The following is a 541,078-nucleotide window of genomic DNA, read 5'->3' on the forward strand; positions in this document are numbered from 1 at the left end:
TATAGGATGTCTTCATCTTGCTTTTATTGGCCACATTGAATCTTTCACATTGTAAGGAAGATGCCATTTTCATTTTCCACTTTAAAATTATAGTCAATCAATAATCAATTATATCTTGTAAATAAGAAGTCTTAGCAGAATAAGCAACACAATATATTCTCACAGTGAGTGAACAGAAATATCTTATACGCTTATAGCCAGTAGTTAGAGCTCAACTCTGAACAATAAACATCTCAGTGTTTTGTGTAACAGTCAGTCAATGTAGCTACTGTATGCAGAATAACCAGAACCAAAATAACTCAAATGGTGAAATTGAGAACAATAACAATCTTCTTTTTCACATTTTTTTATTTACTAGACAAAACACTGGGATATTTGCGGTGCAGAGTTGATCAAGAGCCTTAGTCAGAAGTGAGTGCTTGTAGAGCTTTACACAGTGATTGATATTAGTCAATGACCGTTGGGGGGGGGGCACATAGGGTGGCCAATCAGATTGCAGGGGAGGTGGGTCCAGTGGCATCAGGAGAAGCAGTCTCATCAGGAGGAGCAGTCTCATGAGACGGAGGCACCTGGTCGGGGTCACCTGTTGGAGCCGATTGTGTTGGAGATGAACACAGATCCGATACCTCCAGATTCAGTACAGGTGTACCTTTGTGCATTGGTGGAGAATCACACACCTGTCGACAGACAACAACCGGTCAAAAGGGGGAAGTCACGGCAAAAGGGGGAATTTTGGTTGATTTTCGATAACAACCAGGGGTTGACCTCACAGAATTTCAGAGCTCCTTTTTTTGCTTGAATTTGAACTGTTTGGCCCATTTCCCACTGGCCAGAAAACCTGTTTAAACCTGCTAACGATCGGCCTCTGACCGCAGAGGGAATGTGTCACCGATCTGCATCATCCCGCGTGAAACGACTCTGCAATTGACGAGGGTTTTAATCGATACGCCTCTTTATTTGTGTGGCAAGGTGAAGAAGGCCCGGGCGGGGATTGAACCCACGCCTCCCGGGTAAGAGTCACGCTTGCCAGTCACCCAAAGGGACATCCCCTTGGCCAAGTAGCCAGGGCACATGATCAATTGGAGGCATAGTGACAGGTGACTGGCAAGCGTGCGTGACTCTTACCCGGGAGGTGTGGGTTCAATCCCTGCCTGGGCCCTCTTCACCTTGACACACTTGCACTATATCAACATGGAAGTGAAGCCACAACTATTGTGTCCACCGCACTTTATTTTTAATGTAAGTTGTTAAAGACACAACAACTGGCCCACCATCTTCCATGCTGCTTTCTGTTGTTTACTTTGTTGTTTTCTGTCACGCTGACGTTGCGATAAACATAATGACATCTGTAGACACACAGGGTTTTGGCCATTGGGAAAAGAAGTCAATTGTAACTGGGTCGACCTGCGTTGACCCACAACGTTAGTGGGAAAGCGGCATGAGTCTCCTATTGGCTGGTGAAGCTCCCTGAAGGTTCAGGTGCAGCCTGAGACGAGACGACTCGTCTACTCACCACACTCTCTCCATCGGAAATGACGACAGGGCCTTCCCGGGTGTAGACGTTCAGTTCGTAATCGTCAAGGTATCTACGGAAGTAACCAAGGGAACAGGAGCAGGCCCAGGGATTGGCTGAGAGAAAGAGATAGGGCACCTCCTCTTTGGGGCTAAACCAATCATCTGGCATCACTTTGATCTGAAACAAAAAAAAAACATCATTGGTCAAACTCCGCCCCTACAGGCAAAGACGTGAACAGCAGCTGTGGGTTTTGTGCTCTCCTTTTACTTGGTGTGTGTTCTCCCACCTTGTTGATCTCCAAGTACAGGGTTTCTAGGACTGGAAGGGGGCGGAGCATAAGCCCAGGGAGCACCTTGATCTGATTGGATGACAGGTCCAGGACCTGGAAGGTGACATGAGAAAACATTTACCAGCTTTGTTTGGACTCATTCAAGAGTTTAAGAAGAACTATGTTCTGCTGTTTTGCTAACCCTCCTCCTGGCCATGTGCATTTGTTTTCAACAAAGCTGGTGAGAAATCAATCCATGTAGCGGTGGATAACGTTATTTATCATCTACCATGTTACCATGTGTATAATTGTGGAGAGTTATCTGTCATAAACAATACCCAGCCATCACCGCGTCTCAAGACATCTTAAGATGTGTCTTAAGACACATCTTAAGATGTCTTGAGACGTCTTGGTAAGTCAAGATGTGTCTATAAGACGCGTCTATAGACATGTGTCTTAAGATGTCTTGAGATGTCTTGAGATGTCTTAAGACACTCAATGTCTTCAAGACACAAAATTCTGTCTGAGAGCATCTCATGTGCTGCCCTTGCATGTCTTAAGACATGGGTGCATGTCTTCAAATTTTTGTCTTAACATGTCTTAAGACGTCTTGATGTGCAGAAATGTCTTGAGACATCTTGATTCCGCTTATTGAGACATCTTAAGATGTCTTGAGACGCGGTGATGGCTGGGTATACATAACTATGTGTGCTAACAGTCTGACCTCCAAGCTGCTGAGTCCGGAGAAGGTGTTGTCGCTCAGGGAGCCGATGTTGTTGCTCTCCAGGTAGAGTTCAGTCAGACCGGGGCAGGCAGAGAAGGAGTGGTCGGCGAGGGACGTCAGCAGGTTCGAGCCCAGACGGAGGACGCGCAGGGTGGGCAGGACGGGGCCGGAGGTCGGGGTCACCTCCGGGACCTGGAGACCAGAGAACCGATTAGCTTCTGTAGTGTATTTTCTACCTCCTAATATGTTAAGTAATTTACCCTGAGAGTTATTGATGTGTTTAGTATATGATCCACTTTAAATTATTTTCGTTTTACCTTTTGAACTATTTCACAACCCTCTCCAGGTGTGTTCTTTGCTTTCCTGAAGGTAAATGACCATTATAATATAAACCATGACTTTGTTCGGACTGAAGGCTATACTTAGGTAATTTTGTAGTGTCAAAAAGCTTAACGGTCAATTTCATAGTAATGTCATGTTTTCCATAAAGGCAAAAGATTACACATGCTTTTCATGCTTTGAATTATGACAATTATGACACAATTAATTGTTATTTCTAGACTAATTCTAGACATTATCACGTATATGATCCACTTTAAATTCTTTTCGTTTTACCTTTTGAACTATCTCACGACCCTCTCCAGGTGTGTTCTTTCTTTGCTTTCTTGAAGGTAAATGACCATTATAATATAAAACAAGACTTTGTTCGGACTGAAGGTTATACTGTACTATATAGGTTAGGTCACTTTTTCTGGACACCTGTAAGTGGTTTACCATACCTATGATTATGTCAGCCTGAAGGTCAAGATGTCAAATAACAGAGGGTAACTTGGACATGTTAGGTATTGTCTTAGCTTATGTCCATCTTGGTCAGTTACATTCTTTTGTTTAGAGGTGGAGTTTTAAGAAACATATACTGTATAAGCTCTGGACTTTTGGCCAAGAGAGAGAGAGGTCTCATATTGGCTCCAGAGGCTTCTCGAAGATTCAGCTTTTTGACACTGTATCTTTTTTTGGAATAAACCATTTTTTACCGTCTACAAAGAAGACGTGTCAGAGTGGTCATCATTTCATCAGCATCGACATCAAAATATACCACACTTTGATGTTGAAAGATGCCGGCCGAGTTGAAGCAGGTTTTTTTTTTTTTTGACACACCTTGTTGGCCGTGAGGTCGATCTCATAGATCTCTGTGAAGCGCTGGTAGGAGGACCAGGACAGGCTGGAGAACAGGTTCCTGGGAAACAAGAGCACCTTCAAGAGAAGAAGGAGATTTACAGGCTGTTAACTACGTGATAATGTCAACAAATAGCCTAGAAATAACAATTAATTGTGTAGTAATGTCAAGAAGCTTAACGGTCAATTTCATTAATGTCATGCTTTCCATAAAGGCCAAAGATTACACATGCTTTTCATGCTTTGAATTTTTCTCCACCAAGTCCTTGAAATTGACCGTTATTTCTGGGCTATTTCTACTCAATCAATCGTTATTTCTTGGCGATATTTGTCGGCATTAAAATATGAAATTGACCGTTATTTCTGGGCTATTTCAAGACATTATGACACAATTAATTGTTATTTCTAGGCTATTTCTAGACATTATCATGTAATGAACGGCCTGTGAATTAAAGGGTTACGGAAAACATTTATGGCTCTTGTCTTATCAGGCTTCAACAGGCCGCCTGTGGTTTCCAAATGTCAGTCAAACGCCTCGTCCAATCAACGCTTGGAAAAAGGTTGCTGTATTCCCGACAGGAAGTGGCCTGTTTTCACAGATAAATTTCCCCTTGTCATCGATAGTTTATTGAGTTTCATCAAATGTTTCAGTTTTATTGTTTATTTTCTTTCTTTCTTTTATTGTAATTCAATTTCATATTGTCATTCACTGTTTTACATCATGATGTCACGTTTACTTTAATGCAGCTGTAATGATAAAAAGCTGTTGGTTGTTTTAATTATTCAGTTGTTTTGTGTTTCAATTTCAATTTATTAGTTTTTTTGATTATTTTTTGTTAGTTGTTCATATATTACTAATTGATTAATATTCAGTGTCATAGTTCCATTATATAGTAATTTAACTAGCCTAACTATGATATTTATTTAGTTAACTAATATTTTGTTTATTTTGGTTAACACTATGTTGCACATGACCGATGTAGATGATATAGACAGAACAGTGTGCATGTTTGTCTTTTTGATCACTCTATTGGACAAAAAAAGAATAACAACAAACAAACAATGTTCATTTTTTTTAAACATGTTTGTATATCTGGTTACTTAGGTAACAAAGTCATGTGAATGACTCATTTCACAGACTTTAAAGTTAAGGATTTAAGGATTTAAACTATGGAAACCTGATGTGGTCAGACTCACAAATACACATGGGTCAATGACGTGATGCAAATGCATTAGAATTTAAATACAAAAGCAAAAACATATTTCAATTTATTCTTTTCAGAAGAAAGTATATTTTCATAAATCCTGTGTATAGGTGGATCAAATATTTAATATTTTATAATATTCTTTTTTGGTCAGCCATTTGACATCTTGAGGGACATTCAGTCTGACATTTGTTTAAATTAAAAATATATATAAAAAAAAGGTTCAAATGACATTATACAAAATGTACATTTAAACTCTGGTGCTTTTAAAACTATTTATTTAAATAATATTTATTTGTCACTGACCCAGAGCTTCTGTGAAAGTTATCCATATTGATCACTGTTTGAACGCTCAGTCTTGGTGTTGTCTATGACCCGACTTCTCTTGGTTACCTTGGTCGTCGTGGGTTCGAGTCCCGCTGGGATGTCGTTGAACCCGGCTGCCGTGCAGTTCTCTCTGGGCCGGTGGTCCTTGTCTCTGTCGCTGATGCAGCCGGTCACCGTCGCTGTAACCGTGGCAACGTGAGACAAGAGGAGGAGAAGGAGGAAGAGCTGCATCGTTAGAAGACCCTCAGCTGCTGGAAGTTTGTGTGTGTGTGTGTGTGTATGTGTGTGTGCGGAGAAACAAGACAGTGAAGAGGAATGTGTGTGTGTGTGTGTGAAGCAGGAAGTGTGATAAGACTGAGCTCAGTTCAGCTGAGTGTGTTGATACGAGACTCGTTTGTGTCACTACTACATTTTCACGTTTCCTGTTCATCATATTTGCAGCTGAGCCCGAAGCCACAAAGCATCATGGGAACTAAATCTGTGACAACTGTACACGTGTCTCATCTACATTCTGCCTGGATCTAAGGCAATGCTTTGTCAAGACTGTTACTGCCTCATGTACATGTTGCATGTTTTCAATGCTATTCAATTTCAAATTCAAATTCAAATTGTATTTATTTATATGGCACCTTTCATGCTTAAAGGGACAACAAGGAGTTTCTCCATCGGCAGAACCAAAAATTCTGCGACAATAAAAAGTCTCATATTAATGTGGATGAATCTACATTACCCACATTTGTTAATATGTCAATTTTTGATAAATATATTGTTTTGTCTCTATCGTTATTGTCACTTTAAAGCAACACAAAGTGTAACTAAAAACAACAACGAAAAGAAAGAGAACCCAGGCAGAAGTGTGGCAGGCCCCCAGGAGACTATTAAAGTCAGTAAAAACTAAAGACTAAAACAGTAAGATAAGATAGAAAGTCTAAGATAAGATAAAAGGTATAAAAATCATAGAAAATAAAATAGATGAAATAAAATAAATATATAAAATCAGCTGAAATCATAGAAAATAAAGAGTAAATATGGTAAGAAGCCTGATTAAAAGGAATAAAGAAATAAAATGAATCATAAAAAAAATTTTTGTGCTGATGTCATAGCTCTGGGGGCGGGTCCAGAGTATTTTCTGGTGGGGGGCACAGGGGGGTAAAAATAAAGGCTGCCACTGATCGCTGTCTTGAATATTTATATTGTACAGTTAGACACTGTTTATAGGATGTCTTCATCTTGCTTTTATTGGCCACATTGAATCTTTCACATTGTAAGGAAGATGCCATTTTCATTTTCCACTTTAAAATTATAGTCAATCAATAATCAATTATATCTTGTAAATAAGAAGTCTTAGCAGAATAAGCAACACAATATATTCTCACAGTGAGTGAACAGAAATATCTTATACGCTTATAGCCAGTAGTTAGAGCTCAACTCTGAACAATAAACATCTCAGTGTTTTGTGTAACAGTCAGTCAATGTAGCTACTGTATGCAGAATAACCAGAACCAAAATAACTCAAATGGTGAAATTGAGAACAATAACAATCTTCTTTTTCACATTTTTTTATTTACTAGACAAAACACTGGGATATTTGCTGTGCAGAGTTGATCAAGAGCCTTAGTCAGAAGTGAGTGCTTGTAGAGCTTTACACAGTGATTGATATTAGTCAATGACCGTTGGGGGGGGGGGGGCACATAGGGTGGCCAATCAGATTGCAGGGGAGGTGGGTCCAGTGGCATCAGGAGAAGCAGTCTCATCAGGAGGAGCAGTCTCATGAGACGGAGGCACCTGGTCGGGGTCACCTGTTGGAGCCGATTGTGTTGGAGACGAACACAGATCCGATACCTCCAGATTCAGTACAGGTGTACCTTTGTGCATTGGTGGAGAATCACACACCTGTCGACAGACAACAACCGGTCAAAAAGGGGAAGTCACGGCAAAAGGGGGAATTTTGGTTGATTTTCGATAACAACCAGGGGTTGACCTCACAGAATTTCAGAGCTCCTTTTTTTGCTTGAATTTGAACTGTTTGGCCCATTTCCCACTGGCCAGAAAACCTGTTTAAACCTGCTAACGATCGGCCTCTGACCGCAGAGGGAATGTGTCACCGATCTGCATCATCCCGCGTGAAACGACTCTGCAATTGACGAGGGTTTTAATCGATACGCCTCTTTACTTGTGTGGCAAGGTGAAGAAGGCCCGGGCGGGGATTGAACCCACACCTCCCGGGTAAGAGTCACGCTTGCCAGTCACCCAAAGGGACATCCCCTTGGCCAAGTAGCCAGGGCACATGATCAATTGGAGGCATAGTGACAGGTGACTGGCAAGCGTGCGTGACTCTTACCCGGGAGGTGTGGGTTCAATCCCTGCCTGGGCCCTCTTCACCTTGACACACTTGCACTATATCAACATGGAAGTGAAGCCACAACTATTGTGTCCACCGCACTTTCTTTTTAATGTAAGTTGTTAAAGACACAACAACTGGCCCACCATCTTCCATGCTGCTTTCTGTTGTTTACTTTGTTGTTTTCTGTCACGCTGACGTTGCGATAAACATAATGACATCTGTAGACACACAGGGTTTTGGCCAGTGGGAAAAGAAGTCAATTGTAACTGGGTCGACCTGCGTTGACCCACAACGTTAGTGGGAAAGCGGCATGAGTCTCCTATTGGCTGGTGAAGCTCCCTGAAGGTTCAGGTGCAGCCTGAGACGAGACGACTCGTCTACTCACCACACCCTCTCCATCGGAAATGACGACAGGGCCTTCCCGGGTGTAGACGTTCAGTTCGTAATCGTCAAGGTATCTATGGAAGTAACCAAGGGAACAGGAGCAGGCCCAGGGATTGGCTGAGAGAAAGAGATAGGGCACCTCCTCTTTGGGGCTAAACCAATCATCTGGCATCACTTTGATCTGAAACAAAAAAAAAACATCATTGGTCAAACTCCGCCCCCTACAGGCAAAGACGTGAACAGCAGCTGTGGGTTTTGTGCTCTCCTTTTACTTGGTGTGTGTTCTCCCACCTTGTTGATCTCCAAGTACAGGGTTTCTAGGACTGGAAGGGGGCGGAGCATAAGCCCAGGGAGCACCTTGATCTGATTGGATGACAGGTCCAGGACCTGGAAGGTGACATGAGAAAACATTTACCAGCTTTGTTTGGACTCATTCAAGAGTTTAAGAAGAACTATGTTCTGCTGTTTTGCTAACCCTCCTCCTGGCCATGTGCATTTGTTTTCAACAAAGCTGGTGAGAAATCAATCCATGTAGCGGTGGATAACGTTATTTATCATCTACCATGTTACCATGTGTATAATTGTGGAGAGTTATCTGTCATAAACAATACCCAGCCATCACCGCGTCTCAAGACATCTTAAGATGTGTCTTAAGACACATCTTAAGATGTCTTGAGACGTCTTGGTAAGTCAAGATGTGTCTATAAGACGCGTCTATAGACATGTGTCTTAAGATGTCTTGAGATGTCTTGAGATGTCTTAAGACACTCAATGTCTTCAAGACACAAAATTCTGTCTGAGAGCATCTCATGTGCTGCCCTTGCATGTCTTAAGACATGGGTGCATGTCTTCAAATTTTTGTCTTAACATGTCTTAAGACGTCTTGATGTGCAGAAATGTCTTGAGACGTCTTGATTCCGCTTATTGAGACATCTTAAGATGTCTTGAGACGCGGTGATGGCTGGGTATACATAACTATGTGTGCTAACAGTCTGACCTCCAAGCTGCTGAGTCCGGAGAAGGTGTTGTCGCTCAGGGAGCCGATGTTGTTGCTCTCCAGGTAGAGTTCAGTCAGACCGGGGCAGGCGGAGAAGGAGTGGTCGGCGAGGGACGTCAGCAGGTTCGAGCCCAGGCGGAGGACGCGCAGGGTGGGCAGGACGGGGCCGGAGGTCGGGGTCACCTCCGGAACCTGGAGACCAGAGAACGAGAGAACCGATTAGCTTTGATGTTGAAAGACGAGTTGAAGCAGGTTTTTTTTTTTGACACACCTTGTTGGCCGTGAGGTCGATTTCATAGATCTCTGTGAAGCGCTGGTAGGAGGACCAGGACAGGCTGGAGAACAGGTTCCTGGGAAACAAGAGCACCTTCAAGAGAAGAAGGAGAAGATTTACAGGCTGTTAATTACGTGATAATGTCAACAAATAGCCTCGAAATAACAATTAATTTCGTAGTAATGTCAAGAAGCTTAACGGTCAATTTCATAGTAATGTCATGTTTTTCATAAAGGCAAAAGATTACACATGCTTTGGATTTTTTGGGAATGTCCTTGCAATTGAACGTTATTTCTAGACATTATGACACAATTAATTGTTATTTCTTCTCTATTTTGTTCTCGACCTGGGTTACAGAAAATATTTACGGCTGGTTTCCTGTCAAACTATCTTATCCCTGTTATCAGGCTTCAACAGGCCGCCTGTGGTTTCCAGCTGTCAGTCAAACACCTCGTCCAATCAACACTCAGAATTCTGCTGTATTCCCGACAGGAAGTGGCCCGTACAGATCAATTTCCCCTTGTCATCCACGTTCGAACTTTGAGTTTCATCAAATGTCTCATTGTTTTATTGTTTATTTCCTTAGATTTTATTGTAATTCATCATCACTGTTTTACATCATAATGCCACTTTTACTTTAATGATTAAAGTTGTTGGTTGTTTTAAAGCAACATTGCAGAGTTTATCGGCCTTGAAATAATGTTTCCAAACTCATTGCAATGGTGGAAACTGCTGTAACTTCCCTATGCGGGTTGAATCATCCCCCCCCCCCCCCCCTTTTCTTCAATGCAACTCTATGTTTCTTGACTAATTTCACACAATTTGTAACTGATATTTAGAAGAAAAACTTTTTGTTGTTCAGGATATGCCCTGCTCAGCCCTGGTGTTTTCTATGACCTGACTTCTTTTGGTTACCTTGATCGTACATGCAGGTTCGATTCCCGCCGGGATGCTGCTGAAACCTGCGGCTGTGCAGTTCTTTCTGTGCCGGTCGTCCCTGTCTCTGTCACTGATGCAGCCGGTCACTGCTGTAACCATGGCAACATGAGACATGACGACGAGAAGGAGGACGAGCTGCATTGTTGAAGGACCCTCAGCTGCTGGAAGAGTGTGTGTGTGTGTGAGGAGGAACAAGGCAGTGAAGAGGAGAGTGTGTGTAAAGGAGGAAGTGTGAGTGTGTTGTGTCACTTCTTTTCACGCTTCCTGTTCGACACATTTGCAGCTGAGCTGGAGCCAAAAAGCTGAAACAACAGTACACACGTGTCTGAAAACACAATGTTTGTGTGGTCAGATGTGAGTGAGTTAAAGTCCATGAAACCAGTCCTTACTTTATCTTATCCCTCAATAAAGGTGGAAACAGAAGAGTTCCACAGTGACCATGGAAACAGTAGAGTTCTACAGTAGAGTTCTAGTGACCATGGAAACAGTAGAGTTCTACAGTGACCATGGAAACAGTAGAGTTCCACAACGACCATGGAAACAGTAGAGTTCCACGGTGGAGTTCTACAGCGACCATGGAAACAGTGGAGTTCTACAGTAGAGTTCCACAATGACCATGGAAACAGTAGAGTTCTACAGTAGAGTTCCACAATGACCATGGAAACAGTAGAGTTCTACAGTAGAGTTCCACAATGACCATGGAAACAGTAGAGTTCTAGAGTAGAGTTCCACAACGACCATGGAAACAGTAGAGTTCCACAATGACCATGGAAACAGTAGAGTTCTACAGTAGAGTTCCACAGTGACCATGGAAACAGTAGAGTTCTAGAGTAGAGTTCCACAACGACCATGGAAACAGTAGAGTTCTACAGTAGAGTTCCACAACGACCATTGAAACAGTAGAGTTCTACAGTAGAGTTCTAGTGACCATGGAAACAGTAGAGTTCTACAGTGACCATGGAAACAGTAGAGTTCTAGTGACCATGGAAACAGTAGAGTTCTGCAGTAGAGTTCTAGTGACCATGGAAACAGTAGAGTTCTACAGTGACCATGGAAACAGTAAAGTTGTACAGTAGAGTTCCACAGCGACCATGGCAACAGTAGAGTTCTACAGTGACCATGGAAACAGTAGAGAGTTCCACAGTAGAGTTCTACCATGGAAACAGTACAGTTCTACAGCGACCATGGAAACAGTGGAGTTCTACAGCTACCATGGAAACAGTAGAGTCCTACAGTAGAGTGTGTGAGGTGAGGCGTTCAGGGAGACTCAGAGAAGTCAGGTTTGGTTTTTCTTTGTCGCTGACAGTTTATTGCCATCGTGTTGTCTGCAGGTTCGGCCTGAGATTGGTTCCTGATACAACGAAAACAACAACAACAACAACGACTCAACACAGACACAGAACAACCCGACGGGCTCTCAGCCAATAGGAAAGAAGAGGGGGAGGAGGAGGAGGGCTGGGCTGTGATGTCATCACAGTCCAGCCCTCCTCCTCCCCTCCTCTTCCTCCTCCGCCTCTAACATCCAAAACAACAAACGTAAACAGACAATTAGAAGAAAAATAATAAAATCAGCTTTATGAAGTAAAACAAACTTTAGATTATGATTCTAAATTAACCAGGAAACACACACACACACACACACACACACACATCCAACACACACACTCCCACACACAGACACACACACACACACTCACACAGGCGGTTGCAAGAGGGTGAAGAAGCTCCCTTTAGCAGCATCCACAAGAACCCAATATTAATGACACGTATATCTTTTATCATAATTAATATTAATAATAGTGATGATGTCGTGATGACGTCATACAGCAAAGAAGAAGGTCGAACATGTAGCAGGTTAAAATACTCTGGACAGGAAGCAGATGAATACACAACAAGGAAAAAGAAAACAGCCAATCAGAAGCTGGAGATTGAAAAAAACAAAAAAACAAACAAAAAACAACAAAAAAAAACATCAAAAGAAAGAAAAAGGAAACATCATTTCCCATCAGGCCCGGCAGTGGCAGCAGGTTATCAAAGATTGTCCCGTGATTGGTCGATACCAGAGACACCATTATTCTGCTGATGTCACACTTCTCAGGGGCCAATCACAATCAGTCCTTGTAGTAGGTGTGTTTTTTTTTTTTTTTTATTTGTCGTCGTCGTCGTCCTCACCATGGCGACTCCTCTCCTGACCGGCTGAGTGTCGGAGGGAGCGCTCCCATTGGTTGGTTGGTTGGTTGGTTGGTTGGTTCTGACCTTAAAAATAAAAAAGGTCTCAATGTCACAGAGCACTTTAAACGCTCCACTCGTCAATTGTCATCTCCCACAATGCCTTGCTCTGTGTGTGTGTGCGGGGGTGGGGCTGCTGCGTTCACGTCGACTTGGGAAAGCTGGAAATTACAACTTCCTGTTTTTCAGAGGTGCAGTGAACACAACAGCAAAAAAAAAAAAACAATAAAAATGAGACTTGAACTGATAATCAACTGGGCTAATTGATTGATGGACAATGAAAAGAAAAAAAAATCAATATGTACAGCATTTAAAGAAAACATCTGTTAAAGCTCAGGTGAACACAGCTCTTTAAACTGACATTGAACGCATCACCATACGACTCCAAAAGCCTCGGTTTCCATCTTTCCGAGGTCCCGTGAAAGCAGCAGCCGATCCCCTCGTCCCTTCATGTTGTGGAGTTGGACTTGAACGCCACACAGAACAGGTCTTTTAGTGTCTCATACTCTTTTATCGTCTCTTTTTCTTTTTCTTCGTCTACTTCTCTTCTCGGCCATCTGTCTCTCAACTACATTTCCCAGAGTTCCTTGCTTTACACACTCCTCCTCCCTCCCCTACGTAAACTACATCCATCACCGTCTCAATGATTCGCTGACTCCTCCCACACTTGTGCGTCGCACGTCAGGATTCACTTACTCTACGTTTTCCCCACGATTGCCAGAGACAGTGAACATTTCATTATGTCGCAGCCTCGTTTTTTTCTTTTAAAAATAGATTCATCTTCATTAAAAACAAGTAAAGTCAGGAGGATACACTTCAAATATACACACACAACGCTTTAAAAAGATTTAAACGTGCGAGTCGCTCACATCATCATGTACAACAACAACAACAGCTCCTCCTCCTCCTCCTCTTCGCTTCCGTCTCTCTGTACAGCAGTGTTGTCTGTCAGCTCTCTGCTCTCCAGCAGGAGGCGCCACAGAGCAGCTTTCTTTGGTTTCGTAGCACTCGGCTGACCTGGCGTGGTGTTCGGGGTCACACGGGAGAGGCAGTAAATACGAGCTTCGATTGTGTATTAAAAAAAAAAAGTAGTGTTCAAAGTGTCGGTGTCGAATCGGGGTGCAATGGATCAGAAACCTCACGGATCGGACGAATTTGTTGCAGCTTCAAAGATACGAGCAAAGTTTTTTTTTTAATTTGCCCGTTTATTTGGCTACGTGTTCCCACACTACATGCCACGCACAACTTTTTTTTTTCATCCCGGTCCGTGGACATCCAATCCAAATGGATCCGTTGCACCACTAGTGTCAAAGTCGTACTGACTAGAAACTCCCATATAACTTGAGCGCTGCCTCGGCAAGGCTAGGCTAGGCTATGCTATGCTAGGCTAAGCTATGCTAAACTAAACTCGGGGTTTCATAGGACTTTCCCATATAAACCTATTAGCCTGAAAACGCTAACAGCCGCCCCAATTTGCTCCACACTCACTGGCTAACTGACTAGCCACGGCTAACACCTGTAGGTAGCCTAGATCTCAGGCTGTAGCATGCTAGTTAGCCTCCTGGGCTAACAGCGGCTAACACAGAGCGGCTAAACCTCAAAGTCCACGTAAAAACAAACCCAGAAAAATCAAAACCAACGCACTCCGTCTTTAAAAAAACTCAACTAAACAAAAACAAAAAAAAACAAAACAGCGGGAGACTTCTGCAAACAGGAGCTAGCACGTCGGCTTTAAGGCACCTCATCATCGTGAACGACTTCTCAATCGGGATCGCAACATCAATCAATCAATCAATCAATCAATCAATCAATATCACCAATCGATTAAAATAAACAACACTTAAAATCGATCATTGTGTAGTAAAAGTTCATCCATCGTTCATCTTGTCTGACAGCAAAAGACAAAAATAATCCACTTTACTTTCCCCCTCCCTCTTTTAAAAAAAAAAACGGCGTTGCTACGGCAACAGCTAACCCGTGCTATAAGGAGAGAAAAAAAAAAAAGAAGGAAGCTAAACACACACACACACACACACACACAGCAGGATTCAAGGTACAGGACACACACACACACACAGCCGACAACTCCACTCCCTCCCTCCCTACAGCTTCAGCCAATCAGATCGGATCTCCGTCAGAGGTCAGAGATCAAGAGGTCAGAGGTCGGTCGGCATCTCCTTGTTGTGTTTGAGGTCCGGTGCGCTGAACTGCCGTCTCATCCTGGGCGGCGTGGTGAAGCCCCACCCCCCCGCTAGGTTAGGGTTAGGCGGCGGCAGCGGCATCGGCATCGGCGGCGGTACGACCCCGGAGCGCGGCAAACTGTGGTAGTTGTTGGGGGGGTGATGAGGTCCACCAGGCTGGAATGGTGCATTGTGGGGGTTGTAGTAGGGGTGGTGGTGGTACTGATGGTGCTGCCGTTGATTAAAGTGGAAACCGCCGCCAACGCCGCCGCCACTGCTGCCATCTCTGTCCCTCCCTCCTCCTCCTCCTCCTCCTCCTCCTCCTCTTCCTCCTCGCTCCCCCCCAGGCCCGGGTGACACCCCCCTCCTCTGTCTCGGTCGCCCCTGGTGACCGCCGCCACCCACACCGCCACCGTGTTGCTGGTTGTCGTAGTTACCGCCACCGTTACCGCCACCGTTGCCGCCGCCGTGGTGTGTGGAGCTGTCCAGAGAGTTGCGGCGGTAGCGACGCTGCTGCTGCTGCTGCTGGTTTTGTTGGTTGCTGTTGTTGTTGCCCTGGTGATGGTGATGGTAGTGGAAGCCGCCGCCGCCAAACTGGTTGCCCTGGTTGCCCGGGTTACGTTGTTGCTGCCAGGCGCGGTGGGGGCTCGGCGTGCGCATGCGAGCCGGTGGCGGCGGCAACGGCGGCGGCGGCATCTGGAAGGGGAGCGGCAGCAGAGCGGGACCAAGAGGAGGAGGAGGAGTAGAGAGAGGAGGGGGGGAGGGGGAACATTTACCCTCCACGCTGCCGCCACCTCCTCCCCCCTCAAAACTCTGCTCCCACACCTCCCCCCCGCCCCCCTCCCCCCCCAGGCCTAGCGCCTGCAGGGCGGCGGTGGCCGGTCCCCACGACAACCGGTGGGCGGGGTTGCTCTTGAAGGGGAACTTGAGCTTGCACTCCTGCGGCGGGATGAAGCGTCCGGTTCCCGGGAGGTGGACGGGGACGACGGGGACGGGCTGACCTGCAAGGGGGGGAGGGGGAGAGGGGTTTAAAATGAGCACCCGCCGCCACTCGCCAAATGCGAGTAAAAATGTCATATATGTATAATAAGCTGGAATAAACCAACTTCACTGTTGTCATTCCATCACCTAATTGATACGCCAATATTTTTTTTTAAAAGAACAATTCCGGGCGAATTCAACTCGGGGGTGTATGTTCCTAACATTTTAGGTCTAAAAGAAGGAATCTGAAGATTTTCAGTTTAATTGCTCCTGTTTTGCCGTAGTTTTGTCTGTCCCCGCATCGCCACGGCAGATGTGAATGGGAGCAGATGCAAGTTCCGCTGTTTACGTCCCTCAAAGCCGCAATTTTCTTCCACAGACAGCGTCAGATGGAGACTCAAACATGCACCAAGAAGTTTATTTACTTAAAGCAAGCCGACATGTTTGTAAAACTAGATCTAATTCATAGTCTCCCGGAGTCTCGCGCAAGACCCAAGTTGACGCTCGGTGTGTTCAGGTGCAGTGGGAAGCTCCCGTTTGTGCCATAAACACAGGAATATCAACTCTTGACTTGCTTCAAGTAAATAAACGTGCATGTTTGAGTCGCCATCTGACGCTGTCTGTGTCTTTGAGGGATGTAAACAGCCTAAGCAGCAGAACTTCAATCTGCTCCCATTCATTGCTGCCGTGGCGATGCGGGGACAGACACAACTACCGCAAAACAGGAGCGATTAAACTGAAAATCTTCAGATTCCTTCTTTTAGACCTAAAATGTTAGGAACATACACCCCCGAGTTGAATTCGCCTGGAATTGTCCTTTAAGTGTCTTGCCTCACTCCCGAGTCCATGACCAGCAGATAGACACCATCCTTTCGACTGTGCGTGCAGTAACAAGGGAGATAGAGCCGTATCGCCCGTAATTAGCTTAGCTCAAACTCCACCTAAAGTCATCAGAGAAACTCTTCAGCAACTCTAAACGGAAACCGGCGGGCCGATCTTCGTCTCAGAGCTGACAAAACTCTCCGGTAAGGCATCTTGAGCGGTCAAATGCCGGTAACGGGACGAGATCGGTCAAAACGGAGGGTTCAAGCAAAGACGCTTTATTTTGGTTCAAGCTAGCTACGTCGAGGGTAGGTTAGCTTCCTATTTCAAAGTAAAAGCACAAATTCTATCGTCATGGTTTTCTGTATGTAAAGGGCAACGGGTGTTTTATTTTGTAAAAGTAACCGGAAGTGCGTTGGTCACAACGGTTAGCTTGAGTAGCGCCAAATTCGTCCGAACAAATGAACGACACACTGCTGATCTATATATTAATGGCTACTTTCTCGCCTAAAAATGTTTGAAATATTGATAAAGTGATATATTTACACAGCTTAGAGCTAAAATGAAATCAGCTTCTGACTGCTGGTTTCGGCTCGGGTAGGAGGCAGGCTAACACTACCCATACACTTTCAGTGTTTGAGATAAGCTAATTAGCGACTTTAGGTGGAGGCAGGCTAACACTACCTATACACTTCCAGCGTTTGAGCTAAGCTAATTACGGGCGATACGGCTCTATCTCCCTTGTTACTGCACGCACAGTCGAAAGGATGGTGTCTATCTGCTGGTCATGGACTCGGGAGTGAGGCAAGACACGAAAAAAAAATGTTGGTGTATCCCTTTAAGACTAAACCTATCTCTTATATTTTCTACTGACTATAATGCACTGGGGGAAACACTGCTGATTTAAATGACCTTGTGTTGTGAGCAGTTCTGTGGCCGGTGAAAACATTTTGGCCAGTATAATTCGCAGGTAGGTCAAAAAGTTAATTTTATACTTTGCTGTCAAGTGTGTGTGTGTGTGTGTGTGTGTGTGTGTGTGTGTGTGTGTGTGTGTGTGTGTGTGTGTTACCTGAGCTCTGGCTCTGCCCTCGTAGTTTCTTGGTGATGTTCTGCTGCTGCAGGTTCAGGATCCTCTGCTGTTCCTGCTTCAGCCAGCGGAGGCGTCCTCTCCTGAACGCCGGGTCCTCGTCCATCAGCCGCTTAACTCTGATCTCTGGTTGGTCGCCGCCAACGCCTCCTCCGCCTCCTCCGCCGCCACCGTCAACGCCACCGCCAAAGCAGTAATTTCCGTCATCGCTCCCTTCTCTCTGAGGAGACTCGCTTCCTTCTCCGTTGACGTCGTCGTCCTGAAAACAGAGGGAAAGCAGAGGTTGAGGATTAACTGACTGAGCCGTTCCATCGGCGGCGGCGGTGGCGAGCAGCGGGTAAAACAGGAAGTGAAGGAGCTGAGGAAACGCACCTGGACAGGTATGATGCTCTCCATCTTGATCATCCGGTCCCTCAGAGCTTTGATCTCCTCGTCCTTCATGTTGTTCTGCAGCTTCACTTCCTGGAAGAGGACGAGGAGGAGACGCCGATCAATCAAAACATCCGACAGATACACTGCAAAAACTCAAAACTTTTCCAAGAATATTTGTCTTATTTCTTGTCAAAATGTCTCATTTCTAATCAAAACTAATCTCTTTCCACTTAAATTAAGACTCATCACCTAAAAATGTACTTGTTTTTAGATCATTTTCATTTGTTTCAAACTAATTTTCACTTGAAATCAGTAGAAAAATCTCCCAGTGAAAGCAGGTTTTTTGTGCTTGTAATAAGAAAGAAAAACTTGATCCACTGTCAGATTTTTCTACCTATTTCAAGTGAAAATCTGCTTGAAAGAAGTAAAAAGTGTCTAAAAACAAGCTACTTTTAATGTGATGAGTCTTATTTTAAGTAGAATTAGATTTGTTTTGACTAGAAATGACATTTTGACTAGAAATAAGACAAATATTATTGGTAAGATTTTAGTTTTTGCAGTGTAACGACTTTATTGATCGATCAGGAGCTATTGATTATCTGAACAGCTATTTTTCTCTTGGCAGGTTAACAAAGTGGACACACTGACTGATGTAAAGCCTCTTCTGTGTTTTATTTTGAAAGGGCTGGTCCATAAGAAGAGATAACGAGCATCTCAGGTGTCAGCCAATCAGAAGAGAGCAGGGCTGGATATCGCTGCTGATTTACTGAATCAATTCAATTCAATTCGATTTTCAATTTTGATCTGATTCGATTCAATATTGATTCATTTAGAGATATTTCAGTTTTAGTACCAATTTTGCTCGGTTATTAACGAGATTTTCACAGAACTAATGCTGCAGATTGTACAACGATGAAACTCTCTTACCTGGTGCATCATTAAAAATATTAAAATATTACATTAAAAGTTGACCCAACAGCAGTTACATTTATGTAACCTGGCCCACCCCAGAAGTAGACAGTGCAACTTTTAAGTACAGTTTCATATTTCATATTCGTATTAAATATATAAAAGGATGAAAATCACAGGACATACAAGTTCTGATGATACAAGTCCTGAAATGTGTGTTTCTCTTCTATAACACACATGATTCTACAGCTCGGAGGCGACGTCTTTCCACAAACGGGCTTCCTTCACTGTGCACCACGGACATGCACGGAAAAACAAGCACATCACACCAAATGCACGGAGTCGCCTTGGCTTGTGAGAGCACATGACACACATCTACGTGGAAAGTAATGGGTTTAACCAAGAGTTTTCTGTAGATTTTTTGAAGAGTTTAGAAGAATATATACATTAATACACACATACTTATATATGTTTCTGTTTATTTTGTTTCTCTATTTTACTTTATTTATTATGAGTGTTTTCCTTTTTCTGTTGTATTTCACTATAAAATACACTAACTTTATGGGATTGCTCTAATTTCTGAATAGAAATATTGTATGAGTAACTTTTCTGGGCAAATTGAATTGTAGGCAACTGGATTTGTATTTGTCTGGGAAGATGTTTCGCCTCTGGGCTTCATCAGTTCGTACGCAACAAGTCTCACTAGTGCGCACTAGTTGGACAAAGACAGTGGAGTAAGGAGTTAGTGAGACTTGTTGCGTACGAACTGATGAAGATCCCTTGGATAAGAGGCCAAACGTCTTCCCAGACAAATACAAGTCCAGTTGCCTACGATTCAATTTGCCCAGAAAAGAACGATGACCTGGATGAATGAGAATATCCATAGACGGGTTCCTACAGCTTAAGCCAAGTGAAATTTAAGACTTTTTAAGACGTTTTTAATGCCACTTGAAATGAAATTTAAGACAGACTTCACATTAACCACAAATGCAAAAAAAACAAAAACAAAAAACGTCACCACATACATAGGGTTAGGGACAATTTTACCCACTTTCCTATGTGGTCCAAGGTTAAGCGACTGCTACATGAATAATTGGGGGGGGGGGGGGGGGGGGGGGGGGGGCTATGAGTGAGTGAGTGACATCATTTAACAGCTGTAAAGTTGTGGAGGGGAGATGATAAACTAAAAAGGACACGTTTGCTCGTTCGTATGTTTCCATCCAAAGTGATTCAAATAACTGGGAAATGATGCGCATTAAAAGAAATTTGAGTTCTGTGTGTTTCCATTAAAAGTACGGACTTTGGTGAAAACTACAAACTCGCACAAGTTTTCCGCAGCTGTCCTTTCAAAATAAATGCATAAAAAGTCTGAAAAAAAAAAAAAAACTGACTTGGGAGCTGGTGGCGGCGGTGAGAGATTTAGCGGCCACTAACTTCTCTATGTCGGAATGTTACCAATTATTTTGAGATTTGAGACTAATTACAATCATAAAATCCCACTTACCAAGTGTTAACATTTTTAAGACGTTTGAAAAATTGATTTAAGACATTTTAATGCCAATTAAGGCCTTGTTTTTAGATTAATGAATTCAATGCCTTTTAAGACTTTTTAAGGATCCGCAAGAACCCTGATAGACATATATGAGTAATGTAATGTGAATCAATAAGCATTACAAAAAAAAAGACTAACAAACAGGAAATGGCATCTATAAAAACACAGATCTAAGGACTTTATGAATCGATAAAGAGAGGAGGCTCTGAGCCAATCAGAAGAGAGGAGGCTCTGAGCCTTGGACTCACCTCCAGGATGTCGGTCAGTTTGTCGATGTGAGCCTTCAGGTCGTACGCTTTCCCTTTCTCTCTTCCCACTCCTGTCCCTCCTTCTCCTCCTCCTCCTCCTCCTCCTTCTCCTCCACCACCTCCTCCTCCCCCCTCCTCAGTGGGGGGGCTCCTCTCCTCGCCGATGCCCACGGTGTCGCAGACGTCTTGAGCCACGGCCCTCCAGCTGTCCTTCTCGCCGGCGTCCTTCTTGGCATACATGCGGCACAGCTCCTTCATCTTGACGATGGACAGAGCTTCGATCTCCTGACGGGAGTGACGGAAATCTCCCAGAGCAACCTGGAGGAGAGGGGAGGGGGGAGGGTTCAGTGTTACGATTATCACGTTTATTCTACATTAATTAATTTCACAACATAGACTTATTTAATTTTTTTCAGGACAATTTCGCATTTCGGGGCTTTAATACAAGACGGACATTACATACGAGCAGCATGGAGGTATTTGGTTGTTTTTTGGTGTGTCTTTTTGTTACAAAGACAGTTGGTATCCATTTGCAACCGTCATATGGACATGGACTGCTACGCCGAGACCCCCTGTAACTCAGAGAAGCCACGGAGGACTCTGAAACTTCTCCCAGCCCTTAGTCCACATGAGGGGGAGGAGATAATGAGTGAAATTTCAATTTTGGGTGAACTATCCCTTTAAGTTAATTTTTTTTTTTTTTTTTTTAATTACAAATGACACTCTAGCATTTAAATTCCCACCAATTCAATACTACGTTAGTTAAATGGACCAGTATCTGAGCATTCACCTTTACTTTGGCGCACATCTGCAGATATGGTTCCGACATAATCTTTTTTGAGGAAGTGACGGTATTTAGGAATCTTTACGATTAATTAATTCATTTCATTTCATTTCATAACCTTTATTTAAACTCGGAGATATATTGAGGAGTAACCTCATTTACAATACAGCCAAGATGAAACACAGAACATATAAGGACAGAAGACAAGACATTTGAAACATACAAAAACATAACAGAATACCGGAATTTAAAGGCCCCATGGCATGAAAAATGTGATTTTGGTTATTTTTTCGTGCTTGGGGAGGTCTCTGGGCCACGTATATACTGCCCCATGCATCAAATTGGTCATAAACGGAGAAACACACACCGCCCATTTGTAGGAACATTCTATTTAAGACGAGCAGATATCACTTCCTCCTTTCTGTGATGTCACACACAAGGTAACTCCGCCCACCGTGACCAGTTGTTTTTTTTCAATTTTTATGAATGCAGCTTAGGTTGCAGTTACTTGCCTGTGATTGGCCCGACCACATGCAACTCAAAAACAGTGAGCCAATCAGAGGAGAGGTTCTCATTCTCTCTTCTGATTGGCCAAATGACCTGTGCCTGCTAGAACTCCAGAAAGAGGCAACAGAAAGGGGCAATATAAGTGATATTAAGCAGATCACAGGTACTCAAAACCAATGATACATCTTGTTAGGGAGATCAGCAGGTAAATAAACCCAGACAAAAGTGCACAGCATGGGGCCTTTAAAGGAGATAGGGTAAATTGAAACATAGTAGTAGTGGTTATGGTTTTAAATTGTCCTATTGATAAATTATTGATTATTATTATTATTGAAATTAATTAAAAACAAGTAATGGTGAGGTCCCTACCTCGTAGCAGATCTCTTTGACGGCCTGCATGCGGAGGTCGTCCATGGTGACGCGTTTGGGGTCTTTGCTGATTCTCCTCCTCTGAGGGATCTGATAAACTCTGAGCGGCTCCCTCCTCTTCCCGCTGCTGGGGAGGCCGCAGCGCTTCACGATGGACTGGACCTGGGAGGAGACGGGTGAGACAGACGGGGGAGACAGACAGGTGAGACAGAGACAGGATAGAAACTTTTCCTTCATCACTTCCTTCAGTCACTCGTCAGCCTCTCTCACCTTGTTGGCAGGAAGCTTCTCTCTGAGGGAGGAGATCAGACGCCAACTCTCCTCACAGGAGCGTTTGTCTGAGTCGTCGCCGCTGTCGCTGTCGGCGTACTGCACACACACACAGACACACACACACACACACACAGAGTTACAGAAACACACACCAACATCAACACCTGTGGCCTCGCTATAAGAAGCTCAATGAATCCTTCATTGAGTCACAGTCATGTAGTTTACTATCTAAAACGAAGAAAAAAGAAAAGAAGAAAAAGAAGAGCAAAAAAAGAAGAGAAGAAGAAAAAGAAGAAAAAAGAACAAAAATAAGAAGAAAAGAAGAAAAGGTGAGGAAAAAGAAAAGAAGAGAAAAAGGTAGAAAAAAGAAGAAAAGTAGAGAGAAGAAGAAAAATACAAGTAGAAGAAGAGGAAAAGAAGAAAAGTAGTAGTAGAAGAGGAGGAAGAAGAAAAGTAGTAGTAGGGAGGGAGAAGAAAAGTAAGAAAAAAGGACAAAATTAAGAAAAAGAAGAAGAAAGGGAAGAAAAAAAAATAAAGAGAAGAAGAACAAAAACAAAAGAAGAGAAGAACAAAAAAGAGAAAAGAGAAAAAGAAAAAGAAGAAAAAAAGAAAAGAAGAAAAAAAGGACAAGAAGAGAAAAAAGTAGAAAAAAAGAAGAAAAGTAGAGAGAAGAAGAAAAAGACAAGTAGGAGAAGAGGAAAAAAAGAAGAAAAAGAAAAGAAGAGAAAAAAAGAAGAAGAACAAAAAGGACAAGAAGAATAAAAGAAGAGAAAAGGGTAGAAAAAAGAAAAGTAGAGAGAAGAAGAAAAAGACAAGTAGAACAAGAGGAAAAGAAGAAAAGTAGTAGTAGAAGAGGAAGAAAAGAACAAAAATGGACAAAATGAAGAAAATAAGAAAAAGAAAGGGAAGAAAAAGAAGAAAAAAGGAAAGAAGAGAAAAAGAAGAAAAAGAACAAAAGGACAAGAAGAAGAAAAGAAGAGAAGTAGAGAGAATAAAAAGACAAGTAGAACAAGAGGAAAAGAAGAATAGTAGTAGAAGAGGAAGAAGAAGAAAAGAAGAAAAAGGACAAAATGAAGAAAAGAAGAAAAAGAAGAGGAAGAAAGAAAAGGAAGAAAAAAGAAGAAATAGAAGAGATACTGTCACCCACCTATAATTAATCTAATCTAGTCTACTGTAGTCTAGTCTACACACCGAGTCGGCAACCAAGGAAACGTCACTTTTTCAATTTATTTGCGGTGCAAAATGGTACACAACAACAACTCTTAGGCATCGTCTCCGAGTGTCTAGAGCCGGCGGCGGCGGCGACCAAGGGAACGCCACCTAAACGTCAGAGCCGTGGGGGAAGACAAACACTTCCTCCATAGACAGACGGATGTGACTTGACTGTGAAAGTCCCAATATTCTAAAATGTACGGACAAATTGGGGGCTCGTCCGGGACAACAATCGACCCGGATCGTGATGAGTTTTTTAATACATAGCTCTTTGTCAGCAGATACAAGTGATTCAAACTAAGACATGACAGCGGACAAGCGTTAGACAAAGGTTTAAAATGCCGCGTTTTCACACGTATGTCTGTGGGGGAATCGGTTTGTTTTCCCCCACGGCTCTGACCGGAAGTGACGTTTCCTTGGTTGCCGACTCGGTGTAGTCTAATCTAATCTATTCTAGCATGAACGCACCAGTCTGTGTTGCTCCAGCAGCAGATCGGCCTCCTCCTTCTCTTTGCGGTACTGAGTCTCCATGTCCTGCAGCCTGAGACACAGACAGAGAGGAGAGGGGACAGTCGGTCAGCAGGCGTGTCTCTGATTTACAGACTTTCACCTCGGCCCGTGAACCCGTCGTCACCTCTTCTCCATCTCCAGCTTGATGTCGATGCCTTGTTTCTCCAGCAGCTCCTTCTGCGCGTAGTTCCAGTCCTCCGGCTCGCTCTGCTGCTCCGCCGTCACGCTGCGCTCCCGCTCCAGCCGCGCCTGCTCCGGGTGGTTGAACCGGAACACGTGGTTCTTCCCCATCACGATGCGGTTACCTGGGCGACGGGAGGCGACGGCGAGAAGAAAAACGTGAGACATGTAATGTGCAGTTAAAGGGATAGTTCAACATTTTGGCAAATTGGCCCATTGCCATAATCCCTATAGTCATAGCAGTAGGTTCATTACCTTTAATTGTAGGTGTAAGCTATTTTCAGTACGGCGGAGCGCAGCAGCAGGCTGCTCAGAGCTACACTATGGAGGCTAATGGAATTTCTTGCTTTCCCTCATTAAACTCATCAAATTCAACATCCCAAAACTCCACAGCGCTTTTGTAGACAAGTTGTGAGCTGCACAACCACCACACTATGAGATAATGACGGAACGATACGAAACGGAGCCGTTTTCGAGGTAAATTCATACAAAACCGCTGATGCGCGTTGCGTTCAGGGACAGTTTTTCAGCAAGCAGTCTCCGTATTTACCCTGTATTTACCTCGAAAACGGCTCCGTTTCGTATCGTTCCGTCATTATCTCATAGCGTGGTGATTGTGCAGGTCACAACTTGTCTGCAAAAGCGCTATGGAGTTTTGGGATGTTGAATTTGATGAGTTTAATGAGGGAAACCAAGAAATTCCATTAGCCTCCATAGTGTAGCTCTGAGCAGCCTGCTGCTGCGCTCCGCCGTACTGAAAATAGTTTACACCTACAATTAAAGGTAATGAACCTACTGCTATGACTATAGCGATTATGGCAATGGGCCAATTTGCCAAAATGTTGAACTATCCCTTTAAGGGGAGACACTACAGGTGAATAGGGTAAAAGTTTTATCTAACAGATATCATCATGAAACTTCCCAGGTTTATCACTTACATTAAGACAAATATTTTTTGTATTACAAGTTTTGTCAAATGTTATGTTTAAATATGTAAATTAGGCAATATCTAATTAAATATGCCCTAATTTGCATATTTCCAGAACCGAAATCTGAACAATGGATAAAGCCACTTTCAAAATTCTTGTTTTATTTTGTTGACATATTAGAGTCAGAAGTTTTTACAGAGGGGATTTTAGATATGTCTTTTTGTCACTCTGTAAATGAGAAAATACTGTCACCAGCCCTGTTTTTAGTAATAAAATGTTATGTACCCATGTATAAATCAGGCTGTGAATGATATATCAACAAACCCCTCTGTAAAAACCTTCAGAATATAGAAAGGCATCAAAGTGGAAGGTTTGGTGTCTGTAAGTGCTGCTGAAGTGGAGATTTCAGATTTAGAGGGAAATTCATGCAAAACCGCTGATGCACGTTGCCTTCAGGGACAGTTTTTCATCAAGCAGTCTCTGTATTTCCCTCTAAAACAACTCTGTCTGGTAACGTTGTGTTATTATCTCATAGCGTGGTGAATGTGCAGCTCACAACTTGTCCACCAGAGCGTTGTGGAGTTGTTGGATTGTGTATTTGATGAGTTTGATGAGGGAAACCAAAGAAATCCCATGAGCCTCCGTAGCGTAGCTCTGAGCAGCTCACGGCTCTGCTCCGCTGTTCTAAAAATAGCTTGCACCGACAATTAAAGGTAACGAACCTACTGCTATAAAACTATAGGGATTATTATGGCAATGGGCCAATTTGCCAAAATGTTGAACTATCCCTTTTAAAACTAGACCCAACAAACACAAACACTGTGTCGCAGCAGGTTCGAATCCCTGGTTGTCGGTATACCTTGTTTGAGGACGACGGCCTCGGAGATCTCTTTCCCGTTGACGTACGTCTCGGCGCCGACCAACGGCTCCAGAGTGACGATCACTGCAGCGACAAAGAAGGGTCAAAGGTCAGAGAAATAAAAACATAAAATAAACTGTTTTTTTTGTTTTTTTTTCAACGTCCTGACGTCACAGAGAGTCGACGGATGTACACACACACACACACACACACACACACACATAGTGGAGGGAGTGGGGGAGGAGGAGGGGGGGGCACAGGAAACATGGGTGTGGATATGAAGGTGAGGTCACCATGGCAACGAGTGACACGACAGCGACTGTTTGAAAACGATACCTGACAGATTTCCTGGCAGCTTTTTTTTTTATAGAGAGAGAGAGAGAGAGAGAAAGAGAGAGAGTCACTCACTAAACACACACACGCCAACACACACACACACACACACACACACACACACACACACACACACATCTGCACACTAACACACACACACACCTGCGTTAAAGTAAAATGGAAACATCTGTGAGTGTGTGTCTTCAGATTCAGATTTCTGAGGCGCAGTGACTCACTTTCACCACCAGAGGGCGACCAACACACACACACACACACACACACACACACACACACACACACACACACACACACACACACACACACACACAGGTGGCGTCTCACCTTCTCCCTGATCATTGATCTCACTGACAAACACACAGTGAATTTCTTTTATAAAGTGTCCAGACAGTTTGATGTCCACGTCCTGCTGCCCCACCCTGAAACATGAGCACATATACGATCAATATATAATCAATATAGTATGATACAACATAACATGACATGAGATAATATCATATAATATGATATAATAAAATGTAGTATAATATAATACAATATGATATAACATAATATGATAATGTATAATACAATATAACACAAGATAATACAATATAGTAGCCTATAACATGATGTAATATAGTGTAATACAATATAATTTAACATAATATAATAAAATATAGTATAACATGATATAATATAGTGTAATACAATATAATTTAACATAATATAATAAAATATAGTATAACATGATATAATATAGTGTAATACAATATAATTTAACATAATATAATAAAATATAGTATAACATAATATAACATGATATAATATTAATTATAACATAGTATAGTATAATGTAATATAATTAACGTAAAGTAATAAAATATAGTATAACATAATATAACATGATGTAATATAGTATAATACAATATAACATGCCGTAGTATAACATAATGTAATATAGTATAATACAATATAATTTAAGATAATATAATAAATAGTAAAACATAATATAATATGATATAATAAAATATAATATAGTATAATTTAACGTAATATAATAATGATATAATGTAATAAATTATAATATAATATAGTAAAGCAACAATTATAATGTAGTTTTAATAGAAGAAATCTCTTTCTGAGAAGTATCTAAAGAACATTTTCCAATCAATAAGTTGCCAATAATTAGCATACAGATCAATGTGTGTGAAGTGTGATTAATCAGACCTGGTGAATCCCTCCTTGATGTAGTAGAGGAGACACTCTGACATCAGAGGGTCTTCATTCAGGTTGACCAGGTGAGGCGTCTGCAGCGCACACACACACACACACACACACACACGGGAACATCAGTCGGTGTATCTAATGGCGCATTTCCACTAGCACGGCTCGGCTCGGTACGGCTCGGCACGGCACGGCTCGGCTCGGTTTGGTTGTGTTTCCATTACAACTGAGTATCACTAGTACCGCCGTGACGTCATTTACACGTCGCCGAGCAACGCTCTAAACTCAGTAAATATATAACTTTAGCAACATTTGAAACATTTTCAGGCGAGAAAGTAGTCGTTTAGATCCCCAACGTGTTGAAAATCTGACAAAATACCAGCTGTTTACAATTTTGTTTCAACGAAGTCGGCGTTACTAAAGCTAGCCGTAGTGAGCAACGCACTTCCGGTTATTTTCACAAAATAAAATACCCGTTGCCTTTTATCATAAGGAAAGCCATTACGATAGAATTGGTGCTTTTACTTTGAAAACAGGAAGTGAACCTACCCTCGCTGTAGCTAGCTTTAAACCGCCGTTTTGACTCCTATGCTCTCGTCCCGTTAACGGCATTTAACCGTTCAATATGCCTTACCGGAGAGTCTTGCCAGCTCTGAGATCGGCCTGGTTCATTGTAAAACATTTATTTATTGATGTAAATGTGGTGTTTTCTGTGCGTTCAGACCCCAAGGCAGTGCTGCTCTTCTGTCTAACCACAAACAAACTTCTGCTACAGCCACAATTGTTAGATTTCATCAATGAGACCAACATTTAAGAGTTTAACCAGCCGGTGGTAAACCTCTAAAAGCCATCGGGGAAGTTAATTAGCGGTCTGTTCTCCTCGGGGTGACGGTGGTAGGCTGGCCGGCGGAGCACGTCAGGAGCCGGGCTGCTGCCTCTGTGATGTCGCGGTCGCTGCTCGGACCTGGAGCTTCACACTCGAAAAACATCGGGGCAAACTTCTAAACAGCCATCGTTTGGATAAACTAACCGCACATGGGGATCTAAACAGTTACTTTCTCGCATGAAAAAATATTAAAACTTAATAAAGTCACGTAATAACAGAGCCAGTCTCAATATTAGAAATTCTCTGGTAATAACAGGCTTCAGCCAATACATCCATGGCTTCAGCAGGAACATTTCTGTTGTCGGTCGTCGCTTCCAGTGACGACACTCTTCGGCCAATCAGTGGAAGGCAGTCGGCTGACGTCACGTTTTAGTAACGCTTCGGCTCGCTTGGAACCAGGGCTGAGGTGATACCAAAAATGTACCCGGTTGCAGGTACTGCGTGCTAGTGGAAACACGCAATAGCGCGCCGAGCCGTGCCGTACCGAGCCGAACCGTGCTAGTGGAAATGCGCCATAAGACATCACTGTGACATCACTGTGACATCACTGCGTGGACACTCACCCCTTTAGGAGAGAAGACGCCCAGTGTCCCTCCGTCTTCTTTGATGGACACGCCCATTTCTGCCAGCAGGGACTCTCTGAGGGCGACACACACACACACACACACACACACACACACACACACAGATTATAAATACTGAGCTCTGATTGGTCGGTTGTGTTACTGTATTGTTCTCCTGCAGATGCGAGCGTCACCTCTCCAGACGAATAGATTCAGTTTTTCTCAGTTTCTCTTCCCACGTTTCGTTGAGTTCGGCGATGATCTTCTCCGTCTCCTGCAACACACACACACACACACAGTCGGGAGGTTAGTATCTGTCTACCTGTCCGAGGCCTTCAGGTGTCCAGGGAGTAAAATTAACTTTTTAACTCATCAGCCAGTGGCTAGTGAGCTCCAAAAATTAGCCGCCAAACATATTTTTCACCAGCTATGGTGGTTATTTGCTGCCATAAATCACGTTTCACGTTCAGATTTTGTGATATTGAGCCAAACGAGCCATAAGAACTTTTTGAGTCTCGAACACCGTTTGTGTTCACCAATCACAGCGCTCTATCTGTTTAGAGAGTCGTTGGGCGGGCTGAATGCGATGGCGACATACTTGCCACGGTGAAAAACATGACAAGAAGATGGCTTTGGCAAAGGAATCGTTTGAATCAGCGCCGCATTGGCATCAACTTTGAAAGAATTAAACTTGTCATTTTCTTTAAAAGTTGCGCAAGAAACTGCACTGAAGTCATTTATTTCGAAGAAAGATATTTGGTGTTTTGCCGACGGGATATGGGAAAAGTTTAATCTACCAGCTTGCTCCGTCATCCTGCTCTTTGCTCGGATTGGTCGTAGCGCTACCCTATTGGTGCAGAGGCAGTTTGAAAGACAGCCTTCATCCCGGCCCCTGGATTGAGCCGAGGTCTACCGGTCGTTGACACACTAGATATGTTAATGATATAGGCTAACAAAATTCTGCTCTCGCATTCAAATTTGCCCTGCTCGTGCTCAAACTGTGTGCTCGCACTTCGTTATAGCTGCTTGCGCAGATTTCCTGCTATCGGATTTCTGCTCTGCTCGTGGATTTTCTGTCAACTGTCAACCAATAGAAGGCCAGCTACTGTTGACCAATCAGATGATCCCTGCTTCTTTGTGGGTGCGTTCGCTGTACTTCAAGGAGCATCGCATACATCTACTTCTGCCCTCCAGGCTGTTAAATATGGTGGTTCCCTTTATGTTTTCACAACTTTTGGAATAAAATATCAGTTAATCAATACACGAGCGCCCGTGCTTTTCTTTACAATAGCTACATAAACATAAAGTAGTAGTAGTAGTAGTAGCGGATGCGGCCATGGGTGCCTTAGTTTTCTTTTTGAGCGCTCCGTAGGGGCGGGTAGCCGATATGGTCTGGTTATGGCGGGCAAAAACTGAGTTTGGCGTGTTAATTTTACACACTCATGATGATGATGATGATGATGAAGATCCTACCAATAGCATCTCAGCCGCCTCCTCTTTACTGATGGGCTCCGTGCCATCTGACTCCTCCCCTTCACCCTCCCCCTCCCCCTCCCCCTCCTCTCCGTCCTCGATCAGGTGGTCGGGGTGGACGGGGCCGTCGCCCTCGGACGCCGGCTGACCCGCAGCTGTGGAGGAGAGAGATCAGAAAGGTCAGGAGGAGAGAGGAAGAGGAGGAGAGAGGAAGAGGAGGAAGAGGAAGGAGGAAGTCAGTGTATCCACCTTTTTCCGAACGTCGAAAAACGTAAGCCAGTTTTGCCGGTTATGCTCTTCCGGTGGAATTTTATGTTTACGTTTCCATGGTTTCGGTAGTCGCGGTAAATGCGTGGATTTTTTTTTTTTTTTTTTCAATGAAAATCTGTAAAACGCATGGATCATCACACTAGAAGCTTTTAACAGCAGATATCACACAAATTGACATCCGTGTTAAAAGCCAGCGTTAAAGGGACAACGAGGAGTTTCTATTTGGTTATAAAAAAGTCTCACGTTAAAGGTGTACAGAAAAGAAAATTGAATTTGAGCCCACTTTGGGTGATAAAATTAATGTGATAACTCATCTTTCAGACGTTGTAGGCCAAACTTTGTGCAAAATTCTATTTTTGAGTAAATCCGGGATGAAAGTGTGTATTTTTTTTTCGCATTGGATAATGCAGGCGCACGGATTATACGTCAGCCTGTACACGATTCACCAGCCACTGATATTGGATCCGTCATCCGTCATTCAAACGTCTGAGACACGCACACACACACACACACACACACACACGGAGCTCGGGCTTGCCCCAAGCTTTGAATATCCCGCCCGCTCGATAACGACCAATCAAATTCGTTTTCCTCACTCGGGTAAACTCGTGTTGCAGCTCGTGACAACTCGGCGCGACAAACAGGACAAACAGCCATTTCTGTACACCTTTAATGTGGATGAATCTACGTTATCACTTGTTAATGGGCCCATTTTCTATAAATCTATGGTTTTGTCTCTATCATTATTTTGTTATTATTAGTGGTGGTGGAAATGCTGGGCGAGCCGACCAGCGTTTCTTTACTTTCGGTTTCGTGGCGAGTCATGAGAATAACGCCGCCGAATCGCCATTTATGGTGGGAACTACGACGGTATGTGATCGTCTTCCAACCTCTGACTTTAATTCTTGATGAATGAAAACATGAGTCTGTCTTGCACCGGTCAAAGAATTTCACGGTGCGGAGGCTCATAAATGTAGTGTGAAACACTTCACTTTTCCAAAACTCCTCATTGTCCCTTTAACCCTCTAGGCGCCCGAGTTTATTTAGGAAAATATTAAGTTTGGATTTCAGGATTTCACAAGGCTGTAGCTTTTAAGTGGTGAGAGATAAATCTATGGTGTAAATGAGAAAAATATTCACAATGACCTAAAGTTTGTGATGGGAGTAAATGTACTCATCTAATTTGCATATTGTGACGTCACCGGGTGGCAGCCCGGTGGATTACGTGACTTCCAGTAATACTGGAGTGTGATTGGAGTACATTATTATTACATAATGCGACTTTGGCGCCTAGAGGGTTAATAGATCCATGCGTTTACCGCAACTATGACAACGACTGAAAACCATGGAAACGTAAACGTACAATTCCACCAAACCGGTCAAAACCGGCTTCCGGGTTTTGACCATAGATGACGTGCGGAAACTTGTGGATAAGTGTCATCATCATCATCATCATCATCACCTGGGGGGGCGGAGCCATTCTGAGGCGCGATGCCATTGGCTGCGTTGAGCGCCAGCTGCAGCGGGGACGGGGCCACACTTGGAACGCCGCCGGGGCCGTTGTTGTTGTTGTTGACTGAGAGAGAGAGAGAGAGAGAGAGAGAGAGGGAGAGAGAGAGAGAGAGAGAGAGAGAGAGAGAGAGAGAGGTGTGGAGACAGAGTCGTGTTTCATTTTTTAAGAAGCAGGAATCTCTGTCATCCTGGTTATGTAAAGAACAGCTTGTAAATATCTGCCAACCCCACCCCTCACACACACACACACACACACACACACACACACACACACACACACACACACACACACACACACAGTTGCTGTTGTCTGTAAATACCCGTCTCTAGGCGTATAGCACACACACACACACACACACACACACACACACACACACACATGCTACACATACCAAGTTTAAATAAACACACACAGTTCAATATAGACAATATGGTGTATACCACTGAAATGTGTTTCTTATTACATGTATATAACAATGAGACACAATCTACTGTGTGTACACCAGTGTAATGTACCTGAATAGTGTGCCCTTGATATAATGTGAATGTACCACTATAAGGTATATCACATGTCAGTATAGTGTGTGTGTGTGTGTGTGTGTGTGTGTGTGTGTGTGTGTGTGTGTGTGTGTGTAGGTGTGTGTGTGTGTGTGTGTGTGTGTGTGTGTGTGTGTGTGTGTGTGTGTGTGTGTGTGTGTGTGTGTGTGTGTGTGTGTGTATACCAGAAGAGTGAGTACTACGTAATGTACCAGCATAGTATGTATATAGCATATTTGTTGTGTGTGTATTTTTATAGTGTGTATACACCGGTATAGTGTAAATTATATAATACAGTAAACTGTGTATATACCTTTTTAGTGATGGTTGGTTTAATTGCATTACATCTGTAATACATACATATAGTATATCTATTTTATACATTGTGTATACACCAATATATGGTGTAGTCTATCTAATGTGTATATACCAGAAGAGTATATTATACATTGTAAATGCTATAACCCACCGTATAGTGTGTGTATATACCACTACAATGTAAATGCTATGACCCACAGTAAATGCTATAACCCACAGTAGAGTGTGTGTATACCACTACAGTGTAAATGCTATAACCCACAGTATAGTGTGTGTATACCACTACAGTGTAAATGCTATAACCCACAGTATAGTGTGTGTATACCACTACAGTGTAAATGCTATAACCCACAGTATAGTGTGTGTATACCACTACAATGTAAATGCTATAACCCACAGTATAGTGTGTGTATACCACTACAATGTAAATGCTATAACCCACAGTATAGTGTGTGTATACCACTACAGTGTAAATGCTATAACCCACAGTATAGAGTGTGTATACCACTACAGTGTAAATGCTATAACCCAGAGTATAGTGTGTGTATACCAGCGTTATCCAGCAGCTCCTGCAGGCCCTGAGAGAACAGCAGGTTCCTCAGTCTCTCCACTTCAGCCTTCAGCTCTCTGATCAGTTTGGCGTTTGGATCTTCATTGATCACAGCGTTACAGCGAATCTGTTTGGCCCGGTCAGCATACCTGGAGGCACATGACACCGGATCAGATACGGGGGATAAGATCTCAGCCCTGCCATTGATCTGATTGATCAGTCAGCTTCTTTTTTTGCAGGAGAGAAGATAAAGAGTAAAGAGCTGGTATCTGACCTTAGAGTGCTCAGTGTTTCTTCATAGTTGATGTCAGCAGGACTTAGAGCAGCTATCATGGCCGTCCGGGAGTTTCCTCCTGAAACACACAATGCAGTCCAACTTTACTGTTACTGTTTGACTGGCAGCTCTGGGACTGTAGATATGTCTGGTGTGAGTTAAACGTACCCAGGTTTTCCTTCAGTAGCCAGGTGAGAACAGAGTCTCTGTAGGGAATAAAGTCACTTTTCCTCTTCTTACTGCTCTGCTGCAGAGGACAGAAGACACACGTTGGTTTTTCATCTTTAATGTGAACTCAGTCTTGATAGAAACACAAACTGTGCGTTGACTAACCATTTCAGCCAAAGCTGATATCACTTTTCCCAATGTGGTCAGAGATTTGTTGATGTTTGCTCCTTCCTGTGCAAAAAAAAACAAAGTAAACTTTTACTTAGACATCACAGTAGATCAGTAGATTTTTAGTTATTCCCACATCAACGTGACTCTGTGACCTCTGACCTTGAGCCTGGTGCCCTTCGCGCCCGACGAGTCAGCTCGCTCGCTTCCAGCCAGGTCCACCAGACTGATCTTACTGACCTGAGGAGGAAGTCAAGAGTTCAGTCCAGTCAGCACAGTAGAGACACAGTAGAGATATTGAAGAGGAGGTAAATTAGAGATACGGTAGAGGAGATACAGTAGAGGACCACAGACCTTCTCCGTGTCCAGACTGGTCATCTGGTCTCGTCGTTTCTGGGTGAAGACGATGGTGAAGACAGCGTGTGACCTGGACGACGTCTCGTTCATGTTCGTGGCCGCGACCGTCCTGTGATCAATAATCAATCAGGTGTTAACAATCAATAAACTGATCACTGACTGGCTGCAGCTTCATCTCAGGAGACGTAACAACCGCTCACACCTGAAGCTACGTGAGTTTACACACAGACACTGTTTATACCAACAGCCTGGAGCGCTAAGCAACTCCAGACTAATCACTGGCTTCGTTAACGAGCCCAGACAGGTTAGACACCTGAAGAGGCCTCCCAGGTCAGAGGTCACAGGTCCTGACAGTTTACACAACCAAGGTCACCTGCAGTTTAAAAACACCTTGGGAATTAGCTGCTGTCGAGGAACCAAGAGCTAATTCTTGTATTTATGGGTTTTCCTACATTTCCCACAATGCCTTTCAGCTTCTACGCCAAAACCTGTAGCCTCATAAACCAGCCTCTCGCGGAAATGCAATTAATTTCATTCTGAGGGAGAGTCTGGCCTCATCCCCGTTGTAAGCGCTTGGCCTGAAACCCTCAGAAGGCCGAGCCAATCAGCGTCGCCGCTGTGACTGACACAGCACGTTGGCCAATCAGGGACTGACTGGTGCAAAGCCCCGTCACTACACCAACTTGCTGATTGGCTGAATGGGGTTGTCTGTCAACGCTACTACTCCCGCCCAGCTCCCACCCACCCCAAACGCTTACAGGGGGAATGAGGCCAGACTCTCCGTCGAAATGAAATGAAATGCATTTCCGCGAGAGGCTGGTTTATGAGGCTACAAAACCTGTTCATGATGTTTGAATGTTGGGAACCAAAACACACTAATTTACATATATGATCAAAACGATTCTGGTTCTGGTTCTGGTTCTGGAGTCTCAGACCCATGGTGCTTTCTGTTGAACCAGCAGCGTGCAGACTAGTTAGAGACTAGAAGGGAAGAGCCAACTATTTATTGGTTCCCTTGAGAACCGGCTTTTCAGGTTCAGGACCTGGTGTTTTCTTTGTCTGAACGCACCGAGCGGTTCAAACTTGGGTTTGGGAACAAGAGCCAGAGTGGGCACGGGGCCCTGCAGGTGTAGGATGTACAGGGAGGACGCTAAAACAGGGTACAGAACACATAAGGAAAACCTCCGACAGTGTATTTTCCCAATACAGAAACCACTACCAGTGATCTTGGGGTTTTAGACTTGACTGACCAATCAACTGTCAATTATCAGAGAAGATAACTGTCAGATTGATTGATAGTAACAGCAGTAACTGATGATGTGGTTTCCTTCAGTTTGGTGGATTTCTGTTCTGATCAAGGGGGCAGTTGTCGGTCTGAGAAGTGAAGCTCACTTCCGCGTTCAAAAAACTGCAATCCCCTCGGCTTCCTCTGGGGGCTGGTGTCAGAAGGGAGCAACTCCAATTGAGCCCCATGTTAAAATAGCCGACTTTACAGCTTAAAAAAACCTATTTACAGCCTGGTACATTTTATTTTTTTGGTCTCAATCGATAGTTTCTACCCCCGCACACACTCTGAGGGGGGTGAATTTTTAAAAAACTCTATCGTTTTACTATTATTAGGTTTAAAATTCAGGCCAATTAGGGCGCGGAAACGTTGAGTGACAGGTCCGGAGACCGCTGCTTCGAGGCCAGTGGGCGGGTTCTCGGCCGGCTAACGGCCGCACCGCTCCAAATATGGCAAGCAGAATCCAACATGGCGCAGTTCAAACCCCCGTAGTAGCGGCACAAAACAGACTCCCCCAAACCAATGGGTGACGTCACGGGTGCTACGTCCATTCTTTTTACAGTCTATGGTTCTGACTGATGGAGTTACTGACCGAGCCTTGTTGCCGGCGTCCATCAGGTCCCGGATGTCGGTGAATCCGGTCACAGCCAGTTTGGACAGGTCCTCCACGTACGGCCCCAGGATGGGATGCTCTCGAACCCGCAGAGTCCCCTGGGACTTTGGGTTCAGCAGATCCCGGACCCGCTCGCAGTAGATCTCCATGTAGGACACCTGGGGGTCAGAGGTCAGAGGTCAGAGGTCAGAGGACGTTGTGGTGAGGGACAGTTTGACTGAAGGACACGGCGGACTGAAGGGACGGGTCAGACAGAGTTTACCTCCACAGAGTAGGTCAGGTCTGGATCCGAGTTGTCCCCGGTCCTCTGAAACAAGTCCTCACACAGCTGGACACACAGAGACACAGAGGGGTCAGTCCAAAACAACAACATTATTCCAAAAGATGCGAAGAAAACATATGGTGAGGCCTCATTTTATCACTACGGCCCACGTTGCCTATAGAACCGACTGCCTAGAGACTTGAGGAGAGCAGAGAATCTGGACATTTTTAAAAGCAAACTGAAGATCTACCTTTTTAGCCTTGCTTTTAACTGATTTTTATTATTTTTATTGTTATAAAACATTCATTTAATTTATTATTATCTTTTTTATTCTATTTTAATTCATCAATTTTTATTCTATTTTATCCTACTACACCTGGCTATTTTTACTTCATTTTATCCAGTGTCTTTCCCGTCTTCTCATTTTATCTATTTTACTTCATTTTATCTAGTGTCTTTCTCGTCTTCTCATTTAATTTATTTTACTTCATTTTATCTAGTATCTCTCTCATCTTCTCATTCTATCTATTTTAATTCATTTTATCTAGTGTCTTTCTCGTCTTCTCATTTAATTTATTTTACTTCATTTTATCTGGTTTTTTCCGCACTGCAAATGATTGAGTGTAAGATAGCGTTTCCTCGATGTCTCTAAAATCCTGTTCTAAAATTATTGTGTGAATGTGTATGTGTATGTGAACGTGTATGTGTATGCAAAAGTATGTGTGTCTCTCAATATGTGTTCCCTATGTTGCTTGTTTTTATCATGTGAAGCACTTTGAGCTGCCGTGGGCATGAAAAGTGCTTTATAAATAAAGCCTGATTGATTGATTGGTTGATTTATAGCGTCTCAAGTATCTGAGACTATTTCTGTCAGATTTTCAAAATAAAACAACAAAAGGCAGAGTTTTAACACTCAGAGGTTTCCCTCCTGTGCACGACTGCAGCTCAGAGTGAGAGAGTGAAGCCGAAGCTTCTGGTTTCAGACACGGATGGTGAATCCATCAGGACCATTAACTGATCATTCATTGGGAAAAAATGGAAGTTAAAAAAAAAAACCCACAGTGGAAACAAAACTTGGCTTTTATTGTGTTTCCATCCTCGACAGACAGATGACCTGGATGTGACGGATGACTGATGATTGACCTTCACTGTTTCCCTGATGAATCTGTGTCTTTTATCAGTGTGTATGATGAAACCTGAGTGTTGTGTTTACTTGTGGTATGATCCCCTCCTGTCCAGGCTCCTGTTTGCCCATCATGGTGTAGCTCTTTCCTCCACCAGTCTGGCCGTACGCAAAAATACACACATTGTATCCTGGGGAGAGAAAAAAAAGATATAGATATAGTATAGATACAGTATATTTAGGTTTAAAAGAGCAAACATCTAAAAAAAAAACAAAAAAAGGAAGTATAGACATAGTAAAATATCTCCAGAAAGTCAAACATCAAACAGCTCCTGTTGAACTCAGCCGGTTTTAACTAGTGTTAACAGAGTGTATCATTAGCATCGTTATCATCTACCCTACTTTCCGGACTATAGAGCGCACCTATAAGCCGCACAATCTAAATTTAAGCTGCAGGTTTCCATGTTGTAAGATATTTACACAGAAAGACAGTAGGGAACTGTGTAAGTCTGTTTTGGTTACGCTCCTCTCCTCCATGTGCATTTGTTTACAATGTAGCCGGCGAAAAATTAATTAATAAACGGTGCGGTGGATAACGTTACATAACATATACGATGTGTGTGTTTGTGTAGTCTTAACCATCATAAACAAAAGATTACGGGTTACGGAGCGCGTTTGTGTCGCTGTGCTGCAGAGACGAGAGCTGGGACATCGGGGCGGGGGAAAAGTAGCGGCTTATAGTCTGAAAAGTACGGAATACTTGTTACCTTGTGAACATCACAAACAATATCCTCTGTAGAACCGTTAGCGTGGTCATTAAAACCAGAAAATACAAATTTTTTTGTGGTCTCGGTCTTGTCTCGGTCTCGGGTCTCTCGGTCTCGCAATGTCTCGGACTGGCAGAACGGTCTCGAAGGGATTTTTAGCCTACAATATCCAGGCAGGTGTAATTGTAATTTTAACTTCTTTGTATTTTACCTCCCACCTTCTCACCAAAATACCAGACTTTTAAATGTAATTGTAAATTCAACTCTTTTGTATTTCAAGTACCTGAGACACTCAACCTCTCACTTTCTCATCAATACTCAAACCCTTTTGTATTTTAAATTGTGTTGATTAGAGCCCTTAATCACACTCTAGGATGTCGGTGCCGATACCTGTGAAAGGTGAAAAGACATCCTGAGTAGGGGGCTGACCCCACAGAAAACAAAAGATGTAAACACACCCAAGGGGTGGGCTTTTCCTCTACTATAAATGTTCAGATTTCCTGATGATCAGGGTCTTTTGTCATTTTGAACTGCTCGCATGTTGATTGACCTTTTCTTTGCAAAGAAAATAAAACTCTGTCGGCCTCTGTCTGGTCTTAGTCTTGACTTGGTCTTGGTCTTGGTCTTGGTCTTGGTCTTGGTCTTGGTCTTGGTTTTGTCTTGGTCTTGATACTCTCTGGTCTTGGTAGTGTCTTGGTCTCGGTTCAGGCGGTCTTGACTACAGGTCTAGGTATAAGGTCGTAATCTGAGCTGTTCTACATCAGTTTTTTCAGAGACTCAGACAATATCAAACCTGTTTGATATTATATATGAATAATAATTTTCAGGCATGTTGAGAACTCGTGGAATCGTGGGCGTTGAGAGGTTTTGTTTATTCACAAGAACTTATAGAAAATTTAAAAAAAGACCCGGATTCTAATTGAGACTCGGCTTTTATTTGCTCAAACCTGTAGACCGGAGTCTGTTTGAGACTTTGAAGCTTTTTATTTGAGAATTTAGAATTACAGCATATACTATAATATAATATAATATATAATTTACAGTATAAAAATTTATAAAAGCAGATAAACGAGACGTAGGTGAAGTGTTTTTACCTTCGAAGGCGTGAAGCAGCATCTCCTCTCCAATGTCCTTATACACCTGTCTCTGGGACGCAAAGCTGGGGTCCTCAGTCTAAACACAAACACACACACACACACACACACACATACACACATCTGGTTACGACTCATCCTGGTTTATCTGATGGACATTAGCGTGTGTGTGTGTGTGTGTGAAAGTGTGTGATCACCGTTGTGTGTGACCAGTAGGAATAGTCGAAGGTGAAGTTCTTGGCTCCATCTTTGGGCTGTTTGGGGTTGGAGATACCTGGAGGGAGAGAGGAAGTTGCGTCAAACACACACGTATAGAAACTGATTGGACGTTCACACACACACACACACACACACAACTCGCTCGTCATTAACAAGTCCGGTGTAAAAATATCTGAGTGTGTTCAGACGTTCGCTGCTTCGCTCCTCCTGCTGCTGCAGCGTCTATTAATAAACCGGAGTGTGTGTGAGTTTAAATAGCAGCAGGTTCAGAGGTCACGTGACCGAGCCCAGGGGCATTCTGGGAAGGCCGGCGGCTGCTCTCATACATGCAAAACCTCAGACTCAATGAGCCGTAGGAGAAGAAAAAAACACAATGAGACGACTAAAGACCAAACAACAAAAAAACAAAAAATATTTTTGGAAGGAAAATTTTATGGGAATTAAAAATGAACCAAACTTTGTCTTGAAGAAGGTTTTTTTTGTTTTTCTGTGGAAAATCCTGTTATTAATTAATCTATAAACAATGAGAGGCGGATTTTCCTACAGGCTGAGCTGAAATAAGCTTTTTTATTTGGCAAAAACACAGTTTTTTTCTTGCACTGTTCATTTTTGAGATTTTGGGCTATTTTTCTTCCTGAACATGTATTCTTTCAGAAAAGTCAAAAGAAATGGTAGAAAATCCGCATTAAGGTGGTTATTTTACTTTATTTTGTCTCTTTCATCAGTAGATTTCTCCTAAATCTACGAAAAGTTAGCAGCTTTACATTAACAATCTATGTAATTTTACAGTGCAAGTCTTTAAAGGCCGTTTTCTCAGAAAGAGTTTTTCAGACTCAGACTCTGAGCTAGAAATCTCCACTTCAGCAGCATTTACAGACACCAAACCTTCCACTTTGATCCCTTTCTATATTCTGAAGGTTTTTACAGAGGGGATTGTTGATATATCATTCACAGCCTCATTTATACAACATTTTATTCCTAAAAACATGGAGAAATTTGATTTTTTTGTTAGGGCTGGTGACAGTATTTTCTCATTTACAGAGTGATAAAAAGAGATATACACAATCCTCCTCTGTAAAAACTTCTGACTCTAATATGTCAACAAAATCAAACAAGAATTTTGAAAATAGCTTTATCCATTGTTCAGATTTCTGTTCTGGAAATGTACAAATTTTAGCGCATATTTCATTAGATATTGCCACATTTACATATTTAAACATAAAATTTGACAAAACTTGTAATACAAAAAATATTTGTCTTAATGTGAGTGATAAACTTGGGAAGTTTCATGGTGATATCTGTTAGTTAAAATGTTTACCCTATTCACCTGTAGTGTCTCCCCTTAACTGCACATTACATCTGTGCAACAGTTTCTTTTCTGCTTTACAACTATCGACACTGTTTCTATAATGTTTTATTCTATTCATGTAAATAACTGCACATAACTGTACAGAATGTCTCTCTTTTTTATACATTTGTATATATTTGGTTCATATCCTTTTATATTCCATGTATTTTTACCTTGCATGCTACAATGCTGCTGTAGATAAACAGTTTTATGTCTTATACACGACTGTGGAGCTGCTTTAGTCGTGTTTTAATCTCAACCCTTCACACAGCCGTGACTAATTATACATTGTTAGAAAGCTCAGAGTTTCCTCATGTATAATCTCCACACACACACACACACACACACACACACACAGGAGGAAGCTCAGACTTCAGACTTTACCACAGGGTTCGTATTGTTCTACAGGAGTGAAAAAAGATTAAAAAAGGGCAAAGCTAAAGCGGAAAACTTTCACTTTAATCACTTCCACCATGTTTTTCCTTCTGTAACTTCAGTTCTGAGTCTCTTTCACTCAGTCTGAGATTTCTGGGATGTAAAGTTCAGAGTGTGACCTTTCAAACGAGGCCGAGGTCACGACCGTGGTCCACACGGCTGAGGAACAGCGGGGCTTTTATTTTGGCGAGGCTCGGCAAAAAATGTGATTGAATTTGGGGGTTTGTGTGGGAATGTTTGTGTGTGTGTGTGTGTGTGTGTGTGTGTGTGTGTGTGTGTGTGTGTGTGTGTGTGTGTGTGTGTGTGTGTGTGTGTGTGTGTGTGTGTGTGTGCGTGTGTGTTGTCTTACAGGTTGTGTTTCCCTGCATCTGGATCACACACTTGGCGTTGCGTCCCGTCTCCCGGGAGTTGAACGGGCGGACTCGAACCGCCACCTTCACCGAGGCACCGGCCATCGCTTAGGCTCCGCCCCTCTCCACCTAGAGGACGGCCAATCAGAGAGCAGCGTGGTCAGACACACAAATACACAAACACACATATACAAATATATACAAATATATACAAATACACACACAGAGGCAGGGAAAACACACACATTAAGACGTTAAAACACTTTAAAGTTCAGCATCGTTGAACCAGGAAGAGAAGAGGAGAATCTACTCAGGTGCATTATGGGTAATGTAGGATTCAGGGGAAACAGAATAATCCACTTCCTCCATCTTTTCCTCTCTCATCTCTCTCTCTCTGTTTCCCTCTCTCATCTCTCACTAACTTTCTCTCTTTTCCTCTCCCTCCTTTCACTCTCTGCCTCTCTTTTCCTCCCTCTTCTCTCCCCATCTCTCTCTTTTCCTCTCCCTCCTTTCTCTCTCTTTTTCCTCTTTCGTCTCTCTCTAACTTTCTCTCTTTTCCTCTCTCCATCTCCTCTTCTCTTTTCCTCTTTCATCTCTCTCTTTTCCTCTCCCTCCTTTCTCTCTCTCTCTTTTTTCCTCTTTCGTCTCTCTCCATCTCCTCTTCTCTTTTCCTCTCTTCTCTCTCCATCTCTCTTTTCCTCTCCCTCCTTTCTATCTCTCCCTCTCTTTTCCTTTCTCATCTCGTCTTCTCTTTTCCTCTCCCTCCTTTCTATCTCTCCCTCTCTTTTCCTCTTTCATCTCTCTCCATCTTTCTCTATTTTCATCTTTCTCCATCCCCTCTTCTCTTTTCCTCTCCCTTCTTTCTCTCTCCATGTCCTCTTCTCTTTTCCTCTCCCTCCTTTTTACAGTATATCTCCCTCTCTTTTCCTCTCTCAACCCTCCCCCCTCTCTCCTCTCTCTCTTCCTGTCTCCATCTCTCTCTCTTTTCCTCTCTCTCTCTCTTCCTCCCCCCCCCCTCCCTCTTTCCCTCTCTATGTTTATGGTTGAACCACTCTTCCTCTTTTCCACGTCTCCTCCCTTCATTTCACCACAGTTTCCCGCTCTTTTTTTGTCGGTAAAGGAAAGAAGTGAAAAAGGAAAAACCTCCTTCTCCTCCTTCTTCTCCTCCTCCTCTTCCCATATTTCTGCTGTCTTTCTCTTTCTCTCCTCTTCTACCTTCTCTCTCCATCCTTTTTCATTCTTTTCTCATTTCCCCCTTCCTGCTCTTCATCTCTTCTCATTCCTGTTTTCTTTCCTTCTTTTTTTCATTTTTAATCTTAATTTTTTTTAACTTCTCCTCCTGTCGTTACTTTTTCCACCTTCTCTTTCATTTTTTTCTCTCTCTCTCTCTCTCCTCTAATTCATCCCGGGCGTTCGTCCTCCTCCTTCCTTCATTCTTTCCTCTCTCTCCCTTTTCCTCTTTCTTTCATGTTTCCACTTATTCCCCCCGTCTCTCCCTCTCTCTCTCTCTCTCTTTACATTCCTGTCCTCTGTTATGTGTTTCCTCGTCACCATGGAAACACACAGCTGCCTCCTCCTCTTCTTCCTCACCTCTGGTTCTTTCTCTCGTCCTTTTGTCTCTCTGTCCTTCTTTCCCTTTCCGTCTCTTTTGTTTCTCTCTTTCTCACCCTCTTTTCTTTCATGCTTCACCTCCCTCCCCCCTCCTTCTCTCCCTCCCTCTTTCTCTCTCTCCCTCTGTTTGACTTTGTCAGTCTATGTCGAACGCCCCTGCCTCGGGCCTTTAGACACACACAGGTCTGTTCCTCTGGGAAAACACCTCGTCAGATACTGTTACTGTGTGTGTGTGTGTGTGTGTGTGTGTGTGTGTGTGTGTGTGTGTGTGTGTGTGTGTGTGTGTGTGTGTGTGTGTGTGTGTGTGTGTGTGTGTGTGTTATTGATCAAGGCTGTCAATCATCTACCAGCTGCTCTCTGTCCAATCAGAGACACAGAGGATGCTGTGACCGCGTTATTGATGATCAGCAGCAGCTTAGTGATGATTGGTTATCAGCTGATGGGACACACACACACACACACACACACACAGACACACACACACACACAGCTCTGTAATCACAGTCTCAATATTGCTCTTTAATAAACATGGCTGACATTCCAACACACACACACACAATAATTAGCGGCAGCTGACGAGTCTCTGATCTGACTTCATACAACGTCTGAACCACAACGTTTTATTTCTACAGTCATTTATCTTAACACACGTTTAAGCTCCACGCAGCTGCTGGACGCATTTTATTCTGAAAAACCTCTGGGGTTGTGTTTTATTCTGAAAACTCTGGAGTTATGTTTTATTGATCTGAAAGATTCAGCGTGGTGTTTTATTCTGAAACTTTAGGGTTGCATTTTATTCCGAAAACTCTGGGCTGGTGTTTTATTCTGAAACTCTAGGGCTGCATTTTATTCTGAAAACTGTAGGGCTGGTGTTTTATTCTGAAAACTCTGGGGCTGCATTTTATTCTGGTAACTCTTTATGTTTTATTCTGAAAGATTCAGGGTTGTGTTTCATTCTGAAAACTGTAGGGCTGCATTTTATTCTGAAAACGCTGGGCTGGTGTTTTATTCTGAAACTCTAGGGCTGCATTTTATTCTGAAAACTCTGGAGCTGCATTTTATTCTGAAAACTGAGCTTGAGTTTTATTTTGAAAACCCTTCCTCTCTGTCTGGAAGCTAGTACACCTGTCTTTGTGGCTTACTTCCTGTTTGGCCACGTCGGCCCAGGTTAAAGTTTCAGATCCATTAAAACGTGCACCATCTCCGCCAATAAGAACAATAATAATCTGTTCGACGTCTCCATGGTAACCAAGTTCCTCCTCAATATCCTGATCCGGACGCAAGTTAAACACACCGACTAATGAACCACACTGACAGGTTCTCTCAATATCATGAACACACACACTGCCACAAACACTCACTAAAGCAACAAGTGTAGATTCATCTGCCGGTGAAAATAGTCCCCAATAAAAAACCTTTTCCCTCCTGTTTATGTAATAAAACAGTATTACTGAGAGTTTTAATCATGAAACTACGTATTAATGACGTGTTTTTAAAGGTTTTTTGTGATTATTTACACAATTAAAGAGGAAATAGACATTTAATCGTCTTGTTCTTTAAACACAAAGGTCACAGTGTCAGTTTCAATGAGTCTAACCACAACAATAACAACAACAACAATGGACACACCCATCACGCTCATGCAAAAAGAAATAAACAAATGAAGCTGGAGACGCCGTTGTCACGGTCACGCCTGTGAAATCATCACAAAGGTCACAGCTGCTGCTTTCCTATCACGTAGCGTAACTAACGCCCCGTCGCTACGGCTACGGCGCCGGAAACGCTCCTGAGTCAGGACTTCCTGCGTCCAAGGCTTCGGCTCCCAGTTACTGAGAGTGTTTGTGTGTGTGTGTGTGTGTGTGTGTAGACAGACTGCTGGTTCCTTTATCTCACACATCCACATTCCTGCTGTGGGTTTTATCTCCAAATCAAAAGCTGAATCATCTCAAAGCGATGTGCCGTCTTTTTTAAAGGTAGATGTTTGTGTTAAAGCTCCTTCAGAATAAAGGTAGATGTTTCTATTAAGGCCCCTTCAGAATAAAGGTAGATGTTTGTATTAACGCTCCTTCAGAATAAAAGTAACTTTATTGTTTTGGAAACATCAACGCCTGGCGCCTGCAATAATAATACATTTTACTACAGTCTCAAAACAATACAAAGGTGAATCTGTTTTGGGAAATGAAAAATGAATTCCATTGTATTCCATTGAGTGTTCAGTTCTTCCCCTACTGTACATGTCAACTGTCATGTTGTTCCTCTTTCACAAATATGGTAATGATAGTCAAAAATACCATTAAAATGCATAATTGTATATATATAGCATCAAAAAATTTGCCGCTGTGTTGGGGGCCCTGTAAAGATTCTTTTCATGGGGCCCAAAATCCCTAGCGGCGCCCCTGATGACGAGGGCGGGGGCTGCTAACTCCGTCGGCTGACAAGAAGTTGTGGTGCGTTCAAGGTAACCCGTAATTCGTTTTTTTCCGACCTGTGAACTCGTACCAGTTCAATCTGGTACGAGTTCACGGGTCAGAATTTACGAGTGGCCGTTATAGTGACTTTCACAGGTAAAACAGGTCGGAAAAACAGGAGTGGGTTGCCTGGAACGCTACAAAGTCGTAAGTCGTGACTTGAAGCTGTAATTTACGGTTTCAAAAGCCTGCCTGGAACGCAGCATTAGCCAAAACGACCGGATCGCTTACTTCTGCTTTAAGGCCCCTTCAGAATAAAAGTAGATGTTTCTACTATTAAGGTCCCTTCAGAATAAAAGTAGATGTTTGAATTTAAGTTCTTTCAGAATAAAGGTAGATGTTTGTATTAAAGCTCCACTCCTTCCTGTTACTTTGTGATGTCACAACTAAGCCCCGCCCCCTCACCACCTGGACAACACCATCCAACAACTTTACAGGATTTAGTTTCTCTGAGTGTTTTTTTCTGAAATCTATTCTAATATCCAAATCGAATCTAATATTTTTATTGAATCAGTCAAGAAAACAGTGAGCCAATCAGACGAGAGGCCCAGAGCCTCCTCCTCTCTTCTGATTGGCTCAGAGCCTCCTCGTCTCTCCTGTCAGAGGTCAGATGATGTTTGTGTGATAATATGTGTTGATGGACGAATCAATTGAAAACAATGTGTTCGCTAACGAGACGTGACGCCGTGTCACAGCTCATTTCAGCCTCTTGTTGCTGTTTAACTCACAGACTGGAACTAAAGATGTTAAAGTTCAACCTGGAAACAGCCCATTACACACACACACACACACACACACACACACACACACGCACACACACACACACACACAACATCTCCTCCTCCACTCCTGTTACAGAGCGTTTTTTTTTTTTTTTGGTTTTTTTGTTCGGAATAATCGTAAAAAAAGGAAAATGTATCATAAAAACCAGAGATATTCAGTAAAAAGTTTGTATTTCAGAAAAGTATTCGATATTTTAGCTGAAAATAAAGTGAAATCAAATTTTAGTCGTATATCCTTGTCTTTATCAGATCAATATCGATCATAACCAACCAATAATCGATATTATAATATAGATAATAATTAATTAATGTGAGCTGTGCTGTAGATTAAGGGTTATTTGGATGTTTTTTTATGTTTTATCAATGTTCAGTATTTTATATTAAAGATGTTTATAATAAATACATGAATGATCAATAATCACTAATCAATAAATGTCTGTTCTTGTTTTTAATTTTTAATTTTATTGTGCTTTAAATTCCACATGAACCGAGTCTTTGATTGTTATAACTGCAGTCACTTGACAAACATGATGAATTTAATTTATGTTGATTGAATAAAACTTTATCAAACACAAACTCATGACATAACTCCAGGAAACACACACACACACACACACACACACACACACACACACACACACACACACACACACACACACACACACACACAGTGAGAACAGTGTGTGTTTGCTCTGTCAACACAGCTTCAGGTCGCACAACCACAACAGGAACACAGCAAACAGAGACACACACGCACACAGACACACAAACACACACACACACACAAGATGGTGGACAAAGACACTGGATTGTGCTCTAATCTTATTGTGTGTGTGTGCATGTGTGTGTGTCTAGGTGAGCGAGTAGCCTGCATACCACAGACCACGGGCAGAAAACGCTGACATCACATCACAGGCATGCAAGCTCGCACACACACACACACACACAACACATACACACAACACACACAAAACATGCACACACACACACACACACACACACACACACACACACACACACACACACACACACACACACACACACACACACACACACAAAACATACACACACACACACACACACACACACACACACACACACACACACACACACACACAAAACACACAGAGTTATTCAATGTGTCTGGTTGAACTGGCCCAGCTAGTTGAAGAGCTGCTTTAGCTGCTGCAAACTGACCAGCTGTTTAAACACTGTTAGCACACACACACACACACACACACACAGAGATAGACAGACAGACACACACACGCACACACACACACACACACACACACAGACACACACACATATGGTGGAGCAGCTTCAGAGGAAAGATTCCTGCCGTGGCTGCAGCTCTGCAGCTCCAGCTTTTATCTGACAGCTGAGAGCAGCCTGGTCGTCTGTTACACAACAACATCATCACAGGAAAGAATGTGGAAACATGGAGGAGGAGGAGGAGGAGGGAGGAGACAAGGGAGGAGGAGACGAGGGGGGAGGAAGAGGAGGAGAGGGAGGAGGAGGAAGAGGAGGAGAAGTTTAGGTATCAGTGCTCACTGGAGTCTGAAGAGTCAGAATAAAAAACAATGAGTCAAAGAGTGAAAGAGTTGAAGAGTTGAAGATTCAAAGAGTCAAGGAGAAAGAATCAGAGTCTGAGTCAAAGAGTCTGAATATGCAGAGACAGAGTGTAAAGAGACAGAGTCAAAGAGTCAAACAGAAAGAGTCAGAGTCAAAGAGACAGAGTCAAAAAGTCTGAATATGTAGAGACAGAGTTAGAGTCAAAGAGTCCGAATCAAAGTCAAAGAGTGAAAGAGTCAGAGTCAAAGAGTCAGAATATGCATAGACAAGAGTGTAAAGAGACAGAGTAAAAGAGTCAGAGTCAAAGAATCAGATTCAAAGGGGTGAAGTCAAAGAGTCTGAATATGCAGAGATGGAGTTGGAGTGAAAGAGTCCGAGTCAGAGTCAAAAAGACAGTGTTGTAACAGAGACAGAGTCAAAGAGACAGAGTCAAAGAGTCGTAGTGTATAGAGTCAGAGTCAAGGAGTCGTAGTGTAAAGAGTCAGAGTCAAAGAGACGTAGTGTAAAGAGTCAGAGTCAAAGAGACGTAGTGTAAAGAGTCAGAGTCAAAGAGACAGAGTCAAAGAGTTGTAGTGTAAAGAGTCAGAGTCAAAGAGACGTAGTGTAAAGAGTCAGAGTCAAAGAGACGTAGTGTAAAGAGTCAGAGTCAAGGAGTCGTAGTGTAAAGAGTCAGAGTCAAAGAGACGTAGTGTAAAGAGTCAGAGTCAAGGAGTCGTAGTGTAAAGAGTCAGAGTCAAGGAGTCGTAGTGTAAAGAGTCAGAGTCAAAGAGACGTAGTGTAAAGAGTCCGAGTCAAAGAGACGTAGTGTAAAGAGTCAGAGTCAAAGAGACAGAGTCAAAGAGTTGTAGTGTAAAGAGTCAGAGTCAAAGAGACGTAGTGTAAAGAGACAGAGTCAAAGAGACGTAGTGTAAAGAGTAAGAGTCAAAGAGTTGTAGTGTAAAGAGACAGAGTCAAAGAGACGTAGTGTAAAGAGTCAGAGTCAAAGAGACGTAGTGTAAAGAGTCAGAGTCAAAGAGACAGAGTCAAAGAGTTGTAGTGTAAAGAGTCAGAGTCAAAGAGACGTAGTGTAAAGAGTCAGAGTCAAAGAGACAGAGTCAAAGAGACGTAGTGTAAAGAGACAGAGTCAAAGAGACGTAGTGTAAAGAGTAAGAATCAAAGAGTCGTAGTGTAAAGAGTCAGAGTCAAAGAGTCGTAGTGTAAAGAGACAGAGTCAAAGAGACAGAGTCAAAGAGTTGTAGTGTAAAGAGTCAGAGTCAAAGAGACGTAGTGTAAAGAGTCAGAGTCAAAGAGACGTAGTGTAAAGAGTCAGAGTCAAAGAGACAGAGTCAAAGAGTTGTAGTGTAAAGAGTCAGAGTCAAAGAGACGTAGTGTAAAGAGTCAGAGTCAAAGAGACGTAGTGTAAAGAGTCAGAGTCAAGGAGTCGTAGTGTAAAGAGTCAGAGTCAAAGAGACGTAGTGTAAAGAGTCAGAGTCAAGGAGTCGTAGTGTAAAGAGTCAGAGTCAAGGAGTCGTAGTGTAAAGAGTCAGAGTCAAAGAGACGTAGTGTAAAGAGTCAGAGTCAAAGAGACGTAGTGTAAAGAGTCAGAGTCAAAGAGACAGAGTCAAAGAGTTGTAGTGTAAAGAGTCAGAGTCAAAGAGACGTAGTGTAAAGAGACAGAGTCAAAGAGACGTAGTGTAAAGAGTAAGAGTCAAAGAGTTGTAGTGTAAAGAGACAGAGTCAAAGAGACGTAGTGTAAAGAGTCAGAGTCAAAGAGACGTAGTGTAAAGAGTCAGAGTCAAAGAGACAGAGTCAAAGAGTTGTAGTGTAAAGAGTCAGAGTCAAAGAGACGTAGTGTAAAGAGTCAGAGTCAAAGAGACAGAGTCAAAGAGACGTAGTGTAAAGAGACAGAGTCAAAGAGACGTAGTGTAAAGAGTAAGAATCAAAGAGTCGTAGTGTAAAGAGTCAGAGTCAAAGAGTCGTAGTGTAAAGAGACAGAGTCAAAGAGACAGAGTCAAAGAGTTGTAGTGTAAAGAGTCAGAGTCAAAGAGACGTAGTGTAAAGAGTCAGAGTCAAAGAGACGTAGTGTAAAGAGTCAGAGTCAAAGAGACGTAGTGTAAAGAGTCAGAGTCAAAGAGACGTAGTGTAAAGAGACAGAGTCAAAGAGACAGAGTCAAAGAGTTGTAGTGTAAAGAGTCAGAGTCAAAGAGACGTAGTGTAAAGAGTCAGAGTCAAAGAGACGTAGTGTATAGAGTCAGAGTCAAAGAGACGTAGTGTAAAGAGTCAGAGTCAAAGAGACGTAGTGTAAAGAGTCAGAGTCAAAGAGACGTAGTGTAAAGAGTCAGAGTCAAAGAGACGTAGTGTAAAGAGTCAGAGTCAAAGAGACGTAGTGTAAAGAGTCAGAGTCAAAGAGTCAGAGTGTAAAGAGAAAAAGTCTGTTAGTGCTGTTACAGAGACAAAGTCAAAGTCAAAAAGTCAGAGTGTAGAGAGACTAGGGCTGGGCGATATGGCCTAAAATCAATATCACGATATATTGAGCAGTTCGCCTCGATAACGATAAATGGACGATAACTACTCAAACCCCCACCCCCCGGAAAAAATAGCATGACTCCCCTGGACCTATTTATTGCTTCTTTTTCTTTTCTTTTTTTTTTTTTGCTATAACTGCTATATTTACAGAGGTGCCACTTTAAAACTATACACTGTCTGGAGATATGTTAAGAAAATACAAATAAAGTACTTTTAGTTGTTAAGAGTTATTGAACAACTGATAAGCACACATTATTACAGCACACATTAGGCTACAGCATTTCTTTATGGAACAAGCTGCTCTTCCTCCTCAACCAGATGACTAGGCTACCTCAGCAGCCGCAGCCGCTTCAACTTTTGAACGTTTTCGCTACATTTAGTTGTGGTTGCCGCTTCTTCTTAATTATCGCCGCCAATATTTCATAATGGGGTCGGAGCAGACGCTGCAAGTTTTTAATCATTTCAGCGGGGTGTTTTCTCATTGCTCTGGTGTGTGTGTGTGTGTCATTAACTCAGGTGAAAAAATAACAACAGTCTCAGTACAGATGAGCGCGCTCGCCGTGCTCCTGTGGCCGGTGTGTCACCGGCTCTGTCCCCTCCTGTTACAGACTGGATGGGGTGGAGTCACGTGACTACACACGCTGAACACGTAGTACGGCTCTTAAAGGGACATGAACATAGCCTACCAACACACACAGCCAAAAAGGACAAAAAAGACTTTTATTTTGTTACTTTTTTTTTTCTTTTTTTAAAACCGAATATACCGACATGCGCAAAATGACGTTGGTTATCGTCGTAAATTTCGGTATCGGTAAATTTTTGGTTTATCGCCCAGCCCTAAGAGAGACAGAGTCAAAAGTCAAATAGAAAGAATCGTGGTCAAAGAGTCAGAGTGTAAAGAGACAGAGTCAAAGAATCAGAGTCAAAGAGTCGGAGCGTTGTAACACAGTGACAAAGTCAAACGTTGAGTCGTAGAAAACAAAACGCGTTCCTGTGGCGTTTCCTCCTCGTGCTCTCGTCTGCTGATGCTGTGGCTCATCTGTTCTGACTGATTGATTATTGATTATTACTGATCAGCAGTGAACAACAACACATCTGATCACAGCCGTCTGATGGGGTTTCACTCACATGTGGACACACACACACACACACACACACACACACACACACACACACACACACACACAGAGTCAGTTCCCATGTGTAGGCCTCTCTGGAGGAATGTGATAATGAATGGTCTTCATACCACACAAAACACACACACACACACACACTCTTCCTATGGTAATGTACACACACACACACTGGGCTAAAGATAGTCATCAGCTCGACTCGACGCCCACTTTGTAAAGAACACTTTACACCGACTCTCTCACACACACACACACACCGTCTGAGCCGAGAACACACGAACATCCTGTTCACATGACAATGACCGCATGCTGCCTTCACATGCGGTGGGAAATGTTGGCATCCCGACCTCAGCCTGCACACAATACCCCTCGGGCAGACAACACAACACAGCACAACAACAAACACAGTCTGAGGAGGACAAATGAACTCTTCACTCCACTTTCACGGCCAAATCTCTGTTTCCAGATGTTCACACACAATTCATCCAATAATAGTTTGGTTTATAAAATGTTGCAAATATGTACAGAAACTACAAACTGGCCTAGCGACATCACAATGTGCCGTCTTTATTAAAGGTAGATGTTTGTGTTAAAGCTCCTTCAGAATAAGAGTAGATGTTTGTATTAAAGCTCCTTCAGAATAAAAGTAGATGTTTGTGTTAAAGCTCCTTCAGAATAAAGGTAGATGTTTATAGGACGAATCTCCTTGTTGTTTACAACTACTTCCTGGTAGAAAACCAGCATTCGAACAATAGTGACGGACGAGAGTTTCGCTATATATATATAATTTTTCATGTCACTATATCGCCGTTTAGACTAATCTGATGTTTGTAAAGTCTATAAAACCAATGATTGGACAAACATTACTATTTATGTGTGCACATTTTTGTAATTAGTCATGGTTATCATATATTAGCCGGGCTAACGGTTAGCTACCTGTTTAACTTTAATAACTGACTCAATAAACGGTCCATGAAAAAATATTTTTTCCAGCGGATATCTGAGTTACAACATGACTGAGCTAACTGGAGTAGTTTCATGTTGTGTCCCACAACGGGAGGGTTTTAACAGCTGACGTCCTGGTGTTAGCTTAGCTACCGCCGTTAGCTTAGCTACCGTTAGCTGTCCCTGCAGCTGAGCCACTGATGCTTTCTAGACACTGTGATTCCCCCCAAAACTGAATAAATACAACACATAGCAACACAAAACACACACACAGAAATAGTAATGTTTCTTCAATCATTTCAGATTTGTCTAAACAGTGATAGGGCGTGAAAAATATGATATATAGCTAAACTCTCGTTCGTTACTACTGTTCTCATTCAAATTACGTGCTGGTTTTCAACCCGGACGTAGATAAACAAGGCAATTCGGTCTATGAAATGTTACAAATACATACAGAAACTACAAACTAGCATAGCAACATCACGCCATCTAAAAAAAAACAACCCATATTGCAACACCTGACACTGGCAACTCACTACAGTGAATGAGTGTCCTTGAATGCAGTATTTATCTATATAAATGTTTGAAATATTCAGGTCATAAATTGTCTCTAACCCTCCTCTCCTCCATGTGCATTTGTTTACAAATGCTCTACAAGGTTAAAGAGGAGTTCCTCTTTAAAGGGATAGTTCAACATTTATTCAGCTCCTCCTCTCACCATAACCCCTATAGTCACAGCTGTAGGTTCATCACCTTTAATTATCGGTGCATGTTGTTTTGAGATCAGCGGGGCAGAGTCGTGAGCTGCTCAGTGAACGGTACAGGTCCCCTGTCCCTCATCAAACTCATCAAATACACAATCCAACAACTCCACAACGCTCTGGTGGACAAGTGCACATTCACCACGCTATGAGATAATCATGTATCATTATGTAACATTACGACACATGAAGCAAATACTCTGAACTACGGTAACTCTTTAATTCACTGGCTGTTAATTACGTGATAATGTCAAGAAATAGCCAAGAAATAACAATTAATTGCGTCATAATGTCTAGAAATGTCCTAGAAATAACAATTTCATAGTAATGTCGAGAAATATAGCCAAGAAATAATGATTGATTGCAACAACTTGTTGGAGAAAAATTCTGGCCTTTCCGAAAAAATTTAAAGCATGAAAAGCATGTGTAAACTTCTACCTTTATGAAAAACATGCCTAGTTCCAGCTGCATCTTCCCTCTAAAACAACTCTGTCTGGTAACGTTGTGTTATTATCTCATAGCGTGGTGAATGTGCAGCTCACAACTTGTCCACCAGAGCGTTGTGAAGTTGTTGGATTGTGTATTTGATGAGTTTGATGAGTTGAAACCAAGAAATCCCATAATGAGCCTCCGTAGCGTAGCCCTGAGCAGCTCGCGGCTCTGCTCCACTGTTCTCAAAACAACATGCACCGATAATTAAAGGTGATAAACCTACTGCTATGACTATAGGGATTATGGTGAGAGTAGGATTTGCTAAAAAAAAAAAAGTTGAACTATCCCTTTAAAGAGCTGCATATTTCCGAGACAACAGAAACAGAGAAACAGCTGGATGCTAAAGCCGACGCCAAAAAGTTTCCATTGAGTCGCACTAGCGCCGGCGCTAACAGGTGGAGACGCTTTTATTTTGTTTAACGCGCGTCACCTGGAGGAGGGTCTATGGAAAAAAGACACACACACACACACACACACACACACACAGACACACACTAACACACACAGACACACACTCTGACCATAATGAAGTACATGTTTCAGTCTCGTGTTATCAGTTTTGTGGTGTTGCCTAATAACATTAGGGCAGAATCCAAACAACATGCAGCTAAAAATACACAACACACACACACACACACACACACACAGAGACACACACACGCACACACACACAGAGACACACACACACACACAGAGATAGCTGAGATGCCTCGCTGTGAGCTGCTTTAGCCACTCAGGCTAACTTTAACTTTAACTTCAGCTTCAACTCTCTCTGTTGACGCCGTTAAAAGACTCTGTTGTTCAGAGTCGACGTGGAAACTTTGTTGTTGTTGTGTGTTGTTTGTTGTTACTGTTGTGTGTTGTGTTGATAATCTCGTCTGTAACAGTGGAGTTGTGTGAGGAAGTGAAGTCCACACTGAGGCGGCAGATAGAGCTACAGATATGGGGCCATGCTGCTGCTGCTGCTGCTGATCGATCGATCAATCATTGACCAGGAGTTTCTGTTTCGTTTCAACCTTTGTGTCCTTAGACGTTAAAGGAGTCGTCAAGGTGATAAGAATAATAATAATCATCATCATCATCATCATCATCTGGAGCTTCTGCTTCTTCTTTGATCTCATCTTCAATTATCAATCCATCAGAAAACCAATAATCTGCAGCTGTTTTAATGATCAATTCATTAGTTTGACTCTTTTATAGGAAGAAAATAAACATGTGTTTCAGTTCCTCTACACTCTCACTGCTGTTGTCTGGTTTTAAATGAGACATTTTGTGTCTGGGGGCTGAATGAAATAAAAAATGTCACTGTTTTCTGATCAATAAAGAAAATATTACTACTAATCTGCTAATTAATCATTATAAATCGATCATTTAACACTTGTTTATGGCGGTTTAGTTGATGTAAGCACAGTTGTTTTTATTATCCAGGCTGAAGTTGTTCATACTATTTTGAATATTTCACGTTCTAATTTTCAATAAAACGACGTATTGATTAGGCCTACTAATAAATAAACAGTTTTTTAAATTTCAATCTAATCTAATAGTGATTGTCACTATTGATCAATGTGAAGACAGTTTAGATAGATAGATAGATAGATAGATAGATAGATAGATAGATAGATAGATAGATAGATAGATAGATAGATAGATAGATAGATAGATAGAGAATACTTTATTCATCCCTAGCAGGGAAATTCAAGTTAGTCCAGTAGCTCACACAAGTGATAAAACGATTGCAGCAGGAACAAATGATCTCTTAAATCTTTCAGTTCTGCAGGTCAGAGAGATGATCCTTTTCAATATTGATCAATGGATCAGTCTGAAGGTAAATCTGACCTCAAATATTGAAATATTTACAAAAGATCTTGATTGATTAGCTGATCGTAGTGTGTGGAATGACGTCACATATATTTAAATCAAGTGTTTAATAATTCATAACAGAACCACCTGTCAGGTTTTATTCTGGCTGGATATAATAATGTTGATGACAGTTTAGTCTGTGGAGTCTGGAGCAGCTGTGTGATATGATATGATTATGATATGATACCGGACACACACACACACAAATTGCATTTGCACACGCACAATTTGCATACTATTTAATTACTTATTATTTATTATTATAATTGTCCATTTGTATCTAGTTTTTTCCTTATAAGTGCTGGCTGCTATGTGAGGACAGCAAAGCAAAGTAGGAATTTCATTGTCAGGGAAATTCACCTTTCCACTGTGCAAATGACAATAAACACTTTGAATTTGACAAACAAAGACACACACATAGAGAGACACACACACACACACACACACAACTACTCACCTCTACCGGACCGGAGGAAACCGTGAGTCTCGTGGAGGCCACGCACGCGCTGATCCGTTCACTCCGTCCCCATGTCTCCGGTCGGTCGGTCCGAAAACTACCGGAAACTACCGACAAACTCCGACAGCAGCAGCGGCGACGCGACAACACGGCGGCGGCGGCGGAGGGTTCAGCAGCCGCCGTGGTCCCGGTCCCGGTTCTAATCCTGATCCTGATCCCGGTCCTGGTCCTGGTCCGGGCCTGTCGGTACCGGGACAAGGACAGTCAGTCAGACAGCTGGGTGGGGGCGCTGCTCTCACACACACACTCTCTCTCTCGCTCTCCCAACACACACACACACACACACACTTTGGAGAAAAGTTTTTTAACACTCACTTCTTATGACGTCTCTTCTCCCGAGTAACGGCGACTGACTCCGCTCGCGGCTGACGTCACCGTCCGGTAAATGACGTCCGGTTGTAATAATAAGATAATAATAATAATAGCCCAATAGTAATAATGTAGTGGAGTGTGTCCGGATGCAGGAGGCCGCGGGCGGTGAATCACGGCCGGACTCGGACTCGATCCTGAACCCGCACTCGGTGATCCGGTCGGTTAGTCCTTAGTCCGCCCCGAGGGGGAAGTTTACCGGCGTGAACGGAAAGTTTCACCGGGAAAAAATGGAGGAAAAGAGGGGAAAAAAGAAGAGAGAGAGAGAGAAAGAAAAAAAGAGAGAGAGGGGGGAGAGTGAGTGAGTGAGTGTGAGAGTAGAGAGAGAGGCTGGCCGGTGGCCTGGCCGCGCGGCGCCGGGGTGTGTGTGTGTGTGCGTGTGTGTGTGTGGCGTGGTGGAGCGTGCGGGCGCGTTCCCGACTGTGACGGAGCAGGATGCGCGCACACACAGAGAGAGAGAGAAGCAGATAAAATTAGAGAATTACATTTAAAAATACTTCATAACATACATAACATTTGTTTTTCTTTCCAAAATGCTATATGAACAACCATAAAACAAATGAGTTACATTTTAAAGTTCAATTTTACAAAAAGCTACATTTGTCATCGTTGTCAAAGAATCTTGAATATACATACAGTAGATGTAGCTATATTACATCTAGAGAGAGAGAGAGAGATTTCCTATAAAAGAACCAAACTAATGAATTGATCATTAAAACCGCTGCAGATTATTTGTTTTCTGATGGATTGATAATTGAAGATGAGATCATGTTTTTGTTGTTGTATTTGTATTGTATTGCTGCTTTCCCCATTACATTGCTTTGGCAATATTGTATATCACAGTCATGACAATGAAGCTTATTGAAATTGAAATTGAGAGATAGAAGCAGATCAGTTTAGGGAATTACATTTAAAAAAAAATACTACATAACATACACCCATCTAAGTATATTCAAGATTCTTTGACATCGATAACAAATGTAGCTTTTGTAAAATTGAACTTTGAAATGTAAGTCATTTGTTTTATGGTTGTTCATATAGCAGTAGGCAACATTTTGGAAATAACTTGACATATTATGTAAAACAAAACATAAAATCAACATTATTACTTATTTTGAATTCAAAGAAAAGAAACTGTACTATAGTAAACCTTTAGCTATATTTTATTAGGGAAATTTCATATCCACAAATGTAAATTTCAGAATTCTTCACCATCATTTGAATAGTTTTTGATTGAAGTTGATTATTATTTTAAGTCTCTTAATTTAATTACAAATAAGAAATGTATGAACATACATTCCAATAATCTGTCACAACAATTATAATTATAATTTTCATGGGAGGTCTGTCACCAAAGTTTATTTTCTTTGTTGTTAATTTGATTGTTTTCTCTTTTGCTTGGCCTTTGTCATACTGCCATACATTTGTAACTTTATTGTATTGTTACTATTTTGTTGTTGCTACAACTTTCAATAAAGTTGGGGGGAAAAAAAGACAGAGAGAGCGAAGCAGCCAGTCAGCGGCAGCCCCCAAGGCTCTGCCCCGCCCTGCCCCGCCTGAGGGAGGGGGGTGGGGTGGGGGGGTCAGCGGCGCTCAGAGCTGCAACACGGACACAGTCAGAGAGGTCTCACTCCGAGGGATATTACTGCGACCTGCCAGGAACTGACTTTCTGTCTGCGACTTTACACTGTTGTTGTACGTTTCACTGCATTAGAAGTGACAGAGACGATTGTATTTTAGTTTAAAAACAAATGCAGGACAAACAAAACAAAAGCCAGGTTACAGGATCAATATTTGTATCAATATTTTCCATGCTTCTGGAAAAACTGGAATAATTGCCTGTATGTGTTTTAACCTCTTCATGCAGAGGCCATTTTTGGCAGTTTCCGCCTGTTTTTGTATCACTGCAATTAAAGCTTTATAACTACAGAAGTACTAATCCCATAACTATGGTTTATGGCTTAATTGTCCCTTTACATCTATATCTATAAAATATTGAATTGAGTCATTCCATAAAAAATTGAGCTTCTGAAAATACAATTATTTGGGGGGGGGGGGGGGGGGGGGTTGAAATTTTTGGTGAAAAGGTGATATTTCAAAATCAAAAATTGAATTTTACATATACAGTATATTTCACACACTCCCTGTCCAGATATGTACCAAATTTCAGGTTGATATGTAAAACTACTGAGGCACTATAAAGTTTTTCCAAACAGTGACAAATACATTTTATTACAGTCATGGTTGATTGAGTTTGGCAAATTTCAGAATTTTATCTCAAAAACAGAATTTTTGAAAACATTTTAAATTCTGCTCTCATGGAACTTATTGAGCAAAACACTTATTAAAAACGAATCACATTTCCATGCTATCAAGATGCAATATGTATTGTCAGATTTTTAGCCCACAATTCTGTCACTTTCCAGTTCCAATTATGTTTTTTTAAAGTATGTTTTTAGGCTTATGCTTTTATTGGATAGTATAGTTGAGAGAGACAGGAGATGACTGTTGTCACTGCAACATGTTTGATTTGTGGCAAAAAAAACACCAATCCCACAATTCAGAGGCCGAAGCAGCATGAAGACCAGGCTGTGTGGTCCGACAGCTCCCCCTGCTGGTCAAAACATGCAGCATCTGCATCAATCTACATGCTGTTGAGCCTGACCCACTGATGGAGGAGGCCAAACACACTTATTATGGTTCTGGGTTCATTCTTGTGGAGTTGTAGTAAAAAGCAACTGGACTTCTTTTCTTGCTTGAAGACGGTTCACTCCTCATTCAAGAGGCTTCTTCAGTTCTGAGACTAATGACAGAAACCCAGGTAATTTTTTCTCTAAGTGGACATAGATGGTTTCCTTCACTTCTCTCTCAAACCATCTGTCCTCCCTGTCCAAAACAAGGACATTGAAGTCCTCAAAAGAGTGACCTTTCTCCTTCAGATGCAGATGTACAGCTGAGTCCTGTCCCGATGAGGTGGCTCTTCTGTGTTGTGCCATGCGTCGGTGGAGGGGCTGTTTGGTTTCCCCTGTGTAAAGGTCTGAGCACTCCTCGCTGCATTGGAATGCCTACACAACATTACTGAGTTTGTGCCTGGGTGTTTTGTCCTTGGGGTGGACCGGTCTCTGTCTTATAGGGTCTGGCCCAGTTTGAAATTGACCCGGATATTGAGCTTGTGGAAGATCCTCCTGAATTTCTCAGATAGACCTGCCACGTATGGAATGACAATGTTCTTCCTATTTTCCCTTTTCGCCTCAGGTGTTTATTTGTGGCGTCTTTTTGATGATTTGATAAAGGTCCACTTCGAGTAACCACAGGTTTGGAGTGCTGTCTTGACGTGTGTTAGTTCCTTCTGTTTGCCATCTGCACTCGAGGGAACCTCCTGGGCCCGGTGTTGTAGGGTTTGAATAACCCCCAGTTTGTGCTCCAGCGGGTGGTGGGACTCAAACAAAAGGTACTGGGTTCATCAGACCACAGACCACAGAAGATCCTGCCAAACATGTAGATTCTGTATCTGTGAAAACTGTTGCAAATCATTGATCCTGTCATAAACAGCTCAATTAGATCCATTATTTTTAAATGTTTTGAATAGACAAGGAAATGTTTTTTTTTTACCATTGAGTGTGTGTGTGAGTGTCAAATACAGGTTGTGCTGAGTTAGTGACATTTCCTCTGTTCAAAGTCAGGATGTGGTGAGACAAGTCTGAAAGTAACTTACAGGAACACAGTCGAAGCAGGATGGACGCTTCATCGTTCTGCCTATTTATGAGTAAGAAATATTGCTATTTTTCTAATGTTTTAGTTTCACCTCTCTGCTTTAGGGTCGCTAACAAAACATTATTGACTATAATTGACCATAAGTGTTGAAGTTAAAGACGTTGGTACCTAAATGACCTGTTGTTTGGATGTTACCTGGACATGGGGTTTAGTTTCATTTGTTCAGGTTATAGTACAACACTTATATTTATATATACTTGACATAGCAGTAAGTCATCCATATAGGCTATGTTTTGTTTTTTTGGGTGCACCATGACTTTACCTTAACAGCAACATTTGTTCATCTGTTGATGACACAACAGCTTTCAAACCCTCTTTTAATTTCCTAAAAATAATATAGTTATGACCCTTAATTAAGAGAAGTCTTGGGTTCTGAAGAGATTAAACACCAGACATTTGTACGTTTGTGTTTATTAAACTTTACGAGAGGAGGTGACGATCTCTCTTCCTGTGTGAACCCACAGCGGCCACGTTGAGTGTCCAACCTGACAGGTTTCAGTTCTTCCGCTATGACACCTTCACTCTGAGCTGCTCAGTGCCGGGGGGCTTCAGCGGCTGGACCCTGAAGAGAAACACCTCCTCCGGGTCCTTTCAACAATGCCAGAAGGGCTGGGGTCGCCAGAGCGGCTCTTCCTGCTCCCTTTACGGCGTCTACCTGTCGGACACCGGAGTGTACTGGTGTGAATCTGAGCAGGAGAGAATCTGCAGCAACGTCCTCAACATCACAGTGAACCGTAAGCTTGCAAATGTCCTTAGAGCTTGGTAAGGCAAGGCAAGGCAATTTTATTTGTATAGCCCGTTTTTTACAAACAGTTTGTCTCAAAGGGCTTTACATGGCATCACAACAACATCCTCTGTCCTTAGACCCTCACATCCACTGAGGAAAAACTCCATGGAAAACCCTTTTAACAGGGAAAAATCTGAGAAACCTCAGGGTGAGAGACAGAGGAGGGATCCCTCACCCAGGACGGGCAGACGTGTAATACGACAAGCTCTTATGTGCTTCCAACTGATTAATCAGGGGTTGGGCTGTATTGGCACCACGGTAGTCCAGCCCTCTTTGGAGGTCTGTACGTCTTCCTAGATAGGCCAGATAGGATATCTACTGTAATGCCGATATCTCCTACCAGTAGCATGAACCTAGAGGAGCTCCACCTCATTACGGTCTACTCTCTAAGGCTGAGCCACTGTCCAAACGTTACCCAACCTTGTGACTGTACAGGACAGTATCAGAACGTTTCTTGAGGACAAGACGTCCAAATACTCAAACTCCTCCAGTGAGGGAGCACTGTAACTTAATTTTATGTTTGCGTATTCTTACTGCTTTTTTTTTTCAAAGTACCATCTTGTTGCTGCTTCGACAGGCTCTTGTTGATCACGGTTTGTCGTTTGTCTTGTATCTCAGCGGGTACTGTGATCCTGGAGAGTCCGACAGTTCCTGTGGAGGACGGGGACGATGTGACGCTTCGCTGTTCCCACAAGGGAAGGTATGACGTGAAGTCTACGTCAGATTTCTACACTGCTTTCCACAGAAACGGCTCTTTCATCGGTAAGAGCCCTCACGGGAAGATGATCCTTCAATCAGTGTCCAAGCAAGACGAAGGCTTCTACACGTGTCAGCACCCGACGGCAGGAACGTCACCACAGAGTCTGCTGGTTGTAAAAGGTGATGATTTTACAAAGCTGGTCTAAGTACAATTAGACAACTCTTTGGGCACAAACTTCTTGAACCACTTCTTTAAACCGGCGTCCATGTTCTTTTAACACAAAAGTGAAAGTCAGTAGTACTTTCAGGGGATGCTGTGGTTTACTGAAGGGAAGTGGATCGCAGATCAGTGGTTGGATGCATGACTTGGTTTAGTGGAGTGAGGTTTATACCTACCAAAACAACCTAACAACATGTTATATTTAGATAGATATGATCATCACTAAATTGCTGTTGTTTCCTCCTCAGAGCACCCTCAGCCTACAGTCGTCCCCACCACTGTCCCTCCGATCATGTCGTGGCCCAGGCTGCTGTGCACCGTCCTGCTGTTTGTCCTCTATGCCATCATCACCGTCCTGTGTATACACCTGTATCGAAAGACGGCTCAAGGTAAGAACCCAACAACAACAACAGAACATATCAAACCCCAGTGTTTAACGACTTCTCTAAACCCAACAAACATTTACATAGACGTCATCTGAATTATCGGAAAAATTAAGTTCCAACGAAACAAGTGGACTCCTTTTCAGTTCCTCAAGACGTTTTTGTAACGACCTTTAACACAAGGACAACTAAATGCACAACTCAGAGGTGGGGTGAAACAAAAGGAAAAACAAAAAACGCTCACATACAGGATCAACTCTATACTCAAAAGCCTTAATTGTCGGTGCAAGCTATTTTTGGAACAGCGGAGCAGAGCCGTGAGCTGCTCAGAGCTACGCTACGGAGGCTCATGGGATTTCTTGGTTTCCCTCATCAAACTCATCAAATACACAATCCAACAACTCCACAACGCTCTGGTGGACAAGTTGTGAGCTGCACATTCACCACGCTATGAGATAATAACACAACGTTACCAGACAGAGTTGTTTTAGAGGGAAATTCATGCAAAAACCGCTGATGCGTGTTGCCTTCAGGGACAGTTTTTCATCAACAGTCTCTGTATTTCCCTCTGAAACAACTCTGTCTGGTAACGTTGTGTTATTATCTCATAGCGTGGTGAATGTGCAGGTCACAGCTTTTCACAACTTATCCCATTAACTGAAACTTGAAGACTTGATTCAATGACGACAGGACTGTCTGTGACACACAAAAGACAGACAAAACGAACTGGCGACAAGACAAAGGGAGACAAAGACATTCATACATGAGGTGGAGGAACACAGGTGAAACCAGTCAGGGGCGGGGTTGACGATCACACAAAGGGAGGAAGTCAGGATCTGAAACAAGAGGGAAAAGTTGAGTACAATATAAAACAGGAAGTGCATGACAAGACTGGACATGAGTGACAATGGATCGAACATGAAACTAATCAAGACATGACAAAAGGTGATACACTAAACATAAACATGATTAAAAATATACATATTTGACGACAAGACGTAACAGTTTTGCCGTTTGGATGTGAGGCAAAACGTCTTCAGGAACTGAAAAGGAGTTTCAGTTGTGTTCGGCTTTAGCGCTCAACTAAACGTTAAAGTTGAAGTGTGACTTGCTGAGTGGATTGAAGGTGATAAACTTTAGATTAATGGTGCAATTTCACATTGTTCACATTGTTGTGTTTAGGGGGTTTCAACATTTCAACATGTTGTTTCTGCGTTTTGACTGAGAGCAGGTGAAACACGCGTGGGTGCTGTTCTTTCACATACAGTACATGTTTCTCTGTACTGAACCCACTTCCTGTCCTACTCATTTTCACACCACACACATACACATACACACACACACACACACACACACACACACACACACACACACACACACAGCTGTCTGAGCTGAACTCCTCTCTCCACAGAGTTTATCTAGTTTTTTCAACTTTAGTTTGGCAAAAATCAAGTTAGATGAAATATTCTCCCCAGCTGACGATGTTACTCTTATTGATCCTCCTGACCAGTGAACTCTATAGGTTTGTTAATAATCCAGTTGATTGTTGATTACAGAAACATCATCAATGCATCAGTTCCAGTGACAGGAAGTGGTGTTCACTGATTGATGATCAAATATGATTGATTGATGATTGAATATGATAATTACTCTGCTCCAGCTCAATAACGAAAGACTAGACCTGTATTATAGTATAGTAGGTATTATAGTACAGTAATTATCTCAGTTTCTTAACAACACTGCAAAGACACAGCACTGGAAACAATGGATCCAGATGTTTTCAATGTTTGTTGTTGACACTGGTTAAAATCTGCACGAGTCTGAGTTACCATGGTGATTTAAACCTTAAAGTAAGGTAAAATAGTGCAGCAGTTCCAGAGAACAAAACAGAACATGATGTCATATCAGTGCAGCACAGAGCGAAGCGTCTTGAACTCCAACACCGTTTATTGTTGTGGTTAATGCGGTGACGCCATCATCAACATCTGCAGCAGTATAGCTGGTTGTCATAGCAACATCAGTATCAATGAGGAAGTGACAGAACAGGAAAAGGTGAAAGTTTGCATGAAGCCACCTGAGCCTCGGGGCAGGTGAAGGTCATGAACGAGGGTTAAATGTAACAGACTGTGTGAGTCCTTGGAGAGAGTCAGTCAGTCAGACAGGAAGTTGAAAAGTTTGATGAGGAAACGTCGACCTCTCAGATCTCAGATCTTCTCCTCTGCTCTTCCTGCAGCTCGAGCTCTTGCTAGAAGACGAAGCGTCGTTCGTCTGGTGGCGGTACGATGAGTCTTACTTCCTGTTTCCTGTTCACAACAACAACAACAACAACAACAACAACAACAACAACAACAACAACAACAACAGCAACAACTCACATTCAACAGCCACAAATATGCTGATTAATAGTCATCAGAATAAAGTAACATGTTTATTTGAATGTTTCTAACTACATGTATATATTTACTTCTTTTTTTAAATATTTTTTTTACTGTGTTGCAATATGAAGCATAAATAAAGGTGTCAATAATGCTGCTGTTTTTCCTGTGCACTGATACGTATCTGCTCCTGTTGCTAACTTACCATCTAATGAATAAATACAAGTAAAATAAATAAAAAAAGAATTGGATCAATGAAGGTTTTCATTGAAATGTGTAATAAATGTGTTATTTTAGCCGTTAGCAGCGTGAACCAAAGTCATCTGAGCAAAACTTCAGAGATGTGAGTCATGAGGTCAGAACTACTCATGAAATTGAATACAATACCAAGCTTTGGCCACTAGATGTCACCGTTACTATAGAGAAAATACAATTAGGCCTAGTTGTGTCTGCCATTACTTTGTCCAGTATAAAAACAACCAAAAAAGCAGCAAGAGGATACGTGTTTCAGCTGTTGAAAAATAAATCTTGAAAAAACATTTAATTAATTACAAAACCAAAACAGAAAAAAAAAACATTTTGATCATCACTTTATTAGAAACAAAAACACAAATTAATATTGTTTTATTTCATTTTTCCACTTCAGCATCTCTTCAGATGTACACATGAGATGGATAAGATCTAACTAATATGATTAGTGTAATTTAAAGCATTATTTTTTAAAGCCCCTGTACAGACTTTTCATTCAGTGTTGATTTTGGCGGCCCCTGTGGACAAAAGCGGTGGTGTTTTGCCGGAATGAAGAACTGCATTTCCCACTGTCATGAAGACGTTTGTCTGGCCGGCGCGTGTAGATTTATTTTGGAAACATCGGAAAAAAGACCGGACTTAGCGGCGTAATGTATCTATTGGTATGGTTTGGTCAGTGGTCCGACCCGACCATGCCTTCCAGAGGTCTAGAATTAGACTACTTAGAAATAGCGTATCTTCACACTGATGGGCTCATTTGCTGTTGTAGGTAACAGAGACACATCAGCAGAAACCAGAGACTTTTGCGTATCCAGTTAAAAGCTCCGTACAGGGGCTTTAAGCAATAAAGCATTATTTCTTGTTTAAACATTAAAGTGTACCGCCTGAACCTGTACCTGGCAGTCGTCTACATGTACCAGTCTCACAGTAACATATATCAACATATTCAGTCTTTTTAACATTGATTGGAGAAAGCAAAGCAGCAGCAGCGGCAGCAGAAGCTCTGTGTCTCTGCCAGGATCATCCAGGATCGGTGTCGTCCGGGACGTCGACAGTAACGTCTCTCCTGGTTGAGGACTTGGTGTCGGAGCTTTCATCTTCGTCTGGATCTGTGTGATCGATGAAACGAAGGTGAGTCCACACAGACACATTCAAATTCAGTGGACTCAAACACAGAGAGCTGAAATACCTTTCTGCTTCATCGTCATAGAGTATTTTCACCAGAGCTGCTACGACTGTTACAGTTAAAGCTCCTATGAACAGACCCAGGAAGATGTAGTCCTTGTACTGACTTCTGTGTGGGGGGTTTGAACCTGCATGGAGACAGCAAGACAGTTTTCTTTTTTATTTATACCACAGTAATGGTCCTCAACATCCACTGAGGATGTCACAGCTTATCCTGACGTGCCGCGACCGAGGTCACGCCGTCCAGCGATGTCTCTCAACCCTGAAATTATCGCTCGCATTGTCTTTATCTGGACGACATTTGGCGGCGGTGTCCCGCCCCTAAACACTTCTTATTGGTTGATAAGTACAAACTGCTTTCTGTTGACAAGCAAGTTATCAGCGAGACGAGAATATGAGAGGAAAAAACACTCAGAGATGTGAGAAACGGCAACCAGGAAATGCCAGGAATCTCAAAATAGCGGCGCAAGTTTGTTCACGTCCCTCGATAATTTGATTGGTTTGGATTCTGAACAAATAGAATATACTCGCGACAAAATCGTCACGCTGCATATCAGGACACCCTCGCGCGAGTTTTCGTTGCCATTTCGCTTGCTCGCTGTATGTCAGGACGAGGTGTCAGTCTGACTCACCTCCAGCTGCTGGTCCAGGATCTGGTTTGGTGACAGAAACTTCGTCAGCCGTCTGTTTCACGTTCAGGACAAACGTTTCTGAGGGTGGAAATATCTCCCATCGCTTCATGTCTCCATCATAATCAGCAGCCAGGTCGCACCTGTAGAGTCCAGAGTCTCTGGTCGTGACTCTGGAGACCTGGACTCTGACTCGTCCTCCTCTGAGAGCGTCTCGGTCGAACCGGACTCGTCCTGCAAACTGCTGATCCTGAGACTCTGGATCCTCAGCGCCTTGTATCACGTGATACAACATCTTAGGAGGTTCTGAGTCCAGAAAGCAGACCATGTTGATGTGAGACACGTCTGTTGTAGTGGAGACGTCCCAACTGATGGTGATGTTTGCATTCTCCTCGGCCTCATAGACGGTTGGAGGCAACATCCCTGCAGGAGGAAACAGAGACATCAGGTCACAGTTAGCCAGGTTTAAAGGGACAACAAGGAGTTTTGGAAAGCAAAGTGTTTTCACACTACATTTCCCATGAGCCTCTGCGCGCACAGTGAAATTCTTGGACCGGCGCAAGACGGAGGAAGGGGTAAACATTGGCCAACAATGTTTTCATTGATCAAGAATGAAAGTTGGAGGTTGGAAGACGATCAGATACCGTCGTAGTTCCGACCATAAACGGCAATCCGGTGGCGTTATTCCCATGACCCGCCGGGCAGCGTCCGCAAAACCGAAAGTGGGAAATACTGGGCGAGTCCACCACTAAATAATAATAACAAATAACTGTTAAGACAAAATGATATACAGTATTTATTGAAAATGGACCCATTAACAAGTGGTAACGTAGATCCATCCACATTAATATGAGACTTTTTTATAACCAAATACAAACTCCTTGTTGTCCCTTTAAAACTCTGAACTTTCTTTTTTGGGTTAAAATAAAAGGTTAAAATTTTACAAGAAAACAAACAAACAAACTTACTCCCCCGACACTATAAATGTCAAAAATGTCAAATTTGGATTGGAAGTTAGTGAAGAGTCTTCATGATGTCAGACATCCAGGCTTCTTTCCATTAAATGTTTCAGCTCTTTTTTCAATGTTGTACAATTATGATGAGATTGTTTGATAATGGGAGTATAACGGTTGTTGTGTTATTGTGTTGTTGTGTCAGTTGTGCTCACCACCGACAGTGTAGGTCCAGAGGACGAGCACAAAGATCCACATCATCTTCTTCTTCCTGTGAACTAAACCTCGGTCAAGCCTGAAAAACCAGAGAAGAAGAAGAAGAAGAATAAGAAGTTGTTTGTTTTTTCTGCGCACAATAAAACAGTGTTGAATCTGTTTTAAGTTCTAATACAAACAGCCTCCTACCTGTTCAGGTGTGTGTTGTCTGTCAGCTGGTCTGGACAAACCAGCGAAGAATTAAAAGTCCCTCTGGGTTCATGACAGTTATACACAACTGGAAATAAAACATGGCGTAAACTTATTGTGTATATAGACCAACAGTTTGTCTTTGAAATCGCCATGAAGTACAAATGCTGTTGTTTAACAATCAGATAAAGTGACTGATTGTTGGAACAGCCCAAACCTCTTCATAAAACAATAATTACTGTATAGATATATTGTAGGGTATTGTATGAAGTTTATTTTTATTTTTTTAGAGTAGTACTTTAGGCTACAGATCACAAATCATAAAAACTGTGATTTCATAACAACATCATTATTTGAAGCTTTGATGAATAAACAAAGTAGAAAGTCGAGCTGAGGAAATGTTCAGATTAACATTAAAGTAAATGAACAGCTCGTTGTTTAAGTGTGTCGTCAAAGCTCGGTTAATGTCTCAGTTACTCACGCGCTTGTCGACAGCTGCTCCACTCCAAGTCAAGAAGGACTAACGAAGAGATGACCCAACTCACGAGTGTCTGACGACAGTAAACCAAAGCGAAAGTTTACCTTTGTTTAGCCCCACCCGCACGATCCTGATAAGATGTACCGGTAGGGCAGGGTGGCTGTAAAATCAGTGTACAATCTGTGTTTGGGTTTAAATGTCTCTGTGTAGAAAATGTGATCATTAAAATTTTCCTTTTCCTGTTAGATTTGAGTTTCTGTGACTTTCTCAGAGTGAAATTCACTGTTGGGAACACTATATAGCTCACATGCAGCTCATCACACCATGAGATGATAAATATTTACTTGAGTAAGTCGAAACTTACTGCTTCTGTACAATCTCTTTTTCAGCTCGTCCATCTTCGTTTAATACAAACGTTAGTTCTCTGTCTGCTTTATGACATTAAACACAATAAACCATGTGATTCATTTCAGGGGGCGGCTCACTGAGTCCAACTGTCCTGATTCTTCTTCTGTCTGATTCTGTTTTTGACACTAATCCATCATAATCATCATCATCATCATCATCATCATCATCATCATCATCATCATCATCGTCATCATCATCATCATGCATCATCATCTTGTGCAACACATAGGGGAGACCAGGGATGGTTGTAACAGTTTTTGTCTAGGCTCCTAAAACTTGCAGTGTTCATGGTAGAGCTCTCACATTTTGACACAGAGTTCCCTCATTTGTCCACTACAAATAGTAATGCCTTCTCAAAGTATATCACAGAATTCACTATTTGATGTCAAATGCAAGGAGTGCCACTGTAAAAACCTGCCCCACTATCGGGTAGGTTGTAACACAACCTGGGATAAATTGTAACAGTGAGATTAAAAACTAAAAACTGAGACCAAACCAAAACATGCATCTATGTAAGTTTATTGTGCATGTTCCAACACCAAAGCATCTTCCTATGGTTCAGTATGAACAAAAAGAACTCATCACTGATGGTTAAATGAAGAACGGTGTCAGTGGTGTGGATCCTAACATTCGAAAGCTGTCTAATAGAACATATTCTGATAATACCAGTGAATGGTGAATATGTATTATTGGAAACCTTCAGCAGGAGGTCAGAAGCAGCTCATGGTCCGTGTATAATTCCAGGAAAGATGGTGACATATAATGACACTCAATAAAACAACAAAGGTAAAACGTGTTATACAACCATCCCCACCCTTATCAGTCACTGTTTGACCAGCTGTGGTTTGAAATAAACATTGATGAAATTACTCATATTTTCACTTTCATCTTACACGAGTTACATAATTCAAACGTCAACGATGTCGATACTAGTCAAAATTTAGACTTGGTCCAAATGATTAGTTTCTGACCTAAAAAAAATGTTTTTGGGATGTAAAACCAACACGCTTATTGACACAGCAATGCAAATTCACATTCACAGTCAGGAAGTGAGTGGGTACACATGATATTGATCACATAACTCTAATGTTATTGTCATTATTGGTGAAAGTGATGCTATTACAACCATCCCCGGTCTCCCATAATAAAACAGATCCTCTTTAAAAAAAAAAAAAAGATAAAACACAACAACATGAAAACACCACACACTTTAATTCAGATTTAACATGTGCATTTGAACACAGGGGTAAAAAAAAACAAACTTTCAAATGACAGGGTGTATTATGACGTCGAGCCAGGAGAGGGCGCTGTGGAGTTTATCGATCAGTTTGACCTGTTGACCCATCAGTAAACAGAGAAGCTGATAATGTGTTGGAGAACAAGAGGAAAGTACATCCCATCTGTTTGTTCAGTCACTGTATTTATTTTACCTGGGTTTCACTCACAGTGAGTAAACCAGATGTGTTACAGATGTGGACCAAGCAAATGACAAAGAGTCAAGTCAAACATTCTGGTCATTTTGTACCTTCATGTCAGGAAAGGTCATTAGATACAGATGAAGCTGTCCTTCTGTGGGGTGGGTTTAAAGTGAAATGCATTGTGGGATCATGTGAACACTGGTGGAGAAGAGGTGGGTCAACATCTGTCCTCACCCTTAATGTGTCCACATCTGGGCCTTTTATCTCTGTTTTCCATTTCAATCAGACTTTTGCGTTGTGTTTTTTTTTCTTTGTTTGATATTCAGTTGTCGGCCTCTTTGTGAGCATGTTGTTTTTTGTTCACGCTTCTGAGAAATAGCCCTCGAAACCTGGTTTCAGTGCCTTTGTTCTCACCACAGTCGACCCACACAGACAGACGCTCAAGGAAATTCAGTGCATAACGGTGAAAAAAGCTTTTCCTGTTTGTTAAATCAAGTGAAGTTTATAAAACCAAAGAATAAGAGCGTGATGGAGTGATTAAAGAATAAAAAATTATAATAATTAATATAATTATAATTATAATTTAGAAGTTGTTGGTTTTACAGAGCTGATATTGTCCAGTGAACATCGTGTGTGGTGGATGTTGAGTAAATCGAGGACAGAGTCAAATGTCAAATGGAAAAAAAACTAAGGTTTACACCTCACGATTGCAGAACCACAGTGGGGTGTAAAGACACAGTCACTTCACTTCCTCTGCAAACTCAGCAGCATATCGATGCATCAACAGCCTGGTTACATCTGCTTATAAACACACAACAAATGCTTAATTGTCTGAGTTTACTAGCTGATTGTTGACAGTGGACATGATGAAGGTAGACAATCATTGACAATGTAAACTCGGTACAATTCGGCAACTGAAAAACATGAAAAAACAGTTTAATCAAATCTTTTTTTTTTTTTTTAAATGGATGTGTTTTTTAATGTAAAAAAGCCTGAACCTGATGACATCACGTATATTAGATCACAAGGCCTCGTAAAACAAACTATGACAACCTCGATGTGTTGATCCAGTGGATCGTCAGGTTTCCGTCAGGCTACACAACTATTTCCATGACGACGTCGTTGCTGCCTCTTCTCTTTGCGACCGCCTGAGCTGCTGCTGCAAAGAAACAAACAAACAAACAAACAAACAACATCAGCATCACAACATGATGGCAAGAACCAAGAAGTGAGTATTAAGGTGGAGGATTCACTAGCCTACCATTTGTCAGATTGATAACTGACAAAAAAAAACCTGCCCGTCATGTTGCAATGACGGAGTTCACCTAAAACCTCAGACTGAACCACAGATTTGTCACTGTGCTACATCTGCATTTGTGTTTGAAGTTACTGAACACACACGGATCACACACAGATCACTGTGTCCAGGAAAATGTCTTCATATCATGATTATGAACGTATTCGGCCATATGCAGACGATATTTTAGTGTTTTCCACCAATTTTCTTTCCAAATGCATCAGTTTTGATCTTGTGCACTAACGGTTAAACAGGATGACCTCACAGGTGTGGACCCACCTCTCCTCCTGTCTCTGTATATGAGACCCAGTACAATGGTGGAGAGCAGGTAAGGAATTCCCACCAGGACGTGAAGCACGATTCTCAGGACAGAGACCGAACATGAAGCTGCAGATGGGGACGATGCTGAGGAAGATGAAACGTGAACGTTCGTTGGTGCATTGTTTGCTCTCTAGAGGAAAATGTGATGTGATGTATGAACGACATCGTCTCATCTCACCTTCGACAGCCAACCAGCTGGCTCTGGATTCTTCCCCTCCGGAGATGCTGCACTTGTAGAAGCCTTCATCCGACTTGGAAACGCTGTGCAAGGTCATCTGATCTGTGGTGGAGCCGTTGCTGATGAGACGGCCATCTTTGTAGAAATCAAACCTGTGGTCCGAGGACTTTGTCTGAGCTTTGCAGTGCAGAGTCACGGCGGCTCCCTCCAACACAGGCAGGGCGGGACTCTCCAGGATCACGGCCCGATCTTTTACAAACAAAGGAGACTCAATCAAGCGAACATGCAGCTTTCAGTTTACCACCCTACACCGCCAGTTGTCAGTCAGTACGTTTACATGCTCAGCTAAATCGAGCCCTGCTCTCAGCTTGATTTGAGAGTCACGTCGGACTTCTGTCATTGTCCAAGTTTAAAATTGAATAACTGACGGTGCTCCCTCCCTCCCTCCCTCCCTCCCTTCTTTCTTCCTCCCTTTTTTCTTCCTCCCTTTTTGACCCAATCTGAGTTGAGTTGAGTTGAGTTGAGATTACTTTATTTATCCCATAGGGCAATTCTGTTTCTACAGCTGACCACTGTTCCCTCCTGATTAAGGTGTATACATGCAGAAGAAAATCGATTTCCAATCGCATAATCTGGGTGTCTTAGTTAGATAAGGAGAACTCCGATACTAGTCGGACTAACGCGTTTACATGCACTTCAGTTGTCCGGTTATAGTCGGATTGAGGCGATAATTCGTTTTTTTCAAGTGTCATGTAAACGTACTGAGTATGTGTCGTACCTGTGATGGTGATGTTGACGGTGTTGCTCAGCTGCCTGTCCACAGACTCGCACCAGTACACCCCGCTGTCTGTAGGGTAGGTGCTCCCAATGATGCAGGTCCAGGCCGAGGACGTGGAGCCCCAGCCGGAGGAGCAGGTCCTGGTCGCTCCGTCCAGGGATCTCATCTTCACCTTCCACCCGGTGGAGTTCAGAGGATCCACACAGCTCATGGAGATGGTGTCGTACACGGAGAACTGAGACCTGTCAGGGCTGACGTGAAGACAGGCCGCTGGGAGGAAGTGAAGAGAGGCAGGAGGACGAGGAAGGACAGAGCGCAAGGAGGAATCACGGGTCAATGACGAAAAGGAGAAATAAACAACAACAAATGTAAAGTAGCAGAGAAAGAAGAGGGGGGAGTAGGAAGGAAGCACGAGAGCAGCAAAACGACAACAGTGAAAGTGTGAAAACCAACAAGAGACACAGAAAACAGTGACGCAACAATAAAAAACAAGTGAAACGTTAATGTGCGATGTTTGAGTTGATCTGTCGACAGCAAGTTAAAGACAGTGAGAAATTTGATGACAGTGAAAAATGTCAGAGTTTGTACTCACACAGCATCAAGCAGAACGGTGTCACCTGCATCCTGTCCCAACCACGACTGATGGACAGACACACAGACACTCTGCACTTCCTCTCTGACAAGCCCTGCCCCCCCGACACACACACTCAATACTTACATCATGGCCCAGATAGGTGTCATGGCAGCTGCAGATTTCTCTCTGAGGTTAAAGCTGCACAAAAGAAAATCTTGCCTGGTGCAAAGAGAAACAGATGGTTCGACCTACACGTCCAGCTGGACAGCAGCAACACAAATGTTCCTGTGTGGTGATTTCTCTGAGTCCAGTGCTCCCGCTCTTTTGGCTCTTTTGGTTTTGGTGTCCACCAGATCCAGATGGAAACATCTGGCTGTGAAGCTGCTAAAGGCTCCAGATGTTCACCAGCTGCTCTCTGAACCAAAACATTGAGCTAAAAGATGCTAAAGATCTGAGATGAGCCAAAGTCTTTGTGGGACAAATTCAACTTTTCATTGATCCATGGTCGTTATTGCCATTAAAACATCAATTATTGACGCTTTAAACTTTGGTGTGATTCTCTACACCCAAGACAATCCACTCTCTTCCATAAAAACATTAAATATATGATTGAATAAACTTTATCTGACGTCTCTTTACATCCTCAGCAGCAGATATGGCAGGAAGGAGAGAGGAGGCTCCGAGTCCACCTCAAAATCAAAGGTGCAGTTTAATAATTCATCCACCAGGGGGTGCTTTTGACCTGTTTCCATGTTTACACTGAAGAAGGAAGCACTGAAATCACACAAAGAGAGTCATTAGACTGAGTAGCTTTGAAAACATTTAATAAAATGTAAAATTCATACAAACATCCAATCCAATAAGTAAAAAGCAGTTTTGATATCAAGTCACATAGTAAAACCGTAGGAATACATTAAAACATAAATACATACAGTAGAAAGCACACAGGATATATACAATATTAATATATACAAGATAAGCAATAGTGCGAGAAATGTCTGTGAAAAGAAAAAATTCCCCTCGTCTAGAAAGAAAGTGACTGTAGTGTTACGTTAAAGGTTTCAGATCATTTGTCATGAAAGACCAAAAAGGTGAAAGTGCGAAATGACAGAGACAGTTTACAACTTCCTGTACACACCCCTGGACTCCGAACAGGTACGAACCATAGACAAAAGATGAGACTGATAGAAAAGAAGCATTTGTTGATCTTGTTTGTTCTTTGGGAAAAAAAGTCCAGAAGTAATGTTTTTGTTTTTTGGTCACGGCTCTGACTCTTCACTCAGAGGGCTGTAGGACGACATTGATGAATTTCTCCGTAGAGTCCGGGGGTGGTTGGGATCAGACATGCTCAGAGATCGACTGATCAGAGCTGGATGTTTCTTTGGGGCGGCAGCAACAGGGGGGACAGAGGCTGTGATGCTGTTCTGCCTCTGGAGAGGAGGTCTTACATGGTCACTCTGGGCTGATGGAGCAGGAGTAGGAGGAGCAGGAAGAAGAGGAGGAGGGTGGATGCTGGAGAGCGCTGCTGCTGGACCATCCTGTGACCTGGTGCTGGTCCGGTTCCTCAGGAGGAGCCGATGTTCAGACGCATCACTGGTAGCACTTTCAGCCGATCCTTCCCTGAGCATTGGTTTTTGATTGTCTGTTGTAACAAGGTGAAAAACAAAGAAGCTGTTAGTTAAACTGACATTAATCTGGCCTGACGGTAGTGCGTTGCTGCGATTAGCCTCTGATTAGTCGGAACGAGCCACCCGGCGGAAGTCCCGCCTCCATGCTGCAGCTTTCACAGTCCGCCCGGTAACGGGAAACATCAACAAACAACAACAGGAACCGAACCATGGATCTATTATACATCTGTGTCATGAACCGAACAGAAGAAGACATATCCGTCAGCTGTTGTCAACCGACGTTAAACCGAACAAAAGAATAAATATCCGTCAGCGGTTGTCAACCGTCATTACACCGGCGCACCCAAATCCAGTTTCCAACCGGCAATAATTTGCAAGCGCATCATTGCTACGGCGCCGACCACAACGATTGTGACTGGTTGAAAGAATTCCAAACGGCCAGAGTGTTTTTTTCTCTGATCGCAGAATCATAGGCGGACCAGCCAGACCCTTCTTCTCTGGAGGAGGGTCTGGCGAGCGAGACTAAACTGACATTAACTGGAGGATGACTGAATGTTATTATAATGTTGATCTTGTCTTGTTCTTTGAAATCTGCAAACATCTCAAAGAAGTCGGACAGGACAAGAAGTGTGAGCAGCCCTGTAGTTGAACCAGTTTCAAAGGAGCTATGTGTAGGTTTAGCACTTTCTACATAGTTAACAATAGCTTTAGCATCTGTTTTATAACAATAAAACCAATATGACAACCACCTCCACAGGTAGAAAGAACCCCTTTTACTTCTTTAACTGAAGTTAGCATGCTAATAACTAACTTTAATTTTACATCACAGAGTAGTCCTACATCAGTGAACATCCTGGTTCTTTTAGCTTTTAGCAGATTGCCAACAAACGTCTAAATGAGATCATGGAGATTTTCTGCAACGTGTACCAGTAACATCTTCACATCAGAGGAAAAAACCTGATCTCAGTTATCAAACCAGTTTTCATGTGACCTTTATGTAGTGGTTTCACTCCTCCCATTTAAAAGCTGGCCTGCTCTCCCTGCCTTTCCTCCAAGAAGCTGCCTCCATCAGCTCTTGTTAACATTTCCATGTTTCCCACATTCCGTGTTATAAACTGTTTTCTTGTCTGTATACAACATCTATTGCTTGTCTGCTGGTTGAGGGATCCCTCCTCTGTTGCTCACCCTGAGGTTTCTCAGATTTCTCCCTGTTAAAAGGGTTTTCTATGGAGTTTTCCCTCAGTGGATGTGAGGGTCTAAGGGCAGAGGATGTTGTTGTGGTGCCATGTAAAGCCCTTTGAGACAAACTGTTTGTAAAAATGGGCTATACTAATAAAATTGCCTTGCCTAAAACACACCATCAACACACCTTTTGATAATGAAGCCTATACATCTGGTGTAAGTTCATTATGTTTACAAACCCAGTGGCACTGATCTGGGGCCTGTGGTTTGTTCACTTTCTATAATGACTCCCAGTTCTTGGCACTGAGCCACTTCATCCTGCCCCTCCGGGCAGAGAGAAGCCTCCATCAGTGACTCACCAGTTCTGCCACATTTCTTCCACAACAGGAGAACTGCTCCACAGGTCAGTGCAGTGACTGCAAAGACAACAGCCCCAACGACAGTCCCAGTGACGACCATGGCCATGGCACAGGAGCAGGAAGTCCTCAGGCAGTCCACTGAAATCACAGTAAACACTGTGTTACAGACAAGTACAATCTGATAACTAAACACACCCCAAGGAAAATATGACTTAAAGCTCAGTACAGTATAAAGGCAGATGTTTGTGTTAAAGCTCCATACAGTATAAAGGTAGATGTTTGTGTTAAAGCTCCATACAGTATAAAGGTAGATGTTTGTGTTAAAGCTCCATACAGTATAAAGGTAGATGTTTGTATTAAAGCTCCATACAGTATAAAGGTAGATGTTTGTGTTAAAGCTCCATACAGTATAAAGGTAGATGTTTGTATTAAAGCTCCATACAGTATAAAGGTAGATGTTTGTGTTAAAGCTCCATACAGTATAAAGGTAGATGTTTGTGTTAAAGCTCCATACAGTATAAAGGTAGATGCTTTCCTTCCTGTCACTTTGTGATGTCACAACAAAGCCCCGTCCCCTCACCACCACCTGGACCCGCCACCATCCAACAACTTGCAGGATTTGGTTTCTCTGAGTGTTTTATTCTGAAATCTGCTCTATTTTTATGGGATCGTTCATAAAACAGTCAACCAATCAGAAGAGAGCTTCAAAGCCTCTTCCTCTCTTCTGATTGGCTGACACTGACCTGTTGTTACTAGAGCTCCAGAGAGAAGCTAAGAGAGGAGATGGAAAACTACACTGAGGAGTTTTTTTTTAGATCTTCTCATTGATCAACCCTTCAAAATAAAAGACGGCAGAAGAAAAAACATGGAGCTGTGAAGTGAAGCTCTGGTTTACCTGGGATGAGGATCTTCGTGTCCCTGGACATGTTCGACTCCAACTGCTCAGCCCTGCAGGTCACACTGTGATGTAAAGAGACATCAGATAAAGCTTTAGTTCGGTTAGTTCGTAAATCATGTATTCATTGATAATGATAGTAATAAACTATTTCTGAACCTCGTTGTGTTGGTTGTCAGGGTGACATTGCGTATCACAGTAAAACATCCATGGGCATCTTGTGTTATCTGGCCCTTGGAGGGAATGTTGTTCCCCATATCATCCAAAAACCTGATCACAGATGTTGGCCGCCAGCAACGAGCCACACACTGCAGGCTCACGCCTCCAGACTCAGGTGAAACCACGGAGAGTTCAGGATCAGAGAGTGAAACTGTGTAAACAACAATGAGCAGGGAGTGACTTCTGAGTGGGTGGAAATTATGAATGAATTCAGGAAACGCAGGTAAACGACCGGTTATTTAGTGTGTTGTTGCAATACTGTCCTAGACTGCTACAAACCTGCAGCTGTGTGGTCCTGTTTCAGGTGGAAGAGCAAATTAAAGACAGAATCTCACTGAGAGTTTGATCAGGTCAGAAAAACCATTTGAGAAACTGAAACCAAAGAGTTCAGTCTTGTTCTGTGGTGAATGATTAAAATAAGGCCTTCTCCACACAGAAAGGATCTTTGTCTTGTTCATTTTGAAAAAGTTTCACCAAAAACACAGCATTGTTTCAAGAAATATCCAAATTCACACAAATCCGCAGAAAACGACTCTAAACGTTGTAGTACATCGAGAACTCGCGCCTGGTGTGAACGCACTGCAACGCTGCTAAACACCAGAAACAGAGAAGGAGACAGAAAGCTTATTAAACATTATAAGTGGATTAAATGTTGACTGGGAGTCGTGTCAGAGCAAATATGACGATAATGATGATTTAAGACAGTAGTCGATTTATTTTTTGTTGTTGTTACGTTATATCGATAGATTTTATACATCTAACGGTGTGGCTAAGGTCACAGGTTAGAGCAGTGGTGGGTATGACATCATCGTTTCACAAGAGATCCGTTTTGGGTGTCTACATTAAAACCCTTGGGTGGCATTTTGAGATTTTCGTTTCTAAAAAAAACTGTTTTCACCTCCCTAAGACGCTGTTTCTGTCTGGATGAAATGCCAAAACAATAAACCTATGGATATTCCCATTCATCCAGGTCATCGTTATCTCTGGGCAACACCATTGAATCGAAGGCAACTGGACTTGTATTTATCTAGGAAGATGTTTCGCCTCTTATCCAAGGGGCTCCATCAGTTCGCTATACATCGGTCTGACTAGTCCTCACTAGTCTGACAACCAGTGGAGCAAAACCCAGGGATTTAACCTCTGTGGGAGTGTTCCTGAAAGTACTTGTGGGTGTGTTCACAAACGTACTTGGTTAGGTAGAGTTTCACTTGACCATTGTTCAAATCTCTTGTGCATAACAGTCGTTGAGAGTGATGCGAGGTGGAGTCGTTCACTGTCTTGGGTATAGATGAAAGAGCAGCAGGTGAAACGTCTCCTTAGACCAATACAAGTCCAGTTGACTTCGATTCAATTTGTTGTCCAGACAAAACAATTAAAAACTTCTGCTGATTTAAGGCTCTAATTTGAAGTTGGTCAAGCTTTTTGACAGCAACAAAAAGGTGTTTTGGCTTAAAGCAGAGGTAAGCGGACTGTTTGTTTTAATATAAGTCTTAAAGCAGAAGTAAGCGATCAGGTGGTTTTGTCTAACTTCCTGTCAGCAGATGGAGTTAGCAGTCCCCGCCCTCGTCTCTATGTCACCACATTCACGCGCATCCCTTGGCTGCACACACAGAGAGGACTGCCCCTTTATGCCGTTCTCTCTCCTCATTGGATAAAGGTTGTAGGATACAAGGAAGTATACAAGAAGTTTTCTCCTCGGCTTACAGCAGAGCAGAGGGACTGACAGACCCGTGTTTCGGACCAAACACTCTATAGAAGTGATTGCTGTCGGAAGATATAACTATTTAAGACTTAGATTAACACAAACATTCACCTTACTTCTGCTTTAAATAGAACTATCTTCCGACAGCAATCACTTCTATAGAGTGTTTGGTCTGAAACACGGGTCTGTCAGTCACTCTGCTCTGCTGTAAGCCGAGGAGAAAACTTTCCTTGTATCCTACAACCTTTATCCAATGAGGAGAGAGAACGGCATAAAGGGGCAGTCCTCTCTGTGTGTGCAGCCAAGGGATGCGCCTGAATGTGGTGACGTAGGGACGAGGGCGGGGACTGCTAACTCCATCGGCTGACAGGAAGTTAGACAAAACCACCGGATCGCTGACTTCTGCTTTAACAGATCGGGCATGGTCAGGTGAGATCAGACTCAGGACTGAATGGATCCACCTGGAACCAGGACCAAACTTTCAGGCCTGTGCAGAACTCATATGGACTCTTGTATAGGCGACTGTTGTGGACCAGACGTACCCACAACAAGCTCCACGAGGGTGATGTGTGGACGGGACTTCGGCCAGATCTTCATGCACTTGTATATCCCGGCATCGGTCAGCTGCACGTCAGAAATCCTCAACGAGACGTTTCCATCTTTGAGGTTCTTCATGACGAAGCTGGTCCGGTGCTCGAAGGCCAGGTTCTTCATCTCATGGGTTTCGCAGCCATCCCGGAACAGGAAGACGATGTTTGGCTTCAGGCCTTCCTTGGACCACTCTACGGTTGGGAAATCTCCCCCGTCAGGGTTCTTGACTGAACATGGGAGGAGGGTGTTTCCACCAGCAAAGGCCACGACCCGCTTTATATCGTGAACTCTCTCCGGTGGATCAAGCGCTGGAGATTCACCTGCAAGAAGAAGATTAATTCGATTCATTCCCACATTGTTTCATCATTTCACATTATCACAGTGACTACGTTCACATGGACAGTAGCAATCTGACCATTGACCTTATTCAGAGTAAGACAATATTCTGATTGAGGTGTTTACATGTTCCCATTTTAAATGTTACAGAGCATAGATGGATTAATGGCACGTCTGCAGGCCTACGTCACACCATCCTCATTTCATTTCATCTTCATTTTCTACTTAAAATCACATCAAATATTGCACAGAAATGAGCTCTTTTCTTTTCTTTGAAGCCATGTGACGAAACCTTCTCTGATCATGCAAGACCTCTTAGTTTGTCATAAAACGGTTGACCCGTTGCTGTGTATGAAAATGCAGCGAAACTCCCACAAAACATTGATATTGCAATGAAGGTGTGTGCATGTGTTTGATAACGCGATTAAAACAGGAATATCCCACCTGTTGTAGAAGTTTACTTCGACTATGACCTTAACTGGATTAAAGTAATCAGATATCACAGTTTAAATGGTAGTTTCTTAATCAAAGTATTGTCTTAATCAGATATATCAGAGTTTTGTTGACCATGTAAACGCACTCAATGTGAACTTTGCTACTTATGACCATAGAAGCTTCATGGCCTCTGTTGCTCAGTCTTCCCTTTAATCCAATGCCATTCAGTCCAAACACTTCACTTGCATGTCTTTATCTTTACCTGAAGTGACTCAACCAATCATTAGCAGGAGAGGCAGCATCAGATAACAACACTGCCGCATTGCAGCTGTTAACCGCCAGTACATTTCCATTAAAAAAAACACACAGTACATTTCCATTAAAAAAAAAAACCCAGGAACCTCATCCGACTAGAACCACATTACTAAAGCTCACGCAACATTTGGCTCAGAGTCAAACTGTTACTGCAGGTCGCACAATCGCACAAAGTATTTTCTGTCTCAGGAACCTGTTTTTTTTTTTTTTTCCACTTTAGAATAATAATTTCACAACCAACAGAACAGAGACGTTTCCCTGTGGAGAAAAAACTCAAACTTTTCTAACTGGAAACAACTTCTTGCCCAACACAGAAACACACTGTGGGCGGCAGGGCAAACATCCCATGATGCAACTCTGTCCTCTCTCCTTATCTGTGCTCATTCATACCCAGTTAAAGAATGATAATGACTTGGTTTATTGGTGCAGAGTCTGGATCTGTGACCACAAACCTCCTACTGACACATTTCTGTTTTGTCTCGACCTGCTCTCCAAGAATAATAATAGTAAGAAAAGTGCCAACTTGTGTTATACCTTTTATTTTTATTTTATTTTATTTTTTTCACACATTTAAACTAGCTATTTACTTATTCAGTACTAAGCCTTGTAGATTTAATTTTCTATTTTTATTGTAAGAAAAGTTATGTCTTCGAAAAAAAGAGGAAGAATGCAACAGTTTCCTGTTTGAGAATGTATGTACATTTTGAACACAATAAAGTTTTTTAAAAAAATGAAAAAAAGTAAGAAAAGTGCCCTGATTTTATTTCCCATAATAAAACTGATCTGACTCCTCTTGTTCTGGTGCCAAATACAGCCAGGGTGGGACCAGCAGAGCAGCATTCCTGCAATGATTTTTATGGAGTGGGGATAAGTCACCACTTTATACACACGAAATACAGAGAGTGGACTGAAGAGGACTATCGGGCTCAAACCCAGAGTCCAGAAGGGCCAGAGGAACAACAGTTCTTGTTGGACCATCAGTCAACGGCATACAGCAGTCTACTGACTGAAAACTGGAATCAAAGTCTGAGGTCTGACTTACACTGCAAAAACTCAAACTCTTACCAAGAACATTTGTCTTATTTCTAGTCGAAACAATCTCATTATACTTAAAATAAGACTCATCACATTAAAAGTATCTTATTTTTAGACACTTTTTACTTCTTTCAAGCATATTTTCACTTGAAATAAGTGAAGAAAAAATTATCTGATAGATCAAGTTTTTCTTTCTTATTACAAGCACAAAAAAACTTGATTTCACTGGCAGATTTTTCTACTTATTTCAGGTGAAAATTTGTTTGAAAGAAGTGAAAATCATCTAAAAACAAGATCATTTTTAGGTGATGAGTCTTATTTTAAACCAACACTAAGGAACTTTTCAACCTTCATATAATATTTTCATAACTTTTGTGATAGTACATCGACTTACAACAGGTTGAATGACACCTCTGTCATGGCCTGAGGGGGTCTGTATCATTATGGTCTGTATCGCCTTCACTGGCACTAAGCAGCTTTGAGGAGCATGGTAGGAAACCGGCTCTCACTTAAGTTTCACTTTCACTTTTGCGAGTCACGACAAGGAGGGAGCAGCAATGCGGCACCTTTCTGTCGGATTGTGTATGTGTGTTTACTGAGAAATGATCTGCTGGAAACAGAAACTTAGTTTGGACGTCTTTTGTTAATTTCCATGCACCGGGAGATCAGGATGTTTACGGCGCTACGCGCTGGTGCTCATGGGAAATGGAGTCTTCCTTCAGGCAAAACACTACCGCTTTGGGCCACTGGCGCCGCCAAACTCAACCAAAACTGAAAGTTCTTTAGTGCTGCTTTAAGTGGAAAGAGGTTAGTATTGAGTAGAAATTAGACACTTTGACAAGAAATAAGACAAATATTCTTGGAAAGATTTGGGGTTTTTGCAGTGTAGACCAAAGAAGAAGAAGTGAATGAATGTTCATATCCAGTGATTTACACAATCAGTTGGTTGTCAATAAACAAACAACAAACCAAACATTACTGACATAAACCTGAAACTTAGATAAGATAGTTAGATAGTATCTGACAAATCACAACCAACACACACTAGGCTACAGTGTGCAGTGAACTGTAAACAAACACACAAATAAGCACGTGAAGTTACAGTTCCTCCCTTCCCTCTTAACAATCTAATAAGACGTCAAAGTGTGACGCAAATTCACTTCAGTAAATGTTTGTCCCCTTCGAAAAAAACACACACACTCACTTTCATACAGACAAATAGGCTACTACCACAGCTCTAAAGATACTAAACATACATCCATACGAAATAATAAAGAAACTCAGTACAGTGAGGCTCACACCTGTCTGAGCAGGTAAAGGTGTAAAGGTGTGTTTTTACCTGTACAACACGACAGCAGAGCGGAAACCAGCAGGACACGAGGACTCATACCCACAAAACACTCAGGTCAGACTCCCGTGGCGGCGAAAAACAAAGGAAAGAGAGCGACTGCACACAGGTCCAGGTCCGAGATAACAACACTGCCGCATTGCAGCTGTTAACTGCCAGTACATTTCCATTAAAAAAAAAAAAAACAGTACATTTCCATTAAAAAAAAACCCAGGAACCTCATCCGACTAGAACCACATTACTAAAGCTCACGCAACATTTGGCTCAGAGTCAAACTGTTACTGCAGGTCGCACAATCGCACAAAGTATTTTCTGTTTGTGACAACAGGAACCTGTTGTTTTTTTTCTTTTCCACTTTAGAATAATAATTTCACAACCAACAGAACAGAGACGTTTCCCTGTGGAGAAAAAACTCAAACTTTTCTAACTGGAGACAACTTCTTGCCCAACACAGAAACACACTGTGGGCGGCAGGGCAAACATCCCATGATGCAACTCTGTCCTCTCTCCTTATCTGTGCTCATTCATACCCAGTTAAAGCATGATAATGACTCGGTTTATTGGTCCAGAGTCTGGATCTGTGACCACAAACCTCCTACTGACACGTTTGTGTTTTGTCTCGACCTGCTCTCCAAGAATAATAATAGTAAGAAGAACAGTGCCCTGATTTTATTTCCCATAATAAAACTGATCTGACTCCTCTTGTTCTGGTGCCAAGCACAGCCAGGGTGGGACCAGCAGAGCAGCATTCCTGCAATGGTTTTTATGGAGTGGGGATAAGTCACCACTTTATACACACGAAATACAGAGAGTGGACTGAAGAGGACTATCGGGCTCAAACCCAGAGTCCAGAAGGGCCAGAGGAACAACAGTTCTTGTTGGACCATCAGTCAACGGCATACAGCAGTCTACTGACTGAAAACTGGAATCAAAGTCTGAGGTCTGACTTACACTGCAAAAACTCAAACTCTTACCAAGAACATTTGTCTTATTTCTAGTCGAAACAATCTCATTATACTTAAAATAAGACTCATCACATTAAAAGTATCTTATTTTTAGACACTTTTTACTTCTTTCAAGCATATTTTCACTTGAAATAAGTGAAGAAAAAATTATCTGATAGATCAAGTTTTTCTTTCTTATTACAAGCACAAAAAAACTTGATTTCACTGGCAGATTTTTCTACTTATTTCAAGTGAAAATTTGTTTGAAACAAGTAAAAATCATCTAAAAACAAGATCATTTTTAGGTGATGAGTCTTATTTTAAGTGGAAAGAGGTTAATGTTGAGTAGAAATTAGACACTTTGACAAGAAATAAGATAAATATTCTTGGAAAGATTTTGGGTTTTTGCAATGTAGACCAAAGAAGAAGGAGAAGGAGTGAATGAATGTTCATATCTAGTGATTTACACAATCAGTTGGTTGTCAATAAACAAACAACAAACCAAACATTAGGCCTACTGACATGTTTTGTTTTAGCTACACCTCATTTAACCTGAAACTTAGATAAGATAGTTAGATAGTATCTGACAAATCACAACCAACACACACTAGGCTACAGTGTGCAGTGAACTGTAAACAAACACACAAATAAGCATGTGAAGTTTCAGTTCCTCCCTTCCTCTTAACAATCTAATAAGACGTCAAAGTGTGACGCAAATTCACTTCAGTAAATGTTTGTACCCTTCAAAATAAAAGAGGTTTGACGTCACGTGCAAACAACAACACTTTGATAACGCTGATCGTGTTTTCAAACACACACACACTCACTTTCATACGGACAAATAGGCTACTGTCTACCACAGCTCTAAAGATACTAAACATACCTCCATGCGAAATAATAAAGAAACTGAGAGCAGGTAAAGGTGTAAAGGTGTGTTTTTACCTGTACAACACGACAGCAGAGCGGAAACCAGCAGGACACAAGGACTCATACCCACAAAACACTCAGGTCAGACTCCCGTGGCGGCGAAAAACAAAGGAAAGAGAGCGACTGCACACAGGTCCAGGTCCGAGCGCCCCGCTGCCTCCACTGAGCCGCTGCTGCTCATTCACAAGCGCTCCTACGTATGACGCGTTCAATGTCGTTGGGTAAAAAAAAAAAAAAAAAAAGACTTTCCACGTCTCCTCCCTTCTCGGTGCAAAGAGTGAATGACGCAACCTGAATAGACAGTCGGGCTTTCAAGAGTTCAACACATTGTAAACACGCTGCTGTTGTTACTTTCTGTTGTTGTTCCACCAATGTCTGAAGTTTTCTATTCCCACACGTTTGTGATTTTGTAATTTCTGAGCAAACATTGAACGTAACACGTGTGTTTTTTTTTTTGTTTTTTTTTGACAACTGTAACCGGAAATGAAAAAAGGAAATCACATTAGAGTCGATAAGAGAAACATGACAGGAAGTTTGTGGCCACAAAACACCTCATCTCATCATCACCCTGCATGCTAATTATTCTCAATGACAAAATGTGACACCCCTGCTCAGCTTTAGGCTATGTAAGTGGCTCAGTTCAAACTGTATTAAATAAATAAAGTCTGTGTCTATAACATAGTAATTGTAGCCTGATCATCTCAGACTTGTGATTTGTGGTTAATTCAGTGATGTACGAGCACCCCTGGTCCAAATGTCTGTTAAAGCAGAAGTAAGTGATATATTTGTGTTAATATAAGTCTTAAATAGTTATATCTTCCGACAGCAATCACTTACATAGAGTGTTTGGACTGAAACGGGGGTCTGTCAGTCACTCTGCTCTGCTCTGAGCCGAAGAGAAAACATTTATCGTATCCTACAGTTTTTATCCAATGAGGAGAGAGAACGGCATGCAGGGCTGTGTGTGCAGCCAAGGAACGCTGTGAATGTGGCGACGTAGCGACGAGGACTGTTATGGTGCGTTCAAGGAAACTCGTATTTTTCCGACCGTGAAGTCGTACCAGTTCGATCTGGTACGAGTTCACCGGTCAGAAGTTACGAGTGGCCGTTATAGTGACTTTCACCGGTAAAACAGGTCGGAAAAACATGAGTGGGTTGCCTGGAACGCTACAAAGTCGTAAGTTGTGACTTGAAGCTGTAATTTACGATTTCAAAAGCCTACCTGGAACGCAGCATTAGCGAAAACAACCGGACCACTTACTTCTGCTTTAATGTGAACAATGGAATATGAAATTATCTCCAAAAGACATAAAGTTATAGATGACATATTTACTTATATATTATATGTAATATTTATTTTCCTTTTTCAAACTGACAGAAAAGGAAAAGGGGCCCTCAGCAAAGGTTTGGCCCCCCTGCAAAGTTAGTAGCTAGTAGTAAATATCTTGTCTGATACCTTGGTCAAAGTTATCTGAGAGCTCAAGTCTCCCCTTTTCATTCTGAAACTGTAGAAAACTAAAAATAATAAGTACTGGTATTGATTAAAATAGGAGTGTTTCATGTTTTGGAGATCATTTCATCTTCACCTTGATGAACTGTTCACATTAACAGACATTTAAACCAGGGGTGCACAAACATTTGCATGATGCCACTGTGATGTCACACTGTGCTGAACGGCCTGTTGTTGTTGTTGTTGTTGTTGTATTTACTTTGGCTTTAAGAAAAATACATTTTACAATATACATACTTGAAAAAAACAGATTCAATAGTTCTGGGTTATTTCAGTCTATAAATCCGGTCCACATGGTTGTGTTTTCTCTGGCCCGGGTCCGGCCCATAAACAGCCAGAGTCAATCCAGATGTAGAAGTATCTGGGCTGGACTCATGAACGTACCATGCCCCCTCGCAGTAAAAAACCCCCCCAAAAAACAATAATCAATATCTATGATAAGCAGCTGCCAGGAAGGGCCGAGCTCTGGTCTTCATGTTTTTGTTTTACAGTGTAACCTAATCAAGTTCGCTCAGTCGTTGGTTGTGTACACTGACACTGTGACTGTTTCTGGCTCTTCTTTTGTACCAACACTGAAATGATGAGGTGCATTTGGAAAAACAAAAATAAAGGCAAGGCAAGGCAATTTTATTTGTATAGCCCGTTTTTACAAACAGTTTGTCTCAATGGCATCATAACAACATCCTTTCGCCTTAGACCCTCACATTGACTGAGGAAAAACTCCATGGAAAACCCTTTTAACAGGGAAAAATCTGAGAAACCTCAGGGTGAGCAACAGAGGAGGGATCCCTCACCCAAACGGACAGACGGGACAGAGATGTTGTTACAGACAAGAAAACAATTTATAACAGAGAATGTGAGAAACATGGAAATGTTAATAACAGCTGAAGGAGGAAGCTTCTGGTAGGCAAGGGAGGCAGGGAGAGCAGGCCAGCTTAATGGGAGGACTGGATGGCAGAGAAAAAGAAGAAAAGAAGATGGGGAGAAACCACCATCAGTCTAATGCCACCTGGTGTTCACAGAGCGGTACTGCAGGTCCTTCTCAGGAACTGATCCGTCTGTCGGCTCAGTCTCAGATTCATCATCCTGACATTTCTACAGCTGAACAGCACAAAACTCTGTTTTTCTTTTTCTAATTTTCTAACTGACCAAAGATCAGTTAGAAAAATGTGTATTATCTTTGTTGAAAAAATAAAATGGTAGCACTTTACAATAACGGTCCCTAAATTAACGTTAGTTAGTACATTGTTAAGCATTAATATATAAACTAATGTGTTAATTAATGCTGAGTAATAAATACATAATGATAACTAATTACATTATTCAACTTTTAATTTATTAACTAACTTTAAGTAGTAAACGTTAATTAACTGCTGTGTTTCCTAACCCTAAGTAATACATAATAATGATTGTTAATATATTTGTAAACAGTTAATTAATGCTTAATAATGTACTAACTAACGTTAATTAAGGGACCCTTATTGTAAAGTGTTACCAATAGAATACTCTAAGTGATGTTCAGAGCTTGAAAACCCACAGTTTTGTAGCTTCTATCATTGTCTGTCGAGGAACATCAGACCCACAAAAACATTGTTTCAATGCTTCATGTTTTTAATATTGCACCAGAGAACAAAGAAGAGTTCACTTTGCAGAATCAAAGTTGCGTTTTTCCGTAATATACACAGTCTGCTCTTAACAACGGTCCGTACAGCTCAGGTTTACCTCACATGTTAGTATTAGGGTTAGCGTTACAGCGATAGAGGAAATAAAGATGTCAGATTCTGCTAATGAGACCGATGCCTTCACATGATCACTATGCTGCAGATAGATGGGAGCCGAGCCTCGCAGTCCTTGTCGGCCAAACATCCTGAAGAGTTTCCTGAAAGTATCAAAGACCGCAGTCAGAGGAAGTCACCACTCACAGTCACAGGCAGAAAACTGTGAGTCGCTTTCAGCGTACCTATGTTCCCCGGGTCCTATGTTCCCCGAGTTCTATGTTCCCCCATAGGGGAATATAGGACCCTCTTTTTGAAAAAGGGTCCTATGTTCCCCGGGTTCCCTAAAAAGGGTCCTATGTTCCCCGGTCGCAATACATACTGGGGAACATATAGGACCCTTTTTCTGAAAAAGGGTCCTATGTTCCTTACTGTTACCGGGGAATATAGGACTTTTTCCAAAAAAAAGGGTCCTATGTTCCCCGCTGTTGCTGGTCATTGACTCGCTCTACTTATCTGGACTCTCTCTATTTATCTGGCCTGTCTAACCTCTACCTGGTCTTTTTACTAAACTTAACCAACTACTTTCTTCATTGCCTAAACCCAACCAATGGGAAAATTCCACTTCTCAGTCAAAGTCACAACTCAACTTCTCACTCAGAAATAGGCAAAAATCTGAAAAGTCACAACTCCACTTATGAAGGTATGGGTACAAAAATTGCATGTTCCCCAGGTCCTTTTGGGGAAAAGTGGGGAACATAGGACCCTTTTTTAGAAAAAAAGTTCCCCTGTCCCCTGTCCCATACAAAGTGGGGAACATAGGACCCGGGGAACACTGCTTTGATCACTGTCAAGCTGCACGCTCTCAGCTTTGGTTGATTTACCTTCATAGTTTGCCATCAGGCAGTGGTGCTCATGCTTCCCCTCACTGCACCACTGGTGTAATTGGCTGGGATGACCAATATCAGTCCAGGTCCAGGCGGGTTTCTGTGGAGGAAAAACCAGATGCTGGTATTAAAACAGTGTTGTTATTTACAAAACCACCTGACATGGTAGGCTACAATGGTGATTTTACATACTTCTGCTGTGTTGTGACCTCCGACCCAGACTTGTCCGTGCTCATTCCCGGCTTTCTTCATCAACTCGTGGATCTCACCGGCGCGATGACTGTTCATCAGTGATGCAAGAGATTCCCAGGTTCCGCTTGAAAAGGACTTGCAGTGGCTCTACAGTGGAGAAGAACAAAGTTGGGTGAGCAATAAAAATATCCATCCATCCATGCAACATTGATGAGCTGTGTCGACATTGGCATTATGTTTTGTATAGTTGATATTTCATGCTGATGATGATCACCTCGGCCTCATCCCAACCCATCGGTGTAGAGACGTAGAATAGACAGTGAGTGTCGGCAGTTGTCCAACCCTCAGGGCAATGAAAGGAAAGAAAGGGAAGGGGGTGGTCTGGTGATACAGGAGAGAGGGTCACAAGTCTCAAGGGGTGTGCAAGGTGGGGGGGCAACCGCCATTCCGACATCCCACCAGTCAGACATAGGCCTCTAATTGTCTAAATGGCAACACTTAATTTTCTATCAAACGTCCCATCATTCCGGCACTTCTTGCCTCCTTTTATTTTATTTAACCTTTATTTTACCAGGCAGATTGCTTGAGATAAAAAAAGTCTCTTTTACAAGCAAGGCCTGGCCTGGTCAGAATGACGGTATGTAGCGTATTTTTTCCCCAAAAGATTTTGCGCTGGTTGGGCTTAGGCGATGATGAAAGGAGTTGGTTAAATTGAGTAAAAATACCAGGTAGAGGCTAGACAGGACAGATAGATAGAGAGAATCCAGATAAGTAGGAGGGAGTCACCTGTTGAGTAACGCACATTTCCTTATATTGAAAGCCTTGTCAGAATGGTGGGACGTTTGCATGTCGGAATAGCGGTATGTTGGGAAAATCTGCATGCGGTCAAATAACACATGATTATTATCATTAGTTAAAAATCAATAGAGAAAAATGTTCTACTTCTTGTGTTAAAAATGCAAAACTACTTTCACTCTGAATCAATAATAATAACCACTGACCTAACTCGTGACGTCCGTGGGCAAAGTTGAAATAATCTGCATGCAGTCAAATAACACATGAAAATTATCAGTAGTTAAAATCATTAGAGAAAGATGTTCTACTTCTTGTGTTAAAAATGCAAAATTACTTTCACTCTGAATCAATAATAACCACTGACCACTTACCCTTGTCCTGTATGAGGTCATAATCTGCATGCGGTCAAATAACACATGAGTATTAGACAAAAATGTTCTACTTGTTGCGTTAAAATAAAACTACTTTCTCTCTGAATCGATAATAACCACTGACCTGGGTTTCGCATGTCGACTCCATAGTCCATGAGGGGAATGGCTGCATGAAAGTTAACAAGCCAGGTGGTGACATAGAAAAAACATTATCATTACTGAACAGTATTATTAATGAGGAGCTGTACGCCAAACACTCACTTGGTAGTTCCTCTGCTGTGGTAGGAACATTTGGAAGTGGTGGAAGAGCTGGAGATAAACAGGAGGAAAATCATTTCCACACTAATTTCACCCTTATTGATCTGGATCATATCACAGTTTGCCAATAACTTCACACTAAAAACAGTTGGGTTAAAAAATAACCCAATTTTAACCCAACTGCTGGTTCAGATAAGGACGAATCCCTTTTTTGGGGTATTTTAACCCAACAGTTTGGGTTATAATATTCAACTGTTTCACTGAAAAATAACCCAATTACTTGATCAACCCAGGAATTTGGTTAAATTCATAGCCTATAACCCTAAAAATGGGTTACACTCTGGAAAAATAACCCAAAAATTTAACTCAACACCAATAACTCAGAAATTGGGTTACAGAAATAACCCAACATTTTTTAGTGTGTTGCCTCCATGTTTTCTCAGAAATCACTCACCTGCAGCTCGAGTCTGAGCCAGCATGGCAGGTGGTGACATAGAAAAAACATTATTATTACTAAACAGTGTTATTAATGAGGAGCTGTACGCCAAACACTCACTTGGTTCTGGATGTGGTGGAAGAGAGAGAGCTCGAGTCTGAGCCAGCATGGCACAAATCAACAGAGACAACATCAGCATCTTCATGATGGACGGTGCAGATGTGCAAGACGGTGACGAGCTGGAGTCAGGGAGAGGGCTCAGGGTTCACTGGAGGTGATGAAGAGTGTGAGTCTGAAGCAAACCTGCTGCAGAGAGACCTTCAGAGAGAACCTGCTCTTAAATACCTTGAACGACGTCGCAAACAACAAAGACGAAAAGTCAGGCGACATCATTTACATAACTGGATTCAAATTATCGAAAGACAGATCCGGGATCAGATGGGTATGGTTAATTTCACTGGTATTTATCCAGGGCTAACACAGGTGCATCGACGCCCTAATCCAGTTTCACAGTCAAAGTAAACTCTGACCTCCTCTAAAGGAAACACTGGCTCTCTGATGTTACAGTCAATAATTCAGCCATTGTGTGTTGAGCCAACCAGGACTTTGAACAAGTCAACGAGTATCACACAGTTTGATTAAGCTTCGTGCATCAGTTTACTCTGTGAGGTGAATCACTCGGGTGTAGGTTTGGTTTATTTGTCACATGCTCACGTGTCCTGATGGATATTTTATATTATTTCTAAAGATAGTAAGAGCTGGGACAATTCAGCAGCACGCCATCATTGTTAGGGACAATGTCGCTGATGTCCACAGCCACTACACCGAACAAATGTGCTACTTGAGCCGAAGAAGGAATGTTTAAAGTGTTGACAAAGACTCTGAGACCAGCGTGTTTCAATGTTTCATGTTTATTCATCACATTTTGCTAAAAGCCTTCTTTCCTCAACACGTTCAGTTTCCTTCAGCTTCTGTTTACTTGTCGTTTCCTCCCTTTAACAGCGTTACAGCAGAGAATTACACACATGTGATTACACAACACACTGACGACACCTGAGGACAGGTGAGTGTGGGTCACAGCTGATCTGGGGTCAGCTCCTTCATGCACTTCTGGCACAGACTGACGGGTGATGGTGTGAACACGGCTTGTCGTTCCAGCAGTTGAAGACTGTGAACAGAAGGAAAAACAGGAAATCAGGAAAAAAAACAAGGGGATTAAAGGAGTGTGTTTTCCCAGAACAGTTGTTGTTTAAAGCACTCTGTCATCAGTGTGTAAAATATCCAACGGCTAACATGCTAACAGTAAAATATAAATGAAGTGTAATAAACTCCACCACTGTGCTGCAACAGCAGGAAGCATCAACACAGAGTCTTCATCGTCCCTTCAACTGTCACAACTGAAACGTGTTGAGATTTACCTCCATAATTCATCATGAGACAGTGCTGTCGCCAAAGGAAATTGTTTGGTTTTCCTGGACACCATTTGGTATAGCTGAAGTTTTTGCCGTCGCTCCAGAGCCAAACGTCTTCCTAGAGGACGAGAGACGACAGGACAGAGGTTGTTAGTGAGTGGTTCTATCAGAAACATCTTGTGACTGTTTGTGGTGAGTTACCTGTTGAGCGTTGGAGCCTCCAATCCAAGTCAGTGTATCATTCTGAATGTTTGTCCGAGTCAGAGTCTGAATGAATTGATAATCCTCCAAGTCCTGGACCGACGCCAGGTTTGCGTCGTTGGTCTGACAGTTTTTCTACAGAGGAGACGGACAGACAGATGTGATTTTCAGAGATGATACAGAAGAGAAGACGTGACCAGGACTTCACTGGGGTCACCAGCTAAGATGAGCTAAGCTAAGCTAATGCTTTAGCATCCACATCAGATGAAACTTTTGATACGTCCCAGACTTCATGACGAAATAAATGAAAAACTACTGAGATCATCTCTATGTTCTGTTTTGTGCTAACTAGCTACATGCTAACAAGCTACACTAAAGATTAAACCTGCCAAACATTAGTTTAACTGTTAGCATGCTGACAGTAGCTTGTTTGTCCTTTAGTCATTTTGTCAGATACAACACTAACACCTTCATCACCTACAACTGTTTGGAAAAAGTCAAATCACCAGATGTGACAGAACCTGCTCTTGCATGGGCTCTTATTAATATTTCCAGTCTCACCACTGCACTGGGACGTTGGAGGCAAATACAAACCAGAGGTGCAGCAGGATAAACTCAGCAGATGTACAAGAACCCAGAAGTTCCTCTAATTACCTCAGCGTCAGCCCAGGACAACTCCTTGCGGATGAACTTGAAACAGCGACGACTGAATTTACTCCAGCCTTCGGGACAACGGTGGAAGAGACCACGCTGGACATCATCATCTAATGAAAACAAACAGGTTCTTGTGAGTCAGTGTTTCCCAGACAGAGGCGTGCTGCCTGAGTTTATTAAAGGGATAGTTCACCCTAGAATCATATTTCGCTCATTATCTACTCACCCTCATGTTGACTAAGGGCTGGAAGAATTATCAGAGTCCACCGTCCCTTCTCTTAGTTACAGGGGGTCTCGGCGTAGCAGTGCATTTCAATGCAACGGTTGCAAAGGGACACCGGAGCTCTTCGTAAAAAAACACACACAAAAAAACATCCAAATACCTCCATGATGCCCGTATGTAATGTCCGTCTTGTGCTGAAGCCCCAAATTGCGTAATTGTCCCGAAAAATAAATAAATAAGTCTATATTTTAAGCTTGTTTGTAGCGGAAGCTTCTTGTCTTCTTCTTCTTCTCCTCTTCCTGGTCCGTCCAAATATCGCGTGATTCGCAGTAACCGCACTGGCGCCGGCGCAAATCACGCGATATTTGGACGGACCAGGAAGAGGAGAAGAAGAAGAAGACGAGAAGCTTCCGCTACAAACAAGCTTAAAATATAGACTTATTTATTTATTTTTCGGGACAATTACGCAATTTGGGGCTTCAGCACAAGACGGACATTACATACGAGCATCATGGAGGTATTTGGATGTTTTTTTGTGTGTGTTTTTTTACGAAGAGCTCCGGTGTCCCTTTGCAACCGTTGCATTGAAATGCACTGCTACGCCGAGACCCCCTGTAACGAGAAGGGACGGTGGACTCTGATAATTCTTCCAGCCCTTAGTCAACATGAGGGTGAGTAGATAATGAGCGAAATATCATTCTAGGGTGAACTATCCCTTTAACAACAGCTTTCATTCAGTAGAATTTAACATCCTCTTTAATAACAACGAGCTGCTCATGATGTTTGGATGTTATCTTGGGACTGTTTCACTTCATGAAATCCTGTCTCTTCTACAGGAGCCAGTGGAGGTGGTTCATGCTTCTGATGCTTCCTGAGCTTCTACCACAGCAGGTTTTACTGGCAAACACAACTGGTAGGAGACTCTGGAGCCGACCGGACCCAGAATGCACTGGGGAGCTGGACTCTGCTGGACGTCTGGACAGTCAGTAGCTAGTTTGCTGCCACCATGGCCTCATTTAAAGTGAGAGGCTGGATGGATGACTGAGTAATTAAAGGAAGTAAAGGTGCAGCTGTAAAGTCTAAGGGCTGGAGGTCATCACCACGATGCTCTGTCTCCACATTCATCTGTTTACTTTGGTCTGTTCTCATGTTTCATCTTTCAGCTGACGGATGTCAGAACGACTGCCAACAGGTTTCTACAAGGTCTCACTAGTGATACTCACCTGCTCTGGTCAGAACCATCATGGCACAAACAAGCAGAGAGACGATCAGGATCCTCATGGTGAAGATGATGAAGGATGTAGGTGCTGATGATTTAGCTTTGAAAACAAACTAGAAAGACAGAGAAGTGTTATAACCCTGGAGGAAGAGGAAGGCAGCGGAGTATCTGAGAGGAAGGTTGTACCAAACCTGCTGAAGAACGATCTGCTCCTCTTCTTCTTCTCGCCTGTGAAGCTGCTGGACAAGAGGAAGCATCACGTCTTTTATACACCAACTTATCTGGACAGGTGGCATCACGTTGATGTCATCTGTTTGTGCCCACAGGTTAATCAGTTCAGAGGTTGATCAACAAACCAAAGGGCACAACATCCCACACTGTTGTTTTCCCAAAGCTAGACCCTGAAGTGGGAGGCAGATGTGAGTCCAACTGATAAAAAAGATGCATTTTATATGATGCTGTGTTGTCAGTAGCTTTAGAGCGAAATGTCACATTTTAAAGGACAGAAACAGACGTTCAGATTGTCTGTTCTGCTCTAATGTGAACCAAGAGCCTCGTTATAGACTTAACTCCACTTTTCACTGAGCTGCTTCATCTTTAAGGCTTGTGAGTGACGATGCTTTTGTCAGGACAAAAAGACAAAATGCATCATGGGAAAAACATTCTGACTGTTTCAGCTGTGTTTATTTTTTTATTAACCAGCAGAAAGGTTCAGAGAGGTGATGATGCTAAAGGAGAAAAGTGGATGAAAACAACAAAACAAAACGACTGAGAGGATCCAGCTGCTGACTTCAAGGGTTCCAGTGTGCCATTCCGAAGGGCCGCCATTCCGAACGTTTACTTTAATGTTTCGGAATGCCGGCCCTTAATTATTCATGGGAAAGAGGTGCCATTCTGAACCTGAAAAAGTCCGCCATCAGCAGAGACTTTCTTGGCCTCCACCTGATCTTTTCACTAAACTTAACCAACTCCTTTCTACATTGCCTAAACCCAACCAAAGCACAGAGCAAGGACACATTTGATCGTGTCAAGCCGGGCAGGAAATCACACACAGAAACACGAGAGAATCCGGTCAATTTTCAAAATAAAACACATTCGGAATGGCAGACCGTCGGAATGGGGGTCGCCCCCCGACTTCAAGCTGCTAATCAGTTAGCTAGGGCTCAGGGTGAGGCATGTGGGTGAGGAGGATGAGGAGGGAGAGTCGGTATCAGTGCTTAAACCTTTGACTCTGAGTCGTAGATAAATCATGGAGAAGGAGCTTTAACTCCATTTCAGTTGGGTCCAACAAAAACCCAACCTTGGTTTGTCCATTTTGGGCTACCGTAGAAATCTGGTGGTGCAACTTGGTGAGCTCCATGAAGGCCGAGCGTGTAGATACCAAGAGCTCAGTGTGAACTGTAAAACAGTGTGTACAGCAGCATCAGTGTGTTTTCTTGACAGCAACACTAGGAACATTTTCACTTGTTCTTCCTTTTTCTGACATCTTTGTGGAATATCCACCTCCACCCACACAGTCATTCACATACAATCAAATACATTCAGACCGATCACCGTCTCTTTGTTGTTTTCATTTCAATTTTTGTTTGTTTTCATTTCAATCTCACCAAAACCCAAAGATGTTCAGAACAGTTCACACTGAGCTCTTGGTATCTACACGCTCGGCCTTCATGGAGCTCACCAAGTTGCACCACCAGATTTCTACGGTAGCCCAAAATGGACAAACCAAGGTTGGGTTTTTGTTGGACCCAACTGAAATGGAGTTAAAGCTCCTTCTCCATGATTTATCTACGACTCAGAGTCAAAGGTTTAAGCACTGATACCGACTCTCCCTCCTCATCCTCCTCACCCACATGCCTCACCCTGAGCCCTAGCTAACTGATTAGCAGCTTGAAGTCAGCAGCTGGATCCTCTAAGTCGTTTTTGTTGTTGTTTTCATCCAGTTTTCTATTTCATGTCTCTGAACCTTTCTGCTGGTTAAAACAAACACTGCTAAAACAATCCAGTTTTACCCATGATGCATTTTGTCTTTTTGTCCTGACAAAAGCATCGTCACTCACAAGCCTTAAAGATGAAGCAGCTCAGTGAAAAGTGGAGTTAAGTCTATAACGAGGCTCTTGGTTCACATTAGAGCAGAACAGACAAACTGAACGTCTGTTTCTGTCCTTTAAAATGAGACATTTAGCTCTAAAGCTACTGACAACACAGCATTATATAAAATGCATCTTTTTTATCAGTTGGACTCACATCTGCCTCCCACTTCAGGGTCTAGCTTTGGTAAAACAACAGTGTGGGATGTTGTGCCCTTTGGTTTGTTGATCAACCTCTGAACTGATTAACCTGTGGGCACAAACAGATGACATCAACGTGATGCCACCTGTCCAGATAAGTTGGTGTATAAAAGACGTGATGCTTCCTCTTGTCCAGCAGCTTCACAGGCGAGAAGAAGAAGAGGAGCAGATCGTTCTTCAGCAGGTTCGGTACAACCTTCCTCTCAGATACTCCGCTGCCTTCCTCTTCCTCCAGGGTTATAACACTTCTCTGTCTTTCTAGTTTGTTTTCAAAGCTAAATCATCAGCACCTACATCCTTCATCATCTTCACCATGAGGATCCTGATCGTCTCTCTGCTTGTTTGTGCCATGATGGTTCTGACCAGAGCAGGTGAGTATCACTAGTGAGACCTTGTAGAAACCTGTTGGCAGTCGTTAGGTAGAAGGTAGAAACTCAGGAAGCATCAGAAGCATGAACCACCTCCACTGGCTCCTGTAGAAGAGACAGGATTTCATGAAGTGAAACAGTCCCAAGATAACATCCAAACATCATGAGCAGCTCGTTGTTATTAAAGAGCATGTGAAATTCTACTGAATGAAAGCTGTTGTTAATAAACTCAGGCAGCACGCCGCTGTCTGGGAAACACTGACTCACAAGAACCTGTTTGTTTTCATTAGATGATGATGTCCAGCGTGGTCCCTTCCACCCTTGTCCCGAAGGCTGGAGTAAATTCAGAGATCGCTGTTTCGGCTTCTTCCGCAAAGAGTTGTCCTGGGCTGACGCTGAGGTAATTAGAGGAACTTCTGGGTTCTTGTACATCTGCTGAGTTTATCCTGCTGCACCTCTGGTTCGTATTTGCCTCCAACGTCCCAGTGCAGTGGTGAGACTGGAAATTTTAATAAGAGCCCATGCAAGAGCAGGTTCTGTCACATCTGGTGATTTGACTTTTTCCAAACTGTTGTAGGTGATGAAGGTGTTAGTGTTGTATCTGACAAAATGACTAAAGGACAAACAAGCTACTGTCAGCATGCTAACAGTTAAACTAATGTTTGGCAGGTTTAATCTTTAGTGTAGCTTGTTAGCATGTAGCTAGTTAGCACAAAACAGAACATAGAGATGATCTCAGTAGTTTATTTCGTCATGAAGTCTGGGACGTATGAAAAGATTCATCTGATATGGATGCTAAAGCGTTAGCTTAGCTTAGCTCATTTTAGCTGGTGACCACAGTGAAGTCCTGGTCACGTCTTCTCTTCTGTATCAGTATCTCTGAAAATCACATCTGTCTGTCCGTCTCCTCTGTAGAAAAACTGTCTGACCAACGACGCAAACCTGGCGTCGGTCCAGGACTTAGAGGAGTATCAATTCATTCAGAGTGTGATTCGAACAGCTGCTAACGATGATGCCTTCACTTGGATTGGAGGCTCCAACGCTCAACAGGTAACTCACCACAAACAGTTACAAGATGTTGCTGATAGAACCACTCACTAACAACCTCTGTCCTGTCATCTCTCGTCCTCTAGGAAGATGTTTGGCTCTGGAGCGACGGCAAAAACTTCAACTATACCAAATGGTGTCCAGGAAAACCAAACAATTTCCTTTGGCGACAGCACTGTCTCATGATGAATTATGGAGGTAAATCTCAACACGTTTCAGTTGTGACAGTTGAAGGGATGATGAAGACTCTGTGTTGATGCTTCCTGCTGTTGCAGCACAGTGGTGGAGTTTATTACACTTCATTTATATTTTACTGTTAGCATGTTAGCCGTTGGATATTTTACACCCTGATGACAGAGTGCTTTAAACAACAACTGTTCTGGGAAAACACACTCCTTTAATTCTCTTGGTTTTTCCCTGACTTCCTGTTTTTCCTTCTGTTCTCAGTCTTCAACTGCTGGAACGACAAGCCGTGTTCACACCATCACCCGTCAGTCTGTGCCAGAAGTGCGTGAAGGAGCTGACCCCAGATCAGCTGTGACCCACACTCACCTGTTCTCAGGTGTCATCAGTGTGTTGTGTAATCACATGTGTAATTCTCTGCTGTAACGCTGTTAAAGGGAGGAAACGACAAGTAAACAGAATCTGAAGGAAACTGAACGTGTTGAGGAAAGAAGGCTTTTAGCAAAATGTGATGAATAAACATGAAGCATTGAAACACGCTGGTCTCAGAGTCTTTGTCAACACTTTAAACCTTCCTGCTTCGGCTCAAGCAGCAGATTTGTTTTCTGTTCCTCGTCCTCGTCTTCTTTCCCCAGTTTCTTTTCCATCAAGCACAAAACAAACAAAATGAATCTTGTTGAATATGATTTTAATTGATCCTGAACTTCATGCTTTTCGAAAGTTGATTTGCCACAACAAGACCAAAACAACAACCGCCAGTCACTCTCTTTTCTCCTCAACTGACATCTCACCCCAACGGCCCCCCAGATCATTCCACCCTATAACATAATGTAACACAGTTGAAATCACACAACATCAAATAGTCCCTTATAATAAAATAAAATTCATCCTACATTAGTTACTAAGAAATAATAATAAAATATCAGTCAGGACATAATCCTGTACTCCTATCAAAGCTCTGCTTATTGGGTCAATGTTTCGTTCTCGACCTTCATCAAGACCGACATTTTTCATTTGTTGTGTGGCTTTCCTTGTAATTCCTCAGTAAACCAATGCAATTGGTTGATCACCGGTCTTTACAATAACTAGTAACTAGATGTAAAGTGACATCATCACTGGAAAGCAGAGAGAAGAAGTAGATACTCAACAACAGTGTATTCAAGACCACAATAAAAAAAAAAACTTGTCCAGCAACAACAACAACAACAATAATTTTATTTATATAGCACATTTCATGCAACAAGCACAAACTCAATGTGCTTTCACAAAAACAAAACAAAGCACAACATAACTCAAAATACGTATAAAAAACAATAAGAAGAAAATGTTGCAAATTAAAAACAATTTAAAAACTAAAAAACTTGTTAGGATAGAGGGAAATATTGCAATTTTTGAAAAAAATGAAATAAAATAAAATTAAAAACTAAAAGCTTGTGAAAAAAAAAGTTTTTAGTCTGCTTTTAAAAGAAGATACTGTTTTAGCAGACCTGAGTTTGTGAGGTAGGGAATTCCAAAGAGTAGGACCATAATGACTAAAGGCACCATGAGCTGAGTTTGAGTGTATTCTTGGAATAGTGAGTAGACTTTTACTTGATGATCTCAGGGATCTGTCTGGTGTGAATTCAGTGAGAATGTCAGAAATGTAGAGAGGAGCTGCACCGTTCAGAGCTTTAAAAACAATAAGTAGAATTTTAAAATCAATTCTCTGCTTCACTGGTAGCCAGTGGAGAGATGCTAAAATCGGAGTGATGTGTTCACATCTTTTGGTTCTTGTTAAAACTCTGGCTGCAGCATTCTGGATAAGCTGCAGTTCATAAAGTGCTTGTTTTGTTAATCCTGGTAAAAGTGTCTTGCAGTAGTCTAACCTACTTGAAATAAAAGCGTGAACCAACTTTTCAGAATCAGGTAAGGATAAAATGGGTCTAACACTAGATATGTTCCTAGGATGGTAGAAAGCAGTCTTTGAAATGAAAGAGACATGTCAATAAGACATGACAGAGACGTCATGTCCGGTGGCACGTGAGGAGCACTCGTGTGCGGAGAACGCCAATACTCCGAGATATTATGGTTAAATTCCAAGTAAAGTGGTCTGGAAGTTTAAATGACTAGAAGAAAGCGTGGAGAGAAGCAGACGCCAATCTCCGCACCACCTGGCATTGATTTACCTGATTCACCTGTTTCAACTGCGGCACAGGTACCAGTAAAAGAGATGGATAAAAAAGAAATGTCTGAATTAATCCGCTCGATAATACGGGAGGAATTAAAAGCACACATGGATGAACTGCAACCGCAGCTTAATTCCATAAAACTTGATGTGAAGTCATGTGCAGAAAAAGTGACGGGCATGGAGACGGTGTTATCGGGTCAGTCTGACCAAATAAATGAACTGGAGAGAGAATGTGGTGCGCTTTGGAAAATATGTAACGCACTCCAACAGGAAAATCAAGAGCTGAAAGACAAAACTGACAGACTGGAAGGTTACAGTCGAAGATTTAATATAAGGGTCTTTGGACTGGACAGGGGTGTCGAAGGTGATAATGCCACTGAATACATGTCTGCGCTTCTGAGAGACGTTTTCACGGGACAAAGGAATCTTCCTGGTCCTCCTGACGTAGAGATTGCGCATAGAGTCGCCGGCAAAGGCCCTGGTCCAAGACCCATGATCGTGAGATTGCAGCGGTTTATGGTGAAGGAAGCTATCTTGAAAATGGCAAAATCAGAAAAGGTGTTGGAATATAAAAACATGAAGTTGAAGATATTCCCTGATCTGACAACAGAAATGGCAAGGAGGAGAGCACTGTTTAACAACGTCAGAGGAAAGCTGTATCGGGCTGGCATACAAAGTGGTCTAATTCACCCGGCCACTCTCATCCTAACTTTCAATGGAGAGAAAAAGATCTTCCAGAAAGTTACTGAAGCAGAGAAATTCTTCGAGGAAAAGATTAAACCATCGCTGCATACGCAGTAAATGCTGGACTGAAGCTGGAGGAAGCTCATGAAGCAGTGTGTGTTTGAGCAATGGACAGGAACGGGACTCATGATTTGGACTTTGGATTAAGTTTATGGAATGACATTTGAACACGAAGACAATCCTAAAAGGATGCGAGGTCGCTGAGGTGTGGGAGAATGGCGAACAGCGCGAGCACAGACTGTGCGTAATATGGAGACGGGGAGTGGTGAACAGCGCGAGCGCAGCTGGTGCGTAATGTGGAGACTGACTCAACATGATCTACCCTGAAAAGAAAGAGAGACAGTAAACTTGTGCGGTAAGCATGCAGAACACAGACTGAATAATTATTTGTTATATGATGATAAATTGTCTAAACTTGGATGGTTTAAGTTTGGATAAACTATGGGTGATCAATAAAGAAAATATGATTTTGTTTATATCAAGAAATAAATGAGGTTTCCGTTATGATTATTATTATTATATTTACTTCCAAGGAGTGATAAAAGGGTAGAAAATTAAGTTTAAGCTAATGCATTTGCAGTTTATCAGCTCAGTGATATGACTGTATGACTTCAGGAGGATTAAACAGAACTGAGTTTATTCAAGTGTCAACGTAGGAGGTTGGCTGATTCTCACGGATAGACGAGTGGTACAATTTTTATGACAATACAAAGTGTTAATTTATTTGTTTTTTTAATGTTTGTGGGTATTTGTTACAATGTTAAATGTATTTTATGTTGCTCTGAAATTGAATCAACTCGAATAAGACTGATAAGAATGTACACCCTGTTTAATGTCATATAAATTACCAAGGAAAGGCCTAAAAATGGACCATATATATATATGTAGTATTAGGAATAAATTAAATAAAGTGGAGAACATAATCTTGTCAAATAATTTTCATATTTTAGCCGTGTCTGAAACGCATTTAGATTCTACATTTGAGGACACATCACTGATGATAGAGGGGTTTAATATTTATAGGAAAGACAGAAATGCTTATGGAGGTGGGATCTGCATTTATGTGCAGCGCCACCTACCTGTAAGAATAAGACATGATTTAATGCAAACTGACATTGAAGTTCTTTGGTTGCAAGTACACTTAAAGCATCTTAAGCCTATACTTACAAGATGTGGTTACAGACCCCCCAGTGCTAATTGTGAATATTTAGATAAAATGTGTGAAATGCTTGACTCTGCTTGTTGTACAAATCTTGAATTATATTTTATGGCAGATATGAATGTAAACTGGGAGTTGTTGTCCTGTCCAATGAGAAGGAAATTGGTTGATATATGTGCAGCTTCAGGATTGACTCAAGCAATGAATAAACCAACAAGAGTTAGCTTTAATAATGATGGCAGGAGAGTGGCCACTTGTATTGATCATCTCTATTTAAATACACCTGAGATCTGCTCCAAAGCTATATCTATGCCTATAGGATGCAGCGATCACAATCTAATTGCAATAGTTAGGAAAACAAAGGTGCCCAAGGAGGGGTCGAGAATAATTAAGAAGAGGTCGTTTAAAGCATTTGATGAAGAAAAATATGTAAGAGATGTTTCAAATGCTAAGATATCAAATATTCTGTTGCTTGAAGATCCTGAAGCTGCCTTTAAAGTTTTTGATGATACATTAACAGGTGTTATAGATCAACATGCACCTGTGAGAAAAGCCACAGTGAGGACTGTTAAATCACCATGGTTGGACAGAGAAACAAAAGAACATATGATTGAAAGAGATCAGGCAAAACAGATTGCTTTATCATCTGGTATTAAATCAGACTGGCAAATTTATTGTAAATTAAGACATTTTGTTACAAAGTTAAATAGGAGGAGGAAAAAAGAATATTATGATAACATAGTTCAGGAAATTAAGCACGATAGTAAAAGATTATAGAGTACACTAAATGTTTTAGTTAAGGGCCACACCAAGTCTTCACCATCTTACTTAGAAACAGGAGGAGAGTTCTTGACCAAACCCAAGGATATTGCTAATCATTTGAATAATTATTTCATTAATAAAATCGATAAGTTAAAAAGTACTGTACAGCATAATGATACTGACCTCGCAGATAGACTAATTAACCAAATTATGGAAGGTAAAGAATGTATCTTTGATTTCAAGATTGTTACAGTTTTAAAAGTTGAGTTATTATTAATGAATTGTAAGAATAAGTCACCCGGGGTTGATTTTCTTGATGGAAGGTTATTGAAACCTATTGTTGGTATTGTGGCCCCAGTGGTAACACATATAATTAATTTTATGTTTGAATAAAAATATATGGCTACAAGGATGGAAAATTGCAAAAATAATACCAATTCCCAAAAACAAAAAGTTGCAGTTTTCTGAGTCAAATAGTCGACCTATCAGTTTATTGCCAATTTTGAGTAAAATCATGGAAAAAATTGTGTATGAGCAAATTCCGTCATATTTTTCTAATAATTATTTATTTACAGATTTTCAGCATGCTTACAGGGAAAAATATTCTACAACAACAGCTATGACACAAATGTTAGATGACTGGCGTAATGAAATCACGCAAAAGAAAATGATAGGAGCTGTCTTCCTGGATTTTTCGGCAGCGTTTGATATTCTAGATCATGAATTATTATTGGCAAAACTGAAACATTATGGGTTTTCATCATCAGCTTTGTTAATTATTAAAAGTTATTTGAGTGAGAGATGGCAAATGGTTTATTTCAATGGAAGTGAGTCAGATTTAAAACAAGTAAGACATGGAGTACCCCAAGGAAGTTGCCTTGGACCTCTTTTGTACTCAATCTTCACCAATGATTTTCCCTTGGCATTAAAAACAGCTCGCATGACAATGTATGCCGATGATACGACAATTTATTTAGCTGAAAGAACTATTGATGGATTAAATAGAAATTTAAGTGAAGAAATGAAGTTGGTTTCTGAGTGGGTTAACTGTAATGGATTAATTTTGAATGTGTCTAAGACAACTAGTATGATTATTGGATCAAACTATTCACTGCTTTCAAACCCAGAGCTTAATGTGATGATCAATAACAAATTAATTAAACATGTGAAAGAGGTAAAATTATTAGGAATCATCATAGATCGTACATTATCATGGGACATGCATATTAAGAGGATAATAACCAAAATTGGAAACATTCTTTCAATGATTAGGAGATGCTCTAAATATCTAACAACACAAATTACTAAACAAGTCATTCAAGCACTGGTTTTGTCACATATGGATTATTGTACAGTTGTTTGGTCCAATACCTCACTAGCCAACATCAGAAAACTGCAACTTATACAAAATAAAGCAGCACGTGTTGCACTTATGTGTGGAATAAGGTTGAATATTTGTCAAATGCTGCCAGTCTTGGTTGGCTGGATGTTAAGCACAGATTGTCATATTTGTTGATGGTTTTTCTTAAAAATATAATAACAACTAAAATGCCATACATTTTGTATAGAAAATTGTCTTTTAGTTCAAACATACATAATTATTCAACTCGACATGCTGCTGGAGGTTATTTTATCTTACCCAGGGCACTCTCTCAAGGTACAGTGTTATATCGAGCTATGAAGGAGTGGAATGCCCTTCTGAATTATGTTATACAACAAAGAAACATGGTTAGTTTTAAAATGAAACTAAGAGATTATTATTTTGATCGCAATTTTGACCATTAGTAGCTTATTTGTAAATTGGGTCCTGGTATCCTTGTTGTGTAGTGATTCAATGTAGGAGCGGGTAACATATGTTAAAGCAGATATCAGTGGAATGTTTTTGTTAATATAAGTCCTAAATAGTCCTATTTTCCGTCAGCAATCACTTACATGAAGTATTTCAGCCTAAACACGAGTCTCTCCGTCACTCTGCTCTGCTGTAACCCGAGGAGAAAATTTTCCTTGTGGGATACAAGTGTTATCCAATGAGGAGAGAGAACGGCATGAAGGGCTGTGTGTGCAGCCAAGGGATGCGCGTGAATGTGGTGACGTAGCACGAGGACCAATTGATGCCTGACAAGGGCGGGGGCTGCTAACTCATGGTGCGTTCAAAGAAACTCGTACTTTGTGTTTTTCCTTCCTGTGAAGTCATACCAGTTCGATCTGGTACGAGTTCACGGGTCGGAAGTTACGAGTGGCCGTTATAGGGAACTTTCACAGACAACAGGATGGTAAAAACACGAGCTACGGGTTACCTGGAACGCTACCAAGTCGTAGTTGTGACTTGAAGCTGTAACTTACGGTTTCAAAAGCCTGCCTTGAACGCAGCATTAGCCGAAACGGCCGTGAAGCTGATATCTGCTTTAAGTGTTTGTCTTGGATGTTTTGTTTTTGTATTGTATTGTATTGTATTGAGTATGTGTTTTCTGTATGTATTTTCTGTTTTATGTATTAATGTGTTGTGTGTTAATGGTTTGTATTTGTCATTTATTATGATGGAAAGACCCCAGGAAGAATAGCTGCTGCATGGCAAAAGCTAATGGGGATCTAAATAAACTAAACTAAACTTATGAAAGTTGAGATCAGCATCGAGAATCACACCTAAGTTTCTTACGTGCTCACTAGGTTTCACAGTACATGGAGTTAACTCATTGAGTGCCCCGCTCCTTTCCAAAGTTTTAGTCAAGTGCACCGGCAATTTAGACCATTTTTGACGATTTTTGTAGAGCCACAGTGTATTCTATATTATTGCCACCAACACATACTGTAGTGGCTAATGTTGGCTAGCAGGTATTCCTGGCTTACACGTGTCCAAAACACTGTTGTCCTTAAAAATCCACTCGAAGTCCAGGTGATGTTAGAAAAAAGATTTATTCCACAAGTGTCACTCAAGTATCCATAAACTTGGCTTTCTAAACAAAACAGGACGGGTCACGGTAAAAAAACGTGTCTCTCCACTGCTAGCCTGGAGTTCACTACTCAGGTCAATGACCTCACTTCTTGGCGTCCGAGGCTGCTGACTCTTAAAGCTACAGTACATCCAGCATTAAATTTAAAGGAATAGCCCGTTCTAGACGGAAAAGATGAACAAATAGCCATATTCAATTAAACTCTCACATCAATGACTATTAGATCAATATATAAACATCAGATCCAAAGTTACAGTACAAAATATAGGTAAATTACATAAGGAGAAATAAGAAATCAGCAAACCCATTCTTGCCTCATACACGTACTGTGGCTCATTTGAAAGGTGAAACTTTCTGCTTCAAATGGCCACAAACCGTTTGTTTCTACGTGCCTCTGTTCCTGAGAAAAGTCAAGCTAAACATGGCTGGGTTTCACCAAAATCCCTGCTTTTTTTCTAGAAAAGGAGATAGAGCGTCTTTTATGAAAGGTGCTCTGTTTGTGTCTGTCGCTCTTCTCACACTCGCATTTCTGGATCAAAGGGCTCATGTAAGATAAATATATACAACAATTGTTGTTCTATTAAAAAAACCACCATCGGGGGGGGGGGGGGGGCGCCACTAAACAACAATAACACAGATGCACCGTGCCGTGTCACAGCCTCTCGCCGTGGAATGTGATGGTCTCTCGGCCACAGCAGGTCGGGAACACCGGAATGTGATGGTGACAGGTGGTGCCTGTCTGCTTTGACCGAGGGATCATCACATTTTACCGCGGGAGGACCTTGGGGAGGACACAATGTTGCTCCAGATGAAGACCGGCTGCGCTCCATCCGCATGCATAACTCATGGCTTAGGATAGGGCTGAAGTTGGAGAAAGTGACGGCAGTATGACACTGTGGAGCGGCATAGTGGTGAGTTGCACCAGCGCACGAAGCCACAATGTTGTTTCTGATATTGGAAACTTTGAGATTAAAATGAGCAGCAAACTCATTGCATGTTTCTGGGGAGTGAAACTCAGGAGGTATTGGTCTGGGGGGATTGACCGGTTTATCAACTGTACTAAACAGAAACTTGGACTTATTATGATTTTCAGTTATAATCTGAAAAATAGTGCTGTCTGGATCTTCAAATTTCTGTGTTGTATATGCTGAGCAGATCTTTGTAAGTAATATAGTCGTCTCGCAGTTTTGTTTTGCGCCACTTATGTTCAGACTTATGGCAGGCTCTTTTTAGAGCTTTCACACTATCCATATTCCTCCATGATGCAATTAAAATGATATCTAACAAAATTCATTTTGTTTGTATCGTGCTTGATGGAAAATAAACTGGGGAAAGGAGACGAGGACGAGGAACAGAAAACAAATCTGCTGCTTGAGCTGAAGCAGGAAGGTTTAAAGTGTTGACAAAGACTCAGACCAGCGTGTTTCAATGCTTCATGTTTATTCATCACATTTTGCTAAAAGCCTTCTTTCCTCAACATGTTCAGTTTCCTTCAGCTTCTGTTTACTTGTCGTTTCCTCCCTTTAACAGCGTTACAGCAGAGAATTACACATGTGATTACACAACACACTGATGACACCTGAGGACAGGTGAGTGTGGGTCACAGCTGATCTGGGGTCAGCTCCTTCACGCACTTCTGGCACAGACTGACGGGTGATGGTGTGAACACGGCTTGTCGTTCCAGCAGTTGAAGACTGTGAACAGAAGGAAAAACAGGAAGTCAGGAAAAAAAACAAGGGACTTAAAGGAGTGTGTTTTCCCAGAACAGTTGTTGTTTAAAGCACTCTGTCATCAGGATGTAAAATATCCAACGGCAAACGTGTTGAGATTTACCTCCATAATTCATCATGAGACAGTGCTGTCGCCAAAGGAAATTGTTTGGTTTTCCTGGACACCATTTGGTATAGTTGAAGTTTTTGCCGTCGCTCCAGAGCCAAACGTCTTCCTAGAGGACAAGAGACGACAGGACAGAGGTTGTTAGTGAGTGGTTCTATCAGTAACATCTTGTGACTGTTTGTGGTGAGTTACCTGTTGAGCGTTGGAGCCTCCAATCCAAGTCAGTGTATCATTCTGAATTTTTGTCCGAGTCAGAGTCTGAATGAATTGATAATCCTCCAAGTCCTGGACCGACGCCAGGTTTGCGTCGTTGGTCTGACAGTTTTTCTACAGAGGAGACGGACAGACAGATGTGATTTGTAGAGATACTGATACAGAAGAGAAGACGTGACCAGGACTTCACTGTGGTCACCAGCTAAAATGAGCTAAGCTAAGCTAATGCTTTAGCATCCACATCAGATGAAACTTTTGATACGTCCCAGACTTCATGACGAAATAAATGAAAAACTACTCAGATCATCTCTATGTTCTGTTTTGTGCTAACTAGCTGATGTGTGCATGCTACCTGCCAAACATTAGTTTAACTGTTAGCATGCTGACAGTAGCTTGTTTGTCCTTTAGTCATTTTGTCAGATACAACACTAACACCTTCATCACCTACAACAGTTTGGAAAAAGTCAAATCACCAGATGTGACAGAACCTGCTCTTGCATGGGCTCTTATTAATATTTCCAGTCTCACCACTGCACTGGGACGTTGGAGGCAAATACAAACCAGAGGTGCAGCAGGATAAACTCTAGCCTCGTAAACCAGCCTCTCGCGGAAATGCATTTCATTTCATTTCATTTCTCGGGAGAGTCTGGCCTCATCCCCCCTCTAAGCGTTTGGGGTGGACGGGAGCTGGGCGGGAGTAGTAGCAAAGACGGTTTAATATCTTTGGTAGTAGCGTTGACAGACAACCCCATTCAGCCAATCAGCAAGTTGGTGTAGTGACGGGGCTTTGCACCAGTCGGTCCCTGATTGGCCAACGTGCTGTGTCAATCACAGCGGGCGACGCTAATTGGCTCGGCCTTCTGAGGGTTTCAGTCCAAATGCTTAGAATGGGGATGAGGCCAGACTCTCCCTCGGAATGAAATGAAATGCACTTCCGCGAGAGGCTGGTTTACGAGGCTAGATAAACTCAGCAGATGTACAAGAACCCAGAAGTTCCTCTAATTACCTCAGCGTCAGCCCAGGACAACTCCTTGCGGATGAACTTGAAACAGCGATGACTGAATTTACTCCAGCCTTCGGGACAACGGTGGAAGAGACCACGCTGGACATCATCATCTAATGAAAACAAAAAGGTTCTTGTGAGTCAGTGTTTCCCAGACAGAGGCGTGCTGCCTGAGTTTATTAACAACAGCTTTCATTCAGTAGAATTTCACATGCTCTTTAATAACAACGAGCTGCTCATGATGTTTGGATGTTATCTTGGGACTGTTTCACTTCATGAAATCCTGTCTCTTCTACAGGAGCCAGTGGAGGTGGTTCATGCTTCTGATGCTTCCTGAGCTTCTACCACAGCAGGTTTTACTGGCAAACACAACTGGTAGGAGACTCTGGAGCCGACCGGACCCAGAATGCACTGGGGAGCTGGACTCTGCTGGACGTCTGGACAGTCAGTAGCTAGTTTGCTGCCACCATGGCCTCATTTAAAGTGAGAGTCTGGATGGATGACTGAGTAATTAAAGGAAGTAAAGGTGCAGCTGTAAAGTCTAAGGGCTGGAGGTCATCACCACGATGCTCTGTCTCCACATTCATCTGTTTACTTTGGTCTGTTCTCATGTTTCATCTTTCAGCTGACAGATGTCAGAACGACTGCCAACAGGTTTCTACAAGGTCTCACTAGTGATACTCACCTGCTCTGGTCAGAACCATCATGGCACAAACAAGCAGAGAGACGATCAGGATCCTCATGGTGAAGATGATGAAGGATGTAGGTGCTGATGATTTAGCTTTGAAAACAAACTAGAAAGACAGAGAAGTGTTACAACCCTGGAGGAAGAGGAAGGCAGCGGAGTATCTGAGAGGAAGGTTGTACCAAACCTGCTGAAGAACGATCTGCTCCTCTTCTTCTTCTCGCCTGTGAAGCTGCTGGACAAGAGGAAGCATCACGTCTTTTATACACCAACTTATCTGGACAGGTGGCATCACGTTGATGTCATCTGTTTGTGCCCACAGGTTAATCAGTTCAGAGGTTGGTCAACAAACCAAAGGGCACAACATCCCACACTGTTGTTTTACCAAAGCTAGACCCTGAAGTGGGAGGCAGATGTGAGTCCAACTGATAAAAAAGATGCATTTTATATGATGCTGTGTTGTCAGTAGCTTTAGAGCTAAATGTCTCATTTTAAAGGACAGAAACAGACGTTCAGTTTGTCTGTTCTGCTCCAATGTGAACCAAGAGCCTCGTTATAGACTTAACTCCACTTTTCACTGAGCTGCTTCATCTTTAAGGCTTGTGAGTGACGATGCTTTTGTCAGGACAAAAAGACAAAATGCATCATGGGTAAAACTGGATTGTTTTAGCAGTGTTTGTTTTAACCAGCAGAAAGGTTCAGAGACATGAAATAGAAAACTGGATGAAAACAACAAAAAAAAACGACTGAGAGGATCCAGCTGCTGACTTCAAGCTGCTAATCAGTTAGCTAGGGCTCAGGGTGAGGCATGTGGGTGAGGAGGATGAGGAGGGAGAGTCGGTATCAGTGCTTAAACCTTTGACTCTGAGTCGTAGATAAATCATGGAGAAGGAGCTTTAACTCCATTTCAGTTGGGTCCAACAAAAACCCAACCTTGGTTTGTCCATTTTGGGCTACCGTAGAAATCTGGTGGTGCAACTTGGTGAGCTCCATGAAGGCCGAGCGTGTAGATACCAAGAGCTCAGTGTGAACTGTAAAACAGTGTGTACAGCAGCACCAGTGTGTTTTCTTGACAGCAACACTGGGAACATTTTCACTTGTTCTTCCTTTTTCTGTCATCTTTGAGTTTTGGTGAGATTGAAATGAAAACAACAAAGAGACGGTGATCGGTCTGAATGTATTTGATTGTATGTGAATGACTGTGTGGATGGAGGTGGATATATGTTGCCACAGCATATGTTCCACACTGAATCAATGGTCTGTGTCATGTATTTATGTTTTTGGTGTTTTGGGGAATGTGTCATGAGGAATGTGAGAACGATTATCCTGGAAAGGACAAATAAACTAAACTAAACTAAACTAAAAAAAAACCCAGAGAGAACAAACACTATTTGATGAAGATGTTTACAGCTCATTTGAAGCGTGGCCCTGATCACACTGGTTTCTGAACTACGTCATGAGCCCAAAATCCTTGGAAAGTGGTGGGTTAATCTTTAACAATGAGTAAAATCTCCATCTTCTAAGGAACTAGTAACTAAAGCTGTGGTGCAGAGGAGGAGGAAGTTCATGATCTCCCTCTGACACCTTGAGGAGTGGGAGCAGGATCAAGATTCACATGGAAACACTGAAGTACACCACTGCATCAAAATGTCCCTAAGCTGTGTACTTGAGTAAATGTACTTGATTACTTTCCACCACTGTTTTACTCCAGCTGTGGAGGAGGACTGACAGAGGAAGGAGCTGCACAGCTGGGTAAAGTCCAACACCACTGAACTCAGTTCAGGTCCATGAAAAACAAAATGTCCTCATTAAAGCTGCCAGTGTGGGGTGTAACACACACATCACCTCACCTCACCTCACCTCTCAACACCCACACCTGTATCCACCAGCCATGGGGGGAGGAGACGCCCACATACTAGAAAAACATGTCCTAACTGTCCAGTACAACTATTTAGTAAAAGTACTACAACTGTACAGTAACACAGTGCACAGCAGTATTTGCAGATCACAATTCATAACTAATTGAAAAAATGACTAAACACACCAAACACATTGAACATGAAATATGTCACTTTCATTTCTGTTGTTCCTTCAGTGCTTGTCACACTCTGCTAAAAAACAACAACAACAGCACAGACCAGAACCATTACCATGCTGGTCTGTGCTGTGTATGACAACAAGCAGTTCACGATTTACCTCTGAGAGGTACTGGAAAATATGTCCCAACTGTCCAGTACTACAATTGTAAATGACCTTTAATATGAGCATAGTATTTTTATAAATGTGTTTTTATGTTTACTTAGTAACATTCTTTAAAGCCAGGCTTTTATTTTTTATACATTAAGCAGACGGATATTCAGGGCTTTTATTTTGAAAGCGTCTCGCTGAGACCTCGTACACATCCGGTGCTTCGGAGTTTACCGGCAGAAGGAAAAGTATGTCTGCAAGGCTAAAAGAGTGTCTTCAATGCTAAAAGCAAGCAAAGTGTGTCTAACCCACATGAAACGCCCTAGCACCTGGCTAATAAGGGGCACAAGGTTTGTTTTGTTACCATTTCATGCTATATTTATGTCCGGCTCGAGTTTGGTTGCCGTGGATATTTTCATGCATAAAACGTATTGTGGTTAGCGGTAGCTACTATTAGCATCGGCCGTGTCGGTCTGTATTGAAGTGAGATGAAGATAAGCTAACTTGTTGGTTGTTTTATTAATGCAACAGAACGTATTTTGTCTGTTTTATATGAGGTCTGCTAAGGTTAAAAACTGTTTATTGGGTTAGAAACGAACGGTTAAAAATGCTGATTTCATGTTAAATACTGTTTTATATTGCACTCTATGGGAGGTTGTCTTTCAGTTAAAATGTGAATTTTCCCTCATGACTGTAACATCAATCGTAGCAGTTAAAATATATATTTAAATTCATGGAGTAAAACCTGTGAGTCTACAATAAGTTTATTAGATAAAAGGTCAACTTACATGATTGTGATAAAGGCAGTTAAAGGTAATTTCAAGTAAGAGTAAAGGTAACTGTATTTTGTTTTCTTCTTTTCATAGCTCTTACGGTGTGTTTACATTGAATACGGTCCAAGGAATAAAACACTGTGAACCATCAGTTTGAGAGTCCGACCATCATTTAGCCGGGGATGCTACAACAATACTACAGTACAGTAATATCCTCTGACTCCACAGTGACATATTTTCATAGATTGTCAGCAGGGGGCGCTCTCACTCCACTAAACAATCCCCAGTCATTGACAGTGACTCTGTGGAGGAAACAGTTCAACACCGAGCTGCAGATTCAGGAGACAATGTCCTTTCATCTGCTACTCAGTTAGTTATGTGATGAATTATGATCTGCAAATACTGCTGTGCATTGTGTTACTGTACAGTTGTAGTACTTTTACTAAATAGTTCTACTGGACAGTTAGGACATGTTTTTCTAGTATGTGGGCGTCTCCTCCCCCCATGGCTGGTGGATACAGGTGTGGGTGTTGAGAGGTGAGGTGAGGTGATGTGTGTGTTACACCCCACACTGGCAGCTTTAATGAGGACATTTTGTTTTTCATGGACCTGAGCTGAGTTCAGTGGTGTTGGACTTTACCCAGCTGTGCAGCTCCTTCCTCTGTCAGTCCTCCTCCACAGCTGGAGTAAAACAGTGGTGGAAAGTAATCAAGTACATTTACTCAAGACCACAGCTTAGGGACATTTTGATGCAGTGGTGTACTTCAGTGTTTCCATGTGAATCTTGATCCTGCTCCCACTCCTCAAGGTGTCAGAGGGAGATCATGAACTTCCTCCTCCTCTGCACCACAGCTTTAGTTACTAGTTCCTTAGAAGATGGAGCTTTTACTCATTGTTAAAGATGAACCCACCACTTTCCAAGGTTTTTGGGCTCATGACGTAGTTCAGAAACCAGTGTGATCAGGGCTACACTTCAAATGAGCTGTAAACATCTTCATCAAATAGTGTTTGTTCTCTCAGGGTTTTTTCTTTTTTAGTTTAGTTTATTTGTCCTTTCCAGGATAATCGTTCTTACATTCCACATGACACATTCTCCACAACATCAAAAACATAATGACACAGACCATTGATACAGTGTGGAACATATGCTGTGGCAACATATATCCACCTCCACCCACAGTCATCCACATACAATCAAATACATTCAGACCGATCACCGTCTCTTTGTTGTTTTCATTTCAATCTCACCAAAACTAAAAGATGTCAGAAAAAGGAAGAACAAGTGAAAATGTTCCCAGTGTTGCTGTCAAGAAAACACACTGGTGCTGCTGTACACACTGTTTTACAGTTCACACTGAGCTCTTGGTATCTACACGCTCGGCCTTCATGGAGCTCACCAAGTTGCACCACCAGATTTCTACGGTAGCCCAAAATGGACAAACCAACGTTGGGTTTTTGTTGGACCCAACTGAAATGGAGTTAAAGCTCCTTCTCCATGATTTATCTACGACTCAGAGTCAAAGGTTTAAGCACTGATACCGACTCTCCCTCCTCATCCTCCTCACCCACATGCCTCACCCTGAGCCCTAGCTAACTGATTAGCAGCTTGAAGTCAGCAGCTGGATCCTCCAAGTCGTTTTTTTTGTTGTTTTCATCCAGTTTTCTATTTCATGTCTCTGAACCTTTCTGCTGGTTAAAACAAACACTGCTAAAACAATCCAGTTTTACCCATGATGCATTTTGTCTTTTTGTCCTGACAAAAGCATCGTCACTCACAAGCCTTAAAGATGAAGCAGCTCAGTGAAAAGTGGAGTTAAGTCTATAACGAGACTCTTGGTTCACATTAGAGGAGAACAGACAAACTGAACGTCTGTTTCTGTCCTTTAAAATGTGACATTTAGCTCTAAAGCTACTGACAACACAGCATTATATGAAATGCATCTTTTTTATCAGTTGGACTCACATCTGCCTCCCACTTCAGGGTCTAGCTTTGGTAAAACAACAGTGTGGGATGTTGTGCCCTTTGGTTTGTTGATCAACCTCTGAACTGATTAACCTGTGGGCACAAACAGATGACATCAACGTGATGCCACCTGTCCAGATAAGTTGGTGTATAAAAGACGTGATGCTTCCTCTTGTCCAGCAGCTTCACAGGCGAGAAGAAGAAGAGGAGCAGATCGTTCTTCAGCAGGTTTGGTACAACCTTCCTCTCAGATACTCTGCTGCCTTCCTCTTCCTCCAGGGTTATAACACTTCTCTGTCTTTCTAGTTTGTTTTCAAAGCTAAATCATCAGCACCTACATCCTTCATCATCTTCACCATGAGGATCCTGATCGTCTCTCTGCTTGTTTGTGCCATGATGGTTCTGACCAGAGCAGGTGAGTATCACTAGTGAGACCTTGTAGAAACCTGTTGGCAGTCGTTCTGACATCTGTCAGCTGAAAGATGAAACATGAGAACAGACCAAAGTAAACAGATGAATGTGGAGACAGAGCGTCGTGGTGATGACCTCCAGCCCTTAGACTTTACAGCTGCACCTTTACTTCCTTTAATTACTCAGTCATCCATCCAGCCTCTCACTTTAAATGAGGCCATGGTGGCAGCAAACTAGCTACTGACTGTCCAGACGTCCAGCAGAGTCCAGCTCCCCAGTGCATTCTGGGTCCGGTCGGCTCCAGAGTCTCCTACCAGTTGTGTTTGCCAGTAAAACCTGCTGTGGTAGAAGCTCAGGAAGCATCAGAAGCATGAACCACCTCCACTGGCTCCTGTAGAAGAGACAGGATTTCATGAAGTGAAACAGTCCCAAGATAACATCCAGACATCATGAGCAGCTCGTTGTTATTAAAGAGGATGTGAAATTCTACTGAATGAAAGCTGTTGTTAATAAACTCAGGCAGCACGCCTCTGTCTGGGAAACACTGACTCACAAGAACCTGTTTGTTTTCATTAGATGATGTCTCAATCGGTTGTCCTGAAGGCTGGAGTAGCTACAAAGGTCGCTGTTTCGGCTTTTTCCTCAAACACTTGTCCTGGGCTGATGCTGAGGTAATTAGAGGAACTTCTGGGTTCTTGTACATCTGCTGAGTTTATCCTGCTGCACCTCTGGTTTGTATTTGCCTCCATCGTCCCAGTGCAGTGGGGGCGCATGACGTCTGTCCAACTACCCATTTCTCCAACCATACATTTCTTTATTTTTGCGTCCATTAGTCCGACCTCCCACTTCTCCGACTTAAGTAGCCCTCACCCTTAACCTTACCCTAAACCTAACCTTAACACTGTAGAATGGGTAGTTGGAGAAATGAGCCGTCGGACTTTTGGGCAGTTTGACTGATGTATGCTCCCCGTGCAGTGGTGAGACTGGAAATATTAATGAGAGCCCATGCAAGAGCAGCTTCTGTCACATCTGGTGATTTGACTTTTTCCAAACTGTTGTAGGTGATGAAGGTGTTAATGTTGTATCTGACAAAATGACTAAAGGACAAACAAGCTACTGTTAGCATGCTGTTAGCATGCAAACATTAGCTCATTAGCACAAAATAGAACAGAGAGATGATCTCAGTAGTTTTTCATTTATTTTGTCATGAAGTCTCAAAAGTTTCATCTGATGTGGATGCTAAAGCATTAGCTTAGCTTAGCTCATTTCAGCTGGTGACCACAGTGAAGTCCTGGTCACGTCTTCTCTTCTGTATCATCTCTACAAATCACATCTGTCTGTCCGTCTCCTCTGTAGAAAAACTGTCAGACCAACGACGCAAACCTGGCGTCGGTCCTGAGCTTGGATGAATATCAACACATTCAGAGTGTGATTCGATCAAACACTCAAGAGGATACACCTTCTTGGATTGGAGGCTCCAACTGTCAACAGGTAACTCACCACAAAGAGTCACAAGATGTTGCTGATAGAACCACTCACTAACAACCTCTGTCCTGTCGTCTCTCGTCCTCTAGAACGATGTTTGGCTCTGGATCAACGGCAACAAATTCAGCTATGACAACTGGTGTTCAGGAAAACCGAACAGTATGGGGAACTGTCTCATGATGAATTATGGAGGTAAATCTCAACACGTTTCAGTTGTGACAGTTGAAGGGACGATGAAGACTCTGTGTTGATGCTTCCTGCTGTTGCAGCACAGTGGTGGAGTTTATTACACTTCATATTTTACTGTTAGCATGTTAGCCGTTGGATATTTTACACACTGATGACAGAGTGCTTTAAACAACAACTGTTCTGGGAAAACACACTCCTTTAATTCTCTCGGTTTTTTCCTGACTTCCTGTTTTTCTTTCTGCTCACAGGCGACAACTGCTGGAACAACAAGGATTGTTCACACGTTCTCTCGTCAGTCTGTGCCAGAAGTGAGTGAAGGAGCTGACCCCAGATCAGCTGTGACCCACACTCACCTGTCCTCAGGTGTCATCAGTGTGTTGTGTAATCACATGTGTAATTCTCTGCTGTAACGCTGTTAAAGGGAGGAAACGACAAGTAAATAGAAGCTGAAGGAAACTGAACATGCTGAGGAAAGAAGGCTTTTAGCAAAATGTGATGAATAAACATGAAGCATTGAAACACGCTGGTCTCAGAGTCTTTGTCAACACTTTAAACCTTCCTGCTTCGGCTCAAGCTACTAACATAATTTAGCTCTGAGCTAAATCTGGCACACTTACAGGTGCCTGTTCATAACTGTTCATGAATGTGCACTGTCCTCAAACAAATAAACAATAAATGAAATGAAATGAAGCAGCAGATTTGTTTGCTGTTCCTCGTCCTCGTCTCCTTTCCCCTAGTTTCATTTTCTTCAAGCACAAAACAATCAAAATGAATCTTGTTGAATATAATTTTAATTGATCCTGAACTTCATGTTTCTCAGAGTGACACTTGTACCAATAAATAACCAACAGATCTAATTTCAGTACAAATGACTGATGAGTCTCTGTTGATCAGGTGTGTTTGCACCTGACCGGTGTGTAGAAAGCCACAGAGAAAGATGAGGGGGGAGGATCCTTCAGCTTCTCACCTGTAACACAAGAGGACAGAGTTTGTCACCTGAAGTAGGAGGAGCATGTTCACCGTTAACAGGTGCTACTGCAATATTAAACACTTTGAGAATCAAACATGAAACTCAGAAGCTTCTCTTTAATTTGCTGGTCGTTCACACACTTTCAGACCTGAACATAACCTGATTAACAGCAGGATGTGGTGTAAACAGAAACTGACCTACTGTCCTTCAAGTTTAATGACCAACCAGAAGCCTCAGAGAGAATACAAAGAGTTTACAAAGTTTATTGTTATTATAGAGTTGTTTTTTTTGGTGTTTTGGGGAATGTGTCATGTGGAATGTGAGAACGATTATCCTGGAAAGGACAAATAAACTAAACTAAACTAAAAAAAAAAAAACCCTGAGAGAACAAAGACTATTTGATGAAGATGTTTACAGCTCATTTGAAGCGTGGCCCTGATCACACTGGTTTCTGAACTACGTCATGAGCCCAAAATCCTTGGAAAGTGGTGGGTTAATCTTTAACAATGAGTAAAATCTCCATCTTCTAAGGAACTAGTAACTAAAGCTGTGGTGCAGCGGAGGAGGAAGTTCATGATCTCCCTCTGACACCTTGAGGAGTGGGAGCAGGATCAAGATTCACATGGAAACACTGAAGTACACCACTGCATCAAAATGTCCCTAAGCTGTGGTCTTGAGTAAATGTACTTGATTACTTTCCACCACTGTTTTACTCCAGCTGTGGAGGAGGACTGACAGAGGAAGGAGCTGCACAGCTGGGTAAAGTCCAACACCACTGAACTCAGCTCAGGTCCATGAAAAACAAAATGTCCTCATTAAAGCTGCCAGTGTGGGGTGTAACACACACATCACCTCACCTCACCTCTCAACACCCACACCTGTATCCACCAGCCATGGGGGGAGGAGACGCCCACATACTAGAAAAACATGTCCTAACTGTCCAGTAGAACTATTTAGTAAAAGTAGGGGAGAGTGGGGTAATGTGAGACACCCCCTGTATCTAGAAAACGGAACACATTTATGATCATCTGACCATGATGTTTTCAAGCCCCTTCCATTTCCCCATGGCCATGAAGGAGAGGACCTCATGATGCTGTGGAAAGCATGTTTTTTTCACAAATTTATTTTTGCATGTAAAAGTAAAATTTCTTGCTGTCAACTTAATCAACTGTTGTGCCAAAGTAAATTGATTCAGGTAGAAAAACTTATATGATACATGATGATGAACTACCAACACATAAAACCATGTGATGATGCTGGCTGAAAATTAGCCTGAATTTCTAAGAGAGGTCGTTTTTTCTAAAATGGGGGTGTTGGTAGCCTGACGAGCCAGACTATATCACTAAAATGTCTAGTCTGGAAACGACCGGTAGACCTCGGCTCAATCCAGGGGGCGGGATGAAGGCTGTCTTTCAAACTGCCTGTGCACGCAATAGGGTAGCGCTACGACTAATCAGAGCAAAGAGAAGGATGACGTTAGCCTGACAAGCCAATTAAAATGTATGTCGCCATCGTGTTAAGCCCGCCCAACGACTCTCTAAACAGATAGAGCGCTGTGATTGGTGAACACAATCGGTGTTCGAGACTCAAAAAGTTCCTATGGCTCGTTTCTAGACCCACCTACGGAGCAAATATTTTTGTTGCCGCTAGGGTGCGTCTAGATTTCTAGGGTAGGGTGTTGGGGTAAAGTGAGACAAATGCTGCGGGGTAAAGTGAGACCATGGATGTATTATAATAAATCCATGAGTGAGACACTGTGAGCACACCATACACAAAGATTTACACTAGAATTTCGTCCCCCAAGTCAAGCCAGAAATCTCGCGTGATCAAACATGATCTGTAGCCACACTGCTTTGTTATGCTATGTGCTCTCAGTCAGCTAGCTTAATATTGGTTACATTCAATTTTAGTCACATTCCACTTTGCCCCCCCCCCACAAACAAGAGGACTTTTGATCAAAATGGTCACGATTGTCGGGGCCTACAATCTGACCCCCAGACTATCTAACTGGTTCTATCTGGCATTTAAATGTTAATTAAAACATTTTGTGTTGTATTTGATTTTGTTCTTGAGTTACTTTGTGTTCAGAAAAAAAAGTGCTTAATTGACCAATCCCCATGATTCTGCTACTAGTCCGACATTAGTTTTGGGAAGTGTGGTTGTCATGCTAGCTGTCAGGACTCTAGCTGTTACAACATGTGTTGTTATGGTAGTTTCAGAGTGGAAAAAGTAAGTGGATCAGTTTACACCAGTGATTTCTCTGGTCCCGAGGCAGCTGACGGGTACCGGCAGGCCAAGCGGACGGCAGCCCGGGCGGTCACGGAAGCAAAAACTCGGGTCTGGGAAAAGTTCGGGGAGGCCATGGAGGAGGACTACCGGTCGGCCTCGAGGAAATTCTGGCAAACCATCCGACGCCTCAGGAGGGGGAAGCAGTGCTCCGCCAACACTGTTTACAGTGGAGGAGGGGAGCTGTTGACCTCGACTGGGGATATCGTCGGACGGTGGAAGGAATACTTCGAGGATCTCCTCAATCCCACTGACACGCCTTCCGTCGAGGAAGCAGAGGCTGAGGATTCAGAGGTTGATGCATTCATCACCCAAGCTGAAGTCACTGAGGTAGTCCGGAAGCTCCTCAGTGGCAAGGCACCGGGGGTGGATGAGATCCGCCCTGAGTACCTCAAGTCTCTGGATGTTGCGGGGCTGTCGTGGCTGACACGCCTCTGCAGCATCGCGTGGCAGTCGGGGACAGTGCCTCTGGACTGGCAGACCGGGGTGGTGGTCCCTCTCTTCAAAAAGGGGGACCGGAGGGTGTGTCCCAACTACCGGGGGATCACACTCCTCAGCCTCCCGGGGAAAGTCTATTCCAGGGTGCTGGAGAGGAGAATTCGGCCGATAGTCGAACCTCGGATTCAGGAGGAACAATGCGGTTTTCGTCCTGGCCGTGGAACGCTGGACCAGCTCTACACCCTCCGCAGGGTGCTCGAGGGTGCATTGGAGTTTGCCCAACCAGTCCACATGTGTTTTGTGGACTTGGAGAAGGCTTTCGACCGTGTCCCACGTGGCATCCTGTGGGAGGTGCTCCGAGAGTATGGGGTCGGAGGCCCTCTGCTGAGGGCTGTACGGTCCCTGTATGACCGGAGCAGGAGCTTGGTTCGCATTGCCGGCAGTAAGTCAGACCTGTTCCCGGTGCGTGTTGGACTCCGGCAGGGCTGCCCTTTGTCACCGGTTCTGTTCATTATTTATATGGACAGAATTTCTAGGCGCAGCCAAGTGCCGGAGGGGGTACGGTTCGGGAGCCACTTGATTTCATCTCTGCTTTTTGCAGATGATGTGGTCTTGTTGGCTCCCTCGAGCCAGGACCTTCAGCATGCACTGGGGCGGTTTGCAGCCGAGTGTGAAGCAGCTGGGATGAGAATCAGCACCTCTAAGTCCGAGGCCATGGTTCTCGACCGGAAAAAGGTGGTTTGCACCCTCCAGGTCGGGGGAGAGTTCCTGCCTCAGGTGGAGGAGTTTAAGTATCTTGGGGTCCTGTTCACGAGTGAGGGGAGAACGGAGCGCGAGATCGACAGGCGGATCGGTGCGGCGGCCGCAGTAATGCGGTCATTGTATCGGTCCGTCGTGGTGAAGAAGGAGCTGAGCCGAAAGGCAAAGCTCTCGATTTACCGGTCGATCTACGTTCCCACCCTCACCTATGGTCACGAACTCTGGGTCATGACCGAAAGAACGGGATCCCGGATACAAGCGGCCGAAATGAGTTTCCTCCGCAGGGTGGCGGGACGCTCCCTTAGAGATAGGGTGAGGAGCTCTGTCACCCGGGAGGAGCTCGGAGTAGAGCCGCTGCTCCTCCACATCGAGAGGAGCCAGCTGAGGTGGCTCGGGCACCTGTATAGGATGCCCCCTGGACGCCTCCCTCGTGAGGTGTTCCGGGCATGTCCCACCGGGAGGAGGCCCCGTGGAAGACCCAGGACACGCTGGAGTGACTACGTCACTCGGCTGGCCTGGGAACGCCTTGGGGTCCCCCCGGAAGAGCTGGAGGAAGTGTCCGGGGAGAGGGAAGTCTGGGGATCCCTGCTCCGACTGCTGCCCCCGCGACCCGACTCCGGATCAAGCGGATGAAAATGGATGGATGGATGGATGGATGGATTTCTCTGGTTTGTCTCAGTTTACCCCTGAGCTGGGGTAAAGTGAGACACAAGACCACTTTTTTTTAAAACAATCATATTTTCACTGCCCTTCGTCCTGAATACATTCTGATAATTTCCATTGCTAGGAAACATCCTGAATTAATGGGAAATGTGTAAATTTTACTGATAAATCATTTTAGCTCGCTTAGAGGGGAGCAAATGTAAAAAGTGTCTCACTTTACCCCACTCTCCCCTACTACAACTGTACAGTAACACAGTGCACAGCAGTATTTGCAGATCACAATTCATAACTAATTGAAAAAATGACTAAACACACCAAACACGTCGAACATGAAATATGTCACTTTCATTTCTGTTGTTCCTTCAGTGCTTTTCACACTCTGCTAAAAAAAACAACAACAGCACAGACCAGAACCATTACCATGCTGGTCTGTGCTGTGTATGACAACAAGCAGTTCAGAATTTACCTCTGAGAGGTACTGGAAAATATGTCCCAACTGTCCAGTACTACAATACTACAGTACAGTAATATCCTCTGACTCCACAGTGACATATTTTCATAGATTGTCAGCAGGGGGCGCTCTCACTCCACTAAACAATCCCCAGTCATTGACAGTGACTCTGTGGAGGAAACAGTTCAACACCGAGCTGCAGATTCAGGAGACAATGTCCTTTCATCTGCTTCTCAGTTAGTTATGTGATGAATTATGATCTGCAAATACTGCTGTGCACTGTGTTACTGTACAGTTGTAGTACTTTTACTAAATAGTTGTACTGGACAGTTAGGACATGTTTTTCTAGTATGTGGGCGTCTCCTCCCCCCATGGCTGGTGGATACAGGTGTGGGTGTTGAGAGGTGAGGTGAGGTGATGTGTGTGTTACACCCCACACTGGCAGCTTTAATGAGGACATTTTGTTTTTCATGGACCTGAGCTGAGTTCAGTGGTGTTGGACTTTACCCAGCTGTGCAGCTCCTTCCTCTGTCAGTCCTCCTCCACAGCTGGAGTAAAACAGTGGTGGAAAGTAATCAAGTACATTTACTCAAGTACACAGCTTAGGGACATTTTGATGCAGTGGTGTACTTCAGTGTTTCCATGTGAATCTTGATCCTGCTCCCACTCCTCAAGGTGTCAGAGGGAGATCATGAACTTCCTCCTCCTCTGCACCACAGCTTTAGTTACTAGTTCCTTAGAAGATGGAGATTTTACTCATTGTTAAAGATTAACCCACCACTTTCCAAGGTTTTTGGGCTCATGACGTAGTTCAGAAACCAGTGTGATCAGGGCCACGCTTCAAATGAGCTGTAAACATCTTCATCAAATAGTGTTTGTTCTCTCAGGGTTTTTTCTTTTTTAGTTTAGTTTATTTGTCCTTTCCAGGGTAATCGTTCTTACACTCCACATGACACATTCTCCACAACATCAAAAACATAATGACACAGACCATTGATACAGTGTGGAACATATGCTGTGGCAACATATATCCACCTCCACCCACAGTCATCCACATACAATCAAATACATTCAGACCGATCACCGTCTCTTTGTTGTTTTCATTTCAATCTCACCAAAACCCAAAGATGTCAGAAAAAGGAAGAACAAGTGAAAATGTTCCTAGTGTTGCTGTCAAGAAAACACACTGATGCTGCTGTACACACTGTTTTACAGTTCACACTGAGCCCTTGGTATCTACACGCTCGGCCTTCATGGAGCTCACCAAGATGCACCACCAGATTTCTACGGTAGCCCAAAATGGACAAACCAAGGTTGGGTTTTTGTTGGACCCAACTGAAATGGAGTTAAAGCTCCTTCTCCATTATTTATCTACGACTCAGAGTCAAAGGTTTAAGCACTGATACCGACTCTCCCTCCTCATCCTCCTCACCCACATGCCTCACCCTGAGCCCTAGCTAACTGATTAGCAGCTTGAAGTCAGCAGCTGGATCCTCTAAGTCGTTTTTTTTGTTGTTTTCATCCAGTTTTCTATTTCATGTCTCTGAACCTTTCTGCTGGTTAAAACAAACACTGCTAAAACAATCCAGTTTTACCCATGATGCATTTTGTCTTTTTGTCCTGACAAAAGCATCATCACTCACAAGCCTTAAAGATGAAGCAGCTCAGTGAAAAGTGGAGTTAAGTCTATAACGAGGCTCTTGGTTCACATTAGAGCAGAACAGACAAACTGAACGTCTGTTTCTGTCCTTTAAAATGTGACATTTCGCTCTAAAGCTACTGACAACACAGCATCATATAAAATGCATCTTTTTTATCAGTTGGACTCACATCTGCCTCCCACTTCAGGGTCTAGCTTTGGTAAAACAACAGTGTGGGATGTTGTGCCCTTTGGTTTGTTGATCAACCTCTGAACTGATTAACCTGTGGGCACAAACAGATGACATCAACGTGATGCCACCTGTCCAGATAAGTTGGTGTATAAAAGACGTGATGCTTCCTCTTGTCCAGCAGCTTCACAGGCGAGAAGAAGAAGAGGAGCAGATCGTTCTTCAGCAGGTTTGGTACAACCTTCCTCTCAGATACTCTGCTGCCTTCCTCTTCCTCCAGGGTTATAACACTTCTCTGTCTTTCTAGTTTGTTTTCAAAGCTAAATCATCAGCACCTACATCCTTCATCATCTTCACCATGAGGATCCTGATCGTCTCTCTGCTTGTTTGTGCCATGATGGTTCTGACCAGAGCAGGTGAGTATCACTAGTGAGACCTTGTAGAAACCTGTTGGCAGTCGTTCTGACATCCGTCAGCTGAAAGATGAAACATGAGAACAGACCAAAGTAAACAGATGAATGTGGAGACAGAGCATCGTGGTGATGACCTCCAGCCCTTAGACTTTACAGCTGCACCTTTACTTCCTTTAATTACTCAGTCATCCATCCAGCCTCTCACTTTAAATGAGGCCATGGTGGCAGCAAACTAGCTACTGACTGTCCAGACGTCCAGCAGAGTCCAGCTCCCCAGTGCATTCTGTGTCCGGTCGGCTCCAGAGTCTCCTACCAGTTGTGTTTGCCAGTAAAACCTGCTGTGGTAGAAGCTCAGGAAGCATCAGAAGCATGAACCACCTCCACTGGCTCCTGTAGAAGAGACAGGATTTCATGAAGTGAAACAGTCCCAAGATAACATCCAGACATCATGAGCAGCTCGTTGTTATTAAAGAGGATGTGAAATTCTACTGAATGAAAGCTGTTGTTAATAAACTCAGGCAGCACGCCTCTGTCTGGGAAACACTGACTCACAAGAACCTGTTTGTTTTCATTAGATGGCGGTTGTCCTGAAGGCTGGAGTAGCTACAACAGTCGCTGTTTCGGCTTTATCCTCAAACACTTGTCCTGGGCTGATGCTGAGGTAATTAGAGGAACTTCTGGGTTCTTGTACATCTGCTGAGTTTATCCTGCTGCACCTCTGGTTTGTATTTGCCTCCATCGTCCCAGTGCAGTGGGGGCGCATGACGTCTGTCCAACTACCCATTTCTCCAGCCATACATTTCTTTATTTTTGCGTCCATTAGTCCGACCTCCCACTTCTCCGACTTAAGTAGCCCTCACCCTTAACCTTACCCTAAACCTAACCTTAACACTGTAGAATGGGTAGTCGGAGAAATGAGCCGTCGGACTTTTGGGCAGTCGGACTGATGTATGCTCCCCGTGCAGTGGTGAGACTGGAAACATTAATGAGAGCCCATGCAAGAGCAGCTTCTGTCACATCTGGTGATTTGACTTTTTCCAAACTGTTGTAGGTGATGAAGGTGTTAGTGTTGAATCTGACAAAATGACTAAAGGACAAACAAGCTACTGTCAGCATGCTGTTAGCATGCAAACATTAGCTCATTAGCACAAAATAGAACAGAGAGATGATCTCAGTAGTTTTTCATTTATTTTGTCATGAAGTCTCAAAAGTTTCATCTGATGTGGATGCTAAAGCATTAGCTTAGCTTAGCTCATTTTAGCTGGTGACCACAGTTAAGTCCTGGTCACATCTTCTCTTCTGTATCATCTCTACAAATCACATCTGTCTGTCCATCTCCTCTGTAGAAAAACTGTCAGACCAATGACGCAAACCTGGCATCGGTCCTGAGCTTGGATGAGTATCAACACATTCAGAGTGTGATTCGATCAAACACTCAAGAGGATACACCTTCTTGGATTGGAGGCTCCAACTGTCAACAGGTAACTCAACACAAAGAGTCACAAGATGTTGCTGATAGAACCACTCACTAACAACCTCTGTCCTGTCGTCTCTCGTCCTCTAGAACGATGCTTGGCTCTGGATCAACGGCAACAAATTCAGCTATGACAACTGGTGTTCAGGAAAACCAAACAGTATGGGGAACTGTCTCATGATGAATTATGGAGGTAAATCTCAACACGTTTCAGTTGTGACAGTTGAAGGGACGATGAAGACTCTGTGTTGATGCTTCCTGCTGTTGCAGCACAGTGGTGGAGTTTATTACACTTCATTTATATTTTACTGTTAGCATGTTAGCCGTTGGATATTTTACACACTGATGACAGAGTGCTTTATACAACAACTGTTCTGGGAAAACACACTCCTTTAATTCTCTCGTTTTTTTCCTGACTTCCTGTTTTTCCTTCTGCTCACAGGCGACAACTGCTGGAACAACAAGGACTGTTCACACGTTCTCTCGTCAGTCTGTGCCAGAAGTGAGTGAAGGAGCTGACCCCAGATCAGCTGTGACCCACACTCACCTGTCCTCAGGTGTCATCAGTGTGTTGTGTAATCACATGTGTAATTCTCTGCTGTAACGCTGTTAAAGGGAGGAAATGACAAGTAAATAGAAGCTGTAGGAAACTGAACATGTTGAGGAAAGAAGGCTTTTAGCAAAATGTGATGAATAAACATGAAGCATTGAAACACGCTGGTCTCAGAGTCTTTGTCAACACTTTAAACCTTCCTGCTTCGGCTCAAGCTACTAACATAATTTAGCTCTGAGCTAAATCTGGCACACTTACAGGTGCCTGTTCATAACTGTTCATGAATGTGCACTGTCCTCAAACAAATAAACAATAAATGAAATGAAATGAAGCAGCAGATTTGTTTGCTGTTCCTCGTCCTCGTCTCCTTTCCCCTAGTTTCATTTTCTTCAAGCACAAAACAATCAAAATGAATCTTGTTGAATACAATTTTAATTGATCCTGAACTTCATGTTTCTCAGAGTGACACTTGTACCAATAAATAACCAACAGATCTAACTTCAGTACAAATGACTGATGAGTCTCTGTTGATCAGGTGTGTTTGCACCTGACCGGTGTGTAGAAAGCCACAGAGAAAGATGAGGGGGGAGGATCCTTCAGCTTCTCACCTGTAACACAAGAGGACAGAGTTTGTCACCTGAAGTAGGAGGAGCATGTTCACTGTTAACAGGTGCTACTGCAATATTAAACACTTTGAGAATCAAACATGAAACTCAGAAGCTTCTCTTTAGTTTCCTGGTCGTTCACACACTTTCAGACCTGAACATAACCTGATTAACAGCAGGATGTGGTGTAAACAGAAACTGACCTACTTTCCTTCAAGTTTCATGAAAAACCAGAAGCCTCAGGGAGAATACAAAGAGTTTACAAAGTTTATTGTTATTATAGAGTTTTAGTAAAGATGCTGCTACACTCTCTAAACACTTGAACACTTGAATGAATGAAGTAATTGAGCAATGAGCATCGTCAGTTGAGAAACTTAATTTGACGGCTCAGTTGTTTCATAAATAAAAATCCGTCTCCCAGGGCAAATCAGCCTGATGATGAGCATTGTTACACACTGTACCTGCTTCACATCAGCATGTTAGCATGCAGGAATTAGCCATTCAAAAAGGAACCAGTTCCCGTTGTGGACATGAAGTGGTGTTTGGGTTTTACCTCTCAGACTGAACAGACTGACCTCTCTGGTTCTTGCAGAGACAGAGCAGCAGCGCCGACACCGAAACCAGGAAGAAAGCCACGACCGCGGCAGGAAGTAGAACAAGTGTGGTGTGTGGGGGGTGTCGAAACGGCTCAGAAGGCCTCGCTTCACAACAGAAATACCACAGGGTGGCTCAGTGCAACACAACAAGTGTGACTACTGAACTCACAGACATGTTCATCAGTAAAACACACCCAGAACTATAGGGATGTATACCGTGGACCGGTACTTTTTGGTACCGGCTCATAATTGGGTCGGTACCAGAGTACCATTAAGATTCTGGACAAACGGTAGGTCTTATCGGTACTTTTTGAACGTCTCCGTCACGTAATAATGACACGGCCGCGACAGCAGCTTGTCACCCCCCAATTTCCACCGTGCCCGTCAGTGCCACGGAACCGCTACGCGGCGGTCACCGCAGCTGATCCCTGGCGCTCTAATCAGCACTTGGACCAGGTGAGCCGCGGCAAGTCTCTCCACGCCGCAGCGCCGAGTCCAGCCCGGTCCGTTTGCTGTGTCGGGTCGTCAGTGTTTGAAGCGTCGCACTGGAGACCCAGCAAAATTGAACAATAACCTGGTTTGATACGATGTGACTCTCTAGTTGCTACAGAAACACCATTTCCTGAATCTTCACGCCTTGTTCAGTCCAACAAAATGAGACGCTGCATGAACTCTGCTGTATAATGAAACTCTTCGTCTTCTGTTGCAATCTAGCTGGGACATTACTACACCCTTTAGTACCATATGTTCCTGTGTGAATGGGGGGTACTCACCAACAACAGCACAGCATTGTGATCTCCATGCTGACTGACGGACTGACTGATCTACTGCATCGCACCTCCGCCTTCATGTGACAGAGGCCACAGCTTCCTGTTGTTCATAATGAACTCCACATTAAAACAGTTTGCAGTGCTGGTTTGTGCCAGATCTCAACATCAGGTCTCAGGGGTTGGAGTTCATGCCTCAAATCCTCACCTTAAAACCTCACAAGCTAAAAGTGTTGCAACAAATTAATTTGATTAATCAAACCTGAAATTGTTGATATCTGCCACATGGGGGCAGCAGACACTCTCCCCACTCTGACATCAACTTTGAAAGGCTCCACATTTTACTCCTCTGATGTGTTTTATTTAAACAATTGAGCCTCAAGTAGATGTAAACACCATCTCAGTGGAGTTTAACGTCTCCTCTTCCTGTTTGTGAGTTTAACATTAAAAATAACAGTGGATGTATGTCAACAAATCAGCATTTGAGGCGTTGAGATCTGGAAAATGATTGAATGTTGCATTGTTCTGATAATGATTGATGATTAATTAAAAAAAAAAAAAAATCAGTGAAAGTGGAAAATAATTTTAATATAAATTATCTTTATTGCAGTTTCTGATGCAGACATTTCCGTCCAGTATACATTCTTTGAAAAGGTCGCAGCAGGGTTAACGAACAAGAAACTGTTAGATAAAATCAATAATGAAGTTAAATAAACCAAAATATACATATGGTCTTTGGAATATTGGCATATAGGTGTTTACTGAGCTATTGGATGAACAGCATGTTCACACCATTTGTCTTGAAGTTGTTAATCCAGACTCAGCAATCCACAGTGAAAGCTTCTTCCTGTTATAGCTTTAATTATCCCATGACGGCCGATATGTGTCCAGAACTTGACCGAAGTTCACCTGTGTGGCACATGGAATGGATTAGATGTAGAAAGACACATCTGTGAACATTTGCCTCCTGTCTATTGATTCAATTTGCCGCTCATAAAGTGGACACAAGTACTTACCGGCCCCTCAAGTTCACTCACAACCTAACAATCCCTTTATACCAGCTTCACACAAACATATACACAACTCAACACAAAACTCTCCGAGACATTCGCCACTGCAGTCCACACATTTGACTCCACAACCTATGAACAGGGAACACAAAGGAAAAGTTACCAAACATTTTCATGTGTATGAGCCTTTAACTTGAGACTTTCTTTTTACATATATTACTGTATATCTCTTCTGTAAATAATAAAGTTATTATGGGAACTTCCAACAGGTAATTTCTAACTTACTCTCTTCTGTTTTGTTCTCCTCAGACGTCACTGTCCCGACGATGGCAATAACAACAACGATGAAGACGACGATGCCAATGACAACCATAAGGCCGATGTCAAGTCCAATGCCCAGTTGGGAACCTAAAATAATGGAGGAAATATTCAAGTAAAAGTAGGAACTTTTCTACATAAGCACAGTGTGTCAATAATTTCATTAAAAGTAAAGATTCTGCATTTAAAATGTAATTTAATTAACAGCATCAAAAACAGAAGTGTCTTTTTTCCAATAAATACAAAATGAAAAAAAATCAACTTTTGACCAATGACGTGCCAATTTCTAATTTCTAATAAACAAAAACATTTACTCACCAGTATCTGCTAGTGGCTTTGCAGCGTTGTCTCCATCTATTGGTGCTGTCGAACAGTGGAGAGATGTTTTTAAATATCCCAACAATTCTGATCCACACTATTAAAGGAAGAAACATTCCTCTTTTTTTTTTTCCAAATCATTGTCAGAACTTAAGGACATCCATTGGATTTCATTGCTGTTGGCCTGACCATAAGTTTCCTCAGCCGCTGTTTGAATACTGTTATCAGAAAAGTGTTGATTAAAGTCAAATGTGACACAATTGGACAAGATGAACTGACCTGAACTTGATGGTAAAAAGTTCCTTGATTTATACACACTGTTCACACACTGACAACTTGGACTGCATATTCTTACCCGTTGAATATTATGCAATCTGGGTTTCTCTGGAGTGTGGTAACATCCAGGTTCAGTCTGTTAACAGTCAGATTCCTTGTGTTTTTGTCCGATTTCATGTCAGAATTTAGTTACATTTGCGTTTTTATAATTGCTGGGTATGTACTAGTTTTATAGCCTGCTATCCTGTTATAGACGTGTTTTTGTGTCCATTCATTTCCCAGGTCCCAGTTATTAGGCTGTTCCTCCTGATTATGATTCAGTTTATATCAGTTGATCAGTTGTTAACATTTTCAGAAAGCAGATCCTCTGTTCTTACACATGTCAAGATGAAGAGAGTCAAACCATGTCACTGGAACAGTAACAGCTGTCTAAACTCTGAACAATGTCAGTCAGAAGTGTAGAAAAACAAACAAACCTGCTGAGGCCACACCAGTAAGGAGCAATGTGATGAATCCCACCGCCGCCTTCATGACTCTTGGTCTAATCAGTCAGACGATCGACTCAGCTATGCTCTTTCACAATCCAAAACACAGGATAAACTACATGGTGTCAATCTATTGCAACAATAAAAGCCGGTTACCTCTGCTTCCTTTTATAGTTTTTGTGGAAGGAAGTTGATTTCAGAGAAAGGTGTAAAAAAAACCCTCTTCAGATGGAAACACCCTGAAACCTTGTTCTTCACTAGCAGGCTAAATAATGGTAGATAAAGGTTAATTTCTCTCAGCAGGGAAAATAGTTGTTCATAATTTTCCAGTCCAACAAAATGAGACGCTTGTAAACTTAGAATGAAACACTAGTTAAGTTTCCATCAGCTGTTTAGATGTGCATCTAGATGTATTGCATCAGAAAATGATGATGGAAACACCTTAATTTGAATCAAAATCCCCAGATTCGCACAAACTGAAGTCCATAGATGAAAACACACAGGATTCAAATTTGTTTTAATGTGCATTTCCCAGTAATTCGAATCTGGATGGAAACATGGCTACTGTCTCTTCTGTTGAGACCTAGAAAAGTTGTTGCCACAAACCAGCTGTTCAGACACATGTTAGCTACCGGGTGAACAGTAGCACTCAGAAATCAATGAGCAAATCAATGTTGATTCATTAAACCTGCAACAACGGTTTTTCCCCACTAGGTGGCAGCAGAGACAGGATGTGGATGATGGGATTTCTAGAGTGAGATATTTTGAGGAGTCTCACTGAGGATCAAACAGTGGCATATTTCAATATTCATAGATTCAGAACTCATGGATAAGGATGTAGAAGTACAAACAAGTAAAGTTTTCTCCATCTATGGTCTTATTATCTAATATCTGCTCTGATGGCGTCTGATTCAGGTTGGGTTTGACTGATACCTACATGTCCAGCCACACTGTGTCAGTTTGAACAGAAGATGAATAAATGGATACATTTTGTAAATCTGTTACAGTCATTTTATTCATCAATTTATTTCAGACATCACGACCAATGAAGGTCGATGGTCAGGAACGACATATTTCTCTTATTGTCCTTTTATCACAAAGGAGTGAAAAGGTTTTTGCATTCTCAGTCCATCAACATGACAAACTACACATTACACCTTTAGACACTTGAAGCTCTGGCTAAAACCAACAACCAACTATGGTAAATAAAATTCAACATATAAAAAAACATAAAAAAAAGTCTTAGCAGGCTTTGAATATATGTACAACAAGGAAGAGAAGGAACAAGAGGCTTTATACCGTTGGAACAGTTATAGAGGAAGTGCAGAGGAACCAGGAAGGGATTAGACTACTTCATGTTAATGTGTCACAGATTTATATTTAAATCAGTGAAATTCCTGAATTAGTCCACTCATCTACACAACAGCCCCCACGCCTCCTCTCTGTGGTCGATGTGTCCAGAACTAGACTGAAGTCCGCCTGTGGTGATGTAGAAAAGACACAAACATGTGAACATCTGCCTCCTGTCCATGAACTTTAGTCTGACTAATAACGGATGGCTCAATTAAAATAATAAATAATAATGGATAAAATAGGAAAAGACAATCACTTACCTGCCTCTCAGATGGATTCAGTCAGTTCGTCCAAACCTGCCTCAAACAGAGCGGCACCTAATTTAATGCACATCTGTCCGAGACAATCACAGCACATGCCCAGATATTTGTCTCTGTTACCTGCAGAACAAAAGGTCAAGTTAATGTGATTAAAACTCAAAGAGACGACTATGCGACTGCCCAGAAAATGTTATAAATGGAAGATGAGGAACGCCGTGTTTAATTTTTCTTCAGTGAAAAACTTCAAACATTGTGAAACAAGTGGAGAAAAGAAGGTCCTGACTTACTCTGTTCTGTTGTGTTGTCTTCAGAGTTCACCGTTCCTATCAAGGCAACGACAAGGACAACAATGACGACGATGATAATGACGATGCCGACGTCAAGGCCAATGCCAACTTGGGGACCTGAGAGAATAGAGGAAAAATTCAAGTGGTGGTGGGAACGTCTGCTAAAGTAGAGTGTGCCAATAAACGCTAAATAAACTAGAACAGAACTAGAATAAGCGTTTTGAAGCCTGTCATGACTGTTCTGGGTAAAACATATAAGTGGATATGTAAATAACATTCTTATAGACTTTTGAGTTAAACTGTTTAACAAAAACGTTTCAGATACAGTAGGAATGAAATGTACAAAACATGGGGGCATTGAAAGAAAACTAATATCCGTTGTACCAGGAAAAGTCACACTGTGAGTTCACAGCTGTAGAGGTTGAATGTGTGAAAAAGTGAAACTTGGAACAGGCCTCAGGTACAGGACAGTATAGATGTCCTCGCTCACCTGATCTGTTCTATCCAATCATGTGTCTGTAAGGTGATCATCATCACAAATATATGAAGATATTTATGTTACATACCCATAGGTAAGTTGGTGCATATAGTTCTTTATTTTACTATTTATTTTCTGTATGTCCATTGCCCTTCATCTCTGACACATTCGAATCTGACAGATTCTCCATGTGTTTTAGGGACAAACCTAATTTTTCCAATTTCATCCTCCAGTAAAAAACACCTTACAATTTCAGTTTTGTTATTTCAACTAAAAACTTTCAGCAGACACATGGACACAGGTTTACAGCTCCTTCATGTTAGTGCTCAGAGAGGTGATGATTGATCATGTGTCTGTCTGATCAATATGTGACCGATTCAACCTGAGGTTGTGGGTTTCATTCCCATTTTGACCGATAGCACACTTAAAGTTACTTACTGTTGAGATCCGGAGCGTCGTCTCCACCCACTGGTGCTGTCAATCGGTCAAGAGAAGGAAATAGATAAAACAAACAAAGAAAAAGTTGAATTACCACATTCACAAGCAGTTTGGGTGGTTTGATAAACAGAGTGAAAACCTACAGAAACACATGTTGTCACCACTGTAACTGAGACCAGAGCCGTCTCTACTCCGTATCTACTGTGTGTAGTAAAGAAACACACCTGTTGAAGCCAAATGAGTGAAGAGCAAGACAATGAATCCCACTGATGCCTTCATGACGCTTGGTCAAATCAGTCTTGGACAAGAGAGAGAATAAATTAATACAAAAGTATACAGTAACAGCAACTGTGCAAAAAAAAAGAGAAATTGATCCTGAACACTAAGTGATCCAACTTGTCACAGTGATTAAAAAAAAAAATGCTACCTCTGTTTCCTTTTATACTTTGTGTGAAGGGAAGTTGTTTTCAAATTTTCTGAATGGTGGCAGTGAGCCATGGTTTTGCGGACAGAGACACCTTGTTATAGAGGAAATCTCATCTTCTGCAACTCATGCAATGAATAAATAAGGAACTAACTATAATGATAGAGAGGGGTTCCAATACCAATGTAATATCTGCACATAATTCATCACTTCTTTGTCACTGTACAGACTTATGTAGATATACTGTTGATATATTGCTCTGCAGGGCTCCAGACTTTGCCCCTAAAATTTGAAACAGTACAAGTAAATTCTTCATCTACTTGCGCATGTGCAACCAGTAGGCTAAATTTGCTGTTTTATTAAAGCACTGGTGAAAGGTGGAAGGAACGACTCAAAGAATCTGTAATCTGGCCAATGTATGTAAGGATCATGAATGAAAAGGAAATGTGAATATTTGGTTTCTAAGTGCATGCCCCTAAATGTTCTGCTTGCACTCCTAAAATTTTAAGTTAAGGGCCACTGTTAGTTTGTCTGGATTTATTATTTTGTGTTCTTAATTCCTTTGCCAATGGTGTCGGCTATACAATAATGTAAATTTCCCCACAGTGGGATGAATAAAGGAAAATCTAATTTTATTATATCTCATCTTGCCTGATGAATCAGTTAAAATTAAAGTTACGATGAATCTGGTTGATATTAGTTTGTGAACTCCTCTATATCAGCCTGTCAGTGCTCTGTCTTGTTACTTTAACTGTCCACAAAGGGGCGCCACAGCGCTCAGGCCTGGACCTACATGGTGTATCAATGATGAACTGATGGATGGATAAATTATCCTGTATTTATGACATTGCCCCCTGAGGATAAATAAAGTTTTCTCTATCTATCTATCTATCTATCTATCTATCTATCTATCTATCTATCTATCTATCTATCTATCTATCTATCTATCTATCTATCTATCTATCTATCTATCTGATCCCTAACACAAAACAATAATGAGCAGTGCTTTCACATTGGTATTTCAGTTTTGATATTTGGTCCTATTAATGAGACTTAACTGCAAAAACCTGTTGTTTTTTGTCTACATTTGTGCTTCATGAAGCAGCACAAATAACAAACTCCTCTGAGGAACAGACGGAGGAACGAACGTGACACCTGCTCTACATGATGACACCGGGTTATTGTTCATTTTGAACCACTAGATGGAGCCAAACAAACCTCACAACTGTTTGATACCTTACCCCCTCTTCTTGTTTGTATATACTTACTGTTTTAGTGTGTTTATAGTTCATCATCATGACTTCAGGGATGTCAGCAAGTTTTCTGTTTTCTGAAAAAACAACAGGGGAGATGCAGTTTTTAATGTTTCAGGTGCAGAGAGGCTGAAACAAGTGAACCAAACCAAACAAATATATATATACGTGTGTACATGTCCTCTGGCAGTGTGTTTTGGCCATGATACTGTCACTGAAACACAGACACGGGGGAGCCTCAGGCCTTAAAAGGGACTAAAAATAGTTTCAGTGTCAGTTGTGAAATTAAAGAGCAGCCGGTGCTAGATGTCGACACGGGCCTGAGATGAACGCGTCTGTTCAGAGCTGCACGCTACACACTTCCTCCTGCGTACACACGCTTTCACTGCCATGTGGTCAGAGTAAGTGAGGTGATGACGCAAGAAGCGTGAGACAGAAAACCCACAACATCACTGTGTAGTGTGCAGGTCACTCAGGATGCCTTCAGGGTCAGTGTGAATGATTTAAACATGCGTGCATATGTACAATGGTTGTCATTAAATTAAATAATAACACTAACAATCAGCTCCTACCTGCAGAGAAGCTGAAGCTGTCCAGTGCTGATGCCAGTGATGCAGACATTGTTCTCCGTCCATGCAGACACCTGCAGAGCCTGAGTGCGTTCAAATTAGTCACGTACAAATTTGTGGTCGTGGTTTAATTCGACCACTGAAGAGTTTCAGTTTTTCATTTGTCTCTGCAGCGCCTCATCACCTAACGTTGTCCTGTGTCTCACTAAAAAATAACTTAATTCTGTGCTTTGCATTGGTGGCAATGATTTTAAAGAGTTTAAAATTATAATTTACAACAGGGATGCAAACGGGTCAGGACCAAAAAAGAGAGGAAATTTGGGGGGGGCAGGGGGGAGGGGGCGCTCACCATTAACAACATTAACAAATAATTACATTACAATATCACGGAAAAGTCCATTTCCAGTAGTTCAACCCCAACCAAGTATTGAGTGCGTAGATGGACACAGTTTTCAGAAGGCCAACATTTCTATATATATATATATAAAAAAAAAAATCCTTTGCAATATTTCAATTTTGGAGATACTGACTGATATAGACGCTGAGACCCCCCCCCCCCCCCCCCCCCCCCAAAAAAAAAAAAAAAAACTCTTCGGATCTGAAAGATTCACATAAGTCACCTAATTGGCCATGAAAAAAGCGAGTTGCGCTTCTCTGCGCGCTGTTTGCATCCCTGTTACAAGCTTTGAAGTTTGATATAACAAAATAGCACATTTTCATGAAGATAAAAAAAATGATTGAGAGTTAAACTGCGACTTCCTCCACTGCTGACATCAAAACACGTAAGCAGACCGTCTCCTCAGTTCTTCAGTCAGGTGTCAGGGACCTGTAAAACAAAACACACAAAAACTAACAAAACAATCGGAGCTTCACATACTGTAAATACTCAGCTAATCAGGAGCTTCACTAACTATACTAAAGGAATCAAAGATGAATTGAACCTGACTTAAAGGGATATTCCTCTGGTCTAATGCATCACGAGATGGAGTAGAACTATCTTGCTGCGAGGTTGAGTTGAATCAGACCTCATCGAATCGTTGACTATTCAATGTCACCCCTAGTCATTATCATTATATCTTTCTGTCATGCTGAACATTGCCACTCGTCCTTAAATCCTGAGGGGCTGTACGGAATTCACACTTTTTATAATCCAGTTTGCGACATGATTCGGAAATTGGACCAGTGGTATTAACACATGAGAGGCAGAGTTTCTGTACCTTTGTTTCTTATACAGATGTAATCCCAGTAAAAACAGCAACAGAGTGACAGGCAGAATGGCAGCAGCAATCCACCGAACGGCGGTGACAACATGGGGCTGACTGTGAGGGAAGTCAGGGTCTTCAGGAACATCTGGAATAATATCTAGAAGAGAATAAATTTGACACATTTTCATCATCTCATCTTGACACTAGAGGAGAAATAAAAGTGCACATGTAACAGAGAGGAACTCACCTTCACTTTGTTTTAACACTGCCAACCAGATCTCTGGAGATTCTCCAACTCCAGAGATGTTGCACTTATAGAGTCCTTCATTAGACTTAGAAACGTTCTCAATGGTCCCATAACTTCCATAAATTCGAAGTCGTTCATTATCTTTGTAGAAATCAGCGCTCTGTGACTGACTCTGATTTTTCCTGTTTCTGCAGTGTAGAGTTATATTATCTCCCTCCTTCACAGGACGAGGATCAATCTCCAGGATTACATTAGATGCTGAAAATGTGATGGAGAAGTTAATAAAATATCTTTGTGTATTAGAAAACACAAGTCATGTAAGAAATAAGTAATTTCCATTAAATGAATAGCTGGTGTCAACTATATTTAACAAAAATAACACAATATATTGATGTTTGTAATTAACAGTTACAAACATTAATAGGTTAGTAATTAGTAACAATAATTAGCATTTCATTTTGTGCAGCACTTTCAGTGAAAAAGCCCTTACAGGCAGAAAAAGGATATATGTAAAAAATATTAAATTACAAAATTGTCTTTGATTATTTTTATGCTGATTATTTTTGCAGTTTTTGCCACCTGATTTATAAATATTGGATGGATTTCTGGAATGTCAGAAACCTTGGTCTATCTGGCGGTAAATCAAATTGTGACAGATTTGACACATCCTTCATCACAACCCATATCTTACGTAACATCAAAATATACAGTTGTTCACTATAGACCATTTCCAGAGTCAAAGGTTTTGTTTAGCGTGTCTCTTGTTAAAGGGATAGTTCAACATTTTGGCAAATTGGCTCATTGCCATGATCCCTATAGTCATAGCAGTAGGTTCTTTACCTTTAATTGTCGGTGCAAGCTATTTTTAGAACAGCGGAGCAGAGCCGTGATCTGCTCAGAGCTACGCTACGGAGGCTCATGGGATTTCTTGGTTTTCCTTGTGTATTTGATAAGTTTGATGAGGGAAACCAAGAAATCCCATGAGCCTCCGTAGCGTAGCTCTGAGCAGCTCACGGCTCTGCTCCGCTGTTCTAAAAATAGCTCCGACAATTAAAGGTAACGAACCTACTGCTATGACTATAGGGATTATGGCAATGGGCCAATTTGCCTAAATGTTTAACTATCCCTTTAACTTTAACATACCGGTGACGGTGATGTTTACGACACTGCTTCGTTGTCCGGCTTCATTTTCACACCAGTACTGTCCGCTGTATTTTTCAAAGGCAGGATGAATGTTGTAGGACGGTGCTGATGTGTTCCAGTTTGAAGAGATTGTAGGAGCTGTTTTGAGTTTCTTCATCACTCTCCACTCACTGGAACCACGGACATGTTCACAACTTACAGAGAAGTTATCATATTCAATAAACACAGGTTTGTCTGGAACAACACGAGGAAAAGCTGCATCTGAGACAGAAAATAAATTCATTGATTACACTGAGGTCATTCAAATCAGATTTCAGGTGTCATTTTACAACATAAACAATATGTCATCAAAACAAATAAATAATTATGTTATTTCAGCAGTTTGCTAAGTTTAATTTTTAATTCTCCACAGAAATTACACATCAACAGTAATATACTGTAGCTTAAAGAAAGAATTGCTCAACTTACCAAAGTTGTGAATAGAGTCCCTGTGGTCGACCTGTGCATCCACCAGGACCAACATCATCAACATCACTGGAGAGGAAAATGAAATAGAGCTGCACGTCTGACTTATGTCTACTAGTTAAAAATAACAAAAACATGACGTTTGTTGGCCTCAGTACTCACACAGTCTGATGCAGAGAGCTGTCACCCCCATGATGTCTTGCTGCGGACTGAGCATTAGAGGCTGAAGAGCAGCCTGAGATGTAAAATAGGCTCTAACCTCCTCTTCCTGTTTGAATTATTTCTGGTGTTGAAGCAGCTGCGGGTAAGAAGTCGTGACACATGAGGCAGAGTAGAATAGAACAGGTCACCGTCTTCTACTTCACTTCTTTCTTTCTTTATCAGCAAGAGAAGAACAATGCTGTGCTGTGCTGGTAGTGAATAAGAGAAAAAGACTACTTAAATGTGTCTTCTGCATATGTACTGTAGGTACAATGGTTATTGAGGAGTACTCCTGGCCACTAGGGGGTAGCATCTCAGTAGACCTTCTCAGTTAGGAGTCGGCCATATTGTTATGCTCTGTTTCATTTCCTGCTACAGTGGCTTGATATTGTTCTCTTTTCATATTCCTGTAAGCCTTAGTATCATTATTATCAAGCTTCGTTAAGTTACTATTTACCCCTGTTATATTTTTTATGTATTAACAATCTGTTTTGTGTATTGCTGCAGGGCTTCTTCATCTTTGTCATTAAATAGATTTGACATCGAGGAGTGTGTTTCTTGAGTAATTAAAATAAATAATAATAAAAATAGTAATCAGCCCCTACCTGCAGAGACGCTGAAGTTGTCTGGTGCTGCAGACATTGTTCTTTGTCCATGCAGACACCTGCAGAGCCTGAGCGCGTTCAGATGAGTCACGTACAAATATGTGGTCGTGGTTTAATTCGACCACCGAAGAGTTTCAGTTCTTACAGAGGACCTGTTCATTAGTCTCCACGGCGCCTCACTACCTTTTGTCTTTGTTGTGACGCACACAGCACTGCTCTCTGTCCGAGAGAAATTTCTCCTACGGGAGACTAATAAATGATTTTGACTTGACTTTGACTTTGACTTGACCTCACGTTTCCCTGTGTCTCTGTCTCTATCACGAGTCACAGTAAGAGGCTATCAAGTTTGTCTATGCATGAATGCAATTGTCCCTTAATGCTGAAATAATCTAATCTTGCAAATATGAGGGAGCCTCAAAGCCACTCTATCATGAAAAACTATTAAAATAATCATACAAGACTGTTTGGCTGATGCTACACTGGATACTGGAGATGATCTGAGCATATTGGCCTGTAACATGACGACTACACCAGACAGGTGTTACTAGACTCTCCTTTGTACCCAGTTACATCTGGGCCCTAAAAAATGCAGAGGTTGTGATTGTGAATGAATGCTTCAGACAGGCAGCGGCTCCATACTGCAAACCAAACGCTTATTTTAGTGTTGTACGTTCTGCTAATTGCTTATGTTTCTTGTTTCTAGTTACTGACAGCGTGTTCATTGCGTTAAGTCACTATATGGGACACACCACACTTGATCCCCCTGATACAATTCATTACTCATGTCTTATCATGTGCTTATCTAAACCTGTGTTAGTGTTATGTTATCTGCTATAATCCAATTTCTCCTTTAAAAGGGACACTAATGAAGTGAAATGGAGAGGTGATGTGACCAAACAGCAGCCCTCTGGGTTTTTACCACAACTTTAACCAGGTTTAATCAGCCAAATCATGTTATAAGTCACGTTATTTTCTGGAGCTGTAATTTACACACGTTCCCTAAACGCCTCACCTGCAGTTTACCGGTGAGATTCACGGTCGCGCACCGTAATCGTTGATTCAGGGGTTATAATTGACAGTATGGAGGGTTAGCCTACTTGCCATGGTGCAGAGTCCAGAGAAGACAAAGACGGCGGCGGCGGCGGCAACAACCAGTTTCCCGCCGGATGAAACAAAGAAGAAGTTTGACCGCATCGTCAGTGGTTTGTCTGTCTGTCTGTCTGTCGTCCAGTCCGACGGTCGGAGAGTTTCCTCGGAGATCCGTCGCTAGCTAAGTTAGCTCGGCGTGGTGGACTTCTCTAACCAGCACCACCAGGACTTAACAGCAGCAAACCTGCCCTCGGTAAGCAATGTGCGGAAAAGTTGAAAGACGACGGGCTTGATCACGTCCATCGCTCCGAAGAGACTTGAGAGACTTGACTGTTATTATCAGTGTGAGCTCCCTCTGTGAAGTCCTGTGGTGGTGGTTCAGGGTTAAACGTTAAACTCCGCGGTTTTCTGGTAATGCAGACGACTAACAAACATCAAGGTTATGTTAAATTTTCCTCTTTTTTTCTTCTTTTTTTTTTAAAGGGTTGAATGCCACCTCAAGTCGGAGCTCCCACTCGGCGAAAAAACATCTACCTGACCACCACACAACAATTTGCACCCACACAGAGCCACACTATTAAAATGTTAATTAAAATGCACTTAAATGTCAAAATACATTAAAACGTTCGCTTTTAGTTGCTTTTGTGCTATTTGTTACGTTTGTGATGCACTTTGAATGCAAAGTCTGCCATGTTTTTAGTTATTCTTTCTGACGTGGTGCGTCTCTAACGCTTTTAAGTTGTAAATCAGAGTTTTCAACTGTGAGATTCTGAGTTATTTCGAACGCAGCAATCGCGCTTTTTTTTTTAAAGGTTAATTGATGCGTCATTTCTCCAATATGGCCGCCATCTTATAAACGGTAAAAAAAAATAAAGCTACTATACTACTCAAGGTGAATACAAGCTGTGCCAGTGATATGAAATGTTACACTTCCTGTCTCCTAACGGTAAGTTCACATAAAAACCGTCGGGAGTGTACTGGCGGCCGGAAGCATTTCATTTTCAATGGAAGTTGGCATCAACGTGCGTCGGGAGCGTCGGCAGCGGCGAACATTGCAATGCGAGCGTCGAGAGTGTCAAATTAAGGTTGGGAGAAGCTGATGATGGCAGCGACCAGAGCGTCTGCAGACGTCAAAGACGCTTTTGGTGTGAACGTGTGGGTGTTGTGTGTGGAAAAGCTGTCAGCAGAGGTAAGGGAGCTATTTATTTCTTCCGCTAACATTCTTAGTGAGCAATGGTGTCCGTGAATGTTAGTTTATGTTACCTGGGAGATCGGTGACAGATCTCGTGAGAGTGTATTGTTGAGTTCATTTTCTCCTGATTTGTCCGTCTGAAATTTGCCCTTTCTAGTGTCATATTGTTCTGACTATGTGCTGATTTAGACTAGTCCTGTATTTATCTTACATTTAACTCGGTGATTATGAGGCTAAAGAATCGACCGCTCTCCCATCGGCATCAATACCCTCGGGAGCTGTCGTAGCGAAACCCACGTGACACAGATACAGGAAACTGACTCGTCGTGGGGCGCCTTGTTTCTCTGTCTTTGGTTAAATGCCGAAATGCTATGCTATGCTAATTGAATGATATGTTGTAGAAAACAAGTGTTATTATTTTTGTTGAATTTTTTGAATGGACGGCTTATTGAACAGTTAAAGCCCGGTACATTGAAAAAAACAACAACAACATATTGGTGCATTTTGTGGATGATGCTGATAACAATGCAAACTATTCTTGTGATAAAAGGGCTGCCATTTTGAAATTTTGAAATGTTTTGACTTAATCTTTGCCAAACTTTCATGTGAGTTTCACTAAACTTGATGCATATTTGATTGATTGAGATGATTTGTTTTGTTTTAGTTAGATTGGCCAACTAAATATTTTGTTTGCGCTAAAATTGAGCTAATTAGCGTGTTACAATTGGCATAGTTTTGCCACTAGTGGACATTATGTTCAGCAAAACTACAACTTAAGGTAAGTATAGTGGACATTATGTTCAGCAAAACTACAACTTAAGGTGAGTATAGTGGACATTATGTTCAGCAAAACACTTAAGGTAAGTAAGCCAAGACTGCATGTGAGCTAAATACTGTCATGACCCAGTAACAAGTTAGCATTAGTGAGTGAGTGTATGGCTTAGTGGTGTTTTGGTCATATTGATATAACAGTTTACTGGTAGCTGACCACAGTGAGTGTATTTATAAGCAGCAGCGTCAGTGCAAATGGAACAAAGTGGTGTAACGGTATTTCTTCTCAAAAAAACGCTCACTCTAAAAATAGACAAAGGTGTCAGACAAAGACTGATGTGGATGAACTACACAGTCCTTTTAGTAGTATGTTAAATTGCTCCCAAAATTGTTCAACATAATGAGACTTTGACCATTAGCATTTTAGGGCGGATTTTTCTTTTTTAAGTTTCATAGATTGTCATGTGCACAGTAAATTATTGAGCCATAACTAAATAGGCCTACATTTTTATTAAATCTATTTTACATTACATTGGTGGCAGTGGTTTTAGACCACAAGGATCTTAACATGTCTTCTATGAACAAGATCTGGAGTTAATTTCAACAAAATAGCATATTTTCACATGGACAAAAAGAAAAAAAAGATAAAGAGTGAAAATATGACTTCCTCCCTTGCTAATATCATAGCTTCTAATATCATAGGTCTCCTCAGTTCTTCAGTCAGGTGTCGTGACCTGTAAAATAGGACACACAAAAACTAACAACATGATTGGAGCTGGACTGGATGTTCACATAATTACTCTGGAAATCAGAAGTTACAGGAATTTAAGATTATTTGAACCTGATTTAAGACCAGTAGATTAGATCTGCAATGCGAGAAATGGCCTTGCCCTGATTAAATGGTAATAATTTAAATCCCCACATTTGGCTCTCATCGAACTGTTAACCATAGTTAAAATCTAATACCTGGCCTTATATGGTTGGACCTTGGTTCACTTTAATTACACAGTGGACTGTAATGTTATTGAAACTTCAGTCTTACCTGAAAGGTGAGCAGAGAATAGGTCATATTTTCCTGTGACAAAGACGACTTTGTGTCTTCTCTCAACGCTTTCTTCTCTGTTTGGGAAACAAACAAACTTATCATACTACGCCATAAATTACTGATTAGTAGTTTTAGACTAGTTTTAGGAGGTTGTGAGTCATTTTGATTTGCCTTTAATAAAAAAAAAAAATGATGTATATATTTTTTAATTTAATTATTTTATTTTACGTGATGGGAAGTTAAAGGAAAAAGTCAAAGGAAAGAAAAAATAATTCTTAGTCTTTTATCTGAACTGCTTTTATTCAGGTGTTAAGCAATTATTTAGAATGACATTCAAATGCTTTTCTTACCATCAGACCCACATAATTGTGCCTCTGTACTTGTAAAGAAAATTGCATATAGACCATTTTAAAGTGTTGAGTCTGCACAGAAAAACCCAATGAGGGGGTCATAACTGAAATGGTCAAATTATCATTTGCACCTATTAGGACTAGCAGATATTTTGTGATATTTTGTTAATGTAGGTAAAAAAAAATAGTGTAACAATACTACAAGGAAGTAAATATGTGTTGAGTAAAAGCAGCACACTACCTTTGTTCGTCTTTTTGTCTATAACAGCGTAGGTCACATTGTTTACATCTTCACCACCTGACACTGAAACATTAAAACCAGAAAACAGGAAATTCCTGACAAGCTGTAATTTCATTTTAGTATTATTACGGTGTGTATTTACACTTGTCTAACGTATCATATTTTTAAAAACAATGTAAAATCATGTACCTTCTCCCCTCCTTTGTTCTTGGACAGTAGCATATGTTGCATGTTGTGAATTAATGACATCACTCTCTTCTGAGACTGATGAAAAAAAAACTGAACATATGTGACTGTACCAAATTTTATATGAATCCATCCATTAGTCATTAAGATATGTTTATGTCATGCTAAACATTGCCACCCCTCTTTATATGTAATTTTAAACATAAGAGTTTCTGTACCTTTGTGTTTCTTATACAGATGTAATCCCAGTAAAAGCAGCAACAGAGTCGCAGGTAGAATAGCAGCAGCAATCCACAGAATGGTGAGGACATTATGGGGCGGACTGTGAGGGTCTTGGGGAACATCTGGAATAATATCAAGAAGAGAATAAATTTGACACATCTTCATCATCATCTCATCTTGACTCTAGAGGAGAAATCAAAGTGCACATATGTAACGGAGAGAAACTCACCTTCACTTTGTTTTAACACAGCCAACCAGATCTCTGGAGATTCTCCAACTCCAGAGATGCTGCACTTATACAGTCCTTCATCAGACTTAGAAATGTTTTCAATGGTCCCATAACTTCCATACATTCGAAGTCGGTTATTGTCTTTGTAGAAATCAGCGATCTGTGACTTATTTTTCCTGTTTCTGCAGTGCAAAGTCATATTATCTCCCTCCATCACAGGACGAGGATAAATGTCCAGAATTATATTAGATGCTGAAAATGTGATGGAGAAGTTAGTAACATATATTTGTGTATCAGAAAACACAAGTCATGCAAGTTGTAAGTAATTTCTATTAAATGAATGGCTGTGAAGGGGTCACCTGTAGTTAGTAATTACTTTAGCAATAATTAACATTTTTCATTTCATATTGTGCAGCACTTTCAGTGAAAAAGTCATTACAGGGGGAAAAAGGATATTCAATGAGAAAATGGTCTTAGCTTATTTTTATGATGTTTGATATGCAGTTCAAAATTTTCTTTTTACCACCTGATTTATAAATATTTGATGGATTTCTGGTATGTCAGAAACCTTGATCTATCATGCAGTTTAAAACCAAATATAATGCATGTTTCATTTTTTTTTTTTTTTACTTAAAGGGACAACGAGGAGTTTCTATTCGGTTATAAAAAAGTCTCACGTTAATGTGGATGAATCTCCGCTACCCACACTTGTTAATGGGCCCATTTTCGATAAATATATCGTTCTGTCTCTATCGTTATTTTGTTATTATTAGTGGTGGCGGAAATGCTGGGCGAGCCGACCAGCGTTTCCTTCGTGGCGAGTCATGAGAATAACGCAGCCAAATCGCCGTTTATGGTCGGAACTACGACGTTATCTGAACCTCTTTGAACCTCTGACTTTAATTATTGATGAATGAAAACATGAGTCTGTCTTGCGCCGGTCAAAGAATTTTACGGTGCGCGCGGAGGCTCATAAATGTAGTGTGGAAACACTTCGCTTTTCCAAAACTCCTCGTTGTCCCTTTAAATAAGACTTTTAAAAGTGGAGTCAAAAGTTTAGTTCAGTGTGTGTCTCTGTTTAAATAGTTAGGAACTTGTTAACTTATATGGTCAACATACCAGTGACAGTGACATTTACGGCACTGCTTCGTTGTCCAGCTTCATTTTCACACCAGTACTGTCCGCTGTCTTTTTCTAAGGCAGGATGAATGTTGTAGGACGGTGCTGAAGTGTTCCAGTTTGTAGGAGCTGTTTTGAGTTTCTTCATAACTCTCCACTCACTGGAACCACGGACATTTTCACAACTTACAGAGAAGTTATCATATTCAATAAACACAGGTTTGTCTGGAACAACACGAGGAAAAGCTGCATCTGAGACAGAAAATAATTACATTGATTACATTGAGGTCATTCAAATCAGATTTCAGATGTCATTTTACAACATAACATATGAGTAATACCAATATGTCATCAAAACAAATCAATAATTAAGTTATTTCAGCAGTTTTCTTAGTTTAATTTGACACAGAACACAGAAATTACACATCAACAGTAATAGCCTATACTGTAGCTTTAAAGAAAGAATTGGTCAACTTACCAAAGTTGCGAACAATTTCACTGTGGTTGACCTCTGCAGCCACCAGGACCAACATCATCAACATCACTGGAGAGGAAAATGAAAAAGAGCTGCACGTCTGACTCATGTCGGCTAGTTAAAATAACAAAAACATAAAGCTTGTTGGCCTCAGTACTCACACAGTCTGATGTAGAGAGCTGTCACCTCCATGGTGTCTTGCTGCGGACTGAGCATTAGAGGCTGAAGAGCAGCCTGAGACGTAAAATAGGTTGTAACCTCCTCTTCCTGTTTGAATTATTTCTGGTGTTGAAGCTGCTGCGGGTGAGAAGTCGAGACACATGAGGCAAAGTAGAATAGAACAGGTCACCGTATGCTACTTCACTTCTTTCTTTGTTTTCCGCAAGAGAAGAAAACAATGTTGTGGTGTGCTTGTAGTGAGTAAGAGAAAAAGACTGACAAAGACTGTCACTCTGCTTCTGCTCTGCTAGGTCATAACTGTTTAGGCCACTGAGGGAGAGCAGCAGCTGACTGTGATGAGTTGATTTTGACCAAAAACATTTTAATCCCGTGTAGATTTGATGTTTTGTCAAAGATGCCAGTAGAAATACCATGACTAGGTTGTTGTTTTGTACTGAGCTTTCTGTACTGATGGAAATGAACATTAGAAAGCAACCTGTAAAGAGTTGACCATGCAGCAGGTTTCTGAGGGATTACATGTCCCAGCTCTTTGTCTGTATCATCGTCATCTGTAGAGCAGAAAGTAGCCCTACTCTGCCCCCTGGTGTCTGTACACCACGTTGACCTTCAGGCAAATGAAGGATCTGCAATGTGTTAGTAGGTCGATGAGTCCTTTAACAGTCATACTGATTTGAACTTTGGGGATGTTGTGTGTTTTATAAAAATCAGAAAATCTTTTTACATAAGGACAAAACTTGAAAATGAGATGGTTGACAGCTTTGTATTTCACAAAATATTGTGTATTTAGTATTTATCATATATATTTTTTAGTTTTTTTTTATCTGTGCTAAAAGTGAATAAAACACGAACAGAGGGAAACTACTGCACAATGCCATTTGATTTAATTGAAAGCCTTACAGTCAAATATCTAACCTACATTCATGCAAAAGTTCGATTCTTCACTATTCAATCCTAATATTCAGAATTTTTTTTAAATATATGAATGCATGCTTAAACTACTATCACAACTGTATTGTTATGTTATTGGTTTTCTGTAAGAGCCATATGAAGTGTTCTTGAATGTCATGTTGTTTTTGTTTAATAATTTCAGCTTATTTTGTCTCACCCACATCTACTTGAATCATCATGTTTATGCGTAACGTCTTGGTGTTACTTACGGTTATCTTTGCTCTCCTGATATGGACATGTAAGTCTCTACTCTTTGTGGTTATGGTCACAATGGCAATTTTCAGCATCAAGCACCATTACATAGTTGTTGTTCAAAACCTTTTAATCACCTTCAAGATGTATTTTACTTATTCGTTTGTACTCTACAATGTTTTAAGGTAATTTTTTGGTTTTTTTATGCTCAGTTGTTGGCCTAAATGAGAACTCAATTCAGATTCATGACGTCATACAGTCACCAGTGGACATGACAGATGGTAACAAGCCACAGCATGAGAGGGTAATTGATTATTTATTGATTCATCAACTGTTATTTTCCTATTTTTGCTAGTTATGGAAAAAATGATCTCAGGTTCACTTGTTAATACACATATAACCATTTATTACTATACTGTGTTACATAAACCTTTCTTCATCCATTTAATCCTTTCTGTCTCTCTCACTCTTGCTGAAATGTATTTAATATTTTTAGGCTAACATAAGGTTGAACCCAATGGAAGAGCTGTCATTGAAACTGACGATGTCGACTTCCAGTGGATCGCTCTCCTATGACACTGTTTTCTTCCTTATTCTTATACACATGTGTGGAGGTATGTGTAGTGGTTCTATCATTGAAAATGTCTGACTGAAATCCATGCCTGTATCACCCCAGTGTAAAACATACATTTTGTAGAGAAAGTTTACAAATGTCTGACCAAGGTGCATTTACTGCAACAAGCTACATAACTAAAGCATGATCTTAATTTAGGAGGGGTATTTTAAAACTTAATGATACAGATTTTTCTGCTGCTCTGTTTTGATTTCAGCTGATGTGGCTGCTCCCATTTCCACACTGTATCATCACATGTGTTGGGCATGGAGCTTCATTGACCCTGCTCTTAGTGTTATCTGTGTTATTATGGTTGCTCGTACCATATTTCAAGGGAAACGTAAGTCAATACTTAAAACATAAATTGTTACTCATGGGTGGGTGCATTTGACATGATAAAAACTAGTATTCCATCTCTCAGCTAGAAAATACACTGGTGCATTTTGTCATGTTGCAGTTGCTGTTTTCAAATTCTCATTGTTTTTTTCCCCAAGGTGAGAAAGCTGAGCTGGTGAAGAATAACATGCTGAAAGACAAACAGAAAGAAGATGTGGTTACAACACTGATGGAGGTGAAAGCTGAACTGGAGAACCAGAGGAACCAACTAAAAAAACAGTTGAAGGTGGTGGAGGCTGACAAGGAAAAGAACAAACAGGACCTTCAGTCAGTGGAGCAGGAAATAACAGAGAGAGAGAAGAACTTTAACAAACCAGAGGAGTTATTAAGAAAAAAGGAAAATTTGTCACAAACCCAGTGGAAACTTGACCAGACTGAAAAAGGCCCGAGGAGACAGCTACTGAACACTGAGAAACTGATGGAGCCGATTGAGACTCTATTTCAGGGATGCAAACAGCGCGCCGAAAAGCGAAACTTGCTTTTTTCATGACCAATTAGGTGACTTGTGTGAATCGTTCAGATCTGAAGAGTTTTTTTTTTTTCTTTTTTTTTTTGGGGGGGGGGGGGGGGGGGGGGGTCTCAGCGTCTCAGCTGGGGTCAGTAAAATGTTTTTCTAACAGGCTGACAGTGACAATCAGGTGAAACTGAGGCAAACTCATTCATGGTTGTCTCTGATTATACTGATAACAGCCTACCTCCAAAGTAGACGCGCGACATGCACGCTCATTAAAGCGGCGCGTATCCGCGTGCAGTCGGTGCGACGGCGACACCGTTTTTCCCCCGTGCACAGCTCCGCGGACATGAACGGTTCCCTATGTTGCTGTGTCAGGCAGGTGTTTCCCACGGAGCTCTGCCCCGTGTCGTGAAGGAAGCCCCAAGACGTCGTCTCCGTGATGTAGAATGTGTTCAATTCAAAAAGTGAAACTAACACATTATAGGCCTACATGTCCATCACACACTGAATGAAACATCCCATGCCTTTATTTATTCAGTTTATTTTAATAGTAATAATTATGACTAACATTAAGTGAAGACCTAAAAATCAGTAGGCTATCTCCAAAATGGAAATATTGCAAAGGATGTTTTTTTTTTAAAGCATTTTTAATATAGAAATGTTGGCCTTCTGAAAACTATGTCCATCTATATGCACTCAATACTTGGTTGGGGTTGAACTACTGGAAATTGACTTTTCCGTGATATTGTAATGTACTTATTTGTTAATGGTGAGAACCCCCCCCAGGGGAAATTCTTCTCTTTTTTGGTCCTGACCCGTTTGCATCCCTGCTATTTACAAGGAGGAGGAGCAAAGATTGGCTGACGGATATGTGAAAAATTAATTGGAAGAAAAGAGGAACTCCTTTACAAGAAACATAATCCCTATAGTCATAGCAGTAGGTTTGTTACCTTTAATTGTCGGTGCAAGCTACTTTTAGAACGGCGGAGCAGAGCTGTGAGCTGCTTATAGCTACGCTACGGAGGCTAATGGGATTTCTTGGTTTTCCTCATCAAACTCATCAAATAAACAATCCAACAACTCCAAAACCCTCTGGTGGACAAGTTGTGGCCTGCACATTCCCCACGCTATGAGATAATAACAGAATGTTACCAGACAGAGTTGTTTTAGAGGTAAATTTGCCAAACTGACCTATTTGCCAAAATGTTGAACTATCCCTTTAAACATGACTTAAAGGGACAACGAGGAGTTTTGGAAAAGCGAAGCGTTTTCACACTACATTTATGAGCCTCCGCGCGCACCGTACATTTCTTTGACCGGCACAAGACGGACTCATGTTTTCATTCATCAATAATTAAAGTCAAAGGTTCAAAGAGGTTCACATACCACCGTAGTTCCGACCATAAACGGCGATTCTGCGGCGTTATTCTCATAACTCGCCACGAAGGAAACGCTGGTCGGCTCGACCAGCATTTCCGCCACCACTAATAATAACAAAATAACGATAGAGACAGATCGATATATTTATCGAAAATGGGCTCATTAACAAGTATGGGTAGCGGAGATTCATCCACATTAACGTGAGACTTTTTTTTATAACCGAATAGAAACTCCTCGTTGTCCCTTTAAGTCACATTTTATACTGTTTTCAATGAAAATGTTTTTTTTGCAATACTACGTGTTAACCCTGTTGCCTGACAAAGCAGATGTTTATTTCCTGTTGTATGGCGGTGAAACTGGCCTGTGATTAAACAGTACCGAGCCACTGTTCAACTGAATATTATAAAAGTCCAAGATTCTGTAAATGATTTAATGATTTTATCTATCTTGAACTATCACTTCCATGTCGCACAGAGGGAGGATTTGATCAAGGGGGGGGGGGGGGGGGGGGGGGGGGGGGGGTCAAAGTACAAACCATGCAGTTTAGTAAGTGGAGACATCGGTTTACTGCATGTGACAGGTACGTTGCATTTTCAATGAATGTTAATGTTATTTGGTATAACAGTCAGTTTAAATTCTGTTTAATTTATACTTGTGTATTTAAATCTCTATACTTCTCAGGGTGAATTTGTGTGATTCTGACATGCTGATTTGAATTTCAGTATTGTAAATGTCTGCTGAGTTTTCACACTGTATAAAAATATGTAGATTTATAATAAAAGAATGAACTGAACATATTTGACTGTACCAAATGTAATATGAATCCATCCAATAGTCATTAAGCTATGTTTCTGTCATGCAAAACATTGCCAACCATTTTTACATTTAATTTAAAACATGAGAGTTGTTGTACCTTTGTGTTTCTTATACAGATGTAGTAACAAGAGTCACGGCAGCAGCAATCCACAGCATGGTGAGGAGTCGGACATAACGGGGAACATGTCAATTAATATTTAAAAGAGAGTGAATTTGACACATTTTAATAATCTCATCTAGGAGAAATCAATGTGCACCTATGTAACAGAGAGGTAATCACCATCACTTTGTTTTAACACAGCCAGTCAGATCACAGGAGATTCTCCAGCTCCATAGAGGAAACACGTGTAGAGTGGGGTTCATCAGACTTAAAAACGTTATGGACGGTCATCATGATGCTGTTATGTGAAGTCTGGAGTCTACCAACTTTGTAGAAATCAGCGTTGTGTTGTAAATTAAATATAATTCCTTAATCTATCAGAAAATATACAGTAAGTCATCTACTGTATGTTATGCCCTTAGAAAACATGTTTGTCACCTTGTTTCAGCAGTTCAGTGTGATGTTTATTTTGTAACCGAAGCAACCTAGGACCAGTGCATGCTGGGAAACAGAAATTTGAAAAAAATTCCCATTCTGTGATCAGCTACGGTCATGTGTGAGCTCTTTCAGTTGTCAGCTTCTGAGTCAAGAGTTTTTCTCCCTTTTTGCTAAGGCAACATCTGTGAGTATTTCACATCATGTAACATTAAGTTGTCACTTATTTTTGATTCTATAAAAACATTGAGATGGCTAAGACGCTAATTAGCTTTATGCTTGGCCAGGTCATCTTTATGTTTGTTGCTGATGGTTGTTTTTACTAGCTTCTTTATGTTTTATCGTATGAGCTACAGAGCTATGGTAGCTGAGCTGTATTATTTATACTGTGTGCTTGGGTTGATTATTAATATAGACATCCTATTGTACTGTATTACAGTTTCACAAAATTCCCAGTAAACTTCATGGAAGTGAAACAGCTGTGCCTTGGAGTTTCTTGGGAATGTTTAAGCCAAATGGAACATAGCCCATGACAATGTACATTTAATGAATGTCTATGAAGGGACCATTTGTATTAAATAAAAAATAACAAAACATATTGATGCTTGTAATCAGCATGACAAATGTCAACAGGTTAGTAATATAAGTAGCAGTAATTAGCATTTCCCATGACAACGTTTAAGGTTTTTAGTGTGTCTCTATTTAAATAATTAGCAACTTTTTTATGGTGTCAACGTACCAGAGACGGTCATGTTGATGACAATACAAATACCATGACTAGGTTATTGTTTTGTACTGAGCTTTCTGTACTGATGGAATGCACATTAGGAAGCAACCTGTTAAGAGTTGATCATGCAGCAGGTTTCTGAGGGATTATATGTCCCTGCTCTTTGTCTGTATCATCTCCATGTCCAGATGAAAGTAGTCCTACTCTGCCCCCTGGTGTTTGTGCACCATGTTGAAATTCAGGCAAATGTAGGATTTATAATGTGTTTGGGCATGTTGTGTGTTTTCTAAGAGATCAGAAAATCTTTCAGTTTTTTGACAAAAGGATTAAACATGTAAAGGAGGTGGCTGACAGCAATCCCCCCCCCCCCAAAAAAAAATTTTATTTAGTATATTTCTATTTTGCAGCAAACTAATGTAGATCCATCACCATTCACCATTAAAAGCTTGATGTTTTTGACCTTCACCAGCTACAGATCAGTGGACAGAGGTCACAACCCTGTAAGTACAAGGAAACCTCACCATGCAATTCCTTGTAACTCTTTTTTGTTACAAACCTGGGCTAAATGTAAATTAAAGAGAACATAAGGAAGCTACTGTAGGCCTACATGTTATTTAAAGCAGAAGTAAGTGATATATTTGTGTTAATATAAGTCTTAAATAGTTATATCTTCCGACAGCAATCACTTACATAGAGTGTTTGGACTGAAACACGGGTCTCTCAGTCCCTCTGCTCTGCTCTGAGCCGAAGAGAAAACTTTTCTTGTATCCTACAGTTTTTATCCAATGAGGAGAGAGAACGGCATGCAGGGCTGTGTGTGCAGCCAAGGAACGCCGTGAATGTGGTGACATAGCGACGAGGACTGTTATGGTGCGTTCAAGGAAACTCGTATTTTTCCGACCGTGAAGTGGTACCAGTTCGATCTGGTACGAGTTCACCGGTCGGAAGTTAGAGTGGCCGTTATAGTGACTTTCACCGGTAAAACAGGTCGGAAAAACACGAGTGGGTTGCCTGGAACGCTACAAAGTCATAAGTTGTGACTTGAAGCTGTAATTTACGATTTCAAAAGCCTGCCTGGAACGCAGCATTAGCGAAAACGACCGGACCACTTACTTCTGCTTTAATTTAATTAAAAGCCTTGCAGTCAAATATCTAAACTACATTCATGCAAAAGCTGCAATAAAAAGGCGAGAAAAACAACACACACCCTTTTATTATATCTGAGTGACCAAAGTACAGGTTATTATATCTGAACACCGATATTACTGCTAAGACGCTGTGACTTTGTTACAACAACCAGGTATGAGCTTTTATTCACTGTATTTGATCATACAACTGTTTTCTATTTAATAATAATATTCAAAACATGTGTGTGTGATATATATGAATGCATGATTGTTTTTTTTTAACTTAGCAGGAGTGAGTTGTTTGATTTCAGGATGACAAATCAAACATGATTCTTCTATTATCACAACTGTATTACTATGTTAATGCTTTTCTGTGAGAGCTAATATTAAGTGATCTTGAATGCCATGTTTTTGTTTTATAATTTCAGCTTATTTTGTCTCACCCACGTCTACTTGAATCATCATGTGTATGCGTGATGTCTCAAAGGTAGTTACAGTTGTCCTTGCTCTCCTGTCATGGGAATGTAAGACTCTTCTATTTGTGGTTATGGTGACAATGAGAATTTTCAGCATCAAGTGCCATTACATGATTGTTGTTGAAACCTTGTGATCACCTTCCAGATGTATTTTACTTTTTTCTTTTACTTCACACTGTTTTAAGGTAATTTTTTGTTTTTTATGCTCAGTTGTTGGCCAAAATGAGAAATCAGTTCAGATTCATGATGGCATACAGTCACCAGTGGACATGACAGATGGTAACAAGACAGAGCACGAGAGGGTAATTAATTATTTATTGATTGATCAACTGTTATTTTCCACTTTTTGCTAGTGATGGAAAAAGTTCACTTGTTAATGCACATGTAACTATTTATTACTACACTGTGTTATTTAAACCTTCGTCCATCTTTGTCTTTGTCTATTCTCATACAGTCACCGGTGAACATGACAGAGCGTAACAAGTCACAACATGCAAGGGTAATAAATTAATTATTGATTTATTTTATGTTATGGAAAAAAATTTCTCAAGTTCACTTGTTAATACACATACAACCATGTATTACTATACCGTGTTACTTAAACCTTTCTTTATCCATTTAACCCTTTCTCTCTCACTCTTGCTGAAATTATTAATATTTTTAGGCCTACATAAAGTTGAACTCAAAGGAGGAACTGTCATTTAAACTGCTGTCGCCAACCTCCAATGGATCGCTCTCCTATGACACTGTTTTTCTCCTTGTTCTTATACACATGTGTAGAGGTATGTGTAGTGGTTCTATCATTGAAAATGTCTGACTGAAATGCATTGCTTGTAAAACATACATTTTGAAGAGAAAGTTTACAAATGTCTGACCAAGGTGCATTTACTGCAACAAGCTACATAACTAAAGCATAAATCTTAATTTAGGATCATTATTAGGATAATTATTTTAAAACTTAATGATACTGATTTTTCTGCTGCTCTGTTTTGATTTCAGCTGATGTGGCTGCTCTCATTTCCACACTGTATCATCACATGTGTTGGGCATGTTGCTTCATTGACCCTGCTCTTAGTGTTATCGGTGTTATTATGGTTGCTCATACCATATATAAAGGGAAACGTAAGTCAATACTTTTAAAAATAATATAATATAATTACTTACTTGACATGATAAAAACTAGTATTTCATAGAAAAGTTACCTAAGAACTTACCACTGGTGCATTTTGTGATGTTGCAAAAGTTGTTTTCAAATTTTCATTGTTTTTTCCCCAAGGTGAGAAAGCTGAGCTGAAAGACAAACAGAAAGAAGATGTGGTTACAACGCTTATGGAGGTGAAAGCTAAGCTGGAGAACCAGAGGAACCAACTAAAAGAAGAGTTGGAGGAGGTGGAGGCTGACAAGGAAAAGAACAAACAGGACCTTCAGTCAGTGGAGCAGGAAATAACAGAGAGAGAGAAGAACTATGACAAACCAGAGGAGTTATTAAGAAAAAAGGAAAATTTGTTACAAATCCAGTGGAAACTTGACCAGACTAAAAAAGACATCAGGAGACAGCTACTGAACACTGAGGAATTTATGGAGCCGATTGAGACTCTATTTACAAGGAGGAGGAGCAAAGATTTTCAGATGGAGATGTGAAAAATTAATTAGAAGAAAAAGGGAACTTCTTTACAAGAAACATAACCCCTATAGTCATAGCAGTAGGTTCGTTACCTACCTACGCTACGGAGGCTCATGGGATTTCTTGGTTTCCCTCATCAAACTCATCAAATACACAATCCAACAACTCCACAACGCTCTGGTGGACAAGTTGTGAGCTGCACATTCACCACGCTATGAGATAATAACACAACGTTACCACACAGAGTTGTTGTAGAGGGAAATTTGCCAAACTGGCCAATTTGCCAAAATGTTGAACTATCCCTTTAAACATGACTTAAGTCACATTTTATACTGTTTTCAATGAAAATGTTTGTTTGTTTTTTTGCAATACTACATGTTAACCCTGTTGCCTGACAAAGCAGTTGTTGATTTCCTGTTGTATGGCGGTGAAACTGGCCTGTGATTAAACAGCACCGAGCCACTGTTATAATGAATATTATAAAATTCCAAGATTCTGTAAATGATTCAATGATTTTATCTATCTTGAACTATGACTTCCATGTCGCACAGAGGATTTGATCAAAAGGGGAGGGGGGAGGGGTCAAAGTACAAACCATGCAGTACAGTAAGTGGGGACATCGGTTTACTGCATGTGACAGGTACGTTGCATTTTCAATGAATGTTAATGTTATTTGGTATAACAGTCAGTTTAAATTCTGTTTAATTTATACTTGTGTATTTAAATCTCTATACTTCTCACGGTGATTGATGTGATTCTGACATGCTGATTTGATTTCAGTATTGTAAATGTCTGCTGAGTTTTCACACTGTTTAAAAATATGTAGATTTATAATAAAAGAATGAACTGAACATATTTGACTGTACCAAATGTAATATGAATCCATCCAATAGTCATTAAGCTATGTTTCTGTCATGCAAAACATTGCCAACCATTTTTACATTTAATTTAAAACATGAGAGATGTTGTACCTTTGTGTTTCTTATACAGATGTAGTAACAAGAGTCACGGTTAAAGTGGCAGCAGCAATCCATAGCATGGTGAGGACATAACAGGGAACATGTCAAATAATATCTGAAAGAGAGTGAATTTGCCACATTTTAATAATCTCATCTAGGAGAAATCAATGTGCACCTATGTAACAGAGAGGTAATCACCATCACTTTGTTTTAACACAGCCAGTCAGATCACTGGAGATTCTCCAGCTCCATAGAGGAAACACGTGTAGAGTGGGGTTCATCAGACTTGAAAACGTTATGGATGCTCATCATGATGCTGTTATGTGAAGTCTGGAGTCTACCAACTTTGTAGAAATCAGTGTTGTGTTGTAAGTTAAATATAATTCCTTAATCTATCAGAAAATATACAGTAAGTCATCTACTGTATGTCATGCCCTTAGAAAACATGTTTGTCACCTTGTTTCAGCAGTTCGGTGTGATGTTTATTTTTGTAACCGAAGCAACCTAGGACCAGTGCATACAAATACCATGACTAGGTTATTGTTTTGTACTGAGCTTTCTGTACTGATGGAAATGAACATTAGGAAACAACCTGTTAAGAGTTGATCATGCAGCAGGTTTCTGAGGGATAACGTATCCTTGCTTCTTGCCTGTATCATCTCCATCTGTAGAGATGAATGTAGTCTTACACTGCCCCCTGGTGTGCACCACGTTGAAATTCGGGCAAATGGAGGATTTATAATGTGTTTGAACTTTGGGCATGTTGTGTCTTTCAGTTTTTTTACAGAAGGATGAAACGTGTAAAGGAGGTGGCTGACAGCAATTTTGCAATCAAAAAATATTATGTATTTAGTATATTTCTATTTTTCATCATACTAATGTACGTAGATCCGTCACCATTCACCATTAAAAAGCTTGATGTTGTTGACCTTCAACAGCTACAGATCAGAGGACAGAGGTCACAACCAGTACAAGGAAACCTCACCAAACAATTCCTTGTAACCCTTTTTTGTTACAAACCTGGCTAAATGTAAATTAAAAAGAACAGAGGGAAGCTACTGTACAAAGTACTGCACATGTAATTATATTTCATTAAAAGCCTTGCATTCAAATATCTAAACTACATTCATGCAAAAGCTGCAATAAAAAAGCGGGAACACCCCTTTATTACATCTGACCAAAGTGCAGGTTGTTGTATCTGAACACCGATATTGCAGCTAAGACGCAGTGACTTTGTTACAACAACCATACGCTTTTATCCACTGTATGGATCATCCAACCATTTCCTATTTTGTAATAATATTCAGAATATTTGTGTTAGCCTATATATGAATGCATGATTGTTTTTTTAAGTTAGCAGGAGTGAGTGAGCTGTATTTAATGATTTTCTGTAAGAGCTATATGAAATGTTTTTGTTTTTGTTGAATTTTGGGTGAACTATCCCTTTAAGGTTTATTTTTATATTGGTTAATAACCATTTATTAACTGTGTAAACCTTTTTTCATACATTTAACCCTTCTTTTTCTCTCTCTGTCTCTCTCTTGCTGAATTCTCACAAATTCAGTGGAAACTCGACCAAAGAGATAAACACACGAGGAGACAGAGTCTCGATCGGCTCATCGGTTTTTCAGTGTTGGAGGCAGAGATTGTACAAAATATAGTTTCATGCAATCAGACGATACAGTAGCACAACCAGGGATGTGCCTGTAATCCCAGTATCAGCAGTAACATAGTCACGGTTAAAGTGGCAGCAGAAATCCACAACTTGGTGAGGACATAACGGGGAACATCTCAAATAATATCTGGAAGTGAGTAAATTTGACACATTTTCATCATCTCATCTAGGAGAAATCAAAGTGTATACAGAGAGGTAATCGCCTTCACTTTGTTTTAACACAGCCAACCAACCAACCTCTGGAGATTCTCCAGCTCCATAAAGAAAACACTTCTAGTGGGGTTCGTCAGACTGTCAAGTCAATCAACCAACTTTGTAGAAATCAACGTTGTGTTGTAAGTTAAATATAATTTCTTCATCTATCCGAAAATATGTCTTCCATGTTATGCCCTTAGAAAATATGTTTGTCACTTTGTTTCAGCAGATCAGTGTGATGTTTATTTTTGTAACCGAAACAACCTAGGGCCAGTGCAGGCTGGGAAACAGAAATATGGAAAACAAAAATGCCTTGCTGTGATCAGCTACGGTCATGTGTGAGCTCTTTCAGTTGTCAGCTTCTGAGTCAGAGTTTTTCTCCCTTTTTGCTAAGGCAACATTAGTATTTCTTATCATGTAACATTAAGTTGTCACTTATTTTTGATTCTATAAAAACATTGAGATGGCTAAGACGCTAATTAGCTTCATGAGAAATGAAAGTAGTCCTACTCTGCCCCCTGGTGTGCAATAAAAAGGTGGGAAAAACAACACACACCCCTTTATTACATCTGACCAAAGTGCAGGTTATTGTATCAGAACACCGATATTGCAGCTAAGACGCTGTGACTTTGTTACAACAACCAGGTACATGTATGAGCTTTTATTCACTGTATTTGATCATACAACTGTTTTCTATTTAATAATAATATTCAGAAAATGTCTGTGTGTTATATATGAATGCATGATTGTTTTTTAAGTTGGCAGGAGTGAGTTGTTTCGGTTTCAGGATGACAAACATGAGTATTCTATTATCCCAACTGTATTATTATGTTAATGTTTTCTGAGCTATATGAAGTGTTCTTGAATGTTTTTGTTTTATAATTTCAGCTTATTTTGTCTCACCCACGTCTACTTGAAACATCATGTTTAAAAGTGAAGTTACGGCTTCCTTTCGTCTCCTCACATGGAAATGTAAGTGTCTGTTATCGTCACAATGAGAATTTCCAGTATGGAGCACCAGTAGAAGATTGCTATTGAATACTTGATCACATTGATCACCTTCCAGATGTATTTTACTCATTCTTTTTTTACTCTACATTGTTCTAAGGACATGTTTTTTATGCTCAGTTGTTGACCAGAATGAGTGAACCAGTGAACACAACAGATGGTAACAAACCAGAACATTCCATGGTAATCAATTATTTATCGATTTATCATACGTTATTTTTCAGATTTTTTCTAGTTATGGAAAAAATATTCTTAAAGGGATAGTTCACCCAAAATTCAAATTTCATCTCATTATCTACTCCCCCTCATGTCGACTAAGAGCTGTGAGAAGTTTCAGAGTCCTCCGTGGCTTCTCTGAGTTACAGCGGGGCTCCGTGCAGCACTGCATGTCCATATAACGGTTGCGAACGGGGCTCACTTTTCTTCGTCCAAAAAGACACACCAAAAACCTTCCAAATACCTCCATACTGCTCGTCTGTAATGTCCCTCTTGTATTGAAGCCCCGACATGAGAAATTGTTCCAAATTTTTTTTTAAAAGTCTATATTTTAAGCTTGTTTGTAGCGGAAGCTCCCAGTGTCTCAGTTCAATGCTCTGCCAGTCTCGGGTGATTTGCACTGACACTGGCAGAGCAGTGCACTGAGACACTGGGAGCTTCCGCTACAAACAAGCTTAAATTATAGACTTTTTTTTTTTTCAGAACAATTTCTCATGTCGGGGCTTCAATACAAGAGTAGTCTGGCCTGACGGAAGTGCGTTGCTGCGATTAGCCTCTGATTGGCTGGAACGAGCCACCCGGCGGAAGTCCTGCCTCCGTGCTGCAGCTTTCACAGTCCACCCGGTTACGGGAAACATCAACAAACAAGAACAGGAACCGAACCATGGAGCTATTATACATCCGTGTCTTGAACTGAACAGAAGAAGAAATATCCGTCAGCGGTTGCCGACCGTCGTTACACCGCGGATCCAAATCCAGTTTCCAACCGGCAATATTTTGCAAGTGCACCGTTGCTACGGCGCCGACCACAACGATTGTGACTGGTTGAAAAAATTCCAAACGGCCGGAGTGTTTTTTTCTCTGATCGCAGAATCATAGGCGGAGCAGCCAGACTCTCTTTCTTCTCTGGAGGAGGGTCTGGCGAGCGAGACTAATACAAGAGGGACATGAGGGTGAGGAGAAAATGAGTGAAATTTGAATTTTGGGTGAACTATCCCTTTAAGGTCATTTTTATATTGGTTAATAACCATTTATTAACTGTGTAAACCTTTTTTCATACATTTAACCCTTCTTTTTCTCTCTCTTGCTAAATTCTCACAAATTCAGTGGAAACTCGACCAAAGAGGAAAACACATGAGGAGACAGAGTCTCGATCGGCTCATCAGTTTTTCAGTGTTCAGTAGCTATTTGCAAGGAGGCACAGATTGTACAAAATATAGTTTCATGCAATCAGACGATACAGTAGCACAACCAGGGATGTGCCTGTAACCCCAGTATCAGCAGTAACATAGTCACGGTTCAAGTGGCAGCAGAAATCCACAACTTGGTGAGGACATAATGGAGAACATCTCAACTAATATCTGGAAGAGAGTAAATTTGACACATTTTCATCATCTCATCTAGGATAAATCAAAGTGTATACAGAGAGGTAATCGCCTTCACTTTGTTTTAACACAGCCAACCAGATCTCTGGAGATTCTCCAGCTCCATAAAGGAAACACTTCTAGTGGGGTTCATCAGACTGTCAAGTTGATCAACCAACTTTGTAGAAATCAACGTTTTGTTGTAAGTTAAATATAATTTCTTCATTTATCCGAAAATATGTCATCTATGTTATGCCCTGAGAAAATATGTTTGTCACTTTATTTCAGCAGATCAGTGTGATGTTTATTTTTGTAACCAAAACAACCTAGGGCCAGTGCAGGCTGGGAAACAGAAATTTGGAGAAAAAAAATGCCTTGCTGTGATCAGCTACGGTCATGTGTGAGCTCTTTCAGTTGTCAGCTACTCAGAGTTTTTCTCCCTTTTTGCTAAGGCAGCATCTATGACTATTTCTCATCATGTAACATTAAGTTGTCACTTATTTTTGATTCTATAAAAACATTGAGATGGCTAAGACACTAATTAGCTTCATGAGAAATGAAAGTAGTCCTACTCTGCCCCCTGGTGTGCAATAAAAAGGCGGGAAAAACAACACACACCCCTTTATTACATCTGACCAAAGTGCAGGTTATTGTATCAGATATTGCAGCTAAGACGCTGTGACTTTGTTACAACAACCAGGTATAAGCTTTTATTCACTGTATTTGATCATACAACAATTTTCTATTTAATAATAATATTCAGAAAATGTCTGTGTTATATATGAATGCATGATTGTTTTTTAAGTTGGCAGGAGTGAGTTGTTTCGGTTTCAGAATGACAAACATGAGTATCCCAACTGTATTATTATGTTAATGTTTTCTATAAGAGCTATATGAAGTGTTCTTGAATGATTTTGTTTTATAATTTCAGCTTATTTTGTCTCAGCCACGTCTACTTGAATCATCATGTTTATGCGTGATGTCTCAAAGGTAGTTACGGTTGTCCTTGCTCTCCTGTCATGGAAATGTAAGACTCTTCTATTTGTGGTTATGGTGACAATGAGAATTTTCAGCATCAAGTGCCATTACATGATTGTTGTTGAAACCTTGTGATCACCTTTCAGATGTATTTTACTCATTCTTTTTTACTCTACAGTGTTTTAAGGTCATTTTCTTTTTTTATGCTCAGTTTATGACCAGAATGAGAAAACAATTCAGATTGATGACAAGATCCAGTCACCGGTGAACATGACAGATGGTAACAAGCCACAGCACGAGAGGGTAATAAATTATTTATTGATTTATTGTATCTTATTTTACAATTTTTGCTAGTTATGGAAAAAAACAATCTTCAGGTGTTTTTTACACTGGTTAATACATAAATAACCATTTATTAAAGCAGAAGTGAGTGATCCGGTCGTTTTCGCTAATGCTGCGTTCCAGGCAGGCTTTTGAAATCGTAAATTACAGCTTCAAGTCACAACTTACGACTTTGTAGCGTTCCAGGCAACCCACTCGTGTTTCTCCGACCTGTTTTACCGGTGAAAGTCACTATAACGGCCACTCGTAACTTCCGACCGGTGAACTCGTACCAGATCGAACTGGTACCACTTCACGGTCGGAAAAATACGAGTTTCCTTGAACGCACCATAACAGTCCTCGTCGCTACGTCACCACATTCACGGCGTTCCTTGGCTGCACACACAGCCCTGCATGCCGTTCTCTCTCCTCATTGGATAAAAACTGTAGGATACGATAAATGTTTTCTCTTCGGCTCAGAGCAGAGCAGAGGGACTGACAGACCCGTGTTTCAGTCCAAACACTCTATGTAAGTGATTGCTGTCGGAAGATATAACTATTTAAGACTTATATTAACACAAATATATCACTCACTTCTGCTTTAACTGTGTTACCCTTCTAATCCATTTAACCATCTCTCTCACAGGGTGGGGTTGTATCAATGTAGTATTACTAGTAGTGGTGTCATCTACATTTCCATTAAGGTTTCCTTCATGTAAAGAAGGGTGTAATGCCACATGAACATATGTACTGTATGCATCTCATCCTCTGTGACCCTTTTCTTTTTGCAATAGATGCTTTTAAATGTGTGTCTGTCTGAGAGCCTGGAATACTTGTCTGTTCTTCTGAGCTCCCACATGTGCATGGATCGACATGGGTTCTCGAATGTGAGTTCTCAACAGGCCGAACCAGTCAGACCAACCCAATTGTCACCGGTGAACATGACAGATGGTAACAAGCCACAACATGCAAAGGTAATCAATTATTTATTGATTAACTGTCCGTTATTTTACAACTTTTGCTAGTTATGGAAAAAAAATACTTCAGGTGATTTTTACACTGGTTAATACATAAATAACAATTTATTAACTGTGTTACATAAACTACTCTAATCCATTTAACCATATCTCGCTCTCTCTCGCTCTCTCTCTCTCGCTGAAATTGATTTAATATTTTTAGGCCTACATAAAGTTTAATCCAAAGGAGGGACTGTCATTTAAACTGACGCTGTTGACCTCCAGTGGATCGCTCTCCTATGACACTGTTTTCTTCCTTATTCTAATACACATGTGTGGAGGTATGTGTAGTGGTTCTATCATTGAAAATGTCCGACTGAAATCCATGTTTCTATCACTTACATGTAATACATACATTTCTCAGAGAATGTTTACAAATCTCTGACCAGGGTACATTTACTGCAACAAGCTACACAACTAAAGCATAAATCTTAATTTAGGATCATAATTTTAAAACGTAATGATACATCTGTTGCTCTGTTTTGATTTCAGCTGATGTGGCTGCTCCCATTTCCACACTGTATCATCACATGTGTTGGGCATGTTGCTTCATTGACCCTGTTCTTAGTGTTATCGGTGTTATTATGGTTGCTCGTACCATATTTCAAGGGAAACGTAAGTCAATACTTTTAAAAACAATATAATAATTAGTTACTTATGGGTGGGTGCATTTGACATGATAAAAACTAGTATTTCATTTCTCAGTTAGAAAAGTTACTTAAGAACTTACCACTGGTGCATTTTGTCATGTTGCAGTTGCAGTTTTCAAATTTTCATTGTTTTTTCCCCAAGGTGAGAAAACTGAGCTGGTGAAGAATAACGTGCTGAAAGACCAACAGAAAGAAAATGTCGTTACAACACTGATGGAGGTGAAAGCTGAACTGGAGAACCAGAGGAACCGACTAAAAAAACAGTTGAAGGAGGTGGAGGCTGACAAGGAAAAGAACAAACAAGACCTTCAGTCAGTGGAGCAGGAAATTACAGAGAGAGAGAAGAACTATGACAAACCAGAGGAGTTATTAAGAGAAAAGGAAAATTTGTTACGAACCCAGTGGAAACTTGACCAGTATAAAAAAGACACGAGGAGACAGCTACTGAACACTGAGAAACTGATGGAGCCGATCGAGACTCTATTTACAAGGAGGAGGAGCAAAGATTGGCAGATGGAGATGTGAAAAATTAATTAGAAGAAAGAAGGCAATAAAATCACTCCATTTTTACTGATGTTCACTGAAGCTGTACAAAATATAGTTTCATGCCATCAAAGAAAACAGTAGCACAGCCAGGATGTGCCTTATTCATTCCTCAGGCAAATCCCAGGCATTTTACTGATGTAGAATATAAATGTTTTTCAAAAGACAGTAAAAGCAGCTCAGCTGGAGTGACATGAGGAGAAGTAGTACATGTTTTGGCCGTGAAAATATGACGGTATCGATTTGAAATGAAGCTGGATGAGACAGATTTATTATAATTGTTTGTAGTTTAAACCTTTGCTTGGCTAAGTTCATTTTTAAATATACATTTGCCAATAAGATACATATGGGGCATAAATTGTGTTTTTGTCATGTCTTGAACAGGACTTTTGTCGCATTTTATACTTTTTAAAATAAAATTATTTTTTGAAATACTACATCTTAACCTTGTTGCCTTTGTGGTCTGGCCCTCAGTATGTTGACCTGGTTTATTCTACCTGAGCATTTAGACAACACAATTAGCTTGAAGGTTTGAATAGGTGTTTGTTTAGACATTTATATACTGTGCCCTCAACATGTAAATATTTCAAATAATATGGAAGTGTGTTGATAGATTGTGTTTGATTTGGAAATAATGAAGCAGATGCTGTTTCCTGTTGTATGGCGGTGAGACTGGCCTCTGACTAAACAGTCAGTGTTCAACTGAATACAGTAAAAGTAACAAGATTCTGTAAATGATTAAATAATTTTATAACTCTGGACTTTGACCTGGCCCGGCCCAGTGAGATTCAGTCACTGGGATGGCGAGGTTGTAGCAAAAGCTGTAGTATTACTAGTAGTGGTATCATCTAAATTTCCATTAAGGTTTTGTTTCTTTTGTGTGAAGAAGGGTGTGATGCCACATTTGAGTGTCATGCAACATTTAAAAGCAATAGATGTCTTTAAATGTGCTAAAAAGACAAAAAAGCACCCGTATGTTGGGCTGCATCTAGTTTTAATCAATACGGGGATAAACATTGCACACGAGCTCAACCCTAGACCTCTGCAACAGAACTAAATGATCACGAGTGGCTTTTCTAAGGATTAACAGGTAGATCACCGACAACCTTGATGTCACGGTGACTGCATGGCGGCTGCTGGCTGTCCTGATCTACCAGCCATTCTTTGATTCTCCAGATAGCACAGAGGATTGGTTCAAAGGAGGCCGGGGTTATTACATGCACGTAAATGTGAAGAGTGTATACACCTCATTTTATTATCCATTGCGCAGTTCAAAGTACAAGACCATGAAGCTCAGTGAGAGGCGACATCAGCTTTCTGCATGCGACAGGTACGTGGCGTTTCGACTTTTGATTTGTAATGTTTTCAGTGAAGTTTCTAAAGATTTTTACACAGATTTGATGCTAAATGTTTAATCTAGTGTAGAGAATTTTACAATCTCAGTGGATGTTAATGATATTTGGTATAACAGTCTCTGTACATGCTGTTTAATTCATACTTGTGTATTTAAATCTCTTCCTACTCTTCAGGATGATTCACGTGAAGGATGGACCATTTCTGCTCACAGTCTCCAGATTTTCAGTTTTCCTTGCTGTCGTCTTCTTACTCCTGACACACTGCTGTGGAGGTAACGTACAAATACACCAGTGACACTGTGATAAAATGTTTCTGATTGAGTCGTGTGAAATATACCGAGTGGGTAATTCCAGTTCGCCTAACAGAGTAGTGTATTTTAATTATTTTAGAAATTAAAATTTTTGCTGTCTTTGATTGTGTCACTGGTTTGAAGTGGGCGGTGATAAAGTCACATTCTGTTAGCAACCAATCAGGATTCGGCATCTTTTAAATCAGGCTCTTGTGATGGTTGGTTGTTTGCCCGTGTGGTTGCCAACTGTCAGATCTGATTAAACCACACCTACACAGTCATAGTGAAGCAGGTCAGCCATGTTTGTGAGAGTTTTTTCAAACACCTGGTGATGTTTTTCTCAGACTTGGCATTGATGGTGGCATATATATCTTCTTACTTGATTTGATAGCAGACAAGAGAGCTAACAGGACTATCAAGTTATTGTCAGCTTTAACCCTCCACCAAGTTCAAGTGTTTTGACCTTGTCCAGTTTGGTAAATGATTCATGACATCAACTAAATTTGCTATACAAAACAATCTGTTCTATTGCAACTATTTAAGTGGATAGTGGAGTGAAGGCAGCACTTAAACCTTTGTGTATTTACCTGCATTTATATACAGGAAACTTATAGTAAAATTAATCAGTTTTAAGCCCTCACCATTCAGCTGTCTGGTCACCTCATTCATGTTTCATGTACAGATTACAGCATGACTTTCATGTAACATCTTTTTTTTTTTTTTTTGGACTATTACTTCGTACTTACTATTAAAACTTATTTTGTTTTTCAGTTAATTGACCCAGAGACCTTTCGTCCATGATCGTGGCTGCTGTCAATGTTTAATAGTATAGCTGATAACCGGTGATATGAAATGGTGTCACAAAATTGTCAGTTGTTTCAATATTAACAACCCACATAGTATTTTTTTGATTGGCTTAGAGAGCAATTTGAGAAATATTAAAGCAGAAGTAAGTGATATATTTGTGTTAATATAAGTCTTAAATAGTTATATCTTCCGACAGCAATCACTTACATAGAGTGTTTGGACGGAAACATGGGTCTGTCAGTCACTCTGCTCTGCTCTGAGCCGAGGAGAAAACATTTATCGTATCCTACAGTTTTTATCCAATGAGGAGAGAGAACGGCATGCAGGGCTGTGTGTGCAGCCAAGGAACGCCGTGAATGTGGCGACGCAGGGACGAGGGCTGTTATGGTGCGTTCAAGGCAACTCGTAACTCGTGTTTTTCCGACCTGTGAAGTTGTACCAGTTTGATCTGGTGCGAGTTCACGGGTCGGAAGTTACGAGTGGCCTTTATAGTGACTTTCACAGGTAAAACAGGTCAGAGAAACACGAGTGGGTTGCCTGGAACGCTACAAAGTCGTAAGTTGTGACTTGAAGCTGTAATTTACGATTTCAAAAGCCTGCCTGGAACGCAGCATTAGCGAAAACGACCGGATCGCTTACTTCTGCTTTAAATGTAAAACATATTTATACAAATTTAACACCAGGGGTCACTGGTAGACCACTGGTGGCTTCTCTATAGGACAGAACAGAAGCAAGGATCATCATCATCATCATTGTGTATGTGTTAAATATCTCATTTGTTTCTAAAGTCAGAATTTAAAATGAATCCACTTCTTACCAGGTGATGCGCAGACTGATCCACCTCCGCAGGTCGTGGTGATGGCTGGTGATGACGCTGTGTTGCCCTGTCAGCTGAGCCCTCCCATGGATGCTAGTCAAATAACAATGGAGTGGGGGAGACGTAACTTGATCCCTAGATTTGTTTTTGTGTGCCTCGATGGAAAGGAGCTTCTGTCTGAACAAAACACAGCCTACAAGGGAAGAGCATCGCTGGACGTTGACAAAATGATACATGGAGACATTTCACTGAAACTCTCCAAAGTAAAAGTCTCTGATAGTGGAAAATACAGATGTTTTCTTCCAAAACAAAAGAAAAAATACTTTGTAGACCTTGTTGTTGGTAAGTGTTTTGCTCTAGCATCTGGGTTTGGTTTAAGGGCATTTGTTTGTCAGACCTGAATCTAATTATTTTCTGATCTTTAATCTTTCATAAGAATGTAATTTGAAGATTGTATAACATTTTGAATTGTCTCCTCATTGATAGGTGCTGCCTCCTCACCTGTCATCAGTTTAGCAGGGACTGACAAAGACAAAGGAAGAGTGGTGTTACAGTGTGAGTCTAAAGGCTGGTATCCAGAGCCTGAGCTGCTGTGGCTGGACGCTGAGGGAAAGCTGCTCTCTGCTGGACCTACAGAGACAGTCAGAGGTCCTGATGTCCTCTATACTGTCAGCAGCAGAGTGACTGTGGAGAAGAGACACAGCAACAGCTTCACCTGTAGAGTCCAACAGAAGATCATCAATCAGACCACAGTGACTCACATTTATATTCCAGGTAGAAATGGTTCATAATTACAAAATAATCACACTTAAAGGGATAGTTAAACATTTTGAAAAATTGGCCCATTGCCACAATCCCTATAATCATTGGTTTGTTACCTTTGAAAGCTATTTTTAGAACGGCGGAGCAGAGCGGCAAGCTGCTCAGAGCTATGCTACGGAGGCTCATGGGATATCTAAGTTTCCTCATCAAACTCATCAAATACACAATCCAACAACTCCAAAACACTCTGGTGGACAAGTTGTGACCTGCACATTCACCACGCTATGAGATGATAAAGAACGTTAGTAAGAGTAAGAGTTGTTTTAGAGGTAAATACATGCAAAACCGCTGATCCATGTTCCTGTTAGGGGCAGTTTTTCAGAAAGCAGTGTCTGCATTTAACTTGAAAACAACTCCATCTTGTAACGTTCTGTTATTATCTCATAGCGTGGTGAATGTGCAGGTCACAACTTAGGCGCAGCTGCCGTATACATGTGATTGAGTAGTGTGAAATGTACGAAGTGGTAGTGCCCTGCACGGGCCTGAAATCTGGGCCTGAGCCCGGCTCTGGCAGGACAGGTTTTCAGAATTCTCAGGCCCAAACCTGAATCAAGCCCAACTTTTTTTTAAACCTCCCCTCCCATAACAGCCTCTAGGCTATTAATGTTGCAGACATTAAAATAGTTTAATTGCAATTAATTAATTAAATATGGATTTATTGAATTATTGAAGTGACTGAGCGCGATGCAGCTGCAGCAGCGTTGGCTCATCTTCAGTGGTTGTGATGAGTTTAAACTTACTCCAGTACTGAGCCTTTCCCCTGGTGTTGTCCACTGTCAGTTCGCGGTCTCTAATCTCTTTATTTACGTTGTCCATGTTTGTGTCGGGACGCGGTCACGCGGGATATTGGTGTATTGTGATGCGAGTGACAGTGATGCCGTGATGTGAGTGACATGTAGCGCGGAGGGAGGGGGCAGCATGGCTTTCTGCGTTCAAGTGTCGCCATTTAAATTGGTTTAAGTTTAAAACAAAAACACATCTTTCATATTGGCAGGTTTAAAAACAAAAAAGCCCGAGCCCGGCCCGTGTCCGAGGTAATGATGTGGTAATTGGCCCGAGCCTGGCTCTCGGGCTGTCAGGCATTCGGTGCCCTTTGGCTTCGGGCTGCAGTGCAGGGCTCTATCAAGTGGGGAACTGCCAAACAGAGCAGTGTATTTTACTTTTACAAATTTTAATTTTTCTGTCTGTGATTGTGTCACTGGTTCTAGTGGGCGTTGATGATGCCACATTCTGCTAGTAACAATTCAGGATTTAGCATCTTTTAAATCAGGCTCTTGTGACGGTTGGTTGTTTGCTCTTGTGGTTGCCAACTGTCATATCTGATTAAACCACACCCACACAGTCCTAGTGAAGCAGGTCAGCCATGTTTTTGAGAGTTATCTCAAACCTGACTTTGGTGGCATATTTATAAATTCTTACTTGATTTGATAGCTGGCAGAAGAGCTTACAGGACCATCAGATTATTGTCAATTTAAACCCTCAGGCCTAGTCCACATGAACACAGGTATTTTTGAAACCAAACTTTTATGGCCCCCGGTTAAAAAAAATCCTGTCCACACCACTGTTGTGATAAAAAATATCTCCGTCCACATGAAACCGCAAAATCCGCCTCAAACAATGTCATGCTCAGTAAAAACTCTGTCAGCTGGTCACGTCTAGAGCGCTCCACAAGTCTCCATGGATACAATTTACAGTTTACCCTCGCAGTGTGACATCAAACAATGTTGACAAGAAATTGCGGTTTTCCTGTCCACACATGACTGCTGAAACCGGACTTTTCGAAAAAGTTCACCCTGGACTCTGGTTACAAACAACTCCAGTTTCAGGAGCCCACAACTGCGCTTACGTGTGGATGAAAGGCCAAACCGTGCAGAGAAACACACGGTTTCACAAATACCCGCGTTCGTATGGACAGTCACCAAGTTCAAGTTTTTGACCTTGTCCTGTTTGGTCTATTATTCATTACATCCAACAAAATTTGCAGTACAAAACCATCCATTTTGTCACAACTGTTTATGGATGATGGAATGAATGCATTTATATACAGGGACAGAATAGTAAAATTAAGTAAGTAAAGTTTTAAGCGCTCACCACTCGGCTTCGTGTTGTCATTCATGTAACATCAACATTTTCTAAACTACTAGAACACTTATTTTGATTTTCTGTTAATTGACCCAGGCAGAGGCCTTTGGCCCATGACTGTGACTCTTGATACCGTAATAATAGTTAAAGCAGAAAAAAGCGGAATATTTGTTGATATAAGTCTTAAATAGTTATATCTTCTGACGGCAATCACTTATATAGAGTGTTTGGTCTGAAACACGGGTCTGTCAGTCACTCTGCTCTGCTGTAAGCCGAGGAGAAAACGTCTTGTATACTTCCTTGTATCCTACAAGCTTTATCCAATGAGGAGAGTGAAAGGCATGAAGGGCTGTGTGTGCAGCCAAGGGATGCGCGTGAATGTGGTGACGTAGGGACGAAGACCAATAGATCCATGACGAGGGCGGGGGCTGCTAACTAACGAAGTTAGCCAAAACGACCGGGTCGCTTACTTCTGCTTTAATAACTGGTGACATGAAGTGGCACAAAATTTTCAGTTGTTTTAATATTCACAATGCCTATACTATATTTTAGTAGGCTTTAGAGAACAGTTTGAGAAATGTTAAATGTAAAATACATTTGAACAAATTCACTTGAAAACCACCAGGGGTCACTGGTGGACCACTGGTGGCTCCTATATAGGGCACAACAGAGGCCAGGATCATCATCATCATTGTGTATGCATTAAATATTATATCTTGTATTCTAAAGACAGAACTCTAAATGGATCCATTTCTTACCAGGTGATGCGCAGACTGATCCACCTCCGCAGGTCGTGGTGATGGCTGGTGATGACGCTGTGTTGCCCTGTCAGCTGAGCCCTCCCATGGATGCTAGTCAAATAACAATGGAGTGGGGGAGACGTAACTTGATCCCTAGATTTGTTTTTGTGTGCCTCGATGGAAAGGAGCTTCTGTCTGAACAAAACACAGCCTACAAGGGAAGAGCATCGCTGGACGTTGACAAAATGATACATGGAGACATTTCACTGAAACTCTCCAAAGTAAAAGTCTCTGATAGTGGAAAATACAGATGTTTTCTTCCAAAACAAAAGAAAAAATACTTTGTAGACCTTGTTGTTGGTAAGTGTTTTGCTCTAGCATCTGGGTTTGGTTTAAGGGCATTTGTTTGTCAGACCTGAATCTAATTATTTTCTGATCTTTAATCTTTCATAAGAATGTAATTTGAAGATTGTATAACATTTTGAATTGTCTCCTCATTGATAGGTGCTGCCTCCTCACCTGTCATCAGTTTAGCAGGGACTGACAAAGACAAAGGAAGAGTGGTGTTACAGTGTGAGTCTAAAGGCTGGTATCCAGAGCCTGAGCTGCTGTGGCTGGACGCTGAGGGAAAGCTGCTCTCTGCTGGACCTACAGAGACAGTCAGAGGTCCTGATGTCCTCTATACTGTCAGCAGCAGAGTGACTGTGGAGAAGAGACACGGCAACAGCTTCACCTGTAGAGTCCAACAGAAGACCATCAACCAGATCACAGTGACTCACATTTATATTCCAGGTAGAAATGGTTCATAATTACAAAATAATCACACTTAAAGGGATAGTTCAACATTTTGAAAAATTGGCCCATTGCCACAATCCCTATAATCATTGGTTTGTTACCTTTGAAAGCTATTTTTAGAACAGCGGAGCAGAGCCGTGAGCTGCTCAGAGCTACGCTACGGAGGCTCATGGGATATCTAAGTTTCCCTCATCAAACTCATCAAATACACAATTCAACAACTCCACAACGCTCTGGTGGACAAGTTGTGAGCTGCACATTCACCACGCTATGAGATAATAACACAACGTTACCACACAGAGTTGTTTTAGAGGGAAATACATGCAAAACCGCTGATCCATGTTCCTGTTAGGGGCAGTTTTTCAGAAAGCAGTGTCTGCATTTAACTTGAAAACAACTCCATCTTGTAACGTTGTGTTATTATCTCATAGCGCGGTGAATGTGCAGGTCACAACTTGTCCATCAGAGCGTTGTGGAGTTGTTGGATTGTGTATTTGATGAGTTTGATGAGGGAGACCAAGAAAATCCATGAGCCTTCGTAGTGTAGCTCTGAGCAGCTCACGGCTCTGCTCCACCGTTCTAAAAATAGCTTGCACCGACAATTAAAGGTAACAAACCTACTGCTAAGACTACACGTATTCTGGCAATGGCCAATTTGCCAAAATGTTGAACTATCCCTTTAAACTTGAGTCTGGTTTTCCATGGATACAAGTGTTTCATTTCATTTTATTTCAGATGATTTCTTCGTGGTCACATCTAACTGTGCTGCTTCTATTGCATTCAGTGTGGTTTTCTGCTTAATGTTGATCATTGCTTTTGCTTTGTCTGTCTGGAAATGGAGACAAAACAAACCCAGTAAGTAAAGTTACTTAAAGATGCTTTTTTATATCTTTTTTTATGTTTAAGTAAGGTTGTAGTGATAATGCCTGTACAATTTAAAAAAACAAAACAAAGAAATGTCTAGAAATAGTCTTACAGCAGAACCACTACAAAAACATCAAATGTCAACATATTTTACCCTCTTTTTCCAGATCAAGTGGATAAATCTTCAGCTAGTGACAAAACAGAACATCGGGTTTTAATGCAAAGCAAGCATGATGTGTACAAGGAAAAAACACACCTTCATGAAGAGTTAAAAATGAAAGAGGTAGAACAGAGAATTGTGGAGCAGATGAAAAAGATTCTGAAGGAAGTGAATGACATAACGGATAAGGTGAAAGATCAAAGAAAAGAGCACATGGAGAACACAGAGAGTGAGACAGAGAAAACTGAAAGGAATTTGAAATTAGTTGAGGAAGAAGTAGAAAAGACAGGTGACAAAGCAAACGGTTATTTTAAACTGATGGGACTCATGACGCAGAATAACTCGAAGGATGACCTGCTACTGGAACTGAACATCAACACAGAGAGACTGCTGGAGAGAACATGTTCTGCATTTAAACAAATTACAGATAAGGAACACGAAGTAAAGAATCAAATAGAGGTGATTAAAGAACAGCTAAAGGACACAGAGAAACAAATTAATTAACAAGCATTACAAACAAACAATATGTGTTATCACTCCGATCAGATCCATCTTCATAATTTGTAGTGCTCTCTAGTGATTTATAGTAAGCTGGATTTAGGTGTGTACTAATATTTACTCGTTTGATTTTTTTTAACCAATGTAACAGAATCTCTCCTGTTCAATGACTTGTATTTAATTGATCTTTTTACATACTTGAGTTAGAACTGATGATGTTGTTAGAGCTACAATTTAGTTGTTTGTGAACTCACTGTGTTGGATTTATCTAGTGTTTCACGTTTTCATTGCCTCAAGTTAAATGGGACTGATTAATAGATAACATAAGAGGTTCCTGGATAGACTCTATTCTACCAATCAATTATATTTTGAGGTAGACTGTAGTCTTGTCTTGTTACCGGTCCATTTGGTACCGGGCCGCAGAAAGAGATAATAAATTTTTTTTTAAAAATCGTTTGTTTCGTCTATTTCACACTTCCGGTCGTTTTATTTAGGAAATTTTGCCACTTCCGTGTGTGCATCTTCCCAGCGCTGCACAATTGACAGGCAGGTCCACAAACGTAAAGGAGTGAAAAACACACGTCGCCGGGCCGGGAAAAACTCAATAATGAGATGACAGAAGACCCGACGCCTGCCAACAAGAAAAAAGCTGTTCTAAAAGAAAAACCACGAGTCCTTTTTAAATTACGGGTTCATTGCAACAGGTGATTCACATGCTTCAAGCTCCACAGTGTGTAGGCTAATACATGTGCAGGCCTGGTTCTCTGCCGCTTCATCACTTCACAGAAAACTTATCTCCCTGCATTCTGGATTAAAGCAGAATATCCTGAGATCGCCACAAAAGCACTGAAAACCTGCTTACCCGAGATGACAGACAGACCATCACCCCCAGATAACTGACATTATTATTGTGATCCTATATTAGGTGAGTTGTAACAAAGAACGTAAATGTAACAGAAGACTATGTGACTGTCTACAGTCCTGTTTATACAGTACGTGTAATGTAAACAGGAAAATTTACCGCGCCCCGGGGGGGCAACTGTTCTGGGAAAACACACTCCTTTTAATTATCTTTAAACCCCATACACACCTGGAGGCATGTGACCTCTAGTCACATGACCACCCCCCCAATTTCGGGAGTGTGTTGTTTGAAGTTTATAAAAGCAATGTTAACCAGAAGTGCGTTGGTCACAACGGCTAGCTTTAGTAGCGCCGAAGCTGATTTCATTTTAGCTCTAAACTTCGTCCATCTTTGTCTTTGTCCATTCTCATACAGTCACCGGTGAACATGACAGAGTGTAACAAGTCACAACATGCAAGGGTAATAAATTAATTATTGATTTATTGTATGTTATGGAAAAAATGTTCTCAAGTTCACTTGTTAATACACATACAACAATTTATTACTATACTGTGTTACTTAAACCTTTCTTTATCCATTTAACCCTTTCTCTCGCTCACTCTTGCTGAAATTATTAATATTTTTAGGCTAACATAAAGTGGAACCCAAAGGAGGAACTGTCAGTTAAACTGCTGTCGTGGACCTCCAGTGGATCGCTCTCCTATGACATGTATGTGTAGTGGATCTATCATTGAAATATCTGACTGATATCCATGTTTGTATCACTTAAGTGTAAAACATACATTTCTCAGAGAATGTTTACAAATCTCTGACCAAGGTGCATTTACTGCAACAAGCTACAAAACCCTAAAGCATGGATCTTAATTCAAGATCATAATTTTAAAACTTAATGATACATCTGTTGCTCTGTTTTGATTTCAGCTGATGTGGCTGCTCCCATTTCCACTCTGTATCATCATATGTGTTGGGCATGGTGCTTCATTGACCCTGCTCTTAGTGTTATCAGTGTTATTATGGTTGCTCATACCATATTTCAAGGGAAAAGTAAGTCAATACTTTTAAAAATAATATAATATAATTAGTTACTTATGGGTTGGTGCATTTGACATGATGAAAACTAGTATTTCATATAAAAGTTACCTAAGAACTTACCACTGGTGCATTTTGTGATGTTGCAAAAGTTGTTTTTTCCCCAAGGTGAGAAAGCAACGCTTATGGAGGTGAAAGCCGAGCTGGAGAACCAGAGGAAATAACTAAAAGACCAGTTAGAGGTGGTGGAGGCTGACAAGGAAAAGAACAAACAGGACCTTCAGTCAGTGGAGCGGGAAATAACAGAGAGAGAGAAGAAGAACATTTACAGACCAGAGGAGTTATTAAGAGAAAGGAAAGAATTGTTACAAACCCAGTCGAAACTTGACCAGACTGAAAAAGACATAAGGAAACAGCTACAGTACACTGAGGAATTGATGGAGCCGATCGAGACCCTATTTACAGGGAAACACAGATGGAAGGACGAAGATGTGCAAAATTAATTTGAAGAAAAGAGGCAATGAAATCACTTTGTGCTCCTGACATTCACTGAAACTGTATTAAATATATAGTTTCATGTCATCAGACAAAACAGTAGCACAACCAGGATGTGCCTGATTCTCCTGGGGCTAATGTGAAATCTAAATGCATCTGTTATGACATAGTTAAACATTTATTTCAAAATGTTGTTCAAGAGACCACAAAAACAGTTAACCTTTTACACACACTTTTTTATCCACATATTTATTATTGTGATTTAATACACAATGTGTTTTTATGTATTTTACTTCATGTTTGTTGTGTGTTCCCTCTCCATTGTCATGCCTTTTTTCTCTTTGCTGCTGCTTGTGACATTTTAAATTTCCCCTTGGGGATTAATACATTTCTATTTCTATCTATCTATCTAATCTGGATTCACATGACCATGCGAATATGATAGTATATATTTGAAATAAAACTGGATTAGACAGATTTAATATAATTGTTTGTAGTTTAAGCCTTTGCTTGGCAACATTCATCCTTAAATAAGTAAACATTTACTGCCAATAAGGTACATAAGGGGCATTAAGTGCATTTTTGTCATGTCTTAAACAGGACTTTAGGCACAAATACTGTTTTCAATGAAATTGTTTTTTTTTCGTTTGTTTTTTGCAATACTACATGTTAACACTGTTCCCTGCTTTGTGGCCTGGCCCTCAGTATCATGTTTATCTGGTTTCTTCCACCTGAGCAGACAACACAACCAGCTTTAAGGTTTAAAAGGTGTTGTTTTTTTTCTTACTTTTAGACATTTACATTCCATCTCCTTGAAGTGTAAATATTTCAAATAATTTGAAAATGTGTTGATAGGTTGTGTTTGATTTCGAAATAACAGAACAGATGTTGATTTCCTGTTGTATGGCGGTGAAACTGGCCTGTGATTAAACAGTACCGAGCCACTGTTCAACTGAATATCATAAAAGTCCAAGAATCTGTAAATGATTTAATGATTTTATCTATCTTGAACTGTGACTTCCATGTCGCACAGAGGATTTGATCAAAGGAGGAGGGGAGGGGGGGGGGGGGGGGGGGGGCGGCAGGGGGGTCAAAGTACAAGACCATGCAGCTCAGAGGGGAGATCGGCTTGCTGCATGTGACAGGTACGTTGCATTTTTAACATTTGATTTATAATGTTTTCAGTGAAGTTTCCAAAGATTTTTTACACAGATTTGATGCTAAATGTCTAATCCAGTGTAGAACATTTTACAGTCTCTGTATGTAAGTGGCCAAAATTGTTGCTGCAGTTAAATTCAGAACACAGAAGCGCGTTGTTCCCCCTCCCCTATCCCCCAGACTCCAGGTTGCGAGACAGCGATGCGCTAACCTCTGCTCTGCTCACTCACAGTCTCAAAGTCTCAAAGCAGAGTAAAAAGCTAAATATTCATCAACAACCTCATTGTTTTATTGCTCTGCACGTCACTCAGGTGATCTGCAAGTTATTGTTACATTTCACACACACCGACACACTGTAACCCTGCATCTACAGGAGCCTAGTGCGTGTTCTTCACACCGTAGATGAGCCAACATGGGTTAAAAGTGATTTAAAAAGAACAGAGGGTAACTACTGCACAAAGTATTGTACATGTCATTTTATTTAATCAAAAGCCTTGCAGTCAAATATCTAAACTACATTCATGCAAAAACTGCAATAAACAGTTGGGAAAAACAAAACACACATCTTTATTACATCTGACCAAAGTACGGGTTATCTGAACACCAATATTGCAGCTAAGATGCTGTGACTTTGTTACAACAACCAGTATATGCTTTTATCCACTTTATGGATCATGGATGGGTGTCAAGAAAGGCGCCTCTAAATTAAATGTATTATTATTATGATTATTATTATTATTATTATTATTATTATTATTATTATTATTATTATTATTATTATTATTATTATTATTATTATTATTATTATTTTATTATTATCACAGCTGTATTGAATGGTTTTCTTTAAGAGATGGTAACAAGCCACAACATGCAAGGGTAATCACTTATTTATTGATTTATCATCTGTTATTTTTCAGATTCTTTCCAGTTATGGAAAAAATATTCTTAAGGTAATTTACTGTATATATTGGTTAATAACCATTTATTAACTGTGTATACCTTTTTTCATCCATTTAACCCTTCTCTCTCTCTCTCGACCAGACACACAAGGAGACAGAGTCTTGATCGGCCCATCAGTTTTACAAGGAGGCACAGATTGCTTGGCCAGGTCAGTATTATGTTTATTGCTGATGGTTGTTTTTACTAGCCTCTTTATGTTTTATTGTATGAGCTACACAGCTGAGGTAGCTGAGCTGTATTATTTATACTGTGTGCTTGCTTGGGTGGATTATCCTACATCCTATTGTACTGTATTACAGTTTCACAAAATTCCCAGTTAACTCCATGGAAGTGAAATCAGCTGTGCCCTGGAGTTTCTCTGAAGTGTTTAAGCCGAATGACACATAGCCCATGACAATGTACAATGTACATTTAATGAATGTCTATGAAGGGATCATTTGTACAAAAAATAACAAAACATATTGATGCTTGTAATCAGCAATGACAAATGTCAACAGGTTAGTAATACGAGTAGCAGTAATTGTCAATTTTCAAAGTTAAATGTTTCGCGTGTCTTTATTTAAATAATTAGGAACTTGTTAATTTATGGTGTCAACGTACCAGAGACGGTCATATTGATGACAATACAAATACCATAACTAGGTTATTGTTTTGTACTGAGCGGTCTGTACTGATGGAATTGAACATTAGGGATCAACCTGTTAAGAGTTGACCATGCAGCAGGTTTCTGAAGGATTACATGTCCCTGCTCTTTGTCTGTATAATCTCCATCTGTAGAGATGAAGGTAGTCCTACACTGCCCCCTGGTGTTCGTGCACCACGTTGCAATTCGGACAAATGGAGGATTCATAATGTGTTTGACCTTTGGGCATGTTGTGTGTTTCAGAAAGATCAGAAAAGCTTTCAGTTTTTTGACAAAAGGATGAAACATGTAAAGGAGGTGGCAATTTCGCAAAAAAATATTATGTATGTAGTATATTTCTATTTTGAATCACACTAATGTAGATGAATCACCATTCACCATTAAAAGCTTGATGTTGTTGACCTTCAACAGCTACAGATCAGTAGACAAAGGTCACAACCCCGTATGCAATTCCTTGTAACCCTTTTTGTTACAAATCTGGGATAAAAGTGAATTAAAGATAACAGAAGGAAGCTACTGTACAAAGTACTGTACATGTCATTTTATTTCATTAAAAGCTTTGCAGTCAAATATCTAAACTACATTCATGCAAAAGCTGCAATAAAAAGGCGGGAAAAACAACACACACACCCCTTTATTACATCTGACCAAAGTACAGGTTATTATATCTGAACACCGATATTGCAGCTAAGACGCTGTGACTTTGTTACAACAACCAGGTATAAGCTTTTATTCACTGTATTTGATCATCCAACAGTTTTCTATTTAATAATAATATTCAGAGAATGTGTGTGTTATATATGATTGCATGATTGTATTTTTTTAAGTTAGCAGGAGTGAGTTGTTTCACTTTCAGAATGACTTGTCAAACATGAGTCTTGTATTATCGCAACTGTATTATTATGTTGATGGTTTTCTGTAAGAGCTAATATGAAGTGTTCTTGAATGTCATGTTGTTTTTGTTTTATAATTTCAGCTTGTTTTGTCTCACCCACGTCTACTGGAATCATCATGTTTATGCGTGACGTCTTGGCGGTACTTACGGTTTCCTTTAGTCTCCTCACATGGAAATGTAAGTCTCTATTTGTAGTTATGGTCACAAAGATAATTTTCAGCATCAAGTGCCATTACATGATTGTTGTTGAAACCTTGTGATCACCTTCCAGATGTATTTTACCTTTTTTCTTTTACTTCACACTGTTTTAAGGTAATTTTTTGTATTTTATGCTCAGTTGTTGACCAAAATGAGAAATCAGTTCAGATTCATGATGGCATACAGTCACCAGTGGACATGACAGATGGCAACAAGACATTGCACGAGAGGGTAATTAATTATTTATTGATTGATCAACTGTTATTTTCCAATTTTTGCTAGTGATGGAAAAAGTTCACTTGTTAATGCACATGTAACTATTTATTACTACACTGTGTTATTTAAACCTTCGTCCATCTTTGTCTTTGTCTATTCTCATACAGTCACCGGTGAACATGACAGAGCGTAACAAGTCACAACATGCAAGGGTAATATATTAATTGATTTATTTTATGTTATGGAAAAATTTTTCTCAAGTTCACTTGTTAATACACATATTTATTACTATACTGTGTTACTTAAACCTTTCTTTATCCATTTAACCCTTTCTCTCTCTCTCTCTCGCTGAAATTGATTTAATATTTTTAACATAACATTGAACCCAAAGGAGGAACTGTCATTTAAACTGCTGCCGTCGACCTTGAGTGGATCGCTCTCCTATGACACTGTTTTCTTCCTTATTCTAATACACATGTGTGGAGGTATGTGTAGTGGTTCTATCATTAAAAATGTCTGACTGAAATCCATGTTTGTATCACTTAAGTGTAAAACATAAATTTCTCATAGAATATTTACAAATCTCTGACTAAGGTGCATTTACTATAACAAGCTACAAAACCCTAAAGCATGGATTTTAATTCAGGATCATACTTTTAAAACTTAATGATACATATACTGATTTTTCTGTTGCTCTGTTTTGATTTCAGCTGATGTGGCTGCTCCCATTTCCACACTGTATTATCACATGTGTTGGGCATGGTGCTTCATTGACCCTGCTCTTAGTGTTATCGGTGTTATTATGGTTGCTCCTACCATATTTCAAAGGAAACGTAAGTCAATTCTTTTTAAAAAAAAATTGTTGTTACTTATGGGTTGGTGCATTTGACATGATATCTCTCAGTCAGATATGTAACTTAAGAACTTACCACTGGTGCATTTTGTCATGTTGCAGTTGCTGTCTTCCAATTTTTTCGAGCTGAGAAAGCTGAGCTGGTGAAGAATAACGTGCTGAAAGACAAACAGAAAGAAGATGTGGTTACAACACTGATGGAGGTGAAAGCCGAGCTGGAGAACCAGAGGAACCAACTAAAAAAACAGTTGAAGGAGGTGGAGGCTGACAAGGAAAAGAACAAACAGGACCTTCAGTCAGTGGAGCAGGAAATAACAGAGAGAGAGAAGAACTATGACAAACCAGAGGAGTTATTAAGAGAAAAGGAAAATTTGTTACGAACCCAGTGGAAACTTGACCAGCATAAAAAAGACACGAGGAGACAGCTACTGAACACTGAGAAACTGATGGAGCCGATTGAGACTCTATTTACAAGGAGGAGGAGCAAAGATTGGCAGATGGAGATGTGAAAAATTAATTAGAAGAAAGAAGGCAATAAAATCACTCCATTTTTACTGATGTTCACTGAAGCTGTACAAAATATAGTTTCATGCCATCAAAGAAAACAGTAGCACAACCAGGATGTGCCTTATTCATTCCTCAGGAAAATCCCAGGCATTTTACTGATGTAGAATATAAATGTTTTTCAAAAGACAGTAAAAGCAGCTCAGCTGGAGTCACATGGGTAGAAGTAGTACATGTTTTGACCATGAAAATATGACGGTATAGATTTGAAATGAAGCTGGATGAGACAGATTTATTACCTAATTGTTTGTAGCTTAAACCTTTGCTTGGCTAAGTTCATTTTTAAATTTGCCAATAAGATACATATGGGGCATAAAGTGTCTTTTTGTCATGTCTTGAACAGGACTTTTGTCGCATTTTATACTTTTTTAATAAAATTATTTTTTTGAAATAGCCTACTACATCTTAACCTTGTTGCCTTTGTGGTCTGGCCCTCAGTATGTTGACCTGGTTTGTTCTACCTGAGCATTTAGACAACACAATTAGCTTGAAGGTTTGAATAGGTGTTTGTTTAGACATTTATATACTGTGCCCTCAACATGTAAATATTTCAAATAATATGGAAATGTGTTGATAGATTGTGTTTGATTTGGAAATAATGAAGCAGATGCTGTTTCCTGTTGTATGGCGGTGAGACTGGCCTCTGACTAAACAGTCAGTGTTCAACTGAATACAGTAAAAGTAACAAGATTCTGTAAATGATTAGATCATTTTATAACTCTGGAGTTTGACCTGGCCCGGCCCAGTGAGATTCTGTCACGGGGATGGCGAGGTTGTAGCAAAAGCTGTAGTATTACTAGTAGTGGTATCATCTAAATTTCCATTAAGGTTTTGTTTCTTTTGTGTGAAGAAGGGTGTAATGCCACATTTGAGTGTCATGCAACATTTAAAAGCAATAGATGCTTTTAAATGTGCTAAAAAGACTAAAAAGCACCCGTATGTTGGGCTGCATCTAGTTTTAATCAATACGGGGATAAACATTGCACACAAGCTCAACCCTAGACCTCTGCAACAGAACTAAATGATCACGAGTGGCTTTTCTAAGGATTAACAGGTAGATCACCGACAACCTTGATGTCACGGTGACTGCATGGCGGCTGCTGGCTGTCCTGATCTACCAGCCATTCTTTGATTCTCCAGATAGCACAGAGGATTGGTTCAAAGGAGGCCGGCGTTATTACATGCACGTAAATGTGAAGAGTGTATACACCTCATTTTATTATCCATTGCGCAGTTCAAAGTACAAGACCATGAAGCTCAGTGAGAGGCGACATCAGCTTTCTGCATGCGACAGGTACGTGGCGTTTCGACTTTTGATTTGTAATGTTTTCAGTGAAGTAAAGTCTAAAGATTTTTACACAGATTTGATGCTAAATGTTTAATCTAGTGTAGAGAATTTTACAATCTCAGTGGATGTTAATGGTATTTGGTATAACAGTCTCTGTACATGCTGTTTAATTTATACTTGTGTATTTAAATCTCTTCCTATTCTTCAGGATGATTCACGTGAAGGATGGACCGTTTCTGCTCACAGTCTCCAGGTTTTCAGTTTTTCTTGCTGTCGTCTTCTTACTCCTGACACACTGCTGTGGAGGTAACGTACAAATGCACCAGTGACACTGTGATAAAATGTTTCTGATTGAGTCGTGTGAAATATACCGAGTGGGTAATTCCAGTTCGCCTAACAGAGAAGTGTATTTTAATTATTTTAGAAATTAAAATTTTTGCTGTCTTTGATTGTGTCACTGGTTTGAAGTGGGCGGTGATAAAGTTACATTCTGTTAGCAACCAATCAGGATTCGGCATCTTTTAAATCAGGCTCTTGTGATGGTTGGTTGTTTGCCCGTGTGGTTGCCAACTGTCAGATCTGATTAAACCACACCCACACAGTCATAGTGAAGCAGGTCAGCCATGTTTGTGAGAGTTTTTTCAAACACCTGGTGATGTTTTTCTCAAACTTGGCATTGATGGTGGCATATATCTTCTTACTTGATTTGATAGCAGACAAGAGAGCTAACAGGACTATCAAGTTATTGTCAGCTTCAACCCTTAATCACCAAGTTCAAGTTTTTTTACCTTGTCCAGGTTGGTGAATGATTCATGACATCCAACTAAATTTGCAATACAAACCAATCTGTTCTATTGCAACTATTTAAGTGGATGGTGGAGCGAAGGCAGCACTTAAACCTTTGTGTATTTACCCGCATTTATATACAGGAAACTTATAGTAAAATTAATCCGTTTTAAGCCCTCACCATTCAGTTGTCTGGTCACCTCATTCATGTTTCATGTACAGATCACAGCATGACTTTCATGTAACATCTTTTTTTTTTGGACTATTTCTTCGTACTTACTTTTAAAACTTATTTTGTTTTTCAGTTAATTGACCCAGCCATAGACCTTTGGTCCATGATCGTGGCTGCTGTCAATGTTTAATAGTTATAGCTGATAACCAGTGATATGAAATGGTGTCACAAAATTGTCAGTTGTTTCAATATTAACAACCCACATAGTATATTTTTAATTGGCTTAGAGAGCAATTTGAGAAATATTAAGTGTAAAATATACATACAAATTTACCACCAGGGGTCACTGGTAGCTTCTCTATAGGGCACAACAGAAGCAAGGATCATCATCATCATCTTTGTGTATGTGTTAAATATTCAGTCTCATTTTTTTCTAAAGTCAGAATTTAAAATGAATCCACTTCTTACCAGGTGATGCGCAGACTGATCCACCTCCGCTGGTTGTGGTGATGGCTGGTGATGACACCGTGTTGCCCTGTCAGCTGAAGCCTCCCATGGATGCTGGTCCAACTACAATGGAGTGGGGGAGACTTGACTTGAGCCCCAGATTTGTTTTTGTGCGCCTTGCTGGAGAGGAGCAACTGGGTGACCAAAACACAGCCTACAAGGGAAGAGTATCGTTGGACATTGACAAAATGAAGCATGGAGACATTTCACTGAAACTCTCCAAAGTAAAAGTCTCTGATAGTGGAAAATACAGATGTTTCCTTCCAAAAGAGAATACAGAATATTTTGTAGACCTTGTTGTTGGTAAGTGTTTTAATCTAGCATCTAGGTTTGGCTTAATGGCATTTGTTTGTCAGACCTGAATCCAATTATTTTCTGATCTCTTATCTTTTATGAGGATTGTGATTTGAAGATTGTATAACATTTTGAATTGTCTCCTCATGGATAGGTGTTGCCTCCTCACCCATCATCAGTTTAGCAGGGAATGAGAGAGACAAAGGAAGAGTGGTGTTACAGTGTGAGTCTAAAGGCTGGTATCCAGAGCCTGAGCTGCTGTGGCTGGACGCTGAGGGAAAGCTGCTCTCTGCTGGACCTACAGAGACAGTCAGAGGTCCTGATGTCCTCTATACTGTCAGCAGCAGAGTGACTGTGGCGAAGAGACACAGCAACAGCTTCACCTGTAGAGTCCAACAGAAGACCATCAACCAGACCAGAGACACTCACATTCATGTTGCAGGTAGAAATGATCTAAAATTACAAAACGATCAAACTGAGGCTTGAGTCTGGTTTTCTGTGGATATAAGTGTTTCATTTTCTCTTATTTCAGATGATTTCTTCATGGTCACATCTAACTGTGCTGCTTCTATCGCCTTAAGTGTGGTTTTCTGCTTAATGTTGATCATTGCTGTTGCTTTGTCTGTCTGGAAATGGAGACAAAACAAACACAGTAAGTAAATGTATTTAAATATGCTTTTTCAAGCTGTTATAATGATTTTGTTATCAACAGAACTCAGTAGTTGTTATTGTACATTTGCATCTCATTCTGTTTCTGTTCGTGCAAACAACACTACAAAATCAACTTCAATATGTTTTTACTGATTTTTTCCAGATCTAGAGGAGAAACCCGCAGAAGACCAGGCTTTATTGGAAAGCAAGAAAAGAGAAGATCTGTACAAGGAAAAAAACAAACTTGATGAAAAGTTAAAGATGAAAGAGGACGAACAGAGAGATGTGGTGCAGATGAAAAATATTCTGATGGAAGTGAATGAAAAAGTGAATAAGCTGAAAGATCAACTGACAGGGCACATAGAGAAAACAGAGAGTGAGGCAGAGGAAACTGAAAATAAGTTGAAATTAGTAGAAGAAGAAGTAGAAGAGACAGGTGACAAAGTGAAGGGTTATTTTAAACTGAGAGAACTCTTAGAGCAGAATGACCTGGTAGACAGGAAGCAAGAATATCAGGACCTGAACATGAACACAGACAAACTGATGGAGAGAACATGTTATGCAGTTAAACAAATTACAGATAAGGAAGACAAAGTAAAGGATCAAATAGAAGAGATTAAACAGCAGCTACAGGACACAGAGAAACAAATGAATTAACTTTCACATTGTGTGTTTGAACATCACTCAGATCAGATCTAACTAATCATCTGTAGTACTATAGTGATTGATTGTACTGGATTTAGGTGTGTGCTGTATATTTACTCATTTGATTTATTTTTGACCAATGATACAAACTCTCCTAGTTCAATGACTTGTATTTACTTGATCTTTTTACATACTTTAGTTAAAACTGATGATGTTGTTAAAGTTAAAATGTTGTTGTTTGTGAACTCACTCTGTTGGATTTATCTTGTGTTTCACTTTTTTATTCCCCTAAGTTAAATGGGACTGATGATATAATAAAAGGTATCTTTATTTCAGTGTGAGAATCCACTCTCCTCATGTCCTGTGTTATTGACATTTTGAACATATCAGTGTCAGTGGTAGTTTGGTTGTAGGATCTCTGTCCCTGCTGCAGCTACCGTGACACTTAGGCCGAATTCCGATTCCCCCCTTAGCCCTAGCCCTTGGCCCTAACCCTTCGTTTTGCGCGTTCACGTGAAGTGGTAGGGGTGTCCCAATTCTGGTTCAGACGAGGGTTAGGGGGAAGTGGTAGGGCTATCTCGCCCTCGAAACGGAGATTTTTCAGGGGCACACTACGGACCGAGGGCTATGGCAAGTTTCCCAGAATGCATCTTGCGGCAACCGGCAGCTGATTTATTTCGCTGTTATTACGTCATTTTGTTAAGTTTTAATATTTTTTCATGCGAGAAAGTAGCTGTTTAGATCCCCAATGTGCGGTCGGTTTATCCACATGAGGCTGTTTAGACGTTTGCTCCGATGTTTTTCGGAGAAGTGAAGCTCCACGGTGGAGCCTCCACCTGTGGAGCAGATCAGCGGCTCGTCACGGAGACACCACCCCGTCCGGAGAGCTCGTCAGCCGGCCAACCTCCCGACCTCGTCCCGGTAGAAAAGACGACCGCTAATTAACTTACCCGCAGGGTTTTAATGGTTTACCGCCGCGTAGTTACATTCTTTTTAGGAGATAAATGCTCGTCTCATTGATGAAATGTAGCCTAACAATTGTCGCATTCATTTGTTTGAATTAAAAGTGAAGCTTCATGTGTTTTGGACACAGGAGCAGCACTGCCTGGGGGATCTGTAGCCTATACAGAAATCACCACATTTACATCAATAAATAAATGTTTTACAATGAACCGATCAGTCTTCATTAAATTTTATTTTATTTTATTAAGTTAACGTGGTTCTGAATAGAGGATTTGTGGCAAAAGCTCGTCACGTCTGCTTATGTGAAAGCCAGCAGAGACGACTGATGACGTATGTGATTGTTGAAGTGGTGTCCCAATTCGTAGGGGCTGACTTTCAACCCTACTCCTTGTAGCTCCGTTTCAAGGGCGAGGGTAAGGGCTAGGGGTAGGGCTAGGGGTAGGGGTAGGGATGAAAAATAGAATCGGAATTGGGCCTTAGAGGTTCCTGTACAAATTATGTTCTACTTCTATGCTGTTTCTTTTTTTTCTTTCTTTTTTACAGAGTGTGAGGTCCAGGTGTTCTTGACGTTGAGTTTGTGACGGCCCTTGGTGTGCATTCTGCTGGCCTGTATGTGTTTTTCCTTTTCTTCTCTTCTAGCTGGCTGTGGTAATATTACCTCCTTAACGAGGCACCCGGGCCCGGTGTCTCCGTGGCTTTAAAGCCCCACCTTCTCCCTCCGGTTCTCTCTCTCTCTCGCGCTTCCACTCTTTGACCTTATTGTTTCTTTTTTTCCTTTAACGCATATCTCACACACTCGCACCTCATTACATTTCACACCCTGTCATCACTGGCACCCACACTACTGACCTTGCTGAAAACTCACACCCCACTATGTATTCAATGTCTTTATTTTGATTAATCTAAATTGGGCAATAAATTGGTTCTTTTGTTTGGCCCGTACCTGTGTCTCCCTTCCTATGTGCGGCCGTTGAGCCGGGCCGTAACAGAGCTGTTGTTGAGGTTGGACTGACGTGACAACATGATAATGGTCGTCGACCACAGAAACAGTGCTCTGAAGCTTCAGCTGCTCTCTTTCTGTGAACAAACTCTCCAGACGTGGGAAACAGACAAAAGTAGAGAGAATGTGGTGGTTTCACTATTCAAAATAGACAGTGGCAGTGAAACTGAACCAAATCTATCATGTGATAAAACGCACAAGTCCATATTTAATGCTTCACCCAGAACTACTGGCATGTAGTCTTGAACTTGAAACCCAAAACAATAAAGTATAGATAGCACCCTCTGCTGTTCTATCAGTTCACTTTTCTGACAACTGAAGGTTTTATCACTTTTCCTCTGAAGAACTATGGTGGTTGGACATTGAGAGGATGATATCCAGAGATGTGATGTGATGTGGAGATGTGCTGTAATATAAGAAACACCACTGAACAATGATATGGTTTCAGAAACATGTCATCACAATCAGTTTATTCATTATTTGGTTATTTACATCAAATATCATTTGATGATTAAAACTACAGTATTGCTGATATACAACCCAAACTGGTCCTTATACAATGAATTTACAACAATATTAAGACACAATATTATTGTTGGACATTTCCAAAAGATATGAAAAAGGAACTCTTGTAAAATCACTCAGCATATTGAGATAACTAGCGCTTTTTACATTTGTGAAGAAACAGCTTTCATGCTCAATATCAAATGTACAAGTGGCATCAGAGCTTTTAACAAACCATCTTGCTGTTTCAGTCAGTTGTCTCTGCTGTCACTGATCTATGAAATGAAATACAACATATAATATTTTAGAAAAAAGTATTATTCACTGCAGGAGACATTTGTGCAAACCCTCTATTACAGTTTCTTAACTTATTATTTTATACTGCGTGTGTGACGAAGAAACATCATACTCCACAAATCAGGAGTTAAAGTTACTATCGCACTCATTCCTGTGACCTTCGTGTTTTACAAACCTCTCTGTCATAACTTGGTGAAGTCTCTAATAATTTAACATGTTAATGAGTGAATCTATTAATGAATAGAGATGAAAAGAAAACATTAGCCTCAGTCTTACCTATAGTAGATGGAAGAATAGACTTCTCTCTCTTCTGGTGAACTTGCTTTTGTTCCTGTCATTGATTTTTGGAAAGAAAGTCACTTAGCTCAGGAGCCGGTGCATATTCTCATTTGCCCAGGTCATAGTATTTCAAAGGAGGTTAAATCGAAAGCAACTGGACTTAGTTATTTGTCTAGGAAGACGTTTCACCTCTCATCCAAGAGGCTTCATCAGTTCATGTACGCATCTGACCAGGGTCAGATCCTGGTCAGATGCGTACATGAACTGATGAAGCCTCTTGGATGAGAGGTGAAACGTCTTCCTAGACAAATAACTAAGTCCAGTTGCGACCGAGGTGGGAGACTTGAGTCAGAATTAATGCATTTAAGACTAATACTGATGAGACTCAACTTGACTTTGACTTGGTGAACTTTTCATGAAATACGTACATTTTTTTTAATGAATTGCATTGTTTTTTCGAACATTTGATCATTGGGCAGCGCCAGGTCAAAAGATTTGGAGGACGTTTCATTAGTGTGTGTCTTATGTGTCTTTCATCTGTTGTTTCTTCATGACAGATCAGATACAGATGAGAAACACAGGAAAAGGTCGATAGGCATGACAATGTAATGAAGATCCTGGCTGACATGAGTCTCAATCACCATTTGATTCAGTTCTGAAGTTTATAGTTTAGGCAGTCACAATGACCTTTGACCCAATGTTTTGTACAAAACACTTTGTCAGTGTTTTCACAGGATTAACATAACTACAATTTAGTCTAGTGGAAGAAAAATACCTTTCAGTACTGTTGCCACCCTGCTGTGGCATTTTAGAAATCAAACTTTGGAGATCGAACCTACAGATCTTTGTGACCCTATGATTATTTATCTTATGCCACCATGATCTTTTTTGTAGTTGTGTATTAAAAGTGTTGATGGCTCTTCGATGGATGAATTTGGCCCAGACATAAGAGATAACTCTGCTTCCTGTAGTGTTATTTTTGTACCTTTGCGTTTTTCACTGTAAAGTACAACCAGCGCCAGGAGCTGAGCTGCTACTGTAACAGTGATGAGAATCCATGGCAGAGCAGGGGCACTGGAGGAGGGACTGTAGAGAGACTGAGGATCTGAAAAGAGAAGAAGATACACAAGACTGTCATTGGCGTGACACATTGTAACAAAATGTGGTTTCTCTTCCAATTCATTAAAGAGCAAGAGTTTCCATTTCCAAAGCAAAGCAGCTACAAGTTGGTATTAAGTTTTTCAACGCAAACAGCATGTGAGTTCTTACCTCTGACAGCGAGCCAGCTCTTTGGTGACTCTCCAGCTCCAGAGATGCTGCACTTGTACAGTCCCTGGTCAAACATGGACACATTGTGGATGGTCATCTCTCCTTTGTAGCCGGTCTCAACATGGTTACCGTCCTTGTAGAATTCAGCAATGAGGTGCAACGTTTTCTTTGTTTGACAGCGCAGAGTCACATTATCTCCTTCCATCACAGGAGGAGGAATGTCCAGGATCACTTCACCAGCTAAATTCAAGTACAGTGATACATAGGTTTTACATGTAACAGTCGTATGAGCATGCATCAGAGCTGCTGTTTTAGGCTGGGGCTTGTTCCACCATATTGGAACCATGCAAAATATAAATTCATAGCATTACATTACACTACACATTCAAAAAATAAAAACATCTTATCTAAGGAAATATAAGTTTTGACTTTTACAACAATTTTCTTGACCCCTGGACTTCAGCTTGTGCTTGCACATTGGACGATGATTGTTCTTTCAAACATACCAACAACTGTGATGTTTACGGCGTTACTTCTCTCCCCTTTTTCGTCCTCACACCAGTACCTTCCACTGTGTGATGGATCAGCAGTTTCAATGGTGTAGCAGCTTGTTGAGGAGGAGTGATTTGTTGCTCTGCATTTCTTCAACTTCCACCTCACTCTCCAGTCATGCAGCTCATCAAAGTCCTCACAGTTTACAGTGATGGACTCGTTCTGGAAGAACTGAAGTCTGTTGGGATCAACGCCGGGAAAAGCCGGATCTGAACCAGGGACACAAACATCTACATTAAAGTATTTTCAGGTGACAACCTCAATGTCATACATTCAACAAGATGCATACAATGAAGTTGTGTTAAACTATAGTGTAGGGTCATGAAACTGAAACATGAGGTTAAGAAGAGATGGGACTATTTTGAGGTACATTCTCAAGTGAAGCTCTTGTCACGTGCTACCTGACCGTTCAGCACTCTAACCACCACAATGTGGTGAGTCCATGTTGTTAGCTGAAAGGTTCTAATACTTCCTGTTCACTGCTGCAGATCATTGTCTTGAGTTGTCCAGAGGTGGAGCGTGTCACAATCTTGAAATTATTTGATTTTGATTAGGAAATCATTGTACCATACCATGTATGTAAAAATCTGTACAAAAATCTAGGCTTGATATATACTAGCATGTCCAGTAACCAGGAAGTACATTGGTATTAGCCCACTGCAGTAGCACACAGGAAGTAGTAGGCTAAAAGCTGTAGATAGCCACATGGCCTCTATCAGTGTGGTGGTCATGGTGATAAAACGTGAAACAAGAACTTCACAAACAACAGTAACTGCAACTCACCATATTTCTGATATTTACCGTTGGTAACGTCTGCAGCTAAAATGCCATTAATCACTGGAGAGAGAATGATAGAGTTGTTACAGAAATAGCGACTGTGTTCACACATCACACTATTGCTGCTATCAAATTGTTTAGCTGCTTGCTAGCTGAATTGAAAATCTTTGGTTTAGAGGTTTTTTTTTTTGCAAAAAGCTTTCTGAAAGGACAAAGCTGCTACTCACGCAATATGATGCAGAGAGCTGTAACCTCCATGTTGTCTCGCTGCTCTGTGACCATCAGACTGACAGACTTCTTCCTGTTTGGCCTCTTATAGAAACAGCAGCATGTCTGAGTTTAAGTGCTAAAAATATATGACGTAGAGCTGCTGTATAGTTAGGTTGAAGAAATAACCTTTTTGACTCGGTCCGTTCTAAATGCTTGAAAGCAAAGTCAAAGAAGTGACGTTTTTCTGATAAAGGCAATATGATATAAAGGCTATAAGGGCAATATTTAAAACTTGGTGAATTTTACAATGCTAAAAGCTTCCGTTGTTAGAGTTGGCTTAGATCCTTCATTATCCTCTTTATTTTGACAAGTAAAGTCATGATAATACCATACCATCAATTCTGTATCACAATTAAAATAACCTTTGACAGATCCTCACGATTTCACTGAAGTCAAGGGTCAGTTTTTTTGAACTGTGTCTGGTGCACACAAAGTACACAGTTTATATTTACAACAAAGGTTGTAGTGAGGAAAAACATGTTTCATAGAACTCACTAGTGACAGTGAATGAGTCCAACACTGCCCTCTGCTGTCACTTAGCTACCTTAATATAATTTAAGATTGTAGACCAGCATGGGTGTTATGATACACACAAAGAGAGATGCAGCCTGGAGAGTAATTGTGACCATATTTAAATGTGGATAATGAGGATAATGTTGTTCCTGTAGTTGACAGCTGACAAGAAAATCAGATGAAATTTAGCTTACAGCTAAATTTTGCACAATATATGCACAGTATTGTGCCTGTTCAACTAAAAGAAAAAACAGGAAGAAACAAATAAAACAAACAATATTCTATATCAGATGTTAGTCATTAATCCAGACTGCGGCAGTTAAAATAAGGTGCACACACATTCACTGATTACAGTTAGTTTTATTGGAGGACTTTGGTCACGTTGCCGTGCTTCCTCTGAATTTCATTTGTCACCCACACACACACACACACACACACACACACACACACACACACACACACACACACACACACACACACACACACACACACACACACACACACACACACACTCACACACACACACACACACACACACACACACACACACACACACACACACACACACACACACATTACTACTGTATAGTCATACTCACAAAACACAAATGTGAATTAATATGGTAATATTATGAATTCAGTGTCTTTAGTATGTGAAAGTTGAATTAATGTTTAAGTTAGGTTGTTTAGGAGAGCAAAGGTCTCGTCTGAATGAATGAGGAACATATTCAGCAGTGGTTATTACTTCATGAGGTGATTGTTGTTTTGTTTTCAAAAAACCCCAAAACAAACAAAAACACCACAATACATTTACTGAACATTTTTTATTCAAATGATTCATGCTCCTCCTGATAGTTTTACACAAGTTTCATGACATCTCTTCATCCTCATGTTGGAAATTCACTTATCGCTGTTAATCAGACAAAATATGTAGGAGACTATGCATCAAGTATTTGACTCCTGTGGTGCTACATGAGTTAGCCTAGATGATTACAGTGATACTGACCATTAAATGACACCACAAGGTGATGAAAAATTGTGGTCAGTACACACCTTTTATCATTACACGTCACCAGAGCAACATTGGACTTTCACCAGGCTTATCTCGACTCTCTGCTGGAGTTCTACTGCAGGAAACAGGTAGGGTACTTTTAAAATAATATATTTTATCTTCAGATGTATTTTGTATTTGTACTTAACTTTTACACCCAAAGAGTTAATGTTCATATATTTATGTTCCGCATATGTGTCCTCTCTGAAAAAACAGAAGTGGCCACTTAGACGAGTCATTTTCTCTCTCTATCAGCAGATGAACTTTGTTACGCAGCTTGTTGAGAAAAATCAATAGAACTACAAAATTACGGTTTCCTATTTCTGTGTGATTCAGATTCTTAGTTCTTAGTAGTTTAGTTTGTTAGTTTATTAAGGGACAGTGTGCAATGACATTAAACATTTGCAGAAAAAGAAGAGATGGTTGCACCAGATTTAGCTCACAGCTAAGTTCCACCTGCAGTCCCAACATATAACGTACAAAAAAATACACAGAAAACACATATCACAAATAAAAGATTTCAGCTTTTGACTTCGATCGTCTGGACACTCAGTACAAAAAAAATCTTCGTGACTATTAGTCTGAGATATATTTTTGTTCTGAGGAGGACTTATTTTACTGTGTGATTTATATGTTGTGGAGTAACACATTTCTTTGTCTGTTATTTCATTTTTAGATCTTCAGGATGTTCTGGCCTAAGTCTCCACATGTTTTTTTCGGCACTTCAGTTTTCCGTCACTGTGTAGTTCTTCTCCTAACACATGTTTGCACAGGTAATTGACACCCACTGCATACATGCTATCCATTTTCACTGTGTGTCTGTGTTCTCCGTCTTCTGCAGCTTCCTACACTACATATAAATTATAGTTTTCTTTTGTTTCTTTTGTTTTGTTTTAATATCAGTATCTGAGTTTGAATTAACAAATTCCTTGCTCAACATACTGACGTTGACTTGAACATAACTCCCTTGTCTGAATATTATACCAATGTTTTGAAAGAAAGAAATTCAAACATATTCGTTCCAACAAGTAATACAAATTTAGGATCAGTGTTCATCAAGAGACACTCAGGATGACCACAGTGGTAGAAAAATGGAAAATTCACTATAATCTTGTGTGCTAAGACATTTGGTTTTAATCCCAGCTCCATGTAAAAAAGCCACTTTAATCATAGTTGGTGACATGGTGAAACAAAGGTTGTTTGTGGTTGAATCATTTTGCTGAAAAATTGCTCTTCCACTTGTTGAGACATTTTCTTCAAAGTATAGAAGTTTCACAATCTCTCCAAGATGAGAAACATCTTTCATGTTGTGTCTTTGTGGTTCAAACAACATTAGAAGTGTTAACACCCAAGGTTTTGAAGACTTACCACAGTAATTTGAATGAGATACTTTGCTTGATTTACACATGGACGATGCTACACAATTCATTCACTTATTCAAATCTAAATCTCTGTTTTAATGGCTGGATCAAGTTCCATCAGACATGTATCGATATATTATTGCACTCACATTGAGGTTCGACTGCTCATCACCAAACTTAAGTAAAGAGTGTGTTGAATCCTGATGTGTCAGTTTCCAGTTCAACAACCTTTGTGTGTGATCAATATGATTTATTTGTTTCAGGTGAGCTCATAGTGGCAACACTTGGTAATGACGCCATTTTGCCGTGTCACCTGGAACCTCCCATGAATGAGAAGACATTGAAGTGGTTAAGACCTGACCTGGATCCTAATTTTGTCCATGTGTGGCACAATGGGGAGGAACTTGAGGCTAATCACCATCCATCATACAAAGGAAGAACATCACTGTTCACTGACAAACTGAAGAATGGAGACCTTTCACTGAAACTCTCTGCAGTGAAACTATCAGATAGTGGAACATACAAATGCTCCATTCCTGGCAGAAATATGGAATCAACTGTTGAGCTCATTGTTGGTAAGTGTTCATGTCTTAGTTGTGCATAAATGTATTCATTCTTTTTTTTTTTTTACCTTTTTTTCCTAAGTAACCTTACATTAAATTTCAGCTTTGTGTTTAAAGAAAAGAGCACATGATCTGTCAGTCACATTTTCTCACTTATGCAGCCATGTCTCTGGCTTTATTTGTCCGTGTCTTGTAATTTGTGTTTCTGAATGTTGGCTTTACTGGAAAACAATGGATGATTTGAAGAACATAATAAGGAATCCAACAGCAACCTATGGTGTTCAACCAAACACATCCTGTGTTGTGTGTTTTATGAGGATGCCACAGCTTTTGAGTCAAGATTCTCAAACCCAATGAAGAACTATTTTAACAAATGTAGTTCTCTCCATCACTAGGTGCTGCCTCCTCACCCATCATCAGTTTATCAGGGAATGAGAGAGACAAAGGAAGAGTGGCGTTACAGTGTGAGTCTAAAGGCTGGTATCCAGAGCCTGAGCTGCTGTGGCTGGACGCTGAGGGAAAGCTGCTCTCTGCTGGACCTACAGAGACAGCCAGAGGTCCTGATGTCCTCTATACTGTCAGCAGCAGAGTGACTGTGGAGAAGAGACACAGCAACAGCTTCACCTGTAGAGTCCAACAGAAGACCATCAACCAGACCAGAGAGTCACGCATTCATGTTCCAGGTAGAAATTATCTAATGATACAAAATGATCTGAATTTAGCTTCAAACTGTCGTTCTCCCTGAATACAAGTATTTCATCTTCTTTAATTTCAGATGATTTCTTCATGGTCACATCTAACTGTGCTGCTTCTATTGCCTTAAGTGTGGTTTTCTGCTTAATGTTGATCATTGCTGTTGCTTTTTCTGTCTGGAAATGGAGACAAAACAAACTCAGTAAGTAAATGTGTTTAAAGATGATTTGTAAATCTTATTCAAGGTTTTGGTTTTTAAGTTATTATAATGATATTGTGTTATCAGCAGAACTCATTGTACATCTGCATCTCATTCTGTTTGTGCAAACAACACTACAAAATCAATTTCAATATGGTTTACTGTTTTTCCCCCAGATCAAGAGGAGAAATCAACAGAACATCAAGCTTTGTTGGAAAGCAAGAAAAGAGAAGATCTGTACAAGGAAAAAAACAAACTTGATGAAAGGTTAAAGATGAAAGAGGAGGAACAGAGAGATGTGGTGCAGATGAAAAATATTCTGATGGAAGTGAATGAAAAAGTGTATAAGCTGAAAGATCAACTGAAAGAGCACATGAAGAAAACAGAGAGTGAGGCAGAGGAAACAGAGAAGAAGTTGAAATTAGCAGAAGAAGAAGTAGAAGAGACAGGTGACAAAGTGAAGGGTTATTTTAGACTGAGAGAACTCATGGTGCAGAATGACCTGGATGACAGGAAGCAAGACTATCAGGACCTGAACATGGACACAGAGAAACTGATGGAGAGAACAAGTCATGCAGTTAAACACATTACAGATAAGGAAGGAAAAGTAAAGGATCAAATAGAAGAGATTAAACAGCAGCTACAGGACACAGAGAAACAAATGAATTAACCTTCACATTATCTGTTTGAACATCACTCAGATCAGATCTAACTAATCATCTGTAGCACTATAGTGATTGATTGATTGATTGATTGATTGATTGATTGATTGATTGATTGATTGATTGATTGATTGATTGATTGATTGATTGATTGATTGATTGATTGTATACTGGCTTTAGGTGTGTGTATTTACTCTTTGATTTATTTTTAACCAATGGTACAAAATCTCCTCGTTTCAATGACTTGTATTTGATTGATCCTTTAACATACTTCAGTTAGAAATGATGATGTTGTTTACGTGGATTTATCCTGTGTTTCCCCTTTCCCTGATTTCAAGTTAAATGGGACTGATGACTAAATGATATAATAAACATTATCTTCATCAGTGTACAAATCCAGTCTCTTCATGTCCTGTGTTATCAACATTTTGAACATATCAGTGTTAGTAGTAGTTTGGTTGTAGGATCTCGGTCCCTGCTGCAGCTACAGCAACACTAAGAGGTTCCTGTACAGACTCTATCCTACCAATTGGCTGTGAAATTATTTTTTAACCAGACTGAGGTCCAGGTGTCTTTGAGGTTGGACTGTCCCAGATCCTTCCCATTATAATCCACATAGTATCTGAATGAAAGCGGACCTGTTGTTCTACTCTTACAACTGCCAGCTAAACAAAATATTTACACCTATCTTTTACTCTGGTGTCTCCTTGTGGCCAAAGCTAGAAACAACAAGTGAAATCCAGCCCACTTTAAAGTCTTATCCTCATTTTAAATAAAACGTTTACATACATATTCAAAGCACTTTTAAAGAAGACTTGACCCACCTGATCTGTAGATTAATCATGTAGCCCTGTATGTCACTGCTGGCACTCAGTGTGAGCTGTTCTGTCAAACTGTAATAAATCAGGATGAGTGATGGACATAACCCACATACAAATACGTACATGTACACATACAAGACAAACTACTGCTTTGCTTGATTCTTTCAGTCTGATGGTTTCTTTTTTTTCTTTTTTTTTTACTTTAGTTTTTTTTTTTGTATACATTTTTGGGGGGCTTTTTTGCCTTTTTTAATGACAGGATAGTTGAGAGAGGGGTCGTCTGCACTATAGCCTCAACATGGGGTGGGTGCTCTACCAACTGAGCTAAACACCAACCCATTAGTTTAGTTTATTATTACAGGGCAGTGCACAATACTATTAATCAATTGTAGAACAATGAAGAGATGGTTGTACCAGATTTAGCCTCTAGGGCTAATTTCCAGCTATAGTCCCACATAAAACTCACAATACAAATCACACTAAAATACAGATCACAATAAAATACAGGAGGAGCCCAGGACATAGAACGACACATGTGAACACAAGAACAGCACAGAGGCAGCACACACACGGGCCGCACAAGTACACATGGACAACAGGGGAACAACATTGAAAACACAGACATACATCTCCTCATTCAGAGGAACACAAAACACCAAAAGGTGGGTCAGCAGCAGCTCCTGGCATAAATGCGAGACAGGTATGCACACAATCAAAGTTCCAGTTCCCCTGAACAAAGTGCTGGTTCTTCCGCCTGGTGCTCGCAATGTACATGATTAATTAAAGTGCTAGTTTTCTTGAATAAAGTGCTGTTTTTCCCATTTGAAATAAAGTGCAAAATGCTCATAGCAGCAAGGAGAGTAAAATAATAATAGTAATAGAAATGTTAGCAATTATAAAAACGCAAGAAATTCACATTGACTGGACATTATTTTGTCTTTTTTATTGTGTTCTCTACACAGGGTAAAGGCAGAGTGGAAGTTTGTCCAGACTCTACACAGAGAAAGTATTATATATTTTATTAAAAAAAATTTCATGTTACTGATTTTATAATGTGAGACTTAATGTACATATAAACAGCACACACAGTTTAAACAGCAGGTAAACACATTTTATTTTTATAATCATTTAAGCCTAATTATTTTATTTGATATAAATTCTAATTTCAAATGTAATTGAAATCGTCCATAGTTCAATAAACACAAAATGTAGCAAAGCATGTTTAAATCATAACATCATGTAGTGGAATACAAAAAAACAAAACAAGTCCACATTTTATATCATATATAAATATATGACATATTTCACAGATAAAGTAGAAACAAGACTAGACAGTGGAACCGCTCTCCGTAGCCTCATCGTTGTTGGCCTCACTCGTTGAGCCCTGAAAAACATTGTCAATGTCATTGTTGTTCATGTTCTGATCTCAACATTCAACCAATCAGTGGATGTGGTAGAATAAAGTGAAGCTGTGAGACGTTCAAGGACCAACTGAGGACAAACAGATCAGTGTGATGTGGAGAAGAATGAAGAAAATTAACCTGTTTGTTCTTGGTCTCCAGCTCCGTCTTCAGTCTCTGCAGGTCTTTCTGCTGATTTCCCACCTGACCAAAGATAATGTGGGACAGTTTTGATTTAATAATTAAAAAGGCAATATAATGTAACGACAATAATAGAAAATAGAGAAGTGATGAACTACAGATGAAGTAACAGCAGCTTAGAAGATGATAGAGATGCAGTTATTAGTCTGATTGATGAACAGATGAACCTGTTTGTTCTTGGTCTCCAGCTCCGTCTTCTGTCTCTGCAGTTCATCTTCTTGTTTCGTCTCCTCTTTCTGGAGTCCATCTTGTTTCTGTTTCAGCTAGGGGAAAGAGAACAGAGCGATTAACTGATTTTTTTTACATTAATCTCTGGAAAAACTCTGACCTTCTGTTGTTATCAGACATTAGGTTTGTAGTTTAAAGAGGAACTATGCAAGTGTGGTCGCTAACCCTCCTCTCCTTCAAGTGCATTTGTTTTCAACAAAGCCGGTGAGAAATTAATCCATGGATAAAATGTTACCATGTGTATATTTGTGTAGTTGTGCAGCCTGACTTGTCAGTGATGTAAACACATTAACACAGAAACAGAAGGAAACCTGGTTCAACTTCTGACTGGTGTTTATGTTATGCTATGTAAGAAACGTTTGTTAAATGTTTCCTGTTTTTTCATCTGTTGAGAGTGTTGATCAGATTGTGTCTCTCAGGACAATGGACAGATTTCCTTCTTCTCTCTAGAGACTCTTGAGCTTCACAGTTATTTCCTGTCTCAGTGTTGTATGAAGTAGATAAAGAGAGAGAAGAAGAGACAGCTCATTGATTTAGGTAGAAACGTGAACCTCTCTGATCTTCTCCTCCAGCTTCTTCTTCTCTTCCTGGAGCTGCTGCTCCAACTGGGAGGAAGGACAGAGAAGAAGAGAGATGATTGATTTGATTTAGTGAATGAAGACACAACATTTAGGTCTGTGTGGATTCTCATCTCAGTTTAGTTGTTGAACAGATGAACCTGTTTGTTCTTGGTCTCCAGCTCCGTCTTCTGTCTCTGCAGTTCATCTTCTTGTTTCTTCTTCTCTTTCTGGAGCTGCTGGAGTTCATCTTGTTTCTGTTTCAGCTGAGAGGAAAGAGAACAGAGCAGAGATGAGACGGAGAATTTATTCATTGCTTAGTCATGTGATAGAAAATATGAAGCAGCAGCGACAGAAGAAACAAGTTGATGCTTCTTTGCTCTGATGGTTTTGTTTCTTGAACCCAACAACATCTGAGGACCTGAGTTAGGCTTGGTGCCCCCCCAGATCTGTAACACACTGGGGGAAACCCTGATGTCAGAGAGAAAGAGTAGAGGAGACATAGAGTTACTAATGATCAGATGAACCACCTCTTTCTTCATCTTCTCCACTTCTCTCTCAGCTTCCTCCGTCTTCCTGTTGGTCTCAGCTTGGTTTGTCTTCAGCTGGGATTGAACAGAGACATGGACAGAGACTCAGTGTTGGACCAGCTTTGTCTTAAAGACATGAATGTGACACATGACTCAGTGGAGACACTCAGCTGTCTTCTCTTATTTTTACAAACAAGAAAATCACTGATTGAACAGATGAACCTGTTTGATCTTGGTCTCCAGCTGCTCTATGTGACTCTGCAGTCCCTCTATTTCTTTCTCCTTCTCTCCCTTGAACCGCTGGAATTCATCTTTTCTCTGATTCAGCTGAGAGGAAAGAGAGAAGAGCAAAGATGAGCTTGATAATTTATTTATGACTGAGGAGACAGTTAATAATGTTCCGATGAACCACCTCTTTCTTCATGTTCTCCACTTCTCTCTCAGCTTCCTCCTTCTTCCTGTTGGTCTCAGCTTGGTTTGTCTCCAGCTGGGATTGAACAGAGACATGGACAGAGACTCAGTGTTGGACCAGCTTTGTCTTAAAGACATGAATGTGACACATGACTCAGTGGAGACACTCAGCTGTCTTCTCTTATTGTTACAAACATGTGGACTGGAAGAAACTAAGAAAATCACTGATTGAACAGATGAACCTGTTTGTTCTTGGTCTCCAGCTCCGTCTTCTGTCTCTGCTGTTCATCTTCTTGTTTCTTGTTCTTTTCCTGGAGCTGATGGAGTTCATCTTGTTTCTGTTTCAGCAGAGAGGAAAGAGAACAGAATAGAGATGAGCTCGAGAATGTATTTATTACTGAGTCACATGATATAAAACATGAATCAGCAGTGACAGAATGAACAAGTTGTTGCTTCTTTGCCCTGATGGTTTTGTTTCTTGAACCCAACAACGTCTGAGGACATAAGTTAGGCCAACCGTTTTTTATGCTTTTTCTCAAACTCCATTATCAGAAAGACACAGAAGTGAATGGACAAACATCTAGTTTTATAAAATGTTGTAAAGAAAGTCTGGACACATTTCCACCTGGTTGTGTGGAGGATGTGCTATAAGGTGTTTGATTTAGATTGAATCCCTGTTCACGTCACAAGCTGTTAACCCTTCTCTTTTAGTTCCTCCCGTAACGTTATGTTGTTGAACAGATGAACCTCTTTGTTCTTGGTGTCCAGCTCCGTCTTCTGTCTCTGCTGTTCATCTTCTTGTTTCTTCTTCTCTTCCTGGAGCTGATGGAGTTCCTCCTCTACTTTCTTCTTCTCTTCCTGGAGCTGCTGGAGTTCATCTTGTTTCTGTTTCAGCTGAGAGGAACAAGACCAGAGTAAAGATGAGATTGATTAATCATTATTATAATTATTATTGTTGTTGTTGTTGTTGTTGTTGTTATTGAGTCACTTGATAGAAAACATGAAGCAGTGACATAAAGAAGAGAAAAAGAAGTCTGCTTCAGAGAAGTGAACAAAATACATGAGGTGCTGGAGAAAACAGTGTTGTTTAAAATGACACCATGTTGTTCAGCTACATAATCCTTCAAGTTAAAGGTGAAATGATGAACCTGTTTGTTCTCATCCTCCAGCTTCTTTTTCAGCTCCTCCTTCTCCACTTTGAGCTGATCCAGTTCAGTTTGGTTCTCCTTCAGTTTGGTTTCAGCCTCCTCCTTCTCCACTTTGAGCTGCTGCAGTTCAGTTTGGTTCTGTTCTAGTTTGGTTTCAGCCTCCTTCCTTGCCTGACGCTCCTCCTGCAGTTTCTGTCTGGAAATGATTTTCCACTAAAGGTGGAAGTAAAAGAGGACACAGACAAGAAGATGATGGACATTTCTCTTCAGAAGGGAAAGTAATAGATCATATCACATCCATGTATGGGGAAGTCTGATCAGATACTTATAGATGACAGTTTGTTTCAGCTCACTCTGTTCAGGGAAGATCTAAATTAGAAAAGCCAGTCATTTTGAAATGCCTTAAAGATAATTCATAAAAATAAGAATCCCCCCCAAAAAAGAGAGTGACCAGAGGAGGGGACATCGAAAGCACAGGGGATGGGGGGTACATGTTGTCCCCCTGACCATCATTCTAGGCTGCTGTTTTGCAATGAAGACCTGCTTATGCACAATATTTGATTTAGGTGATTGTTGATATGAATGATTTATATCAAAAGGGGGATACATAAAAAATCTCCTGCCTGGTTGTGTTACATCTTAAAGAATGTGGTCACCTGCAGTTTGGGGGCCTGCTGGGATGGCTACTGCCAGTAGATGTGATACAATACAGGGATAACGTCCCTACTTCTATTTTGATTGACATAATAAAATCATGTCAAAAGGGGGATTGTTACAATTGGACATGTTCTGGGACGTTACGTACTTTGTTTTTATACTTCAATGACGTCATGTATGTTTTGAGATATCATGTGTTCCAATTTAGTACTCGAACGCACATAACCTGATGTGTGTGAACATGAAGCCAGATATTGTGACTCTAGCCTGATAACCAAGGACATAATGTAACTGCTGAGTTCTCTTAGTCTGTCAGTTAGGTCTGTTGCATTAGATACACGCCTGAACAACAACACACACATCATGTTGCTTATCACATTCTGAGAACATCCAACCTCTGTACGGGGCAGGCCCAGCCCAAGAAGATAAATGTGACCCATTTCCTGAAATCTGGACTCACTCCTGACCGAGATCCTGCGAGAGCTCTGTCACTCTGAGTCTAGCGCTGATGTACTTTATCTGTGACCTGAGTAAACTCTACTACTTTTGTACGAAAGACTTCTCTGGTTTGTTCTTGGGCTTCCAATACAAAGAATCGGGACTAACACATGGTCCAACCCAACCCGAGTTATTAAATGTTTACGATCCAAACCCAGCACGTCCGGACCATGTTGTTCGGCCCAGCCCATTGAGAACTTGGACTGACCCAAGGAAAGAGCTGGAGCCTGTATAGGCTACAGTCTGTGGCCGGAGCAACACATTTATTTAGAAGAAGTTTAATCGCTGGTTAACTTATAAATGAATGTGTGCTCCAGATCCGCCTCTTTCCTTCTATTACTCTTTTAAACATTCTATATTTGTTCCATCTTTGCTCTGCATATTTGTTCAGAATTAAATAATCCCATATATAGATGCCTGTCTCAAATATTGACACTTATCTGCATCTGGACATACTGTATAGCCTATGTGCTGCTCTCATATCGAGAGTTGCTGTCGCTGTTACTGGATTGTTGATAGACATTATTATCAACTACAGGTCTTCTACCTGATGTGATTTTTGTGGTTTGGGCACAACTGAAAACCTGATTTTGGAAGTAGAAAATCTTCAGATGTCTCAACTCTTGCTCAGTCACACCTGGACCATGTTCACTTACTGGAGAGAGGTGAGACCTGGTTGAAGCAGCTGGACTGCTCTCCAACTGAGGCTGGAAGGAAATAAAATCAAATTTAATCAAACTTGTAAACAACCCTTCAAACACATAAAACATTTGCAATGACAACTAACCCTTATGTCAAATCAAAATTTAACATTACCAATGAGTGTTATTGGAGTTTTTGGATTTGTTTTTATACTTTGTTACTGTCACTGTTTCTAGTGACATTTGTAAATAACATTTTCCTCTCTTTTACCTGTTTCCCATTCTCCACTGTCTCCTCTGTCCTGAGCTTCTCTCTCTCTGTTTCTCCTCCATCACTTCCATCCCTCTGGTTTTTCTTGGTCTCTGTGTAAAAATAAACATTCCCAACTTTACTTTGATAGAAAAGTTTAAAACATAAACGCCTGACACTTTAGTGTCAGGCGTTTATTAAAGTTAAATTTAATTGACTTATTTTCACACATCACAGTGAACTTCTCTGTTCCCACCACTAACTCAGTCTTTCCAGTGAAGCTATTCACACTGAACCTGTGATGAAACCTGACATTGACAAACCACTGTAGTTCATTTGTGACTTACTGATGTTTTGTTTCATCTTCCACACATAAAAGACAAGTGAGAGAGTAATCATGATGGAAACAGCCAAAGTAACAGCCAATCCAGTGTTGACAGGAGAAGAACTGGACTGGACCTTAAAGAACTCATCTGAAATGAGACAACACACAATCAGACCAGATGGTGTTTGTGTAGAACTAGAACTCAGCAACTAGAACAGTGTTTAAATGTAGAGTTTTTTATTTTTATTTTTTTCACCTGAAACTTGAATGTGAGTGTCTCTGGTCTGGTTGATGGTCTTCTGTTGGACTCTACAGGTGAAGCTGTTGCTGTGTCTCTTCTCCACAGTCACTCTGCTGCTGACAGTATAGAGGACATCAGGACCTCTGACTGTCTCTGTAGGTCCAGCAGAGAGCAGCTTTCCCTCAGCGTCCAGCCACAGCAGCTCAGGCTCTGGATACCAGCCTTTAGACTCACACTGTAACACCACTCCCCCCTTGTCTTTGTCAGTCCCTGCTAAACTCATGACAGGTGACGAGGCAGCACCTGAAGACGGACAACAGGAACATTTCAGAAAAACCTACAAATTGAGAGTTTTTGTTCCTTCTGATTAAATTTTTCAGTAGTTTTAGAGATACAGACGTCCAAATTCTCACTCATCTCTGTAGGATTTTAGACTTCCTTGAAACTATTCTCAGGTCAGATTGTGTTGTATTCAGGCTACTTCAAAAATAGTCTTAAATCAGCTGTTACTATTCACTCTATTATCACAGCCATTAATACTGTTCTCAGGTCAGATGATGGTGCATAAACAACATTTTAAAATTTCACAGTTGATGGTAACGTGTATCTAGGGTGCAAGTTTAACCACTCTGATGTTTTGGGGGCTGTCTTTCTGATACTTAAACATTTTGTTCTGTAGTTTTTGAATATTATATTTCTACTTTTCTTTTAGCAGGCAGTAATTTGGCTTCAATCTGTTTTTAACATGTATCAGTTATGAGATTTTTAGGCCAATGAACATAGACATCTAACGTTTCAAAGTTTCATATTTTCAGTTCTAATGAGCTTCTCTTTCAAGTGATTCAGCTTTGCTCCAGAAATATCCTCCTCAGATGAAAATTGTTGCTGTTTACAGTAAATTCTTTGTTGGGTGTTTTTGTATCGTTTTCGACCATTCAGCTTTAAAATTTCACATTTTCATTATTATTTCTTTTTTTGTACCAAAAGTGTTTTTTCATCAATTTCAGGTCATTACACCTACAGCTCACAAGTTCTGCTTTAATGTTTGTTCGCTGCTGTTTCAGCTACTTTATCACAGCTTCAGATTTGAAATCATTGTTTGTCAACATAAATTGCAACTTACCAACATTAAGCTGAATAGAGTTGGATGTCAGTTCTGGAATGAAACATTTGTACGTTCCCTCATCAGTCAGTTTTACTTTGGAGAGTTTGAGTGATGCGTCTCCTATCTTCAGGTTGTCAGCGGACACTGATGTTCTGCCCTTGTAGGCTTGGTTCTGATCAGACAGGTCATCTCGTCCAAACCTCCACATGTGGACAAACCTGGGGAAGAGGTCAGCTCTCGACCATTCTACCATCTCATTAAGAAGATCTGTCTCAGTCTCCAAGTGGCATGGAAGAATGATGTCATTACCGAGCGTCGCCACTATCTTCTGAGGTTGACCAGTCATCTGAGATTCACCTGAAGAAGAAACATCAGTTTTATAAATTGTAGCCTACAGTGGTAGAACTTGACTTGGCTTTCTGAAATATGAATGAGGAATGGAAGAGATTTTAACGTGTGTTTCTGTTTAGTTTAATGCCGTAAACAATTCCATGAACTTTACCTATAACTTTAGCTAATCAGCACTTAAAGGTGAAAGGTGACTTTCTTTTTCTACGCTCTACAGCACTAGGTCCCCGAGTGCGACCAGACCTAGCTCTCCTCCTGCTAGCTGCGCTACACTGCAGTTACTGTAAACAGCAAAATAATGGTTACAAGATTTCAACATCATTTTATTCAATCCTGCTGTTTTCAGATTAACCATACAGGCCTAAACAAAAAGACAGAGCATTTATGGAGGATGTGACATGTAAAAAAAAAGAAAGAAAGAAAGAAAGAAGGAAAAAAACTGTGTTCAATGGTGAGAAACATCCTCTGATTTATAAAGGAAGAACAAAAACCATGAAAATATGTAATTATTTGCCTAACAACAAAGCAAGGTGTTCCACTCAGTTTACTGTAAATACAAAGGCTACCTGTACTTGTATAGCTTTTACCAGGACTTTTAGGGGAGGGACTCCAGACAGGGACTAGGTACAGCGGTGCATTTATGTTAAAAGTCTGTCTATGTTGAAAGTTGACTAGATAGATAGATAGATAGATAGATAGATAGATAGATAGATAGATAGATAGATAGATAGATAGATAGATAGATAGATAGATAGATAGATAGATAGATAGAGTTTGTTCTTTGTTGTGCTAGAGTTAACATAGAGTACGTAGTAGAGTTAATCATCTGTGCACCAAAGAGATAAGATAAGAGATCATTGTTGACCTGGTTGTGGCACCAAATATAATGTCAGGAAATGCAAATTCATCCTCTGGGGATCATTATAATGTCTGCTTCAGACTGAATGGAAATGTGGTGATATTTCAATCTAACCCTACAGTAACTTCCTCAGATAAAGACATGTAAGCAACTCTGAAATGATAACCCTTCCAAAAAATAAAAAATATATACAGTATATTGCACTGGTCTAAAACTATTATTAGAAAAAGAAAACCATGAGTCCCCTTTACTATCGCAACAGCTGCATACACACAGCAACAAGTTAATCATAAACCTATACAACCCCCCAACACACACACACACATATTTATAATAATCAGCCGTTATCTTTATAACCTTCCAGTGTCATACAAAGCATACAACCCCAATAAACACAATGACCTCTCACGTAAACTTTCAGTTTCAGTTATGTCTCCATCAGTGAGTCTGTGGCGCCCCCCACTGTGTCGTTTAACACAATGTGCATCAGACATTTATCTATGGAGACTGTAGTCACATTTCATGTTGATTCTGCAAAAACTTAAAAAATATTAAGCTGTTATTGTATCATTTGCAATTAACACATACCTCCATTGAAGTGTGTTAGAAGAAGAAACACAGCATGATGAAAAATCAGAGCGTTGGATTTAGCCAGTCGAGGTTTATGGCACAGTCTGTCCATCAGGTCAAGAGTCTGAAATATCAAAATAAATACCCCCCAAAAAATTCAGATAAATGTTTAAATCTATTCATATTGAGAAAGATATATTTCCAAAAAAATCAAGAAATTACATTTGTACTGCACTAAAACTAAATAGGCTGAAACGGAACGCTGACACATAGCATGCCGAAAGAAGATTTAAAATTGCAACAGGAACAATGATAATTTAAAGGATTTCCTACCTCACAGTGATTTCTCAGGCAGACGGCAAACTCTCAGATTCTTAAAGCTCAGAGATTCAACACTTTGACGCGCTAAAAAGCAACCGTTAATGTCTGTGTTAATGTTTTACACTAATAACAGGCTGCACTTTGATCCAGGAAACAATACCATGGCTGCAGTCAAACAAGCAGCACGGACTGCAGCAGCCCTGGACTTTGATTTGGCCCGGCCCAGTGAGATTCTGTCATGCCGGGGGGGATGTAGCAATAGCTGTAGTATTACTACTGTATTAGTGGTATCATCTAAGGTTGTATGTCTCTTTCATGTGAAGCGCTGGGTGTAATGACACATTAACATACTGTATATGCATCTCATTCTGTGTGACCCTTTTCATGTTGCATATATCCAACATATCTCACTCACACTTGTCTGCTCTCTCTTCTTCTGAACTCCCAGACAGGGGCACAATAAGCTCAAGTGAACCGACCCACAAGCTGCCCTGCACGGCCGTGTGGCTTTCATGGCCGGCGGCCTGTTGAGTTAAAACTACTGGCAACCAAACATGTTCCCATTAACTGGTGGTTGGTGGATTTTGGTGGCCCACTCCGCCCCTGCTCCCAGATGTGTATGGATCTGAATGGGCTCCTACATGTGAGTTCTCAACGGGCCGGTCCGGTCTTACCGACCCAATCGGACCCACCTTCTGGCCGAAAATTAATGCTTGTGTTGGGTCGCATTGGGTCTGGACTTCAGCACCTGTGTGTCAGGCTGTGTCTGTTTTTTATTTTTATCAATAAGGGGATAAACATTGCACACGAGCTCAGCCGTAGACCTCTGCAAGCAGAACTAAACAAACTTGGCTGTCAAGGTGACTGCATGGCGGCTGCTGGCCGTTCTGTGATTCTCCAGATCACACAGATGGCCAGTCCGCCTCTGCAAACAGGAGAAATTGCAACTGCTCTTGTTTTTGGAGTTCCAGTTCCACTGGTATCCAGCAGGGGGCAGAGTAGGACAACTTCATATCCACACTGTCTCAGACAAACAGCTGAAATGTTGGTTTAATATGATTATTAGAGGAGCTTCTTATGGTTGAGGGTTTTATCACCTGCAGATGTGTGTCTGTTAGGAGAAAATGCAGTTTCAACTTCGCATGGTTCTAATTCAATCTACCAAACTTTATTAGCATGGGGCCTTACTGTACATGCACATTAGTGTAGGCCAAAGAGCTTCAGTGATGCCTGGTAACCTGCAAAGTCAAAGGACAAAGCAAGGAGAACACTGTAAAAACTGAGCAGTGAAAGAGAGAGACAGCTCATTGCGAGTTATTTTTATGTGTGACATCAAAGTGACTTGTTGTGTAGCTGCACGTCTGTTGGTGAGCTGTACGTGAGCTGAAGCTGCTTCGACACCAAACGTGAAGAGGAAGAGGAAGTTGTCAGCTCAGTATATTTAACCTGAACGCAGTCGAGCGCTCAGACAGTCGAGGGGAAGGCGACATGGAGGCCAGAGCTCTCTGCATCAGACTGAGTGAGTTTCAAATTTATAATATGTCATAATAATAATATTTGAATATTTATCATGATATTTATCTGGCAACATTCCCTGTAGGTTATGAATTGAGTAGACATGCTTTCTCTCCTCTACAGTCTTGTCTGCATCGATACTGCTGGTCGGTGAGTACAAGAGTTTTAACCTCAACATCTAATCCACAACTACAACCTCCTCCTCCTCCACCAGAACAAAACTGCAAAGTCCACATTAACATACTGTATAAGTGCTGAGGACTTGATGACTTGACATTATACAGTTGAGGATCAAAAAAGTTCAAATCTTTGCAACTTTGCAACGCGTTTTAATGGCAGTGGATTGTGTGATTGTTTTGTGTTCATGTGCAGTTGATCTGAATTTTGTACTTATCGCTGTTCCCTGTTTGTCAGTCTCAGGTTCAGATGTTCGTATCGTCCCGTCCAGACTGCAGCTCTTTGAGTACGAGTCGATCTCATTCACCTGTCTGGGTTTAGATGTCTCACCTAAGTGGTGGGTCAAGAACATCAAGGTAAATATTTCAGCATGTCAGGAATCCACATCATTAGTGAACTGCACCAATAGAAATGCCGTGGTGTCAGACAGTGGAGAATACTGGTGTGAAGGGCCAAGAGGAGGGAGAAGCAACACTGTCAACATCACAGTCAGTGGTGAGTGGATTGTTGATGTTTTCAGCTGTGAAGCCACAGTCATGTTACACTGAGCTCCTCATTGTGTCTTTGAACATGTGGTGATGTTGTTCAGGTGGCTCTGTGATCCTGGAGAGTCCAGTCCTCCCTGTGAAGGAGGGAGAAGCTGTGGCTCTGAGCTGTAGAAGCAGGAAGAAGGTCTCCAACCTCACAGCTGGTTTCTTTAGAAATGGACTCTTCATTGGGAACAGCTCCACAGGAACCATGACTATTCAAAGTGTTTCCACAGCTCATGGCGGCCTCTACATGTGTAAAATCTCCGGAGTTGGAGAGTCACCACAGAGCCCGCTGACTGTCAGAGGTAATTATACGGAGGTCAATGCTGTGACTGGAAAAAACACACTTAAGACCACAACTCAAGAATTCAGCTACTCAAGTGCAAGGCCACTGGTTGATGGAGGTCAGTGCTTTTGATAGTAACTCTACTTTTTTTTTTTTTTTTTCAATTTTTGCTAATTTTTGTAAGTTTGAGCTTTCAATGCACTAGTTCCTGACACGTGTAATGTATGCTGTGGTCTGTAACTTTGAGGCAGATGAACTAGTAAATGATTTGTGTAGATGCTCCAACTGAGTCAGTTCAAACCCATGTGATGAAGTAAAAGAGTGAACTCTAAAATATCTTCACTTCAACTTCTAGACATTGACTCGCTGGAACCAGTTGCACGAGGAAAAGGTGAGTTGTCAGTCACTGATAAAGGAGATAATCCAAGCAGCTTCATCAATAATGAAGTCTGGATGAAGAGAAAATGTTACAATGTCAAGTCACTTTTGTCCCATTTCAATGAAAATCACCAACCCTAAAACTGAGGAATAACTCAAAATAGCAAAGATCAAAATGGTAGAATATCTTTGGACAACGAAGTGAGAAACATCTTCTCTTTTCTGCATCTCCTAAAGTTCCTCACAACTTTTACTACCTCCTGCTGTGGGTGGTTGTGGCTGTTGTGTTGGTTCTGCAGCTGCTGGTGATCGGACTGCTTCAATGGAAGAAACAACTACGTAAGTGAAGTTTTATTTTACTGTAATGGTCGTTTTCAATTGGAGTCCATTTGTTGTTGTTGTCACTGGTACGGCTTGCATCTTTTGTACGGCTACTACTTTAGTTTACTAACATAATTTCAATACTTCCGTACTTCGGAAGTAGCGCGTAGTGTCACATGCTCAGTAGTGTGAAACCATCCGTGCAAGACAGGAAAAACCTCACTAAGCCTCCACTGTGAAGTCAAAACATGTTATATTTCACAGATACTTAAAAAAATAATGTGTAATTTACATGATTATAAACATTTCTCTTTTGTACTCAGTTCTTCTAGAGATCCAACTGAGTGATCCAAAGGAGGACTTGTATGCATTGGTCAAAAAAGATAAGAAAAAGACAAGTGATAAAGGTGAGAAAACCAGAGGAGGACGGACAATTAGATTTTAGGTGAAGTGCTGTATGAGTCATGCATTTGCATTGAAAGTTCAGTGTGTGAGAACCAGCGTGTTTGAAGAGTCTCATCATCTCAGTGTCTCACCTACTGTTTTAATTTAGTCCCTGCAGACGCTGCTGATAATTTGAGCGTCTGTCTCGAGACAAACCACAGCAGAAAACCACCGACAGAAAGAGGTGAGAGGCCCTGAACCTCTGCAGCTGTTGTAATGTCAACCTCTCACATGAGGTCAAAACCAGCGTGTATTGATATGATGCTGACGTGAACGTGGTCTCTGTGTCTCTATTTCAGATGAAGATGAGCCTCAGTGTTTTTCCTCCTCTTTCTCTGATGACAACCGCTCAAACTCCCCAGGTTATTTTTATACCAAACTTTAACCAGAACATTTGAGATTGTACTTGTCCTTGTGTCTTAATGACAGAAGCTGGAAGTGTCGATATCATCTACCTCCAAAGTGCACAGGGTTTTGGAGAAAGTCCATACATTCAGGATTTTGTTGCTTGGCGACATCTAGTGCTAACAGAGAGTATTTGTTTCAACATCGTATATTTCAGGAGATGTTTAGAAAATCACTTGTGTGGTTCAGGTTGGAGAATTTATTTTCCCACCTCAGCACTACATTAATAGTTCATGGTTGTCATCAGATTTACAGTATTTATGAAAAATGTCTTTTGGTCTGTGTTGGTTTTGGTTTCCATCAAGAACATGATAAGGAAAATGGTTTTGTTTCCTAAACAGAAGTCATCTATGATCCTGTAGCTCCACCCCAAGCAGACGAGGTGTGCGAGTATTCATCCATCTAGTAGGTATGATTGCCCTTGTATTCATTTATAATGTTTGTACATGAATAAATAAAGCGATAAAGCCGATTAAAACTAATTTCTTTTTTTTGTATTTGTCTTTCAGATCACTGAGAACAGACTGAAGGAGTTGGACAACTGTTCTACGCTTCCTTGAAAAAACAAAGTTAAATGTTTAGCGTTTAGTATTGGAGTTACTTTTCAAGCCAGTAATTGTAATAGGAAATTGATGCAATATTAAATTCACAGTCTTGAGCATTTTTAAAAACACGCAAAAGTTACAATGTCTTTTATTCCAATTTGCATTGTGGATATTTTTGTCGACATAAAATTTCAAAGAATGTGATGAAGATCATGACCTCTTCACCTCTGATGTTTCACTTTGTCTCTAAACTTCTTGTATGTTTATATCATAATAAAGAATGTAATTTGTTCTTTTTCTCTGATGTATGTTTATGGCTTTAAAACTACATAAAACCCCCCAAATATCATTATTTATCAATAAGAAAAGAAGAATTTCTGTGAAGGAGTAGATCCATAGAGAGAAAATGTATTATAAATGTTGCCTCTGTCCCTAGTGGGTTACAAAGTTTAAATGTCATTAGATACATCTTTTAGAACATAAGAACTCTCCACTGCCCCCTACTGTAAAATAGCAAACATGTCAAGTGCATCATACTGTCCACACCTGAGCTGGTAGGTTTATTGATTATTATAAAGTGAACATGTGACCCCCCCCCCAAAAAAAAAAGAAAAAAAAAAGAGGAGAACACAAATCCAGATGTGCACACATGGAAACTTTAATGTACATTGTCAGACATGGTGCACTTCGAACACATGTTGAACTATACAAAAATAAAAGCATTTCCGGGCACAGCTGGTTATTTTATCATTTGACAATTTCTTAGTTATGTTCAGCTTTTTTGTTCTGACAACAAACCTTTGACATGAAAACATGCGATTGATACAGCAGGACATGAGGATTAAAATTAGATTGGATACTAAAGTTTCAACTGAATCTTAATCAGTTTAAGTGGCAATGTGCATCTGGATGATTATGGTTCTGCTTCAGAAATAAGTATGTTTCATCCCAGAAATCTCTTCATCTGAAAGGGAGATATGTATAAAAATAAGTGAATTTTTCAAGACCGTCACCACTTTTATCCAGAAATGTTCAAAGTGTCATATTTTTAATCTTAAATCACAGCTGGTTAGCATCAAATACTGCTTTGCTCTTTAGCATCTGACTTTTTCTTAGTTCCTTTCAATCTTTTTGTTCTGAGGTGAACTGATCACCAAATGTGCAGTTTATAGGCCAGGATACTGAGAAAACAGTATTTTGATGGTCTCCAACAAAAGCATCAAAAGTACCTCACTGAACACAGGCATTGATACATGTGTTTGTTAATAAATAGAAACCCAGATGGTACATTGGGGTTACTGACGGTGGCAGTCTCCTGAGGAGGCTGAACAGGCCTCCTACCGTTCTCTGTCTGTGCTTCTCTGCTGTGGTTTGTCTCAGTTCAGACGTTCAAACTCTCACCAGCGTCAGCAGCGTCTAAAACAACAGACCACAGAGACATTAGAGTCGACGGCTTCAGCTGCCAATCCTCAGTGGTCGACCGAGATGATGAATATATGGCTGTGTCTCATGAAAATAGCTCCATGAGAATAAAGATGTGTTTCTGTACCTGACATCATGTTAAAGATTAAAAATTTGACGAGTACATACAGCAAATCCTCTGAAACATGAAATTGAAATTTGAGATAATGGACAGATTGAAGGCAGGCAGCAGGTCAACAGGCTATACTTTCTTTTTAAAATTCAGTCCTTATATATGACTAAACATTTGTTTGCCTGAAGAAGGTCATGCAACCAAAACATCACTAAATTAAATATTTGTGCAAATTGGATTCTTCGTTTCCTATACTGTATAAATTTGGATCAGCTGGTCCCATTCTGACGCACCTCTAGAAACATGTGCGAAGACGTCCTTCACCTAAAAATTCAGTCCTAAAAAAGTAATAATAATAGATAATAATAAATATTTAATAAAATGATAAATGATAATAATAATAAATCAATGTTCATTTGAGACATTATTTTATTGATGTCTTTGAGCAAACCGATGTAAAGAAAAGTTGATAATATTGACAGCAACAGAAAAATACTTTATATCATTGACATACAATAAATATTACAGGGGGCAAGTAGCTATTTTATACCTTAGTGTTTGGTAACATGGAAAAATGCCACCAGCAGCATCAGGGCAACAGCTGAGACGGTGAGGACGATCCATCGCAGTGTGTAGATGGTTGGGAAGTCACTGGAGACAAGTTTTTCATGAGCTGATGGACATATGATGGAAACTGAATGTGATGTAACTTTACACATGACAATTGGTATGAAACGTCTTGATATTATAAAGGTGAAAAACATTTACTGCGCAAATATCTGATAATATTAAAAGCACACTGAACTCTCGAAACTCTCAGTTTTAAAATCCTGATCTAGATCCTGTCCAGAAATTTAAAATATGCCAAATTTTTCCGACACTGATGGCATATATAATTATGCATAGCTTTTGAGATTCATTCAAACATTTTATGGTCTACTGACATGTTTTCTTTATCTTGTATAGCCTACAGTATATACATCTTCGTGGATTGTATCATATTTCTACAATATAAGCACATTTATATGGGGTAAACATAGCATGTATAAATATGTGTACATTTACAGGGAAATCTGGACAGTATTCTAATTTTAGTGGTTTGTTTTTCCACCTTGCATTTTATTTTTGATTTCAACTTTGGAGCACAAATATAGTCGACATTGGCAACAGTTTAAAAAAGTAAAAGGGTATGTCGTATTTTTATTTATTTTTTACCTTCGTTAATGAGTCAAACTGTTGTAATAAATACTGTCTCATTATCTCTATCAAAGAAGTGTAATAATAATTACTTATTACAAATATTGGATGTATATATATTTCCCATAACCATGAGTTACGGTATTAAGAGGTACGATAATGTATAGATCCATCGCAATATATTTTGTGTATTTTTGTTTGTTTAGTAACTGGTTATAGTCTCACCTGTGACAGTCAGTCTGCTCTCTGGTGACTCTCCAGCTCCCTGGATGCTGCACTTGTACAGTCCTTCATCAGACTTGGAGACGTTCATCCTCACCTCCATGGCAGCACTGTTGGTCATTGATGTTCCATCTTTGTAGAAAACAGCTTTCAGGTGGCTGGAAGTCGTCTTGTTTCTGCAGCGCAGAGTCACAGTATCTCCCTCCATCACAGGAAGAGCAGGACTCTCCAGGATCACTGAGCCACCTGAACAACATGTTGAAGAAGAGGAAAGTTTGATGAGTTAGTCTCAATAGAAAACTGGAGAGAATTTATGCCGGTGATGGATTAAGAAAACCGATTGCATGGTTTCAATTTCATCTTGATAATTAATGAGTCCAATATTACTTAACATTTAATTCTAGTATTATTCCAATTTCAAGAGGGGTCCTTACAAATAAGAAGTAACAATTTCCCCTCTCATTTTGCACTGTTCTGCAAATCTGCACAACTACCAACCAACCTACCTATATAACCCAAACCCAATACCATACAACTTTACAGACCCTAACCTAAACCATATACTGAATAAAACTTGTAGATTTGTGATATTTACAGCATCAGTGGATTGTTACCCATTGTTTTTTTTTTCCAAGACAAAAACTGAGTAACGTTCACCGTAGATCTGTAGTGGCTTAAAAAAAAAAAAAACGAACGTACTAATGATGGTGATGTTGATGCTGTTGCTTCTCTCTCCTCTGTCAGTCTCACACCAGTATTCTCCACTGTCTGATGGATAAGTTCCAGCAGCTATGCAGGATGACCCTGATGATGAGCTCTTCATGACGCATATTGGAGTAAATTTCCCTTTGTCTCTGGTCCCTCTTAACTGAGCAGAACCATTAGTTCCCTCACAATGAAAAGATATAGACTCATGTTCAAAGAACTGCAGATGGTCTGGAGTGATACGAAGAGAAGCTGCACCTGAAATTTCACAAAAAAAAAACACATTTTATTTTGATATCCATCGCAAGGGGAACTAAATTTAAATGGATCAATATTGACCTTGTAATTTACTATACTGCACTGCAAAAACTCAAAATCTTTCCAAGAATATTTGTCTTATTTCTTGTCAAAATGTCTAATTTCTAGTCAAAACTAATCTCTTTCCACTTAAAGCAAGACTCATCACGTAAAAATGTACTTGTTTTTACATAATTTTCACTTGTTTCAAACTAATTTTCACTTGAAATAAGTAGAAAAATCTGCGAGTAAAAGGAAGTTTTTTGTGCTTGTAATAAGAAAGAAAAACTTGCTCCCTGTCAGATTTTGCTACTTATTTTAAGTGAAAATAGGCTTGAAATAAGTAAAAATGTCTTAAAAACAAGCTACTTTTTAATGTGATGAGTCTTATTTTAGGTATAATGAGATTTGTTTTGACTAGAAATGACATTTTGACTAGAAATAAGACAAATATTCTTGGTAAGATCTTGAGTTTTTGCAGTGTGATATATATACTTTGCAAGACTTGTTCTGGTATTTACAAGAAATAGTTGCATTGAATCTTTTTATCAAATTCCAAAGTCAAATTTGTCATCAGGTCAATTTGCGAAAAAATAAAAATCTCATCCTATAAAACAGGTTTAGGTCAAAATTCTTCCAAAAAAGCTGTTCCTCACCACTTTCCTGAGCATAAAGACTCTGAACTCGTGTCTCCAGCAGAAGAAATTCAAGCATCACTGGAGAAACAAAGGAGCAATGTTGTAAATCTGCAACAGATGCTTTGATAAGCAGCAACATCTAAAAGTGAGGACAGAAAGAGAAGAAATGTGACACTGAGTACTCACACAGTCTGAAGCAGAGAGCTGTGACCTCCATGTTGTCTTGCTGCAGACTGAGCGTTGAGCTGAAATACAACTGAAGTAGAACGTACGTGACAACTTCCTCTTCCTGTGGAGGTTATTTCTGATGCTGCTGCAGAAGGGGGGCAGGGGCTCAGAGGCTGAGGTGGGCTCTCAGTCGGAGATACAACAACACTGTCTAGGAGGATCAACCATCTGGTTGGTTCAACGATCCCTATCACAGACCCCAGTTGTTTTAACCAGGCGTTAAACCAAACCAAATAACCTTATTGTTATGTAAATCCTGAAAATGGGATCTAGAGACAAAAGAGTCCATAAACCATCAGTAACCAGAAAGTTTCCTCTGTCCACCTGGCAGTCCAGTGCGGCTCATTATTCACTTCCACAGCAGGAAGGAAGGATGGGATGGTGAGTGGGATTTTCTCTCCAAACCATACATTTAAATGTATTTCTTGTTTAATATGAACCACTTTATCTGACATAAATACATGATTTTTTTATTGGTAATTGGTACAACAAAAGACCACCTGACATTATCCACTTCTCCTGGGTTACTAAAACAAAATTAATTAACAACATTTTATTGTTTATGATAATTGTGATTGCAGCTGTTTAATCTTACAATAATAATCAGTAACCTAGCAACAGGGTCAATGGTCAAAGTTCAGTTGCTCAGGTACTCAGGAATAAAACTGAGCTTTAGATATCATGTTTGTGTTTAAAACTGAACTGATGAATTGACACTTCAGACTGATTAGTGAGAACTTCACATGAATTACAAACAAATTACAATACTAGACATTTCATTTCCTTTGCGTTTTCCTTATTGATTTAATTTGCGCAATCCTGGTTCTGATTCGTCTGCTTTGTGTGTGGTTGCACTCCCACAATAATACACAAGTAAAATAGCTTGTAAAAACACACTTTTGGCTGAACTGGATGGTTTGGAAGTTAAACATGATTTGCGATTAGCAAAAATTCCCAAAGTTTCTTCAGCTGATAAACTGGAGCAGTTTATGATTATGTGTCAGTAAATGATTTATGGACTTTGTCTCTGTCGTCAATTGAAATGAGCAGCGCAACAAGCAACAGGTACGTGGTGTTTTACTTCTATTTCAAAGGGTTATCTCTCTGTAGAATAAAAGTGTATCAAATTGTACATTTGTGTACAATTTGATACACTTTTATTATTGTATGTGTGAATATTTTGTGATTTTGGCAAGAATCAATTTTATAAATACCAGATCTAACATCTAGTTCAGTGATTCCCAAACTGTGGGCTGCGGCCCACCAGGGGGTCACGAAGGTATTTCAAGTGGGCTGTCAAATCATTTTCAAAATGGTATGATTGTTGTTAAAAAAAATCTAATTAAGTGTAGAGAGGTCATGGTAGGGCTCTCCACCTCATTTGTCTTCTACAATTAGTGAGTCAGTGACCGTGGCGTTTCCCCTGTCAGTCCTGAATGTTTATTATTAATGATAATTAAAAAAAATGCATTGGGAACGCATTGTTTGGAACAACTGCTTTTGGTGTGGTGTATTTGTCAGGAGTGTACTGAGGCTCCTGTGGTGGATTAAAACTCAAGTATTGTAATACAATTTAAATTGTAACATTGGGAGCTCTGTTTAACTAGATCTTTAGGTCTGCAGCCAAAACTAACCAACGTATCTTCTCTTTTTAGGACAATCTGAATTAATTGGTCCAATTCAGCCAATAGAGACAGAAATTGGTGGTGACAGCGTTTTGCCGCCTGACCTCGCACCTGCCGAGGATGTAGTGGAGTGGATGACGTCTAACTCAGAGACGATGAATGGTCTGAGGGATGAAAGTGACAGACGAGAAACAGAGCAAGAGACAGTGAAAATGGAGGATGACAAAAAGGTGAAAAGGAAAAGAATGAAAAATCATGTGTTTTCAGTCAAAATAAAAAATATAAGGAAATGAACATCTGAAGAAATAATGATATGAAACACTTAGAAACCAGGTCTGGGCTTCCCAAGAGATGGATGACTTCATAAAGATAGTTATTTCTGTTAAATATTCAGTAAAACAAAATATTGAATTTCTCCATTACCACATTACAAACTGACTCAAGTTTCAATTAAAGAACCAGAGATCTGAGCAGGAGAGGAGGGAGGAAGAGGAAGAAAAGAAGAAAAAGAAGGAAGCTGACAAGAGAGTGGAGTCTATGAGAGAGCAACTGAAGAACAAGAAGAAACAGGTTTGTCTCCAAGTTACTAATACCACAGACTGATTACAGTTTGTTCTTCAGCGTCTCACTAACAGTCAGTTTGTTCAGGTCAGTGGTTAAAATCCAGAGTCCCCCATTTGGGGGACTTGAAGACATGCAGAACAATAACAGAGCCCCCACTGCACTGATTATGAAAGAATATGGTCATATTATATGTCGAATTAAACAGCAGAAGCTGGGCTACAACGTGTAAAAACCATGTTTATATGACCCAAACACTACTCAAACAAACAACTAGACATCAAACTTCATGAAGCACCTCTGTGTGGACCCAGTCGCCACATTTCTGCCTCGTATACAACTGGACATTATGCAAAACACATCAGCGACCTACGAGCCTGCTACAAACAGTGGGGCGTTACGTAGCAACCGCGGCTAACACAGCAGCTAGCAGCAGCAGCTAGCAGCAGCAGCTAGCAGCAGCACGGCAGAGGGAGAAGACAACAACCAGCAAAGTCGAGCAAAAACAGACACTGCGTGGCCAAAACATGGTCGTACATTTGCTCTTACCTTTGCTGTTTTGCCGTGAAAAGGTTGTGTTATGGGTAAATCCACAATATTTCCAGTTGAACTCTGCCTAGTGTTTACATCTGAATCAGCCGGACCGCAATCCGACGGCTCTAGGACCTGGGGAAGCCTGCACGGAGCCTGCACGGAGCCTGACGGAGCGCACACAACCCCACGTTGGCCTGCACGTGGATCTGCTGATCTGATTGGTTCATGGCTGTCACATGGCTGCCAGTGCGGCCAATCACATCGATCTGGGTCTAGAATCTCAGAATGAGCTGCCAATCAAGTCTTGAATCGACCAATCCGCTGCAGAGATAGAGGCTGAAAGCCAAACCCACCCAGAAGCTGCTCTGAGTGCAGCAGGACGCAGAGACACTGAATCCACTATGTTAGTTATTTACAATCGGTTCCAGTAGATTTATTTTCAGTTAGTTTATCCAAATTCTGTGAAAATAAAGATTAAACAATAGTTTATAGTAGCAGGTGGTTCCAAGCTGTGCCAAAAATGGACATTTTGGAAAGTTCGCCTGGATATTTTGTAGTAAAATCTCAATAATTTTGTCCTGCTTCAATTAATCAGAATCAACCACTGCAGAGACAATGTTCACATGTTGTACAATGATTTTATAGAGAGTTTGAGCTTCATTAGCATTATTCTAAAGGGCACTCATCAAAAATATGATTTTTTTTAGGCGAATATTAATTTTATTTTATTTTTTCTGTGTGTCATCTTCATTTACTCTTCACCAGTAACAGATATACTGAAATTTACACATCTCAGCAATTCCTAATTTTTTTCCCTTTACTATGACACCAAAAGTATTCAAATAGACCTTGTGGTTGCAGAGATATACTCATTTTATTATGGATATGCAATTTTCGAGAAAAGGCCTAAAAAATGAAGATGTCTGTCATCTGGTCTTCATCTTCTCTCTCCTCCCAGATTATAAAGAAACAAGCTGAGCTGCAGCAGCTCAGTGAAGACAATCAGAGGACGGAGGACGAGCTGAAGGAGCTGAAGGAAAAGCTGAAAATCAAGAACTCAGAGGTTTATTTCTTCATATTAATCCATATTGGTCTAGTTGGTTTTCTTCATCTCACCTCCACTCAGTGACATGTCATGGTCATCATGTCTCTCTCCTCCCTCACAGTTGGAGACGATCAGAGACACAACCACTTGGTCTCCCTTGACTCCTCTGGTAAGTGCTGATGTTATGAACACAGTGATAAACTGTGATGTTCTGACCCGATGCTGCATTTGTTTCTATATGAGTCATTGGACAGTGAGTTCAGTCACATGTTCTTCATATTTCTCAGAGTCCATCTAAAGAACAACAGAAGAAGAAGGAGGAGGAAGCTGAGCAGGAAGTAGGAAGACTGAAGGTGGAGCTGAAGACCAAGGAGACCGAACTTCAGACCAAGAACAAGGAGGTTCAGATTTGTGTCTTTTACACAAGCAACTCATGTTTTTGTTCAATTTCTCTTTTTAAAAATGAAGACAGTGATTTTAAAAGCCCCACTCCTGATGCTGGCAGGACTCTGCAGTCTGAATTCTGGATGTTGTTGGGTGCAAGAAACAAAACTATCCAACAATACAATCCTCTGTCTCGTTTTTTACTACCAATATCCAAAATAATGAAATGGTTTTCCAGCTCATCTTTTCTCTTTCCTCTCAGGTAGAAGAGAATGAAGATGAACTCCAGCAGCTCCAGGAAGAGGAGCTGAGTCAAGAATACGAACTGCAGAGACAGATGAAGGAGGTAGAAACCAAGATCAAACTGGTTCATCTTTTCAATAAGTGATTTTCAAAACTTAGAGAAGACAGCTGAGTGTCTCCACTGAGTCATGTGTCACATGTATGTCTTTGAAGGGATATTCCAACATTTTATGTCAAATTGGCCCATTGCCATAATCCCTATTTTAGTCTCGGGTGTAGGTTTGTTTGTCGGTGTGAGCTATTTTTAGATCGGCAGGGCAGAGACGCTATTTTTTTCGAGGTAAATGCAAAGCCGATGTTGTGCCGAAAAGAGACTGCTTGCCAAAAAACTGCCTCCGACGGGAACGCGCATCAGCAGCATTGCATAAATTTACCTCAAAAACAACTCTGCCAATAGAAAAACAGCTTGCACCAATTATTAAAGGTAACAAACCTACTGCTATGATGACTATAGGGATTATGATAATGCTTCTCTTCAATCCCAGCTGGAGACAAGCCAAACTGAGACCAACAGGAAGAAGGAGGAAGCTGAGAGACAAGTGGAGAAGCTGAAGAAACAGATGGAGTCCATGAAACAGAAGGTTCATCTGATTATTATTAACTCTCTGTCTCCTCTACTCTTTCTCTCTGTACTTTACTTTACTTTATTGTTTTATTGTACGTGGACAGTCCCAATTAATCAACTGCATTAAATACAGTAAAAAGGGCAGCTTTAGCCAGCATGGCTAATATCTTCTCCATATCACACTGATCTGTTTGTCCTCAACTGGTCCTTGAATGTCTCACATTTAAAGAAATGTAATGCAAATTAGATACATAACTGCATCTCTATCTCATCTCATCTCTACCATCTTCTAAGCTGCTGTTACTTCATCTGTAGTTCATCAGTTCCCTAAGACTCAGTTCATTATGGTTTCTACATCAACATCATTTATCTTCTTATCATCTAAAATTATTTGCAGCATCTGTAATATATAAACCGGATAAGAATAACACTCATATTGTAACATATTATTGTTTATTAAATGCTGAAATAATAAATTTGTCCCACATTATCTTTGGTCAGATTGAAGAACAGCATAGACAGATAAAGGAGCTGGAGACGAAGAACAAACAGGTTTTTCAGGATTTTTGTGTTTTCTAATATCTGCTTAAATACTTGTTGTTTCTTCATTGAACTACAAAACCTGTTATCAAAGCCAATGTGTAATAACAACAGAACACCACTAGGTGTCTCCACTGAGTCATGTGTCACATTCATGTCTTTAAGACAAAGCTGGTCCAACACTGAGTCTCTGTCCATGTCTCTGTTCAATCCCAGCTGGAGACAAACCAAGCTGAGACCAACAGGAAGAAGGAGGAAGCTGAGAGACAAGTGGAGAAGATGAAGAAAAAGGTGGAAGAGAAGGTTCATCTGATCATTATTAACTCTCTGTCTCCTCTACTCCTTCTCTCTGTATCTTCATGTAACTCTGCATTAACCGCTTTTATGTTCTCAAACTTTACGTTCACAGATAAGAGATAAAGACGGTATAGTCCTTGTGAAAACAACGCTTGATCAGAATGAAGGTGATAACATCAAATCTTTTGACTCAAAATGTCTGGATACAACGGAAGAAGAGACTGATGTGACTAAGACAATTGAAAGACAGGAATCTTCCGTTTAGTGTTGATGGAAAAGGAACAACAACATGGACAGAAATTGAAAATTAGACATGAAGCATGTCATGGGGAGAGAAACTGTAGGAAAATATAGGATAATATTGAAGAAGTGGAAGTGATGACGTTGAAGTTTTCTTTCCAGGAATCTATTCAGCTGTTTGTACATGTGTGGATGAGATCTGTTAATAAACTTCAGAAATATTATTGATTGCATTAGACTTTGCATGATCTGTTTAGTTGATGTTCCAGTCAATTCATGTAAACTGTTGATTGATTAGGCTGAAATGTTTTAACTGAAAACTACAATATAGAATTGTTGAGCAGGTCAGGTGTGAAGTTTTCCACTGACAAAATATGTTTTATTGATATTTTCTAGTTTTTCAGCTTCCTTTTAATATTTCTTCACTGTTTTTATTTGACCAGATTTCAATATTTTGCATTAGGACGGTCTGATAATTGTAAAGTGAATCCATACATTTATGAAGTCTCATCTTCTTATAAATGTTCTAATCCTGACGTCATTGTCAAAAACACCTGTATACCTGCTTATTTATGCAGGTAGCCAGCCAGTCAGGAGGGAGGGAAGCAGCAGTGTGTATTGTGAGTGGGTTGGTCAGTATATGAATAAACAAACTGATAAGATGCTTAACTGAAACTCCAAAACACAATTACATAATTTTTCAAATAAATTTCCAATATAATCTAAAAAACAAACAAAAGTTTCAAAACCTTGTTTTGAATATTTGTGACTGTGCCTATTTTATGTATGAAAGTGTAAATTCATTTTTTTTAGATGTGTAGTTTCAGAAAATGTGGTTGTTTAGATGTAGTTGTTTACCCACTAATAGTGGATTACATGATTTTCCATGTAGTGATCACAGAGTTTATTTGCAATACAATCTGTTACATATCACGGTAGAAAAAACTCTTTAAAATGTATAAATTCAGTTTCATTGGAAATTAACAAAATCCAACTTTATTATTGGTCATTTTTTCTTCAACAAACAATTCTCCCTCTTCAGTCCCACATCTCTCTGCTTTGGTTTGTTCTGTAAAACAAATATATAAAGATTATACACTGAATCCTTAGTTCAGAAACCTTTATGAAAGAAGGAATAATTGTTTATTTTCTATTTATCTTATGTCACACAAAACCATTTTCCTGAAAACTGAAAAAAGATTTTCAGTTTTGTAGTGTTAAAAAGGTTTTGTGAACTTTATAACCATTATTTCATACAGTTGTTGACATCATTGATTAAATTATATACGTATATATATGTGTAATCAACATTTTCTTTTGTGGTTTATAAGATTTGGACAATTCAGCACTTGAGTCCAGAGATTGAAGTTTGAACTCTTCATTTCACTTCAAAAACAATTATCAAGAGTCAGTTGCAGGTGGCGGCCACAACGGCCATCAGTCTCACCTGGACACGTGCATAGACAGTTTCCACCTGTGATTCTGTGGCTGCCCCGAGATTCTGGGAAGATGTGGATCTGGATAATCCTGGTTCTGCTTTGAAAACAAGGAGAATTTATATGTCATCTCAATATACAAGAAATCTCCTAATCTGAAAGGGAGACATCAATAAGATAAGAGGGATACTGTAATTCAAGTTTCAAGAAATGTCTTTACACTGATCCACTGAAAATGACTCAAAATCCTGTAGTGCACACACAAGGCTCTAACACTCTAACACTGCCACACATACTCCAAAAACACAGGAGAAGACATGGAAAGCTTGTGTGTTGTTTAAGGTGCAGTGTCCGATGGACCCAGACAGTAGTCGTTGTTCTTAGGTTATGTCCCGTTGTGTGGCTCAGGTTACGGGTTAGAGAGAAGTGGCCATGACACTATTATTTCCCAAAAGATCCATTTTGGGTGTCAATGCGAAAACGCTGCGGCGTGGTTTTGAGATTTAAACACTGGGAAAAATACAGTTTTAGGGTAAAACCCTTTTTCGATGTGGATGAAACGCCAAAATCATAAAAAAAACTTTTGTGGATTCTCCAAAACCCGTATTCATGTGGACACTACTTTGTCTGTTGTTGTACTCTCTGTATACTGTACGTATGACTGTGCTTAAATTCCATCATCAAATTTGCTGATGATACAGTAGTGCTTGGGCAGCGTACTTGAGGGAGAATCTGGCATCCTGGTGTCAGACTAACTGTCTCCAATTAAATACCAGCATAACGAAGAAGCTAGTGGTGGATTTCAGGAGGGCACAGCATTCCTACACCCCCTTTACATCAACAGGGACCCAGTGGAGAGGTTGAGTTGCTTCAAGTACCTCAGAGGACAAATCTCTGAGGGTCTTACAGTACATGGTCCACACATATCCATGGTGTGACCAAAAAGGCAAATCAGTGTCTCTACCATATTTGGCATCTTAGGAGGTTTGCTGCTTCCTAGACCATACTTGGTGTGTTCTACACTGGCACTGGGGAGAGAATCCTCACTCAGAGCATCGCCTCATGGTTTGGCAAGACAAGCGAGCAGGATGGTACACTTACACATTTTGGCCACAGTTGGTAGCCTCGTTTGTCCTCTGGCTCAAAATGTGGTCAAAAAAGCACAGAGACTTAGAGAATAATTTAAAATGTGTTTTAAGTGCAGCCCAGGAGCTCTCTGGCCCCATTCAACCCAGTCCCATTTTTTTTTCAGAGCAGAGCTGATGGAGCTCCAGTTTGTAATTCGCTATGTGTATTATACTTTGTTTAAATTCACCAAAAAATAGTCACACCTTCCACAGAAGTCCTCTACTTACTTGGTGTGGCTTATTTTTAAACATTAGATTATCTCTCGTCAAGCAAAACACTTATCATTAAAAACAAATCACCAACATTTCCATAATGTCAAGCTGTCAAAAATCTGATATGTATTATCAGATTTTTGTCTTGATAACAGAATAATGCAAAAAAGAAAACTGCTACTACTCAACAAGTCAAAGCTCTTGCTATTTAACTAGTAACACTAGTTCAATCAGTTTTGGTTTGGGTGCTACTAGTGCAGCTGCTTGCTTCAATAGTAAGGCTTATATTGGTACTAGTTTGACAAAAGTGTCACTAGTTGCTGAAAAGAGTGACTAGTGGGAGACTTTGTTCAACTAGTTGGACAAAATGTTTAACTAGTGTGACCAGATGTCCAAGTAGTGTGGGCAAATATCGAGCTAGTGACTAACACTGAACAGCTCAATGCTCAAACTTACCATACACCTTAATTCATCACAATCATAGGTCCATATGTTTGAATCATCAATGTGTTTGTTATTGAATAGAAACCCACATGATACATGTTGGTATGACTGATAGTAGACGTCTACTACTTCTAGATGTGGTTATAAATATACTGGTGGTGGCAGAGTGAAGGTCTGAACAGGCCTCTTACCGTTCTCTGTCTGTGCTTCTCTGCTGTGGTTTGTCTCAGTGCAGACGTTCAAACTCTCACCAGTGTCAGCAGCGTCTAAAACAACAGACCACAGAGAGAGGGAGCAGAAATCATTCAGACGTTAGAGTCGACCGCTTCAACTGCTACTGACTCCTCTTCTTATTTTAACCTCCTCAGTGGTCGACCGAGATGATGAACACGCGACATGAAAATAGCTCCATGAGAACACAGATGTGTGAAAAGTCTTGTTGAGTTGTTCACATTGTATTAAAGGAAAAAAACAGGTAAAGTTCACCTTTCTTTTTCTTTTTCTTTTTTCTGACGACTGCATACGTCAAACTATTTGGATCATCTGCATCGTCCACTCGTGAAATTGAAACATCTATTAAAAACAATCTATAAAATTAGTAACAGACTAAACGCTGACAGGTAGACAGGTTATACTACATTTTTGAAATTCATTCTTAAAATAACAGTGTTTGTGTTTTCTTTTGTTAATCTGAGTCATGTTAGTTAGAAAACTCACCTGAGTGTGATGTCCTTAACATCTTTGAGCAAACTGATGAAAAGAAGGGTTAGGGTTAGTAAAGTAAAATGACTAACAGCAACAGCAACAGAAACAGGCTTTAATTATTGACAGCTGCTTGTCTGTACCTCTGCGTTTGCTAAAATGGAGAAACCCCAGAAACAGTAGCAGCAGCAGCAGAATCAGGGCTACAGTCGAGACGATGATGATGATCCGCTGCAGGCTACGTAGGTTCATGGAGTCAGAGTCATTGGAGACGTGTTCTTTATGAGCTGGTGGACACACGATAGAAACAGAATGTGCTGTTGGCACATGCTGTCATTAGTAACTAGTTTCTTGACATTAAGAGGTTGAGAAACATTCACATATTCAAACGTGCAAATATCAAATAAATCATTTATACATGTAAAACATGATATAAATGTCTTTATATCATGACACATAGTGGCACATGGATATAGACATGTTGCTATAAATATAAACTATACAGGGATATTATATTATTGCATATACAAAACATGGTAATAACATATCAGGAATTTTGAGTATTTACATTTATTTAAAAATATCTATCAGATGATTTTTTTATGATGTTGCATACGTTATATGTGGATTGTTCAAGTTTTTTTCAAACATTATCTTAACTTGAAAAGGCCTTTGTTTTTCTTATTTAATTTAAACATGTATTTCTATATGGTATATGTTTATATATATTTTTGATTAGTAACTGTTCAGTCTCACCTGTGACAGTCAGTCTGCTCTCTGGTGACTCTCCAACTCCCTGGATGCTGCACTTGTACAGTCCTTCAACAAACCTGGAGACATTGTTCATTCTGATCTCTTGCGTTGGACTGTTGTTCACTGGGACGTTGTCTTTGTAGAAAACAGCTTTCAGGTTGGTGGAAGTCGTCTTGTCTCTGCAGCGCAGAGTCACAGTATCTCCCTCCATCACAGGAAGAGCAGGACTCTCCAGGATCACTGAGCCATCTGAAGAACACGTTGAAGAAGAGCAAAGTTTGATGAACAGACTTGGAGTTACTCTCAATAGAAGATAATTTATAATTAAATATGTGGAAATACAGATAGAAAAATCAAGTCTATAAAAAAATATAAAAACAGAAGCAAACATATACAGCCTACAAGAAAAGATATGGAACCCAAACATCTTTAAGGTAGTACAATCACAGGAAAAGTAATACAATTGGGAAGCAAATAACTTCTGTGACAGATTGTATTGGGAAAATACACTCTTGGAGGTTTTTCCTTATATGGTCTGTACTCTATTTTAGCTTTTCTCTGTACATTCTATGTAAAGCTGTTACAAGGGTTCAAGTCTTTGTATGGTAAAACGTTGAGATGTATGTTCAGTGTTGTGACACTTTACGACCCCCCATGGCTGTTTTTGTTACACTCAGCACGGTGCCAGACCATCTAGGAGGGGCAGCTGTCAGGAAGTGACGTATGTACTGACAGGTGTTGAAGTGATGTGAGGTGTATATAAGCAAGTTCTGTGTCAGAGACAGTGCGCATCTTTCCAACTGGTGACTTAACTGTTGCTGTTCGGGAACGCCCACTTGCAAGTGAATAAACTGGCAAGACGTTCATCTTGTTTGCGAGTACTCAGTTTTTGAAAGTTCCCACTACACAGATTAACACACTAAAATGTTGTAATGATAGCTAATATCAGGTGATTTTTCAGTCATCACACTGTCACTTGATGAATTCAGTTTCATCCTAAAAGGTACCTAATGGGAAAGGTAGGCCTCCATCACAACATAATACTTACCTCAGATTACTACATGTTAACAGTAGATCTGTTGTGGCTCCAGAAAAACAACGAACGTACCAGTGATGGTGATGTTGATGCTGCTGCTTCGTTCCCCTCTGTCAGTCTCACACCAGTATTCTCCACTTTCTGTTTGATAAGTGCTATCGATGTTGCAGGACGACCCTGATGATGTCTTCTTCATTGAGCATGCTGGAGTAACTTTTCCATCGTCCCTGGTCCTTCTTAACTGAGCAGAACTATCAGTTCCCTCACAATGAAAAGAGACAGACTCAAGTTGAAAGAACTGCAGACGGTCTGGAGTGATACGAAGAGAAGCTGCACCTGAAAGTTCACAAATAAAACATTCACATCTTTTATTTTGATATCCATAAATTCAAATGGATCAACATACATTATTCTTGTGGCAGGTCGACATATCAGGATTTTTTTGTTAATTCTTAAAACATGACATAGTTGCATGAACTCATCTTCTTAAACTTCCAAATTTGTTATAAGGTCAATTTGTGAAAAATTAAAATCCCATCAGAAATAACAGGTTTAGGTCAGCATTGTAAATCTTTAGACAGAGAGAATGTTGCATAAAACATCAGAATATTATTATGTAAAAAAGGATCAAAAAAAGGACCTCACCACTCTGCTGAGCGTAAATACTCTGAACTTGTGTCTCCAGCATAAGAAATCCAAGCATCACTGGAGAAACAAAGGAGCAATGTTGTAAATCAGCAACAGATGCTTTGATGAGCAGCAACACATAAAAGTGAGGACAGGAAGAGAAGAAATGTGACACTGAGTACTCACACAGTCTGAAGCAGAGAGCTATGACCTCCATGTCGTCTTGCTGCAGACTGAGCGTTGAGCTGAAATACAACTGAAGTAGTACGTACGTGACAACTTCCTCTTCCTGTGGAGGTTATTTCTGATGCTGCTGCAGAAGGGGGGCAGGGTCTCAGAGACTGAGGTGGGCTCTCAGTCTGAGATACAGCAACACTGTGAGGGAGGATCAAACATCCTTGCACCTCTGGTTGGTTTCAGTTATCAGTCAGTAGTCACAGATGTACTGTCTTTATGCTGAACAAAAGGAGAGTGGACAAATGGGTTTAAAAAGCTGGGGCTATAGTTGGCCAGTTGATTGTCATAAGAAAATAAGATGAGTCAAGTCACAAAAGTAGATTGACCCGTGCTTTTATGTACATCACACTAGGATAAGAGCAAATCTAAAAATTTTGAAAATTCAAAATATGTGCTACAGTTTTTCCACCCTAACCAAAATGTAGCCCCAATACTTTAGAAACTTTTGTACATTTAAACTCAGTGCAAATTATGAAGTCCATCACGCAGTTTTTTTTCAAAACTGTATAACTTGTTAAACCTTTCTTGTCCCACAATTTTTACTGTGTCTGGGCAGGTGAAGGCTTTGGCGCACTGGCACCAGCATCTTCATCTGTTAAAGCGACTATGAGGAGTTTTGGAAAGCGAAGTATTTTCACGCAGGACCGTACCTATGTTCCCCAATTGGGATGCACCACATATGTGCGTTCGGTCGCAGGCGACGCATCAAACGGACGCAGGATACGCGCGGCAGCTCGCGTACGCGTACTTTACAGCAAGTATATCGAGGCCCTTAAGGGGCGTTCACACCGGACGCGATAGACGCGAATGGAGCGGCAACTCTACATTGAAAATCAATGTAAATGGCGCGATGACACGCGATTCAGGCGGAGGCAGCGCGAATGGAGCGTCTGGCGCGATGACACGCTGCGCGAATGAAGCGTCTGGAGCGGCGCGAATGAAGCGGCACGTCTGAAGCGTCTGGAGCGACGCGAATAAAGTTGAAAATATTGAACTTTTCAGGCGGCATCGCGCCGCGACATCCAATCAGCGACGAGTTCAAGCCGACGACGTCACTTCTCTGTACGGTTGTTTACACTCAGACCAACATGAAGGAGAAGCTAATTGTATATTAGCTGTGTGTGGGCACCGCTGCCGTCTTCTACACAGAGTGAACAAAAAAAAAAAAAAAAAAACATACACAGTGAACCCAGATACGACGGCGGGTGGTTTTCCGGTGTTTCTGAGACTTGTACAGCAAGTACAGTGCAGCAACGGTGGTGATATCAGCCACGATCGACGTGGAAAGAGAGAGTTGAGTACCGGTTTTCAAATGAACGGGCGGAGCGTCTAGCGCGACAAGCGCAAATGACGCGAATGATCCAAAATGACCAAGCAGCGCGAATGAAGCATCTGATGCGATTGTATTCGCGTCTATCGCGTCCGGTGTGAACGCCCCTTTACCCGGGAGGTGTGGGTTCAATCCCTGCCCGGGCCCTCTTCACCTTGCCACACTTATAAGAAGCCCACAATGAAGATGGGACTTTAGACAACTCTGGGGTATGTTCTGTTTCTACCAATGCAAACAAATCAATGCACTGCACTCGTTCTTCCACGAGCTCAACTGATCTTTGAACTAACACTGTGTCTGTCAACACTGATCGATACACATTACCTTTAACGCTATATTCTATTTTAGGATCCTCTGCAGCCGGCTCAAAGTCTGTTATAGACAGTTGTGCAACCATGGACCCAAATCCTGCCATTTCCAATCTGCTGGCTTGGCTAATGAGATATGAGGGGTAGAGCTACAAATAACTTTTCCCTTCGATGGAGATACAGATACAGCTGCAGCTATTCTGTCCAATATACATGTTTCATCATCAGTTTCTCTGGTTCTATCTCAACATACCATTCTTTTTCATATTCTCTGTCTGGCCCTACGCTGACGTAAGATATGCAATGTAGTGACTGGTCATGCATGTAGTTATCAGCTGCAATGCTATGTGTGTGAGTGATGTGTTACTGAGATCACTGGCTTCTCTGTGTGCTTTTAACTTCAACTCAAAGGCATACAGAAGTATATCTGGATCACATTTAACCATCTGATGTCAAGGGAGTTGAGTATTTTTAATACCATCTGGAGTAGAGCTTAGCACAATACCAAAACTGCACATCAAATCTCGACCCATTAAATTTACAGGACAGTTTTGTGACACCACAAAGGAATGTCTTAACACCTGATCATCTAATTAGCACCGTAAAGGGACTGAGCAGTTTTCTGTAGTTGGAACACCACTAGATCCTATTGTTACACATGCCCTTCCACTTTTATTTGGATGCTGGGGTAAAGCCATCTGTTCGTAAAACTGAGTTGGTAGCACCAGAATCTACTGGAAACTTTACTGGATAATTGGAAACCATAAGAGTTAACTCTGGAAATGTCTCATAGCCTTTGTCACTAGAATACATGGTGAACTCAAGAATATGCATTTTGTCTAATTGAGTAGGTGCAGAGTGCCTTACTTGCGGTTCTAAAGAATGTTGACCTATGTTTGGAGTCCGCTCCTCCGAGGTCCCATCCTCCCCTCAGTCCGACCCCGGGAAGGCCGGCTACCTTGATTTCTCAGGACATTCTGCCTGCCAGTGCCCATGTCTCCCACAACAGTGACATGCACTTGGATCTCTTCTGGGCCTGCCTCACCCATGTCCCCTCCCCCCGCCCCCAACAGATCTGTTGCTAGCATTTAGCCTAGCAATCAAGCTGGCCTGCTTGCCTGTCCTTTGTCTCCATGAACACCACTCTCTCTTTCCGCTGAGTAAAACGAAAACATGTCATTCCTCTTCCCACTTTCATCCCTGTACAAGATGTGTTCAAAGTTCAGACTCCTCTTCCTCTTTTTCATACATATAATTCACTCTCTCTCTTTTTTTCAAGTTCTTAAAAGCGACATTCTGGTAAAAAAATATCAAGTATCTGACCAGAAAATGACAGAAGTTATAGTCGGTTTACAGAAAATTAACTTGAGTAAAGAAAATTGAAATTTAACTATGTTTGAAAAAAATGGAGTTTGGCCTTTTTATAGTAAAGTACACAATTACATTTTTTTTATTTTACACATCAAATTCAAAACCTTTTAGGGACTTGATTTGAGGCCTGTTCAGTTTAATCAGTCTAATGTTTTCTGCTGTTGAGTCATTTTATGGTTGGAGTTGGTAAATAATTTATAGACTTTACACCATGTTGTCAGTTGAAATGAACAACACATCTTGCGACAGGTACGTGGTGTTCTCAATAATTTTGCTTCTACTTTTCAGAGATGATCACCATCTATAATAAAAGTGGGAAAAATATAAATACATTTCACGTTAAGCAAATTGTAATCTTTGATGTCAGTGGGAAAATTATGCCTATGCATGGGATTCATTCCAGATGAAAGGCAGTTTGACAGCAAGTTGATTTGGACAGACCGTATCATAGATAGTGAAGGTTAAAGTCTGATGTCGTGTGTGATGAAGTGTGGTAGCATTAATCTATAGTAATGAGAGATCTTTTTTTCCACAATAAAGTTAAAGTGAACTGTCAAAGAATGCTCTAAGTCTGTTTGAGCTGGCAAAAGAGAACAAATGGACATGTTTTATGACAGTTGTGAAGGTACTTGGTTTGAAAATGTTGTTTACAACTGAAACATTGGAGGTGATTTTCAATGCAGGTGACTTTAAAACAAGCAGGTGCTGTTTATTGTTTGTTGTAGCTTCCAGACAAGACAATGAGAATGTCCTTCTCATTGTCTTATCTATTTGAAATCCTTGTGCAGTGTTTTGTTTATTTTTCATTGGACGTCTTTTGTTGTCAAAAGATGAATTCAAATGTGTGTTTGTTGTGTAAATGTTTCTTGTACATTTCCAGACCTGCATAATGTTTAATCAGATGGCTGGACTCTCCATTCAGCCTCCACTCACAACCATCAGTGTCCTGGTCGTCCATCTTCTCTTGGTGCCCTTTGTTAGAGGTAACTTCAAACCGATTAGTATCCTGCTTTGGATCCAATAAAATGACCAGTCAGCCAGTTAGTCTTTTTTGAATAGTTTTTGTAGTGAATATTTTGATATTGGTAGATTAAATGACTGAATTGTGAAAAGTGTCAGTGTTTATGTTCTGTAGCCTGTGAAAAATAATACCCACAAGATGAGGAGAAAATGTACTAGGGTCCGAGTGCACCAGGGGTGCAGGGACCCTATTGTATTCACTGCGTTTATTATTATTCTTAGTCCAAAATAATCACATTTTTGGCAGCTTTCCCATGCCCATGCTCTTGAAAACATCTTGAAAATGTGTCAGAACTAGTGAAAAATTAAACATCTTAAAGGGATAGTTCAACATTTTGGCAAATTGGCCCATTGCCATAATCCCTATAGTCATAGCAGTAGGTTTGTTACTAGCTATTTTTAGAACGGTGGAGCAGAGCCGTGAGCTGCTCAGAGCTACGCTACGGAGGCTCATTATGGGATTTCTTGGTTTCCCTCATCAAACTCATCAAATAAACAATCCAACAACTCCACAACGCTCTGGTGGACAAGTTGTGACCTGCACATTCACCACGCTATGAGATAATAACACAACGTTACCACACAGAGTTGTTTTAGAGGGACATACAGAGGCTGCTTGATGAAAAACTGTCGCTGAAGGCAACACACATCAGCAGTTTTGCATGAATTTACAATGTGCAATGTTTTTGCTCCATGATGCACACGGAGAATGACTGAGCTGTTTTATGTGTTGGTTGAATATTGTGATGAAGCTGCTGTGATGTGTTAACACGTCAGATCTGGGGTCCTGGGATCACTGATGGAAATGTAGTTCCCACCTTGGCACTCCATCATAGTCTTTGGTCTGCAGTAAAAATGAACCAGTATACCTTCTCTCTTTTCAGGTCAGTCTCAGTTAATTGGTTCCTCTCAGCCAATAGTGGAAACAATTGGCAATGACATAATTTTGCCTTGTCACTTTGAACCTGCCGAGGATGTTACTACCAACACAGTAGAGTGGACGAGGTCTAACCTGCAGCCAAGATTTGTCCATGTGCAGCGGGCAGATCAGGAGCTCGTAGATATGAAAAATCCCTCTTACTCAGGACGAACATTAATGTTCACTGATGAACTGAAGCACGGAAACATTTCACTGAAACTGTCCAGAGTGAAACCTGGTGATGAAGGGAGATATAAATGTTTCATACCAAAGAAGCAAACTGAATCCTACGTTGAGCTTCTCATTGGTAAGTAAAGCCCTTTGAGACAAACTGTTGCTTGTCTTGCCATGCCATACATTTGATGATTGTATTTATGGCTAATATTTTGAATGTCCCTCTTGTTTATCTTCAGGTGCTGCCTCGTCACCTGTCATCAGTTTAGCAGGGACTGACAAAGACAAGGGGGGAGTGGTGTTACAGTGTGAGTCTAAAGGCTGGTATCCAGAGCCTGAGCTGCTGTGGCTGGACGCTGAGGGAAAGCTGCTCTCTGCTGGACCTACAGAGACAGTCAGAGGTCCTGATGTCCTCTATACTGTCAGCAGCAGAGTGACTGTGGAGAAGAGACACAGCAACAGCTTCACCTGTAGAGTCCAACAGAAGACCATCAACCAGACCAGAGACACTCACATTCATGTTCCAGGTAAAAACTCTACATTTAAACACTGTGTTAGTTTCAAACAGCTGAGGTCTAGTTCTACACAAACACCATCTGATCTGATTGTGTGTTGTCTCATTTCAGATGATTTCTTTAAGGTCCAGTCCAGTTCTTCTCCTGTCAACACTGGATTGGCTGTTACTTTGGCTGTTTCCATCATGATCATTATCTCACTTGTCTTTTTTATCTTGAAGAGACAAAACACCAGTAAGTCACAAATGAACTACAGTGGTTTGTCAATGTCAAGTTTCCTCACAGGTTCAATGTGAATGGCTTCAATGGAAAGACTGAGTTAGTGGTGGGAACAGAGAAGTTCACTGTGACATGTGACACTGTGTGAATCAAATTTCATTTGATCAAAGTATAACATTTCTAACTATTAAACTTTTCTGTCAAAATAAACTAAGCAAACACAGAGATCAAGGGAAGGCAAGGAGATGATGGAAGAGAGGGAGAGAAGCTCATGGCAGAGGAGAAGGTAAAAAAAACAAAAACAATGTTTAATTAAAAAAAACAAGCTGTTTGCTACTTCATGTTTTCAGTGACTCATTAAACATAAGTTCTCCATCTCATCTTTGCTCTGTTCTCTTTCCTCTCAGCTGAAACAGAAACAAGATGAACTCCAGCAGCTCCAGGAAGAGAAGAAGAAACAAGAAGATGAACTGCAGAGACGAATAAAGGAGCTGGAGACCAAGAACAAACAGGTTCATCTGTTTAATCAGTGATTTTCTTATACCCCTTTCCCACTGGCCAAAAAATCTGTTTAAACCCGCTAACAATCGGCTTTTGGTGGCAGTGGGAAAGGCGCACCGACCCGGGTCAAATGACTCGGCAAGCGACGCGGGTTAAAATCGCCTTTAATCGGCTCGGCTCCGATCGGCTTGCAGTGGGAACGCCAGACCCGGGTCAACCCGCTAATTTACGTGATGACACTGAACGTTACGTGACGCCACGTCATCGCGTCGGTCGCGTCTCATATCACGTACCAAAACAAAGCTCTGCTCTCATTCCAGACTTGGATCAAAAGATCAAAGAACACTGACCAAAAACGGTTGAAAAAAAAGAAGCGACTGTTTATCTGACGTGTTGGGGCCACGGACGTCCGTCGTCCGGCCATGGCAGACTGGCTGTCCTCCGCGGTCCTGGTGCTCCAGATGAGCCAGACACCTCGTCTGCTTCAGAGCCGACGGGCCTCACACTCCGCGGCGGCGGCTGTGGCATTACAACAGTGTTTCTCGCACTGCGGATGAGAGCGGGGCGACTGGTTTATGCTCTGTCTGATCCCCCAGCGGGGGGTTAGACTCGGCTCATTTTGGTCAATGGGAAAGGGGCCAAATGCCGATTGTTAGCGGGTCGACCCGCGTTTAAAAAAAACGCGTCGACCCGCCAATTAAGACAAAGCTGGTCCAAATTCACTAAATCAAATCAATCATCTCTCTTCATCTCTGTCCTTCCTCCCAGTTGGAGCAGCAGCTCCAGGAAGAGAAGAAGAAGAGGGAGGAGGAGGTTGAGGCCTTGAAGAAGAAGGTCAGAGAGGTTCATGTTTCTACCTAAATCAATGAGCTGTCTCTTTATCTTTCTCTTTATCTACTTCATACAACACTGAGACAGGAAATAACGTGAAGTGTGAAGCTCAAGCGTCTCTACAGAGAAGAACTGAAGAACTGTTAACCACAATAAGTCATTTTCCTCCAGTCCACATGTTTGTAACAATAAGAGAAGACAGCTGAGTGTCTCCACTGAGTCATGTGTCACATTCATGTCTTCAAGACAAAGCTGGTCCAACACTGAGTCTCTGTCCATGTCTCTGTTCAATCCCAGCTGGAGACAAACCAAGCTGAGACCAACAGGAAGAAGGAGGAAGCTGAGAGAGAAGTGGAGAAGATGAAGAAAGAGGTGAAGTCCATGGAAGAGAAGGTTGATCTGATCATTATTAACTCTCTGTACTCATCTCTCTGCATCTTCATGTAACACTGCATAACAGCTTCTATGTTCTCAAACTCTACAGATCAGGGATGAAGGCGGTGGCAGTTCTGGAGTCCCTTCGAACACAGCTTTTGATCAGAATGGAGGTGATAATATCAAGTCTTGTAACTTACAACCTCTGGAAGGTACTTCAGTTTAGTGTTGATGGAAAAGAAACAAGAACATGGACAGAAATTGAAAATTAGAACTTAACCCTCTATGGTACGGCGTTGCCATATGGCAACAAACCCATTTTAAGCCTTCTACACACAGACAATACATCCCCAGTTATGTTGCAATGCATTAAAAGAGAGGTGGGGTTCTAAGTAAACCAATAGCAGTGTTTAAATTTGTTACATGACCTACTGGAGGCCATTTTGAAGCCCTTTTCTGCAGACGTCTTCACAGGGAGGAGCCTCGCCATTTGACCCCTCAAAAATGATCTAAAAAAGTGTTTTAATGACATTTTTCAACTGGGAAAAAAATATATACTCAATAATAGGTTAGTTAAGTTCATTATTCTGTAGTTTATTGCACTGTACTTGATCATTAAATATTAGAAAATTGTTAAAAGGTGTATGTTGCCATATGGCAACACCGTACCATTATGAATTGCTAGCCTGGCATGTTGATAACATTTTGTATTTAGTTATAGGCCTAAATTCTTCAAAATAATATTGTAAACTTTATGGACTCAGGCTCCACAACCATGTAGAATCATTTAGTTATTTTTTCAGGTCCATCAATTTGACAGATACACATTTGACTGTTGCAGTAAAGTTAATAGCAATTGCATTCAGTGTTGAAGAATATGAGCAGCTGGCAACATAGCAAGGAGAGAGTGAAAGATGAAGACAGTGAGAATGATGAAGACTATGAGCCAGAGAATGAGGACAGTGGAGACAGCGAGGGCAGTGGAGACAATGTCCGCTGTCCGCGGATGTGACGTCAAATGACGCTGCATGCGCGTCCTCGACAGCTTCGGCTTTCCTCCGCTTGCGCCCAGCGGTCGGCGGATGTCTTGCAGCCTGAACAGTCATGTGAGCAGCGAGTGGAGAAATAACGTCACTTTCTTACATTTTAATATTTTTTCATGCGAGAAAGTGACGGTTTAGATTCCCAATCTGTTGCCAGTTTATCCAAATAACGTCTGTAAGTACTAGATTTGCATCCGACATTTTTCGGAGGAGTGCAGAGCCACACACACGCAGCAGCAGCAGCGGCTCATCACAGAGGCTGCAGCCGGGAAGCTGAGCTCATCGGCTGGGCAGCAGCTGTCCTCCTCCCAGGGAAGAAAACCAGCCGAGTAACTTCCCCACAGGTTTTTAGAGGTTTTCTGCCGGCTGGTTTAATTGTTTTTAGGAGATAAATGCTGGATGAAATCTAACAGTGGCACTGTGGCAGTCGGATTAATTCATTTGAATGAAAAGTGAAGCTTCAGGTGTGTGTGAGCAGCGCAGCCTTGGGGCTCTGTACGTACAAAAATCACCATATTTAGGCTACTTCAATAAATAAATACATAGTTTTACAATGAGCCGATTGATTCATCCGTGGTCAGTTTATCCAAACAACGCCTGTAAGGAAATTCTCCGACGTGTTCGGAGGAGCAGAGCCACTAGAGCAGCTGAGCGGCACCAGCGGCTCACAGAGGCGGCGGCGGCGGCCGGTGGCTGACCTGATGCCTGGGCGGTCAACCTCCCGGTGTCGCGGTAAATTGAGCACTGTACAATGAGCGCGGCATGGCGCATTTACTGTTTATTAACAGCCAGGCGCGGTGTGTGTAGCCTACGTGTGTGCGTGCGTGCGTGCGTGTGTGTGTGTGTGTCTGTGTCGTGAGACAGCAGGTAGAGGGGCTGACTGGCAGAGATGAGAGATAGTGAAAGCTGTTTTTTCTGTGAGAGACTGCTGCGGTGGACACAAACCAAACTGTGGCGGCTGATTAGTGGAAAACACTGGTATAGTAACGTTACGCCGTTTCCAATTCATCCACAGTGTCACTGTCACAGCATCAGCTGCACTGCTGTGGAGAGTTGATGCGCGCTCCCGCACCAGCTTGGCTGATATGGCTGCAGTAACCCTGACGGCCGCTACGGCCGTTGTATCGCTAGTGAGTTTTATTCCTCGATCTTGCCTCAAGATCCTTTAAGACAAAAAAACACCCCAAACATTTTTTTACCAACTGGGATCATAATGCGTACCATAGAGGGTTAAATTGTTTGGAAAAAGACATTAAATATGTCACGAAGAGAGAAAAAAGGAAAATACAAGATAATATTAAATAAATAATTTTCTTTCCATTAATCATTACTGTTGTTTCTTGTTGCTGTCAGTAAACATGCACCTTGTCTCTAGAAACAAAAGACCATGTCTGAAAACTTGGCGTGCTGATAGACTCAGATCTGACCTTCAACAGCCATATCAAATCAGTCACCAAATCAGCCTTTTATCAACTTAAGAACATATCCAGAATTAATGGATTTATGTCCCAAACTGATCAGGAGAATCTGTAACGGTTTTCTGACTGGACTTATAGCTGAGCTTTTTTAATAACTTTAAACTTTTTTTTAAACTTTTAGTTTTTTATTCTTCTTTGCTCCTGCTTTTAACTCTATGTTTTTTGTTTTTATGTTGTTTTATGCTGTTCTTTAAACAGTCTGTCTAGACAGTCTGACAAACTGTCTTTATGTAAAGCACATTGAGTTGCCTTGGTATGAAATGTGCTATATAAATAAAGATGCCTTGCCTTGCCTTGTTCATACATGTGTCTAATGGTGGATCAGATCTTTTGTCCTATTCGTATCTGTTAAAAAACAGAAGAAATATAATTGATCGCAGTGATCTGTTTAGTTGATGTTTCAGTTTCTTCATAAACCAGATTTAAAATGTTGATTACTGTAAAACGCCAAATAAAGGCCCAGGCGTTTATTTGCTTAAATCGCTCAAATCAACAGGCATTTATTTGGGACCTGCCTTTATTAATAGTGTGTCTCCATTCAACCTAAACCTCACCAGATATAACAACTACTGGATCTCCTTCTGGGAAAAGAGAGGCTTCACTCCGTGGCGGCAGGCCGCGGTGGAACGATACGTGTTTCTCGAGACATTACGGACTCGTTCTCGGTCTCGCTCACCTCCGCGGTCCTGGGCCGCACAGGTACCAGGAGACCGAGACCTCCAGTCATGTCGGTCCTCCGCCCTTCCTGATCCGCCCCAAGTTGCAAAAACCCCTCGGACACCCAGTCTCTCCACTCCTCTTCACACTTCAGCACCTGTCCTGGGCTACACAATGTGGGCTCGCTCCACCATCCTTTTTTTTGTTGAGACAATGAAGTAACTAATAATAATGCAACGTAAGGTAACTAAGTAAGCATACAAGATCAGAACATAATCAGAACAGCAAATGTTTTACACTACTTTTAAAAGGAGTAATAAGTCATTTAAAACAAGGAGCGAGCCGAGCCGACACTGTGCAGCCCAGGACAGGTGCTGAAGTGCGGATGAGAGGAGTGGACAAACCGGGCAGGAGCAACCAGCCCAGAGGCATCTCGTTGAGACGAGCGAGACGGTGAGTCCTCCGTGCCTTCTCTGAGTTACTGGGGGGGTTCGTGCAGCAGTATTTGTCCATGTACTGTAATGGTTGTGAATGGTGCTCACTTTTCTTCATCCAAAAAGACACACCAAAAAACATCCAAATACCTCCATACTGCTCGTCTGTAATGTCCCCCTTATATTGAAGCCCCGACATGAGAAATTGTTCCGCCGGACAGGAAGAGCAGTGAACTGAGACACTGGGAGCTTCCGCTACAAACAAGCTTAAAATATAGACTTATTTAATTTTTTCTGAACAATTTCTCATGTCGGGGCTTCAATACAAGAGGGACATTACAGTCGAGCAGCATGGAGGTATTTGGATGTTTTTTGGTGTGTCTTTTTGGACAAAGAAAAGTGAGCACCATTCACAAACAGTACAGTATATGGACAAATAGGCTACTGCTGCGCGGACCCCCGAGAACTCAGAGAAGGGACGGAGGACTCTGAAAATTCTCCCAGCTCTTAGTCGACATGAGGGTGAGTAGATAATGAGTGAAATTTGAATTTTGGGTGAACTATCCCTTTAATGTCTTGAGACCCTTTTCAATTAGTTTAAGGTTATTTGTTTGTGTTTAGGCAGGCTATATTTGCATAGAATAGTTTTTGCCAACCAGAAAAACAATGTATGACCTGGCGTTTATTTGGGATGGGCGTTTAATACAAGAAAAAATTTGCTGCACCCGGGGGATAATTGAGACCGGCGGGAAATTGGGAGTCGACCATTACTTGAAGTTGTAGCTGACTACAATGTTGAATTGTTGTGCAGTTTTCAGCTGTGCAGTTTTCAGCTTCATTTTAATATTTCTCCACTCTTTTTATTTGACCAGATTTCAATATTTTGCATTAGGCTCATCTGATATTTATGATGTGAATCCGAACATTCAGTGGCGACTGGTCATTAGGGCGGGGACAGCCTTCCACTCTGTAACATCTCTGTTCTCTGTCCCCCCCCCTACTCCCCCCCACTCCAAAACTTCACCCAGACGCGTTAGGGGCACACATTATGTTATTTTCTAATGTACTTCTCCGTTGTGGACTTCAGTGGTACTGAGCTCTTGCTGCTCCCTCCTTGTTCTCTCATTTGCTCTGAGTTTGGTTTTGTCAGCTTATGATGTGGCATATTACATTCTTCATTTAGACTTGTGTGATTGCTACAATTTTCTGGCGTGCAGCCTTTCTATTAAAAAGTGGTGCCACACCATTTCTTTTTACATGTAAAAATGAAGTCTCAGAATCTTAAAAATGTTTTAAAAACACCTGCATACCTGCTTATTTACTACTTATCAACCAGTCAGTCAGTGTGTAGTGAGGGTGAGTGGGGTCAACATGATTAGACAAACGGATAAGATCATTAACTGAAAACTGAAAAAAACACAATTACATAATCTTTCAAATTAATTTCAGACATAATCCAGTGCATATTCTCATTTGCCCAGGTCATAGTATTTCAAAGGAGGTTAAATCGAAAGCAACTGGACATAATCTAAAAACTAACCAACCAACATTTTCAAAATCTTTGTTTTGAATATTTGTGACTGTGCCTATTTTATTTATTAAAGTGTAAATTCATTTTTTAGTTGTGTAGTTTTAGAAATTTTGATTGTTTAGATTTAGTTGTACACTCACTAATAGTGGATTACATGGTTTTCCATGTAGTGAGTTTATTTGCAATACAATCTGTTACACATCACGCTAGACAAAAAACACTTTTAAATTTATAAATTCAGTTTTATTGGAAATTAACAAAATGCAACTTTATTATTGTTTTCTTTTTTCAACAAACAATTCTACCTCTTTAATCTTCACTCACATCTCTGTGTTTTGGTTTGTTCTGTAAGACAAAATATATAAAGATTAGACAGTGAATCCTGAGTTTAAAAACCTTTATGAAAGAAGGAATAATCTTTCATTTCCTTTTATCCCATGTCAGACGAAAATATTTCCTGTATACTGTATAATATATATATTTTATTTTATTTTATTTTTTTCGTGATATGATTTGGACAATTCAACACTTGAGTTAAGAGATTGTATCATTTAGTGATGTAAGAAGTCTGACTTCAAAAACAGTTATCAAGATTCAGTTGCAGGTGGAGGCCACATTGACCATCAGTCTCACCTGGACACGTGAATAGCTGCTGTTGGATACTTGTTGTAGAGGATGTGGAAGTGCCATATCATGAGGTAGGCATAAGTACACAGCTTGTAGGCTATGTGATAGTTGTGGAGTTTTTGGACCCCAGTGGGGCACTCTTGGAAGTTTATTTCAATAAAAAACTCCACAATAGTATATTATTAAATTAGCGTAATAGCATAATTTAATAAATAGAAACCCACATGTTACATGTTATGTGACTGCGACAGCTTGTTATCAATACTTGTGGTCTTACCGTTCTCTGTCTGTGCTTCTCTGCTGTGGTTTGTCTCAGTGCAGACGTTCAAACTCTCACCGGCGTCAGCAGCGTCTAAAACAACCGAGAGAGGAAGCAGAAATCATTGTTTTCTCATCGTTAGAGTCGACCGCTTCAACTGCCACTGACTCCTCTTCTTATTTTAACCTCCTCAGTGGTCGACCTAGATGATGAACACCTGAATCTTGAAATAAGCTTTCATGAGAATAAATATGTGTGGAAAGTGTTGTGTGTTTCACAATGTGTTGAAAACAACAACAACAAAAACCAAGTCTAGTTCACCTTCGTCCTTTTTTTGTGACATAGACTGCATACGTCAAACTATGTGGATCATCTGCACCGTCAACTCCAGAAACTGAAACACAGAGAAAATGTATGAAATTGTTAACAGACTGAAGGCTGAAAGGTGGACAGGTTATACATGTATATCCTAACTTGTTCATCTGAGTCACATTAGAAAATCCCCTTGAGTCTGATGTCTGTGATGTCTTCGAGCAAACTGATAAACGTAAACATATTGACATCAATAGAAAAACTATTTATAAATAACATTCAATATATTGTAGGGAGAAGTAGCTACTTCGCTATACCTCTGTATGGGATAAAACCCAGCAGCAGCAGCGGCAGCATCAGGGATACAGCAGAGATGATGACAATGATCCACTGCAGGTTGTCGATGTCCATGGAGTCAGAGTCATGTGCTGGTGGTGGACACATGATGGAAACTGAATGTGCTGCAACTGTACATAACACACATTACATTCTTTAAGAAGTTGAGTAGCATTCACATATTCAAACACTGTGTAAATATCTGTAAATATTAAATAAATGCCGTTATATCATGGTAATAACATTTCTTGAATTTTATTTAAAAAATATCTATCAGATGAGTGTTTTTATGATGTCGGAAATGTTATATGTTGAATTTCAGGTTGTTGTTTTTTCAAAAATTCTAGATACTTTAATAGGCCTGTGTTTTTTGTATTCAATTTAAACATATATTTCTATATTCTATATTTGCATACATACTATCTACATGGACTGTATCATATTTCTACAGTCCAGTATAATATACAGTACATACACATCTGTATGGTCGAAATACACACACACACACACACACACACACACACACACACACACACACAATTTACATACTGTATGTTCATACTGTATATCATCACCTGTGTGATCACCTCCTCAGTTTTATATGTAAAATACATCTGGAATTATGTTTGTTGAGATATATTTTAAACATTTACATGATGAACATGATTTTATTTGTTGTATTTAAGATTTCATAAATATATTTAATAATTCTAATGTACAATCTCCAACAGTCTCTGGCCATACCAACAGTAAACATGTTTTGTTATTTTAGTAACTGTTAGAGTCTCACCTGTGACAGTCAGTCTGCTCTCTGGTGACTCTCCAGCTCCCTGGATGCTGCACTTGTACAGTCCTTCATCAGACTTGGAGACGTTGTTCATTCTGATCTCTTGTGCTGAACTGTAGTTGATTGGGACGTTGTCTTTGTAGAAAACAGCTTTCAGGTTGGTGGAAGTCGTCTCGTTTCTGCAGCGCAGAGTCACAGTATCTCCCTCCATCACAGGAAGAGCAGGACTCTCCAGGATCACTGAGCCCTCTGAAGAACATGTTGAAGAAGAGCAAAGTTTGATGAGTTACTCTCAGTAAGACAGCTGGAGAGAATTATAATTAAATGCATGGTACTATAGATAGAAAAATAAGAGCTATGAAAATGATAAGAACAGATGGAAACATCTACAGACTACAAGAAAAGAGATAAAACCCAAACATCTTAGGTAGGTAGGCAGAACAAGAATACTGTAAAAATAAGAAAAATAAAAAGTAAAGTTATACAATTGGGAAGCAAATGAACTCATGTGAGATTAACACTTAACTTAACACTTAAATTGATAAAATCAGGGGACTTTTCAGTTGTCAAACTGTCACTTGACAAATTAAGTTTCCTAATCAGAGAGGTAGACAAAAACTTCTGTCAGATTACTACATGTTAACAGCAGATATTCAGAAAAACAACAAACGTACCAGTGATGGTGATGTTGATGCTGCTGCTTCGTTCCCCTCTGTCAGTCTCACACCAGTATTCTCCACTTTCTGTTTGATAAGTGCTATCGATGTTGCAGGACGACCCTGATGATGTCTTCTTCATTGAGCATGCTGGAGTAACTTTTCCATCATCCTTGGTCCTTCTTAACTGAGCAGAACTATCAGTTCCCTCACAATGAAAAGAGACAGACTCAAGTTGAAAGAACTGCAGACGGTCTGGAGTGATACGAAGAGAAGCTGCACCTGAAAGTTCACAAATAAAACATTCACATCTTTTATTTTGATATCCATCACAAGAGGAACTAAAAAATTAAAGCAGAAGTAAGTGATATTTTTGTGTTAATATAAGTCTTAAATAGTTATATCTTCCGACAGCAATCACTTACATAGAGTGTTTGGACTGAAACACGGGTCTCTCAGTCACTCTGCTCTGCTCTGAGCCGAGGAGAAAACTTTTCTCGTATCCTACAACCTTTATCCAATGAGGAGAGAGAACGGCATGCAGGGCTGTGTGTGCAGCCAAGGGATGCGCGTGAATGTGGTGACTGTTATGGTGCGTTCAAGGCAACCCGTAACTCGTGTTTTTCCGACCTGTGAAGTGGTACCAGTTCGATCTGGTACAAGTTCACGGGTCGGAAGTTACGAGTGGCCGTTATAGTGACTTTCACAGGTAAAACAGGTCGGAAAAACACGAGTGGGTTGCCTGGAACGCTACAAAGTCGTAAGTTGTGACATGAAGCTGTAATTTACGGTTTCAAAAGCCTGCCTGGAACGCAGCATTAGCCAAAACGACCGGATCGCTTACTTCTGCTTTGAGGACATTAGATATTTCTGTTGGATTTTTTAAAAAACATGCTGTTGTATGAGAAATAGTTGCATTAACTGATCTTATTAAACTTCCAAGTTGAATTTGTTATTAGGTCAGTTTGCCATCAGATGTAAAACAGTTTTAGATCAACATTCTTCCACAAATCTTTTGACAGAGAGAATGTTTCAGCAAAATTATAGAATATTAAAAAAGCATCAGAAAAGGAGTTCCTCACCACTTTGCTGAGCGTAAAGACTCTGAACTCGTGTCTCCAGCAGAAGAAACTCAAGCATCACTGGAGAAACAAAGGAGCAATGTTGTAAATCAGCAACAGATGCTTTGATGAGCAGCAACATCTAAAAGTGAGGACAGAAAGAGAAGAAATGTGACACTGAGTACTCACACAGTCTGAAGCAGAGAGCTGTGACCTCCATGTCGTCTTGCTGCAGACTGAGCGTTGAGCTGAAATACAACTGAAGTAGAACGTACGTGACAACTTCCTCTTCCTGTGGAGGTTATTTCTGATGCTGCTGCAGAAGGGGGGCAGGGTCTCAGAGGCTGAGGTGGGCTCTCAGTCTGAGATACGACAACACTGTGAGGGAGGATCAACCATCTGGTTGGTTAACGGATCCCAATCACAGATCCCAGTTGTTTTAACCAGGCGTTAAATGCACTTGAGAAATCATAGAACCTTATTGTCACGTACCTAAATCGTGAAAATGGGAAACAGGGACAAAAGAGTCCATAAACCAGTAGTAACCAGTAAGTTTCCTTGAACTAACTGTTTTCCTGGAGCATCTGACAGGTTGTAATGAGTGACTCAACTCAACTCAAAATGTATTTACTGTATATAGCACATTTAAAAACAACCTTAGTTGCCCAAAGTGCTGCACAACATACACATGCTAGCAATATAAATAAAAACAACATAAATCACCAACATAGATTAAAAGTAAGATAGGGCAATAAGAACAGTTACTAAGATAAGGTAAAACAAATAAAAGCTATACTGAAAGATGAAAATAAGAGGTCAGGGTGTCAGGGTGAAATGAAGGCCAGAGAAAAGTGGTGAGTCTTTAAAGGTGTACAGAAAAGAAAATTGAATTTAAGCCCACTCTGGATCATAACATTAATGTGATAACTCATCTTTCAGACGATGTAGGCCAAACTTTGTGCAAAATTCTATTTTTGAGTAAATCCGGGATGAAAGTGTGGTATTTTTTTTCGCATTGGATAATGCAGGCGCACGGATTATACGTCAGCCTGTACATGATTCATCAGCCACTGATATTGGATCCGTAATCCGTCATAGTCTGAGACACGCACACACACGCACACACACACAGAGCTCGGTCTCGCCCCAAGCTTTGAATATCCCGCCCGCTTGATAACGACCAATCAAATTCGTTTTCCTTACTCGGGTAAACTCGTGTTGCAGCTCGTGACAACTCGGCGCGACAAACAGGACAAACGGCCATTTCTGTAAGAGTGATTTAAAATGTTGAGTTTCAGCTGCTCTGATGTGGAGGGATAAAGCATTCGTGGTTTTTTCCCTGTCAACAATCGAGCTGCTGCATTTCGGACAGCCTGTAGGCAGTTCAAAGACTGCTCGTCTAGTCCAGCATACAGTGACCTCACCTGGCAGCCCAATGGCCATGTTGCATCCATGATTGACAGTTCAACTCATCATTCACTTCCACAGCAGGAAATTAAGGTCGGGATGGTGAGAAGGATTTTCTGCCTAAACCATAAACTTAAACATAATTCTTTCTTAATTTTCTGACACGTGCAATAGATTTTATTCATATATTATTATTATATTGGTAACTGGAACAACAAAAGGCAAGGCAAGGGAATTTCATTTGTATAGCCCGTTTTTACAAACAGTTTGTCTCAAAGGGCTTTACATGGCATCACAACAACATCCTCTGTCCTTAGACCCTCACATCAACTGAGGAAAAACTCCCGAGAAAACCCTTTTAAAGTAGAGTAAAGTATGCCTTTATTTATCCCACAGTGGGGAAATTCACATGGTTACAGCAGCATTACATACATACAAATACATTCACACATACAGTACACACTGTAGTGGAGAAACCTGAGGGTGAGCAACAGGGGGCGGCTGGTGCAGAGAGATGGAGCTCTGGTGGATCTTTCCAAACACAGAGAGAGTGAGAGACACCAAGGCCAGATAATGATAATGATAATGAGCGGGAAGAGAGGAGAGGGCTTGACATTACACACTGTGCGTGCTCGGTGCCCCTCAGAACACCCCACACACTACAGGATTTCTAATCGCAAACATTGAACATGTTCATTATTTACAATCTTTCCTTCCGACACCTTCCGAGCGGATCGGACCGGACAAAATCTCTCTTAACACGCCCCACACCACAGGAAAATCAGACACGATGTAATTTGCAAACACCAGACAATCGGGGCTTTGCTGGCTTTGATCAGAAGAGGGAGATGGGGACAAAAATCGGCCTGATCCTGTAGTGTGTACCCCAAATATGGCTATGGCAGCCTAGAAAATGGTTCAGACCAGCCCTACCTAAAAGCCCTGTCATAAAGGAAGGTCACAAGTCTAGACTTAAATGTAGCTAGAGTGTCTGCCTCTCTGACCCATGGAGAGAGCTGGTTCCACAGTAAAGGAGCCCGGTAACTGAAGGCTCTACCTCCCAGTCTGTTTTTAGAGATACTGGGAGTCACGAACAAACCTCACATTATCTGCTCCACTTTTCCTGGGTCACTAATGCAAAATACATTTAATTGCAGATGTTTAATCTTACACTGATAATTAGTTACCTTGCAACAGGGTCAAAGTACAGCTCCTCAGGTAGGCTACTCAGAATGAAACTGAGCTTTATCATGTTTTTGTTTAAAGCTGAACTGATTAATTGATGCGTCGACTCTGATTAGTAAGAACTTTACATGAATTATAAAGAAGAAATACAATACAGAAGAAGAAATTTAATTTTCTTTGCACTTTCCATTTTTATTTAAATTGCACAGTTCTGGTTCAGATTTTTTCTGTTTTGTGTGTGGTTGCACTCCCACAATAAAACACAAGTAAAACAACCTTGTAGAAACACACTTTAGGCCAAACTTGAAGGTTTGGAAGTTCAACATGATTTGATAAACTGGAGCAGTTTATGATTGTGAGTCAGTCAATGATTTATGGACTTTATACCTGTCGTCAGTTGAAATGAGCACCACAACAAGCAACAGGTGATGTTTTGCTTCAAAGGACAACCTCACTCTCAAATAAAAATATGTGTATCAAACTGTACATTTCAAACTTGTAGAAGTATTTTGTAAATCTTTGATGGTTTTGGCAAGAATCAATTCTATACAAGTGTAACCTGTGTAACCTCTGCGTTGTATTTTGTGTGATTATACATGTAGCACTACTAGACATCTCTGCAGCAGTCTATCGTAACACAGTCACCAAAGTGGTTATTATTCACGGGAGAAATGGACAGACAACCATGCTTCTTTGTGGTCCGGAAGAACTCTCTCACTCACCATTTATTGCGCATGCTCACAACAACATCGTAATCTCGCAGGTACATCTGTTCTCGTGTGACATCACTGCGTGACTTATTTAACATGGCTTTGCTACTCATATTATTAAATATGCTTAACAATACATATATGTTGCAAACCCCTGTTACAAATACACATGCTCAGTGATTTCCAACCTGTGGGAAGCAGCCCACCAGGGGACCACAAAGGTATTGCAAGTGGCGTTTGTTTGTCAGTGATTTTAAACATGAAGAAATGAAGATGTTCGGCCACTAGATGGAGCCAGTGATGCAGCAAATCAGGTATAAACATCCTCGTCCTCTTTACATGGCGTGCTGTTCAGGAGGTGGGGCTGAGCGCCGGGCCGGCTTGTCTCATATAAAGGATTCTGCATTTGCTCCACAGGCACTACACCGTTGGCCATATTTTGTGTACAGATAGTTATGGCTCCCATGGACCTATTTATTGCATATTTCAGTTTTTTTTATTGCTATTACTGCTGTATTTGCAATAGTGCTACTTTAAGAAGCCTAAGTGTTTCTTAAGCAGAGAAGGAAATGGCAGAAAGATGAAGAGATCAGAGAAATATTCTCCAAACACTATAATGGGATAAAGTTTGTGGTCGACCTCCCAGCCAAATATGCATAAAGAACAGAAATAAAGGTAATCACACCATTACAGTATAATGTTTAACTGGAAAAATCCACCTATGCAGCAGTGATGACTGTCAAAACCCTCTGTCAGCACAGTGATCAGTACAGTGCTTTTTACAGCCTCGTATTGTAGCGCTATTGGTTCATTTTCTGCTTGATGGTAACACTTTAAAATGTATAAATTCAGTTTTATTGGAAATGAGCAAAATCCAACTTTATTATTGGTCATTTTTTCTTCAACAAACCATTCTCCCTCTTCATTCTTCACTCACATCTCTGTGTTTTGGTTTGTTCTGTAAAAAAAATATATAAAGATTAGACAGTGAATCCTGAGTTTAGAAACCTTTATGAAAGAAGGAATAATTGTTCATTTTCTTTTTATCTCATGTCAGACAAAACAAATTTCCTGAAACTGAACAAAGATTTTCAGTTTTTGTAATGTTAAAATGCTTTAAGGAACTTTAATTTCATACTTTAACATTGTTTATGAAATCATGCATTTTTTTTTTTTGATAGGATTTGGATAATTCAACACTTGAGTTCAGAGACGGTGTCATTTAGTGAAAGGAAAAGCATGAATTCCTTCAAAAACAAGTATCAAGAGTCAGTTGCAGGTGGAGGCCACAACGACCATCAGTCTCACCTGGACACGTGCGTAGACAACTTCCTCCTGTGGTTCTGTGGCCGCCCCGAGATTCTGGGAAGACTTGGATTGGGATGATCTTCGTTCTGCTTTGGAAACAAGTAAAAATTGTGTTTCATCCTAATATACAAGAAATATCTTAATCTGTAGTACATACTCCAGGTCTGTATGTGGTGCTGTAAGGCAAGGCAATTTTATTTGTATAGCCCGTTTTTACCAACAGTTTGTCTTAAAGGGCTTCACATGGCATCATAACAACATCCTCTGTCCTTAGACCCTCACATCCACTGAGGAAAAACTCCATGGAAAACCCTTTTAACAGGGAAAAATCGGAGAAACCTCAGGGTGAGCAACAGAGGAGGGATCCCTCACCCAGGACGGACAGACGTGCAATAGATGTTGTTACCGACAATAAAACTATTTACAACAGAGAATGTGAGACACATGGAAATGTTAACAACAGCTGAAGGAGGAAGCTTCTGGTAGGCAAGGGAGGCAGGGAGAGCTGGCCAGCTTAATGGGAGGACTGGATGGCAGACTGGTTCATGGGAAGGGAGGGCAGACCGGTTTAACAGCAGGGGAAAAGGGCCAGTTTCGCTGCCAGTTTTCAAATTCACCAAAAACAGAGAAGAAGACATGGAAAGCTTGTGCACTATAAACAAACTCCAAACATTATAAGTCGACTCAACAGGAGAATGTTGACTGGGAGTCATCTCAGTCCAAATATGCCGACCGATGCCGGTCCATTTAATGGACGTGTTTAAGGTACAGTGTCCGAGGGACCCGACATTAGTTTTGTTGTTGTTACTGTAGGTCACCTCGGTGTAGCTCAGATTACAAGTCAGAGAAGAGGGGCTATGACATTATCATTTCACAAAAGATCTGTTTTGGATGTCTAGACGAAAACACTGCGGTGGCATTTTGGGTTGTATCCACTCTGGGACCCGTTTCGAAAACCGTTTTAGGACAAAACACTGTTTCCATGTGGATGAAACACCAAAATGATTTAAAAAAAAACAAAAAACAAAAACACTTTTGTGGATTCTCCTTAACCCATGTTCATGTGGACAGCCCCCCTAAGACACTGACTTCTGTCTTGTTGCTCTAATCTTTGTTCACATAGTTGTACTGTGAAACTACAACTCATGTGGACAACAGGACAACAGATGCAACCACGGTAACAAACCTTTGATTTATAAGTCAAGTCACCAAGTTTAAAAATAGATCACTAGGTAGTTTGGCATCAAAAAGGGTGAACATGAATTTAGTAAATTTAATGAAAATGATGTATTTTAAAAAAATGTCTCCAACAAAACCATCAGTAATATAAATATATAATTTTGAGCACAGCTATTAAGGACAAACTAACACACAGCTTAGTGGCTCCTTCTAGACGTGGTAGACAAAAATATGATGACAAAAGACAAACAAAAAAAAATGAAAAACAGTTTTATAGAAAAGCACTTGAGTAAACTTTTGCGCTGTTTGTGTGCAGGCTCACACAGCACCCGGACAAGCCCGGACTGATACACTAGCACTAATTATTGGTCCGAGCCCGGCTAAAAAACAAGAAAAAATCCCTGACTGAGTCATATTTTTGGCACGAACCCGACTCGAAGCGCGTCCAGTCAGGTTGGGCTGTCCATGCTGACTTAGCCCAAAAGAACAGCCAGGCAGGCTGTAACAGGTGTGTGTGTGTGTGTGTGTGTACCCACTGTAAAAGGTAGACTAATATATTCTATAATCATATAAGGCAGAAAACCACGGGACATGTCTGTTCTGATTATTCAGCAGTGTAAAGGTCAAGCATGTGGGAGCCTCCTTTCATATTTAACACACTACAGCGATGAGAATAGGGCAGAAGTGGTGGAAGAAGACAGTGTGGCCTGAAAGAGGCTCATGGTGAAGCAGAGGAAACTGGTCCAGGCCAAAAGATTTAATAAATGAGTTTTGTTTTTGCCCACCAGCCACAGCTCCACACTAGACCATTTTCATACACTCCAGCCATTCTTGCCATTACAATGATACAGTAGGAACCTCAGTCAATCTGTTGTTGTTGTTTGTTTTTTTTGCCTCATTTATGTGTTAAAAATCACAAAATTTTGAGTGAGTGAGTGACACGTCCATATGTTTTAAATCATCAGTGTGTTTGTTAATGGTACATGTTGGTATGACTGACTGCAGACGTCTCCTGCTTCTACATCTGGTTATAAATATACTGGTGCTGAAGGTCTGAACAGGCCTCTTACCGTTCTCTGTCTGTGCTTCTCTGCTGTGGTTTGTCTCAGTGCAGACGTTCAAACTCTCACCAGTGTCAGCAGCGTCTAAAACAACAGACCACAGAGAGAGGGAGCAGAAATCATTAATCATTGCTACTGACACCTCTTCTTATTTTAATCTCCTCAGTGGTCGACCAAGATGATGAATACGTGACTGTGTCTCATAAAATTAGCTCCATGAGAACACAGACGTGTGAAAAGTCTTGTTGAGTTGTTCACATTGTGTTGAACAGAAGGAAAAAAAAGTCAAGTTCACCTTTGTTTCTCTTTTTTGTGACAACGACTGCATACGTCAAACCATCTGGATCATCTGCATCGTCCACTCCAGAGACTGAAACACAGAGAAAATGTATGAAATTATGAACAGATGAAGACTGATAGGTTAACTAATAGGTTATTCATACACATTGTACATTACATCTTTTTTTTTAAATTCAGTCTTAAAGTAGTGATGTTTTTCGTTTGTTTATTCAATGTTCATCTGAGACATGTTAGACAACTCACCTGAGTCTGATGTTCTTGACGTCTTTGAACAAACTGATGGAAAGAAAAGTAAAAAATATTGACATCAATAGAAACAGACTTTAAATCATTGTCATACAGTATATTATAAGGAGAAGTGGCTGCTTCTCTGCACCTCTGTGTTTCCTAACATGGAGAAACCCCAGCAGCATCAGGGCCACAGCCAAGACAACGACGATGATGATCCACGGCAGGTTGTTGCGGTTTGTGGAGTCAGAGTCACGTGCTGAGTTATGAGATGGTGGAAACATGAGGGAAACTAAAGTGAATTTGCTGCAACTTCATATGACACCTGCTGTAGGACTTTCTAGTTTCTTGACAATACAGAGACACAATCACATGTTCAAGCACTGCTCAAATATCTGTAAACATCAGCTAGGAATGGTTCACTTTTAAAATCAAATTAGCTGAAATCCTGTTCAGATGTAAACAACATTGTTATAGGTGTGTTACATTCAGGTGCATCTCAATATATTAAAATATAATGGAAAGTCAATTTCAAAATAATCCCAATCAAGTATTGAGTTCATACAGATGGACGTCATTTAGAAGGCCAACATTTCCATATGAAAAATGCTTTTTTAACATTTGTCTTTTGTCTTTCACATTTTTTGAATAGGTCTTCAGTAAATGTATGCCATAATCATTACAATTAAAATAAGTAATAAACTATTTTAATGCATATAAAATACATATTTAGAATCTTTTTATGTCAACATTTCAAATTATTTATACTGTATGATGAACATGGTGTCATATGGTGCATATTGTTGTATTGCATCTGTATTTTCATAACACATACAGTATGTCAATATATGATATCATCGCTGGTTTTATACAAATTGCCATACAGTACAAACAGATAGGTAAGTATACGTATGTGTACATATATTGTATGTACATATTTTCCATAAACCTGAATAAATTCTGATCAAAAACTATTTTTAATTCTGATGTAAAATCTTCAACAGTCCTTGGCCATATTGATAGTAAACATGTTTTGTTCATTTAGTAACAGTTCAGTCTCACTTGTGACAGTCAGTCTGCTCTCTGGTGACTCTCCAGCTCCCTGGATGCTGCACTTGTACAGTCCTTCATCAGACCTGGAGACGTTGTTCATTCTGATCTCTTCTATTGGACTGTTGTTCATTGGGACGTTGTCTTTGTAGAAAACAGGTTTCAGGTTGGTGGAAGTCGTCTTGCTTCTGCAGCGCAGAGTCACAGTATCTCCCTCCATCACAGGAAGAGCAGGACTCTCCAGGATCACTGAGCCCTCTGAAGAACATTTATACAGGTGAGTGATACATTAGATGCATGAAAAAATATGGATAGATTAAAGGTGGCAACATCTTTAAAAAAGAAAAAAAAAGAGTTAGAAGAGCAGAAGCTCTGGATATGACTGGTAAAGCTAGATTACATCAGGTGATTTTTTGATCGTCACACTATCACTTGATAGATTCATTGTCATCATGAGGGGTCCTTATTGACAAATATTCATAAAAATATACTTTCATGAATACATAAAGTTAAAAAGCCCAACCACCGTACATGAAAAGTGACAGTTTCCTTGCACATTTAGCACAGATGCAAATCTATAAACTGAAAATTTTGAGGATTTAAATTGGGTTCAGTATATTATAATCAATTGATTTTCATTCTGGACAAACACTAAGAGAAACTTCAGATTATTACATGTTCACAGTAGATCTGTAGTGGCTTCAGAAAAACAATGAACGTACCAGTGATGGTGATGTTGATGCTGTTGCTTCTTTCTCCTCCGTCAGTCTCACACCAGTATTTTCCACTGTCTGATGGATAAAGTCCATCAGCTGTGCACAACGACCCTGATGATGAGCTCTCCATGACACAAACTGGAGATGATACTGTAGCATTACGAATTCTTCTAAACTGAGCAGAACCATCAGTCCCGTCACAATGAAAAGAGACAGATGAGCGTTGAAAGAACTGCAGACGGTCTGGAGTGATACGAAGAGAAGCTGCACCTGAAAGTTCACAAATAAAACATCCAAAAGTTGGTATTTTGATATCCATCACAAGAGGAACTAAATTGAAGTGGATTGACATAGATCAGTGTGATGACTGGCACAATCTCATTAGAGATAAAATACCAACATTCTTCTACAAATCTGTACATACATGCATGAAACAGTAATTATATATATAAAGTATCAAAAAATGAGTTCCTCACCACTTTGCTGCAGAAGAAATTCAAGCATCACTGGAGAAACAAAGGAGCAATGTTGTAAATCAGCAACAGATGCTTTGATGAGCAGCAACATATAAAAGTGAGGACAGGAAGAGAAGAAACGTGACACTGAGTACTCACACAGTCTGAAGCAGAGAGCTGTGACCTCCATGTCGTCTTGCTGCAAACTGAGCGTTGAGCTGAAATACAACTGAAGTAGAACGTACGTGACAACTTCCTCTTCCTGTGGAGGTTATTTCTGATGCTGCTGCAGAAGGGGGGCAGGGGCTCAGAGGCTGAGGTGGTCTCTCAGTCTTGAGACGTGACATCACTGGTTAATTCCTTTTTTTAACCAGTTTGTCAGTTTGTCCAGTCTCATTTGTTCAGACTTGCTGCCTCTCCAGCAGATGGCAGCAGAAACACTGTATATCTGCCACCACTGACTGATGAAATATGTTCAGCTTTTAACTGCAGAGGTCAAAGGGCCTGAGCGCCTGTAGCAAAAGAGACACTCCAGAAGACATCTCTGTTCAGCGGCCAATTCAGTTTTTTCCAGGTGCACACAGTACACCCAGTTTTTAACTGTGCACTTCCTCAGTGCTCTTCCTTTGTATGTCATAGAAGTGTTAAGTGTTTCTGGATGTGGCAAGAATCAGAAGTTAAAATCTGTTTCTGGACAGGAATGGAGCCAGAGGAGTTCTGCTCATCTCTGTCCCTGAGCCAAAGTCCAGCCTGAAGAATCTCAAGGGAGTTTAAATCGAAAGCAACTGGACTTGGTTATTTGTGCACTTTCCTAGACAAATAACCAAGTCCAGTTGCTTTCGATTTAAACTCCTTTGAGATACCATGACCTGGACAAATGAGAATATGCACAGGCTTACAGCCTAAAGAACTGTAGTTGTCCAGAGACCCACCCCATCCCTTTGAGCTTTTCTTTAATAATGGGGGCTAGATGGCATTAATACATTTGAGAAATAACTCAAAATAACTATCTTAATATGTCACATCCACATTGGACAGTGCGGTAGGGACTCTCAGGATCAGTTAGTTAAATGTTTAATGTCTGTTGTCAGTTTAGTTTCTGTTATTGTCCTGTCATTCCCTGCATCATTTTAATGTCCTTGTCCTATCCCTGTTTTTCTATCATGTCTCCCACTGCTATGATCGTGTTAATGGTTAATGTGTTATGATAATTTTGATTGCACCTGTTTTGTTTTACAATTATATTCAGTTACCTGGCAACAGGGTCAAAGTCCAGCTGTACAAAGTGATGGTCATCAGATGTCATGTCTAGATTTCTCTTCCCTTTTGCAATTTACATTTTTATTTAAATTGGCTTACGATTCTTCTGCTTCATGTGTACGCCTAGTTCACATGATATGATATAAATAAATACAATTCCAGTTTAGCTTCGCCGAAATTGAGTGGTTTGGAAGTCCTACATGATATGAGATGAGCAATAACAAGGTTTTTTTGGCATTTGATAAACTGGAGCAGTTTATGATCATGAGTCAGTTAATGATTTACAGACTTGTAAATGACCTGTCGTCAGTTGAACTTGAAATGAGCAACAAAACTAGCCACAGGTACGTGGTGTTCTCAATTATTTTTCTACTATTTTATATAATTTCTAGGATAAGTGGTTCTATTAGACAATAATTACATGTTATATAAACTACTGATATGTTGTAAAGCTTTGGTGTCCATGGAAATGTTGTATCCGTATATGGAATACATTCAAAATGAAAAGTAACTGTTTTCTATGTATCAGCTTTATACATATACATATACATTCACATTTATATGTTTATACACCTGTCTTGTAGTTTGACTGCAATCTGTCGGACTTCATTTTCTCATGTAAATGCTCACACATGTGGACTTAATGAAGTGTTACATAGAAAGGATTCTAGGGCAGGATAAAATATTAAGTATGATAAGTACGCTTTTGTTGGTTGGATATATTGTCTGTGCTGGTAAAATTGAAGGAATATACACATTTTGGAACAGTGTGAAGAAGCTGTTATTTTGTTCAGAACTGGAACAGTGTATGTATGTGACACAGAGGTAGCAGCAGCTGTTTAGATTCCAGTAAATATCAGCAGAGGTCGACACATACACAGTTTATAACTTGACTGGGGAACTGAGTGATGAAATTAGGCTACATCTTCTGGTGTATAAACATCAGTTCAAAAGTCTATTTAATGTGTTGATATGTTAATGGTTTCTGTACATTTCAGATCTGCATAATGTCTTATCAGATGGCTGGAATCCACTCACTCATTCAGTCTCCACTCACAACCATCAGTGTCCTGGTCATCCATCTTCTCCTGGTGCCCTTTGCTAAAAGTAAGTTCATAGTTCATACAAGTGTGACGATGTTATCTGGCCTGCCCTGAGTGGCTTTCGAACCCCGTTTCACCAAGAGTTCAATGACAGTTGACCAGTTTATGTTACAGTGCAACACTTTTACATAGTCTTGTTATAAATATTTTGCATTACACAATGTTTTACTTCATGGTGTACATAGAGAATTACTGAGCTGTTTCATGTGCAGTCAGGTCTGGGAACAGTGATGCAAATGTAGTTGCCATGTCAACACTTTTGGGGCTTCATCTAACTAGGTTTTAAGGCTGCAGGAAAAATTAATCAACATCTGTTCTTTTCAGGTCAGTCTCAGTTAATTGGTTCCTCTCAGCCAATAGTAGCAACAATTGGTGATGACATCATTCTGCCGTGTCGCCTTAAACCTGCTGAGGATGTTACTGCCAAGACGTTGGAGTGGTCGAAGACTCACCTGGATCCCAGCTTTGTCCATGTGCAGCGTGCAGGTCAGGAGCTGGTAGATGTAAAAAACCCATTGTACTCAGGACGAACATCACTGTTCACTGATGAACTGAAGCACGGAAACATTTCACTGAAACTGTCCAGAGTGAAACCTGGTGATGAAGGAAGATACAGATGTTTCATACTAAACAAGGGAACTGAATCCTTCATTGAGCTTCATGTTGGTAAGTAGTGAAATACTGTGTGAGCAGTTTGGTGTCGTCTGGTCAGTGAATCCAGTGAGGGATCAGTCAGTGATATTGGGTTGTACAGTTGTAACAGACAGACAGGGCATATTCTTTATGCAGCCTATCTGTCCTTCATCATTGACCTCCACTGGACGCCTGAATCTAGTCCAAGTCTCAGGGTGAATTCCAGTTCCCCCCTTAGCCCTAGCCCTTGGCCCTAACCCTTCGTTTTGTGTGTTCATGTGAAGTGGTGGTGTCCCATTTCTGGTTCAGACGAGGGTTAGGGGGAAGTGGTAGGGCTATCTGGCCCTTCAAATGGAGACTTTTCAGAGGCACACTTCAAACTGAGGGGTATGACAAGTTTCCCAGAATGCATCTCGCGCCAACCGGCAGCTGTTTTATTTCTCGCTGTAGTGCTGTTATTACGTCACTTTGTTAAAGCAGAAGTAAGCAGAATGTTTGTGTTAATATAAGTCTTAAATATGTGACAGTGGTGGTCCTGTCACTATGCCTCCAATTGATCATGTGCCCTGGCTACTTGGCCAAGAGGATGTCCCTTTGGGTGACTGGCAAGCATGCATGACTCTTACCCAGGAGGTGTGGGTTCAATCCCCGCCCGGGCCCTCTTCACCTTGCCACAAATAGTTCTATCTTCCGACAGCAATCACTTACATAGAGTGTTTGGTCCGAAACACGGGTCTGTCAGTCACTCTGCTCTGCTGTAAGCAGAGGAGAAAACTTTCCTTGTATCCTACAACCTTTATCCAATGAGGAGAGAGAACGGCATAAAGGGGCGGTCCTCTCTCCAATGAGGAGAGAGAACGGCATAAAGGGGCGGTCCTCTCTCTGTGTGTGCAGCCAAGGGATGCGCGTGAATGTGGTGACGTAGGGACGAGGGCGGGGACTGCTAACTCCATCGGCTGACAAGAAGTTAGCCAAAACCACCGGATCGCTTACTTCTGCTTTAAGTTTTAATATTTTTTCATGCAATAAAGTAACTGTTCAGATCCCCAATGTGAGGTTGGTTTATCAAAATGACGGCTGTTTAGACGTTTGCTTCGATGTTTTTCGGAGAAGTGAAGCTCCACCTGTGGAGCAGATCAATGGCTCGTCACAGAGACACCACCCGTCCTGAGAGCTCATCAGCCGGCGATCGCTAATTAACTTACCCGCAGGTTTTTAAAGGTTTACCGCCGGGTAGTTACATTCTTTTTTGAAGATAAATGTTGGTCTCTTTGATGAAATGTAACAATTGTGGCAGTCGAATTAGTTTGTTTGAATTAAAAGTGAAGCTTCATGTGTGTATTGGACAGAAGAGCAGCGCTACCTGGGCACTCTGTAGCCTACCTACAGAAATCACCAAATTTACATCAATAAATAAATGTTTTACAATGAACCAATCAGTCTGCATTAAATTGTATTTTATTTTATTAAGTTAACATGGTTTTGAATACAGGATTTGTGGCAAAAGCTTGTCACGTCTGCTTATGTGAAAGCCAGCAGAGACGACTGATGACGTACGTGACTGTTGAAGTGGTGTCCCAATTCGTAGGGGTTGACTTTCATCCCTACCCCTTGTAGCTCCATTTCAAGGGGCTAGGGGTAGGGGTAGGGATGAAAAATAGAATTGGAATTGGGCCTAAAGCTGCCTTCAGAGTTCTTCTGGGTTTTGCTCCATCTACTAGAACTCAGTCATTCAGCCTTATGCTCCTTCTCAGCCACTGTGTTCCTGCAGTGACTGTGGTCTGTCATCACCATCAATACTCAAGACCATCTCAGTCCAGACTGTTCTGGTCTGTGGTTCCCTGATGGTGGAACAAGAGAACAGAGGAGTCTCTGTCTGTCTGACTCTTCAGTGAGATACTATCTTCACGTGTGTCACTAGCTCTAACTGGAAAGTTCTCCAAGTGTCAACATCATACATCTAATTTTTATCTTCACAGTAATAGATTTTATTTTATGTTTCTTCCTTGATTATTCATTTAATGGTTGTATTTCTGACTTTTATTTTGAAATGTTCCTGTTGTCCAGCTTCAGGTGCTGCCTCGTCACCTGTCATCAGTTTAGCAGGGACTGACAAAGACAAGGGGGGAGTGGTGTTACAGTGTGAGTCTAAAGGCTGGTATCCAGAGCCTGAGCTGCTGTGGCTGGACGCTGAGGGAAAGCTGCTCTCTGCTGGACCTACAGAGACAGTCAGAGGTCCTGATGTCCTCTATACTGTCAGCAGCAGAGTGACTGTGGAGAAGAGACACAGCAACAGCTTCACCTGTAGAGTCCAACAGAAGAACATCAACCAGACCAGAGACACTCACATTCATGTTCCAGGTCAAAACTCTACATTTAAACACTGTGTTAGTTTCAAACAGCTGAGGTCTAGTTCTACACAAACACCATCTGATCTGATTGTGTGTTGTCTCATTTCAGATGATTTCTTTAAGGTCCAGTCCAGTTCTTCTCCTGTCATCACTGGATTGGCTGTTACTTTGGCTGTTTCCATCATGATCATTATCTCACTTGTCTTTTATGTCTGGAAGATGAAACAAAACACCAGTAAGTCACAAATGAACTACAGTGGTTTGCCGATGTCAAGTTTCCTCACAGGTTCAATGTGAATGGCTTCAATGGAAAGACTGAGTTCATGGTGGGGACGTTAACTGTGACTGTGTCAATTCAATTCAACTTGATCATAGTGTCAGGTGTTCAAAGTCTGATGTCAAAGGAAATTAAGTGAATGTATTTTATTTTGTAAATAAAATGTTAATTAAAATGTTTACACAGAGACCAATATAAACCAGAGTGATGAAAGTGATGGCGAAGAAGGAGAGAAAGAGGAGCTCATGACAGTGAAAATAGAGGAAGAGAAAAAGATAAAAGGAAACAAGCAAACAACGAAAAATGATGTAAGTAAATAAAGTGGGGTGTTTTCAGTAGGGGAGAAAAAACAACATGAAGAGAATAAAATAGAGAAAGGATATGGAATCTTTAGAAAAATGATCTAAATTTTCAAAGAGACAAAGAAAAAACAATGAGCAGCTGAAAAAGAGAAAAGTAAAGAAAAGAAAGGATGGCTTACTTCTGAGGGATATTGACAATTCTAAATATTTATGTCAAATGAAGAGTTGAAATTTGACTTTTGAAATGCTCCAAAACAAGTTTCCATCACTTTTTCTTTTCACATCTCTCTTGTTGTCTTTGTTCAACTGACTCGTGTTTCAATTAAATCACCAGAAATCTGATCAAAAGAAGATGAAGAAACCACAAAAAGGGGAACCTAAAAGGAGAGAGGACACCATGAAAGACCAGCTGGAGTTCATGAAAGAGGTTTGTCTCTCCACTTTTACTAATATAACTGTGTTAGGGCCACAGTTTTGCCGTGTGTGTGTCCGCGCTTTCTTTCCCAGGTACTGCACCTACTGTACTGATGGAGCACCTGGATCCAATCACTCATTCAGCCTCACACAAAAGGCAGGTGGAGGTGCAGTGGTGCCAGTGGGCTGGCAGACAGCTGTGTATGTGTAGACCGAGCCTCCATCAAGACCAGTGCGTGCTTCAGTTGTGTTGTGTGTTTCCTGTGACCGGAAGGGATTGATTTTCTTAACCTTTCTTGTGTGATCTTGATCTCAGTTGGGTTCATTGTCACTAGGAGCTCTCTTTAAGTTAGGGTTATGTGTGGTACTATAGCTCCCTGCACAGAGTTCAGTTTCAGGCTCAATCACTGGTCTTGTTCCTTTTGCCCAAGTTTTGTTTATTCATATCGCTCCTCATCCCCCTAGACTATAATAATAATAATAATAATAATAGCTTGGATAGAGCCTTTCTAGGCACTCAACGCCCTTTAAAGAAACCATTATTCATTCATACACATTCACACCGGTGGTGGTAAGCTACGTCTGTAGCCACAGTTGCCCTGGGGCAGACTGAAGAAGCATGGCTACCATTGTGCACCAAACGGCCCCTCTGACTTGCCAAAGGACTTTTCGGCAGCAACTGGAACAGAGCAGGATTCAAACTACCAACCCTCAGGTTATTGGACGACCTGCTCTACCTCCTGAGCCACTGTTGCTCCAACATACAGGTATACAGGGACGTAACAAACAGACTGATTTCAGTTTGTCCTTCAGCGTCTCACTAACAGTCAGTTTGTTCAGGTCAGTGGTTTTAAACTTGAAGAAATGAAGATGTCTGTCATCTGGTCTTCATCTTCTCTCTCCTCCCAGATTATAAAGAAACAAGCTGAGCTGCTGCAGCTCAGTGAAGACACTCAGAGGACGGAGGACGAGCTGGAGGAGCTGAAGGAGAAGCTGAAAATCAAGAACTCCGAGGTTTATTTCTTCATATCGATCCTTCAGCATTGATTCACATCTAGTTGATTTTCTTTAATTTCAATTCAATTCAATTTCACAAGCTTTATTGGCATGACTGTCATTACAATATTGCCAAAGAGTTACAAAAATGGTAAAATAACACATACAACATAAATAAATAAACAGATAATATAATAATAAAGATGATACTAATGAACAAACAGTGTAGATATCATTAAGCAGGTAAAACTCAACAGGAGCAGGAGCAGCTGCTCATATTGAGCAGCTCTTCTCTCTTTTTGTGACAGGCACAAACATATTTTGCTGCTTCTAAAGCAGTGGCTCTTTGTTCTCCCAGTAGATGAAGAATTTGTCCTGGTCTGAGAGTTGGGTGTTGTTAGTGTGATGTTAGTGTATGTCTGTGTTCTGATGTGTGTGTATGAGTCACAGTGCAGCAGGAAGTGCTGCTCTGTCTCTACCTGTCTGTGTGGACAGAGCTGACAGAGGCGCTCGTCTCTGGGCAGCCAGGTCTGTCTGTGGCGGCCGCTCTCTAAAGCCAGGCTGTGGCCGCTGAGTCTGTACATAGTCAAGGTTCTTCATCTCACCTCCACTCAGTGACATGATGTCTCAGACTGGCTAATGAGCTCCTGGGTTGTAGAACTGAACAGAGACTTTAAAGTGGTCATCATGTCTCTGTCTGTCTCTCCCTCCTCCCTCACAGCTGCAGAAGATCAGAAACACACCAAGTGCTTACAGCGTTCATCAAGTAAGTCCTGACGTCATGAACCCAGTGAAACTCTGTGATGTTCCTCATGAACTAAACACCAAAGTCATTGATGATCTCATCAGCTGTTCTCAGCTGTAGACTGTGAATGAGATCAACACTGAGACACAGACTGATTCTCTGCTGCTTGTTGCTTCACTTTCTTCATCAACTTCATCAACACAACATCTGAACTGGTTCAGTCTCCTCTGAGGAGAAACCACATGTTTGATTGATTGATTGATTGATTGATTGATATCTTTATTTCGATCATGTAAACGACAGTGTAAAAAAAATAAAATAAATAAGATAAAATAATAATATAATAAGTGAACAGAAAAATGTATACACAACATCTCATAAGCAACGCAGTTTACATGAGTGAAAAGGAGTAGGAAGAAGTATAAACTTATCTAATCCTACCCCTGTTACCAACCACAAGACACAGAACAGTTCAGCAACGACCTGATGCTGCATTTGTTTCTATATGAGTCATTGGACAGTCAGTTCAGTCACATGTTCTTCTTCTGATCTAGGGTCAAACCAGAGAAAAACTGGAGAAGGAGAAGGAGGAAGTTGAGCAGGAAGTAGAAAGACTGAAGATGGAGCTGAAGACCAAGCAGACTGAGCTCCAGACCAAGATCAAGCAGGTTCAGAAGATTTTTGTTTAGTTTGCTTTGACATCTACCTTTTCCTGTCAAACACAGAATGGAACAAATGTTGAAGGCAAACTGTCACAAAATCACATTGTTAGGTTTAGACAAAAACAATTTGATTTGAGAAAGTAACACAGAAAAAAAGTAAAAACAAAAAAAAAGTTGTCAGTATTATGTTTTTTTTGGATTCAACATGTATTATGATCAGACAGAAAAATAAACCAATACGTTCAGACAGCCCAGGTCTGTCACTATAAATGTAATTTCAGAGCAGTCAGTTTTTCCATGAGGGATGTTCATTCGGTCACAGCAGCTTTAATTATTTGTTGTCTCCATTTGTTATTTAACATTAATACTAGTCTCTGATCTTGTCTCTTTGTCTTCTCTCTTTAGTTTGTATTCAAACAAAGTGAGCTGCAGCAGCTCCTGGATCAGAATCTGCAGAAACTGGAGAATGAGCTGGAGATGAAGGTTTAACTCATCTTTCTCTTAACTTTTCTTCTTCTGTGTCTGTTCCTCCTCTCCAAACTCTGCTCTGTCATTAAATAACCCAGATACTTCTGGAGGCTCTTTTTTTAAGTATATTTTTTTGGCTTTTTTGCCTTTATTTGATAGCATAGTGGAGATAGACAGGAAAGGGGGAGGCAGAGAGAAGGGGAATGACATGCAGGAAAGGTCTGCCAGACGCAGGACTCGAACCGGGGACGCCTGCGTTGAGGACTGTAGCCTCTACATGGGGCGGCCGCTTTAACCACTGCGCCACGCACCGCCCCCTTCTGGAGGCTCTTAAGCGGGAAATTAACAGAACAGAAGGGTATGGGGTATTACGTTTATCAAAGGTCTTTATCTTTTCCAGTTTAAATACTAGATCCAGATCCCGGATCAGGATCAGAGGATGGAGGTGGATCTGCAGACAGTGGAGGTTCGACTCACTGTATTCCCTGAGATCCATCTCCATCTCACAGCTCTGTTGTTGAGTGTGTCATTACAAACAGTGACCGCAGCAAAAACAAAACAAAGAAATCCAAAATCCCCTTGTATGTGTATGAAGTGTTGCATGTACATATTAAATCAGATTGTATTTCCTTCCAGCCTCAGTTGCAGAGCAGTCCAGCTGCTTCAACCAGGTCTCACCTCTCTCCAGTAAGTGAACATGGTCCAGATGTGACTGAGCAGAGGAAACTCAGCACAAAAAACCTACACAGACAGATTCATACAGCACAGAGAGAGGACACAACTTTCTCTTGGAAAAAACTGTTCAGGAGACACCTGAGGATTTTCATCTTCAACTTTATTTTATTAACTTTTCACACTTGGACCAACACAGAGTGCTTCATAAGGTTAAAAACATTGCAAGAAAGGAAAAAAGAAAGTGAGCAAAACCTAACCCTCCCAGCCCCCGTATATACACTTACAGACACACATAAACACACACCCACATACTCAAACACACACACACACACACACCCTTATACACACTCAATGTCAGTGAAGAGACAGGGCACTGAGGCTTGAGACCACCCCGAACAGGGCAGACAGGCAGACTCAAAACCAATGTGCAGAGCCCTAACCCAGGCCAAAAAGTGTGGCAGTCCCCATGAGGAAACACTGGAGAACTAAAAGACCAAAACAGTCAAATATGATAAGAAGTAGAAGACCCTTTATCTCATAGAAGTTAATAACTAGACTAAAAATAAGTTATCTTATGAAAGTAAATAAATAAACACTAGGATTTAAAATAACTAAAAGAGTGGGATAAAAAGGTAACAAGATTAGAGCACGGAAAACAATATTAAAGGGACAATGAGGAGTTTCTATCTGGTTATAAAAAAGTCTCACGTTAATATGGATGAATCTACGCTACCCACACTTGTTAATGGCTCCATTTTCGATAAATATATCATTTTGTCTCTATCGCTATTTTGTTATTTTAATTAATGGTGGAAACGCTGGGCGAGCCGACCAGCGTTTCCTTACTTTCGGTTTTGCGGACGCTGATGAGAATAACGACCGTATTGCCGTTTATGGTCGGAACTACGACGGTAACCCTCTTTGAACCTCTGACTTTAATTCTTGATGAATGAAAACATGAGTCTGTCTTGCGCCGGTCGAAGAATTATACGGTGCGCATGGAGGCTCATAAATGTAGTGTGAAAACACTTTGCTTTTCCAAAACTCCTCGTTGTCCCTTTAACATACATAAAGATCAAATCTGATAAAATAAGAGTATGAAAAGAATTAAAATTAGGGAAAACAATTAAATGTATTGAGCCTCTTTTTAACAGTTTCTGTTGCCCTGAGGTTCTCCAGCACAGATCTAACAGCTTGAAAGTGAACAGGAATTGAATCTAAAACAAACACCTTAAAACATATCATCCACAGAACCAGGTGGAAATTTATCCCAACTTTATTTACAACACTTCATGCTTTATATTAAGTGACTCAATAATAATAATAGTAATGATTAAAAACCAATCTCATCTTTGTTCTTTTCTGTGAAACAGAAACTAGAAGATGAACTCCAGCAGCTCCAGGAAGAGAAGAAGAAACTAGAAGATGAACATCAGAGACAGAAGACGGAGCTGGAGACCAAGAACAAACAGGTTCATCTGTTCAATCAGTGGTTTTCTTAGTTTCCTCCAGTCCACATGTTTGTAACAATAAGAGAAGACAGCTGAGTGTCTCCACTGAGTCATGTGTCACATTCATGTCTTTAAGACAAAGCTGGTCCAACACTGAGTCTCTGTCCATGTCTCTGTTCAATCCCAGCTGGAGACAAACCAAGCTGAGACCAACAGGAAGAAGGAGGAAGCTGAGGGAGAAGTGGAGAAGATGAAGAAACAGATGGAGAAGATGAAGAAAGAGGTGGTTCATCTGATCATTATTAACTGTCACTGCTGCTTATTTTTTTCTATTAAATGTCTCAGTGATAAACTAATTCTCCATCTCATCTCTGCTCTGTTCTCGTTCCTCTCAGCTGAAACAGAAACAAGATGAACTCCAGCAGCTCCAGGAAGAGAAGAAGAAACATGAAGATGAACATCAGAGACAGAAGAAGGAGCTGGAGACCAAGAACCAACAGGTTCATCTGTTCAACAACTAAACTGAGATGAGAATCCACACAGACCTAAATGTTGTGTCTTCATTCACTAAATCAAATCAATCATCTCTCTTCTTCTCTGTCCTTCCTCCCAGTTGGAGGAGCAGCTCCAGGAAGAGAAGAAGAAGAGGGAGGAGGTTTGTAACAGGGTAGAATATAATAATAAAATAATAATCAATAATGATTTTGTGCATTTTATGTGGCACTAGTGGTGGATTTTGTGGTGCATGTGTGGGTGTGGCTTTACAGAGTGAGTGTATGTGCAGTGACACACATCAGGTTTTCTATATGAGCCACGTGTGTGTGAAGCTGCTCTACATCAAGTCTGTCCTCATGTCAAACTCAAAGTAGAAAAGTAGATGTCACACATTCAATCACAATGGAGTCAGCTCTGTAGAGAATCTGGGCCCATATTCCTAAAGATTCTAAGAATCCTCTCAGAGCTCCTAACTTAACCTAAAAATTCCTAGCAAGGAGATTTAGCTTAGGAGTGATTCCACAACACTCTCAGAGAACTCTGAGCAAGGAGTGGACAGAAACTCCTATCTTAGTGAGGAGGTGTGGTTGACCCCCGTTGCTAGGTATGAGTCATCATTTCAAACGCTGTGATTGGTTGATCCTAAAAGTTAGATAAAGAGCACCCGCCCCATTTGTTGAGGCTATAGTCCTCACTGCAGGTGGCCCCGGTTCGAATCCCTTGTGGAGCAGTCCTATCCTGCATGTCTTTCTGCCTCCCATTTCCTGTCTCTCTCTCAACTGTTCTGTCAATTAAAGGCCAAAATGCCCAAAAAATATACTTTAAAAAAAAGCTAGATAAAAAAATATACTTTTGGTGATAATGGGCAAAGGATGGACCCTCAAATCGATAAATTTAACCATAAAATCCAATCTTATGAAGACTGTGTAATTGTAAAAATTATTTCACATAAAAGAAAATATCTGTTAAATGAATAGTAAGCTATACTTTAAAATTATCCTACAAAATGTGTGAAAACTTGCACAGTATTCACATAGTGAAACTTAGATTTATTTGCTTACCATGCTGGTAATTTTTGCACTTTCAACTTTCCAACTCAATTTGGTATTAACAAGGGTAAAATGGCTCAGCTTTAATCAGTGTCTGTGATTGCTGACCGGCCTATAAGAAGCAGTGTTGGTTGGCTTTGAAATCTACCACAAACCAGTGAACAGCAATGGAGAAGAAAAGAACAAGGAAACCCAACTGGACAGAGGAACAGGAACAATCTGTAGCGTTTCATTAATTCACTGTCATCCAGTGTTTGGAGAATATCTCTCCTGCCTCTTCTGTCCACCATTTTGTCCTCTGCTTAGGGAACTCCTAAGCCACTTAAAAGTCCTCTTCCCTACTCGTAACAGATCCCACCTTAGGAGCTCTCTTAACAGCTAGGATTCTTTAGGAATAGCTTTTATCTTTACTAGGATCTACTCTTAACTTTTAGGAGAAATTCTAAGAAAACATCATGATTCTAAGAATTTTCTTAGAATTTGGCCACTAGGAGCAAGTCTTTGCACTAAGAATCTTTAGGAATACGGCCCCAGTTCTGCTTCCTCCATATCAACATTATATTGAACATCTGTATTAACTGAATGTTCCAACCAAGAGATCTGATTGGTCAACAAGAAATTTAGGACATACTCAAATCAGCATGACAGCACTCCGCCATTTCTGTGGCAAAGTTTCTGTCAAAGTCACATTTATAGAGCAATTAGAATACTTCTTAGTTAAAGCAGAAGTAAGTGATTCGGTCGTTTTGGCTAACTTCATTAGTTAGCAGCCCCCGCGCTCGTCATGGATCTATTGGTCCTCGTCCCTACGTCACCACATTCACACACATCCCTTGACTGCACACACAGAGAGGTCCGCCGTCGGAAGATACAACTATTTAAGACTTATATTAACACAAATTTTCCGCTAACTTCTGCTTTAATATGCTGCAAACTGCACCGTTAGAGCACAGAGGGTTTTCCCTGCCGTGTGTGTACAAAGTCGGAGAGACACTAATTTTGGCCGCAGTGAAAAAGTTCGACTTTCTCCATCAACTTGTGTCGGCACTATAACTTAAAAAATCAGCTCAGAGTTCATCATCTGGAACTAGAAAATCCTTTCTGTTGCTAGGTCGTTACTAAGGGTCAAATTATTTACTGTAGTAGTAAACTAGGTTCATTACACACAGGAATCTAATGACGTGACTGATTGTGTTTCAGGTATTAGTCAGCTCTGTAGAGAATCTGAAGCAACATTATGTTGAACAACTGTATTAACTCAATTAATTTGGATTTATAAAACCAAAATAACCCAGGTCAGCAGCATTAAACACACCAGTCGCTATAAAGGTGTGTGTGTCTGCGGGGGAGAAGAACAATATGGCTGACACTGTGAGCACACGGTCTAAATGAGGAAGACTATGAAACAGGATGGTGATGAAGAAGTCAGGATGGCTGCTGAGTGGAGCAGAGAGACTGAGTTTCACTGTTCAGACTGTGAAGGAAGCAGCTCCTGAAGTGGACTCTTGTGGTTTTGGTGGTAAACATCATGTTGGTGGAGTTGGTGGAGGTTTAGGAGTCAGAGAGTAAAACATGCAGATAAACAACATGACTGAAGGAAACAGACCAGCTGATCTTCTCCTCCATCCACCTCCACTCACTGCTTCACACATCTAACTGGATGTTTCCTCCTCCATCAGACATCCAGCCACCAGGGACAGGAGGAACCAGACAAAGACTACGTCATTATCACTGACAAATATGGAGAAAGAGTTATTCTCAGAAACAACTCCTCTGAGGTAAAGTTGTTGTCTGAAGATCAGAGAAGAAATGTGTGTTTCCCAGTAGAAGCTGGATTTGAGCTGAGCTTCTCCTTTATCAACAAGAAGAAACTCTTAGTGAAGTTTAGTGATTATTGTCCTTCATGGTTATTTAGTCAGTCTCATGTTGTCACATCCTGTTTGACATGATCCACTTTCCTTCAAAAAGTACATGCAGCTGAACAACTGGACGTTAGATCTGGAGTTTACCAAGAAAAGAGAGACCTTCACACTCGAAGAGCGTGCACTGGAGCCAGGGAGGACGTTCAGTGTGAGTTTCACTTGTTGTTAAAAGTTGTTTTATATTTCTTGATGCAGCTCTTCTCTGTTTTTTCCTCCTAATTTCCTGCTTAAAGTGACATTCTAACTTTTTACTGCTTCACATCCATGAAGCTGGGGAAGTGATGGACGGTCAAACCTCTACAAACACTCTTCCAGAGGTCGGCAACCCTTTGCATTAAAAGAGCCGGTTGGGCCCTTTCCCACCATCTCAAAACCCATTCGGAGCCACATCCAGCCGCATGACACGCATCCTACATTGAAAGTAATCTTATCTGTGATCTGTGCGCACTGAAGACACTACATCTGAACGGCCCCCATGCACAGACACACATGCTTGCTGGCTCAGATAGGCAGAGAAATTGTAGGTTCAGCTGCAGCAGTCTCTTTCATTAATAAGGGCAGCCCCAAAACATGCCAGTTTATATAATGTCTATTTCAGTATTCCATCATTCCTTGATTTCCATGCCATACAGCAGCCGTCAACCTTAATATGACACTCAAATACATCGGTTCAGGGTCCGATATTGAAATAAATATTTTCAGATATAATAGCTCATCAAATAATTTCTCTCACCCGGTTATTGTGTTTACTGCCTCTGAACTTCACTGCGCGGGCTGTAAGACCTCACTTTGATTTTCACGATTGCAAACTCTCATCTGTGAGATGCAAGCTTTTTTACTTTTTCTTTAGTTCATGGAGGAAAAAACCTGTGACGCATATTTTGATCAACAAAATATTGAAACAAGTTATTTTTTTAATGTCACAAAGAAATAAAAATTCATTATTATTACTATTATTTAGCCTATCCTTTTTTTCCAAAAAGAGCTTTCCCTCTCTAAACCACGAGCCAGCAGAGCAGAGGGACCCCGGAGCCGCAGGTTGCCGACCTCTGCACTAGACTCTACAATTTCCACAGAGCAACAGAAACATGATAGGACTTTCCTCACAGCCTGAGCTGCACTCTGTGTGACAAACACACTTCATATGTCAAAGAGCTGCAGGTGAACACAGGGTTTCTGTCATGGAGAGAACAATTCACAGCTTTCATCTTCTCTAACTCTACATTCACAGATCTGGATGAAAAACATACACAACAAAAACTCAGTGGAAACTGGAGATCTGGTCAAAGCAACACTTATAAACTCCAGTGGAGAGGTCTGACATCATGTTACATTATATACTCTAATATGTTATTACATCATATCTTTCTGCTTTATATTATGTTCATCTCATCCACAACCTGTTTTTTGCTTTTTTGTTACAGCCTGTGGCGACATCTACTCGTCCATAACACTGAAGACGTTTGCTGATGTAGTTTAATATTGTGTTTCAGGTTTTTATGAACTTCCACACATAATAACACAACAACACAACACTCTGTAACAATGACACATTACAGTAAAGTCATTACTGCTCATACACATGAGAAACAAAGAATAGATCAATGTAAAGAACTGATTCATCCGTCAATAGAATATTGATTATGATAATCTGGAGAAACTGTCCAAAATCTGTGTGTCAGACCAGAAATCTGCTGAATTAGAATTGAAGATGTTTTTAAATCTTCAGTGTGAAAGTGTTTTCAGTTTCATCTTCATGTTTCCTGTGTCTTTATGTGGTTTCATGATGCAGGTTGTTGTTTTATCTTCACTGTTGTTGGTTGTTGTTTCTTGTGTTATTATTTTGTGGTGGAGTCGAGCAGAGAGGTCAGAGGTGAAGACGATGAAATACAAGAAAGATGATTTTTACAAACACTTCAATTAAAGGAGCTGTATGTACAGTAACGCCGGGTTCACACCGGACGCCGAAGCGCCGCGAATAGCCGCGGAACGGAGACCGCTTCCCTTCGGCGCCCAAGTTAACAGGTTGTAGTTCAGACCAGACGCGACGCGCCGCAAAGCGCCGCGATCACTCGCGCTGTGCAGTTATCGTTTCGGCGTCTGTTCTATTTTGTGCGCGAGCCGCGAGCAATCGCGTCAATCTTGGCAGGAAGTCACACATGAAACAACGAGAGAATCCGGTCAATTTACAAAATAAAACACTTTTCAAAATAAAATACAGCGATTGACAAATGCGATCTTATTTATATTTAACAGACTCTCAACAGAGAGCAAGAGAGATGAAAACACACACACGAAAGGGAGACACGGAGTGGGCTGGCTGCAGGGGGGGGGGGGGGGGGTCAAAACACACAAACAAACAGGGAAAGAGCGAGAGAGGGAGGCAGAGACGAGTTGTTGTCAAGTGAAAGACGACGTGAAATTAATCTGGGAAGTGGAGGGAGTTGTTTGACCCACAGCACATGGTGTTATAATTATATGAGGTTATTTACTTATCCATGATGTAAAAAAAACAGCTCTGAATGTGAGTAAACAACAGCTGAGCAGCAGAGGCGCTTGCGACCGCCGCGGAGAAATCAGCGTCTGGTGTGAACTGGAGGGACGCGGCTCGCGCGCGATTTCCGCGGCCGCTCCGCTTCACGGCGCTTCCGCGTCCGGTGTGAACCTGGCGTAAGACTGTGGATAAATCTGTTGCTGCAGTCAAAGTCAAAACACTGCAGTGTGTTGCCAGATATCCACACACTAACCTCTGCTCTGCTCCAGCTTTGTTGCTATGGTACCCCGAGACTCACTCACAGTCTCAAAGTAAAGATGCTCATGCCTCTCTAAAACTACATTAGTTACTATATGCAGAGAGGCTATGAAGCAGCAGTACATCTATATCTGTTATCATAGTAAAAATATCTCCTATGTGTTCACATTTCTGTAGTTTCAGCAGGTTGTTGATGAATATTTAGCTTTGACTGTTTTATTGCTCTGATGGCGGAGTATCAGACGACAGAGTAACAGGCCGCTGATTTCTCCTATCAAGGAAATGTGATATAATAAGCTGCAGCTCAGTGGTAGCCTGCTGCCTAACTGGCAACCCGGAGGCCGAAATGTCACCGACTCTGTGATTGGGAGAGAGCGGTGGGTGGTGCAACAGGCCAAAACACAACATCAAAACATAAACATGATTGCAGGCTGCAAATAAAATGTTTAAATGTGGATATTCTGGCTGTACTATTGTTGTCAGATAGATCAGAGTTTCAAATTAACATGTTTCCTTATAAGACTAAAGTCTCTGGTGACATATTGCGTGATTTTATGATTAATTGCTGAGCATTTCTTACATATAGTTCCTTTAAAGATGTTTGGTTTTTTAAATGATTGCTTATTTAACTTATTCATTTTTCTTTTGAAATTAAGAAAATATGTGGAATTTGTAAAGATGTAGTAGATGATGACTATGTTTATATTGAACTGTGACTTTAGGTCTTTGTTAAAAAATAAAAATAAAATCAGTTCAACTGTTGTATAGAACGTGTGTTTGTTTATACATAAAGTCTCACATTATGAACACTTTACATTATTATTTCTCTGTGTGGAGTCCAGATAAACTTCCACTTTGCTTTTACCCACAATAAAAGACACAATAATCTCCCGTCAATGTGAAAAACATCAGACTAAAAGTATCACACAGACATTATCAAAGCGGTACAATCCTTTAATTATAAGGGGAGTCATGTATTTGCTGCTTCATTACAAGTTTTACAGTAAATCTGTTCCAATACCTGAGACACTGAATTTGTTCTTATGAATAAAAAAACGGTTGGATAAGTTCTGTAAAGTTTCAGGTCAAATTGTGTCACGTCTCTCCACTGGCTAAAAACATCTTCTCATGTGGTTTGTATGTGAGAAGCTCAAATTATCAGCAGCATCTGCAGCATCTAAAACCAACAAGTGTCTTTATATGAATAGTTGATGTGTGACTTCTAGTGACGGTTCTTCAAACTGTTTCTTTTGGACGTTGAGTCTTAATGAGTCAAGTGATAAGTTTATTTCCCACAGAGGTGTGAAACACAACAACAACACACCAAAAACAACAGATCAGCTGACAACCTGATGCTGTTTCACCTGTCAACCTGGAGTGAGCAGGAAGTGGGCGGGGCTTAAGGCCTGGTCCAGGTTTCTAAACCAGGAAGTAAAAGCAGATGAAACCATGTTAATTACAACAGACGGTTATTACATGATAACCACACAACAACAGCAGAACAACAGTCTTCACCACAGCTGGTCTTTATTATTCTCAGCTTGGTTAAAACTGTGGCTGTGTCTTTAGTTTCTCATGTGACTAAATGTGTTTTAATGACAAACTGCATCTGCAGCATCTAAATAAAACCCTGAAGACGCTCTGACAGACCTACGTGTACATGTCACCTCTCTCTGTGGTTTTTCACCTTGGAGACAACAGCCAGCACAAAAACCTCAAGTCACACACACATACAGTAGATCAAATTAAAACACAACCGTTTTTGTGTCCTTCAAGAGTTAGTCTTCTCGAGTTTTATCCGTGAACGTCCAAGTTTCCCAAAGTGAAGTCCTCCCAGCAGCAGCAGCTGCAGGGCCAGCGCCACTATGATGAAGACAGTCCTCACAAGATAAGCGACATGGAAGTTGTCTGAGAAGAGAGAAGTGTCTGCAAAGATGACAGAAAGAAATAAAAAGGAACATGACTTAACAGAAGGAATAGTGGAAAATGTTACTATATACCTCAAGCTACAAACTGATCTTGACAGAATCAGTGCATCCAAATGAATCTTTGTGGTAATTTTTTTCACTGGACTGTACATATGTTTTACATAATATATTGGAATGTACATATATGGTTATTCCTATACATACTCACAATTACCCATAGTAGCCTATAACTGTTCAGAATTGATAATTTTTTGTATATATTTTCACACAATACTGGAAATGCACATGTTTTTCTTACAAATATTGCTCTTTTTTATTTCTGTATTTATTATCTGTGTTCTATATTATTTCACTGTTGTCTCCTTCTGCAACACATTTTTATCTTATCTAAAACCTTCAGCGCTGACCATCAACACCACTGAAACAAAGTGAAATAATTTCCACTGGATCCATCTCCGCTCCGTTCCGACTCCGATACGGTTTTGCTCTGTTTCGTCCACTGGATGCGTTGCATCTCCGACCACAGGAGAACTGTCTTCCTGAGGTTGATTTTCTGCCATGCTACTTACTCTGTGGTATGTTTTTTAACGTTCAGTTTAAAATATAGTGGTTTTTCACCTCCATGATTAATAAATATTTTTTCATCCATGACGTCCCGTTTCGCTTCAGGTCCCTCTGATTGATGAGTTGTTGCTCGTGCTTTCAGATGAAACTAATCTTGACAAAGTGATGATTTATGATTGGAAAGTTTGTTTTTGTGTTTTATTTTGAAATTGAGTGCATTAATAAACATAATCTAATCACCCTGAATTGATGCATGATGGCTCCGTCGTCTGGCAAACATAGACCTGCTGTGTATTTCTGCTGGATGCCGGCACTGTGACGGACCGGAGACACAATGGAGTCGGAATGGAGCGGCGACGGATCCAGTGGAAATCGGGGGTCAGGCTTTCCTCCGTAATAAAGTTTTTATAAACTCACACTGTGAATGATTCAGCTTTCTATCGACATGACTATATTATTATATCAAATGGCAGGCTTTTATTTAGAAACCATCTCACCTGTGACAGTCAGTCTGCTCTCTGGTGACTCTCCAGCTCCCTGGATGCTGCACTTGTACAGTCCTTCATCAGACCTGGAGACGTTCATCGTCACCTCCATGGCAGCACTGTTGTTCAGTGTGACGTTGTCTTTGTAGAAAACAGCTTTCAGGTTGGTGGAAGTCGTCTTGTTTCTGCAGCGCAGAGTCACAGGATCTCCCTCCATCACAGGAAGAGCAGGACTCTCCAGGATCACTGAGCCACCTGAACATGTTGAAGAGAGAATTTATATAGGTGAGTGAAAAATTGAATGCACAGTAATACAGACAGAAGAATCAAGAAAATTAGCAATATAGAATAATCTGACAGAACTCAAAGATCTTTAGAAGATACAGTCGTCCAGAGTGGATCAGACAAATAAAAATAAGCATAACTAACAAATAAACTAATAACTTGTGTCTGTAGAGGTTAAAAAATGAGTAAAGGGGCGGAAGTGGCGCAGTGGTTAAGGCGGCCGCCCCATGTAGAGGCTACGGTCCTCAACGCAGGCGTCCCCGGTTCGAATCCCGCATCGGGCAGAACTTTCCTGCATGTAATTCGCCCTCTCTCTGCCTCCCCCTTTCCTATACTGTGTGCTATCAAATAAAGGCAAAAAATGCCAAAAAAATGTACTTAAAAAAAGAGTAAAAAGCCAGATAACATTACTTGATTTTTCAATCGTTGATAAATTCAGTTTTTTCCTGATACATAATACGATTATTTTGTAATTTAATAATAATTTAATAATAATAATAGTAGTAGACCTCCAATGTGGCAAAATACACAGATATCAGTGACAATCACAATTCAGAAATGATAATGACATTATGCATATAAACATGATCAATTTTTTTTTCTAAGAGAAACCGCAGATTATTCTATGTGAATCTGTAGTGGTTACAGAAAAACAATAAACGTACTAGTGATGGTGATGTTGATGCTGTTGCTTCTTTCTCCTCCCTCAGTCTCACACCAGTATTCTCCACTGTCTGATGAATAAAGTCCAGCAACAAAGCAGGACGACCCTGATGATGTGCTCTCCATGACACATGCTGGAGTAAATTCCACATCATCTCTGGTCCCTCTTAACTGAGCTGAACCATCAGTTCCCTCACAATGAAAAGAGATGGACTCAAGCTCAAAGAACTGCAGACGGTCTGGAGTGATACGAAGAGAAGCTGCACCTGAAAGTTCACAAATAAAACATACAAAACATTTTTTTTAATTTTTTTTTAATTTTGTAAAACATGTTGTGGTGTAAAAATAAATCTTAAATCAATTTGTCTCATCAGAAATAAATCTGGTTTAGATCAACATTCTTCCACAACGCTTTACACAAAATGATGAATGAAAGATAAGAAAATATAAAAAAAGGAGTTCCTCACCACTTTGCTGAGCATAAAGACTCTGAACTTGTGTCTCCAGCAGAAGAAACTCAAGCATCACTGGAGAAACAAAGGAGCAATGTTGTAAATGAGCAACAGATGCTTTGATGAGCAGCAACATATAAAAGTGAGGACAGAAAGAGAAGAAATGTGACACTGAGTACTCACACAGTCTGAAGCAGAGAGCTGTGACCTCCATGTCGTCTTGCTGCAGACTGAGCGTTGAGCTGAAATACAACTGAAGTATAACGTACGTGACAACTTCCTCTTCCTGTGGAGGTTATTTCTGATGCTGCTGCAGAAGGGGGGCAGGGTCTCAGAGGCTGAGGTGGCCTCTCAGTGTTGAGACACAATGACACTATGAGGGAGGATCGACTATACTGTACCTGCACCTCTGTCTTCATGGCAAAATGTGGTTGTGGAGACACCAACTGTAGCAAAGCGGCACAGAAGTAGTTGTGAGTATTGTTTTGTTTAACGTCTCTTGTATTTTGTCTTTGCACAAAAATCGATTCTTCTGTTCAAAAGTATGTGTTTCATTAATTAGTAAGGCAAGGCAAGGCAAGGCAATTTTATTTGTATAGCCCATTTTTACAAACGGTTTGTCTCAAAGGGCTTTACATGGCATCATAACAACATCCTCTGCCCTTAGACCCTCACATCCGCTGAGGAACAACTCCATAGAAAACCCTTTTAACAGGGAAAAATCTGAGAAACCTCAGGGTGAGCAACAGAGGAGGGATCCCTCACCCAGGACAGACAGACGTCACAAAGATGTTGTAAGAAAACAGTTCATAACACAGAATGTGAGAAACATGGAAATGGATAACAGGAGCTGATAGAGGAAGCTTCCGGTGGGAAGAAAGGCAGGGAGAGCAGGCCAGCTTAATGGGAGGACTGGATGGCAGACTGGCAGCCGGCAGTTGGTGCAGAGAGATGGAGCCAAGCCATAGCAACAAAGGCTTTTTAACTGTTCACAGAGAGTGCCTTGGATATTTCTTCTTTTTCTACCAGCATTTGCCCCATCCAAAGAGCAACTCAAAGAAAAAGACCAATCAGAGAGAAGCGGTGTGAAAGCAGGGAGGCCTCCTTCATGTTTTATTGGCTGACAGCCAGATTATTTATTATTATTTATTTATTTATAATTATTTATATATTATTTATTTATATAGCCCGTTTTTACAAACAGTTTGTCTCAAAGGGCTTCACATGGCATCATAACAACATCCTCTGTCCTTAGACCCTCACATCGACTGAGGAAAAACTCCATGGAAAACCCTTTTAACATGGAAAAATCTGAGAAACCTCAGGGTGAGCAACAGAGGAGGGATCCCTCACCCAGGACGGACAGACGTGCAATAGATGTTGTTACAGACAAGAAAACAGTTTACAACAGAGAATGTGGGAGACATGGAAATGTTAACAACAGCTGAAGGGGGAAGCTTCTGGTAGGAAAGGGAGGCAGGGAGAGCAGGCCAGCTTAATGGGAGGACTGGATGGCAGACAGGTTCATAGGAAGGGAGATAGGGAGTTGTTTCTGCAGTCGTTGTGGCTGGCGGCAGGGGTGGATTGGCCAGTGGGAGTACCAGGAGTTTTCCCGGTACTCTCACCCAAAGAGGGAACTGCTGCCACCTACAGGGGTCAGCACGTCATTACACTAGTTTACAAACCTGATATTGATGGACAAGCCCCGCCAGACCGCCCCCCAGTTGTAATTAGATTGACAGTCAATGAGTTAATGGTAGTGACAAGCATAATTCTCAGTCCGAACCTGGCCAAAAAAAAGAAGAAGCCTGAGGCCCAGCCCAGCCTGATTGAGTCATATTCTTGGCACGAACCAGCGGCCGCGGCAGAAGTGTATCAAAATTTGTTTGTACTGTATAAGACACATTTAGAAATCTCACCACACACACACAGATTGAGATACACATTTGCAAATAATAAAGTAACAATAATAGCTCCATAGATAAAGCCTGTCACCTCTTGTTATATACTTCACTTTACAGCTGTAATATATATTTAATTTAATCAGTTGCCTGGCAACATGGTCAAAGTTCAGCTGCTTATAAAGATAGGCTTACTCGTCACAAATTGAACTGAACTGATCCCTGATCTGTGGCCAGATTTACATTTTGTTCAGCAAAAACATTTACATTATCTATACTGTGAATGTATTAACTTGTTAACAACCCAGTTTATAGAACACTAAGCTGAGGTTGAATGTCTGGAAGTTCGACATGATTTGAGATCAATACTGAGTCGAATGTTTTCTGCTCTTGATAAACTGAAGTAATTTTAGGGTTGTGATTCAGTAAATGATTTACAGACTTTACACCTGTCGTCAGTTGAAATGAGCAACACAACTAGCAACAGGTACGTGGTGTTCTCAATAATTTTGATTCTATTTTAATCTTAATGACTTGAAAGCATATTGACATGTAGAACATAACTATTTATTATAACACTCTAAAGTTGTACATGAAATGCATCAAACCTTTATTGTCTTGTAATGAATCAATAGGAAGTCTGGATGTTTGACACAAATCCGTCAGATATGAAGAGACATCATTGTCTCGCATGAACGACATGAACGGACCGTGGCATGGAGATTATCGTCCACATATTATCTCCACATGATTTTCCTGTTTTAATTTCTTGAACATGAGACATGAGAGCAATTTCTGTATGTTTTCAGATGGCTGGATTCTCCATTCAGTCTCCACTCACAACCATCAGTGTCCTGCTCGTCCATCTTCTCCTGATGCCCTTTGCTAGAGGTAACTACATACATTAAAAAAAGATCAAAATTATTTTTTAATTAACTGTACCTAGTGTGAAAAGTTCAGTGGTGAACCCTACAAATAAATTGATCTTCTCTGCAGCAGCAAATTACGGCACCTTCCTTTGGTTTCACCAGTGAAACTTTTCTGTTTTGGTGCAGTATGACAATCAAACACCTGCCCAGCGGACTGACTAGTCAAATGCAACCAGCTGAGTTGAGAAAACAAGAAACCTGCAACTACTTTTAGAGCAACTCAAATTTTTGTTTGTCTGTATCATTGCTGATTGCCTGCATATGATTAAAAGGGAGCAGGACTAATATTCAGGTAACAGCCGGTCTCCTATAATGGCCGGGGGTGTTGTTTACATGAATAAATAAAGGCCGGCCCCGAACACAGGCTGGGTCAAAACAACAACAACAAAAAAAACTAGCTTAACTGCTAACTTAGCAGATGTTCAAAAAGTACCGATAACAGTAGCCTATTGTTTATCCAGAGTCAGAGTTAGATACAAGTTAACTTAAGTTAAAGAGAGCAGGATTTTCACCTTAATTAAGCAGCTCCAGAGTCCTAGTTCTGGTTAAATCAATGACTCTTGGCTGAAAACCAACCTTGTAAGATCAGAGCCTCCGACCCGGTGTCCCAGCTCTCGTCTCCATGGCACCACATAAACGTAACGCGCTAACCCGTAACCCGTAACCTCTTGTTTATGACAGATAAGACTACACAGATATACACATGGTAACATGGTAGATGATAAATGATCTTATCCACCGCTCAATGGATTGATTTCTCATCGGCTTCGTTGAAAACGAACGCACATGGAGGAGAGGAGGGTTAGAGACACAGAGAAAAAGAGACCAGACTTGTATAGTTCCCATTGGGCTGTCTACACTGTGATAAGTGACAGCTGACAATACAACTCTGACTTCTGGCTAGGGTTGTTGCAGCAACATGACTAAATGCTTGAGTCTGTGGTGTATAAATGTATCAAAGTATTGTCTGAAGTTCTGAAGAAACTGATAATAAAATATCTTCTCTCTTTTCAGGTCAGTCTCAGTTAATTGTTCCCTCTCAGCAAATAGTGGCAACAATTGGCGATGACATCATTTTGCCGTGTCACCTCGTACCTGCTGAGGATGTTACAGTCATGTTGTTGGAGTGGACGAGGTCTAACCTGGATCCGAGATTCGTCCATGTGTGGCGTGCCGGTCAGGAGCTGATGAAAATGAAACATCCATTGTTCTCAGGACGAACATCACTGTTCACTGATGAACTGAAGCACGGAAACATTTCACTGAAACTGTCGACAGTGAAACCTGGTGATGAAGGGAGATACAAATGTTTCATACCAAACAAGCAAACTGAATCTTTTGTTGAGCTTTTTGTTGGTAAGTAGTGAATTACTGTGTGAGCAGTTTGGTGTTACTGTATCTAATCAGTGAAGATTTAAGATCATTTCAACCAGCAGTCATTGATATTGGGTTACGCTATTTGTAACCTTGAGAGGAGTGTGTCCAATGAATAGTGTACTGCCCTCGCAGTGCGTGTGGCTATGCAAAGCTAGACAGTCAGTTAACAAAACGGATAGAAGCTCCCCAAAAAACCACAAGGCTTGATCTTTTCTTGTCCTTTAATGGAGTCCTCTATTTCTCCTCCTCCGTAAAACTGAAATTATCACAAATAGAAACACAATTTACTTACAGTAGCATTGAATACATTTCAATTAGCATCCATAGGTTAGCAAAATGAAGAGTTAGCATGTAAGCTACTGACAGCTAGCAAAGTATATTCAGCTTAAACATAACTAATCATGTCTTAACCACAAAAATACACAATCATGTAACGCTATTCACATACTATACTCACAGATATATATTCTCCAAGGCAAAAGCGTCCAACAATATTATTTGGTAGTCTGTTTAACCATCTGTGCTCATTTTTTCACCTTTTGCATGAGAACTAGCATGTAACAGAAAAAACACAGCATAGCTGGACTTGACCAGAGCGATAGATATAACAGAGTGGCGACACTCCCATAGGACTCCGTTGTAAAAAAAATGGCGGGCCGACTTCCGGGTTATGGAGCCCTCAATAGTTCCAAACATTCCTCCCGTGGCGCTGGACCACGTCTGTTTCTATGGCTGCACAGCAAGAAACTACTGAGCTACGTTGATGAAATACCGACCAATTTTAAGTCATAAAGTGATAATAATCTTTCCCAAGTACATTAACCATGTTGACTTAACAAAATAAAAATTATTAGACTGATCGTTTCATTGAAAAACATTTATTTATTTACGTAACTGTGGTGATTTCAGTCCGTAGCCCAGAAGCAGCCCTGCTCACTTTTCATTCAAACAAACTAATGCCACAGCCACAGTTGTTAAATTTCATCAATGAGACCAACATTAATCTCCTAAAAACAATTTAACCAGCCAGCAGTAAACCTCTAAAAGCATGCGGATACGTTACTTGGCTCGTTTCCTCCGACGGGAGGAGGACGGTCGGCCCCGGCAGATCAGCTCAGTAGAGCGGCTGCTGCTGCTGTGACAGCCGCTGCCCCTGGTCCCCGGTCGGGGCTCACACAGACTTCTCCCAGAACAAACATCGGTGCAAGTTCCTAACAAACGTTATGAACTGACCACAGACTCTGGATTAAACGGTGACTTTCTTGCATGAAAAAAAAATTAAAACTGTGACGTGTTGACAGCGCTAAAGCCAGGTTTTGGCAGCTTTACTGCTATGGCTCGGTTGCCACGAAATGGCGATATCGATGCTAATTTGTTAGCCCGTCTATGAGGTTTTGCATTATACGTTAGCATTAAGCTAACGGGCTTTATGTTTAGTTGTGATACTGGCTGTGTGTGTTGTGAACGTTGTTTCAAACTGTGTGGGTTTGATTGAACATCTTTGATACTTAAATATATATATTCCCGTTTAATATATTGCTTTACTCCTCTTCTTATGCCATTTTTACTGTAGGGCAGGCTAATCTTCAATTTGGAGTGACAAATAAAACCTTGAAGCAAGAAGATTTTGCCTTTTGTTTGGAAACTGACATTGATGTACATACAGTAATTCAGTAACAGTTGTAAATACACCTTTGTACGGTTTATTTTTTAATATTTACCGTCCAAAAGCAAGCTCGGCGCTGTCTGTCCCATAGCAGAACATGACAGCGGCAGCCTCGTTTGGAACTATTGGGAGCTACATGAACCACGTGACCGCGCTGGCGGCGACATCAAAGGCTGTCGCCACTCTGTTATATCTATCGCTCTGGACTTGACGAGCTGAGCGCTCACTCTGACGCGGTTTCTTTGAACCAAAACACATACACTTTTTTAGACCTGCTTAATTATCAACTTATGAACTTTAACTTAACATTTTAACCTTTTAACCCTCAAAGACAGTACAAATAGGCACTGAAATCCATTTTAAGACACAATGAAATGAAATGGAAAAACAGGGTGTCTAGTTTTCTTTTTAAACCATTTTCAACACAATTTTAATGCACTCAGTGTTTTCATCCCACAATAACGGTACACCTACTTAAATTACAACAAATTTCTATATAGTTTTAAATTATTTCTACTCTGTGAGTTTAGTGTATTTCTTTTAAATATCTCTTTAACCCTTAACAGTTACTAATGCTGCCTTCAGGATGAACTTTTTGACTGATATAGTTCAAAATTATTATTATGATTGAATGTTGTATTTGTGATTGTTCTGAAATGTTCCTGTTGTCCATCTCCAGGTGCTGCCTCGTCACCTGTCATCAGTTTAGCAGGGACTGACAAAGACAAGGGGGGAGTGGTGTTACAGTGTGAGTCTAAAGGCTGGTATCCAGAGCCTGAGCTGCTGTGGCTGGACGCTGAGGGAAAGCTGCTCTCTGCTGGACCTACAGAGACAGTCAGAGGTCCTGATGTCCTCTATACTGTCAGCAGCAGAGTGACTGTGGAGAAGAGACACAGCAACAGCTTCACCTGTAGAGTCCAACAGAAGACCATCAACCAGACCAGAGACACTCACATTCATGTTCCAGGTCAAAACTCTACATTTAAACACTGTGTTAGTTTCAAACAGCTGAGGTCTAGTTCTACACAAACACCATCTGATCTGATTGTGTGTTGTCTCATTTCAGATGATTTCTTTAAGGTCCAGTCCAGTTCTTCTCCTGTCAACACTGGATTGGCTGTTACTTTGGCTGTTTCCATCATGGTCATTATCTCATTTGTCTTTTTGGTCTGGAAGAAGAGACTAAACATGAGTAAGTCACAAATAAACTAAAGTGGTTTGTCAAAGTCATGTTTCCTCACAGGTTCAATATGAATGGCTTCAATGGCAAGACTGAGTTAGTGGTAGGAACAGAGAAGTTCACTGTGAAGCTGTGACAACTCAATTTCAATTGAAGTGTTGGGTGTTAAATTATTAAACTCTTATATCAAAGTAAAGTAAGTGACTGTATTTTATTTTGTAATTGGACTGTTTTGTTTTATACAGAGACCAAGAAAAACCAGAGAGATGAAAGTGATGGAGGAGAAAGAGAGAGAGAGAAGCTCAGGACAGAGGAGACAGTGGAAGTGGAGGTAAATATACTGTTTAAATATATTTTTTTGTAAAATATGGAACAGTAACAGCAACAAAATATAAAAGCAAACCCAAAAATTCCAGTAACACTTTTCTATTCACGTTTATATTTTAAAATTTGGATTTTACATTAGACCTTAAAGTTGCCGTCACACATGTTTTATGTTATCTTTTATATTTTTACCAGCTCAACAGCTGTCAACAATAATTTACCGGTAAGGTACACTTAATGTTATTTTGTTTACTGGGCTGTGTTTATTCAAGGGACTACCTGTTAGCCTAGATGAGAGGTTTACCAACTCCCATAGGTGCTTCAGCTAAGGTAATGTTAGCTACTTGCTGCTCAAATAAAGCTGAAAAATGAACATATTGCTGTCTTGCTAATAGCCTACATCTACGTCAGTGGTCACAGTTGTCTGTTGGTTCAAAATGCCATAATGTTAACATAAGGTTGCGATTCTGACAGCAATGTGTTCTGTTCACGAGCTTGATTTGAGCGGCAAGTAGCTAATATTACCTTATAGCTGAAACATGATAGCTAGCCTCTTAAAAAAACAGCCCAGTAAACAAACTAACGTTAAGGGTAAATAGTAAGTATAATTGTAGACAGTGATCACACCAACAGGTATCGTGGAGTGGACTGACGTTTACGGCCCCATGCTCGGTACATATTACGTTGTTACTGTCATAGCCTATACATGTGACTTCCTATGTTTACAAACCAACAAAGGTGTTCTGTTACATTGAGATAATGAAATACATAAATTTGTTTTCACGTGATAACAAATTAATTTATTTTATTATATCAATGTAACTAACAAAATAATAAGTAGTTATCACGAGAAACAAAAAAAGGAATAAAGAGTAATAAAATAAAATAAATACATGTATGTCTGTAATATATAGGTAGCCTACATGCTTGATTAAATCTGATTTTATTTCCTTCCAGTCTCAGTTGCAGAGAAATCCAGCTGTTTCAACCAGGTCTCACCTCTCTCCAGTAAGTGAACATGGTCCAGATGTGACTGAGCAGAGGAAACTCAACACAACAAACCTACACAGACAGATTTATACAGCACAGATAGAGGATACAATTTTATATTGGAAAAGCAGTCATAAAAATACAGTTCAGGATTTCAGGCACCTTAAGATTTTCTACTTCCAAAATCAAGTTTTCAGTTGTGCCAAGGACCCCAAACTTCAAAAATCACATCACAGTCAATCAAAAAGTAAATCAATTCATATCAACTTTATTGTCCCCAATAAGTAAATAATACTTAAAGCAATCTAAAATGTATGCACATGAAGATAGAGCTTAAAGCAGAAGTAAGCGATATTTTTGTGTTAATATAAGTCTTAAATAGTTATATCTTCCGACAGCAAACACTTACATAGAGTGTTTGGACCGAAACACGGGTCTGTCAGTCACTCTGCTCTGCTCTGAGCCGAGGAGAAAACTTTTCTCGTATCCTACAAGTTTTATCCAATGAGGAGAGAGAACGGCATGAAGGGCTGTGTGACATAGGGACTACGACCAATAGATCCATGACGAGGGCGGGGGCTGCTAACTCCATCGGCTGACAAGAAGTTATGGTGCGTTCAAGGCAACCCGTAACTCGTGTTTTTCCGACCTGTGAAGTCGTACCAGTTCGATCTGGTACAAGTTCACGGGTCGGAAGTTACGAGTGGCCGTTATAGTGACTTTTGTTGTGTATTTTGGGTTACACTAGGACCCGTAGTTGAGATGCACCTGGTGCATGCTGGGTAACCTGTGCTAGGTTGTTGTTGCCAGGGTAGCCAGGGGCTAACCAGTTGTACCGCTATCAATAAATCTTTGAAGAGACGTCGTGGTCCGATAAATCATTGTTATATTAATAAGACGGAAGATATAACAAAAGTGGCGACGAGGACGACTGGACCGACGCTGCAGTCCGCGACGGAGGAAGATTTTATGCCGTTTTTGTTTTGTTTTTTTTCCCTGCCGATGCCTCGCGCTGCCCGGGTGTTAGACGCCGCCGGAGAGGGAAGCTTCGCCGTGTGTGCTCCGGTGGATGCGACTGCCTTCAGCTAAGCGGGGAGGAGTATGCAGCGGGAAAAGAGAAAAGGAAAAACACCGTGAGTAACGCCGGAAAAAGGCTCGACATTACGGGAAGGAACAGTTGTGAAGGGAGGAACGCCTTTTAACCAGGAGCAAGAAAATGGCTGGAGTTATTGGCTCGATCGGTCCCTTCGACGAAAGCACGGAGCAATGGAGCTCCTACACAGAGCGGTTCGAATATTTCGTAGCGGCTAATGGAATAGAGGATGATAAGCTGGTGCCCATTTTTTTGGGTGTGATTGGGCCAAAGACTTTTAACCTGCTACGGAGACTTGTACAACCAGCAAAGCCAGGCAGTAAAACTTTCGAAGAAATTGTGGACACACTGACCAAGCATTTTTCACCCAAGCCCCTGGTGATCGCTGAAAGATTCAGGTTTCACAAACGCAACCAAGAAGAGGGTGAGTCTGTCACCATGTTTGTTGCATCATTGCGGAAATTAGCTGAATACTGTGAGTTTAAAGATGCTTTAAATGACACATTAAGAGACAGACTGGTGTGTGGATTAAGAAATGAAGCTGCACAGAAGAAATTACTCACAGAAAGTGACTTGACTCTTGACAAGGCAATTAATATCAGTGTGACCATGGAACTGGCTTCAAAAGAAGCTCATGCTCTGCATGCTACAGGCAGAATACACAAGGTGGACAGTGGTAAAACAAATGCACAAGGACCATGTTTCCGCTGTGGCAAGTTAGGACACCTTGCTAATGATTGCTGGTGCAAAGAAATGGACTGCAACAACTGTGGGAAAAAAGGCCACGTTGCACGTGCATGCAGGAACAAGAAGGGCATGGATAAAGGCTCAAAGTTTGGAAATAAAAGAGACACGGTAAAATTCAAAAAGGAAAGACATGTTCGCACAGTCAAGCGTGATGAGGGCAGACTGAGTGATTCCTCAGAAGAAGAAGTGTCGACTGCAATAAATACGGTGCGAATATTGACTGTTGATGACACTTCAGAAGGCTTTTGGGCCAGACCCAAACTGGAAGGACATTCTGTAAAAATGCAGATAGACACAGGTTCAAAAGCATCATTAGTGTCATATGATGTTTACAGGAAGTTTCTGAAGCACCTTCCACTCCAACCTTCCGACACAGTTTTTAAAGGGTACACTGGGCATCAAGTGCAGATTAAAGGAATGACAGAGGTGACTGTTCATTGTAATGACCAAACTGCCAAGCTGCCAGTGTACGTTACCCAAAAGAACTGTCCTGCCATAATGGGGCGTGAGTGGCTCAAGAGAATCAGACTCAACTGGCAGGAAATAAGGAAGCTGTCGCACGGTTCCACTCAGCTGCAGACTATCCTGGAAAAGCACAAGGATGTTTTTCGTGAGGAGTTGGGCAGCATGAAAAAAATAACAGTGAAGCTGCATATCAAACCTGACAGCAAACCAGTGTTCATGAAGGCTCGGCCGGTGCCATACGCCATTCGGCCCAAGGTGGAGGCTGACTTGGATGCGCTGGTCAAGAATGGAGTTCTGGAGCCTGTGACGACAAGCGAGTGGGCCACGCCCATCGTCCCGGTTCCGAAAAAGGACGGAGGAATTCGGATCTGCGGAGATTTCAAGGTAACAGTGAATCCTGTACTAACAGCCGAGCAGTATCCTCTTCCTCTGATCGATGACTTGTTTGCTGGCCTGAGTGGGGGACAGAAGTTCAGCAAAATAGATCTCAACCAGGCTTACTTACAAATGCATGTTGAAGAGCAGTCACGTGAAATGCTGACTGTCAACACACATAAGGGACTTTTTCGATACTGCAGATTGCCTTTTGGCATCACATCAGCCCCGGCATTGTTTCAGCGAGCTATTGATCAAATCCTGAGCGGATTACCTGGAGTGCAGTGTTACCTGGATGATATCCTGTGTACAGGAGCAGATGATGAAGAGCATCTGCGCAACCTGGATGCAACTCTTCAGAGACTGAAGGAATACGGATTGAGAGTCCGTAAAGAGAAATGTGACTTCTTCCAGTCATCTGTTGAATATTTAGGTCATGTGATCGCCGCTAATGGACTACACACTGCACCTTCAAAAATCACAGCGATTGTGGACGCACCCCCACCACAAAATGTCAGCCAGCTTAAGTCATTCTTAGGACTGTTGAATTACTACGGACGGTTTATACCGAGCTTGGCATCACTTCTGAAACCACTACATAACCTGCTACGCAAAGAGGAAGCATGGCAGTGGACAGCAAGCTGCCAAGAGGCTTTTCAGAAGGCGAAGGATTCACTGACCGCGTCGGAGGTCCTAACCCACTTCAATCCTTCGCTCCCGATTCAGCTGGCCTGCGACGCCTCTCCGTATGGAGTAGGGGCAGTGATTTCCCACGTACTGCCAAATGGCCAGGAAAAGCCAATTGCTTTCGCATCGAGAACATTAAACAAGGCTGAGTCCAGTTATGCTCAGCTGGAACGAGAGGCTCTGAGCATTGTATTTGGTGTTAGAAATTTTCACCAGTACTTATATGGTAGGAAGTTTACACTTTTAACTGACCACCGACCTCTCACAACCATCCTGGGACCTCACACAGGGATTCCGTCCCTTGCTGCGTCTCATCTGCAGAGGTGGGCGTTGCTGTTGTCTGGGCATTCGTATGACATAAAGTATCGCAAATCAGAGTCTCACTGCAACGCTGATGGTTTATCCAGGTTACCACTTCCTGTCAAGAAGCCGGACTCGGACACTGTGGAGATTCTCTACTTCAGGGAGGTAGAAAAAGCACCTGTCTCAGCTGTACAGGTAAAGAAAGCGACTAGAAATGACCCTGTGTTGTCGGCAGTGATGGACTTGATCATTAAGGGTCTTCCTGCAGGTGAGGATGCAAACTTGAAGCCCTTCCTTGGGAAGCGGGCGGAGCTTTCTGTTCAGTCGGGATGTTTGCTGTGGGGGAGGAGAGTCATTATTCCCCTGTCATTTCAAACAAAAGTGTTACAGCAACTTCATGCAGGACACAGTGGAATAGTGAGAATGAAGGAAATAGCAAGAAGCTATTTTTGGTGGCCAAATATGGACAAACAGATTGAAGATATAGCTAAAAGCTGTTCATCTTGTCACAAGGTCCGAAACAACCCGCCACTAGCTCCTCTTCACCCCTGGGAGTTCCCACAGGAGCCATGGCATCGTGTGCACATTGACTTTGCAGGTCCATATGAGGACAGAATGTTTCTTGTTGCTGTTGATGCACACAGCAAATGGCCTATAGTGACTATCATGAAATCAACCACCACAGAGAAGACCATAGAAGCACTAGGAGAAATGTTCAGTAGGTTTGGATCTCCTACACAGCTAGTCTCTGACAATGGACCTCAACTGGTTTCACAGGAAATGGAGGCTTTTCTGCAGGCTAACGGAGTGCAGCACATTACATCAGCTCCATACCATCCTGCAACAAATGGCCTCGCAGAAAGGTTTGTTCAGACAATGAAACACGCACTGAAAACATCACAAGGTCAAGGAACACTACATCAGAGACTGCACAAATTTCTGCTTAACTACCGGAACAGTCCACATGCAACCACAAAGACGTCTCCTGCCAACCTGATGTTCAAGAGAGATCTGCGCACGACCTTTGATCTCTTGAAACCGTCAGCAGTGAAAGACACTGTACAAAAACAACAAGAGAAACAAATGAGGTACAGGGGTCAACAGGTCAAGGAGAGAGTTTTCAGCTCTGGTGAATCTGTGCTTGCTAGGAACTACAGAGGTGAACTTAAGTGGGTTCCTGCAACTGTTATTGCACAAACTGGACCAGTCTCATACACAGTACAAGTTGCTGATAGTGTTTGGAGAAGGCACGTGGATCAACTTCTACAGACCTCACCAGTGTCTGCGGAACGGTCTTTTGAAGATCCTAATGAGGCACTCATCAACTCATCAGTTTATCCACCAGTGCAAGTAAACACACCAGGGACAACGGTTCCAATTGCGGATGTGACTGGAAAAGAGACTGTGACATCTTCTGCTGCATCAGTGCCAGAAGCAGACTCTACACCAGAGAACACAGAGACTGATGTTTCTACAGACCGCAGATACCCCACCAGAGAGCGGCGGTCTCCTGTTCGTCTGAGTTATTAAGTTAGAGCACCTGACCCAAGTCAACGGGGCAGAATAATCCCCATGGGTCATGGGGGGGTTGAGGTAGTCTACCCTCGCTCCCAAGTTAGGATAATTATAAGAAAAAGAATTATTAAAACAGAGAGTTGTTGTTGTAACCATATACAGTTAGTTGAATGGATAAAGAGAAATGGGGAAATGTTTGTGATATTGTTACTGTCATGTTACAGTAAAGACAGAAGGATTTGAGTAAACACTCACCTGTTAATTCTGTAGTACATCCTTTGTAAGAGGGGAGGAGATGTTGTGTATTTTGGGTTACACTAGGACCCGTAGTTGAGATGCACCTGGTGCATGCTGGGTAACCTGTGCTAGGTTGTTGTTGCCAGGGTAGCAAGGGGCTAACCAGTTGTACCACTATCAATAAATCTTTGAAGAGACGTCGTGGTCCGATAAATCATTGTTATATTAATAAGACGGAAGATATAACAACTTTCACAGGTAAAACAGGTCGGAAAAACAGGAGTGGGTTGCCTGGAACGCTACAAAGTCGTAAGTCGTGACGTGAAGCTGTAATTTACGGTTTCAAAAGCCTGCCTGGAACGCAGCATTAGCCAAAACGACCGGATCGCTTACTTCTGCTTTAAAAATAACAATATTTTTATGAATTATCTTTAAGGTTGATTTGAATTTAAAATTTTTCTCGTATCCTACCAGGTTTTCCCATACAGGGTGTTGTGATATGATCTGTTACTTTCCCTTCTGAAGAGAAATCTCCATCATTTTCTTGTCTGTGTCATCTTTTACTTCCACCTTTAGTGGAAAATCATTTCAAGACAGAAACTGCAGGAGGAGCGTCAGGCAAAGGAGGAGGCTAAAACCAAACTAACCAAACTAGAACAGAACCAAACTGAACTGCAGCAGCTCAAGGAGGAGAAGGAGGAGGCTGAAACCAAACTGAAACTGAAGGAAACTGAACTGGATCAGCTCAAGGAGGAGAAAGAGGAGCTGGGAAAGAAGCTGGAGGACGAGAAGAAACAGGTTCATCATTTCACCTTTAACTTGAAGAATTATGTAGCTGAAGAATCAGCACAGATTTGCTTCTTGACAAAGCTGTTAATAAAATATTCTATACATGTCAAAAGCATACCCTAATTGTAGCCGGTAAAACTAAAAGAAACTAAATTAAAAGAAAAGAGCAGAGTTGCTGGAATCTAAAGGCTGAAAAGTTCAAAGTGAACAGAGACCAGACTTGTGTCAGGACAAGGTCAAAGGAGCAAACCCCGTCAGTCCTCCAAGACTCAGAGCAAAGAATAGTCAACCTGTTTTATCTGCCGATTCGTGTTTTATATCAAGTGACGGTATAACACACACACACACACAAAACCATCTCGAATTTGCTCTGCTCTCTTTCCTCTTGGCTGAAACAGAAACAAGACGATGAACTGCAGAGACAGAAGAAGGAGCTGGAGATCAAGAACCAACAGGTTCATCTGTTCAATCAGTGATTTTCTTAGTTTCCTCCAGTCCACATGTTTGTAACAATAAGAGAAGACAGCTGAGTGTCTCCACTGAGTCATGTGTCACATTCATGTATTCATGTCACTGCTGATTCATATTTTCTATAAAATAACTCAGTAAAGATAGAAGTAGTTTCTCCATCTCATCTCTGCTCTGTTCTCTTTCCTTTCAACTGAAACAGAAACAAGATGAACTGCAGCAGCTCCAGGAAGAGAAGAAGAAACAAGAAGATGAACTCCAGAGACAGAAGAAGCAGCTGGAGACCAAGAACCAACAGGTTCATCTGTTCAACAACTAAACTGAGATGAGAATCCACACAGACCTAAATGTGTCTTCATTTACTAAGTCAATGAGCTGTCTCTTCTTCTCTCTTTATCTACTTCGTACAACACTGAGACAGGAAATAACTGGAACATGTTATATGTTATAGAAAATGCTGAGAATTCAGAATTCTTAGTAGGACGAGGTGTTACAATCCCTAATGATTCAGCTGGATGCTTGTCCTGAGTGGGTTGAGAGATGTCCTCTGGGTTCGGTTGATGTTGATGATGACCACTTAGTGATGTTTCCTACATTGCACATCTTCAATTTTGTACTCATCTATTAATGTTTATTATTGTTACATTTTATTGTCTTTCTGAAGCTTAAATAATAAAACTGTCCCACATTATCTTTGGTCAGATGGAAAATCAGCAGAAAGACCTGGAGAGACAGAAGACGGAGCTGGAGATCAAGAACAAACAGGTTTAACTGTTCAATCAGTGATTTTCTTAGTTTCCTCCAGTCCACATGTTTGTAACAATAAGAGAAGACAGCTGAGTGTCTCCACTGAGTCATGTGTCACATTCATGTCTTTAAGACAAAGCTGGTCCAACACTGAGTCTCTGTCCATGTCTCTGTTCAATCCCAGCTGGAGACAAACCAAGCTGAGACCAACAGGAAGAAGGAGGAAGCTGAGAGAGAAGTGGAGAAGATGAAGAAAGAGGTGGAGAAGATGAAGAAACAGATGGAAGAGAAGGTTCAGACAGATCATTATTAACTCTCTGTCTCCTCTACTCTTTCTCTCTGACATCAGGGTTTCCCTCAGTGTATTACAGTGATCAACTATCAAAGCAAAGAAACATCAACTTGTTTCTTCTGTCACTGCTGATTCATATGTTCTGTGAAATAACTCAGTAAAGATATAAATCATTTCTCCATCTCATCTCTGCTCTGTTCTCTTTCCTTTCAACTGAAACAGAAACAAGATGAACTCCAGCAGCTCCAGGAAGAGAAGAAGAAACAAGAAGATGAACTGCAGAGACAGAAGATGGAGCTGGAGACCAAGAACAAACAGGTTCATCTGTTCAACAACTAAACTGAGATGAGAATCCACACAGACCTAAATGTTGTGTCTTCATTCACTAAATCACATCAATCATCTCTCTTCTTCTCTGTCCTTCCTCCCAGTTGGAGAAGGAGCTCCAGGAAGAGAAGAAGAAGAGGGAGGATGTTGAGACCATGAAGAACATGCTGATGAAGAAGATCAGACAGGTTCATGTTTCTACCTAAATCAATGAGCTGTCTCTTCTTCTCTCTCTTTATCTACTTCATACAACACTGAGACAGGAAATAACTGGAACATGTTACTGTTCATGAATGTTTGTTTGTATGAACACAAGAATTCAGAATTCTTAGTATGACGAGGTGTTACAATCAGCTCATTGCTTGTCCTGAGTGGATTGAGAGATTGTTGAGTGCTTCCTCCACTGCACATCTTCAGTTGTTTACTAATCTATTAATGTTTATTATATTGCATATTGTTACATTTATTGTCTTTATGAAGCTTAAATAGTAAAACTGTCCCATGTTATCTTTGGTCAGATGGAAAATCAGCAGAGAGACCTGCAGAGACAGAAGACGGAGCTGGAGACCAAGAACAAACAGGTTCATCTGTTCAATCAGTGATTTTCTTAGTTTCCTCCAGTCCACATGTTTGTAACAATAAGAGAAGACAGCTGAGTGTCTCCACTGAGTCATGTGTCACATTCATGTCTTTAAGACAAAGCTGGTCCAACACTGAGTCTCTGTCCATGTCTCTGTTCAATCCCAGCTGGAGACAAACCAAGCTGAGACCAACAGGAAGAAGGAGGAAGCTGAGAGAGAAGTGGAGAAGATGAAGAAAGAGGTGGAAGAGAACGTTCATCTGATCATTAATAACTCTCTGACATCAGGGTGTCCCCCAGTGCATTACGGTGGGGGGTGGGGGGCTCTTGTCAGAGCAGATGTGACAGTTGAGGGTCCTGTCACTATGCCTCCAGTTGATCATGCGCCCTGGCTACTTGGCCAAGGGGTTGTCCCTTTGGCCAAGTGGTTAGCGCACATGACTTTTATCCAGGAGTCTGGGGTTCAAAGCCCGCCCAGGCCCTCTTCACCTTGCCACACAAAGAAAATGACTAAATTGCAGTGCGCATCGCATGCGGCGCAGTTAAAGGTGAGGAGAGGAGCTCATTTGATTGGTGAAGATCTGAATCGACTGTGTTAATCCCACTTCATGCCTTCTCTCCTTCATCTTTCCCACTTGCGCCAGTAAAGGCGGGCTTACACTACCGCACAACTATTCATCTGTTCACATCTCAAACTGCACGAGCTGCCCTCTTCAGTCCTACGTCTCAGATCAGTCTCAGACACCCACTAATTGCACGTCGTTCTACGATTGCTCTCCACCATGATTATCCTTGCGATGCCGCTGAGATTTGTGCTGCTCTATAATTGCTCGATTGTAAACCTGATGAATGGCAAGTCGTGCTTTTTGTTTGTGCTTTTCTGTGCGCTTAAAAGAAAAAAGCCGCCAAGCACAGCCACAGACAGAGATTGTGGGCCAGAAGTTGGTTGCAGAAGTGTGGCATATATGGCCTTTCAATCCTGCAGAATTAGAGGTAAAGTCATGAATTATCTCGCTAGCTACTTCGTTATTCCCGTGTGTGTGTGCGTGTGCCCAAATGTGCGGTGAAGAGATGGGATGTAATTGGAAAAAGTCCAAGCATCTACATTTGAGCTGCTTTGACAGATATAAATGGGGCAAAAACTTGTCATATGTGCAGAATCGTGACGCAGAACCCCCCATACATTGTACGTCATGATGAGAAATTTTCTGGCATGTCAGAAGTTTGTTTGGAGTTAGGCGACTTGTCTTTAGGACATTGGGCCGTGACGCAGAGCCTCACTAACCATGCGTCCTCAATGCTCAAGACCCCACGATCCCTCTATGATTATGCACATTATGCTGCGACTCATCTGGAATGACAAAATCGTGGCAAAATCGTACAATGTAAGCCCGCCTTAAGAGGGACAGGAGGAGTGCCTGTGTAACGGAGGTGCATTCACTCACTCAAAAAGGACGTGCTAACCAGAGTGTGAAGTGCTCATTGAGCTCTTGGCAAAGCGGTTTGCATTGTCGCCTGCTGTGCAGACACCAGGATTCAAACCCCACCTGGGGCAGTCCGTACTGAGAAATACAACACAGAGGGCCAGTAGAGGCTTCGTCTTCAGTCAGTGAAGCAGCCAGGAATCATCAGCTTCTGTCAGACTGTCACTGTCTGATCAAACATCAACTTAATTGTGTGTGTGTCTGTTTGTCTCCCTCAGACTTCATCTTCTCTGGGACAGAGTCACAACAATCCAAACTCTTCCAGTGGAGACACCCTCACCTCCCAGGTAACATTCTGGATCCACAGTGTGAGAACTTCATGACATGAACTTTACACATCAGATTTTGTACATGAACCAAGTGTGTGTGAAGCTGCTCTACACCCAGCCTGTCCTCACGTTAAACTCAAAGTAGATGTCACACATTCAATCACAATGGATTTAACACATACTGAACAGTCAAGCTCTGTCCATTTTAAGAACAACACATTTTTAAAATGACACTGTTGTTATGGCCACTGTGTGAAGCTCAAGAGTCTCTACAGAGAAGAAGGAAATCTGTCCATTGTCCTGAGAGACACAATCTGATCAACACTCTCAACAGATGATGAGGAAGTCTACAAGAACAATTTATTTTAATCTACAGCTCACCTCTAACTTGTGAATCCCCCAAAAATGATGAGAATAATATTTACTTTATTTTTTCTTTTTGTTCTTTTGTTTGTTTCTTTTTTGTTAATGTCTAGATATACTGTAGTAAAATTGTAATCTTCCAGCTGATCACAGATGAGAATTCACACAGACCTGAATGTTACATTAAATTAATCAGTAAATCATCATAAAAACATCAGCTTCATCTCTGCTCTGTTCTCTTTCCTCTCAGCTGAAACAGAAACAAGATGAACTTCAGCAGCTCCAGGAAGAGAAGAAGAAACAAGAAGATGAACTCCAGCTGCTCCAGGAAGAGAAGAAGAAACAAGAAGATGAACTGCAGAGACAGAAGAAGGAGCTGGAGACCAAGAACCAACAGGTTCATCTGTTCAACAACTAAACTGAGATGAGAATCCACACAGACCTAAATGTTGTGTCTTCATTCACTAAATCACATCAATCATCTCTCTTCTTCTCTGTCCTTCCTCCCAGTTGGAGCAGCAGCTCCAGGAAGAGAAGAAGAAGCTGGAGGAGAAGATCAGAGAGGTTCATGTTTCTACCTAAATCAATGAGCTGTCTCTTCTTCTCTCTCTTTATCTACTTCATACAACACTGAGACAGGAAATAACTGTGAAGCTCAAGAGTCTCTAGAGAGAAGAAGGAAATCTGTCCATTGTTCAGAGAGACACAATCTGATCAACACTGATCAGCATTTTTTTTTTTTAAATCTACTGTTGTTTTGTAACAATTAAGGATACATTTAAAAACTGATAAGAATAGCAGTAATCTATGAATGTTTATTATATTGTATATTGTTACATTTTATTGTCTCAGTTGATGGTAAAACAGTAAAACTGTTTCACATTATCTTTGGTCAGATGGAAAACCAGCAGAGAGACCTGCAGAGACAGAAGACGGAGCTGGAGACCAAGAACAAACAGGTTCATCTGTTCAATCAGTGATTTTCTTAGTTTCCTCCAGTCCACATGTTTGTAACAATAAGAGAAGACAGCTGAGTGTCTCCACTGAGTCATGTGTCACATTCATGTCTTTAAGACAAAGCTGGTCCAACACTGAGTCTCTGTCCATGTCTCTGTTCAATCCCAGCTGGAGACAAACCAAGCTGAGACCAACAGGAAGAAGGAGGAAGCTGAGAGAGAAGTGGATAAGATGAAGAAACAGATGGAGAAGATGAAGAAAGAGCTGCAGCAGCTCAGTGAAGATAATCAGAGGAGGGAGGACGAGCTGAAGGAGCTGAAGGAAAAACTGAAGATCAAGAAGTCAGAGGTTTATTTCTTCATATTGATCCTTCAGCATTGATTCACATGTCTAGTTGATGTTCTTCATCTCACCTCCACTCAGTGACATGATGTCTCAGATAAAGTCCACTGGCTGTATAATGAGCTCCTGGGTTGTAGAATTGAACAGAGACTTTAAAGTGGTCATCATGTCTCTGTCTGTCTCTCCCTTCTCCATCACAGCTGGAGAAGATCAGAAACACACCAACCCGGTCTCTCCTCCATCCTCTAGTAAGTCCTGACGTCATGAACCCAGTGAAACACCGTGATGTTCCTCATGAGTCATTGTACAGTGAGTTCAGTCACATGTTCTTCTTCTGATCCAGAGTCCAACCAAAGAAAAACTGAAGAAGAAGGAGGAGGAAGCTGAGCGGGAAGTAGAAAAACTGGAGATGGAGCTGAAGACCAAGGAGCCTGAGCTCCAGACCAAGACCAAGGAGGTTCAGTTTTGTGTCTTTTACACAACAATTTATTTCAGCAGCTCATGTTTTTGTTCAGTTTTTCTTTCCTTAACTTTAAAAACATCACTGCTGATGCTCTGTCAGAACACTGCAGTCTGGATTCTGGATGTTGTTGGCTTCAAGAAACAAAACTATCATGAACGTTTCTTTCTGTAACTGCTGTGTCATGATTTTTCTACCAAATTCCAATACTTAAAGAAAACACCAGCTCATCTCTGCTCTGTTCTCTTTCCTCTCCACTGAAACAGAATCAAGATGAACTCCAGCAGCTCCACGAAGAGAAGAAGAAACAACAAGTTGACCTGCAGACACAGATGAAATAGCTGCAGACCAAGAACAAACAGGTTCATCTGTTTGTTCCACATGTTTGTAACAATAAGAGAAGACAGCTGAGTGTCTCCACTGTGAAGCCACAAACAATCTCCTCTGTAAAAAATGGGGAAGTTAAAAAGTTATTTTAAAATGACACCTGCTGTTTAGTCCTAGTTTAAAAAGTTTGTGACAAAAGAATAACAACCTGAACATTTCCAACAGGTGATGATGGGGGGAGAATTCGGGAGCAGCCATGTATCTAACAACAGACCAGGGTCTTCAGGAAGCAGGTTCTAACCAAACTCATGGACCAAACCATGGAGACAGTGAATCAGTGATTCATAATGAACCAACAAACCTGAAAACAAATATTATACATAGGACCAACACAACATAGTGAAACTGAATGACCTTTAAACACAACAATGTTTCACTTAATTAAAGCAGAAGTAAGCGATCCGGTCGTTTTGGCTAATGCTGCATTCCAGGCAGGCTTTTGAAACTGTAAGTTACGGCTTCAAGTCACGACTTACGACTTTGTAGCATTCCAGGCAACCCGTAACTCGCGTTTCTCCGACCTGTTTCACCTGTGAAAGTCACTATAACGGCCACTCGTAACTTCCGACCCGTGAACTCGTACCAGATCGAACTGGTACGACTTCACAGGTCGGAAAAACACGAGTTACGAGTTGCCTTGAACGCACCATAACGTCTTGTCAGCCGATGGAGTTAGCAGCCCCCGCCCTCGTCATGGATCTATTGGTCCTCGTCCCTACGTCACCACATTCACGCGCATCCCTTGACTGCACACACAGCCCTTCATGCCGTTCTCTCTCCTCATTGGATAAAACTTGTAGGATACAAGAAAAGTTTTCTCCTCGGCTCAGAGCAGAGCAGAGGGACTGAGAGACCCCTGTTTCGGTCCAAACACTCTATAGAAGTGATTGCTGTCGGAAGATAGAACTATTTAAGACTTATATTAACACAAAAATATCGCTCACTTCTGCTTTAACATGAATTGAACCTCTAATGATTCTATTGATTATTGATTGGATGAGCTGTATGTTGTTGTTCTGCATTGAGAAGAACATCAGATACGTCATTCACAAAAATATTTTGTAGAGACATTTAATCGGATTTAAAATGTGGACTTGTTTAGTTTTGTGTACTTTCAGCTGTTTTTTTTTTCTCTGATCCACATGACGTGAGTGATGTTAGAATTTAAAGATTTTTTTTTTCTAAATATTGGTGTATTAACTAATTACATTTTCTTTTGAAATTAAGAAACAATTGTGTTGAATTTGTGATGTAAATGATGTTTATGTTAATATTGAACAGTGACTTTAGGTCTTTGTGTTTAACTGTTGTATAGAAGGTATGTCTGTTTATAAAGTCTCACATTATTAAATCCATAACATGAACATTTTTTATAACATGTATTGATATTTTCTCTGTGTGGAGTCCAGACAAACTTCCACTCTGCCTTTATCCACAATAAATGACACAATAATGACCTGTCGATGTGAAAAACCTCTGTCTAAAAGTATCACACACACAATAGCAAAGCAGTAGTTGCAGTCCTTTAATTAAAGGTGATTCATTTATTTGCTGATTCATTACAGGTTTTACAGTAGTTTCATCTATTCTAATGTTAAGACACTGAATCTGTTCTTCTCTATGAGTAAGAAGCAAATATTGGTTAAGTTTTGTTAAAGGGATGGTTCAACATTTTGGCAAATTGGCCCATTGCCCAGAGTTGTTTTTGAGGTAAATACAGAGACTGCTTCCTGAAAAACTGCCCCCGACGGAAACGTGCATCAGCGGTTTTGCATGAATTTCCCTCTAAAACAACTCTGTGTGGTAACGTTGTGTTATTATCTCATAGCGTGGTGAATGTGCAGGTCACAACTTGTCCACCAGAGCGTTGTGGAGTTGTTGGATTGTATATTTGATGAGTTTGATGAGGGAAACCAAGAAATCCCATGAGCCTCCGTAGCGTAGCTCTGAGCAGCTCACGGCTCTGCTCCGCCGTTCTAAAAACAGCTTGCACCGACAATTAAAGGTAACGAACCTACTGCTATGACTATAGGGATTATGGTAATGAGACGATTTGCCAAAATGTTGAACTATCCCTTTAAGTCTACAGTCAAACCAAGTCTGTGTCACGTCTCTCCACTGGCTAAAAACATCTGCTCATGTGGTTTGTATGTGAGAAGCTCAAATGATCAGCAGTATCTGCATCGTCTAAAAACAACAAGTGTCTTTATATGAATAGTTGATGTGTCAGTCAGTAGCTCTGTGGTTTTTAACCTGAGAGACAGAAAGTCCAACAACACACACTTGAAGCATCAACATGTGACACACAAAGGTCAGACACCTCAAACACAACTGAGGCAAAGTCGTTGTTCCATCACTGGTGTGAGGAAACAGACCCATGATCAATATACTGAAAGATTTCATGAAATTCTACAACTGATCAGAGTAAGAATAATAGGTCAATGATCTGTTAATGATTCATGAACTCTATCGGAGCGGGGAATATGAAATTCACCAAACAACAGGTTGTTCTTAAGGTGGTATATGTCATATGTGATTCAAAATTCAGTTTTTATGTGTCAAGCTTGAAAACAAACCATCAGAAGTGTACAGGATCAGTTATAAACAAGATTAAACTTCATCCTTGGTCATTTCCTCTCCAACAAACCATCTCTCTCTCTCTCATCAGTCGTCAATCGTGTCTGTTTTCTGTGAACTGTAAGACAAAAAGATTATATCTGTGGTAAATTATGACAAACTCAACAGTCACTTGCTCAACTTTCCACTAAGCTTTCTTCAGTGGCATTTTTAGTTGAATGGGTCTTTCTTAGGTGATTAGATTATAAATAAAGAAGTAATAAAGATTTCACTCTGAGCTTTAGGGAACTTTGTATTTTCTAATAATTATGCATGACTCACCAAATGATCAATAATTTATCATTTAGGTTTGACCATCAGTCTCACCTGGACACTTGCATAGACAATTTCATCCTGTGGTTCACTGGGTGCTCTGAGGTTCTGAGAAGACTTGGATCTGGATGATCCTGGTTCTGCTTTGGAAACAAGTAGAATTTATATTGAACATAGCCTTTAACACATAAAGTACAATTTCAAAGAATTCAATTCAACACAGTCGTGTTAAATCATTAGTGTGTTTGTTAATGGTACATGTTGGTGTGACTGACAGTAGGTCTGCTTCTACATCTGGTTATAAATATACTGGTGGTGACAGAGTGAAGGTCTGAACAGGCCTCTTACCGTTCTCTGTCTGTGCTTCTCTGCTGTGGTTTGTCTCAGTGCAGACGTTCAAACTCTCACCAGTGTCAGCAGCATCTAAAACAACAGACCACAGAGAGAGAAATCATTCAGACGTTAGAGTCGACCGCTTCAACTGCCACTGACTCCTCTTCTTATTTTAACCTCCTCAGTGCTCGACCTAGATAATGAACACATTGTGAAAAGTTTTGTTGTTTGTTTCACATTGTGCTTAAGAAAAAAAAAAAAATCTAGTTAACCTGAGTTCTTTCTCTTCTTTGTCACAACAGCTGCATACGTCAAACTATTTGGATCATCTGCATCGTCCACTCCTGAAACTGAAACACAGAGAAAATTTATAAATTATAAATAGACTGAAGGCTGACAGGTGGACAGGTTATACATACAAACATCATATTATAACTTGTTTGTCTGAGTCACGTTACTTAGAAAACTCACCTGAGTTTGATGTTCTTGACGTCTTTGAGCAAACTGATGAAAAGAAAAGAATAATTATTGACATCAATAGAAAAAAGATAGAAATCATTGACTTACAGTATATTATAGGGAGAAGTATCTGCTTCTCTGCACCTCTGTGTTTGTTAACATGGAGAAACCCCAACAGCAGCAGCAGCAGCAGCAGCATCAGGGCTACAGTCGAGACGACGATGATGATGATCAACTGCAGGCTACGGTGGTTTGTAGAGTCAGAGTCATTGGAGACAGATTCTTCATGAGCTGGTGGACACATGATGAAAACTTACACCTGCTGCAGGACTTTCTTTTAACATTAGTACATTCAGAAACACTCACATATCTACAAACCAGCCCCCAAAAAGAAAAAGCCAAGCATAAAGAAAAAGAAAGAAAAAAAAACTAGGCAAAAAAAAAAAAATCCAGCAAAAACAAACAAACAAACAAAAAAACATACGGAGAAAAAAAAAGCCAGCCAAAAAATAAATTTAAAAAAAGATAGGCAAAAAAACAAAAAAAAATTGGCAGAAGAAAAAGCCAGCCAAAAAAAAAAACAAACAAAAAAAAATTACGGCCCAAAAAAAAGGGCCAGGCATGAAAATAAATAAATTGAGAAAATATCAAACACTACTATAGTCGGTGGCGGCTGCCTCTACAGCCTTGATTAAGCTGTACCTCAGAATCGGCTTAATAAGAAAATTCTCTCTCTTTTGGCTCATAAACACGGTGTGGTCATAAGAATAAGGACGTTGAGTCGGAAACTTGGTTTGTTTAGGAGGATAAACCGCACAAACTTGGAGAAGGTGGCCGCATTCGTACAAAATGAAATAACTGGAACTGGACTTTTTTGGGCGGGCTGGCTTTTTTTTTCTTTTTTTTTTTGGCCTGGCCCTAATACTCCCAAACCACTGCTCAAATATCTGTAAAAAATTAACAAAACAGAGGAAAAGTTCACTCTGGCCAGATCCTGTTCGAAATGTAAAATATATTTAAACATTGCGATAAATGAAAGCTATACTAGAATACTAGAATTTTAGGTTGCATTCAAAGATAATCTTTGCTTACATAGGCAGGATTTCTTATTTAATTATTTAAAAAACTTCATAAATACATTTTTCATTTGCACATATAATATCTACATGGATTGTATTATATTTCTACAATATAATATACATACACATTTGTATGGACTGAATACTACATCATTGTTATATTTATTTAATTTACATTTACATATCTAAACAATGTTGTTTTATATTCACCATCCTCTGTTTGTTATACAAATACATCTGAAATGATCTATGTTGAGATAAATTCTAAATATTTATATGATGAACATGGTATTATTTGTTGTATTTAAGATTTCATCCTCATTGTTATGGGCCAAACACATAAATGATGTTGACACTGATACTGGTTTTGAATATATTTATGTTCATGTGCTTACATAGCCTACATGTAAATATATATTTGACAAAATCCAATGCAAGTACTGTATATTGTACAGATTTTCCATAAACACAAAGAAATGATAATAAAAAATGTTAAATGTTACACTTTTTACTTCTCTGTTATAGTCTCACCTGTAACAGTCAGTCTGCTCTCTGGTGACTCTCCAGCTCCCTGGATGCTGCACTTGTACAGTCCTTCATCAGACCTGGAGACTTTGTTCATTCTGATCTCTTCTGTTGGACTGTTGTTCATTGTGACGTTGTCTTTGTAGAAAACAGCTTTCAGGTTGGTGGAAGTCGTCTTGTTTCTGCAGCGCAGAGTCACAGGATCTCCCTCCATCACAGGAAGAGCAGGACTCTCCAGGATCACTGAGCCTCCTGAAGACCACATAAGGTAAGTGAAACATTAAATGCATGAAAATATGGATAGAGTAAATGTGGCAACATCTAAAGAATAATAATAAAAACAAACCCTAAAAATCTCTACAAGGTAGAAGAGACAAGCAAAATTTAGTGAAAAAAATAACTTGTAACTGTGAGAAGATGATAAAGCTAGATTAAATTAGGTGATTGTTTAATTGTCATTACTAGATAGATCCAGTTTCATCATGAGATGATGTTTATTCATATTCAAAAAATATTGTATTCTTTGATTTACGACATGAAATAGGCTCAGTGGACTGTTACCTATTGATTTTCATCCTGAATAAACACTAAGAGAAACCTCAGATTATTCTATGTGAACAGTAGATCTATAGTGGTTACCAGTGATGGTGATGTTGATGCTGTTGCTTTCTCCTCCTTTAGTCTCACACCAGTATTCTCCACTGTCTGATAGATAAAGTCCAGCAACAAAGCAGGACGACCCTGATGATGTCCTCTTCATGTCACACGCTGGAGTAAATTCCCCTTTGTCTCTGGCCCTTCTCAACCGAGCAGAACCATCAGTCCCGTCACAATGGAAAAAGACACGCTCAAGTACGAAGAACTGCAGACGGTCTGGAGTGATACGAAGAGAAGCTGTACCTGAACGTTCACAAATAAAACATCCAAAACTTTTATTTTGATATATGCAAGAGGAACTAAATTCAAATGGATTAACATACATGGGTAAAGTGGGAGTCTTTGTCATCAAGTTCATTTGTGATTTTTTTTTTAATATCTCATCGGAGATAAAACAGAACATTAAGCATTCTTCTACAAATCTTTACACAAAGCGAATTCTGCATAAAGAATTAAACACACACAAAAAAAACAGCAAAAACAAGTTCCTCACCACTTCCCTGAGCATAAAGACTCTGAACTTGTGTCTCCAGCAGAAGAAATTCAAGCATCACTGGAGAAACAAAGGAGCAATGTTGTAAATCAGCAACAGATGCTTTGATGAGCAGCAACAGATAAAAGTGAGGACAGAAAGAGAAGAAATGTGACACTGAGTACTCACACAGTCTGAAGCAGAGAGCTGTGACCTCCATGTCGTCTTGCTGCAGACTGAGCGTTGAGCTGAAATACAACTGAAGTAGAACGTACGTGACAACTTCCTCTTCCTGTGGAGGTTATTTCTGATGCTGCTGCAGAAGGGGGGCAGGGGCTCAGAGGCTGAGGTGGTGTTGAGACGTGACATCACTGGTTAGTTCCTTGTTTTAACCAGTTTGGGGTTAGGGTTTGTCCAGTCTCCTTTGTTCAGGTCAGACTCTGCTGCTCCAGCAGATGGCAGCAGAAACACTGTACATCTGTCACCACTGACTGATGAAACATGTTCAATTTTTCACTGCTGAGGTCAAAGGGCCTGAGGCTCCTTTGGCCAAATAGATGGAAACTGTTTTTATTGGATCTTAACTCAAGCATTATGGTTTTATGGGTTTTATGTTCTTCTGTCCTCCTTTTATGCATCTTTCTGTTCATTGTCTCTGTGTTATAACACCATTGCAAAACAAATGTCCCTCTGTGGGAGATTAAAAGCTCTGGACTGAACTGAACTGGGCCTGTCCCTCCTACACAACATCTTTGTTCAAGAACCAGTCCAGTTTGCACATCCAGGTATTGTGTGCATTACCTCAATGTCCTTGCTTAGTATGTCTTACAGTTTTTCTCGATTGTTTACACACAATTTCTGGTTCTTGAGGCACAATGGCCTCAACATCTAACTCATGCACCAACCCCCTGAACTAAGTCTGCTAAACTACAAGCACAATTCCTGCTTTACACTCAATTTGCAGTTCTATAATACACTTTTTTCAAAACACTACACACAATTCTCTGCATTTGGCACAATTTTCATGAAGAAAATCTCTTGTTTTCACGAGTAACACACTGTTATTCAAAATTCTAAAGTTAGTTTCCCTACTATGCACACTGACTCATCACATGGGTAAACACCTGTCACACAGTTTTACATTTAGCAATCAGAGCTTTAGCAAAAAAGGGAAACATAACAGGCAGTGATGGACTGACACCAAAAAGAGAGAAACCAAACAGAGAGAGAGGCCACACAACACAAACACACACACACACATATATATATATAGCAGTGATCATAATGATGATGAGAAAAGAAAATGCATTGATCACCAAAATTGCATGTCGATGGAAGGATTCAAACCTAGACTAGAACAAAGTCTTTGACTACAAAGAGTGCTGCTCTACTAGGTGAGCTACATGTTACAGTCTCATCTTGTCAAAATTATGTGTTCAGTCTTTCACAATTGTCCGGCCGTAAACCAGCTGACCAGCTTTTTCTTTTGTGGTCAGATCAGCACGGCTGCATCGTCACACGACCACCTCGGTCGCGTCTTACTGTATTTCATTTGTTACCGTGTATTTGAGTGTTCAGAGTATCAAAACAATCTTCTAAAATTTTACAACACATTCACAGTATATATGTACTGTCTGTAGTTGCAGTAAAAAAAAAAGCCTAAGTCATTATGATGAATGGAGTAGAAGTGTTTTCCATTCATCATAGTGTTTTACACTGAGCACATCAGTGTTCAACTGGTTCTTATAAATGTCTAGTCATATGATGGTTTGTGTGTGTCATTTGAGACTAAAATAGCATTTTGAGAATAAATAACATTGTTTTGAATGTGAAGTTTCATTTTGCAGGAGCAGTGAGGGGTTTTGCCCATTGTGTGTGTGTTTTTGGATTTGTGTGTAGAGTTCTGAGAGTATGAGGCATGCTTTCAGAAAATGTGTGTAAACAATCAAGAAAAACTGTAATAGTATCTCTGGATGAGCCAAGACTCAAGAGTTATAGTTAACACCTGGAGGTCTGATAGTATATATTTGATCCAGTTTGTTCTGGTTTCACTCCTAATGACATATTAACGTCCTATCCTCATAACCTACTGCTGCGTCTCTCTACACTTGACACTGATTGATTTGTAAACAGGTGTGCATATGATATAGTCTCGTCACCAATTCAGATCCCCAAATTAGCTTGTTAGTGTGGCAAGGTGAAGAGGGCCCGGGCGGGGATTGAACCCACACCTCCCGGGTAAGAGTCATGCGCGCTTGCCAGTCACCCAAAGGGACATCCCCTTGGCCAAGTAGCCAGGGCACATGATCAATTGGAGGCATAGTGACAGGAACCTCAACTGTCACATCTCTCCCCCTCTTTTCACAAGCACGTCCTCGTGCTTCCGCGCAGGCTGCCACACATATTAGGAATCCATGGACCCACCACTAGTGCTACATGGATCCTGCCAACAACGCCAGAATGTGGCAAGGTGAAGAGGGCCCGGGCGGGGATTGAACCCACACCTCCCGGGTAAGATTAGCAAGATAATGCACTGAGAGAAACAAAACATAATGATTTATGGAACGTTTGATTGCAACTGTTTTATATTATAATGATGATCAGTTACCTAGCAACAGGGTCAAAGTTCAGCTGTCCAGTCATTCAGAATCAAACTGATCTCTGGATATCATGTTTGCATTTAAAACTGAATGAAACTATCTGATTAATTGTGAAGCTTCAAATTCTGTAAGAATATGTATATGATTATGTTTCATTAATTTAATTTTCTTTCCAATTTGTGTTTTTATTTAAATTGTACAACCTTGTTCTGATTCTTCTGAAGTCCGAAGGTTTCTGCAGTTGACAAACTGGAGCAAATTATGATCATGAGTCACTAAATGATTTACAGACTTTACACCTGTCGTCAGTTGAAATGAGCAACACATCGAACAACAGGTACGTGGTGTTCTCAATAATTTTTCTTGTATTTTAGATTTTTAGATATTTTTGATTAGATTTTTGATATAGTGGTTCTATATTTGACAACAGTTACACATTATATAAACTATTGATATGTTGTAAAGCTTTGGTGTCTATAGAAAAGTTGTATCCACATATGGAATGAATTCCAAATATATCAGCTTTATACATGAACATGTCTACAGTATATCCATCTGGTAGTAAACTGTCAGATTTCATCGCCTCCCATAGATTATTACACATGTGGACGTGATGAGGACAAAGTGTTTTATAGAAAGAGCTCTAGTGTAGGATAAAATATGATACAAGTCCGATAGCATCAATACATTTTATTTCAAAACAATATATTTCAGCAATGAAGTTTAGGTAAACAGAAATGCAGCTGTTGAAGAACTCTACAGTATGGAGTCTGCTTTTGATGGCTGGATATATGAGCTGTGCAGTGAAGAAATGCAACCATTACATTATTGTAGTGCCAAAAGCTCTCATTTGTTCAGGATTTAAACACTGTATCAAATAAGCATGCATGTGACTTTAAATCACAAAGGAAGCAGGTGCTGTTCATTGTTTGTTGTAGCTTACGGTAAAAATCGGAAGACGTTGACAAATGAGCAGTTTATAACTTCACTGGGGAACTGGGTGGTAGAATTAGCTAACAGACAGGACAATGAGAATGCCCGGTTACACCCCGCCTTTCCGAAGCCCCGTCTTTCCGACAATAGACTTCCATTCATCGTAATAGCGGGGTTTTCTATTTTTTCTAAAGACCCCGCTACTCCGAAAAGGCTATTGGGGAAAACCCCCAGTGCGCAGTGCGCATTGATCCTTTTTTCCTTTTTGGGGTCAAACGGATCATGTGCATAATTAACTGCAAAACAAGCAAATACTTCATGACATATAATGTTCATTATGCTTAGCCTGTCTAGCCTCTACCTGGTCTTTTTACTAAACTTAACCAACTCCTTTCTTCATTGCCTAAGCCCAACCAAAGCATCTCCCTCAGTCAGCTGTCAGCGCGAGCGGCGGCTGCAGCAGCCTCGCGCCCGTGTGAGCTCAAGCCGGCTTCAGCCGCGCTCGAGCGGAGCAGAGGGGTGGAGAAAAAGAAAAAAAGTGTATTTCTTTTACTGTGTCGGGGAGAAAGTGGGACAGATCTGCCCAGTCTCTGAGCAGCACGTTTCACAGACAAGCCACAAAGCAGAATGTAAACAACGTCACGCGGTTCAGCACCTTGGACAGCTGCGGGGGGGAGGAGGGGGGTGTCGGAGTAGCGGTGTTTCGAAGTGGGGGTATTTCGGAACAGCGGGGTGTCGAAGTGGAGGTGTGTCGGAGTGGAGAGCTGTCCCCAGAATGCCCTTTACTTTGAAGGCTGCTCAGAATTTTTTTTTTTTCACTGGACTTTTTAATGCAGTTTAAACGTGAGTTTAAAAGTCTATTTGATGAGGTTCCTTTTATTGTCATATACATACCAACGAAAGAATACAACAAAATTGCACTCACTTAAAAAGGCTCAGCCGTTGCTTTTTAGTGTAGAGTTTAGTGTAGGAGTTCAAGTGTCCAGTATGTGTTATTTTAGTTAAGAGTTAATGTGGTGAAGGCTCTGGGATAAAAACTGGCAACAGTCTGGTGGTGCATGTTTTAATGGGCCAGTAGAGTCTTGGTTGGGATAGGGTGGAGTGAGTCCTTTGATATTTTCTGCTGGTCGGTGTGAAGTGGTTCTTTGATTGATTTGATTTATTTTCACAAACGCACACATCAACTTTCCTCAAGCTGTGTTTATGATTCCTAAAGTCTTTTGGTTAGCTATGGAGCTAACACACCAGAAAGCCATGTCAGACATTATGCTCTCAATGAAGCAGTGATAGAAGGACATCAGGACCTTCTTTGATAGATTAATCTTCCTGAGGGGGCTTCTCAGGAAATATAAGTGTTGTTGTGCCTTCTTGATCAAAGAGTTTGTGTTTTGTGTCCATGAGAGACTCTCAAAAACAAAACTCAAGAAGTAGATGCTCATCTATTTCTGTTTTCCTGGCCTTAAGTGCCAAGTTGTTGACTGTCAGCCTCTGCACCTCCTCCGTGTGCACCAAATCATCTCCCCCAGTGATCAGTCTTAGCGCTGTTGTGTGCACACTGATGTGTTTATGGTTTCTTTACATTTTCAGATCTACATAATGTTTCATCAGATGGCTGGACTCTCCATTCAGTCTCCACTTACAACCATCAGTGTCCTGGTCATCCACCTTCTCCTGGTGCCCTTTGCTGGAGGTAAGTTCATACAAGTACAAGCAGAAAACATCCTGCTTTGGAGCAAATAAAATCTTTTTTGAACACTCATGATCAATTTTTTTTTGTTTAATGTATGCTCTAATGTTTACTTAATGCTTTGTTCCATGATGCACATGGAGAATGACTGAGTTGTTTCATCTGCTGGTTGAACATTGTATTGATTCTGTGATGTATTAACATGTCAGATCTGGGGTCACCAATGTAATATCGTGAAGAAAACAAATCCCAACCTAATGCTTCGGGGGCAAAAATTAATTAATATCTTCTCTTTTCAGGTCAGTCTCAGTTAATTGTTCCCTCTCAGCCAATAGTGGCAACAGTTGGCGAGGACATCATTTTGCCGTGTCACCTTGAACCTGCTGAGGATGTTACTGCCAAGTTGTTGGAGTGGACGAGGTCTAACTTGGATCCCAGCGCTGTCTATGTGTGGCGTGCTCGTCAAGAGCTCGTAGATGAAAAACATCCATCGTACTCAGGACGAACATCACTGTTCACTGATGAACTGAAGCACGGAAACATTTCACTGAAACTGTCCAGAGTGAAACCTGGTGACGAAGGAAGATACAAATGTTTCATTCCAGAGAATAAAAAAGAATCCTTCGTTGAGCTTCTTGTTGGTACGTAGTGAAATACTGTGTGAGCAGTTTGGTGTCGTCCAGTCAGTGAATCCAGTGAAGCTGCCTTGAGGGATCCGTCTGGATGTTGCACCATCTTGAACTTAGTCATTCAGCTTTATGCCCCTTCTCAGCCACTGTGTTCCTGCAGTGACTGTGGTCTGTTATCACCATCTCTACTCAAGACCATCTCAGTCCAGACTGTTCTGGTCTGTGGTTTTCTGATGGTGGAAGAAGAGACCAAAGTCTATCAGAGCAGAGGTGTCTCTGTCTGTCTTCAAGAACCTGTTAAATTTTCATATGAATGAACTTGACAACAATTCAATCTGTAAATTATCACAATGACTTCAACAGTTGTTCAGAAACCAACTGTTGAGGTCAAGTTTTAAGCTGTTTATGGCCAAAAGGGAACCATGTTTCGAAGAAAACTCACATCAAGCTTCACGTTTTTAAATTAAAAAATAATTATCTTCACAATCCTGACTCTTATTTTGAAATGTTCCTGTTGTTCATCTCCAGGTGCTGCCTCGCCACCTGTCCTCAGTTTAGCAGGGACTGACAAAGACAAGGGGGGAGTGGTGTTACAGTGTGAGTCTAAAGGCTGGTATCCAGAGCCTGAGCTGCTGTGGCTGGACGCTGAGGGAAAGCTGCTCTCTGCTGGACCTACAGAGACAGTCAGAGGTCCTGATGTCCTCTATACTGTCAGCAGCAGAGTGACTGTGGAGAAGAGACACAGCAACAGCTTCACCTGTAGAGTCCAACAGAAGACCATCAACCAGACCAGAGACACTCACATTCATGTTCCAGGTCAAAACTCTACATTTAAACACTGTGTTAGTTTCAAACAGCTGAGGTCTAGTTCTACACAAACACCATCTGATCTGATTGTGTGTTGTCTCATTTCAGATGATTTCTTTAAGGTCCAGTCCAGTTCTTCTCCTGTCATCACTGGATTGGCTGTTACTCTGGCTGTTTCCATCATGATCATTAGCTCTCTTGTATGTTGTATCTTGAAGAGACGAAACATCAGTAAGTCACAAATAAACTATGGAAAGACTGAGTTAGTGGTGGGAACAGAGAAGTTCACTGTTACTGTACATGTGACACTGTGTCATTTAAAGACCGGGTAAACCAAGAATAAATATGTGTTTTAAGTTTATAATACCACAGGAAAATATATTATTAACCACTCTGTCAAATTTGGAGGACTAAAAAAGTCGTTAAGTATATAAAATTCTGCATCAAAGTTGTCAATAAATGAGCAGTTTTCTCTGGTTCCGGACGGTGGGGGCGTGTCGCGATATGGTCGTGCTGCAGGCAAAGAAACCAGCCCCATGGCAGCAGAGCTGGACTTCACTGACCGTCTCTGATACACAACCTAAACGTGACCTCAAACACACCCCACCACACACCCCAGTCCTCAGCACTGACACAGCTGATAAACCTAAAGGAAATATTTCTTACCTTCACTCTTGGTGTCTAAAACAGTCCCAGCAGCAGCAGCAGCAGCAGTCATCCAGCTGCAACAGGTTATAATCACCATGCTGCTCCCGTTTACATCTCGTTACCCGGTCAGCGTTCCTCATCCATTTGCATTGTGTGAAAAAAATAAATAAAGTTTTTAGCTAACGTTAGCTTAGCTTTAGCTTAGCTTTAGCTTCAAGTGTCCTGACAGGAGAAGCAGTAGCAGAGACAGTGAATCATCTCTGGACCTGGTACCGAGTCCAGACCCGGTCCAGACCGCCCGGCGCCCGTGACACCGCGTCCGAGTTGAGCAGCAGCCGTGTCCCGGTGGGAGGAGACCGGGGGAAACAACACAGTGGAGCCGGGAGGCTACGTCTGCTACCGCGGCTAAAAACTTTTTTCTCTTTCACACAATGCAAACGGAGGAAACGGGCAGACCGCGAGTAACGATCAAAACGGGAATAATATCGATCGGTGGATTAATAAACTGTTGGTGCTGGATGACTATGCTGCTGCTGCCTGTTTTTAGACACCAGAGTGAAGGTAAGAAATGGTTTGATCAGCTGTGTGTCCGCTCGGACGTGTGGTACGGCGGAGTTTTTTTTTTTTTTTTTTTTACGGTGTTCTCTGTCTGTGATTGTACAGTATGGCTGCTCTGGTCTCCCGTGTGTCTGGTTGTGTGCGTGAGTGGAGGCTGTTTGGTCGGACAGTGTGTTAATGAGGGAGACTCTGGTCAAAAGACGGTGTTGTTGTTGCTGCTGCTGTGTGTGTGTAACGTTGCGAGGGGTGTGTGACCGGAGGAGCCTCTCTCCCCGCGGTGACGGCTGTTTATCACGGTGTGAATACGTTAACGTTAGCGCTGTAAACTCGTTGTATGAAGGAACAAGACAGTAGTGGTCTCCCCTGTGTGTGAACATGAGCTACGTTTAGTTAGCTGGCTGTTTCACGTGTTTCAGCTAGACAGAAGAGCAAGTGGGACGGAAAACCTCTGAAGTCAGTTGGTTGAATGTATTTATATGTAGAGCAGAGCAGGGGGCGGGTTTAACCCTTTCGCTTTACGTAAAGCGGTCATAGACTTAATAGTCTACTTGCCAACAATGAGTACCCAGAAATGTTGAGTACCCCAAAGTTTTATGTTAGAAATATATAGTATGGGTCCCCAGTATTCAGAAACTGCCGGATGCTAACTTATGTTTTAGGGGTTATTGATGATGCTGAATCCATTTCTGACATTTTCAAAATTCAAAATGTCTGTCTAAACCGGAAGTGACCAGATTTTAACCGCCAGTGGGCCGATTTTGATGGAATTCAATCTGGTCCCTTCCGGTTTAGACAGCCATTTTGAATTTTGAAAATGTCAGAAATGGATTCAGCATCATCAATAACCCCTAAAACCACTCCAATATTGCCCAGATCAGCCAAGTCAATTTTGTTGAAATATTGCCCATATAGGAAATGATGCTAATTTATGCTAATTATGTCAATTGTGCTAATTGCCCAATATATATAAGTTAGCATCCGGCAGTTTCTGAATACTGGGGACCCATACTATATATTTCTAACATAAAACTTTGGGGTACTCAACATTTCCGGGTTCACAATGGGGCCCTATGGGCTGGCAAGTAGACTATAAGCCCGCCCATTCTAAACCTGCACACAGAACAGTCTCTGAGGCCTAGCTCCTCAAGGAAATGATGAATGGGAAAAATATTTTTTACATGTTTAGAGGGACACATTTAAGGCCTAATTAATATGATAAGAAGAAAAATACTGAATTTGGTTTACCCGGTCTTTAAGCTCAATTTGATCATAGTTCCAGGTGTTTATTTTTAAACTCTCATATCAAAGTGAATAAAGTGAATGTATTTTATTTTGTAATTAAATTGTTTTGGTTTTACACAGAAATAAGGAGGAACCAGAGGGATGAAAGTGATGGAGTAGAAAGAGAGAGAAAGAAGCTCCTGACAGAAGAGACAGTGGAAATGAAGGATGAGAAAAAGATAAATGAGGAAAAGATGAAAAATGTTGTAAGTAAAGAAACAAGAGTTTTCAGGGAAGAGAGAAAAGTAAATAAATGTCTTAGATGTAAAAACAAGATCTGAGAAAAGTAATGAATGAACAGATTACTCACTTCTGAGGAATAATGATAGTGGAAATTATGCTTTTGAAATGATCCAAAACAAGTTTTTATAATTTTTTCTCTTTTGTTGTCTTTGTTCAACTGCCTCATGTTTCAATTAAAGAACCAGAAATCTGAGCAGGAGAAGAGGGAGGAACAATGGAGGAGGGAGGAAGAGGAGGAAAAGAAGAAACTGAAGGAAGCTGAAAACAGAGTGGAGACCCTGAGAGAGCAGCTGGAGACCAAAAATAAAGAGGTTGGTCTCCTCTTCACTAATATAACTGACTGATTTCAGTTTGTCCTTCAGTGTCAGTGGTTTTAAATATGAAGAAATGAAGATGTCTGTCATCTGGTCTCCATCTTCTCTCTCCTCCCAGATTCAAGAGAAACAAGCTGACAATCAGAGGACAGAGGACGAGCTGAAGGAGCTGAAGAAAAAGCTGAAGACCAAGAAGTCAGAGGTTTATTTCTTCATATTGATCCTTCAGCATTGATTCACATGTCTAGTTGATTTTCTTCATCTCTCCTCCACTCAGTGACATGATGTCTCAGATAAAGTCCACTGGCTGTATAATGAGCTCCTGGGTTGTAGAACTGACCAGAGACTTTAAAGTGTCATCATGTCTCTGTCTGTCTCTCCTTCCTCCCTCACAGCTGGACACGATCAGAAACACACCAACCCGGTCTCTCCTTCATCCTCTAGTAAGTCCTGACATCATGAACCCAGTGAAACTCTGTGATGTTCCTCATGAACTAAACACCAAAGTCATTGATGATCTCATCAGCTGTTTATTTTATTTTTATTTTATTCATATGCACAATGATAAAACAAGAATTTAATTTAATAATACAAAGACAAATAATTGTGCAGGAGAGGAAAAGAAGCCCAAAGGGCTTATATAAAATCCTCCCCCTCAATACAAGATCACTAAAACAAATCAGCCAATAGAAAAAGAAAAAGGAAAGAAAAGCAAAAAAGAGAAAGAAACAAAGAAAAAACACAATAAACAAACAAACAAAAAATATCCATAAAATTACAAATTAATTTCAATTATACTAGACAGAGTATTATTTTTGCCTGAGTAGAAGATACCTCACCAAACTAGTCCTAAACATTTTGTAGGATGATATAAGCTTAAGAGACCTATCTAAAGAGTTCCAGAGTTGGGGGCCAAGAAATTTGATAAAAGATTTATGACTGGAGGTACGACAAAGAGGTAAATGAAAGTTCTTCCGACCTCTCACTGAATAAGAGTGAATATCTGATGATAACAGAAAAAACTTATGAAAAGTGCCTGGAATGTCTTGTTTGTAATGAATGAACTTAAACATAAACAGACATGTTTGAAACACATTAACTCATTGAGTGCCAACCACGTAATTTCTCGTTTTTCGTTCCCATGCGTTGAGTGCCAAAAACGTAATTTTACGTTTTTTGCTTTTTTTTTAAATTATGAAAATAGACACTTTAATACACATTATATGTAAATTTGGGGACTCTACGACGAGGAGAACTGAAATAGATGACGATCAAAGTCACATGACAGCTCATGATCTGGGAGTTTTTATCATAACTCGGCTTCTGCAAACGAGTTCTGCATGTGGATGCAGCAGCTGCTCTGCTCTCACCCGCGAGGCTGCAGCAGCTCGGAGCTGAACCAGGAAGCTCTCAGCCAACTGTCCCGCCCGGTCTTCATCTGGAGCAACACCGTGTCCTCCCCAAAGTCCTCCCGCGGTAAAATCTGATGGTCTCTGGGCCAAAGCAGACCGGCATCACCGACCCGTACCACAGAAGGACCGCGACCACCGGCGGGACCGGTGGTCGCGAGCCGCGGTGGCCGACTGACCCTCACGTTCCGCGGGGAGAAGCTGTGACACGGCACGGTGCGTCTGTGTTATTGTTGTTTAGTGGCGCCCCCCCCCGCCCCCGATGGTGGTTTTGTGAATAGAACAACAATTGTTGTGTATATTTATCTTATACGAGCCCTTTGATCCAGAAATGCGAGTGTCAGAAGAGCGACAGACACAAACAGAGCAGCTTTCATAAAAGACGTTCTATCTCCTTTTCTAGAAAAAAAGGAGGGATTTTGGTGAAACCCAGCCATGTTTAGCTTGACTTTTCTCAGGAACGGAGGCACGTAGAAACAAACGGTTTGTGGCCACTTGAAGCATAAAGTTAAACCTTTCAATTGAGCCACAGTATGTGTTGGTGGCAATAATATAGAATACACTGTGGCTCTACAAAAATCGTCAAAAATGGTCTAAATTGCCGGTACACTTGACTAAAACTTTGGAAAGGAGCGCGGCACTCAATGAGTTAATAGAAAAAATTGATAAAAGTTTAAATTTGCTAAATAAGGGTGCAGATGGTGCTTGATTAGTAGAATTTGAAATCATTCTCAAGAATCTTTTCTGAACTGAAAATAACTGATTAAGGTACGAAGAATATGAAGCACAATGTTACAATATGTCAAATATGGATAAATTAAACTGTAATATAATGTCATAAGACAGGACTGATTAACTAAGGAAGAAACTCTTCTAATAATGCCATATGACTTCATAATTATTTTGCATACATACTCAATATGGTTTCCCCAGGACAATCTTACAAGTACACCAAGAAATTTTGCACATGAAACTTGTTCAATTTCAATATTATTAATTTGCAGCTTCAAATCCTGCTCAGGAAAATTTTTATTTTTGTTTCTAAATAGTATATAATTTGATTTATTTACATTCAAGGAAAGGTTCTCAGCTGTAGACTGTGAATGAGATCAACACTGAGACACAGACTGATTCTCTGCTGCTTGTTGCTTCACTTTCTTCATGAACTTCATGAACACAACATCTGAACTGGTTCAGTCTCCTCTGAGGAGAAACCACATGTTACCAACCACAAGACACAGAAAAGTTCAGCACCGACCTGATGCTGCATTTGTTTCTATAGGAGTCATTGGACAGTCAGTTCAGTCACATGTTCTTCTTCTGATCCAGAGTCAAACCAAAGGAGAACAGAAAAAGAAGATGGAGGAAGCTGAGCAGGAAGTAGAAAGACTGGAGATGGAACTGGAGACCAAGGAGGCCGAGCTCCAGACCAAGAACAAGGAGGTTCAGATTTGACTTTTACACAACGATTTATTTCAGCAGCTCATGTTTTTGTTCAGTTTCTCTTTCTAAAACTGAACACAGTGATTTTAAAAACCTCACTCCTCGTCAGGACACTGGATGTTGTTGACTTAAAGAAACAAAAGTTTAACTATCATTAATATGTTTTTTCTATCAAATGGATCAATGAAAAGACAAAACACCAGCTTCATCTTTACTTTGTTCTCTTTCCTCTCAGCTGAAACAGAAACAAGCTGAACTCCATCAGCTCCAGGGAGAGAAGAGGAAACAAGAAGATGAACATCAGAGACAGAAGACGGAGCTGGAGACCAAGAACAAACAGGTTCATCTGTTCAATCAGTGATTTTCTTAGTTTCCTCCAGTCCACATGTTTGTAACAATAAGAGAAGACAGCTGAGTGTCTCTTCTTCTCTCTCTTTATCTACCTCATACAACACTGAGACAGGAAATAACTGTGTGAAGCTCAAGAGTCTCTAGAGAGAAGAAGGAAATCTGTCCATTGTCCTGAGAGACACAATCTGATCAAAAATCTCAACAGATGATGAAGTCTATGTGAACTATTTGTTTTAATCTACTTTATTTGTAGCAGTTATAAGTAAAAACTACTGAGAATAAAATTAATCTGTTTGATGTTTATTATATTGTTTCTTTTTTTTTTTTTTTTGCCTTTTTAATGCTTAAATAGTAAAACTGTTCCACATTATCTTTGGTCAGATGGAAAATCAGCAGAGAGACCTGCAGAGACAGAAGACGGAGCTGGAGACCAAGAACAAACAGGTTCATCTGTTCAACAACTAAACTGAGATGAGAATCCACACAGACCTAAATGTTGTGTCTTCATTCACTAAATCACATCAATCATCTCTCTTCTTCTCTGTCCTTCCTCCCAGTTGGAGCAGCAGCTCCAGGAAGAGAAGAAGAAGCTGGAGGAGAAGATCAGAGAGGTTCATGTTTCTACCTAAATCAATGAGCTGTCTCTTCTTCTCTCTCTTTATCTACTTCATACAACACTGAGACAGGAAATAACTGTGAAGCTCAAGAGTCTCTAGAGAGAAGAAGGAAATCTGTTCATTGTCCTGAGACACAATCTGATCAACACTGATCAGCATTTTGTTTTAATCTACTGTTGTTTTGTAACAGTTAAGAACACGTGTAAACAACTGATGAGAATAACACTAATCTAATGATGCAAAGCCTGCAGAGCTAGTTCAGGCAGACAACTCAGGCTGCGCCCATCCTGAGCAGCTGATCAGTCACATGCTCCCCTCGCCCAAATAGGGCGGGTTATTTAAATCTCCCCATCTTACCTGCTCATCCCTTGGCTATGCTTCTGCTGCTACTCCGCTGCTGCTCTGCCTTCTCTATTCTGCTGCTGCCTTGCTGCCCATGAGGTTTTTGCAAACCCACCACCTCCCCAGCATTCACTTGTGGGCTCTGTCTCTTGATCCCTTGTGGGGGGTCCGGGAACGAATATGAGTCAGAGCCTGACGCCAAACCTGCTGCAGCCATGCTCAAGAATATGCTATCCATGCTGTTCTTCAACTTGCTATGCTTACAGTATACTCAATAAATAATTTCTTTTCATTCCAGAGTTTTCTGATTGAACTAATGTTTATTATATTGTATGTTACATTTTATAGTCTCAATTGATGATTAAATAGTAAAACTGTCCCACATTATCTTTGGTCAGATGGAAAATCAGCAGAGAGACCTGCAGAGTCAGAAGAAGGAGCTGGAGACCAAGAACAAACAGGTTCATCTGTTCAATCAGTGGTTTTCTTAGTTTCCTCCAGTCCACATGTTTGTAACAATAAGAGAAGACAGCTGAGTGTCTCCACTGAGTCATGTGTCACATTCATGTCTTTAAGACAAAGCTGGTCCAACACTGAGTCTCTGTCCATGTCTCTGTTCAATCCCAGCTGGAGACAAACCAAGCTGAGACCAACAGGAAGAAGGAGGAAGCTGAGAGAGAAGTGGATAAGATGGAGAAAGAGGTGGAGAAGATGAAGAAAGAGATGGAAGGGAAGGTTCAGACAGATCCCAAGGTTGCGGGTTCATGTGCTACAACAGAAGAAGTAAGGAAACTGTTCTGCCTCATGCATGAAGCAACATTATGTTGAACAACTTATTACAGTACATCTGTTCAATTTTAACAAAACATTTAGAATGTGCTCAAATCAGCATGACAGCACACCTGACTCATCACTAAAAATATTACTTTTGCGGCTTTTGGGCTTTTACGTACAGTAAATAATCCGGAGTAATCGAAATGTTTCACTTTCTCCATCAGTTGTATTGATGACACGGCACTATAACTTCAAATACATGCAGAGTTTGTGGTTGTAGAAGTCACACCAGTGAAAGGAAAAAAATCAGCATCTTTGTTATAACTTGGGCGATAAAAGTATAACTGCATGTTTATTTGTGTGGTATTGATTTAGTTTTGGAAAGTCAGAGACCGTGATAAAACATTAAAGGGATAGTTCACCCTAGAATGATATTTCGCTCATTATCTACTTACCCTCATGTTGACTAAGGGCTGGAAGAATTATCAGAGTCCTCCGTCCCTTCTCTGAGTTACAGGGGGTCTCGGCGTAGCAGTGCATTTCAATGCAACGGTTGCAAAGCGACACCGGAGCTCTTCGTAAAAAAAGACACACAAAAAAACATCCAAATACCTCCATGATGCTCGTATGTAATGTCCGTCTTGTGCTGAAGCCCCAAATTGCGTAATTGTCCCGAAAAAAATTAAATAAGTCTATATTTTAAGCTTGTTTGTAGCGGAAGCTTCTCGAAGCTCCTCTTCCTGGTCCGTCCAAATATCGCGTGATTCGCAGTAACCGCACTGACGCCGGCGCAAATCACGCGAGATTTGGACGGACCAGGAAGAGGAGCTTCGAGAAGCTTCCGCTACAAACAAGCTTAAAATATAGACTTATTTAATTTTTTTCGGGACAATTACGCAATTTGGGGCTTCAGCACAAGACGGACATTACATACGAGCATCATGGAGGTATTTGGATGTTTTTTTGTGTGTGTTTTTTTACGAAGAGCTCCGGTGTCGCTTTGCAACCATTGCATTGAAATGCACTGCTACGCCGAGACCCCCTGTAACTCAGAGAAGGGACGGTGGACTCTGATAATTCTTCCAGCCCTTAGTCAACATGAGGGTGAGTAGATAATGAGCGAAATATCATTCTAGGGTGAACTATCCCTTTAACGTCAGCTCAGAGTTCACTCATCTGGGACTAGAAAATCATTTCTGTCGCTCGGTCGTTAAGGGACACAGGCGTCTACTTACGTGACTGATTGTGTTTCAGTTATTAGTCAGCTCTTTAGAGAATCTGAAGCAACATTACCTATGTTGAACAACTGTATTAACTGAATTTATAATTTATAATTTATTTATAAATTAAAATAAGCAGATCAACAGTCAGTTAACACTGGAACAAGTCGGCAGCATTAAACACACCAGTAGCTATAAAGGTGTGTGTGTGTGTGTGTGTGCGCGCGCGCGTGTGTGTGTGTGCGCGCGTGTGTGTGTCTGCCGGGGGACAAGGACAATATGGCCGACACTGTGAGCACATGGTCTAAATGAGGAAGACTATGAAACAGGATGGTGATGAAGAAGTCAGGATGGCTGCTGAGTGGAGCAGAGAGAGTTTCCAGTCAGTGTTCAGACTGTGAAGGAAGCAGCTCCTGAAGTGGACTCTTGTGGTTTTGGTGGTAAACATCATGTTGGTGGAGTTGGTGGAGGTTTAGGAGTCAGAGAGTAAAACATGCAGATAAACAACATGACTGAAGGAAACAGACCAGCTGATCTTCTCCTCCATCCACCTCCACTCACTGCTTCACACATCTAACTGGATGTTTCCTCCTCCATCAGACATCCAGCCAGCAGAGACAGGAGGAACCAGACAAAGTCTTCACCTTTTGGATAAACCAATACGGCAATGTTTTTCTCAGAAACGACTCCTCTAAGGTAAAGTTGTTGTCTGATGATCAGAGAAGAAATGTGTGTTTCCCAGTAGAAGCTGGATTTGAGCTGAGCTTCTCCTTTATCAACAAGAAGAAACTCTTAGTGAAGTTTAGTGATTATTGTCCTTCATGGTTATTTAGTCAGTCTCATGTTGTCACTTCCTGTTTGACATGATCCACTTTCCTTCAAACAGAACCTGCTGCTGAAGAACTGGCAGGTAAAACTGGAGTTCAGCAAGGAAATTCTGACCATTACATACGGAGAGTATCACTTTTGTCAGCCAGGAGAGACAGAGATTGTGAGTCTCACTTGTTGTTAAAAGTTGTTTTATATTTCTTGATGTAGCTCTTCTCTGTTTTTTCCTCCTCATTTCCTGCTTAAAGGGACATTCTGACTATTTACTGCTTCACATCCATGAAGCTGGGGAAGTGATGGACGGTCAAACCTCTACAAACACTAGACTCTACAATTTCCACAGAGCAACAGAAACATGATAGGACTTTCCTCACAGCCTGAGCTGTACTCTGTGTGACAAACACACTTCATATGTCAAAGAGCTGCAGGTGAACACAGGGTTTCTGTCATGGAGACAACAATTCACAGCTTTGGTCTTCTCTAACTCTACATTCACAGATCTGGGAAAATGATGAAGAGTGTAAAAAGGAATATGGAGATCTGGTTAAAGCAACACTTATAAACTCAAGAGGAGAGGTCTGACATCATGTTACATTATATAATCTAATATTTTATTACAACACATCTGTCTGCTTATGTTATATTTTGATAATTTTATCCACAACAACTTTATGCTTTTTGTTACAGATTATGGATGAAGAGACATGTCATCGTTATCACCAATAACTCTGAAGATGTTTGCTGATGTAGTTTAATATTTTGTTTCAGGTTCATGAAATTCCACACATAATAACACAAATAACACAACACACTGTAACAGTGAGACATTACAGTAAAGTCATAACTGCTTATACACATGAGAAACAAAGAATAGATCAGAATGAAAACGGATTCATCCATCAATAGAATATAATAAAGACAGTGAGGGCAGAGTCTTTGGAGCTGATTTAACACAGTCTGAGGATTTAATTTATGATGAATTATTCACAGTTTTATTGTAGAACAACATCTGTGTAGACGTTATCACTTGTTTGTTTTATTTTTACGATGAGTACTGTAATCCGGTTGAATTTTGTATCAAATCAAAAATCGGTTAAATTAAAATTGAAGATGTTTGAAACCTTGAGTGTGAAGGTGTTTTCAGTTTCATCTTCATGTTTCCTGTGTCTTTATGTCATTTATGATTTATGGTTTTCACGATGCAGGTTGTTTTATCTTCACTGTTGACGGTCATTGTTTCCTGTCTTATTATTCTGTGGCGGAGTCAAGCAGAGGTGAAGACGCTGAAATACATGAAAGATGATTTTTACAAAGACTTCAATTAAAGGAGCTGTATGTACAGTAAGACTGTGGCCAAATCTGTTGCTGCAGTCAAATTCAAAACACAGCAGTGTGTTGTTTCCCCTCCCCCTCACCCCCCAGACTCCAGGTTGCCAGATATCCACACACTAACCTCTGCTCTGCTCCAGCTTTGTTGCTATGGTACCCAGAGACTCACTCACAGTTTCAAAGTAAAGATCACGTCTCTCTAAAACACGTTAGACTGCATTAGTTACTACCTGCAGTGAGACTATGAAGCAGCAGTACATCTACATCTGTTATCATAGTAAAAACATCTCCTATGTGTTCACATTTCTGTAGTTTCAGCAGGTTGTTGATGAATATTTAGCTTTTTTACTCTGTTTTATTGCTCTGACGGCAGAGTATCAGACGGCAGAGTAACAGGCCACTGATTTCTCCCGTGTTATATCAAGGAAATGTGATATAATAAGCTGCAGCTCAGTGGTAGCTTGCTGCCTAACTGGCAACCTGGAGGCCGAAATGCCACTGACGCTGTGATTGGGAGAGAGCGGCGGGTGGCGCAACAGGACAAAACACAACATCAAAACATAAACATGATTGCAAGCTGCAAATAAAATGTTTAAATGTGAATATTTTGACTGTGCCACAGTATTGTTGTCAGTTAGATCAGTATTTCAAATTAACATGATGCCTTAGTCTCTGGTTTCTTACATACAGCTCCTTTAAAGATGTTTGGTTTTTAAAATTATTATTATTAATTTAACTAATTCATGTTTCTTTTGAAATGTAGAAAATGTGTGGAATTTGTAAAGATGTAAACTTTTATTATGTTTATACTGAACGGTGACTTTAGGTCTTTGTTATAAAAAATAAAATCAGTTTAACTGTTGTATAGAACGTGTGTTTGTTTATACAAAAAGTCTCAAATTATGAAATCAGTAACATGAACATTTTTATAAGACATATTGATATTTTCTCTGTGTGGAGTCCAGAATAACTTACACTTTGCTTTAACCCACAATAAAAGACACAATAATGTCCTGTCAATGTGAAAAACCTTAGACTAAAAGTATCACACTCACTTTAGCAAAGCAGTCATTACAATCCTTTAATTATAAGGGGATTCATGTATTTGCTGATTCATTACGGAAGTAAAAGCAGATGAAGCCATGTACAGAATAACAGTCTTCACCACAGCTGGTCTTTATGATTTTCAACGTAGTTAAAACTGTGACCGTGTCTTTAGTTTCTCATGTGACTAAACGTGTTTTAACGACATCTGTAGCATCTAAATAAAACCCTGAAGACGCTCTGACAGAGCTACGTGTACGTGTCTCGTCTCACTGTGGTTTTTCACCTTGGTGACAACAGCCAGCACAAAAACCTCAAGTCACACACACAGATCAAATTAAAACACACCACAGCACTGTGTGTGTGTCCTTCAAGAGCTTCCTGTGTTTCTGTCAGTGTTTTTTCTGTGAATGTCCGAGTTTCCCACAGTGAAGTCGTCCCAGCAGCAGCAGCAACAGAATTATTATCACAACGCTTGAGATGATCCTCATGAGGAGAAGGACATGGATGATGTTGTCTGAGTAGAGACAAGTGTCTCTACAAGTGTCTCTGTGGAGTTCTGCAAAGACGACAGAAATAAACTGCTGTAAGAAGACAGTGGAAAATGTTTCACCTTCAGCTACAAACTGATCTTCACATTTGACCTTCTGGATAGAAAATGTCATCAGTGTATATAAATTCTCTCTCACTTGTGACAGTCAGTCTGCTCTCTGGTGACTCTCCAGCTCCCTGGATGCTGCACTTGTACAGTCCTTCATCAGACCTGGAGACGTTCATCGTCACCTCCATGGCAGCGCTGTTGTTCACTGGGATGTTGTCTTTGTAGAAAACAGCTTTGGTGGAAGTCGTCTTGTTTCTGCAGCGCAGAGTCACAGTATCTCCCTCCATTACAGGAAGAGCAGGACTCTCCAGGATCACTGAGCCACCTGAACAACATGTGGAAACTTAAGCCAGGATCAGACTACAGACTACAATTTTCACACAATTTCGTCATGGCCCACACATCTCCAGTGTCAGGAATGACGAACTGATGTAGTGTGACATAACTGACGACCAGCAATTTTGTGTCTACGATGCTATAGGATGCCCCAACAGAAAGTCTATGTTAGATATTTATTTTATTTGCTTGGACACTGCAAGACCTTCTGCCACTGTGATTGTTTAATCTGACATGGTGACCATTGTGAAAGACAAACAAAATGTGTAGTCTGAACCTGGCCTTAGGTACAAACTTACTCACACTTATGTGAATCACTTACTGAGTGAACAATTAAATGCCCTAACCCTAACCATAACAATTGTATACAGCTAGAAGAATAGAGGACATTATATAACAGAATAGATAAATGTGACAGAACCCAAATATCTTTCCAAGGTAGAATTATCACACACGAATGAGTAATCAAATAAACTCTGTGACAGATCAACTCCTTGTCAAAGAGTAGAAGTTCTGGAGATGGACTGGAAAAGCTAGAATGCTTTAAGGTGGTTGTTTAATTGTCACATGTGATTAAGTCAATAAGGGTCGTTATCAGATATGTGACAATTTCCCTACATACAGTTTCCATTCTAGACAGACACTGAGAGAAACCTCATATTATTACATGGTCACAGTAGATCTGTAGTAGCTTCAGAAAAACAACAAACGTACCAGTGATGGTGATGTCGATGGTGTTGCTTCGTTTTCCTCCTTCAGTCTCACACCAGTATTTTCCACTGTCTGATGGATAAAGTCCAGTAGCTGTGCAGGACGAGCCTGATGATGAGCTCTCCATGACACAGAGTGGAGTAAACACTGTACCATTCTGGACTTTCCAGAACTGAGCAGAACCATCAGTCCCGTCACAATGAAAAGAGACAGATGAGCGTTGAAAGAACTGCACACGGTCTGGAGTGACACGAAGAGAAGCTGCACCTGAAAGTTCCCAAAGAAAACATCCAAAAGTTGGTATTTGAAAATCCATCACAAGAGGAACAAATTGAAATGGATCAACATACATCAGTCTTATGACGGGTATAATTAAACAGACAATTTTTGTAAGGTATGTTTTGATATACCGGAAATATTAGCATTTACTCATCTTTTTTAACTCCCACTTTGCGGTAATGTGTTTGTCATCAGGTTCATTTGTGAAAAATGTCATCAAATAAACAGGTTTAGGTTAAAAGTCTTAGAAAAACAAGTTCCTCACCACTTTGCCAAGCGTGAAGACTCTGAACTTGTGTCTCCAGCAGAAGAAATTCAAGCATCACTGGAGAAACAAAGGAGCAATGTTGTAAATCAGCAACAGATGCTTTGATGAGCAGCAACATATAAAAGTGAGGACAGAAAGAGAAGAAATGTGACACTGAGTACTCACACAGTCTGAAGCAGAGAGCTGTGACCTCCATGTCGTCTTGCTGCAGACTGAGCGTTGAGCTGAAATACAACTGAAGTAGAACGTACGTGACAACTTCCTCTTCCTGTGGAGGTTATTTCTGATGCTGCTGCAGAAGGGGGGCAGGGTCTCAGAGGCTGAGGTGGGCTCTCAGTGTTGAGATGTGGCATCACTGGTTAGTTCCTTATTTTAACCAGTTTGTCCAGTCTCCTTTGTTCAGGTGAGACTTGCTGGGAGTAGAAACACTGTACATCTGTCACCACTGATTGATGAAACATGTTCACCTTTTCACTGCAGAGGTCAAAGGGCCTGAGGCTCCTGTGGCTGAAGAGATGCTCTGTACCAGAAAACATCTGTGTTCAGGGACCAGTCCAGTTTACTGTCCAGGTGCACTGTAGAGGTGACCGTAATTACATTTACATCATTCCTCGTCCATCTCACAGCACTGACACTGAGGGGGCTACACAGTGACAGACTGACTAAATTAACTTCTGCACTGACATTGCTGTACCTGCCAGGGAAGTGTGCTGCTTTGGTAACAACAAGCCCCAAATCCCTGGTGAGGTGAAAGCAGTCCTCAATTGTAAAAAGCATTCAAGGATGCAGACCCAGAGGCGGTAAGGAGAGTATTGAAAGAGGTAGGCCAGGGAGGCTTATAAGAAGAAACTGGAGGGGAAAATGCTGCACCCCCCGCCCCCGAAGTTGTTGGGAAGCATACCCAGGACCCACTCCAGTCTTCTTACAAGGAGAGGTCAGGGGTGGAGGATGCTGTCCTGTATCTTTTCTATCAGACCCACTCCTACCTTGAGGAGGGAGGCTGCGCTATGAAATTATTATTTTTTGATTTCTCAAGCGCGTTTAACACCATTCAGCCCCAACTTCTGCAGGAACCATGCAAGTGGACCCTCTCCTCACCTCCTGGATAACTGACTACCTGACCGACATACCGCAATTTGTCAGGATCAGCAGCAGTACATCCACCACCACCATCAGCAGTATTGTACGGGAACTCCACAGGGGACCATGCTGTCCCCCATCCTCTTTACCTTGTACACTGCTGACTTCCAACACAACTCTGGGCTCAGCCACATGCAGAAGTTCTCAGAAGACACAGCAGTTGCAGAACGTATCAAGGGGAACGAGGAGGGGGAATACAGGAAATAGGTGTGTGATTTTGTAGGGTGGTGCCAGAAGAACCAGTGGCCCACCCCTTGTGTGCAAGGGGGGCAACCGCCATTCCGACATCCCACCAGTCCGATATAGGCCTCTAATTGTCTGAATGGCAACACTTAATTCTCTATCAAATGTCCCGTCATTCCGACATTTTTTGCCTCCTATGGTCGGAATGACGGTATTTTTTTCTTTTTTTTAAACATCCCGCCTTTCCAATAATTCCTTTATTCCTTCATGACATAAACTTCACACTTCAGGTTTTCTATCTGAACCAAGTGTGTGTGAAGCTGCTCTACATCCAGTCTGTCGTCATATTAAAGATCATAAACTCACAGTAGATTCACACAAATTCAATCACAATGGATGTAACACACACTGAACAGCCAAGAGTTCTGTCCACTTTAATAAAAAAAACAACTTTTACATAGATAACACATTTTTTGAAAGTCTCTAGTTATGACAGCTGCATGCCATGTCATAATTCTGACATCCCACTATTTCAACATCCCAATAGTTGAAGATCTCCATGTTTCGACATCACATTGTTCCGACCGTATTAAACCTTATTGTTCCGACGTTGTTCTATTGTTTGTGAATCTCAATATTTCTAACCCTAACCCTAACCATTAGTATCTACAAGTCCCAACCCTAACCATAACACACATCCTATAACCCGCTGAGGGCTGATCAGCACTGCGGAGAGCTCCCCAAACAACCCAGACCCCAGTGTGTCATTTACGCACAACTTGCACCAGAGTTTATAACGGGAGGTCATGGTGTTTCATTCTCTCCTCACATATTAGAACAACGGGACATCAGAACAATGAGATTTCTGAACAATGGGTAATATTGGGATGTGGGAATAATGAGCGGACACCAACAGCTGTCATTTTGAAGCAAAAGTATCTGTAGTCACTATAATTACTGCAAATTAATAAAAATGATTTGAAAAGGCCTGGTCCAGGTTTCTAAACCAGGAATTAAAAGGGGATGAAGCCATGTTAATTACAGCAGACGGTTATTACATGATCACTACACAACAACAGAATAATCGTCTTCGCCACAGCTGGTCTTTATTATTTTCATCTTGTTTAAAACTGTGGCCGTGTCTTTAGTTTCCCATGTGACTAAATGTGGTTTAATGACAAACTGCATCTGTATATCTGCATCTCTAAATAAAACCCTGAAGAAGACGCTCTGACAGCTCTGTGTACGTGTCACGTCTCGTCTCGCTGTGGTTTTTCACCTTGTTGACAACAGTCAAAACCTCAAGTCACACACATAGATCAAAATAAAACACCACAGCATCGTGTCTGTGTCCTTTAAGAGTCTTCTGCTTTTTTGTCGTTGAGTTTTTTCTGCGAACGTCCGAGTTTCCCACAGTGAAATTGTCCCAGCAGCAGCAACAACAGAACCATTATCACACCGGTTAAGATGATCCTCATGAGGAGAAGGACATGGATGAAGTTGTCTGAGAAGACACAAGTGTCCCGACAAATTTCTGCAAAGACAACAGAAATAATCTGCTGTAAGAAGACAAACTCGACTAAACAGAAGGAACAGTGGGAAACGTTTGACCTGCAGCTACAAGGTGTGATCTTGACCTTTGACATTCTGGATAGAAAATATCATAAATGTACATTATGTGGCCACAGTGACCTTTGACCTTCAATGACCAGATTCAGTTTGTCCGTGAGTCCAAACAACTCCAACTGTAGTAATTTGTGAAACGTTTCCTCAAGGTTTTCATCAATACAACCACGGCCGTAACCTTTGACAGCATCTGATCAGTTCATGTTTCCATTGTGAAGTTTAATCAGGTGCCCTTTCAGGTGTTTCTGTGATATCATCTTTATGTGAATGGGACAGACGTATGGACAAACATATATTAAACCTATTAAACCTTCAGCTCTGACCGTCAACACCACTGAGGGAAAGTAAAATGCATGTTAAAGACTTTCCTCTGGGATTAAGTTTTTATAAACTATGAAACAATATGACTCTCACCTGTGACAGTCAGTCTGCTCTCTGGTGACTCTCCAGCTCCCTGGATGCTGCACTTGTACAGTCCTTCATCAGACTTGGAGACATTCATTGTCACCTCAATGGCATCACTGTTGGTCATTGATGCTCCATCTTTGTAGAAAACAGCTTTCAGGTTGGTGGAAGTCGTCTTGTTTCTGCAGAGCAGAGTAACGATATCTCCCTCCATCACAGGAAGAGCAGGACTCTCCAGGATCACTGAGCCCTCTGAAGAAAATTTACAGTTGAGTAAAATGTCAGATGCACGAACATATGAGTAGAACATCTAAAGATTTCCTGCATCTGTTTTTTCAATATACACTTTGCAATATAAAACTGGCTCAGTGGATTGTTATCTTCATCTAGACAAACACTAAGAGAAACTTTAGATTATTGCATGTTCACAGTAGATCTGTAGTGGATTCAGAAGAACAATGAACGTACCAGTGATGGTGATGTCGATGCTGTTGCTTCTTTCTCCTCCGTCATTCTCACACCAGTATTCTCCACTGTCTGATGGATAAGCTCTGTCAATGCTGCAGGATGACCCTGATGATGTGCTGTTCATGACACATGGTGTAGGTGATAAGATACCGTTCCGGACTTTTCTGAACTGAGCAGAACCATCAGTCCCATCACAATGAATAGAGACAGACTCATGTTCAAAGAACTGCAGGCGATCTATCCTGATACGAAGAGAAGTTGCACCTGAAAGTTCACAAATAAAACATCCAAAAGTTGGTATTTGAATATCCAGAAAAGCAACTTTTAAATGGATCAACATTCATCAGCCTTGTGACCAATACAATAATATAGACTATTTTGTTTTTTCAAGCTATGTTCTTGTATTTAAAGGAAATCAAAGCATTAAGTAATCTTTTTTAACTCCCACTTTAAGATTGTCATCAAGTTAATTTCTGAAAAACTAAAATCCCAAAACAGGTTTAGATCAGCATGCTTCCACTAATCTTCAGACTGACAGAATGAAGCATAAAACAATCATCACAATTTATATTAAGAAATGATCAAAAATGAGGAGTTCCTTACCACTTTGCTGAGCATAAAGACTCTGAATTTGTGTCTCCAGCAGAAGAAATTCAAGCATCACTGGAGAAACAAAGGAGCAATGTTGTAAATCAGCAACAGATGCTTTGATGAGCAGCAACATATAAAAGTGAGGACAGAAAGAGAAGAAATGTGACACTGAGTACTCACACAGTCTGAAGCAGAGAGCTGTGACCTCCATGTCGTCTTGCTGCAGACTGAGCGTTGAGCTGAAATACAACTGAAGTATAACGTACGTGACAACTTCCCCTTCCTGTGGAGGTTATTTCTGATGCTGCTGCAGAAGGGGGGCAGAGTCTCAGAGGCCTCAGTCTCAGGATTGTTTTTACATGTCACAATGCTGTAAGAAAGATTTAGAAGGGTTGGGGTTGTTGTTGACAATTATTTTTTGTATATTATTTGACCTACCCCAAACTGGGTTTAAATGAGAGCTCTTAAATATAGATTCTTCACAATGCTACCAATCATAAAAGATGAGTAAAGGTCTAGAAAATTATCATTAAGTAGGATATGCACTAGTGCCTAGAATCATATTGTAGGTGGTTGTCATCTGCTAATAACTGTCACAAAGCTTATAGGATAGATGAGCTGACGTTGTCTGTCAAAAAAATTGTGGGATGTAAATGCCTGAATTTCCAGAGAACAGTCAGCTCCATTATAAGCTGACGTGGGGCGATGCGGGAAGATTCATTTTTTTAGACCTTTAAGACAATAAACCATAGGTATCCATGGTCCAATGCACTGTGACATCGAGTTAGACCCCCCTCGAGAGATGAAGTCTGCTAACCGCTAGCTTCTCTAGTTGTAGCAACTTTAGCAATGACTGCACCATAACAAACAGCGCAGTCTATTTCTCGCAAACCACGATCAAAAAGCCACTCAAAACCACAAATAATGCTCAGAACAGCACCAAATGTCATCAAAAGTACAAACAGGGTCCCATCCCATAATACGAGGCATCAAACATCTGTTAGCTTTGCCTGGTTTCTATTGAAAAGAGACCAAAACAACTCACCCACTCTCCTCCAGTTACGTTATGCAGCAACTTTCCGCATCCAGCATAGCGTCCAGGCGCTGACAAAACACGTCCGAGTCCGACTGGTAGCACAAACATCTGGTTTCAGCGGCCATTGGCAGGCAGTGACCACACATGACCATTCGAATCCCCCATTGCCCAGCACATAGACTCCACCGGCAGTTCCCCCTCTTTCACTTTTCTCCTCCATTTCCTTCAGCTCCTTTTCTGTGATCTCGGTCTCAAACTGATAGTGGCGCCCATCGAAGCGAAACCAATCATCGTTGTTGTCAAACTCCATAAACTCAGCCATGTTGTCCCTTCTGTGATGTCTGCTTGTTATTGCCATGGTTACAGGTAGTCCCGCAGCTCAAGGATGAAAATGTTGATTATTAGCCTACCCCATGCAAATGCAGTCAAAGTTCCTATGTAACTGTTTATAAAAGTTATTATTGAGTGTTCACAGGGAAATGAACGGAATCGGGCATTTCTAACTTTAGATATTTGTGGGAGAAAATCATGTAAGCGTGAGATTAGACGCGAGGTGGCCACTGCCTGCCAATGGCCGCTGAAATTTAATGTTTGTGTTGCCAGTCGGACTCGGACGTGTTTTGTCAGCGCCTGGACAGTATGCTGGACGCGAAAAGTTGCTGCATAACGTATGGAGGAGAGTGGGTTAGTTGTTTTCATCTCTTTTCAATAGAAACCAGGCAAAGGTAACAGATGTTTGATGCCTTGTATTATGTGGTGGGACCCTGTTTGTACTGTTGATGATTTTTGTTGCTGTTCTGAGCATTATTTGTAGCTATGAATGTTTTTTTGATCGTGGTTTGCGCATGGAGAAATAGACTGCACTGTTTGTTATAGGGGTGCACCGAATGGCATTTTTTGGCCGAAGCCAAATACCGAATAAAATCAAAACGCTTGGCCGAATAATACCGAATACCGAAAGTGGTTATAAAGTTTTTAAATAAAATATTTTTTTAAACGTAATTTTCAAAGAAAGTAAATGTTTATTGACTATTCTGACAGTTTTTGAATATTCCAGTTGCCGTTGCTCATCAAAAAAGCACAACAAGTTATATAAAGTTTTTCATTTAGGCCTATATCGGCCCATTGTGAGTGCTGAAAGATCTATGCAAGTACATTCCAAAAAAACCCAAGTGTCTTTTAAAACAGTGGTTCCTAACCTTTCTTGGTCATATTTTTTTTAATTCATCAATTAGGCTACTAGACATTTCAGGCGACCTCATTTGAATTTCAGGTGACCCCACGTGGGGTCCCGACCCCAAGGTTGGGAAACTCTGTTTTAAAAGCTGTCGGCCACGGACGGAGTGGGCGACATGCTGGGACGAGGAACTTTCGTTTTAACTGCTGCAGCCGTCTCTCCCTTTCGTAGCCTACTCAGCATGCTGTTCAGGGTGTTTGGTTTTTAAATGATTCATTAAAAGGCGCGTTCCTACAGGAACGGTCCCCTCACTCAGTCCTCTCAGTGGCCGTGTCTCCGCTGCAGACAGGACGCACCGGGCTCTTGGAGCGACGTGCAACGGTCGCTGTGCAGCTTTCCCCCCGCTGCTCTTGTTGCTGTTGTTTTTCCAGCAGTAGGAGTCACTTACTAATGAAGCTGGGGTTTAAGCTGCCGTTTCGATTGTCGCGCGATCGCGTTTTTATCAGACCTTTTTTTTTTTTTTTCTTAATATTCGGTCTTGCTTTGCGCTCATTCCACCAAAGGCCGAATGTTGCTTTTTTTGCAATATTCGGCCGAATATATTCGGTTACCGAATATTCGGTGAATCCCTAGTTTGTTACGGTGCGGTCTTTGCTGAAGTTGCTACAAGTAGAGAAGCTAGTGGTTAGCAGACTTCATCTCTCGAGGGGGCCTTAACTCGGTGTCTTGGTGCGTTAGACCATGGATTAAATTTTCGTCAGAATATCCCTTTGAATAAGCTCCTAGGAGACTACAGCCCGGGTTGAATTTGCCCAGAATTGCCCTTTAATGTTCGGCTTTATTATGTGGCATGACCCAAAAGTTATAGTTAGAATCTTTTTAGTGGACAGGAATGAATCCAGAATAGTGTGAAGCCAAAATTCTGCTCATCACTATCCCTGAGCCTGAGTTAACCAGCCTGATGAACTGTAGTTGTCCAGAGGTCCATCTCTATCCATATGAGCTCAATGTAAGGCCTACACTGACATGACACAAGTATCCTCCTATATCACATCCATATTGGACAGTTGTGCACCTTGTGATTTAATTCCAGTACAACCATCACTTCAAATGCAAGAAGTCAGTGGTGTGAAAGCTGGGATGGAGAGCTGAATTTTGCCTCCAAAAACTTTTTCTGGGTCACTGAGATAACAAAACGTAATGGTCAATCGTTTATGATGTTTTTTTTATAATGATAATTAGTTGCATGGCAACAGGGTTAAAGTTCAGCTTTTCAAGTGCTCAGAATAAAACTGATCACTCGATGTCATGTCTGTGTTTATAAATGAACTGATAAATTGAAGATTTGATTAGCAAGTACTTTAGCCTATGAATCAGAAATTAAATTCTCCTTGCAATTTCAGTTTTATTGAAATTACAAAACCCTGTTTCCGATTCTTTTGATTCCTGTGTAATTCTAAATGATACAAATAATAATTATAATAGTTTAAAGAACAGAATCATATTTTTTAGTTTATAGAAGAATGGCTCGGTGAACTTGAACAGTTTGGAAGTTGTACATGATTTGAGATGAGCCATAAAAAGTCTAAAGGTTTCTGCAGTTGACAAACTGGAGCAGTTTATGATCATTAGTCAGTAAATGATTCACAGACTTTACACCTGTTGTCAGTTGAAATGAGCAACACATCGAACAACAGGTACGTTGTTTTCTCAATAATTTTTGTTCTATATTAAATTATTTGCAGAATAAGGGTTTCTAAATTCGACAATGATTAGACATTTAGTTGAAACACTTTAGTGTCCATGGAAATGTTGTGTCAATGTATTCCAAATGAAATGTGATTATCTACTCTTTTCAAAATGTATGAGCTGTATACATAAACACTTTTATGGATTTATAGACTTGTCTGGTAGTTCAACAGCAAACTGTGAGACATAATTTTCTCACATAAATGCTCATGTGAATTTTAAATTGGAAAAGTGTTTCACGGAAAGAGTTCTGAAGGTATACGTCAGGTTTATCAATACCTTTTTTAGATTAATTACGGATACATATTTATTCTGCAATGAAGTTTGGGTCAACATGATTTTTCCTGTTGTAGAACTTTGTACAGTATAGTAAGTCTAGTTGGGCTGGATATATTGTTTCATATTTATGAAACTGTCGTCACACCACTTGACAAAGTCAGGGAGTGCCCGTCCATGGTCTCACTCTCACTTTGTGCCCTGAAGGAATGAGATCAAAGCTGTGTCGTCTGAAAATTTTACTAAGAAACTGTCCTCTTTGAGAGACCCATCTGTCAGTGAATAGAAAGCAATGAAGAAAGAAAACACCCTCGTGGAGAACTTGCATTCCTCTTTTTTGCTTCTTTGTTTTCTTAAATGAAGCCATAACCTGCTCTTGGGATACCGTATTATTGTTTCATGGTGTCAGGGAGTTCCTCAACCTGGAGACATCTTGAATAAAATCAGACCTTTCAAAACAGGAAAAGAAAGTGTTAAAGACATCAGACAAACAGTCACTATTAACCCCATTTGCACTGATTTGGGCTCATTACTGCACTGATTGTAGCCATAGATTTGATTCTCTGCCAGGCTGATGTGGTCACTTTTTTAAGATTGTTTTTCTATTTTTTCTATTTGGCTATTTAAGCCCTGACCTCTCTAGATACAGCCATACCCTATCTCGTGAGGGTCACCACTCGCCAGTAAAAAGATTGTTTTCTTCTTCTTATTAATAGATTCCAGGTCCTTAGATACCTATGTGTGGCAAGGTGAAGAGGGCCCGGGCAGGGGTGGAACCCACACCTCCCGGGTAAGAGTCACGCGCGCTAGCCAGTCACCCAAAGGGACATCCCCTTGTAGCCAGGGCGCATGATCAATTGGAGGCATAGTGACAGGAACCGTCAACTGTCACATCTGGCTTATTGTTTGAAAAAACAAACAACCAGCTTTACTGGGATCACTGAATCCATACAAATTGTGATATATGACAAAATTGTATCAGTGAGTTTATTAATATTATCACCACAACTATCAAAGAAGCATTGCCAATCAGTACATTCAAAACAAGCTTGCTTGCAAGGAGAAGATGCTGTCCTCTGTCCAGAACTGCAGCTCCCAGACTATGCTCCTCTGGGGGAGTACAGTGTGGGGCCAGGAAAAAAAACTCAGCAACATAAGCACGTATGAGCACACTTTACACATAAGAACTCAAAAACAACTTGCACCAGGAGAGGGGGGAAAGGGGGTGGAGGTGTCCCAGCGCAGACAGGCAACCAGCCGCGGCCGCAGCCATCTTCTCCAAGATGTTTTCCGTGTTGCGGTACCCACAGTCAGAGTGCTAACAGCTCTGCCCACTCCATCAATCATGTCGGGCAGCTTCATGGGGCTTTGGACTGCTGTCACCGTCTTCCGAATTTTTCGATACACCAGGGCAATGCCTAATCCAATCAGCAGATAACCTGTTATCATGGTTCCAAATATGTAGACATCCTCGATGACCTCAACGTAAAGAATCGGCAGGCACACGCCCCTCCGCTTCTCCCACGAATCCATCATGTGATCAGCGGTGAACTGTGCGTCATGGCAGACAGGTTCCCCCGAAACCCAAGCTTCTTGTCGAGAAAATTCTGTCAATTGCGTTGAGAGACCAGTTGTCCAATTCCATGATTTAAATTTGGAGAGCAATGCGGAGAGAGGCTCCCAAAGTTTGAGACAAGACAGGACGAGACGTGAGAAGCAAAGCAGGGAAGATTAGGGAGAGGGGAGAGAGGGAGAGATGCGCCCGCCTTCGTTGAGAGCAGGAAGAAGAAGAGTCAATGATAAGTGTGAAAGAGCTTTCAATTGTAAAAAATTGTCCAAAGATCAGTTTAGAAGTGTATTTGATGTGTTTATGGTTTGTGTACATTTCCAGACCTGCATAATGTTTCATCATCTGGCTGGACTCTCCATCCAGTCTCCACTCAGAACCATCAGTGTCCTGGCTGTCCATCTTCTCCTGATGCCCTTTGCTGGAGGTAACTTCATACGAGTAGATGAACTTGATGAGTCTTTTCATTTCATTAATGCATTAAATGAATTAAATGTGAAATGTGTCACTCATGGTGTTGAACCCACACATAATTCAACCCACCTCTTGTAAAATGAAGAATAAGAGATGTGTACAAATCGTTTCCCTGGCAAAATACGTGTTAACTTACCACGTAAACAGTAATAATAATGATACATTTTATTTGCCCAAACACACTTGACATAGATATAATTATGAAGTATCAGTAGATTAGAGTCAAACTAAAATAAATGAAACTCTAAAACAGCATTTAAACAGTACTAGACAAACATAATTATACAATAAAAGCTCATTTAAAAAGGTGGGTTTGAGTAGGGATTTGAAAGTTGGGAAGTGTGGGCAGTCTTTGATGAATTAAGGGAGTGAGTTCCAGAGGGAGGTGGCAAGGAAGGATCTGTCACCCCAGGTTTGGTGCTTGGTCCATTCAGGTAGGAGGAGGGGAAACCCATCAATGAGTGGAGGTTGTGGAGGGTGGTGGTGGTGGAGCAGGATTTTGAGCTTTATGTGGTGGGTGTTTAGGAGACAGTGACATCATCCAAACCTGGCCGGAGCAGGCCCGATCCTGAGCCCTGCCCCCGACCCGGCCGTGACTTGTTCCGCTGGTGACAGACCAACAACAATGGGCAGCGCATCTAGTAATTGGATAAAGAGCAATATTGTGCACATTTTGGATAAGAAAACATTTGTGAATGATTCAGTCTGCATAAAAACTGTGTAAGCAGGACTTACAAACAAATTTGTTTGTAAGAATGGTTCGTGAATGAGGCCCATTGGAAGAAGACAGTCTGGTAGTACCTGATCTTGCTGTACAATATTCATTTATTAATGACGAAAGCATCAACATCCTTTTTTTGGTTATTAACCAATATATATATTCTCTCTTTTCAGGTCAATCTCTGTTAGTTGTTCCATCTCAGCCAATAGTGGCAACGGTTGGTGATGACATCATTTTGCCGTGTCACCTTGAACCTGCTGAGGATGTTACTGCCAAGACATTGGAGTGGACGAGGTCTGACCTGCAGCCAAGAATTGTCTATGTGCGACGTGCAGGTCAGGAGCTGATAGATGACAAAAACCCATTGTTCTCAGGACGAACATCACTGTTCACTGATGAACTGAAGCAAGGAAACATTTCACTGAAACTGTCCAGAGTGAAACCTGCTGATGAAGGGAGATACAAATGTTTTATACCAGACAAGAAAAAAGAATCCTTCGTTGAGCTTCTCGTTGGTAAGTAGAGAAATACTTCACCAAGGGCATAAATAGAAATGTTAATTTACCGACCTTCACAGTAATACATTTTCTTTGATGTGTCTTCCGTGATTATTCATTTAATGGTTGTATTTCTGACTCTTATTTTGAAATGTTCCTGTTGTCCATCTTCAGGTGCTGCCTCGTCACCTGTCATCAGTTTAGCAGAGACTGACAAAGACAAGGGGGGAGTGGTGTTACAGTGTGAGTCTAAAGGCTGGTATCCAGAGCCTGAGCTGCTGTGGCTGGACGCTGAGGGAAAGCTGCTCTCTGCTGGACCTACAGAGACAGTCAGAGGTCCTGATGTCCTCTATACTGTCAGCAGCAGAGTGACTGTGGAGAAGAGACACAGCAACAGCTTCACCTGTAGAGTCCAACAGAAGACCATCAACCAGACCAGAGACACTCACATTCATGTTGCAGGTCAAAACTCTACATTTAAACACTGTGTTAGTTTCAAACAGCTGAGGTCTAGTTCTACACAAACACCATCTGATCTGATTGTGTGTTGTCTCATTTCAGATGATTTCTTTAAGGTCCAGTCCAGTTCTTCTCCTCTCATCACTGGCTTGGTTGTTACTTTGGCTGTTTTGATTATTCTCTCAGTTGTCTTTTTCATCTTGAAGAGAAAAAACATCAGTAAGTCACAAATGAACTACAGTGGTTTGTCAAAGTCATGTTTCCAATGTGAATGGCTTCAATTGGAAAGACCGAGTTAGTAGTGGGAACATAGAAGTTCACTGTGACAATTAAATTCAATTTAATCAAAGTGACAGGTGTTTTATTATTAACCTCTTATATCAAGGTGAAGTAAGTGCATGTATTTTATTTTGAAATTAACTGTTTGCTTTTACACAGAGACCAAGAGAAACCAGAGGGATGAAACTGATGGAGGAGAAACAGAGAGAGAGAAGCTCATGACAGGGGAAACAGTGACAATGGAGAATGAGAAAAAGAAAAAAAGAAAAGAGGAAACAATTAATGATGTAAGTAGTGTTTTCAGTCAAAGGAGAAAAACAACATGAATTAAATAAAGCTCAGATTGAGAACGATGGATATTAAATGTTTACATAGAGAAACAAGATCTGAGTGTCCAAAGAGATAAAGAAAAGACAAGAACAAAGAATGGCAGAGAGAAAAGTCAAAAATGAAAAGATGACTTACTTCTGAAGGATAATCACAATTGAAACCAATGAAAGTTGAATTACACTTTTCAACAGAACATGTTTTCTTCACTTTTTCTTTTAATGTCTCTCTTGTTGTCTTTGTTCAACTGAATTGTGTTTCAATTAAAGAAGCAGAGATCTGAGCAGGAGAGGAAGGAGGAAGAGGAAGAAAAGAAGAAAAAGGAGGAAGCTGACAAGAGAGTGGAGACCATTAGAGAGCAACTGAAGAACAAGGAGAAACCGGTTTGTCTCCAAGTCACTAATACAACAGACAGATTTCAGTTTGTCTCACTAACAGTCAGTTTGTTCAGGTCAGTTGTTTTAAACATGAAGAAATGAAGATGTCTGTCATCTGGTCTTCATCTTCAATCTCCTCCCAGATCAAAGAGAAACAAGCTGAGCTGCAGCAGCTCAGTGAAGACAATCAGAGGACGGAGGACGAGCTGAAGAAGCTGGAGGAAAAACTGAAGACCAAGAACTCAGAGGTTTATTTCTTCATATTGATCCTTCAGCATTGATTCACATGTCTAGTTGATGTTCTTCATCTCTCCTCCACTCAGTGACATGATGTCTCAGATAAAGTCCACTGGCTGTATAATGAGCTCCTGGGTTGTAGAATTGAACAGAGACTTTAAAGTGGTCATCATGTCTCTGTCTGTCTCTGTCTCCTCCCTCACAGCTGCAGACGATCAGAAACACACCAACCCGGCATCGCCTAAATGTTTTCTCTAATGTAAGTCCTGATGTCATGAACCCAGTGAAACACTATGATGTTCTTCATGAACTAAACACCAAAGTCATTGATGATCTCATCAGCTTTTCTCAGCTGTAGACTGTGAATGAGATCAACACTGAGACACAGACTGATTCTCTGCTGCTTGTTGCTTCACTTTCTTCATCAACTTCATCAACACAACATCTGAACTGGTTCAGTCTCCTCTGCGGAGAAACCCCATGTTACCAACCACAAGACACAGAAAAGTTCAGCAACAACTGATGCTGCATTTGTTTCTAAATGAGTCATTGGACAGTCAGTTCAGTCACATGTTCTTCTTCTGATCCAGAGTCCAACCAGAGAAGAGCTGAAGGAGAAGGAGGAGAAAGCTGAGCAGGAAGTAGAAAAGCTGAAGAAAGAGCTGAAGACCAAAGAGGCTGAGCTCCAGACCAAGAAGAAGGAGGTTCAGATTTGTAGCTTTTATACATGTTTTTGTTTGATTTTTCTTTTGAGTTCAAGGTGGTTCTGATTTGTGTCTTTTACACAACATTTTCTTTCAGTAGCTCATGATTTTGTTCAGTTTCTCTTTCTCGCTCCATAAAGTGATTTTAAAAGCAGCACTCCTGAGGCTGTGTCAGGACACTGCTGTCTGGATTCTGGATATCGAAGAAACAAAACTACCATTAACTTGTGATAAAGTGATGAATAATTTTTCCATCTCATTTCTACTCAATTTCAATTTCACGATGCACCCACGATGCACCCACTTTATTCACACACACAACAAAAATCATAGTTGGCTTGATAGTCATAAGGTGCGTGAACTGGTCTGGGGAAGCTAACTGAAGCTTGTGGTAGGAGCCATTTACATACATTAGACATACATTAGACACACATTGTAAACACATTTACATGCACATCACCCTTACATACATTTAACATACTACATACAACACAACATACACTTAACATACAGTTTGTGATCCCGGGATGTACATTATATATATGAGTTTAGCAATTGTTCCTGATGACGTTTAAACAAGGAGATAGATCGTGATGTTTTGAGGCTGTCACTCAATTCATTCCATATCTGTGGTCCCCGACACACCACACTCATACTGGTTCCTACTAGTTCACGTTTTTTGCCTACAATGAGGTGTTTATGTCTGGTATTGTGGGTGTGTTGGGGGACGAAGACTGGCATGAGTTGTTTTAGTCTGAGGTTCAAACCTGAGATCACCTGATATAGTGCGCAAGCGTTATGGAAGTAATTGAATTCATTGAGTCGAAGGATGCCATACTGGGCAAACAGATGACGAGTAGGTGAATTTGCTTTTGTCCAGGAGATGGCACGGATTATCTGTTTTTGTAGAATTTCAAGTTTCTTAAGATGGCTGGGATAGGTGTTGCACCAGATAATATTACAATAGTTTAGATGTGGTTCGAATAGGTTTTTGTACAGGCTGAGGAGGGCAGAGCGCCGAAGCAGGTGTCTCAGTTTGAAGAACAGGCCTACGTATTTGGATAGTTTTTGGACAAGGTGATCTATGTGGTTCTTAAAATTTAAACGGTCATCTATGAGGACCCCAAGAAACTTGGTTGAGTGGACTCTTTTTTATCTCTTCACCGTCTACTTTGATTTGAATGGCCGAATTTTCCATTTTTTTTTAGTTTTTTGTTTGAATTAAATAACATATTATTGGTTTTCCCAATATTAAGGGAAAGTTTGTTTACTTTAACCAATTATCCACACTCAAGAGCTCATTGTTAAGGAGGTCCTGGAGTTCATTTATATTGTTGTGTGATGTAAATAGGTTAGTATCGTCGGCAAAAATAATTTTCTGGAGAACTTTAGAGGAATTAACCAAATCATTTATGTAGACAATGAAGAGAACAGGCCCGAGAATAGAGCCCTGAGGGACCCCATATTTGATGTATTTGTGTAATGATTTACTGTTGTGTATGTTCACATATTGTTGTCTCTGAGAGAGGTAACTTGTAAACCATTTAAGAGCTAGACCTCTGATCCCATAATGGGTCAATTTATCCAACAATATACTTAGATTAATGGTGTCGAAGGCCATGTTCTAATGCGTCATTTGCTTTTTCAAGGAGATCAAGGACAGCCATACAAGTAGTATTTTTCTTCCTGAAACCGTATTGAGATGACGTAAGTATATTTAGTTTATCGAGATAGCCGCTCAATCTGTTGTAAACAACTCTCTCCATTATTTTGGAGAGTGTGGGTAAGATAGATATAGGGCGGTAATTAATCATATCATTTTTATCTCCAGATTTATATATGGGGATGATTTTTGCAATTTTTGTCTTTTCAGGAACAATGCCTGTGGACAGGGAGAGATTGATACAATAGATTGGCCCTACAATTACATTAGCAATGGATTTTAAGATTCTGCTGTTTATTTCTGTGTTTCCTCTCAGATGAAACAGAAACAAGATGAACTCCAGCAGCTCCAGGAAGAGAAGAAGAAACTAGAAGATGAACTTCAGAGTCTGATGAAGGAGCTGGAGACCAAGAACCAACAGGTTAATTTGTTCAATCAGTGATTTTCTTAGTTTCCTCCAGTCCACATGTTTGTAACAATAAGAGAAGACAGCTGAGTGTCTCCACTGAGTCATGTGTCACATTCATGTCTTTAAGACAAAGCTGGTCCAACACTGAGTCTCTGTCCATGTCTCTGTTCAATCCCAGCTGGAGACAAACCAAGCTGAGACCAACAGGAAGAAGGAGGAAGCTGAGAGAGAAGTGGATAAGATGGAGAAAGAGGTTGTTCATCTGATCATTATTAACTCTCTGTCTCCTCTACTCTTTCTCTCTGTACCTTCTCCACATCACACTGATCTGTTTGTCCTCACTGGTCCTTGAACGTCTCACAGCTTCACTTTATTCACTGAATTATCCATCCACCTCCACTCACTGCTTCACACATGTAACTGGATGTTTCCTCCTCCATCAGACACCCAGCCAGCAGAGACAGGAAGAACTAGACAAAGACTACGTCATTATGATCGATCCATTTGGAGCAACTGTTGATCTCAGAAACGACTCCTCTGAGGTAAAGATGAAGATCAGAGAAGAAATGTGTGAAGCCCAGTAGAAGCTGGATTTGAGCTGAGCTTCTCCTTTATCAACAAGAAGAAACTCTTAGTGAAGTTTAGTGATTATTGTCCTTCATGGTTATTTAGTCAGTCTCATGTTGTCACATCCTGTTTGACATGATCCACTTTCCTTCAAACAGAAGCTGCAGCTGAAGAACTGGATGTTACAACTGGAGTTCAGCAAGAAAAGTGAAACCATCACACTCAAAGAGTTTCTCCTGGAGCCACAACAGACGACCACTGTGAGTTTCACTTGTTAAAAGTTGTTTTCCATTTCTTGCAGCTCTTCTCTGTTTTTTCCTCCTCATTTTCTGCTTAAAAGGACATTCTGACTATTTACTGCTTCACATCCATGAAGCTGGGGAAGTGATGGACGGTCAAACCTCTACAAACACTAGACTCTACAATTTCCACAGAGCAACAGAAACATGATAGGACTTTCCTCACAGCCTGAGCTGTACTCTGTGTGACAAACACACTTCATATGTCAAAGAGCTGCAGGTGAACACAGGGTTTCTGTCATGGAGAGAACAATTCACAGCTTTGATCTTCTCCAACTCTACATTCACAGATCTGGGAAAATGAAGAAAAGTATGAAGAGGAATATGGAGATCTGGTTAAAGCAACACTTATAAACCCCAGTGGAGAGGTCTGACATCATGTTACATTATATACTGTTAGTACATCACATCTGTCTGCTTATGATATATTTTGTTCATTTTATCCTCAACTTCTTTTTTGCTTTTTGTTACAGGCTGTGGCGACATGTACTCGTCAACAACTCTGAAGACGTTTGCTGATGTAGTTTAATATTGTGTTTCAGCTTTTTATGAACTTCCACACATAATAACACAAACAACACAACACACTGTAGTGAGACATTACAGTAAAGTCATCATTGCTTATACACATAGAAACAAAGAATAGATCAAAGTAAAAACAGATGGTCTTTGGAGCTGATTTAACACAATCTGAGGATTTGATCATCATTTATGATTATTCAGAGTGTTTTCATATCTTTAGTAGTTTCTGGACATCATTTACAGTTTGATTGTAGAACAACATCTGTGTAGACGTCATAATTTAGTTGATGTGTTATTCTTACCATGAGCACTGTAATCTGGTGAATTTGTATAAAATCAAAAACCTGCTAAATTAAAATTGAAGATGTTTTTTTTAAACCTTGAGTGTGGAGGTTTTTTCCGTTTCATCTTCATGTTGTGGTTTAATGATGCAGGTTGCTTTATCTTCACTGTTGTTGGTTGATGAATGATGAAACTTCAAATTAAAACGACTAATGAGATTCAACCTGAGATTAATCTGGACTCCACCACTCAGCAGAATGAAGACGAACATCACTGAGCAGAAAACAGAAGGAAACTGAATCAGATGCATTTCTATCCTGGAACATGTGAGAGTTGAGCAGAAGAAGCTGAGAACGTTGTTCCTCTGTACTCAGTGTGAAGCTGAGAGCCGTCCCCTCCATGTCGTCTTCCTGCTGACTGACGGACTGACTGACTGACTGAGCATCACACTGAGATACAGCTAGAGAGGAGACTCGATGAGAACTTCCTCTTCCTGCTTCACTCTGATTGGCCCAGAGGCTGAAAACTCTACTTAGACCACATGTGACCATCTGCACCACAGTTTAACCTACCAGACCACTCACAGCTTTGATGAACAAGAGCTTGTGTGATTGGTGGAGAAACACTGAGTGGTAGAAGGTCCAGATTCTACAGACTTAGGATCAAACACCGAGTCCACATCATCATTGTAGGAGCCAATATTATGTTAAAGAAAGTTGAGAGTTTTACTGTATATTACAGCGTGTTTTATATTGGTTTTGGTTGTGTTATGACATTATTGCCTTTTATTGCATAGATGTCAAATTTACCACAGCACCTGAAGTAGGCGCTGCTCATGCGTACTGTGTTAGGCGCTGCACATGCACATTGTTTTGTTTTGAAGAACTTGTGAAAAGTACAAGACGTGGGTTAGCAGAGTGCTAATGGGTACAGGGAAAAATGGTTTTTTGACCGTCACTTTCAGATGTTACTGTTACGTTAAGATGTTGTGGACCGTTGTGAAAACCAAGAGAAGCTTGGAATGGTGTGTATTAATGGAAATACCTGGATTCTGCAACGAGAAATAAAACAACGAAACTACGACCGTTTGCCACTACAATCATCATATGGAGTTTATTCTCACTGCCAACTATGAACTATGGGCTAGGATGTGCTGAAACTGATGCATTCTGGGGTATCTGATCCCACACAACGGAGCAGAAACACAGTGTTTCAATTTAGACCCAAGTCTGCTTCTCATTTACATGAGGTATGAGTACAGCATCAGTGCTGGAGAACAGCGCCCCCCACTGGCAGCATCACTCAACACATCCACATCATTGGTGTTTTCAGCTGAACACAAACAGTGAAGCTGTGAGTTCACACTGTTCAGCAGCTGTTGAAGACAAACTCTTATCAACAACTGCATTCAAAACAAAGGCACTGTAGTAACAGTATAAAGATATTGGCAAAATAAATTAATAACTGATGGATCCAGTCGTCATCAGAGTGCGACTTGATTTCCTTAAAGCTACAGTGTCTCAGTTTATCAACTGCTCAGACTGAAGAGTCATTGACCTGAGTCATGATAGTTTTAATTGCAGCTGTAATATTTTACACTGCTGATCACCAGGCTCAAAGTTCACTTCAGGACAAACACACTCATAGTGAAACTGTTTAATTATTGATTGATTCATTAATATATTATATCTGAAGACGTCTGTGTGAATGATGTTTTAATGTTTGTAACTATCTCAGCCTTCAAGCAGCTTCTTCAGTGTTTAGAGACCAATCAGCTGCTGTTACTGATCAATATACTGAACGATTACATGAACTTCTACAACTGATCAACCAGAGCCAGAAATAAAAGTCAATGATCTGTTACTGTTTCATAAACTCTATCAGAGCAGTGGACATGAAATCAACCAAAAAACAGGATGGACAAACCTGAATTATATTATTGTTCTCATAGTGGAATATGCAATACATGTGATTCAAAATTCAGTTTTTATTAATTGAACTTGAGAAAACAACACTTTAGAAATATACACATTCAGTTTTATTACACATAAACATGATTAAACTTTATCTTTGGATATTTCCTCTTCAAAGGAACTGTCTCTCTTTCTCTCTTCAGTCTTCACTCGTACTGTAAGACAAAATACATAAAGATTATATCTGTGGTAAATCATGACAAACTCAGCAGCTTTTCACTGAGCTTCCTTCAGTGGCCTTCTTAATATGAATAAAGGTAACACTTTACAACAAGGGTTCCTTAATTAACATTAGTTAGTACATTATTAAGCATTAATATATAAACTAATGTGTTAATTAATGATGAGTAATGCATACATAATAACTAATTACATTATTCAACTTTTAAATGTATTAACTAACTTTGAGTAGTAAACATTAACTAACTGCTTACTAATAGGCTACATTAATTAATGTGTTTCCTAATCGTAAGTAATACATAATAATGTTGATTGTTAATATATTTGTTAACATGCTTAATAATAGGCTAATGCTTAATAATGTATTAACTAATGTTAATTAAGGGACCCTTATTGTAAAGTTTTACAGAATGAAGAAGTAATAAAGATCTCACCCTGAGCTCTAGGGAACTGTAGTATTTTCTAATACTCACAGCATGATTCACAAAATAATCAATAATTTATCAATTAGATTAGACGAGTCCCACCTGAACATTTGCATAGACACTTTTCTCTTGTGGTTCTTTGGCTGCTCTGAGGTTCTGGGAAGACTTGGATCTGGATGATCCTGTTTCTGTTTTGGAAACAAGTGTAATTTGTATTTAACATAAACACATGAAGTACAATTTCAAAGAATTCAATTCAACACAGTTACAGATTGTTTAAAATCATCAGTATGTTTGTTGATGATACATGTTGGTGTGACTGACAGCAGAAGTCTCCTGCTTCTACATCTGGTCATAAATACTGGTGGTGACAGAGTGAAGGTCTGAACAGGCCTCTTACCGTTCTCTGTCTGTGCTTCTCTGCTGTGGTTTGTCTCAGTGCAGACGTTCAAACTCTCACCAGTGTCAGCAGCGTCTAAAACAACAGACCACAGAGAGAGGAAGCAGAAATCATTCAGACGTTAGAGTCGACCGCTTCAACTGCCACTGACTCCTCTTCTTATTTTAACCTCCTCAGTGGTCGACCTAGACAATGAATACGTGACTGTGTAAAAATTAGCTCCATGAGAATGCAGATGTGTGAAAACTCTTGTTGTTTGTTTCACATTGTAATTAAGAAAAGAACAAGCCTATTCACCTGCATCCCTTCTCCTTTTTTTCCCATTTGTGACAACGTCTGCATACTCCAAACTATTTTGATCATCTGCATCGTCCACTACAGAAACTGAAAAACAGAGAAAGTCTATGAAATTGCTAACAGACTGAAGGCTGACAGGTGGACAGGTTATACAGACACATATTATATTATAACTTGTTCATCTGAGTCACATTACTTAGAAAACTCACCTGAGCGTGACGTTCTTGACGCCTTTGAGCAAACTGATGGAAAGAAAAAGAAGAATATTGACATCAGTAGAAACAGACTTTAAATATTTGTCATACAGTATATTATAGGGAGAGTAGCTGCTTCACTGCACCTCTGTGTTTCCTAACATGGAGAATCCCCAGAAATAGCATCAGGGCTACAGCCAATACGACGATGATGATCCACGGCAGGTTGTGGAGGTTTGTGGAGTCAGAGTCACGTGCTGAGTTATGAGATGGTGGACACATGATGGAAACTGAATGTGGTGTAACTTTACATATAACACCTGCTGTAGTTCTGGACATCATAAAGTTGAGAAACATTCAGACAATGCAAAGATCTGTAAATGTTAACAATACAGAGGAAATGTTCACTATTGAAATCACGGATCCTGTTCAGAAATGTAAAAAAAAAAAAAAAACGTAGTTAAATGTATGTATATGGTAATATCTCATAATCTATATGAATCCGCTATTTTTAATATTTATTTAAAAAAGCATATTCAAAATTGTGTATGTTATATTATATTATATATCATATTACTTATATTCAAAGTATATATATGATGAATATAATATTATATGATGTATTTCAGATTTTATTCTTACTTTCATATCACATATGTCAATAAATGACATTATCACTGGTTCATGTACATTCACACATATGCAGATATAAGTATAAGTATACATACAGTATATTGTATTGTATTGTATTGTATATACATATTTTCCAAAAATCTAAATGAATTCTAGTAAAGAATAAAAACATGTAATTCTAGTCCAGCAGTCTCTTGCCATACCAACATGTTTTGTTATTTTAGTAACTGTTAAGAGTCTCACCTGTGACAGTCAGTCTGCTCTCTGGTGACTCTCCAGCTCCCTGGATGCTGCACTTGTACAGTCCTTCATCAGACTTGGAGACTTTCATCTTCACCTTCATGGCAGCACTGTTGTTCATTGATGTTCCATATTTGTAGAAAACAGCTTTCAGGTTGGTGGAAGTCGTCTTGTTTCTGCAGCGGAGAGTCACAGTATCTCCCTCCATCACAGGAAGAGCAGGACTCTCCAGGATCACTGAGCCCTCTGAAGAACAATTACAGTTGAGTGAAACATTAGAAACATGAAAATATGTGTATAAGCATTTGTCCTGTATCTGTTTTTTTTTCCCATTTGCAATATAAAACTCAGTGGGTTGTTATCTTCATTCTGGACAAACACTAAGAGAAACTTCAGATTATTGCATGTTCACAGTAGATCTGTAGTGGATTCAGAGCAACAATGAACGTACCAGTGATGGTGATGTCGATGCTGTTACTTCTTTCTCCTCCTTTAGTCTCACACCAGTATTCTCCACTGTCTGATGGATAAGCTCTGTCAATGCTGCAGGATGACCCTGATGATGTGCTCTTCATGTCACAGGCTGTAGGTGATAAGATACCGTTCCGGACTTTTCTGAACTGAGCAGAACCATCAGTGCCATCACAATGAATAGAGACGGACTCATGTTCAAAGAACTGCAGACGGTCTATTGTGATACGAAGAGAAGCTGCACCTGAAAGTTCACAAATAAAACATCCCAAAGTTGGTATTTTAATATCCATCACTCGAAAAGCTACATTTAGATGGATCAACATACATCAGCCTTGTGACCGATACAATAATACAGACTATGTTTTTTTTAATCTTTTTTTGCAAGATATGTGCTGGTATTTGAAGGAAATTGTAGCATTAAAGCAGAAGTAAGTGATATATTTGTGTTAATATAAGTCTTAAATAGTTATATCTTCCGACAGCAATCACTTACATAGAGTGTTTGGTCTGAAACACGGGTCTGTCAGTCACTCTGCTCTGCTCTGAGCCGAGGAGAAAACATTTATCGTATCCTACAGTTTTTATCCAATGAGGAGAGAGAACGGCATGCAGGGCTGTGTGTGCAGCCAAGGGACGCCGTGAATGTGGTGACGTAGGGACGAGGACTGTTATGGTGCGTTCAAGGAAACTCATATTTTTCCGACCGTGAAGTGGTACCAGTTCGATCTGGTACGAGTTCACCGGTCGGAAGTTACGAGTGGCCGTTATAGTGACTTTCACCGGTAAAACAGGTCGGAAAAACACGAGTGGGTTGCCTGGAACGCTACAAAGTCGTAAGTTGTGACTTGAAGCTGTAATTTACGATTTCAAAAGCCTGCCTGGAACGCAGCATTAGCGAAAACGACCGGACCACTTACTTCTGCTTTAAGTGATCGTTTTTAACACCAGCTTTAAATTTGCCATCAAGTTCATTTCTGAAAAATGAAAATCTCAAAACAGGTTTAAATCAACAACATGCTTCCACAAATCTTCAGAGAGACAGAATGATGCATAAAACAATCATTATAATTCATAAAGATATTAATAAATTGTCCAAAATGTAGTTCCTCACCACTTTGCTGAGCATAAAGACTCTGAACTTGTGTCTCCAGCAGAAGAAATTCAAGCATCACTGGAGAAACAAAGGAGCAATGTTGTAAATCAGCAACAGATGCTTTGATGAGCAGCAACATATAAAAGTGAGGACAGAAAGAGAAGAAATGTGACACTGAGTACTCACACAGTCTGAAGCAGAGAGCTGTGACCTCCATGTCGTCTTGCTGCAGACTGACCGTTAGACGGAAATAAAACTGAAGTATAACGTACGTGACAACTTCCTCTGAGGTTATTTCTGATGCTGCTGCAGAAGGGGGGCAGGGTCTCAGAGGCTGCAGTCAGGCTTTAAAGGGACAGTTCAACATTTTGGCAAATTATATTATACATAATTCCTATAGTCATATGAGTACGTAAATTACCTTTATCTGTCGGTGCATGTTGTTTTGTGAGAGAGGTGCAAAGACACGACACACGGAACTTTCGATTTTCCCCAAATACACAATTCAACAACTCCAAAACGCTCTCGTGGAGAAGTTGAGACCTGCACATTCACCACACTTTGAAATAATAGCTGCTCAGCATCGGTACAACCCTTCATCTCAGCTCATGTACAGAGTGGGGTGAGATTGAAATAACGTAGAGTGATGCACAGCTTACTTAGTTTCATACTATGAATAGGTGCGTCAGTGCCAATGAATGACCAGATGTTTTGCTCTTGGGGGCTAGATGTGGACCCAATAGATTAATGTGTGATAATTTTCTTAATGCGCGATAAGAGTCTCATGCTAGTTCCGTGTGCTGCGTCTCTGCGCCTCTCTTTCATGACAACATGCACCGACAAATAAAGGAAATTAACATACTCCTATGACTATAGGCAAATTTGCCTTTAAAGGTTCATGAGGCAAGAAATGCACATGGGTTTTAAGTTTTTTACTGCTAATGGGCGATGAAGCGTTCAAAACCAAAAAGAATGAGCCCACTCGCGTATCTCTCCGTTGCCTTGAACAGGCTGTGTGCTGCATAATGCGCTGCAATTCTGGGTCCGAATTTCCCGCGCTGTCCGCGGATGTGACGTCAAATGACGCTGCATGCGCGTCATCGACAGCTCGGCTTTCCTCCGCTTGCGCCCAGCGGTCGGCGGATGTCTTGCAGCCTGAACAGTCATGTGAGCAGCGAGTAGAGAAATAACGTCACTTTCTTACATTTTAATATTTTTTCATGCAAGAAAGTGACGGTTTAGATTACCAATCTGTTGTCAGTTTATCCAAATAACGTCTGTAAGTACTAGATTTGCTCCGACATTTTTCGGAGGAGTGCAGAGCCACACACACGCAGCAGCAGCAGCGGCTCGTCACAGAGCAACACGTTCTCACTCCCAGTGCGTCAACCCCCTGACGAACGGTCACTGTCCCTCCTCGTCACATGCCTGACTCATTAGGTACCCGTTTTTCGTCATGAGGTGACGAGCGGGGATTTCAATTCATTCCAATGCAACCCCCTTCGCGGCGATATGTGACCCTCAGAGTAAAGTGATCCAGCCGACCGGACGCGGCGCTGAACGACGCACTGAGCTGGAAAACTTTTTTTCCCCTTTGAAGCTTTATTGAACCTGGTGTGTCTGACATAGCTTTCATCCAAGCCGTCATTTTGGTTATTATTTATTTACTGATCTTGGCGTTGGTGCAGAATAATAAATAAACAAACAAACAAATAAATAAATAAATTACATCCTTGTCGGAAGACCAGACGGGGTGGGGGTGTGTAATAAATAAATAAAGAAATAAATATTTTTGTCCCGTGCGTAATTGTCAAGATCCGCATTTCGATTAAACTCGCCTTTCTTCTTTTGTACGAGTTGTTGGACGACTGCATTTTCATTTTATTTACTTATTTCCCTGTCCTAAGTCATGTTTATGGATACACAGTTGAACATATTGTCATTTTACCCTCGGCATTTTCCCCTCACTTTGCTGAATATCTGTTGATTCATGTCATAAACACGTTTTGTTCATTAAAAATATGTGGTGTTTATTAAAAATATGTTGTTCATTCAAATCGGTTGTTGTTCATTGCAGAACAATAGAATATTAATACGGTGATTTATATACAGATATTGATTGCGTAGTGTGACCACATCACTACGCACGGAGGCGTGAGGGACATTTGAAACAGCTGTATCAATCGTCCCTGCAGCGACTACTGACACTTCAACCTGTTTTGGCTCTAAACTTCAAAACTATGACATTGCATAGTTTAGGACCTGTTTGTGTACGAATTCATCTGTTGTTAGGTCATATTATTATTGCATGAAACACACAATACAACTTTTGATCACAAAAAAACTACCGCACGTAACATTTTACTTTCCGTAGTAAAAAAACAGGTTCGCGCTAATAACTCTAGAATGGCGTGACGTAATTTCACAAGCTTTCCCAGGATTGGTCGGTGTTGAGTGCTGAACTAGAGGATGTGACGTCATTGCAACGGCGCCACCGGTCGCGACCATAGACTGCGACACTGCCATCTACGGCGTCTGGACGGAACTACAACACCTTAACAGTGTGTTTGTGATCATGAGGAGTGGAAATTAAGCCATGTTGATTTAATTCAACAGCATGTGAATAAACAGTGAGGAATCAGAACAGTTAGACAGCTCTTTTTCAACAAAGTCCAAATAATTCAAGTAACTCAAGTCATATAGGCCTTTTTTTTTTTAATTCCAGAAAACAACATTTCTCCCCCCTTCTCCCTCCTCCCGCCCAGGAACCTTAGTTTATAATATAGTGTAGAATGAACCCGTCCACTGTAGTAATGTTTATGCACAACTGCACCACTTTAGCCAGCTCCTTTATTTCTGGTTTTACATTGGACAAACTGATTAAGGCTCCATTTTCAGGAGACACAGCTATTCTTTAATAACTTCCACATTCGTTGGGTTACGTTCAGAGGTTTATCAGGGCAGGGCCTAGGGTCATCCAGTGTTAGCAATTACAGACCCATCTGACCTTCACAGGGGTCACAGGTCAACTTTTCATGTGAAATTTGACGATTTTTGCTATCAATTCAGGCATAAAACACCAATGCTTTGAGCTGGGAAGCTGAAATCTTTAGATTCTAGTCCAGACCTTGGAGCAGATTGAGCGTGCCACATATCAGGGCTGTGTTCCACTCAGAAGTGTCCAAAATGGCCAAAAAGCAGTGTTCATTTCTAATCCCCCATTGTGTACAAGACTAAATTCAACAGATAGTCTTTAATAACTTCCACATGCTTTGAGCTGGAAGTCTGAAAGTTTCAGGGTTTTGTCAGGGGCCTAGGGCCACCCATTATCTGCAATTTCAGACCAATCCCACATTCAGAAGGGGTCAAAGGTCAAGGTTTAGTGTGAAATTTGACGATTTTTGCTATCAATTCAGACATAAAACACCAATACTTTGAGCTGGGAAGCTGACATCTTTAGATTCTAGTCCAGACCTTGGAGCAGATTGAAGATCAGAGCTGTGCTCCACTCAGAAGTGTCCAAAATGGCCATGGTAAGTGTCAAAGGTCACAGGGGTCGAACATCAAAGTTAATCCTAACAAAACACACACGCTTTAAGTAATCATCATGAAATTTAGATGAGTTGTATATCAGAGAGTCCTCTATCATTATATTGTATTCCCATTGCTCTGGGGGCCACGGGGGGCCCCTGGGGGCCACTTCGCTTTCCCATGCTCTCACAGATTTGGGTGTCGGGGTGATGGATAAGGGCCTCACAATGAGTCCACAGGCCAAGTTTCAAGTGATTCGGTTGGTTTTTATGGAAACAGCGGCCTCCTGGAGACAGAGGAATGCGGCTGTTTGAAGCCCCACCTCTCGAAAAGTAATGGCTCAATCAGGACCGAACGCACATCAACGCGTTCGTCTTGGGCCCCCGGAACCACTGATATCAAATTCAGAACTGTACGACTTTTAGAAATATATTTCATCCATTTCAGCTTTTCTGACTCAGAAGGTCTCTCAGGCATTAAGTCTTAGAGGCTCTGAATCTGAAAAGCTGAAATGGATGAAATATATTTCTAAAAGTCGTACAGTTCTGAATTTGATATCAGTGGTTCCGGGGGCCCAAGACGAACGCGTTGATGTGCGTTCGGTCCTGATTGAGCCATTACTTTTCGAGAGGCGGGGCTTCAAACAGCCACATTCCTCTGTCTCCAGGAGGCCGCTGTTTCCATAAAAACCAACCGAATCACTTGAAACTTGGCCTGTGGACTCATTGTGAGGCCCTTATCCATCACCCCGACACCCAAATCTGTGAGAGCATGGGAAAGCGAAGTGGCCCCCAGGGGCCCCCCGTGGCCCCCAGAGCAATGAGAATACAATATAATGATAGAGGACTCTCTGATATACAACTCATCTAAATTTCATGATGATTACTTAAAGCGTGTGTGTTTTGTTAGGATTAACTTTGATGTTCGACCCCTGTGACCTTTGACACTTACCATGGCCATTTTGGACACTTCTGAGTGGAGCACAGCTCTGATCTTCAATCTGCTCCAAGGTCTGGACTAGAATCTAAAGATTTCAGCTTCCCAGCTCAAAGTATTGGTGTTTTATGCCTGAATTGATAGCAAAAATCGTCAAATTTCACACTAAACCTTGACCTTTGACCCCTTCTGAATGTGGGATTGGTCTGAAATTGCAGATAATGGGTGGCCCTAGGCCCCTGACAAAACCCTGAAACTTTCAGACTTCCAGCTCAAAGCATGTGGAAGTTATTAAAGACTATCTGTTGAATTTAGTCTTGTACACAATGGGGGATTAGAAATGAACACTGCTTTTTGGCCATTTTGGACACTTCTGAGTGGAACACAGCCCTGATATGTGGCACGCTCAATCTGCTCCAAGGTCTGGACTAGAATCTAAAGATTTCAGCTTCCCAGCTCAAAGCATTGGTGTTTTATGCCTGAATTGATAGCAAAAATCGTCAAATTTCACATGAAAAGTTGACCTGTGACCCCTGTGAAGGTCAGATGGGTCTGTAATTGCTAACACTGGATGACCCTAGGCCCTGCCCTGATAAACCTCTGAACGTAACCCAACGAATGTGGAAGTTATTAAAGAATAGCTGTGTCTCCTGAAAATGGAGCCTTAATCAGTTTGTCCAATGTAAAACCAGAAATAAAGGAGCTGGCTAAAGTGGTGCAGTTGTGCATAAACATTACTACAGTGGACGGGTTCATTCTACACTATTATAAACTAAGGTTCCTGGGCGGGAGGAGGGAGAAGGGGGGAGAAATGTTGTTTTCTGGAATTAAAAAAAAAAAGGCCTATATGACTTGAGTTACTTGAATTATTTGGACTTTGTTGAAAAAGAGCTGTCTAACTGTTCTGATTCCTCACTGTTTATTCACATGCTGTTGAATTAAATCAACATGGCTTAATTTCCACTCCTCATGATCACAAACACACTGTTAAGGTGTTGTAGTTCCGTCCAGACGCCGTAGATGGCAGTGTCGCAGTCAATGGTCGCGACCGGTGGCGCCGTTGCAATGACGTCACATCCTCTAGTTCAGCACTCAACACCGACCAATCCTGGGAAAGCTTGTGAAATTACGTCACGCCATTCAAGAGTTATTAGCGCGAACCTGTTTTTTTACTACGGAAAGTAAAATGTTACGTGCGGTAGTTTTTTTGTGATCAAAAGTTGTATTGTGTGTTTCATGCAATAATAATATGACCTAACAACAGATGAATTCGTACACAAACAGGTCCTAAACTATGCAATGTCATAGTTTTGAAGTTTAGAGCCAAAACAGGTTGAAGTGTCAGTAGTCGCTGCAGGGACGATTGATACAGCTGTTTCAAATGTCCCTCACGCCTCCGTGCGTAGTGATGTGGTCACACTACGCGATCAATATCTGTATATAAATCACCGTATTAATATTCTATTGTTCTGCAATGAACAACAACCGATTTGAATGAACAACATATTTTTAATAAACACCACATATTTTTAATGAACAAAACGTGTTTATGACATGAATCAACAGATATTCAGCAAAGTGAGGGGAAAATGCCGAGGGTAAAATGACAATATGTTCAACTGTGTATCCATAAACATGACTTAGGACAGGGAAATAAGTAAATAAAATGAAAATGCAGTCGTCCAACAACTCGTACAAAAGAAGAAAGGCGAGTTTAATCGAAATGCGGATCTTGACAATTACGCACGGGACAAAAATATTTATTTCTTTATTTATTTATTACACACCCCCACCCCGTCTGGTCTTCCGACAAGGATGTAATTTATTTATTTATTTGTTTGTTTGTTTATTTATTATTCTGCACCAACGCCAAGATCAGTAAATAAATAATAACCAAAATGACGGCTTGGATGAAAGCTATGTCAGACACACCAGGTTCAATAAAGCTTCAAAGGGGAAAAAAAGTTTTCCAGCTCAGTGCGTCGTTCAGCGCCGCGTCCGGTCGGCTGGATCACTTTACTCTGAGGGTCACATATCGCCGCGAAGGGGGTTGCATTGGAATGAATTGAAATCCCCGCTCGTCACCTCATGACGAGAATCGCCACGAAGGGGGTTGCATTGGAATGAATTGAAATCCCCGCTCGTCACCTCATGACGAAAAACGGGTACCTAATGAGTCAGGCATGTGACGAGGAGGGACAGTGACCGTTCGTCAGGGGGTTGACGCACTGGGAGTGAGAACGTGTTGCACAGAGGCTGCAGCCGGGGAGCTGAGCTCATCGGCCGGGCAGCAGCTGTCCTCTGTCCTCCTCCTCCCAGGGAAGAAAACCAGCCGAGTAACTTCCCCACAGGTTTTTAGAGGTTTTCTGCCGGCTGGTTTAATTGTTTTTAGGAGATAAATGCTGGATGAAATCTAACAGTGGCACTGTGGCAGTCGGATTAGTTCATTTGAATGAAAAGTGAAGCTTCAGGTGTGTGTGAGCAGCGCAGCCTTGCGGCTCTGTACGTACAAAAATCACCATATTTAGGCTACTTCAATAAATAAATAAATAGTTTTACAATGAGCCGATTGATTCATCCGTGGTCAGTTTATCCAAACAACGCCTGTAAGGAAATTCTCCGACGTGTTCGGAGGAGTGCAGAGCCACTAGAGCAGCCGAGCGGCAGCAGCGGCTCACAGAGGCGGCGGCGGCGGCCGGTGCTGACCTGATGCCTGGACGGTCAACCTCCCGGTGTCGCGGTAAATTGAGTACTGTACAATGAGCGCGGCATGGCGCATTTACTGTTTAACAGCCAGGCGCGACGTGTGTAGCCTACGTGTGTACGTGCGTGCGTGCGTGCGTGCGTGCGTGCGTGTGCGTGTGTGTGCGTGTGTGTGTCGTGAGACAGCAGGTAGAGGGGCTGACTGGCAGAGATGAGAGATAGTGAAAGCTGTTCTTTTTTTCTGTGAGAGACTGCTGCGGCGGACCCAAACGAAACTGTGGCGGCTGATTAATGGAAAACACTGGTAGAGTAACGTTATGCAGTTTCCAATTCAGCCACAGTGTCACTGTCACAGCATCAGCTGCTGCTGTGGAGAGTTGATGCGCGCTCCCGCACCAGCTTGGCTGACGGCTGCAGTAACCCTGACGGCCGCTGTATCGCTAATGAGTTTTATTCCTTGATCTTGCCTCAAGCTCCTTTAACTCTTACCTGGGCCCATATTATATTTTAGTGCCCAAAATCATCCATCATAGTTGGATAATAGGGGAAGATTATGCATTTCCTGAAAGTTGTATGAAAGAGTATTTCAATTTTTGTTGTTTTTTGTCAGCGTTTTTCTAACATGTCACAATGTTATAATCAAGACTACAGTTTAGGTGGCAAAAAATTGTTGTTGACAATATTTTTTGTACATTTTTTTGACAGACCCTAAAACTGTGTATAATTGAAAGCTAGGAATAAACTCTTTAAAATGCTACCATTCATAAAAGATGAGTAAAGGTCTGGGATGTGTATATGTAATGGAGGCAGGTAAAGCCACAGTCAGAAAGTACCAGTGAGGAGAAGGGACGACGTGTGGCGGTTAGCAGTACTGTAGTTGAACTCACCCATAAACTAAACTCCCTCCACCCAGGGCATCCGGGTCACGGCATCATTGTGACCGATGTTGTCTGGCCTACCCTGAGCGGGTTTTGAACCCTGGTCTCCAGCACTGCACGATGCTAACCGTTTCGCCTACAGGTCAATGACCACTTGGCAAGTTTTTACGGCGAGTTTGTTTGGCTTCAGTGCCGCTAACCGGCACACGTTGTCACTCCTCCTCACTGGTACCACGTGACTGTGGCTATCCGCGGACCTCCGTTTTATATATATATATATATATATATATATATATATATATATATATATATATATACTCTGTCTTCCATAATTAACTAACATGAATTTTACGCTTAGTTAATTATGGAAGACAGAGTATATACTCTGTGGCAAGCTTCACCTTGCCACAAGAAGAAGAAACAAGAAGATGAACATCAGAGACAGAAGACGGAGCTGGAGACCAAGAACAAACAGGTTCATCTGTTCAATCAGTGATTTTCTTAGTTTCCTCCAGTCCACATGTTTGTAACAATAAGAGAAGACAGCTGAGTGTCTCCACTGAGTCATGTGTCACATTAATGTCTTTAAGACAAAGCTGGTCCAACACTGAGTCTCTGTCCATGTCTCTGTTCAATCCCAGCTGGAGACAAACCAAGCTGAGACCAACAGGAAGAAGCTGTGAAAGTGTTTTCTGTTTCATCTTCATGTTGTGGTTTCATGGTGCAGGTTGTTGTTTTATCTTTACTGCTGTTGGTCGTTGTTTCCTGTGTTATTATTCTGTGGTGGAGTCGAGCAGAAGGGTCAGAGGTGAAGACGCTGAAATACACGAAAGCTGATTTTTTACAATCACTTCAATGATGAAACTTAAAGTGAAAACGACTCATGAGATTCAACCTTAGATGAATCTGGACTCCAGCACTCAGCCGAATGAAGAAGAACATCACTGAGCAGAAAACAGAAGGAAACTGAATCAGATGCATTTCCTGGAACATGTGAGAGTTGAGCAGAAGGGTCCGTGTACGTTTCGTTAGTTTGATTTTTCCTTTAAACCGAACTGTCAGAAAACGAAAGTCAGCTGGTAATTTGGTTTTCCGTTTCAAACCAAAATCCAAAAAACCACAATTCAGGCTGGTTTTTTCGTTTTTTGGTTTTTGGTTTTAAAACGAAAAAACGAGGAAACCAAAATCAAATTACGGTAAAATTTTGATTGTCTTTTTGTTTTTGATCTTAAACAACACATTAACGCCGATGACAGACCGGAAGTGTCGGAACTTCAAAATAAAAGCCCAGTGAATTGCGTTATAGCCACAGACTGTAGATGAATGGCCTATAAAATCTTTTTTTTCTTTGTAAATGTTGTGTTTTGAGCACATGGATACATTTTCACAGCTGTGCTTATTTTTACACATAGCGAAGCTGATCGTTAACTCATCTTCCTCATGTACTGGAGATGGGAGGGCATATTAAGTGTCATTCCCTCTTTTTCTTTCTATTATTTTCCTTTTTGTGTGTGTGTGTATGTGTTGTGCTGTTTATTGTTTATCGTTTATTGTATATTGTATATTGTTTATTGTTTATCGTTTGTTGTTTGGACCCAAACGTTATGTTTTTAATGATTTGTGTCAATAAATTAACTAACTAACTAACTACTGTTCTCCTCGCTGCGCTGGGTCTCTGTCTCCATTGCGCACGCTGTAGCGCTTCGCTTCCACTCAGTCAGATCATTTTCACAGCGGACTTCTGTGACGGCTCCACCATGTCATGAGACAAACATGCAAGAAGTCGCGCAGTTTATTGTGTTTCACCGGCGAAGAGCTGTCATTACGCGCGACATTACGCACGGGAGATCCCCTCATCTGCTGCCAATAGCACTTAACAGTACCACTACAACTCCTGAGAGTGGTGGGACAAGAAGTCCTCTTGGGTGCCTGGGTGTAGCTGGGACGATCAGGACAGTAGCTACAAAAGAACCATAAAGAGGCCGCTGCCACCTGCCAAATATGCCCGGGGTTGGAGATCTCAGGGTCGGATTGAATCAGCACAGTCTATGGCTATAATTCAATTCACTGGGCTTTTATTTTGAAGTTCAATGTTGTTTAAGGTCAGAAGCGGGAGTAAAGCTGACCTCATCCTCTCTTCAAAGAGGGACAGCCTGTCGGACAGTCTCTGCTCCGTGTCCGGAGCCCGGTTGGGACCGGAGACGGGCCGCAGAACACGCTGTGAAAATTATCTGACTTAATGGAAGCGAAGCGCTGCAGCGTGCGCAGCGGAGACAGAGACCCAGCGCAGCGAGGAGAAGATGAACGAACGATGAGCTTGTTGCTAATGTGTAAAAATAAACACAGCTTTGATGATGTATTAATGTGCTCAAAACACAACATTTCCAAAGAAAAAAATATATTTGATAGGCTTTTCATCTACTGTCTTCGGCTAAAACTTAATTCACTGGGCTTTTATTTTGAAGTTCAGACACTTCCGGTCTGTCATCGGCGTTAATGTGTTGTTTTACGAAAAGACAATCAAAATTTAACCGTAATTTGATTTTGGTTTCCTCGCTTTTTCGTTTTAGAACCAAAAACCAAAAAACGAAAAAACCAGCCTGAATTTTGTTTTTTTGGTTTTTGGTTTGAAACGGAAAACCAAATTACCAGCTGACTTTCGTTTTCTGACAGTTTGGTTTAAAGGAAAAATCAAACTAACGAAACGTACACGGACCCAGAAGAAGCTGAGATCGTTGTTCCTCTACTCACTCAGTCTGAAGCTGAGAGCCATCCCCTCCATGTCGTCTTCCTGCTGCTGACCGACGGACTGACTGAGCATCACACTGAGATATAGCTGGAGAGGAGAGTCGATGAGAACTTCCTCTTCCTGCTTCACTCTGATTGGCCCACAGGCTGAAAACTCAATTTAGACCACACGTGACCATCTGCACCACATACACATCTGGGAGAGCAGGGAAACACGTCATATAACAACGGCTCACGTGATAGGCTACCACAACAATAATACAAGTGTAATGAATACAATAAAGTTACAATGTATACAAGGACATGATTCCAATCAAAGAACATTATTAAATATATGAAATTGCAACAATAACACAATAAGCCACGTAAGGGCACCATTCATGAGGTACAAGTACAGCATCTGTGCTGGAGAACAGTGCCCCCCACTGGCAGCATCACTCAACACATCCACATCATTGGTGTTTTCAGCTTACGGTGACACTGTTCAGCCGACGTTGAGGACAAACTCTCATCAACAACTGCATTCAAAACAAAGGCACTGTAGTGACAGTATAAAGATATTGGCAAAAATAAATGAATAACTGATCAGATGTAACTGGATCCAGTCGTCATCAGAGTGCGACTTGATTTCCTTAAAGCTGCAGTGTCTCAGTTTATCAACTGCTCAGACTAAAGAGTCATTGATCTGAGTCATGATGGTTTTAATTGCAGCTGTAATATTTTACACTGGTGATCACCAGGCTCAAAGTTCACTTCAGTACAAACACACTCATAGTGAAACTGTTTAATCATTGATTAATTAATTAATATATCAAGTCTGAAAATGTCTGTATGAACGAGGTTTTAATTTATGCAGCTATTTCACCCTTCAAGCAGCTTCTTCAGTGTTTAGAGACCAATCAGCAGCCGTTACTGATCAATATTCTGAACGATTACATGAACTTCTACAACTGATCAACCAGAGCCAGAAATAAAGGTCAATGATCTCTTACTGATTCATAAACTCTATCAGAGCAGTGGATATGAAATCCACCAAGCAACAGGTTGGACAAATCTGAATTATATTATTGTTCTTATAGTTGAATATGTGATTCAAAATTCAGTTTTTATTATAATATTCAAACTTGAGAAAACAACACTTCAGAAATGTACACACTCAGTTTTATTACAAATAAACATGATTGAATTTTATCCTTGGATATTTCCTCTTCAACAAACTGTCTCTCTTTCTCTCTTCAGTCCTCAAGTGTGTCTGTTTTCTGTGAACTGTAAGACAAAATACATAAAGATTATATCTGTGGTAAATGATGACAAACTCAACGGTCACTTTACTCAGCTTTTCACTGAGCTTTCTTCAGTTTCCTTCTTAGTTGAATGGATCTCATAAGAGTGACATGATACAGTCATGAATGTGTCATAAACATTATGTAAATGTCATAACGTTGTTATTAAGTGTCACTCACTTTACCCTAATCCTAACCCTACAAACCCGAATGACATAGCAAGGTAACCCGATGTATGAATGCCTTATGAAGTTGTCATGGATGTATTACTAACACCTTACTGTATAAACGGTTTTATGAATGCGTTATGCACTAGACCATTAAGTAAAGTGTTACCGTTAGGTTCAATCATCAGTCTCACCTGGACACTTGCGTAGACAATTTCCTCCTTTGGTTCTTTGGCTGCTCTGAGGTTCTGGGAAGATGTGGATCTGGATGATCCTGGTTCTGCTTTGGAAACAAGTAGAGTTTGTATTGAACGTCGCCGTTAACACATAAAGTACAATTTCAAAGAATTCAATTCAACACAGTCACAGATCATTTTAAATCATCAGTGTGTTTGTTAATGATGAATGCATGTTGGTGTGACTGACTGTAGACGTCTCCTGCTTCTATACTGTATCTGGTTATAAATACTCCAGCGGGCAGAGTGAAGGTCTGAACAGGCCTCTTACCGTTTTCTGTCTGTGCTTCTCTGCTGTGGTTTGTCTCAGTGCAGACGTTCAAACTCTCACCAGTGTCAGCAGCGTCTAGAACAACAGACCACAGAGAGAGAAATCATTCAGACGTTAGAGTCGACCGCTTCAACTGCCACTGACTCCTCTTTTTATTTTAACCTCCACAGTGGTCGACCTAGACGATCAACACCTGAATATTAAAATAAGTTTCATGAGAATGTGAAAAGTCTTGTTGTTTGTTTCACATTGTGCTTAAATAACAGTCTAGTTAACCTGCGTTCTTTCTCTTCTTTGTGACAACGGCTGCATACGTCAAACTATTTGGGTCATCTGCATCGTCCACCCCAAAAACTGAAACTGTATGAAATGATTGAACTGACTAAAGGTTGACAGGTGAACAGGTTATACATACGCGTGAGTCATGTTAGTTGGAAAATTACCTGAGTGTGATGTTCTTGGCGTCTTTGAACAAACTGATGTAAAGAAAAGTAAAATGATTGACATAAATAGAAACAGACTTTAAATCATTGACATACAGAATATTACAGGGAGAAGAATCTGCTTCTCTGCACCTCTGTGTTTGCTAATATGGAGAAACCCCAGCAGCAGCAGCAGCAGCAGCAGCATCAGGGCTATAGCCGAGACGACGATGATGATGATCCACTGCAGGCTACGGTGGTTTGTAGAGTCAGAGTCATTGGAGACAAGTTCTTTCTGAGCTGGTGGACACATGATGGAAACTGAATGTGATGCAACTTTACATATAACACCTGCTGTAGTTCTGGACGTCATAAAGTTGAGAAACATTCAGACAATGCAAATATCTGTAAATGTTAACAATACAGAGGAAATGTTCACTACTAAAATCACAGATCCTGTTCAGAAATGTAAAAGAAAGAAACATTGTTAAATGTATTTTATGTATATGTTAATATCTCATAATCTATATGAATCCTCTACTTGTAATATTAAAAAACATATTGTATTTCAGATTTCATTCTTACTTTCATATCACATATGTCAATATATGACATTATCACTGATTTTATGTACATGTGTTTACATACACACATATGCAGATATGTGTCAGACCCGGCTCATTTTGGTCAATGGGAAAGGAGCCAAATGCCGATTGATAGCGGGTCGACCTGCGTTTAAAAAACCTGCGTCGACCCGCTAATTTTACTGGGAAAGCGGCTTTAGAGTCTCACCTGTGACAGTCAGTCTGCTCTCTGGTGACTCTCCAGCTCCCTGGATTCTGCACTTGTACAGTCCTTCATCAGACCTGGAGACTTTCATCTTCACCTCCATGGCAGCACTGTTGTTCATTGATGTTCCATCTTTATAGAAAACAGCTTTCAGGTTGGTGGAAGTCGTCTTGTTTCTGCAGTGCAGAGTCACAATATCTCCCTCCATCACAGGAAGAGCAGGACTCTCCAAGATCACTGAGCCCTCTGAAGAATATGTACAGTTGAGTGAAACGTCAGATGCATGAAAATATGAGTAGAAAATTTGTCCTTTATCTGTTTTTCCCTATTTGCAATATGGCTCAGCAGATTGTTATCTTCATTCTAGACAAACACTGAGAGAAACCTCAGATTATTACATATTCACAGTAGATCTGTAGTGGATTCAGAAGAACAATGAACGTAGTACCAGTGATGGTGATGTCGATGCTGTTGCTTCTTTCGCCTCCTTCAGTCTCACACCAGTATTCTCCACTGTCTGATGGATAAGCTCTGTCAATGCTGCAGGATGACCCTGATGATGTGCTCTTCATGACACATGCTGTAGGTGATAAGGTACCGTTCCGGACTTTTCTGAACTGAGCTGAACCATCAGTCCCGTCACAATGAATAGAGACAGACTCGTGTTCAAAGAACTGCAGACGGTCTATCCTGATATGAAGAGAAGCTGCACCTGAAAGTTCACAAATAAAACATGTAAAAGTTGGTATTTTAATATCCATTGCCAGAAAAGCAACATTTAAATGGATCAACATTCATCAGTCTTGTGACCGATACAATAATACAGACTATGTTTTGTTTTTTTTTTCTTTTTTTTTTAAGATATGTGCCGGTATTTAAAGGAAATCGAAGCATTAAGTGATCGGTTTTAACTCCCACTTTAAAGTTAATTTCTGAAAAACTAAAATCTCAAAACAGGTTTAGAACAACATACTTCCACAAATCTTCAGACAGACTGAATGATGCATGAAACAATCAGCATCATTTATATAGCCTATATATTAAACATGGTCAAAAAAGAAGTTCCTCACCACTTCCCTGAGCATAAAGACTCTGAACTTGTGTCTCCAGCAGAAGAAATTCAAGCATCACTGGAGAAACAAAGGAGCAATGTTGTAAATCAGCAACAGATGCTTTGATGAGCAGCAACATCTAAAAGTGAGGACAGAAAGAGAAGAAATGTGACACTGAGTACTCACACAGTCTGAAGCAGAGAGCTGTGACCTCCATGTCGTCTTGCTGCAGACTGAACGTTGAGCTGAAATACAACTGAAGTAGAACGTACGTGACAACTTCCTTTTCCTGTGGAGGTTATTTCTGATGCTGCTGCAGAAGGGGCGCAGAGTCTCAAGAGGCTGCAGTGAGGCTTTAAAGGGATAGTTAAACAATCTGACAAATTCACCCATTGCCATAATCTCTATAGTCATAGGAGTAATAACCTTTATTTGCCGGTGCATGTTGTTTTGTGAAATAGGCGCAAAGATGCAGCACACAGAACTTTTGATTTTCCCTAAATACACAATTCAACAACTCCAAAACGCTCTTGTGGAGAAGTTGTGACCTGCACATTCACCACACTTTGAAATAATATGATTATCAGTGCTGGGCATATTTTTTTTTTTTCTTAAATCCAGATTAATCTCACTGCAATCCTGTAGTTAATCTAAATTAAAATGCCAGATTTGAAATTTGCCGAAGACATTCAAACAGTACGTGACCTATCTAAATAATGAAAATGCATCACAAACCGCTTGAAAAAGCTGTTCTACTACAATATTTGGTAATGAAAATAATGTTCAAAAAGATTTATTTTGGTGTTTTTTTTTTTTTTATTTGTTAATCACGAATAAAGTAAGGCAATCATCAGCATGTTCTGTCTACATGTGGACAAAGCTCTTTCCTGAATTACCTGGGATGAACAGCAGAGGGTGCCTGAACAGCTTCTGATTGTATTGGAGTATATCAACATGTTAACAGGTAGATCACAGACAGAGCCGGTGCAAGGCATAAGCAAACTAAACACCTGCTTAGGGGCCCCGGAGAGCAATCAACTTTATTACATTTATAACGCTGAACTTCTGTTGATCCCTAGGGAAATCCTGTGTATTTATAAAAACCCTTAATTGTTGTTAAAAAAATAGCTGATGTGTTTACAGCAAATGCATGCAATGTTGAGGATTGATCCCACAACTTCTAGAACCAAAGACCATCGTCTATCACACTGAGCATATTGGCAAGTGCTAAGTCAACAGTGGCTTCACAAATTGAGTAAGCTATTCACAGTCGTGCAGGCAGATTTGAAACAACTGTGAAAAAAGTTCAGCTTTGGGTCGGGAGCGGGCAATTTTATGGTTGAATTGTGAATTTTCAAAGTTTTTGAATGCAGAAGCTTGCTGTGACACCACCATCAGGACTGTTGTCTAGTGTTTCCAGTTGAGGACATCTGGCATTTTGATCTGTCATCATTATCATCCTCACTGGGTCTCGATCCCACAGTCTCTGACAGACCAAGAACCAGCTCCTAACTCACTGAGCTAATTGGCCGGAGCTGAGAACTGGCGTGTAGCTTAATTTATCGACTCAAGGAGTCACTGTCTGGGCTGCTGTTGTCGTAGCAGATTTTAAAAATGGTCAAAATGTTATCTAAATAAATGTTGATGCCATATCTTTCTCACCCTTGCTGGGGCTTGAACCCACCACCTCTGGCACCAAGAACCATCTCCTAACTCACTGAGCTAATTGTCTGAATTTGAGATCTGGTTTGTGTCTTCTCAAATAGACTCAGGGAGTCAGCGGCCGGGCTGCAGTTGTCGAGGCAGATTTCACAAATGGTCAAAATGTCAGAAATTCTGTTATCTAAACAAAAATCAGATAATGCATAAATTGCATCTAGACAGCATGGGAATGTTGGTGATTTGTTTTTAATGATAAGTGTTTTGCTTCACAAAAGAAAATCTGATGTTTAAAAATGCCACTCTTACATTGACTGTAGTTGTTCCCATGAGAGCAGAATTCAGTTACAGGGTCCTGGCTGCAAAGCAGCTAAGCAGCCAGGACCCTGTAACCATCCCAATGATCTCGGCTCTTTCACCTGTCAATGTGGAAAAAGCTCAAGGCTCAAGGCCTGATCCATGTTTCTCAACCAGGAAGTAAAAGCAGATGAAACCATGTTAAACTTAATGTTAATTACAGCAGAGGGTTATTACATAAGGAACAATCAGCTGTCTTAATAACAGTCTTCACCACAGCTTGTCTTTATTATTTAAGCTTGTGTAATACTGTGGTCGTGTCTTTACTTTCTCATGTGACTAAATGTGTTTTACTAATGACGAACTGCATCTGTAGCACCTAAATAAAACCCTGAATGTGTCACGTCGCTCTGTGGTTTTTCACCTTGGTGACAACAGCCAGCACAAAAACCTCAAGTCACACACACAGATCAAATTAAAACACACAACACCACCGTGTGTGTCCTTCAAGAAGTTCCCATGTTTTTGCCGTCAAGTTTTTTCTGTGAATGTCCAAGTTTCAGTGACGTCGTCCCAGCAGCAGCAGCAGCTGCAGAACCACCAGCACAACGGTGAAGATAATCCTCATGAGGAGAAAGACATAGATGAAGTTGCCTGAAAAGAGACAAGCGTCGCTGTGGAGTTCTGCAAAGACGACAGAAATAATCTGCTGTAAGAAGACGAACACGACTAAGAAGGAAGAGTGGAATACGTTTCACCTACAGCTACAAACTGTGATCTTGACCTATGACATTCTGGATTGAAAATGTCATCATTGGACTTTCTGAGGCCACAGTGACCTTTGACCTTCAATGACATGTCAGTTTGTCCTCGAGTCCAAATTAATCTTTGGATCTGGATCAGTGCAGCCTTTGATGCTATCTATCACAGCATCCTGGCCATGGACATCTTACACAGTTGTGAAATGGTTTGTGTCTTACCCATTAAACAGGAGGTTTGTGTCTCAGCTAATAACTTTGTCTCTTTGTTGTCTTGAAGTTTAGTGTGCCTCAGGGTTCAGTTTTAGGACTCATTTTATTTTCATTATAAAATTCTTTATAAAAAAAAAAATTCTAAGATTCTTTCCTCTTTACACTGATGACACATAGCTGTACCTGCCAGTCAAATCCTCTGCTCCCAGAACACTGAGTTCACTCAGTGATTTAAAAAATTGGATAACAAACAATTTTCTACAGCTGAACTCATCACGGTACAGAAAATCATCGGCTGCTCTCTCTCCACTCTGGAAGAACAGTTGCTGCTGCCTAAGGAAAGCTAAAAACATCCTTAAAGCGCCAACACACCCAAGTGCACTGTCTATTTCAGCTTCAAGCAGTAGCCGAGACGCAACACACATGCATCCTTTTGAATTTAACAGTAACGCTCTCACCTGTGACAGTCAGTCTGCTCTCTGCTGACTTTCCAGCTCCCTGGATGCTGCACTTGTACAGTCCTTCATCAGACCTGGAGACATTGTTCATTCTGATCTCTTGTGTTTGATTATTGTTCATTGGGACGTTGTCTTTATAGAAAACAGCTTTCAGGTTGGTGGAAGTCGTCTTGTTTCTGCAGCGCAGAGTCACATTACCTCCCTCCATCACAGGAAGAGCAGGACTCTCCAGGATCACTGAGCCATCTGAAGAACATGTTGAAGAAGAGGAGTTACTCTTAGTTGGAAACTGGAGAGAATTTTATGAGGCAAGAGGTTAATTATATGCATGGTACAGATAGAAGAATTGAGGATATTATGATTATAAATTGGAACATTGGGATCCAAAGATCTTTAGAAAATTGAGTGGTCACAATTTAAGAAAAAACCTGGATTAGATGAGCTCTGTAGTGCCGTCAGACAAGCAATGAACGTACTAGTAATGGCGATGTCGATTCTGTTGCTTCTTCCTCCTCCCTCAGTCTCACACCAGTATTCTCCACTGTCTGATGGATAGAGTCCAGGAACGAAGCAGGACGACCCTGATGATGTGCCCTCCATGTTGCATATTGGAGTAAATTCTCCATCGTTTCTGGTCCTTCTTAACCGAGCAGAACCACTAGTGCCGTCACAATGAAAAGAGACAGACTCAAGCTCAAAGAACTGCAGACGGTCTGGAGTGATACGAAAAGAAGCTGCACCTGAAAATTCCCAAATAAAACATCAAAAACTTAGATTCCTTAGAAGAGGAACTGAATTTAAAGAGATAAACATACATTTGTTTATGCTAAGTGGGATTACGAAGTTTCATCAAGAAATTTCATCAGCGATAAAACAGAAACAATATTGTTTAGAACAATATTCCTCCAAAAATCTTTAGACAGAGAGTGATGTATAAAACATAATAAAATATTGGAAAGTAGCATTAAAAATTATTTTCTCACCACTTCCCTGAGCATAAAGACTCTGAACTAGCAGAAGAAATTCAAGCATCACTGGAGAAACAAAGGAGCAATGTTGTAAATCAGCAACAGATGCTTTGATGAACAGCAACATATCAAAGTGAGGACAGAAAGAGAAGAAATGTGACACTGAGTACTCACACAGTCTGAAGCAGAGAGCTGTGACCTCCATGTCGTCTTGCTGCAGACTGAGCGTTGAGCTGAAATACAACTGAAGTAGAACGTACGTGACAACTTCCTCTTCCTGTGGAGGTTATTTCTGATGCTGCTGCAGAAGAGGGCCAGAGTCTCAGAGGCTGTCTTGAGATACAACTTGACACTGTCAAGGAGGATCAACCATCCCTGCACCTCTGTTTTCATGGCAAATTGTGGTTGTGGTTGCTACTGTGTCTACTTGAGCAGGAAGTGGCACAAATGTGGTTTGGCGTATTTAAAGTGTCTGTAGACAAATTATATTTTCTGTGATAATGTCATTACCTGCAGTTATTGCACTGCAAGGCAGACAGACAAGCTAGTAAAAAGGCTCAATCAACAAGCCAATTCTCCTGAGAAGGGTGGTGCTGGGGGCAGATCCTCTGGGAGCCAGTTGTGATTTTGCTGACAAGCTCGTAATACCACCAAATGCCAGATTCAAATAACTTGAAGATCTTGAGTGATATCTTGACTGGGTGTCCCATGGTACTGGCAGGGAGCCAATACAGGTACAGACAAAGTCCTGACTAAAGTCACAATATAGACAGATCTGCAAGCCAGTAAACACCAGGCACTTCCACCTGTAGCCATCAGTTTCCAATAGGAGGTTGAAAAAGTTCCCAAGGCAAGCAGAACTGCAAAGGACATGTGGTCCATTGTGTATCAAGCAAGTGGGCATGAAAGAAAAGCTATAGTCTTTCAGGAAGAGGTTGCAACAACCACTCTCTGACTCTCAGGAGCTCAAAAAACATCCTTGACGGACCTGAAGAGATCCAAATACAAGAACCCCTGATTGATTAGGCTTTCTGCAAAGGATGGCATGCAACCTTATTCCGTATCGAGGTTGATTGTGGTTTCCCCACAACATCTGTGTGCTATTTAGAAGATTGGTCAACTGAAGAAAGCCACAGTGTTGGAGCACCTCTGCAGTTAAAGGCTGATTTGGTCTTTGCAGGCCCCACCCAGGTGAGGATGCAGAGGGATTCCCAACAATACAAGTGCTCTGCCCATGCCTTCAGAATTCCTGCCGAGGATGATCTTGCAGGATTTATCCCAGCAGCAATAACAATGCTCCTGACATATATGATCTTTATGTGTCTCTCCACAGCACAGCTCAAACAAGTATCAACATTCTTTACTTAAAAGAGCTTTCATTTTATGTTGATTTTGGCGACCCCTGCGGACAAAGGCGGTAGTGTTTTGCCGATGTGAAGACTGCATTTCCCATGAGCTCTAGCACGTGTTGTTGTAAAGACACTTATCTGGCTCACGCGTGCCATCTATCCACTGTCTTCCAAAGGTTAACAGTTAAACTGTTTAGAAATAGCTTATCTTCACACAGATGGCCTCATTTGCTGTTGTAGGTCACACAGAGACATCAGCAGAAACAAGAGTGTGTGGAGGGAGGGAGGGGGGCTGACAGAGGTGAAAAGAGGGAGCTGGCGGTGTGTCGTCATGAAATGTCGGACCAAGTCGCGGATTTACTTTCAGTTTCTACGACGTGTAGGAGCAGCGATCGGCTGCTCCTCCTGCTCCCTCTACCTGACTGGAGGAGAAATACAATTACAGGCTGTAGGTGGAGCCAGAGGAGTTGTATTTTGTCCTAAATTACTCATTTAATGTCTGACCATCAGAATATAATGACAGTTCCAGCAAATATGACTGAATAATTGTTACCAACTGAAGCTACAGTAAGATGTCAGATAAAATCACTCACCTCACATTGTATGCTACACTTTGCAGGTGCATTATTGTATCAACTCAGTTGCCTGGAAACAGGATCAAAGTCCAGCTGTTCATAAAGATCAGATTAAAATTTAACTGTGGGTTATGGTCATGGCTCAATAATGATTAATGATTCACCTAATGGCAGGAATGTCAGGTGAAATCAGAAACATATAGCAACAGGTATGTGGTGTTCTCGATCATTTTGCATCTGTTTTAACAGTTTTCAGTTGTATTCATGCATTGAACGTTAATTGTTATTTAATCCATTCGTAATGACTCAGCTTCTTATCATAGTTGAAGAGTTTATTTTGGACTGGACAGGTTTTTATCCTTAACATCTGCTTACCTGTGCATTTCCAGACCGTGTTCCGTCAAATGGCTGGACTCTCCATTCAGACTCCTCTTACAACCGTCAGTGTCCTGGTCGTCCATCTTCTCCTGCTGCCCTTTGCTACAGGTAACTTCAAGGTTGGGATATTTTTGAAGACAATAAATGACTGTTGTGTAAAAAAAGTCAGTGTTGAACACTAAGATAAACTGACCCTTCTCTGCAACACCAATTTTTTTTTAAATGCATGCAGAGTGACAATCAAACACCAAAATAAACAATCAGGGACTGTGGTGTACACATCTTGTTGAGTTGAGTACTTCTGTGTTCCACCATGTTATTTTATAGTAGTTTTTCATGATCAGCTTGGCCTTGCCTCGGATTACGTGCGTTTTAAATTCCCTCATTGCTTCTCCAAATGTTTTGCATCCCCTCTGATGTATAAAGAGCATGAATGAGCTGTACTTTGGTATTGTATGGTATTTTACGGTCATCCCCACTGCATCAATGGACATAATCTCAGTTACAGCTGCCTTAGTCACTGTTAGATACATTCCTACATGCAGAACTAGTTAACATGGCTGTCTACACCACAAGTGCTGATTCTGATTCTGACAGACTGTACTGTAGCTAACAATGCTCATCCATGCTGTTCTGACTGACTGTGGATCTAGAAGCTACACATCACTAAATGCTGGAGTCTGTGGTGTAGAAATAAGCATATTCTGTGTGTAGAAAAAAGTAGAGATAAAATATCTTCTCTCTTTTCAGGTCAGCCTCAGTTAATTGGTTCATCTCAGCAAATAGAGGCAACAATTGGCAATGACATCATCTTGTCGTGTCACCTTGAACCTGCCAAGGATGTTACTGCTGAGTTGTTGGAGTGGTCGAGGTCTGACCTACAGCCAAGATTTGTCCATGTGTGGCGTGGAGGGCAGGAGCTTACAGATATGAAAAACCCATCATACTCAGGACGAACATCACTGTTCACTGATGAACTGAAGCACGGAAACATTTCACTGAAACTGTCCAGAGTGAAACCTGCTGATCAGGGGGAATACAGATGTTTCATACCAAACCAGAAGACTGAGTCCTCCATTGAACTTGTTGTTGGTAAGTAGTGAGCATTTTGTTGTTTTCTAGTCAGTGAAGATGGGTACCCTTTTCCTTGATCAAAAAGGGCATCAGAAATCACCAAAGTGGCATCTGGATTATCCAGATAAATTAGAATTGAGATCTTTTGTGACAATCATTCAGTACGTTTACATGACACTTGAAAAAACCGAATTATTGCCTTAATCCGACTATAACTGGACAACTGAAGTGCATGTAAACACCTTAGTCCGACTGAAATCGGAGTTGAGAACTCCGATTAAGACACCCAGATAATGCGATTGGAATTCGATTTTCTCCGTCATGTATACACCTTAGTCGGAGTATAACTGGACAATGCATGTGCGCATGCTCCACAACCGTAGAGACGGCACCAAGTGGAGCAGAGAAGCCGCCCGAACCCGGCAAAGTAAAGAAAAAAACCAACGTCAGCGCCGATTCAATGCATTTCACACAGCGCGACCAGCAAGAGTGTTTTATTAAAAAAAAAAAAAAAAAAAAAAGAGAGAGAGAGAGAGAGAGAGAGAGAGAGAGAGAGAGAGAGAGAGAGAGAGAAAGGAAGCCCGTATCCTATTCTCAGCGCGCATCCAGCCCAGACTGGCGCGTCTGGTCAGGAACTGCAGTTGAGAATTTATTATTAAAGCAGATATCAGTGGAATGTTTTTGTTAATATAAGTCCTAAATAGTCCTATTTTCCGTCAGCAATCACTTACATGAAGTATTTCAGCCTAAACACGAGTCTCTCCGTCACTCTGCTCTGCTGTAACCCGAGGAGAAAATTTTCCTTGTGGGATACAAGTGTTATCCAATGAGGAGAGAGAACGGCATGAAGGGCTGTGTGTGCAGCCAAGGGATGCGCGTGAATGTGGTGACGTAGCACGAGGACCAATTGATGCCTGACAAGGGCGGGGGCTGCTAACTCATGGTGCGTTCAAAGAAACTCGTACTTTGTGTTTTTCCTTCCTGTGAAGTCATACCAGTTCGATCTGGTACGAGTTCACGGGTCGGAAGTTACGAGTGGCCGTTATAGGGAACTTTCACAGACAACAGGATGGTAAAAACACGAGCTACGGGTTACCTGGAACGCTACCAAGTCGTAGTTGTGACTTGAAGCTGTAACTTACGGTTTCAAAAGCCTGCCTTGAACGCAGCATTTGCCGAAACGGCCGTGAAGCTGATATCTGCTTTAAGCTTACTAAGTTGTTTATATTCAGTTTTTTACGAGGTGACAGAAAAGTCAACAGGACAGGGGGGCGTATTAACCTGCTGAAACAACGGGTGACGCCGCATGAGGGGGCAGACCCCGTCAGTTATTCGTTTTTTTCAGTTGCATGTATATTGAGACAAGGACAGAAGTCCGACTTGACGCCAAAATCGAATTTTGAGCATAGCTCGATTAAGCTCTGCATGTAAACGTACTGACAAATGTTGTGTTTGGAGAGGAAAATTCAAGAAAATAATGGAATAAAATTTAATTGGACAGTAATTCACAATGATTCACAATACTTCAGCAAACTACAAGATGAAGCTTTGGGGATAATCCTCTGAACTGAACATGACTGAAATTGGAATTTTTGGGACAATGTAGATAGATCTCAGAATATCTGACCACAATGTGACATGAAAATATTTTATCAAGAACAGATCTTAGTTGGCTGTGAGTGATTGGTGATATCTTTTGATGAAGACTTACTATGTACAGACTCAGCAACACCACAATCACTTTTTTTATTCTTATTTTAATTTTTATAATTCATAACAACATGATATCATTATCAATATTACTAGTTATCTTTGTTGGCTCTTACGACAGCCACATGGACAACAAATGGCAAGTTACTAAGAATAGTTGCCATACAGTGCTAAATTTGAATTATAGTCAAGCCGCACTGTCAGTAATTTGGACCGCAGGAGAACCCATAGTGTTATAGTGCTTTGTCCTGACTGTTCTGGTCTGTGGTTCTCTTCTCTGTTTTCAAGAGACTCCTGAAATCTTGTACTGAAGCTTTTGTGATGAATTTGCTTTGAAAAATGACTGACAGACAAGTAAATGTTCATGAAAACGAACTTGAAAACAGTAAGTTATCTGGTCAAGTTTTTATGGACAAAGACGTACCGTGGTTAGAAGAAAAACACTGATTCATTTATTACAAGGGACATCTTTTACTGTAACATCTAATTTTTGCATCTTTCCTTATTTTGATTGAATATTGTATTTTTGGCTTTTATTTTTGAAATGTTCCCCTTGTCCAGGTTCAGGTGCTGCCTCGTCACCTGTCCTCAGTTTAGCAGGGACTGACAAAGACAAGGGGGGAGTGGTGTTACAGTGTGAGTCTAAAGGCTGGTATCCAGAGCCTGAGCTGCTGTGGCTGGACGCTGAGGGAAAGCTGCTCTCTGCTGGACCTACAGAGACAGTCAGAGGTCCTGATGTCCTCTATACTGTCAGCAGCAGAGTGACTGTGGAGAAGAGACACAGCAACAGCTTCACCTGTAGAGTCCAACAGAAGACCATCAACCAGACCAGAGACACTCACATTCATGTTGCAGGTAAAACTCTACATTTAAACACTGTGTTAGTTTCAAACAGCTGAGGTCTCGTTCTACACAAACACCATCTGATCTGATTGTGTGTTGTCTCATTTCAGATGATTTCTTTAAGGTCCTGTCCAGTTCTTCTCCTGTCATCACTACATTGGCTGTTACTTTGGCTGTTTCCATCATGATCATTATCTCATTTGTCTTTTTTATCTTGAAGAAACAATTCGTCAGTAAGTTACAAATGACAGTGACAATACAGTGTTTTGTCTAAACTGGATGATGGATGGTTTATTATGATATTAGGTGTTTTCTTTCACGTGAATGAGTAATGAGAAAAAGCTGCGATGCCGTGCAGTGTTGCATTGTGAAGGTGATATTTTGCGGCGCGCCCAACGTGAGCAACCAAGCTTGACCTCGATGCGAACCCGCCGCCTGTTCCTGAGCTCTAAAGGCTCCAGGGCTTCTGAGGAAAGGGGCTGGGACGTTACTCTGTGTATTTTCAAAATGTGGCCTGCTTGAACCGTTTTTCCAGGATCTCCAACGCTACCTTTAATTGTTAAAATCGTATATACGTATAAGTGAATGTATTTTTTATATTTTGCAGAGACCAAGAGAAACCACAGCGATAAAGGTGATGAAGGAGGAGAAGAGCGCATGGGGCTCATGCCAGAGTACCATGTAGGAAATGATGTAAGTAAAGAAACAGTGGTGCAGGCAAGGGAGAAAAAAACAACATGAAGGAAATCAAAGTCAGAGAAAGCAGTATATGAAATCTTTACACCGAGCAACATGATCTGAGTTTCCAAAGAGACAAAGAAAAAACAAAAACAGCTGTAAGAGAGAAAAGCAAAGAATGAAAGGATGACTTACTTTTGAAGGGAAGTGACATGATCATATTTCTGTCAAATGAAAAGTTGAAATTTCATTTTTCAAATGCTCTAAAACAATGTTTCTTCACTTTTGAGTGAAAACTTTGAGAGATCAGCTTGTGACCGGAAGGAACAGGTTTGTCTCCTCTTTATTAATATAACAGACTGATTTTGGTTTGTCCTTCCACGCAACAGTCAGTTTGTTCAGGTCAGTGGTTTTAAACATGGAGAAATGAAGATGTCTGTCATCTGGTCTTCATCTTCTCTCTCCTCCCAGATTAAAGAGAAACAAGCTGAGCTGCAGCAGCTCAGTGAAGACAGTCAGAGGACGGAGGACGAGCTGAAGATGCTGGAGGAAAAGCTGAAGAAAGAGCTGGACATCAAGAACTCAGAGGTTTATTTTTTAATATTGACCCTTCAGCTTTGATTCACATGTCTAGTTGATTTTCTTCACCTCACCTCCACTCAGTGACATGATGTCTCAGATAAAGTCCACTGACTGTATGATGAGCTCCTGGGTTGTAGAATTGAACTTTAAAGTGGTCATCATGTCTCTGTCTGTCTCCTCCCTCACAGCTGCAGAAGATCAAGGATGAACTCGCCCATTATCAATGGAGTATTCAAGTAAGTCCTGATGTTACCAACCACAAGACCGAGAAGAGTTTAGCAATGACCTGATGCTGCATTTGTTTCTGACATTGTGCAGTGACTTCAATCACATGTATTTATATGATCCAGGGTCCAACCAGAGAAGAACTGAAAGAGAGAGAGAAGAAAGTTGAGCAGGGAGTAGAAATACTGACGTCTGTGCTGCAGACCAAGAAGACTCAGCTCCAGACCAAGACTGAGGAGGTTCAGATTTGTAGCTTTTATATGTGTTTGTGTTCATATTTTCTTACTAGCTCAAGGGGTCCTTCCTTTGACATCATTCACAGTTTAAGACTGAGTTAAATCACATTTAATTCATCATTCAAACTGTCAGAACATCATGTTGTTCAGTTTAAAGACAGAAACACGTTGGAACGTCATAGAAATATATTCGTGAAGGATGTTCATTTGGTCTCAGCAGCTTTAACTGTTATGTTGCTTACAATTGTTAATCACCGTTAATACAAGTCTCTGATCTTGTCTCTTTGTCTTCTCTCTTCAGTTTGAGAAGAAACAAACTGAGCTGCAGCAGCTCATGGATCAGAATCTGCAGACACCGGAGGACATGCTGGAGATGAAGGTTCAACTCATTTTTTCTTCAATTTTCCTATGTTTCTACCTGTTCTTCTTCTCTAACCTCTGCTCTGTCATTGAGGTTGTGATGAAATAATCAAAATGCAGATACAGGCTCTAATTGTGTAATTGATATTTAAAATAAAAATCTAAATTGCAAGATATTTTTTGGGTCCAACACAACAAACGACGACAAAAATAAATAAATTGGACAACTTTTTTTTCCTTTGGTTGCAGGAACATATACAGTACATGCTTAATTAAATCTGATTTTATTTCCTTCCAGCCTCACTTAGAGAGAGCTGCCTCAACCAGGTCTCACGTCTCTTCAGTAAGTGAACATGGTACAGGCTAACACACACTGATTTTCCAATTTTGAAAAAAAAAAAAAAGTGACAAAGCAGGTTTCCTAAGATTGATTTTATACATCCATTTATTTTTGCTTTTATTTATTTTAACTGGCTCATGGTTTTCAATGATTGTTTTAATCTATTTAATGTTACTTTTGATGACCACAGCACAGGACAGTGCCCAAGACGATTTTTTTTTTCATTGAACTTTACCTTACCTTAACTCAGCAAAGCAAACCTACAGATCAATGCAACACTGAATGAGCTCACAATTTTCTCTTCAGTCATGAAAAGCAGCTGAAGTTCAGACATCTGAGGTGTTTTCAGTTCTGCCCAACACACCAAACTACAACAATCACATATCAGGCATGTTGTGATATGATCTGTAACTTTCCCTTTTGAATAGAAATGTTCTTCATCTTCTTGTCTGTGTTCTCTTTCATTTGCATTTTAAGTGGAAACTCATATCCAAACAGAAACTGCAGAAGGAGCAGCAGGCAAGGGAGGAGGCTGAAACCAAAGTTCAGAGCCTGAATAAAGAGCTGAAAGAGGTTCATATGTGCTTTGTATAAACACCTTCTCTTTAGCCATCTTCTTATCTTGTTTCAAAGCTATTTCATTCTACCTTTGGTAGTTTGGTAAATTTCAGTTTTTTTCTTTTAAATGCCTTAATCTCATTCTTTTGTTTTCTGTTTCATGAACTTGAGCAGCTCAAGGAAGTGAAGGAGAAGTTGGAGGACCAGAACAAACAGGTTCATCATTTCATGTTTAACTTGAAGGATTATTTAGCTGCATGTTTCTCTTTCTTGTGTCTGTACACAAGATTTGTTTAAAGGGATAGTTCACCCAAAATTGAAATTTCACATTCTCATTTCTCATTATCTACTCCCCCTCATGTCGACTAAGGGCTGGGAGAAGTTTCAGAGTTATCCGTGGCTTCTCTGAGTTACAGGGGGTCTCGGCGTAGAAGTGCATGTCCATATATGAAGTATTGGTAATAATGGTTGCAAATACCAATTGTCTTCGTAACAAAAAGACACACCAAAAAACATCCAAATGCCTCCATGCTGCTCGTATGTAATGTTCGTCTTGTATTGAAGCCCCGAAATGCAAAATTGTTCCGAAAAAAAATTAAATAAGTCTATATTTCAAGCTTGTTTTGTAGCGGAAGCTTCTCGAAGCTCCTCTTCCCGGTTTGTCAAATTTGGACGAACCGGGAAGAGGAGCTTTTTCGGGACAATTTTGCATTTCGGGACTTCAATACAAGAGGGACATTACATATGAGCAGCATGGAGGTATTTGGATGTTTTTTGGTGTGTCTTTTTGTTACGAAGACAGTTGGTATCCATTTGCCACCGTTATATGGACATGCACTGCTACGCCGAGACCCTCTGTAACTCAGAGAAGCCACGGAGGACTCTGAAACTTCTCCCAGCCCTTAGTCCACATGAGGGTGAGTAGATAATGAGTGAAATTTCAATTTTGGGTGAACTATCCCTTTAATGTCATGTTTTTGCTGAAACCTTCTGTTTAATTATTGAATCACTTAACACTTTAGACATTGGTGTGAGATACTAATATCCTGGTTCTAGTCTTATACCAGCTTATACCAGTAGTTCACTCCCTGGCCTCTCACCTCTGTGTCTCTCTATCTACACTCAGTATGAAGAAGAGAAGAAGCAATGGGAGGAAGAAAAGAGTGAACTGAAAAAACAGCTGCAGAGCACAAAGACTGAGGTTTGTCATCTGTGTCATTATTGTCATCTCATGAAATTTGTTTTATCAACTGGTAACTGTGTATTTTTCCTCTCCCTCCTCCATTAGACATCCAGCCAACAGAGCCAGGACAAAATAGACAAAAGCTGCATCATTATGACAGACTCATCTGGGGAATCTGTTGATCTCAGAAACGACTCATCTAAGGTAAAGTTCTTGTCAGTGAAGATCAGAGAAGAAATGTGTGTTTCCCAGTAGAAGCTGGATTTGAGCTGAGCTTCTCCTTTATCAACAAGAAGAAACTCTTAGTGAAGTTTAGTGATTATTGTCCTTCATGGTTATTTACAGTAGTCTGTCTCATGTTGTCACATCCTGTTTGACATGATCCACTTTCCTTCAAACAGAAGCTGAAACTGAAGAACTGGAAGTTACAACTGGAGTTCAGCAAGGAAAAAGACACCATCGCAATCAGCGAGTCTACCCTGAAGCCAGGACAGACGAAGACTGTGAGTTTCACTTGTTTTTAAAAGTAGTTCTCCATTTCTCGATGCAGCTCTACAAACACTAGACTCTACAATTTCCACAGAGCAACAGAAACATGATAGGACTTTCCTCACAGCCTGAGCTGTACTCTATGTGACAAACACACTTCATATGTCAAAGAGCTGCAGGTGAACACAGGGTTTCTGTCATGGAGAGAACAATTGTTGTTGATATGGACCGCTTGTTGTGTCTGCAATAAAGATTAATAATAATAATAATAATTCACAGCTTTGATCTTCTCCAACTCTACATTCACAGATCTGGAGGAAATGCGCGTGGGAACATGGAGAGCTGGTTAAAGCAACACTTATAAACTCAACAGGAGAGGTCTGACATCATGTTATATTATGTTATTACATCACATTTGCCTGATTATGTTATATTTTGTTCATTTTATCCTCAACCTCTTTTTTGATTTTTGTTACAGCCTGTGGCGAGATGTACTCGTCCATAACTCTGAAGACATTTGCTGATGTAGTTTAATATTTAATTGTGTTTCAGGTTTTTGAACTTCTACACATAACATGATCATCATTTATGATTTATGAGTGTTTTCATATCTTCAGTAGTTTATGTAAATTATTGACAGTTTGAACATAAAACAACATCTGTGTAGAGTAGACGTCATCACTTGTTTATGTTTTATTTTTACCTTGAACACTGTAATCTGGTTGAATTTTGTATAAAACCAAAAATCTTCTGAATTAAAATTGAAGATGTTTTTAAACCTTGAGTGTGAAGGTGTTTTCAGTTTCATCTTCATGTTTCCTGTGTATTTATGTCATTTATGATTCATGGTTTCATGATGCAGGTTGTTGTTTCATCATCACCGTTGTCGGTCATTGTTTCCTATGTCATTATTCTGTGGCAAGGTCAGGCAGAGGGGTCAGAGTTGAAGATTCTTAAATACATGAAATAGATTGAAAACACTTCAATTAATAAAATGATTTTAAAAAAACTGAAAATTAAAAAGATATTGAGATTCAACCTGATATATTTTCTGTGACAGGACTGAGAGAGAGAGTTATCAGCTAGCTAACATATCAAAACTGTTGGCCATGAAGGTTTGTATGTGAGAAGCTCTATCTGCAGCGTCTAAAACCAACCACAGAGCAGCAGAGAGAAAACCAACATGTACCTTTATATAAATAGTTGATGTGTCAGTCAGTAGCTCTGTGGTTTTTAACCTGAGACAGAAAGTCCAACAACAGACACTAGAAACATGAACATGTGACGTGCAAAGGTGTTGATTTAACTTCTCATGACATTTAACTGATACATTTGTTTGCCAGTATGTTGCCTTGACGGAGGGGTGAAACTAAACAACACACAACAAAATACCAAAAGATATAAACTGGAACAACAGCTCATTGAACCATCCTGATGCTCTCTACTGTTTAACCTCTCAACCTGGAGCAACCTCAAGCTCAGGGCCTGATCCAGGTTTCTACACCAGGAAATTAATGCGACTGAAGCCATGGTATCAGCTGGAAAACTATGGTCATCACAAAATAACAGCCTTCACAGCTGGTCTTTATTATTTTCAGCTTGGTTAAAACTGTGGCCGTGTCTTCAGTTTCCCATGTGACTAATGTGTTTTAATGACAAACTGCATCTGTACAGTAGCATCTAAATAAAACCCTGAAGACGCTCTGACAGCTCCATGTACGTGTCACGTCTCTCTGTGGTTTTTCACCTTGGTGACAACAGCCAGCACAAACACCTCAAGTCACACACACAGATCAAATTAAAACACACCACAGCACTGTCTTTGTGTCCTTGAAGAGTTTCCTGTGTTTCTGTCGTCAATTTTTTTCTGTGAAAGTCTGAGTTTCCCAAAGTGAAATAGTCCCAGTAGCAGGAGCAGCAGAACCACCAGCATGATGGTGAAGATGGTCCTCATGAGGAGAACGACATGGATGAAGTTGTCTGAGAAGAGACAAGTGTCTCTTGAAGTGTCTCTGTGGAGTTCTGCAAAGGCGACAGAAATAATCTGCTGTAAGAAGATGAACACGACTAAACAGAAGGAACAGAGGTAAATGGTACACCTGCAGCTACAAACTGTGATCTTGACCTTTTGGATAGAAAATGTCATCAATGTACATTATGAAGCCACAGTGACCTTTGACCTCTGATAACCAGACTCAGTTTGTCATTGAGTCCAAATGAATCTTTGGGGTAAACTGGAAAATGCTTCCTCAGGATCTTGTGTTCATGAGGCCAAAATTTGTTTTGTGAGCTCAATACAACCACGGCCGTAACCTTTGACCTTTGACAACATCTGATCAGTTCATGTTTTCATGGTAATGAACGTTTGCACCAAATTTGAAGAAATTCCCTCAAAGTGTGATATAAGTTTCATGAAGATGAAACAAACTGTCAAACTGCAAGCTTTTATTTTGAAACGTTCCTCTCACCTGTGACGGTCAGTCTGCTCTCTGCTGACTCTCCAACTCCCTGGACGCTGCACTTGTACAGTCCTTCATGGGACATGTAGACGTGGTGGATGTTCATGGTTCCCGTGGAGCTGGTCCCGATGAAGACATCGTCCTTGTAGAAGACGGCCGAGACGTTGGACAATGTGTTTTTCCAACAGCGCAGAGTCACAGCGTCTCCCTCCATGACGGGAAGAGCAGGGATCTCCAGGATCACACCTGGACACAATGAAACATTCAGTGGTTTAAAGAGGTCAAGATGAGTCAGGGACGTGTTGAGAAGAAACAGTCAAACACCTTCTCTGTGAATCACAGTCAGACGGCTGTTTGCAGACTCTCCAGCTCCAGAGATGCTGCAGCTGTAGAGTCCTTCATCAGATCTGGACACTCTGGAGAAGTTCATGGTTGAGCTATGTCCCGTCTGAACGGAGACGCCGTCTTTATAGAAAACAGCTGTGACGTTGGTGGAAGTCGTCTTGTTTCTGCAGCGCAGAGTCACAGGATCTCCCTCCATGACAGGAAGAGCAGGACTCTCCAGGATCACTGAGCCACCTGACACATCATCATCATCATTATAAGACAAATATACAGTTTATATCTTGTTAACAATGTCCGTGTAATATCAGTAATATGAAATTGATTCAATTAACCATATTGGGTAAACCTTTATGTTAATGCGTGGATTGATTCCAACAGGTTTTATATGTAGTTTTTATGAGGATAAATGATTTTAAGTGACATGTACACGGTATGGTTTCCATGTGGTGAACTATGTGGCAAGGCAAGGCAAGGGTATTTTATTTATATAGCCCGTTTTTACCATAGACTGTAAAAAGAATGGACGTAGCACCTGTGACGTCACCCATTGGTTTGGGGAAGTCTGTTTTGTGCCGCTACTACGGGGGTTTGAACTGCGCCATGTTGGATTTTACTTTCCATATTTGGAGAGGTGCGGCGGTTAGCGGTCTCCGGACCTGTCACTCAACGTTTCTGCGCCCTAATTGGCCAGAGTTTTTACCTAATAACAGTAAAACGGTAGAGTTTTAAAAAAATTCACCCCCCTCAGAGTGTGTGCGGCGGTAGAAACTATCGGTTCAGACCAGAAAAATAAAATGTACCAGGCTGTAGATATGTTTTTTTTAAGCTGTAAAGTCGGGGGCTCAATTGGAGTTGCTCCCTTCTGGAGCCAGCCCCCAGAGGAAGCAGAGGGGATTGCCGTTTTTTGAACGCAGAAGTGACTTCACTTCTCAGACCAACAACTGCCCCCTTGGTTTTTACAAACAGTTTGTCTCAAAGGGCTTCACATAGCATCATAACAACACCCTTAAGCCCCTGAAACACCGCCACGACGCTTCCCGACGCGTCCCGACGCCGACGGCTTTGGCCGACGAGTCTGTCGCCTCTCGTCGGGAGAAAGGAAAAAGTGAAACACACTGCCCCGACTGCCCACCAGAGCGACTGAGTGGCGAGGACTCCCCCATAGAAATACAGACCAATACAGACCAGGGGCAGCTCTGCTCACTGTTCATTCAAACAAACTAATGCCACTGCCACAGTTAATTTCATCAATGAGACCGACATTAATCTCCCCAAAACAATTTAACCAGCCATGTTTTAACAGCGCTAAAGCCGAAATTAAAGCTTACTGCTGTGGCTCGGTTGCCGCGAATTGGCGATAGCCGATGCTAATTTCTGTTAGCCCGTCTATGGTGTTTTACATTACACGTTAGCATTAAGCTAGCGGGCTTTATATGCTTAGTTGTGAGCTGTGTGTGTTTTGAACGTTGTTTCAAACTATGTGGGTTTGATTGAACATCTTTGATGTTTACATATATATTTATATTGCCGCATAATATATTGCTTTACTCCTCTTTTTATTTTATATACCATTTTTACTGTAGGCTAGGCTAGGACACCGTTTGTTTACTGTGGTCACTTCCGTCCCTCCCACACACCGTGCTGATTCGCTTAGGGCACGGCCAATCAGAATCGCCATAGCTAGCACACAGCCAATCAGAGTACCCGACGAGTATACTCTCACGACGGCCGACGAGTCCCGACTGAGCATGTTCAATCGGCCCCGACGAGATCCGACAAGAGCCGAGGCTCCCCGACGGAGAGGAACACACCAAACAGACGAGCTGCCGATGCCGTCCGACGAGGCCAGACGCCCGACGATCGGCTCGGTGTGTCCCTGGCTTTAGACCCTCACATCGACTGAGGAAAAACTCCATAGAAAACCCTCTTAACAGGGAAAAATTGGAGAAAGCTCAGGGTGAGCAACAGAGGAGGGATCCCTCACCCAGGACGGACAGACGTGCAATAGATGTTGTTACAGACAAGACAGTTTACAGTTTATGTCACAGAATGTGCGAAATATGGAAATGTTAGTACAGCTCATTCATGCCCTTTATACATCAGAGGGGATGCAAAACACGGACAGACGTACAATAGATGTTGTTACAGACAAGAAAACAGTTTACAACAGAGAATGTGAGAAACATGGAAATGTTAACAACAGCTGAAGGAGGAAGCTTCTGGTAGGCAAGGGAGGCAGGGAGAGCTGGCCAGCTTAATGGGAGGACTGGATGGCAGACTGATTCATGGGAAGGGAGGGCAGGCCGGTTTAACAGCAGGGGAAAGGGGCAGTAGGGGTGCGATGTAGGCGGCGGTTGGTGACCTTGTGTGAACATGGGTCAGGTACCTGTGACTGTGACATTGACGATGTTACTCCTCAGTCCTCCCGCAGCCTCACACCAGTACAGTCCACTGTCTCGTTGAAACACATCCAGGATGGTGCAGTTCACCGTCTGCATTTCTTTCCTGTTGGCGCACAACGAGACAAACTCCACCGAGTTCCTCAGCCGACTCCGCTCGCAGATAAACGAGACCGACTCGTACTCAAAGAACTGCAGTCTGCTCAGGACGAGACGAGGAGCGGCTGCATCTAAGACCGACACCGGAACGGGTGAATTAACCTCTGACAGTAAGTAAGTAAGTAAGTAAGTAAGTAAGTAAGTAAGTAAGTAAGTAAGTAAGTAAGTAAGTTTAATTTATATAGCACTTTTCATAGATAAAATCACAAAGTGCTTTACAGCAAGGATAAAATGCAATAAAATACAGTACAGAGATCACAACAAAAAATACATAATAGCACAATTTCAGGAAAACTTAACAGAGACCCCACAACGTCAGACACAATGACAGAGGCAAAATAATCAGTAAATATGACGTGGTAGAAGGTATTTCACTGGATTTCTGAAAATAGAGACATTTCCATTACCATACTGTTGATTTAACACAAATATTAATGCATTATGAGTGGGTTTTGGAAATTCTATTTTTCATATATATTGAAAAATCAATGGAAAAAGCTGACTTTTTTTAGCTTGACAATGGAAATATGATGGGAAATGGCGAGAGAGAATGGGGGAACAGACATGCAATTAATTACTGTCCCGAGTGGGACTCTAACAAGCGATCTCCTGCACAGGAGCCAGCATGAACATGTGCTATCTTACCACTCACTCATTGGTTAGACTTTAATAAACACTTAAGACTTGTAAATATACAAAATGGATTGAACAGAAAATGAGACATGAACCTGCTCAGTTTCTATTAACTGTTCTACAACAGACGGATGGTGAGAAGTAATCTATTACTACAGTATAAAAACTTTGATAGTAGCCTACTTACCCCCAGTCAGAGCAGAGCCATGGTTACTGTGTGAAGCCTGCAGCAGCAACAGCAGCGTCAACACTGGAGGTCAAAAACAGACACGCCAGATAAAAAAAATACAGTTATTGGTCATAAAAGAGAGACAGACCTGTGGATTTCTGATGTACAGAAACAATAGGAGCAGAGCCAGTACTCACTCAGTCTGAAGCACAGAGCTGTGGCCTCCATGTCGTTCTGCTGTCGACTGACTGAGCGTCAGCTACTCGTGAACGTGATGTGGGTTAGACCTTCTTCCTGTGTGAGCTTTTTTGGTGCTGAGGTGTTCGAGTGTCTGAGCTCAGTGGGAGGGTCCAGACAACGACTGCTCAGCAAAAGGTCAAACTAACAGGAAGTTGTGTTTCTAAGGGTTGTCGAGGTGTGGGGCTAAACCAGACCATGTGGGGTGAGGTCAAGGTGGGTGAGGTTTCTTGATGATGAGCCTCCACTGCTTCACAACAAATGTAAATGTGTCGCCCTGAAAACCTCATATCTCTCTAGTTAGTTAGTTAAGAATAGAATAGAATAGAATAGAATAGCGTATAATAGAATAGAAAAAACTTTATTGTCTGTTTATCACAGAAAATCATTTTTGGCCTCTTAAGACATAATGAAAGAAATAAAACAAGATAAAAACAGGTTCATACTAAAAATGAGGGGAAAACACAACAAACTACATATTAATTAAAGTGCTGAGCGTGCTGACAAGGTGATTCCAAGGTGACTGAGAAATGACTGTGTTAAATGTTCCTGGAAAAATCAAACTGCACGACAAAACGTATTGGTAGTTTCATGTAGGAATCGAGCACAGTACTCCTCTGTCATAGTGCTGCTGTTATAATTGCTATGAACACTGGATGTCGCCAAACAACCAACCCTAACCAAGTGTCATAACAACCTGATGCCCCTTTGTTTACAGGACAGTGTCTTTGGGTTTGTTCTGCTGTCTGTAAGCAGCAGTGATGTACATCTGTAAATCTACATAAAGTGTATCTGTAAATTAGGATGCTTTACAGATGTACTTTATGTAGATTTACTCTCAGCAGCAGGAGTGGAGTGGACAGTGCATAATCGACGTGTCCATATCCACGTGGTGAATTTACATGTTTTGCTAGCTGGCCCTTTGCTAGCCGTTGTGAAGAAAAAAGGTATCCTTGATTAACGTTTTAAAAAAGATATATGCTAAAGCTAATTGCAAGCAGGAAGTAGATGCTGATTCTGATAGCTACAGTTAATTGGGTATGAGTTATGCTGTGCTACTGTTACAGTGAATAGGTCATGCTAAGCTAATGGTTAATCCTAGTACACTTAATGAACTCTGTGGCGCATTTAAAGATGCATTTTACTTTTTTTGGTGTCTTGGAAGCACTCAAATTTTTCCCTGTTAAAAGGGTTTCCCGGGGGTTTTTCCTCAGTTGATGTGAGGGTCGAAGGGCAGAGAATGTTATGATGCCATGTAAAGCCAAACTGTTTGTAAAAATGGGCTATACAGGGGGCAACTGCCATTTCAACATCCCACCAGTCCGACATATAGGCCTCTAATTGTCTAAATGGCAACACTTAATTAATCAAATGTCCCATCATTCCGACAATTCTTGCCTCCGATGGTCGGAATGACGGTATTTTTTTAAATTCTTTGAAACATCCTGCCTTTCCGACCAATTCCTTTGATAGCATATTTTTTCCCCAAAACATTTTGCACTGGTTGGGTTTAGGCAATGATGAAAGGAGTTGGTTAAGTTTAGTAAAAAAGACCAGGTAGAGGCTATAGAGAGGCTAGATAGATAGAGAGAGTCCAGATAAGTAGGAGGGAGTCACCTGTTGAGTAACGCACATTTCCTTATCGAAAGCCTTGTCGGAATGGTGGGACGTCTAATCCTTTTTTTAAACTTATGTTGAATGTTTTCTCTGTCATACCATAAGGTGGAGCTGCCAGCGCTTAGGAGCAATAATAATAAATAAGTTACAGACGTTACACAGCAAATAAAACATGTGATCCATCATTATATGCATGTACAAAGCTTAAGAAATTTATGAAGGAAACTTTATCAAAATATATATATAACATTCATGCTTAACAAATGCATGCAACACAGAAAGACCATTGCCATCATTACTTCCTCTATTCCCTGTCCAGTGTTGCATGAAATGAATAGAGAGAGATGAAGAGACAGCTCATTGATTTAGGTAGAAACATGAACCTGTCTGATCTTCTCCTCCAGCTCCTTCTTCTTCTTCTTCTTCAAGGTCTCAACCTCCTCCCTCTTCTTCTTCTCATCCTGGAGCTGCTTCTCCAACTGGGAGGAAGGACAGAGAAGAAGAGAGATGATTGATTTGATTTAGTGAATGAAGACACAACATTTAGGTCTGTGTGGATTCTCATCTCAGTTTAGTTGTTGAACAGATGAACCTATATGTTCTTGGTCTCCAGCTGCTCTATGCGATTCTGTAGTCCCTCTATTTGTGTGTCCTTCTCTCCCTTGACCCGCTGGAGTTCATCTTCTTTCTGTTTCAGCTGAGAGGAAAGAGAAAAGAGTAGAGATGAGCGTGATCATTTATTTATGACTGGGACATGTGATAGAAAATATGAAGCAGCAGTGACAGAAGAAACAAGTTGATGCTTCTTTTGTTTCTTGACTCTAACAACATCTGAGGACCTGAGTTAGACCTGGTGCCCCCCCCCCAGATCTGTAACACACTGGGGGAAACCCTGATGTCAGAGAGAAAGAGTAGAGGAGACAGAGAGTTAATAATGATCAGATGAACCACCTCTTTCTTCATCTTCTCCACTTCTCTCTCAGCTTCCTCCTTCTTCCTGTTGGTCTCAGCTTGGTTTGTCTTCAGCTGGGATTGAACAGAGACATGGACAGAGACTCAGTGTTGGACCAGCTTTGTCTTAAAGACATGAATGTGACACATGACTCAGTGGAGACACTCAGCTGTCTTCTCTTATTGTTACAAACATGTGGACTGGAGGAAACTAAGACAATCACTGATTGAACAGATGAACCTGTTTGTTCTTGGTCTCCAGCACCGTCTTCTGTTTCTGCAGGACTTTCTGCTGATTTTCCATCTAACAAAAGATAATGTGGGACAGTTTTACTATTTAAGCTTCAGAAAGACAATAAAATGTAACAATACACAACTGAAGATGTGCCGTGGAGGAAACATCACCAAGTGGTCATCATCAAGCTCAACCCAACCCAGAGGACATCTCTCAACCCACACAGGACAAGCATCGAGCTGAATCATTAGGGATTGTGACACCTCGTCCTACTAAGAATTCTGAATTCTCAGCATTTTTTACGGTGTTCAACGCTGCTACAAGTAAACAGTAGATTATGTATGAACATGTTCCAGTTATTTCCTGTCTCAGTGTTGTATGAAGTAGATAAAGAGAGAGAAGAAGAGACAGCTCATTGATTTAGGTAGAAACATGAACCTCTCTGATCTTCTCCTCCAGCTTCTTCTTCATGGTCTCAACCTCCTCCTCCATCTTCTTCTTCTCTTCCTGGAGCTGCTCCAACTGGGAGGAAGGACAGAGAAGAAGAGAGATGATTGATGTGATTTAGTGAATGAAGACACAACATTTAGGTCTGTGTGGATTCTCATCTCAGTTTAGTTGTTGAGTAGATGAACCTGTTGGTTCTTGGTCTCCAGCTCCGTCTTCTGTCTCTGCTGTTCATCTTCTTGTTTCTTCTTCTCTTCCTGGAGTTCATCTTCTTGTTTGTATTTCAGCTGAGAGGAAAGAGAAGAGCAGAGATGAGCTGTATAATTCATTTATCACTGAGACATTTGACAGAAAATATGAAGCAGCAGTGACAGAAGAAACACGTTGATGTTTCTTTGCTCTGATAGTTAGGCCTGGTGCCCCTTTAGATCTGTGACACATCCCTGATGTCAGAAGAAAAGAGTAGAGGAAACAGAGAGTTAATAATGATCAGATGAACCACCTCTTTCTTCATCTTCTCCACCTCTTTCTTCATCTTCTCCACTTGTCTCTCAGCTTCCTCCTTCTTCCTGTTGGTCTCAGCTTGGTTTGTCTCCAGCTGGGATTAAACAGAGACATGGACAGAGACTCAGTGTTGGACCAGCTTTGTCTTCAAGACATGAATGTGACACATGACTCAGTGGAGAAACTCAGCTGTCTTCTCTTATTGTTACAAACATGTGGACTGGAGGAAACTAAGAAAATCACTGAGTGAACAGATGAACCTGTTGGTTATTGGTCTCCAGCTCCGTCTTCTGTTCATCTTCTGGTTTCTTCTTCTCTTCCTGGAGCTGCTGCAGTTCATCTGGTTTCTGTTTCAGCTGAGAGGAAAGAGAACAGAGCAAGGTTGAAATGGATTTTTATTATTATTATTAAGTCACTTGATGAAGAAAATATAAAGCAGCAGTGACTGAGGAAACAAACTCATGCTCCTCCTTTCTAAAAGTGAAGTCTTTTAAAATAGCTTTCTTCAGGTGGAAAGAAAGTTTGTTTCAAAGACACATGTCTGATTCCCGACCTGCTTCTCTTCTTTCCTTCATCTTGTGGAACAACTTTAAAGTTGTGTCATTTCCTCCTGTCACTGTAAATAGTCTTGTTTTTGTTTTTTTATTAAAGGAATTTGTCCTCTTCTACCTGTTTCTCCAACTCCATCTTCTCCTCTGTCATGAGCTTCTCTCGCTCTGTTTCTTCTTCATCCCTTTGTTTTCTCTTGGTCTCTGTAAAAATAAAACAGGAAATCAAAAAAACAAAACTCCATTCACTTCACTTTGATGTCAGTGATTATTATTATTGAAGTCATTCACGTTGAACCTGTGAGGAAACTTGACTTTGACAAACCACGGTAGTTCATTTGTGACTTACTGGTGTTTTGTTTCATTTTACAGACATAAAAGACAAGTGAGATAATGATCATGATGGAAACAGCCAAAGTAACAGCCAATCCAGTGATGACAGGAGAAGAACTGGACTGAACCTTAAAGAAATCATCTGAAATGAGACAACACACAATCAGATCAGATGGTGTTTGTGTAGAACTAGACCTCAGCTGTTTGAAACTAACACAGTGTTTAAATGTAGAGTTTCTACCTGGAATATGAATGTGAGTGTCTCTGGTCTGGTTGATGGTCTTCTGTTGGACTCTACAGGTGAAGCTGTTGCTGTGTCTCTTCTCCACAGTCACTCTGCTGCTGACAGTATAGAGGACATCAGGACCTCTGACTGTCTCTGTAGGTCCAGCAGAGAGCAGCTTTCCCTCAGCGTCCAGCCACAGCAGCTCAGGCTCTGGATACCAGCCTTTAGACTCACACTGTAACACCACTCCCCCCTTGTCTTTGTCAGTCCCTGCTAAACTGATGACAGGTGACGAGGCAGCATCCGGTGCTAAGCAGAAGGGAGAGATAAAATTAGGTTTTCAGTTGTGGGACAATATCGATGTTTTGAACAATAATCAACTGAAAAATTACCAATAAGTGATCAATACACAACAACTGTCACTTTTCAGTCAAAAAATGTATAATCAGTCAATAATGATCATTACAGCACTGCCTCCAGCTCTGTATTACTCAGGCCAATTTTAGAGAATTCATTTCTGAATGTCAGCTACCGAAATTCAACTTAAAGGGACAATGAGGAGTTTCTATTTGGTTATTTAAAAGTCTCACGTTAATGTGGATGAATCTACGCTACCCACACTTGTTAACGGGCCCATTTTCGATAAATATATTGTTTTGTCTCTATGGTTATTTTGTTATTATTAGTGGTGGTGGAAATGCTGGGCGAGCCGACCAGCGTTTCTTTACTTTCGGTTTCGTGGCAAGTCATGAGAATAACGCCGCCGAATCGCTGTTTATGGTCGGAACTACGATGGTATGTGATCGTCTTCGAACCTCTGACTTTAATTATTGATGAATGAAAACATGAGTCTGTCTTGCGCCGGTCAAAGAATTTCATGGTGCGCGGAGGCTCATAAATGTAGTGTGAAAACGCTTCGCTTTTCCAAAACTCCTCATTGTCCCTTTAACAAAATATCTACATCAAATACACAAAGTATTGTTCACTTACCAGCAATAACTTCAACAATCGACTGTTTATCAAGTTCTGGAATAAAGCACTTATATTTTCCTTTATCGGACAGTGTCACATTAGACAGTTTGAGGGAAATGTTTCCATGCTTCAGTTCGTCAGTGAACAGTGATGATCGTCCTGCGTAGGATGCATCTTTTGCTTTGACAAATTCCTGACCAGAACGCCACACGAGGACGACGATGCTGCTCAGGTCAAGCCTCGTCCACTCCAGTATTTTGCCAGCAACATCCTCCTCAGGTTCAAGACGACATGGTAAAACAATGTCATCACCAACTCTTGCTATGATTGGTTTAAGTGGACCAACTATGTGAGACTGACCTAAAAACAATAAATATTTGATGTTAATTCTTGCAGAACAAACACACTGCATTTGAAATATGGAATCCTTCAAACAGGGCTTTGTACGGTTGACTTTAAATTTATTTGTACAACAAAATATGAAATTAAAAAGTAAAATGAAAACATTATAAAACACACAACAAAATGTTGTGCAGAATAAGATTTTTAGAAAACAAAACACAATACAGTTTTTCTGTAAAACAAGTACAATAGTTTTTGACAACCTGGATTGATTTGGATTCAGTCCATTTTGGTCGTATGAATTGAAAATTGAAATACGAAAATACAAAGATATATGAAAAAAATATTATCAATATGAGGTCTTATCTACTGCAGCATTGATTTGCACTTCAAAGCCACCATACTTTAACCCCTTGTTATCACAGATTTGATATTGCTTTGTACAGCAATAAAAAAAGAATTAACCATCGAATCAGAGAATGTATTTATTTATATGTAAGTTACCTTGACAAGAAAGTGTTAGAAGAAGAATGAGAACCAAAGTCCTAAGCGTTGTCAGAGGAGACTGAAAGGACATCAGACCAGATTTCTGTAAATACAGTGTACAGGAGATAAGTTTCATATTTCAGTCTGTGTCAGAACCCTGTCTAACATTCAGTTAATAACGGAAGATATGGTTGACGCTGAGTGAGTGAACCCAAATAACTGGCAACGCAGATGTCAAAAGGTATGATTACTGAAGTTCAGCTTATATGGAAACAACTTTGTCACTGACTCACAGTAATACTATTCTTCTATGTTCTCTAACATTGGTTAAAAGTGATATGCGTAAAATAATTCAGAAAACAACGTACCAGTTTCATGTTGTGCCGTTCATATCCATTGCTCTGTCAGAGCATGACAGATAAAAACATGAATCATTAACCATTCAGTCAATCATTGACCTTCTTTCCTTGCCCTGGTTGATCAGTTCAAGAATTTAATGTAATTGTTCAGTAAATTGATCAGTAATTGCTGCTGACTGTTCTTGAAACACTGAAGAAGCTGAAGGGTGAAAAATCTGCGAACATTCACTCATTCACACAGATTTGTCATATTGATTAATTAAATGTGAATGTTTAAATAGTTTTACATTGACAGTCTTTGTACTGACATGAACTTTGAACCTTTTTTCAGGTTATCACCCGTGTAAAATATTACAGCTGCACATTTTGCCATGAAAACAGAGGTTTCTCCCTCAGAGTGTCGTCGTGTCTCCGACTGAGACCTCTGAGACCCTGCACCCCTTCTGCAGCAGCATCAGAAATAACCTCCACAGGAAGAGGAAGTTGTCACGTACGTTATACTTCAGTTGTATTTCAGCTCAACGCTCAGTCTGCAGCAAGACGACATGGAGGTCACAGCTCTCTGCTTCAGACTGTGTGAGTACTCAGTGTCACATTTCTTCTCTTTCTGTCCTCACTTTGATATGTTGCTGCTCATCAAAGCATCTGTTGCTGATTTACAACATTGCAGGTTCAGATTCTTTATGCTTACTTTATTTTACATTTTTAATTGGATTATTCATCACTTTCTCTGTCTAAATATGTGTGGATCACCGATACATGATGAGATTTTAATTTTCATGAATGAACTTGTCTTGAGATTTGGAATGGGAGTTCAAAAAGATGCATTACTGCTATTTCTACTTATACTTATTGTAAGAGCCATTCTAGGCTTTTATTTTGGTATATTTTTGTGTCTTATTTTGTAACTTCCGCCCACACAGGAAGTGAGGTGGGGCATATGTCACGGGGGCTTATTTAAACCGAGCTAACGATCGGCAGGTGTTGCTGATTGGAAGCAAACAATTCTTTGACCGTGACATGCTGTGCTGTGACATGAAGACCTGTTCCACTGGTTTGTAGCTACGAATAAATCACTTTTTTATGGTAAATTTCTTTGTGGCAATTGGTTTACTGGCACCATGCACGCGTCAACTATAAGCTACCTACTACATCAGCAACAGTGAGTGACTCTTTTATGGCAAGAGGAAAAGAAGCCACTACATTAAGTCAAAGAATTTGCTTCATTTGTGGACTGAGAAAAGCATGGCCGTTCATGCCGAGTGGAGTGGGTTTGAGCCACGCCACCTTGCTGCCGTCTCCGGGGCCATTGGGGCTGTTGCCACAGCAGAGCTGTCCGAACTGCTGGCCCTCACCAAAGCCATAGGGGCTGCGGTGGGGCGAGGGGAGCGGCTGCCGAGCTGTGGGTCGCCGACGGCGCGGAGTGGTTGGTGTGGAGGAGCTGCGGAGCGGAGCTGCGGGTCATCACCGGTGCGGATCGGAGCCATAGGGGCTGCGGGTCGTCATCGGGGTGGAGCGGCTGGAGCTACGCGGCGGAAACAGCGGCTGCGGCACGGAGCGATTGGCGCTGTGGGTCGACAACGGAGCAGCGGCGGCGGAGCGGCTGGAGCTGCGGGCACCGTGACCATTGGGGTCGCGGGTCGTCATTGGAGCTGCCAGCTGTTACCGTGGCTATTGGGGCTGCGGTCAGCGGAGCTGCCGGCCGTCACCGTGACCATTGGGGCCGCGGGTCGTGGCTATTGGGGCCATGGGTCGTCAGCGGAGCTGCCCGCCGTTGCCGTGGCTATTGGGGCCACGGGTTGTTGTCGGAGCCGTGGGGGCTACCTGCCAGCCATCACCGTGGCCATTGGAGCTGTGGGAGGCCGACTGCCACTACAAGTACTATATGAAACATGAACTTGATTGTTTTTGATTTGTGTAAATGATGGCTCCTCATATGTATATTTTGTAAATTGTTTTGTCTACCGCCAGAAAGCAATTTAGGGGCCGGTGTAAGAGCCATTCTAGGCTTTTATTTTGGTATATTTTTGTGTCTTATTTTGTAACTTCCGCCCACACAGGAAGTGAGGTGGGGCATATGTCACGGGGGCTTATTTAAACCGAGCTAACGATCGGCAGGTGTTGCTGATTGGAAGCAAACAATTCTTTGACCGTGACATGCTGTGCTGTGACATGAAGACCTGTTCCACTGGTTTGTAGCTACGAATAAATCACTTTTTTATGGTAAATTTCTTTGTGGCAATTGGTTTACTGGCACCATGCACGCGTCAACTATAAGCTACCTACTACATCAGCAACAGTGAGTGACTCTTTTATGGCAAGAGGAAAAGAAGCCACTACAGTTATTTCATGTACCAGAACATATTTTTGCAAAAAAAAAAAAAAAAAAAAATATATATATATATATATATATACACACACACACACACACACACACACACACACACACACACACAGGGGTCTATGTAGGTGATTATGATGATGAACATATGCAATTTTGCAAGAGAACCTGAACTTCAACATATAACATTTTTCATATCATCAAAATATTAAAAATAGTCAAAAAATACACAACCTGACCAAACATGATGAGGATCACTATTTCCAGTGTGGAAGAGAGGAAAAAGCACCCCCTAGTGGACAAAAATGTCCACTTCAGGTATGAGGGTTAAACATATAGATATTTTTGATGCATGTAAATATACCTAATTGGTATTCATTATTAACAGCTAAGATAATATTAGAGTAGTAGAGGCATTGATGTCATATTTTACTATTTCTTTTTTTTATTAATCATATTCGTACAATTCTTAATATATGTGAATATATAAAAATGTCATCATAACGCATCCATCAAAAAACCTGTCAATTCAATATGTATTTCAATTGAATAAGAAAATTGTGTGTTTTCTTGATTTATGCATTATTTTCCATTTCTGTGCATGATCTTGAAAGTAATATATGTGATTAGATATGTAATTGTGTATTTCAGTTTCTGGACGATGTATATGGTTTGACGTATGCAGTCAGCACAAAAGGTCAAAGGTCAAAAGGTCAAAGTATTTGTCATTTCTTGTACGGTTAACAAAGTGTGACAAAGAAGAAAAAGGACGAAGGTGAACTAGACTTGTTTTTTTCTGTAACACAAAGTGAAATGAACAAGACATCTCACTTCTGTATTCTCATGAAACTTATTTTAAGATTCAGGTCTTCAGCATCTTGTTCAACGACTGAGGAGGTTAAAATAAGAAGAGGAGTCAGTGGCAGTTGAAACGGTTATTCTAGAGACGCTGCTGACACTGGCGACTGAGAGTTTGAACGTCTGCACTGAGACAAACCACAGCAGAGAAGCACAGACAGAGAACGGTAAGAGGCCTGTTCAGACCTTCACTCTGCCCGCTGGAGTATTTATAAGCAGATGTAGAAGCAGTAAACATCTGCTGTCAGTCAAACCAACATGTATTATGTGGGTTTCTATTCATGAGCAAACAAATTAATGATTTCAAACATATGCACCAGTGTTAGGCTCTTTAACTCTTTCTTTGTGTATTAATGGTTGTGACCAAATTGTCTTTTATTATATGGGGTGTCATTTGACACATTACTTTATCTTTGAAGATGAAACACAGATTCTACTTGTTTCCAACGCAGAACCAGGATTATCCAGATCCAAGTCTTCCCAGAACCTCAAAGCAGAAACTGTCTATGCAAGTGTCCAAGCTCTTGTTCCTTCCAATGGAGGAGATATCTGACGTCCTCAAAGCTGTGAGTCGTCCGCTAGGTTAAACTGTGGTGCAGATGGTCACATGTGGTCTAAATTGAGTTTGCAGCCTCTGGGCCAATCAGAGTGAAGCAGGAAGAGGAAGTTCTCATCGACTCTCTTCTTCAGCTGTATCTCAGTGTGATGCTCAGTCAGTCAGTCCGTCAGTCAGTCAGCAGGAAGACGACATGGAGGGGACGGCTCTCAGCTTCAGACTGAGTGAGTACAGAGGAACAACGTTCTCAGCTTCTTCTGCTCAACTCTCACATGTTCCTGGATAGAAATGCATCTGATTCAGTTTCCTTCTGTTTTCTGCTCAGTGATGTTCTTCTTCATTCTGCTGAGTGCTGGAGTCCAGGTCAATGGTCAGTAGCAGCTTTTCATTTTCTGTGTCCACGATGTCTTACCTCTGTGGACGCTTCAGTTTCCACCTGACCTGCTATGTGTCTCTGTCTCTGTCTCAGATGCAGTTTTTCATATCGTTCCAACCAGACTTCAGCTCTTTGAACACGAGTCTGTCTCCTTTTACTGCGAGGGTCTGATGGACTCCACCCAGCTGAGAGGCATCAGGAACACTGAGGGCTTTCTCTCACCGTGTGAAGTCAACCGGACGTCCATAGTGTCTTGCAGCATTCCTCGAGCCTATCAAGCAGACAGCGGGAAATACTGGTGCGAAGACAAAGCAGGAGAGATAAGCTCCAGTGTCAACATCAGCGTCTCTGGTGAGTTTGCATAACACAGATATACACATGGTAACATGGTAGATGATAAATAACGTTATCCACCGCTCCATGGATTGATTTCTCACCGGCTTCGTTGGAAACAAATGCACATGGAGGCAGTGGCGTGCACAGACTTTTTGAAGGGCAGGGGCGAAAAGGAAAAAAAAGGGCACATATAGCGCGTCCTCGCCACTGAAGAGGGCACTTTAGCACACATTTTGGCTCCTAGAGGTGGCTCCTAGAGGGCACTTTCAGGGCTGCCAAGTTTCAGAAAATGACAAGAGTGAGACTGTAGAGACATGGTGCGTTAAAATTTGGCCTATTTTAACGTCGATTTGACCTGTTTTAATATCGATACCTTAAGACTGATGTCCTCACCTCCATGCCAGCTGCTCTCCCTGCACTGTGGCCTCCTAATGCTATTCTTAATTAACCAGAAATTAAAAATGAAAATTGTAACAAGAATTTTGACAAAGTCAAGTCAAAAGTCAAGTCACAGGTACAAAGGACTGATGGATTGGTTATCTCGGTCAGTTACTCAAACAAAAAATAGAGTATTGATTGGGGAAATATAAGCATGAGAAATGTCAAGTGAGAATGGGTCAAATTGTGTGACTGTCACACTGAGGCTTGGCAGCTCTGCACTTTAGCATGTGTTTTGGCTTCCAAGAGGAACACTTTAGCAAGGGGGGGGGGGGGGGGGGGGGTTGTGCACGCCACTGCATGGAGGAGAGGAGGGTTAGAGACACAGAGGAGGAGAAACCAGACTTGTATAGTTCCCCTTTAAACCATGTGAATCCGATCTGTCTTCACGTCTCACAACCTTGGTGTTTCAGCTGGTTCTGTGATCCTGGAGAGTCCGGTCTTGGCTGTGACCGAGGGACACAATGTGACTCTGAGCTGCAGAAACAAGGCGAGCCTCTCCAACGTCACGGCTGCTTTCTACAAAGATGGAGAGTTGATGAGGAGCAGCTCCACAGGAGAGATGATCCTCCATAGTGTCTCCACGGCTGACGAAGGCCTCTACAAGTGTGACATCTCTGCTGTTGGAGAGTCTCCACAGAGCTGGCTGGCTGTCAGAGGTGCAGCTCTGCACTCAGTCACATTAACATGTTCCTTGTGATGCTATCAGCCAATGATTGTGTGGATCAGGACGCACTGATCGTCTCACAACAAAAATGTGGTCTTGTCTTTGCAGCGCTTCACAGAGAGACAAGTCGGTCCTCAGAGGACTCCCATCATGTTTACCTGGTCTTCAGGACAGTGTTGTTCACTGTGATGGTGTCTCTGCTGCTGCTGCTGCTGGGACTCCTCCACTACAGGAAACTCAGACTCACACTAAATGACTGGTGGTCACATGTGAAGGTAACTGAGTGAAAACTGATCGGATGAAGGTTTCTACTGTGAGATGATGGAGAAGAGAACATCCATCATGGGTCTGTTTCCTCACAGCAGTGATGGTACAACGACTTTGCCACAGTTGTGTTTGAGGTGTCCGACCGTTGTGTGTTTTTGGACTTTCTGTCTGACAGGTTGAAAACCACAGAGCTACTGACTGACACATCAACTATTTATATAAAGACACTTGTTGTTTTTCTCTCTGCTACTCTGTGTTCGGTTTTAGACGCTGCAGATAATTTGAGCTGCTCACATGCAAACCACATGAGCACATGTTTTTAGCCTGTGGAGAGACGTGACACAAACATAGTTTGACCTGAGACTTGACAGACCTTTACCAACATTTGATTTCTTACTCATAATGAACAACAGATTCAGCGTCTCAACATTAGAACAGATTAAACTACTGTAAAACCTGTGATGACTCAGCTAATACAAGAATCCCCTTATAATTAAATGACTGTAACTACTGTGACGGTTTTGAGAGTGTGCGTTGATGTACAGTAAAATACTTGGGTGCCAGTCAGGCGTTTTAGTCCTGACAATATTAGGCTGTGTGAAAAGTTACCCCCAGAAAGGATGTTTACCTTGCCAGTGATAAGCACACAAGCTTCAATAAAATTACACCCAGCACAAGAAATTAAGACATACAACCACAAACTGTTTGAAATGCAAAATGTATTCAACAAGCAACAATAAACAATATATCATCTTTAATTTGAGTCCATGTCTCAGTTCTGAACAAAAAATCTGATCTGAATTGAAACGAAAAACCCAAAGAGAGCAAAGAAAACAAATAGAGATAGGTTACGATACAGTACTCATGTCACATCCTAGAGTCAGAGTCAAGTCAGTCAGTCAGTCTTTAGGGAGGCTCCCAGCTCCGGATCGTAGACGGGGATAACGATCCGATTCGGTCATTCCAGCAGGCAAAGCGTAGACAACAAAGGATTAAACTACCTTCTTTTACTGCTGCTACGCCCAGTGGCGGGCACAGAAATATAATTGAAATGAGTCCTTTATTATCCCTATCCATAAATATCTAAAAAAGTTAATTGAGTCCAGGGGCAATTAATTAAAAGAGACTAGAGGGGAGATGGCTGAAGGTGTGGATTCTGTGTGGCCTGGTGAGTGGCCGGGCTTCACTGTCACCAGGCTGGCAGGCTGGATCCGGCTGATTGGCTGATGCCCCGGCTCGGTGAGGCTGTACTACAGCTGCTGACTGCTGTGCTCGAAGGTGCTACTGCTCAGCCGGTGCAGCTGTTTCCAGTCCGACCACCCGTCCTAAGGCCTCTCCAGCCCATGTCAAATACGACTGCCACAAGGAAGAGCAGAGGGAGACTCATCACAAGATAACAAGACATTCAACTAAAAGTTTCCTAGGTAGAGAGAAGCTTCAGAACACATGCACACAGGCACCTGCCCCAAAGAAGAGCAGAGGGGGACTGAAGGAGAGTGTGTGTGGGGGTAGTTAAACTGGATGAAGTCATGCCCAGCACACCTGTTTCAGGTTAGCCCATCACCATGAGATCACTGTGCATGCACACAAACATATACCACAAAATCCACCACTAGTGCCACACAAAATGCACAAAATCATTACTGATACAGGTCTACCCTGTTACAAACCTCCTCCTCCCTCTTCTTCTTCTCTTCCTGGAGCTTCTCCAACTGGGAGGAAGGACAGAGATGAAGAGACATGAGTGATTTAGTAAACGAAGACACAACATTTAGGTCTGTGTGGATTCTCATCTGTGATCAGCTGATAGATTAAAACCATGTTCATCAACAGTTTGAGCTTTAGGTCAGAGTTCACCGAGTCGATTTATTCACTAAAAGCTTCTACACCCATGTGTGTGGTTCAGTTTGAGTTTAGTCATCTCATCCTGCTCTCAGTGAAGCTCCAAACCTTCTCATCTTTGTTTGATGTTTGTCATTGATTATGTTCTGATCTCAACTGAAAACAAACACATTAGTGTGATGTGGAGAAGATACAGAGAGAGTAGAGGAGACAGACAGTTCATAATGAGATGAACCTTCTCTTTCGTGGACTTCATCTCTTTCTTCATCTTCTCCACCTCTTTCTTCATCTTGTACAATTCTCTCTCAGCTTCCTCCTTCTTCCTGTTGGTCTCAGCTTGGTTTGTCTCCAGCTGGGATTGAACAGAGACATGGACAGAGACTCAGTGTTGGACCAGCTTTATCTTAAAGACATGAATGTGACACATAAGTTTATTTGAAAACAGGGACAGTGCACATTAATAACATCACTGTAAATGCGCCAGAATTAGCCAAGAGGCTATTTTTCATCTGTAGTCCCCAGACGGATGTTAAAAAGTCACCCTAAAAACAGAACACATGACTCAGTGGAGACACTCAGCTGTCTTATCTTATTGTTACAAACATGTGGACTGGAGGAAACTAAGAAAATCACAGATTGAACAGATGAACCTGTTTGATGTTGGTCTCCAGCTCCTCCATCTGTCTCTGCTGATTTTCCATCTGACCAAAGATAATGTGGGACAGTTTTACTGTTTAAGCTTCAGAAACACAATAAAATGTAACAATAATATAATAAAAATGAACAGATAATTTTTTTTATTATCATCAGTTTTTTTCATGTGGTCATAACTGCTACAAATAAACAGTAGTTTATGTATGAACATGTTCCAGTTATTTTATTCGTATTACTATTACTCTTATTGTTACAAACATTGTTACAATAAGGAGGAGACTAAGAAAACCACCGATTGAACAGATGAACCTGTTTGTTCTTTGTCTCCAGCTCCTTCTTCTGTCTCTGGAGTTCATCTTGTTTCTGTTTCAGCTGAGAGGAAAGAGAACAGAGCAGAGATGAGATGAGATGGATTTATTATTAATATTATTGAGTTACTTTATAGAAAAAAAGCAGCAGTCACAGAAGAAACAAACTGATGACCCTTCTTTCTAAAAGTGAGGCTTTTAAAATCACATTGTTTAGCTGGAAGGAAATTATTTGCTTTGCAGCTCATTTCCTTTATCTTGTTGGAAAGACTTTGGTTTCATGTTGTTTTTTCTCCCTTCACTGAAAATAGTTTTTTTTTTTAAATTAAATTACTTTTCCTCTTCTACCTTTGTCTCCAACTCCGTCTTCTCAACTGCCATGAGCTTCTCTCGCTCCCTTACTTCTTCATCCCTTTGTCTTCTCTTGGACTCTGTGTAAAATTAAAACAGGAAATAAAAAAATAAAAAGTTCTATTCACTTCACTTTGATATCAGAGTTAAAAAAATGTCTGACACTTAATTTGCAGGTGGGTAATTACATCATAATATCAATTAATTGTGTAGTAATGTGAAGAAAATAAAAGAAACAAATAGCCTAGACATAACAGTCAATGTCACAGTAATGACAAGAAATAACTTTTGATTGTGTAGAAATAGCCCAGAAATAATGGTCACTTGTGTAGTAATGTCAAGAAATATAGCCCAGAAATAACAAGTCTAGTAAAATTGACATAATAACAAATTGTAGTAGTATAGCTGTGAATTACTGCTAAGTATTGGGTAATTACAGAGTAAATAGCGTGCCGTTTCCACGACATAGTGTAGTCGAGTACTCTCAGTAGCTATGTAACCTGATGTGATAGTAATTTCTACTTTCTTACCTTATGGTTAGCTATGAAAAATTGTAACTACTGTACTTCAATAGTTGTTTCCCAAAATCAGTGGTAGATGTGGCAACTGCTGGAAATGTCACTGTGGTTAACCCATAATTACCGTTCCACTGGCTGTAAAGTGTAGTGGGCTTTGTTCCGTAGAAACGTATGGGTAGTTTCAACATAACTCACATGTTTATAAGAACTTCCACTGTAATAGTCTTGCTCAGTAACCCATTTGGTTGGTTGCCACATCTACCATCTTTCATCCAAATGGGTTACTGGGCAAGTCTATTACAGTGGAAGTTCTTATTACCGTGTAAGTTACGTTGAAACTACTCACAAGTTTCTAAGGAACAAAGCCCACTACACTTTACAGGCAGTGGAAAGATAATTATGGGTTAACTACGGTGTTCCCACCACTAACTCAGTCTTGCCATTGAAGTCATTCACATTGAACCTGTGAGGAAACCTGACATTGACACACCACTGTAGTTCATTTGTGACTTACTGATGTTTTGTCTCTTCTTCCACGCAAAAAAGACAAGTGAGATAATGATCATGATGGAAACAGCCAAAATAACAGCCAATCCAGTGATGACAGGAGAAGAACTGGACTGGACCTTAAAGAAATCATCTGAAATGAGACAACACACAATCAGATCAGATGGTGTTTGTGTAGAACTAGACCTCAGCTGTTTGAAACTAACACAGTGTTTAAATGTAGAGTTTTGACCTGGAACATGAATGTGAGTGTCTCTGGTCTGGTTGATGGTCTTCTGTTGGACTCTACAGGTGAAGCTGTTGCTGTGTCTCTTCTCCACAGTCACTCTGCTGCTGACAGTATAGAGGACATCAGGACCTCTGACTGTCTCTGTAGGTCCAGCAGAGAGCAGCTTTCCCTCAGCGTCCAGCCACAGCAGCTCAGGCTCTGGATACCAGCCTTTAGACTCACACTGTAACACCACTCCCCCTTTGTCTTTGTCAGTCCCTGCTAAACTCATGACAGGTGAGGAGGCAGCACCTGAAGATGGACAACAGGAACATTTCAAAACAAGAGTCAGAAATACAATCATCAAATGTCTCACAAATAACAATATTTCACTACTTACCAACAAGAAGCTCAACGAAGGATCCAGTTCCCTTGTCTGGTATGAAGCATTGGTATCTCCCTCCATCAGCAGGTTTCACTCTGGACAGTTTCAGTGAAATGTTTCCGTGCTTCAGTTCATCAGTGAACAGTGATGTTCGTCCTGAGTACGATGGATGTTTCATATTTACGAGCTCCTGACCTGAACGCTGCACATGGACAAAGGCGGGCTGCAGGTTAGTCTTAGTCCATCTCATCGTCTTGGCAGTAACATCCTCAGCAGGTTGAAGGAGACACGGCAAAATTATGTCATCACCAACTGTTGCCACTATTGGCTGAGAGGAACCAATTAACTTAGACTGACCTGAAAAGAGAGGAGATACACTGGTTAATTTCTGCTGCAGACCAAAGACCTACATCGATGGAGCCCCCAAAACGTTGAGTTGGGAAAATTTCCATCACTGATCCCAGATGGGACCTTTTAAGACATTGCAAGAGCTTCACCACAATGCTCATCCAGTACATAAACCAGCTCAGTTATTCTCTTTGTGCATCATAGAGCAAAACATGATGTAGTGTAATGTTAAATATTTATAGCAAGACTATGAAAAAGTATTGCACTGTAACAATAAACTGGATTTCAGGAAAACAGTCTTATTTGATATTAATGTATATGACACTTAACAAATCAACAATTAATAACACTTTCTCTTCACTTATTTCCTTTTATTTGACTTGTTTTGTTGTTGAATCAGTCAGGTTGACAACCTCAAAAGCAAAAAACAGAAATTAGTTTCAACATTGTATATCATAATCACGATCATACACACCATCAACCCTAACACTAACCCTTAAATTTAGATCCATATCTTCAATCAAAATAATCTTACCATTTCATATCTCAAGAGGGAATTAAATGAAGAAGTTACTGAACATATAATTAATGTGAATGAAATAACCATAATAGCGTCTCTGTGCTTCTTCTATTCAAACCGTACCCAGGGCAGACAAAAGGCTGCCCAGGTGTTCCCCCAAGCCTTATCACCCTGGTGCTTCTCACTCTCTGTGAATATTTAGAATGTAATGCATCTCAACATTTATCTTATCTGTATGAAGTTACCTCTAGCAAAGTGCATCAGCAGAAGTTGGATGACCAAGACGCCGATGGTTGTAAGTGGAGACTGAACGGAGAGTCCATCCATCTGATGAAACATTATGCAGGTCTGGAAATATACAAATAAACTTTTGAACTAATGTTTAGACACCATAAGAAGTGGAGTGAAATATACACAAAATCCTCAGCAGCCTTCAAAATAATGGACATTATCATTGTCTTTTCTGTTAACTAATCATACCACTCAATTCCCCAATTAAGTTATAAACTGCTCATGTGTCAACCTCTTCCGATTTTTACTGGAAGCTACAACAAACAATAAACCGAACCTGCTTCCCCTGAGTTTTAGGATCACATTTGATCCAGTGTTTCAGTTCTGGACCAAATGACAGCTTCTTCACAGTTGAAAATAACCAGCATAGACAATATATCCAACCATAAAAAGCAGACTTCTCGTACTGTATAGAGTTCAACAAGTAAAACTGTGTTTCTTACAGTAATCTTAATTGTGGAAAGGCTATTGCTCCCAGATTAATCTAAAAAGGTTGTGTAACCAGACCTGCATCTTATTTTAACATTCATTTGAATCGTTTCTATAAAACACTTCATCTTCAAAATCTTCATATATAATAATCTATTTAAGACAATGAGGTGTTATTGTTTTGTCGTTTCCATAGACACCAAAACTTTACAGCTTTATAGTAGAGAAACACTTTAACTTAGAAGAAAATAATTGAGAACACCACGTACCTGTTGCTAGTTGTGTTGCTCATTTCAACTGACGACAGGTGTAAAGTCTGATAATTATTTACTCTGATGATCATAAACTGCAGTTAATCAACTGCAGAAACCTTCAGATTTATTATCTCATCTCAAATCATGTACAACTTCCAAACTGTTAAAGTTCAGCCAAGAAAGCTGGGTTTTTATTTATTTATTTATTTTTAGTCATATATTCATTTTTGTGTACTGTATGTGGAACCACAAACATGTGCGTGACAAAAAGTCATCAGTTTTAGGCAGTTAGTCTACCGCGCGAGCCAGATAGGAGTCTTTACACGACAATATGTGCTAGAGCTCATGGGAAATGCAGTCTTCATTCCAGCAAAACACTACCGCTTTCGTCCACAGGGGGCGCCAAAATCAACACAAAATGAAAGTTCTTTGTAGGGGCTTTAAAGAGAAGCTCAAGGGGACAGGGGTGATTAACAGAACTTGGGCTCCACACTCTCCTAGGTCAATTCCTGTCCAGAAGCAGATTTTACCTAACTCTTGAGTCCTGCCACACCCAGAAACACTCACACGAGATGCATACTTAATTCTTGGGTGTGTACCTGGCAGTAAATTGGACTGGCTCCTGAACAAATCTGCACGTATCAGTGACAGTACCTTGTTTATGCTGCCATCTGCTGGAGCAGCAGCAGCAAGACCTGAACAAAGAAGACTGGACAAACTGGTTAAAACAAGGAACTACTGTAGCTAATGGTTGTGACATCATATCTCAAGACTGAGAGACCACCTCAGCCTCTGAGACCCTGCCCCCCTTCTGCAGCAGCATCAGAAATAACCTCCACAGGAAGAGGAAGTTGTCACGTACGTTATACTTCAGTTGTATTTCAGCTCAACGCTCAGTGTGCAGCAAGACGACATGGAGGTCACAGCTCTCTGCTTCAGACTGTGTGAGTACTCAGTGTCACATTTCTTCTCTTTCTGTCCTCACTTTTATATGTTGCTGCTCATCAAAGCATCTGTTGCTGATTTACAACATTGCTCCTTTGTTTCTCCAGTGATGCTTGGATTACTTCTGCTGGAGACACAAGTTCAGAGTCTTTATGCTCAGGGAAGTGGTGAGGAACTACATTTTTATATTTTACAATCTTTCATGCATCACTTGTCGAAGAATGTTGATGTGTTTTATTTGTGATGAGTGCATGAGATTTCAATTTTTCATTAACTTACCTGAAAACAAATGGCTCTTTTCCACTTCACAGTCATGGCATTCAGAAATAGGCAAAAATCTGCAAAGTCACAACTCCACTTCCAGGTATAGTACCAAAATAATGTTTCCAGACTCAGTCAGTCAGGCGGTCAGCTGACGTCACGTTTAGTATCGCTTCGGCTCGCTTGGAATCAGGGCCGAGGTGTTACCAAAGAAGTACCAAGTACCAGGTACTACTGAAAAAACAAAAGAAACAAGTAGAGCCGGGCCGTACCGTGCTAGTGGAAAAGCGCCAAAACTTGACTTGGAAGTTTAACACGATGAGCTAATTCAACTATTTCTTATACCGCCTGCCACAAAGTTGATGTGTGTTGATCCATTTGAATGTAGTTCCTCTTGTGATGGATATTGAAATAAACGTTTTGGATGCTTTTTTGTGAACTTTCAGGTGCAGCTTCCCTTCGTGTCGCTTCAGACCGTCTGCAGTTCTTTGCATTTGAGTCTGTCTCTTTGCATTGTGAGGGAACTGATGGTTCTGCCCGGTTCAGAAAATTCCAGAACGCTACAGTGTTAACTCCACTCTGCAACATGAAGAGGACATCATCAGGGTCGTCATGTACCATTGATGAAGCTTATCCAGCAGACAGTGGAGAATACTGGTGTGAGACTGAAGGAGGAGAAAGAAGCAACTTAGTTGACATCACCATTACTGGTACGTTCACTGTTCTTCTGAAGCCACTACAGATCTACTGTGAACATGTAGTAATCTGAGGTTTCTCTCTGTTTTATTTCATATATCCACACATTTTTACATTGTATAATTTTGTAGTATAAAACAGAATGTGCAGGGGAGTCGTAAAATATAATTAACTTTGGATTTGGTATTTTTTCTGGTAGTCTGGGGATGTTTCCATCTGTCCTTATCATTATTTTTTTATACACTTTATTATTCTATCTATGTGTGGATGCATTTAATTATTCTCTTACATTTTCTACTGAGAGTAACTCATCAAACTTTCCTCTTCTTCAACATGTTCTTCAGAGGGCTCAGTGATCCTGGAGAGTCCTGCTCTTCCTGTGATGGAGGGAGATCCTGTGACTCTGCGCTGCAGAAAGAAGGCGACTTCCACCAACCTGGAAGCTGTTTTCTACAAAGACAACGTCCCAATGAAAAACAGTCCAACATATGGGATCAGAATGAATAAAGTCTCCAATTCTGATGAAGGACTGTACAAGTGCAGCATCCAGGGAGTTGGAGAGTCACCAGAGAGCAGACTGACTGTCAAAGGTGAGAGAGTTTCAAAATAAAAGTCTGCAGTTTGATATTTTGGCACATGGTCATATTATAGCAAAGTTCCCTACACCCATCCCATTCTCATGAAGGTGATATCATAGAAACACCTCAAAGGGCACTTGTTCGAACTTTTGTCAACACAAGATCTCAGCAACGCCTTGGGGTAACTTTTTTAATTTACCAAAGAGATTAATTTGGACTCAAGGACAAACTGACTAGAATCTTGTCATCAAAGGTAACTGTGACCTCATAAAGTACAATAATGATATTTTCTATCTAGAAGGTCAAACGGTTGCAGTTTATAGCTGCAGGTGAAATGTTTCCAACTGTTCATTCTGTTTCGTCGAGTTTGAGTAATGCTTACAGCTGATTTTTTCTGTCGTCATTGCAGAACTCCGCAAAGACACTTCTAGAGACACTTCTAGAGACACTTGTCTCTACTCAGACAACTTCATCCATGTCCTTGTCCTCATGAGGACCATCTTCACTGTTCTTATGTTGGTTCTGCAGCTGCTGCTGTTGGGACGACTTCACTTTGGGAAACTCGGACGTTCGCAGAAAAAACTTGACGACAGAAACACAGGAAACTGAAAGGACACACACACAGTGCTGTTGTGTGTTTTAATTTGATCTATGTGTGAGACTTGAGGTTCTTGTGCTGGCTGAGACGTACGTTTAGATGCTACAGATGCAGTTTGTCATTACAGTAAAACACATTTAGTCACATGGGAAACTTAAGACACCAGCAGTGGTGAAGACTGGTATTCTGTCTCACAGGTTAAAAACCACAGAGCGACTGACTGACACATTAGCTATCCATATAAAGACACATGTTGGTTTTCTCTCTGCTGCTCTGTGTTTGGTTTTAGACGCTGTAGATGCTGCAGATAATTTGAGCTTTTCGCATACGAACCACACGAGAAGATGCATAAAGTCCAACTCTTCATAAAGCTCTGGAAGGCACCACACTTTGAGAGCAATTTTAATACTTTGGCTATCTTCTATCTTCTCATGAGTTCACTTTCAATTATATCATTGTAGGCTTTTGATATAACTGTTGGCAGTTTTTTTGTTGTTGTTTTTTTTAAGTTTGAGAGTACATCTTATTTGGTTGAGGATCTTCAAGATTTGATCCATGTGTGCTACTACTACTATCTGCTGTCATCCATCTGCATCTCTATCCTGGTTGCCACACACCTTTGGACAAGGGGTCATCCACATCTTCATCTCCATCGCAATACTCACCTTGGAACATTCACTGTGAAAGAGGGCAGTAGGACTTTGAGTGCACTCATTGTATTTATTTCATTCATTTAAACTTTTGGGACAATTTCCTTTTTTTTATTGAGTTTTCTTTTTTGGTTCAAAAATATTCAATTGGCCAATTGTGGTCCAAACAATGCTACCTAAAAGAACTGTATATTATGAATCTAACTTGAGCGATGATGGTACTGTAGTATTCACTTTAATTTACTTAGCTTTTTGAGATACTGTGTTGTGAAAGATCTTTATTGGGTTCAATAAACCTCTTTTAAAGCTGTCAGTCTGTTGTTGTGTGTGTTATTTGGGGTTTATATTGCAGGTCTAATTCAACAATTAGGCAGGTAACTCTCAGCAGTCTCCTCGTCGAGTCTAGAATTAAAGTCGACCATTATCTTCCTGTTTGATATTTGAGGGTGGTTTCACACCTGCAGTGTTAGTGCGCACTAAATTTAGATCGCACTAAGTTTGGTCCCGTTTGGGTCAGTGTCTCGCACTCTAATGCGCACCAAAACTAGTGCGGCCTGAGGAGGTGGTCTCGTCTCGGTTCGGCTCCAGCCAAACTCTGGTGCGCACTAGTTGGTGTGTGAAAGCAACCGCACTCTGGTGCGACCCAACTGCCAGGCGAACTCAACAAGTTTGAGCTAAAAGGGCTCCCGTAGTCGTTGACAACGGGTTAACGCAGCGGGGAGACCGCCCGGTGCTTGGGTCCTACGCAGCTCTGTCCCCACAAACGAAACAAAGCAGCAGCCGGTCAGTGCATGTCTGCTGAGTCTGCTCAGACACCGGACAGGTCAGCGGGTCCGTCCCTTTGTGTCCGCGGAGCAGCTGATTACCGAGCAGCAGAGGTTCGCCCGTGTTTAACGTTTAACTGGGAACTAATGGGACCGAGCTGGGTGAACACAACCGGAAACCAGCCGGAAGTACCAAACTAGAAAAGTAGATCGGATCTGATCGTTTGCCAAGAGTTAGGGGAGAGTGGGGTAATGTGAGACACCGGGTAATGTGAGACACCCCTTGTATCTAGAAAACGGAACACATTTTTGGACATCTGACCATTATGTTTTCAAGCCCCTTCCATTTCCCCATGGTCATGAAGAAGAGGACCTCATGATGCTGTGGAAAGCATGTTTTTTTCACAAAAATGTAATTTTTGCATGTAAAAGTAAATTTTCTTGCTGTCAACTTAAAGCAGATATCAGTGGAATGTTTTTGTTAATATAAGTCCTAAATAGTCCTATTTTCCGTCAGCAATCACTTACATGAAGTATTTCAGCCTAAACACGAGTCTCTCCGTCACTCTGCTCTGCTGTAACCCGAGGAGAAAATTTTCCTTGTGGGATACAAGTGTTATCCAATGAGAAGAGAGAACAGCATGAAGGGCTGTGTGTGCATCCAAGGGATGCGCGTGAATGTGGTGACGTAGCACGAGGACCAATTGATGCCTGACAAGGGCGGGGGCTGCTAACTCATGGTGCGTTCAAGGAAACTCGTACTTTGTGTTTTTCCTTCCTGTGAAGTCATACCAGTTCGATCTGGTACGAGTTCACGGGTCGGAAGTAACGAGTGGCCGTTATAGGGAACTTTCACAGACAACAGGACGGTAAAAACACGAGCTACGGGTTACCTGGAACGCTACCAAGTCGTAGTTGTGACTTGAAGCTGTAACTTACGGTTTCAAAAGCCTGCCTTGAACGCAGCATTAGCCGAAACGGCCGTGCCAGTGATATCTGCTTTAATCAACTGTTGTGCCAAAGCAAATTGATTCAGGTAGAAAAACTTCTATGATACATGATGATGAACTACCAACACATAAAACCATGTGATGATGCTGGCTGAAAATTAGCCTGAATTTCTAAGAGAGGTCATTTTTTCTAAAATGGGGGTGTTGGGGTAAAGTGAGACAAATGCTGCGGGGTAAAGTGAGACCATGGATGTATTATAATAAATCCATGAGTGAGACACTGTGAGCACACCACACACAAAGATTTACACTAGAATCTCATCCCCCAAGCCAGAAATCTCGCGTGATCAAACATGATCTGTAGCCACACTGCTTTGTTATGATGTGCTCTTCAGTCAGCTCGCTTAATATTGGTTATTCAATTTTAGTCACATTCCACTTTGTCGGCTCCCCCCACATAAAAGAGGACTTTTGATCAAAATGGTCACGATTGTCGGGGCCTACAATCTGACCCCCAGACTATCTAACTGGTTCTATCTGTCATTTGAATGTTAATTAAAACATTTTGTGTTGTATTTGATTTTGTTCTTGAGTCACTTTGTGTTGAGAAAAAAAAAGTGCTTAATTGACCAATCCCCATGATTCTGCTACTAGTCTGACATTAGTTCTGGAAAGTGTGGTTGTCAAGCTAGCTGTCAGGACTCTAGCTGTTACAGCATGTGTTGTTATGGTAGTTTCAGAGTGGAAAAAGTAAGTGGATCAGTTTACCCCATTGATTTCTCTGGTTTGTCTCAGTTTACCCCTGAGCTGGGGTAAAGTGAGACACAAGACCACTTTTTTTTAAACTATCATATTTTCACTGTCCTTCATCCTGAACACATTGTGATCATTTCCATTGCTAGGAAACATCCTGAATTAATTGGAAATGTGTAAATTTTACTGATAAATCATTTTAGTTTGCTTAGAGGGGAGCAAATGTAAAAAGTGTCTCACTTTACCCCACTCTCCCCTATACATACAAACAATATAGAAATAAATGACCAGAGCTACTAACAACCGGCCCTACTTGAGTCTCCATCATGAAAGTTTTATCAATGAGCGCTTCCAGATTTCAACCGGTAGTCATGGAGACATGACGCTCTCCAAGTTTGGTCCCGAGTGACAAAAAGCAGGTGTGAAAGCAACCGCACTAACTGAAAAATGAAACATTGTATCATTTTAACATTTGGTGCGCACTAGGGTGCGCACTAAACATGTGTGAAAACACCCTGAGTCTGTCTTAAAGTGACAGGTGCAGGTAGGGGTTACATAAGCACACAATAGAGAGGAGCACTTGGTGCTGTGAAAACAAATACATAACAAACTTAAGACAATTAATTAAAAAACATCTCAGGTAAGTGTTTTTAACCTTAATTTTATTGTATTTTATTTTTATTTAAAGAAAAAAAGGTTTCATGTATTCCTGTGTCCTCACCTCTGACCCCTCTGCTTGACCCTGTCACAGAATAATAATAACACAGGATCAATTCCATCTGCTACTAATAAATAAACCTTGAACCTTGATATTAAATCATCTTTGGCTGCCATCTCTGCCTTCCTCCGTATTATTTGTCTGTTGAGCCTCTTTCCTCGTGCCTGGTAAATGATTTTGGACTGCCATCTAGTGACCAGTCTGTGTTGGGTGTAGTGAAGGTAGAAAAGGAACCATACTGTAGACTCAGATTTGGAGGTGCTGATCCTGGAGTCCAGGAACCACGTCATCTGCAAATAGTAGCAATGCAATCCTTTTACACACTCTGGTCTCTTTCAACTGTGGTAAGTTTTTGGAGCTTAGGCCAATTTTTTTGTTTTACCCACAGCAGCATCAAGACAGATCATCTGCCATGACTGACTTTTAAGCATGTGTGCACGTTTTGGGATGTGCTTTAACATCTATTTATCTCTAAGTATCCTCGAACCAACCAGAGGTGCAGAGATGGTTGATCCTCCCTTACAGTGTTGTTTTATCTCAGACTGAGAGCCCACCTCAGCCTCTGCGACCCTGCCCCCCTTCTGCAGCAGCATCAGAAATAACCTCCACAGGAAGAGGAAGTTGTCACGTACGTTCTACTTCAGTTGTATTTCAGCTCAACACTCAGTCTGCAGCAAGACGACATGGAGGTCACAGCTCTCTGCTTCAGACTGTGTGAGTACTCAGTGTCACATTTCTTCTCTTTCTGTCCTCACTTTTAGATGTTGCAGCTCACCAATCATCTGTTGCTGATTTACAACATTGCTCCTTTGTTTCTCCAGTGATGCTTGAATTTCTTCTGCTGGAGACACGAGTTCAGAGTCTTTATGCTCAAGAAAGTGGTGAGGAACTACTTTTTTGAAGCTTTTCTATGTTTTGGGGACTTTGATCTAAATTTATGTCTGGTCTGATGAGATTTTTACTTATTTAGCAAATGAACCTGATGGCAAAGCCATGACCCTACCACCACTCTTGTTATTTTGTTAATGAAGAACTATACGTTGACCTGCTACAATGCTGCTTTGTTTTTAACCGATGGAATTTAGTTCCAGTTGTGGTGGATATAAAAATACCAATTTTTAGATGTTTTATTTGTGAACTTCCAGGTGCAGCTTCTCTTCATGTCACTCCAGACCGTCTGCAGTTCTTTATTCGTGAGTCTGTCTCTATCCATTGTGACGGGACTGATGGTTCTGCTCGGTTAATAAGAGCCAGAGACGATGGAGAATTTACTCCAGCATGCAACATGGAGAGGACATCATCAGGGTTGTCCTGCACAACAGCAGGAATTTATCCATCAGACAGTGGAGAATACTGGTGTGAGACTGATGGAGGAGAAAGAAGCAACAGCATTAACATCACCATCACTGGTACATTCATTGGTTTTTTTGGGGGGGTTTCATCTGAAATCACTACAGATCATCAGTGAACATGTGAACAATAATTTATTAATAAAATGTATTATTATTATTATTAACAATGAAGAATTTGCTCACTTTATTGGTCTGGGTTTGACCATTTAAAGTGGTAAAGATGTTTTATTCTCTCCAGTTTTCCATTGAGAGTAACTCGTCAACCTTTTCTCTTCTCCATTATGTTCTCCAGCTGGCTCAGTGATCCTGGAGAGTCCTGCTCTTCCTGTGATGGAGGGAGATAGGGTGACTCTGCGCTGCAGGGACAAGACAATTTCCACCAACATCATAGCTGTTTTCTATAAAGACGGCGTCTCCATCCAGACCGGACGTAGCTCAACCATGACCTTCCCCAGAGTGTCCAGGTCTGATGAAGGACTCTACAGCTGCAGCATCTCTGGAGCTGGAGAGTCTGCAAACAGCCGTCTGACTGTGATTCACAGAGAAGGTGTTTCACTGTTTCTTCTCAACTGTTTCTTCTCACTGACTCATCTTGACCTCTTTAAACCACTGAATGTTTCATTGTGTCCAGGTGTGATCCTGGAGATCCCTGCTCTTCCTGTCATGGAGGGAGACGCTGTGACTCTGCGCTGTTGGAAAAACACATTGTCCAACGTCTCGTCCGTCTTCTACAAGGACGACGTCTTCATCGGGACCAGCTCCACGGGAACCATGAGCATCCACCACGTCTACATGTCCCATGAAGGACTGTACAAGTGCAGCGTCCAGGGAGTTGGAGAGTCAGCAGAGAGCAGACTGACCGTCACAGGTGAGAGGAACGTTTCAAAATAAAAGCCTGCAGTTTGACAGTTTGTCTCATCTTCATGAAGCTGATGTCACACTTTGAGGGAACTTGTTCAAATTTGGTGCAAACTTTCATTACCATGAAAACATGAAATGATCAGATGTTGTCAAAGGTCAAAGGTTACGGCCGTGGTTGTATTGACCTCACGAAACATGTTTTGGCCTCATGAACACAAGATCTCAGCAACACCTTGACGAAACATTTTACAAATTGGATGGTAGGAAAGCCAGCACAAACAAAATCCCTTCAAAGAGTTTTATTACAGTTTCAATCGTCACACATTGAAAAAGACTCCAGTCAAAACACCTGTCCTGTAATAGAACACTTGGAAGGGATTTTGAGTGTGCTGGCTTTCCTTCCTTTCTCTTTTTTTTCAACATTTTACAAATTACCACAAAGACTCATTTAGATTCAAAGACAAACTGAGTCCGGTCATTGAAGGTCAAGGGTCATTGTGTCCTTGTCCTCATAATGTTCACTGATGACATTTTCTATCCAAAATGTCAAAAGGTTAAGATCATAGTTTGTAGCTGCAGGTGAAACGTTTCACTGTTCCTTCTGTTTAGTCGTGTTCGTCTTCTAACAGCAGATTATTTATGTCGTCTTCGCAGAACCCCACAGAGATAATTGTACAGACACTTGCACAGACACGTCTACAGACACTCGTCTCTTCTCAGACAACTTCATCCATGTCCTTCTCCTCATGAGGATCATCTTGACCGTTGTGGTAATGGTTCTTCTGCTGCTGCTGCTGCTGGGAAGACTTCACTGTGGGAAACTCGGACATTCGCCCAAAAAACTTGACAGAAACACAGGAAACTCGTGAAGGACACACACACGGTGCTGCTGTGTGTTTTATTTTGATCTTTGTGTGTGTTACTTGAGGTTTTTGTGCTGACTGTCACAAAGCTGACACAAACCACAGAGAGACGTGACATGTACATGGAGCTCTGTCAGAGCGTCTTCAGGGTTTTATTTAGATGCTATAGATGCAGTTTGACATTAAGACACATTTAGTCACATGGGAAACTAAAGACACCACCACAGTTTTAACCAAGCTGAAAATAATAAAAACCAGCTGTGGTGAAGATAGTTATTTTGTGAGGACCATACAGAACAAATGTTAAATACAAAAACATGAAGACAAGCTCCTGTGTTCTCTCTATCATTGTTTTTACAGCATTATGTAATCACAGCCTCTGTATAATTAACGTTAATATTAAAGTTCATCCACACAAGTTTTAAACTTCAACAATCCTCTCAATTTTAGTTCAATGCAGTTTTCAACAGTTAGTTATTAAACAGCAGCAGCAGCTTTTCTTCTGGTTTTCTTCAGCATCAGCTCTAAATGATTACACTGTTATTTGTTTGTTTGTTTGATTTGAACTATCTTCATGTCCGGATCCTGTTCTTCTCAAATGATCTGCATTGTCACATAGGCTACTGTCAAAAGTCCTCATGATCATTAAATGGCTCTGTAATGACTTGCAAAAATGTCTAGTAAAAGTTAGTTTCAACTTTGTGATCATTGTGTATACTCTAAAGACTAACAATGAAATATGAATTTAAACAGTTTTATCATAAAGGTGCAACATATGACTCTCTGAATGCCCTGCACAGAGGTCAATGTGTCAGAAAAAACACCTCTTATTTCAATTTTATTTCAGTTTATTTTTACAATAATGATAATTAAATTATCTTCTATTGATTGGAGGATGATGCACCTAATCAATCTACAGGGTAAGTCATTTTGGACTGATGTGGTTTTTAACTATATTAATAAGACACCATGAGATCACGTTGCCTGAACTGCAGAAATAAACCAGACAGGAAGCTGAAGGTTTTCATGTCTGCGCTTCACATCGATGCTCAGACAGTCAGTCAGCAGCAGGACATCATGGAGGTCACAGCTCTCTGTCCTCAGCTCTGTGAGTACTGCAACTATTTCTTATTCATTTATTTAACATCAGACAAGTGTTGACAATACACATACTTTAAGTTTGGAAGTGATAATTCAGAACAGCAACAGGCAACGGCACCGTTGTGTTTCTAGATGCTTCATACTATTGATTCTACATTGCTCTACAAAATAGGTTATACAACTGTTTTCAGAAAATTACAGTGTAAATACATTTAATAACGGAAAGTCTAATATTTATTTTCACTTATTCATTTATGCATTGTGATGAAAACTGCAATCAATCATTTTAGTAACATTACAATTTCAATTGACACTTTAACAAACATGTGAACTGTTGCACTGCTGCTTCAAAGCAATCAACAGAAAATCTAATGGTTTTACATTAATTCACATTTAAGAATCTGATTGTCTCATATACAGTTGTTTCATTCATCATTTCAGTGTTGAATCTGCTGCTGCTGGTTACTCACAGTCAGGACGGAGGAGGTAAGGTGGACATAGTTCATGATATTTGCATTGTGTTGTTAATAAGTGAATTTCCACCACAAAAATGCAACTAAACTTGTAGAATCCCACATATTGGATGTTGGTAACATCTGAATAAGAACAAGAGCAACAGCCACATTTTGCATTTTTATTTGAAATACTTTCAGTAATGATCACAGTGGTCCAGTGAAAAACAGTATTGTTCCACTAATTTGTTCTAATATTGCTGATTAGTGTTTCCAACATTTTTTGTAAGAGTTTAACTGGGTCTGTAATGTTGTACTGTTAAACCCAACCTAATCCCTACTTTCAACCAAAAGCATAATTGCATCTAAATTTCAGCTATGGCTTTGGACAATAGAATCAATGACCCTCACAATTTGAGAAAAACACAAGGCAATACACAACATGTAATATTCTGGAAGATGAACTTCCATCCACCATTGACGAAAAGCTGTGTATTTAATCTAACACTCCTGAACCTTAGAGACAGTCACTGAATCTATTTCTATGTGACAGTTGAGGTTCCTGTCACTATGCCTCCAATTGATCATGTGCCCTGGCTACTTGTCCAAGGGGATGTCCCTTTGGGTGACTGGCAAGCGCGCATGACTATTACCCGGGAGGTGTGGGTTCAATCCCCGCCCGGGCCCTCTTCAACTTGCCACATCTAGTTAAACATCTGTTAAATCTACAAACGGAACATGCTTGGCCTTATACTCAGATACCTGATGATTCTCAGTTTGGATTTGCTGTTCTGTGTTTGTCAGTCTCAGGTGCAGATGTTCCTATCGTCCCGTCCAGACTGCAGCTCTTTGAGTACCAGTCGGTCTCTTTCAGCTGTCAGGGTGTAGATGTTTCACCTGAGTGGAGAGTCAAGAACATCAAGATGAATATTTCAACATGTCAGAAATCAACATCATTAGTGAACTGCACCAATAGAAATGCCGTGGTGTCGGACAGTGGAGAATACTGGTGTGAAGGGCCAAGAGGAGGGAGAAGCAACGCTGTCAGCATCACAGTCAGTGGTGAGTGGATTGTTGATGATTTCAGCTGTGAAGCCACAGTCATGTTACACTGAGCTCCTCGTTGTGTCTTTGAACATGTGGTGATGTTGTTCAGGTGGCTCTGTGATCCTGGAGAGTCCAGTCCTCCCTGTGATGGAGGGAGAAGCTGTGACTCTGAGATGTAGAAGCAAGGAGAGCATCTCCAACCTCACAGCTGCTTTCTATAAAGACGGACTCTTAATTGGGAACAGCTCCACAGGAACCATGACTATTCAAAGTGTTTCCAAGGCTGATGTCGGCCTCTACATGTGTAGCATCTCCGGAGTTGGAGAGTCACCACAGAGCCCGCTGACTGTCAGAGGTGAGACAGTTGTGTTGTGGTGTCACTGTGTGATAGATGGTGGTTGTACTGTAGATACAGTTTGTGTTTCCATAGTGCCTTAATTTCAATAATGCTTGAAAGGACTTAATCCTTACTTTCAAGTGTTTCCTAGTCCTCGTCAAACCTTCTGTTTCTTTGCAGAGACCTTTCCGTCCTCGGATCAGTCCATTTCCATCTACCTCTTCCGGACTGTGTTCATCGTGCTGTCGCTGGTTCTGCAGCTGCTGGTGGTCGGACTAATTCACTGTGGGAAACTCGGACCATTCCCACAAAAACCCAGTTTGACATGAATATTCTTTTTTTCTGTTGGACTGTCCATTGAAAGTACACTGATATTTAGTGCAGCAGGTAAACATGCGATGAGACAAGCACCAAACCTTTTTCATTTTGCATTAAATTTCTCGTTTAGTGGGAACGCTGTTAAATCTGTCACAGCTTTTATATGGTCTGTCACTTGATGCTTCTCCTCAAGGCAGCGGTCGGTTTCATGTTGTATTCTCACAGATGACCAGCAGGTGGCAGCACAGGGCCTTCATATTTTCTAAACCAGATCAAAGCCTGTAGCACTTGTTGGGACACAAACAGGACGTGTGTGTGACGCTGCTCAAGTACAAGACGGACTGACAAGTTTTCAAGAGTCGCATGAATCACAATGTAGTTAGATATGTATACATATACAGTATCTATGAATTCAGTTTTCTGTAATGTAAACATAGTGACAGTCTTTGCGTATGTGTGAATGTTTAAGTACCATTGATTGTTTCATTGTGTTCTTTAAAACAATGACAATAAAGGAATCTGCCCCATCTATCTATCTTTCTCTATCTCAAAGAGTTTGAATCATGTGTACTTAGAAGTGACAAACCACCAAAATGAGGAAGTAAAGCAGGAAACCTTTCTCTGAACTCTCTCCTCTCGTGCTGTGTTGCTGTATTGTGTCAGTGTTACGTCAGAGTGGGCTGACTGGGTGGAGTGTGCACCTTTCCAACCCACACAGGGGACATAGGAAGTACTTGTGAACCGGTTCGGTCTCTCAGTCAAGCTCAAGTATCTGAGGTTATATCAACACAATAAACTTCACCGGCAATGAAATGGACACAAAATCAGTACTACTTCGCTTTTTGATTTTGATTTTCCTCTCAGTGTGTGCCCTGTCAGATGCCTCAAAAGGTGAGCTAATTTTTTTGATGTTGTTGTCACTGTGTTGATGGAAGGTTTTACAGTAGCTTTTAGCCTACAGCCAACTAGTTTTCTGCGACAACAACAGTTCCTCTGACAACGCTGATATAAATCTGTCACTGTGGCCATTAGACAGAGGTGATACGATGCTACTCAACAGTGTAAACTTGATTTTCTTGTTATTGTTTTTTTTTTTTATGTCATCTTTGGAATTATTGAGTCATCGGCCGTCCCTGTGTAGTTCTGTCACATTTTGTACTTTATCATAATAGAAAATATTATGTTTTATCTTGAGAGCACAATCGTAAAGAAACACTTACTGTAACAGCGAGTGAGAAAAGGAAAACTATGACAACAAAGAGAAAGGGAGAGGGGGAGGGGGGTGACGATCTTTCTGACGCAAGATTACAGTTGTGGCGTGACAGAGCTGAGGGATGGTGAACAGACAGGAAATGGGAGAGAGAGGAGAAATGACATGCAGTAAAGGGCCGCCCAAAGTGGAATTCACCTGGGGCCGACTGCAGTGAGGACTGTAGCCTCTGTATATGGGCTGCCTGCTTAAGCCACTGTGCCACACGGCCCCCCAATAATTCATCATTTTTATAATGATATCATAGTGTCCGTTTTTCATGAAACAATTAGGGAGTAAGCAAATATATCATCAAACCATGAGATACAGCTTTTACTGTTTGGTCCTGTTGAGCTGTTGCATCAGCTGCTGACTTTAAACTTAAAAAGAAACTGTTTGGTCCGATGTTATTCAGCTGATCGGAGATCAACAAAACAATGTCCAATGGAAACAAGGAATTTGACTCAAAGGTTTGTGTGATTCTCCGTTACATTTCCAGAAACCATCCCAGCTGACCCTGGACAGACCGTAACTCTGCCATGTCGAGCTCCCAGCAACACTGACGTCATAGTTGTGGAGTGGTCCAGACCTGAACTGGAACCAGAATATGTGTTCTTGTACCGGGACGGGAGGTCCGTTCCAGAAAACCAGCTTCCATCTTTTAAGAACCGGGTGGAGCTGAAGGACAGAGAGATGAAGGACGGAGACGTGTCCATGATCCTGAAGAACGTGACCAGAGACGACTCGGGAACATACGAGTGTCTAGCCGTCCTGGGAGAAACAAAACGCTTGAGGAGGAGGAAGAAGAGAGCCAATCTGAAGACTGAGCCCATCAGCATCGTCCACTTGGATGTGAAGTCCAATGAGGTTCACTCAGGTGAATCTCAGAGTCCAGACTCAGGTGAGTCTTGATGCAGCAGCTTCCTGGTTGTTGATGAACCATCACAGATCAGATGTTGTGTGTTTTGTCCAGATGTTATTGATGATGTTGACTTTGTAGAAAACAGTTTGTCTGACTTCATGTGATCAAAGAGCAGTAGATAATGTCTGGCAGGAGTTTGAAGACACATCACTCACACTGCTTCTCTCTGCAGGAGGTACAGAGGACCTCAGGGTGGAGGGAGGAGACAAGGAGAGAGGAGTCAAGGTGGAAGGAGGCAAGGAGGGAGGGATCGAGGATCATCATGCTGGACTGGGAGTCGGTCTGTCATTTGTTCTGGTTTCTGCATCTGTTGTTGGTTTCCTGATCTGGAAAAAGGGTCACAAAAGAATCACCAACTCCTATTTAAAAAAATCACTGTTATCAGTAAATAAAGATGGAGATGAGTTAAATGCAGCAGACACACCAGTGTCTGTCCTGTCAGAGTCTCCTAGTCCAAAACAAACTGAGTGACGAGTCCAGAGAAAAACTATTGACGAGGAAACATTTCTCACAAGCTGATATTGTCTGTTCCACTGTGTTCATGGCCTAAAGTGAACACTCTGATCCTCCAGTCTTTATCCGTCATGCCGCCTCCTCCGTGAATTGCCACCTTACCGTGGTGGAGGGGTTTGTGAGCTCAGACGATCCTGGGAGCTGTGTTGTCAGGAGCGCGATCAGCTCCTGGTAGGGTCTCCCACGGCAACTGGTCCCAGGTGATGAGCCAGACTAAGAGCAATTCAAAAACTTGTACTAAGTACTATGGACCAAGCAGAGGCAGAATCTCTGCTTTGGCCTCCGGAGGCTGTGCTGGTCATCAGTCAGCCTCTTTGACAAATAACCTTCTTATGCCAACCTTGATTGGTGTAAGTTGGTTTTTTAAACATGGGTAACCCGGCAACACTGCCAGCTGATTATGCTGGAGAGGACACACACATAACAGTGGAGAGAGAGAGTGAGCTACCAGCTGACACATCAACCAGTGAGACACGTTGATCTCTGGTTGTGTGTTTTTGAAACTTACTGTGGGGCTGCCGCTCACTCTTTCTTCCCAGAGTACAGTTTTACTGTGCAATCATGTGTGTTTACAGTGTTTGTGGTCTAAAAAGTGTTGAACTTGTATCAATTCTTACTCGACCTGGGAATTGTCCCCATTCTTTTTTCTCTCTTCCATTGCCAATTTCGGTGAATGGGTAAATGATGAGAAAAAAGTTAACTGTTGGCATTGACTGACTGGATTCAATGGGGTAATTTGCCTCTGTTGTAACCCAGAACTCTTGAGTTTGAAGATAAGGGGTGCTGTCAATAAGAGCGTGTTTATGAAATGTTTCCTTGTCAAAAACTCTGGGATTAGATACAACCTTTCCTTTCATCATGAAAACAAATTAAGCTTCTGTCAAATAAGTGGTGTATATGTTCTTCACAGTAAAAGCCCCCAGTATGCACAACATTACTGTAGTTTGTTGGTGTAAGACACTGGATTGTTGCAGCTGCAGCTCATCTTAATTTTCTGGTTGAATATATCCCCCTGTTTCATGTTTTATCTTTAATTAACCACATGCATATGAATAAATGTACTCGCTTGCTGATTCATTAATAAAAATAAAATGTAAAATTGCAGAACTTTAAAGGACTTTCTTCTTTTGTTTTTCACCTTCCACCTTCTATCGTTTTTTAGAATTTCAGTAACTGCTTTTTTTTTACAGTTACAAACCAATTCAGAAAATTGAACCAAACATTGAGATTATGGTCAGTAAACCTGATGGAAAACCTTACTCAACTGTCATCTGCAAAATGTGAATACAATGTTCTAAGCACATTCCTGTGGTAAGAGGCAAACAAAATGGCTGAGGACGGTCTGAATGAGGAAGTCAGGGCTTGAGTGTGTGGGCTCAAACTAAACATGACTCACCTCTTCTGAATTTACAGACTTCCTCGCTGTGAGTGCAACACTTAGAGAATATCTGTGCTAAACCAGTTCCTTCAACAGTGACTCCATGGTTCCCACTGGAAATCTGACATCAGAACATTGCTTTACCTACCTACCAAAATAGACGTTATCTCTGACTGGAATGAATGAGAAGCATTCAAGATGTTTGAATAGAAGTCTTGGGTAACACTTTACAATAAACTAGACACTGTTAAGCATTGGTTAAGTTTGAAACATGCATTATCACACTCACAGACCGTTATCTCATGTCTAAATCATTGTCTGTATATGTGCACCATCAGTGTTAATCTATATACCATGGGTGTGGTAGTGGGTGTTACGGGTTACTGCCACCTTATAAATTATATGAACCACTGAAATCTCACAAATTACTGTTTGTTACAAACTGAGAGCAACACTGGTGTTAAGTAACTGACACATGTGCAGTATAAATATCCCATTACAGTGCAGTGCTGCTCTCTGCTGGTTAATGGAAGTCATCTTTGGACTAAACATAACAGTGACACTCTGAGCTTATGCTAAGCTAGTATTTGAGATGGTTTATAGTTCCCCTCACCTGAGTCTGTTTTTTAATCATCATCACTTGTTTCATGTGCACATACATGGCTGGTTGTGCTATAAGTGTCCATGTGCAGGTGATCAACCTTATGACCTTTTACTCAACTTGGTTGAAACTGAGAAAGGAAACCAACTCTGAATCCAGCAAATAAATGAAACAGTTTATTTTATTCTTTCATTAGAAAAAATACAGTAACATGTCAACATGTGTCATGTGCCACGCACAGCGATAAGCACTCATCTTTCTCCTGCAGCTGCATCAGAGCCGTGTTGTAGCTTCACGGCTGTGATTCCTGCATCATCATCATCTACATCATCATTTGAATTGAATTGCTCTTTGTCTGGCTCATCACCTGGGACCAGTTGCCGTGGGAGACCCTACCAGGAGCTGAACGCTCCAGACAACACAGCTCCCAGGATCCTCTGAGCTCACAAACCCCTCCACCACGGTAAGGTGGCAATTCACAGAGGGGGGGTAATAGAGATTTACAACACTTTACTTGAAGGTATCGTTATAAGAGTGACATGTCACAGTCATGAACGTGTCATAAACATTATGTCAATGTCATAATGTTGTTATGAAGTGTCATTCAGTTAACCCTAACCCTACAAACCCAAATGACAATTAATGACAACGTTATGACATTGACATAATGTTTATGACACGTTCATGACTGTGACATGTCACTATGATGACGAGAACGTCAAGTAAAGTGTTGTAAATCTATATATATATATATATTTATACACATTGAAAGCTCATTTTATGTTTTCACACCAGTTGCCTCCAGCAGGAGGAGCTCGGCGGGTTCTCTGTTTCATGTGTCTTCTAAGTTTCATGACGACCCAGAAAAACAAACAAACAAGAAGAATTGTTCCAACAAATGAAGCAACAGCGACAAGTCCATAACGGCCTCTGATGTTTCCAACCACCTCTTCTCTATCGTTGTTTCCACCGTCCTGGTCTCCTCCTCCTCCTCCTCCTTCTTCTTCTTCTTCTTTGCTGTGTCCATCTGCAGAGAGAAGCAATGTGAGGCATCAGCTGTCAGGTAGGTGATGAGTCTTCAAACTCCTGTCAGACCTTATCTACTTTGATCACATGACTTAGACCAGCTGTTTCCTACAAAGTCAACATCATCAACAACATCTGGACAAAAAACTGTGATGGTTCATCAACAACCAGGAAGCAGCTGCACGAAGACTCACCTGACTGAACCTCACCTGGCTGATGAACAGCCAGGTAGATGGTGCTGATGGGCTCAGTTAGCAAAGTGGCTCTTTTCCTGCGGTTTGTTTTTCTCTGGAAGACTCGACACTCGTATGTTCCTGCGTCGTTGCTGGTCACGTTCTTCAGGATCATGGACACGTCTCCGTCCTTCATCTCTCTGTCCTTCAGCTCCACCCGGTTCTTAAAAGATGGAAGCTGGTTTTCTGGAACGGACCACCCGTCCCGGTACAAGAACACATATTCTGGTTCCAGTTCAGGTCTGGACCACTCAACAACTACGATGTCAGTGTTGCTGGGAGCTCGACATGGCAGAGAGACAGACTGTCCAGGTTCAGCTGTTTGGGTTAATGGGACTGAAACAGACAAACAAATAGAGCAGAGAGGTCAAAGGTCAGATATAGGTGTGTCTTGTGAGAGCCAATAAAAACAACTGGAACAGTCTGAGTTTTCATGGTGACATTTAATATGTGTTCATCGATGCACAACTTTAATTCTGATAAATCTTCATCATGGTTCATAATCTGTTAAACACAATAAATTGACAGGCTGGGGGCGCTATTTATTGAAATAACTTCCAATGTTCTTTATATCTCATCAAACTTAAGTCCATCAGGTTAACTATTTACAGCAACGGTGTAATTATTGGCTCCAGTCTGTCATATAACAATCATCTGACTGATATTAATGACCAAAGGTTGCACTGATAGGTGTTACACCCATTGTGAACTTTAGCCTCCAACATCACCACAATTAAAATCTTAGAACACTGATGAGTTTCAAGTGTAATAGTCGCCATTCTGATTAATAACGTAGAGTTTGTTAGAAATTTGTATATAGATTCCTTCAGAGACGTATGTATGAAGTTCTTTAACAACACAGCTGAATATGAAATAAAATGTGAAGAGATGAACAACTCACCGTCAGTAGAAGACACGAAGACCCAAAGGGACAGAAAGGTCCCACTGAGTGACACGGGCTTTACAGCAGACATCTCAATCATGGTAGATTGGATCTCCCTTGGGGAGGGATCCCTCCTCTGTTGCTCACCTTGAGGTTTCTCCTGGTTTTTTCTTGGGAGTCTTTCCTCAGTCGATGTGAAAATCAAAGTGTAGAGGATGTTTTAATGATGCTGTTTAAAGCCCTTTGAGACAAGTGGTTTGCAATAGTGCCTTGCTTGTCAGTCACTGATGGAGATGGAGCTCTTCACATCTTTTATACTATGGAGGGTGGGTGGAGTTAACATGTGGTTGGTTGAGGAGGATCTTGATCAAAGTTTAAGATGATGTCACTAGAAAACTCCTTGTGCCAGTGCCACCACAGTTTAAAAAAAACAACCTTTATTTCATGATGTGCACAAACATATAAGTCAAAAGATTGGGCACATCTTCTCATTCCATAGCTTTTCTCTATTTTCATTACTTTCTACATAGATAGAAGATAGAACAAAGCAGAATATGTTTTAAATGTTAGATTTTTCAAAGTAGCCACCTTTTGCTTTGATGACAACTTTGCACACTCTTGACATTCTGTCTTTAGCTTCATGAGGTCGTCACTTCCAAAATCATCTCAATTTAGGTTTAGGTCAGGTGACATATTACACTTTTGTTTTAATTGACATTTTTGTGTTTACTACATAACTCCATATATGTTCCTTCACAGGTTTGATGTCTTCAGAATCTACAATGTAGAAAGTGATACAAATGAAGGAAAAACACTGAACAAAAGGCATGTTTTGACTGATATTCCATATTATGTAAATCCATATTAAATATTAGTGGAAGAAAATGGGTTATGGATGGACTCGCTGAATTATTTATTGTTAATTACTGCACTTAGTTGTTTATTATACAGGGTTGGGGAGTAACGGATTACATGTAACGGCGTTACGTAATTAAAATACAAAATATGAGTAACTGTATTCCGTTATAGTTACAGTTTAAATTGATGTATTCTGATTACAGTTACTTTCTTTTTTTTTAAAGGATTACTTGGATTACTTTAGCCTACCGCACACGCAGGTTGCACTGACGGACGCTTGTTGCACTGTGGCGAAGTTATAAGGGAGAGGGACGGACAAAACAGAGTACTAAACTCGTTGGCCGTCACTGGTGAAGTTGGCTTCATTTTGGTAGTGGCGCTATCGGGATGCCCAGCATATTCCTCTTCAATGTCCGGTCTCTGGTAAACAACATGAATGAACTGCGACAGGATGACGTTTTGGACTGTCATGTGTTTATGATGAGCTGCATGTTTAACAGCAACGTCACGCTGTTTCCAAAACCACACCGACTTCAGCAGGGACGTAAGTTTACAGTAGGCCTAAGTCATAGACTGTAAAAGGCCTAAGTAGGCCTACAGTTTTTGTGTCACCCTCGCCCTGCTCGTCAAGCTGTAACAGATCCGACCCGCAGTTGTTGAAGCCCGGACCCGACACGGACCGACACACTAGCATTAATTATTACGAGGCGAGGCCGGCCAAAATAAAAAAATAAAAAAGGAGATGACGCCTGAGGCCCAGCCCGGTCAAACCAGCGCCTCCGGTCGGGTTGGACCGTCCATCACCTAGCCCAAAAGAACCAGGCAGCCCAGACCAGAGAGCAGAGGAGAGAGACAGCAGAGTAACAGGTGTGTGTGTGTGTGTGTGTGTGTGCGTGCGTGCGTGGGTGCGTGCGTGCGTGCGTGCGTGCGTGCGTGCGTGCGTGCGTGCGTGCGTGTGTGTGTGCGTCTGCCTGCTGTGAAAGATAGGCTAATTCTAGGCTGAAAATCTCAGGACACATCAGCTCTGTGAAGCTCAAGCAATATCTGACAGACAGATGAGAATAGGGCAGATGTGGTGGAAGAAGACAGTGTGGCCTGAAAGAGACACATGGTGAAGCAGAGGATGGATAGTTGATACTTGATGGATCGGTGAAATTATGATCTGTATGCTTCAGATACATGCTCCGGTTGTGAGAAATGGGGCTATATGTCCAAAACAGAGGCATATCCCTTCTATTTGCTTGTTTTTATTGTAGGTTTTAAAAGATAATAAGTACATTTTGATTCTGCTCTACTAATGTTGCTTGATTGTTATTTATATCTATATGAGGGTTTTCTAATCTTATAAAAATTAAATGTTAAGCAAGATTGGCAGAGCAGAGGTGCTGTGGTGTCAGATGTCAGTTTGATATGCACTTATGTAAGTGGCAAAGAATACAACTACACACACACTACACAAGTACTTTGTGTAATTGGGGTTTATTTTGCAGTCTATATGACCTCTGGATGTCTAGACATTGTATGTCTTTTTGCTTGCAAGCTAGACCACCTTGGCATGACAGGGGCCCCTTGCTGTACGGGCCCCCCCAAATTTTCTAAAATTGCCCGTGCTTCTACACTCACAAACAAAACCTATTTTAAAAAACATGTATTTTTTTAGGGTATTCTGCATGAGTAGGAGGTTCAGAGGCTGTAGTCTGAACTGTAGAGCAGAGAAAGCTGCTCAGTTTTAATATAGCCTAAGCCCACTAATTCAATGTGTTTGGCGATAAAAAAAACATTTACTGTAAATGTGGCTGGGTGATTAATAACAAATTAAACTGTGGTTTGACAAATTCAAACACATGTAGCCTATTGCTAATGCTTTTGTTTAAAGCCACGGTAGCCTACAGTAAGATCATGTGTAAGATCATTCAAAGCAAATTCAGTGTCCCAGTCAAAGGCGCTTAGGCAGGCGATTTTAAAGTAATCTAAAAGTAATCCAGAAAGTAATGAAGTTACATTACTTTACATGAGTAATCTAATTACATTACAGATTACATTTTGGGACATGTAATCAGTAATCTGTAGGGGAATACATTTTAAATGTAACCCTCCCAACACTGTACACCACTACAAACTGTTATACCTACAGTGTCCACCAGGTGGCAGGGTAAAATCATCTAATCAAGCCCACTAGTACACAACAGCCAGTGGACAACCTACACAGCTCCATTATTTACAAACACTATGTAATAGTAATAAACTTTTGATTAATTATTGTTATTTGCTGTATTTATTTATCTTTTTAAATTATGTATATTGTTACTGGTTTGTTGCGTTTACATTTACATCCTGGATTGTTATTTGGATCCTGATCTGAGACAATATCTTTGATATCAATAAAGAGTATTGGTTAACGTCTTGACATGATATGTATTTATTGAATCAACACATTGGCAGGTGCTGCAGTAGAACAACAGATTAACAATGAAAACTTTCTTCCTGCATGGCCAAGCATCACATACGGCAGCAGCAGCCAGATGTTCAGCTCAGAAGTGATGCTCCGTGGTGACCGCCACGACATCATCGCCATCCTCAGCCAGTCTCTGCTCAGCCTGGGTTGTTGGTGCTGTTACTAAGGAGATGGAGACAGGTTGGTTGTTTCCTGCCAGGACTTCACCATAAGGTCATTGATGATAATGCAACTAAACAACAACCAACAGTACAGAAATGGGTGTTACTCAATGGATGATTGATTTATTGATTGATTAACTGATACCATACCTGTGGCTCTCTGTCGATACAAAGACACCATGATGACAGTGGAGACGACGTATGGACAGAACACAACCAGGTGGTGAAGTAGAGCAAACACAAGCTGGAGGGGAATGGATGTGGGGGGCGGAGCTGAGGCAGAGGTGGGAGGAGCTGAGGTTATAGGTTTTCCTGTAGGGAGAATCTCACCTGGTCAGGTGTGGATAATGTGGATAAATAAGTGGTGAGGCCCTTGACCTGTGGCCTCCTGAACTGTGACCCTCCTGACCTGTGACAGCGATCCAGCTGGGTGGAGACCCTCCATGATCTGTGATGTTACAGCTGTAGAGGCCTTCATCAGACTTGGTAACATGGTGGATGGTCATGTGACGTGTAGGCTCAGTCCTGATGAGGGAGCCATCTTTATAGAAATCAGCTGAGACGTTGGAGGGAAGGGTCTCCTTTGATTGACAGCTCAGAGTGACATCATGTCCCTCCATCACAGGGAGGACAGGACTCTGCAGCATCACTGGTCCACCTCAACACAGAGACAAAGTACAGCAGTTGATCCATTTCCACACAGCTTCATCAACACTCAGTACGTTTACATGACACTTGAAAAAACCGAATTATTGCCTTAATCCGACTATAACTGGAGAACTGAAGTGCATGTAAACACCTTAGTCCGACTGAAATCGGAGTTGGAGAACTCTGATTAAGACACCCAGATAATGCGATTGGAATTCGATTTTCTCCGTCATGTATACGCCTTAGTCGGAGTAGAACTGGACAATGGGTTGGGACAATGCATGTGCGCATGCTCCACAACTGTAGAGACAGCACAGAGTGGAGCAGAGAAGCCGCCCAAACCCGGCAAAGTAAAGAAAAAAACCCAACGTCAGCGCCGATTCAGTGCATTTCACAGACTGGCGCGTCAGGTCGGGAACTGCAGTTGAGAATTTATTATTAAGCTTACTAAATTGTTTATATTCAGTTTTTTACGAGGTGACAGAAAATTCAACAAGACAGGTGGGCGTATTAACCTGCTGAAACGACGGGTGACGCCACATGAGGGGGTGGACCCCATCAGTTATTCGATTTTCTCAGTTGCATGTAAATTGAGACAAGGACAGTCCGCCAAAATCGAATTTTGAGCATAGCTCGATTAAGCTCTGCATGTAAACGTACTCACTGACTCCACAGTCTGATCTTACCAGCCACAGTGATGTTGATGCTGCTACTGGTTGTTCCTCTCTCTCTCAGCTCACACCAGTAAACTCCACTTTCCCAATGGAAGATGTAGCTGATCTTACAGGAGGAACCATCTGGTCGTCCCCACCCATCTCCACACTGAGTCATCTGCTGTCTGGTTGTGTTCCTCATCACCTTCCATCCAGCAGAGCTGTCGTCCTCCTCACAGCTCAGAGACACTGAGTTTCCTTCAAACAGCTGAGAGCTGCTGGGACTCACAGTCAGACGAGCTGAGGGGACAGAGGGAGGACATACAGTAAAGTGTTTTCACATTCGCTTATTTAACTTTTTGTTATTTTGCTGCTGTCAGATAAGAGGATCTACAGTATGTGAGCTATCGAACTTTACAAAGCCATAACTGTGATGGATGGTCAAGAGAGACCTGTGCCAAATTTCAGTTGTCTTCAGGATATTTCAGTTTGTTCCTTTTTGATAAATTTGCAAAGATATGAAATAAAAAACAGGCAGGCAACAGACAGGCTTCATCCTCGGCTGAGTACTGATTTATCTGCTAAAAACCAAAATCCCCCACATGCAGAACCATCACAGAGCCACCACTGCACTAATTATGAAAGAATATAGTCATATTATATATGTCAAATTAAACGGCAGAAGCTGGCCCACAGCCTGTAAAAACCATGTTTTTATGACCCAAACACTACTCAAATAAACAACTAAACATCAAACTTCATGAAGCACCTCTGTGTGGACCCAGTCGCCACATTTCTGGCTCGTGTTACTGTACATTATGCAAAACACATCAGCTACCGCTCATCTGAAAGAGCCGGCTACAAACATTGGAACGATAGGAGTTGCGGCTACATAGAAGCACGGCAGAGAGAGAAGACTGATTCTGAGTGGCTCATGAGAAGAATTCTGATTCTGATTGGCTGCCCGTACTGTCAATATCAACGTGGGTAAACCCTTATTCTATTGGCTCTAACGGTTCGAATGAGCTGTCAATCACTCGAATCAACCATTCCGCTGCAGAGATAGAGCCAGGCATAACTGCACCCAAATAAGCTGCTCTCAGTGCAGCTTTACACAGAGGGACACAGAGGGCCTTGAAAGTAGTTGTTATTTAGTTCCAGTTGATTCTTTTTCAGTTAGTTTATGCAAATTGTGTGAAAATAAAGATTAAACAATGGTTTATAGTGGCAGGTGGTTCCAAGCTGTGCCAAAAATGGACATTTTGGAAAGCTCGCCTGAATATTTTGTAGTAAAATCTCAATCATTTTGTACTGCTTCACTTTATCAGAATCAACCACTGCAAAGATAATGTTCATACATTGTACAAGCATTTGATGGAGGTTTTGAGCTCTTCACCAGTAACACATACAGCTACACATTTCAGCAATTATCAATTTCTCTTTTCCCTTTACTATGACACCAGAAGTATTCAAATAGATCTTCTGGTTGCAGAGATATACTCATTTTATTATGGATATGCAATTTTTGAGAAAAGGCCTTGAAAATAGGCTCGGTTATAGTTGCAGGCCTGGTGTCACTTGCCTGCTGGGCTATGAGACCTCTGGCCTCTCAAAGACTAGCTCACTATTATCAGTGTGTTGGTCATGGCAGAGGAAGAAGAGACTTGTGGTTTCACTACCTACGTGCCTGTCATTCAGGGTGCACTGACATGAGACATGTTCAAAACAGGTTTCAGCCCCCACATGAGCACAACACCGGTGACAGAGGAAGTCTTCTCACCTTGTACTGCCGGGCGCCACAGCAGGGAGGTCAGAGCTGCAGAGAAACGACAGGTTGGTTTGAGGTTTCATATCTGACATGTTTCTAGAGAAGCAGGGGAGGACAGGAAAGAGGAAATGGTTCTTTTTTTTCAACACCAACCTGGTCGTCTGTATTGGGGACACGACGTACTCTATTACACCGAAAGAGTGGCTTTGTTTTCAAAGAACAAAATTATGATATTTACCCAGTTACCAATGTCTCCATCACAGAGTAGAGAAATTATTTCAGAAAAACAGAATTGTTGCACATATGAAGTGATCCCAGACACAGGAAGTGTCCTTCTAACATCGAACATAACACACCTGATTTACAAAACTTATCGTAGTGGATGTTGATTTCTAAAAAAAATGATTATTTTTCTTTCTTTATCGATTTTTCTGTATGGAATAATTTTTGACTTTTTAGGGTCTACTGCTGTGAAACACCCTTAAAATGTTTATTTATTTTTTATTTTATTTTATTTATTTATTTAAAAGGGACAATACACATTAATGAACATTCGTACGTGTGCACAAATGTAAATGCGTCAGAGTTAGCAACTTGCTAATTTGCATCCGTAGTCCCTTGGCAGGTAACACACAGACAGAAATACACAAAAATTATACAGTGGTTCACAATCATATACACATTCATACCTATACATAAAGTGCATGTGATCTATAAAGTGCCTGGTATAAAGTGCCAGTTTCTAAAGTGCAAGTGCAAGTTTAAATAGATAAAGTGCATGTCTAAATGGATGGAGTTAAAACAACAATGACAAGGAGAAGACTCACAGAGCAGCGACAGCAGAGATGCTCCGTCCATCTTGACACCTCAGCGGCTTCAGGTCTGAGATATTTTCACAGGGGGCGTTAAGTGAAACCTTCCTGAGCATACAGTACCAATAAGAACATAAGAATGATGCGTTCACTGACAGTCCAACAAACACGAGAGATGATTTTGTTGTGCTGTGTTTGAGAAGTACTGTTTTGATCAGAAATATGAAAATATTTTATTATGATTTAAAATAACTTTGTTTATTTAATGAGGAGAGTGATTATCATCCTAAAATGTCGATTTTATAGATGAATTTAGACATATCTCAGCAGAAGCTGTGTCTTCCTGCTGTGGTTTTGTGAAAAGGACACTTCCTTTTTACTAAACCAGATACAGGTTGTTTTTGCACTTTCACACCTTCTTGGACAGCATGTTGTTGTTGTTGTTGTTCTTCTTCTTTTTGTTGCTGTTGTTGTTGTTTTCTTGTGGTTTGGAAGTGAGTGAAACCAGAATAAAACTAGAAATACAATGAATAACCACAAATAAAATCAGGTTCCTAGAATGGACCATAAGTCCAGAAGGTAATTATAGAATGAAGACACAAAGCAGTAAAACAGCCTAAAATATACATGAATAAAACAAAGAAAAATAAATCTATTGGATGAAAAAGATTCCCAGATAAAGTCAGACTGAGGAGGTGACTCCAATGGAGCTGTGTAGTTTATCCACCCTCTGGTTCTCCCTGGCTGTTTTAGTCAACACGCTGCCATCTAGTGGAAATTTGTCGGTTACTGCAGCGTGACTGAAATGGCAGGGGCTGCATATCAACAGCTGCTGGGGGGATGTTCCCAAACTTTACCTTGCAAATGACATTATTTCATATGAGTGTAAATATGTCTCTCTTGGGGATGTGTTACTTTTTTTTTTTAAACACAAAGACTTTTCCAGAACCTTCCAGTGACTTCATGATGCAGTTGTAACAAGATCCGCCCCAATGATTAGCTCCACCCGCTGTATAAAAACTCTGGAGAAGCTTCTTTCCCGTCAGTAACACACCAGCAGCTTCTCCCTCCACAAGCCCCCCTGGATCGAGATGTCTGCTGTAACATCGGTGTTACTCAGAGGGATATTGTTATCCCTCTGGGTCCCTGTGTCTTCTACTGACGGTGAGTTGTGCATTGTTTTATGTTTCTGTAAACTGTTTCTGTTAAGGCGTTTCATAGAGGCTACCAATGAAAGAAAGGAGAGGGGGGGGCTGTGTCGGACAGTCGACATTTTTACACTGTGTTGGTGATACTTTTGGGTTTCTACATCGATTTAAACAGAGATTGTTACAGATTGAGGATATAAAACAAGTGTCCTGACTCCTGACAGTAGAGAGAGGTTTTTATGCAGCAGGGTGAAATTCAAAGCGACAGAGTCTCTGTTGAAGGAAGAAATTTAAAGTGCGTCACAGCTGGTTGATGGGTGTGTCATGGCTTCTGCAGCCTGCGCCTCAAAGATATCCTGTGTCAGACTGGTCCTTAGTTTTTCCTAGTTTATGCAAATGACCCCTTTTCACAGAAATAAAGAAAACAAACATTAGACAACCGAGGAAAGACGTTTAGGAGCCACAACCATTTCTCTCTGCTGAGTCACTGAGCTGTTGGCCATCTTTTTTTCTTTTTTTTTTTTGAATATTATCTTAATTCACCTCAAATTCACTGGATGACAGTCTGGATTAAGTTATTTAAAGCAGAAGTGAGTGATCCGGTCGTTTTCGCTAATGCTGCGTTCCAGGCAGGCTTTTGAAATCGTAAATTACAGCTTCAAGTCACAACTTACGACTTTGTAGCGTTCCAGGCAACCCACTCGTGTTTTTCCGACCTGTTTTACCTGTGAAAGTCACTATAACGGCCACTCGTAACTTCCGACCCGTGAACTCGTACCAGATCAAACTGATACAACTTCACAGGTCGGAAAAACACGAGTCTACGAGTTTCCTTGAACGCACCATAACAGTCCTCGTCGCTACGTCACCACATTCACGGCGTTCCTTGGCTGCACACACAGCCCTGCATGCCGTTCTCTCTCCTCATTGGATAAAAACTGTAGGATACGATAAATGTTTTCTCCTCGGCTCAGAGCAGAGCAGAGTGACTGACAGACCCGTGTTTCGGTCCAAACACTCTATGTAAGTGATTGCTGTCGTAAGATATAACTATTTAAGACTTATATTAACACAAATATATCACTTACTTCTGCTTTAATCAAAAACTTAACTACTTTGTGCAACAAGTGAATGTAGATGTTTGTCCAGTGATTAAATGTCAAACTATGAATAAGTAAAGCTTCTAAACTCTGTAACCCTCTGTATAAACTGTGCAGTAACTCTAACTGTGTTTGCAAAAAGAGCAGGTTACAGTGATGAAATGCAACTTTTTATTGGCTCTCACATGACATACACTTTAGTGATCTGACCTTTGACCTCTCTGCTCTGTGTGTTTTGTCTGTTTCAGTCCCATTAACCCAAACAGCTGAACCTGGACAGTCTGTCTCTCTGCCGTGTCGAGCTCCCAGCAACACTGACATCGTAGTTGTTGAGTGGTCCAGACCTGAACTGGAACCAGAATATGTGTTCTTGTACCGGGATGGGTGGTCCGTTCCAGAAAACCAGCTTCCATCTTTTAAGAACCGGGTGGAGCTGAAGGACAGAGAGATGAAGGACGGAGACGTGTCCATGATCCTGAAGAACGTGACCAGCAACGACACAGGAACGTACGTGTGTCGAGTCTTCCAGAGAAAAACAAACCGCAGGAAAAGAGCCATTTTAAAGACTGAGCCCATCAGCACCATCTACCTGGCTGTTCATCAGCCAGGTGAGGTTCAGTCAGGTGAGTCTTGGTGCAGCAGCTTCCTGGTTGTTGATCAGATGTTTGCGTGTTTTTTTGTCCAGATGTTGTTGATGATGTTGACTTTGTAGGAAACAGCTGGTCTGAGTCATGTGATCAAAGTAGATAAGGTCTTAACAGGAGTTTGAAGACTCATCACCCTCACATTGCTTCTCTCTGCAGATGGACAGAGCAAAAGAGAAGAAGAAGGAGGAGGAGAAAACCAGGATGGAGGAAACGACGATAGAGAAGAGGTGGTTGGAAACATGAGAGGACGTTATGGACTTGTCGCTGTTGCTCCACTTGTTGGAGCCTGTTTGGTTTCCTGGATCGTCATGGAACTTAGAAGACACATGAATCGGAGAAAACTTAAAGATGATCCCCCCCCCCTCCCATATGTATAAATGTACATATAGTATGTACACTTCCAGTCCAATGTTTGCACAACTTCTCTTTCAGTGTTTTTGCTTTATTTTTTATGACTTCCTCAACAAAGTATCTCAAGAGTTTATCTCTGACGTTTTAAAGTATGTGCCTACAATGTAGAAAGTAAAGAAAGACCATTCAATGAGTATGTACGTCCAAACTCGACTGGAAGTGTAAATCTATATATGTACATTTATATATGCAATCATCCCCCTCTGTGAATTGCCACCTTACCGTGGTGGAGGGGTTTGTGAGCTCAGAGGATCCTGGGAGCTGTGTTGTCTGGAGCGTTCAGCTCCTGGTAGGGTCTCCCACGGCAACTGGTCCCAGGTGATGAGCCAGACAAAGAGCAATTCAATTCAAATGATGATGTAGATGTTGATGCAGGAATCACAGCCGTGAAGCTACAACACGGCTCTGATGCAGCTGCAGGAGAAAGATGAGTGCTTCTCGCTGTGCGTGGCACATGATACATGTTGACATGTTACTGTAGTTTTTTCTAATGAAAGAATAAAATAAACAGTTTTATTTATTTGCTGGATTCAGAGTCGGTTTCTTTTCTCAGTGTTTTTGACTTTTTAAATTGTGTACTGCTCAATTGATGATGAAAAACCAGACTCAGGTTGAGATTCGGTGCTGTTGCTTCCTGGTTGTAGCTTAGCATTAGCTCAAACTGCAGCCACCATCACAGTCACTGGTCGACTATAAACTGAACATCTCTGTAGATTATTTACACAGGCTTTTCGTAGGAATTACTATCACTCCCATAAAAAAAAGAAAAATAAACTTTCTGCATCAGCTTTTAAACTAGATTACTTTTAACTTCCTCTTTGGAACGAGTCCAAATTAACCACAGGCCCATGTGAGCTCTGACCTCTTGACCTCTTGTACACAAGATACCAGAATAATAGCTCAAATTACTTCCTGGAGTTGTTGTTTGTACAAGTTTGACCTTGGGCAAAGTTGAATGATGCAGTGTTGTCTGAGTTTTGATAACTGAAATTCTTTCCGTAACTCAGCTGCTGGTGAAAGTAGATAACAGCCACTCAGCCTGTTTTATGACCTGTTTACACCAGATATCTGGCCTTGAGTCTGTAACAGAGAGGGAAATGAGTCGTGAATTATTAAACCATCTGTGTTGGAATGTCCCCCTGTGTCATGTGTGTGTTGAGATCAAGATAATCACAGACTATAAAACTTGAATGTGCACTTGATGTTCATTAATCACACATCTGCTTCTTATCTAAACTTCCCTAAAAGACACTTTCAGTCCTGACTGTGTAAAGACATTGACATAAATCCTCAGTCGTTTAACTGTTTGCTAAACTGTGAAGTGTAAATCATGCCAACTTTCCAAGCTGCTGACAGGGGGACTTTCCATGTGTGTGAGACAATACCAGTCCTCTATGTAATGAGCCTGGTTACTGGTGTCGTAACCATTATTCATTCATTATTGTTTTGTGTAAGTACCTCATTTTGACCACAAGGGTATAGTATAGTTTCATTTTTTGTGTGATTAGTACCGACCAAGTGAAAATTGGTGTCAGTTGGATGGTGGTCGGGGAAGCACACAGGTAACTTGGTTTTTTTTTTTTTTTCTTACAATAAATGGGAACATCATCCCAAAAGAGGTTAACTTTGCACAGTACTTTGTTTTTTCTGGAATTGATCTAAATTCACTCCTCAAGCCACCATCAGGTGACAAATTAAGTTTCTTTTTGATAGTCAGCACACTGGGGGTGTATAGGAAATAATGAGAGGCAAATGGGAACAAGATGGGTAGGCAGACAGGTCCAGGATTAGGCTCCATTCAAATAATAAAGAATAAAAAATAGGATAACAGGAACAAATCTCATCAGCAAAAGACACGTCTCAACTTGACCTTCCTCATGGCCTAATACTTCAAACCTGCGCCTGCCTCTACTGAACCTGCTGGACTGGTTCTCATGGGGAAAAAAAGGAAGTCAGAGCAGCAACAACACAGAAAACACAATGGAAAAGTAGGAATTACTGCTGTTCACAGGAAGGTGGAGGATGTTACACAATGTCATAGCTCAAACTACTTGGATAGTGTATCCAATACATAGACACAGACGGCAAGCAAGGAAACGTCACTTCCGGTTAGGGCCGGGGGGGAAAACAAACCGTTTTCCCCATACACACTCATGCAAAAACGCGGCATTTTAAACCTTTGTCAAACGCTTTTTCGCCGTCCTGTCTTAGTTTTAATCACATGTATATGCTGACAGAGAGCTATATTTTTAGAAACTCATCACGATCTGGGTCGATTGTTGTCCGTACATTTAAAAATATTAGGTATTTCACAGTCAGTCATATTTGTCTTCCCCCACGGCTCTGACGCTCTCTTAGTCGCCGCCGGCCGGCTCTAGACACTCGTAGACACTGCCTGAGTTATTGTGTATTATTTTGCACCGCAAATAAATTCAAAAAATACAACCTGAACTTTTATATCGGAACTTCGCTCATCTTCTCCAAACGTGTAACGCTCTGACCGGAAGTGAAGGTTGCCGACCCTGCTGACTCGGTGTAGGCTATGGCTGTGAAAACTTTATATTTTAAGATGTACGGACAGCAATCGACCCAGATCGTGATGAGTTTTCTAATATATAGCTCTTTGTCAGCATATACATGTGATTAAAACTAAGACAGGACGGCGAACAAGCGTTTGACAAAGGTTTAAAATGCCGCGTTTTTGCATGAGTGTGTATGGGGAAAACGGTTTGTTTTCCCCCCCGGCCCTAACCGGAAGTGACGTTTCCTTGCTTGCCGTCTGTGTCTATACGGCGGCACAAAAAAAGAGAAAAAAAGGAAGACAGATATTGAGATTTGGTTGAAGAAGTCTTTTTGTTTTTGTTAAGAAAAAAAAAGACTTGATTCTGTAGGCTACAACTTGTTTAATTTTTAAGTAAATTTCACATTCATAAAAATGAATAGTTGCATGTTGCATGAACTGTTCCACACTATTGATGAACTGGAAAACCAAAAGGCAATGAAACCAAACTCTATTATTATTGACTCTCTATTTATTTTCTTCCTACTCTTTTGTGTATAATCATCCTACCCATATTAGCCTACCCCTGGCCAAAACAGTATTGTTCTGTATAATGAATTGTTAATATAGCAATTAAAAAAAAACAATCTGTGTTGTGTGTTTTTTTGTTTTGCTTTGTTTTGTTTTTTCCTGACCTTACCATTCTGGTAACCCCTCCCCTATCTGGGCAGAGGGGAGGCCATGGCTGTGGATCCCCTGCCCATCAACCCTTCAACCCATCAATCAGTCAATCATATCAATTACATCCAGTTTGCCCGTCCACCTGCTGGCTTATACCAACATCCCTTGCTCTTTCTTTTAGTTTTTAGTATGTTTTTATTTGAACTTGTATTATAGCCTAAGTATTTTATACTCTATTTATTGCACCCCGCACTTTCTTTCTTTCTTTCTTTCTTTCTTTCTTTCTTTCTTTCTTTCTTTCTTTCTTTCTCTTCTCTTGGATATGTTTGCCTCTGTTACTGTTTTATTGTATATTATGTAGGCTACTGTGTATGGATGTTTTACATGTAGCCTAGTACATGGCAGCTGTCACAACTCCCTACTTGCCCAAGACAAATTTCCCTTGGTGGGACAAATAAAGTTTATTTGATTTGATTTGATTGAAAAAAGTAACATATGAAATCACTAACATCTAGAAATGATTCAAAATCGTTGTGGCCAAATTAAAATAGATTCCGAAAAAAAAAAAAAAAAGATATTAATGGTCCATGACGTCACCTGTGTGTCGGGCAAATTGAACTGCGCAACAACCCGGCGCGAAGAGGCGGCGGCAGCAGCAGCGAGAAGCTCGCAAGCCGTCCACAGGGATTTATCGTCAGTACTCCAGTGATTTTTATCAATAAATTAGAGACGAAATATTGTCACAGACGTGGAGCAGGCAGCTCGTTTCAGGAAGAGACCGGTAAGTTATGTAAAGTTCGCCGATAGGACGAGGCGAGCTAACGACCGCTTGTTAGCTCGCCGTTAGCAACCTAGCAGCAGCTAACTGTTAAGTTAACAACATAATAAAGAGTCGTGAAGTGGCGCGGTGGATGTGACATTTGGGCTCTTTGTCAGTAAATACAGGCTTCGACTCCTCAAGACTGAAGTTCCTGCATGGGTCTCTGCTGCTTCTGTGAGTCCACATGACGAGCCAGGAGAGGTGACCAACACTGAGGCAGGTAAATACACTAGTTCACTGTCAGTTAGCTAAAGTGAAATGTGGTTAAAAAAAAATGCAGAGGTTAAAGTGCCCCAACTTAGTTCACCCTGTTTCATTTGTCCATGCCAGGAAAACAATCACCTCTGGTCCAGATGTGAAGGTGTAGGTGTCCAGACAGATGGAGCAGCAAGATGGAGGAGAGACTTTAACATCATGAGGTAGGACAGGCCCTGAATTCAAGAGAGACTACAGCGCTCATGTAAAGGTATGTTTTAGTGTGTAGTCCATGAAAACTCGGGCAAAAGTGTAAAACAATGCTGTTAGATGACTAGTTTTCTAGTTTACAAAGATGCATTGGACTAGTGGTTCACTACTTTCCAGCACTGGATGAAAGTTTTAAATACATTTGTGGTTGTTATTGTCTTTTACTGTGGAGGTAACTGTGGTGTGCTGTTATAATGAACCACAGTGTAGTGAAAATAATATGAAATTTGACTTAGAATACTGACTCACAAAGAGAAGACACAGTCAGTGGTCAGTGGAAGCTGTGACATGAGTATAGACAGTGGTTAATGTACCTCTTAAGTCATTTCATAGGAATAATGTTTGTGTCTATAAAGCTTCATGCACATGATTGCACATAGGATTGTTATCTACAGGGTTAACACTGCAGTGGTTTTATGACTAGTAAAAGTGACAGGAAGTCACAGCAGTGTGCAGTGTTATTTAAAACAGGAAGTCAAACTCTTAACCTCTTGGCAGATTGATGGTGGCAGATTGATTCTCTGTTGATCTGGAAACGTGTTTATACTAATAATGTCTTCAAGATTTTCAGTCTGTTCTTGTAAATGAATTGATACAAACGTTCACCTGGGCTTGAAGATGAACTGAAGTGCGTTAGCTGGCCAGAGGTCACGTGACCTCAAAAGACACATGTATGGTGGTGCAGTAACTCACAAATATGCATTGTTATTACTATATATTTATTATTATATATTTCTTCAACTAAATAATGAACCACAGTGTAGTGAAAATGTTGTAGTGGTCAGTGGAAGCAGTCATTTCATAGGAATGTTTGTGTCTATAAAGCTTCATACAGGGTTAACACTGCAGCATTTCTTATGACTAGTAAAAGTGACAGGAAGTCACAGCAGTGTGCAGTGTTATTTAAAACAGGAAGTCCAACACTTAACACTTAATGGTAATGCTCTGCACTAAGGCCATATTTGGACAGAGGAAGTTGCCTCTGGTTGTGTGGGTGTAGTTAACCATTGGCAGTATGTTATTAGATAGTGGAGAGTTCATAATGCTTACTGTATTATCAGCTGTTGAGCGCCTCTGCTGCCACCTGCTGGTCGTATTCAGTCATTGGCACCACAGGCCATTGCAGGTGAGCTGATGTCTTACAATGTCTTCCTCAACAGATGTTGAATCTGATTTTGCACAGTTGGACAGACTCTTTAAAACACATGTCGTCTGTTGCTGATCAATGAAGAGGTTTTTGGAGACTCGAAGGAGCCTCTCAGGATTAATAACATTGTTATACATGTAGTTCTTTGTTGAGTTTTAAGAAAGCCTTGAAATGTAAAATAATGAAAAATTATAAAATATAGTAATGATTACTTTCATCTTATTATTTTGGACTGTTGATATTCTAGGTAATTTAATTTCAAAGTGTGTAAAGGATAGGCAAATATAAGCCTTGGGCTTCAGCCTATTCCCTTTTCGGTCACTGTATGATATTTTCTTTTTTTTGTGTGTGTGTGTGGTTGCAATTGTGTATAATATGTTTTGGCTAAACTGTTCACACAAAATGGTTGATTTTGATGTTGGTGTTGTATGACCGAAATAAACAAATTTCAATTCAAAATTCAATATCCGTTATCAGTTCATGTACGCATCTGACCAGGCTGGGACTGGTCCAACTATCTGGTGTGGAGACTCACTATTTACACAAGAGGTTAAATAGTTAAGAGGTTAAATAGTGAGTCTCCACACCAGATAGTTGGACCAGTCCCAGCCTGGTCAGATGCGTACATGAACTGATGAAGCCTCTTGGATGAGAGGTGAAACATCTTCCTAGACAAATAACTAAGTCCAGTTGCTTTCGATTTAACCTCCTTTGAAATCTCACCAGAATAAAACCTCTGTTTTGAATCATTGACAGAGTGAATGAAAGTAAATGAGGGTGAGAATAAACATGGAGTTAATGTTCGGAATAAAACACATATGTTGTTATTAACCTGCTAATATCTGGTCACCCACATGAGCACGAGCCTTTGAATAGTTCCAGCAACATGTACCTTTGGAAATTAACTGAAATGAAGGGTCTGAAGAGGAGGGTTGTAAAATGAGACTTCAGGGTCGTAGCTCATCACCGCCTCTGCTCTCGGAAGAAGCTAAACAGGAAGGCTAACAGTTAGGGGGAGGGTCTCACACTCAACCACAGCTCACTTCAGCTCTGCTTCTGATGTTCACACAGTCAACAGGAAGACAACATGCAAGGCACAACTCTCTACATCAGACTGTGTGAGTACCGTTTCTGTGTTGACTGTTTTAGCAATATAATCAATACATCTATATAAACAGACTAGTTTTTTACAAGATATAGTTGAGTTATTTGCTATTGATGGTTTGAAGTTATAGAACTGATTAAGTATGCACATTTATCCGAATATACTTACAGAAACTTGTCTTTGCACTGTTCTAAATATGGAGTGAAGTATTGAGTTTACTCAGTCACTGTAGTGGACAAAGCAGTGACCTATCTGTAAATCATCATCTGAAAACATCCAATTTATATTGTATATTCTATATCTTTTTTTCTCTGTGTTGATGCTAAATTACGGCTTTACTTTAAATAATATGCTGTATATATTATTATAACACAAGCAAAGTTATGTCACAAAATAAACCATGTGATGCACAGCTCTCTTCCTTTGTCTCTTCAGTTATGAACGTGCTGTGGCTGCTTGCGCAAGTTCAGGAGAGATATGCTCAGAAATCTGGTAAGATGAATGGTTGGGTTTATATTGTGTGAAAGCAACTAAGCTAACATTAGAATGCACACGTTACTGTAACCTGAATAACTTGAAAAGGCCAAGAGAGACAATTTGGCTTTACTCAAAAAAGGTGTAGAGAGGGAGTAAAGCTGTCTTTACACTACAAGCCTTGATGTCCAATTCCGATTTGTTATATCCTATCCTATCCTATCCTATATCCATTTTTTTGACTGTCTATTGACGTGTTCTTCCAGAAGTGACCCATATCTGATATCTGCATTTACACTTGCTTTCCTTGCTTGAATCAACCTGCTGAAGAGGAAATAAGTGAACTTTTGTTACAGGAGATTTGTTAGGTCATGTTATAATTCCATAAAAATTATAAACAAAGGCGAGTCTGGTGGTCAAAGTTTACATACAACCCGTCACTGTTTACAAATTAAACATCTGTGTCCTTACAAGATAAAGTAAAGTGCCTGAGTGCAGCGGACCTGTTGTGAGATGAGCAGCTGAAAGTGACAGTTGTGCCACCATCCGATCCTCCGCCGCTCACGTAGTGAGGATGGGACAAAGCCTCTTGGACACGTACATTTTAAAATTTTTCCTCTCTTGATTTCTAATCGGCTCATTTCAGTTTTTGCAGGTAGGCAAACGTGAAATCTGGTGTTTCTCTTGCGTGCTCTATCTTTCACATTCCCTCGTTACGATCTGCATAGATCTAATAGATATAGATATAATAACAAGAACTAGTGAGGAAAAAAAAACAGTTGCGCGGACACCCACGAAAATGAAACACTGTAACAGTGAAACGCGTGGGCACGGGAATTAATATTATTATTGATGACCTACAGCACACATTGTCAGGAAAAATCTGTCTGTTTAGACTACAGACGTATTGGCAGGTATCCAATTTGTATCTGATTTATTTCAACATATAATGGGGCCTGGCAATATTCCATGCATTTTTTTCCCCGTTTACATGTTCATGTTACAGATCGATCTGCGCCACATAAGAGAAAGAGAATCGGAATTGGGCCTCTTGAACCATGCAGTGTAAAGACAGCCTAAGTGACATTTTGTTTGATGTCTCTTGTGTGTGTTCTGTTCAGGTGGTTTGGTGATCCTGGAGAGTCCTGCTCTGCCTGTGATGGAGGGGGATGATGTCACTCTGCGCTGCAGAAACGGGATGTCTTCATTCGACCTCTCGGCTGACTTCTATAAGGATAATGTCCGAATCGGGAGCAGTGGCACGGGAAACTTCACCATCCACACTGTTTCCAAGTCTGATGAAGGACTTTATAAGTGCAACATGTCCAGAGGTGGTGAATCAGCAAGGCGCCAGCTGGCTGTTACAGGTGAGGAGATTTAGCAAACCTCACTTCTGTTACATGGTACTGTTTTACAAGTAGAGTGTTGCATGTTGCTTCTAAGTCTTTCTGTTGGACCAGCAGCATGATACACAGCCTGAGCACTTTGTGCACTGTTACATTTTTCAGTTCAAGTTTCAAAATGGTGGCTGAACTTTATGAACTTTTTGAAACTTCCTCCATTAGACAGACAGACTCCATTCCTCCATTTTTTTTTCTTGTGGGGTGTCTGGAAACACATAAATTAAAGCATCTTTCAGTAGACTGTATCATCTTCCCTCCACATAAGTGATGTTTTTGATTGGGCCATGACATGTTGTTGATCAGCTGTTGCTGTGATCCTGGAGATTCCTGTCCACCCAGTGATGGAAGGAGAATCGGTGACGCTTCGCTGTAAAAAAAGGAAAACTCCCACGACCCACATAGCTGATTTCTACCAATATGACTTCCGTATCGCGACTGGCTATCAAGGAGAGATGACCATCCATAATGTTTCCAAATCTCACGAAGGCCCTTACAAGTGCAGTATCTCTGGAACTGGAAAGTCAGCACAGAGATGGCTTAATGTTAGAGGTGAGACACAATAGAGGTCTGATATTACAATGGTCACCATGGCCTTCGTATTTTGTGTTCCTAATGACGTCTACTGTTTGTTAATCCCATGCTGATCAGAACTTGCTGTGGTCCTTGTGATTCCCATCCTACCTGTGATGGAGGGAGAAGCAGTAACTCTTCACTGCAGAAACAAGATAAATTCCAGTGTGACAGCGGACTTCTATAAAGATGGTGTGTTTATTGGAAGAAGTGCCACTGGGAACTTAACTATCCACATTGTTTATAGGTCTGATGAAGGACTCTACAAGTGCAACATCTTAAGAGCTGGAGAGTCAACAGAGAGGCGACTGATTGTCAGAGGTGAGAGGAAGTGCAAGTTTTAAAAATCCACAATCTCCAAATGTGGTTTAAAAAATGTAGTTGTTAGGTTATGCAATAATTTTCACGTGAAGCCTTGGACAATTACAATATATATTTTTGGTTGTCGTTTCAGCGTGTCAAATAGCGTCCCTTTGCTATGATCAACTTCCTGTTATCCTCTACATCCTCATAAGGACCATGTTCACCATTTTATGGATTGGTCTGATTGTGCGTCAGTGTGGGAAGAACGGGTAAATAACATGGACGGATAAAAACGGTTATAAGATTTTTGAATAAAGAAAACATTTGGAAAAATGTTCTTGCAGGCTCGTTGTCTTATATTTTTTTTTTACTATCAGTTTTTTCTGCATTGAGGTCATTTAATGAATGTTAATTTTACTGATGGACTATGTACCAAAACATGTGAATGAAATACCTTTTGTAGGTAGGTTTTGTTCTCATTTAACATAAATGTACAACCATGTAAATGTGAAAGGAAAGTGGTTTATGATGTTTTCTGTGTATAGTTGTACCTTGACTTAATAAGTAACTTGTAAGTAGAGCACTTGTTCTGTGGTTCAGTGTCTATCGTGAGAAAAAGTTTCTCAGGGGTGAGGAAGTTATTTCAGGTGTATTAAAAGTACATCTGTTTATGTATTTTTTCTTTCCAACCACAGCACATATAGTTATTCTGACCAGTGAAAGCATTTCTGTAACCCTGTGCACAACAACCACACGTGAACTATATCTGTATGAGAAGTGGCTGTGGGTTCTGTCAAGGTGCAGTAGAGACATTTGCAACAATCGGTATGAAAACCGCAGTCAAGTTAATACGAACAGCCGAATGTTAAACCATTGGCAGAGATGATAAATCCTAAAATGTTTTTCCATACATTTGAGTGTTGGAATGAATGATTAAATAAACAAAAACGCCTGAAATCTCAAACTCTGTCTCTGGTCTTTGTTCATGATCATTGGTGGACTCAACAGCTCAGGTTGATGCTAAGTCTCTTGTTGATACTCACTCTGCACCTTACGGTATAGAGGTTCATGTCTGAGGTGTAAAATGGTATAATATAATATCCTCGGACCTGGACGGTGGCTAGAAACAAGAGTGGCTGATTTACAGCAGAAGTCGAGCTACCTTTCATCTGCCGACTAGGGATGGGCATTTCAAGCAAAAGTTCTATTTGATAATCGCAGGGTACTAATTGATTATTAATCGACTACCCCCCGTCCCCACACACACACCACACACACACTGCCGCAGCCGCCCACCACACACGTGCACTCACTCAAGGCCCCCCACACACTCAACTCCACGTCCGTCATCAAGCGCCACAGGTATCCACCCCCCCCCCCGCCGCCAACCCCGCCGCCCATATCACTCTCTCTCTCTCTCTCTCCCTCCCTCTCTCGTCTGTGGTTATGGAGGAGCTGTACCGCCGGCCCATTGCTTTAAATCACCCTCTGAAAAACAGCCGTCCGTCATTTAGAAAATGAAATCGCAGATTGTGAGACTCGGTGCCAGAGAAAACGATATTGCTTCTGGTCACAGTGGTACCGTTTAATGAAGTCTTCGTCATGAAATGAACCTTATCTTAACGAGGCAGTCTTCTCTCTCGGCTTAAAACTACGTCAATATTTTCCATAGCTACTCATCACAGTCTGCACCATGCAGAGTTTGAGCTGCACCTCAGTTTCACTTGTTTTCATTTGACATAGTTTCACACAGAACTTTCTGGTGGACTTTTTCCATGTTTCTCCTTCTGCAACAGTAAAAAGGGAACATGTAAAGTTTTTCAGACAAGATGATTGCCTCAAACTATTCGATTTCTTTTAACAGAACGACTATACGAAAATCATTGCCCATCCCTACTACCTACAATAACTAGTTCACTTTGTGTTGTCTGCGTGTCTCTGATGAAGAGCTAATGAAATAGGATCAATTAAAAGGAGAGGTGTAATTCAGTCATTAGCCTCTATCTCAAAGACTTAATTATCCTCATGCATCACTCACTTTGTGATGACTGAGTTAATACTTGCACCTTGTAGGCAAGGCATGCCTCTACACTGACGTAGTAAGCCACACAGGAAATGTGGCTTACTACTCTCATATACGCTCAACGTTAGTCTTGAACAGTCAGGAGGAGGAGAAGACAACATGGAGGTCACCACTCTCTGCATTACATTGTGTGAGTACTGAGTCTTTTTCATGTGATGGTATTGAGGAATTATCATTATCTATCAAAAAAGAACAGTCAAAAGTCAATTAACAACAAATGCTGTAAGAAGTATGCCTGCAAAAGATTTTATGACATCTATTGCGCTTTGTAGTCAACCTCTAGTTGTAAATTAAAGTTTTTCCTACTTAAGAGTAATTAGACTTTTTGTATTGCCATCTAGTATCATAATGCACTAAAAATAATAAGTAATACTTTTGAATGCATTTTAGGTGAATGGCTGCTGCTGATACATTACATTGTCAGATGTGTTTTTCCACGTGTGAAATACCGTATATAACCTTTTGTGTTTGTGCAGTGAGAAAGATGTGGTTGCTGCTCCTGCTGATGCAAGTTCAGGACAACTGTTTTGCTTCAGAAGCTGGTAATTAATGAATTAATGATTTCAAACCTTAACTTAAACTTGTTAGTATGGGCTTTGTGTTTTAGTGTGTAAGTGTAATAGTGGTTTTCCAACCACCTGATTTTTCTAGGTTTTAGTAGCGGTTGCATGTCTTTATTTGATCAAATTGCTCTCACTGGTCAATCTCTTGTCGGCATCAAATACAGCTTTTCTTCAGGTTGTTCCGGCCCGGCTTCAGCACTTTGAATATGATCCTATCTCATTTGACTGTGGGGGATTGGATGAGAAAGTTGAGTGGAGAGTGATGAGGAAGGTCCAAAGTAAAAACACCAGGTGTGGTACCACTAACTGGGGAATTTCAAACGGATCCCTGTGCACCATCAGAAATCTTTACAAACATGACAGTGGAGAATACTGGTGTGAGACAAGAGACGGAATCAGAAGCGATACTATCAACATCACTGTTACCGGCAAGTTTACCAAACTATTTCTTTTCATGTGAACATTTTAATATAGTTGGGAAATAAATCAATTACTGTATTATAAGAATCAGGCCACCCAAAATGTAAGTTCTCTTGGTGTAAATTTCCCCTTGAAGTATATCGTCATGGGCAACTAGCTTATTTCCTCTGTTCATACCTGCCATTAAAAAAATGTTGTGCCTTATGCCAGAGGAAGTACGTTATATTCTCATATACAGTATGAGTCTGCTGTCTGCACCAAACAAACCACATATTGTTAAAAACTTTTGATGTTACATTCAGTTGACTCCGTTGCATAGGCACATTTCTGCAATTGTATCATGTTCAGAATATTATAATATAACATGCTTTTCAGCTGGGTCTGTGATCCTGGAGAGTGCTGTCCTTCCTGTGATGGAGGGAGATGCTGTCACTCTACGCTGCAGACGCAAGTCATACTCAACCAACCTGCCGTCTTCTTTCTATAAAAATGGTTGGCTTATCAAGAGCGTCTCAGTTGGCAGCATGAACATCTCCAGTGTTTCCAAGTCTGACGAAGGACTCTACAAGTGCAGTATGTCTGGAGCCGGAGAATCAGCAGAGAGCCGGCTGATCGTCAAAGGTGAAATTGTACTAAAACCCCTGAAGATTTACTTGGTTTACTGAGCTAGCCAGCATATCTTATTAGCTAGGTCAACATTGTTGTTTACACACTATTGTTGGTCACAACCCTGAAAAACACAATTTAAGTATGAGGGTATTAAAATGTATGTATTTGTGTAAATGTTGATATACAGTATGTCCGCTAAATTTCTGTGTTCTGACTCTAGCTTTGTCATTCCAGGAGATTTGGGAGAAACTATCCACATTTGCTCCGATCAACTACCTGTGCTCCTGTACCTCCTGATAAGGACAGTTGCCACCATTGTATGGGTGGCTCTGCTGCTAAAAGTGTTGAGAAAACATCACGATGGGACACAGAGGTGATTTAAAAAAACAGAAACAAACTTTTTTTTCTTATTCTTTAACAGTAAAACCAAACATATATAAAACATAATCTAGAGCTTTACTTTTAACAATCAATGTGCTAAAGATATATTACTGCAAAAAATGTTATAAATAATACAGAGAAAACTATGCCACATGTAACTTTAATAGTCAAATGCAACCGATCTGTTTGAAACAACTTGGAGAACTTCTGTGCAATGTTTATTCAGTCTGTCATTTTAACTCTGTTCTCTACAGTAAATGACTTGTAGTGTCGTTTTTCTATATATCAACTTGTGCATCATAAAACAGCTTTTCTCTGAGGGGAATGCAGGTAGAGGTATTTGTTGTGTTTTTAAACCTCACCACCTTTCTAAATAAAATCTTTTACATTAAACGTAAGCGTTGAACCTTGACCGAGCCTTCACAGAATAACCACACCGTCTCTGCAGCTCTGTGAATAGATGTTGGTTGGTGTGTTGGCAGCTCACTTACATGTGTCTGAAGTCACGTTATGCCTTAAACAGCTTGTACCGAAACCCTAAGTCACCAGAATGAAACAGATGTGAAAGATCAAGCACTACACTGGCTGCTGAAAATACACAGATGGGTGTCAACAGAGACAGCCTTTATTTGACTTGTTAGATTCATGTTCTAATGCAAATAAACTTATAACTTTAAAAAAATACAGTTTTACAGAAAAATGTAGATATCAGTCTGTTGTGAATCCAAAATTCAAATAGATAACAATGTGCACTAAAGGTATTATAGATACAATGTTAAAAGGTGTGTGTGTGTGTGTCTGTGAGCGGTCAAGTTAAACACAGAACCTGAAGATCTGAGTTGCTGTGGACTACATTTGGAGTTACTGTGAGTCAGTACAATAAAACCTTCATGAGTAAAAAGTCAAAACTTCATCAACAACCTGGTCAACCTGCAGTAACATAAACTAGTAGGAGGAGATTACATAATGTTATGACAGATCACAGGAACAAATACATTCAGTCACTCACACCACAGGGAAGCATTACCACTCTCATGTTCACTGACTAAACAAATGTAGAAAGCTTATATTATTATCATTATCAATATGTGTGATGCCAGTGTATGGTATTTCTCAGGTGTTAAGAAAATAAAACACCCAGCTCAGTGAACTCAACCTAAACTGTGATAAGAACTGAACCGTGGGTTTGGTGAATCCTTCCACTCTTATCTAGCAAGAGCCACCCAGGCTCAAGGATCTGGTTTCTACTCTGACTGTGATTCCTCCTGAATCTCAGCTCTTTGTGCCTCTACCTGCTTCAGTTGCTCATTGATTTTCTCCTTGTGTTTCTCTTCTTCAGTCTTCTTGTCTGTCAGTGTCTTTAATACACTCTCTGCCTTCTGCAGGAGTTTCTCTGTGTCATCATACAGACGGTCCTGAGCTTCTTGTACCTCCTCCAGGTGTTCCTTGGTGTTCAATATGATTCTCTGTAGTTGCATGTAGCCATTTGCTTTGTCACTTCCTGTTTGCTCGTCCACTGAAAGAAGCTTTTTGTTCATGTCATCCTTCTCTTTCAGCATCTCATCTTTTTGACGTTTGATTTCCTCACAGAGCTTGTGGAGTTCCTTCTCCTGTTCCAACACAGTTTTATCTACCTGTTCCAAGTCTTTCTGTTGTTCCTCTCTCTTCTTTAACTCTTGGTCAAGTTTTGTCTTTTCTTCTTCCAAATCCTCCATTTTCTTTCTCTCTGCCAGAAGCCACTCTCTGTGTTCTTTCTCTCTGTCCTCCTGCTGGAACGTTGTTTCTGTGTGAACATAAAAAAAAACAACAACAACAAGAGACTGTCTTGAATTCAGTTTAAACTTAATATGTTTCTACTTAATTATGTACAACAGTACAGTGCATTATCAGTTGTTACTCACATGTAGCCCTTTTCTAGCTAATTCAGCATTATAACACTGTTCTGACTCTCACAGCACAGACGGGGACAGTTAATATTACATAGAAGAAACTAGACAAAAAAGACACAATTATATTCTTGATTCTAATAGATATCTATTTCCTCATTACACAACCAAACTTGACTCCTTACAAACTCCTCGACTCCTTGACTTTGCAAAGCTGTAGCCAAAGACGTGACTTCCTGAGTTCGATTGTGTAGATAATGTCACAAGTACATGGTTTAGTTTGAGTAGTTACCTGTGTCTTTTTTCTGGCTCCACTTCCATATGACAAAGGATACCGTGCAAATCAAAGCGAGACCAATAACCAAGATGATGCTGAGACGAGCTGAAGAACAATAGCCTGAGTGGCATTCAGCTGAAAAGATAAAACACAAAACAAATCAATTTTTACAACACGACCTCTGCTGATTGAAGATTGGAAGAAAAAAAAAGTTTTTAAAAAGCCACCTTCAATCTGTATCTGAGCTTCAGTGTTTTGGTTGATGATCTTCTGTTGGACTCTACAGGTGAAGCTGTTGCTTTGTGTCTTGTCAACACTTGCACTGCTGCTGACATTATAGAGATCATCAGGAGCTCCAGCTGTTTTTGTAGGCCCAGCAGAGAGCAACTTTCCCTCAGCGTCCAGCCACAGCAGCTCGGGCTGTGGATACCAGCCTTTAGACTCACATGTTAAATTCACTGTGCTGCTGTTTATGTTAATCACTGCTATGACAGGTGAGGAGACAGAACCTGATGATGGCAAAGAAGAAACATTTGTGACAGTTATTTGAAACATATGTTCTAGAAAGTGATTAAATCTGCAGCAATATACTGATAGTTGAATAATAATTTGGACCCAACCAGACTTTGGGGTCAGGTTGTACCTTATTTTGGCACGCAAGCATAATATTGACTGATGTGGAAACGGACCACTAACTTAACTATTGCTGGAAATGTTTTAGACAACATATTACTTGGCAAAACACACAACACCTTATCAATTTTAGAAATAAAACGAAATCATTTCTACACATGGAAGCTTCAGAAAGTGGTTGATGTTTCTCCACAAGATGCTACCAATAAAACCAGCGCATTTCTTGTAGTATTGTATACAAATGCACAAAAAACTCACCAACAATAAGTTTAGCAGTAGCAGCTTTACCCTGTGAGGAAAGGTAGCATCTATATTCTCCATTGTCAGAGCGTGTCACTGCGGAGAGATGAAGTGAAAGGTTTCCCTGCTTCAGGTTCTCAGTGGACAGTGAAGTCCGTCCCTGGTAAGAAGGATTTTGCTTCTTCAGGAAGTTGTCACCTTGATGCCACACATGGACAAATCGGGGTTCCAAGTCAAGCCTCCCCCACTCCACACTCTCAGAAAAACCATTTTCTGCAGGTTCCAGGTGGCATGGCAAGATAACGTCATCACCGACTAACGCTACAATTGGATGAGGCGGTCCAATGACCTCAGACTGACCTAGAAAGACAGAGCACCTATCATATATCCTGCAACCACAACTCCCATCATCACTTCCATGGGTTGTCCTTAACATGTAAGTTACCTCCACAATGCTCAGCCAGCAGGAGGAGAATCACAGTTAAGTGATTGATCAAAGCTCCGAAGGGACTGCGCTTAGATTTTTGATGGAGTCCATCTGTCAGGGAACGCATTCTGGAGTTCTGGGAAAATCTGAAACATCAAAATCTTATTAAATAGAAAACGTTGTGAGTAAATGTCATAAATCATCAAACAAAATAACTGAGGGGCTGTCCACTCATGTAGATACAAGTCCTCAATGATACTGCCATATATTTGTATGTGCAGTTGAACTTTTGGTAAGTGATGTTGCAAATTTTCAATGTGTTTCTTTATAAAATATTTTAAGTCGCAAATGCTCCTTCAGTTGAATGATTAAGCCCATTAAGCACCTTGAAAAACAGACCCACATTTCTCCTCCAGCAGATGAAACTGTGCCTGCATCCAGCAAATCAGTAAATTTCCAGCTTGTAAAACATAATATACCACTCCAGACACCACCTTAAAAATGTCACTGAGCCTGATAGGTACCACATGATGTGGACAGTATGTATCAGGAAATGTCCACATGCCATTGTTCACAAACCATTTTCAAGCCTTTTGAATTTGTATCTGTAGGTTTTGGGAGGTGTGGGATTATGTGAAAAAGAAAAATCACCGCGAGTGCATGTAGAGCACATAAAAAAACGGACCAAACACAAGCAGAGAAGGAGGACATAAGAGAGAAAAAAAATTCCCACTGATCTTGTGAATGAAATGTACAAAAGTACAAAATCATTCAATACCCTGATTAAAAGATAAAAAAAAAAATACTAATTATTCATAAAATGGTGCAACACAGACAACAAAGATTACAAGGATTACATTTTGAGAAGGTGCAGTAAAATTGCTGGGATTAATCTAGAAGGATTGTCACTTTTATACAGAGCCAGAGCCACAAAGAAGGCACAGGCCATTCTAGTTTACTGCACTCACTCTCTTTTTAAAGAGTATAAACTGCTGCCATTTGGTCACAGATATGCTCTGCCAAGGTGCAGGACAAATAGAATGAAAAATTAATTTGTCCTTGCCACCACTGTACTTCTCAAAAGCATCATGTGACATGTCCTCCCTGTATTAAGTAACATTCTACATTCATAAATGAAAACAAAAGGTCCAGTGAATCACTTCTTAAGTTGCACAATTATCAAAGTTTCCCATACGATAAGTATTAGTAACAGGAATGTTTTGAGAAAACTTTAAAGTGTAAAATTAGCAAACATCAAATACAAGTGGATGCACCGTACAGTAGGAAATAATGGGCAACAGTATTGTGCTGCTAGAACAGAATCAATGTTCATCAGCTTGTTCTTGTTCAGAAGTAAGAAAAGTAAGCTTCATCAAAATTTGAGTAAAAAACATATTTTCATACCTGTTTGATCACAGAATCAATTCACCTTGAGGCTGCAGGTCTTTATGGTCAAAGTCGCTGAGTTGACAGGAACGTACTTTGACCCTGTTTATAATGTTTGTCCCCTTTGTGTAAGTTCCTTCTTCACTTCCAGGCCATGACTAAACTACTAATGTTATCATAGGCAACAGTACTGCAGATCACCTTTTTTATTTGTCTAAAGACTCTAATAATAACTGTAGGATCCTGTATAATGTCTGCGCTTTGTACACCTGCATACCGCCCCACCTGACCACACCTTCTGCAGCAGTGGTTGGCTGACGTGGAGTTAAATAACCGCCATCTTGTGTTGGTGAGATAATGAATAACTAGATGAAACTATATCAGAACTTTCCTATAAACGCAGGTCTGTCAATGATGACTGAATAACATACAGTGGCTGCCATCAGTATTTTTTTTTCTTGGGCTTTTTATTCATCATTACATTTTCATGAGCAGGTTGTAATTTTACACAAGCATAGCTGTTTTTTGTTTTTTAGATGATTTGCAAATAATACACATCTCACCCACCTTCACATACATGGATAAAGGTAGTCAAAACATGCAATTCATTTCAGTGCATTCAAAACACCAATACATTTTTATACCTCAATGATAACAAATAAATCACATTGCCTTTTCAAACAACAATAATGAAAGCCAAACTTTCTAAATGTCCTTGTCAGTTGCTGTTAAATCTTAACTTTTATGAGTATCATGCTCCTTCTGAACTCAACAGAATGCTCAACTCACAGAAAGCAGCATTACGTAATGAATCATGATAAAGACAATCTCATATAATCTAGTTTCTTAGAAGCAAAATACTGGTATCTGTTTCTTTTATTTTCAAATTCAGTAGAAACTTAATTTTTTTTATCACTTTGCACCTTCAGTCAGTGAATCTGTGTGCTATGTCTAACCTTGGATTTAAGGTCAATGATATTGAGAAAAGATTGAGAAATTGCATATTTTTCAACTGTTATTTAGTTAAAATAAAACTTATGTTGTAAATTATATACATACATGAGACTATTCTTACAATTTATAATTATTACACCTCTGTGGCTGTAGCAGCCAAGCCTAAGGACATCATCTTTTGGGATGCCCATCCATTTCATGCTTGTCAGTATGTCATCTCAGTAACACCTTCTGGAAAGTTCTTCAAATCTGGCATGCATATCAACTTGGGCTAAAGAACCAACTGATGTACTTTTGGTGATCAAAGGTCAAAGTCAGTTTGACCTCACATGAAATAATTTAGATTTTCCTCACAGAAAGTATTACAATTTTCACAGATGAAGACAGTAATTTTACTAATCAGCTGCATATCTGTGATCTCCATTTGGTTCTCCACATTTTACTTCCCCTTTGTGATTGTTTCTATGAAACCCACTAGTTTCTGCATATGTCTCTCTATGCTCAGTTGATGATTCTCCAGTGTACAGTGGAACTTTGACAGACTCTCCTTTTCTCGCAAGTACTCCTTCATTTCTATTGCTGGAGTGTCAGCTTTCTTCACTTCTTCCTTTCGCTTCTCCAGTTTCTCTTGAGTATTCATTAGGTTTTCCTTTTCCTCTAAGTATCTCTGTCTTTTGATTCTCTCACTCTCTACTTGCTTCTCTTGTGACAAAACCTTTTCCTTGATCTCCTCCATCTCTTCCTCTGTCTCCTTCAGCTGCTGTATGAGTTCCTTTCTCTGGTTCTCAAGGCCGGCCTTCACTTCCATCAGTGGAGGTAAAGCTGCTTTCCAAGTATTCAGTTCTCCCTCAGATCGTTGTTGCCACTGAGCCTCTTTGTTAGCATTTGTGTTTATTGGTGAGAAAATGTATTCCACTGTAGAAGACACAAGGAAAAGTCATGGTCAAAGGGAACGTTATGTATTACTGTAAAGCAGTACTAAAGAACTTTCAGTTTTGGTTGAGTTTGGCGGCGCCAGTGGCCCAAAGCGGTAGTGTTTTGCCTGAAGGAAGACTCCATTTCCCATGAGCACTAGCGCGTAGCGTCGTAAATATCCTGATCTCCTGGTGCATGGAAATGAACAGAAGACGTCCAAACTAAGTTTCTGTTACCAGAGGATCATTTCTCAGTAACCACACATGCACAATCCGACAGAAAGGTGCCGCATTGCTGCTCCCTCCTCGTTGTGACTCGCGAAAGTGAAAGTGAAACTTAAGTGAGAGCCGGGTTCCTACCATGCTCCTCAAAGCTGCTTAGTGCCAGTGAAGGTGATACAGACCATAATGATACAGACCTCCTCAGGCCATGACAGAGGTGTCATTCAACCTGTTGTAAGTCGATGTACCATCACAAAAGTTATGAAAATATTATATGAAGGTTGAAAAGTTCCTTAGTGTTGGTTTAACATAGTACCACATCTAATACCCTTTTTTCAGATCTCTTCAAAAAACATATTTTTTACTTACAGATTAGAGATTTCTTCCGTTTCAAGACAATATATAGAAATACATTTTGACATTATCCATTTGAACAACTGAGCCCTTAGTTTTGTTATGACATTCAAATTATGGTAATAAAACAAACTTTTTACTTACTGATTGCAGATTTTTTCCATTTCCAGACAATAAACACAATAAGAACACACAGGAGGCAACAAACTGTGCTTCCAATGAAACTTTTCAGAATTGGGAATAACCAGTCTGAAGCTGTAGACCCACAATCAACAAAAAACATTAGACAATTAGACAAAAGATTAGACAAAAAACAAGGGTTAGACTTTGACCAAATGAAAAAATAAATAAAAAATGTAAACACAAGACATGCAACTAGTGCACACATGATCAATCTGAAACGCAGTGTCTCACACAACAACAGCAACAATAACAACAACAGATAAATGGTAAATACCTGTAGATGAATTTGTAGCACTCAGTTGGTGTGTCCTCTGTGTGCCCTGATGCTCCTCTTCATTTATACTTCCGTATCCTGAGGGAAATGTTGATAAAGGCCAAAGTATCACTATTGAAGCCCATTGAATAGAAGCCCATAGTACAAAAACATAACCAATACAGCCTCTAAGAAGGCATTGATCATGCTGTGTACAGTTGTAGTAAATAAATCCACAAATAAGGCTTGACAAAAGTTATTCATAATTGTCTATGTGAGTGAAATGCAGTGTGATTAAATTACTGAAAGGCAACTGCTATGAATACATTTAAATCCAGTGCTAAAGTGTGATCTTTAAAAAATATATATCAACCAGATATAAGTATAACTTTATTAAAATCTTATACACAAATGCACACACAAAAAAGCCAACTCACCAACAATAAGTTTAGCAGTAGCATGTTTACCCTGTGACGGAAGGTAACATCTATATTCTCCATTGTCAGAGGGTGTGACAGCAGAGAGATGAAGTGAAAGGTTTCCGTGCTTCAGGTTCTCGGTGGACAGTGAAGTCCGTCCCTGGTAAGAAGGATTTTGCTTCTCCAGAAAGTTGTCACCTTGATGCCACACATGGACAAATCGGGGTTCCAAGTCAAGCCTCCCCCACTCCACACTCTCAGAAAAAACATTTTTTGCAGGTTCCAGGTGGCATGGCAAGATAACGTCATCACCAACAAATGCTTCAATTGGTTGAGATGGTCCAATCACCTTAGACTGACCTAGAAAGACAGAGCACTTATTGTATATCCTGCAATCACATCTCCCTTGTACACATCATCGCTGCCATGGCTTGTCCTTAACATGTAAGTTACCTCCACAATGCTCAGCCAACAGAAGAAGAACCAAAGCTCTGAGGTAAAAGAGCCTAGATTCAAGACGAAGTCCATCGCTCAAGGAAGGCATCATGGAGTTCTGGGAAAAATCTGAAATTTCAAATCTTATTTAATAGAAAGCCTGGTGTAAAGGTCTGTTCATACTCCACAAGAAGAAAGAAATTTGTTCATTTTCTGAAGGTGGCAAGGACAAGAAACAAAGTTTGTTCTGGCTAGGGCATTCCATACTTCACGAGAAACCCAAGTGCAGAGTTCCTCATACACCCCATCCACTGCGGTACACGTCATGCATGCTAAGGGAATCCCTGTGGGAATCTAACCGTTACTACAACAATGGCAGATATGGCAATTTTTTCTGTAAATGAGGAGGAGGAAGGGGAGAACAACACGTTTGAAGTTGCGAAGGAGGAGGATTTACTGATATTATGCGTGATTGCAGAGGAAATGGAAAGAAAGAGGCAACGGAGGTGGCATGTCCAACCTCTCAATCTGACCAGAGTTGAGCGGGGCGAGAGTCTTTGTGCAACTGATGCATGAGATGGATGACGAAGCAATTTTCCTATTTCAGGATGTCGGCCAGTCATTTTGAGGACCTTGTCCGACATGCTTTCCTGCATTAACCCCGCCTGCATTTAAATTCTGACAAATCACACAATAGTTGTCAGATGAGAAAAAATTCTGCCCAGCTGATGTGTCGAGAACAAGCTGCAAGAACAAAGATAAGTCAGTTTTTTTCCTGCAGCCCCAAGAACACATTTCTTTCTTCTTGTGGAGTATGAACAGGCCCTAAACATCATAAATCATCAAATAAAATAACTTGTGCTTTCAATGGAAGATCAGCAACATGATTTAAGGGGTTGTCCATTCCTCTAGATACTAGCCCTCAGTGATATAATGCCATATATATGCACTTGAAATATTTTTGAACTTTTGGACTGTGCCTGCATCCAGCAAATCAGTAAATTTCCAAAATGTAAAACATAATATAGCCCTCCAGACAACAGCTTGAAAATGTCACTGAGTGTATGAATGTCATGCTGTGGACTGTACATACTGTATGTGTCAAGAAATGTTCATATGTCATTGTCCACAAACTTAAAGCAGAAGTAAGCGGAATGTTGGCGGATGGCTTACTTCTGCTTTAAGAAACAACTTTGAAGCCTTTTGAGTTTGTTTCTTTGGTTTTGGGGGGTGTGGGATTATGTGAAAAAGAAAAGTGAATGTTTGCACCTTTAATGCATGTTAAACACAAAAAAACTGATGAAAAAATAGGGGAGAAGGAGGACAAAGAGAACATAAAAATTTCAGACTGATATTATAAATCAAATGTACAAAGTACAAATTCATTTTGCCCTTTAAAACCCTGATTAAAAGATAGCAATCACAATAATCATGAAATAGTGCAACAAAGACAACTTAACAAGGAGACCAGCTCATTTACCACTTCTACTTGCTCTTGCTTTGATGTATTTTTTTTCTTTCTTGAGCAAATAAATAGATTAGGTAACATTTTAACGTTATAAATGTAAAGCACGAAAAAAGGTTTCCATGTGATAAGTAATGCAAATCTTTTGAGGTAACTATAAAGCGTAAAATTATATTAGCAAACATAAAATGCACGAGTGCACCATGCAGTAGGAAATGATAGGCATTTGTGACCTGATCCATCAAAATGAGTCACAGTGACCCAAATTGCAAAGTTGAGATTTTGGTATCAATGGAAAGATTAGAAAATAAGCTTTAAAATGTTACCCTATAGTCAAAGTCATACATTTGATGGTTTTCGAGATGTGGCCATTTGAATTACGACCTTTCACTCTCTTATTCCGTTCTAAAACCTGAGAAAATTGCAGTGAGTTTTTGCCAGTGACTCTGGCATCTGTTCCTGTACCACGTGATTACACGCACCCTATACGGTCCCTTGTTGTCATAGAGGCACCATGCAATGATCCTCGGAAAGTAGGGAATCTCACAATTCAGATGCTTTTTACAGCTTGTCTCTATCATAAACGGTTCAGAAGTTGTCATGTTTTGTTGCCGTTTTGTAAAACGTGCAAGCGTTGTGTCGATGCTACGTTCGGTTTAGCATTGATGCTACATTCGGTTTAGCATCGTTGTTATGTTCGGTTTAGCATCGATGCTACACTCTGTTAGCGTCGATGCTACTCGGTTTAGCATCTGTTTCTGTATCCGTCCCTTCTCGTCGTAGAGGCACCATTCAATGACCGTCGGAAAGCGGAGAATCCCGCGATTCAGATGCAGTTTACAGCTCGTCTCTATCATGAACGGTTCAGAAGATATTTCATGTTTTGCACCGATGCAACGCTCATTTTCAGAGGGTTAATGTTGCAAGTCAACTTTAATCATCATTTACGTGCCTTTTCTCAATTATCTGGACTGTGAAACTTTGGGAGATTGTTTTTGAATGTCATTGCTTTGAAATCAGGGTGAACTTTTTTTTTTTGATTTTCTATGGGTTTTCCCACGTTATCAGCTGATTATCTAAAAATAGAACGTTGCGACATCCGACTCATTTTGATAGAACGGGTCACATTTGTTCTTGTCAGCAATCAAAAAAGTAGTGAAAACTTCATCAAAATGTAAGTAATTAACACATTTTCATACCTGTTTGATCACAGAATCAGTTCACGTCGAGGCTGCAGGTCTTTATGGTCAAAGTCTCTGAGTTGACAGAAATGTACTTTGACCCGGTTTATAATGTTTATTTCCTTTGTGTAAGTTCCTCCTTCACTTTCATACTCTGACTACACTACTAATGTTATCATAGACAACAAAATAACAGTGTTTATTTGTCCAAAGGCTTTAATAATAATTGTAGGATACTATATTTGCAATATCTGTTTTGTACACTTGTAGACCACTCCACCGGACTTCACCTTCTGCAGTGGTGGTTGGCTGACGTGGCGTTAAACAACCGCCATTTTGTGATCATATGTTGGTGAGATAATGAATAACTAGATGAAACTCCATTAGAACTTCCTTATAGACGCACATCTGTCAGTGACGACTGAATATCAGAAAATGGCTGCAAGCAGTTTTTGGATTTTATTCATCATTACCTTTTAATGAGCAGGTTGCAATTAAATAATTTATAAGAAATCTCTCACCTACCACACACATGGAAAAAGAGTTAAATGGTACTTCCCACATAGTAATAATACAACTAATTACAATATTTTAAAAACATATAATTCATCGTTACAACAGGACCAAAATAAAAGAAATATTGCAGCATTTTCAGCACAGAAATCAGCATTTATAAATCATGGTAAATAAAATAATAATCTCATATAGTCTAGTTTGTTCTTAGGTGAACTGATGGAATTCTGGTGGTCAAAGGTCAAAGTCCTCACAAACAACTTTTCACACAGAAATGATAACAGCCTTCAGTGGTTAGTACTTTATGACTTAACAGAGTTATAGCCTGAAAAAAGTCTGAGTGGATGAATTGAAGACCCCAAACCACAATTAATGTCAGGAAAGGAAACTCAATTAGTGAATGTACAGTAACTATCTTGTCTACTCTGGGCTACATGAAGTTGAGCCCTGTCACTTTGAGTTTCTTCCACCCCCTGCTGCATGTCATATATGATCTCCATTTGGTTCTCCACAGCCTGCTTCCTTTTTGTGATTGTTTCTATGACACCCACTAGTTTCTGCATCTGTCTCTCTATGTTCAGTTGATGATTCTCAAGTTTCCAGTGGAACTTTGACAGACTTTGCTTTTCTTGGAAGTGCTCGTCTCTTTTACCAGTCAACTTTTCCGTCTCACTTTCTGCGATAAGCTTCTCCACCGACTGAAGCTTCTCCTTGTTTTCATTAATCTCTCTCTCTATCTTCTCCAACTGTCCCTTCTTCATTTCTATTGCTGGAGTGTCAGCTTTCTCCACTTCTTCCTTTCTCTTCTCCACTTTCTCGAGAGCATTCACTAGGTTTTCCTTTTCTACTAAGTGGGTCTCTCTCTTGATTCTCTCACTCTCTATTTGCTTCTCTTGTGATAAAACCTTGTCCTTGTTTTTTTCCATCTCTTCCTCGGTTTCCTTCACCTGCTGTATGAGTTCATTTCTCTGTTTCTGAAGACCAGCCTTCAGTTCAATTATTGGAGGTAAAGCTGCTTTCCAGGTATTCAGTTCTTCCTCAGATCGTTGTTGCCACTGAGCATCTTCGTCTGCCATATTCTTGTTTACTTCTGAGGAAATCCAGTCCTCTGTAGAAGTCACAAAGGAAATTAAAAAATCACATCATCAGGGTGCAAATGCAACTGAATTCACAAACATTTTGACATTATTCATTTGAACAACTGAGTCCTTGGTTTCATTATGACAACAAAAACAGAGTTTTACTTACTGATTGTAGATTCCCTCCATATTTTGACAATAAACACAACTAGGATAAACACAAGGCAACAAACTGTGCTTCCAATAAAACTTTTCACGATGGGAATTAACCAGTCTGAAGCTGTAGACCCCCAACCAACTGGAAAAAAACAGGGGTTAGAGTTAGAATTTGACCAAATACAGTTAGATAATTTGTTAAAACCTTTTAAACACAAGACATGCGGCCAGCACACAATCAATGAAAGCCTCAACGTGTTGTCGATGAAAACCTCAAAGTAGTGTCTTGTCACCCAAACAGTATGTTGTAATTTTAGATGAGGAAGATAGATGTTTCTTGCTCATTGTAGTTTACAGCAATTTGAGTCCAAGTGGAACAACAACAACAACGACAACGTGAATAGAGGAATGTGTACCACTCAGTTGATGTGTCGTCTGTATGTCATGAAGCTCCTCTTCATTTATGCTTCTGCTTCCTGAGTAAAATGCTGACAGAGGCCAAAGTATCACTAACAAATGGAAGTTCATAGTAAAATAAAACAACATAGTCATATCGGCCAATAATCAAGCATTGAATTATCATGCCGTGTACAGTTGATGTAGCAAATAGATGAACAAATTGAACTTGACAGAAATGATCCATAATTGTCAATGTTAGTGAAATACAGTGTGATTAAATTACTGGAAGGTAACTGTGCTATGAGCACCTTAGTCAAATATGTGATGCTTAGGAAAGTATAATCGTTATTATTATTATTTACATCAAAACCATTTTATCAGACACATTTTATGAAATCTTCTGATCTAACTGGACTCTGTGTATGTTACCTGTACACTGGGCCTTCGGAAGCACACAAAGAATAATGACCCATAGAAAAGTCATCATTGCGATTTTCCTTATCCTGGAATCCTAAAAGTCAAAATATTTTTTGTCATGGACAAAAACCAAAAGATGTGTGCATATATAATTAAAGCTAGGGTTGATGTTTAGAAAGATTGATCATTATTATTATTATTATAATTTAGATCGTGGTTACGGCCCAATAGTACGACCTACACAATGTGAAGAGCAAAAGGAACCAAAAAAAAAGAGCAGCGCAGTCGCCGCCCACCACTCAAGAGGCACATTGCTACTGTAATGAGCTACTGGTGCTCTGCAGAAGGAGAGCCCTGGGAAATGGCACAGGTTTTGTAATTTTCGCTAAAAACTTCATAATCACAATTTAAAGACCACAGAGAATGCTTTGAAAAAACGAAAAAGGATGGTTGGATGGGGACTTTAACAGGTAATCTTTCGTTAGGAGGCTCCGAGGGGAGGGTGATACAAGCTCGGAGGGGAGGGGAGTGTCAACGTCAACCATAGCTTTAATACAAACTCATGAATGACTCAATAATAAATCAATGGCATAGCAGGAACAAAATTAACAAATAAATGAAAATAAGATAAAGTTCGTATCCATTGATAAGGAATCAGTATTTCGAGATACTTTCTTCCCTAGGTAGTGATATATTTAACTATAACTACATTTTTAATTGCTTTTACTTATAAAGCCAATGTACTCAGTTCAAGTCAAAATGAGCAGAATTCTCCATGTGTTAAACTACAGTGAAAAAGAGATACACAATTCCAATTGATAATACCAATGACACAATTAGCTAACAGAAAGGTATCAAACAAACACTTAAATATATAAGATCTCACATACCCCTCTGTAGTGCGTCCACTGGTCAGTTCAGCTCAGAGAGTAAGTTTCTTGTCTGGTCAAAGTCCTGCTGTAAAATGCTTTATTGCTTTGTTTATATGGTCTACAGTCATGATTAATGATTTCATTTTATACTGTATGGATGTGCTGTCTCTGTTTCAACATTACACCGTCTTCCATGTCACGCTGATGGCCAAGGTTGTAAGTTTCAAGACGTTGAGCTTCCTCAAATAAAATTATTTTGGTTGACCCTGAAATAGAATAAAAACTGAATCAGTTATAAGAAAATCACCTTTTGTTGATTTAAGGGCTGGTGTTTGCTTCCTCCCATTAAAGAATATGATATTTATTCTGAGACTATTTTCCAACACATATGCTTTACAACTGCACAGTAAGTTTCTTTCACTTTCACCAGAGGCTGTGGGTGGTGACCGTTTATGACTTCATTGTCTTGGCAATATAGATAAAGGGAATCGAGTAGAGGTGTAATAAGTGGCTGATGTACAGCAGGGGGCAGAATAGGACTGATTTTATATGATCATATGTGTGAAGGCAGAGAAAGAGAAGGACTGACAGAAGTATGTGGACACCTGTGTCCTCAGGTCTGAATGGGAGGAAATCCAGGGAAGCTGAAATCTGCAGAATTAGTTGAATGATTTGATCATCTACAAGGCAGGAGCCTGTGTTCATGGTCTTTGGCCTGTACCTGAGACTGAAAGGCCAAGTTATCATATGCTGTAGGCACATCATGACACACAAATCACAAATAGAAAAAGACAACATAATCAAAATACATGGTCAAAGTCATAGGAATAGAAATAGAAAAGTGCTTCTACATAGAAAAGTGCTTCTACATGTCCCTAGGGTCAGCTAAGTTCAATATGAACAAGATCACATTGTGGCTTTACTATTCAGCATTACAATTGCTGTGGGTATGAAGCTACTTCTGTACCGTTTTGTCCTGCCCTTAGAGGGGCCACAAGACGACAGCCAGAGCGAAGGAGCTGGAACTCGCCATGCAAAGGATGTGAGCAGTCATTACGAATAGTGCTGACTGCTCACATCCTTTGCATGGCGATTGCATTAAATGTATGATACAAAATATGAACCTTAATTCTTTTTAGTTAGATTACACAGACTATTTCTAACCTCCAGAGCAGCAGAAACCTCAACAACCGTCACACTGCTATAAACTGCTGTGGCCTGCTCGCTGCACAGGAAGAGGAAGAACTGCCTCCTCATCTACGTCACATTTTGTTCTCATTCAGTCTGATGCTGAGACAGTCAGCGACAAGACAACATGGAGGTCACAGCTCTCTGCAGACTGTGTGAGTACTGCTTCTCCTCTTCTCTCTGCTTCTTTCTAATCTGAAATCTGGGGATACAAAGTGCATTAAAACTCTGGCCTGTACAACAGTTAAAAAAAAAGATTTTATGATTAAAAAAAAAAAGATTACAGATTTAAATGTGTTTAAAGTGACCTTTAATGTTATGGACTATGACTTTTTGGTGAGAGTTTGGGTTTTTATAGTCATGATAACTCGTGAAATGATTGAAGGAAATGTGTTTTTCTAATCTATGTCTGATACACAGCTGTCTTCCTTTGTCTCTGCAGTGGTGAATGTACTGTTGCTGCACACCGCTCAATGTCACAGCGCTAACTATTCTCAGGACTCTGGTGAGTTGACAAAGAAACATCTCTACCTCTTGTTTAAAGCAGAAGTAAGTGATCCGGTCGTTTTCGCTAATGCTGCGTTCCAGGCCGGCTTTTGAAATCGGAAATTACAGCTTCAAGTCACAACTTACGACTTTGTAGCGTTCCAGGCAACCCACTCGTGTTTTTCCGACCTGTTTTACCGGTGAAAGTCACTATAACGGCCACTCGTAACTTCCGACCGGTGAACTCGTACCAGATCGAACTGGTACAACTTCACGGTCGGAAAAATACGAGTTTCCTTGAACGCACCATAACAGTCCTCGTCCCTACGTCACCACATTCACGGCGTCCCTTGGCTGCACACACAGCCCTGCATGCCGTTCTCTCTCCTCATTGGATAAAAACTGTAGGATACGATAAATGTTTTCTCCTCGGCTCAGAGCAGAGCAGAGTGACTGACAGACCCGTGTTTCAGTCCAAACACTCTATGTAAGTGATTGCTGTCGGAAGATATAACTATTTAAGACTTATATTAACACAAATATATCACTCACTTCTGCTTTAACTTAAATACAATATACCTGAGTCATCATTCTCTAATTCTGTCAGACTCTCTTTCCCTGTTTCTACCAGGTGAGGCTGTTCTTCATGTTGCTCCAGACCGTCTGCAGTTCTTTGACTATGAGTCCATCTCAGTGAACTGTGTGGGGTCTCACAGCCCAGCAGGATGGAAAGTGATGAGAAGACTCAGCTCAGATACGACTCAACAGGAGGCATCCACAGGAGTGTTGAACATTACAGCTGCCTCAGAGTCAGACAGTGGAGAATACTGGTGTGAAAATGGACAAGGAGACCGGTTCAGTGCTGTCAACATCTCTGTCACTGGTATGTTGGGAAAATATTAGCTTTTTTATATCTCCTCAAAAATGGAAACGTGCTTGTTGTAAGTAGCAAGTGTGTGCATTTAGTGATGGGTTCAATCAGTATTTAATTGAAATTATCCTTAATGTCTTTGTCTTCTTGTTGAGGTGGTGATGTGATCCTGGAGAGTCCTGCTGTACCTGTGATGGAGGGAGATAGTGTCACTCTGCGTTGTAGAGGAAGGGGTTTTTCCTCAAACCCCCCAGCTGATTTCTATAAAAATGGCCGATTGATTATAACTGAGTATAAAGGCAACTTGGCCATTCTTAGTATTTCCATGAATGATTCAGGACTTTACAGTTGCATGATCTCTGGATCTGGAGCATCACCACAGAGCTGGCTGATTGTCAGAGGTGAGACAGTGTTATGTAATGTAAATATTTAATTTCTTTAGTAAATTATCAAGTAATGATAAGTACTCATCTAAATGTTCATTTCATTGTCCATCATTATGTATGGAGCTTAACACCAACAGTTGGTTATTTTTATTGTGTAAAACTGTACATGTCTGCAAAGCATGAAAATGACAGGTTTTAGTGCTGGAGTAAAAGTTAGGGATCACCACAGGCAGATGGATCTGGAAATAGAGAATGTTTTTACAAAGTCAACCTCCATTCATCTGATTGTTAAAGGACAATTCCGGGCAAATTCATCTCAGGGCTGTATTTTCCTAACATTTTAGGTCTAAACGAAGGAATCCGAAGATTTTCAGTTTAATTGCTCCTGTTTTGCAGTAGTTGTGTCTGTCCCAGCATCGCCACGGCAGCAATGAATGAGTGTTTATTGTACTTGAAGAGACAATTTTAGACCATTTGAATTTGTATTATGTTATATAATATCATTCTTCTCCCACATCTCAAGGAAAAACACATCAACAGGATCAAGTGTCTCCTCCTCATCCTCCCCACCTTGGATCAGTTCAGCTGTCCATCCTTTTACCAGTTATCTTCACCATTTTGTGTGTGTCTGTGCTGCTCTTTGTTCTGGGAGTACTGCACCATCGGAAACAAAAAGGTCTACATTATATATTTTTTTATTACTGACATTCAAACGTGGAAATTGGTTTTAATCTAATAGCTTTAACAGCATAACATGATAACAAAACAATGTCAATAATGAAGCTGCCGGTCATGTTTTACTGCCCCACTGAGATTTGCATTCACTGAACTATTGTTTTTTTGTTTGTTTTGTTTTTTGGGTGGTTGTAATCTCATCTAGTTGTAAATTGCTCCCTTGAGATGGCAACACCAGTATTGGACCCAGGTGAGTGTCATGTTGTCAATAAACACAAAAAATATACATTGTGTGTTTTTATATATTTAAATTGATGGGAGGTCACCTTAGCTTCCTTCCTTCCAATACACAAGCATTAGTTCTATTATAGTATTTTCCAGTGGCACTGTCTTGCCCCAAGTACGGATTTGAGCAATACAGTATGTCTGATTTCTACTAGAATCTCTGGAGTAACTGGTTTAACACAGTATGTAAAGCTGTTTATTATAAAATACATGTGTAAATATCAATATTGAGTATCTGGAAATATGGCAAGCAGCAAGACACTATACATGCTACAATATGCACACTGTTACTTCTGATTCTTATTGTTGATTTCATTTCAGTCTATGCAAATGTTCGCAATGTTGATCCCTGCACGGCAACAACCACTCGTGTCACAAACCACAAGAGAAAAAAGGTATGTCTTTGATGTCATCATGTATATTTTTGCAATGTCATTTTTCCCATAATTGTGATGCATAGCAGAATGTCTCTGTCTTTTGTTTGTACTTGTGCAATATTTTCCGTTTTTTAGAGGTAGTACATCTATTAAATGTATGAAATGTTTACATCATTAACTTCTCTTAAGTATTTAAAGCTATAGTGCGTAACTTCTGTCGCCCCCTAGTTGATTTATGCGTTATTACAACGATAGGCCTACGGCTGGCACCTATGGCCCGGGGTAACGCGCCCCTCCCCTCCCCACAGCTACCCCTGTAGCTCTCCATGGTACCAGTAATGCACATCACACACAGTAACACTCGCAACACACCACATGCTGCTGGTCATGGACCACGGTTCACGGACTACACTCGCGACTCACCGCACACTGCTCGTCACAGCACACAGACTCCCAGCAGTAAGTTACACACAGCAACATGGCATACATACCTTGTAACTTACTGCTCGTTAGGCTAACGATGTGGTGAACACCAGGCTGCTGCTTCTAGCAGCGCTCTCCTCCCCTCTCGTTGTCAGGTAAAACCGAGTAAAATGCGTCGTTTCGGTCGTTTCCTGTCCGCCAGCACGGGAATGTCGCTCCAAGACAGCAAATACAAAAAGAACAAATACTGAAAAATACCGCGAGGTGTTAAGGCTCATTTATGCTCCACTTACGGACGTAATTGTATGCGTCCGTTTCAAACGTTGTTACCGTCACTGCTCACATACTTCCATGCGTCCTTAACGTTGGCATGGATGTTATCCAATACATCCACTAGGGGGCAGCTCAGAGTCAAAAGTTTATGACAACAAACATGGCGACTACAGAGGAGATCTTGATAATGTAAGTTACATAATAAAAGAAGAAAACGGACTCGTTATGTGATGCGGTAGTCGGTAAGGCCGTTAAATTAATCACAGCTGGAGGAGGAGAATTTTTTTCTCTCGTTCAGCCATCGTGTCTTCTTCTTCTGTCTCACACTGGATCTAGGCTCCGTATCGGGTAGTGGCGGCAACACCGCCCCCACGGTTTCCGGTGGTACTGCTCCGTTTGGTGCGTATCCGTAAGCTTTGTGGAAACGGACGAAAAACGGACGAAATGAACGCAGAGTACGGACGAAAGGCTCCGTCCGTATCCGTATGCGTATTTAACGTTGAGCATAAATGGGCCTTTAGAGGAGCCGAACGGCTTAATCAGCGTTGCATCATCTCCTCTGTAGTGGCTTGGGTAAAACAGATATTTACAGACACGTAGAAGTTACACACTATAGCTTTAAAAGAAGATATTACTGTAAATGTATAATGAAGTATGTCTAATTGGTCTTTGGAAATAATCCACATCTTAATTAGATGGCAAGGTGTACAATAAATAATATAGTTGGTTAACTAATCCTGTATTTGATACAGGCAGATGAACATTTCTGACATTTTTTTGTCTTTTTAAAAAACAAAATTGAATCACCCAGATTGTGCATAAATATAAAATCAGCTTTTATCATTAAAGTAATGAATAAATTGACATCAATACAACTAAAGGAGCTAATGCAGCTTTTCAATCCAGTCATTGACACTTACTAATATCATGTTGTCTAAGGAAATGTGAGAGGTACTTCATTTCTTTTTTTATTCTTTTATTTGACTTTTCACTGCTACAAAAAACTGAGCCATTATTTGATAATGATTCAGGATCTAGATATGTTTAAACCAAAGGACCATTTCATTAAGGTTAATTGTAATTTTGTTCATGAAACAATAGATACAGATACAGATAGGCTTATATTCAGTCTACGCACATTTATCTAAATCAAAATACCAACTAATTGGAAACTAAGTCTTATTTCAAAAAGCTAACCCTTAGAAATGTGGTGAAGTTCAAATAATTTGATTGTCTTAGTGTAACTGTATTTGATATTTACAGTTTAACTATGATGACAGTTGTATCTTCATGTGTCTTCCAGGTCACTGATAGCAAAAACAGTGGATTGAAGGACTGACAGAGACTCTGCAGCAGCACTGTGAGAAGAACACTAGCTGTCAATACATTTAATTTGTTTTTTTTTCATGGGTTTCAACTGTCTGCTTTACTCATCTGTAACCTGAACCCTGACCATCTAGACAGTTTTAGAAACGTGTGTGATGTTTGCTTTTGTGAGACCAAAAGCAAAGTGGCAGCTTTAGTCACGTAAAATAGCTACAGAAGCTGTTAGACTGACTTCCCCCTGCATGTTTGTTCTCACAAGGTTCAAAACCACACAACAGTGAACGGCTAAGAGGCATATTTTGAAACAAGCGTATCTCATATCTTGGTTACTTTAGATGCTACAGATGCAGGTGATGACCTGAGCATCTAATGGAAAACCACATCAGAAAATAACAGACATACGTTGTATAGATGGGCGCCTTGAGATGCTCTATGTGAAACTTTCAGAGTGATCATAGAGCCGGGTCCAAACTGGGGAAGAAATTAGAATTTACTTGTGGTAAATGTTGTCAGTGTCAACAAACTGTTTTTATTTTCTTGTTTGATTGTTTTCTGAGTCTTGGTATTATGACTCATTTGTTTTGTTGTTGTTTGTGATTGACAGGTAAAAACAAAACAAAAAAGCCAATTGCTTGTGATTGCAGTTTTCTTTTTTTTCCATGACTTTTTGTCACCATATTTTTGATATGTGCATAATATGAAGCAAATTACAGCATATGGCCATAATAAGTCAAATAGACTAGAGTCAAGGTTTTCACTTTTCATTTGTCTACAAGTCCAATTCATACTCTTTTCACTCATACTCATACTTTTGCTCTAATACTTATGACTTGATTAGCTGTCTTTTTCTTTTTTTAGCTTTAACCTGATCTAACCACCAGAGGTCGGTGTTTACTCTGATCTTACTCCAACAGGACACCTCAATAAATCAGGTCAAAGAATAAAATCTGCATCAAATTCGACTTAAAGCAAAATATGTAAAAGAGGAAACAACAGGGAGTTCAGTAATGACTAAAACATGAACAGACAAAGTCTTGTGGCTGAACTGACACTGAAGCAGTGGATTAGTGGAGCAAAATTCTCTGCTCATTTCTTCATGTTTTTGGTCACATGACCTGAATGATAGTTGGTGATTACATACTGAGTTCAAACAAAGGTCACAGAGCTGGTTTGGACTTAAAGGTATAATATGTAGGAGTTACCCCCATCTAGCGGTGCGGTTGCGTATCTGAATGTATTCTTGATGTTGCATTCAGGTGAAATCGGGCAGAAGTCAGACAGACAACAGACGCTGCATGTAACAGGATAAACAAGTGGTCCGCCAGCACGAGGCAAAACAATACAGGCCTGACAACATGTTGTCATGGTGATGTTGTATTGTTTTACCGTCTTTCTCTGGTGGAGTAAAATGACATCCGGTTGGTTTGCCGACGGCCGTCTGCCTGACTGCACCTGAATGCAACACCAGTGCCTCCGTCCTTCCTCACACTACACAGTGGTGACAGTTTTAACAGGCCGAGCCCACAGCTCCGTTCACGCTGCCACTCAACGTAAAAAATGGCGATGCAACACGGCAGCCAAGGTTCGGTTGCGCCCCCCCTTGTATATTTGTAACGACTTGTAACAACTCATTCTAGGGTACGAGAAAGCTTTCATTTGTATGTGGGTGTGATTCAACTTAAGTGAAATACGTATTTATGAAAGCAATATTAAATTTCTGTTAATAAAAAGCCAAATAAGTTACATACTAGGGCTTTAAGATCGTTCTCTTTTCTGTTGGAAATACAAAGTTAGGTTCCTCCTCCAGCAGATGTCACTGTGTCTTCATCTTGGAAATCAGACTACAACTACACTCCTAATGTACAGTAATCATTGACAATATCACTGCAAATCACCTTGTTTGTTTTAGGTTCCTAATAATAATTGTCAATTTTTATAATGTGTGTGCTTTGTACACTTGATCCGCTCCACCTGACCACACCTTCTGCAGTGGTGGTTGGCTGATGTGGAATTAAATAACCACCATCTTGTATAGTGATCTTGTTTTGGTGAGATAATGAATAACTCGATGAAACTCTATCAGCACTTATTTATAAATGCATATCTGTCAGTGACGACCGATGGCTACAATCAGTGTTGGGATTTTATTCATCATTACTTTTTAATGAGGAGGTTGCAATTTGATAATTAATAATAATAAATCTCTCACCCACCACCACACACATTGATAAAGAAAGTCACAAATGCAGTTAATTACTATGCATTCAAAACATATCAATCATGATTGTAACAACACAACCACAAAAAAACGAACAAACATAATAATCACATTTGTATTTTCAAAAAATAACAATAAAAATAAAATTAGAGTCTTACTTTGTAAATGTCATTGTAATTTGCTGGATTACTCTCTGTGAAGTTTAGTTCTTTCACTTTGAGTTTCTTCCACCCCCAGCTGCATTTGGTTCTCCACAGCCTGCTTCCTTTTTGTGATTGTTTCTATGACACCCACTAATTTCTGCATCTGTCTCTCTATGTTCAGTTGATGATTCTCCAGTTTCCAGTGAAACTGTGACAGACTTTGCTTTTCTCGCAAGTGCTCGTCTCTTTTACCAGTCAACTTTTCTGTCTCGCTTTCTGCGATAAGCTTCTCCACTGACTGAAGCTTGTCCTTTATCTCATTAATCGCTCTTTCTGTGTTCTCCAGCTGCCCCTTCATTTCAATTGCTGGAGAGTGAGCTTGCTCCACTTCTTCCTTTCTCTTCTCTAGTTTCTCTTGAGCATTCACAAGGTGTTCCTTTTCTACTAAGTGTCTCTCTCTCTTGATTCTCTCACTCTCTATTTGCTTCTCTTGTGATAAAACCTTTCCCTTGTTCTTCTCCATCTCTTCCTCTGTCTCCTTCACCTGCTGTATGAGTTCATTTCTCTGTTTCTCAAGACCGGCCTTCAGTTCCATCATTGTAGTTAAAACTGCATTCCAGGTATTCAGTTCTTCTTCAGATTGTTGTTGCCACTGAGCGTCTTCGTCAGCCATATTCTCCTTTACTTCTGAGGAAATCCAGTTCACTGTAGAAGACACAAAGGAAAGGTCATGGTCAAATGGAACATTATTTATTGAAGGGATAGTTCACCCAAAATTTTAATTTATCATGTCGACTAAGGGCCGGGAGAAGTTTCAGAGTCCTCCGTGGCTTCTCTGAGTTACAGGGGGTCTCGGCGTAGCAGTGCATGTCCATATAACGGTTGCAAATGGATACCAACTGTCTTCATAACAAAAAGACACACACAAACTGGGAAGAGGACAGACCCTGGTTCGTCCAAATTTGACGAACCAAGAAGACGATCTTCCGCTACAAACAAGCTTGAAATATAGACTTATTTAATTTTTTTCGGAACAATTTCGCATTTCGGGGTTTCAATACAAGACGGACATTACATACGAGCACTATGGAGGTATTTGGATGTTTTTTTGGTGTGTCTTTTTGTTACGAAGACAGTTGGTATCCATTTGCAACCGTTATATGGACATGCACTGCTACGCCGAGACCCCCTGTAACTCAGAGAAGCCACGGAGGACTCTGAAACTTCTCCCAGCCCTTAGTCCACATGAGGGGGAGGAGATGAGTGAAATTTCGATTTTGGGTGAACTATGCCTTTAAAATAGTACAAAATGTAATGCTCTTATTAGAGGTCTCCTCAAAAATCACACTATCAGGGTACAAATGCAAATGAATACACACATTTCTTTACATTTTGACATTATCCATTTGAACAACTGAGCCCTTAGTTTTGTTATGACATTCAAATTATGGTAATAAAACAAACTTTTTACTTACTGATTGCAGGTTTTTTCCATTTCCAGACAATAAACACAACAAGAACAGACAAGAGGCAACAAACTGTGCTTCCAATGAAATTTTTCACGATGGGGATTAACCAGTCTGAAGCTGTAGACCCCCAACCAACTGGAAAATAAGGTTCAGAGGTTTAGAGTTTGACCAAATATGTTTTGATAATTTTTTGGAAAGCTTTTTAAACATAAGACATGCAACTAGTTCAGACATGATAATCAGCAGCATCAACATGAGCAGTGTCTCATCACCCAACAAATATCTTGTAATTTATGATGAAGAGGATAGATGTTTATGGATAATTGTAGCTCACAGCAATTTGAGCCCAAGTGGCACATTACTAGAACAACAACCGACAACAAGAACATTAATCTACAAACACAACCACAGAAGCAAAAACAATAGACAATAAATGGTAAGTAGAGGAATGTGTACCACTTTGTTGTTTCCTCTGCGTGTCATCATGCTCCTCTTCATTATTGTTTCTGCTTCCTGAGGGAAATGCTGACAGAGGCCAATGTATTACTAAGAAATTGAAGTTCATGGTAAAATGATTGTAATCATAATGTAACAATTATCATTAATAATCATAACAATATCATAGCATTCTGTCATTAGCATTGAGTCATTATGCAGTGTACAGTAGATGTAGCAAATAAATGTACAAACAAACCTTGACAAAGGTTTTTCACAGTTCACAGTGTGAAACAGTTGACAACATTTGAATCTTTAATCTGGTGCTAAAATGTGATAATATTTTTTGTAATATCAACCCATGTTATCAGACATATTTTATGAAATCACCTCTTCTAACTTAAGTGGGTGTATGTTACCTGTATACACGGCTATAAGAAAAACAAAACAGAAAAATATCCTTCTGGTTTTCCTCATCCTGGATTCCTGAAAGTAGAAATGACTTTTGTAATGGAGGGAAACTAAAAGATGTGTGAATGCATAATTAAAGGGATAGTTCACCCAAAATTCAAATTGCACTCCCCCTCATGTGGACTAAGGGCTGGGAGAAGTTTCAGAGTCCTCCGTGGCTTCTCTGAGTTACAGGGGGTCTCGGCGTAGCAGTGCATGTCCATATAACGGTTGCAAATGGATACCAACTGTCTTCGTAACAAAAAGACACACCAAAAAAACATCCAAATACCTCCATAGTGCTCGTATGTAATGTCCGTCTTGTATTGAAGCCCCGAAATGCGAAATTGTTCCGAAAAAAATTAAATAAGTCTATATTTCAAGCTTGTTTGTTGCGGAAGATCCTCTTCTTGGTTCGTCAAATTTGGACGAACCAGGGTCTGTCCTCTTCCCAGTTTGTGTGTGTCTTTTTGTTATGAAGACAGTTGGTATCCATTTGCAACCGTTATATGGACATGCACTGCTACGCCGAGACCCCCTGTAACTCAGAGAAGCCACGGAGGACTCTGAAACTTCTCCCAGCCCGTAGTCCACATGAGGGGGAGGAGATAATGAGTGCAATTTGAATTTTGGGTGAACTATTCCTTTAACACAAAATCATAACAGTCACCATGCATCAAGCCTGTCAACCCTCAATAATGAATCAATGACATAGCATGCACTGGTGGATGTTTGCATAATCTTTACACCATGAAATTAATAATAACACATTGCAGACACACTTAATTGCAAGTATCATGAAAAAAAAGTATATTATTCATTAACATTCATACATACAATCAGTATTTTGAGGTTCTATCCTAATGTACTGTACTTAGTTCAAGTAAGCAGCGGAGGATCGATACAATTCCAATGGTTAATATGAAAAAGACAATACCAATGACACATTTAGAGAGCTAACTATTACTTTACAGGATACAGATTTGAGAAATGTATATAAAGCAAACACTTTGATATAGAAACTTTCACATACCTCTGTAGTGCATCCACAAGTCAGCTCAGCTCAGCTCAGCTCACCTCAGGGGATAAGTCACGTATCTGGTCAAAGTCTTGATGTAAAATGCTTTATTGGGTCATTTTAATCTTTATTGTCTACTGTCAAGATTAATGATTTCATGCAGGGCTAAGGATGTGCAGTCTCTGTTTCAGCATTACACTGTCATCTATGTCCGGCTGATGGTCACTGTGACATTTATTCAAATTCAAGTTCTTGATTATTTTAAGTTATTGAATTATTGCACTTCTTTTTCAATACTGACTGAAGTTTCTCTCTGATCTCATTAATCTCTCTGTCTATGCTCTCCAACTGCCCCTTCTTCATTTCTATTGGTGGAGAGTCAGATATCACCAGTTCTTCCTTTCTCATCTCCAGTCAAGTTTTCATTTTCTTCCAAGTGTCTCTCTCTTCTGCTCCTCTCACTCTCTAAAGGACTGTTGGTTACTCCATCCCAAAGTAATATTTATTCTGAGACTAGTTTCAGCAATATACACTTTACAATAGCACAGTAAAAGTTATCTCACTTTCAGCAAACAGCTTATGACTTTTTTGTCCTGGTGATATTTAGGGAGGGAATGTAGTAGAGGTGTACAGTAATAAGTGGCTAATGTACAGCAGAGGGCAGAATATGACTGATTTTATATGATCCTGTGTGAGAAGGCAGAGAAAGAGAAGGACTGACAGAACTATGTGCCTGTGTCCTCAGGTCTGAATGGGAGGAAATCCAGGGAGGCTGAAATCTGCAGAATTATTTGAATGATTTGATCACCTACAAGGCAGGAGCCCATTGCACAGTTCAACTATCTGTGTCTTTATGGACTTTGGCCTGTACCTGAGAATGAAAGGCCAGATTAAATTTATATTGTTATTGCTTTAAGATATCAGTTTGAAGGTGTGACCTCAGAGTGACAGGTAAACGTTGTCATATAGACTAGTCACTAGCTGTAAGCTAGAATCAGCTAACATTACCTCAACATTTCTAAACATTTCTGTTGTGCCACAGGTGGCTATTCGAGGAACTACAGTGTTTTGCTTAATCCTTCCGAGAATACATTTTCTTTTAGTTCTGTACTTTCAAAATTTCTCCATGTGGCCTAAACTATGTGGACATGTGACCATTGCTGCCAAAGTTGAACATATACTCCCAAAACCATGGTCCTTAACTTGACGATGCCCTTCCAGAGCCACAGATTCCATCAATGGTTGTTTTCACAGGCAAGATAATAAGTGAATTTGGTTTGATTTGTAAAATCTTTGGTTCATTCTATCAAATGTATGATATGAAATATATATATTTTTAGTTAGATTACATACTTCTTCTACTTACATACTTGTCTGCTCAACTTCTCTGGTGTACACTCAGGAGTACAGTGACTCTGTCAACACTTCAGTATTTTTAACCTCCAGAGCAGCAGAAGCCCCAACAACTGTCACACTGCTATAACCTGTTCGCTGTACAGGAAGAGGAAGAACTGCCTCCTCATCTACGTCACATTTTCTTCTCATTCAGTCTGATGCTGAGACAGTCAGCGACAAGACAACATGGAGGTCACAGCTCTCTGCATCAGACTGTGTGAGTACTGCTTTTCATTTCACTCTGAATTTGACATCAAGAGCCAATCTGATTACATCTTTGCAACTTTTGTATTGAGTTTGACTTTTTGGTGAGGGTTTGGGTTGTTATAGTCATGATAACTCATGGAATAATTGAAGAAATTGTGTTTTTCAGTTGCTCACAGCATCTATGTCTGATACACAGCTGTCTTCCTTTGTCTCTGCAGTGGTGAATGTACTGTTGCTGCACACCGCTCAATGTCACAGCACTAACTATTCTCAGAAGTCTGGTGAGTTGACAAAGAAACATCTCTACCTCCTGTTTAACTTAAATACAATAAGTTAACATTGTCTAACTATCTTTCCCTGTTTCTTTACCAGGTGAGGCTGTTCTTCATGTTGCTCCAGACCGTCTGCAGTTCTTTGACTATGAGTCCATCTCAGTGAACTGTGTGGGGTCTCACAGCCCAGCAGGATGGAAAGTGATGAGAAGACTCAGCTCAGATACGACTCAACAGGAGGCATCCACAGGAGTGTTGAACATTACAGCTGCCTCAGTGTCAGACAGTGGAGAATACTGGTGTGAAAATGGACAAGGAGACCGGTTCAGTGCTGTCAACATCTCTGTCACTGGTATGTTGGGAAAACTTTTTTTTTAAATTCTATTCAAAAAAAGGGAAATGTGCTTGTTATAAGTAGCAAGTTTGTGCATTAAGTGATGGTTTCAATCAGTATTATCAGTATTTTGTTTAAATTATCCTTAAATATGTCTTTGTCTTCTTGTTGAGGTGGTGATGTGATCCTGGAGAGTCCTGCTCTACCTGTGATGGAGGGAGATAGTGTCACTCTGCGTTGCAGAAAAAGGGAGTTTTCCTCAAACCCATCAGCTGATTTCTATAAAGATGGTCAATTGATAAGAACTGGATATGAAGGCGACACGACCATTCTTAATATTTCCATGAATGATTCAGGACTTTACAGTTGTGTGACTGGTAGTGGACCATCACTACGGAGTTGGATGACTGTCAGAGGTGAGGCCGTGTTATTTAATGTAACTACTATTTTAGTAACCCTTTGTTCTAGGTTATGTATGGTGCTGTATAGTTACATTCATATACTTATAGTATATCAGATATATTTTACTAAATTTAAAAAATGTCTATTCACATTCATCACAGCATTCACAGAATATAGTCCTTCACCGACACCTCAAGGGAATACACCTCAACGGGATCAAGTGTCTCCTCCTCATCCTCTCCACCCTGGATCTGTTCAGCTGTTCATTATTTTACCTGTTTTCTTCACCATTTTGTGTTTGGCTGTGCTGCTTTTGGTTCTGGGACTCCTGCACCATCAGAAACAAAAGGTTCTGCAACATACAGGTATAGAATTGACCAGCACTGCACCCCCGTTTGATTTGTATCCACAGAAATATTGTTTTCTGTTTGATTGAGGACTGCTTTGTAAATTGTATCTCTTTTCCAGTTGGAAATTGCTCCTCTGAGATGCCAAGACCAGGACCAGATCCAGGTGAGTGTCATATTGTCAGGAAACACAAATAATACACTGTTTTAATATATTCAAATAAATGAATTTAGATAATTTAACAGGTTACCTTCCCCTCTAACCTAGTTCCTAACCTTCCAATACACTAGTATTAGGTTTAGGTGTCTCAGTTTCCTGCTGAGAATTGGATGGAATATGTGGAAAGACATTTCCTGAAGTCAGAAAAAAGTCAGAACTCTCTTTTTTTCACAATGGCCCTAATCCTCTTCTGTATTCATCTTTAACTTAGTATTTGATATCGATATTGAAAACCTCTAATGTCATGTCTCCTTTTTTCGTGAGAAAAAAAAGTACACAATACAGGCAAATTAACTTTTTTTTTTACTTGAATCATCCAGATGGTTCATAAAGAAATATAAAATCATCTTTCTTAATAAAGTGATTTAAAAAATACAGTTACAGTAATGTAGCTACTGTAACTTTTGTAAATACAGTCATTTTTGTCAGCTACTGATATCATGGTATTCAGTACAGACTTAATGACTTTATGAAGATGCATTACAATGAAGTGTGAATAATAAATATTAGAATTGGTATAACATGAAGGTTAAGGTTGAAAAGTATTTTAAAATCGCAACAAAAGTTATGTTGGGTGTTTTGTAATATGCCTGTTTTTATTTCAGTTCCTAGAAAGGCAAATGTATTGGATCCTACAAAAACAACGTCCACTGTTATCATCTACAGGAATGTCAGAGGTACTTTATTTCTTTCTTCTACCTCTTTAGATAGTCGAGCTGTACTTCCATAATGATCCTTTTGCAGATGTAATCCATCTTAATTTGGAGTATGTTAATGAATTGTTCATTGAATATTTTTAAGTTATTCAAACTGTTGTTTTTTTTTTATTATTATTTATTTATTCCACTTTGGTTCAGAGAATTCACCTTACAAATCAACAATACATAAGTGGGTTTTTTTTCCCCCTCCCATCCCACCCGATGTCTCCCCCACAAACAAAACTACCAAACAAATTTACAAAACAAACAAACAAAAAAATGTATAAATAAAAAATAAAAGTAAATAAAAAATAAAATAATAATAATAGCAATCATAATAATAACAATGTATATATATATGTATAATAGTTAAAATAAGAAATAAAAATAAAAATTGAAGAAATATTATAAATCTTTTATCCAAAATCACATTATCAGCATGAGCACATACATAAAGCAGTTAGAAAAATACGTATTTTAGTCTAATGATGTACAATTCATATTCTCAAAATGTGATATAAGAGGTTGCCAGTGTTCATATAATTTATCGGTGGATCCCCGAAGTGTAAATTTGACCCTTTCTAGCTTCAAAAATGTCATCAGGTCTTTAAGCCAGGAATCTTTTGAAGGTGGTAAAGGGTCTTTCCACTGTAAAAGAATTTGACGGCGAGCTATCAAAGATGAAAAAGAGATTACATTTTTCTGTATTGGGTTCAATTTAATGCTAATTCCTGGAGTGCCAAAAATGGCTATCTCTGGTGATGGTTCAATGTTCAACTCCAGTACTTCTGTTAGAAATGTAAAAAAAAATCTCCAATATTCTTTTAACATAGGACAAGACCAAAACATATGGGTTGAGTGAACAGGTGCCTGAGAACATCTGTCACAAGAGTCTGATACATTTGGGTAAATTTTTGATCATCTTTCTTTAGTATAATGAGTCCTGTGGAGCACCTTGAATTGAATAAGGGTAAGTGATGCACAGGATGAAGATGAGTTTATAGTATTAAGAGCTTTATTCCACCATTCATCTGGAAATGAAGTACCCCATTCCGATTCCCATTTTGTTTTAATCTTAAAAAGGACAGAGGGAATCGCTGTTAATAATATATTGTAAATATATGACAACTGTCCTTTTAGTAGCCAAGAAGTCATATTAAAAAAATCAATGCCAGAGGCTGCTGGAATATGTGTGAAAGCTGAGGTGTTATGCTTAGCAAAGTTACGGATTTGGAAGTAACCATACATATCCGAACTCTGGAGGTTAAACAAGGAGGAAAGTTGAGTGAAACTAGCAAATATACCGTCTACATAGAGGTCACACAGGGAAGACAATCCTAACTTACACCATTTAGAAAATCTTGGATCAGTTCTGGCAGGTTGAAGCCCAATAAAAACATTGAAAGTTTGGCAATCCAAGTCCCCCTTTTGCATGTTCCCTCTGTAACAAAGTTTTACAAACTCTTGGAGTTTTACCTGCCCATATAAAATTTGAAATGACTGTATCTAATTTACGAAAAAATTGCTGTGGTAAAAAAATAGGTAAACACTGAAATAAATAATGATATCTGGGGAGAATATTCATTTTAATCGAATTTACTCTGCTAGCCAGAGAGAGGGGTAAGTTATTCCACCTCTGTAGATCAGCTTTTACTTTAATGGTTAGAGCTTCAAAATTTTCTTCAAAAAGTGAATTAATTGATTTAGTAATAGTAATTCCGAGATATTTAAAGCTAGTAGACCATTTAAAAGGGATGTGAACTTGAGATATTCCCTGAGCTAGTTGATTAATGGGGAAACATTCACTTTTTTGAATATTCAACTTATAGCCAGAGAAGGCTCCGAAAGAGTTAAGAGTGGCTAAGATGTAAGGGAAAGAACTTAATGGGTTCATAACATAAAGAAGAAGGTCGTCGACATGTAAAGAGACCTTGGGCCGGATTTACTAAAGGTTTGCGTGTATTAAAACGTGTGCAAACGTGATTGCACGCGCAAACACATGTGGAACCTGATCTACTAACCGGACGCACCGAGGATTGCGTCCCTCACACGGGCAGAATAGCACGTGCGATCCATTTAGCGTGTTTGCCTTGATGAATATGTAAATATGGGCGTTTCAGCCAAAACGTGCAAAATACTGGGAGGAGTAGATGCAAATAGATTTATTTAGCGCGTGCAATGTGATTTATCAAACCAGGAAGAGATTGCGGTGGCTGTTTTTGCGTCTTTATTCACCACGTCTGAAAACCATGTACTAACTGATACAACCTCGCCAAAACGTATGCGTTTATTGATTTGATACCTGTCAGAGCCCCATGATCTTACATCTCTGCATTTCCTCACGTCTGGGTCATTCTCTAACAGTTTTTCAGCCGTGTTAAAAGTCTTTTACGCGCCGTTACGCACGGGGCACGTCTGTCCTGCAGTGCGCTCCTCTCCTCTCCTCTCCTCTCACCTGGCTGCTCAGCTCCGTCTCTCAGTCCCGGTCCCGGACTGAGACACGTCACCGCTGTCTTCACCCGTCTTTGATCCCTCTGGTCAGTGGTCAGAGTGTTTAGATCCGTGTGTCCCACCTGAGCTCTCTATTAATCCACTCGATCATGGGCGGCACACACATATTATGAGTGTGATTGTCGCTGCAGCTGCTGCCTGTTCGTCACTATATGACGAGTTGGGCCCTGTAGCGATTTGTGTTTATTTATCTAAACAGAGCGCGAGAGAGATGAACATACGTGCTGTCACTGTATGCATCGGATCAAATGTCATTCTGTCCCTTCGTCCGTCCAGCTCTCTGTCCAGTCTCTCCATGGCGGAAACGATTACGACGCGCAAAACCCTAATTTACATATTGCGGTTTGCACGTGTTTTCATTTAGCGGGTTACTCTTAGTAGATCACCTGTTTTGCGTGCACTAACCAAACACGCAATATTATAGCGGCGCAAACAATATAGGGCCCGTTATCTGGGATCTTAGTAAATCCGGCCTTTAGTGTTCTATCCCGCCTCTTTCGATACCTGAAAAAAAATTATGATTTTTCAAAGAAATAGAAAGGGGCTCAATGGCTAACGCAAAAAGCAGTGGGGACAGTGGGCAACCCTGTCTAGTGCCCCTTGATAAGGGGAAAAACTGTGATAATTGATTATTTGTTAACACTCGTGCTTGTGGAGAGGTGTAAATCAAATGAATCCATGAAATAAACTTCTCACCAAAACCAAATCGTCTTAAAGTAAAAAACAAATAATGCCACTCCACTCGATCGAAAGCCTTCTCGGCATCGCGAGTTACAACAACCTCAGGGCTAGTCAAAGAGGATTGAGAATAAACAATATTTAAAAGTTTTCGTAGATTGGTAAAGGAGTGTCGGTTCTTAATGAACCCTGTTTGATCGGCAGAAATAATAGAAGGTAAAATGGCCTCCATTCTACATGCAAGCGCTTTTGTTAATATTTTTACATCTGAATTGAGGAGAGAGATGGGCCGGTAAGAGCCGCAAAGCGTTGGGTCTTTATCCCTCTTAAGAATCAACGAGATGGAAGCTTGGGTGAGAGTCAAGGGCAAAGAACCCCGCTGACGAGAGTCTTCAAACATTTCGAATAATGATGGTGCTAACTGAACAGAATTTTTTTTATAAAATTCGATAGGAAAACCGTCGCTGCCCGGGGACTTTCCACTTTGCATGGAGAAAATGGCATCTGATATTTTATTAAGACTTACAGGAGCCTCTAGCTTATTATGAGACTCAGGTGTGATTTTGGGAATGTTGAGATCAGAAAAAAAAAATTCAAACTGTTTTTAACGATAGGCCTATATTAAGTTCACTCACATTTATTATAATGGAAATACAAATAATTATTATTATTATTAAAATCTGAATTGTTTCCAAAAGCTAGCCCTTACAAATATAGTGTCGTTAAAGTAATTTGATGGTCTCATTGTCACTGTATTTAATATTCAGCTACTAATATAATGATATTCAGTACTTAATGAAGACACATTACAATCAGGTGTGAATGGTAAATATTACAATTGGTATAACATGAAGCACAAAATGTTGGTTGTCATTTCATTTGATTTGCAGACATTAATGTGCCATTTGAAAAGTATTTTGAAATCGCAACAAAAGATATGGTGTGTGTTTTGTAATTTAATTTTAAAGAGAATATTAAAGGGAGAAACAAACTGCAGAAAATAGTGAACATGGCCTCCTGGTTTTAGGGAAGCCACAGAAACATTTGAGCTGTTTCTATGATGAATTAACTAGAAGTAAAGCTGAGAAGATAATCAATGACTCCTCTCATCCCATGTACAGAGAGTTTGAGCTTTTGCCTTCGGGGAAGCGGTATAGACTACCGATGGCAAGGAAGAACCTATACAAAAAGTCCTTTGTCCCAGAAGCTGTCAGCGCAATAAATAAGACCAGAATGCGGTAGCTAGGTAGCCTACCTTGTTTACTCCTGTTTTTCCTTTGCTGAGGGTTTTCCTGCACAGCAGGTTCGTACTGTGGTGTGCTTTATGAAATTATGAAATTATGTACTTGAATGTGTGATGTGTGAAGTACAGTTACTGCCATAGGCTATTTTTATATATTTTTCTATCCTTGAAATGTTTTTATTGTGTTATGTGTTCTGATGTTGTGAGACATGTCTATGGTGGTGAAACCAAAGAGGAATTTCCACTCTGTGGATAATAAAGTTTTCGTATTCGTGTTCGTAGAGATTTAAAACTGTGTCATCAGTTTTTTTAAGATAACATGTAATTTTACCAATATACATACATCTTTGACTGAAAATTGGTTGATTGACATTATGATTTTCCTGTTTTTATTTCAGTTCCTAGAAAGTCAAACGTATTGGATCCTACGAAAACAATGTCCGCTGTTGTCATCTACAGGAATGTCAGAGGTACTTCAATTTCTTAATTCTGTTTTTATTTAACCTCTGTTCACCTCTTTAGATAGCCGAGCTGTACTTTCATATCATCCTTTTGCAGATTTAATCCATCTTAATTTGGAGTATGTTTATGAATTGTTCATTGAATCTTTTTAAGTTACGCAAACTATTTTTTTTACGACAGGCCTATATTCAGTTTACTCACATTTATTATAATGGAAATACAAAATAATTAAAATCAGTATTGTTTCCAAAAGCTAGCCCTTACAAATATAGAGTCGTTAAAATAATCTGATGGTCTCATTGTCACTGTATTTAATATTCATATTTTAACTACTATGACAGCTGCAGTTCCATGTGTCTTATAGGTTGCTGAAAGGCAAAAATAGTGGCTTGAAGGATCAACCAGATTGACCGGCGCTGGAGAAGCACTGTGCCATGTGGTGTTCTCAAATTAATCATTTTTTTATTTTAATTCATAGACTAAAATGTTGAGAATTTTCACGGATGAATTGTATTTAGCCTTTATCTATTAGCTTGTTAGCTAATCAATCTGCAGTGCTTAGTTTACTGAAACGGTTTGTATACAGATACATTTTGTTTGGTTTTCCAGTGTCTGGTTTGAACATTTTCTACTTGACTGACCTCTAACCTGAACCCTGTGTTGCTCCAATAAACAGCTGGCCTGCTAAAGAGTTTTGGAAACGTGTGTTACTTTGGCTCTTGTGAGAACAAAAACACAGTGGCAGCTTAGTCACGTAAAATAACCACAGAAACCGTTAAACTTGCCTTCCCTCGCATGTTTATTCTCACACTGAGGTTAAAAGACAAGCCAAAGTAAAAACCACATGACCTCATATCGTGGCTACCTCAGATGAGAGCTACACATATACGTATGATAGCCTGAGCATCTAACAGGAAATCACATGAGAAAATAACAGACATACATTGTACAGATGAGACACTTTATATCAGACTTTCAGAGTAAAACCATAGAGTTGGGTCGAAACTGGGGGATAAATTAGGCATCAACAAACTACAGACAGTTGTTGCCTTCATATCTTAAATCTTTAGATTTAAAATTTGACTTGACTTTAGTTTTAATATAAGAATATAAAAGTCAGGGATGCAACTAAGCAACAGCTTTAATGTGGTTTTGTGAGCTCTGCTTGGAATGAACATTTGTTTAATATTCCTTATTTCTCTCTCCTATTCCCTGGAGCAAAGTGAAAATGTATCCCAAAACATAAAAATACAATTATCAATGCAATTCAATTCAATAAACCTTTATTTATCCCCAAGGGGCAATTAAAAAACACTCACAGGCAGTTATTCACCTGGACATCAGAGTGTAAGAAATAGAAATATATAACTGATATTTGTTCTGACACTAATTCCATTGTCATTATACAAAGTTAAATTAGATTAAAAGTTCAACTTTAAAGTACAGAACAGTAAAAAAAAAAAAAAAAAAAAACATGGCTGAAATCTGCAGAATTATATGATTGATTTGATCATCTACAAGGCAGGAGCCCGTTGCACAGTTAAACTATGAAGGCCAGAAAAAACATTTGCTAGTCGCTAGCTGTCAGCTAGCCTTAGCTAACATTACCTCAGCTAATTTGACTGAATGTGATGTGTTGTGTTTGTACCTCGGGTGGTCATTTGAAGAACTTTTTACTTAATTTTTCAAAGAAATACAATTTTAACTCATTACTTTCCATAAATTTACCATGTGGCCTAAATTATGTCGACATGTCTCCGTTGCTGCCAAAGTTGAACAAATTCATAGTCCTTAACTTGACAGTGCTGCTCCAGAGAGACAGGTTGGTCTCATTTAATGTATATATGAAATATGAATCTCAAATCTTTTAAGTTAGATTACATACACTGTTCTAGTTCAACTTCTTTAGTGTGAACTCAGGAGCACAGTGACTCTGTCCACACTTAACTCTGTGAACGTGAAAGAAGAGTATTTTTAACCTGCAGAGCAGCAGAAGCCTCAACAACCGTTGCGCTGCTATAACCTGCAGTTGCCTGCTCGCTGTACAGGAAGAGGAAGAACTGCAGCCTCATCTACGTCACATTTTGTTCTCATTCAGTCTGATGCTGAGACAGTCAGCGACAAGACAACATGGAGGTCACAGCTCTCTGCATCAGACTGTGTGAGTACTGCTTCTCCTTGCACTGTGTATCTACATATTTCAGATTTGGTCTTGACGTTAGTGCATTAAAAACGTTCTGAACTCTAAGACAATTAAAACTTAATTTGTTTTGGCTTTTTTTCAAACCATTACGGATTTGAATGTGACTAGAAAGACATATATCTTTGATGTTATTAACTATGACTTTCTGATGAGGGTTAGGGCTGTTAAAGTTGTGTTTTTCAGTTGCTCACAGTATCTGCATCTGATACACAGCTGTCTTCCTTTGTCTCTGCAGTGGTGAATGTACTGTTGCTGCACACCGCTCAATGTCACAGCACTAACTATTCTCAGGAATCTGGTGAGTTGACAAAGAAACATCTCTACCTCCTATTGAACTTAAGTACAATATACTGTACATAATTTGACATTCCTTGTCTCTGTCTCTGGTGAAGCTGTTCTTCATGTTGCTCCAGACCGGCTGCAGTTCTTTGACTATGAGTCCATCTCAGTGAACTGTGTGGGGTCTCACAGCCCAGCAGGATGGAAAGTGATGAGAAGACTCAGCTCAGATACGACTCAACAGGAGGCATCCACAGGAGTGCTGAACATTACAGCTGCCTCAGAGTCAGACAGTGGAGAATACTGGTGTGAAAATGGACAAGGAGACCGGTTCAGTGCTGTCAACATCTCTGTCACTGGTATGTTGGGACAATATTAACTTGAGCAGTGTTATACTCTTCAAAAATGGAACTATATACATCACTCATTATAACTAGCAAGTGTTTATGCTTAAAGTGTTGGTTTCCATCAGTCTTTCATTGAAACTGTCCTGAAATATTTCTGTCTTGTTGAGGTGGTGATGTGATCCTGGAGAGTCCTGCTGTACCTGTGATGGAGGGAGATAGTGTCACTCTGCGTTGTAGAGAAAGGGGATTTTCCTCAACCCCCCCAGCTGATTTCTATAAAGATGGTCAATATATTAGAACTGATTATAAAGGCAACTTGGCCATTCTTAGTATTTCCATGAGTGATTCAGGACTTTACAATTGCACGATCGCTGGATCTGGAGCGTCACCACAGAGCTGGCTGACTGTCAGAGGTGAGACAGAGTTATGAAAATGTAAATGGGAAATTTATGTATTAAATTGCAAAGCACTGATAATTACTCATTGTAATGTTCTAGTTTACGTATGGAGCATAATGCTAATAGTTACAGAAAGATACTTGTGGCTCCTTCTTTGCATTTACACCTCTACTATTGTTGTTTTTTTGTTTTTGTTTTTTTGCATAAAAAGTAAAAATGTTTGTAACTACCGTAATTTGAAATTTTGTTATTACATCATTATTATGATGACAAAATAAAATAATACTAAATTCAAATACTGTCTATTCACATTTCTCACAGCATTCACAGAATATAGTCCTTTTCCCAAACCAGAAGGGAGAACACCTCAACAGGATCAAGTGTCTCCTCCTCATCCTCTCCACCCTGGATCAGTTCAGCTCTACATCATTTTACCAGTAATCTTCACCATTTTGTGTTTGGCTGTGCTGCTCTTGGTTCTGGGACTACTGCACCATCGGAAACAAAAAGGTCTGCAAGATAAACAATGGTTCATTACTAATGCAATAATATTACGCTAATTGCATTAATGTTTGATGTGAACAAATATGTAACATTAAATCCTTATTTTTTAATCTATAATATATAAAGTGCAATACAACCAGAATGTTATGCACACGATATTCTTCTTGTCTTACTAAAAACTTTGAAGAATCATTTGAATTCAATTAAGAGATTATAAAATCAGCTTTCATCATTAATTTAATGGGTGAGGTGATTAAAATTAAACAAAATTATCAAAGCAAAAGAAACCTTTTTCCTGTTACTATTACTGTTGTTGCTTTCTTTATTTTGAAATAAGTGATAACAGTGTATTTACTGAATGTTTCAGGTCGCCAAGAGGCAAACACACCCGATCCAGACAATGTTACCTATGCTGCTGTCACAATAAAGACGACAGACAAAGGTAAGTTATTGTTCCATTATTTTCATTTTCATTTATTAGTTTATTTGAGATGGGACTCCACATATTCATGAACATACAAATACAATTATTTGATGTAAATATGCCAGATTTAGCTAGAAAGCTAGTTTCCATCTGTGGTCCCATGGTATTACATTCAGACATTTAAAACAATAGATAATAACCTACATGGGGTGATTTATCGTTTCTTATTATTTAAACCAATAATGCAATTTCTTCTGACTGTGTTGTGCATTTGGTGTATATTTAGTAGAGCTGTTAAATTACATTAATCCTTTGTGTTTTGATATCACAACCACTTTTCCTAGTTGCACCTGCTTTGTGTTTTACTATAATATCATGAATTCAGCACCAACACTTGATGAAGATACACAGAGTGAAAGATACCCAGTTTCATCAATGGGATATTGAAATTGTGTCCGGAATTATGAACAATATCAGTTTTTTGGGTGTAGAAAAAAAAAATGTTGCATGAGCTGTTACGTGTTTTTCAGAAATATAAAGTTTTTTGTCATCTTCAAAATATTGTAAAGGTGATACTAGCTAAAGTTATGGTACGCATTATGCAATTTGTTAAAACAGAAATATAAAGCTGTGTGTAATCTACAAAGCATTGCAAAAGTGCTAAAATTAAATTTCTGTTGTTTTGTTTTTTTTTGTTATTTTACCCGTATTTATACATCTGGAATTTCAAATGTATGTAGTTAAGGTATAACACTGAAATTCACATTTTCCCTTCATGTCTCAGTTGCTAGAAAGGTAAATGTACCTGATTCAGAGAACGCAACATATGCTGTTGTCGTACACAAGAAGAACAGAGGTACTTTTTTTACTTTTTCTTTTGTTTTTTTGTTTAACTTCTTACTTTGTTTGATCAAAATGTAAATCTCACAAAGGTCAATTAGATGTTCATGTAGTATGTGTTTAAGTCACTAAAACATCTTTTACAGATACCTATCATCTTAACAACTGAAATGCAAAAACATCAAGTTAAGTTGAAAAAAAAAAGTCAAATAATTTGTTGGCGTCAATATGTTCCCATATGTCCAGTATGTGATTTTAATTGACATTTATAAATGAACTTTCATGACAGCTGTAATTTGATCTGTCTTCCAGGTCGCTGACATGACAAACAGTGGATTTAAGGATCAACCCGGGAGTCTGTTGAAGCACTGTTAAATGTACAACTTTCATATGTTGAGATACATCTTAATATATAGATTCAATTATTACGAGAGAATGTCAATTCATAAGCTGAGTGTTTTCTATACCTGTTAGCTTTTTAGAAAAATGTCTCATGAAGTTACAGTGTTCCCAGTTTGTGTAACAATTTGTTTTTGTTTTTTTGGAGTGTTGCCAGCTGAGGGGCAAATGTATTATTTTATGGATGCAAGCTGTGAAACTACTTGATCAAAGGTATCGGCACTAAATGCCAGCTTTGATTCACTTTAGCTTGGAGTTGTATTTTTCTCAAATAGGTTATTGGGTCTCCTGAAAAGGCATGCTAGGGAAGTACGAGGAATGAACAGTTTAATGTGAATTGTAAAGCTTATGCCATCAAATCAAGCAAAATGTACAATGACTCAATATTTGAAAAGCAGAGGGTGTATCTCAGGTGGATATTTTTACATTTTATACTCGTGTCAGTGAGGTTTGCTGAGGCACTGAGTTACAAGTCGGCAGTTGACATACATAGGAATATATTAGTTGGTTGTCTGCTGAAACATTTTTAAAATAGACATACATGGTTCCCAGTCATTTTCGTCTTTGTTTGCTTTCAGCTGAGAACAAAAACTGACTGACTCAGAGTCTAATTTTAAAAGGCAGTTGTTTATGACAGTGAAACAGTTAAACCACCACACTCTATGTGGTCTGCCTGTTCACACTCGAGGAGCTGCTACAGATGTTAAATGTACTAGCCGTGGTCAACTGTCAATGTTAAACATCACTTTGACCCGACACAGACAAATGAGGTGACAGGTGTGTAACTGTACATTATTGAGATGACCAAATAGTTCAATCAGGACATACTTTTAGGAATGAAATAAGGACAGGTTGAGAAATAAAAAGACATTCATTGTGCATAAAAAACCCGCAAAGAGCTGCGTTTTCAGCTTAGAAAACAGATCGAATGATGTGAAGCTTCTATTTGAAGAGGACTTCCCCACGGGCCTAGACACTGGTGGTGGTAGGGAGATGATGTACCCTGATGTGGAAGCCCCTGGTTGAAATGAAGATGGTCTTTATCTCGATTGAGGTGGTGAGGGGGTGGAGGTGGGCCGAGAAATCTCTTGTGCTGGATGAGGGTAGAGAGAGAGAGAGAGCGCTTCTAAATTTGACAGCTAAAGACTGATTGGTGAGGGAGAGGTGGCGGATTGTGATTGGATGAAGTCAAGTGATGAAAGGTGGAACAAGAGGGAAGCGGGATAGTTGGCTCGTGACTCAGTGAGCATGCTCAAAAGGGATAGTCTTCCTGACTGAACTTTCACTAAGCTTAATTTATTGTGTAATATATTTGATGAGCTGTTTGTAATAATAAAGTTGTTTGTATACAATAAAAAATGAGTCAAATAAAATAATAAAGAGGAGACCATGCAAACAAACCTCCAATTTGCAGTTCAATTCTGACCTCTAAAGGCTGAACATTGATTTGCAGGCTTTGGTGTTACTGGTGGGAAAACATAGTAAAATGAATAAATAATTTGGGAAATTAAATCAACATATACAAACATACATACATATATACATAACAATTTATTCCCCTTTTTCTATACATGAGTAATAAAACACGTCAGGTTTGGTAAGCCAAACAGTTCACAACAACAACAACCTTAATGCCAAAGTAACAACATGCAAACAAATTCAGCCAGAATGGAAATGAGCAGCAGCTCATTTATACTATTTATATTAACAGTGAGTCAGAAAATGAAAAAGGTATGATACAAGTACATACAGTATTTGTAAAAATGTGACTACACTGATAAACCCTGCTAATTTGTCCATCAGGAAATTATGCATTTTTATTTTATTTTATGCGTCCTTGTGTTGTGTTGATCCATCTCGGCCACCACAGTGAGGAAAATGAAAGAGACTCAAGAAATAATGAAAATCCTCTATTTTCTGCTGTGGATCATATTCAGAGGACAGGACCTGTTCACACAGTCACATTGTGGGGACTCATTTTACATCTGGGGACAAGAACTGAGTCCCAACAAGGTCGACCTGTCACTTTAAACAGAGGCAATAATCTGATATCAGGCTACAATTCAGGACCATATGCAATGGAGAAAACATACAAGATGTCCACACTGAATCCATAGTTGCATTTTAAAAAACTTCAAACTTTAATGCTTTAGTAGTTTTTAGTGGTTTTTGGACAAACACACATGCACAAAAACAATATAAGTGTGGTGCCTGACAAGGAGCAGAACCACGAAATGTCTAACAACGCCACCCCCTGATGGTGGGCAGAGGGGACCCCTCAGTTTTCCTTTACATGTAGTGTGGCTATTTTACTATATCTTCCCCGCAAAAGGGACAGTTGACAATGAGGCAAATATGTATAAAAATAACAAATTTATTACAAGTAGTCAAAATACAAAATATCCAGTGTAAAAGCATTAAGTCTAGGACGCTATGAATAGAATGTTTGCAAAAGATAACTGGTTGAAACTCCTCGGTCAAGAAAGGTCGGACTGGCACGAGCAGAAATCCCTCTTCCTCAGGAGGCTCCTGGAGAGAGCAGAAACGAGAGACAGCAGACCCAACACCGGGATACACATGCAACACAGCAAGCACTACACACATAAAATATCAATACACCACTACAGTATATCACACCGTGTTGCGGTTATAGGTATACTACACACCACAGTGTCTCACCCATGTGGTCACCCTGAAGAGAAGGAGGGGTACACCCGTGCAAATCCGGCCTTATACAGAGACAGCCTAAGAAGAGAACACATGTAAGAGAGGAGTACAACCAGCATCAACAGCATTTAAATTAATTCACTCAGAATTATAACTGACCATTGGTCCCAGAGACAAAAAGAAACAAAGGCAAAAGAAGAAAAATAACCAAAACAAGTTAAATTCACAAAATGTCGATGATTTAACAATAAAACAGTGGCTGGCCTGGTCCTTTCTTTGGCAAGTATGCTCAATTGTCCCACATCGCAGTTAATTATTCAGGTGTAGTTGAACATTCCAAGTGCAGCATATCAGTGTCCATATCTCCACAGCTGGAGTCACAACGTGGTGGTCCCGTCAATGTAAAAAGGCCATGCAGTGGTCTGTGTTCTCCGCGAGGAGTAAACACACTAGATTATCCTGTATGTGAGGTGAACCCAGCTCAGCTGTGCAAAGTTGGCTGGCAGAACAAAAAAAGGCTGACTGGCATCTCCCAAACATTTATCACTTCCTGATTTCAGTCATGTGATCATGAGACATCATGTGACCCTGTAGAGTGAGTGTGTCAGACCTCCTACCCACATCCCCACACTCACCCCCCCCAAAAGGTGTCGTCGCCCCGACGACCAACTCTGACAAGGCACCAAGGCTTAAATACTAGACCCCAGGGATTGCAGCAGCCCTTACCATCTCCACATTGGCACCGGACACAGCAGATCGTGGCAGGTTATGCGGGTTTGCGTGCATTCCGGCTGTTGCCCGACTAGTACGTCTGGGAGCTAGCAGACTCTCTTGTAGCTGGACACTTCCTCCTTCACTGGACACATTTGAGTCTCTTCCATATCCACTGTTACCATCATTCTCATGAATGTGAACGTCATCCTCTGCTGCTTGCCTCTCTGGATCCTCATCGAAGGGCGATTGCGGGGAATCTGGAACAAAAGCAGCTGGAGTATGTCTTGTTTCCCCTACCCAAGTCGTGGCACCCTCATCACTGGAGCTGGCATCTTGTTCTGGGCAAATGGCTTCCATGTGTTTCTGAGTGTTTTCAGGTAGTGACTGTATTGCATCTTGTAGCTGTGAAGCTCTGATCTCGGTCCTGTGAACCTGTCGGACGCTACCAGTTCCATCAGCCAAAGTGACTGTGTACGGTCCACCAAGGTCAGTTGGTGTTCTGACAATTTTGTAGAGTACAGGTGACCACACATCTTGAATCTTGCGCCGCCCTTGGCATCGATGATCTTTCAGGTAAACAAGCTCTCCTTCTTTGAAGCCTGGATCCCTCACTTGCTGGTTATGACTTCTTTGCCGGTAATCTGCTGCCTCCTCCAGCTTCTTGTGGGCCAGTTCCCGTGTCACCTGCAATCTCTCTTGGTGCTGTAGGACCCATTCATCCCAGGCGCCAGGTTTTCCGGAGTCGTCTGTTCCCAGGAGAAAATCCACAGGGAGCTGAGGTTGTACCCCAAACATCAAGGAGTAGGGGGAATGACCAGTGGAGCGGTGGGTGGTGGTGTTGTACGCCCACACCAACTGAGAGACATACCTTGGCCATGCCCGCTTCTTCTCAGGAGGGAGAGATCGAAGTAGGTCATGCAAGGTCCTATTAAATCTCTCACACTGGCCATTTCCTTGGGGGTGGTATGCTGTCGTCCTGGACTTTTCAATCCCATAAAGTTTGCAGAGCTGAGCGATGAGGGCACTCTCAAAGTTCCTCCCTTGGTCGGAGTGAATCCGTTTAGGCACTCCAAAGAGGTTAAACCAGCAGTCAACCAAAACCTTCGCCACCGTGCGAGCACTCTGATCTCGGGTCGGGATGGCCTGCGTGTACTTAGAAAAAACATCGGTCATCACTAAAACATTTTCCCTCTGATCTGTTGCAGTCTCAAGCAGAGTGAAGTCTATAGCCAGAACTTCTAGAGGTTGACTAGCCAGAAGGACACCCTGGTAAGTCTTTACTCTAGGCTGGACAGCTTTAGAAAGTATGCAGCGTTGGCAATTTTGACAGTACTTCTCAATTTCTGCTCCCATCCCTGGCCAATAACACCTTTGCCTCACCAAGTCTGTAGTCCGCCGCAGTCCCTGATGTCCATGTTTGTCGTGGAAGCTGCTCAGGATCTCCTGATGGAGGCACTTGGGCAAGAGAAGTTGGATGAATGACTCACCATGAGGGGCTGTGGCCTTCCTGTACAGCAGACCATCCTTTTCCAGGATACGATCCCACTGCCGGAGGAGGTGTTGAACATTGCTGGTGAGGTCAGCCCGTTGTTCCCTGCTAGGAGGCCGTCCTTGCCTCCAAAAAGACAGAAAGTCCTTCAACAACGGATCAGCATTCTGCAGGGTAGCCAATTCCTCACTGGAGCGACTTGGGAAGGCCCCAACTTGGTGAGATGTGGCTACTTCAGCCTCTTCAGGACCTTGAAGTGCACCGGCCTCAGCTCTCAGATGGTCGCCCCCTGAATTGGGAGTCTTGGCTTGGTTGCTATATTGGCGAGAAAGAGAGTCAGCATTGGCATTATTTCGGCCTGGTCGGTAATGCACAGTGAAGTCAAAGGCTGCTAGCTGAGCAACCCATCGTTGTTCTGTAGCTCCTAGTTTCAGAGTCTGGAAATGACTTAAAGGGTTGTTGTCAGTATAAACGACGCACTTACTACCAAGCAGATACTCTCTGAATTTTTCTGAGAGTGCCCACTTCAGAGCTAGAAATTCCAGCTTCATGGAGCTGTAATTCTCCATGTTGCGCTCTGAGCCACGTAATGAGCGACTGGCATATGCTACAGGTCTTAATTTGCCCTCCGTCTCCTGGGACAAAACAGCTCCGAGCCCTTGATAACTGGCATCTGTTTCCAAGACAAAGGGCTTGGTAAAGTCTGCAAATGCTAGAACTGGGGTGCTCGTCAATCTCTTTTTCAGCTCCGTGAAACTCCTCTCACATTCTTCAGACCACATGCCAGGTAGGACTGCAGCTGGTCTTGTCCTGCTCATCTTAGCTGCCTTAATTACGTCTGCCACTAGTTGGTGAAGTGGAGCAGCCAATTGTGCAAAGCCTTTGACAAAGCGCCGGTAATAACTACAGAAGCCAAGAAATGACCGTACCTCTGTCACATCGGAGGGCCTTTTCCAGGTACTCACGGCAGATGTCTTTTCCGGGTCCGTGGCAACACCTTCTTTAGACACCCTATGGCCCAGATATTGCACCTCGGTCTTGAAAAAGTGGCATTTGCTCAGCTTAGCCTTAAGCCCTTTCTGTCGGAGTCGGCTCAGGACCATCTCCAATCTTTCCAAATGCTGTGACACTGAAGAAGAGAAGACTATAACATCATCAAGGTACAGTAGAACTGAGTGAAGGCTTTCATCGCCGAATATTCGCTCCATGAGCCTTTGAAATGTCCCTGGAGCATTACATAATCCAAAGGGCATTCTTTCAAATTCAAAAAGGCCAAAAGGAGTGCAGAAAGCTGTTTTTGGTTTATCCTTCTCGGCAACAGCAACCTGATTATAGCCACTGGCCAAGTCCAGTGTTGAAAACCACTGGGCACCAGTTAGTGCGTCTAAAGACTCCTCTATACGGGGTAAGGGGTACGCATCCTTCCTTGTCTTGGCGTTAAGTTGGCGGTAATCGACACACATCCTGAGCTCTCCAGTCTTCTTTTTCACCAAGACAATGGGCGATGCGTAAGGGCTGCTACTCTCCCTAATCACCTTACTGTCAAGGAGCTGTTTGATATGGTCTTTTACAGCCTGCCACTGTGTGGGGGGTATCCGCCTGTATCTTTGTCGGACTGGGGTCTCGTCTAGTAAAGGTATTTCATGTATTATCTCCTCAGTGCAGCCGAGATCGCCCTCATGTTTAGCAAAGACACTGCTGTACTTCTCTAGCAGACCTCTTACTTGTTTCTCCTGTGTAGGTGAGAGCCCGGGCCATTGCAAATTTGCAATCACCTCTGAGATGGGAGTAAAAGGCTCTCCCACTGTCTGAGTTTTAATATGAGCAACATTTTCACCCTCCCCCTCAAAACTTAGCTGTTGTCCTTCTATACCCTCGACGGAGTATAACATCCCCAAAACTTGTTTTGAGTGGACTGTGGCACTAGTGGCTCCAACATTAACCACGGGCACATAAGCCACCCCATTAACCACACTGAGTAAGGACGGAGACAGGAGCAAACCTGGAGCAAGATCCGAGCCCCCAGGTTCTAACAGCATGGTGGCCGGTGATGCATATGGGACTTTTGGGCAGGTAACCTTAACAAATTTAAGTGACCCAGATGGTATAAACTCACCACCCCGCTCTAAGACCCGCACCCGACCCTCTAGAGTTAAAGGACACACTTCCTGGCGGTGACAATAACGGAGAGCTGGTGCCCAACATGCCTCAGCCTGGACAGCCGATAGCGAGGCAAATAACGCTTCTCCCTGCTGTGCAAACAATTCCTTATAACACTCATGAATGACATTCATTCCCAAAAGTCCAGGAATGAGCTGTTGCTGTGGTGTACGAGGGCCATCCTTCACTACCAAAACCCCACGACCTGGAATAGTTCTACCCAGTACTTGAACATCCAACTCTAAATAGCCAACATAGGGGATGTCCAATCCGTTTGCCGCCTTTAGCGCCAACCACCCACAAGACTGAAGCTGAGGGGCGCCCCAATGTTGGAAAGCCTCTTTAAAAAGTGACTCTGTAATAGTTGTTACCATTGAACCGGTATCCAACAAACACTGCACTTTAACGCCCCCCATTGTCACCTCAACTACAGGACATCTACCCACCAGTGGTATATGTGAAGGGGGAAAACTCTGCCTAGGGGGCATGGACTTGTTTGTAACACAACTAAAGTCAGTGTTCTGCATACCTGTTTGCTCTGAAGCTGCTGAGGGAGGACTTTCGTCAGGCTGGACATTAGGCAAACTGGCTGTCCGTTGTCTTGGGCCTTGGCGACACTGGCGAAGGACATGCCCAGGCTTACGACACCGGAGACAGATGGGTAGACCTTCAGGAGTAAACTGGTAGTTGGAGTTGTGGGGGCGAGAAGTCGGCTGGTTTAACACAGATTCTATCTTAGACAAACTTTGCAAGATTTGATTTATCTGTGACTGTTGCTTGTTAAGTTGTTCCTGTATAACAGAGCGTTCTAGTCCCCTTCCCACTCCAACAGCATGACACGCCCCCTCAACATTAACATCTACCCCACAATGGTGTAGCCCAGCACGAGCATGTCCAGTATGGCGTTCACCCTCCTCCACCCATCTGATGGCCTCATGTCTTAACGCTATAAAGGAAACTGCTGAATTCTGTCGGACAATACTCTTGAGTTCTCGTCTTAAGGAAACATCGCGCACATGTTCCATGAACTGATCTCTGACTAGCATGTCTGGGTCTGTCAACCTATTGGGGTAGGCTCGCTTGATCTCTTCAATTAAAGCCCAAAGAGAATGAGAAAATTCCTTTAAAGACTCCCCATCCTTCTGTTTTCTATCAAAAAACTGTCTTTGCAGGCTGACGAAGGAGGAGGAGGAACCATAAAGTTCTTTTAAAATGGTCAAAATGGTTCCAGGATTCTCACGCTCAACCAGTGAGCGAAATCTGATTTCAACTTTTGCTTCTCCTTCCAAATGATCGTAGAGGAAGAGGGCCTTCTCTCTTGGAGTCATATTCCTATCTCTAAGGCACGATTCAATATTTTCTATCCAATCATATATTGATAGATCAGACTTAGATTTTGAACCAGAGAAGTAGGGGCACCTCTTTTCTCTCTGGATATAAATTAGACGTTCCGAAATGGGTTGTGATGCAGTCGAATTACCACTGGGGGCTGTCCCACCAGAATTTGTGCCATTGTTAGAAGTACCTGTGCTGGCGCCTCCTCCTTGACGGAACTGTTCATTAGCCACTCTTAATCTCTGTACCTCCTCACGGAGAGTCAAAAGTTCCTCCAACCTCTGCTCTTCATCACCCATTGTTTCTCTTTCTTTTTTTTTTTTTCAATTTAACAGTCTTGCAATCACAAAAGAAAACATGAAATGCAAAGAACACAGAGCATAATCATTGTACTCAGGTAGTCATCAGCCTTTGGTTCCAATCGCAGGTTCGTCTTAACTGTCCAGTCGTCCTCCTATGATGTCCAGAGCCAGCCACTGTTTCTACTCAAATATTAAACAAACAGACAAAATCAAAAGAAAACATGCCTCATACAAATCCTGCCGACAACGCCATAATGTGGTGCCTGACAAGGAGCAGAACCACGAAATGTCTAACAACGCCACCCCCTGATGGTGGGCAGAGGGGACCCCTCAGTTTTCCTTTACATGTAGTGTGGCTATTTTACTATATCTTCCCCGCAAAAGGGACAGTTGACAATGAGGCAAATATGTATAAAAATAACAAATTTATTACAAGTAGTCAAAATACAAAATATCCAGTGTAAAAGCATTAAGTCTAGGACGCTATGAATAGAATGTTTGCAAAAGATAACTGGTTGAAACTCCTCGGTCAAGAAAGGTCGGACTGGCACGAGCAGAAATCCCTCTTCCTCAGGAGGCTCCTGGAGAGAGCAGAAACGAGAGACAGCAGACCCAACACCGGGATACACATGCAACACAGCAAGCACTACACACATAAAATATCAATACACCACTACAGTATATCACACCGTGTTGCGGTTATAGGTATACTACACACCACAGTGTCTCACCCATGTGGTCACCCTGAAGAGAAGGAGGGGTACACCCGTGCAAATCCGGCCTTATACAGAGACAGCCTAAGAAGAGAACACATGTAAGAGAGGAGTACAACCAGCATCAACAGCATTTAAATTAATTCACTCAGAATTATAACTGACCATTGGTCCCAGAGACAAAAAGAAACAAAGGCAAAAGAAGAAAAATAACCAAAACAAGTTAAATTCACAAAATGTCGATGATTTAACAATAAAACAGTGGCTGGCCTGGTCCTTTCTTTGGCAAGTATGCTCAATTGTCCCACATCGCAGTTAATTATTCAGGTGTAGTTGAACATTCCAAGTGCAGCATATCAGTGTCCATATCTCCACAGCTGGAGTCACAACGTGGTGGTCCCGTCAATGTAAAAAGGCCATGCAGTGGTCTGTGTTCTCCGCGAGGAGTAAACACACTAGATTATCCTGTATGTGAGGTGAACCCAGCTCAGCTGTGCAAAGTTGGCTGGCAGAACAAAAAAAGGCTGACTGGCATCTCCCAAACATTTATCACTTCCTGATTTCAGTCATGTGATCATGAGACATCATGTGACCCTGTAGAGTGAGTGTGTCAGACCTCCTACCCACATCCCCACATAAGGAAGCAACCAAAGTCCACCAAACTGTAGATCGTCCGTAGCATTTGTGCCGGAATAAAATTAGCCACAGGAAGAGGAGGTCCTCCCTCATAAGTATAGCTCAAAGTTGTGCAGCGCAGACAGTCGGCAGCACGCCAACATGGAGGTCACAACTCTCTGCATCACACTGTGTGAGTACTGAATCAGTCTTTCCAACATCATCTACAGTCTGAGACAGGATTTCTTTTTTCTTTTGATCGCTGTTCTGTTTAAATTTAATGTAGGATTTAAAAAAACAAGATCTATCATGACTCATGATCAGCTTGTATTTTGTCTCCCCAGTGATCCATCTGGTTTTAAACATGCACCACTGTGTTGCTGAGGATGATGGTGAGTTCTTTTTTATGCAGATGATGTGGTGTTGTTTCTGCTATATTGTACTAATACCATAGAATTCCTAACATGTACCCTCAACACAGATACAAATGAACGGTCTCGTCAATCTCTGTTGCAGAAGCGGGTTTTGCTCAGATCATTCCAACCAGTCTGCAGCTCTTTGACTACAGCTCCGTCGCTTTCAACTGTAAGAGTGCTGCCAACGTGACTGGATGGAGAGTTATGAGGAAGATCAGGGGAGAAGTCAGCACATGTGTCAGTAACTGGGAGACGAGAGCAACGTCCGTCTGTGCCCTCAAACCCGTTTATCCATCAGACAGTGGAGAATACTGGTGTGAGACTGGAGACGGAGAGAGAAGCAACACCGTCAACATCACCATCACTGGTACGTTTACCGACATGAAACTAATGTACAGTCTGATAGTTGCTATTTTTAGTGTTCTACAGTTTTCTATGGAACATGTCTCGTAGTTTTCACTGCCTTTGTCTCCTGATCAGCTGGCTCTGTGATCCTGGAGAGTCCTCTCCTTCCTGTGCTGGAAGGAGAAGTTGTGACTCTGCGCTGCAGAACCAAGATGACCTCCGTTGCCCAGGTGGCTGATTTCTATCGAGATGACATTCGCATCGGCACGGGCTCCCTTGGAGAGATGACCATCCCCAGTGTTTCTAAATCCCACCAGGGGCTCTACATGTGCAGCATCACTGACTATGGAGAATCACCAGAGAGCTGGTTGGCTGTCCGAGGTGAGACACTGAAGGTTTACGGTGGTCTGGTTCTTCAGCTCTATCAGGATCAATAGATGGAATTGAAAGTGTCAATGTTGGCAAAACGCCACAACAGTTAGTGTATTTGTGTTTAGTTTGTTAACCTTGTAGTGAGGTGTATTTCACTAAGAACTGACGACACTTTGATGTTGCCCTTTGGTCGCCAACATTCAAGGATATCATAAGGTTATCATAATTATATCACAGTGATACTATTACTAACAATAATCTGTCATTATGCTGTCTCTGTTGTCTTTGCAGCAGTTGCCACAGTCACTCGTCCTCAGACCACTCCTTCCTCAGACTGCTCCTGTCACATTTACCTCATCTTGAGGACAGTTTCCACACTTTTAATGGTGGCTCTGCTTCTGCTGCTGGTGGGACTACTTCACTGTGGGAAACTGAAAGTGACACAAAAATAACTGTCACCAACTCACATCCAAACAAGACTTGCCAGAACAAGGAGGATGTTGGATAGAAGACACGGTTTCTATGATTTTCTAGCGTCTCGTATCAACTCCATCTACCTAACAGACCTTTAACCTTAACTCTAGGCCTGGCAGACTTTCGGTGTGCAACATCTGCTCTTGTCAGACTAAAGACACAGTGACAGCCTAAGTCACGTAAAATAGCCACAGCAGCTGTTAGACTTACCTTCTCTTGCATGTTTATTCTCACTGACTGTTGAGGTTAAAGTGAAATGTAAAAACCACACAACATTCAACAGCTACTCAAACTATATAAAAAGATGCATGTGAGCATCTAACAGAAAACAAGAGAAAGTAACACACATTGTATAGATGGGTTGCCTTCAAGTTTTCGATCATTGTATTATGTGACAATTAATTTGACCTTTTAACAGTTTTCAAAGTAATTGTGACTTGTAATTTTTGTGGATAAAAATAAAAGTGACTTGAAAACAATCAAGTACAAAAAATGCACACATTTGCAGCTTTGTTGCTTATGGGGGAGTTTGCCTTGATTTCCATGACACCACGAGCTCCATTGATCAACATACAAATATATTTCTCATCATATTGTTTATGGGCCTAATACACAACAGTTTACTGCATGGGAAATGAAGATCACCATACGTCTGTTAGACATTTCTAGTGTTAGGGTTCGACTTTTTAATGTGTCTTCCAAAGTCTCATTCACACACTGTTGTTTTAATTTGACTTGATTTAACTTCTGTTGGGAAGAAAGTCTGGTGGTCGATTGATTTTCCTTTACGAGCAGTTCAGCTCTCACCACCAGAGGGAGATGTTTACTCTGATCTGTCTCCAACAGGACACCTCAATAAATCAAGTCGAATAATAAAATCTTCATCAAATTCAACATAAACTCCTTGAATTTACAACAAAGTAATGACTAAAACATGAACAAACGCACTCGTGTTGCTGAACTGAAACTGAATAAGTGGAAAGTGGAGCAACAGACTGGGCTCATTTCTTCAGCTGTTTTTGGTCACATGACCTGGATGATGTTTGGTGATTATAGACTGAGGTCAAACAAAGGTCACAGAGCTGGTTTGGAAGAACTAAGATCCATGTCTCTTCTGTTGGGAATACAAAGTTATACAATCATAATATTACAGTATAAGGGGCAACATCAACCAGAGCAGTCATTCAAGAAAACCACAAAAATTATCGTCATAAAATAGCTGTTTTCATCAAAAAGTGTTTCACTGAATGTTTTCTGTTGTTTTTACTTTCATGAGCACAACTTTACATTTTTGACTGTCGCTCTAATGGGCTTTATGCACAGCTCCACTACTTCCTGAAATATGCCAGCTCCTTTATTTCCTGTCTTACATTATTGGACCAACTGATTAATCCAGGTGTGCCTGACCATTGTTGTGAGGTCAGACACACCTGGATTAATCAATTGGTCCAATAATGAAAGACAGGAAATAAAGGAGCTGGCTTATTTCAGGAAGTAGTGGAGCTGTGCATAAAGCCCATTACTGATCGGAGGAGCTACACAGGCTCAAGGATCTGGTTTCTGCTCTGACTGTGATTCAGCTCTTTGTGCCTCTACCTGCTTCAGTTGCTCATTGATTTTCTCCTTGTGTTTCTCTTCTTCAGTCTTCTTGTCTGTCAGTGTCTTTAAAACACCCTCTGCCTTCTGCAGGAGTTTCTCTGTGTCATCATACAGACGGTCCTGAGCTTTTTGTACCTCCTCCAGGTGTTCCTTGGTGTTCAATATGATTCTCTGTAGTTGCATGTAGCCATTTGCTTTGTCACTTCCTGTTTGCTCCTCCACTGAAATAAGCTTTTTGTTCATGTCATCCTTCTCTTTCAGCATCTCATCTTTTTGACGTTTGATTTCCTCACAGAGCTTGTGGAGTTCCTTCTCCTGTTCCAACACAGTTTTATCTACCTGTTCCAAGTCTTTCTCTTGTTCCTCTCTCTTCTTTAACTCTTGGTCAAGTTTTGTCTTTTCTTCTTCCAAATCCTCCAGTTTCTTTCTCTCTGCCAGAAGCCACTCTCTGTGTTCTTTCTCTCTGTCCTCCAGCTGGAACTTTGTTTCTGTGTGAACATGAAAAATAGGACACTGGCTTGAATCTGCTGCATTTTGGTGAAAGGAGGTATGGAAGTGAACAACAGTGAGATAAGACGCTTTAATCTTTATGATGATTTTTCTTTTACTGCACTGTTATTTTACACTTTTTTTTCCTTCTTTCTAACATATCAGGAGTGTATGGTTTAGTATGAGTACCTATGTCTTTTTTCTGGCTCCACTTCCACATAACAAAAGATGCTGCACAAATGAAAGCGAGGACAATAACCAAGATGATGCTGAGACGAGCTGAAGAACAAAAGGTTGGGGGACATTCAGCTGAAAAGATAAAAACACAAAACAGATCTTTAGATTTTTTTTTTTTTACAACAACATCTCTGCTGATTGAAGGCTGGGGGAAAAAATCAAGATCAAATAATCACCTTGAATCTGAATGTGAGTGTCTCGGGTCTGGTTGATGGTCTTCTGTTGGACTCTACAGGTGAAGCTGTTGCTGTGTCTCTTCTCCACAGTCACTCTGCTGCTGACAGTATAGAGGACATCAGGACCTCTGACTGTCTCTGTAGGTCCAGCAGAGAGCAGCTTTCCCTCAGCGTCCAGCCACAGCAGCTCAGGCTCTGGATACCAGCCTTTAGACTCACACTGTAACACTATTGTGCTGTTGTTTAAGTCAATCTCTGTTATAACAGGTGAGGAGACAGAACCTGATGATGGCAGAGACATTCACCAAAAATGTTAATGTTTACCACCAATAACAGATTTTTTACTTGAATAATTTTTAAACTTACAATCCACTTACAGGATGTTGTTTAGTTGTATTAAACCAATAAACATTTTATACACCATCAAAACTTGTTGAGTTGTAAATAAGACATTGTACCTGCTACACAACCATCGGTCAGTAGAAGAAGAATCACAGTGTAACGATAAACCAATGCTCTGAGTCCAATTTTCAGGGAAAACATCATGGAGTTTTGGAGAGGGGAAATAGATCTACATTTGTAGAAAGTTTGACATTTATTAAACATCATCAGTCATCAAAACATAATAATCAAAGTTTGTTACTTCACCATCTGTCAATTAGCACGTAGGACTGAGAAAGTGTCTCCACACAAAAAACCATTAAAGCAATACTTAAGAACTTTAATTTTTGGTTGAGTTTGGCGGCGCCAGTGGACCAAAGAAGACCCTATTTACCATGAGCACCAGCACGTAGCGTCGTAAACATCCTGATCTCCCGGTTGCGTGCAACAACTCGGTGCTGACCTGTTAATCTGCCTATTTAGTGATTTTACAATCAGTATCTCCTCATTCATGGTGTCAACGGGGTGAAATGGTGTCTGAAAACCTCTGACCTGTTGACTTCAGGCCGGCCTCAGCCCATTACAACATTTTCATGGTGTAGCACTTCATACGAGTACTACACCTGTAAGTGGTACATGTAAGTAGAGCTTGTATTCATCCAACCAATATGAACCACAAACAGTAGGAAATAATAAGGCAACAAAGCAAGGCTTCTGGTAGCCTACAGAGTCAATGATTATTTGTGCTTGGTCTACAATTTGAAATGACACATTATTTTAAATTAAAAAGTAGTGAAAGTTATGATTTTCTTACCTATTTTTATCACAGAATCAGTTCGCCGGTCTGCAGATTCTGCAGGTCTTTATGGTCAAAGTCTCTGGGTTGACAGAAGTGTACTTTGACCCTGTCTCTTTGTTTTAATGTCTGTGCCATGTTCTCTTGTTCTCCTCCACCTGACCACGCCTCCTGCAGTGGTGGTTGGCTGACCTGTAATTAAATAACCGCCATCTTGTGTAGTTATCTTTTGTTGGTGAGATAATGAATAACTAGAAGAAACTCTAACAGAGCTTCCTTTTATATGCACATGTTGCAACAGCATACCTGTCCTGGATAAGGTGCACACTTTGAGAGTTTGTTTCTGTAGCACAAACTGTGTAAAATTAGTTAATGTAAGTGCCAAAAAAAAAAAAAAATTCTCTGATATTTCTCAAGAAAATTAACAAGATGAACTTCTTTATATCTGCACATCTTTCAGTGATGTCTACAAAAACATAACTGTACAGTTCTACCTCAAAAAAAAAAAATCAGTATCTTCCTCTTATTAGGGATTTGATCATGGTGGCAAACCGTGGTATGGATTCTACAGATTGTTAGTTACTGCCTTCCATTACAGGGTAGTGACAGTTTGTGTCTTTACTGTCTTGATGATAATAAACGGTGTAATAAGTGGCTGATGTGCAGCAGATGGCAGTATAGGACTGATGATATTGTTTCATATGTGTGAAGGCAGAGAAAGAGGAGGACTGACAGAAGTGTGTGGACATTCACAATGTTTATAGAATGTGTCTTATACCTAAAAAGGAAAAGCCAAGATTTACATAACTCAGCTGTTTCAGTTTTATCTACTACACTAGCTGTCAGCTACCCTCAGCCAACATCATCTGAATGTGACCTGTTGTGTCTGTCCCTCTAGTGGCCATTTGAGGAACTTCTGTTTTGGCTTGAATTTTCCCACAGATTCTTCTTTTCAAATCTCTTCTTGTTTTCCACATATGCACCCTAAGAAGGGTGGTCTTTTAACCACAAACCGATATAAAATGACTATGAAAAGAAAGCAACAATAGGTACGAACAATAGGTATAACACATGTGGACACCTGTCGAATGCCTCATCGTTTTTGGATTGAGATCACATTCATTGTAGTGTGCACTCAGGAGCACATTGACTCTGTCTGTGATATTTAATGTCCATGAAACAGAGTATTTTTAACCAGTAGAGCATCAAAAGCTTTGTGTACAGTCATAGTTCTATAACCTGCTGTGGCCTGGTCGCTGCACAGGAAGAGGAAGAACTGCAGCCTCATCTACGTCACATTTTGTTCTCATTCAGTCTGATGCTGAGACAGTCAGCAACAAGACAACATGGAGGTCACAGCTCTCTGCATCAGACTGTGTGAGTACTGCTTCTCATTTCACTCTGAATTTAAAATGAAGGTCAAATTTGATTACAACTTTACACAATAACTTTTTTGGTGAGGGTTTGGGTTGTTATAGTTGTGATAACTCAGGATATGATTGAAGAAATTGTGTTTTTCAGTTGCTGACAGCATCTATGTCTGATACACAGCTGTCTTCCTTTGTCTCTGCAGTGGTGAATGTACTGTTGCTGCACACCGCTCAAAGTCACAGCACTAACAATTCTCAGGACTCTGGTGAGTTGACAAACAAACATCTCTACCTCTTGTTTAACTCAAGTACAATACCTGAGTCGACATTGTCTAATTCTGTCAGATTCTCTTTCCCTGTCTCTGCATCAGGTGAAGCTGTTCTTCATGTTGCTCCAGACCGGCTGCAGTTCTTTGACTATGAGTCCATCTCAGTGAACTGTGTGGGGTCTCACAGCCCAGCAGGATGGAAAGTTATGAGAAGACTCAGCTCACATACGACTCAACCGGAGGCATCCACAGGAGTGTTGAACATTACAGCTGCCTCAGAGTCAGACAGTGGAGAATACTGGTGTGAAAATGGACAAGGAGACCGGTTCAGTGCTGTCAACATCTCTGTCACTGGTATGTTGGGAAAATATTAACTTGAGCAGTGTTATACTCTTCAAAAACTGAACTTTAACATACTAACTAGCAAGTATTTATGCTAAAATATTGACTTGAGCAATTCTGTATGCTCCAAAAATGGAGAAGTGCAAATATCACACAGAATAAATAGCAAACATTTATGGATTAAATGATGGTTTCTACGAATATTATGTTTAAAACTTTGATGAAACTGTCTTCATTGTCTTCTTGTTGAGGTGGTAATGTGATCCTGGAGAGTCCTGCTGTACCTGTGATGGAAGAAGATAATGTTACTCTGCGTTGTAGAGAAAGGGGATCTTCCTCAAACCCATTAGCTGATTTCTATAAAGATGGCCAAAATATTAGAACTGAGTATAAAGACAACATGGCCATTCTTAGTATTTCCATGAATGATTCAGGACGTTACAGTTGTAACATCTCTGGATCTGGAGCATCACCACAGAGCCGGCTGATTGTCAGAGGTGAGATTGACGTTATGTCAGAATATCAGTATCCTCAATAAGCTTATATGTGGAGCTCAAAGTAAAGTTAAAATTAGGGCCGGGACTCGATTAAAAAAAATAATCGAATTAATTAGAGGCTTTGTAATTAATTAATCGCAATTAATCACATTTTAATCGCATATAAATATTTGACCTGAGAACAGTGAGAAGCATTTTTTTTTCACATGGATTTTAGTATACCATTGAATACATAAGCTTAAGCATTCAAGGTGGTACTTAACCAAGACCAACAGACTAGGGATGCAAATTATCGATTAATTCATTAATCAATAGCTATTTGATACATACAGATTAAATGGTCTTTCCTTCCAATGCACTATGATGATTACTGTAGTATTTAACTAGGCTACTTAAATCACAGTAGCATAAACTGATTTGTTGAACTCAGCCTGATGTAAACATTAATAAAACTCAGTAACCAATCACACAGGCAGCTCCATGTTGTCCCTGTGTGATGTTTAGGGACAGGTCAGGACAGTCTGAAGACAGACAGCTCTGAGGGTGAAGTCCTATCATAATGAGATGAGTTGCACCTGTGACAGTGACAGGTCATAGATATAGCGCTGCAGCTGAGCAATTAGCGCTATATAGCGCATTTAGCGTGCGCCCGTGTCTGTGTATCTATGTGCAGGCAGAGATCAGAGATGGTGTTTTAAATAACCATGCTAGCGTTTCACCAGCTCTCATCTCTGCCAGTCAGCCTCTCAAACTGCCGCCTCTCTCGCGTGCGGGCGCACCGCACGTAGACACACGTGAGAAAAAAAAAAAAAAAAATTTGAAAAAAAAAAAAAAAAAAAAAATCATTTTTTTATAAGTGCGATTAAAATGCGTTAATTTTTTTAACGCGTTAATTTTTGTGTAATTAATTAATCGTAATTAACGCGTTAAAGTCCCAGCCCTAGTTAAAATTAAATATTTCAGACTTGAATTATCACCAATTTTTTCAACATGTTTTGCTAGAATATCGTCCTTCTCCCACACCTGAAGGGAAAAAACCTCAACAGGATCAAGAGTCTCCTCTCCACCCTCGACCAGTCCAGCTCTCCGTCCTGTTCCTTGTGTTCATCGTCGCTTTATGTTTGGCTGTGCTGCTCTTGGTTCTGGGACTACTTCACTGTTGGAGACAAAAAGGTTCGCCAGATTCAGTTATAGAATTGATCATTATTGGCATAATCACCCAGAAATATTGATTCTTCTTTGATTTAGAATTGCTTTGTAACTCGTGCTTCCATATTCCCATGTTCCCCTTCTAGCAACCGAGCAAACATCTGACCCAGGTGAGTGAGTGAGTGCGTGCCACTTTGTCAGGGAAACACAAAGCACATACACTATTTGCATACTTAAAGAAATTAATAAAAGAAATTAAAATAAGATATGTTTAAGATTATAAAAATGTATGCTTTTTCAGTCTATGAAAATGTTGGAGATGATCCCGCATATGCTCGGGTCAGAAAACAGAAGAGAAACACAGGTACTTCCTTCACAACCTCTTTTTTATAATCATATTAGATTTTTGTTTGTTTCATATTGTCATGAACTCACAGGAGGAGACGTAACATTTATGTCTGTTTTCTGGTTCTGACAAAGTTTTCTTTGTTGCTGCAAAAACAAAAATACGTGCAATAAATCATTGATATCAATTCAGTATGAAATGTTTTTTTCATACGGCTTTATCAGCCTTGACCTTTTAATTAAGGATCTCAACAGGAAGCGTAATAGTAAAAGTAATTATACTATGTGGTTTTTGCTTTTGGTTAGTAAAAAAAAGTGGGGGATCTTTTCAAATCTTAATAAGATGGCTATATGTTAAACATATATGGCTTAATGAATCCTGTATTTGATATTGGCAATGGGTCATCTTTGGCATATTCTATTTGAATAATTTATTTTAGATTTAAAGGAGAAGTGCCATTTTTACAACCTGGACCATATTTCTGGCATAAAATACAGTTGTTTACCAAGTTATCCATATAACTTGGGTGTCATTAGGAGTCATTCAGATGATATTTACATCCATTCAATAGTTGTGTTTGTCCATATACTGTAGTGGGAGCGACCAAGACTGCAGCCTTTAAATAACACATTATCTGCCATGAAACTCGTTCATTTCACCAATATTTTGTTGTGTTTCGCTAGTGCTATTCCACAAGAACATCACCAGTTAACATTTATTCGGAGGCATGCAGCAGTTTGTTGTTCTCTGGCCAGATGTTCCTCTCTCTGCCACCACATCCGTAGACTCTTGCTCAGAACAGTGAGGAAGTCCGTCATGTTCAAAGTCTCAATCTGACAAATATTCAGCCATGTTGCACAAAACTAGCAGTAGCAAATTCCAGATAAACAAGTTGACTGCCGCAAAAAAAGAAGCTGACCATCACAGAGTGAAGGACTCTTTTTTTTTTTTTTTAATCAATCAATTATATAGAGAACAATACTGTTAAGCCAGGGGTATTATAGTTATAAAAATTACATCATCCAGTTCAGAGGTCAGTAGGTCAATCTACAGACCCTGGATGACGATAGCAGGCAACTCCAGACTTAAAGAGGAATAGCACTAGCCTATCATAACAACGTGTTGGTGAAATGAATGAGTTTCGTGGCAGGTAATGTGGTATATAAGGTCCAGGTTGTTAAAAAACGACACTTCTCCTTTAAAGAAATATAAAATAAGTCTTCAACAAAAAAAGCAATCAACAAACTAATCAAGTAATGAGCCTTTTTCAATACCACTTCATCAACAACCATCAACAAGTTACTGTTGTTGCTGACTGTGACTTTCTCCCTGTTTCAGGTGTTGTGGAGGAACACACACCCGATCCAAACGATGTCAGCTACGCTACTGTCAGAAGGAAGGAGACGGACACAGGTCGGTTACTGACGCGTAATTCAAATTGTTAGTTTGCATGACGTTGGTCATCGTGGTGATCTGAAAGTGTTATACGTGTCGTAGTGAAGGGATTTTTTTTTCTTTTTTAAATTCAGAAACAGAAGGTGTGAAACCAATCTCTCAAAAATATCAGCACTAAAAACTAAATCAGTCTGGCTGTGCTTTGCATGTCTCTCAGAGGTTGAGTTAATCTTTAATTAATCTTTCTCTTTCAGCTTTGACCACATTTAACTCGTCTTGAGGTCGAGTTTCACACTATTTAATGGAACGTCTTCAGAGTGATAAAGTCAAAGTGACTCAGAAATACCTGACACCTTCTCACATGTAAACACAACCAGTCAACACAAGGAGGATGTTGGATGGTTGGATGATTTTACATTCAGCTCCTTCTGCTTCACCGACCTTTGACCTGGACGCCATGTTGCTGTTAGAGTTTTATTCATGTGTGACTCTCATGTGAGACTAAAAACCCAGTGGCAGCTTCAATCACAGGAAATAGCTACAGAAGCTGAGAGACCGACTTCCCCCTGCATGTTTATTCTCACACTGACTGTTGAGGTCGAAGTGAAAGCTTCAAAATCACGTAGGCATTGAAGAGGTGTCAGAAAACAAAAGACATTTCTTATCTTGTATAAGAAATGTCATAATAGTTGGGCCCTTTGAAAGACTTTATATCTGACATGCAGAGTGAGGTGTGAAGTGTTGAGTTCAAATAACTGTTATAGATCATTGTTTCCTTTTTTCTTTCCAATGCTGTGTTATGACTGATGAATTGTTTTAATGTTTGATGAATTGACCACACTGAGGTCACAAGAAATTAAATATGACATTGGGAGGTTTGAAAAAGTTAGAAAAAAATGTTGTTTTTTACATTTTAGGGGACAGAAATGAAAAGTGACTTACCTAATGATGGTGTCAGCTATAGAGACTCCATTTCAGTGTGAGTTTGCCTTGATTTCATCATGACACCATGAGCTCCATTGATTTTCATACAACTTTAATTGTTTCATTATGTTATTGATATGTACATACATATTAGTGATTTACTACAAGAGAAATAAAAATCATCATAAGTCAATTAAACATTTCTAGTGTTAGTGTTTGACTTTTCTTGTGTCTACAAAAGTCTCATTCACACACTGTTATGATTGGATTAGCTTTCTGTCTTTTGAGCTTTGAGCTGCTCTCACCACCAGAGGGCGGTGTTTACTCTGATCTGACTCCAACAGGACGCCTCAATAAATCAAGTCAAAGAATACAATCTGCATCAAATTCAGCATAAACTCCCTGAACCTACAACAAATATTAATGTTAACCATGAAAAAGAGGAAACAACCTGCAGCTAAAAGTGACTAGAACATGAACAAACACACTCATGTTGCTGAACTGAAACACACTCGGCTCATTTCCCTGTTTGGTTTCTGAGGTCATGTGACCTGGATGATGTTTGGTGGTGATAGACTGAGGTCAAACAGAGGTCACAGAGCTGGTTTGGATTAACAACAATAAATCAATCTCACTTATATCGCCTATTAAAAAAACATGGAAGAAAAAACAAAACAATGTGACTTTACAACAAATAAAGCACAACATGTGTAAAAAAAAAAAAAAAAAAAAAAAAAACATGCAACTAAGAAACAACTGAAACAGAGACACTTTCGCTGTTGAAGTGAAACTGAAGCACTAGGTCAATGTAACAACACACAGACACACACACTGAGGTCAAACAAAGGTCACAGAGCTGGTTTGAACAGAAACTGATCACATGACCAAACTGTGGCTCTGACCTGAATAAAACTAATTCAGCGTGTAACAAGTGTCTCTCATATAAGATGATCTGTTTCCTCCTCTTTTTCTGACTGAAGTCTCTCTGGACCTCCTCTCGCTCCTTCTTTCCCACTTCCTCTCTCTGGTCCTCTCACCTCCGGCTCTCTCAGCTTCTCTGTCTTTTTTATGTCTTTCTCTGTTTGTTCTCCTTCCCTCTTTCCTTTCTCTAACTGAGGTCCCTCTGAACATCCTCTCACTTTTTCTTTCTTATCTTCTCTCTCTCCTTCTCTCACCTCCTCTCTCTTCTTCTCTATCTTTTTCATGTCTTTCTCTATTTGTTCTCTTTCCCTCTCTAGTTTTCCCTTCCTCTCTGTCATTCTACTCGTCATTTCTTCTGTGTCCGTCAGTAGTTGGTCTGTGTTTGCTAGCTGTGCCTTTTGATCCTCTATCCCCCCCTCCAGATGCTTTACATTTTCAATCTTCTTTTTCCTGTCCATAACAAATTTGCCCTCCAAATTCTTCTCTCCCTCCTCTTTACATTTTCTCATCACTTCCAGTGTTGACCTGAGTGTCTCTTTCTGCTTCCCCAGATATTTCCTCTGTTTCTTCAGCATTAAAATCATGTCTTCCACATGTTTCTGTTCTTCCTCACTCCTCTTTTTTTCCTCATCAAGTTTTTCCATTGCCGTGTCCAGATACTTCATCTTCTCCCTGCTGGTCATTAAATGCTCCGTGGCTTCATGTTCCGCCATCAGAAATTGGAGCTCTAGGTTATTGCTTCTTGTTGTATTTTTGTCTGGTTCAGTTTTATCCGGGCACTTTTCAGTTCCTGTGTGAAGACAGAGGGATAAATTGTGTGTTGGATAATTTTGAAATAGATGATAAAACAACTGCAGAAGGAGATAAACTGTCTGTACGGTCACTTAATCCAGGGTACGGTCTCAGTGACAGCAGGTCAGACAAAGTTTATCCAGACTTGTAGTCCAGACTGATGCCAATGTGAGGCAATAAGGAGACAGCTTTTAATCTGACCCCTGAACCATCAACTACCACCTTTTATTGTAAAGCAGCATCAGCTCTACTGCTCACTCTGCTCCTGCTCCATCCCTAGACTCAGATATACATTACTGTAATCTCTTTGTTTGGAAGAGAAACCAACTAACAACCTCAATTCACAATATCATGTCACAGTAACCATCTAAGTAACAGGGCTAGAAACTTTTCATTTACATAGAATTTAGAAAAATATGTCACTTACTCTTTATTCTCCATGCAACAAGAGCAACTGTGAGGATACACATGAAGCAGGCAACCAGGCTGATAGTGATGCGAACTGCAGTAGTAGACTGAGTATTGAAGAAATCATCTGGAACCAAACACAGAAGGAAAAATTGTATTTTCATGCATCTGAAACTGACAGTCATAGCCTTAGGATCTCGTGAACTATTTCCCCACCTCGAACATGAATCTGTGCCTCTGTGGTCTGGTTGATGGTCTTCTGTTGGACTCTGCAGGTGAAGCTGCTGCTGTGTTGCTTCTCCACAGTCACTCTGCTGCTGACAGTGTAGAGTTTATCAGGACCTGTCACCGTTTCTGAAGTCCCAGTGGAGAGAAGTTTCCCCTTACTGTCCAGCCAGGAGGCCTCAGGCTCTGGGTACCAGCCTTTAGATTCACAGTCCAACAACACTCCGTTGCTGACTTTAGAAATTACGATTTTGGGTGAGGACACTGAACCTGATAGAAAGCAGAAACGCCAAGAAGCCGTGTGAATGTAACATTACCACAAGAATGAAAATCATGATCATGAACAAGATGTTCTTCTGATTGTCCCAACATCCTTTTATAGAACGGTTCAGATATCCATGTGGATGAACACATTACTCTTGGTTTCCTTTCTGAAGGTCTCTTGTGTCACTCTGTTTTAATCTTAGGGAGATATTAGTACCGATGAAACCTCCCTGTCACCCTGACCTTATCAACTGTAGAATCAGCACCAGGTTCTCCTGGTTAGTGTCACAAAGAAAACGCCTTTGCATAGCCACCATCATGATGCTACTTAAAGGGATATTCCAGGATAATTGACTTGTCAGGGCTTCTGCATAGGATACAGCTGGAGGAGAGTGGGTGAGTTGTGTTTTCGTCTCTTTTCAATAGAAACCAGGAAAAGCTAGCAGGTGTTTGAGGCCACATATTATGGGCTGGGACCCTGTTTGTACAGTTGATGAAGTTTGGTGTTGTTTTGAGCATTATTTGTGGTTATGAGTGGCTTTTTGATGGTGGTTTGGCTCATGGCTCCATAGACAGCAGTGTTTTTCTATCTATTTCTGGAGGGGGGGGGGGGGTTCTACTAGGTCTGACGGTGCGTTAGACCACGGGTTAAACTTACGTCGGAATATCCCTTTAAAGGTATATTTGTAAGAATTACTCCCATCTAGCGTTGCAGTTGTAGATCGCAAGCAACTCAATCGTATTTTTCGCGCTGCATTCATGTGAAATCGGGCTTAAGGCAGACGGACAACAGCCGCTGCACGTAACTACATAAACAAGCCTCTATGTAAACAAGTGGTCCGTTGCATGAGACAAAACAATACACGTGACAATATGTTGTCATGGCGATGTCGTATTGTTGACCTGACCCACGTTTTACCGGCTTTCTCTGGACTTCTGTGACTAAAATGGTTTGTTACAGACGGCCGTCTGCCCGACTGCAGGTGAATGCAGCATTCAGGTGCAGTCCTCACAGTCCTCACTGCGTTACCGGGGTGACTTTTCATAGACGCCACCTCGACCTGAGCCGACAGCTCCGGTGTCTCCGCTGAGTTTCCGTGGTTTCCTACCGTCACGCTGCCACTGAACGTAAAAACATGGCGACACCACATGGCAGCAGCACCGAGCTTACCCGCTCCATGGAGATATGAATGATATGAACGGCTAATTCAGAGCTGAAAGGAACACTTCACTTTGTTGATGGGGGGGATTACTGATGAATGAAAAACGTACTTTTGAATGAAATAATCGATTTTCGTGAATAGATAACAGGAGAACTTACACAATGTACCTTTAAGGACCCTGTGCTCTTCAACATAAATGTCCTTTAGTCCCTTTACATTTCAGGGAGGATAATCAATTTTTTTTGACTTTCATCACACTTTTTGTAATGCTTTCAAAGCTACCCTGGATAATTTTAGACTTTTAAACATGGATGAATGTAGCAGCTCACCTACAACAAGCTCAACCATAGATTCAGTGATAGATCCGGGAACGAGGCATTGGTACGTTCCTGCATCAGAGAGACCGACACTGGAGAGTTTCAGAGAAAGGTCTCCACACTTCAGCCTGTTGTCGGACAGTGACGTTCTCCCTGTGTACGATGGATTCTGCTCATCCAGAAGATCTCCTCTATCTCGCCTCAAATGGACAAACTTCGGTTCGAGGTCAGGTCTTGTCCACTCCACAGTCACGTCAAGAGGATTTCCTGAAGATCTTAGATGACATGGCAAAATGATGTCATTGCCAATCATTGCCATGATTGGCTGAGGTGGTCCAGTCGTCTGAGACTGACCTAAGGAGGAAAAGAAAAGTCATCTTACTTAATGTCCTACATTTACTTGTGTAAAAAAGGTGTGGGTTCAATAGAAGCCAAAACAAAACCTTTACATCTTAACACCAGTCAACCTTAACTGATTAACATCACTGCCACTGATGCTGCAATACATAACTAGTGAGGTGACCCCTGGTGGCCAGAGGCAGAAAGTGCAGGATTACAGGCACATTGAAAATCCTGACCTTCACTAAGACTCTCTGAAGTCAGTCACTGGAGAGACACAAAAAATGTCTCATATACTTTTTGAGTTTTATCATGAATTCACCCTTCAGAGATGACTGACTCTTCCTCAATCGTATTTCAAAGTCCACCCACTTTATCAGATACAGTGCTGATTAATCTTTTACCACTGTTTGTCATTGTCAGCTCCATCCATAAAGACTTTATAGCTTCATATCAGCTATGAATATTTAGCTTTTAACAGCAACAGTATGAGCTCTTATTACAGTAGTCTCTGGTCTGTGAACATTTTCTGTGATAAATAGAGTAGACAATGTAACCAAAGCAACAGTGCTTTTAAAATATTAATGCATCAAAACTGGTGGAAACATGGGCTGTAACAACACTCTGTAATAATCCGTCCTGACATGACAAATATTCTATGTTATTGATCTTCACACAATAACAACAGCTTTCAACATTTACCTCCACAAGAGTGTGTCAGAAGAAGAAGGACGACAGCATGATGCAAAACCACAAGACTGAAGTCACTGAGCTGAGCTCTCATGAAGGGTCTCTCCTCTGCATCAGTCATCTTGGAGTTCTGGGGATGAAAAACACAAAAAAAGTCAACTCTAAGACATGTGAGACCAAACTGAACACATATTATAAAAACAGGTTTTTGTTCAACGTCCTTCAAAAAAAAAGGCGGTAAGACATGAAGCATGTTGGTCGATCAGGGGCCTGGAAAAAGGTTCTAGGTGACCACACAGGTGGTTTACACCCTGGATAGATTTTTATTTTGTATTACCAACTCAAAACAGAATTCGCACTGAGGTTAAAACAGGAGAAACAACAAGACAATGTCGTTTTTTAACTGTGCAAAATGTAGAAAAACATAAATTCTATCTATTCTTTCTATTCAACCTGTGTGTTTCTTAATCTAACTTGGCTCAATTGAAATGGCCGCTGTGTTCATGGTAGAACCATTGGTTCCGTGTATGTAATGTGTTGTTAACACCCAACTGGCTCTATAAAGCTTCACATGTCTATGAATAATAAAGGAATGTCGTTAGTTAAATCTAGTAATGAGTTACATAAAAGTAAATCCTACATACCTGCTCTGCGTCAAAGTGCTGTCTAACCTCGAAGTAAAGTAGCTGCAGGGTCAAAGTCTGCAATACCGTATTTCCTCAAATAGTAGCCAGGGCCTTTGTTTACACAACTGCCCAGGATACCAGGCCTTTATTGGGGGCAGGCTTTTATTTGAGGTAGGCATTTTACATACTTTTTTCAATTCACCTTTTTAAGGTACTTGCAGATATTTCAATACAATAGTGTTTCATGTCTAAATATTCAGGGCAATCTCAGCTCTATGTATTCCAAGGCCCATTTCTGGCCTAGAGCACTGTAATGGAAATAATTTAGGCCAAATGCTGAAAATTTGAAGTCAAATCTATTGTGAAAACTAGGGCTGTAGTCAATGTTGGAGTACTCAAGTACTCAGTCAGCTTGGGCAGTGTCCGAGTGCCATTTCACTACTCTGGTTTTTTTTTTTGACCAGGTCTGTATTTTGCGCCGGCCTTTAGTGGTTCGTGTAAACAAAGCCCCCAGGCATTATATAAGACCCGGCTATTAGTTGAATACCAGCCACTATTTGAGGAAATACGGTATCATCAATTGCAATAAATCACACATGGCCTGGATTACATGGGGTGTGGAATCAGGCAGAGCCAAGATGGTTGGAGTGGAACAGTTCACTTGGCTTTACAGAGGCCACGCCCATCTACGCCTGCCGTCTATGGACAAACAGCCACCCTCTGATCAAGTCACTGCCTTAAAACTTCTTTTATTATAAATTTAAAAAAAAACATTTACTAATGTTTCACCCACAGATTTATGTCTTACCAGTGGCTTGTATGGTTGGGGTCTTCGGCTCTGTTTGCCTATCTGTGAAAGTCAGCGCACGCCACTGTGTCTTACTATTACAACTGATAGTCTCTTTATTGGAGGCAACAACACGTCCAGAGTTCACATCCAATAAAACAGACCATAAACCTACACACCTACAGAAAATGAAAGGACAAAGACAAGTTTCTAGTTATGACCTGGCATTGTGAACACTGATCCGTTGTTCATACAGTCTGAAAGGAATTTACAGGAACTGTAAAGTAATCAAGGTCAAATGTGATTTATTGCAGTTGATAATATTGTAGATTTCTCCGACATGAGACAACTCTTTGCACAGAAGGTATGTACAACTTGTTTCTAGAATTAAGTAACTACATTTATTTATTTTTCATACATATGTGTAGCTTTATAGAGCTGTATATATGTACACGGAACCAGGGCATCTACCATGAACACAGCGGCCATTTCAATTGAGCAATCATCCATGTTACATTTTTAAAAAAGAAAATGCATTGATAGCATAGGGAAAACTATGAAGGAGTATTAGGGCCAGCCAAAAAAAAAAAAACGAAATCCAGGGCAAGGGAAAAAAGTAAGCAAAAAAAAAAAAAAATCCGGCACAAGAAAAAAAAAAAAAAAGCCAGGCAAAAAAAAAAAAAAAAAACTGCAGAGGCTTGACCACGTAGCCCACCACAACAAAGCGACAAGCGACTGTCTGCTAAATGACAGCAGCAGAGTGACAGACAGGCTGCCAGACATCCAGACTTGTACTAGTCCAAGTCTGGATAACTTTGTCTGACCTGCTGTCCCTGAGACCCTACCCTGGATTAAGTGACCGTAGACAGTTTATCTCCTTCTGCAGTTGTTTTATCATCTATTTCAAAATGATCCAAACACACGATTTATCCCTCTGTCTTCCCACAGAAACTGAGATGTGTCAGGATAAAACTGAACCAAGCCAAAACCTAGAGCTCCAATTTCTGATGGAGGAACATGAAGCCAAGGAGCTTTTAATGACCAGCAGGGAGAAGATGAAGTATCTGGACACGGCAATGGAAAAACTTAAAGAGGAAGAAAAGAGGAGTAAGGAAGAACGGATAGATGTGGAAGACGTGATTTCAATGCTGAAGAACCAGAAGAACTATCTGGGGGAGCAGAAAGAGACAATCAAGTCCTCACTGGAAGTGATGAGAAGATGGAAAGAGGGGGAAGAGAAGAAGAAGAAAAAGAAAAACACTGAAATGGTAGAGGACCTGGTGAGTAGAATTTCGGATCAAGTGAAACAGTTAGCAAATACAGTTCAACTACTGACGGACACAGAAGAAATGATGATGAGAATGACAGAGAGGAAGGGAAAACTAGAGAAGGAAAGAGAACAAATAGAGAAAGACAGGAAAAAGAGAGAGAAGCAGAGAGAGGAGGTGAGAGAAGCAGAGAAAGGAGAGAGAGGGGGTGAGAGAGAAGGGAAGAAAGAAGAAGTGAGAGGAGGTTCAGACGGACTTCAGTCAGGGAAAGGACAGAGGGAAGGAGAACAAACAGAGAAAGACATGAAAAAGACAGAGAAGCAGAGAGAGGAGGTGAGAGAAGGAGGAGAGAGAGGACCAGAGAGAGGAAATGGGGAAGAAGGAGCGAGAGGAGGTCCAGAGAGACTTCGGTCAGAAAAAGAGGAAACAGATCATCTTATATGAGAGACTCTTGTTACACACTGAATTAGTTTTATTCAGGTCAGAGCCACAGTTTGGTCATGTGATCAGTTTCTGTTCAAACAGCTCTGTGACCTTTGTTTGACCTCAGTGTGTGTGTCTGTGTGTGTGTGTTGTTTCACTGACCCAGTGCTTCAGTTTCACTTCAACAGAGAAAGTGTCTCTGTTTCAGTTGTTTCTTAGTTGCATGTTTTTGTTTTGTTTGTTTTTTTACACATGTTGTGCTTTATTTGTTGTAAAGTCACATTGTTTTGTTTTTTCTTCCATGATTTTTTTTTATAAGAGATAAGAGAGATTGATTTATTGTTGTTAATCCAAACCAGCTGACCTGTGACCTCTGTTTGACCTCAGTCTATCACCACCAAACATCATCCAGGTCACATGACCTCAGAAACTGAAAAGGGAAATGAGCTGAGTGTGTTTCAGTTCAGCAACATCAGTGTTTGTTCATGTTTTAGTCATTTCCAAGCTGCAGGTTGTTTCCTCTTTTACGTATTTTGCTTCAATATTTGTTGTAAATTCAACGAGTTTAAGTTTTTATTTTAATCTTTGACCTGATTTATTGAGGCGTCCTGTTGGAGTCAGATCAGAGTAAACACCGCCCTCTGGTGGTGAGAGCAGCTCAAAGCTCGAGAGAGAGAGAGAGAGAAAGCTAATCAAATCATAACAGTGTGTGAATGAGACTTTTGTAGACACATGAAAAGTCAAACACTAACACTAGAACTGTTTAATTGACTCATGATGGTCTTTGTCTCATGTAGTAAATCACTGTGTAATATGTACATATCAACAACAAAGTTACACAAATAACTTTGTAAGAAAATCAATGAAGCTCATGGTGTCATGATGAAATCAAGCCAAACTCACACATAAACAAAACTGAAAATGTACACACTGAACTGGAGTCTCTACAGCATCATTTGTCATGAAGTCACTTTACAGTATCCCACAAAATGTAAATGACACAAATTATATGCAACTTTTTCTAACCTATCGGACTCTGTTACAATCTAATGGCCTAAACTAGGAAATCATTCAGTACACAAGAAAGAGCAAGAAAAGAAATATATATAGTGACATTTTTACACTAGCAAGTGTAAAAATGTTTAGCAGTGATACATGATTATATAGGATCCCTCTATTAAACATAATGACTTTTAATTTAAATCATGGCTCATTTTTACTCATTTGAACATTTGAAACTAAATGTTTGTCTCAATGGCTACAAGATCTCTTTTTATGTGGCCTAATATTCTCATAACCCAAGTACTTCCGTCGTGATTGATGGGAAGTTTGTTTTGTGTCTGTATAAATATTGTGCGACAGGTTTCAGTGGCTGAATATGCAGGTTTATAACCACAATACAGAACTGTATCATCTGCATAAAGATGGGTGTTACATTTTGGAAGTGGACGTAATGTTGATATACTAGATAGTAAACATAGGAGGACCCAGTATTGAACCTTGGGGAACCCCCTTTTTTTAATGATAGAAATTATAGAATGATAGTTTCTTAGACTCACACATGATATATCTGAATCAATCGTATCCTGCTGTCCAGTGGCTCGTTTGCCTCTGAAATAAGGTCGTCTGGCACCACCTGCTGGCTGTTTTCTCTCTCCCTCTGTCTCTCTCTCTCTCTCTCTCTGTCTCTCTCTCTCTCTCAGAAACCTCAGACCTGCCTCCGTCACCAGGCAACGAGAGACGAGACACAGGAAGAGGAAGCTGTCACCTAATATATCTTAGGCCAGTTTGATGCTCAGTCTGTCAGAAACAAGACAGCATGGAGGTCACCGCTCTGCTCTTCAGACTGAGTGAGTACTGAGTCAGTTACTGGGACTAAATGTCTCTGGGACTAAATCATTTTGATCCTTTCAAGCGCTAACTGAGGTAAATGATTGTTAATGGTTGTAGTATCACAGACATGTTGATGACAGCATGACATCCAGCTTTCTGTTTTGCCTTTGTCTCGTCTCTCTAGTGGTGAAAGTGCAGTTGCTGCTGTCTGCACAACTTCACCTCTGTGCTTCTGTGACAGCTGGTAAGTCTTGTTATTCTGACATAAGTGTAAAAGTGCTAAACTTAGAAATGAACAATCGAGGGCAGGTTTATGTATGTAACCGTTTCATATATACGGTATTATTGATTGAGTTTGCATAGCGAAGACGATCTGACATGAGAATATTAGGATAGATATTCTCTCCTTTATACTGTATCCTGGCGCCATTGAGAGAAGCATTTATTTTTGTATTTTCAAACAATTAAAAATGAGGCATGATTTTCATTAAAAGTCATTAATATAATATATTTCTTTTCTTACTCTACTATGTTCCTGTTTGGTCAGATGAATCCTTTCCTCAGGTCGTTCCAGACAAACAGCAGCACTTTGAACGTGACGGTTTTAATGTGAGCTGTGAGGGACTGGATGGACTGACTGGATGGAAAATGTTAAGGAAAGTCAAAGGTGGTGTTAAACCATGTGCTCGTAGCTGGGAGTTGGCAACAGGACCCTGTACGATTGTAAATGCCTATACATTGGACAGTGGAGAGTACTGGTGTGAGATAGATGGAGTGAAGAAAAGCAGCTCTGTCAACATCATTGTCACTGGTATGCAAACAGGAAAATACTGAGACCACAAAGTTCGCAAAAGTAAATATATTTTCAATATACGTACATACAGTATATTCTTAATATATATATTTTAGGAGGTCCTGTGATCCTGGAGAGTCCTGCAGCTCCTGTGATGGAAGGAGATAATGTGACACTGCGCTGTGCACAGAAGACGTCCTCCTCTGACAAAGTCACCACCAGTTTCTATAAAAATGATATCCCGTTGAAGGACAGTCCAACAGGAAGCTTGACCATTCACCACGTCTCCAGGTCCAATCAAGGACGCTACAAGTGCAGCATCCCTGGTGGCGGGGAGTCGGAGCAGAGCTGGCTGACGGTCACAGGTGAGACACACTGGTGTTTCAAATAATGTTTTTGTTTTTTTTCATTGCAAATTTAAAGCAAACACCAACCTGTATTTAACCCTCTGGTGCTCGGGTCAAATTCGACCTTTATACTGTATGGAGCTTTAACACAAACATCTAAAGTCAAAAGACATGTCTTTTCCATGGATTATGTGATCATACTCTAATCTTTCCAGCAACTCATCAAGACCCTCCGCCCTTCCCCCCGCTGTATCTGCTGCTCATTGCTGCTGTCAGTGTTGTGCTGATTGTTCTGATGCTGTTTCTGGCCGTCCAACAACATCAGAGCAATAAAACAACCATCAGAGGTACTGTAACTAAATGCTAATGTTAATAACTAAATGCGAAATGTTAGCTTATCATTGGAGAATGTGGTAATTGTTATAAAATCAGTTTGGTGCCACGTGTGTGATGTTCATGTTCCTGATGGCCGTCTCTATTTGGTTTTGACACATTTTGATTTTGGTGTTTACTTTTGCCCCAGGTGCCCCGGTCTCTCCTTCCTCCCCCCGGCCCTGCTCTCCTTCAGGAGCAGCTGAGCATCATCAGCCTCCTCCCGTCAACACGACCGTGTCTTCAGGTTTGCAGACCTGACTCTTTTGTTGTTGTTGTTTTGACACCACAAACTGAAACTTTACTTTATCGTTGCATCTCAGATAATCTCCACTGTCATTTAACATGAAGCTTTATGTGTCGTTGTCTGCAGGGTGTGGTGTCGCTGTGGAAAGTCAGGCAACATATGCTGTCATTACAGGCTTTGTGAAGAGTAAGGGTGGTTTATGTGAATGTTATGTTATGCTTAACAATGGTACAATTTTACTGATTGTTACATAGAACCCACACGTCTGTGCTGCACACTGTGCACCAGTATCTTAACATCCAGTGATGTCTGTCTCAGACTGTAGGTGACTCACTCTCTCTTTAGTTTGTCAACCTGATACTTCTGTAAAATGTGTTTTTCTTTTGTTTCCTTGTCTGCAGGACCCAGAGGAGTTCAACGAACTGAGGCGACATATTCTGTTATTAAAAGACCCACCGACACAACAGGTAATTTATTTGATACTGAGAAACACTACATGAGGAAAGAAAAAGATTTTTTGGGGAGTAAGGTTGTTAAAAGGTTTTTTTGAGAGCTGCTCCAGACGTGGAGGGAGCATCTTATGATCATGTTGTGTAGGGGGCCAGATTTGGGCATGGAACCGGGTCTATACTAGGCTAGAAAGAAAACAAGCTTGTGGTCCAAGTATGGGTTGGGATGGTTTGGTAATCTGGTAAGGTAACAAATGAAAACTGTCAATCACCCAGTGTTAAAGCTGACCTTCCTCTGGTGCTTGTGAACTGTTGTTGCTTTGGTGTCACAAACAGAAAATGACTGAATGAAGAACTCAATGCGTGTGCTTCGTTCTTGTAACAGCATTACACTGTGTTAGTTTCAGAAGCTACAAATACGGTAACGCTAATTTGAGCTTCTTCTTTAGCGTCCGAGACAAAAACCACACGAGAAACCTACAGGTGGAAACAAGTAGATGGTTCCCACAGTCGAGCTGTGAGTCAAGCGTCCACCATGAAACTATTGATCACATTTATTTTTATCCAGACACACAGTAGTGTTAGACATCTACTGGCGTCATTAGTTGTGCAGAAAGTGAGCAGGTGCACCAGATTTATTAATAGATCATGTGCTGAAGTTTCAACACTTGTTTTCTCACAGATAAATTCACTTAAAGATGCACCCAGGTGTGAGCGGTAACAAAACCACAGCGGTCTATGTTGATATAGCATGCACCTTATAGGGCAGCTTGTGTTGAGCTGTCTGCAGCTCATTTAACACATTTGTGTGTGCAAAAAAAGTGTGTTATTCATTATGTTACATTGTGATACGATGTAAATTTGAGAATGAATTAAATATCAACTCTAGTACAAAACTATGAAACTATGAAGTCGATGAGTTTAGAAAAAGTTAAGTGTTAATTAGATTATCATCTGCATAAAAACTAATAACCACAGTGAGTCTCAGGAAACTCAGGGAACATGAGCAGTCAAAAGTGCAGATACCTTTTCAAGTAAAATAAAAAATAAATGTGGTCTAAAAAAAGGTTTTAAATTAAAATAATTTTTGACTGGATTTGTCTTAAATAGGAAAAAGTAAAGGGTCGATAACTGAGCCCTGTGGACAGCAGGAGGCAACCAGACAGTTATTAAATGTATTAATGTCTTGATTAATTGTCTCTATCAGATTAGACCAAAGGACCTTTTTAGTCAGTCAGTATTTTCTTGGCTGATTCCTACGAAGAAGTATTAGGGCCAGCCAAAAAAAAAAAAAAAAAAAAAACAGCAAAAAATAAATTTGGCAAAAAAAAATTTGAAAAAATCCAGTGGGAAAAAAAAAGAAAATTTGGCAAAAAAAAAATCCATTTTTAAATCCATCTGATAAAAAAAAAATCTGGTATAAAAAGGCTTGACCACAGCACCATAACTAACTTAGTACAGCGACTGACGGCTCAGTGACAGCAGCCGGAGTGTGAACGTCTTTACAGTGTGAAGGTGATTTTCTGAAGTGATGCAACTGTAAATCAACTTCATTAATTGTATTATTGTATCTTGTGATACAACATAGTCCTACTCCCCCACCCCCCCAACCCCCCAACCCCCGACAGCTATTTCATTTAGTACGAATATGAGCACCTCCTCCAAGTTTGTGTGGTTTATCCTCCTAAACAAACCAAGTTTCCGACACAGTCTCTTCAATGTCCTTATACTTATGACCACATTGTGTTTATGAGCCTGAGAGAGAACCTCCTTATTACTGAGGCCGATTCTGAAGTACAGCTTAGTCAAGGCATCTGTAGAGGCAGCCATGGCCACAGACTACAGTGCTTTGATATTTTCTCAATTAATTTATTTTTATACCTGGCCCTTTTTTTTGCCAGTTTTTTTTCCCCAATGGATTTTTTTCTTTTTGCCAGATTTTTTTTTTTGGCTGGCCCTAATACACCTAATGCACAAAAAAATCTGCTCTCGTAGTATGGAGGATAGTTTCAAAGACCAGTTGGACTTTAATTGGGAACAATAAATTAAGAAAACACACACACAAGTACATTCTTTTTTTTTTTTATTATAAATACAGTCATAAATTTTAGCCTTAGTTACATGAAAAATTCACAATTGTGAGATTTGTCTCCAAAACAGAGCCAGGACTGTCCAGCTGCTCAGCAAAAGCACATTGGTCCACAGGTACAGAGGAAAATCACTTCTATTAAACACTTGATTAGTCACATCTGGGGTTAATACTCATCTCTAGTGGAAAAATTACAGGTTTTTTTTATGTATATGTACATACTGTTTATTTTTTTTTACTTCAAATGCAAACATCTTGACAGCTCTTGTCGTGTGTCTCTTGCAGGTTCCAGTCACTGAGGGCCGAGACATCTTACTGAAGGAGGAACCAGGAACTGCTTCAACTTCTGTTACATGTACAGAGGTGGATAAAGACCACACACAGTGTTTAATGGACTCAGACACTCAGTGATATTATCATCTGTTATAGGCTACTGTAGTTTTGATCCATTCAATTGCATTTCTGTGTTTATTAGAAGTATGGTTAACATGTATTAATATTGGAGGTTTTATACATTTATGATGAATAAAGACTTATTTGTAATGAAGTGTGTGCAGTTAATGGGATAAGAAGCTTTAAATTTATCAACAAACATGGATCATTTTATTTATTTATTTTACCTTTATTTTACCAGGCAGATTGCTTGAGATAAAAAAAATCTCTTTTACAAGCATGGCCTGGCCAAGAAAGCAGACTTCCAGAGCCCGATGTTCTACAGTCCGGCGGGGATATGGGGGGGAAGAGAAGGAGGAAGAGAGGACGGTGTGGTAGAAGGGAAGGCTGTACCAGGGGATCCTGAGGGAAGAGAGATTGTGTTAAATCAAACAATATAGAACAGAACAATGCACAACAATACACACTAAAAGAACGCTAATCCAGTGATGACAAAATACTAAACAGTAAAACATTTACACACTCCATGATTTTCCATTAAAAAGCCGTTGAGTCTGGTTTTAAAATTGGAAAGGGTGATGAATGCCTGTAGTTTTAGTGGTTTTTGGAGATTGTTCCAGCCAGAGGGAGCAGAGTACATTAATACCCTCTTCCCAAACTCAGTACAGGTTCTGGGGACAGAGGCAGATAGAAAGTCCAGAGAGCGCAATCTGTATGATGTGTTTGATCTGAGAGTGAGGTAGGTGCAGAGGTATGAGGGTAGTCCAATAATTGCTTTATAGATAAAGGTGTACCAGTGTAGAAGCCTACGTGCAGACTAGAGCACTGGAAAAGAGAGTAACGACAGCATTGGTCCAATGGAAGCGCCTCCTGTTGGAGGAATATGGGTATTGCAAAAGCTCCCAAGAACTGACATCTCTGCATTGTTGGTGAATGAGCAAGTGTGGTATTTTCAATAATTTAAGGACATTTATAGATCACCCACGTTAATAGCATCATCGTGGATCCTTTACAGATAAATATTAATAGGCGAGTAAAAAAAAAAAAGAAGTTGTCTACATTAATGTTTCAATCTACATTTTGTAATAAACAAATTATGAGTATAATTTGATTTGACCAAGACACCTAAAAACAAAAACACGGCCGTTTTCATCCATTTACAAGCAAGTGGGCAACACACATACATTGGAGTGAATGAGTTTTCTGGGCGCTTTTGCAATACCCATATCCTGCCACTCGGGGCGCAAAACCCTTACCACGGGAGTCAATGGTGGTGTCGTTACTCTCTCTTCCAGTGCTCTAGTGCAGACAAAGACAGCCAGCCTACTTTAGCATACAGAGTACAATGATGGGTGAGTGACTTACAGCCACTCTCTCTCAGAATTGAATCATACTGCCAACTCAAGATGTTGCCCATGTTGTGTCACTGAGTGTGCCTCAGGATAATGCCAGACATGAAAATCAATTATTATCATGTAAATAAAATGCTACGCAATGATCATGTAACATTTTCCTTGACAAAAGACAGAGTTCAAAACAACAAACACATCAAACTGTGACATTAACAAAGTAACATTTCAAGCACAACACTGCCACTTGGTGGCCAAACAACATTTAAAACTCTCCAGTAATATTAATACTATTCTGAATGATTATTTATTGAGATGGTTGTGATGCAATGTTTCAGATGGTTTTAAGGTTTTTATGGTTTATGGCGAGTTTTATCACCTATGCAGCTTCAACAAGAGGAACTCAACAAAAAGTAACTCTGTTAGAGCAGAATGGAGAGAAATAATTAAACATCAACGTGCAATTAAGGCTGCACTATGATGTTTTTCAACCTTAAAACAATGTTTCTAAACTCACTGAAGTGGTAGAAAAACGGTAAATAGGATGAATTGTGCCGCAGCTGCAGCCTGAGTGGCGTTGTGGAATTTTTGTTTACTTATATTTTAGTTTCCACATGTAAGAATGTCATTTTGAATAGCTTGTATGCATGATTATCATGTAGTTGACAGACATTGTTGATATTGGCTTTGGTATCAGTGAACAAGGTCTGTTTATAAATGGCAGAGGGACGGCTACCTACTGTACATTGTACACGTTTAGAAAAAACATGAATATAACAACCTGTGTTATTTCAAAAGCTTAGTATTGAATGCACAATACATACAATACAATACAGTTTTTTAATATAGTCGGGGTCCCTGCTCCATGTCTCCGTCAGTTTGGAGGTCCCTGGTCTAAAAAACGTTGAAGACCCCTGGTGTACATGACAGACTGGCACAAAACATTCATGGTTCCCACATGATGTCTCAGACCATGAACAGCAGAAATAAACCACACAGGAAGTGTGAGCACCTCCGTCGACCTAGTTTGCCCCTCAGCCTGGAGTTCACACAAACACCATGCAACCACCCCGAAGGTCACAGCTCCTCTTCTTCAGACTGCGTGAGTACAGAGTCTTTATAATAGCATGAGGTCAATAATTTTGTTTATATATTTAGTGATATTTCACAGACTTTGTGCAGTGAAACCGTGTTTGCAGTTCAAAATGCACAGTGTGTGAAATGCACCATGCTTAGCTTGAGGCATTTCCTGTGTGGCATCAAGGTGCCAGCACCCCCGCTACAAACAACAACAAAAACAACAAAAACAATCATGGCTGAAACCTGAAATTCACATTTAAATCAAGATTTTGGACAAAGAAGGGGCACCGAGAAGACCTCCTCTTGAAAAACTACTTACGTACAGTAATATTCAACTTAGTACAAAAAAAGTCCTTGACAGCACTCACTATAAGTTTAACACTTTTGAATTCATGAAACTGCACAGCAGCAAGTTTCATGAATTAAAAAGTGTTAAACTTATCCAATTTTGTGGACTGGCACCCGGTTTATTTTTCTTATACGTGGAGTTGAGCATGCCGAGTCTGCTGAATATTCAACTTAACCATCTGTCAGATGTTCACCTCACCAGTGTGAAGGAGGAGGTAAGTTTTAATCTGTTAAAGAGAAACTAAGCAAGATTTTTCCCGTGGCTATGCTACATTTTTACCTTAATTAAAAAGCTCCGGAGGAATTGTAATAGTTAACTACATGACTTGTGTTGTGTTATGAGTGACAACAAAGGCTCTCTGCCTTCACCTGGCGTCTCATGGCTGAAAACCAACCTGGCAACATCAGTGTAGAACGAGGTCACCGCCCCAGTGTCCCAGCTCTCGTCTCTGCACACTGTAACACAAACGCACTCCGTAACCCGTAATCTTTTGTTTATGACAAATAAGATTACATAGATATACAGGTCGTAACACTATGTTATATAACGTTATCTACCACCGTATTGATTTTGGCCTGCTTCGTAAGAAAATGCGCATGGGTTAGCTAAACGGCAGAAAACTGATCAGACTAGCATAGTTCTTTAAATGGAAAATACTGTAACAACTTTTAGCAACAATTTTGTAGGATTTTTGCAGGATTTCCCGAGGTAGCAGTTAGCCTGTGCTAACTCAGCAACAGCACTTGAGATCTAATGCCACTAATGTCTACTGTCTTCACAATTTGCCTAATGGCTGGCTACATTAATGATGATGTAACTTTTGGACCGATGTAACAATGATGATGTAACAATTGGACCATTGGATGGTCCAATTGTTTGTTAGCTTCAACTGGACAACCCTTTTTTAGAAAAAGGGTTCTATGTTCCCCGCTTTTCCTCAAAAGGACCCGGGGAACATGCAACTTTTGGTCCCATACCTGGAAGTGGAGTAATGAGTGACTTGGCATATTTTTGCCTATTTTTGAGTGAGAAGTTGAGTTGTGACTTTGAGTGAGAAGTGTATTTGTCCCATTGGTTGGGTCTAGGCAATGAAGAAAGGAGTTGGTTAAAGCAGTACTAAAGAACTTTCAGTTTTGGTTGAGTTTGGCGGCGCCAGTGGCCCAAAGCGGTAGTGTTTTGCCTGAAGGAAGACTCCGTTTCCCATAAGCACTAGCACGTAGCACCGTAAACATCCTGATCTTCCGGTGCATGGAAATTAACAGAAGACGTCCAAACTAAATTTCTGTTACCAGCGGATCATTTCTCAGTAAACACACATGCACAATCCGACTGAAAGGTGCCGCATTGATGCTCCCTCCTCGTCATGACTCGCGAAAGTGAAAGTGAAACTTAAGTGAGAGCCGGTTTCCCACCATGCTCCTCAAAGCTCGATGTACCATCACAAAAGTTATGAAAATATTATATGAAGGTTGGAAAGTTCCTTAGTGATGGTTTAAGTTTAGTAAAAAAGACCAGGTAGAGGCTAGACAGGCCAGATAGATAGAGAGAGTCCAGATAAGTAGAGAGAGTCCATCGGCCAGCAACAGCAGGGAACATAGGACGCTTTTTTTGAAAAAAGGTCCTATGTTCCCCAGTGTATTGCAACCAGGGAACATAGGACCCTTTTTGGGAAAAACGGGGAACATAGGACCTTTTTTCAAAAAGAGCCTATATTATAGTCCTATATTCCCCAATCGCGGAACATAAGACCCTGGGAACATAGGTACACTCCCAAAAAATCACATTATCAAAAGGCTAATGTTAACCATTAGCATTTCTAACAAGGTCAGGCAGGGCCTTGCTTTCATTTTTGGCAGCATTCCACTTAATCCATAAAAAACTGATGTTGAACATATTGTTAGTTTGTTTTTTGTTGTTTTGTTTTTTTTAAACATAAACTGAGGCTGTTGTTAGCTGTAGCTCTGTGTCACCTTTGTTGATTTTGTGCATATTGGTAAAATTGTGTGTTGTTTTGTGTCATTAGTTTTCCACACTTCCGAGTACTGAATCTTACTGACTTTGATTAACTGTTCCTATAAGATGAGATTGATTTGATTTTTTTTCCCCCTCTACAATAACCATTGGATGGTCCAATTGTTTGTTAGCTTCAGCTGGACATGTAGAGCTAAGAGGGAAATGTTAGCTTGCCCGCACAGTAAACAGTCTGACAGAGCTGCTAAAATGGCTATAGTCTCAGTGGCTCTCAGCATTTCAGTTTCCATCCTCATCTACATTTTTAACCTGAGGTTCTCTTCTGCCTTTGTTCTATGGCTCCACCCCGACATGTCATTCAGCCACTGAGGCTCTGTCTTCGGCTTTGAACCGCTGTCAGCTCTCAGCATTTCAGTTTCCGTCTTCGTCTACATTTTTAACCTGAGGTTCTGTTCTGCCTTTGTTCTATGGCTCCACCCCGACGTGTAAGTCAGCCACTGAGGCTCTGTCTTCAGCTTTGAACCGTTTTCAATCTAAAATACAAACGCAGGGCTGTATGACCAGTAGCCTAGATATAAACCACACAGGAAGATGCTGCTTCTCAGACTGACGAGGGCAAGACAACATGGAGGACAAAGCTCTCTGCTTACGACTGAGTGAGTACTAACACATTCTCTGCTTCCTCTCACACTCATGCAAAGGTCATTTGACGTTAATGAGGCTGTTTTAAAAGTCTGAACATTGTCCTCTCTGCAACAGTTCTGATGTTTCTAGATTATACAGACACTACAAACACCTCTGTACAATGTCAAACTCTTTTCTATTGTCTCCTCAGTCATGACTGCTCTGATCCTGCTCTGTGAACATGATCAGAAAGTTGGTAAGTACACCATTATTCACAGTTTTAAAGGATGCAGTTTCACCAGTTGCTGTTTTAACTCTTTTTCTTTTCCTTTGATGCAGCTTCTCTCCGTGTCGCTCCAAACAGACTGCAGTTCTTTCAGTACGACCCTGTAACTTTTTACTGCAATGGGCGCTCTAATTGTAAAGTCAAACATTTGACCAGCGGTAAGATCATTGAATCATCATGTGAGATTAAAAATACATATACAAGTGATAGTGGGGAGTACTGGTGTGAAGATGAAGCTGGGAAAAAACTCAACAGTATAAACATCACCGTCACTGGTACGTTTACATCAAGACAAAAAATATGTTGATAGTGACTCATTGTAAATTTAACCTGAATGTAAACATCGAACACATGTTTCTCAGCTGGTTCTGTGATCCTGGAGAGTCCTGCACTTCCTGTGACGGTCGGAGACGATGTGACTCTGCGCTGCACACACAAGACAAGCCCCTCCGTCCTCATGGCTGCTTTCTTCAAGGACGGAGCCTTGATGGGAAACAGCCCCACAGGAGAGATGATCCTCCACAATGTTTCCATGTCTAATCAAGGACTCTACAAGTGTAACATCTCTGGAGCTGCAGAGTCAGCAGAGAGCCGTCTGACAGTCAGAGGTGAGATACAGCAACTTTAAATCACTGAGTCTGTTTGTCAACCGATGACCGGCATGCAGAATTTTAAGTTTTATGGAGTTTGTTTAAGTCACAAGCAGTTTGCTTTGTCATCTCAGTCAAAGGTTCCTCCTCCAATTCCAAAGGGTGGATTGTGATCATATTTATCTTGGCCGTTCTGCTGTTGGTGGTGGGTGTGCGCCACTATCGCAAAGATGACTGGGACAGAGGTAACGACTTTATAGCGAAGGTTTTACTTCACTTACAGTTTTATTTATTTATTTATTTTTTAGTATATATTTTTTGGCTTTTTGCCTTTATTTGATAGTGCACAGTAGAGGTAGACAGGAAAGAGGGGGAATGCAGGAAAGGGCTGCCCGACGCGGGATTCAAATCGGGGCCGCCTGCGATGAGGACTGTCGCCTCTACATGGGGCGGCCGCTTACCCACTGTGCTACGCGTTGCCCCACAGTTTTATTTTTGAAGGTGCTCGTTGCCGTTTCTATGCTGCTACTCACGTGAGATGAATCAGCTGTTTACTACCTCCAAAGTTAATTTATCAACCTTTGATCTTGAATACTTTTTGCCGTCACAAAAATGTAATCCTGCCCTAGTTGTCTATTGAAGCTGTAATTGTTCTTCCCTTGTTCTGCAGCAATGTTCTTCCTGTCCACATTGTGGCCTGGATCAAGTTCAGCTGAGGATCAAACAGGTAAGAACACCAAACCATAAGGCACAGATGTTAACAAGGTGTTTGTCATCCGTCCCTTTAATTATTTGCCTATACCCATCTGTTTTTTTTCTTTTTGGTCTCTGCAGGGACCGGTGCTGCAGATGCAGAACAATTATATAGTGTTGTAACAATGAACCAAGGGAGGACAGGTACTTTACTGAACTGCTCACATGCTTCTCTCTCTTAAATATTGGCCTTTACCTGTTTGTCGACAGTATGCTCTGTATTTTGTTTGTCTCTGCAGGGACCGGTGCTGCAGATGCAGAACAATTATATAGTGTTGTAACAATGAAGAAGAGGACAGGTACTTAAACTGTTACATGCTTCTTTCTTATGTATTTAATTTCAAGTACAGATTAGAAAATGTGAGTAACACATACGGTATATTCTATTAATGTATAATTCCCATTTATGGGAACATTAATGATGCCACTAAGATCCTACCATTGTATTACAACCACATGTGATGTCTACAGAGTGAGGCTTTGTGTCAGACATGCAGCTGCTGATGATGAATGTGGAAGTCATGGTGGTAGTTTTAGCTTCCTGGCCTCAAAACTACAGGAAAAAAAAGATGAGAAAACAAGGTTCAGACCTGATGCTAAAGAGGAGGTGAAGAGTTCCTGTTATAGCAACTTAGTTTCTGTATTATTCTTATCACTATCATTCAAGCTTACATAGATAATTATGGTCAGATAGGTGAGTTATATTTGGTCACTGAATAGGTGAAGTGTCACACACAGTGTCTCAACAGTGTTTCTAATTACAGCTAGTGTTTGTGTGTGTGGGTATATGTGAGGGTGGGAGGGTTGGTTTTTTTTCTTTGTTGTTTTTAGCCTCTGTGAGTCACTTTGTGTTGCTTTTATGTATGAAAGTGCCATGAAAATACAATTTGATTTGATCAATGTAATTTGCAAATATAGGTTTAGGTGTCATCTGCATATTAGTGAATAAAATTAAATTTAGTCCAACTAATGTGAGAAAATATGGGGAGATACACTTATTCCTCACCAGAATAATATGACAATGTCTTTTTGCTAACTGTTTATTCTGTGTATCCAAACCTATACATAAACCTAGGCTAATGTAAGCAAACAAAGAAGCTGAGGTTTTAAGTGAAATTTTATACATTTCTGAGCAAAAAGTGGCCAAGCATTGATTCACATTGTTACATTTGACTCACAACATTTGACGGTATCAGTCATCAAAGTGAAATTCTTGTAAGTGAACATTTTGGCAACACATGGCATAATGTCATGTTTTTGTTTGTTCTTGTTTCTAAAACAGAAGTCTCATCAGTTCCATCAGAAAGTACCAACACTGGTGTAGAAGAACATTTCTTGTACTCTACAATTACAAAGGTAAGACTGAGGTCAATCCTGCCTTCAATGACCTAACATACAGTATGTGAGGATAGTGATCAGAAAGATTACTAATACATAATTGGATAATTTAGGATAGTTGCATGATTGAGAGGTTTGAAGGATTTACATTTACAGTGTAACACTTGATTTGTATTGAACATGTATTTTATATCCCATGTGTCTTACAGGTCTCTTGAGTGATACGACTGAAGGAGTTCACAGTTTCACTTTTAACGAACCAAAATTAGCAACACAGTGATATGAGTGCATACAAGGAAACAAACACATTTAATATTTTCTGTTGTGATTTAACAAGCTGTTTCAGCCCTGTGTGAATTTATTTATGGCCACAAATGTCATATGTATAGTGCACATTGGAACACATTGTGCAGATAGGTCAACTCTCTGTTTGTGCATTAGGAAAATAAACTTTATTTACCCACTGATTTTGACTCACATGATTGTAATACAAGGCGTCTTAACATTAACGTAGTGCGTCATCTGAGCTCGGTGTCTATTGTTATTTTTTTCATTTTCTTCTGGTCTCACAGTTTAACTGCTCTGTTTTCATCTACTTTGTGAGTATATGTGTGTGTTCACAGGAAAACGGCTACTTCTCTGTGGTCAGCTGCTAGCTCAACACTGTTGTATCACTTTCATTCTGTAGCAGGTTGGGTTTGTGGTTTAGCATTGTCTTGTGAGCATCACAGAGCAGCTCATAAAGGAGAGGTCTTTATAAATGTTATTACAGTATGTTAAGGTGTAATTTAGAATTTAGACTTAGAGTTTTCAAACTTTTCCAACTCATCTGTTGCAAATTATGTATTCACCTTTTTTTTTTTTTTTTGCCATGAATGTTAGATGCAACAAGTGCAAAAAAGTCTATGTCTGCCTTATATAATTGATAGTTATTAATTGAAAAATAATGATTGCATTTCATGTTTTAAGGAGCATTTCATTTTTGAATATTTCTAGAAAGTCATTTATGTTATTGATTTATTTACAAGTACATATTTTCACCAGTTGTATTGCACTTGCAATACCTTCACAGCCCACCAGCGGGCCTCAGCCCTCAAGTTAGGAACCACCGTTAGACAAATACCTCATTGTTCCGTCAAGGTCCTGCTGGTTCTGTTCTGGTTCTGACCAGACCAGTAGATCCTGTTTTATCTCAACCTTTTAACAAATTGACTTCACCATTGTAAATGCCGTTGTGACTGGGCCTTCAACCAAAGTTGGCAGACTAAAAGAAAAACAAACTCATTAAAGCTAATTCAACTTTAATCAGTTGTCAAAGTGAAACTCAGGAGGAGCCACACCTCTGTCTGGCAAACTGATTTACCATGTTGGCATGCTAACCGTGGTTAGGAAATGTCAAAAACTTAACACTAGTAACATTATTTCCTCTTTTGTTGTTCATTTTTGGCAAAATTCCCCAAAATAAGATGAGACACATTCTTTGTTCATGTGATGATGTCGTGTCATTATGTGTTATTTAGTGATCTTGCATCATGACTGGTTATTCCAGATCATTTGACTATGAGATGTGGGCAAAGTGGTAGATTAGGATGAGCCAACATTCAAATACCAGATCAAGTGAGGGAGTCACGCTGTTTGCAGGGAAACTGGATTGATCAAAGAAATTCCAGCACTTCACATTGTTACTGTAGATTCTGAC

The 541,078-nt window shown here is 40.7% G+C and overlaps 28 protein-coding genes, 8 long non-coding RNA genes and 1 pseudogene across 56 annotated transcripts; 21 read left to right on the top strand and 16 right to left on the bottom strand.

The window, feature by feature from the left end:
* Positions 1–240: 240 nt before the first annotated feature.
* On the bottom strand, positions 241–5,447 carry LOC311001538 (uncharacterized protein; the record flags this gene model as incomplete). The annotated part of the gene is made up of 6 exons (XM_083992623.1): positions 241–677; positions 1,514–1,693; positions 1,803–1,898; positions 2,509–2,700; positions 3,667–3,762; positions 5,283–5,447. The coding sequence occupies 6 exons, from the start codon at positions 5,445–5,447 to the stop codon at positions 489–491; spliced, it is 918 nt and encodes a 305-aa protein (XP_083848749.1). The 3' UTR covers positions 241–488.
* A 1,222-nt stretch (positions 5,448–6,669) lies between these two features.
* On the bottom strand, positions 6,670–10,431 carry LOC311001348 (uncharacterized protein). Its single transcript, XM_083992419.1, has 6 exons — positions 10,131–10,431; positions 9,213–9,308; positions 8,942–9,133; positions 8,236–8,331; positions 7,946–8,125; positions 6,670–7,109 (listed from the first exon to the last, which is right to left on the bottom strand). The coding sequence occupies exons 1-6, from the start codon at positions 10,293–10,295 to the stop codon at positions 6,921–6,923; spliced, it is 918 nt and encodes a 305-aa protein (XP_083848545.1). The 5' UTR covers positions 10,296–10,431; the 3' UTR covers positions 6,670–6,920.
* A 938-nt stretch (positions 10,432–11,369) lies between these two features.
* On the bottom strand, positions 11,370–57,651 carry LOC311001313 (kinesin-like protein KIF1C). Of its 3 annotated transcripts, XM_083992362.1 has the most exons (30): positions 57,245–57,651; positions 56,876–57,115; positions 42,286–42,415; positions 40,132–40,208; positions 39,935–40,013; positions 38,164–38,264; positions 36,951–37,016; positions 36,668–36,846; positions 34,788–34,899; positions 34,596–34,673; positions 34,431–34,496; positions 34,266–34,344; positions 34,098–34,176; positions 33,824–33,972; positions 32,369–32,482; positions 30,637–30,791; positions 29,358–29,437; positions 29,164–29,239; positions 27,718–27,797; positions 26,833–26,927; positions 26,158–26,241; positions 24,314–24,494; positions 24,148–24,220; positions 22,465–22,563; positions 22,195–22,356; positions 20,654–20,852; positions 20,535–20,620; positions 17,826–17,915; positions 17,436–17,712; positions 11,370–15,564 (listed from the first exon to the last, which is right to left on the bottom strand). In XM_083992362.1, the coding sequence occupies exons 3-30, from the start codon at positions 42,389–42,391 to the stop codon at positions 14,540–14,542; spliced, it is 4,047 nt and encodes a 1,348-aa protein (XP_083848488.1). In that variant the 5' UTR covers positions 42,392–42,415; positions 56,876–57,115; positions 57,245–57,651; the 3' UTR covers positions 11,370–14,539. The 3 variants fall into 3 exon arrangements, with proteins under 3 accessions (XP_083848488.1, XP_083848487.1, XP_083848486.1); XM_083992361.1 differs by having other exon boundaries at positions 20,535–20,852; positions 57,251–57,651; XM_083992360.1 differs by having other exon boundaries at positions 20,535–20,852.
* Positions 57,652–61,011: 3,360 nt separating this feature from the next.
* LOC311001359 (uncharacterized protein) lies at positions 61,012–65,511 on the top strand. The gene is made up of 5 exons (XM_083992434.1): positions 61,012–61,070; positions 61,543–61,812; positions 62,484–62,744; positions 63,033–63,173; positions 65,401–65,511. The coding sequence occupies exons 1-5, from the start codon at positions 61,040–61,042 to the stop codon at positions 65,451–65,453; spliced, it is 756 nt and encodes a 251-aa protein (XP_083848560.1). The 5' UTR covers positions 61,012–61,039; the 3' UTR covers positions 65,454–65,511.
* Positions 65,512–72,361: 6,850 nt separating this feature from the next.
* On the bottom strand, positions 72,362–74,464 carry LOC311001539 (annotated as a pseudogene). Its single transcript has 4 exons — positions 74,434–74,464; positions 73,842–74,111; positions 72,844–73,312; positions 72,362–72,423 (listed from the first exon to the last, which is right to left on the bottom strand). The product of its transcript is annotated as an uncharacterized misc_RNA (transcript).
* Positions 74,465–75,228: 764 nt separating this feature from the next.
* On the bottom strand, positions 75,229–86,465 carry LOC311001335 (butyrophilin subfamily 1 member A1-like). Of its 2 annotated transcripts, none has more exons than XM_083992394.1 (6): positions 86,347–86,465; positions 80,943–81,311; positions 78,639–78,849; positions 78,480–78,544; positions 77,585–77,722; positions 75,229–76,057 (listed from the first exon to the last, which is right to left on the bottom strand). In XM_083992394.1, the coding sequence occupies exons 1-6, from the start codon at positions 86,393–86,395 to the stop codon at positions 75,675–75,677; spliced, it is 1,215 nt and encodes a 404-aa protein (XP_083848520.1). In that variant the 5' UTR covers positions 86,396–86,465; the 3' UTR covers positions 75,229–75,674. The 2 variants fall into 2 exon arrangements, with proteins under 2 accessions (XP_083848520.1, XP_083848519.1); XM_083992393.1 differs by lacking the exon at positions 86,347–86,465 and adding an exon at positions 84,452–84,871.
* A 30,428-nt stretch (positions 86,466–116,893) lies between these two features.
* LOC311001540 (type-2 ice-structuring protein-like) lies at positions 116,894–118,937 on the top strand (the record flags this gene model as incomplete). The annotated part of the gene is made up of 5 exons (XM_083992624.1): positions 116,894–116,951; positions 117,551–117,618; positions 118,304–118,438; positions 118,522–118,624; positions 118,870–118,937. The coding sequence occupies 5 exons, from the start codon at positions 116,894–116,896 to the stop codon at positions 118,935–118,937; spliced, it is 432 nt and encodes a 143-aa protein (XP_083848750.1).
* Positions 118,938–131,752: 12,815 nt separating this feature from the next.
* On the bottom strand, positions 131,753–132,897 carry LOC311001399. Its single transcript, XR_014596174.1, has 3 exons — positions 132,824–132,897; positions 132,072–132,116; positions 131,753–131,843 (listed from the first exon to the last, which is right to left on the bottom strand). It is a non-coding gene; the product is annotated as an uncharacterized lncRNA (long non-coding RNA).
* Positions 132,898–133,882: 985 nt separating this feature from the next.
* On the bottom strand, positions 133,883–135,949 carry LOC311001383 (uncharacterized protein). Of its 3 annotated transcripts, XM_083992467.1 has the most exons (5): positions 135,873–135,949; positions 135,649–135,684; positions 134,733–134,849; positions 134,446–134,565; positions 133,883–134,311 (listed from the first exon to the last, which is right to left on the bottom strand). In XM_083992467.1, exons 1-4 carry the CDS (start codon positions 135,925–135,927, stop codon positions 134,453–134,455), a joined length of 321 nt encoding a protein of 106 aa, XP_083848593.1. In that variant the 5' UTR covers positions 135,928–135,949; the 3' UTR covers positions 133,883–134,311; positions 134,446–134,452. The 3 variants fall into 3 exon arrangements, with proteins under 3 accessions (XP_083848593.1, XP_083848592.1, XP_083848594.1); XM_083992466.1 differs by having other exon boundaries at positions 133,883–134,565; XM_083992468.1 differs by having other exon boundaries at positions 133,883–134,565; positions 135,649–135,678; positions 135,873–135,936.
* A 2,672-nt stretch (positions 135,950–138,621) lies between these two features.
* Positions 138,622–141,911, bottom strand: LOC311001354 (uncharacterized protein). 3 transcript variants are annotated; one of them, XM_083992426.1, is made up of 7 exons: positions 141,761–141,911; positions 141,117–141,252; positions 140,958–141,023; positions 140,490–140,750; positions 139,347–139,604; positions 139,112–139,256; positions 138,622–138,720 (listed from the first exon to the last, which is right to left on the bottom strand). In XM_083992426.1, exons 2-7 carry the CDS (start codon positions 141,169–141,171, stop codon positions 138,702–138,704), a joined length of 804 nt encoding a protein of 267 aa, XP_083848552.1. In that variant the 5' UTR covers positions 141,172–141,252; positions 141,761–141,911; the 3' UTR covers positions 138,622–138,701. The 3 variants fall into 3 exon arrangements, with proteins under 3 accessions (XP_083848552.1, XP_083848553.1, XP_083848554.1); XM_083992427.1 differs by having other exon boundaries at positions 140,490–140,744; positions 141,117–141,911; XM_083992428.1 differs by having other exon boundaries at positions 139,112–139,244; positions 141,117–141,911.
* A 3,451-nt stretch (positions 141,912–145,362) lies between these two features.
* LOC311001541 (uncharacterized protein) lies at positions 145,363–147,209 on the bottom strand (the record flags this gene model as incomplete). Its single annotated transcript, XM_083992625.1, has 6 exons — positions 145,363–145,546; positions 145,855–145,931; positions 146,449–146,511; positions 146,638–146,712; positions 146,853–146,978; positions 147,086–147,209. 6 exons carry the CDS (start codon positions 147,207–147,209, stop codon positions 145,529–145,531), a joined length of 483 nt encoding a protein of 160 aa, XP_083848751.1. The 3' UTR covers positions 145,363–145,528.
* Positions 147,210–150,224: 3,015 nt separating this feature from the next.
* Positions 150,225–151,383, top strand: LOC311001394. Its single transcript, XR_014596169.1, has 3 exons — positions 150,225–150,613; positions 150,830–150,952; positions 151,107–151,383. It is a non-coding gene; the product is annotated as an uncharacterized lncRNA (long non-coding RNA).
* A 9,428-nt stretch (positions 151,384–160,811) lies between these two features.
* LOC311001389 lies at positions 160,812–184,169 on the top strand. 4 transcript variants are annotated; one of them, XR_014596162.1, is made up of 5 exons: positions 160,812–160,874; positions 182,426–182,521; positions 182,682–182,773; positions 182,926–183,591; positions 183,714–184,169. It is a non-coding gene; the product is annotated as an uncharacterized lncRNA (long non-coding RNA). The 4 variants fall into 4 exon arrangements; XR_014596164.1 differs by lacking the exon at positions 160,812–160,874 and having other exon boundaries at positions 181,950–182,521; positions 182,926–183,243; positions 183,469–183,591; XR_014596163.1 differs by lacking the exon at positions 160,812–160,874 and having other exon boundaries at positions 181,950–182,521.
* Positions 164,758–166,841, top strand: LOC311001390. The gene is made up of 4 exons (XR_014596166.1): positions 164,758–164,845; positions 166,043–166,160; positions 166,372–166,494; positions 166,672–166,841. It is a non-coding gene; the product is annotated as an uncharacterized lncRNA (long non-coding RNA).
* Positions 168,136–179,288, top strand: LOC311001321 (butyrophilin-like protein 2). Of its 2 annotated transcripts, XR_014596159.1 has the most exons (9): positions 168,136–168,402; positions 168,602–168,699; positions 170,345–170,683; positions 170,828–171,115; positions 174,007–174,345; positions 174,490–174,777; positions 175,516–175,635; positions 175,812–177,623; positions 178,362–179,288. XR_014596159.1 is itself a non-coding variant. In XM_083992372.1 (8 exons), the coding sequence occupies exons 1-8, from the start codon at positions 168,290–168,292 to the stop codon at positions 176,306–176,308; spliced, it is 2,082 nt and encodes a 693-aa protein (XP_083848498.1). In that variant the 5' UTR covers positions 168,136–168,289; the 3' UTR covers positions 176,309–177,719. The 2 variants fall into 2 exon arrangements, 1 of the variants encoding a protein (XP_083848498.1); XM_083992372.1 differs by lacking the exon at positions 178,362–179,288 and having other exon boundaries at positions 175,812–177,719.
* Positions 184,170–184,932: 763 nt separating the features above from the next.
* LOC311001331 (butyrophilin subfamily 3 member A2-like) lies at positions 184,933–188,616 on the top strand. The gene is made up of 5 exons (XM_083992388.1): positions 184,933–185,469; positions 185,672–185,769; positions 186,893–187,231; positions 187,377–187,664; positions 188,037–188,616. Exons 1-5 carry the CDS (start codon positions 185,357–185,359, stop codon positions 188,528–188,530), a joined length of 1,332 nt encoding a protein of 443 aa, XP_083848514.1. The 5' UTR covers positions 184,933–185,356; the 3' UTR covers positions 188,531–188,616.
* Positions 188,617–192,109: 3,493 nt separating this feature from the next.
* On the bottom strand, positions 192,110–194,417 carry LOC311001542 (Fc receptor-like protein 5; the record flags this gene model as incomplete). The annotated part of the gene is made up of 5 exons (XM_083992626.1): positions 192,110–192,216; positions 192,547–192,666; positions 192,831–193,070; positions 193,337–193,591; positions 194,387–194,417. 5 exons carry the CDS (start codon positions 194,415–194,417, stop codon positions 192,110–192,112), a joined length of 753 nt encoding a protein of 250 aa, XP_083848752.1.
* A 1,614-nt stretch (positions 194,418–196,031) lies between these two features.
* LOC311001543 (butyrophilin subfamily 3 member A2-like) lies at positions 196,032–241,248 on the top strand (the record flags this gene model as incomplete). The annotated part of the gene is made up of 8 exons (XM_083992627.1): positions 196,032–196,082; positions 196,670–196,766; positions 197,618–197,929; positions 238,035–238,322; positions 238,422–238,544; positions 238,745–238,815; positions 240,346–240,448; positions 241,103–241,248. Exons 2-8 carry the CDS (start codon positions 196,679–196,681, stop codon positions 241,246–241,248), a joined length of 1,131 nt encoding a protein of 376 aa, XP_083848753.1. The 5' UTR covers positions 196,032–196,082; positions 196,670–196,678.
* Positions 202,509–409,703, bottom strand: LOC311001337 (butyrophilin subfamily 3 member A2-like). 3 transcript variants are annotated; one of them, XM_083992396.1, is made up of 10 exons: positions 409,652–409,703; positions 408,908–409,010; positions 407,810–408,151; positions 407,434–407,721; positions 407,209–407,334; positions 406,174–406,256; positions 405,827–405,889; positions 393,915–394,010; positions 392,163–392,467; positions 202,509–202,693 (listed from the first exon to the last, which is right to left on the bottom strand). In XM_083992396.1, exons 2-9 carry the CDS (start codon positions 408,999–409,001, stop codon positions 392,372–392,374), a joined length of 1,188 nt encoding a protein of 395 aa, XP_083848522.1. In that variant the 5' UTR covers positions 409,002–409,010; positions 409,652–409,703; the 3' UTR covers positions 202,509–202,693; positions 392,163–392,371. The 3 variants fall into 3 exon arrangements, with proteins under 3 accessions (XP_083848522.1, XP_083848524.1, XP_083848523.1); XM_083992398.1 differs by lacking the exons at positions 393,915–394,010; positions 405,827–405,889; positions 406,174–406,256 and adding an exon at positions 394,586–394,668 and having other exon boundaries at positions 392,163–392,476; XM_083992397.1 differs by lacking the exons at positions 393,915–394,010; positions 405,827–405,889; positions 406,174–406,256; ... (3 more) ...; positions 408,908–409,010; positions 409,652–409,703 and adding exons at positions 394,586–394,668; positions 394,814–394,939; positions 395,039–395,332; ... (1 more) ...; positions 396,842–396,926; positions 397,192–397,227 and having other exon boundaries at positions 392,163–392,476.
* LOC311001457 (uncharacterized protein) lies at positions 212,071–215,469 on the top strand (the record flags this gene model as incomplete). The annotated part of the gene is made up of 11 exons (XM_083992546.1): positions 212,071–212,101; positions 212,221–212,247; positions 212,512–212,769; positions 212,864–213,208; positions 213,446–213,481; positions 213,706–213,807; positions 214,113–214,196; positions 214,343–214,417; positions 214,533–214,595; positions 214,980–215,047; positions 215,148–215,469. The coding sequence occupies 10 exons, from the start codon at positions 212,071–212,073 to the stop codon at positions 215,042–215,044; spliced, it is 1,086 nt and encodes a 361-aa protein (XP_083848672.1). The 3' UTR covers positions 215,045–215,047; positions 215,148–215,469.
* Positions 226,998–235,304, bottom strand: LOC311001339 (uncharacterized protein). Of its 5 annotated transcripts, none has more exons than XM_083992404.1 (11): positions 235,179–235,304; positions 232,623–232,892; positions 232,455–232,514; positions 231,882–232,145; positions 230,777–231,022; positions 230,164–230,307; positions 230,036–230,068; positions 229,805–229,891; positions 229,510–229,584; positions 227,546–227,634; positions 226,998–227,167 (listed from the first exon to the last, which is right to left on the bottom strand). In XM_083992404.1, the coding sequence occupies exons 2-11, from the start codon at positions 232,651–232,653 to the stop codon at positions 227,105–227,107; spliced, it is 1,092 nt and encodes a 363-aa protein (XP_083848530.1). In that variant the 5' UTR covers positions 232,654–232,892; positions 235,179–235,304; the 3' UTR covers positions 226,998–227,104. The 5 variants fall into 5 exon arrangements, with proteins under 5 accessions (XP_083848530.1, XP_083848526.1, XP_083848528.1 ...); XM_083992400.1 differs by having other exon boundaries at positions 227,001–227,167; positions 230,164–230,337; XM_083992402.1 differs by having other exon boundaries at positions 227,001–227,167; positions 230,164–230,337; positions 235,270–235,299.
* Positions 235,863–237,620, top strand: LOC311001393. The gene is made up of 3 exons (XR_014596168.1): positions 235,863–235,931; positions 236,563–236,665; positions 237,587–237,620. It is a non-coding gene; the product is annotated as an uncharacterized lncRNA (long non-coding RNA).
* On the top strand, positions 238,958–343,508 carry LOC311001384 (uncharacterized protein). The gene is made up of 8 exons (XM_083992469.1): positions 238,958–239,041; positions 239,799–239,873; positions 270,758–270,853; positions 300,567–300,620; positions 321,901–321,963; positions 322,077–322,130; positions 322,877–322,939; positions 343,364–343,508. Exons 5-8 carry the CDS (start codon positions 321,901–321,903, stop codon positions 343,499–343,501), a joined length of 318 nt encoding a protein of 105 aa, XP_083848595.1. The 5' UTR covers positions 238,958–239,041; positions 239,799–239,873; positions 270,758–270,853; positions 300,567–300,620; the 3' UTR covers positions 343,502–343,508.
* Positions 243,356–249,648, bottom strand: LOC311001458 (low affinity immunoglobulin gamma Fc region receptor III-like; the record flags this gene model as incomplete). The annotated part of the gene is made up of 8 exons (XM_083992547.1): positions 249,607–249,648; positions 249,439–249,498; positions 248,375–248,638; positions 247,704–247,949; positions 246,895–247,005; positions 246,284–246,358; positions 246,013–246,145; positions 243,356–243,443 (listed from the first exon to the last, which is right to left on the bottom strand). Exons 1-8 carry the CDS (start codon positions 249,635–249,637, stop codon positions 243,356–243,358), a joined length of 1,008 nt encoding a protein of 335 aa, XP_083848673.1. The 5' UTR covers positions 249,638–249,648.
* Positions 284,995–288,010, top strand: LOC311001387. The gene is made up of 3 exons (XR_014596160.1): positions 284,995–285,134; positions 287,501–287,788; positions 287,888–288,010. It is a non-coding gene; the product is annotated as an uncharacterized lncRNA (long non-coding RNA).
* LOC311001398 lies at positions 300,323–380,769 on the top strand. Its single transcript, XR_014596173.1, has 3 exons — positions 300,323–300,453; positions 301,556–301,603; positions 380,721–380,769. It is a non-coding gene; the product is annotated as an uncharacterized lncRNA (long non-coding RNA).
* Positions 314,305–315,488, top strand: LOC311001388. Its single transcript, XR_014596161.1, has 3 exons — positions 314,305–314,477; positions 314,994–315,281; positions 315,381–315,488. It is a non-coding gene; the product is annotated as an uncharacterized lncRNA (long non-coding RNA).
* On the top strand, positions 340,420–343,126 carry LOC311001459 (butyrophilin subfamily 3 member A2-like; the record flags this gene model as incomplete). Its single annotated transcript, XM_083992548.1, has 5 exons — positions 340,420–340,513; positions 341,455–341,796; positions 341,953–342,240; positions 342,340–342,456; positions 343,113–343,126. The coding sequence occupies 5 exons, from the start codon at positions 340,420–340,422 to the stop codon at positions 343,124–343,126; spliced, it is 855 nt and encodes a 284-aa protein (XP_083848674.1).
* LOC311001358 (high affinity immunoglobulin gamma Fc receptor I-like) lies at positions 397,272–403,779 on the top strand. 2 transcript variants are annotated; one of them, XM_083992432.1, is made up of 7 exons: positions 397,272–397,758; positions 400,384–400,548; positions 400,834–401,161; positions 401,263–401,307; positions 401,407–401,664; positions 402,501–402,746; positions 402,863–403,779. In XM_083992432.1, exons 3-7 carry the CDS (start codon positions 401,131–401,133, stop codon positions 403,039–403,041), a joined length of 759 nt encoding a protein of 252 aa, XP_083848558.1. In that variant the 5' UTR covers positions 397,272–397,758; positions 400,384–400,548; positions 400,834–401,130; the 3' UTR covers positions 403,042–403,779. The 2 variants fall into 2 exon arrangements, with proteins under 2 accessions (XP_083848558.1, XP_083848559.1); XM_083992433.1 differs by lacking the exon at positions 397,272–397,758 and having other exon boundaries at positions 400,294–400,548.
* An 18,091-nt stretch (positions 409,704–427,794) lies between the features above and the next one.
* LOC311001544 (butyrophilin subfamily 2 member A1-like) lies at positions 427,795–429,785 on the bottom strand (the record flags this gene model as incomplete). Its single annotated transcript, XM_083992628.1, has 3 exons — positions 427,795–427,910; positions 428,764–429,138; positions 429,704–429,785. 3 exons carry the CDS (start codon positions 429,783–429,785, stop codon positions 427,795–427,797), a joined length of 573 nt encoding a protein of 190 aa, XP_083848754.1.
* Positions 429,786–433,008: 3,223 nt separating this feature from the next.
* Positions 433,009–437,123, bottom strand: LOC311001353 (sialoadhesin-like). The gene is made up of 6 exons (XM_083992425.1): positions 437,056–437,123; positions 436,241–436,276; positions 434,494–434,760; positions 433,569–433,817; positions 433,310–433,471; positions 433,009–433,160 (listed from the first exon to the last, which is right to left on the bottom strand). Exons 1-6 carry the CDS (start codon positions 437,084–437,086, stop codon positions 433,075–433,077), a joined length of 831 nt encoding a protein of 276 aa, XP_083848551.1. The 5' UTR covers positions 437,087–437,123; the 3' UTR covers positions 433,009–433,074.
* A 978-nt stretch (positions 437,124–438,101) lies between these two features.
* LOC311001362 (butyrophilin-like protein 2) lies at positions 438,102–440,866 on the top strand. The gene is made up of 3 exons (XM_083992438.1): positions 438,102–438,204; positions 439,537–439,911; positions 440,092–440,866. Exons 1-3 carry the CDS (start codon positions 438,132–438,134, stop codon positions 440,310–440,312), a joined length of 669 nt encoding a protein of 222 aa, XP_083848564.1. The 5' UTR covers positions 438,102–438,131; the 3' UTR covers positions 440,313–440,866.
* A 6,145-nt stretch (positions 440,867–447,011) lies between these two features.
* On the top strand, positions 447,012–450,738 carry LOC311001344 (low affinity immunoglobulin gamma Fc region receptor III-B-like). Of its 2 annotated transcripts, XM_083992411.1 has the most exons (6): positions 447,012–447,077; positions 447,500–447,556; positions 448,660–448,905; positions 449,245–449,490; positions 449,590–449,832; positions 449,966–450,738. In XM_083992411.1, the coding sequence occupies exons 1-6, from the start codon at positions 447,047–447,049 to the stop codon at positions 450,085–450,087; spliced, it is 945 nt and encodes a 314-aa protein (XP_083848537.1). In that variant the 5' UTR covers positions 447,012–447,046; the 3' UTR covers positions 450,088–450,738. The 2 variants fall into 2 exon arrangements, with proteins under 2 accessions (XP_083848537.1, XP_083848536.1); XM_083992410.1 differs by lacking the exon at positions 447,012–447,077 and having other exon boundaries at positions 447,445–447,556.
* A 1,641-nt stretch (positions 450,739–452,379) lies between these two features.
* Positions 452,380–454,200, top strand: LOC311001361 (cell adhesion molecule CEACAM20-like). Its single transcript, XM_083992437.1, has 4 exons — positions 452,380–452,439; positions 452,625–452,888; positions 453,256–453,501; positions 453,724–454,200. The coding sequence occupies exons 1-4, from the start codon at positions 452,382–452,384 to the stop codon at positions 453,864–453,866; spliced, it is 711 nt and encodes a 236-aa protein (XP_083848563.1). The 5' UTR covers positions 452,380–452,381; the 3' UTR covers positions 453,867–454,200.
* A 53,668-nt stretch (positions 454,201–507,868) lies between these two features.
* LOC311001545 (butyrophilin-like protein 2) lies at positions 507,869–522,102 on the bottom strand (the record flags this gene model as incomplete). Its single annotated transcript, XM_083992629.1, has 8 exons — positions 522,057–522,102; positions 521,425–521,542; positions 520,396–520,737; positions 518,631–518,909; positions 518,434–518,541; positions 517,558–518,004; positions 508,825–509,106; positions 507,869–508,410 (listed from the first exon to the last, which is right to left on the bottom strand). Exons 2-8 carry the CDS (start codon positions 521,531–521,533, stop codon positions 507,869–507,871), a joined length of 2,109 nt encoding a protein of 702 aa, XP_083848755.1. The 5' UTR covers positions 521,534–521,542; positions 522,057–522,102.
* Positions 522,103–526,335: 4,233 nt separating this feature from the next.
* On the top strand, positions 526,336–530,945 carry LOC311001547 (basement membrane-specific heparan sulfate proteoglycan core protein-like; the record flags this gene model as incomplete). The annotated part of the gene is made up of 9 exons (XM_083992631.1): positions 526,336–526,366; positions 526,534–526,593; positions 526,897–527,160; positions 527,259–527,507; positions 527,705–527,836; positions 528,013–528,108; positions 528,235–528,294; positions 528,510–528,575; positions 530,932–530,945. 9 exons carry the CDS (start codon positions 526,336–526,338, stop codon positions 530,943–530,945), a joined length of 972 nt encoding a protein of 323 aa, XP_083848757.1.
* A 5,390-nt stretch (positions 530,946–536,335) lies between these two features.
* Positions 536,336–539,800, top strand: LOC311001264 (low affinity immunoglobulin gamma Fc region receptor III-A-like). Its single transcript, XM_083992305.1, has 10 exons — positions 536,336–536,444; positions 536,624–536,668; positions 536,752–536,973; positions 537,061–537,306; positions 537,423–537,533; positions 537,959–538,015; positions 538,123–538,185; positions 538,281–538,340; positions 539,324–539,397; positions 539,589–539,800. The coding sequence occupies exons 1-10, from the start codon at positions 536,414–536,416 to the stop codon at positions 539,595–539,597; spliced, it is 918 nt and encodes a 305-aa protein (XP_083848431.1). The 5' UTR covers positions 536,336–536,413; the 3' UTR covers positions 539,598–539,800.
* The last annotated feature ends 1,278 nt before the right edge of the window (positions 539,801–541,078 follow it).

The sequence above is a fragment of the Trachurus trachurus genome (genome assembly GCF_905171665.1).
Source record: "Trachurus trachurus genome assembly, chromosome: 18".
Lineage (NCBI taxonomy): Eukaryota > Metazoa > Chordata > Actinopteri > Carangiformes > Carangidae > Trachurus > Trachurus trachurus.

Bases quoted from the DNA above. Each gene is read 5' to 3' on its own strand.
- LOC311001339 (XM_083992400.1), bottom strand. From the start codon at position 232,653: ATGGAGGTCATAGCTCTCTGCTTCAGACTGT. The intron at 232,146-232,454 runs GTGAGGTCCTTT...GTGAACTTTCAG, and splicing joins TATTTACGCTCAGCAGAGTG to GTGCAGCTTCTCTTCGTATC. The intron at 231,023-231,881 runs GTACGTTCGTTG...CGTGTTCTTCAG, and splicing joins CATCAACATCACCATCACTG to ATGGCTCAGTGATCCTGGAG.
- LOC311001383 (XM_083992467.1), bottom strand. From the start codon at position 135,927: ATGAAGGCATCAGTGGGATTCATTGTCTTGCTCTTCACTCATTTGGCT. The intron at 134,850-135,648 runs GTAAGTAACTTT...CTATTCTCTCAG, and splicing joins CGACGCTCCGGATCTCAACA to GTCCCCAAGTTGGCATTGGC. The intron at 134,566-134,732 runs GTAAGTCAGGAC...TTTGTTCTGCAG, and splicing joins AGACAACACAACAGAACAGA to GTAACAGAGACAAATATCTG.
- LOC311001313 (XM_083992361.1), bottom strand. From the start codon at position 42,391: ATGGCCGGTGCCTCGGTGAAGGTGGCGGTTCGAGTCCGCCCGTTCAAC. The intron at 26,928-27,717 runs GTCTGATTAATC...CTCATGTTTCAG, and splicing joins ATCAAGGAGGGATTCACCAG to GGTGGGGCAGCAGGACGTGG. The intron at 22,564-24,147 runs GTGCGTTCATGC...GTGTGTGTGCAG, and splicing joins TGCTGGAGCAACACAGACTG to TACGCCGACAGCGACAGCGG.
- LOC311001321 (XM_083992372.1), top strand. From the start codon at position 168,290: ATGCACGTAAATGTGAAGAGTGTATACACCTCATTTTATTATCCATTG. The intron at 168,403-168,601 runs GTACGTGGCGTT...CCTACTCTTCAG, and splicing joins CAGCTTTCTGCATGCGACAG to GATGATTCACGTGAAGGATG. The intron at 171,116-174,006 runs GTAGAAATGGTT...ATTTCTTACCAG, and splicing joins GACTCACATTTATATTCCAG to GTGATGCGCAGACTGATCCA.
- LOC311001331 (XM_083992388.1), top strand. From the start codon at position 185,357: ATGCACGTAAATGTGAAGAGTGTATACACCTCATTTTATTATCCATTG. The intron at 187,232-187,376 runs GTAAGTGTTTTA...CCTCATGGATAG, and splicing joins TTTTGTAGACCTTGTTGTTG to GTGTTGCCTCCTCACCCATC. The intron at 187,665-188,036 runs GTAGAAATGATC...GATTTTTTCCAG, and splicing joins CACTCACATTCATGTTGCAG to ATCTAGAGGAGAAACCCGCA.
- LOC311001264 (XM_083992305.1), top strand. From the start codon at position 536,414: ATGGAGGACAAAGCTCTCTGCTTACGACTGA. The intron at 537,534-537,958 runs GTAACGACTTTA...CTTGTTCTGCAG, and splicing joins CAAAGATGACTGGGACAGAG to CAATGTTCTTCCTGTCCACA. The intron at 538,186-538,280 runs GTACTTTACTGA...TTGTCTCTGCAG, and splicing joins AATGAACCAAGGGAGGACAG to GGACCGGTGCTGCAGATGCA.
- LOC311001354 (XM_083992426.1), bottom strand. From the start codon at position 141,171: ATGCTCAGTCCGCAGCAAGACATCATGGGGGTGACAGCTCTCTGCATC. The intron at 141,024-141,116 runs GTGAGTACTGAG...TTTCCTCTCCAG, and splicing joins AGCTCTCTGCATCAGACTGT to TGATGTTGATGATGTTGGTC. The intron at 140,751-140,957 runs GTAAGTTGAGCA...TTTCTGTCTCAG, and splicing joins GGACTCTATTCACAACTTTG to ATGCAGCTTTTCCTCGTGTT.
- LOC311001335 (XM_083992394.1), bottom strand. From the start codon at position 86,395: ATGAGTCCTTGTGTCCTGCTGGTTTCCGCTCTGCTGTCGTGTTGTACA. The intron at 77,723-78,479 runs GTAAACCAGAGC...CTGTGATTTCAG, and splicing joins CACGAAGATCCTCATCCCAG to TGGACTGCCTGAGGACTTCC. The intron at 76,058-77,584 runs GTGAGTCACTGA...TTGTTACAACAG, and splicing joins GAAGAAATGTGGCAGAACTG to ACAATCAAAAACCAATGCTC.
- LOC311001348 (XM_083992419.1), bottom strand. From the start codon at position 10,295: ATGCAGCTCGTCCTCCTTCTCGTCGTCATGTCTCATGTTGCCATGGTT. The intron at 9,309-10,130 runs GTAACCAAAAGA...CTTCTCTTGAAG, and splicing joins AACCTGCATGTACGATCAAG to GTGCTCTTGTTTCCCAGGAA. The intron at 8,332-8,941 runs GTCAGACTGTTA...GTCACCTTCCAG, and splicing joins CCGGACTCAGCAGCTTGGAG to GTCCTGGACCTGTCATCCAA.
- LOC311001353 (XM_083992425.1), bottom strand. From the start codon at position 437,086: ATGGACGGAGCATCTCTGCTGTCGCTGCTCT. The intron at 433,472-433,568 runs GTCAGGAGGGTC...TTCTCCCTACAG, and splicing joins CAGCTGGATCGCTGTCACAG to GAAAACCTATAACCTCAGCT. The intron at 433,161-433,309 runs GTATGGTATCAG...CCATCTCCTTAG, and splicing joins GTATCGACAGAGAGCCACAG to TAACAGCACCAACAACCCAG.
- LOC311001359 (XM_083992434.1), top strand. From the start codon at position 61,040: ATGGACGCTTCATCGTTCTGCCTATTTATGA. The intron at 62,745-63,032 runs GTGATGATTTTA...TTTCCTCCTCAG, and splicing joins GAGTCTGCTGGTTGTAAAAG to AGCACCCTCAGCCTACAGTC. The intron at 63,174-65,400 runs GTAAGAACCCAA...CTCTTCCTGCAG, and splicing joins GTATCGAAAGACGGCTCAAG to CTCGAGCTCTTGCTAGAAGA.
- LOC311001344 (XM_083992410.1), top strand. From the start codon at position 447,448: ATGTCACAAAATAAACCATGTGATGCACAGCTCTCTTCCTTTGTCTCT. The intron at 447,557-448,659 runs GTAAGATGAATG...TGTTCTGTTCAG, and splicing joins GAGATATGCTCAGAAATCTG to GTGGTTTGGTGATCCTGGAG. The intron at 448,906-449,244 runs GTGAGGAGATTT...GTTGTTGATCAG, and splicing joins GCGCCAGCTGGCTGTTACAG to CTGTTGCTGTGATCCTGGAG.
- LOC311001362 (XM_083992438.1), top strand. From the start codon at position 438,132: ATGTCTGCTGTAACATCGGTGTTACTCAGAGGGATATTGTTATCCCTC. The intron at 438,205-439,536 runs GTGAGTTGTGCA...TGTCTGTTTCAG, and splicing joins CCCTGTGTCTTCTACTGACG to TCCCATTAACCCAAACAGCT. The intron at 439,912-440,091 runs GTGAGTCTTGGT...TTCTCTCTGCAG, and splicing joins GCCAGGTGAGGTTCAGTCAG to ATGGACAGAGCAAAAGAGAA.
- LOC311001384 (XM_083992469.1), top strand. From the start codon at position 321,901: ATGGAAAATCAGCAGAGAGACCTGCAGAGACAGAAGACGGAGCTGGAG. The intron at 322,131-322,876 runs GTTCATGTTTCT...ATCTTTGGTCAG, and splicing joins TGGAGGAGAAGATCAGAGAG to ATGGAAAATCAGCAGAGAGA. The intron at 322,940-343,363 runs GTTCATCTGTTC...ATCTCCTCCCAG, and splicing joins TGGAGACCAAGAACAAACAG to ATCAAAGAGAAACAAGCTGA.
- LOC311001361 (XM_083992437.1), top strand. From the start codon at position 452,382: ATGTGGTTGCTGCTCCTGCTGATGCAAGTTCAGGACAACTGTTTTGCT. The intron at 452,889-453,255 runs GCAAGTTTACCA...CATGCTTTTCAG, and splicing joins TATCAACATCACTGTTACCG to CTGGGTCTGTGATCCTGGAG. The intron at 453,502-453,723 runs GTGAAATTGTAC...TTGTCATTCCAG, and splicing joins GAGCCGGCTGATCGTCAAAG to GAGATTTGGGAGAAACTATC.
- LOC311001358 (XM_083992432.1), top strand. From the start codon at position 401,131: ATGGAGGGGACGGCTCTCAGCTTCAGACTGA. The intron at 401,162-401,262 runs GTGAGTACAGAG...TTTTCTGCTCAG, and splicing joins GGCTCTCAGCTTCAGACTGA to TGATGTTCTTCTTCATTCTG. The intron at 402,747-402,862 runs GTGCAGCTCTGC...TTGTCTTTGCAG, and splicing joins GAGCTGGCTGGCTGTCAGAG to CGCTTCACAGAGAGACAAGT.
- LOC311001337 (XM_083992396.1), bottom strand. From the start codon at position 409,001: ATGTTTCATCAGATGGATGGACTCTCCGTTCAGTCTCCACTTACAACC. The intron at 405,890-406,173 runs GTAGAAGAGGAA...CTTTCCTCTCAG, and splicing joins AGACGGAGTTGGAGACAAAG to CTGAAACAGAAACAAGATGA. The intron at 394,011-405,826 runs GTTCATCTGTTC...GTTTAATCCCAG, and splicing joins TGGAGACAAAGAACAAACAG to CTGGAGACAAACCAAGCTGA.